General features: G+C 42.5%; 3 protein-coding genes across 13 annotated transcripts in view; all 3 read left to right on the top strand.

Moving 5' to 3' along the window:
* MAN1A1 (mannosidase alpha class 1A member 1) overlaps positions 1–7,645 on the top strand; it is a 242,319-nt gene extending 234,674 nt beyond the window's left edge. For all 4 annotated transcript variants that reach the window (XM_056566448.1, XM_056566445.1, XM_056566447.1 and 1 more), the window contains exons 11-12: positions 3,808–3,923; positions 6,759–7,645. In XM_056566448.1, the coding sequence (XP_056422423.1) occupies positions 3,808–3,923; positions 6,759–6,885 (243 nt within the window). In that variant the 3' untranslated portion in view covers positions 6,886–7,645. The remainder of the gene's footprint in view (positions 1–3,807; positions 3,924–6,758) is intronic.
* Positions 7,646–267,006: 259,361 nt separating this feature from the next.
* FAM184A (family with sequence similarity 184 member A) lies at positions 267,007–549,311 on the top strand. Of its 6 annotated transcripts, XM_056566439.1 has the most exons (21): positions 267,007–267,132; positions 292,340–292,417; positions 308,276–308,486; positions 416,473–417,327; positions 427,817–427,952; positions 430,067–430,248; positions 457,617–457,814; positions 473,887–474,009; positions 492,854–493,015; positions 502,300–502,421; positions 502,515–502,665; positions 510,592–510,633; positions 516,093–516,305; positions 518,048–518,201; positions 523,569–523,696; positions 524,497–524,681; positions 526,568–526,714; positions 534,491–534,608; positions 534,878–534,982; positions 546,770–546,969; positions 548,620–549,310. In XM_056566439.1, exons 3-21 carry the CDS (start codon positions 308,307–308,309, stop codon positions 548,699–548,701), a joined length of 3,483 nt encoding a protein of 1,160 aa, XP_056422414.1. In that variant the 5' UTR covers positions 267,007–267,132; positions 292,340–292,417; positions 308,276–308,306; the 3' UTR covers positions 548,702–549,310. The 6 variants fall into 6 exon arrangements, with proteins under 6 accessions (XP_056422414.1, XP_056422413.1, XP_056422419.1 ...); XM_056566438.1 differs by lacking the exons at positions 267,007–267,132; positions 292,340–292,417 and adding an exon at positions 286,293–286,447; XM_056566444.1 differs by lacking the exons at positions 267,007–267,132; positions 292,340–292,417; positions 546,770–546,969 and adding an exon at positions 286,293–286,447 and having other exon boundaries at positions 548,620–549,311.
* A 23,880-nt stretch (positions 549,312–573,191) lies between these two features.
* The window catches only part of MCM9 (minichromosome maintenance 9 homologous recombination repair factor), a 105,058-nt gene continuing 101,533 nt past the window's right edge, over positions 573,192–576,716 (top strand). For 2 of the 3 annotated variants that reach the window (XM_056566433.1, XM_056566436.1), the window contains exon 1: positions 573,227–573,403. The gene's annotated coding sequence lies outside the window, so the exon portion shown is untranslated. The other variant, XM_056566434.1, reaches the window with a different exon arrangement.

Below are 576,716 nucleotides of genomic sequence, written 5' to 3'. Positions count from 1 at the left end.
CTAACTATTGATCTTAACTCAGTCCATATATACCTATTTCTATGTACCCCTTTGTGATATAATCATATACTGTTAGCCTATTATTCCCTCCTCGGTTCCCTGATGAACCCCTAAAATAAGTGGGAGAAACGCGTTGGACAGGAGTATGAGAGATTAATCAGCTAACCACCTGCGAGTGGAAACACTAGACCCTACCCCCACCCACACTAAATGTAGTGAGGGATAGTCTCATGTTTAGGTAGGACTATTTAGACATAGGTATTCACCTGTTACCCTATACCTATTTCATAAGCACGGTCCTGCGTTGACCAACTATACCTACAGAATAAAGAAAAGGTGTAATTTTTACCGAAAAGTGTGCACTGCGTAGAAACTGAAGCCCCCAAAAGTTACAAAATGTCAATTATTTTTTTAATTTCACCCCACAAACGATTTTTTTGTTTTTGCAGCAGATTGTTATAAAATAAGTGATGTCATTCCAAAATACAATTGGTGACGCAAAAAACAAGCCCTTATACGGGTCTGTAGGTGCAAAATTGAGAGTGAAAAAATAAAAGTGCAAAAACAAAAATTGGCCTGGTCCTTAAAGGGGTAATCCAGCTACAGGGGCTGTAAAGTTAGTGTAGTTCATAATATAGGAGATTTATCATTTTTTTTCAAACGTGTGGCTTTTGTATGACAATTTTTTACTTATTTTTGCTTACATGCGACCTATTTATCAAATAGTCGCCCGACCTTGATAGATAAATCGCACATAAGCAAAACCCGGGAAACCTGCTTACAAAAGCAGAAGATTTTCCCTTATGTAAATAGCCGAAGTTCTTTATCTATCCTTTATTACCAGTAGCGTTGCTAGAAAGTGACATTGGCGGGAGGGGGGGGGGTGTACCGCATCGCGTGAGATTAACAAGGTGTCCAGTGCGTATTTTCAACCTTAAAATTAAGTTATTAGTTATATCAATTTTTTCTATAATTAACATTAATGTAGTAGTTTTGTTTCATGGTGCAGAACAAACAGTTGTTAAAGTGGGTGTGAATTTCCTTTTCTGCAGACGTATGCACTTTCTGTAGCCAGGTTTGACCTGGAATACATATGCGACTTTTAAATAGAGATGCGACTTTTTTTTCTTCATAAATAGCGACTATCTCATTTGATAAATACAGGACTACTGCAAAGTAAATTTTTTTTTATAAAATTGCTACGTGAACAGATTTCAGAAATGTGCTTTGGAATAAGCAAAAATCCAAAAGTCGCAGCATGTATGGGAAAAGTTGTACGTGCAACTTTTTTACGCAAAAAAATCTACAGAGCTTGATAAATCTCCTTCATAGTGTCAATACCTGTGTGTAATAGTGGTCTCGCAATTCTTATGTGATGATTGCCCCAATATTTAACAGTATACAAAATTACTCATGTCTCGGGATTTCCCAGGTTGCAGTGTGTCGAGACCTGACATCACTAGTCTGTTGTGCAAAGGGAGCCAGTCCTCAATGTGTGGAGCGACAGATAATTTTGTAATGGCTTTAGGCACCCTGATTAGAAAACACAGATCTTTTGAGCTTATTTGTGCTGCAATGGGTGGGGTGGCTGATGTGTGGGAGGGAGGAATGTAACTTCACACTTGCAAGCATTGAATTATAGGTCCGATGTGTACTATGATGTGTAGTTTGAGACCAAACTACAACAGAAAATACCCAGATAGCCTGGCGGGTATGTACTAAAATCTGCTTATGGTGGAAAACCCCTTTAAGGCCAAAATGGGCTTTGTCCTTAAGGGGTTAAATATTTTGATGACCGCATGTCCTTTCATATAAACAGTGAGTGTGCTGGCAACAATGTGCTTTGTACAAATGCCTTATATACACTGGGGCTAACAATAAATGTCAAATGCCAGCCGACTTGCTATATCGACAATAAATCTGTCGGTGCATAAGGACCCTTAGTATCTCAGTACAGTATATGTAACGCAATAAACTTCCACAGTTACTTAACTTTTTATATAGAATAATTCCCCATTTAAACAAGGTTTTGCAAGTTAACGTGTTAAAAAGATTTCCCTGTACTGTTAAAGAAGTAAGACGTATTTCAGATTAAAAAACTATGGGGGAGATTTATCAAAAAAATGTCCAGAATAAAAGTTGCCCATAGCAACCATTCAGATCGCTTCTTTCATTTTTGGAAAGGCCTCTGAAAAATTAGACTCGATCGGATTGGTTGCTATGGGCAACTCAGCAACTTTTCCTCTGGACAGGTTTTGATAAATCTCCCCTTATATATTTTCAAATCGACTGGTACCAGAAAGTTATACAGATGTGTTCATCTATTTAAAAAAAAGATTAAAGTAGTCAGCTGCTATGTGCGCTATAAGAAGTTGTGTAGTCTTTCCTGTCTGACCACAGTGCTCTCTTCTACCACCTCATGGACTGTCCAGAACAGAAGAGGTGTGCTCTGAGGATTTGCACTTGCTTTGGATAGTTCATGTCACTGACAGAATTAGCAGCAAGGAACATTATGTCAAATTAAGAGCTTAAAGGGGTATTCCAGGCAAAAACTTTTTTTTATATATCAACTGGCTCCGGAAAGTTAAACAGATTTGTAAATTACTTCTATTAAAAAATCTTAATTCTTCCAATAGTTATTAGCTTCTGAAGTTGAGTTGCTGTTTTCTGTCTAACTGCTTTCTGATGACTCACATCCCAGGAGCTGTCCAGCTCCTATGGGGATATTCTCCCATCATGCACAGCTCCCGGGACGTGACATCATCATTGAGCAGTTAGAAAGAAAACTTCAGAAGCTAATAACTATTGGAAGGATTAAGATTTTTTAGTAGAAGTAATTTACAAATCTGTTTAACTTTCCGGAGCCAGTTGATATATAAAAAAAAGTTTTTGCCTGGAATACCCCTTTAAGACTTCCTCTGGGGATACGGCTAACTACTGTAAGGCTAAATTTTTTTAAATATATGTAATTTATGACTCTAACTTTCTGGTACCAGATGATGATTAATTTTTTTTTGTCTCTCTGAAAATACCCCTTAAAGTATAAAATGGATTAATGCTTTCTGGCAAGAGATAAATACATCGGAGTAACAATGTCCTATAAAATTATCATTGATTAAACTCTTCCACATGAAGAGATAAGTAGTGACTATGAAGGGTTACTTGTGTGTATAATATTATTCTGATGTCAGAACCACATGATTATACAGATACCTACTGATTTGCATTATAAGCGAACTGTTTTATAAGATGATCATGATATAAGGGCATATAATTTGGATAGTTACAAAATGTTAACTTGCAACACAGAACCCTATTTTTTCCTTTAGTTGACAAGATGGCAATTCTGTTTTTGCCTTGCACAAATAAAGCTATAAATTGCCATGATTTAAATATTTTATTTCTATGTACAAACCGAAGTTATATATAGTAAACAATCTAATAGAATATATTCAGTAATAGGCATGTGCATAAATTGAGATTCAGTATTTTAAAATTAGGATTTTAATAGGAACTTGTATGCGTCTCAGTGAATCTTATTATACTAATGCCCTAATATGTACAGCTGTAAATCCAAAGTGTCACTGAAACCTGGCAATGTTAATTGACTCGCTGCCCAAACTGAAGCCGCATACATCTTCTTTTCTCTCTTATCTGTCTTTGTAAATTGAAACCATGCCCATATTCTTTGCGACAAGGTGCTTTCAATTGGCAGAAATGTGCGAGGTAATTGGATTTTGCAGGCTAATCGAAACATTGACAGTAGATTCATGTGCTGCAGCGTGATTGTATTCTTGTGCTTGTCAGGCTTTGGAAAAGTACTGCAGAGTGGAAGGCGGCTATTCTGGCATCAAGGATGTTTATGCTACCCATCCCGGTCATGATGATGTGCAGCAAAGTTTTTACCTTGCGGAGACACTCAAGTAAGTACCCACACTGATCAAGAGGGCAATTAATGTTAAGCAGCGGCGTAGATGAGCACAGACCATTAACACTCTTGACATTCTCATAATGTTTCATGACACTGGAGCAGCAACGGGTTGAATAATGTGATGCAATTGACTACAGAGTGCACTGACAGCACTAGTTTTATTTGTAATAATTTTTAATTGTAAGTCAGCTGTATTTTATTTATATTAAAGGTTTTTTTCCATATTTTCAAACAGCTCAGTGTTCTTTGTGCTATTCTATTTGTAATTATGCTACAAAAGTATTGCCCTTTCCTAAAACTGTTGCACTCCACTGTTCATTATTACAGCTTGCCAGATTGTTTACTATAGCTAAACAATAAGAATATAATTCCCCAATATGGCTATAGTAATACTGTATACAATAAGCTTCTGGCATTTCTGTGCAGTTATTTTATAATGATAGTATAAAAATGATTTAGGTCTGTTAACACTATTTTCAGTTTTTATTGTGAGCACTCCATTGCAAGCAGAATGGATTCACAAAATTATACAAGGCTACGCTATGACCAGAATACAGAAACTTTCTTTGGCCATCAGTATTCTGCCCCTGAAGTTCTGTAGAGGTGTTTTTCCAGTGTGCTGTCACAGGAGTGCTCAGATAGGCAGTGAAAATGGCTGTTAAAACATTGTGACAGCACCTCTAAGGGTATGTCCACACGGTAGAATTTCCATGCAGAAAGAGAAGGAAAAAAATAGCTCAGATTCTGCAACATGAAATTAAGTGTGGTTAATAGAATTTCCGCTGTCCCATTCACATGGCATATTTTCCACTGTGTTAAATTTAGCATTCCCGATTCGGCTGCAGAGTAGAATTGAAGTCAGTGGAACTCTGAATTCCATCCAGAATCTGTGTGTTGGGCACAAGAAATTCTACCTAAATTCAGCACAATCCTTGCAGAATCTGTTAAACTGCAAAAAAAAATCGGCTGCCAGCTTGGCTGGACAGAATCTCCTAAAAATACCCTAAAAAAAAAGCTGGAGGCAGTAGTGGGAATATGACTTCTGGGCAATCCTGTAGTATTATTGAATGACAATAATTCCTTAACAAGTATGTTCACAGCAGTGCTAGGCTTCAGAACAGCCTTGGTAGTCATGCCCCCTCCAATCAGGGAGCGACTGAGATACAGCGTTTGCGTATCTCCCATAGAGTTATATGAAGTGGTGTGTTGGCCACAGATTCAGGCTCTGGTTGCCAGTAATTCGGCACAGAGCAGAGATCCTGTGGATAGGGGATAAGATGTCTAGAAACGGAGTACCATTATAATGGAAAACAGTCACCTTTTCACCTGCACTATAACAAGATACACCGGGTTATAGTGCAGGTGAAAAGGAGACAGATGCGGGGTCTGGGACTGCTATACCTACCTGCAGTCCGGAGGCCCGATCCTCCAAAACTCTCCCTCTTCCAGCATTGACTTGCGCTTTGAAGCGGGCCCACCAGCTGGATTTAAATATTCATAAGCACTGGTCACGTGAGCGCTCGTGCCTACTAAGCGCTCACATGACCGGCGCTTATGAATATTTAAATCTAGCCAGCGGGCCAGCGCTGGAAGATGGGGACTGCAGGTAGGTATAGCAGTCAGAGACCCCGCATCTGTCTCCTGTTCACCCGCACTATAACCCAGTGTATCAGGTTATAGTGCAGGTGAACAGGTGACCATTTTCCTTTTAAAGGGTTATCCAAGAATAGAAAAACAGAGCTAATCTCTCCCAAAATCTGCACCACACATGTCCACAGGTTCTGGGTAGTGATACAACTTGTCTGCATTCACTTCAATCGAACAGAGCTGCAATACCACACACAACCTAAGGACAGGTGTGGTGCTGTTTAAAGGACACAATAAACCCAATACACTGGGATATAATGTGGGTGAACAGGAGACCGATGCAGGGTCTCTAACATACATACCTTCAGTCCGGTGCCCGGTCCCTCTGAAGGCCTGCTTCTTTCTTCGAATTTAAATAGTCATGTGGTGCTGGTCACATGAGCGCTTGCGCCTACTGAGCACTCACGTGACCAGCGCCTATGAATATTCAGATTCACCTGACTGGCACGCCTCCAGTGCGCAATTCGCCCATGAAAGAAGCGGACCTTCAGAGGAATCGGGTGCTGGACTGAATCAGTCTCCTGTTCACCCGCTCTATAACCCAGTGTATTGGCTTTAGTGTGGGTTAACGGGATGACCGTTTTCCTTTAAGAAAGTGAATACTGCACATGTTCTGTTTAAGAAGCTTATTGATTCACTTCATTATTTTTTGTGGGATTTAAGATGGATGGAATGTTGTGATCACTATTTATAATAATCTTTACAGCATTTGATGTAATAGGAAAAGGGGAATTATTTGAGTTTTAAGTGTTTACATAATCTTGGCATGGACTTCAACTAATGGAGAAGCGCAGAAATGATCATGGTATGGCAATCAAAAAAATAAAAATTGAGGTGCTGTGGTCTGTTTTTCTAATATCTGGAGTTCCCTTATAAAAATGAATGATATTTGTAAGTGAACTACTCCTTGCAGTTGCTGACACGGGTTCAGGTGTTGGCACTGCACACTGCCTCTTCATTCCTACTGCTATATTGCCACTTACCACTTAAACTTATGTGTAGAAATGCAGATGTATAATTTTCAGGTGTCAGTCATACAGTTTTGACATACTATAATAGGATTCCATGCAGCATCTTTTGATTGGCACAGTCATTGTTGGCAAATCCTTCTTCTTGATATGTAAATGTGTAAAGTGAAGAACCAGCTGTATAACATTTACAACTTGCTTTGCCGTTTCAGGTATCTCTACTTATTGTTTTCCGATGATGATCTCCTTCCGTTAGAACACTGGATTTTCAATACTGAGGCACATCCCCTCCCAATTATCCAGAAGGCTGACAGAACGATAAAAAGCATAGAGAAATAAGAGCGACATTTATACTATGCTTTTTATACCAGAAATTCACTGCATTCCTGCTACAGTCCGATCTTGATTTTCTCTCTCAGATTCCGGACAGAGCATCCGTCTTCAAGTCTGTCATGTGAACCAACGTTTTGCAGTCTATCATGTTTACGTTAAGATTCCTGCGTGATCCTAGAGCCATTCCTTTGTGATCTAACCAATGACTGTGAATTTAAAGCACCTTTCTTCTTGGACATTCCATTTAGAGTTAGACAACCATCCTTGACCATATAGAATAGAACAGTCTGCACTTTTTGTTACTTACGCCTCTTTCCTTTCGTTCGACTGCAAAGATCCTTCCTCCTCTGTGAGGAGATTGTCTGCTTTAAGCTGTAATATTTTGCCATGTTGCAAAAAGCCATAATAATTAGTATAAAGAACGACTTCTTTTCCTTTCCAGTTATATGTGAATCTGATTTGTCTGAAGCTCACGGAAGGCAAATTGTGTAACTGTGACATCTTCCTCTTATGCGGGTTTTGGTAAAATGTTCCAAACTTACATTTCTAAGAAAAGTGCTCTAGAAATGACTTTATTCCATGCAGACATAACCCTATTTTTTCTGTGTTAAATTAATAGCCATCTAATCTGTTCAATGAAACTGTTCTTAAAATATTTTGATTATAAAACTAGATTTATCTAAATATATATATATATATCTATAAATATCTGATCTATAGACAATCCAGGTGTGGCAAAATAAAATTTTCTGATTATTTTCCTAGGGCAATGTATCACTTGTCCTTTTTGTAGTAGACTATTTCATGTGATTAAGAAATATTTTCAGAGAATAAGAATATTTGTAGACCAGGATTATGAAATTATTTTCTGTTTGTTTGAAACATATCTATTTAGGGAATTTCTGAACCACATTCCATGCATCAGAGTCGCCACCAGTTTGTGTTCGCTTTACTGAAACCAAAAGTTTAGCGGTTAATCCCCAAACTGAAGATGCCTGGTTGTTTATGTTAAGCTTTTCAGGGATTGATTCCTTTTGGTGAACTCTTTTTGATCTGATTGTTAGTCACAGTTAGCAAAGGCAATAGAACTGGTTACAGTTAGACTACTATGAATGTTCAAATAAAAAGACACATTCACACGCCTGTATTTTAGGCTATATTTTGCATCAAGATTTGTCTAAACCAGGAGTGGAGCATGCACAGAGACAAAAAAAAGTATGCACCTCTTCTTCTGTATTTTTGGATTCACACCTGGCTATGGCTTACAAATACTGATGCAAAACACTGACCAGAATACTGCCATGTTAAAATGGCCTAAAGCTCAGAGAAACTGGGTTTCCAATAAAATCACAGCAGCATTACTGCTTTCTCTCTCATAGGGGAACATTTAGGTGTTAATCCTAAATCATACACTGTGTTCTGGCTGTTCTGTGCCCTGGCATGGAAATACAGGTTTTCAGCATGGGGCTAGCAGTCACAGAGATGTTGCCCTTACAGGGGTCTTTTCCAGTAGGAAGCTCCATCATAAACCTTGTAGTTATGAGTAAGTGGTTTGCCGCAACCCCTGAACTCCAATTCAGAGGGCTGTACAGCTGTTTGCTTTTATTCAGACTACTCAAAGTGAATGTCTGAAAAAAAATTCTAATTCCATTTTTTATTACATTTTATTAATTTTAAAAAAGCCATGCATTTGAATTTTTTTTTTTTTTTTTTTAAAGGAAACCAGTCATCACTTCCATGTTGTTTAACAAGTTAGTCTTTATCCACCCTACTTGAATATAAAACAAATCATTATTTTATATGATAAAAATAAAAATTTATGGGACCAAATTAATGGCAACATGTTTGTGATATGATATGCCCCTTTCATCAGGTGGTAACCCAAAGTTTGGGAGACACTATTGAGGTGTATCCTGGCCATGGCTACAGCTACCTACATGTTGCATCATATTGCCATTTTTTTTATTCCATGCATTCTCCACTGCTTGCTGCAATGCTTTTTTTTTTCTTTTTTTTGAGAGAGAGAGTTTATGTTTGATCTTTAAGTATACTGGATGAAGACTACTTTGTAATGTATCAAAATTCGCATGGATGGCACTCCTGAATAAGTGTAAATCTAAGGGGTATCTACAATAGGGAGCTGGTGATCTTGTATTATTTAACACTTTCATTCTACATGATCATCCATCAGTCATTAGGGTGGTAACCAGCAGCTTCTCAGTGCCCCACCAGCCTTGATAGGTCTCTAACTATACCCATACTGAGAGATATTAGTCAAGGCCAGTGGGATACACAAAAACAATGAGGATAGTAACTGACTCATGATTAAGGTACCATGAGAGTGGTTACTGGTTCAATTTAAAGGAAATCTTGACACCTTGTTCGCTTGCAATAAACAGGATTATAGTGTGGGTGAACCTGATTTAAAAAAAAGGCATAACTCAACTGGATATTTGGTCCATAGGTCCAGGCTGTATACAGGCACCATTGCTAATATCACCTATGCAATGTAGACTGGAGCTGGTATTCAGAGCGTCCCATTCTGCTCCCATATGCCCACCCACCTCATAAATATTCATAGACCTTTAGCTCATTTGAGCGCACTGTGAAAGAGGCAGGGAAGCTCTGCATACTGGCTCCTGCCTCCATTTCAAAGGAGATATTAGCAATGGTGAATATATACAGCCTGAGTTAAACCTCTATTTAACCCTGTTTATTGAGTTAAGTGCGGGTGAACAAGGTGTCAGGTTTGCTTTAAGCATCTTAAGAGATTCCAGAAAAAAACACCATTCCCAGAATTTACTGTGTTTGAAGGGTGGAGCAAGCCACTGACCAAGAAAAAAAAAAGTTAGAGTGGACAGTCACTTTAAGAATCCTCTACGTTAATGTCTCATGTCAGTAGAACTTGAAAAAAGGAAATGAAAAAATCTATGGGGCATCTTATAGGCCACTTCTAGTCAGTTACTGTGTACTCACTGGTCCCTTAAAGGTGTGGTTCAGGCTTCACCTTTTACTATGTAGCCATCTTATTCCTGAAGAATGTGGGAACTTTGCAATAAAAAAAACTCTCCCCCTCCTTATGGCACCCATTGAGTGTCTTTAGATGTGAACATTGTGGAGATGTTTTCCAGGCAGCTGGTCACAAGAAGCGGTTACCTGTAATTACCTACCTGTCTCAGAGCGTCCTATTCCAAATGAGCTATATATAACTTTGCTGGGTCTTTTCTGAAATACAATGAAAAAGCAATATATTTGTATATTGTAGCTACTTATGTCTAAGTGAGTTTGTTGACATGCTGCTGTAGTATTGCAACAGAGCTTTACAAAAACCATAGACATAATATTTTAATCAGTGGATCACTGTGAGAAAGTGATTTGTGAAGTGGCACGGTTGACTTTACCACCCTGTGAAATCAGTGAGCTGATATACAACTCTGGCTCAACAACACTTCTTGATAAACAAATCGGTCATCTATGTGTGCACGAAAATATCAGATTATATGTTAAGGAAGAACAGTTAGAGGGTAATGTCCAAAAGGATGGAATGTTGTACTAGGTCTGTTAAACATTGCACATTCTAATGCAGATACTGACTGACCTTATAAAGGAAATGATCATCTTATCTGTCCGTTAAGGGTAGGTTCAAAAGGTGCATGTACTGCATGGTACTGGCCAAATCATGCACCTGTCAGCCACCACATGCAGGCAAATTTGCACCCCTATGCTGTTGTTACATTGAATATATTACTTTCTGCAACTGATCTGATATCAATATAACATCACACCTTGTGTGGCTAAGGTCCTACAAACACCTTAGTCTATAGACTCATTTTCTGGGTAAAGTTGTCACTTCTCTCTTTATTATGAGCAGCTGTGCTGTATACTTTTGCAGCCTTTACTTAGTATTAAGAAATCTGCTCTCATACGATTAACAGTCAATCGTAGCCTATCCGCAGCATATTTAAAATTGTGGATGTGCCGATGCCAGTCACTAGAGAGAGTTCCCTGCCGGGTAGCCCTGTGTGTCTGCTTGTATCAGATCTGCAGCTGACAGATTCCCTTTTAAGGAAATTTCTTAATTGGAGGGAACCTGTCACATTGAAAATGTAGACCAATATGAAGATACCACATTATAGAGCGGGAGGAGCTGAGCAGAGTGCGATATAGTTTTGTGGGGAAAGTTTCAGGATAACTTATCATTTTATTCATGTAAATGTCTGCTCATTCTGGGCTAAGCAGTCCTACTCAGTGTTTGACAGCTATCGGTGTATAAGTGTGCATATAAAAAGCTGTAAAACACTGAGTAGGACTGCCCACTTTGCTATTTAGCCCAGAAATAGCAAATATTTCCATAAATAAATGGCAAGTTTTTCTTGATCTTTTTCAACAAAACTTGATGGACATGTGCCTTTTTTTCAACCGTATTAACTTAACTTTGTATGAATGTGCTCAGCTTCTCCTGCTTAATAACATGACCGTATTAAAGGGACCCTGTCACATTGAAAATGCAGTCCATACATCATATGATTGATGTGCCTTGTGCTAAATAAATTAACATAGGTCTAGGGGAAAAAAATGTGGAGCTCCTCATTGCGTGGTACATCGAACAATAAGAGACGAAGCAGAGTGGATGGCCTCTCAAGACACAACAGCTTGTAGAGCACGTAACCGTACTGGAACAATGCAAAAGGGAGCCTGGATCTTCGCACTTTGGAAACTTGATTGCTGACCAATGTCAATGTTTATTAAAAGCCAAAACAGCTTTTAGCTTCTAAGAACATTGACATTGGTCAGACACCAAGTTTCAGTGGGTCGTGCCACAAAGATCTGGGGTTCCTTTTTTTTATTTTTTTTAATACTGCTCATTAAATTAACATAACTCATTGGTTAATCTGCAAGTAGGTAAGGTAGGACTCAAAGTTGTACTTTTTCCCCACAAAATTTTTCAAAAGCCAGAGAAACTTTTTCCTTCCTTGTTTTTACAATTTTTAACAGCGATTTTCTAGTTAGGTTCTGTTGAATGTAACGGAAAAAATACACACAAGTTGGCTGTTTTTTGTTATGGTCATAAGTGTCAGGCCAATATTTTATCCTGTTATTTCCCCAAATGTGTCTGTATTTTGGGCCATAAATAGCAAAGAATGTTGATTAAAAAAAGTAAAATATAAAAAATGCTGAAACTATACCTACAATTTCAGAGGTTGAGTTAAGGATTTATTTTTTTTGAGCTGTAAAGCTATGGCATACATAGTAGTATAAGACTATAGCATGTACCTGTAAGCTTTTGTGGGGATATAAACTTAAACAAAAGACATTTTAATCTATAGAACTGATAGACTGGAAAAGAAACTCCTTATAAACCACTAGGATTAAAGCACATTAACATCATTTCTTGACAGTATATTTTATTTTTCCACTATTTTCCAAGAGCCATAACATGTAGCATTTTTCTTTCTACATAGTTTTATGGGAGCCTTTTTTTTATCTTACTTTGGGAATAGACCAGGGACACCCCCTGGTCTATTCCCAAAGTAAGATAAAAAAAAGGCTCCCATAAAACTATGTAGAAAGAAAAATGCTACATGTTATGGCTCTTGGAAAATAGTGGAAAAATAAAATATACTGTCAAGAAATGACGTTAATGTGCTTTAATCACTAGTATAGTGCACTACAGGACTTATTCTTGGCAGGGTGTAATAGCAGATTAACACGGCCAGCCTGAGGGTCTTCATTAGGCCATGTCAACCACCCAGCATTTTGAGATCAGGTGACAATGGCTTGCTTGGTGCAGTCTCTATTTACCACAGCTCTTAAGTGGTTAAACAGCTGGTATTTCTTCAGTTTTGGCTGTTTTATAGGCGAGTATCTGCAGTTACACACAGCTGGAGAAGACTCCATACTACTCACTCAACATTTTAGCATGCATATATGTCAAAAGTTGTAAAATGCTTAAAAGATAACATTCTGGTAGCATGCAGCTACAACTAAAGGAGCTTAAAGGAAAAATGTTGCCTGTTTTATGCTGCCAAAACCATGAAAAGCACAAAACAGGTGCCGGATTGGGGTCCTAAAATACTATAGCACTCAGGCATTTCAGAGAAACCATAGTTTAAAAAAATAAATAAAAAATCAGTAAAGACCTGGGTAAGTAGTCACGGGGGCAGTTTCCGTGGCTGTTTTCCACTCTGTCATCCTCAGCTAGGGAGAGAGGTGTCACTCGAGACTGGCTGGGCAGAGAGCAGCCTCGTGAAACCACCCCAATAACCTAGATTCTGATGGATTTTTGAAAACTAGTTTCTCTGAAAGGCCCGAGTGTTTAAGAGTAAATCAAATGTTTCGGAATCCCACTCCCTGCACTGATTACATGCAGCCCTTGGTTTGGGCATCATAACACAGGTAACGGGTTACCTTTTTAAGAGAAAATCAAACTAATAACATAGTATGCCGTAAGCTCCCATGCTTGCTCAAGTGCTAGGCAGCCTGAATGCTATCTTGTCAATCTATGTCTAGGCAGAGGATTTTTAGCTTTGTATCAGGAAACAAAAAAATAAGCTCTGACTGCTGTTAGATCTACAATTTTGATCTATTTCAGAAGTTATTTTACCTACTCATATTTAAGATACATTTTGAAGTAAAAGTGGATCCGGCAGGAAGAAGTACTTTATGTCTTTGGCTCAACAACTGCAATAGCAGTGTTTTCTTTTAATAAAAACTGCCAAGTGAAAACCCAGCCTAAATGCAGCATTCCATACGCATTCTCACTATTTAGGTTTCACACCAGCACAACGTAGGCACATTTAGCACCTGTATTATGGCCACAAGTCCCTACCTTACCATAGGTCTAATGAACAGAACTGACAGCATCATAGTGTTTCACTCATGGATCCAGCATAAAGGATGTTTTCTGTGTGGAAGGGATTGCACAACTAATACATTTTCTGTTCCTAGAAAAATGTTCCTCAACACTGAAGCCAAATTGTGAATGTTTGGTCAAACAATATAGAAAATGTAAGTTTAGAGATGCATACCTTTTTTTTTTTCCTTTTTATTTCCCAATGAAGCAAATGGATAAAGGATTATACAAGTTCTTTTACACATAAAATTGTATAAAAGTAGCTTTGTGTTATAGTCTGACAGTTTCAACTGGAAAGCAATAACATAGTGTAATGGTAATGTGTTATATGTTTATAGTTTACTATTTTTTTATTGTAAGTTTTATTGATTTTTTTGTACATTATTGGGACAGCCATATTGCCTGAGCTTGTGCTCTGCTCTGTTAACATTTTAGAGAAATGCTATACAGCAGCTACATCAACACAGTAAAAATAGACTGGATTGGATTTATGTTTTCTGGACATTCTTTGTGACCTAGAAAGAGGTCATTGTGCAGGGAGGAGGTGAGCTGTTACCATCACATGTTTGTTGTTAAAGAAGCTGGTAGTAGACATGCTCTGTGACCTGTGAGACCAGTGTGTGGGAAGGAGGAGAGCTGTGGCCATTACGTATTGTGAATGGTGACTCCTCTGTTAGCTATATATAGGTGTCCTCTTTCACTGGAATTCTGCCTGTGGTAATGGTGAGATGACTGCTGAACAGTAGAGGTTTGCTTATTAAGCCCACCTCTTATTAAAGGGGTACTCCGGCCCTAAGACATCTTATCCCCTATCCCTTGGATAGGGGATAAGATGTCTGATTGCGGGGGACCGGCCACTGAGGACCTCGCTATTTCGCATGCAGCATCCGCCTCTGGGAGCCGCACGTAGCGCTGCAGCCTTGGAGTCTGCCGGGTCACGAAAACGGGGCCGGAGTATCGTGATGTCACAACTCTGCCCCCGTGTGACGTTATGTCCGCAGCAATGCAAGTCTACGGGAGGGGGAGGTGGATGCGAGATAGCGGGGGACTCTTATCCTTTGGATAGGGGATAAGATGTCTTAGGGCTTGAGTACCCCTGTCTGGTGAAATTTATTATTTTACAGATGTCCCCACACTGCTCTTTAAAAAAAAATCTTTAACTCGCCCTCCTCCACTTACTCGTAGCCCCTGTATCGGGAATCCCCGTATGCGGACGACAGACAGTACGGCTCACCAATCACTGTCTACAAGGGACTGCTAGTTACAAGGTTTGTCAAATATGCATTAAGCTGCATGTGAAATTAAACTTAAAATGCATTTATATGAAAATCTCAATCTGGACCCCTCCATCTAGCCGAAGTCTAAAATCACTGCACACGTGAGCTAGAATAATATTGTATCATGTGGAAGAATCCTCAGGAGCTACTTTACCTCTCTCCACAGGCACATTGCATGTAATATTCTTCTCTAATATACTTGTTACTCCACCTCACAGCAACTCTGTTTATTGTAATGGTCAATATCTTCATAAAAACAGTGTCCTTCAGTCCATGGGCTTGGTGTACATGGCTATATTACACTATTGCACAAGAGTCAAACATATTTAAATGCAAAAAATTGGCATAAAAGATTTTCCTGATTTCACAGGTTGGGATTGGTATACAGCTCCTGCTCAGAGCTGGAATACGACTGTGTATGTCAAGCCTTAGCGCATTTATATTCACAAAATCAAACCACAAGCACAAACCGGTCTGTTTCATAAACCCTTTTTGCCCCTCAGTATTCCTGCTTTACAAAATAACTAGAGTTGAGCGAACTTACAGTAAATTGGCTGGTAGCGAACCTCGCAGCTCGGCTGTTGATTACTTTAGTCTGCGTAAATTAGTTCAGCTTTCCAAGAGCTCCAGTTGCCTGGAAAAGGTGGATACAGACGTAGGAGACCTAAGACTGTCATCCTGGACTTTTCCAGGCAACCAGAGTCCTTGGAAAGCTGAACTAATTTACGCAGACTAAAGTAATCAACAGCCGAGCTGTGAGGTTCGCTACCAGCCAATTTACTGTAAATTCGCTCAACTCTAAAAATAACCAGATGTTGCAGTATAAATGGATTTGAAACCAATAAGAGAGACTTTATTCTCTTTTGTTTGTTTTTTTCCTAATTAAAAGAAAGATCAGTTTTGGTAGTGGCGCCATGTTCCTTTCTATGCATTGAAGTTTTATTTTTTACATTTCACCTTTATATGATTCTAAAAGTTTAGAGTTATGTAATAGATTAAATGCACAATTTCTAAGAATTATATTTGTAAAATTCTATTGTGAATAAAGTCTTTTATTCTACATGAAATTGTTGTAAAGTTTTTTTAGTTTTTTTTTTTTTTTTGAGTTTTGGAAGTGATTTTCTACCAAATGTTTGACATAGTTTTTCATGTGTAGAACTGCTGTTTAACCCATTAAGGACGAAGCCCATTTTGACCTTACCCCCTTAAGGACCAAGGACGTACCGGTACGTCCTTGGTCCTGCTCTCCTGATATAACGCGGGGTTACACAGTAACCCCACGTCATATCATGGCGGGCCCGGCGTCATAGTGAAGCCGGGACCCTCCTCTAATAGCGCGCAGCGCCAATCGCGGCACCGCGCGCTATTAACCCTTTAGCCGCGCGCTCAGCTAAAAGCGAAACCGAAAGTGGCCGGCTAGCTCAGTCGGGCTGTTCGGGATAGCCGCGGCTAATTGCGGCATTCCGAACAGCTGACAGGACAGCGGGAGGGACCCTACCTGCCTCCTCGCTGTCCGATCGCCGACTGACTGCTCAGTGCCTGAGATCCAGGCATGAGCAGTCATGCGGCAGAATCGTTGATCACTGGTTTCTTATGAGAAACCAGTGATCAATGATGATCAGTGTGTGCAGTGTTATAGGTCCCTATGGGACCTATAACACTGCAAAAAAAAAGTGAATAAAGATCATTTAACTCCTCCCCTATTAAAAGATTGAATCACCCCCCTTTTCCAATAAAAAAAAAAAAAGTGTAAATAAAAATAAACATATATGGTATCACCGCGTGCGGAAATGTCCGAATTATAAAAATATATCATTAATTAAACCGCTTGGTCAATGGCGTGCGCGCAAAAAAATTCCAAAGTCCAAAATAGTGCATTTTTGGTCACTTTTTATATCATTTAAAAATGAATAAAAAGCGATCAATAAGTCCTATCAATGCAAAAATGGTACCGTTAAAAACTTCAGATCACGGCGCAAAAAATGAGCCCTCATACCGCCCCATACACGGAAAAATAAAAAAGTTATAGGGGTCAGAAGATGACAATTTTAAACGTATTAATTTTCCTGCATGTAATTATGATTTTTTCCAGAAGTCCGACAAAATCAAACCTATATAAGTAGGGTATCATTTTAATCGTATGGACCTACAGAATAAAGATAAGGTGTCATTTTTACCGAAAAATGTACTACGTAGAAACGGAAGCCCCCAAAAGTTACAATTTTTTTCAATTTTGTCGCACAATGATTTTTTTTTCCGTTTCACCGTAGATTTTTGGGCAAAATGACTGACGTCATTACAAAGTAGAATTGGTGGCGCAAAAAATAAGCCAGCATATGAAAGAGTTAGGATTTTTTAAAGGCAAGGAGCAAAAAACCAAAATGTAAAAACGGAAAAAACCCCGGTTCTTAAAGGGGTAGTCCAGTGGTGAAAAACTTATCCCCTATCCTAAGGATAGGGGATAAGTTTGAGATCGCGGGGGGTCCGACCGCTGGGGCCCCCTGCGATCTCTCTGTACGGGGCCCCGGCTCTCCGCCGAGATAGCGGGTGTCGACCCCCGCACGAGGCGGCGGCCGACAAGCCCCCTCAATACATCTCTATGGCAGAGCCGGAGATTGCCGAAGGCAGCGCTTCGGCTCTGCCATAGAGTTGTATTGAGGGGGCGTGTCGGCCGCCGCCTCGTGCAGAGGTCGACACGCCCCCTTCCCGTGGGCTGTCGGGGCTCCGTACAGGAGATCGCAGGGGGCCCCAGCGGTCGGACCCCCCGCGATCTGCAACTTATCCCCTATCCTTAGGATAGGGGATAAGTTGCTCACCACTGAGTCACCACTGGACTACTCCTTTAAGGGGTTAAGGACCAGGCGAATTTTAGTTTTTGCACTTTTGTTTTTAATAACTTTATTTTATTTTTCCACATACAGGGCTATATGAGGGCTAATTTTTTGTGCTGTGATCTGCAGTTTTTATCAGTACCATTTTTATTTTGATGGGACTTTTTGATTGCTTTTTATTAGTTTTTTTTTATGGTATATGAAGTGATCAAAAATGCACAGTTTTGGACTTTGGTGATTTTTTTATGTCTACACCATCGACTGTGCGGTTTAACTAACATCATATTTTATTGGTTCAGACATGTACGCATGCGGCAGTACTACATATGACTGATCATTTTTTATTACATTATTTTATTTAAAAAGGGGAGTGAATCTAACTTATTAGGGAAGGGGTTAATTCACTTTAAACAAAGGGAATAAAAAAAATATATAGTTTTTTTTCTTAGTCCCCATAATGAGCTATACCATGCTATCTTTTGATTACATACACTTTTCAATGCTATAGCATAGCATTGATCAGTGTTATCACCTTTGTCAAGGGTTATTCGTCATCGAAACGTCGGGGAGGCCTACGGTCCAAGTTTTAGTTAGCGTGGTACAGGGGATCTCTAGTAACAAAGGAGTGAGGGACAGCTGAGCACCAGTGGACACTGGAATTACCAGTGGTCCACAGAGTGGAATTGAATATAAGCACAGCTGCCCCGAACACCCTTTAGTGTGTGAATCCCTTCACACCTGATCATATACATTCCCCTACCACTGCAGATTTTAACTTTTTCTTTTGGGGTCATATATTTTAACTAATACTAAATAAAGCAATTATTTTATAGGGAGGGTTCTAGTGAGGGTTGTCCCCATAAGGGGGTCACCCCTTATAGGTTGTTACAGCCACCATTCTAGAACGAGACCGTGAGAGAGGGAGCAAGCTCTGCAGAAGACAGAAAGCTGCCTCAAATTCCCCAATTAGCTGAGCACAAATCTTAATATCTACAATTCCACAGCAAGCTGAGGACAGCATTAACGCTTTGAGGACTAAGGGATGCATCTGTCCCATGTTTTTAATTGCCTTATACAGTGGGGATCAAAAGTTTGGGCACCCCAGGTAAAAATTTTTATTAATGTGCATAAAGAAGCCAAGGAAAGATCTTCAAAAGGCATCAAATTACAGATTAGACATTCTTATAATATGTCAACAAAAGTTAGATTTTATTTCCATCATTTACACTTTCAAAATAACAGAAAATAAAAAAAATGGCATCTGCAAAAGTTTGGGCACCCTGCAGAGTTAATATCTTGTACTGCCCCCTTTGGCAAGTATCACAGCTTGTAAATGCTTTTTGTAGCCAGCCAAGAGTCTTTCAATTCTTTTTTGAGGTATCTTTGCCCATTCTTCCTTACAAAAGTCTTCCAGTTTCTTGAGATTTCTGGGCTGTCTGTCACGTACTGCTCTTTTAAGGTTTATCCATAGATTTTCAATTATGTTGAGGTCAGGAGATTGTGAAGGCCATGGCAAAACCTTTAGTTTACACCTCTTGATGTAATCCCCCGTGGATTTCGAGGTATGTTTAGGATCATTATCCATTTGTAGAAGCCATCCTCTCTTTAACTTCAGCTTTTTCACAGATGGCATCAAGTTCGCATCCAAAATTTACTGAAATGTTATTGAATCCATTTTTCCTTCTACTCGCGAGATGTTCCTTGTGCCACTTGCTGCAATACAACCCCAAAGCATAATTGACCCACCCCCCATGCTTAACAGTTAGACAGAGGTTCTTTTCATTCAATTCTGTTCCCCTTCTTCTCCAAACGTACCTTTGCTCATTCTGGCCAAAAAGTTCAATTTTAACCTCCTCGGTCCACAGAACTTGTTTCCAAAATGCATCAGGCTTGTATATATGTTCATTTGCAAAGTTCAAATGCAGATTTTTGTGGTGAGGACGTAGAAAAGGTTTTCATCTGATGACTCTTCCATGAAGACCATATTTGTACAAGTATCTCTTTATAGTGGAATTGTGTACCACAACTCCAGTATCTGCCAGATCTTTCTGGAGGGATTGTGCAGTCAAACGTGGGTTTTCAATTGTTTTTCTCACAATCCTGCGAGCTGTTCTGTCTGATATTTTTCTTGAGCTTCCAGATCTTGCTTTAACTTTCACTGTTCCTGATGACTGCCATTACTTAATTACATTCCGAACAGAGCATATTGACATCTGAAAACATTTTGCTATCTTCTTATAGCCTTCTCCAGCTTTGTGAGCATCAACTATTTTCAGTTTCAGATTTCTAGACAACTACTTAGAAGAACCCATGGTGCTGATTGTTGGGGCAAGGTTAAATGAGTCTGGGTATTTAAAACCTTTTAGATTTACATCACCTGGTCTTCCCAGATGATGATTGAAAAGCTGAGACCTGCCAGTGTCATGGATTGTTCTCAAAGGGGGCAGTGCATGCTATAAATACTGCAGGGTGCCCAAACTTTTGCAGACACTTTTTTTGTTTTCTGTTATTTTGAAAGTGTAAATGATGGAAATAAAATCTAACTTTTGATGACATATTATAAGAATGTTTAATCTGTAATTTGATGTCTTTTGGAGATTTTTCCATCTTTCCTTGGCTTCTTTATGCACATTTAATACAAATTTTTACATGGGGTGTCCAAACTTTTGATCCCCACTGTATATACAGGGGCACAGAGAGGCACAAAATGGGCACTATTAATGTGTGCAGCCATACACATGAGGAGTCTGTAAAGAAGTGGGCATTGTGCTGAAGAAAGGTGCCTAAAATGGTTGTTGGGCAGGTTCTTTGGAGACGAGTCTTCATGATGGCCTCTGATGAAAGAAGACGTAGCTTGTGAGTCAGTAAATGTAACTGTAATCCCTTATAATGGCTGCAGAGCCCTTGCTAGTATCTACCTCTGTATGATCAGTATGTGGCACTATTGTTGAATTTTTAGGGACGTTTTACAGTAACTAGATTAGGGTGTATTAGAATATAGCAGAGTGCAGTGCAGTAAAATACTGTGCAGCACAAAGTCTTACTGCACTGCATTCTGCTTTAATCTAATTAGAAATATATAATTAGAAAATAAAATAAGATTGGGGACAGGCCCTGTAGGCGGATTCAGGGGGAGGCCACATGGTGGACGGGCGGCCCAGGCCTTGAGCTGTGTAAAGGGCCCGAAATTTCTGATGGCAGCCCTGCACAGTTTAGAGACCACTGCACAGTGATCTCCAAACTGTAGCCCTCCAGCTGTTATAAAACTACACATCCCAGCATGCCCAATCAGCTGACTGGGCATGCTGAGAAATATAGTTTTGCAACATCTGGAGGGCTACAGTTTAGAGACCACTAAGTGGACCTCCGGCGCCGGTCACTGTCTGTTCCCCCGTTCTGCCCAGACTACTGTGGGTGAACAGAACGGGGGAGCCGAACTTTAACCCCCCTGCCCGCGATCTGCTATTGGTCTGTCGCTTCTGACCAACCAATAGGAGGGGTTTCACCCCTGCCACCTTGCTCCTATCCCTTCAGGGGGACCGGGGTGTTATTTTGCGGGTCACCGGAGACCCATATGACCTGGATCGCCGCAGCTCACAGGTCTAAATTGACCCCCCTGGGCGATGTGCCGGGATGCCTGCTGAATGATTTCAGCAGGCATCCCTGACTGGTCCCCGACCGGCTAGCGGCGGGGACTGAAATTCCCACGGGCGTACACATACGCCCGCAGTCTTTAAGGACTTTATCATGGGGGCGTATGGATACGCCCAGCATCCTTAAGGGGCTAATAGCGATGCCTCTAATCTGCACGTCATACTGAATAACAGTATTATTTCACTAACACAGCACACACCCTATGCGTGTTACAGCAAGGCAAAATGTTCTACACCCCTATTGAGGCTCACTGCATGCCAGAAATAGACATTTATAATACAGGTTCCAACAGATTCCAACCAAACCTAATATTTTCGGAAAATTCTGCGAATCATTTCTATTTATAAGCAGACAGAATCCGCTAGTGTATAATACACGCTGGCTTGTTTAAAGTGACTCTAGCAAAACTCAACAGCTAAAGCCGCATATAAAGCCAATTCGAAATACACAATGTTGGGACTGAAATATTTTGGCTAGTTAAGTCATTAATTGCCAGTACAGTCCAACAATATATGCTGGTGTACATTAAAAATGCATATGGTAAGCAACATTGGATTCACAGACCAGCAAATCCCATTAACAATAGTTTTAGCGTACATCATACCAAGCCACAGTGGTCACCTAGAGCAGTAAAGCACATAAGCGCAAAACTTGTAACATCAGCACAGACAGTTTTAAATAACACGTGCGATTTTGATGTAAAGAGGCTACTTACTACCCTGAATGTGTCTCTGATTTAGGGCATCACCATACTCTGACTTCAATACCTTTTCATATTTTTTTCTATTCTATTCAACCATGTGGGCCTGCATTTTTGCAGAAACAGCAGTTCTGTCATCGGGTATTTTTTTGCCTTTTTAAACGTAGTACAAGGATCAGTAAGTAGGTTGTCCAGACAACGATGTTAAGATGGATTTCCTTTATTTTATTGAAGAATCCACATAAATGACAGGGTAGAAATGGGAGAAATTTATGTACCTGGTGCATTTTGTGCTCAACTGCGCTTTGTCATATTGTGCCATAGTCATACAGTATGACCAAGCCCAACTGAGCGAGAAATACAGTTTGGTGCTGATATTGCTCTGGATTCTTGTAAAGATATGTCCTAACATTGTTTCTTTCAGGGTACGTTCACACGTACAGGATCCTGTGCAGATTTGAAATCTGCAGCAGAAAATCCTGCGCATCAAATCTACATGAAGTGTGAACGTACCCTAAATTATTTTTTTCTGCATGTATCCAAAAAATTCTACGTTAACAATACTAGAACTTTTTATGAGTTTTTTTTTGGCTTCTTTAGTGGAAATAAAATTTGTTATGTTAACTAGCCTTGATCGAGGACCTGGAAGAGTGTTGGAAGTGGCAACTCATTCTTATTGACTGATGTTTTGATTTTATATTTCTTCCTGAAAGGATATTCCATAATCATTTTGCATATGCTATCATTATTCATACAGTTGTTTCTGTATCTCAATTATTCATAATGAATGCTGACATGCATACATTCTAAATTTCTATTACAATTCCAAATTAACAAAGATACCTCTGATGGGATTTGAACCTTTTACACTCTGATTGTGGGTTATCAACTGTTAATAGATCAATTCATCTTTCATAGAATATTAACATAAATGTATCCTATTAAGACAGCTCAGAAATATAATAAGTTCAGAAATTGATCACTGTACTATCTTTAATATATTATAAATAGAAGAAGTTATATAATTGAAATAATACACCAATGAACAGTCACCTGTAATCAAAGCAGATGTTCCTAACATGAAAATATGTAATTTAATTTTCATTAATTGTAAAGCATTTTAAACCAAAGGTACAAAAACCATCAGTCACTGTAAAGAAAAAAAAAAAAATGTGATTATTACCATGATAGGTGCCATGGACATGGCTGCAGACTTTAGGATTTAGGCTTTTCCTTCAGGTCTCCTCACTCTATTTCTCAGCTCTTCAACTCTGAGACTCCTCTCGCACTCCACTCCTTACTGCAACTCTCTCACTGGCATGTTTACCACTCATTTTAAAAGACATATACCAGTTTGCCAAAGGTTTACTCTGTTTCCGACATCTGATGGCACATAGGCCATGGCCACCTTTTTATCCCCAAACACTGTTCATTGCAGTGTGACTCCGGCTACCACAACAAGAGGATGTCTCCTGCTGTGATAGCCGACGTTTCATGGGAGAGACAGCGCCCGTGGGGGATATCATTGTATAAGCACAGCGGCTGACAGTTAACCCCTTCCCTACCATGGGGACCGTGCGCCCACGGGGGGAATCGGCTATCATGATTTCCCCCTCCCCCCTGCGGGTGCAAGGTCCCGATGGCAGGGGAATTAGTAACGTGTAAGCCGCAGCACTGGAATCAAGGGAGTTGGCTATTGTGATTCCCCCTGTGGGCGCACAGTCCATGGCAGGGGAATTAGTAACATGTCAGCTGCAGCGCTATCATGATTCCCCTGTGGGTGCATCCCGGGAACCAATGCTATGGCCGTACCGGAGGAGCGGTGATCAGAGCACTGAAGTGGGGCAGTACACAGGCAATACAGCCTCCAGCCATACACTGTATATGGCTGTAGGCTGTATGTCTGTGGGAAACACTGCCTACCTAATGTGGAGGAACACTGCCTGCCTAATGTGGGGTAACACTGTCTGCCTAATGTGGGGAAAACTGGCTGCCTAATGTGGGGGAACACTGCCAGCCTAATGTGGGGTGAACTGTGTTGCACCTAATGTGGGGGACACTGCCTAATGTGGGGGAACACTGCCTGCCTAATGTGGGGGAACACTGCCAGCCTACTGTGGGGAACACTGCCAGCATAATGTGGGGGAACTCTGCTGCCCCTGTGGTGCCTTGGGGGGGGGGGGGTGTGTATGGCAGTTGGGGTGTTGCTGTGAGGTATATCACGGTTATAATTAACTCTTGTCAGTCGTGACGCCAGGGTGGGGGGTTAAATGCTGTATGGCTTGGCCTATCGCCACCCTTCCCATGAGCGATAGGTAGATACAGAATAAAGTATTGTCCACAACCAGAGCTTTGCTGAAAACTTGCGTAAACTTTACTAAAGATTTTCTGTAACATGCGAACATAAGCAACAGTCTTTGTAACAGAGTCTATGAACAGCTTAGCTTAGATTGACAGTTGGTTGGGACTTGAGTAAGTTCCTCAGCTTGTAGGGATTTAGTATATGCATATCCGCTGGATTTAGGGTTATGTTTAGGTCCAGGGTCCTTGCCGATATTTGCGGGGAAATTTAGAAGAACTCACTAACTGATTCAGCCAAGGCCGTAATTGTTAAAAGTTGCGAAGGTCCTACCTCATCCAGTGACAGCAACCCAAGAGATGCTGCTTGCTTTGCAGCGCAGGAACAAGAGAGCGATCATTGGCTGCAGCTCCCTTATATGGGCAGGGGCTGGCCGTTTTAGGATTGGTCCACACCATCTGTCAATCAGCTTTACAAGGCATTGTGGGTATCACATGTCCCATGAACCTCCAAAGGTCCTTTTTAACTACCATAGAGACGAGACCATCGTCACGTGACCTGCAGGTCCTGCGACGCTAGCGCAAGGTAAGTACACTGTTATATAGATTTATTTACATTTACCTGAATAATGTATTAACTATTTAAGGGGTGACTAGGGAAGGACTAGACCTGAGGACCCCACGGTTCCTAGGAACTCTGACTTTGGGGACCCATACCAAGGTACGGTATGTAATACGGTACTGGGACACCACACACCTAATGTGGGGGGAACTCTGCTGCACCTAATGTGGGGGGAACTCTGCCTACCTAATGTGGGGGAGAACTCTGCTGCACCTAATGTGGGGGGAACTCTGCTGCACCTAATGTGGGAGCTCACGTCGCGCTCCCAGAATTCAAGGGCCAGCGTTACTACTTCCTGACGCTGGCCCTAGAGTGTGACGTGTGTGAACATCAAGGGGGAGGGGGGGGCCTCCATGTCCATTTTGCGTGGGGCCCCCAAATTCCTTCAAACGGCCCTGGTCTACCGCACATGCTCCGCACTAAGTAGGTTTCCTGCAATCAGCTACTTATCCCCTATTCTTTGCTGGACAACCCCTTTAAATGCTTCAATCTCAGTATTTAAGTGCCTGGATGACAGGTCAGGTGCCTAATCGACATGTAATATCCCAATATAGGACATGGTTCTGTACAACCCTTAGGCCCTGTCAGGTTGAGACCCTCAGTGACCTTGGGGCTCCCCTGCAAGGTCTCCCCCTGTTGTTTCCAGAATGTTGTGTATACTGCTTTAATGTATAGACAGGATCCTAATGTATAGATAGAGCAGAGGACATGTGAGAAGTTGTCTCAAGGACCTGTAAGTCTGTCACATGTTATGCCATCACATGATCTGTTGTCACATGTTCTCCCAGAAAGCACCAGCTTAACCTATGACCCGCAGCTTGACCAATGGGCTTTAGTCCAGCCCCCCCCACTATATAAAGGGGCAGCCATTACAATTCACTCTCTTATCTCTTCTCTTACCACCTGCTACTGAGCACAGCAAATACCAGAGATCTCAGTGCTAGTGATCAGCTACCTGGAAGGCCACAAAGCTAAAGTCATTCCAGTAGGTCAAAAGTCTGTCTACTGTCACTAAAAATAGTCACGTCCTGCATATAGTAAAGCCACAAGATAATTGTTTCAAGTCATTTACAAGTATTATAATTGGTCCCAGCAAACTGTGAGGTCTTCTGAGTTCCTGGCCACCTCTCTGGGAATCTGGCCTAGCTGTTAAACCATAACTGGTTGTGGACTCTCCTTTACTTAACTAGCCATTGGAATAGCAGAGATATCGCTCGTGTGGTCCGGTACCAAAAACCACTCTGATGTCACAAACACTAGGGGTTAACAACATCTTGCCCCCCGGGATTAATACATCTGATCCCACCCCCTACAGCTGTACACCCGTGGTCCCGCCATACACCGATGGTCCACCACAGACACCCCTGCAACATATTCACTAGGCCTCTATGCCTGCCACAGGGCAATCTTCTAATTGTGTCTGCCTCACACAGACCCTACTAGCAGAACACAAAACTAAGTGAGCAATGCTATGTAATAGCATATTATAACATAATACACTATAAGCAATCCAAGCATTGCTTATAAAAGCCCCATAGAGGTGTAACAAATAGAAAAAAATATTAAAATATAGAAAGCCCTTTATTCCTTTGTTAAAATAAAATTATGTTTGGTTTTGCAGTGTGCATACTTGTCAAACCATTAAAATATAATATTATAAAGATTATAAAGTTTACTGTGAAGTTCACTGGGTAAAAAGTAAACCCCTTAAAAGTTGCAAAATAGCGTGTGTGAAAAAAAAATTGTGTGTGTCCTGAACTCAATAATATTTTTTTGGTTGTGGCATACATTTTTATGGTACAATAAAGGTGTTATCTCACAGTACAATTGCTCATGAAAAAAACAAGCTCTTAAAACCTCCTTTTTTTTTTTTAATGAACTGGTGCCAGAAAGTTAAACAGATCTGTAAATTTCTTCTATTTAAAAATCTTTACCCTTCCTGTACTTTTTAGCAGCTGTATGATGCAGAGGAAATTCTGTTCTTTTAAATTTTTTTGTCTTGTCCACAGTGCTCTCTGCTGACACCTAATGTCTGCATCAGGAACTGTCCAGAGCAGGAGAAAATCCCCATAGCAAACCTATGCTGCTCTGCAGGGCCGCCATCAGGGGGTACAACCCATACTCCTTGTAAGGGGCCTGGAGCTTCAGGGGCGCCCAGCCCACCCTGTCCTTTTTTTTTTTTTTTGCTTGTCAGTGAGTGACTTTGTCTGTCACTCACTGACCGTTGGGGACCCTCCACTGTACACTGCATGCTGACTGATTGACTGACTACATACAGTCAGCCAATTAGTCAGAATGCAGCAGCCACACATACCTCCGGGGCTGGCGGCCACTGCCTCTTTAAATCTGCAGTGGCCGGCGGGAGGTCCCCATCGCCCGCCCACTCGCCGGTAAAAATAAATAAAAAAAAAACAAGCACTTTTCACACTGCTGCTGTCCAACTTCCCCTCTGAGCTGTATACAGTTCAGAGCAGGCCATGACCTCTGCCCCAACGCAGGCGCCAATGACATCAATCATCGGCGCCTGCCCTATGGAAAAGATAGGACGCGACCCGGCTGTTGAAGATCGCTGCGTGGGACATGGTGTGTATCTTTTTTTTTTTTTTTTTTTGTGTGGGGGGGGGGGGGGTGTATGTATGGGAACCACACACATCATGTTACACCAGTGTGCCTCCAGCTGTTGCAAAACTACACTCCCAGCATGCCCAAAGGCTGTTAGGGCATGCTGGGAGTTGTAGTTTTGCAACAGCTGGAGGCCCACTGGTTCGGAAACACTGTCCTAGCCTATTCAGCATATACATCATGTTACATCAGTGTTTTCCAACCGGTGTGCCTCCAGCTGTTGCAAAACTACAACTCCCAGCATTCCCAGACAGCCTTTGGGCATGCTGGGAGTGTAGTTTTGCAACAGCTGGAGGCACACTGGTTGGGAAACACTGTTCTAGCATATTCAGCATACACATTATGTTAAACCAGTGTTTCCCAACCAGTGTTCCTCCAGCTGTTGCAAAACTACAACACCCAGCATGCCCAAAGGCTGTCAGGGCATGCTGGGAGTTGTAGTTTTGCAACAGCTGGAGACACACTGATTGGGAAACACTGTTCAAGCCAATTCAGTATTTCACAAACAGAGCAGTGTTTCCCAACCAGGGTGTATCAAAACTACAACTCCCAGCATGCCCGGACAGCGTTTGGCTGTCTGGGCATGCTGGGAGTTGTAGTTTTGCAACAGCTGGAGACACCCTGGTTGAGAAACACTGTATTACCCATGCTACTTCATGAGAGATTTATTCCACCACCTGCTGCCTACCTACCTGAGTGTATTCCCACCTACGTATCTACCTCTTATCTACGTCTTACTGTCTTCCTACCTAGCTACCTACCTACCGGGCAACCTAGTACACTAACTGGCTACCTACCTACCTGGCAACCCAGCTAACTACCTACCTACATGTCTTCATACCTACCTGGCAATCTATCTACATACCTGGCTATACCTACTTGTCTTTATAACCGACTACCTACCTTGCTATCTTTCTACCAAGCTACCTGCCAACCAAGCTACCTACCTATTTGGCTACCAGGCTATCTTTCTACCAAACTACCTGCTAACCTAGCCACCTACCTATTTGGGTACCTGGCTATTTCTCTACCTAACTACCTGGCAATCTAACTGCATACCTACCTGGTTGTCTTCCTTCCTACCTACCTACCTAAATGGTTAGCTACCTACCACACTATCCAGGGAAATGTTTTGCATCGAAGACTACAAGCTGTGTAAGGGGCCCCAAAATTCTGATGGCAGCCCTGCTGCTCTGGACAGTTCCTGGCATGGACAGAGGTGTGAGTAGAGAGTACTGTGAACAAGACAAAAAATAAATTAAAAAAGAACAGAATTTCCTCGGTAGCATACAGCTGCTAAAAAGTACAGGAAAGGTAAAGATTTTTTAATAGAAGTAATTTACAAATCTTTTAAAAGTAAATTGGGCTCAAAGGTCAAAGATATCTGGTTTAGAATAATTTGTATTTATTAATATAGAATGAAAAATGAATTAAATAGGGAATGCACAGGGCCCTTGTACTCCCCTAATTAATTTAATACACAGTAAAATATATAATAATCCCAATATAAAAATAGCAACTAAAAACTAAAATTAAATATGAACTAAAAATAACAACTGTAAAATTATTCTGCGATTTGAGCCTGTGTGATCAATATGGCGATCTACTAATCCTGTAGAAAAGCACAGTGCAAATGTTCATTCCTGTTCTCAGAGCTCTTCAATAAAACAGATACAATGTAGCAGCTGCAGATAACAGTAAGTCAATTGGTATTGTATCTGTCCAGCCAGTGGCAACTAAATTCCACCGATATAGTGATACAATATAGCGCTTTGTGGATAGTCGCTTAAAATCGATCTTTAAGTATCTCTGTATATACCGCAAAATATCAAATCAACCAGTTGGCAATAAACTCCATAAAATGCTCACCGCTCCCGGGACACCATGGATCTCCCTTCGGTGTAGTCCTGTGGACCGGCTGTATAGCGTATTTCGCCCGGTGACTAGCCTCAGTCAGGGATCGTGCTGCTGGAGTCTCGGCCGACTCCCAAGGGTGCAGCACTTGGTGGTGGGCACCGTTTGGGGGGACTGCAGCGCTGTCAAGCGGAGTCCCTTGGTCGGACCAACTGGGAATGAAGGCGGTCAGCAAGCATCGAGTCCTTGTTGTAGATAGCCCGGTTAGCTTTATACTTGTGATTAAAGTAGCGGCTGGATGCGGTATGCAGAGTGAATAACCCGGCGGCGTTCCTCGTGCACAGGTCGCGCGCTCGGGAGATAGCGCACTGTAACAAATGTCTTGGATCTGTCGGATGATCGCTAGTACTGTTAGGCAGATGTTCTATATTGGCAGGCTCAATATCGCATATTTAGAATCGCTGGACGCGTTTCAAAACCATCCTCGTTTTTTTCTTCAGCAGCGGAATGTGTGAACTATAACATAATAGTGGTTTATATACCTTAATACACGCCCCTTCATAATGACCTAAACTATGACCTCACATCCTGGGCAAAGAATTCAATGAATGGCATTTTAGAGAAATAACGGATGAATAAACTCTATTTATACTTGTCTATGAACATATCAACACTTAAATACAAATTTATAAAAACCTGCAAAAGTATATAACATTACAAACTATATGCAGTTGTAATAATAACTAGAGACATATGGGGATAAATCTCAATCTCGATCACATGCTAGAAATATTAGAAAATAATAATAAATAAAAATAAGAATAAGAATAAAAAATATAAAAATAAATAAAAATACAAATAAAAATAACAAGATAAAAAATATATATGTGAAAAAAAAAAAATAAAAAAAATAAAAAAAAAATAAATAGAAATAAAAATAAAAAATAATAATAAAGACTAATAACAATAAAGTGAAATGAATAAAAAACAATAAATACAAAGACTAACTAGGCATCTCATAATAATAGTGGACATATATGACAATATAATGGGACACATAAGGACTCAAAAATGTGTACCATTTTGAACAAGCAGATTCAGGGCTAATAACTTTTATCTATAGAAGAGTTGGGAAGGGCCCGACGAAGGGTCTGTCGGAGTACTGGGAAACAGTCAAACGCTGACAGACCATCCGAAGGGACCAACCCCACGTTCAGTCCAGAAATCCAAAAATTTCTAGATCACTGTTCAGACCTCTAGGCGCCAAAGTGCCGAATTCGAAGATTTTCCTCGACTCGGCTCTCGACATTTTATTAATGAAATTTCCACCCCTCCAATCGTGTTGGATTTGTTGTATGGCCATATATTTAAGATTATTTGGGTTACCTTGATGGTATTGTTTGAAATGCGCAGAAAGGGGGTGTTTTTCATTTTGTTTCTTAATATTGTAACGATGTTGCAATATTCGGGTTTTTAGTGCCCGTGACGTGCGTCCCACGTATTGTTTCTGACACGGACATTCAATTATATAGATGACCCCCTTACTAGCGCAATTCAAGAATTCATTAATTTTAAAAACAAAATCATTTGTAGAGGATTTAACTGATAAGGTGCGTTTATCAAATTTAGTTGCTTTACAACTAGGGCATTGCCCACATCTAAAAAAAAACTTTAAGGTCTATCAATGTGGAAGACGTTTTTGTATGCAAATTATCTGCCCGAACAGTAGGGGCAACCTTAATACTCAAATTGGCTGCTTTTGTGTAAATGATTGGTGGTTTAGGTGGAAGGAAATCCCCCAAAGCTTTGTCTTGTTGTAATATTGGCCAATATTTAGTAATAATATTCTCAATTCTTTTATATTGAGTATTAAAGGGTATAATCAATTTAGACTGTTCTGACTCCCCTATCGGTCTTAAAGTTGGGTTTTTGGGTATAAAAAATGTAGATCTATCTACCTTACGCACTTTCTCTAATGATTGCTGGATATTCATCAAGGGGTAATTTTTTTCTAAAAATTGATTGGTCAGAGTGATAGCTTCAGCCTCAAATTGGTCGTTGTGTGTACAATTACGTTTTAATCTACGAAACTGGCTTGTTGGCACATTAATTAACCACTGAGGTAGATGACAACTAGTATGTAATATAAATCCATTCTTAGCTACTGGTTTGTGGTAGGTGCTGCAAATTAAACTAGTGTCATTGGTGGTGATGAGTAAATCTAAAAATTCAACAGAAGTAGAGCTGATGTTAGGGGTGAATTGTAAATTAAGGTTATTAGAATTGAGAGATGATATAAATAAATCCAAATCAACTCTAGAGCCACGCCAAATGAAACAAATGTCGTCGATATAACGATACCAGGACACCAGATTCTCCCCCAGCTGGGGATTGATGGTGGTACATTCCCAATTGGCCATAAAAAGATTGGCATAGCTGGGGGCGAATCTGGTGCCCATAGCTGTACCGTTAGTCTGTAAAAAATAATCGGAACCAAATAAAAAATAGTTGTGTGTAAGAATGAATAATATACTATCTGTGATAAAGGTAATTTGTTCTGGTAGTAGTTCTGCATATTTGTGTAACATGGAAGAAATGGCTTCAATGCCTTGCTGATGATTGATAACAGTATACAATGAACTGACGTCCAAAGTGCCTAGGTGCTAAGTAGGGTCCCATTCTAACGTCTCTACTATTTTTATTATTTGTGTGGTGTCTCTCAAATATGAATCTGTCAGTTTAACAAAAGGTTGCAAGAATTGATCTATGTATTGGGAAAGATTTGAAGTGATCGATCCAATTCCCGACACTATTGGTCGGCCTGGTGGGTGACTGGCATTCTTGTGAATTTTAGGTATCGTATAAAAAACAGGTATACGTTTGGGTGTTCCTGTAATAAAGTCATATTCTTGATTAGATAATATGCCCTTTTCTTTTGCTCTATCACATAACGTGGTCAGTTCCTCATAGAACTGTGTAGTAGGATCCCCTGGAGTTTTTTATATGTATTGCAATCATTTAGCTGAGATAGACACTCTTGCGAGTATGAGGATGTGTCCATCACCACTATGCCGCCACCTTTGTCCGCAGGCCTAATGGTGATGGACAAATCCTGTTGTAACTCCTTAATGGCTGATATTTCTGCTGGGGTCAGATTGACCCATGATTTTTTTGCAGTTTTAATTTTCCTAAGGTCACTTTCTACTGCCTTCTTAAATGCAGTCATATCTGAACTGATTTCATGTCTTGGAAAGAAATTGGATCTGTTTTTTAGAGTGGTGTGTTCATAAATGGATTTGGCATTGATGGGGGCTATTGGGTTTTTCAAAAAATATTTTTTAAGACTTAGTTTATGTATATATTTTTCTATCCCAATATATATACCAAATTTATCCAACTGTTGACTTGGTGCAAATTTGAGTCCTTTGTTTAATAAACCAATTTGGTTAGGTTTTAGTGTGACTGAACTGAGATTAAATATTGCATTGTCTGTCTCTAAATCTTGCTTGATTTTGTTTTGGGTTGCTCTACCTCCTCTATTATGTCCTCTACATATTCTCTTTTTCTGTTGGTGTTCTGACTGGTTGAACTGATGAGTGGAGTTGGATGGACCTGTGCTATGTCTCTATTGTTTGTATTATCTTCCTGGGTTCCATGGTGTGTTTGGGTAATGGTTGAAGGTTGGGGTTGGGATAATGGGGGTGCATGTGGTGAAATGAGATCTGGTGATATGTGTATTGCGGTTTCTTGAATTGAGGTTTTGGGTGACGCCAGTGATAGTGTGGGGAGTGTGATGCCCGGGGACTGTATGTGTTGGGATGACCCTGATAATATTGGGGTTTGAACCCGTAATGGGGTCTGTGATAATTCTTTGGAGGTGATTGTGGACGGTGTCTTGGTGGAGGGGTGTTCTCTAAAAAATGGTTGTCTGTGGCTAGTGCAGAAAACCTATTTGATATAGGTACGTTATAAATGTGTGATGTAGTTTGTTCAGGTGTCTGTTTTTTTATATTCCAAAGGTGTTTCTTTGTTTTTTTACTAATTATCTCATTTTCTACCGTGTCGAGTTTTTTACACAGGCATTCTTGATATTTAAAAAATTCTGATGTTTTCTCAAATGATTCTATAGTAGTACGTATGGATGCTATTTTAGAGTCAATTTCCACCAATAGTTCTTGCCTTCTTTCAACCACTAATTTGGTTGCCTCAATGGATACTTGTTTGAAAAATGTATTCCACTTAACATTAAATGTATCTCCATCTAAATCTCCTGCTGGAGTTTTATGCACCGTTAGTCCCTTGGGGATATTGATCATATGGCTAAGTGTTTTAATTTCCCATTTTTGTCTCAAATTTTTTTATTATATAGTGTTCTAATTCTCTAAATGTATCTGACACAATTTTAGGTCATTATGAAGGGGCGTGTATTAAGGTATATAAACCACTATTATGTTATAGTTCACACGTTCCGCTGCTGAAGAAAAAAACGAGGATGGTTTTGAAACGCGTCCAGAGATTCTAAATATGCGATATTGAGCCTGCCAATATAGAACATCTGCCTAACAGTATTAGCGATCATCCGACAGATCCAAGACATTTGTTACAGTGCGCTATCTCCCGAGCGCGCGACCTGTGCATGAGGAACGCCGCCGGGTTATTCACTCTGCATACCGCATCCAGCCGCTACTTTAATCACAAGTATAAAGTTAACGGGGCTATCTACAACAAGGACTCGATGCTTGCTGACCGCCTTCATTCCATTCACAGTTGGTCCGACCAAGGGACTCCGCTTGACAGCGCTGCAGTCCCCCCAAACGGTGCCCACCACCAAGTGCTGCACCCTTAGGAGTCGGCCGAGACTCCAGCAGCACGATCCCTGACTGAGGCTAGTCACCGGGCGAAATACGCTATACAGCCGGTCCACAGGACTACACCGAAGGGAGATCCATGGTGTCCCGGGAGCGGTGAGCATTTTATGGAGTTTATTGCCAACTGGTTGATTTGATATTTTGCGGTATATACAGAGATACTTAAAGATCGATTTTAAGCGACTATCCACAAAGCGCTATATTGTATCACTATATCGGTGGAATTTAGTTGCCACTGGCTGGACAGATACAATACCAATTGACTTACTGTTATCTGCAGCTGCTACATTGTATCTGTTTTATTGAAGAGCTCTGAGAACAGGAATGAACATTTGCACTGTGCTTTTCTACAGGATTAGTAGATCGCCATATTGATCACACAGGCTCAAATCGCAGAATAATTTTACAGTTGTTATTTTTAGTTCATATTTAATTTTAGTTTTTAGTTGCTATTTTTATATTGGGATTATTATATATTTTACTGTGTATTAAATTAATTAGGGGAGTACAAGGGCCCTGTGCATTCCCTATTTAATTCATTTTTCATTCTATATTAATAAATACAAATTATTTTAAACCAGATATCTTTGACCTTTGAGCCCCATTTACTTTTAATATATTGTCCCTATTTTTTACACCGTGGGTATAGGTGTTTGTTGGGTTGCTCGGGTCTTTAGTGACGGTCAGATAGACAGGAGCCTCTCCATTGTGTTTATATTAATTTACAAATCTGTTTAACTTTCTGGCACCAGTTGACGTATAAAGACTTAAACAAAAATGTTTTCCACCGGAGTACCCCTTTAACCCCTTAAGGACCCATGATGTACCGGTACATCATGAGTCTGCTCCCGTTCTATATTGACCACTGATCAATGTAAAAGATCAGTGTGTGCATAGTTATAGCCCCCTATGGGAGCTATAACATTGCAAAAAAAAAAAAAGTGAATAAATATCATTTAAACCCTTCCCTAATAAAAGTTTGAAGCACCCCCCCCCCCCTTTCCCATAAAAAAAAGTGTAAATAAAAAAAAAACATATGTGGTATCGCCACGTATGCAAATATCCGAATTTTAAAAAATATATCCTTAATTAAACCGCACGGTTAATGGCGTACACACAGAAAAAAATTCCAAAGTACAAAATAGCGTATTTTTGGTTACTTTTTATATAATGAAAAAATTAATGAAAAGCGATCAATAAGTCCGATCCATGCAAGAATTGTACCACTAAAAACATCAGATCACGGCACAAAAAATGAGCCCTCATACCGCCCCGTACGTGGAAAAATAAAAAAGTTATAGGGGTCAGAAGATGACAATTTTAAATGTATACATTTTCCTGCATGTAGTTATGATTTTTTCCAGAAGTCCGACAAAATCAAACCTATATAAGTAGGGTATCATTTTAATTGTATGGACCTACAGAATAAAGATAAGGTGTTTTTTACCCAAAAATGTACTGCGTAGAAACGGAAGCCCCCAAAAGTAACAAAATGGCCTTTTTTTTTTCAATTTTGTCTCACAATGATTTTTTATTCCTTTTCTCCGTACATTTTTGGGTAAAATGACTGACGTCATTACAAAATAGAATTGGTGGCGCAAAAAATAAGCCATCATATGGATTTTTAAGTGAAAAATTCTAAGAGTTATGATTTTTTAAAGGTAAGGAGGAAAAACGAAAATGCAAAAACAGAAAATCCCCATTTGGGCCTTAAAGGGGTACTCCGGCGCTTAGACATCTTATCCACTATAAGATGTCTAAGTGCCGGAGTACACCTTTAAAGACTTTTTTTAAGGTATTTTTACATTAATTTTTTTTCCTCCTCGCCTTCAAAAAATCATAACTCTTTTATATTTTCATCCACAAACTAGTATGAGGGCTTGTTTTTTGTGAAACCAGTTGTCTGTTGTAATGCCATCACTCACTTTACCATAAAACGTATGGCGTAACCAAAAAAATACTATTTGTGTGGGAAAATTAGAATGAAAACCACAATTTTGCTAATTTTGAAAGGTTTGCCTTACAATTTATGGTAAAAATGACATGCCGGGACCTGCCGCGCATGACCCAAGCATTGCTCGCGGTTATGTATAGGATGTAAATGTACGTCCTGGTGCGTTAAGTACCACTTCACCAGAACGTACATTTACGTCCTGCGTCGTTAAGAGGTTAAAAGTTGAGAAAAAAATGAATCAACAAAAAATGAAATTTGGTCTTTATGGCCAAAATGTGTCCAGTCATAAAGGGTTTAATATCTATAAGGAAAATGGTGGAGTTCTAGAAAATTGTACAACATTAAAATGATAAAGTTTTTACTTTTCATTAGACTTCGCCTTTATTATTCACAAAATATTTAAGCATAAAATATATGTTAACCAATTTATGTGCATAGAAAGCAGTGCAACAAATGCAATGATACTTGAAATCCAATCTTACTCCAGGTGAAATGAATCCTGTCATTAACCTCTTTTGGAAGCCAAGTATCTGTCCATTTCAGAAATATGCTATTCTAGAATTGCCAGCCGTATTCCTTTTATAGTCCACATAATGAATTTTATATCTCTGGCAATGAAGAAATGGATCTCATCCAATGTGTCTTAATATCAGCAGCAAGTCACTGTGGCATCGGCAAAGTCATTTTTCAGGCGATGTATTATCTAGTTAGTGACCTTGTTTCCAGCTGTTTTAAGTGGGTTCAAAGTACTCCCAGATAAAAGCATTACTGAGAAGCAATCTATTAAATCTATTGAAATTTCACTTACAACTCAGGCACTACTGCCTAAAGATAAGGAACACATGGCGTTTTGGCACCTGAATGAATGGAGGAAGTACTAGGAACTCTGAGATGATGTCAGGGTAGCCCAGCATACCTTGCAACTAGCAGCTAGATCATATGATCCCAGGGCATCCAATCATTGCTTGCATTTATGTGACATACAGCTTCTAGACCAATCAAGAGACAGCATAGGGGTTTATGATCCTAGAAAGCCTTCACATATAATTTGAAAGTAAGCAGAGTAAAGCATTGAGCAAGTGGCATCAGACAGTGACCTCCTGTCACCAGTATTACTGTGTAAAGCTGGTGCATTGCAAATCCCAGCCAGCAGTGCCACTGCAGAATGAGCCCATAAAAGCTATCCCATTACAATACCTAAGAAGTTGAAGGGGTTCCCTGGTGACGTCACGCCTCCGTCCCCGTGTGACGTCACGCTCCGCCCCTCAATGCAAGCCTATGGGAGGGGGCGTGACAGCTATCACACCCCCTCCCGTAGGCTTGCATTGTGGTCGCCGGTAATCAGACCCAGAGCGAACACGCTCCGGGGACTGATTACAAACGGGGTGACGCGTGAAAGATCACGGGGGTCCCCAGCAGTGGGACTCCCACGATCAGACATCTTATCCCCATCCTTTGGATAGGGGATAAGATGTCTAAGCACCGGAGAACCCCTTTAAGCAATGCAGAAGGGTGACCTGTGTTTACATAAATTAAAAGCGTTGTGACCATGGAATATGCATTTTAGTTCAGCTTGCATGTATTTTGTGGGTTTAATCAAACATATAGCATGTCTACTTGGGTTTAACATATATATGGATTTAAAAATGTTAAGAGTGAACGCGGCATAGCCATCTAAGCCCAAGTTATGTGTATTATCAAACATATAGCATTTATATCTATATTCAACATAAATACCCATCTAACACCTTAAAGGGGTTGTGCGCTGCCCTGCAGTTGGGAGCTCCGCTCACAGCATCCAGAAGTTCATTACTCCGAACGCTGTGTGCGGGCTTCCGTGTTCGTGGCCGCCGGGTGTGACATCACGCCCGGCCCCTTCGTGACATCTCGCCCGCCCCCTCGTGACGTCACACCCGCCCCTTCTACCAAAGTCTATGGGAAGGGGGCGTGACAGCGGTCGCGCCCCCTTCCCATAGACTTTCGTTGAGGGGGCGGGCGAGATGTCACAATGGGGCTGGGCGTGACGTCACGCCCGCCGGCCGCGAACACGGAAGCCCGCACACAGCGTTCGGAGTAATGAACTTCCGGACGCTGTGAGTGGAGCTCCGAACTGCAGGGCAGCGCACAACCCCTTTAACCCCTTCCCAACCCATGAGATACATGTACATCATGCAGATACTGGCCGCTACTTGCGGCATCACTAATAGCCAGCCATCTTGCCTCGGGACCTAGGGGGTCCCAGGGATTGCTCCTCTCAGCTTGTCAAATCTGACTTACTAGAAGATGGCAGCTCTGCTAGCACTCTAAAGTGTCCCTTACCTATCCCCCTTCCCCCGGTGTCCCTTACCCGTGCCGAGCTGCCGACGCTGTGCCTGCTGTGCCCAGCTGCATGATTGCCTTCAAGGTGAAGCAAGTGTTATTGTTTCTTTCTTTTTTTTTGTAAAGGAACTGTTTAGTTGTACAACAGCTCCTTCTAGTGTCCGAAACCTGTTACTGCATATTTTATGTAATAGACACAGCTGGGAGCTGTTGTACAGAAGTAAAAATATAAATAATAATAATAAAAAAAAATATATATATATATATGTGTGTGTGGTGTCCCGGTACCGCATCCTATACTGTACCTGTTTATATGTGCCCATAGCCAGAGTCCCTAGGATGTCAGGGTCCTTTTGTATAGTCCACCCCTAGTCACCTCTCACCCCTTTAGTCATTGCTCTAGTCATATGCTCCTTACTTGTGGAAGTTTAACTGTATGAAATGTACATAAATAGTTAATTACCTGAGAGAAGCGTAGCAGGACCTGCGGGTCACGTGATTAGATAGACTCTATGGTATTTCTGCTTGAGGACCTTTGGAAGTCATTGTGACGTAATGCACTCATTTCCTTTGTGACGGTGAGTGACAGATGGCTGGACCAATCAAAATGGCCCCGCCCCTGCCCATATAAGGGCGCGGCGGCCATAGATCTCTCTCTTGGTTCCTGGCTGTTGACGAGAAAGGATCTGCGCTGCTGTCATCAGTGAGTCTAGGCCTTAGCCTTGCGGCAACGCTGTTCTATTCCAAATTGTGAGTGTATCAATCCCTAAACACTCTGCAAGACCACCATATCTATCCCCTAAATCCGGACGGATCTTCGCAATATACCCTGAGTTCAGAGTCTATTATCTAAAGTCAAGGTCCACAACATCTGTCAGTCATTGAAGTATATAGAGACTGTTTGATTGAGACTGTTACTATTTTGTGGATGTACCGCAAGCCGTTAAGTAAAGTTTATGCAAGTTCAAATTCAACTACCTCGTGGACCTTCTTTATTCTTTATTCTTATGCACTTATCGTTACTGGGAAGGGCGGCGGAGAGTCGGAGACCGGAGAGTCATCTCAGCATACTAGCCCTCAGCCTGACGTCACGAACTATAGGGTGAACATCAACCCCTGAAATGCCAAAGCAAATCCCTGACTGTACTACCCCTACCCCTGTAGCTTACCACATATATATATATATATATATATATATATATATATATATATATATTAGTCATGGCCGTAAATGTTGGCACCTCTGAAATCTTTCAAGAAAATTAAGTATTTCTCACAGAAAATGATTGCAGTAACACGTGTTTTGCTATACACATGTTTATTCCCTTTATGGGTATTGGAACTAAACCAAAAAAGGGAGGGAAAAAAGCAAACTGGACATAATGTCACACCAAACTCCAAAAATGGGCTGGACAAAATTATTGGCACCCTTAATTTAATATTAGGTTGCAGATCATTTGGAAAAAATAACAGAAATCAGTGGCTTCCTATAACCATCAAAAAGCTTCTTGCACCTCTCAGCCAGAATGTTGGACCACTCTTCCTTTACAAACTGTTCCAGGTCTCTCTTATTCTCTTGATGAGCTTCAAGAGGTAGTCACCTGAAGTGGTCTTCCAACAGTCTTGAAAGAGTTCCCAGAGATGCTTAGCACTTGGCCCTTTTGCCTTCATTGAGTTCGGGTCTGGTGACTGTGGAGGCCAGGTCATCTGGCGCAGCACCCCATCACTCTCCTTCTTGGTCAAATAGCCCTTACACAGCCTGGAAGTGTGTTTGGGGTCATTGTCCTCGTGAAAAATAAATGATGGTCCAACTAAACGCATAACGGATGGAATAGCATACCGCTGCAAGATGCTGGGGTAGCCAAGCTGGTTCAGTATCCCTTCAATATTGAATAAATCCCCAACAGTGTCAACAGCAAAGCACCCCCACACCGTCACACCTCCTCCATGCTTCACGGTGGGAACCAAGCATGTAGAGTCCATCCGTTCACCTTTTCTGCGTCGCACAAAGACACGGTTGTTGGAACCAAAGATCTCAAATTTGGACTCATCAGACCAAGACACAGATTTCCACTGGTCTAATGTCCATTCCTTGTGTTCTTTAGCCCAAACAAGTCTCTTCTGCTTGTTGCCTGTCCTTAGCAGTGGTTTCCTAGCAGATATTCTACCATGAAGGCCTGATTCACACAGTCTCCTCTAAACAGTTGTTCTAGAGATGTGTCTGCTGCTAGAACTCTGTGTGGCATTGACCTGGTCTCTAATCTGAGCTGCTGTTAACCTGTGATTTCTGAGGCTGGTGACTCGAATGAATTTATCCTCCGCAGCAGAGATGACTCTTGGTCTTCCTTTCCTGGGGTGGTCCGCATGTGAGCCAGTTTCTTTCTAGCTCTTGATGGTTTTTGTGACTGCACTTGGGGACACTTTCCACCTAGAATATGACATATTTTCAGTTGTTTCACACTTTTTTGTTATGTCTATAATTCCACATGTGTTAATTCCTAGTTTTGATGCCTTCAGTGTGAATCTACAATTTTCATAGTCATGAAAATAAAGAAAACTCTTTGAAGGAGAAGGTGTGTCCAAAATTTTAGTCTGTACTGTATATATATATATATATATATATATATATATATATATATATATATATAATGTGTGTGTATATATATATATATATATATATATATATTTCTCTTACAAGTAGAGAGTTTCAAACATAGAGACATTTTTCCAATTTTCACAATATTTTACAGTATTTCACAAAAATCTCTTCATGTATCAACAAAAATTTACCACTAATATAGATTGCAATGTGTCTCGTAAAAAACAATCTTTGAGCCACTTTGCTAGGTAAAAGCAGTCCAAAGTTATTACCACTTAAAGAGACACATGTCAGATTTGAAAAAAACGATCATGAAGGCAAAAACTAGCTGGGTCATGAAGAAGTTAAAGGTGTAGAATTTTTTTTTTTCCATATCAACTGGCTCCAGAAAGTCCAAAGCAGGAGAGGTTTGCTATGGGGATTTGCTCCTGCTCTGGATGGTTCCTGATAGAGACAGAGGAGTCAGCAGAGAGCACTGGTGTCAGACAGAAAAGAACAACTCAACTTCCTCTGTAGTATACAGCAGATAAGAACTGGAAGGATTAAGATGTTTTTAATAGAAGTAATTTACAAATCTTTTTAACATTCTGGAGCCAGTTGATATGAAAAAAAATTTTTTCCTCAAGAGTACCCCTTTAAAGAAATGTCATGCCAAAAATCTGAGGATAGGGGATAAGATTTAGATTGCGGGGGGTCTGACCGATGGGACCCCTGCGATCTCCTGTACGGGGCCCGGACTCTCCCTGGGAACGCAGCGTCACAACCCTCGCATGAAGCGGCAACCGACAGGCCCCTTCCATATATCTCTATGGAGGAGTCAAAGACAGCTGAGCAGCGCTACCATAGAGATATATGTCGTGTCGGCAGAGCGCATACGCCGTAAGCTTTCCCCCCTGCTCTCACTGCAAGGCATACCTCTGAGTGAAGCCTCGCTACTCCCGACCCAGTGTGTGGGTGAACAGGCTAACAGTTTTCCTTTAAAGGGGTACTCCACCCCTAGACATCTTATCACCTATCGAAAGGATAGGGTATAAGATGTCAGATCGCCGGGGTCCCGCCGCTGGGGACCCCCGGGATCTCGGCTGCAGCACCCACCTGTTGCAGCCGAGATCCCGGGGGTCCCCAGCGGCAGGACCCCCGCAATCTGACATCTTATCCCCTATCCTCTGGATAGGGGATAAGATGTCTAGGGGCGGAGTACCCCTTTAAAACTCCTTTGACAGATGTCACTGATTAGACAGTACTACTGTGAAGGATGGCTACTGGTTAGGCCTTAAACTGTGAGTGACTGCCGCTGTATACTGCTGATTGTCGACACAAGAAGTATACACCAGACAAAAAGTTGGTATAAAACTCTTTCTCAGCAGGAAGCTCAGGAGCTGTCCCCAGGAGTTCTCAGAGTTCTGTTTATTATACGGAAGTGCATTGGTTTTTGCATTTGACAAAAAGGGGAGGTTTGTTATCACGTCAAAATCATCATGTTATATTTTAATTGGTTTTCTGAGTTTTGCGTCTGTATGTATTAGCATAGTGAAGCATCCATTTCTCTCTTGGCCATAGTTCACTTATGCTGCCCTCTCACTCTTCTACCATAAAGTCCTGCATTTCTCTGTCCTTCTACATCTCTTCAAATATTTTGTCTTTCAGCCTCTTGTTATCTTGCTTCTGTTGGCCTCATTCCAAGGTCTTCGTCATAGTTACAGGCAAATAGCAAAATGAAATGACTCATAAGAAAAATAATGTTTTTCTGCAGTGTTAGCATATATCTCTAATCTTAATAAATAAATATATATATATATATATATATATATATCGATCAGTAATCAAAATCATAAGGGTCATCCTTATCACTACCACTATCCCTGCTGTACACTGGCTACTATTCCTCCCACCAGTCCATCACTGCCTGCTGTCCACTGGATACTACAACTACCACCAGTTCCCCATTACCTTTGTTGATGCTAAAACAATCCAGGCCTACACATACACAACCGATGATCACCCAAAAAAGGGATCATTTTTTTGGGAGCTAAACTTTTTTGGGAACTAAAATTTTAAAGAGTTCACACAACCCTACTACTGGCCAACTTTGTGAATAACATTTTAAAGGGGATGTCTTTGAAGATAGCCCCTTAAAGGTGCTACAGAAGAATATTGTAAGCTGTGCTTTCCCATACTGTTTTATCTAAAGATATGTATGGACCTGTATGTATATTTCTACCTACATATACACCGTGCTGTTCCAATATACTTAGCTCTGCTGCATACATATTGATTTGAATAAAAACAAGTCTACACACATATTAAATATCGATTCCTAAAGGGGTACTTCCCACTGCCGCCGCTCATCTCTCCCATCCGCCGCCGCCGCCGCTCATCTCTCGGGGGGGGGGGGGGGGGGGGGTCTGTTGCGTGTAGATGAGTGGTGGCAACTTTTTAAATTTGCTCACGTACGGGAGTTTTGTACTCCAGGTTTTGCGACTTTTATTTGCCTACGTGCGACTTTTGCACATCATAAATAACTGACCACTGCAAAGTGAAAACTGAAATTTGCTTAGGTAAGGCTGTTTGTAACTTTTTGCTTTCCTACAAAAGTCGCAAAAAAATGCGTAGGCGCATTTGCGAATTTTTGTGTGACTTTTGTAAGCTCTAGCAGGCTCTGACCCTGATAGATGTCCCCCATTGATCTTATATATTACACAGGTATCAGCTCACGTGTTTTTATATATATATATATATATATATATATATATATATACGGGGTCAGTACTTTCCTCAGGGAGAGGACACCTCTTCAGGTGTAACGGAGATTCAGGTTAGGCCAATCAGCACTCTGCAGGCATTCTGGGTAGGGGAATATGCAAAGCAGCTCATTACACAACCTTTTCAGGTAGTGTTCCCTGGTATCAGCTTAGCTCCTGTTAAGGAATATAAAAAGCTGAACGGGATTTATGCCAAGCCAGACTACTCCCCAAAAGTGAAGCTTCTACCCATCTGCAGACAGCTGTTTCAGGGTGTTTGCCCCTCGTCAGTACAGGGCAGGGTGATCTTATATTGACGGTGGGGGAGCTGCTCTCTGCCGCTAAATCCTTTAAGCCTGGCAGGACCCCGGGCAGTGACGGCCTCCCGGCCGAGCTCTATGTAGCGCTGGGTGACCTGATCTGTCCAGACCTGTTGGAGGTGTACGAGGAGATGGTGGTGGGGGGCAGAATGCCCCCGTCATTGAGGGAAGGGATGATCACGATCTTGTATAAGCGGAAGGGGGAGAGATGTGACCTGAAAAACTGGCGTCCCATCTCTCTCCTGAACGTGGACTACAAGTTCCTCGCCAAGGTGCTGGCCAACAGGCTGAAATCTGTCATCGGGCAGATCGTCCATCCGGACCAGACCAGCGGCATTCCTGGTCGCAGGATTGCTTACAGCATTGCCGTTGTGAGAGACGCGGTCTATTACCTCCAGGACCGTCATGGGCAGGGCTTTGGTCAGTTTGGATCAGGAGAAGGCGTTTGACCGTGTCTCCCATGCATTCATGGGCAGGGCTTTGCGCAGGCTAGGTCTGGGGAAGATGTTTTGCTCTTTTGTTAACGTCATGTATTTTGATATTTACAGCACGGTGTTGGTGAACGGCTGGAAGACTAACCCCTTTTCCATCCTTTCAGGGGTTAGACAAGGCTGGCCTCTTTCACCTCTTCTTTTTGTTTGTGTTATAGAGCTCTTCGCTGAGGCTATCCGGCAGAATGGAGAGATCAGAGGGATCACCGCACCAGGACCAGATCGCTACGAGGTCAAGTGCTCGCTCTACATGGACGACGTGACCGTCTTCTGCGCTGACCAGCGTTCGGTGACTGCACTCGTCCAGACCTGTGAGGACTTCGGCAGAGCTTCGGGGGCAAAAGTCAACTGCTGGAAGTCGGAATCCATGCTCTTCGGGGAATGGCACCTGGCTTCTTCTGCCCCCTTCCTCTTTACTGTTAAGCCGGACTTCATTCAAATTCTTGGAGTCTGGTTCGGGAAGGAAGGAGTGGCCCTTAAGTCTTGGCAAGACCGACTAGGAAAGATTAACTCTAAGATCGGACTGTGGAGCTCCAGAAAGCTCTCTATTGAAGGCAAAGCACTTGTCCTGCGGAGTGAAGTTTTGCCTGTGCTCCAGTATACAGCACAGGCCTGGTCTCCCCATACCACCGTTTGCAAGGCCATCACCCGCCAGTGTTTCGCTTCATCTGGGGCAAAATGGACAGAGTCAAGAGGACTGTGATGTACAAGGAGCTCCGCAAGGGTGGGAAGGGAATACCCGATATCCCCACTCTGCTGAGGGCCTCCTTTGCATGTGTCAGTGTGCAGCGGACTCTTTTTGAAAAGACTGGCTCAGCGGGCAGGTCCATGTCTCGCTTGTTTCTCATGCCCCTCTGGAGACAGCTGAGCTGGGATAGGTGGGACAGCTCCATCCCTTACAATCGGAACGCTCCCTGGTTCTATGGGGATGTTGTCCGGTTTGTGAGGGAGCACCAGCTGGAAGGACTGAATCCCGACCTATGGAAGCCGAAGACAATCTTCAAGCTCATCCGAGCTAAGGACTTGACCGAGCTGGTTCCGGGACTCCCCGCAGCCACCGCAGAGACAATTTGGACTAATGTGGCCTGAAAGCGGCTTACCAATGGACACAAGGACTTGTCGTGGATGGCGGTCAAGGGAGGACTCTCTCTCAGGTCGTTCATGCATGCCCGCAACCTGTGCACAACCCGGTACTGCCCCCGGTGCCCCTATGTGGAGGAAACATCTTTTCACGTGTTTTGGCAGTGCCCCTTTGCACAGGGTCTGTTGGACGCCCTGGAACATGAACTCAGAGACTCTGTACCCAGGAGCTACCTATCGTACCATTCGGTGCTTTACGGTCTGGTCCCTGGGACCCACGACGTGGAGGCCATCCAGAAGGCCTGGCGCCTTATGAACTGTTTTAAGGACACAGTGTGGCTTGCCAGGAACCGCCTCGTGATCAACAGGGAGAACATGTCCGTCCGGGACTGCCGCAGGTTCATCAAGAGCCTGCTTAGAGACTACTCCATCTTGGACAGCCCGGCCGTTGATGAGGAAGAAGAGGAGTGAAGACCCCTCTCCTTCTCCCATGTCCCCTTGAAGATACAGCCCAGCAGTTTGGCCCTGTGATCCGCCCCCCCCCCCCACTCCCACATAGTCGCCCACACCCTCTACCCCGATCACAGATTGTATTGTTTTGTTGTTCGATCTCTTGTGCTTTTCTATTACAGGATTAAGCGGAGTGTTAGAGTAGCATGATGTGCAACATATAGCTTAGGGAACCTTTGCTGTGTATTGTACTGTCATGCTTTGTGTGATTGTATTTTATTGTACGACTTGTAATGACTGAACGGACAATAAAGCTCTTTCAATAAACCCCGAAACAGCTGTCTGCAGATGGGTAGAAACTTCCCTTTTGGGGAGTAGTCTGGCTTGGCATAAATCCCGTTCAGCTTTTTATATTCCTTAACAGGAGCTAAGCTGATACCAGGGAACACTACCTGAAAAGGTTGTGTAATGAGCTTCTTTGCACATTCCTATATATTATATTTTATATATATATATATATATATATATATATATATATATATATATATATATATATACATACACATACATATACACACACACACACCCTTGCTTGCATAATGTAGGAGGATTGGATCCAGGGCCGGTTTTAGGCTTAGCGTGGCCCTTGGCAAAATCAGAAGTGAGGTCCCAAAAGTTGTAATAGTGCACTAATCAGATTTGCACATTTTTGGTCACTTCAAATATCATAAAAAATATCTAAAAAGCAAAAAAAAAATGGTACCGATAAAAACTACAAATCACAGCGTTAAAAATTACCCTCATACATCCCCATATACAGAAAAATAAAAGTGCTATAGGGATCAGAATAATACAATTTTATATTTTTGTATTCACATTCGGTTGGCAGCATAGTTCCCCCACATTACGTTGGCAGTATAAATCTCCCACATTAGGATGGAAATATATTTCCCCCACATTAGGTTGGCAGTATAGTTCCCCCACATTAGGTTAGTAGTACATTTCTCCCACATTAGGTTGGCAGTATAGTTCCCCCACATTAGGTTAGTAGTACAGTTCCCCCACCTTAGGTTGGCAGTATAGTTTGCCCACATTAGGTGCAGTACAGTTCCCCCACATTAGGTGCAATATAGTTCCCCCACATTAGGTGCAGTATAGTTATAATTGTAGGGAGGAGGGCAAGTCTAGAATTTACCATGAGGCTTACGGGACTAATTCTACCTCTGATCCTATATTTGCCAAGGGGTTCAATGGGCATAGCCAAAGGGTTGACATCACCCGCCCGACATCACCAATGCCAACCAATCCCCCAAAACCCCAGCCCCAGCCCCGCCCCCCCCCCCCCCCCCACTCTGCGCCACAACCGCTAGTACACACATTATGGAATATGGTCCTTATGTCCGGTGGGGCTGGGGTTTAGTATTGAGGGAAAAAAAAGTCCTGCAGCAGCGGGCCACGGCCGCGGTGATTAGGGTGTGCCTGTGCACACCCGGCACACCCTGTGCGCACACCTATGGGTATCAGTTATTTACTATTTTCTACTTCCACAAGTACAGTATATGCACCTCATTGAAAGAATCCTTTTCCCACATCCCAATGCACATACCCATGTACATGACTGTGATCACATGAGGGCTCAGAAGCTTTGCCTGTGCGATCACCCACTAGACGACAGCTGTGATTGACAGCCTCCTCCAGCACTGATGGTCAGGATCTAAGGAGCGTATGATCCTGGCTGCTTAATTGCTAACACACTGGAATCAATGCCAAACAAGGAGCGGATGGCAGGATTTGTCTGGTTCCTGTCCTCCCCAGCAATGCAATTACTTCCATTGACTCAAAATAGAGCACAAATGTGTCTAAGAAAGGCCTGCAGGGCTGTCTAGTCACAGTGTCTGCTCAGGCCTACCTGAGGTATGGCTCAATAGTCACCTGCTCATTTTACAGGCAGTAATGAACTGTTACACAAACATATGAAAATAAAATGGGGGAGATTTATCAAAGTTGTCTATGTCCCGCATCAATATAGACCAAACTATTGTGCGCCTAATTTATCAAAAGGTGCACGGCTCTTGATAAATTCTGCGCACGTACTTCGGGATCTAGGCTTTAGACTGTATTTAAACCTGCTCTGTGTGCAGATGTGTCTTGTCGCTGAAAAGTCGCTATTGATAAATTCAGCACCAATGCATTTTTCTGTCTAAAATAGATTAGAATGCATCATGTTCTGAAAATCCTCTAAAGGAAAAGTCGCAGAAAAGTGGCACATATTTAGACTGGAACTTTCTGTGCAACAAATTTAGACAGGAAAAACCAGTCTAAATCCTTGATAAATCTCCCCCATTACGTTGAAAAATAAAAAATAAAAAAAAAGCTGAAAAAAATTGAATAACTTAAAGAAGAATGCCGGTGGAAACAAGTAGATAACAAATGTTTTTAAATCAACTTGTGCCTGAAAGTTAAACAGATTTGTAAATTACTTCTATTAAAAAAATCTTAATTCTTCCAGTACTTATTAGCTGCTGTATAAAACAGAGAAATTTGTGAATTTCTTTTCTGTCTGACAACAGTGCTCTCTGCTGACACCCCTGTCCATATCAGGAACTGTCCAGATTAGGATCTTATGCCCATAGAAAACATCTTCTGCTCTGGACAGTTCCTTACACGGACAGAGGTGTCAGTAGAGAGCACTGTTGTCAGACAGAAAAGAACGTCACAGATTTCTTGGTAGTATACTGTATCTGTAGTATACAGCAGCTGATAAGTAATTGAAGGGTTAAGATTTTTGAATAGAAGTGATTTACAAATCTATTTAACTTTCTTGCACCAGTTGATTTGAAATCATTTGATTTCCCACCGGAGTTCCCCTTTAAAAAAATAAATAAATAAATACATATATATTTTTTTATATATCAATTTTATTTAACATCACAAAAACATAAGTAAATTTGCTGGGTATATAATTTGATAAGGTTTTAAAGAGGTATTCCAGAAATGTATTTTGCTACAGGGGCTGTACAGGTAGTGTAGTTCATAATGTAGAGTCTTCAGTGAAATGTATTTTTAACAGCATACAAAATTACTCAGGTCTCACATTTTCCTAGGTTGCAGTGCAGCCAAGACATGACATCATTAGTCAGGTATGCAAAGGGAGCCTGTCCTGCTTCATTAGGTGGAGCAACCTCTGGGTGTGAGAGCAATCATTCTGTAACTAATTGTATTTTTGCAACAGCTGTAGGCCTGATTAGAAAACACTGGTCTTTTGAATGGAATGCAGACCATTTGTGTTTTAATGGGTGGGGTGGCTGATGTGAGGGAGAGAGGAAAGTGACCTTGCACTTAGAAACAAGCAACTATGGGATTTGTAGTTTGAGAGAACGAACTCCAACTGGAAATACGCAGTTCACAAAAACATAGCCAGAGTGTTATTGTAATCTCACAACATAGACATTTAGCCCCAAGACAAGCACATAACCTTCCCAAGCATGTCCATTACTGTCTGCCGGGTACATACTAAAATCACTGTATGGTGGATAACCCCTTTAATGAATAGTAGCTACGGCATTACCAAAGTCATCTGCACTGTGCATCATCGTTGATGCTGACTGGTGGGACTTGTCTTCTGCCAGGTACCGGGCTGACTGATCTACTGGTCTATGAATAAAATCTTGTTAATTTTAACCTGATCTATGATTATTTTAACCTAATCTCTCTATATTTCCCGATTTTTACTGAAAACCAAGACCCAGTTCAAACTAATTTTTTGTTTTGCCTAGACATATTTGGGCTTCTAGGTCCAAAAAGTTAGGAAGCACAAAGTTTTTAGTTTTTTTTATAAGAAAAAATATATATTTAATTCATTATATAAAAATGACTTGTGTTCTGTTCACATGGGTCTCCTACTCAAACAGCAATCACAAATGGCAATATTGTACAGTTAGATTATTATTAGTAAGCCAATGTGTGCTGTTTATTACTGGAAGTAATATACACTGCTCCAAAAAAAAATAAAGGGAACACTTAAACAACACAATGTAAATCCAAGTCAATCACACTTCTGTGAAATCACACTGTCCACTCAGGAAGCAAAACTGATTGACAATCAATTTCCCATGCTGTTGTGAAAATGGAACAGACAACAGGTGGAAATTATAGGCAATTAACAAGACACCCCCAATAAAGGAGTGGTTCTGTAGGTTGTGACCACAGACCACTTTTCGGTTCCTATGCTTCCTGGCTAATGTTTTGGTCACTTTTGAATGCTGGCGGTGCTTTCACTCTAGTGGTAGCATGAGATGACGTATACAACCCACACAAGTGGCTCAAGTAGTGCAGCTCATCCTGGATGGCACATCAATGCGAGCCGTGTCAAGAAGGTTTGCTGTGTCTATCAGCGTAGTGTCCAGAGCATGGAGGCGCTACCAGGAGAAAGGCCAGTACATCAGGAGATGTGGAGGAGGCTGTAGAAGGGCAACAACCCAGCAGCAGGACCACCACCTCCGGCTTTGTGCAAGGAGGATCAGGCGGAGCACTGCCAGAGCCCTGTAAAATGACCTCCAGCTGGTCAAACATGCATGTGTCCACTGAAATGGTCAGAAACAGACTCCATGAGGGTGGTATGAGGGCCTGATGTCCACAGGTGGGGGTTGTGCTTACAGCGCAACACCGTGCGGGATGTTTGGCATTTGCCAGAGAACACCAAGATTGGCAGATTTGTCATTGGCGCCCTGTGCTCTTCAAAGATGAAAGCAGGTTCACATTGAGCACATGTGACAGACGTGACAGAGTCTGGAGACACCATGGAGAATGTTCTGCTGCCTACAACATCCTCCAGCATGACCGGTTTGGCGGTGGGTCAGTAATGGTGTGGGGTGGCATTTCTTTGGGGGGTCGCCCGCACAGCCCTCCATGTGCTTACCAGTGGTAGCCTGACTTCCATTGGGTACCAAGATGAGATCCTCAGACCCCTTGTGAGACCATATGCTTGTGCGGTTGGCCCTAGGTTCCTCCTAATGCGAGACAATGCTAGACCTCATGTGGCTGGAGTGTGTCAGCAGTTCCTGCAAGAGAAAGGCATTGATGCTATGAGCCCGCCCATTCCCCAGACATAATCTGATTGAGCACATCTGGGACATCATGTCTCGCACCATCCATCAACGCCACATTGCACTGCAGACTGTCCAGGAGTTGGCGGATGCTTTAGTCCAAATCTGGGAGGACATCCCTCAGGAGACCATCCGCCACCTCATCAGGAGAATGCCCAGGCATTGTAGGGAGGTCATACGGGCACGTTTAGGCCACACACACTACTGAGCCTCATTTTGACTTGTTTTAAGAATATTACATCAAAGTTGGATCAGCCTGTAGTAAGGTTTTCCACTTTGATTTTGAGTGTGACTCCATATCCAGACCTCAATGGGTTGATAAATTTGATTTCCATTGATAATGTTTGTGTGATTTTGTAAAGACGAAAGTATTTCATACGATTAGTTCATTCATTCAGATCTAGAATGTGTTATCTTAGTGTTCCCTTTAGTTTTTTTGAGCAGTGTACTAGCAGTATAAGGCTAAGTTTGCACACCAAAACGGCTGCACTGCATTTTCTCAGTGAAAAAAACGTTGTTGCCACGTGTTAGCTGCAACTCAAAAGGAAATCGCAAAAAGCTATATCCTCTTGGTGTTTTTCTGTTTGTCATTTTTCTTTGAAATTTATTTCACCCAAACAACAAAATTCAACAATATTTTAGGATAAAGCCCATCCACTATTTTGGGACACTTTGTTGGAGGCTAACATAGATAGTCTAGTCAATTAGGAAGCCCAGACCGAGGTATACCACTTGCTCTTCCCAACCTGGGATAGCAAGAATATCAGAAATAAAGGGGGCAATTGGTATATTATATCTTAAACAAATTCTATAATCACATTATGGTGACACATTGTTAGTTATCACCCACGGTGATGGTGGGACCACAGGGTGTAGCGGTGTAGGTGGATGGGGCAAGATGGTATCAACCCCAGGGGCAAGGTGTTATTAACCCCTAATGTTCGTGATGCCAGAGTGGTTTTTGGGTACCGGAACCACCCAAACGGTATCTCCGCTATTCCAATAGATAGGCAGTGAAAATGAGAGTCCACAACCAGGTTATGGTTTAACCCCTTAAGGACCGGAGGTTTTTCCGTTTTTGCATTTTCGTTTTTTGCTCCTTGCCTTTAAAAAATCATAACTCTTTCAAATTTACACCTAAAAATCCATATGATGGCTTATTTTTTGCGCCATCAATTCTACTTTGTAATGACGTCAGTCATTTTGCCCAAAAATCTATGGTGAAGCGGGAAAAAAAATCATTGTGCGACAAAATTGAAAAAAAAACGCTGTTTTGTAACTTTTGGGGGCTTCCGTTTCTACGTAGTACATTTTTCGGTAAAAATGACACCTGATATGTATTCTGTAGGTCCATACGATTAAAATGATACCCTACTTATATAGGTTTGATTTTGTCGGACTTCTGGAAAAAATCATAACTACATGCAGGAAAATTAATACGTTTAAAATTGTCATCTTCTGACCCCTATAACTTTTTTATTTTTCCGTGTATGGGGCGGTATGAGGGCTCATTTTTTGCGCCGTGATCTGAAGTTTTTAACGGTACCATTTTTGCATTGATAGGACTTATTGATCACTTTTTATTCATTTTTAAATGATATAAAAAGTGACCAAAAATGCACTATTTTGGACTTTGGAATTTTTTTGCGCGCACGCCATTGACCGAGCGGTTTAATTAATGATATATTTTTATAATTCGGACATTTCCGCACGCGGTGATACCACATATGTTTATTTTTATTTTTATTTACACTGTGTTTTTTTTTTTATTGGAAAAGGGGGGTGATTAAAACTTTTAATAGGGGAGGAGTTAAATGATCTTTATTCACTTTTTTTTTTCACTTTTTTTTTGCAGTGTTATAGGTCCCATAGGGACCTATAACACTGCACACACTGATCTTCTATGTTGATCACTGGTTTCTCATAAGAAACCAGTGATCAACGATTCTGCCGGATGACTGCTCATGCCTGGATCTCAGGCACTGAGCAGTCATTCGGCGATCGGACAGCGAGGAGGCAGGAAGGGGCCCTCCCGCTGTCCTGTCAGCTGTTCGGGATGCCGCGATTAGCCGCGGCTATCCCGAACAGCTCGACTGAGCTAGCCGGGAACTTTCACTTTCACTTTTAGCCGCGCGGCTCAGCTTTGAGCGCGCGGCTAAAGGGTTAATAGCGCGCGGCGCCGCGATCGGCGCTGCGCGCTATTAGAGGCGGGTCCCGGCTTCACTATGACGCCGGGCCCGCCATGATATGACGCGGGGTTACTGTGTAACCCCGCGTTATATCGGAAGAGCAGGACCAAGGACGTACCGGTACGTCCTTGGTCCTTAAGGGGTTAACGGGGCTTTACTGAGGTCAGATAGGTGTTGTCTTCACAGCTAGGCCAGAATCTCAGAGATGTGGCCAGGAAAACAGAAGGACCTTGCAGCTTGCTGGGACCAATTATATTTGTAATAGACTTTAGATAATTGACTTGAGGCTTGACTAGACTGTAGATAGTGACCGCAGACATAGACTTTACTTACTGGAATGACTGTAGATTTGAGGCCTTCCATGTGCTGTACACTATCACTGAGATCTCAGGTGGTTGCTGGTCTCAGTAAAGTAAAAAGAAAAGAGAATTGTAATGGCCATCCACTTGTATAGAGGGGGGCTGGACCAAGGCCCATTGATCAAGCTGCGGGTCATGTGTTAAGCTGGTGCCCTCTGGGTAACATGTGATAACATAAACATAACATGGGACATTTCACAGGTCCTTTAGACATTTACTGGAGTCCTCCAAAGGTCTTTTATACTGACTATACATCGACATACTGACTATAATCCTATTACATTAAATAACACTATAATAACAGCAGGGGAGCCACTGCAGGAGAGCCCCCAGGTCACCGAGGGACTCAACCTGACAGGGCCTGAGTGTAGTGCAGGACTATGTCCTGTCCTGGGACATCACAGTAACATACTTGTTACGCCTAGCGCTCCGGGTCCCCGCTCCTCCCCGGAGCGCTCACGGCGTCTTTTTCCCTGCAGCTCCCCGGTCAGTCCCGCTGACCGGGAGCGCTGCTCTGTCATGGCCGTTGGGGATGCGATTCGCACAGCGGGACGCGCCCGCTCGCGAATCGCATCCCAGGTCACTTACCCGTTCCCGTCCCCTGCTGTCATGTGCTGGCGCGCGCGGCTCCGCTCTCTAGGGCGCGCGCGCGCCAGCTCCCTGAGACTTAAAGGGCCAGTGCACCAATGATTGGTGCCTGGCCCAATTAGCTTAATTGGCTTCCACCTGGTCCCTGACTATATCTATCCTCCTCCCATGCACTTCCTTGCCGGATCTTGTTGCCCTTGTGCCTAGTGAAAGCGTTTTGTGTGTTTAAAGCCTGTGTACCAGAACTTCTGCTATCTCCCCTGACTACGAACCTTGCCGCCTGCCCCCGACCTTCTGCTACGTCCGACTTTGCTTCTGCCTACTCCCTTGTACCTCGCCTATCTTCAGCAGCCAGAGAGGTGAGCCGTTGCTAGTGGATACGACCTGGTCACTACCGCCGCAGCAAGACCATCCCGCTTTGCGGCGGGCTCTGGTGAAAACCAGTAGTGTCTTAGAACCGGTCCACTAGCACGGTCCTCGCTATCCCTCTCTGGCACAGAGGATCCACCTCCTGCCAGCCGGCACCGTGACAATACTAACATAGTTCATAAGGTTAAAAAAAGACCAGAGTCCATCAAGTTCAACCTATATCCCTAATGAATCCCTGCAGTTGATCCAGAGGAAGGCAAAAAACCCTCATCTTAGATGTAAAAATTCCTTCCTAACTCCAAATATGGCAATCAGAATAAATCATTGGATCAACCTTCTGTCCCAATAAATCTAGGATCCATAACCAGCGATGTTATTACTCTCCAAAAATGCATCCAGACCCCTTTTGAACTCTTTTACCAAGTTCACCATGACTAGAGATGAGCGAATCAAAGCTGACGAACCCGAATTCGTTACAAATTTCATGAAATATTAGATTTGCAATGATTGCGAATATCGCCGCGATATATATATATATATATATATATATATATATTTATTCGGCAGCCATTTTGCAGCTCATCATATCATTCATTGCACTGCATTCAGATAGGACGGACATCGCTGTGTGTGTTACACAGAAAAGCTCATTCAAGCAGCGTTTCACATCCTAGTCACATGAGCATTCTGGTGGACAGAGAGCAGTGTTTTTTTCACTGAAAAGGATTTTCACTGCAGCCATAAACCTCCATGTTACTTTCTTCAGCAGTGTATTACAGAGAGGGACAGATAGCTGTGTGTTGCCTCATACATTTCAACAAGCTGCCTCAACTTCATAAACCTTAGCAGAGGAGGCAAGAATAATTTTTCATCGCACTTCTGTGTCTTTGTTCCACAACAAATCATCTACTGGTTATACTAGTCTGTAGATGGACAAAACACCAAGAGAACGGAGTCATTTAAATAAAATGAAAACATAATTGCTTTTATTAGTTCCATAAAAACATAGAAAAGGGTAAAGAACAAACTAACTGTGGGAGGTTAGACAAAAAGGGGCGACACTACCTGCTCATGTGCATAATACTATAATACAATAAAGGTGCATGGTGCATTGGATAAAGTGCATACATCAAAGGGTCAGGAAAAGACCTCTATAAAGTGCACATAGTTAAAAATACAGACATGCATACCACTATATCACTCGTAAGATGTGATTGATAATACCAGCAGCAGAGCAGGAGTGACGCCACCCCTACGATCGTTTCGGCGAACCTTCGTCCTGGGGGTGAAATTTTGTGTTTAGTACACAGCTTTTTTTGTGCTGCAGCACTGTTGTGTTCTGCTGGTGTTGTGTAAAACATACTTTTTTTTTAAGCATACTATACCGCATTTTTCTGCCCTTTTAAGTGCATACCACATACCTACATCTAAGTGGTGTACTATTTTGAGCCTGTTAATCTGTCAAGGGCCTACATACTGTGAAGGGACAGCCAAAAGTAATCACCGGCTGGTGTTTTACTCAAATAATTTTTGAAGGTTACAGTAGCGCATTTTTCTGCCCTCATAAGTACATACCACATACCTACATCTAAGTAGTGTATTATTTTGTACATGTTAATCTGTCAAGGACCTAGATACTGTGAAAGTCCAGGCAAAAGTAATCACCAGCTGGTGTTTTATTAAAATTCATTATTTTAAGCATACTGTACCGCATTTTTCTGTCCTCATAAGTGCATACCACATACCTGCATCTAAGTAGTGTTCTATTTTGTACCTGTTAATCTGTCAAGGGCCTAGATACTGTGAAAGGACAGCCAAAAGTAATCACCGGCTGTTTTTTTTTACTTCAATAAGTTTATTAAGCGTACTGTAGTACTATTGTACTCCCCTCATATACGCACTAAGTATGTCACGCAGAGACGAGCCAGGACATGCATGAGGAGTGGCAGAGGCCTAAATTCATCAGGCAGAGGTTGCAGCAGACTAGGGGAGAGTGCTGTCAGCTAGGGGTCGTGTCTTGACAAGCAACCCATCTGACGTTATCGATTGGTTAATACGGTCATCCACTTCATCACAAGGGACATCTGATACCCCCCGTCAACAGTCGGTGGGTTCCTCAGACACAACCCTCAGTTGGCATGGCCCGGGAGCAGTCCCTGTCCTCCCATTACCTCTGTCCTATGCTGTTCCAATGGTGCAGAAGCTGAATGTGCGCCTGTCTAAGTTGCTGGTGCAACAGTCCCTCCCTTTTCAAGTGGTGGACTTTGCACCTTTCAGAGAACTGATGGCTTGTGCCGGGCTGAGGTGGAGAGTGCCAAGCCGTCATTTCTTTGTGGAGAAGGCAGTACCAGCCCTGCATAATTTTGTGGAAAAGAAGGTAGTCCAATTCTTGAGCCTGTCAGTGTGCACCAAAGTGCATGGCAGTGCCGAAGTGTGGAGCTGTAACTATGGTCAGGGACAATACATGTCGTTTATGGCTCACTGGGTGAATGTGGTTCCTGCACAGCCACAACCCCAACTTGGACAGGTCACGTTGCTTCCTCCTCCACGATCTCAGGCCATTGGTCCTCTGACAGTGTGCGACTCCGCTTCCTCATCCTCCACCGTGTCCTCAGCCTCCACTGACCAGACAAGTCTCAGTGGCCCTTCAGCATACCATGTGTGTAGGGCATGGCGGTGTCACACTGTTCTTTACATGGTTTGCCTTGGCAAAAAGAGTCACACAGGGGAGGAACTGCTAAAAGTCATTTGTAAAGAAATTGAAGAATGGTTTACTTCACGAAAACTGGAAATGGGAACCATGGTGACTTACAACAGGAAGAACATCTTGCATGTGCTGCGACTGGGAAGGCTGATTCATGCGCCCTGCATGGCACACATGTTCAATCTGATTGCGTAGCAGTTCCTGAAGTGTTCCCCCCATTTGCAAGACATATTAACAATGGGAAGGAAACTTTGCATGCACTTCAGCCACTCATACACCGATGGAAATGATAGCTGGTCAGGGCACTGGAGATGTGGCGCCTACATCTCATGGCCACATGAGCCCTGTGGGGGCTGAACTGGAGGAGGAGTGGGAGGGGCACAGTGGAGCACAGTTTAGGTTTGGCCAAATGGGCGGTTTTTCTAGTAATCTGACAGGAGAGGAGGAGCAAGAGCAGCCAGAGGAGCTATAGGGTTATGAGGAAGGTGAGACAGAGGACCGAAACTCACCATGGCAGTATGCAGTGGAGATGGAGGCAGGGAGTCCTTCCGAGTCAATTGCACAAGTGGCATGATGCATGCTCACTTGCTTGTGTAGTGACAGCCGAATAGTCACCATTCGACAGCAGGATGACTTCTGGATCTCCACATTATTGGACCCTGGCTACCGCCACAAAATGGGGGCCTTTTTAACACCCACTGAGAGGGAGGACAAAGTGACCTACTACAGAGGCATTCTATGTAGTCACTTGGCCGATGCCTATCAGCGCCATCGTCCATCCTCTCGCAGGTCTGAATGGGGGGGGGGGGGTGGCAGGAGCAGTACCAGCTCCATCGGCAGCAGCCTGAGTCTACAGTTGCTGATGAGTAGCTTTCTCCACCCGCATAGTGAAGCAACTCATCAGCATCAGGTACACCTTGAGCAGCACCTGAACCAGCTGGTGGTGGCATACCTTGACATGCCCATGCCAACACACCTTGAAGATCCGCTGAACTTCTGGGCAACCAAACTTGATTTGTGGCTGCAACTAGCAAAGTTTGCCATGGAAAAGCTGTCCTGCCCGGCCAGTAGTGTGCCATCAGAGCGGGTGAGTTAGTGCGGTGGGGGGGGGTAATAGTCACCCCAAGGAGAGCTCGTCTGTCCATGAAAAATGTGGAGAGACTGACCTTTGTGAAGATGAATCAGTCATGGATCATGAGAGTAGATATACCATAATGCCACACCAACACTTCACAAATATGTATAGTGCCAAACAGATTTCAGGCACTGCTCCCAAGTTACAAACATTCCTCCGCATCAGACCTTTGTTCACCCACCTTCGTCACTGGGTACTGGTATTGCCACCCACCACACCACTTTGTCACCGGGTCACTTTCAGGACTCCTGATACTGCTGCTGCCACCTCCAGGCTGTCTCAATCAGCCACTATATGATCTTTCTCATGCTTCAGCCACCTCCAGGCTTTGCCATTCATCCAATATATGGTTTACTGATGCTTCAGCCAGCTCCAGTCTGTGTCATTCAGCAACTACATGGTTTAGTGATGCTGCTGGGGCTAGGACATTACCTATATATGTTTATGGTAGCACTGGGTTCCATACATCTTCAATGGAAATTTCAAAATTCATCTTTTATTCTTAGAGATTGTGAGGCCCTATTGTCTCCTCATCTGCCGCCAACTCCAGGCTGTGCCATTCAGACACTATATGGTCTCTTCATGCTGCCAAAAACTTGGAGCTCTGCCATTCAGCCACTATATGGTCTCCTCATGCTTCAGCCACCTCCAGGCTGTGCCCCTCAGAAACTATATGGTCTCCTCATACTGATGCCAGCTCCAGGCTCTGTCATTGTGCTGCCATGTGACATGTGACATCTTGTTAGATTTGGTCCTTTGTACCCACATACCGGGGCCCAGGACACTAAGACTTGGGACTTAAAATTTCAATTTCAAAATCCTCAATTTCAATTTCAAAATCTTAAATTTCTATTTCGAAATCTTAAATTTCAATGGTCTCCTCATGCTGATGCCAACTCCAGGCTGTGCCATTCAGACACTACATGGTCTCCTGATGCTTCAGCCAACTCCAGGCTGTGTCATTCAGCCAATATATGGTTTACTGATGCTGCTGGTCCTGGGTCTGGGCCTAAAAATGTTTTATGGTAGCATTAGCTACACTAAATCTTCAATTTAAATTTCAAAAATCGTCTTTTAATCTTAAGGAATGCAAAGTCCTAGTGTCTGCTGCTGCCAACTCCAGGCTGTGCTATTCAGACACTATATTGTCTCCTCATGCAACAGCCACATCCAAGTTGTGTCATTCAGCCACTACATGGTCTCCTCATGCTGCCAACACCTCCACGCTGTGTCATTCAGCCACTATATGGTCTCCTCATGCTGCTAACACCTCCACGCTGTGTCATTCAGCCACTATATGGTCTCCTCATGCTGCCAACATATCCAAGCTGTGTTATTCAACCACTATATGGTCTCCTCATGCTGCCAACACATCCAAGCTGTGTTATTCAGCCACTATATGGTCTCCTCATGCTACCAACACCTCCATGCTGTGTCATTCAGCCACTATATGTCATCCTCATGCTGCCAACACCTCCACGCTGTGTCATTCAGTCACTATATGGTCTCCTGACACTGATGCCACCTCCAGGCTCTGTCATTGTGCCACTCTGCAGCAGTGATTCTAAAAGCGATGCCGGTAATCTGCATGTCATTCTGAATAACAGTATTATTTCACTACCCCAGCACACTGCATATGCGTGTGTGTTATGGACACTGAAATTATGTGTTTTTACATCCATTATTTCCCATGTAGTATAAATTTCCCTGCCCCCACGTTCTAAAGCTTAGTCACCTACAGCCACAGTGGGCGGGGCTAAAGAACCTGTTTTTCCAGGTTATGTGAGGAGAGCAGGCGGACTAGGCCAAAGGGGTGAGGCATTAGGGGATTTCACTGGAAATCAGTTGGCCCTCGCTCTCTTTTGCTTTTGGTCCTTCGAAAGGAGAGCATCCTGCTATTTAAGCCCGGTATGGATAAGTATATTGATTGTATCATTTCTACACTAAATATTTATATATCACTCGGGTAGATTCATGCTAGTTTGCTAAACATAGAGTGTTCTGTCCTCGCTACATGTTACCCTGTGGTGTGTGTAGTCTGACATGCAGATAAACCACCCTATTCTTTAATAGACAAGACTGTATGGTGAAGTCTGTAGATTTATTGAGTCATAGGTAATAGAAAACTAGAAAACAATAGAGCAGAAAACATGAATAAACACATGTTCATATACAACTAACATATCAGCATATCAGCATTACAAGATAGCTGAAACATAGCATGTAATAACATGGATGACATGTGGAGAGCTGGTCTGCTAATTACAACTTAAGACATAAGAGTCTGTGTAGCTGGAAGAAGCTGTGGCTGAGAAATACTGTAGGGCAAATCCTTAAGCTTACCAACGATGCTGCCACATGGGACAATGGAGGATGCAGTCTATCTCAGTTCTTAGCACAGTCTGTAATGGAGTTCTTCCTCCCAAGATGCTTCACTTCACTGAGGAGGGATGGAAGGGGCAGAGGGACAAAAAACACTGAAAGGCAAAGTCAGCCACTAGATGGAGTGCCTGTGTAATCAGGCTCACTTTACAGTACATAAAGATGCTGGAGCCATGACACTCCCCGCCTGGTATCCATGGATGCCACCAATTTAATCTTCAGAAAATAGAAGCAAAATTAGTTCAGATATTGGTCTGAGAAACAACTTGGATTCACGAGTAAAGCAGCAATATGGCAATAACCAGGGATTATAAGAGGGCTTTTCTCTTTGTACTCCAGCTTTGCTTCCTTAAGTCGGCCTCCTACTCTCAGTAGGCCATCGCTATCAATGAATGGGTCAAGCTTACTCAATACACTGTCCTTAGGTAATGGTCTCTTGTTGGTGAGGCTCTCGATCTCTCTAGAGTAGGTTTCTTGTTGAACAGTATAGATAATGTGATTTCTTGAATGTTCCAGGTCTGATACTGCATAGACCTTTGTACAGTGATGCCAGCCTTTACATTCATTTAGACTAGAAGTTCTCATACTACTGAATGAGCAAGTTATGTGAGTTAAACAGGTAATAGCTTGAAAATGTGACTTCCAGGTTGAAAATCGTTTGAATCTCTGAGATCCGAGTTGGTTATCTGAGGTCGTTGTGTGAAGTGTAGACACCTGAGGGCGGATTTCAACATCCAACTCTGCACCCACTAATTCAAAGGCTTTCACGGTAGCTTGCTCTGGGTTGTACAAGAATTTTGGTCCTGAAAACCACATAGTGTTATTCAAATGATTAGCAGCACCGGCTCTAGTAGCATGATCAGCAGGGTTCTGGTCTGTAGGTACATAGTGCCACTGCTTTGGATGGACAGATCTTCTAATCCGTAACATAGACATAGAATCTTCTGGCTTCATTGTAGATATAACCTAAGACCACCTTACTGTCTGTGTAGAACGCAACATCTTTTAGGTCAATGTCCGATTCAGATGTAATTAATTCAGTTACCTCAACAGCTAGTACAGCAGCACATAGTTCTAGTCTGGGTACAGTGTGCTCAGGTATGGTGCAAGTTTGGTTTTACCCATGACAAATCCGACATGGCATTGTCCTTTAGAGTCCATGGTTTTAATATAAGCCACAGCAGCAATTGCCTTGACAGAAGCATCTGAAAATATGTAGAGTTTTTGGCTTTGTATTTCAGTAGAAGGCACTGGTGCATATGGTCTAGCTACATTGAGCTTAGATAAAGCTGTTAGAGAGTTTTTCCACTCTTCCCACTGAATCCTTTGATCGGCTGGTAAAGGGGTGTCCCAGTCAGATGTTTCACTGGTTAAGTTTCTGAGTAGGGCTAACTGATCTTCATAAATATTAGATGCTGCATGGCTGTCACACGGAAGTTCCGTGTAGGTGCAGAGCAGTTGGTTGCTGTATGGCAATTCTTTGACATGAAAGTTGTTGTTGCATGGTTGGAAAAGAGAAGGCCGACCATTGTCTAGCATATTGGTGAGCATGCTGGTCACAGAGGTGGGAGTGTGCATGCGTCCTAAGCATACATCTCCTATTATGACCCATCTTAGGTCTAGCTTTTGGGCATAGGGAGCATTATTGGGGCCATTAATATGACGTCTCACTTTGTGTACTTGTAAAATATCTCTCCCAAGAAGTAGGATTATCTGTGCCTGATGATCAAGTTGTGGTATAAGATGTGCCATGCTCTTTAGGTGTGAATGATAGCTTGCTACCTCTCTTATAGGAATTTCAGATCTGTTGTCAGGAATTTGGTTGCACTCAATTATGGTAGGCAAGGGCAGGCATGTCTGTCCATCTAAGGATTCAATTTGGTAGCCGGTGGCCTTCCTCCCCATTGTGGATGTGGTACCTGCACAGGTTTTTAAGGAGTATGGAGTGCTTGGTCCTTGAATTTTGAAGATGTCAAAGAATGTTGATCTGGCTAAGGATCTATTACTCTGATCATCCAGTATAGCATACAGTTTTACAGCTTTGTCTTTTTGGCCTTTTGGACAGACTCTGACTAGACAGATTTTAGAGCAGGCTCTGCTGCCTAATGTCCCTTTGCACACTTCTGTGCATTGTGAAGTGACCTCTGGTGGAGCTATAGCAGTGTTTCCTTTCTCCCCGCCATGCTCAGTGTCACTTGAAACGCTCTGTGAAGTCCATGGTGCTGGACCAGGGTGTAAAGCTGTGTTGTGATCTGTGGTCTCACATTCTGTGCATTTTACACTGACCTTGCAATCCTTGGCAAAATGAGATGTTGATCCGCAGCACTTGTAACAGATGCCATTGTCTTTCAGGAATCTTTTGCGGTCTTCAACTGGTTTCTCTCTGAAGGCTCTACATTTTAGGAGAGGATGAGCTTTTGATGTATGGGACACTGCTTGCTTGGATCCCGTGCCTTTACCTCTGCTTGGCTTTCCGGCCTGTGAATAAAATCTGGAGGAGAAACATTAGTCTTGTGTACTGCCACTGAGGTTTTGTGTGAATTGAGAACTGGAGTGGCACATGACAATGTAAGATCAAAGCTAGGGTCATTTCTTATCTTTGCTTGGCTATGCACAAAATCAGCAAAAACAGAGAATGGAGGAAATGGGACATTATGTTTATATTTATATGTGGAACCATGGGTAATCCACTTCTCTTGTAGGTTGTAGGGTAGTTTTTGAACTAAAGGGTTGACACCTCTTGCTGTGTCAAGGTATGCAAGTTCTTGTAAGTCCCCTTCAGATTTGGCAACTTGAAGTTCCATTAGTAAGTCACTAAGTTGTCTGAGTTTCTGATAGCCTTTGTTGGTTATCCTGGGAAAGTCCTCAATTCTTTTGAGGGCACTTTCTATAACCTCTGCTGAGCCATAGCACTCATCAAGTCTGCTCCAAATAATTTTAAGACCAGTCTCAGGGTAGTTTATATTGATAGCCCTGATCCTTGCTGCATGTTTGCTTGACTGTTCCCCCAGGTATTTGACCAAGAGGTCCACCTCTTCACTACATGGCAGGTCTAAGTCTCTTGTGACATTCTGAAAGGAAGATCTCCAGGCTCTATAGTCTTCAGGACGATCATTGAACTTCACAATTCCTTTTGCGACTAGTTTGCGCCGTGTAAAAAACTTTGCAAAGTCCATTGTGGTCTGGTAGACAGCAGGGTATACTGGTGGTGTACTACCCTGGTAAGAATATGGGGTATGCTCATGCCAGTGTTGCTCGTGAATATTTGCAATGCAAATTTTATTCGCGAATATCGCATATTCGCGAATTTGCAAATATTCGTGAATATAGCACTATATATTCGTAATTACGAATATTTTTTTTTTTTTTCACAGTACACATCACAGTGATCATTCCTCTCTGCCAACTTGTGTGGTGTAAAGAAGGCTCTAATATTACTGTGTGAGACTGGTGTGCGAATTTCCGCATATGCGAAAATTAGCATATGCTAATTTTCGCATATGCGCATTTTCGCTTATGCTCATTTTCTTATATGCTAATTTTCGCATATGCAAAAATAAAACGTGAATATTATGAATATGCGAATTTTGCGAATATATGAGGAATATTTGTCCATATATTCGCAAAATATCGCGAAATCGAATATGGCCTATGCCGTTTAACACTAGCTCATACCTGTTAGTAGTTTCTTGGTTGTGCTGGCCAGTATCATGCTGCCTTGGCGTCAGGGGAGATGCAACAGTGAGGTAATCTGGCTTGACTGCTTGACCTGTAATGAGGTTATTACCAGCAGAGTTGCTCTCTTGCTTGTAGTTGACCCAGGAAGGCAAATGCTTTTGAAAAATCAAGATATACGACATCAAGCAATTTCCCCTGGTCTAGTCTGGAGCTCTCAAAAAATATAAAATAAATAAAAGTGTAAAAACAATGGCCTCATTTACTATTGTAAACTCGACATGTTTTGTCGGGTTGTGCGCCATATTCTGGTGCACTGCACCAGAAATTCTGTCTACGCCAGATTGTGCGCCAGAATTTGCGCCAGAATTGGAAAAACCCAGACTAACTCTCTGAAAAAGGGGCATGGTCGCCGGGAAAGGGGGCGTGGTCTCAGAAAAGTGGCGGGTTCCTGACATTTTCACAAAAAACTGACACATTTACTAAGGTTTCCACATAAAATGTGGTGGATTTCAGCTGAGGAAAACCCTACAGATCAGAGCATGTGTATAAAAAGGAAAATGTAGGGAAAGTGGAAAATGTAGGGAAACCTTAGCAAATATCGTGGAAAATAAATTGTAGGGAATTAAAACCTACAAAGAAAACAACACTCCACTCTTAGTAAATAAGGGCCAATAAGTATATAAAAAAGTGTAAAAAAAAATGTAAAAAAATTATATACATTTATTGTATACATTATTAAATAAATATAATGAAAAAAAAATGTGTGTAAAGTGTGTAGGATCACACGGTGCACATCCGCGGCATATTACACGGTCACAATAATGAGCTCCCTGCTGCGGCTTGGTAGCTTTGTGTGTCCACTCATAGCGGTGGGTTTCCCACCGGCAGTCATGAGCGGACACATTGAGCTACCCAGCCACAGCAGTGATCTTACCCTTGTGACTGCTGGAGGGCATCCTTGGTGCGAAATATGCTGCAGATGAGCTCTATGTGACCCTACACTGCGTCCTGTTCATACTGCGTTTCTGCAGTGTAAAAGGTATCTGTCAGCATCACATCAAAAAGAGTGATGCTGATGTATACCGTAGCAGCTCCATTCATTTCTGAATTAGACGGGTACAGTATACATTGGCATCCCTTTTTTGACATGACAACGGACACCTATACTGCAGAAATGCAGTATGAATGGGGACTATTCATATAATTATGCCCTGAAAGTCAAAGGGAGCTCTTCTCCTTCTTGGTCCTACCAGGCGATCAGGCAACCAGATATGGCCTAAGTAGGGGTACTGCCCAGCCCGGGACGAACAGGGTGATAAAATATGCTGCGCATTTCCTCCATTTCAAAAGCGAATTACCAAAATGATGTCCCACAAATAAAGAATTTGTGGGAAAAAAAGCTAATTTTATATTTTTTCCACTGACTTTGAAATAATTGTAGCCACGCAATAAGGGCTCAACATACTCACTTTTGCCCTAGGTGAATACTTTAGGGGGTGTAGTTTTGAAAATGGGGGCACATCTGGGGGTGCGGTATTTTTCTGACAGCTAGAATGCTTTGCAAGATGAAGTGCGGCCTATAATTTGTATAATGATATCCTGATAAGCCAAATGGTGCTCCTCTCCTTTTAGGTCCCACCATTTGGCCATGCAACCAAATATGGCCTAACTGGGGGTATTACCGAGCACGGGATGAACAGCGTTATAAAATATGGGGCGCATTTTCTACTTTTCAGATGCAATGTACAAAAAATATGTCCCACAAATAATGCAATTGTGAAAAAATAAAGAAAATTTTAATTTTTCCACTGAATTTGTATCCATTCCAGCCACAAAAAAAGGACTCAAAGTGCACACTTTTGATCTAGTTGAATACTTTAGGGGGTGTAGTTTCCAAAATGGGGTCACTTGTGGGGGTTTTATATGGTTCTGGCAGCTAAAACCTTTTGCAGGCATGAAGTGCGGCCTATAATCCATTCGGCCTAAAATGATGCCCTGAAAGCCAAATGGCGCTCCTCTCTTCTGGGTCCTACCACGCGGCCAAGGAACCAAATATGGCCTAAGCGGGGATATTTCCAAACACGGGACGAGCAGCTTAATAAAATATAGGGTGCATTTCTTGCAATATCAGAAGTGATGTACAAAAAATATGTCCCACAAATGATGCATTTGTGAAAAAATGCTAATTTCGAATTTTTAACACTGACTTTGTAATAATTCCTGCAAAAAAACTATGGTGTTCAAATACTCACTGTACCCCCTAGCGAATACCTTGAAGGGTCTAGTTTTTAAAGTGGGGTCATTTTGGGGGGGGGGAGGGGGGTTCCTTTGTTCTACCACCTTCAAATTTCTACAAACCTTGCACAGCACATAAAAAAAGATGTACTTTTCAAATTTTCAAAATTTTCTAAATTTCAAGTTAAATTGTTAGGCTTCTAATTATTTTTACAGCTTTTTTTATTAACATTTTAAATAAAAGTAGACATCTGAAAGTATAAGTTTCATAAACTATTTGGTCAGTAAGTATAAATATATGCAACCTATTATTAAAATAGAATATTTTGTATTGTAAAAAAAAATCTACAAATAATATCAGCTTACTTTTACTATGTACATGAAGGACAACTTGTGACAAAAAAACAGTGTCAGAATTATCGTGATTGGCAAAACGTTACCAGAGTTATTCTCTCATAGACAGACATCGCTGATTTGAGAAAAACAAGCCTGGTCTTTCAGGGGCGTACAGGTTTACTTGTGTTGGTCCTTAAGGGGTAAAATATTGGCACCACATTTGCCATGCGCCAGTCCTGTTGAACAGTCCCTGTTACTATAGAGTCCTTGAATATTAAAAATAGGGGTCTGTCTATTACATTACTTCATTCCTTTAGAACACGGGGGTGAATGCAATCTGGACCTGGTGATTTGTCTATTTTTATTTTTTTGTAGGCGGCACTGTACTTCTTCCTGGGTTAGACAGGAGACCTGTACTGTACTGGCATTTCATTTTCCTCTATGAATACAGTGGAGAAGAATGTGTTAAAAAAATGATGAGGAAGAAATTATAGACAGGGATCAGGAAAAAGCAAATATATTAAATGGCCAACACTTTCATTTTTAACCTTTTTTGCTATTTATCTCTTTGGCAATGAGTCTTTCTGCCTCTACTTTTGCATCTTTTATCTATTGTTCTACATTTTTCTCTATAGCTTTTTAATGCTTCTTTACTGCCGTCCTGTTTTAGTAAATTAAATGCTTTATTTTTGTCATTTATTACCCGCTTAACATTTTTATTCATCCACATTGGTTTTCCTCTATTCCTGACCCTTTTATTCCCATAAGGTATATACTGTCACGATGCCGGCTGGCAGGTAGTGGATCCTCTGTGCCAGAGAGGGATTGGCGTGGACCGTGCTAGTGGATCGGTTCTAAGTCACTACTGGTTTTCACCAGAGCCCGCCGCAAAGCGGGATGGACTTGCTGCGGCGGTAGTGACCAGGTCGTATCCACTAGCAACGGCTCAACCTCTCTGACTGCTGAAGATAGGCGCGGTACAAGGGAGTAGACAGAAGCAAGGTCGGACGTAGCAGAAGGTCGGGGCAGGCAGCAAGGATCGTAGTCAGGGGCAACGGCAGGAGGTCTGGAACACAGGCTAGGAACACACAAGGAAACGCTTTCACTGGCACGATGGCAACAAGATCCGGCAAGGGAGTGCAGGGGAAGTGAGGTGATATAGGGAAGTGCACAGGTGAACACACTAATTGGAATCACTGCGCCAATCAGCGGCGCAGTGGCCCTTTAAATCGCAAAGACCCGGCGCGCGCGCGCCCTAGGGAGCGGGGCCGCGCGCGCCGGGACAGGACCGAGGGAGAGCGAGTCAGGTACGGGAGCCGGGGTGCGCATCGCGAGCGGGCGCTACCCGCATCGCGGATCGCATCCCGGCTGGAAGCGGAATCGCAGCGCCCCGGGTCAGTGGATCTGACCGGAGCGCTGCAGTGGGGAGAGTGTAGCGAGCGCTCCGGGGAGGAGCGGGGACCCGGAGCGCTCGGCGTAACAGTACCCCCCCCCTTGGGTCTCCCCCTCTTCTTAGAGCCTGAGAACCTGAGGAGCAGACTTTTGTCTAGGATGTTGTCCTCAGGTTCCCAGGATCTCTCTTCTGGACCACAACCCTCCCAATCCACTAAAAAAAAGGTTTTCCCTCTGACCTTTTTAGATGCTAGAATCTCTTTGACGGAGAAGATGTCCGAGGAGCCGGAAACAGGAGTGGGAGGAACAGATTTGGGAGAGAAACGGTTGATGATGAGTGGTTTAAGAAGAGAAACGTGAAAGGCATTAGGAATACGAAGAGAAGGAGGAAGAAGAAGTTTGTAAGAGACAGGATTAATCTGACACAAAATTTTGAAAGGACCAAGATAGCGTGGTCCCAACTTGTAGCTAGGGACACGGAAGCGGACATATTTAGCGGAGAGCCATACCTTGTCTCCAGGGGAAAAAATGGGAGGAGCTCTTCTTTTCTTATCCGCGAACTTCTTCATGCGTGATGAAGCCTGTAAGAGAGAATTTTGGGTCTCTCTCCATATGATGGAAAGGTCACGAGAAATTTCATCCACAGCGGGCAGACCAGAGGGCAAGGGGGTAGGGAGGGGGGGAAGAGGGTGACGGCCGTACACCACGAAAAATGGGGATTTGGAGGAAGATTCAGAGACTCGGAAGTTATACGAGAATTCGGCCCATGGAAGGAGATCTGCCCAGTCATCCTGGCGGGAGGAAACAAAATGTCGTAAATAATCACCCAAGACCTGGTTAATTCTTTCTACTTGTCCATTGGATTGGGGATGATATGCAGAAGAAAAATTTAATTTAATCTTGAGTTGTTTACAGAGAGCCCTCCAGAATTTAGACACGAATTGGACGCCTCTATCCGAGACTATCTGTGTGGGCAACCCGTGAAGACGAAAAATGTGTACAAAAAATTGTTTAGCCAACTGAGGCGCTGAAGGAAGACCAGGAAGAGGGATGAAATGTGCCATTTTGGAGAATCGATCAACGACCACCCAAATAACAGTGTTGCCACGGGAAGGGGGTAAATCAGTAATAAAATCCATACCAATCAGAGACCAAGGCTGTTCGGGGACAGGCAGGGGATGAAGAAAACCAGCGGGCTTCTGGCGAGGAGTCTTATCCCGGGCACAGATAGTGCAGGCTCGTACAAAGTCCACAACATCCGTCTCCAGAGTCGGCCACCAATAGAAGCGGGAGATGAGTTGCACAGATTTCTTGATGCCCACATGACCTGCGAGATGGGAGGAGTGACCCCATTTGAGGATTCCGAGGCGTTGGCGTGGAGAAACAAAGGTCTTTCCTGGAGGAGTTTGCCTGATGGAGGCTGGAGAAGTGGAAATCAGGCAGTCAGGAGGAATGATGTGTTGCGGAGAGAGTTCAACTTCCGAGGCATCCGAGGAACGAGAGAGAGCATCGGCCCTAATGTTCTTATCGGCAGGCCGAAAGTGAATTTCAAAATTAAATCGGGCAAAGAACAGAGACCACCGGGCCTGGCGAGGATTCAGCCGTTGGGCAGACTGGAGGTAGGAGAGGTTCTTGTGATCGGTGTAAATAATAACTGGAAATCTTGATCCCTCCAGCAGATGCCTCCATTCCTCAAGTGCTAATTTGATGGCTAGAAGCTCTCGATCCCCGATGGAGTAGTTCCTCTCCGCCGGAGAGAAGGTCCTAGAAAAAAAACCACAAGTGACAGCATGCCCGGAAGAATTTTTTTGTAGAAGAACAGCTCCAGCTCCCACTGAGGAGGCATCAACCTCCAATAGGAAGGGTTTGGAAGGGTCAGGTCTGGAGAGCACGGGAGCCGAAGAAAAGGCAGACTTGAGTCGTTTAAAGGCGTCTTCCGCTTGAGGAGGCCAAGACTTGGGATCGGCATTTTTTTTGGTTAAAGCCACGATAGGAGCCACAACGGTAGAAAAATGTGGAATAAATTGCCTGTAATAATTGGCGAACCCCAAAAAGCGTTGGATAGCACGGAGTCCGGAGGGGCGTGGCCAATCTAAGACGGCAGAGAGTTTGTCTGGATCCATTTGTAGTCCCTGGCCAGAGACCAAGTATCCTAGAAAAGGAAGAGATTGGCATTCAAACAGACATTTCTCAATTTTGGCATAGAGTTGATTGTCACGAAGTCTCTGAAGAACCATACGGACATGCTGGCGGTGTTCTTCTAGATTGGCAGAAAAAATTAGGATATCGTCCAGATATACAACAACACAGGAGTATAAAAGATCACAAAAAATTTCATTAACAAAGTCTTGGAAGACGGCAGGGGCGTTGCACAGGCCAAAGGGCATGACCAGATACTCAAAGTGTCCATCTCTGGTGTTAAATGCCGTTTTCCATTCATCCCCCTCTCTGATGCGGATGAGATTATAAGCACCTCTTAAGTCCAGTTTAGCAAAGATGTGGGCACCTTGGAGGCGATCAAAGAGTTCAGAGATGAGGGGTAGGGGGTAGCGGTTCTTAACCGTGATTTTATTAAGACCGCGGTAGTCAATGCAAGGACGTAGGGAGCCATCTTTTTTGGACACAAAGAAAAATCCGGCTCCGGCAGGAGAGGAGGATTTACGGATAAAGCCCTTTTTTAAATTTTCCTGGACGTATTCAGACATGGCAAGAGTCTCTGGGGCGGACAGAGGATAAATTCTGCCCCGGGGTGGAGTAGTGCCCGGGAGGAGGTCAATAGGACAATCATAAGGCCTGTGAGGAGGTAGAGTCTCAGCTTGTTTTTTGCAGAAAACATCCGCAAAGTCCATATAGGCCTTAGGGAGACCGGTTACTGGAGGAACCACAGAGTCACGGCAAGGGTTACTGGGAACCGGTTTTAGACAGTCCTTGGAACAAGAGGGCCCCCAACTCTTGATCTCCCCAGTGGACCAATCCAGGGTTGGGGAATGAAGTTGAAGCCAGGGAAGTCCAAGGAGAATTTCAGAAGTGCAATTGGGGAGGACCAAAAGTTCAATCCTCTCGTGATGAGATCCGATACACATTAGAAGGGGCTCCGTGCGGAAACGTATGGTACAGTCCAATCTTTCATTGTTTACACAATTGATGTAAAGGGGTCTGGCGAGACTGGTCACTGGGATGTTGAACTTGTTGACGAGAGAGGCCAAAATAAAATTTCCTGCAGATCCAGAGTCCAAGAAGGCCATAGTAGAGAAGGAGAAGGCAGAGGCAGACATCCGCACAGGCACAGTAAGACGTGGAGAAGCAGAGTAGACATCAAGGACTGTCTCACCTTTGTGCGGAGTCAGCGTACGTTTTTCCAGGCGGGGAGGACGGATAGGACAATCCCTCAGGAAGTGTTCGGTACTAGCACAGTACAGGCAGAGATTCTCCATGCGGCGTCGTGTCCTCTCTTGAGGTGTCAGGCGAGACCGGTCGACCTGCATAGCCTCCACGGCGGGAGGCACAGGAACGGATTGCAGGGGACCAGAGGAGAGAGGAGCCGAGGAGAAGAAACGCCTCGTGCGAACAGAGTCCATATCTTGGCGGAGCTCCTAACGCCTTTCGGAAAAACGCATGTCAATGCGAGTGGCTAGGTGAATGAGTTCATGTAGATTAGCAGGGATTTCTCGTGCGGCCAGAACATCTTTAATGTTGCTGGATAGGCCTTTTTTAAAGGTCGCGCAGAGGGCCTCATTATTCCAGGATAATTCTGAAGCAAGAGTACGGAATTGTACGGCATACTCGCCAACGGAAGAATTACCCTGGACCAGGTTCAACAGGGCAGTCTCAGCAGAAGAGGCTCGGGCAGGTTCCTCAAAGACACTTCGGATTTCCGAGAAGAAGGAGTGTACAGAGGCAGTGACGGGGTCATTGCGGTCCCAGAGCGGTGTGGCCCATGACAGAGCTTTTCCAGACAGAAGGCTGACTACGAAAGCCACCTTAGACCTTTCAGTGGGAAACTGGTCCGACATCATCTCCAGGTGCAGGGAACATTGGGAAAGAAAGCCACGGCAAAACTTAGAGTCCCCATCAAATTTATCCGGCAAGGATAGGCGTAGACCAGAGGCGGCCACTCGCTGCGGAGGAGGTGCAGGAGCTGGCGGAGGAGATGATTGCTGAAGCTGTGGTAGTAACTGCTGTAGCATAACGGTCAGTTGAGACAGCTGTTGGCCTTGTTGCGCTATCTGTTGTGACTGCTGGGCGACCACCGTGGTGAGGTCAGCGACAACTGGCAGAGGAACTTCAGCGGGATCCATGGCCGGATCTACTGTCACGATGCCGGCTGGCAGGTAGTGGATCCTCTGTGCCAGAGAGGGATTGGCGTGGACCGTGCTAGTGGATCGGTTCTAAGTCACTACTGGTTTTCACCAGAGCCCGCCGCAAAGCGGGATGGACTTGCTGCGGCGGTAGTGACCAGGTCGTATCCACTAGCAACGGCTCAACCTCTCTGACTGCTGAAGATAGGCGCGGTACAAGGGAGTAGACAGAAGCAAGGTCGGACGTAGCAGAAGGTCGGGGCAGGCAGCAAGGATCGTAGTCAGGGGCAACGGCAGGAGGTCTGGAACACAGGCTAGGAACACACAAGGAAACGCTTTCACTGGCACGATGGCAACAAGATCCGGCAAGGGAGTGCAGGGGAAGTGAGGTGATATAGGGAAGTGCACAGGTGAACACACTAATTGGAATCACTGCGCCAATCAGCGGCGCAGTGGCCCTTTAAATCGCAAAGACCCGGCGCGCGCGCGCCCTAGGGAGCGGGGCCGCGCGCGCCGGGACAGGACCGAGGGAGAGCGAGTCAGGTACGGGAGCCGGGGTGCGCATCGCGAGCGGGCGCTACCCGCATCGCGGATCGCATCCCGGCTGGAAGCGGAATCGCAGCGCCCCGGGTCAGTGGATCTGACCGGAGCGCTGCAGTGGGGAGAGTGTAGCGAGCGCTCCGGGGAGGAGCGGGGACCCGGAGCGCTCGGCGTAACATATACCTCTTACAGTGAGAATTTATATGTGGTGTTACATAGGACTGCAGGTCACATCTACTACATTATCTGTACTCAGAGAGTTATCACTGTTATCTGTGGTGTTACATAGGACTGCAGGTCACATCTATACATTATCTGTACTCAGAGAGTTATCACTGTGTTATCTGTAGTGTTACATTGGAATGCAGGTCACATCTTCTACATTATCTGTACTCAGAGAGTTATCACTGTTATCTGTGGTGTTACATAGGACTGCAGGTCACATCTACTACATTATATGTACGCAGACAAAGACTGTCTGCAGCAGGGAATACGCCACTATAAGCAGACACACACAGCTACCCAGACTAAACAGGGAGTTCGCTCTTGTGACTGGTGTTTGAGCATCTGCAGGGTTAAATAATCTTTGGATGCGTAGCATATCACCCTAACCTTTAGGGGTTATTCTGTGGCTAGGGTGGTTTTATAAAAGTCTGGACGTTTTGGGAAAACTAACCAAAAATATATATATATATATATTTGTTTACTTCCGGCACCCCCGGCAATGCATCCAGTGTCCTTTTCTGGGCCACACATTGATCATCTTATTCAGCAGCATGGGTGTTTTGCCTGGGAAGCTCCCGGGTCCAGTGACACTGCTGCTCATAGAATTGCTGGCTGCAGCAATTTTCCACCTCAGTCAGAAGAAATGTTATATTTATCAATGTCCCTTACTGGACCCAGGGCCACAAACAACAGGAGGTTATTACATGACATAGAGCACCCTGACTTTAATATTATATTCAAAGGGCCCAGTGTATAGTAGTATTATATCCTGAGGGTACAGTGTGTGGTAGTAATGTATCTAAAGGGCCCATTGTATAGTAGTACTATATCCAGAGGGTACAGTGTGTGGTAGTAATGTATCTAAAGGGCACAGTGTATAGAAGTATTATTTTCAGAGGACACAGTGTGTGCTAGTATTATATTATATATTCAGAATGCACAGTGTGTGGTAGTACAATATTTAGAAGGCGCAGTGTGTGGTAGTATTATATTCAGAGGGCGCAGTGTGTGGTAGTGTTTTATTCAGAATGTGCAGTGTGTGGCAGTATTATATTCAAAGGGTGCAGTGTGTAGCAGTGGAACTATTATATTCAGAGAGTGCAGTGTTTTGTTGCGTTTTGAATTTTTTTCTGGCTTTTTTTTTGTTTGTTTGGAAAATGGGATGTTGTTTATTTGGAAGTTTTTCTAGTCTTTCTGGTTTTGACACAGTTAAAAGGGATTAGGAGAAATTATCACTCCTATAAGACAAAAGACACAATAGTTTGTGTTATTTTGACAATTATAAAACGGACTCTGCACCTTTATTAGGCAGCATAGTCTAATAATCGATTTATTAAAAATTTAAATATGGATTTTCCATAGATGCCATAGTATAAGTCTCAGCATGCCCTGCCATTCAAAGAATAAGTGACATATTGGAGGCTTTAAGTCCCAGGATTCCAAGTTTTTTTGTTTTTTTTGCATGATAACTAGCATAAGCAAAAGACAACAGAAGATGTTGCAACAATGACTTAATAAGAGTATTGTATTATATTCAAAGAAAAGGGGGCTCAACTCACTAAATGCATATATGAGAAGAACAAACAAGACAAATGCACTAAATCAATAAACACCCTAATTAATCAAAGAATTTCCTTTTATTTGAACAACTTAAACATAATACCACATTTGAAAGACTCATGATAGGACCAATGACAATCACCCTTTGAAAAACGTGTAATATATGAGAAAAAATGGAAACACGATAATTACCATATTGCAAAATGCTATGACGATGAGTGATAGGCGGAGAAACAATGTATTGACTTAGTGTCTTTGCTTGTTTGTTCTTTTGTATACTGAGACGACTGCCCTGCACCCTGATTGTCGAGTAATGCTAGGAGGCAGCACTAAGAGACATTTCTAAGCAGTGATTTAGTGAATGTGAACTTAAAACTTTGTTTGCTTGTTCGTGCAGAATCAGATTTCTCGACCGACAGCACCAAGCTCAAAGGCAAACTCCTCATAGTGCTGCCTCCTGTCATTACACACATTTGATGACTTTAGAATGATGTGCTTAGAAGCTCTGACAGACCCATCAATCTCTAAGTTTTCTCCCAGCCGGAAAAAATAAAAACACAACAAAAACACTGGACAGAACAATCTGAGCTTTATAAGACATTGCTGCTGAATGCTTTAAAGGGCTTAGTTCGAACACTGGATTTTTCATTTTAGCCAAAAAAGTACAGTTCAGTGCTGGGGAGCGGAGTGGTGCTGCAGGCTGCCCGCTTCTCCCAATTATAAATTATGATCGCAATGGGTCTCAGCATTGAGACCTACTGCGATCTGTCCCTTAGTGCAGGTACTACTGCTCCCAAAATGGAACACACTATCTGTTCCATGAAAAAACAAAATGCTCAGCTCACCACCCGATATGGACACAGGATAGAAGGACTCTAGGTTTAGTAGAGATTGCTGGAGCACGGACTGTGCGGGCCGCTTCCCGTATGTAACAGAAGAAAAAAGGAGGCGGTCCAGCTCACAGGTGAATTGCAAATAAAATATAGCTTTTACTAATTCATATTAAAACATGAAAAGACACGGAAGCTCCAGTTCGGTTTCAGATTTACATGTTTCTATATGAATGACAGGTATGTGGTAAAAAATTTACGAGTTTCGGCCAGGTGCTGGCCTTAGTCATGACTAAGGCCAGCACCAGGCCGAAACGTGTCACTTCCTGCCACGTAGCTGTCATTTATGTAGAAGCATGTCAATAAAATCTATCATGTGAATCTGAAACCGAGCTGGAGCTTCTGTGTCTTTTCAGACTGCTTTCAGGTGCAGTCCGCACCTTCTCCGTGCTTGGTGTTTGGGAGAAGCTACATCTTTTTAGCATATTAAAACATGGAACAAAAGAAATCAAAACCTAATAGGTGCAATAAAAACAGCACGCCGAAGCGTTTCGAGCTTAGGGCAAGCTCTTAGTCATGGCAAAATAGCACAAAACAGTGATGGTTTATATACACTTATAGGTAGGTAAAGAATGACACGTGAATACCTGAGAGGTTCCGGGCAGCAGTTTCGCGTGTGATTACAGTTCCGGTGAATCTAGCTACATGGGTGTGATATAAAACTTGGTATGGATATTCACACTAGGGCTAGGTTGAACAAGACTGCAGTAGTCCATAGCAACATAGTGCTACTTGGAGACAAAAATAGCTATCTCATGGAGAACATATATAATTTGCACACATATTTATATATTCGTAATCGTACGGCGTGCTGCACCTATTAGGTTTTGTTTTCTTTTGTTCCATGTTTTAATATGATTTAGTAAAAGTTATGTTTTAACAGCAATTCACCTGTGAGCTGGACCCCCTCCTTTTTTACACTCTGTTCCATGCTGGGAGTAGTGGTAGTACCGCAAATAAGGACGGACATATAGTTAATATAGTACTGAACACAATATGTAAAACAAAGTAAAAATAACATTATTAAAATACAGTAAAATGATTATAAAAATATATTATTTAAAAAAACAAACATGGACCCCTTATCCATTTTTAACTGCTAGGTAAATTTTCAGGTCCCTGCATGCAAACATATATCAAGGGACAGTACAGAGATCTTTCCCATGATCTATTTATACCCAGGACTGTATTTATAACAAGGGGGCATCCTTTCCGTTTAGGGGAAAGAAGGTTTCTACACCAGCACAGACGGGGGTTCTTTACTGTAAGAGCAGTGAGACTGTGGAATTCTCTCCCGGAGGAGGTGGTCATGATGAACTCTGTAAAAGAATTTAAAAGGGGTCTGGATGCATTTTTGGAGAATAATAACATCACTGGTTATGTATATTAGAACGTTGATCCTGGGATTCATTCTGATGCCATATTTGGAGTCAGGAAGGAATTTTTACCTCTAGTATGAGGGGTTTTTGCCTTCCTCTGGATCAACTCAGTAGGGACTCATTCGGGTTATAGGTTGAACTTGATTGACTCTGGTCTTTTTTCAACCTAATGAACTATGTTACTATGTTAATATGTTCCATAAATTGTAATTGTAAAAAAAATTTGTTCCCTACAATTTTTCGCATCCCTACTGCATTTTCTTTCTTTTCTTTTTTTTATGGTAACTTACGAAATATAATAAAAAAAAGTGAACTCCATCCCTGTTTAAGATCGCTAAAGTAAAAGAATAAAAACCACCCGCAAAAATGACAATGTTAAAACTCACATAGCTTTTTTTGGGGTGTTTTTTCACTACCACAGAATTCTATAGGAGAAAAAAGCCAAGATTTCTGTATAAAAAAAAAAAACAGTGCTGCGCTTTTGAAAAATTGCCAAGGAACATGAAAACGCAATATAGGAGTGAAAAAACGGCAAGAAAAAAAACACCTAGTGGATATTGCATTTTGTGTTTTCACATTGATTTACAGCTAACATCTGCTCATTGCGTTTTTTTCACAGAAAAAACGCTGTGTGGCAGATGAGGCGTTTTTATTGGCTTTTTTGCAAAAAACAAAACAAGTGAAAACCTAGCCTTAAAGGGGTACTACTGTGCTGACAACTTATCCCCTATCTAAAGGATAGGGGATAAGTTGCCTGATTGTGCGGGGTCCCGCAGCTGGGGACCCCCGCGATCTCGCACGCAGCACCTCGCTCTCATCAGGCCCCGGAGCGAACATCGCTCCAGGTCTGATGACTGCTGATCACGGGGCCGGAGTATCATGACATCACGGCTCTGCCCCCATGTGACGTCACGCTCCACCCCCTCAATGTAAGTCTATGGCAGGGGGTGAGACAGTTGTCTCGCCTCCTGCCATAGACTTGCATTGAGGGGCAGAGCGTGATGTCACACGGGGGCGGAGCTGTGATGTCACGATCACCGGCACCGTCATCAGACCCGGAGCGGATGTTCGCTCCGGGGCCTGATGAGAGCGGGGTGCTGCGTGCGAGATTGCGGGGGTCCCCAGCGGCACGATCAGGCGACTTATCTCCTATCCTTTAGAGAGGGGATAAGTTGTCAGCACGGTAGTACCCCTTTAAGAAGGTAGCGATGATCATTTTTTTTATTGGTATCATTTTTGTTTTGATGAAACTTTTTGATTGTTTTTAGTAATTTTATTTGTATATGAAGTGACCAAAAATAAGCAATCCTAGACTTATTTGTTTACATTTACACCTTTCAACATACCGTTTCTTAACCCCTTAAGGACGCAGGGTTTTTCCGTTTTTGCATTTTCATTTTTTCCTCATCACCTTCTAAAAATCATAATGCTTTCAATATTGCACATAAAATTCCATATGATGACTTATTTTTTGCACCACCAATTCTACTTTGCAGTGACATCAGTCATTTTACCAAACAATTCACGGCGAACCGGAAAAAAATTCATTGTGCGACAAAATTGAAGAAAATTTGGTAACTTTTGGGGGCTTCAGTTTCTACGCAGTGCATTTTTTTGTTACAATAACACCTTATCTTTATTCTGTAGGTCCATACGGTTAAAATTATGTCCTACTTATATAGGTTGGATATTGTTGTACTTCATAAATATAAATCATAACTACATGCAGGAAAATGTATATGTAAAAAATTCTCATCTTCTAACCCCTATAACTTTATTTTTCTGCGTACAGGCCGGTATGAGGACTCATTTTTGGCACCGTGTTCTGAAGTTCTTATCGGTATCATTTTTGTATTGATTGGACTTTTTGATCGCTTTTTATTCATTTTTTCATTATATAAAAAGTGACCAAAAATACGCTATGTTGGACTTTGGAATTTTTTTGCGCAAACACCATTGACCGTGCGGTTCAATTAACTATATATTTTTATATTTCGGACATTTCCGCACATGGCGATGCCACATATGTTTATTTTTATTTACACAGTTTTTTTATGGGAAAAGGGAGGTGATTCAAACTTTTATTAGGGAAGGGGTTAAATGACCTTTGTTAACTTTTTTTTCCCCCTTTTTTTTGCAGCGTTATAGCTCCCATAGGGGGCTATAACACTGCACACTCTGATCTTTTAGCCTGATTCCTTCAAAGCCATAGCTTTGCATGGATCAGCGAGATAGGGGCTCGATTGCTCAAGCCTGTAGCCGATCGCATGTGACGGAGTCTCCGCTCGCGTCCTAGCTGATCAGGACATGGTGATTTTATCACGATAGTCCCGATCAGCCTGACTGAGCTGCCGGGGAGCGTTTACTTTCATTTTTAGATGCGGCGATCAACTTTGATCGGCGTGTCTAAAGGATTAATAGCGTGCGGCACAACAATCGGTGCTGCACGCTATTAGCCCAGAGTCCCCGCTATCGTTAGCAGCCGGGACCGACCCGGTGTGATGCGGGGTCACGGTGTTACCCTGTTTTAAACACCGGGACCAGGCGTAGGATGTACAGGTACGCCTTACTTCCTGAAGGAGTTAACATTATATATTATATATATTTGATATTTCGGACATTACTGCACATGGCGATACCACACATTTATTTTTTTTACATTATTTTATTTAGATTGCATATACTGAACAATGCTGTGCCATAGCACAAAATTAATCAGTGTTATCGGCACTCAACTTGTACAGGCTGCTGAGGCTGCCTTCACAATTGGAGTGCCCAGTGGACAGGCAGAAGCATAGAAAAAAACCTGTCTGTCCTCTCAGCTGATCAGTACCCAGAGATTTTTCCTATGTAGTCCTTATCAGCTTCCAAGAACTAACTGGCAGCTAATTTTAGCCCTTTTAGATGCCACAATCAACTTCAGCTGTAACTGATTTCAGCGTATAAAGGGTTATTGGCAGACATTACCCTCATCAGTGATGTCCGGCATAAGCCATTGGTAATCCAACCAGGTATGAAACACACTCAGGAGCTGAACTTCATAGACCTAAGCTGAGCTTCATAGACCAGGAGCAGGCGCAGTATATATATTTATCCCCTGCGCCCTTCAAGATTTAACAGTTTGTATGGATTTTTTTTTTTTACTGTTTTATGGCCTATTTTATTATTTAGTCAATTTTTTTTTACCTAAAATTGGTTGAAAATAAATTACGTGCTAATTAATTTAAGGGCCATTGTAATAACTACCAATAATTTTTTCCTCTTGTGTGCAACAATTACCAATTTTTTATTGACAACAATAGAACACATTATTGAAAATCTTTACATTTTCACCCCATTTTTTTAATTGTAAAAATGCTGTCAATTATACTTATTTATCTCTGACTATATAGAAAGACTGTCCCTTTCCTCATTCTGGGCTAGTGGCACAGACAATTTTGACAAAGAAGTCCATCTCTAAGTAGTAAATGTACGGAACCACGGACATGGCTCTCATTTTGTGGAGTGGTGCTTTAATCAGTTTCCTCCAATTTCCTCCAGTTTAATTGTGCACACTTCCGTATCTCAGAAGGGGCCTATCACTTAAGCGATCTCGGCGTTGCTATGAAAAGATACAATGAAGGTTCACCACTTTTTTAAAAAGGCCTTAGCAGATTGCTCCCTTGTCCGCCCTTGTTCTATCTGGTCCATAAACATGTACCTTTTAAGCCGTTGGATCACTTTTGACAGAGTGGGCATGTCAGGCCTCAATCAGTTGTTGAGGAGACATAATTTGGCCGCCATCATTTGGCAATCATAAAGCAATTTGGAAAGTTTAACATTTTCACCAGGTCACATTATTGTTATTTCTATTAGTATTGTGTTTTATCAGTAATTTATTAAAAGTTAAGTTTTAATAGTTGTTCACCTGTACACACTGTGAATATATGTTTTGGAACAATGAAAGATGTCATTACAAAGAACAATTTGTCCTGCAAAAAACACAAGCCATCATATGGGTGTGTAGATGAAAAAAATAAGAGAGTTATGGCTATTAAAGGGCAAGGAGGAAAATTGGCCCAGTCCTTAAGGGGTTAATGACTAGAGATGTCGCAAATTGTTCGCCGTGCGAATATATGCGATGTTCAATCCGCCCCCTATTCGTCATCATTGCAAGAAACTTTGACCCTGTGTGTCACAGTCAGCAGACACATTACAGCCAATCAGCAGCAGACCCTCCCTTCCAGACCCTCCCACCTCTCTCATGGACTCCATTTTAGCTTCATTCTGAAGCTGCATGGTTGGAGAGAGGAGGGTTAATAGGGAGAGGTTCCTGTGTGGGGCTGCTCTTTTAAGGGTGAGTAACACTTGCCAAGAAGAGAATTAATAATGTGAGAGTATAGCCTTACAGGGGAAGTTTTTACCCCCAGCGGTTACCATGGACCATACGTTGTTCCCTTCCCCCTTTTAGAGGTCTTTGCATCACATCAATACTGGTGGTGTAGGTGGCACATGGTGTTTTTTGCACACCTTTCCTTTTGTTTGAATTCAAAAAAAGTTTTGGGTCCATATATTTTATCCTAAGAAAAGTTACGTTTTAGCGAGTGCATATCCTCAATACTTACTTGTGGTCTGATGCTGAGGAATGTCTGCAACTGGGGAGCAGCACCTTAAATATGTTTTGCACTATCCATATTTGTGAAGTGCAGGTGCGGCATCATGGTCAATCTACTCTGATGCATCAGGCATTGGTGGGTGGAAATCCTGGCTGATCCATGCCTGATTCATCTTCACAAAGGTCAGTCTCTCCACATTTTTCATGGACAGATGAGTTCTCCTTGGGGTTACTATGACCCTCGCCGCACTAAACACCCACTCTGATGGCACACTACTGGCTGGGCAGGACAGCTTTTCCAGGGCAAACTCTGCTAGTTGCGGACACAAATCAAGTTTGGCAGCCCAGAAGTCCACATCTTCAAGGTGTGTTGGCATGGTAATGTCAAGTAATGCTACCACCTGCTGGTTCAGGTGCTCCAGGTCTACCTGCTGCTGATGAGTTGCTTCACTATGCGGGTGAAGAAAGCTACTCAGCAGCGACTGTAGACTCAGGCTGCTGCTGATGGAGCTGGTACTGCTCCTGCCACCCTACCCCTCCCCAGCGGCCATGGCAGTGGAAGCGCAGAGGGCCCCCCGAGTCAGGCATGCGAGAGGATGGATGATGGCGCAGATAGGCACTGGCCAAATGAATACGTAGGATGTCTCTGTAGTAGGTCAGTTTGTCCTCCCTCTCAGTGGGAGTAAAAATGCGGTGGTGGCTAGGGTTCAATAAAGTGGAGAGCCAGAAGTCATCCCGCTGCCGATTGGTGACCATTCGGCGGTCACTACGCAAGCAAGTGAGCATGCATCATGCCATTTGTGCAAGTGACTCGGAGGGACTCCCTGCTTCCATCTCCCCTGTATACTGCCACGGTGTGTCTGAGTCCAGTGTCTCGCCTTTCTCATAACCCTCTAGCTCCTCTAGCTGCTCCTCTTCTCCTGTCAGATGACTAGAAAGTCTGCCCATCTCACAAAACATAAACTGTGCTCCACTGTGCCCCTCATTCTCCTCTTCCTCCTCCAGTTCATCCCCCACAGGGCTCATTTGGCCAGGAGATGTAGGCGCCATGTCTCCAGTGCCCTGACCAGCCATTGTTTCCAACATGTGTTGTAGTAGATGAAGTAGTGGAATGAAGTTGTTCATCCCGTAATCCTGGTGACTTACTTATAATGTGGCTTCTTCAATGGGCCTGTGCAAATGGCAGGTGTCACGTATGAGCTGCCACTGGTTGACATTGGAGTTACACAGGGGAGTCCCTCTATCCGCTTGGATCATCAAGAAATCGGTGATGGCTTTTCTCTGTTCATATAGTTTGGTGTGGTCAAGCAGGGTGTGCTTTGCAGTGTACAAGTGGCTGAAGTGCATGCAAAGTTTCCTTCCCATTGTTAGGATATTTTGCAGATGGGGTGAATACTTCAGGGACCGCTTGAAAACCAGATTGAACACGTGTGCCATGCAGGACGCATGGCTCAGGCTTCCTTGTCGCAGCGTAGACAAGAGGTTCTTACTGTTGTCAGTCACCATGATTCCCATTTCCAGTGTCCGTGGAGTAAGCCATGATTTGATTTCTTGATGAATTAATTTTAGCAGTTCCTCCCCTGTGTGACTCCGTTCGCCAAGGCAAACCATGTGAAGAACAGCGTGACACCGCCATGCCCTACACACATGGTATGCTGGAAGGGCGCTGAGACTTGTCGTGCAGTGGAGGCTGAGAATACGGTGGAGGATGAGGAGGCGGAGTCGCACACAGTCACAGGACCAACGGCCTGAGAGCGAGGAGGCGGAAGCTGCATGACTTGTCCAAGTTGCTGTTGTGGCTGTGCAGGAACCACATTCACCCAGTGGGCCGTAAAGGACATGTGTTGTCCCTGACCGTAGTTACAGCTCCACAAGTCGGCACTGCCATGCACTTTGGTACACACCGACAGGCTAAAATTGTGCAGGGCTAGTACTGAACTCTTTGCAAAAAAATGATGGCTTGGGTCTCTCCACCTCAGCACAAGCCATCAGTTCTCTGAGAATCCACCACTTTAAAGGGAGGGACTGCAGCACCAGCAACTTGGACAGGAGCACATTTAGCTTCTGCACCGTTGGATTAGTGGGTGCATACTGTTATCTCTTGGACATGGCTTTACCAAAGGATTGCTGACGGAATGACTGACTCGAAGTAGGAGGAGCAGGAGCATCTGGAGCGACAGAAGATGGGTATGACACACAGGTGGTGGAGCCTTGGCTGGCTAAAACAGGGAGTGGCATGCCACTGGGTGATGAAGCAGGCTGGACACCACATCGGAGCCATGGTTCTCCCAGGCCATTTTATGGTGACGCAGCATATGTTGACGCAGGGCCGTAGTGCCAACATTGGGACCTTGGCCAAGCTTCACCTTCTGCCGACACATCTTGCATGTGGCCAGGATAACCTCCTCCGGATGCTTGATTAAAAACTGCCACACTGTCGAGTAGCTGATTATCCCACCAACAGTCCGCACTGATTGACTACTACTGCCGCCGACTCTAGGAACCCCTGCTTCACCACCTCCCAGGAAGGAAGGCTGCCACAAGCAGGTGGTCTACCGTAGGCACATTTAGCTCCAGACTTTCCACTTCTGCCACCATGCTGACTGCCAACCATGCTACCTGCAACATTCTTCTCCTGATGATGATGAAGCCCCTTCTGCAGCCGACTCCAAAGGGCAATCGGTATCATCATCATCAAGTTGTGTCTGCACATCACTGATGTCCTCCTCGGGTTCCTCAACAGTGTCTGCTTCAGGAGCCTGAACGCTCACAACACCACCTCCCACGCCACTCTCCTCATCACTACTTGGCCGCCTAACAGAGGAAGCGGCAGATGTCTCCTCCACTTATTGGCTGGGCAGTAGCTGCTGACTGTCCTCTAGATCGTCCTCACTGAATAGTGGAGCTGAACCCACAGCATAAGATACTTCAGTGGGGGTAGGAGCAGCATAGGACAGAGGCAACGGGAGGACAGAGACTGCTCCCGGGCCATGCCAACTGAGGGTGGTGTTTATAGAACCCACCGACTGTTGACTGGGGGTGTCACTTGGGATAAAGTGGATGACCATGTCAACCAATCGATGACGGCGGATGGGTTGCTAGTCGAGACATGACCGCTAGCTAATACCGGGAGCTCAGGCCTCTCGCTGTGACTCTTGCTGCCACTCGCCCCTAGTCTGCTGCAATCTCTGCCTGATGAAGTAAGATCTCTGCCACTCCTCTGTGCACGTCCTGACACTTCTCTGCTTGACATAATTAGACTCCACACTCCACTACGCTTAAAACTGTAGGTGTGTACTTTTGACTGGCCTTTCACAGTATCTAGGCCCTTAAGAATTTAACAGGAACAAAATAGTACACCACTTAGATGTACGTATGTGGTATGCAATTATGAGGGGAGGACAATGCGCTCCAGTACGCTTAAAACAGTATTTGTGTACAACACCAGCCGGTGTGTACTTTTGGCTGGCCTTTCACATTATCTAGGCCCTTAAGACTTTAACAGGAACAAAATAGGACACCACTTTGATGTACGTATGTGGTATGCACTTATGAAGGGAGGACAATGCACTCCAGTACGCTTAAAAATTATTTGTGTACAACACCAGCTGGTGTGTACTTTTGCTTGCCCTTCACAGTATCTAGGCCCTTAAGACTTTAACAGGAACAAAATAGTACACCGCTTAGATGTGCGTATGTGGTATACACTAATGAGGGGAGGACAATGCACTCAAGTAAGCTTAAAACAGTATCTGTGTACAACATCAGCCGGTGTGTACTTTTGGCTGGCCTTTCACAGTATCTAGGCCCTTAAGACTTAAACAGAAACAAAATAGTACATCACTTAGATGTACGTATGTGGTATGAGGGGAGGACAATGAGCTCCTGTACAACACTAGCAGTATACACCAGTGCTGCAGCACACAGTCGCTGTGTACTACACCCAAAATTACACTTTCTCTCTCAATCTCATTCCCTTCCTTATCAGTGCTTCTAGTAAGGATTTACGCTTGAGGTGAATCGCTGCTGTTCTGTGCAACACACTGCTCTCTGTCCCTCTCTGTATTAGAACTCTGTAGTGACTGGGAGGTGAATCGTTGCTGTAAAATGCTTTTCTGTGCAACACACACTGCTCTCTGTCACTCAATATTATAGGGCTGTGACATCACAGGAGTGTCTGGCTGTTGGTAGGCTGCATGTGATTCAGGGTCATCCCCCTACCCTTGTTCCCTCCTTCACAGGATTCCTTGTCCCATGTCCTCACATGTGGATCCGCCATTTTAGATACCCTGGAGCCTGGACTGCACTAAAGGGAGTTTAATGAAGTCGCGAGATCAAATCGCAGCGATATTCGCATTTATTGCGTATCGAATTGTTCCTGAAATTCTTAACAAATTCGGTTTCATCAGATTAGAGTTGCTCATCCCTAGTCAGAACCCTTGCTCACAACATAGGGGTTGATCCTCCTAGCATCACAGGACACTCTTTTCGTATTGGGATAGCCTCTCCAGCATTGAGACATTCTGTCCCTGTTCACATTTTCAATAAGTTAAGGCTTTGGAACTCCTCTTGTTTTCAGAGGTACATTCCTGACCCACAAGAATAGATTGCTGGGGCTTTCTGTCAGTTGGCTTGTTTTTAAATGATATGTGTTCATGCTTTTCACCAATAAATGCCTTACCTAAATGTTGTGTTTTGCCCCCTTCTTTAAGTTACCCTTATGGTGGGTCCAGGCACACCTCAGGCTTAATTACACCTCAATGGTACAGTCCATTTACGGTATTTGTAACTCAACCACAAGTATTGGTTAACTTTATTAGTTCCTCTAATTTGAGTCTAGTCCATTTATACTCACGTGTTTGGAAGAGGGGGCTGTCAGTAGTGTTGCGTTGTCCTCACTCTTCCTTCCCCCTTTTTCCTTATTCTCACTTATAGGGTAGCCCCCCTTCTTTAAGTTACCCTTATGACCGGTACAGGCACACCTCAGGCCTAATTACACCTCAGTGGTACAGAGTGGTACAGTCCACTGTATTTTTATATATGTATTTCTATATTTTTTGGGTAATAAAAGTTTTGTTTTTTTAAATAATAAAAATTGGCAACACCATAATCTACTGACCTATACAATATAGTAATAATATAGCATGCGATTGATATCACCCAAAACAGTGGCATGATTGTGTGTTTCTTTTTATTCCACATGACCAAATGACAATTAATGCTTTTGTTTTTCAATACATTAAATGTTACAATTAGGAACATCACCAACCACTCCAGTACAAAAACCAAAGGTGCTTCCAGATGTGGAACCAAAAGGTGCCTCTGCTGTGCCACAATTGACCACAAGCAAACCACCTTCTTAAATCTAAGAACCAACGAAAAACATAACATCAAATATCCACTCACCTGCAAATCCAGTTTCGTTATCTACTTGATCACCTGCACTTGCAACAAACAGTATGTCGGTCGGACCACCTAAGAACTCCACATCAGACTAAACCAACATAGGAATAACATCAAACGGAACTTCGCTCTGCACAGTCTCTCCAAACACTGCTCCGAAATGCATAGAGAAGAAAAAAACCCAATTAAAATCTGTCCCATAGACCATATCCCACCACACCAAAATGATAGATTTTCCACTTTAAAAAAAACAGAGATGTTCTGGATCTACCGCCTTGAAACTTTGCAGCCATATGGGCTTAATGATGCCACAGAACTGATCACATAAAAAGGAAACCTGAATCCATGCAAAAAAAATAAAAAAAATAAATAAATCTTTTTTGCAACGGAGAAGCGCTTTCACACGCCGAGGTTTTTTCTGGGATAAATCCCCGTGTGGGATCTCCCGCAACCTGCTCCTGTACAATTAGGAACATACCATATCCCATAGAAAACTAACCCTCAAATGACTTTATCAATAGAAAAATGTTATGGCTCTTAGAAGGTGGGGATGTAAAAAAAAAAAAAAAAGAGCCATTTCCAAAATTGCTGTGATAGGAAGGGGTTAACAGGAAGTAACAGCAGAAAATACATTTTACTGTAAAGAAAACTGAAAGCAGATATTCAAATCACCAATACAATGTAAAATAGATTCATTGCACCCCACAATATTTCTGAGATATGGAGATGATCAAAATTACCCACCAAATCATATTTTAGCATACAAGGCTCTGGAAATGAGAAATAAAGAGGTAATATACTTGTCCTGTATATGAGAACTATAAAAAATATTATACCAGAGAACATATTGGACAATTCATCCTCATATCATGTCATGCAAGGAAATATCTTCTCTCATGTCTCTCTGATAAGGACTTGGTGACTTCTATCATTTAACAACAAAGCCTTGTGTTTTGTGCTCCTCAGATAACCTTTACGAACAAGTAAGTAGAAAAGTCATCTGGAAATAATAAAGTTAGAAAGTTTTAATATCGGAAGATTAGACAGTGTGATAAGCATACATATAAAAGAAGAAACAAAAATGGAACATAAGGCTAGCCCAGTATTAGCAAAACCATATTTAGTACTGCCACTAAGGCTAGGTTTACACATCGGAATGTCCGCACAGAGAATCCCCGTGCAGACACTCTGGACACTGCAGGGTGCCGCCATAATATGCCGATGCTAGGACTGCAGAGAAATGCGCAGTCTCATAGACGGCAATGCATTCTGTGTGGACTCCACACAAAGAATTAACGTGTTCATTCTTTGTGCAGACACGGAAAATGGAATTTCAGTGCCAAAAACATCTGGCATGAAAATTCCACTATGTGCACAGCGCAGCAGAATTCTGTTGAAATCAATGGGAAATTCTGCAATGTGAACATGGCCTAACAGACTAGATTTATTAACCACTAAACTAAAGTTTAACCCCTAAGGCCAGCTTCACGCTGGAGGAGCTCCAGATGGAAAACTTACATCTGACGCTTCCAAGGGGGGTTCAGCATTGACTGAATCAGTGGACGCTAAGACCACATAGACATAGGCATCCCCATAGACGACAATGTCTGCGGAGTGAAATTTACCAGAACATTGAGCAGGTTTGATAATCTGGCACCATTTTTTGCACTGAATTTTCTGTTGGAAAATCTGTCCAGAAAATTCTCCAGTGTAAATGTCTATTTGAACCCACTAGTGTTGGCAGGTTTAGGATGAGTAATTATGAAAAATTATTTCTTTCTAGTAGTCATAATCTTTTTTTTTTTTTTTTTTTAGGCTCAATCACATGAGCGGATTTAATTTCAAACTCGCAGTGTGTTTCCCACTACGTGTTTGCAGGCAGGCTCTCCGCTTCAGAAAATGGGGTCCAACAGAATTGCCAAGTAGAAAAACAGCCTTAGACCTTGCATTGTGCAGGACAAGTTTTAGTAATTCAGCCATTGTTTCTATTTTTCAGGCCCCCATCTGCCATGGTAACCATCAGCATGCAGAAGTCATGTTTGCTGTGTGATGATGGTCATATCTCTTACATGCCATGGTCACTATTGACTGCAATATATAAGGGGTTAAGCTGTGAGGAACAGATTCATTTCGGTTTTTGGCAGTTGCAGCAGGGTCCCATCTGGACTCCTACTGATTGGTTGCTGGAGCACTGTGATAGCGCTATCTTGGATGAATCTGCTGTATTGGCCATGGTCATCAGCCTAAGTAAAACTCGGGCAAAACTGCAAGGGAGTTAATCAGAAAAATTTTACAATTTTAACATCAATAAATGTATAATTTTTTAGAATAACTGTTACACAGGTCTATGGGGGAGTACTGTACCTCAGTATGCAGTTCTCTGTCTGATATATAGTGTATAAAATACAGCAGAATACATCTAGGTGCATCACTATGATGATTATCTCCATAAGACAATGCTGCATCTCCTATGGGGATACATGGAGTGTCTCCAGACATATGAACTTAGTATACTGTCACACAATTACAATATGTCATTGTGGATACAAACTAAATATAGTTGAATGAATTCCATATCCCCCAGTAATAACAGCTGATCACAGACAGTAGAAAAAGCTGGATCTTAAAGTTAAAGGAATTTTAGCAACTTAACAGAGCAAGACAAGTCAAAGACTATTTACGATATGTTCTCACATAACACATATGCTATAAAATAAATACATGAAAATTAGGAAACATAATGCCATAATCATTTTTATCCCAATATTACAAGGGTGCAATATTTTAGTTCTCAAAATCTCCTACAAGATTACCGCATATACTCGAGTATAAGCCAACACTAATTTAAGCCGAGGCCCCTAATTTCACCCCAAAAACCTAGGAAAACTTATTGACTCTTCTATAAGCCTAGGATGGGTAATACATCATCCCCTGTTATCATCCATCATCCCCCCCTCCCCTGTCATCATCCAGACCCCCCTTTCATTGTCTTCTCACCTCCCCACTTGTTGCTCTAGTAGCTGCAGGGACTGTCCGGGGAGGTTGGGGAGGGTGAGCTGGGCCGTCCATCTTCACTGCAGGGACCATCCACTGTCCGGTGGGGAGGGTGAGCCGGTCTGGGCCGTCCATCTTCTGCGGGAGGCCCTCTTCTCTGCTCCGGGCCGTCCCTGGACTAGTGACGCTGCATTGACACAGCTATGCAGGCATGTCTGTGCGCAGTAGACGCAGGGACGCCCCTTGACATCACATGTCTGCTGTGCACGGACGTCTCTACGTGTCATCGTCAATACAGCGTCACTAGTCCGGGGATGGCCCAGAGAAGAAGGCCTTCCTCCCCACAGAATGCGGACAGTCTCTGCAGTGAAGATGGACAGCCCGACTCACGGACGTCTGAGACGTCTGGTCTTTAATGTGCCTCAGGATCTAAGAGAGAGATTGTAATGGCTGCTTCTCTTATAAAGGGGGGCTGAACCAGAAGCCCATAGGTCAAGCTACAGGTCACCTGGTTAGCTGGTGCTCTCTGGGTAACAAACACATAATGTGAACACATTATCATGTGACAACTTAAAGGTCCTTAAAGGTCCTTAATACATAACACACATAACACTATACATTACATATCTTACTATGGGGGAGACACTGCAGGAAAGCCCCTAGGACACAGAGGGACTCAACCTGACAGGGCCTAAGTACTGTATGGGAACATATCTCATACTGGGACATCACAAACCCCCCGACTTAACAGAAGTCATCCTCGATGAATGGTCCTGTAAGGCTTTGAGTGCCAAAGCGGCCTTGGGGCGGAATGCAGTCCTGTGGCATTGTAACCCAATGTCCATTTCCAGACTCTTGTTTATCGAAAACTGATAATGCAATAGAGTCTTTGTATAAATGTCCATACATGCTCTGGTGGACTTATATTTAATAGTGAATGACAATATACCTGTGACTATGGTATAAATGACTTACAGACTATCACTATATATACTATGACAGTTGACCGGGTCGGTCCCAGCAGCTAATGAAAGCCGGGATCCTGGGCTAATAGCATGCAGCACCGATCATTGTGCCACCCTCTATGAACCCTTTAGACGCGGCGTTCAAAGTTGATTGTCGCATCTAAAATGAAAGTGAAGGCTTCCTGGCAGCGGTGAAATTGCGATGTCCCGATCAGCTAGAACGCGAGCGGAGGTCCCCTTATCTGCCTCCATCGCGTCCGATCGGCGATTGACTGCTCCAAACCTGAAATCCAGGCTTGAGCAATCGACCGCCGATAACACTGATCTTTGTTGTTTCAATGTACAGTAATGATCTGTGTAGCAGATCAGTGTGTGCAGTGAAATAGCCACTGGGGGGGGGGGGCTATAACACTGCAAAAAAAAATGTGAAAAAAAGGTAATAAAGATCATTTAACCCCTTCCATAATAAAAGTAATAATCACCCCCCTTTTCCATTTAAAAAAAAAACTGTGTAAATGAAAATTAACATATGTGGTATGGCTGCGTGCGGAAATGTCCGAACTATAAAAGTATATCATTAATTAAACTGCACAATGGCGTACGTGCAAAAATATTCCAAAGTCCAAAATTGCGTATTTATGGTCACTTTTTATATCATGAATAAATGAATAAAAAGCGATCAAAAAATCCGATCAATATAAAAATAGTACCGATAAAAACTTCCGATCACGGCACAAAAAATGAGCCCTCATACTGGTCCGTACTAGGGGTCAGAAGATGACAAATGTAAACGTATACATTTTCCTGCATGTAATTATGATTGTCTTTTTCAGAAGTAATACAAAATCAAACCAATATAAGTAGGGCGTCATTTTAATCGTATGGACCTACAGAATAAAGATATGGTGTAATTTTTAATGAAAAATGCACTGCATAGAAACGGAAGCCCCCATAAATGACTAAATTGAATCTTTTCTTCAATTTTGTCGCACAATGAATTTTATTTCCGTTTTGCCGTGCATATTTTGGTAAAATGACTAATGTCACTGAAAAGTAGAATTGGTGGCGCAAAAAAAGCCATAATATGGAATTTCAGGTGCAAAATTTTAAGCGTTATGATTTTTAGAAAGGGATAAGGAAAAAATGAAAATGCAAAAACGGAAAAACCCTGAGGCCTTAAGGGGTTAACCAAGACTGGCAGATTGGGTTTCCAGTGGCTCTCTTCCCAATGCCTTGGTTACTGGGGTCCCTTGGCATTACACACTTCTCCCCAGAACACTAGTTATATTCAATGCTAGACATTTTTCTTATGGTAGACATTTTTGTACATAACATTTGACATTCTGTTACCTTTGGCTCTTATTACATGTTTCTGTAAGTAATATGAATACCTTCTGGCCAGGAAAGCATCCTGAGCACAAGGACACAAGAAATATCACATTTGAAATTAGGGACATATGACATTTGTGTGGACTGTGTGGTTGTGAGTGTTACAGTCCTACTGTACATGAAACAGGTGTACTTTATGTGTACTGATGACTATGTGTAGTACACGACTTTACTGTTTACTGTTTACTGTACATGATGTTTAATCCTTGTATCTGGCTGGTATTTGACCTTGTGTGGGCCGTTGGGACCTACGCAGCGCAACCTTTTGGGACTCGGGAACGCCTACTTCTGGCTCTTGACTCAATTGGACTTGCAATAGGCTCTCCCTCTTGGGTGGCTGAAGTAGGCAGTAACTCTGGACTGGCAGAACTTGGACTTATAGACATGGACATGGGTGAAGCAGGTGGTCTGGAGACTGGAGCATAGACTGGCACCAATGATGAAAGGATTTGAGCTGGTGGGGTGACTAGAGTTGGTTGCACCGGCCCATGAGTTGGCATGATACCGAAGATTGCAAGTTGGCTAAGTGAGAACATGGGGACATTCATGGATGGGCGACTTCCCGCTCTGGGCACATACTCACTCACAGGTCTGACTGTCGATGGTAAAGGTACGGGGAGCACAGGCAGATCTTTTATGTGGCATAACTTGATTCTGTTACGATGGACGACTTGCGGCTCGTACCCTGGTTTCTGAATTGCATACATATCTGAGTCCGGGTAGGGTATGGCCGTCACCGTGTAAGGTTCCATTTCCCAGATAGAGTCCAGTTTGTGGGTCCGAACCAGACCTTGTCGCCTATCTGGAGAGGTTTTTCGGAGGTGTGACGATTTTAGTCTTGCTGTTGCCATCTGTTTTGTTGACAATCTCTTTTGCTTCCTGGATCCATCTTTGGTGGTCGGAGACCCACTCTATGGAAGGTTGTGGAGAGTTGTTGAAAGGAGCTTGGAGTCCAAATGTCCGGTCTTTGGGCAGCTGGCCGTGTTGACCCATCATCAGGTAGAATGGAGTGTAACCAGTAGAACAGTGGACTGTGTCATTATAGATTTCTAACAACTCGGGCAACAACCGGGGCAACTCTTTGTGTTTGGACACAGACGCTGCTCGCAGCATGTGGATGAAGACTTTATTAATGCACTCACAGAGCCCGTTCCCTTGAGGGTGATAAGCAGTCGTCCAGAGTTTCTTGCAGGCATGGGATTGACACAGCTCCTGGAAGAGTATTGCCTCGAAGGCCGTTCCTCGGCCTGTAAGGACAGACTCCGGACACCCCAGGATTTGCACCCAATGGGAGTAAAACACCTGGGCCGTGGTTTTGGCTGTGAGGTCTTTAACTGGGACTACGACAACCCACTTGGAGTAGTGATCCACCATGGTGAGAGCATAAGTGTACCCAGACCGGGTAGGAGACAACTTGAAATGGTCTAGCGAAACCAACTGGTTAGGCCTTTCACTCTAGATGGAATGGAGAGGTGCTCCTGCGTCCTTGTGCCCATTCTTGGTGACATTGCAGATGGCCGCACCATTTCTCAATGTCGCTTCGCATCCAAATCCAATAGAATCTTCACCTGACAGTAGCTTCAGTCTTGTAGACTCCAAAGTGTTCCAACTGATCATGGTAGGTGTTGAGGACCATCGCCACGTCTCTTCGGGGTACCATGATCTGATGAAGTCATTCACCTGAAACCGGATCCAAAGAGTTTCAGTATAACAGTCCCTTGTGTACGAACAGTCGCTTCCTCTGTCGCCACAGATGCTTCAACTCGTTGTCGCTCTGGGCCCAGCATAGACATGTTGGTACCTTTTTCAACAGAAGGTAGTCCAACAGATCCCCCATGACTCTACTTTCATCCTGCAGAGTCTTCCAGGTATATAGGTCTTCCTGGACCTTCTCGGACCTGGATCCACCCTCATCAAAGGTGGTCGCAGTATTCCAACTTACAAATCTCTGGTAGAACGGGGGCATCTCCACGTCTTCCCACTCGTCTTCGACAGGTGGTTCTTCTCTGGGGGCCATTCGGGATAGTACATCTGCATTGACATTCGACTTGCCACTTATGTACTTGATGGCGAACTCATAATTGGCCAATCTGAAAGCCCAACGCTGCTCAATGGCAACCAGTTTGGCGGTGATCAGGTGGGCTAACGGATTATTATCTGTGTAGACAGTGAAGGGCGTAGCGGCCAAGTAATCCTTGAACTTCTCAGTCACAACCCAAACGAGTGCGAGGAGTTCCAGCTTGAATGAACTGTAATTGGCATCATTCTTCTCTGCTCCTCGCAGATTACAACTGGCATAAGCTCCCAGACCTTCAAAGCTGCCATTGGTATATAACCAGAACAGCTGACTGTAGTCTGGATATGCCAGGATAGGAGGTTTGGTCAACAAGTGTTTCAGAGCTTGGAACTCTGTCTCTTGCTCCTTGGCCCATTGCACAGGTAGCTTTCCAATGTAGTTCTCCTTCGCTGTGCTCCGTAAGAAAGCTGTAAGGGGTTCTGCAACCTGGAAAAAGTGAGGGATGAAGCGACGGTAGTAACCAGCAAATCCTAGGAAGCTCCGGACATATTTCACTGTGCGCGTGGTGACAACTTCCACCATCTCGGGATTAGGCTGGATTCCCTCGGCACTAACAACATGACCTAGGTAGTGTACCTGAGGTTTAAGCAGATGGCACTTGGACGGCTTGATCTTCAATCCATGTTTGATTATAACTTGGAAGATGTCTGCCAGATTACCAAGGTTCTCCTGGTAGGACTTCGAGTGCACAATGACATCATCGAGGTACAATAGGACACTCTGGAAGTTTAGATGGGCCAAGCATTGCTCCATCAGCTGCTGGAAAAGAGCAGGGGCATTGCTCAGCCCGAACAGCATACTCTTGAATTCAAACAATTCCATGGGTGTCACAAAGGCTGTCTTAGGCACTTGCTAATACCCACTGGTTAAGTCCAAGGTGGAGAAGTAAGTGGCCGATCCAAGGCCGGTGAGTGACTCTTCATTTCTTGGAAGGGGATAAGCGTCCTTATGTGTGACATCGTTCAGCTTCCTTTAGTCGAAACAGAAACGGATGATCCCATCCTTCTTTTTGACTAAGACATGGGGTGCCGCCCCGGGACTCTAGCTTTATTGAATGACATCCGTGTCCTTCATGTCGACTAGCATCATCTTGACAGTTTGGTACATGCCTGGCGTGACCAAGCGGTGTCTTTCTTTGATAGGGGGGATGTCGCCTGTCAGAATCCAATGTTGGATCATAGATGTACATCCAAAGTCTGTAGGATGTTTACTGAAAGCTTCTTGGTGACATTAATGACCCCATTGACTTGATCCCTCGAAGTGGTTTCATCTCCCACTTGAAGTTGTGCCCACCAGGGCTCAGGGGGACTCTCATGAGAACCTGGAGTCACTTTAGCTGTCCATTGTCATGCCACCTCATGCTCTGATAAGATATAATTTGACTCTTGAAGATACAACTGGGCTACTGGAGTGTATTTCGGTAAGACTGTAGCAACACTGGACAAATGGACTAGTCAGACTGGAACTCTCCCGTTGGTAACTGTGACCAGACTTCTTGCTGCTCGAACTAGAGGATGCTCTTCTAACTGTATAGGCTCTAGCAGGGCTTGGTAGTCCTGGTTTCTCACTCCAGGATGTGCACGGCACCAAAGGTCTGTCTCTGTGTTGGGTTGCAAGGTTACCGACCTGATGTCTTGAATCCGCACTTTGCAAACTTTACCTTGCCGGTTGGCAAACTTCTGCTCCGCTTGAAGAACCTTCAAGTGGTGCTGTGCAGCCCACTGGCCTGAAGGGGACAAGTAGGGGAGAGAGGCATGCAAGGAATCTACAATGTCAGTGAAACCGTGTTTCATGATATTCATCCTCAATATGAATTCTGCAGACCCCTTATCAGACACATCAGTTACAATCACTCCCTGTCCCCTGAGTACATGTTTCCCCAACTGGATAGTGTGCTCCCAATATCCATGTCTTGGTATTGGTTTCCCATTACCTGCCACTACCCTGAAATCAACATCATCAGATTCACACAACAAATTAGCATTTCAGAACTTGTAAAAAACATCTTTGGTTATAGTGGACACTTGTAACCCTGTATCTATTAACGCCTCTAACTGGATACTTTCTACAAGGACTTTTACATAGGGGCAGGGGACGACATAAAGTGAGAGTCCCGACTTAGATTGTTCTGGGTTCGGACCTGATGTTTGCTTTCCTGAGGGCCGGTCCGCAACCTCAGGGGAAATCCGTTTAAATCCCAACATTGTACTTTCCAATGTCCAGATTTGTTACAATAGGTACAAAAGGGCCTTTGGGTCCCTGGGGGCTTTTAAGGCGGATTATTGTGGGGATTACCATGACGGGGGGCAGAAGTAGCTACAGGTCTCCTAGGTAGGGGCGGCTCACAATCGTCCGGAACAGCCCGACTGGCAAGCTGCTTCACAGCCTGAGTCAATTGTTCAATGTCCTGTTTAACATTCCTAAATTCTGAGGCTTTGGAGGCTGGAAGGTTATTGGACACTGGGGCGGGAGCCGGTGATGGTGGTATGGGACCGGCTGCTGCACCCAGGGGATCTGGCAAAGGGGCACGACTTTCTTCAGACTCAGTCCCAGGCTCTAGGACCTGAATAGCCAGTCTCTTAAAAGCAGGGAAGGACAAATTGGCATTTTGTACTGCGAACATCCTCAACTGAGCTTTGTCCCATTTATTGTGAGCCCCATCAATAAACCTGTCCATCAATACTTTGTTACTCTGATCAGGAGTGATACCATCTAGCTTTTGAACAATCTCTAGGGAATTTTGTAAAGCTACTGCATAAGCTCACCTGGCTTCTGCGTCTCTCATACAACCGGAGGCGTAACTCTGACAGAAAATGTGACTCAAATACCTGTTACAACCCCTCGAACAACTGCGCTACCGTCGACCTTCTCGTAGGTGGGCCAGGTGCGGACATCCTCAAGAGCTTGTCCTTGTAGTTGTCCTGTGAGCAGCGGCACTTGTTGATTAGGACGGAGAGAGTGAAAGGCAAACAAGCTCTGAATCTTCTCCTTGAAACCCTTCAGAGGGAAGGGGTCTTCGTTGTGCTGATGCTGGAACACCCACATTGTTGACATGGACTGCAAGCATCCCAACCGCTGGAGTGGCAGATGTTCCCACTGCTGATGGTAGAGGGACACTGTTGCCGAGTTGATCTGGAGAGCTGGGGGCTGACATCTTGTTGATCTCCTTAAGTGCGCTGTCACTTTAAGATGATTTGAGTGCGCTGTCACTTTAAGATGATTTGAGTGTGCTGTCACTTTAAGGTGATTTGAGTGCACCGTCTCTGGAGTGTGCTGTCCCTTTAAGATACTTGGCAATAGACTGCAGTGGTTTAACTCTTGATTAACAGGAACCTCCTTAGTGGCGCTCCCCCCACTATGCAGCAAGTACCCAGGGATTTTGTTGGGCACTGCGGGGTTAATATTAGCTGCCACCAATGCTGGAGACTTGTTGCGGGAGCTCATTGGTTAATGAAAAGTTTGCGCTGCAGAGGCTACTTGTCGGTGTCTTGCAGAGCCGGATGCAGCCGCCGGAACCTTCAATATGGCTGCGACCAGGGAACTTCCTGTTTGGTCCAGTTGGTAAAGTTTTCCCCTGTGTAACACAGGGCAGATCTTTTGTTCCGGCTCGCACACTGAAAAGGCATCACCTCTGGGGAATGACGGGGTGGAGCTACGGCTGCTCTCGCGCGCAGGAAACACCGGACTCTGTTTAACCCCTTCAGGTACCGACTTCATACACTTGCCAATAACAATTAACAGTCTTTCTTTCACCTCCCCCACTACTTTATCAGCGCACGCTAATAACTCTTTACAATAAAGACAGTCCCGTACAATCTTCTGGTGCAAACTTTTTCGCAACTGCATGCGATTTATTTTGGACACAGTTAAGACTCAGACTAGGGGGGAGGACTTGCGGCTTTATGGCTTAGACACACACCCGTATCCTGTTCGTGAAGCCAAAGTTGAGGTGAAGCCACGGGGTGTCTCAGGGTGCGATGATGTGGTAGATGGGGCAGATGTTGTAGCCCAGGGGCAAGGTGTTATTAACCCCTAAATGTTCGTGATGACAGGGCGCGGTTTTCCCGGTAACCACCCAAACGGTAGTACCGCTATCCCAATGTTAGGCAGGGCAATAATAGTCCAAGAACAGGTAAGGGTTAACGGTAGCTTTACTGAGGTAGACAGATGGAAATAGTCTTTACAGCTAGGCCAGGATCCCAGAGAGGTGGCCAATAACACAGAAAGACCTTGCAGCTTGCTGGGACTTTGACTTTGATAGACTTTAGTTCAGTCACGCAGACTATAATAGACTTCACTATAGGCTTGACTTTAGACTTGACTGGGTTTTAGGTAGTGACAGCAGACATAGACTTGACTTACTGGAATGTGGCTGCAGGTGGGCTTGAGGCCTCCAGATATGCTGGACACTAGCTCTGAGACATCTGGTATTTACTGTGCCTCAGAATCTAAGAGAGATTGTAATGGCTGCCCCTCTTATAAAGGGGGGCTGAACCAGAAGCCCATAGGTCAAGCTGCAGGTCACCTGGTTAGCTGGTGCTCTCTGGGTAACAAACACATCATGTGAACACATTATCATGTAATAACTTAAAGTTCCTGAAAGGTCCTTAACCCCTTAAGGACTCAGGGTTTTTCCGTTTCTGCACTTTTGTTTTTTCCTCCTTACCTTTTAAAAATCATAACCCTCTCAATTTTCCACCTAAAAATCCATATTATGGCTTATTGTTTGCGTCACCAATTCTACTTTCCAGTGACATTAGTAATTTTACCCAAATATTCACGGCGAAATGGGAAAAAAAATGATTGTGCGACAAAATCGAAGAAAAAATGCCATTTTGTAACTTTTGGGGCCTTCCGTTTCTACGCAGTGCATATTTTGGTAAAAATGACACCTTATCATTATTCTGTAGGTCCATACGGTTAAAATGATACCCTACTTATATAGGTTTGATTTTGTAGTACTTCTGGAAAAATCATAACTACATGCAGGAAAATGTATACGTTTAAATATGTCATCTTCTGACCCCTATAACTTTTTTACTTTTCCACATACAGGGTAGTATGAGGGCTCATTTTTGGCGCCGTAATCTGAAGTTTTTAACGGTACAATTTTTGTTTTGATCGGACTTTTTGATCACTTTTTATTCATTTTTTAATGGTATAAAAAGTGACCAAAATACGCTTTTTTGGACTTTGGAATTTTTTTGCACGTACGCCATTGACCGTGCGGTTTAATTAATGATATATTTTTATAGTTTGGACATTTAAGCACGTGGCGATACCACATATGTTTATTTTTTTTTATTTACACTGTTTTATTTTTTTATGGGAAAAGGGGGGTGATTCAAACTTTTATTAGGGAAGGGGTTAAATGACCTTTATTAAAGGGGTAGTCCAGTGGTGAAAAACTTATCCCCTAAGGATAGGGGATAAGTTTGATATCGGGGGGGGGGGGGGTCCGACCGCTGGGGCCCCCTGCGATCTCTCTGTACGGGGGCCAGGCTCTCCGGCCAGATAGCGGGTGTTGACCTCCGCATGAAGCGTGGGCCGACACGCCGCCTCAGTACATCTCTATGGCAGAGCCGGAGATTGCCGAAGGCAGCGCTTCGGCTCTGCCATAGAGTTGTGTTGAGGGGGCGTGTCGGCAGCCGCTTCATGCGGAGGTCGACACGCCCCCTTCCCGCGGGCTGTCGGGGCTCCGTACAGCAGATCGCAGGGGGCCCCAGTGGTCGGACCCCCCGCGATCTCAAACTTATCCCCTATCCTTAGGATAGGGGATAAGTTGTTCACCGCTGGGTCACCACTGGACTACTCCTTTAACACTTTTTTTTAACTTTTTTTTTCAGTGTTATAGGTCCCATAGGGACCTATAACACTGCACACACTGATCTCCTATGCTGATCACTGGCGTGTATTAACACGCCTGTGATCAGTGTTATCGGCGCTTGACTGCTCCTGCCTGGATCTCAGGCACGGAGCAGTCATTCGTCGATCGGACACCGAGGAGGCAGGTAAGGGTCCTCCCGGTGTCCTGTAAGCTGTTCGTGATGCCATAATTTCACCGCCGCGGTCCCGAACAGCCCGACTGACTAGCCGGGATACTTTCACTTTCGCTTTAGAAGCGGCGGTCAGCTTTGACCACCGCTTCTAAAGGGTTAATACCGCACATTGCCGCGATCGGCAATGTGTGGTATTAGCCGCGGGTCCCAGCCGTTGATGAGCGCCTGGACCGACGCGATGTGATGCGGGGTCGCAGCGCGACCCCGCTTCATATCGCGGGAGCCGGCGCAGGACGTAAATATACGTCCTGCGTCGTTAAGGGGTTAATACATAACACACATAACCCTATACATTATATATATTACTATGGGGAAGACACTGCAGGAGAGCCCCTAGGACACAGAGGGACTCAACCTGACGGGGCCTAAGTAATTTATGGGACCATATCCTGTACTGGGACAGCTCAACACAATGTATTTTGAGTATATTTTAAAGCTCAAAAATATTCTTGTATTTGCAAACAAAATCGACCTCAAATTTACAGGCTTTTCTTTTTTGAACATTGATATCCACTGTTTTGTTTTATGAAGGTATTTTGTGAACATAGCCTTAAAGGAAAACTGTCAGCAGAGTCATCTGCACTAACCAGTGGTACTGCCTGATGTGACACTGATTAAAATGATGCTTACCATGCCAGGATTCATTGCTCTGTTCTTTCATTTTTAATAATATGCAAATGAGCACCCAGTGGAACAAGCAAGGTTAGGATCTTGGACTCTGGCACAGTGGCATCAGCATGACTGAGACTGTATGAAAGACTTAGACATGTCAGTCAAAAATGTCCATGTTATGCCACACGACAGCACAACAGGAGGCTGACTTTTAACTTGGTCATAAATCATCTAAGAAGACAGTTCAGGACAGGGAAGAGGGCTGGAAGTAATTGAAACAGTCCCATCAAGCGCCAATATACAGCATCACTGTGCAGAGTCGGGCAATGTTATAAGGCCCTGAGACTAGAACCAAACATATTTGCCCCATGGCATTTTTAGGGCCAAAAATGTTGTTGCCAGATGTTAGCTGGAAGTCAATAAAAATATGAACCACTGTTAGCCCCTTAGTGGATTTCTTTTTTTGGGGGTGGGTGGAGGGGGGGGGGGGCTGGTGCCAGTTTTTCTAAATTGCAGCATGGATTTTGTGATATTATTCCTCACAAAGACATCTGTAGGTTGGGGGAAGAAAAGGCAAAAACAAAGAAACAACATGTCATGACCGACTGGGGGGACAGGGAGAGTGAGCCCTAAACTGAACCTAAAAACACTCTCTGTACCTACTTGCCCATCCAATCTAAAAGGTGAATCGACAACCTGGAGCCGGTCCCTCCCTGCAGTGGCATAAAAACAAATAATATACATAGTCTGTCACAGGCCAGAAACAGAACTGGAATACAAAAACAAGAACAGATAAACCCAACAGGATACAAATACTAACAGGGCAGAATATAGTGAATTAACTAACAGTTCAGAAATCGGAATCCAAATAAATGGCAGACATGGATAAATGAACAAGACTAGGCATGGTACGAGTATACAGCAGAAACCAGGAATTGCAGGGGATGAGCAGAAGAACTGAAAGCTAGACACTAAACTGATCAGGAAAATAGCACACTGTTCACACTGGGACACAGAACAAACAAACTGGACACCCCACTCCACAAAAGGAGTAGCCATTATAATGAAGCCAAATACACTACTGGCCAGCAGGGCACACACCACCGTGTGATCAGGATGCTGACCTAGTAGGAAACAGAAATATAAAAACATGAAACACAGGACTAGAACTGGATGAGTTAAAATAGACTCCAGGATACCAAAAAGAAATGATTACAGAGCACAGGAAAAACTAGAAGAAAACCGGATGAATCTGAACAGACTTCAAGATACCAAACAGGAATAATTACATACCGAGCACAGGTAACACTAGACTAACACATTGTGAACACAGACTATGCAGAACGGACATACTAATCCTAAAACCGACAAATGTAACAGACTAAAATCTACAATAAACAAGACTAATTAACCATGGCTAAAACTCAGATACAATCACAATATAAATACAAGGTAAATAAACAGACAGACAGACATCATCAGTATTGCACAAATAACCAGGAGAGAATGCAGGAGAACTCTGGTTAAAATAGACTGGTTAAAATAGACACCTCCGAGATCTCATTGGTTCTGAGCATTAACCATTCCCCATCCAGGGAGAATAGTAAACTTCTCAGAAAATCCTAGTGTGTGAATACACACCTAAACAGAAAAATATAAAAACAAATAAACTGACATTATACAACATATTTGTACATGTTGTATGTGGGCCTGCAAGAATAACATGACTTGTAGTGAGAAAAACAAAGGGGGTAATTGCCACATAAGAAACACCTTAAAAGACTTTGGGTGAATGCCTAGTTTCTCTGGCTTATACAGCATACACAGGGCTCAAACATGATCTGCATTAAGCCTGAGGTATTTTGTGTCAAGGTTGAGTATATATGGGTAAAACTTGTTTTTATCCTTTGTGATACACTGTAAAGTGATGTGGGTTTTTCATCTTAAAAAGAACAGTAGAACCTGAAAGCAGAGCCTGTTATTTGGCTAAGCAGGTAATATTTATTATACTTACTCTCTACAATATGCTAGACAGGGTTTTTTTTGTTGAAAGAATTATTATTCTTTGTTATTTTTTCTTTGACATCTTTCTGAAGGATTTTATTTTAATAAGACATTACTTGTTAGGTTCTTCTTTTATGGACTCACAAGAACTTTTGCTTGCTCTGACTTAAATCACCTTCATTTTCTTCATTAAATCTCCAAGAATCTAACTATTTGGTATAAAACTCAAAAGCCAGCCAGACAAGGTCAGTGACTCCTCATGGATAGCAATTGAATGTGCACAAGAAAAAAAATCAACTAAAGAAAACTGGAAAGTGATGCACTCAAGTGATACTTCATTGAAGCTCTTTTATTTTTGATATAAGAACAATTCAAAGAAGTGCTGAGGTAGCTCGTAGTTCATCATCTTCCTGCCCTCATCAGCTTTTGACTTTTCTGTCTCCTTCAACAATTTCAAAATTCTCAGTATCAATCTCCCTTGTCATGCAATATAAATGCTTTGGTAAAATTATGTTTCTAAACGTGAAGTGTTTTTACAAGAGTTATAAAAGAAAACATGAATCTGTGATTTAATGATAGTAAGATTCAGGTCCTTTACAATTCATGCCTGCCAGTTCACATGAGAAGCCACAGGCTACAGAGACAAGAAGGTCAATATAGGTAAATCATTGATATCTGTACATCTAAAGTCTAACACTGTACTTGAGGATGGCGTTTTGTTCAAATGTTCTAGGACTTGCAGAAAATAATGATTAATTGCTAAATTTTTCATTTAGCTATAAAGCCATGATGTTTTGCCATATTTGTGGCCTAAAATACAATGTTCCTTCTAGTTACAGATTTAGTTTCTTTTAGTATAACCAGTACCTGCCTTAGGGTTGCATAACCTATGCAATTGCCCAGATAGGGGATTAGATGTCTAGGGTAGAGGAGTACCCCTTTAAGGTCAAAAAGGGCTTAATCCTTAAGAGGTTAATAAAATGTCTGATCGGGGGGGGGGGGGGTCGGGGGGGTCCCGCCTATCTCCCTGCTTCACCCGTTTTCATTTAGAGCATTGGGTGCAGCGTCAAGGCTTGTGATGTCACGCCCCCTCCCACAGACTTGCATTGAGGGGGCGTGGCCGTGATGCCATGAGCCTCCGCAATGCATCGCCAGTCATCCGGCACGGAGCAAAGCCTGATCTGTGCACCAGATGTCTGGGGTGCCACAGCTTTGGATAGGGGATAAGAGGTCTAGGGGCAGAGTACCCCTTTAACGACCGAGGCATTTTTTGCAAATCTGACCTGTGTCACTTTAGGCATTAATACATCTGAGATGCTTTTACTTATCATTCTGATTCCGAGAAGGTTTTTTTTTTTTTTTTACATATTCTATTTTATGTTAGTAGTAAATTGTTGTCGATACTTGCATTATTTCTTTGTGAAAAATTCCAAAATTGTATGAAAAATGTTAAAATTTTGCATTTTTCTAACTTTGAAACTCTCTGCTTGTAAGGAAAATTGACATGCCAAATAAATTATGTATTGATTCACATATACAATATGTCTACTTTATGTTTGCATCATTAAGTTGACATATTTTTACTTTTTGAAGACATTAGAGGACTTCAAAGTTCATGAGTAAATAACGGCATATTTTAGGTATGCTGCCCACCTTAGTCTTGATTACCTCTGCAGTCATTCCCAAACCGAAAGAAATGGAGTCTAAAATATTGTGGGTTATAGGTACATTCGATAGAGCTTCAAGAGAAGTCAGTAGGTTCCTGGAACAAAATTGGGACATCCTATTAATGGACCAGGATCTTGTGGACGTGCTTCAACCTTACCCACAAATGACCGAGGTAAAAACCTGAGTGATATTCTGGTAAATAGCCACCTCAGCCCTCAGCCTAGGGCCAGTACATGGTTAAACAATACCCCCGTTCTAGGAAATTGTAAGTGTGGACAGTGTAAGGCTTGTCAATTTATGATTAAGACAAAGAGCTTTTCATCCACCACCACGGGTCGAACTTTTGAGATTAAAGGGTTAATAAATTGTCTAACTAAAGGTGCAGTGTATATGGCGACATGTAGTTGTCCCTTGATGTATGTGGGGAAGATGATCCCAGAGCGTCGCAGGAGAGGGATCCCATAATAGGGACCTTCCTTTGGCACAATATGTCTGTATACAACACGGAGGGGACCTTAAATGCCTCTCATTTAGAAGGATTGAAAAGGTACATAAATCAACACTTGGAGGTGACTTTGATAGGTCCCTACTTCAGAGGGAATGTAGGTAGATTTTTCAATTACAATCTATGTCGAGTGAACAGATTAGTTTTGCCCCTTTTTTATGAACCCTTGTGATCATTCTTTATTTATGTCATATGAATTCTTTATGCACTATGAACCTTTGGGACAATTGACTAGGACTGCTTAAAAGAACAATTCCTCAAGTATGTAAGTTAAGTTAAATTAATTTATTAAACTGCATTCTGTACACTATTATAGCCAGGGATTACAGGGATTTTTGTATTTATCATTATTCTCACATTGCGTCTTTGGTGCACCTTTGCGTTTTTGTATAATACTGCTTTTTTTGCACATGATATACCTGTAGTATGGTTGCAATAGTACTAACTTACTTCCCCTTTATTGTGAATATTACAAGAGTCTGTTGGAATCATATTCTATTGTTGCCAAAATATCCCTAAAATCCAATTTAGTCAATAATCAGTGTCACAGAAGGGTTAAAGGGGTTATCCAGGAAAAAAAACTTTTTTTTATATATATCAACTGGCTCCAGAAAGTTAAACAGATTTGTAAATTACTTCTATTAAAAAATCTTAATCCTTTCAGTACTTATGATCTGCTGAAGTCGAGTTGCTCTTTTATGTCTAAGTGCTCTCTGATGACATTTGTCCTTCGGAACTGTCCAGAGTAGAAGCAAATCCCCATAGCAAACCTCTTCTACTCTGTGCAGTTCCCGAGACAAGCAGAGATGTCAGCAGAGAGCACTGTTGCCAAACAGAAAAGAACAACTCAACTTCAGCAGCTGATAATTATTGGAAGGAGTAAGATTTTTTAATAGAAGTAATTTACAAATCTGTTTAACTTTCTGGAGCCAGTTGATATATATAAAAAAGTTTTTTCCTGGAATACCCCTTTAACTATACGGCTGGGCTGTCTCCTCCTCCTTGCAGCTGCAGCGGGACATCCCCATTGCATTGAGATGCCACTGTGTCCATGCTAGGAGCAACACAAACAGCAGCTGGGTAAATATACTATTTTCAACTATGATTATGTATTGATATTCTGGAGAATGTGTGAAGCATGCAGATTTATTTATTTATATGTATGCCGTTCCTTTCAGGTTCTACAGCATTATTGACCTCCTTCACATGCTGATAGGGTGTTGTGAGTAGCCCACCTGGGCAATAGCTGTATGATGCTTTGTGTTGGTACTTATAAATATAGTAGCATGTTGCATCACAAAGGCTCCATATACACACGATTTATGGGGATGATAAAGGTGCATGTTTTAAGCAGGTACTTTGTTCAACCTCTACCTGCCATACTACTGACATTACCACCGTACTGTTTTCAGTGATTATAGACCCTTTGTAAATATATATTATTTACTTTACTTTATTTTACATGATGTGTTTAATTTTTGTGCCCAATATTTGTCCCCATTGGCCCATTAGTTATATGTGGGATGTCTGTCTGATATTTGTCCCCTGAGGAATACACCGCTATGGGTGTATGAAACACATAGGGAGTTCAGGGACATATAGGGCACACCAGGGCTAGGTTCCAGTGCAGAGCCGCCCTTTTAAGGGTGAGTAAAGCTTGTCAAGAAGGGCGTAACAGGAGACATATTAGGGGCATTTATTATCCTACCTCTATATTGTCCATTATACCCCCCCTGGCACACAAAACATCCAGCACCTACATTTTTGTGCTGGATCACAAGTTGGTTATCCTAACTATCACTTGTTGATGTTTATGTATATTTTGTGTTCAATGGGTCTTTTTTATCTTTAGGATAATTAAAAGTTATGTTTTATCCAATATGCCACTTCAAAATTTTGGAGTAATTTTAAAATTTTTCACAAAAATCTCAGAATCTGAATTTTTCAGGGACCAGTTCAGTTTTGAAGTAAATTTGAGGCTCTATATGTTAGAAATCCCCAATAATTTACCCCATTATGAAAACTGCACCCTCAAAGTATTGAAAAAAACATTCAGAAAGTTTGTTAACCCTTATGGTTTAGCAGGAAAATCTCTATTTTTTACACTAATATGTTCTTGTAGCCCCATTTTTTTTTTCATTTTTACAAGGGGTAAAAGGAGAAAAATCCCCCTAAAATTTGTAACCCAATTTCTCTTAAGTAAGGGAATACCTCATATGTGGATGTAAAGTGCTTAGGAAGTCCCCTTGGCGCCAGAACAGCAAAAAATAAGTAACAAAAGGTACAGTAAGCATTTCCACCCCACTGGTGATTCATAGATTTTTGAAACAGTGGACTGTGCATCAGAAAAATTAAATTTTTCATTTTTTTGGACCACTGTTCCAAAGTTTGTCTAACACCTGTGGGGTGTAAATGCTCACTGCACCCCTTGTTATGTTTCCTGAGGGTGTAGTTTCCAAAATGGGGTCACATGTGGGTTTTAATTTTTTTTTTTGCGTTTATGTCAGAACTGCTGTAACTATCCGCTATTCCAATGCAAATCACCAATTTAGGCCTCAAATGTACATGGTGCTCTCTCACTCTTGAGACCTATTGTGTGCCCGCAGAGCACTTTACCTCCACATATGAGGTATTTCTGTACGTGGGAGAAATTGTGCTACACATTTTGGAGGTCTTTTTCTTCTTTAACCTTTTGTGAAAATGGAAAGTATGGGGCAACACCAGAATATTAGTGTAATTTTTTTTTTTTTACACTAACATGCTTGTGTAGCCCCTGACTTTATTTTTCATAAAAGGTTAAAGGAGAAAAATCCCCCAAAATTGGTAGAACAGTTTCTCATGCTGGGCATGCTGGGAGCTGTAGTTTTGCAACTTCTAGAGGGCCAGAGTTTGAAGATCACTTATTAATGATCTTCACTGCCGCCTGCCGTCCCTGCCGCCACAGCACGCTGCCGCCGGTCACAAGCGCGGCAGCCCCCCGCCCTGTCCGGACTTCCATTGCTGGGTAGAGTGGAGGATCGTAACTTTCATCCCCCCCCTCCCCAGCCCTTGCTCTGCGATTGGTCAGCCAGTCCTGACCAACCAATAGCAGGGATAGGAGTGGGTGGCACCCCTGCCACCTCACTCCTATCTTTCAGGGTGATTGGTGCTGTCTCGAACAGCACCAATCACCCTGATTTTCGGGGGCCAATTGGGTCACCAGAGACCCAATTGGCCTGGAAAAGGTGTGATTCTCTGGTCAGTATTAACCGGCAAATCTCAGGAGCCCCCTAGGCTATGTCCTGGGATGGCTGCTGATAGACATCAGCAGTCATCCCATTCCACCCTGTGTGTGTGGAGGTGACCAGAAACACCAAGGGCGTACAGGTATGCCCTTGGGTCTTAAATTCCAGTATGCAAGGGCATACCTGTTCACCCCTCATTAAGGGAGTGCCACTTGGCTCACATGGTTATACTTTAAATTGATTTTACTCTACTTCCTCTTGATGTCCAGTGACTGTTTTTCACTTTAGAGAGCTCCATTTTTCCTTGAAGAAGGAAAAATGGGCAAGCCAATTTGACCAACTGACAAGGGCCAAATGTTAAGACTAAACAACTGGCTCAGAGCATCTTTAACCCCTTAAGGACCGGACCATTTTAAATTTTTGCACTTTTGTATTTCCCTCCTCATCATAACACTTTCAATTTTCCACCTAGAGACCAATATGATGGCTTGTTTTTTGTGCCACCAATTTTACTTTGTAATGACATCAATTATTTTACCACAAAATCTACAGCGAAACCAGAAAAAAAATTGTGGGGCAAAATAAAATAAAAAAAGCCCTTTTGTAACTTTTGAGAGCTTCCGATTCTACACAGTGCACTTTTCGGTAGAAAATGACACCTTATCTTTATTTTGTCGGTCCATACAGTTACAAGGATATCTAATTTATATAGGTTTTATTTTATTTTACTACCTAAAGCAAATTATAACTACATGCACCAAAATTAGAATGTTTTAAATTGTCATCTTCTGACCCCTATAACTTTTTAATTTTTCTGTATACGGGGATGTATAAGGGCTAATTTTTTGTGCCGTGATCTGAAGTTTTTATTGGTATGTTTGTTTTGATGGGACTTTTTGATTGCTTTTTATACATTTTTTTTAGGGTATACAAAGTGACCAAAAATATGCAATTTTGGACTTTGGTGTTATTTCACGTAAACGCCATTGACTGTGCGGTTTACTTAACATTATATTTTTATAGTACAGACATTTGCGCACACGGCGATACCACATATGTTTATTTTTATTATGTTTACATATTTTTTAAGAGAAGGGGGGTGATTCAAACTTTAATATGGAAAGGGTTAATGGGTGTTTTTTAAAACTTTTATACAACTTTTTTTTTACACTTTATTAGTCCCCTTAGGGGACTTTTAGGAGGAATCATTAGATTCCTCATACAGATTATTGGAATTCCATAGAACTCCATTGTTGTGTGTGTTCTGCGCTCGATTGATAAAGCCTGGTTAAGCCTGGTTCTATCAATAACAGAGCCGTAGTTGCTACCTACTGAAAGTGGTCCAAGGCAATTGAGGCTTTTTGATGCACTTGAGAGCACTGACTTTGGGAGGAAGGAGCTATAGTGGTACAGAGGATTGGTTGAACCGACAACAAGCACAAGCCCCACACCACCAGGATACAGCTGTCTCTGTCTGGACCATTTTCCTGCACTTACCAGAAGGAAATTCGGTGTCACAAAGCCCATTACATGTCCTGTCATTGATAGGCAGACACAGTCACCTTCTTTTGCAGTGGCGTCGTGAACAAGAAACCTGGACTGCTAAGAATTGAAACTGTATTGTCACCATGAACTTACCTGGCCTGGTTGCAGCGCTGCTCAAGATCTCTGGCAGTCGCCATCGGCTGTCATAGCAATGAGAAACTGAACGTCAGGCTAATTACTTGCGGTGCTCACACTCACACCTTCCTTTAGTGGGACATTTCAATGGTATTTCACTAGCTTAAATGCCCATGATTGTGGTTGCTACCTGTCACCAGCATTCCTGTTCTTCTGTGACTGTTTTCTGTATTTCTGATCTGACCTGACTTTTGTCTGTACCTTGATTACTCTCTGCTGATGTTGTACTACTCTGCCCTCTTGATTTTGACCCTCTGGAGCTTTCCTGTTTTTTCCCTTTGGTATTCTAATTTGGTTCCTGTTTTGTTATTGAGCTGCTGGCCCTTTCTGTCTGACTTCCCTTTACACCCTATGCACTTGGGGGTGTTGGGAGCATCCTCCAAGTAAGTACAGGGGTAAATCGTGTGGGGTGAATTCAGGTCTGCACTGCTCCCTAACTATCATGACAATCATCTTTACAGATTATTCTAGATTCTGTTTGGGATCTGGCAACAGTTCAGTTTAAAGGACAACTGTAGTGGAATACTTTTATATATGCCCGTGCCCGGGCCTCAAAAATAAACAAAATAAACTCATACATACCTTCCTACAAGCTCCCTGTTGGCTCGGCAAAGGCCTCACGGTCCGGCAGAGCTGACGTCATTCCCCTTCCTGGGGACGGGGATGCTGCAGAGCCGTCGGCGTATCACCGGCCATAGCGATGTTCTGCCCCAGTCGGGGATAGGCTGAGCCCACTGTCATGTAAGGAGCTCTGGCCGGTTTCTTACATGACAGTGGGCTCAGCCTATCACCGGCCGGGGTGGGACATCGCTACGGCCGGTGATATGCCGACAGCTCTGTGGCGTCCCCATTCCCAGGAAGTGGAATGACGTCAGCACTGCCGGACCGTGAGGCCTGTGCCGGACCAATGGGGGCTCGTAGGAAGGTATGTATGAGTTTATTTTGTTTATTTTTGAGGCCCGGGCATATATAAAAGTGTTCCACTGTAGTTGTCCTTTAAGTATGGAGACCTTGTGGTAAACACTTTAATCCTGCATTTGCTGTGCAGTGACGCACTGCCCTAACAGCTAGTGTAATGATCTAATACACATACCACAGTCAGTCCCCTGTTAGTGTTAAGGGGGCCACTAACAGCTATGTGGTATGTGCAGGACATCCTGTGGCCGCCTGTGTTGTCTCTAATGGCAGGGCTTCCAAATGGCATTTTCTAGCAGTTGCCCACATACAGTATGGATTTCCCAATAACATATTTTCCAGATTGCAACACTTCCTTAGCCTGCCTGCTCAACAGATTTATCAACAATTGAGCTTCAGCTTCAGTAAGCTATGAGAGTGCAGGATCTACAGGCCAAGAGGTCATATCTGTGGGCAAATGTGCTGCAGGATGTAATATGGAACCTGTATGCCTCAATGCCCAACTGTATCTTATCTTGTATCCAGATTAAAGGAGGCCTAAGAGGGTACTAGAGACTCCTTTCAATTGTACAGTGTCCCCCAATAAACATATCTGTGGTAGCCCTTGGGGGGGTGTATGGTAGTGGTGGTATGGTATAGGCATATAAGGGGTTAATGTTAACCCTAGAGTTCGTGACGCCAGGCTGAGGGCTAGTATGCTGAATCAGTGTTCCGGCCTATCGCCGCCCTTCCCAGTAACGATAGGTGCATAAAATAACTGAAGGTCCACAAGGAGATTTGAACTTGAATAACGTTTACTGAAGTGCTTGTAATATTCACGGCACAGTAACAGTCTCGTACAAACAGTCCTTTGGTTACTTAGCGACTGGCAGTAGTTGCGGACCTTGAGCTAGACAATAAGTCTCGTAATTTGGGAAGAGATTTGCAGATCCGTCTGGATTTAGGGGAGGTATTAGGTCCGGAGATGCTGCAGAGTGTTTGGGAGGTGATACACTCTATAATTATAATTGTTCAGCCGTTGTCGCAAGGCTTGGGCCTAACTCACTGCGATTATGGCCTTAAATTCCAGCCAAATTCTCTCTCCAAAAGCCCAATGGCGCTCCTTCTCTTTTGAGCCCTGTTGTGTCCCGCAGAGCACTTTACATCCACATATGGGGTATTTCTATACTCAGAAGAAATGGTGTTACAACTTTTTGGGGGCTTTTTTCCTATTACCCCTTGTGAAAATGAAAAATTTGGGATAACACCTGCATTTTAGAGAAAAAACTAAAAATTTTCATTTTCACGTCCAACTTTAAGGAAAATTCCTCAAACAATTGTGGGGTGTTAAGGCTCATTATACCCCTTGTAACGTTCCATGAGGGGAGTAGTTTCCAAAACGGGGTCACATGTGGGTGTTTTTTCTTTTTGTGTTTATGTCAGAACCGCTGTAACAATAAGATACCCCTGTGCAAATCACCTCAAAGGTACATGGCACTCCTGAGCTTTGTTGTGCGCCCGCAGAGCATTTTACGTCTACATATGGGGTATTTCCGTACTCAGGAGATATTGCGTTACAAATTTTGGGGGTCTTTTTTTCTTTTATCTCTTGTGAAAATGAAATGTATAGGGCAACACCAGCATGTTAGTGTCAAATTTATTTATTTTTTACAATAACATGCTGGAGTAGATCCCAACTTTACCTTTTCATAAGGGGTGAAAGGAGAAAAAAGCCCCACAAAATTTGTTAAGCAATTTCTCCAGTGTACGGAAATACCCCATATGTGACCTTAAACTGTTGCCATGAAATACGACAGGGCTCCAAATTGAGAGAGCGCCATGCCCATTTGAGGCTAAATTAGGGATTTGCATAGGGGTGGACATAGGGGTATTCTACGCCAGTGATTCCCAAACAGGGTGCCTCCAGCTGTTGCAAAACTCCCAGCATGCCTGGACAGTCAATGGCTGTCCGGCAATACTGGAAGTTGTTGTTTTGCAACAGCTGGAGGCTCCATTTTTGAAACACTGCCGTAACAGACGTTTTTCATTTTTATTAGGGGGGGGGTAACTGTGTAGGGGTATATGTGTATGTATATGTAGTGTTTTTCAACTTTTTATTACATGTTAGTGTAGTGATTCTAGGGTACATTCACACAGGCGGGGTTTACAGCGAGTTTTCCGCTGGGAGTTTGAGCTGCAATGGAAAATTTGCTGCATCTCACACTTGCAGCGAGAAACTCGCTATAAACCCCTGCCCGTGTGAATGTACCCTATACATTCATATGGGGGGGGGGGGGGGAGGGGGACAAACCTCCAGCTGTTGTAGTTATGCAACAGCTGGTGGCACATTGGTTGCAAAAATTGAGAGTTTGTTACTTAACTCAGTGTTTCGCAACCAGTATGCCTCCAGCTGTTGCAAAACTACAACTCCCAACATGTATGGTCTATCAGTGAAAGCTGGGAGTTGTAGTTTGCAACAGCTGGAGGCATGCTGGTTGTGAAACACTGAGTTATGTAACAAACTCTGTCTTTCGCAACCAGTGTGCTTTCAGCTGTTGCAAAAACTTCAACTCTCAGCATGCAGCGACAGCTGAAGGCCATGCTGAGACTTGTAGTTATGTAACAGCTGGAGGCATACTACTAACACTCCCAGCATGCTCTTTGGCTGTCCGTGCATGCTGGGGGTTGTAGTTATGCAACAGCTGGAGGCACACAGAGTTTGTTACTTAACCAGTGTGCCTCTAACTGTTGAAAAACTACAACTCCCAGCATGCCCAGAGAGCTGAAGGACATGTTGGGAGTTGTAGTTATGCCACAACTGGAGGAGAACTGTTTGGAAACCACTGTGTAGTGGTGTCCAAACTGTAGCCCTCCAGATTTTGCAAAACTTCAACTCCCAGCATACCCAGACTGAAGGGCCAGATGTTACAGAACTGCTTTCCTGGACTGTCTGGGCATGCTGGGAGTTGTAGTTTTACAACATCTGGAAGGGCTACAGTTTGGACACCACTGCACAGTAGTCTTCAAACTGTGGCCCTCCAGATGTTGCAAAACTACAACTCCCAGCATTCCCAGACAGCCTTTGGTTGTCTGGGCATGCTGGGAGTTGTAATTTGGCAACTCGTGGAAGGTAGCAGTGAAGATCACTTAACACTGATCTTCACTGCTGCCTCCGCCGCTGCCTCTGCCACCACCTCCTTACTGGCACCGATCCCGCAACTGCCTGCCGCCGGGCCTCCTCCTGCACTCCGGTTCCCGCCGCCATATTCCCCCCGCTCTGCCCAGACATCCAGGGGAGGGCAGCTCTGATTATCTCTATTTTCCGGCAATCGGGTCACCACAGACCCGATCAACCCAGAATCGCCACAAATCGCCAATCTGAATTGATTCAGGCCCCCCCCTCCAGGCATTTGCACGGGATGCCTGCTGAATGATTTCAGCAGGCATCCCGCTCCAGTCCCCGCCATGCACCGGGGTATAAGTACACCCTTGGTCCTTAACCCCTTAAGGATTGAGCCCTTTTTCATCTTAAGGACTGAGGTCACTTTAAGCGTAAGTAACTCTAAAACGCTTTTACCGAATATTCTGATTCTGAGATTGTTTTTTCGTGACATATTCTACTTTATTTTGGTGGTAAATTTTCGCCATTACTTGCATCCTTTCTTGGTGAAAAATCCCAAAATTTCATGAAAATTTTGAAAATTTTACCTTTTTCTAACTTTGAAGCTCTCTACTTGTAAGGAAAATGGATATTCCAAATAAATTTTATTTTTATTCACAAATACAATATGTCCACTTTATGTTGGCATCATAAAATGGACATATTTTAACTTTTTGAAAAAATTTGAGGGCTTCAAAGTAGAGCAGCAATTTTCTAAAATTTCGTGAAAATTGCAAAATCTGAATGGACAGATGTTACAGAACTACAACTCCCAGCATGCCTGGGTGGTCTAGGCATGCTAAGAGTTGTAGTTTGTAACAGTGGTCCCCAAAATGTGACCCTCTAGATGTTGCAAAACTACAACTCCCAGCATGCCCAGACAGCCTTTGGCTGTCTGGACATGCTGGGAGTTGCAGTCCGGCCTTCCTTGTGGTTGCCACAGTAAAGATCACATTACTTTCACTTTCATTTATCCCCCCCACGATGATTTCCTACCTGAGCTGTGATCTCCGCTGGATGTCTGCGATGATCAGGCATCCAGGTTAAGTACCAAGGCGTCAGGGCGTACCTGTACATCTGTGGTCCTTAAGGGGTTAAAGAACAGACTGGTTGCTTTTTTTTTAGGGAGATGGTGCTTGACATTATTGTCTTCTTCTGTTTAGCATGGTTACCTCCAAGGAAACATGCACAGTCATCATTGCTTTGCATCAAAAGCTTTACAGGCAAGGACATTGCTGTTTGTAAGATTGCCTCTACTTCAACCATTTATCAGATCATGAAGAACTTTAAGAAGAGATATTTAGTTGATATGAAAAAGCCTTCAGGGTGTCCAAGAAAGTCCTATAAGTGCTAGGACCATCTCCTAATGAATATTCAGCTACAGGATTGGTTTAACACTAGTGCAGAGCTCAGAAATAGCAGCGTCAGGTGTCAGTGCATCTGTACACAGAGTGAGACGAAGACTTGTGGAGTCTTGCCTGATTTTAAAAAGGACAGCAAAGAAGCCCCTTCTCTCTGATCAAAAAAATCGAGGACTGTCTGAGATTCTGCAGGAAGCAGGACTAAAGCCTGCCTAGCAAATTGCGTTGAAGGACTTTTACTTGCATGGTGCTTTTTGGAGGGCATCTGGTACAGCTAAGTGATTCTTGGTTATATACCTCATTTGCACCTTTGTGAGAACCAATACTTTATTTCTTGGGGACTTGATGTTATTTTCAGAGTTGTAAGTATTTGGTTATACTACAGACATATGACATATGTTAAACCCTAAATATAGTCTTTTTACTGTTTCATTGCTATGCTTACACCATATGCATGTTATCAGACATACAGACTTGCCGTTGTATTAACAGCCATCTCACTCCAGTATCAACCTTTTCTGTTCTTTCACTTGAAAATTCTATTTGTTCAAATAAAGATTTACTATTTTGAATATCTACATGTTGTTGAATATTAAATGTTGTTTGCCTGCATATAGGGGAAACGGATACATTTAGTCTGTAATGCATTTAACTAAAAGACCTAAAAATACTGAAACAGCAAACTTTGTAAAAAACAAAATGTTAATGTCAGTCCCAAAACCTTTGGCTGCAACTGTAAATCTAGTCCATTCTTAGTGTAAGGGTATGTGCACATGGGCAAAAAAACTTGCAGCCCTGCACTGTGGCTTTCTCTAAGATGCAGTCAATGTGTCTCAGGCCTGTCCTGAAGTTTCAATTGATTTGAATGGAAGCTCCACAGCGACATGTCACCTCTTTTTATGTGCTCCACTGGTCCATGCTGAAGGTAATGTGAGATGGTTTTTAAAGTGAAACCGTAAGTTTTACTTTAAAAAACTATGAGGAAATGGAAAGTAGTTTTCTTTTCAAAAACTATGGTTAATGGCTATGTGGACATTTCCTCAGACTGAACAGTCTAAGAATTAGTTTTTATTTATCGTTCCCCCTGTATCATTATTTTTCTCTTACCTGTCTTAAGAACAACAGACTTTTAAAGGCGTACTCCCACCCTAGACATCTTATCCCCTATCCAAAGGACAGGGGATAAGATGTCTGATCGCAGGGGTCCCGCCGCTGGGGATTGCATTGCGGCATCCTCCTGTGTTCTCACTGGAACCGCTGGAGGGTCTAAGTCGCGGCCGTCACACCCCCTCCCATAGACTTGCATTGAGGGGACGGGCGTGACTTCACACGGGGGCGGAGTCCTGACGTCACGGACTTCCGTTCCCGGAGTCTCGACGCAGACCCTCCAGCGGTTCCGGTGAGAACACAGGTGAGTGCCGCATACAATAATGGACCCCCGTGATCAGACATCTTATCCCCTATCCTTTGTATAGGGGATAAGATGTCTAGGGTGGGAGTACTCCTTTAAATCCAGCTAGAGTCTACGGGATAGGACTTGATTCACACTGTTATAGCTAATAGTGTGCTTCTAGAGGAGAATATGGTGTGTCTCACAGATGCACCATATGGCGGAACACAGAGTGCCTATGGCTTTGCCCTGTGAATGATCCCTGATAATGATACAAATTTATTTTATGATTCTGTAAACTAAACTGTATTTTCAGCAGAGCATATTATAATGAATTTAGCCCCTCAAGGTACAATTTTTGTGTTGCTGCTTTTTTCAAAATCCTTGTCATAACAGCAGTGGTGCAAGGAAAAGAACATTATGCTGTACTGTAATTGATATATTATAAAATGACAACATTTGATAAAAAGAGAACTTTTTAAAGTTTTACATAACTTAAGATTTCATATAAGTTGCTATATTCTTTTTTTTTCTTCTGTATTTTGTACTAAATTTACCAGCGGGATTTACCTTACTCTTTACATTGCTGCTCCATGCTCAAGGACTCACAGCTAAATAATTCTCTTCTGACTTCAATGTTTTTTTACTACTCTCTATCTATGGTCTCAGTGAAGTACTTTCAAGGATCTAAGATCAATTACTGCTTGATGTTCCATAAAGCATTGTATCAATGAACTTATACCGCAGTCATTCACTGTCATTATTCTGACATTAAAGAAAACCTTTATCCAGTAACAGCTGGCTATACATGCCACACTCTCTTATGTTATACAACTATATAATATATAAACTTCCTATCTGCTATCCAGTAGTGCCACACTATACAAAGCTATCACTGGCCTATACACAACTCAATGGTCATCATCATCACAGAAGTGCTACCCTTACTTTTTCATAAATTTTGTTGAGGACTTTAAAGGAGTAGTTCGACGCACACTTTTCTTATTTTATCCGGTCCGGGCTGCAAAAAAAAAGAAAACAAACTTTCTCTTACCTGCCAAAAAAAAAAAATTTTCTTTATTCTGTCAGATAATATTTATGTTATGTTTCTCTATATGTGCTCACTCAATAGTTTGGATCTGAATTGCAGACTGTCAAGGGATTTGCCAGCATGTCACAATGGCATATTCAGTTTGTATTCTGAGAATTTAAAGGAGTAGTCATGCGCACACTTTTCTTATTTTATCCGGTCCAGGCTGCAAAAAAAATGAAAACAAACTTTCTCTTACCTGCCATCGCGCCCCAGGAGCTCCGGTACAGGTGTTCAGCCACCAGGCTGTATTATTCTTACTTCCTGTTAGCCCGGTACGTCACATGGAGCTTCAGCCTATCACCGGCCGAGGCGGGACATCGCTGCAGCCGGTGATAGGCTGAAGCTCCGTGTGACGTGCCGGGCTAACATGAAGTAAGAAGCAAACAGCCCAGCGACCGAACACTTGTACCGGAGCTCCTGGGGCGCGATGGCAGGTAAGAGAAAGTTTTTCTTTTTTTTTTGCAGCCCGTACCAGATAAAATAAGAAAAGTGTGTGCCGGACAACTCCTTTAAATTCTCAGAAGACAAACTAAATATGCTATTGTGACATGCTGGCAAATCCCTTGACAGTCTGCAATTCAGATCCAAACTATTGAGTGACCACATATAGAGAAACATAACATAAATATTATCTGACAAAATAAAGAAAAATCATATTTTTTTTTCAAAGGTGGCCAATGTGATACCACACATCATGGAATATATCAAGCCAAGAGGAAAGGTATAAATAAGAATAAGGCTGATTTCACACTACAAAATCAAACATCCGTAGGAAGATCCGTGTGAAAATCAGCTGAAAACGGCAGTAATAAAATTCTCTACGTCCGTTACAAAATCCCATTATAGTCTATGGGATTTTCTAATATCATGAACAATTTTTCCGTAACTATCTTCCGTTATCAATAATGGACTATAACGGATTCATACGGATATTAGAAAATTCCATAGACTATAATGGGATTTTCTAACGGACGTATAGAATTTTGTTACTGCCGTTTTCAGCTGATTTTCACACGGATCTTCCTACGGATGTTTAAAAACGGACGATTTTGTAGTGTGAAAGAAGCCTAAGAATAAATATAAACAATGCTTGCTACAGTTCGAACCACATGTGTCACCATATAGCCATGCTCCAAACGCCCAATGTCCAGGAACCCATACTTACCAGCCCTGTTGTAGACAGTATAGAGCAAAGGCTGGAATAAGGAGCAATTGTGTGAATAAACCCCACCAAGGGATAATTTGTACTGTGGGAACGGTCGCATCGGGACCGTTTTAATACATTTTGAACTGATTGGACCAGGCACCAATTAATGGTGCACTGGCTCTTTAAATCTCAGAAAGTTGGCATGCGCGCGCCCTAAGGAGCGGTGCCGCGTGCGCCAGCAGGAAGGAGCAGTGGGAGGACGGGGAGTGAGTTGGGATGCGATCCGTGAGCGGGGACGTCCCGCCACACGGATCGCATCCCTGCCACTGACAGGGTAACAGCGCTCTTGGTCAGGAGCAGTGACCGGAGCACTGTCAGAGAGAGAGGACGCCTCCGGGGAAGCAGCTGGACCCAGTGTGCTCGGCGTTACAGTTACATTTCCCTATCGCCTCCAATATCACTTTCATTGTCACTATTGGGCCTTCCTCCTCCTCTTCCACTACATTCTCCCTTATTTTTTGCTTTCCTTTCCTATTTCCCCAAGTTAAAGGGGTTATCCACCATAAGGTGATTTTAGTACATACCTCGTAGACAGTAATGGACATGCTTAGGAATGATCTGCGCTTGTCTTGGGGCTAAATGGCTATGCTGTGAGATTATCAGAACTCTGTGGCTAGCTTTTTGTGAACTGGTATTTCCTATTTGATTTTTCTTTTTTTTAACTACAAATCCCTCAATTAAATTTTCCTCCCTCCCACACATCTGCCACCCCACCCATTGAAACATAAATGAGCTGCATCCATTCAAAGACCTGTGGTTTTCAATAAGGGTGCCTACAGCTGTTGCATTAGTTGCAGATTGATCTCTCTCCCACCAAGTGATCCCTCCACCAATTGGAGCAGACAGGCTCCCTGTCATCAGCTGACTAGAGAGTCAGGTCTCGGCCACATTGCAACCTGGGAAAAATCTGGGATAACAATTATTTTGTATGCTGTTAAAAATAAATAGTGGGGTGAAAATTACAGAAAATACCATCACACACAGGTACAGACATTTTATTATGAACAACCGTAACTTTACAGCCCCTGTAGCATAGTCAAATAAATTAAATTCCTGGAATACCCCTTTAATGTTGGTGATGCCATATATTTATCCATCTTCCCCGTGTTCTTATTTTCTTTTACCGGGCTTGTAGAATTCCTTTTTGGGGTCATTTTAATTCTGACCCCAACCACGGTAAATTATCCTTCCCCAATATTGTTAGCTTGGTTTAGATCAAATACATGTATTAATTATGTAAATTAGAACATTAATGAATTAGTTCACATATACTACTCCATTTCCATTTCACTTAATATTTATAATTATATTGTATTAGCATATATTTCTTCCTGTTAATGGATTAATTACTGCATTAAAACAATGAACAGTCACAGTTAACTGTGTTAACAGATGTGTCTTCCCACCATGCTCTCACTATGCTAAAGCCACTGGGAAGATAAATATAGATGGTATAAGCTCTAAAGGATTTGGGCTGACGAGAGGGAACAGACAGGGTTGTCCCCTCTCCACGTTGGCAGATAGTATTGATGTAGAAATCCAGACTTGTAATAATATTCAGCTTCAGTGGTGCCTGCCCGGGATAGTGAATTCGCAATAGTTGGAAAAACACAGACAGAGTCAATGATCCTGCAACACAGTTTCTGTCACCAGTTTCAGGAAAAATCCCCCTTGCTAGTGTCGGTCATGTTTATTTATGCCTTACAAAAGGGAGGGTTTACAAAGCCACTCCCACATACAGTCAGCATTAGGTTACAAGGTAATGATTCAGCCTACAGAAGATATGACACACCTCCATGCGCCATCAGCAAATCACCACATCTGCAGCTATGGCTATCAGTTGACAACACACGAATCTACGTCATATCGCACAATATGAAGGCAATGGGACAACCGAATATTTCCACGACACTATAAGAAAAGATGTGATAATAGCAGCTTTTGGAGCATGGGGAAGAGGGGACAAGATTACAAGTTATGCAGATGGTATTCTGATATTCCTCGAGGACCCAAAGAAATCTTTACCATGAGTGGTAGAAATAATAAGTAGTTATGGTAGATTCTCTGGACTGGCAATAAATTGGTCGAAATTGGTTATTATGCCATTGGGAGACGAAAATATAGGGAGGACATATGGATTATTAAGGGTAATAAATAAAGGAGAGGAATTTAAATACCTGGGGATAAATATATCAAGCGAGACAGGAAAACACCATCAGCTAAACACCCTAAAGTTAATCAAGAAAATGGAAAAAAAAGCCAAACATATGGAATGACTTAAACTTATCTAAAGCAGAAAAGATAATATTGATCAAGTCAATCTTAATGCCAAAGATTATGTATGTATGTATGTATGTATGTATCTACACCAATTTGGTGCGAGATGAGGTTGTTTAGTAAAATTATTTCAATTTTCAATTCATTGATTTTGGGCAGGAGAAGAACAAAAATTAAACTGGAGTATTTGTGTAAAAAAAAAAAAAGGAGAATGGAGGGATAGATTTTCCAGAAATATATAGATATTTCTTGGCAAGCCAAATCTATTTCTTGACCAAATGGAAAAAGTTAGCTTTCTTTGGCTTTTTGTTATCTGATAGTGGTGTGATATTTAACCTCTTAAGGACGCAGGGCGTACCTGTACGCCCTGCACCCGGTCCCAGTATAAAACACAGGGTCACGCCATGAGCATAACGATTTGCGTCATAACGGTTTGGACCTGGTGGCTAATGACAGCCAGGACCCTCGGCACCGATCATTGTGCTGCACACTATTAACCCATTAGACGCGACATTCAAAGTTGATTGTAAAATTTTGCTTCTCGACAGCTCAGTCGGGCTGATCGGGACCATCGCGGTGAAATCCATCGCGCAAAAAATTTGGCCTCATACCGGCACATATGCGCAAAAATAAAAAAGTTATGGGGGTCAGAAAATGACAATTAAACGTATAAATTTTCCTGCATGTAGTTATGATTTTTTTTTAAGTAATGCAAAATCAAACCTATATAAGTAGGGTATCATTTTAACCGTATGGACCTACAGAATAAAGATAAGATGTCTTTTATACCCAAAAATGCACTGCATAGAAACGGAAGACCCTAAAATTTACACAATTTTGTCGCACAATTAATTTTTTTCCCACTTCGCCGTGGATATTTTGGTAAAATGACTAATGTCACTGCAAAGTAGAATTGGTGGTGCAAAAAAATAAGCCATAATATGGAATTTTAGGTTCAAAATGTAAAGCGTTATGATTTTTAAAAGGTGATGAGGAAAAAACTGAAAATGCAAAAATGGAAAAACCCTGCGTCCTTAAGGGGTTAAGGATTTATTCCGGTTGTTAGAATCAGGGAAGTTAGAAGAAGGTAAATGGAGGAAGATTTTGATGGTTAAAAGTTTGGTTAAAACAAGGAAGGTATTTAGGAAAGAGATGGATATAAAGGGATTAATGGATAGGGCACCATTGTTGGATAATTTGAATAATTGAATAAGTGAGCTAGGATAGATAAATGTGTTTAATAATATGGGGTGTATTAGGATAGAAGATGTATGGGGGAAAGGTAAATTCAAAAACTGGACTGAAATGAAAGAAGAATTCAATCTAAAGGAGGGAGAATGGTTGGATTATATTGACTTTAAAAAAGCTTTCATTAAGTTTATTAGTAATGGAGGATGCATATATTCAGTATATCCTGAGATTATAATTAAAATAATGGATGGAAAAATAAATAAAATGCATATTTTGTATGTGTACACAGCTTTGACAAATTTAGAAAAAAATAAACTAATGCATAAAAGTTTTCAGAAGTGGGAGGAGGAGATTGGTTCCATTATAGAGAGGAAATGGGATTCAGTACGGAGGAACATCAATTTAGTATCTCCAAATTTGAATCACAGGTTAATACAATTTAATATTGTGTATAGACTTTATTATACACCTTGTTTCCTGGAAAGGATAGATATCAAGGAAGGAAGTTACTGTAATAGATGTGATATAGAGAAAGCAGGACATATACATTTATTATGGAGTTGTCCAGAGATTTTCAACTACTGGAAAGAAATATAGTGTAAAATTGAGGAGATAACTGGTGTATGTATGGAGTTCTCCCCCCTGATAGCACTTTTGGGTGAGGACTCAGATATTAGAGCTAGTACAATGAAAAAAAAATATGCTTAAGAATGTTATTCTATGCCCGTTTATTGATTGTCAAAAATTGGATTTCCCCTAGGAGTCCTAGTTGTGTTGAATTGTATAACAATATGAGGAGGATAGAAGGTTATATTGTAAGGAGGGAGGGGGAGGAGAAGTAGAGAGCCCCCCCTTTTTTTTTTTACTATTAGTGTAAATATGTGAGAAATGAAGGGGCGTGGAGTTAGGAGGACAGATTGGAATGGAACAGTTGAAAAGGAGATATTGGAGTACGGTGAGATGAAAAATTAGAAGTGACAACTGGATCGTGGTTTATATAGGGGGAAGACATACGGGGTGGGGGAAGCTGCATGGCTATTTTCTGTCCTTCTGACTCCATTTGACAATATATGCAGGAGTGGGGGGTGGGTTGGTTGGGGGGGAAGAGGGGGGTAGGGAGAGAAAATATTTCACCTTTTTCTGTATATGAGGATATGTTCCTTTTCTTTTGTAATCTGAAAATGAAATAATAAAATAAAATAAAAAGTTCCCCTATAAGGCCCTACTCTCGCCCTATTAATTCCTTTCTTTGCATGTGTTACTCGCCCTAAAAAGGGTGGCCCCACATAGGAAACTCTCTCTATTTCCACCTAAAAACCCTGGGAAATGGCAGTGTTTGTAGACGGAAATAGGGAGAGGTTCCTGTGTGGGGCCGCCCTTTTTAGGGCGAGTAACACTTGCCAAGAAGGGAATTAATAATGCAAAAGTTGGGTCTTACAGGGTAAGTGTTTAACCCCACCGGTTTCAATGGACCGTACGTTGTTCCCTTCCACCTTTTAGGGGTCTTTGCATCACATCAATACTTGGTGGTGTAGGTGGCACATGGTGTTTTTTGCACACCTTTCCTTTTGTTTGATTTCAAAAAAGTTTGGGGTACATATATTTTATCCTGAGAAAAGTTAAGTTTTAGCTAATGCATAGCCTCAATACTTACGTGTGGTCTAATGCGGAGGAATGTCTGTAACTGGGGAGCAGCACCTTAAATATGTTTTGCACTATCCATATTTGTGAAATGTTGGTGTGGCACCATGGTCAATCTACTCTGATGCATCAGGCATTGAAGGGGGGAAATCCTGGCTGATCCATGCCTGATTCATCTTCACAAAGGTCAATCTCTCCACATTTTTCGTGGACAGACGAGTTCTCCTTGGGGCTAATATGGCTCCAGCCGCACTAAACACCCTCTCTGATGGCACACTACTGGCCAGGCAGGACAGCTTCTCCAGGGCAAACTCTGCTAGTTGCGGCCTCAAATCAAGTTTGGCTGCCCAGAAGTCCAGTAGATCTTCAAGGTGTGTTGGCATGGTCATGTCAAGGTATGCCACCACCTGCTGGTTCAGGTCCTGCTCCAGGTCTCCTGCTGCTGATGAGTTGCTTCACTAAGCGCGTGAAGAAAGCTACTCATCAGCGACTGTAGATTCAGGCTGCTGCTGATGAAGTTAGTACTGATCCTGCCACCCCCCCTCCCCAGCAGCCATTGCAGTGGAAGGTGAGTGCAGAGGGCCTCCTGAGTCAGACGTGGGAGAGAATGGATGATGGCACCGGCCAACTGACTACGTAGGAGGTCTCTGTAGTAGGTCAGTTTGTCCTCCCTCTCCATGGTTGTAAAAAAGGTCCCCATTTTGTGGCTGTAGCGAGTGTCCAAAAAGGTGGAGAGCCAGAAGTCATCCCACTGCCGAATGGTGACAATTTGGCAGTCACCACACAAGCAAATGAGCATGCATCATGCAATTTGTGCAAGTGACTCGGAGGGACTCCCTGCTTCCATCTCTATTGCATACTGCCACAGTGTGGCACTGAGACTTGTCCATGCAGTGGAGGATGAGGAGGCGGATTCGCACACAGTCACAGGACCAACTGCCTGAGAGCATGGAGGTGGAAGAGGCGTCACCTGTCCAAGATGATGTTATAGCTGTACAGGAACCATATTTACCTAGTGGGCCATAAAGGACATGTATTGTCTCTGACCGTAGTTACAGCTCCACACGTCGGCGCTGCCGTGCACTTTGGTACACATCAACAGGCTCAAGGACTGGCCCATCTTCTGTTTCACAAAATTGTGCAGGGCTGGTACTGCCTTCTTCGCAAAGAAATGACGGCTTGGGACACTCCACCTTGGCTCGGCACAAACCATCAGTTCTCTGAAAGGTGCAGAGTAAACCACTTGAAAAGGGAGGGACTGCAGCACCAGCAACTTGGACAGGAGCACATTCAGCTTCTGCGCTGAGTGGGCGCATACTGTTGTCTCTTGGACATGGCTTCACCAATGAATTGATGGCAGAATGACTGGCTCGAAGTAGGAGGAGCAGTAGGATCTGGAATAACAGAAGATTGGTATGGCACACAGCTCCCTTTGGCTGAGGTGGTGGAGCCTTGGCTGGCTGAAACAGGGAGCGACGTGTCACTGGGTGATGCAACAGGCTGGACCACCACATCGGAGCCACGGTTCTCCCAGGCCGCTTTATGGTGATGTTGCATATGTTAACACAGGGCCGTGGTGCCAACATTGGGAACCTGGCCACGCTTCACCTTCTGCCAACACATCTTGCATATGGCAATGTTAACCTCCTCCGGATGCTTGATGAAAAACTGCAAAACCGCCAAGTAGCTGATTTTCTCACCAACAGTCCCGCACTGAGTGACTGCTACTGCTGCCGACTCCAGGAACCCCTTTTCCACCACCTCCCGGGAAGGTAGGCTGCCGCGTAGCAGGTGGTCTACCCCAGGCACGTTTCGTTCCAGACTTTATACTTCTGCCACCATGCTGACTGCCAACCAGGCTACCACCTTGCTGGCTCAGCTGCTGCCTCTCGGGTAACCTACAACCATCTTCTCCTGATGATGATGAAGCCCCTTCTGCACCAGGCTTCCAAGTGCGATCGGCTTCATCATCATCAAGTTATGTCTGCACGTCACTGACATCCTCCTCAGGTTAATCAACAGTGTCTGATTCAGGAGCCTGAACGCTCGCAACACCACCTCCCACGCCACTTTCCTCATCACCACTTGTCTGCCTAGTGGAGGAAGCAGCGGATGTCTCCTCCACTTCTTGGCTCGGCAGTAGCTGCTTACTGTCCTCTAGTATATCGTCGTCACTAAATAGTGGAGCTGAACCCACAGCATAAGATACCTCTGTGGGGGAGGGAACAGCATAGGACAGAGGCAATAGGAAGACAGAGACTGCTCCCGGGCCTTGCCAACTGAGGGTTGTGTCTGAGGAACCCACCGACTGTTGACTGGTGGGTGTCAGATGTCACTTTTGATAAAGTGAATGACCGTGTTAACCAATTGATGATGGCAGATGGGATGCTGGTCGAGACATGACCGCTAACTGATACTGGGAGCTCAGGCCTCTCACTGCGACTTCTGCTGCCACTCACCCCTAGTCTGCTGCAAACTCTGCCTGATGAATTTAGGCCACTCCTCTGTGCACGTCCTGGCACTTCTCTGCCTGGCATCCTCAATGCGTATATGAGGGGAGTACAATACGCTCCACTACACTTAAAACAGTATTTGTGTACAACACCAGCAGGTGTGTACTTTTTCCTGGCCTTTCTCAGTATCTAGGCCCTTAAGACTTAAACAGGAACAAAATGGTATACCACTTAGATGCACGTACAGTACAGACCAGTGTGCTTTGGTCTGGGGGAAATGTGTGCTTTGGTCTGATGAGTCCAAATTTGAGATCTTTGGTTCCAACCACCGAGTCTTTGTGCGACGCAGAAAAGGTGAACGGATGGACTCTACATGCCTGATTCCCTCATTCCCCGTGAAGCATGGAGGAGGAGGTGTGAGGGTGTGGGGGTGCTTTTCTGGTGACACTGTTGGGGATTTATTCAAAATTGAAGGCATACTGAACCAGCATGGCTACCACAGCATCTTGCAGCTGCATGCTATTCCATTCGGTTTCTGTTTAGTTGGACCATCATTTATTTTTCAACAGGACAATGACCCCAAACACACCTCTAGGCTGTGTAAGGGCTATTTGACCAAGAAGGAGAGTGATGGGGTGCTGCAACAGATGACCTGGCCTCCACAGTCTCCAGACCTGAACCCAATGAAGGCAAAAGGGCCAACAAGTGCTAAGCATCTCTGGGAACTCATTCAAGACTGTTGGAAGACCATTTCAAATGACTACCTCTTGAAGCTCATCAAGAGAATGCCAAGAGTTTGCAAAGCAGTAATCAAAGCAAAAGGTGGCTACTTTGAAGAACCTAGAATATGACATATTTTCAGTTGTTTCACACTTTTTTGTTATGTCTATAATTCCACATGTGTTAATTCATAGTTTTGATGCCTTCAGTGTGAATCTACAATTTTCAGTCATGAAAATAAAGAAAACTCTTTGAATGAGGTGTGTCCAAACGTTTGGTCTGTACTGTATGTGGTATGCACTTATGAGGGGAGGACAATGCGCTCCAGTACACTTAAAAGAGTATTTGTCTACAACACCAGCAGGTGTGTACTTCTGGCTGGCCTTTCACAGTATCTAAGCCCTTAAGACTTTAACAGGAACAAAATGGTACACCACTTAGATGTACGTATGTGGTATGCACTTATGAGGGGAGGACAATGCGCTCCAGTATGCTTAAAACAGTATTTGTCTACAACACCAGCAGGCATGTACTTTGGCAGGCCTTTCACAATATCTAGGCCCTTAAGACTTTAACAGGAACAAAATGGTACACCACTTAGATGCAGGCACAGGTTACACTTAATAGAGGACAATATGATTTAATGCTCTGCCCACCCTAACTGGCTGGCTACTATTAGCTTTCCAATTGTTGTATACACAGTGCTGCAGCACACAGTCGCTGTGTCCTACACCCAAAATTGCACTTTCTCCCTCAATCTTACTACCTTCCCTATCAGTGCTTCTAGGCTGAATTTGGGCTTGAGGTGAATTGCTGCTGTAAAAAAGATTTTCTGTGCAACACACTGCTCTCTGTCCCTCTCTGCAATAGAACACTGATGTGACTGGGAAAATGCTTTTCTGTGCAACACACACTGTTGTCTGTCCTTCTCTCTGTAATAGAACGCTGATGTGACTGGCCGCAAGATGGCTGACGATTATATAGGGCTGGGACATCACAGGGGTGGCTGGCTGCTGATAGGCTGCATGCTGCATGTGATTAAGGGTGATCCCTCCGACCGATCCTTCCCAGAATTCCTTGCCCCATGTCCTCAAATGTGGATCCACCATTTTAGATGGCTTGGAGCCTGTATAACCCTAAATGGAGTTCAATGAAGCAATTTGCACAATTGAATCGTGGAGATATTTACATTAGTTACGTAAAAATAAAAATGTTTACACTAATATGCTGGTGTGGCCCCATACGTTTCATTTCTCCTGAGTATGGAAATACCCCTTATGTGGACGTAAAATGCTCTGTGTGCACACAACATGGCTCAGGAGTGAGAGCGCACTATGTATATTTGAGGCCTAATTTGGTGATTTGCACAGGGGTGGCTGATTTTACAGCGGTTCTGACATAAACGCAAGAAAATAAATATCCACATGTGACCCCAATTTGTAAACTACACCCCTCATGGAATGTAACAAGGGGTATAGTGAGCCTTAACATCCCACAGGTGTTTGACGAATGTTTGTTTAAGTTGGATGGGAAAATGAACAAACATTTTTTCACTAACATGCTGGTGTTACCCTAAATTTTTCATGTTCACAAAGGGAAAATGGAAAAAAGCTGCCATTTGGAAATACTCCATATGTGGATGTAAAGTGCTCTGCGGGCGCACTACAATGCTCAGAAGAGAAGGAGCGCCATTGGGCTTTTGAGAATTTGTTTGGAATGGAAGTTGGGGGCCATGCTTGAGAGAGGCTGCAAATTGCCAGCCAAAACATGATTTGGGGTGAATAAACTACACTTGATTTTCACGCAATCTGGAGTGCTGCAGAATTACCTTTATTCGGATATCTATCTTATATCTATCTATCTATCTCTAACTCATATCTATCTCGCTGCCAGGCCCTTACCCTAGGTCTCCCACCTAACACCCCTCCCCCCGTGCCCCTACTCACTTAGATGCCGGGGCGGCCTGCGGGCCCTTTACAATCAGCACTGGGGTGTCACTACAGGCTACTATCTACTGGGGGATTACCTACCTGGGTTAACTTCCTATTGAAGGCATGATCTACCTGGGGGCACTATTTACTGGAGGCACTTTTTACTGGGGGCATTACCTACCTGGGAGAACTACCTACTACTTACAACCTATTAACTACAACCTATCTGGGGTATGACGTACTGCCTGCCTACAAGGACATTACCTACCTGGGGGCATTACCTACTAGGAGCATTATTGACCTACTGGGGGGGTTCTAACTTACAAGGGGATTTCCTACCTATCTACTGGGGCCACTACTTACTACTTACTTTCCCCCAACACACTTAACTACCTCCTTATACTATTCAGGGCACCAAGGGGGATATCATTTGGGGCACTTAGGGAATGGAACATGTGGTAAATGTGCTGAAAAAGTGCTGAGCCTAATATGTTTGTTGTCTAGCAGATTCTGTGGAGACGAATTATGGTTGGAAGAAGACTTCATGATGGTCTGAGCAACACAGAGAAGTAAAGGAAAGAGAACAACTCCAAGAAGATACCTCCTTTGAGTCAGCAGATAATAATAATAATAATTTTATTTACATAGTGCCTACAGATTCTGCAGCGCTTAGCACTGTAATCACTTATACAATCTGCAGAGCCTGTGTAGAGCCTGGGTCATTACTATGTGGGCTTTGTATGGGGGAATATTGGTCTATGTTCAGTAGTTTTATTTTAATCACTATGTGGTGGTGATGGTGGTGGTCATGGTGTAGTCTTACTTTTATACTGGTATTATTGGTAATAGTGGTCTCAGTATACAGGATTTAGTCAGTAACAGTATGATGGTAATATGTATGGTGATTATATTCTTCCTTGTATACTGGTAATATTTGTCTCAATATACTGGATTTAGTCATAACAGTATGGTGGTGATATGTATGATTATATTTCATCATTCCTTCCTCTCTGAACTAAAGGGCTCTTTTTTTCTTGTTCTGTGTTTTAATTTTTTATTATCATAGGCGACTGTTAAAATAGCGGGCGGACACTGGGGGAAGACTTGGTGGTGGGCCACAGGAGGGGGGGGGGGCAGGCCTTGGACCGTGTAAGGCTGCTTTCACACTATAAAATGTATCCGTTTTAAATATCCGTTCAATGCTATCACGCTATCACGCCCCCTCCCGTAGGCTTGCATTGAGGGGCGGAGCGTGACATCACACGGGGAAGGAGCGTGACGTCACACGCCACCCGCCCTGTGGTTGCCCGTAATCAGTCCCAGAGCGAACACGCTCCAGGGAATGATTACAAACGGGGTGCCGCGCACATGATTTCGGGGGTCCCCAGCGGCGGGACTCCCGCGATCAGGCATCTTATCCCCTATCCTTTGGAGCACCGGAGAACCCCTTTAATATATAAAGTGACAGTGGTCAGATTTGCAAAAAAGTGCTGCTTCCTTAAGGTGAAAATGAGCTGCGTACTTAAAGGGATACTCCCACCCTAGACATCTTATCCCCTATCCAAAGGATAGGGGATAAGATGTCTGAGCGCGGGGGTCCCGCCGCTGGGGACCCCCGCATTATTGCATGCGGCACCCACCTGGTTTTTCACCGGAACCGCTGGAGGGTCTGAGTCGCGACTCCGGGAACGGAAGTCCTGACGTCACGGACTTCCGTTCCCGGAGTCGCGCCTCAGACCATCCAGTGGTTCCGGTCAAAAACCAGGTGGGTGCCGCATGCAATAATGCGGGGGTCCCCAGCGGCGGGACCCCCACGATCAGACATCTTATCCCCTATCCTTTGGATAGGGGATAAGATGTCTAGGGTGGGAGTACCCCTTTAAGGGGTTAATATTGTGTTTAATAAAGTGTGTGTGTTTCACTTTTTTTCTCTATTTATTAAATTTTTTAGGTAGTACTACTGCTCCCAGCATGGAACAGACTGTTCCATGATGGGAGCTGTAGTACCTGTACTAATAGACAGATCGACCCAGGTGTCACTCCTGACACCCGATACGATTGTCCTTTCTATTGCAGAGATGGAGCAGCTTTCTCCTGCGCTCGCATCTCTGCACTATATTCCGGCTGGCCAGTGACGTGAATAGAATTCACATTGATATAGATTTTATCAGTGCTCTTGTAGCTATCTTACTCCCGGCCAAATATGTATACAGAATCTATATACCGAAGTATAGAAAAGTAAATCAAACGGAGCCATTGTCAGTTTCAAATGCTTCTGCGTTCTGTGTGCTCTCCACTGAGCTTCATTTCAAATCCTTCAAGCTTATATCACCTTTCTCATTAACATAAGTTCCCACCCCCTACTATGCCTTTCCTGCACAGTTTCGCGGGGCTTCTTTGTTCAAAAGGCTTCACACACGATGGGAGGGGGGAGACCGGAAAGAGAAGATGGGGGAGTAGGATTGTCCTCATGGTATTTGGCTTCCTCTACACGATGGTGGAGGCAAGGTGGGAGAGAGCAGATGGGGGGAGGAGTGAACAAGTAACAGAAATATGAAGTCTTCATCCTAAATGGGCATTTTACATATACAGTATATAAAATTTATATATACACATATACATCTATCACAACATCACTTGTCAGGAGTGACAAAGTAGCAATAGAAAGGACAGGACAGCACTCACCATCCAACTGAACTTTATTGCAGACGTGCAAGGTATTATATTAATGCTCAGGTGGAGGCGGGGAGCACAGCCGGGAGAGACTGTTTCACACTATCAGCGTTTCTTTAAGCCTGTGTACAGCGCACACTCCAACAGTGATGCCTTATATACGGGTGGCACAGGTAGCGGCGTCATCAAAAGGTGTCTCAGGTAAGAATATCATGTGATCGAAGCAAACAGCACACGTGATGAAACATATCATTGCAAATAATATAACTAAAAACAATTACAAATCGTATTGCTAAAGTGAAACAGCAAGACTGCATTAAGATATAAATATAGCTGTGCATGTCAGGAGTGAAACCCGGGGCGATCTGTCTATTAGCACAGGTACTACTACTCCCATCATGGAACAGTCTGTTCCATGATGGGAGTAGTAGTACTACCTAAAACATGTAAAAAAAAAATTGAGAAAAAAAAGTGAAACACACACACTTCATTAAACACATTATTAAAATACATGACTAATAAAAATTTGTTGCAAATTTATTCGGACCGAATCACATTTTTAATTCGCTCGTCTCTAATAGTGGCACTAAATGTGTGTTGAATCTGATAAAATTGAAAATGGCAACTTTTCTTTAACCCATACATTTTCTTCAGTGTGGCAAATTCAATAAGCTGGTCATTTAAAAAAAATTGTGTAACATGCGTCAAACCCCATTTCTTCCAAGTCAAATATTCACCAATTTTGAAAAATTTTGAAAAATAATTATTATTTAACAGTGTAAGGGAAGACTTCCCTTTACCTCTAACATAATTTTAACTTTACCCCAAGACCTATACCCCAAGACCTATAAACATTAATTAGTGTAGGATACTAACGACCCACCTCTGATGTAGCCAAATTAGTTTCCAACAGTTCCATAAAATGTTCACACTCTAAATTGTGTCTATCCCTTAAAGAGATACTCCACTGCCCCAGAACATTTTGTTCAGAATGCTGATTGTGAGTTGCAGGGGTCGTGACGTCACACCACACCCCTTCATGCCCCCTCAACGCAAGTCTATGGGAGGGGACGTGGTGGCTGCCATGCCCCCTCCCATAGACTTGCATTGAGGTGGTATGGCGTGACGTCACAAGGGACATGGCTGTGACATCATGACCCCTGCAGCCCCCACCAAGCATTCGGAACAAAATGTTCTTAAAGTTGGGGCCGTGGAGTACCCCCTTAAATATTGGAACCAACCCAACCTCATAAACTTTAAACCTCAAATGTGACGCTAAAGAATACAGCTTAACCTCCCAGGAATCATCAAATATTTAAAGGGGTATTCCAGAATTTTTTATTTATTTAACTATGCTACAGGGGCTGTAAAGTTAGTGTAGTTCATAATATAGTGTCTGTACCTGTGTGTGACTGTGTGTGATTTTCACCCCAATATTTATTTTTAACAGCATACAAAATGACTGTTGTCTCAGATTTTTCCCAGGTTGCAATGTGGCCGAGACCTGACTCACTAGTCAGCTGATGATAGGGAGCCTTTCTGCTTCAATGGGTGGAGGGATCGCTTGGTGGGAGAGAGATCACTCTGCAACTAATGCAACAGCTGTAGGCACCCTGATTGAAAACCACAGGTCTCTTGAATGGATGCAGCTCATTTATCTTTCAATGGGTGGGGTAGCTGATGTGTGGGAGGGAGGAAAATTGAATTATGGGATTTGTGGACAAAAAAGAAAATTCAAACAGGAAATACCAGTTCACAAAAAGCATAGCCACAGTATAATGGTAATCTCAAAACATAACCATTTAGCCCCAATACAAGCGCAGATCCTTCCTAAGCGTGTCCATTACTGTCTGCCAGGTACGTACTAAAATCACCTTATGGTGGATAACCTCTAAATTTAATACAGACTATCTTTCTTCACCATATAAGGGAATTCAGAAGCCTGTCAATTTTTTTAAACCAAATTTCCTTGATAGCAATTGGAGATGCATTTATAAAGTATAAAATAGTAGGAAGAAAAATAATTTTGGATAATGCTATTCTATCCGCCATAGAGAGTGGAAGGTTTAACCACACCTCAACTTTTTTCTCCATCTTTTTAAATAGCTGGTTTCAAATTTAATAATTTGCTCAGATGTCCGTCATTTAACTGGTTACATACCATGATCTATACAGATCATGGCATTTAAACGTAAAATGCCTTTATTTCCTGGTGTCTAGTGATGATGTGTTGCTTGGTAAGCTGGGGCCTTACCCGTGCTCCTCAGGCCTCCCTGGCTCGGTGATTAGCAATCAAGCACTGATGGCATAGATCATTGTAATGCAATAGCATTAAAGGGGTTATCCACCATAAGGTGATTTTATTACATACCTGGCAGGCAGTAATGGACATGATTAGGAAGGATCTGCGTTTGTCTTGGGGCTAAATGGCTATGTTGTGAAATTACCATAACACTGTGGCTATGCTTTTTGTGAACTGGTATTTCCTGTTTGACTTTTCTTTTTTTTTACTACAATTCCATTTTCCTCCCTCCCACACATCAGCCACCTCACCCATTGAAACATAAATGAGCTGCATCCATTCAAAAGACCTGTGGTTTTCAATTAGGGGGCCTACAGCTGTTGTATTAGTTGCAGATTGATCTCTCTCCCACCAAGCGATCTCTCTCCCACCAGGCAGACAGGTTCCGTTTCATCAGCTGACTAGCGAGTCAGGTCTCGGCCGCATTGCAAGCTGGGAAAATTCTGAGACAACAGTCATTTTGTATACTGATAAAAATAAATATTGGAGTGAAAATCACAGAAGAATTGTGAGAAAACCATCACACACAGGTACAGACACTATATTATGAACTACACTAACTTTGCAACCCCTGTAGCATAGTCAAATTAAAAAAAATCCTGGAATACCCCATTAAATTGATCTACCGTATATCCCGGCGTATAACACGACTTTTTAATCCCAAATTTTCTTCTGAAAAGTCTGGGGTCGTCTTATACGCCGGGTACTGGGGTCCGGCATAGGAATACCTATGATTATCTGCCCGGGCTGGCTCTCATGTGCGGCTGCAGGCGGGGGCCAGCCAGAGCATGTGAAAACTAATTACTGATACTAAAAACCAGGGGGCCTCCAGCTGTTGTGGAACTACAACTCCCAGCATGCCCGGACCGGCAAAGGCTGTCCGGGCATGCTGGGAGTTGTAGTTTCACAACAGCTGGAGGCCCCCTGGTTTTTAGTAGATAGTATTAGTTTTTACCTGCTATGGCCGGCCCCCGCCTGCAGCCGCACACGGGAGCTGGGCCGGACACATAAAAAGAAGTATTCCTATCCCGGACATCCCTGTGTGCCGAAAAATCTTTACGGGACATAAGGATGTCCGCCGGTCACTTACCATTCCCCGGCCAGCGCGCGTCCTCCTGGTCCTCTGCCTCTATGGTTGCACGCATGGTACGTCAGTGACGTCCCGTGCGTACAACCATAGAGACGCAGGAGGACCAGGAGGACCGCAGGATCATCGCAGGAGGACGCGCGTTGGCCAGGGAATGGTAAGTGACCGGCGGAGCGTTATCTTCTTCAGTGTTCCGGTCAACGCTGCCCGGGTACTGGCCCCTCCTGCTATGGTTCATAGGCCATAGCAGTAGATTGTGATCCCGGGCCGGAGGAGCGGTGACCGGATCACAGTGGGGGCAGTACAGACATACAGCCTCCAGCCATATATGGCTGACGCTGTATGCCTGTGGGGAAGGGGGGTTGGAGCTGACAACCTAATGTGGGGGGGCTGCCTACTATTATGGGGGGAGCTGCCTACTATTATAGGGGGAGCTGCCTACTATTATGGGGGGAGCTGCCTACTATTATGGGGGGGAGCTGCCTACTATTTTGGGGGGAGCTGCCTACTATTATGGGGGAGCTGCCTACTATTATGGGGGGAACTGCCTACTATTATGGGGGGAACTGCCTACTATTATGGGGGGAGCTGCCTACTATTATGGGGGGAACTGCCTACTATTATGGGGGGAGCTGCCTACAAATGTGGGGGAGCTGCCTACTATTGTGGAGAAACTGCCTACTATTGTGGGGGAGCTGCCTACTATTATGGGGGGAGCTGCCTACAAATGTGGGAGAACTGTCTACTATTGTGGGGGGTACTGCTACTAATGTGGGGGAGCTGCCTACTAATGTTGGGGAACTCCCAACCTAATGTTGGGAAGCTGGCAATCTAATGTGGGGGAACTGGCAACCTAATGCGGGGGAACTACAACCTAATGTGGGGAACATGCTGCCTACCTAATGTGGGGGGGAACTATACTGCCTACCTAATGTGGGGGGAACTATACTTCCTACCTAATGTTGGGGGAACTATACTGCCAAATTAATGAGGGGGAACATGCTGCCTACTAATGTGGGGGAACATGCTGCCTACCTAATGTGGGGGGAACTGCAAGGTACTGTACATTGCGATAGAGGGGTAGTCTTACATGGCGAGTATATCCCAAACTCTACATTTTAACTGTAAAAGTTGGGGGTTGTCTTATACACCCAGTCGTCTTGTACGCCGGCATATACGGTATGTTAGCCATCTAATGACGTCTTACAATAGGACCATAGGGGGTGGGAGGGGGGGTGGTTGAAATGTGTAAAAAAAAAAAAAAAGTTAAAAAAGGTATTTAAAAATACAAATCTCCCAATAAAAATTCAGAACACTCCTCTTTTGCCATTTTTCAAAAAGAACACTGTAAAAGAATACAAAAAATACATAAAAATAAACATATTTGGTATTGCAAAATGCATGCATGAGTAATTGTGTGAACTACTAAATTATGATGTTATTGATCCTGCGTGTTGAATGGCCTTAACACAAAAAAACTAATTATAAATGCCTAAATTTCTGATTTTTGGTCACATCACATCCCAGAAAAAACATAATAAAAAGTGAATAAAAAGTCACATACATACAAATGTTAGTTATAGAGGTCAGAACGTGGCATTGAACAAACTTTTATTTTATTTTTTACCTTAACACAAAAAATAAACTTTTAAAAATCCAAATTTGTTATCATCGGGAAAATAAGGTGAGCCAATAAAAAGTAAAACTTGTCCTGCAAAAAGTAAGCCCTAATACAACTTTGTGATTGAAAAAATAAAAAAAGTTATGGGTCTTGGAATGTCAGGAGGAAAAAAACATCAAAATAAAAAAAAATAGCTGGATGATGAAGGGGTTAAAGTTTGCAGTAAAAAGACGTATTGGCAGTCACTAATAGATTAATATTTCAGAAACATGTGGGAACACCAGTTATGTTAACAGTGAAACCTCTTTGAGAAGACAACCCAAACTTGCATTGACAAAAGGTTTTCTATGGAGGTGGTTTATGCAAAAGTTATGGGGGACTGACAACCTGCCACACAAAGTCAGGTCTGGATAAGGTTTGTTTTTGCAGAGGTGGTCTTCTGGGGAAATTTTACAGTGTTTTTATGTAGTTTTTTTATTTGTAAAAAAAAAAAAAAAAAAAAAAGTTGAATAAGGCAAATGTTTTTAATAAATTTTTACTACTTTCAAATATGTGATCACTTGTAGAGTACACTAATACTGCATCTGGCAGTGTGTAATAGGAGTACAATAACAGCAGGCCTACTGGACCTCACTATGTTGATTTATTTTTTTAATTTTAATTTAACTTTCCCAAGAGTATCAAACTATATAACAGCTGAATCACAATAATTATTTATTACAGTTCTCTGTCATTTTAGTGGGTAGAATAGGAGTACTATCATGGCAGGCTGGGGGACCTTTATTTACTAGTACCCCAGCAGCCGTAATAACCCAATAGCACACTACAGTTGGGTGAAGGGGCCTAACTGCCTAGATGTTGTGGTTCCTATAACATACCATGGCATCTAGGTGGTTAAATGACTGGGATTGGAGTCATCTACCAGAGAGCGTAAGCTATAATACACAGTCATCACCTGCCACATATCAGGTCCCAAACCTGCTCTATATTTCCCTAGTGCACAATGTGTGAAAGAAGTGGAAAACCTTATGGCACCCACAATTCCTTTATTGCATTCAATTATAGCTATATACATCTGTATGCCATGAACTCCCCTCAGTGGCAGTCGTTGGCAGCCGGTATTTTATCATTTATCACTTTAACTGTATATAAGAATAATGGAAGATTTGTAACTTTGTTTTATGATGTTTTTATTATTTTCAGGTGTCCTGGTTTAATTATTGCTTGCAATCCCACCACAACCACTGAGGAAGCACAGACTAATTTGAAAATTCTCAATTATGTATTCCCAAAGGTTTACATAGGACTCACTAATCAACCTGAAAAAGAGAAGTTCTGAGGATGATTGCAAATGTCAACTCTACTTCAAATCAGTTTTTTATACAATAACTTAATTATACTGGTAACCCAGAGGCCACTTTGAAAAAGATTTAGTTTTCTATAATGTAGCCAGGGCCAGCCTAAGAAAGATTAATGAGTGTACTGACATCCTCTTTACTGGTGCTTTGTTGGCTTGGAGAAATACACAGCTTTCTTCTCTAAAACATGGCTCTGTCTATATTGGTGGTTAGCTCATATTCATTTGAATCTATTTTGTTGCTTAAAGGGGTACTCCGGTGAAAACCTTTTTTCTTTTAAATCAACTGGTGGCAGAAAGTTAAACATATTTGTAAATTACTTCTATTAAAAAAATCTTAATCCTTCCAGTACTTATTAGCTGCTGAATGCTACAGAGGTAATTTCTTTCTTTTTAGAACACTGATGACATCACGAGCACAGTGCTCTCTGCTGACATCTCTGTCCATTTTAGCAACCATGCACAGCAGATGTATGCTAAGGGCAGCATGGTGGCTCAGTGGTTAGCACTGCTGCCTTGCAGTGCTGGGGGCTTGGGTTCAAATCCCACTAAGGACAACAATAAATAAAGCGTTATTATTATTATAATAACGTCAGCAGAGAGAACTGTGCTCGTGATGTCAGCAGAGAGCATTATAAAAAGAAAAAAATTTCCTCTGTAGTATTCAGCAGCTAATAAGTACAGGAAGGATTAAGATTTTTTAATAGAAGTTATTTACAAATATGTTTAACTTTCTGCCACCAGTTGATTTAAAAGAAAAAAGGTTTTCACCGGAGTACCCCTTTAAACCCATCCACCCGTACTCTTAGGCTTTGTGAGCCAGAGTTATACATACACAATTATAATAAGCCTTTCAGTATAACAAACATCATAAAGTGCATCAGTTTTTATGGCAGAATATAGGTGGAATCAGAAGTACACAAACTCTGATACTTACCGTATTTTTCGCCGTATAAGACGCACTTTTTCTTCCCCAAAACGGGGGGGGGGGAAAGTTGGTGCGTCTTATACGGCGAATACCTGCGGCCATCAACGGCCGGGACCCATGGATAATACAGGACATCACCGATCACGGTGATGCCCTGTATTAACCCTTCAGACGCAGCGATCAAAGCTGACCGCCGCGTCTGAAGGGAAAGTGACGTCATCACGTCGTCGCGCACGCTGTCCCGTCATCCAATAGGAGCGGTGTGCATAGCGACGTGATGACGGCGACGGAGAACGTGGATCCCGGGGAAGAAGACGTCCGGAGAGTCGGGGACACCACGGGGGCGCAGCGACAGCGATGGAGCGACATCCAGGGCAGCGGTGACGGGTCCGGAGCGGCGGGGACACGTGAGTATTACCTCCTATCCAGTGGTCTTCAAGATTCTGAACCCAACAGTGGTCTTCAACCTGCGGACCTCCAGATGTTGCAAAACTACAACTCCCAGCATGCCCGGACAGCCAACGGCTGTCCGGACATGCTGGGAGTTGTAGTTTTGCAACATCTGGAGGTCCGCAGGTTGAAGACCACTGTTGGGTTCAGAATCTTTATTTTTTTAGATTTTGCACCTATAAATTGGGTGCGTCTTATACCTCGGTGCGTCCTATAGGGCGAAAAATACGGTAATAGACTGCACTCTATTAAATTGATAATGAATGGGCACCCTTTATATTGTTATAGAAAGTGGTAATCTATTATATTGTAATCATTTTATAGGTTGTGAAGTAAGAATCTGGGGCTCAAGGTCTTGGATATTCTGGAAAATATTTTATTTCGATAATAAAATTTAAACAGCAGTGGTGTGTACCATATAAAATAGTTTAAAACGTAACTGGTGGCACACAGGGCCCTTGTGTGCCACTAAAGTCAGAATGTATTGTAAAATAAATCAGTATATACACTATATAAATAAATGTGCATATAAAATGTTCAGGATCACCATATATTGAATAAAATCAATCCCACAATGGATACAAGTAGTGACTAAAAAGCAATTTCTTATGGTTAGCTACAGTTTCTTGTAGTTACAAGGAAGATCGCTCTTTCTTTTAGTATTGAATCGCTATATCAGCTAATATAATACGTTGGTAAGTAGTATTCGTTGTAGCAAGTTTGTATCAGACATATTCTGTATGTCGCTAGCTTCAGTGTGCCAAGATAAGTAGTAATTGAAATAGTTATAACAGCAAAGACATGCTGGGACTACTAGTCGTAGCGCAGTATTGTAACCGCTTACCTTACTGGTAAAAGGACGTGCTGGTCTTTATCCTCACCGCCGGCTCTCTATAGCAAGAGGGTATGCTGCAGGAGACTCAGCCATCTCCTATAAGTCGCAGCATGGACAGATGGGCTCCGGTCGGGTGGACTGCAGCGCTCCTGCTACAGGGGGAGTCTGTGAGAGGATCCTGGGTGTTGTCCTCATAGTAGGTAGCACAGGCTACTTACTGTTTAATAAGCAGGCGTGATGGTAGGTATGCAGTGCAATAGTAAATCGATTGGTCACTCTGTGGGTAGTGGTGATTCCAGTAACTAGCAAGACGCGTTTCAAGACCTCCGTAGGTCTTTTCTACAGCAGCTTGTTCCCACGTGCCATATTTTGCAGCATATTTGCTGCTGTGTATTTTCTTTCTCATTGAAGTCAATGGGTATTTCAATCGGCTGCGTATTTTGCTAGCCATTGACTTCAACGAGAAAGAAAAAATGCAGCAGCAAATACACAGCAAAATACGGCATGTGGGAATTTGCCCTAAGGAATAAAAAAAAATATGTATATAAAAGCAATCAAAAGCAATTAAAAATACTAAAAATATATTTAAAAAAAGAGATAGCTGGGTGAGGTAACACTTCACAAATACACACATATATATATTCCAAGTACATGGATCATTGTAATGCAATAGAATTTTTGTAATGACCTATGTAAACTATCTACTAATCTACTGGGGGGAAAAAAGTAAAAATAAATGTTGAAAAAATGCACACACACCAGGGACTCTATTGTTTAAAATGGAGTATTAACTTTTTTGTTCAGCATTAATCATAGCTATACCCATGTGTTTTGTGTAATGTGATACAATTTTTATGTTATATTAACACTTGCATTATTTTTATTACCAACATCTAGATACCTGATAAAAAAAAGGTTCCCATGACCAAAACATCTTAACCCCATGTGCCGTAAACGTGCGGCGCTGCATAACGCTACTTAGCGCACAGCACCGTACACTTACTCTGCGCTCGCTTCGTTCACTGTGACAGCAGCCGCGGACCCGCCGGTAATGGTAGACATCAGCGATCGCGCTGATGTCTGCCATTAACCCCTCAGATGCCGTGATCAATACAGATCACGGCATCTGCAGCAGTGCAGCACTTAAAATGGCTGATCTGCCGCGGGGGATCAGATCAGCCAAGATGCCTCCATCCTTCTCCCGGGGTCGTCTGCACTGATCTGCATTCCAGCAGACCACAGCAGAAGATCGCCAATATTACTGATCAGTGCTATGCCCTAAGCAAAAAAAAAAGCGGGGGAAAATAATGAAAGTGAAAAAGTTTCTCCCCAATAAAGTTTTAAATCACCCCCTTTCCCCATATTAATAAAGAAAAGCGTAAAAAACTATAAATAATAAACATATTATTATATAGCATGCGCAAATGTCTGAACTATAAAGATATAATGTTAATGATCCCCTACGGCGAACGGCGTAAACGTAAAAAAAACTGTCCAAAATTTCAGCTTTTTTGTCACATCAAACAGCAAATTTTTTTTTAACCCCTTAAGGACTCAGGGTTTTTCAGTTTTTGCACTTTCGTTTTTTCCTCCTTACCTTTTAAAAATCATAACCCTTTCAATTTTCCACCTAAAAATCCATATTATGGCTTATTTTTTGCATCACCAATTCTACTTTGCAGTGACATTAGTCATTTTACCCAAAATGCATGGCGAAACAGGAAAAAAAATCATTGTGCGACAAAATCGAAGAAAAAATTCCATTTTGTAACTTTTGGGGGCTTCCGTTTCTACGCAGTGCATATTTCGGTAAAAATTACACCTTATCATTATTCTGTAGGTCCATACGGTTAAAATTATACCCTACATATATAGGTTTGATTTTGTTGCACTTCTGGAAAAAATCATAACTACATGCAGGAAAATTTATACGTTTAAAAATGTCATCTTCTGACCCCTATAACTTTTTTATTTTTCCACGTACAGGACTCATTTTTTGCGCCGTGATCTGAACTTTTTATCGGTATGATTTTTGTTTTGATCAGACTTTTTGATCACTTTTTATTCATTTTTTAACGGTATAAAAAGTGACCAAAAATGAGCTTTTTTTGACTTTGGAATTTTTTTGCACGTACGCCATTGACCGTGCGGTTTAAATAATTTTATATATATATAATTTGATATATTTTTATAGTTCGGACATTTACGCACGCGGCGATACCACATATGTTTATTTTTATTTTTTTTACACTGTTTTATTTTTTTTTATGGGAAAAGGGGGGTGATTCAAACTTTTATTAGGAAAGGGGTTAAATGACCTTTATTAACACTTTTTTTTTGCAGTGTTATAGGTCCCATAGGGACCTATAACACTGCACACACTGATCTCTCATCCTGATCACAGGCGTGTATTAACACGCCTGTGATCAGTGTTATTGGCGCTTGACTGCTCCTGCCTGGATCTCAGGCACGGAGCAGTCATTCGCCGATCTGACACCGAGGAGGCAGGTAAGGGCCCTCCCGGTGTCCTGCAAGCTGTTCGGGACGCCGCGATTTCACCGCGGCGGTCCCGAACAGCCCGACTGAGCAGCCGGGTCACTTTCACTTTCACTAAAGGGTTAATACCGCACATCGCCGCGATCGGCGATGTGTGGTATTAGCCGCGGGTCTTGGCCGTTGATGAGCGCTGGGACCGACGCGATATGATGCGGGATTGGGGCGCGATCCCGCTTCATATCGCGGGAGACGGCACAGGACGTAAATATACGTCCTGCTTCGTTAAGGGGTTAAACAATCAAAAAGCCACATATACGCAAAAGTGGTACTAAAACAAACTACAGATCATGACGCAAAAAATTAGCCCTCACACATCCCCGAATATGGAAAAATTATTAAAGTTAGAGGTGGTCAAAATAAGGCAATTTTAAAAGTACAGATTTTGTAAAAAAAAAAGTTTGGGATTTTTAAAAGCAGTACAATAATAGAAATGTATGTAACCATAGGTATCATTTTAATCGTATTGACCCAGAGAATAAAGAAAATATGAAAATGTTACCATAAAGTGTACAGTGTGGAGATGAAAAACCCCCAAATTTGCAAAAGTATGATTTTCGTTAAAATTTTCTTACATAAATTATTTTTGGGGTTTACCATACATTTTAGGGTAAAATGAGTGATGTCATTACAAAGTACAACTAGTCACACAAAAAACAAACCCTCATATGAGTTTGTGAATGGAAATATAAAAGAGTTATGGATTTTAGAAGACGAAGAGGAAAAAAACAAAAACGCAAAAATAAAATTGTCTGTGTCCTTAAACCCTTAACGACGCAGGACGTATATTTACGTCCTGCGCCGGCTCCCGAGATATGAAGTGGGGTCGCGCTGCGACCCTGCATCACATCGCGTCGGTCCCGGCGCTCATCAACGGCCGGGACCCGCGGCTAATACCACACATCGCTGATCGCGGCAATGTGTGGTATTAACCCTTTAGAAGTGTGGTATTAACACTGACCGCTGCTTCTAAAGTGAAAGTATCCCGGCTAGTCAGACTGGCTGTTCGGGACCGCCGCGGTGAAATTGCGGCGTCCAGAACAGCTTACAGGACACCGGGAGGGCCCTTACCTGCCTCCTTGGTGTCCGATCGACGAATGACTGCGCCGTGCCTGAGATCCAGGCAGGAGCAGTCAAGCGCCGATAACACTGATCACAGGCGTGTTAATACACGCCAGTGATCAGCATGAGAGATCAGTGTGTGCAGTGTTATAGGTCCCTACAAAAAAAAAGTAAAAAAAAAGTTAAAAAAAAGTGTTAATAAAGGTCATTTAACCCCTTCCCTAATAAAAGTTTGAATCACCCCCCTTTTCCCATAAAAAAATAAAACAGTGTAAATAAAAAAAAATAAACATATGTGGTATCGCCGCGTGCGTAAATGTCCGAACTATAAAAATATATCATTAATTAAACCGGACGGTCAAGGGCGTACGCGCAAAAAAAATTTCAAAGTCCAAAAAAGCTTATTTTTGGTCACTTTTTATACCCTTAAAAAATGAATAAAAAGTGATCAAAAAGTCCAATCGAAACAAAAATCATACCGATAAAAACTTCAGACCATGGCTCAAAAAATGAGTCATCATACCGCCCTGTACGTGTAAAAATAAAAAAGTTATAGGGGTCAGAAAATGACATTCTTAAACGTATAAATTTTCCTGCATGTAGTTAGGATTTTTTCCAGAAGTACAACAATATCAAACCTTTATAAGTAGGGTATCATTTTAACCGTATGGACCTACAGAATAATGATAAGGTGCCATTTATACCAAAATATTCACTGCGCAGAAACGGAAACCCCCAAAAGTTACAAAATGGCGTTTTTTCTTCAATTTTGTCGCACAATGATTTTTTTTTCCATTTCGCCGTGAATATTTGGGTAAAATGACTAATGTCAATGCAAAGTAGAATTGGTGACGCAAAAAATAAGCCATAATATGGACTTTTAGGTGGAAAATTGAAAGGGTTATGATTTTTAAAAGGTAAGGAGGAAAAAATGAAAGTGCAAAAAAATGAAAAACCCTGAGTCCTGAAGGTTAACCCCTTCAGGACTCAGGGTTTTTCATTTTTTGCACTTTTTTGCATTTTTGGGATTTTTTGCACTTTTTTGCAGGGGTACTCCGGTGGAAAACTTTTTTTTTTTTTTTTTTAATGAACTGGCGCCAGAAAGTTAAACAGATTTGTAAATCTTAATCCTTTTAGTACTTTTTAGCAGCTGTATGCTGCAGAGGAAATTCTTCCGTGTCAGGAACTGTCCAGAGCAGCATAGGTTTGCTATGGGGATTTTCTCCTGCTCTGGACAGTTCCTGATATGGGCATCAGGTGTCAATAGAGAGCACTGTGGACAACACAAAAAAAGAAATTAAAAAAATAAAGATTTTCCTCTGTAGCAAACAACTGCTAAAAAGTACTGAAAGGATTAAGATTTTTTAATAGAAGTAATTTACAAATCTTATATAAAAAGGATTGGGGCTCAAAGGTCAAGGATAATGGATCCAATTGGTAGGTGAAAATAACAATGATTTATTATGATCTAATAAAATATACAGAGCCCTTGTGATATCACGGTATTCACTCATAAATGATAAAATTATTAATATACTTGTATAATGGTAAAATTATTAATATACATATGTGACCATCACAATAAAAATGTGCATCGTGAGAGCAATAAAAAGATGCAATAAAAATAAGATATATATCAGTCCACCAAGGTAGTAATGACTACCTGAAAGTCCATAATAAATTAGCAGCAATGGTAGAAAAATTGGTGTTGGTGAATTTATAGCTGGGGTAACCCGTAGCAATGGTCTTTCAGTTCTTATTGTGCACTTGAAATCTGATTGCTTCTCAGCATAATATCAAAAACTAACAGGTTGTTAGTATACATTTTTGATCAAAAAGTACAAGCCCACTCGCCACGTCAAGGCCACCTATTTAGAATGGGTCCCTAACGTCCCTAGCATAAAATGGCGTAGCACCGGGCGGCGACCACCACCGCCGCGACACCGGTGCCCGCGGGGGGAACGACCCACTGGCAGAGCGGCCCCAATGCCACTCAAACCAGTCTGTGGGCCGCACCTCCCCGTAGACATGGCGCCACGGCAGCAACGGACGCCGCCCAGCACCACACCAACCTGTTAGTTTTTTAAATTATGCTGAGAAGCAATCAGATCATTATACAAGATTGTAGATGTGCACCATGTCTGTTTTCTACCCGAATTCACACTGTGTTTTCTATCCCCTCCTTTTTTTTTGTTTGAACATGTGCTGCACTCTTCCCCACCCCCTCAGCCCAACCCTATATAAGTAGTAGTTAGCTACACAAGGGCCATTTCTTTCCTAGCAGCCTCCCAGTCTGACTGGGAGAGCATGGTAAGTGAGCTATTACACCTTGTTCACACTGGTGTGGTGCTGTGCGGCGTCCGTTGCTGCCGTGGCGCCGTGTCTGCGGAGAGGTGCGACCCATAGACTGGTTTGAGTGGCATTGGGGCCGCTCTGCCAGTGGGTCGTTTTCCCCCCATGGGCACTGGTGTCGCGGCGGTGGTGGTCGCCGCCCAGTGCTACGCCATTTTATGCTAGGGACGTTAGGGACCCACTCTAAATAGGTGGCCTTGATGTGGCGAGTGGGCTTGTACTTTTTGATCAAAAATGTATACTAACAACCTGTTAGTTTTTGATATTATGCTGAGAAGCAATCAGATCATTACAACAAGATTGTAGATGTGCACCATGTCTGTTTTCTACCCGAATTCACACTGTGTTTTCTATCCCCTCCTTTTTTTTGTTTGAACATGTGTCTGCACTCTTCCCCACCCCCTCAGCCCAACCCTATATAAGTAGTAGTTAGCTACATAAGGGCCATTTCTTTCCTAGCAGCCTCCCAGTCTGACTGGGAGATCATGGTAAGTGAGCTATTACACCTTGTTCACACTGGTGTGGTGCTGTGCGGCGTCCGTTGCTGCCGTGGCGCCGTGTCTGCGGGGAGGTGCGACCCATAGACTGGTTTGAGTGGCATTGGGGCCGCTCTGCCAGTGGGTCGTTTTCCCCCCCGTGGGCACTGGTGTCGCGGCGGTGGTGGTCGCCGCCCAGTGCTACGCCATTTTATGCTAGGGACGTTAGGGACCCACTCTAAATAGGTGGCCTTGACGTGGCGAGTGGGCTTGTACTTTTTGATCAAAAATTTATACTAACAACCTGTTAGTTTTTGATATTATGCTGAGAAGCAATCAGATCATTATACAAGATTGTAGATGTGCACCATGTCTGTTTTCTACCCAAATTCACAATAGATATAACGGGCGCCACTCAGCCTTTAAATTGTATTTGATAATTTACAAATCTGTTTAACTTTCTGGCACCAGTTCATAAAAAAAAAAAAGTTTTCCACCGGAGTACCCCTTTAAAGCCAAAATCGGCTGTGTCCTTAAGGGGCTAATATTGGTACCACCTATAAAATGAGAGTTATCTATATGCAATGAATGATCTATTTTGTCTTCTGTCTACAATACTATTACTGAAAGATTATAAGAGCCTCATGGAAATATCACAAACAATTTATCTAGCTTAACCCCTTAAGGACACATGACGTTCTCATACGTCTCCATTTCCGAGTCCTTAAGGACACATGACGTATGAGAACGTCATGTGTTTTACCGGCCCCCCGCAACCATCTGGAGCGGAGCCGGTCCCCGATGCCTGCTGACATCGTTCAGCAGGCATCGGGGCATATCGCCCAGGGGGGTCATGATGACCCCCCATGTCGGCGATGGCCGCAGATCGCTGGACAATTCAGTCCAGCGATCTGCGGCGGATTCCGGGTCAATCGGGTCTCCAGTGACCCGGTGACCCAGAATTATTGACGGCCCCGAACAGCCAGAGCCTGCAGGGGTGAGGTGGCACTGGTGCCACCTCACGATCGCCCTGATTCGTCGGCCGGATTACCGGCCGACCAATCAGGGCGCCTGCTGCGGGTGTCACTTCCGCAACCCGCTCCGCCCCTCTTCCGGAGGACGTGAGCGGGTGCGGGACATGCACCCCGGGTGCTGGGGACCCCGATCCCCGACGCCCCTGTTGGGATCGGGGCCCCAGGAGCAGCGGCGGCGGCGGAGACGACGAGGGACTGACCTGTGCGGCTGGATCGTTGGAGGTGAGTGACAGCCTCCTGCTGTTGCTTAGCAACAGCTCCCAGCATGCAAAAAGGGCATGCTGGGAGCTGTAGTTATGCAACAGCAGGAGGCAGACCACCACAACTCCCAGCATTCCCTTATTTGCAACAGCTGGAGGCACATTCTTTCTATGGAAAAGTGTACCTTCAGCTGTTGTGTAACTACAACTCCCAGCTTGCACAATCAGCTAAAGTGCATGCTGGGAGTTGTAGTGGTGCATCTGGTGGTTGCATAACTACAACTCCCAGCATGCCCGTTGGCTGTCGGTGACTGCTGAGAGTTGTAGTTTTGCAACAGCTGAAGGCACACTGAGTTAAGTAGCAAACCAGTGTGTCTCCAGCTGTTGCATAACTACAATCCCCAGCATCCCCAGCCAAAGTAGTATGCCTCCAGCTGTTGCATAACTACAGACCCAGCATGCCCTTCCGCTGTCCGTACATGCTGGGGGTTGTAGTTTTTGCAACAGCTGAAGGCACACTTGTTGCAAAACACTGAGTTTGTTACCAAACTCGGTGTTTCACAACCAGTGTGCCTCCAGCTGTTGCAAAACTACAACTCCCAGCATGCACTGATAGACCGTACATGCTGGGAGTTGTAGTTTTGCAACAGCTGGATGTCCCCCCCCCCCAATGTGAATGTACAGGGTACACTCACATGGGCGGAGGATTACAGTAAGTATCAGGCTGCAAGTTTGAGGTGCGGCAAAATTTCTGCCGCAGCTCAAACTGCCAGTGAGAAACTACTGTGAACCCCCCGCCCGTGCGACTGTACCCTAAAAACACTACACTACACTAACACACAATAAAATAAAAAGTAAAAAACACTACATATACACATACCCCTACACAGCCCCCCTCCCCTCCCCAATAAAAATGAAAAACGTCTGGTACGCCACTGTTTCCAAAACGGAGCCTCCAGCTGTTGGAAAACAACTACTCCCAGTATTGCCAGATAGCCGTTGACTGTCTAGGCATGCTGGGAGTTTTACAACAGCTGGAGGCACCCTGTTTGGGAATCACTGGCGTAGAATACCCCTATGTCCACCCCTATGCAAGTCCCTAATTTAGGCCTCAAATGCGCATGGCGCTCTCACTTTGGAGCCCTGTCGTATTTCAAGGCAACAGTTTAGGGTCACATAAGGGGTATCGCCGTACTCGGGAGAAATTGCCTAACAAATTTTGGGGGGTATTTTCTGCTATTACCCTTTTTAAAAATGTAAAATTTTTGGGAAAACAAGCATTTTAGGTAAAAAAAATATATATTTTTTTACATATGCAAAAGTCGTGAAACACCTGTAGGGTATTAAGGTTCAAACTACCCTTTGTTACGTTCCCCGAGGGGTCTAGTTTCCAAAATGGTATGCCATGTGTTTTTTTTTTTGCTGTCCTGGCACCATAGGGGCTTTCTAAATGCGGCATGCCCCCAGAGCAAAATTTGCTTTCAAAAAGCCAAATGTGACTCCTTCTCTTATGAGACCTGTAGTGCGCCAGCAGAGCACTTTTCACCCCCACATGGGGTGTTTTCTGAATCGGGAGAAATTGGGCTTCAAATTTTGGGGGGTATTTTCTGCTATTACCCTTTTTAAAAATGTAAACATTTTGGGAAAACAAGCATTTTAGGTAAAATTTTTTTTTTTTTTTTTTACATATGCAAAAGTCGTGAAACACCTGTAGGGCATTAAGGTTCACATTACCCCTTGTTACGTTCCCCGAGGTGTCTAGTTTCCAAAATGGTATGCCATGTGTTTTTTTTGCTGTTCTGGCACCATAGGGGCTTCCTAAATGCGGCATGCCCCCAGAGCAAAATTTCCTTCAAAAAAGCCAAATGTGACTCCTTCTCTTCTGAGACCTGTAGTGCGCCAGCAGAGCACTTTTCACCCCCATGCGAGGTGTTTTCTGTATCGTGAGAAATTGGGCTTCAAATTTTGGGGGGTATTTTCTGCTATTATCCTTTTTAAAAATGTAAAATTTTTGGGAAACCAAGCATTTTAGGTAAAAAAAAATATATATTTTTTTTACATATGCAAAAGTCGTGAATCACCTGTAGGGTATTAAGGTTCACTTTACCCCTTGTTAGGTTCCCTGAGGGGTCTAGTTTCCAAAATGGTATGCCATGTTTTTTTTTTTGCTGTCCTGGCACCATAGGGGCTTCCTAAATGCGGCATGCCCCCCAAAAACCATTTGTCGCTCCTTCCCTTCTGAGCCCTCTACTGCGCGCGCCGAACAATTAACATAGACATATGAGGTATGTCCTTACTCGAGAGAAATTGGGTTTCAAATACAAGTAAAAAGTTTCTCCTTTTTATCCCTTGCAAAAATTCAAAAATTGGGTCTACAAGAACGTGCGAGTGTAAAAAATTAAGATTTTGAATTTTCTCCTTCACTTTGAGGCTATTCCTGTGAAACACCTAAAGGGTTAAAACACTTATTGAATGTCATTTTGAATACTTTGGGGGGTGTAGTTTTTATAATGGGGTCTTTTATGGGGTATTTCTAATATGAAGACCCTTCAAATCCACTTCAAACCTGAACTGGTCCCTGAAAAATTGCGAGTTTGAAAATTTTGTGAAAAATCGGAAAATTGCTGCTGAACTTTGAAGCCCTCTGGTGTCTTCCAAAAGTAAAAACTCATAAATTTTATGATGCAAACATAAAGTAGACATATTGTATATGTGAACCCAAAAAATATATATTTTGAATATCCATTTTCCTTACAAGCAGAGAGCTTCAAAGTTAGAAAAATGCAAAATTTTCATTTTTTTCATAAAATTTGGGGATTTTTCACCAAGAAAGGATGCAAGTTACCATAACATTTTACCACTAAGCTAAAGTAGAATATGTCACGAAAAAACAATCTCGGAATCAGAATGATAACTAAAAGCATTCCAGAGTTATTAATGTTTAAAGTGATAGTGGTCAGAATTGCAAAAAACGCTCCGGTCCTTAAGGTGTAAAATGGCCTGGTCCTTAAGGGGATAATACATGTGGAGCGATGTATTTTTTTTTTTTTTTTGTGTTCAAAGGTTTACAGTTGTGCCATACTCCTTTTGGGGGTATTTTGATCAGTGTATGCAATCAAAATATTGCATGTTATAGTCCCTTATGAGGACTAAAAAAATTACAAAAAAAAAGAAAATAACAAAAGAAAAAGTGTAAAACAAAAAAAGGTGAATTAACCCCTTCCCTAATAAAAACTTGAATCACCTTCCTTTTACCTTTTTTTAAATAATCAAAAATAAACAATCATATTTGGTACCACTGCATGCGTTAATGTCCAGACCATTAAAATATAAGGTTAGTTAAACTGCACGGTCGTTGGCGTACACGCAAAAAGACACCAAAGTCCAAAACTGTGCATTTTTGATCACTTGATATACCACAAAAAACTAATAAAAAGCGATCATAAAGTCCCATCAAAATAAAAATCATACCGATAAAAACTACAGATGACAGCGCAAAAAAATTAGTCCTCACATAGCCCCGTATGTGTAAAAATAAAAAAAGTTATAGGGGTCAGAAGATGACAATTTTAAGCATACTAATTTTGTGCATGTAGTATAATTTTTTTAAAGTAGTAAAATAAAATAAAACCTACATAAATTGGGTATCCTTGTAACCATATGGACCTACAGAATAAATATAAGGTGTCATTTTTACCGGAAATTGCACTGCGTAGAAACAGAAGCCCCCAAAAGTTACAAAATGCCTTTTATTTTTTTTATTTCACCCCACAAATATATATATTTTTAGTTTTTCCATAGATTTTATTAAATGATTGATGTCATTACAAAGTACAATTGGTGGAAAATTTAGAATTTAAACTAGGCACTGCTCTAAAAACACGTAATCCCAGAAAATTGGCTCCTGATAGCTACGGTATATACTGCAGCTGGCTGTGTTCTTGGGTGCAAACTTCAAAGAGGTATGTGGCATTAATAAGAAGAAAAATTAAGTTGCACTCACCCAAACAACTCTTCAGCGTGAGGAATAGCCGGCAAGCTATTGGCTACTAGTTACTCGTCACCTGCGGATGCTTCCTCCGGCCAAGGTATACGCCCTTTTTTGTAGAAGGGGAGGAGGAAGAAACAAAAAGTCCTTAAGGGGCTAAACACGTCAAACATTTATGAACCATTCCTTGATTCGTATTTTATAATAGCAAAATAAAAAACCTCAATGTGTGAACACAGCCTGGAATTTATTTTCATGGTGCAGTAAAAAGAAATGGCAGTAAAATGGCTATAGTTAGTTTTTAATCTAATATGTTTTTGATTTAAGTCTATAGAAAGGCAGCTTTGTTTGTTTAATACTACAATATGTAAACCCACCGTAAATCTAATATACATCTACAGCAGCCTAAGGAGTGATTGTGATCGTCCTTATAATGACCTGCACTTTAGCAGCTTATCTAAGCTCCTATATTGCTTTGTTCTCATCTGCGCCACATTCAGGGATATTTCTTAGCCAGTCAAATCATTACCTGTTCTAATCAAAACTAATGGTCTGGTAATGCCCATGAAGACGTCCTGTGTACTCTGGGACTAGGGTTGATCAACCAACCAGTTACCATTTATTAGTACTAATCATGTGAAAATGGCAGATCTGATAAGTCAAAGCTCTGACTACTTCTGCAATATGTAAATGGGCTAAAAAGGGAGGGAAATATGTAAATAAGCAACATGTTCTGTTTGCCATACACATATTTTCAAAGAAGGCCTACAGTATAAGCTTCCACTTCACAATTTAAGTGTGGAGCCACTTTACCTGTACGAACCTAAGAATAAAGATGAAGCATTGAAGTATTAGTGAGTCGCCTGTGAATTTCTTCTTTTCATGGATATTACTATATAAAACTATTTTCTCACACAAGAGCACCACCGCCAACTCACTCTGACAACTCACAGTTGCAGTGTAATCAGGGATTCACGGGAAGCAGGGCTAGCAGTGCCAGCATAACTTTCTTCTCTGCACATACAACTTCACATTGCATTGTGTGTGAAATTAAAGGGGAACTCGGGAACTAAACCCATAGCCCATCCTTCCCCTCTCATAAACCTATTTATTGTCTAAATATCATTCATTAGCTATATAGAGCAGGCTTTGGAGCTTCTATATATAATATATATATATATATATATATATATATATATATATATATATATAATTTTTTTTATTTTTTTTATAAATATACACATACACACTTCCCTGGACTCTGGAGTACCCCTTTAAGCCTTGTTAAAGCAGACCTGTCAGTAGAAAAAACGGGGGGTGTAAAAAAACAAGGCTAAATGGAGCTAATAATTATAATTCCGGGCACATCTTTTTTTGTTGCAATAGTCTTCTCCATCGGTGAGATATAAGCCTGGGTAAATTCAGTCTATTTCCCCTTTATATAATCAGTCAAAGGGGGGGGGGGGGGTAGGCATATGCAAGCAGACCAGTGGGCAGTAATAAAGAGAAGATGGGATGGTCTTTGCTGGGCCCTTGCTGTGCTTGGGAAATCCCCCTGAACACTAAAGCCTCATTTGAATATTTAAAATAAGGCATATTTCTCTCCAAGAAAATGGAGTAAGGAGATAAAAAAGATGTATACCTGGAATCCTGATGAAGAGCTCTATCTTGTCATTGGCTTGCTTACACCCCAGATTTCTGCTAACCAGTGCACCTTAAAGCAGAAGTTGTAGCAAATCAATGATTTTTAAGGATGCTTCTTCCCAAGACAGAAATGCTGCAAAATGTAGCATTTCTATCAGTAAGTCCACAGCAGAAAGGCTACACTAAGTTATGCAGATCCACTGCAAAATCTGCAAAAATGCAAAGGGGTTATCCAGGATTATTTGATTTCTCCCATAAAACAGCTCAATTTTTGTCTTCAAGTTGTAAGTGGTATTGCAGTTTCCCTTACATCCCACCAGTAGGACAGATGGGGTTTTCCACCTTCCCAAGAACTGGTAGGCCTGATGGAATTTTATTCAATAATAAATTGAATTAAAGTGAAAATACACCCACACAGCACCTATAAAAGGAGTGGTTTCTATTTTTTTCCCTTAAGGCTTTATTTGATACTCTGGGGATTTTTTATTTATTTATTTATCATTGGGTTCCTTCCCTGATATATATGTTGTCCATTTTATAATTTTATATTTGGTCTTGTAGTGCTCTTTAGAGTGTTTCTGTGTCTGCTAGGTGGTTCCTCTGCCTTACCTTCTCACGGTGCGCTCCTCTTTGTCCCGCGTGCCTCCGGCGTCTCCTCGGGCCGGTGCCATTTTGCAGAAGTGACACCTCTCAGCTAACGTCACCTTCAGCTTCTCCGCTGGTATTCTCCGCTTGAGCGGGGATATAAGCTATTTATTCCTCCTTGCTGGGGGAATTTTATTATTATTATCATTTCTATGAAAGCACACAGTACTGTGTGCTGTATTTTTATGTTCTAACCCCAAAGGGGTGGTGTTTGTCTTTAGGGCCAGAAACGCCAATTTAAACACTTCAGTGCTTGCGCTCGGTCTTCTGGAGTGCAGTACTGTGTATCTATTGCTAGTGCTGTCTTTCTTGAGATCTAGCTTTGCTAGCCTTGTGATATCAGAGTATCATAGTAACATAATTCATAAGGTTGAAAAAAGACCAGAGTTCATCAAGTTCAACCTACAACTCTAATAAGTCCCTATGGAGTTGATCCAGAGGAAGGCAAAAAAAAAAAAAAACTCATACTAAAATTCCTTCCCGACTCCAAATATGGCACAGAATAAATCCCTGGATCAACCTTCTGTCCCTATAAATCTAGTATACATAACCAGTAATGTTATTACTCTCCAAAAATGCATCCAGCCCCTTTTTGAACTCTATTACAGAGTTCACCATGACCACCTCCTCCGGGAGAGAATTCCACAGTCTCACTGCTCTTGCAGTAAAGAACCCCCGTCTGTGCTGGTGTAGAAACCTTCTTTCCTCTAGACGTAGAGGATGCCCCCTTCTTATTGATACAGTCCTGGGTATAAATAGATCATGGGAGAGATCTCTGTACTGTCCCCTGATATATTAATACACAGTTATTAGGTCTCCCCTAAGCCTTCTTTTTTCTAAACTAAATAACCCTAATTCTGATAATCTTTCTGGGTACTAAAGTCCTCCCATTCCCCGTATTACTCTGGTTGCCCATCTTTGAACCCTCTCCAGCTCCACTATATCTTTCTTGTAAACTGGTGCCCAGTACTGTACACAGTATTCTATGTGTGGTCTGACTAGTGATTTGTACAGCGGTAGAATTATTTCCTTGTCATGGGCATCTATGCACCTATTGATGCACCCCATGATTTTATTTGCCTTGGCAGCAGCTGGCCGACACTGGTCACTACAGCTAAATTTACTGTTAACTAAGACTCCTAAGTCCTTTTCCATGTCAGTCGTCCCAACTGTTCTGCCATTTAATACATAATCCCAGCCCGGATTTTTCTTCCCCATGTGCATTACCTTACATTTATCAGTGTTGAACCTCATCTGCCACTTCCCAGCCCAAACCTCCAACCTATTCAGATCCATTTGTAACAGTGCACTGTCCTCTATAGTGTTTACTGCTTTACAGAGTTTAGTGTCATCTGCAAAGATTGCTACTTTACTAGTCAACCCCTCTGCAAGGTCATTAATGAATATATTAAATAGGACAGGACCCAAGACGGACCCCTATTAGTTTTCCTGCTAGAATGTATTTTTGCCTTGCCTTGGGTAATTTATAGTCCCTATAGATTTTACTCCTTCTTTGAATATCCTTTTTAAATATGGATATCTCTTTCCTGGTGATGTCTAGTGGTAACAGCTCTGCTGATCGTGACCTACCTAGGAAGGCTATGGCAAAAAGAAAGAAGCTGGTGTGCCATGACTGCAGTGCCCCATTGGAGGACTCCTATGAGTTCTCCAGATGCCCATCATGTAGGGCTAAGTCTCAGCCTCAGCGTCAGAAGCCCACAATCCATGAGATTTATGTGTGGGCCAGGGATTATGTATCCTCCAGCAAAGCAACCATGAATGTGTCTGTGAAGGAGCTTAAACAAGTTTTTGCGCAGAAGAGAACAAGGCCTGGGTCTATGCTGAGACCAATGGAAACCACCCTGGATCCTGTCGCTGCCCATGAAGAGTCCTATTCTTACTTCTTTCCTGAGGAGAAGACCCAGCGTTTACTAAAGTCCATCCGGTTGGTGGATCAGGATGTTGATGCAGGGGAAGCCTCCACCTCTGCCTCTAAGAGCCCTAGGGCCTTTAAAGTGGATAAGACCATAATCTCCATAATGAAAACGGGATAAAAAAAACTGAGAAAGGTAAATCGTTTTAAGACAATGTGGGAGATTTATCAAAACCTGTCCAGAGGAAAAGTTGCCAAGTTGCCCATAGCAACCAATCAGATCACTTCTTTCATTTCTGAAAAGGCCTTTGAAAAATAAAAGAAGCAATCTGATTGGTTGCTATGGGCAACTCAGCAACTTTTTCTCTAGACCAGTTTTGATAAATCTCCCCCAATGTTCCTCATTTGGGTGGACGGTATTATCCGCTGCTAGGCATGAGAGCCCTCCCACATAGGGTTTCTGCTTTCCATATCCCAATCTATACTGCTGGTAGGAAGTAAGGGAAACGTTAATTTCTAATGATAATTTGTTTTCCCTTAGTCCTAACAGCAGCACACAAATTTCCCTTCCTAAGTTATGTCTAGTATAATTATTACTATAATTATTATGTTTAATATTTTTTATTATTTGCTTTCTTCTTGTATATCACACAAGGGACTGGGGTGATCCCCTCCTTTACAGGGGCTGTGTGGGTGTGTTTTCACTTTAATTCAATTTATTAAAATTCCACCAGTTCACAGGGGGTGGGGTGGAATACCCCATCTGTGCTGCTGTTAGGACTAAGGGAACACAAATTATCATTAGAAATGAACGATTAGTTCCATTTGAAGTAAATGGAGCTAAGTTGTAATACCATAACTAACCTAAGGACATGTAGTGCTGTTTTTAGAAGAACTTAGATCAGTTTTTCTTTTCCTAGATAACCCATTTAAAGGTTTTGACTTTTTCAGTAAAGGCAATGCATTTCTGCAACTTATATGCTTTAAAATTTGCACTGCATGTTAGTTTTTACACAGATTGTGCTGATATTTTCCAGTGCACATGTATACGATATCTCAAAACACCTCTACTGTAATACACTATGCACTGTTGATTTTTTTGCATGGCAATTTGCTGCAAACAATCTACATACCATATTGTGTACAAGCCCAGTATTAGGGCTTGTTCACACCATGGTAACTCAGAGTGGATTCTGCCTCCAGCAGCCTCTCAGATTGATCTCAATTCTGCTGCTCTATTCAGACATCAAAAGTTCAGCAACAGAATTTCTGATAAGGAATTGGATTCTGGCAGAAAATGGAACATGGTGAATACAGAGTTTCCCTGCCTATGCCCCCTTCTGCTCCTTAAGCCCGCCCACCTCATAAATATTCATAGACTCTTCGCTCATGTGAGCGCACGGTGTGCAGGCATATGGAAGAAAAGGGGACGGAGGCAGGGAAACTCTATATACCGAATCCCATCTACATTTGGCAGGGGGGATTAGTAATGGTGCCTGTATACAGTGAGGATCTCCCGAATTGGACTACAGATCTAGGTGAGTTATACCTCTTTTAAAATCAGGTTCACCTGCAGTATAACCCTGTTTATTAGGTTTAGTTAGGTGATAAGGTGTAAGATTACATTAAACAAATGCACAGTTCTAAATTTCCATGTGATAAAAAAATATCCTGTATATGAGTCATATTCCTTTTCATGCACAATATTAGTTGTAATTTTAGATGTCGTTGGTATTTCAATCTAATGTATGAATTAAATGCTGGTGTCATTACATCTTTTTCTAATGCCTTGCTGTGTCAAACTCTTTACAGTTGAAGTCCACTTGATATATCCTGTCTTTAAATGTCAAATTAAATGTGTATTTTAAGATACTGAAGTGGATTTCTGGTAAAATATTGTAAAGTTTTGTAGCCATAAAATGTGCTACAAAGGCACTAACATAAAGTATGTAACATTTGAATAGTCATCTACCAATAATGATTGTGCAATGGGGGCGGGGCATGTGGTGGAGGGGTGTGGCTTTACATGAAGGGGGCAATGTCACCCCCACTTGTCGAATTTATCACAATTTACACTTGCTAGCAAGCATAAACCGCAAGGCAGCCGTAATGCAGTGCCACATTCACTTGACACGTTGTAAGTATGGAAGACAAGTAATCTCACTCAACAGTAAATATATACTCTTACATTTGTGCCATAAATGTTTGACTGGTGGGAGTCCAAATAGTGGAAGCTGTCACTTCCAAGAGATGAGTGGCCAAAAATAGGCAGTCACATTTATAGTGCCTTCACATCTCCTATAGACTACAATGGTAACAGACTGTATACAGTATCTGTTGCCACATTTCTGCAGTAATTAAGATAAAGTTTGGAATTGTTTGGAACTGGATGGAGTCAGTGTTTACATTCAGGGGCGGCCAACTACCTAGTAAACTGACACAAAATATTATACATGGCACATGGTAGAAGATACATATAGAATAAATGATGATACACAGATAAAAATAATGGTATAAAATACATTTCTGTACTATTCTTATCCTTAAATGGGCATTCTCATAAAAAAATTTTTTTTTGCTATTGCACTCTTTCCAAATCTTTCTAATGTACTTTGTAAAAAAAAATGCAGTTTTCTATGTTTTATTTGTGTTTAACCCCTTAACGACACATGACGTACTGGAACGTCATGTGTCCACTCCCGATCTATAACGCGGGGCCACGCCGGGACCCGTGGCTAATAGCGCGCGGCATTGATCGCTGTGCCGCGCGCTATTAACCCTTTAGACGCGGCGTTCAAAGTTGAACGCCGCGTCTAAAGTGAAACCGAAAGCATGCCGGCTAGCTCAGTGGGCTGTTCGGGATAGCCGCGGTGAAATCGCGGCATCCCGAACAGCTGACAGGACAGCGGGAGGGCCCCTACCTGCCTCCTCGCTGTCCGATCGCCGAATGACAGCTCAGTGCCTGAGATCCAGGCATGAGCAGTCATGCGGCAGAATCATCGATCACTGGTTTCTTATGAGAAACCAGTGATCAATGTAAAAGATCAGTGTGTGCAGTGTTATAGGTCCCTATGGGACCTATAACACTGCAAAAAAAAAGTGCAAAAAAAAGTGAATAAACATCATTTAACCCCTTCCCTATTAAAAGTTTGAATCACCCCCCTTTTCCCATAAAAGAAAAAACACAGTGTAAATAAAAATAAAAATAAACATAAATGGTATCGCCGCGTGCGTAAATGTCCGAATTATAAAAATATATCGTTAATTAAACCGCACGGTCAATGGCGTGCGCGCAAAAAAATTCCAAAGTCCAAAATAGTGCATTTTTGGTCACTTTTTATATCATGAAAAAATGAATAAAAAGCGATCAATAAGTCCTATCAATGCAAAAATGGTACAGTTAAAAACTTCAGATCACGGCGCAAAAAATGAGCCCTCATACCGCCCCATACACGGAAAAATAAAAAAGTTATAGGGGTCAGAAGATGACAATTTTAAACGTATAAATTTTTCTGCATGAAGTTATGATTTTTTCCAGAAGTGCGACAAATTCAAACCTGTATAAGTAGGGTATCATTTTAATCATATGGACCTAAAGAATAAAGATAAGGTGTCATTTTTACCGAAAAATGTACTACGTAGAAACGGAAGCCCCCAAAAGTTACAAAATGGCGTTTTTTTTTTTCAATTTTGTCTCACAATGATTTTTTTTCCCGTTTCACCGTAGATTTTTGGGCACAATGACTGACGTCATTACAAAGTAGAATTGGTGGTGCAAAAAATAAGCCATCATATGGATTTTTAGGTGCAAAATTGAAAGAGTTATGATTTTTTAAAGGCAAGGAGCAAAAAATGAAAATGCAAAAACGGAAAAAACCCCGGTCCTTAAGGGGTTAAAAAAGGCTGTTACTAGGTGTCTCCCTACTTGTAAAAAAGAAAGGTCGATTCAGCAATGTAGAAACAAAATCCAGCTTTATTGAAGACACACGGTAAAGTCAGGTAAGGCAACCCACAGCATATCATCAAATGCGTTTCAGGCATGCGCCTGAAACGTGTTTGATAATATGCTGAAGGTTGCTGTACCTTAACTTAAGTCACACTTCATATGTCTCCCTACTTGTCCAGAGCACATTTCCCCCCATCTTTTGCACAGACTTTGGACTCCTGCTGGCCTGGCCGAAGTCCAAAAGCAGGAAATGCTGGGGGGGGGGGGGGGTTGTCAAGCTTTAGCCAATCATAGCTCATCTCGCACACTGAACTGCTCTGGGCTGGCTGTGTGTAGCAGAGTGAAGGAGGAAGTTTTCCCCTGTATGGCTTCAGATGATGTCATGCCTGCTGAGTAACACCCCTTCCCAGTCTGTGAATCTCACTGAGACTGAGCAGAAAATACAGAGCAATATCAAGGTAGAAAACTAACAAATAATAAAAATAAAGTCAGGGGGTGGTTTATCATGATGGGGGTGGTGAATTGGGAGGATTATAAACTTTAACAAGATCATGAGAGATACTCATCTGCCAGAAAAAAAAATTAACACACTTGCAGAACAGTAATTTCTTTTTTTTTTTTTTTTTTTTTTTTTTTTAGCTCAAAGGTTACAAAGGCTGCGGTGTCTATTTATCAGTTGTTTAAGAGCTACTAAAAAAGCCTCCAAAAGCTTTGGTGAGAGTAGACAACATTTATTTACACAAAATGTTGGGCAATATGTTACATGCATATGTATAGCAGAGAAACACACGGCATCCTTCTTTCTGTTACAGTCCAGCAGTCACTGTTGCCTGACATCTCAGGAAAAGTATAGCAGCTCAACAGTAACTTTAGCAGTAAACTCACCTGGCTTTTTTGCCTTAAGTGTCCTACCAGTTATTTGGTGGCATAAATGCAGTGCTTCCTACCAAAAGTCTCATTCAAGGCTTTTTAACCCAGTCCCTGTGTCTACAATCCAGCAACAATTTAGGAGTGGGAATTCCCTACTGCCATTTTGTAAACTGCATGCTAAATTATTAAGTAAACAACTGAGTTATTAAATAAGGCTACAGGTAGGGTCACACAACAGAGATCCGCAGCATATTTTATGCTGCGGTTCTGCGAGTGACCCAATCCTTAGTGTGCCTCCAGCTGTTCCCCCTGCTTGCAGAAGCAATACACTGCTCTGAGCAGTCATAGCGGGTGAGTAACTGCATGCATACGCAGTGTACTCAGACATTGCGGCCGCACCGCACTCTAAATGTGCCCTCTTTTTCCTGTAAAGCACAACCTATATACACATGACAAGTTCTTAAAGGTCTTTACGTTTTTGAGTTTCTCATGGACTGACAGCATTCCCTGTGTGTGCCTACAGAAATAATTGTCAGTCACTGTTCACACAGCACTGTATTAATCTTCTTGTCCTGCTCAATAACATGATGTCAGAAAACCAGACTCCTTGTTATATGTGACAGGTTTATTTTAACCTCTTCCCGCACTGTGACATACATGTATGTCATAAAAGGTGGCAATTGTAATTAATAGTTGGGTTCCCCCTGTAATGGCCACTATCAAAGGCCAATCTGATGGTGGCTGTATAACAATTTTGTGACAGAATCAGTAGCAACTTTTGTAACTAAGATATGTGACAATCTTAAAGGGCACTGGTTGCTATAGCAACCCAACATAGCTAGAACCAGGAAACCACAACTAGAGGGGATGGAGTGGGAGGAGGTGACAAAGGTTGCTCATAACTGGTATAGGGAGAGGTGAGTAACATGTTCTACAGAGAATGTAATAGATATTTCAAAAGTTTGATAAATCAGGGTTTGGGTGTTCGCTCATCCAGCACTTGCATAGCGCTGGAAGAAACACACAGATGAGTGATTCCCTGGCACCTAGGTGTGAGCAGTCAAAATGTGTTTATATTTAAAGTGGCCATAATGCTTTAAAAATTTAATTTAAGAAAAGAACCATAAAATAAGCTGCTATTGGGGAACAAATTATTTCTTATAAAGCTCCTCAATGTATGAAAACACAGATGAATCTATCAAAAAACAATATTTTACATTTAAAGGGCTATACTAACAAATGCTATAAATACTGGTGAAGTGTTCAACTGCATGGCCAGCATGCACATTAAATATTGTTCTCCTGTTCAAACCAACATTTATTTAGCAAATTTTGGTTATGTTTACTCAAATGTACTGTACCATTTACTCCCTAAAGCCAAGGTACCAGAATTTGTTAACTTTAAAATGTTACACACCTACAGATACAGTTACATGACCTAGGCATGCATAAAGATAAAATTAGCTATTTGACAGTGAGTCACTTATAACTAAATACCTTTACTAAATCAAGTGAGTAGTCTTCTGTATTACTGTTATCTAACATGTTGCCTGTTGCCATTATCAAATCTGTATATAAATAAATGACAGATATATTGTAAAGCGACACATTCTTTTATTTAAAAGTTCTCTGCTGCCATCAAGTGCTTAAACTGCAGTATGCAGCTTTATTTCACTAAACAAGAAGCACATGAATTAAAAAATTGTTTGCCATTTTGTTAACATAATCACTAACGTAAAAATAATTTTTCCTTGCAAAATTTGTTCATAGCCCTTTAAAGTTAGGATAATCTATTTTGGGATAGCAGACTTGGCTCAAAAGGGATACAATTTTTCCAAACAGCTACAGTGGGTTCACATATCCCATTAAAGATTTCTTTATTGTGTTGATTTTGTAATTGAACTCCAAGGCTGCGTTCACACACAGTATTTAGTCATTATTTTTAGCTAAAGCCAGGAGAGGAACCAGTGTGTCCCATGGAGCCCATATGTGTTCCTTCCTCTTGGTGTTCCAACAAGACCATTGTTAGCTTACATTCTAAACTGGAATAACTGGGAAATGATCCTGCGCCTTGACAGGCAGAAGAGAGATACTATATTTGATGGGATGTAAGTTTCATTGTTTTCGTATTTCTCCGGATGTGAAGGCCTAACCAGGCAGAGGATCTAGTCTGATGTCAGAGGCTAAAGTCTCAACAATAGTGGGACGAGAAGAGTAATTCATGGAACTTCGAGCCTGTATTGGTCTGATGTCTTCATGTTTATGACTGTTTTTGACTTCTTCGATGCCTCTCCAGATTTTGTTGGTATATCATATAGAGGATTGTAGACTCGAATACGGATTTATATCTTTGAGGTGCTCACATTTTTCTTTTGTTATTGCAGTTGTCATACTAAAACCTGCTGTTAATATAAGTCTGTACTGTGGGGGCCCATGATATAGGATTATACATGACCTTTTGTGATACACGTTATGGCAACATCTTGGGCTCTACAACGATAAGGCTAAGTTTCAACTTGTTTTTATTTGGCAAAAACACCAATAAAAACGCCCATTCTTCCGCATGGCTTTTTTTTTTGTGTGAAAAAATGCTGTGGCCAGATGTTAGCTGCAAGTCAATAGGGAACTGAAAAATGCCATATCCACTTGGCGTTTTTCAGTTTGGCATTTTTTTAATCCTTTTGGCGTTTTTCTGCTGTTTTGTGTTCTTTAGCAGTTTTTCAAAAACGACTTCTTGTTGAGACTTTGCCGTTTTTTTTCTGGAAAATCCAGTAGAAGCCTATGGGAGTGAAAAAACGCCATGTGGGTTTTAACTTTGGCGTTTTTGCAGGCTTTTTTTTCATTCTTTTTTTGGACTTTAGCGATCCTAAAAAGTGATGGAGATACCTTTTATATAAAAATTTGGTAGGGTACCATTAAAAAATTATAAGAAAAAAGATACAGTAGTGATGGAAAAAATTGTATATAAAGAAATGTATCTTTTTTGTAACAAAATTTATATTATTTTTTAAACAGGGATCAATTTATGTGGGCGGGTAGGGCACTAAAAATGTAGCCGACAATAATAAAAATTTAGTGTGTGTGTGTGTTTCACTTTTTTTTACATTTTTTAGGTAGTACTACTACTCCCAGCATAGAACACACTGTTCCATGATGGGAGTAGTAGTACCTGTACTAATTGACAGATCGTCCCAGGTTCGTTGCATCCTCCTGTATAATGTATAGATTCGGTTGGCTGCTCTTCTATGGTCCCCTGCACTGCTGTATATATACACCTACTCATATTTCCCGCAGAGAGTTGTGATTGGTCAGGTGGTTCCAGCCAGTCACAACTCTGTGGGAAATATGAATTAGGTGTATATATACGTCAGTGAAGGGGCTCATAGAAGAGCGGCCTGCCGCATTTGTACATTATGCAGGAGGATCACAGCTGGTGTCAGGAGTGACACCCATGGCGATATGTCTATTAATGCAGGTACTGGCTGAGAATGAAAATACAGAGAATCCTATTTTTTTAAAATAAATAAATTCATAAAAAAAACGCATAGGGTTCCCCGTATTTTTATTCTCAGCCAGATACCAACCAAGCAGCAACAGCCTGACGTTACCAGGGTGGACGAGGACCACTGTTACTGGCCCTCCCCAGCCTAAATAATGCCAGCCTGTTACCACCTAGGCCCAGGAGCAACATTTTTGATGCTCCGGGCCTGTGGCCATGGGTACCGGAGTAATAATTGAGGGTTAGTGCTAGCTGTTTTCGGGGCTAACGCTAAGCCCCAGCTTAGTAATGGATTCCGTCAATAAGGCGGCTTCCACTACTAAGCCTAAAAAATTAAATAAAAAATAAAATAAAAAAAACAACACATTGGAAAAATTATTTTATTTAAAAAAAAAACACTCCCCACAGCCCTCGTTAGCCATGTTATTAAAAGGTAGTCCCCCAAATCTGCCATAATCCTCTGCATACACGGATCTGAAACAAGAAGAAAAAAATACAATACATTTCTGCTCCCTGTCCTTGCTGGGTCCGTGTAGCTCCGCCTCTAGTGATGACGCAACATTGACCATTTTGCTTAATGTGAACAGACCCTTCTGGCAATGTCTTCCCAAACAGAGAGCCTACAATTGTTGTAAAACTACAACTCCCAGCATGCCCAGACAGCCAAAGGCTATCTGTCTACTGGAGGGGGAGGGGAGGGGGGATCTAATAAAAAAAAATCAGAGTGGACTACCTGACTACTGGGGAGGGAATTTAATCTGAGGAGACTACCTGACTACTGGGGAGGGAGTTTAATCTGAGGAGACTACCTGACTACTGGGGGGGTAATGTGGGACGCCTACCTGCCTACTTGGGGGGACTAATCTGAGGGGAGTACCTGCCTGCAGATAGGATAAATTTCATGAAGAAAAATTTATCACCTATCTGAAGGAAGAAAGGTAGTTTTTGATCATGGAGGGACCAAGCACTGGGGTTCCCCCCGATCTCCTGTTTGGAGCCCCGGTTCTCCAGCACAGGGGCGTGTCACCACCCTCACTTGAAGCGGAGGCCACCACACCCTCTCCATAATGCTCTATGGGAGAGCCGAACATTGCCAAATGGCTCTCCCATAAAGCTATATGGAGGGGGTGAGGTGGCCTCCGCTTCGGGTGGGGGTCGTGACACACCACTGTGCTGGAGAACCAGGGCTCCAAACAGGCAATTGGGGGGGACCCGAATGCTCGGACTCCCCATGATCTAAAACTTCCTTCCTTCCTTCCTGTATAGAGGGGGTTGAAGTTGGAACATTTTCCCTTGGGCCCAAGTGATGTTAGTTACACCCCTGGCCGCAAGACTGTAAAGTTTTTGCTGGTTGTCGGACAGCGCTCAGCATCAGCATCACAACAGAATGGAAGCCTGACAAATGAAATGCCAGGCTTCCCTCACAGGCTGCAGTGCTCAGAACCTGTGTAGTGAAAGCCTGGTATTTGATTTACCAGGCTTCTGTCATGTATGTTACGGCTGCGCCCTTTTGACCTGTGGGGCTGTTATGGAGCTTTTTCCAGGGCTGTTTTTTATTCTCAGTTCAGCCCTGCCCATAGGGGGGGGCAGGCTGTATCTTTATGGCGGTGTGAAATCCAGTGACCCCGTAGCGCCCCCTTTGGAGTACATTGTGATCTTTGACCCGGAGAAGAATGCGGCAGAGCATCTTGGGGGGCCCGGTGTGTTTGGGCGCAGTCCCCACGAGGTGGTGGTGCTCCGTGGCTATGCGTGGTCAGGGAATGGGATGGCTCCCGCAGGTTATTATATTCAGGAGGTACAGTGGTTGGCAGTATTATATTCAGGGGGTAGAGTATTTGGCAGGTTTATATTTATGGGGTACAGTGGTTGGCAGTATTCAGGGGGTACAGTATTTGGCAGGATTATATGTATGGGGTACAGTGGTTGGCAATATTCAGGGGGTAAAGTATTTGGCAGTATTATATTCAGGGGGTACAGTAGTTGGCAGTATTATATTCCAGGGGTACAGTGGTTGGCAGTATTATATTGAGGGGGTACAGTATTTGGCAGTATTATATTGAGGGGGTACGGTACTTGGCAGTATTATATTCAGGGGTACAGTAGTTGGCAGTATTATATTCAGGGGTACAGTGGTTGACAGTATTATGTTCAGGAGTACAGTACTTGGTAGTATTATATTCAGGAGGTACAGTGGTTGGCAGTATTTAATTCAGGGGGGGCAGTATTTGGCAGTATTATATTCAGGGCATACGATGTGTAGCGATAATATATTAAGAGGGTGCAGTGGTTGGCAGGGATATATTCAGGGGGTACAGTATTTGGCAGTATTATATTCAGGGGATACAGTATGTGGCAGTATTTTATGCAGAAGGTACAGTGGATGGTAGTTTTATATTCAGGGGATACAGTGCATGGCAGTATTATATTCAGGTTGTACAGTATTAAGCAGAATAATAATGATTATTGGTCTTCATACAGAGATGAGGATCTTCTATCAAAGTGAGGAACTAATTATGTCCAGGTATCAGACTCTGTAGAGAAGATGTCCTGGTATCTGGACCAGATGAAGAAGAAAAGGCAACAGAGAAGACGTCACTCAGGTCACTGATATCATTGTGTATTCTCCTGACTGTCCCATCTCTGTTGTGGTCACTTGTACAATCTGTAGTTATGATGGGTGACGCTGTACCCCAATCTGTGGCTCTCCATCTGTTGCAAAACTACAACTCCCATAATTCCTGAGGCTCTTCAGACATGATGGGAGGTGCAGCTTTCCAACATCTGGAGAGCCACTTGAAACAAAGGGATTGGTGGGGGTCCCATCAGTCAGACCCCCACCATAAAAATGGGCTGCTTATTTTAAAATGACTGGGCCTATTTTTGGTACCAGTCCAGCCCTGCATGTTAGTCACTTAAATCACTGTGTATTCTCTTGACTGTGTCACATCAGTGCTGTAGTCACTGATATCTTTGTGTGGCAGAGTCAGCGGTCATCTGGGGTCTGGGAAACAGGTCGTCAGGGGGTTTGCCCAGGACAATTTTTTGCATCGGGGCCTTGTGGTTTCTAGCTACGCCCCTGGTGAGTAGTGATGCTATACATCACTCCTCATCTCCTTACATTCTGTGGACCGGGCACTCAGCATCCGACCCACAGAGTATTACCCTGAAGACTGCCTCAGGGTACAAATTTGGCTGTTTCTGCACACCAGGAAAAATGCCAGAAAAACTGTCAAAATGCAGGAAAAAGCTGTGGCAGTTTTTCTGGCATTTATGCTGACGTTTTTTTAGGTGTAAAAAAATAAACCAAGTGGAAACCTAGCCTCACAGAGACACCAGTTTAAGTTTTTTTGAGTTATGTGTTGGTCATGTTGGTGTTTTGCACTGTGTGATTCCTTTTATACAGCACTCTTTTTGTTTCTCAGTTTTTGAATTCTGTCCTCTTCTTTTTTGCACTACTTTTTAACTGAGCATACGACACTTCATATGTTCATAGTTTTCCATGTGTTCTTTACCAGGCAAATTCTTACTACTTATCTTCCTTGGTCTTGTTTTTCTGTTTTGTTTAAGGTTAATTGGTTCTGTCTTAGAAAGTCGGGGGTTCCTGAAAAACAGGTCCTTATTTTTTCACACATTCGGCAAATTTACCCTTAGTGGGCTTACAGAAGACCCAGGAGACACCTTTGCTAAGGAGATCTCTGAGGTTAGCTGTGATATGGCCAAGGCCTTCAGCCATGATGGCCCCTTCCTTTAGGGGTGTACCATAAATATCTATACTTACTGCTGGGCCCTATAAAATCTATGTTTAAAGGGGTACTCTGGTGGAAAAATTTTTTTTTTTATCAACTAGTGCCAGAAAGTTAAATAGATTTGTAAATTAATGCTTACATTAAGAAACAGCATTCGGCACAGCCAGCCGTGCAGCCTGATAATCGCTCTTGGTGGAACAGGTGTGTATGTGTGTCGCTGCTGGTGGGGTGCTCGGCCGGGACAGAGTCATGTATCAAACATGTAAGAGAGCATGGAAAATGAGCGGCACTCACCACGGACAGCTAGCGACAACTTCTTTATTTCTTAGACGTGCAGTTAAGACATACAGGTGCAGGGAGACAGGGACGCCGGGGAATCCGGCTGACTGGTCACAGCCGTATCGTGCTTCCGCACTTCATCAGAAGCACGATACGGCTGTGACCAGTCAGCCAGATTCCATGGCGTCCCTGTCTCCCTGCACCTGTATGTCTTAACTGCACATCTAAGAAATAAAGAAGTTGTCGCTAGCTGTCCGTGGTGAGTGCCGCTCATTTTCCATGCTCTCTTACATGTTAGATTTGTAAATTACTTCTATTAAAAAATATTTATCCTACTAGTACTTATTAGCTGCTATATACTACAGAGAAAGTTCTTTTCTTTGTGGATTTCTTTTTTTTTTCTGTCCACGGTGCTCTCTGCTGACACCTCTGTCCGTATCAGGAACTGTCCAGAACAGGAGCAAATCCCCATAGCAAACCTATGCTGCTCTGGACAGTTCTTGATACAGACAGAGGTGTCAGCAGAGAGCACTGTGGGCAGAAAAAAAATAAATTCAAAAACAAAAGAACTTTCTCTGTAATATACAGCCGCTAATAAGTAATGGAAGGATAAAGATTTTTAAATAGAAGTAATTTGGGCAGAAAAAAAAGAAATTCAAAAACAAAAGAACTTTCTCTGTAATATACAGCCGCTAATAAGTAATGGAATGATAAAGATTTTTAAATAGAAGTGATTTACAAATCTGTTTAATTTTCTTGCACCAGTTGATTTAAAAACAAAAAATGTTTTCCACCGGAGTAGCCCTATAAGTTATCTTTTCGGTCTGTGTCTCTACCAGAGTCTCTTTATGAGGCCACCATACTGGCTTGCTGAAAGCTGAGAAAGACCCACTGGACTGTGGGTTTTACACACCCATTTCTCTTTTAAACATAATTAACAAAGTTCCTACAAAGGTGTTTGCCAATAGACTGAATAGGGTCACTCTCTCAATTATACATAAAGACCAATTGGGATTTGTGCCTGGTAGGTGAACTACAAATAATACTTGGAGAGTGTAGGTGGCTATGTATTCCATGCCTATTGGTTGCTTTCCTATGTATCTATGATACCATTCTGAGTATATTATGATTCACCGATTGTTCGGTGCCCAATACTCTGATGGTAATTTAATACTATATATTTTTTGATGTATATTTGTCTGTGTTTTTTTTTTTCTCTCCTGTATATTTCTTTTGTATTTCTACTCCCCTGTGCAGCATTTTGACATTAAATGGGTACTCCGGAGGGGGGGGGGGGGGGGGGGGGGGGGACATCTTTTCAAATCAAAAAATGCCAGAAAGTTATACAGATTTGTAAAGGATTTAAATTATTAAAAATCATTACAAATCCTTAATTCTCCCAGTACTTATCAGCTGCTATATACCGTATTTTTCGCCGTATAAGACGCACTTTTTCTTCCCCAAAAAGTCGGGAAAAGTCGGTGCGTCTTATACGGCGAATACACCCCTATCGCGGCGCTCCCTGCGGCCATCAACGGCCGGGACCCGCGGCTAATACAGGACATCACCGATCGCGGTGATGCCCTGTATTAACCCTTCAGACGCGGCGATCAAAGCTGACCGCCGCGTCTGAAGGGAAAGTAACACTAACCCGGCTGTTCAGTCAGGCTGTTCGGGACCGCCGCGATTTCACCGTGGCGGTCCCGAACAGCCTGACTGAATAGCCGGGTTAGTGCTTACAGGACACCGGGGGGGACCTTACCTGCCTCGTCGGTGTCTTCTCCGTTCAGGGATCCGCTGTATGGCCGGCGCTCTCCTTCCTCGTCATCACGTCGTCGCGTACGTGCGTCGGCGTGCGTAACGACGTGATGGCGGCGACAGAGAGCGCGGATACCCGGCCGGCAGCAGAGACGTTCCGGAGCGACGGGGACGCGGCGACAGCGATGGAGCGACATCCAGGGCAGCGGTGACGGGTCCGGAGCGGCGGGGACACGTGAGTATTACCATCTCCTGCAGTGGTCTTCAATCTGCGGACCTCCAGATGTTGCAAAACTGCAACTTCCAGCATGCCCGGACAGCCAACGGCTGTCCGGGCATGCTGGGAGTTGTAGTTTTGCAACATCTGGAGGTCCTCAGATTGAAGATCACTATTGGGTTCAAAATCTTTATTTTTTTTAGATTTTGCCCCTAAAAATTGGGTGCGTCTTATACGCCGGTGCGTCCTATAGGGCGAAAAATACGGTACTACAGAGATAGTTGTGTAGTTCTTTCCAGTCTGACCACAGTGCTTTTTACTGACACCTCTGTCCTTGTTAGGTACTGTACAGTTCCTGACCCGGACAGAGGTTTCAGCACAGAGCACTGTGCTTAGATTAGCCCCTTAAGGACTCAGGGTTTTTCAGTTTTTGCACTTTTGTTTTTTCCTCCTTACCTTTAAAAAATCATAATTCTTTCAAATTTGCACCTAAAAATCCATATGATTACTTATTTTTTGCGACACCAATTCTACTTTGTAACGACATCAGTCATTTTACTAAAAAATCTACGGTGAAACGGGAAAAAAAATCATTGTGTGACAAATTTGAAGAAAAAATGCCATTTTATAACTTTTGGGGGCTTACGTTTCTCCACAGTACATTTTTCGGTAAAAATTACACCTTCTCTTTATTCTGTAGGTCGACTCAATTAAAATGATACCCTCTTTATATAGGTTTGATTTTGTCGTACTTCTGGAAAAAATCATAACTACATGCACGAAAATTAATAAGTTTACAATTGTCATCTTCTGACCCCTATAACTTTTTTTATTTTTCCACGTACGGGCGGTATGAGAGCTAATTTTTTGCACTGCAATTTGAAGTTTTTAGTGGTGCAATTTTTGTATTGATCAGTCTTGATACGCTATTTTGGACTTTGGATTTTTTTTGCGCGTACGCCATTGACCATGCAGTTTAATTAACGATATATAGCGATACCACATATGTTTATTTACACAGTTTTGGTTTTTTTTTATGGGAAAAGGGGGGTGATTCAAACTTTTATTAGGGAAGGGGTTAAATGATCTTTATTATAGGGGGCTATAACACTGCACAGACTGATCTTTTACTTTGATCATTGTTATCCCATAGGATAACATTGATCAATGATTCTACTGCTTGACTGCTCATGCCTGGATCTCAGGCACTAAGCAGTCATTCGGCAATCGGACACACAGGAGGAACTCCTTGTGTGTTCCAGCTGTTCGGGATGCCGTGATTTTGCCACCGTGGCCCCGAACAGGCGTCTGAGCTAGCCGGGAGTAGTTTACTTTCACTTTAGACGTGGCGATCAACTTTCAACGCGCAGCACTGCGATCAGTGCCGCAAACTATTAGCCATGGGTCCTGGCCATTGTTAGAGGCCAGACCTGACTCGCTATGATGCGGGGCCATTCCGTGGCCACGCGTTATAGAAAGGGAGACGACTCATGGTGTACAGGTACGCCATGAGTCCTGAAGTGGTTAAAGACACAGCCCATTTTGACCTTGAGGACACAGCCAATTTTATTTTTGTATTTTAGTTTTTTTTCTTCCTCGTCCTCAAAAAATCCTAACTCTCTTATATTTCCATCCACAGACCCAAATGTGGGCTTGTTGTTTGCGCGACCAATAATCCTTTGTAATGACACTCTTTATTCTGTGGGTCAATACGATTCAACCTGTTCAGAACAAGGGGCATACATGCGTCCTTGTACATAAGGACCAAAATTCTTAAGCGGCTTTGAAGCAAGCGCAATAGCTACACTCACTTTGGAGCAGTGAGTGTCCGCTACTATCAGTAGCCTCACAGTACTGCTTATGCCGGGCAGTGGCAATCCCGCTGCTGCCCGGCACTTAACCCTTTAGATGCGAGGAAGTGAAAGATGCCAGCAACTCCATGAGCCAAGATGGTGGAGGAGGGTTCCCTTACCTGCCTCCTGCCGCTCAATCACCGATTGAATGATCTAGTTTGGCTTAGCCATGCGGACTAGTGAATACAATATATATTCACACAGACCGCAGATATTTAACTAGCTGTATCACCGGAGACCAAATGCACTCAAACACCCCACAGACCAACCTATTTAGGAATTTTGGAAGAGTTATATCCTAATATCCAATGCACAAACCAACACTACACATCCAAACACTGGCAGAAATAAAGATGTTTAATACACAGTTGTAAACTAAACACACTCTAACTAAGAGAGAGAAAGAAGAGAAAAGATATTGCTAATACCTAGAAGTTTAAATCCGCAATGTAAGGAAACACATATACTACATTTATAGTAGAAATCCTATAATTGGCTATATGGGTGGATTTTCCTTAAAAGATACAACTATACTAAATGAAACACACAGAGAATATAATACTGAAATACTTAGCTTCAGTGACCCTTTACAGCAAGTATGATGAACAAAGACAGGCATGGGAGTAGGCTGCAGTCCTTTTGTTTCAGGATTCAGGCCCAAACAGGAAGTTGAATGACCAGGTGTGTTGGTATCCAGCCCCGCAATAGAAAGAGCCCTTTGCCCCCTTTGAATGGGCTTTTATTAGATGTTCTCCACCCCCAGCCAGCCCCCAGGTGGTCTGTCTAATGTTACAAAAGCCCCTGTAATCTGACTAGTAGACCCCAGGTAAGAGACTCCATTTGCCATTGTTCAAACTCCATGCGGCTTTCTGGCTTTAGGAACACAAAATATAGCAAATAAAATGTATGTAATTTTCATGTCCATAACACCAGGCTATATCAGTGGATTGCCAATCACACTGTATAATGCAACGCCATCAGGATTGATCAGGGCATTTCTGGGGTTAATGCTGCAGGGACCCGCCGCTGGTCTCCTAAGCTGCGCACGGCAGAGCAGGAGATCAGCATGACGTATGCATATGTCCCAGCTCACGAACATGTCGGGTGCTGGGACGTATGTAAAAGTTTTGTAGCAGGAAGGGGTTAAGGATTTTGACATTCTGTAAAACCGACAATCTTACCCAGGAACAATGCCTAGTGAAGAAACCCATAAATGAAAGCAATAAAACACCACCTCAACTTAATTTCGTAACTACTTATAACTCTGCCCACAATCAAATTAAAACTATTTTCAATAAGCATTGGCACATATTACAGAACGATCAAGTTCTTAAAGACTCACTCCCCAAACACCCGTGTATCGCCTATAGAAGGGCACCTACCCTGAAGTCAATGTTGGCACCCATTGTATTAAAACAACATAAGACCAAATGTTCAAAGGAGAGCAATCCTGGTGTCTACAGATGCGGAGGAAGCCGCTGTCTGTGCTTCAAGTCTATTAAAGCCGGATCCAAAAACATAAGAAGCAATAACACAGGAGAGACATTTCCTATTAAATACTTCCTAAACTGTCACTCAAAATTTGTCATATATGTACTGGAAAGCATATGCGGCCAACAATACGTTGGCCGCACTACACAAGAACTGCATCAACGACTAAACGGACATAGACAGAACATAAAGAAAGGTTTTCTCCTGCACAGTGTTTCTCGACACTGTTTGCAGAAACACATGTGTGTAAATAAACCAGTCACCATCTGTCCAATTGATCATATAGACGAGCACATGAACTCCAACAGATATGAAGAACTTACCAAGAGGGAGATGTTTTGGATCTTCAGAATGGGCACTCTAACACTGAGAGGCCTAAACGAAGCCACGGAACTAATAAGATTAGATAAACTTCAAATTCTACTCTCCATTATACCCAACATTCATCAGCAATCTCTCCCAACCTATGTATATATATATATATATATATATATATATATTGTGTGTGTGTGTGTGTGTGTGTGTGTGTATTATAGTGAGGGACATTAACCTCTATGCCAGAAGACTTCAATGGAATAATTATTTTAAGTTAAAGGATATTAGACTAGGACAGGACCTGGGGATGGACTCAGAGGAAATGGCAGTGTTCAGATATCTAGAAAGCCTATCCAGAGAAAATGTAGGTAGAATAGAAGGATAAGGCCCATTTACAAATTTAAGTAAAAAAAGCAAAAAAATTCCACCTATGGGTTGACTATTCCCACATTGACATATTTGTGGAAATGGTCACTAAAGATCTAAAAAAGTTGGAACAACACAACCTGCCGTTCTCTGAGAGACAGGCTCTTGGAGCATTGGCAAATGATTCCTCCCTGGTCATCAAACCCTCCAAGAAAGGGGGAAATATTGTCTTGATGACCAGGGAGGAATATATACAGATGTGTTTGGAAATTTTACAAAACAAACAGTGCTATACCAAACTCACTAAAGATCCTACACAGCAGTTCAACTTGTCACCATACTAGATGAGGGTAAACAGAATAATTTGATCAGTAATGCAGAATTTGAATACATGAAACCCACAAATCCAAAAGTTGCATGCTTTTACACGGTCCCCAAAATTCATAAAGGGTACCCCCCATTGCGGGGCAGACCGATCGTGTCGGGGATAGGAAATTTTATGGAGGGAGTAAGCGTATATGTGGACACCATACTGAGACCTTTTGTTTTCTCCCTACCCTCTTATATCCGACACGACTGAGGTCTTACAGAGGATTGAGGACCTGAGATTAGAGGAGGGAGTCATGTTGGCCTCCCTGGATGTTGAGGCACTGTACTCCTCCATCCCCCACGAGAAGAGGCTGGAGGCAGTGGAATTCTTCCTAAAAACAAGGGGAACACAGTACAGCGCACATAATAAACTAGTTCTCAAATTGTTATGTTTTGTCCTTAACAGAAATGATTTGCTTTTTGAGGGGGAGTCCTTCCACCAAAGCCGAGGTACAGCGATGGGGAGCCCTTGCGCCCCCAGTTATGCAAATCTGTACCTCGGCTGGTGGGAGGACCAAGTGGTGTTTAGTGATGAAATGTGGCGTAGATATATAGACGACGTCTTGATCATATGGGCATCAACCAAAGCACATTTTGAGGAATTTGTAGGAATACTAAATCGAAATAACTTGGGACTTAGATTTACAAGTACCATTAGTCCCAGCATGTTAGAATTCCTTGATCTTAAAATTTGGATTGGTAAGGATAGGAATGTACACACAACAGTACACCGAAAAGACACTGCCATTAATTCCCTGCTTCGGTGGGAGAGCTGCCATCCACACCCACTGAAGCAGGGAATTCCTACGGGCCAATACCTCCAAATACGGAGAAACTGTTCCTCCGTGGAGGAATTTCAGACAAAAGCTGGAGAATTAAGGGCAAGATTGAGAGGCAGAGGCTATCCAAATAAGGTATTAAAATGAGCGTACCATAGAGCCCTAATGACACCAAGATCACAACTTCTCAGCCCAAAAAATAAAGAGCAGAAAAACAATGTATCTAGAATAATAGGCATGTTTGACAGCAAGCCAGTGGAGGTCCGTAATATTCTTGAAAAATACAGGGGCATTTTACGTATGGATGCCACACTGCAAGAAATTGTTCCTGCAACACAACGAATAACATACAAACGTGGTGAGAATCTCCAAGATAAACTGATAAACAGTAATTTTTTAATAATAATAATAATAATAATAATAATCTTGTGGACAGGTAATGGTGTCCACTACCTAGTATAGACAACTCCCAAGAATTATACAAATGATTACAGGGGGGAGAGAAATATATAAGTGCTAATAAAACATAGCTTTTAATATATCGTATAAAACACACTGATTAAACAAAGTGATGTATAGATAAGTGACAGGGCAAATTGTCAGCCCTGTGACTTAAAGATAGACACTAACAAGGCTGTTAAAATTGCATGTGAAGGGATTGCCCCACAGATGCAAAAGCCAAATTCAATTGTATGCTGATATTAGATAATTAGATAGAGCTACTAGCTATGCCCAACGCGTTTCAGCACATTGTTACATGTGACCTCATCAGGGGCTAACTGGCATAGAACAATACAGTCATTGCATATGATAATTAATATAGGGGTAGCTTGATACATTAGCGACCCCTGAAAAGAGCGTGCTGGATGTCATGCACCAATACTCAATACAGCATAGACAGGACCCGGACGCAACCTGCAAGGAAGCACATAAAGACAATGGTCCTCAGTAAACATATCGTTACCGTGAAGAGTAGGGTACCTGTAAAGCAAAAAAGATAGTTACTCACGGTTATGGCGTCTATCTGGGAAAAATCCTAACGATGTGTGTATAACCCGCAGTGGCGGGGAGCCTAGCATCCAAGCCGGCTGCTAACACACATGTCAGAGGAGAGCGGCGTCTGACGACTTATCCGCTTCCGGTCTGGGTGGGCGTAGCCCGGCTAACAACGCCGTCTCCATGCCAGCGCCAAACACTGGAGAGCGCGTCATCCGTCCCGCTGATCTCGCGGGGCGGTAGCACGGGCATGATTAACCCCATCCAACCCGAAGGTAAGCCAGTTACAATGTCTAATGATTAGACAAGTGAAGAAATTAGCTTCGTATGGCAGCCCAAAAATACACTCTGAATCTATAAATTAGAGTAGGCGAAGACCTAGCCAGACAATTATATATACTGAGTCAGATATTAGACATTAAATAATGTATAATAGGGGGACAGTATATAAAATAGCACATCCGGATAGTACCAATAAAGATAAAATTACATTTTTATAATTATAATTTATAAAAATGTAATTTATAAAAATGTAATTTTATCTTTATTGGTACTATCCGGATGTGCTATTTTATATACTGTCCCCCTATTATACATTATTTAATGTCTAATATCTGACTCAGTATATATAATTGTCTGGCTAGGTCTTCGCCTACTCTAATTTATAGATCCAGAGTGTATTTTTGGGCTGCCATACGAAGCTAATTTCTTCACTTGTCTAATCATTAGACATTGTAACTGGCTTATCTTCGGGTTGGATGGGGTTAATCATGCCCGTGCTACCGCCCCGCGAGATCAGCGGGACGGATGACGCGCTCTCCAGTGTTTGGCGCTGGCATGGAGACGGCGTTGTTAGCCGGGCTACGCCCACCCAGACCGGAGGCGGATAAGTCGTCAGACGCCGCTCTCCTCTGACATGTGTGTTAGCAGCCGGCTTGGATGCTAGGCTCCCCGCCACTGCGGGTTATACACACATCGTTAGGATTTTTCCCAGATAGACGCCATAACCGTGAGTAACTATCTTTTTTGCTTTACAGGTACCCTACTCTTCACGGTAACGATATGTTTACTGAGGACCATTGTCTTTATGCGCTTCCTTGCAGGTTGCGTCCAGGTCCTGTCTATGCTGTATTGAGTATTGGTGCATGACATCCAGCACGCTCTTTTCAGGGGTCGCTAATGTATCAAGCTACCCCTATATTAATTATCATATGCAATGACTGTATTGTTCTATGCCAGTTAGCCCCTGATGAGGTCACATGTAACAATGTGCTGAAACGCGTTGGGCATAGCTAGTAGCTCTATCTAATTATCTAATATCAGCATACAATTGAATTTGGCTTTTGCATCTGTGGGGCAATCCCTTCACATGCAATTTTAACAGCCTTGTTAGTGTCTATCTTTAAGTCACAGGGCTGACAATTTGCCCTGTCACTTATCTATACATCACTTTGTTTAATCAGTGTGTTTTATACGATATATTAAAAGCTATGTTTTATTAGCACTTATATATTTCTCTCCCCCCTGTAATCATCAAACAGTAATTTTTACCACTAAAACAAGAAAGTTGGCTCACGGAAAAAACGAAAGGAATGTTTCCCTGTAATAAATGCGTGATATGTCGCTATGTGAAGAAGGAACAAAATTTTACGACTGCTACGACGAAAAAACTATTTAGCATCTGACAATTTGCAAATTCTGGTACACAGGGAGCAGTATACCTACTTTCCTGCTCATGTCCCTACAATTATGTAGGAAAAACCTACAGACCTTTCAAAAAAGCCTACAAGGGCATGTAGGTGATATCATCATCAGGAGGGACACACTGGTGGCAATTCAATTTTCTATGCATCATAATAGTGACGTTAAAGATCTTAAACCCCAGATCATTGAAGTTCTATCTCCATCGAAGAGAAGAGGAGACTGGGACAAATGTCTCCTCTAGAGAGAAGCTTTCTGGACTTATACATTGCAATCTATAAAGCCTTTTGGCATAAATGACTTCATCTCTTATGCGTGCTTCATAGAGTGACAAGATGATTGTAGTACTGCCGAGACCCAAATGCACACAACGCATAAAAAAAAAAACATAAATAAACAAATAATTAATAAAATAAACAAAAGAAAAAGTATGCTTACATTACTTAGTGACTGAAAATACATCCTTCTTCTGAATAAAAGAAGCACCGCATCATACATTACAAAATAGAACAAACAGTAACAATACCAACCTATCGGGAGAACAGAAAAGTAACTGGGAAGGTGAAAGTTAAATAGAATGCGGTAGTAGGACATCAACTTGGAGCGCAAGCCTGACATAGATCAACTTAGAAACGGAGCTCAGAACGAGGCTTGGATTGCTTACCTGAGTGATGTAGGGAAGACATCCAACCTGCATCCACCTGAGAGTAATAGCCTAATCGATGTTAGTGCCTCGGCAGTGAAGCTGACGTCTTGGCCACTGATTGGGCTTATCAGGTCACATGACGGATGAAGGGGAGGAGTTATTCACATAAAAATCCACCATGCAATAGCACAATTGTACAGCCGGCATCAGAGCTGCACATACAAATGTGAAATCGGCAAAGACGAAGAGATGCTAAGTAATCCCTGAGGAATCTGACTCTAGGAAACGCATAGGATCGGCACTCTCATCATGTGAACAGTCCTCACAAATACGGACTATTACTTCTCAGCCAAGCTACTAAAACTAAGTGCAATTTTATATGTGCAATAATACTTAATCTGTCACAGTGCACAAAGGTGTGCAATATCTATGGGATATGTGCAATATAATAGCTGACTGTGCAATATATACGTGACAAGGAATGTGCAATATAACCAAATGATGTGCAATATATATATACATATATCTGTACTCCACATTCACATCCAGTGAATTGCCAGTGGAAGATATTATCTCACACGCAGGAAGCTCAGCAATGGGACAATTGCACATAGGAGCATCTCATAAAACACTAATAAGAGGAGCTGTGTGACCCAATGGTCTTCAACGTTCACAGAAAGTGCAATTAATGGACACACTGCACAAAGGACCAAATACATGCTGGCTGTAAAATATTGACTTTTATATCACACCAAGGGTGAAGAATTTTTTAGAAGAACAAATAAAATTGAGTTTTAAAGGTTCCCTTGATTTTTGCACATTTTTTCTATATATATATATATATATATATATATATATATATATATATATATATATATATAGAACCAAGAAGGAACAGCACACCTGAAGCTGTGGGTGCTATCGGTGCAATATCCCTGGTCCCAGGTGCAATATCCCTGGTCCCAGGATAGAGTTCTTCTTCGCATTTATATATATATATATATTTTTTTTTTTGTAATATTTTTTCTTCTTCATTTTTCATATACATATAATGATATAATAATAATATAATTTAATAGTATTATAATTTTGTAATTATAATGATACCTTCCTGTCCATCATTAGTACGTATGGCATGATGTGCGCATCAGTATTTATAGTCATATTTATATCTATAGATTTTATATTTATGACTATATACTTATATACTCTTTTGATATCTTGGCCCATTTACTGGCTCAAGCGCACAGCCAGAAACATAATATGCATAAAATTTGTGTCAATTTGCCTTATTGATATTATTGTTATTATAATTGTGATTGACCTCTGGGATATTTGGTCCCTTAAAACATATCACCACACCACCATAATTCTACTTATTAGAATATATTGGTAGAACTACAATGGTTGCAACATTCATATATCCCCCAGTGAAATAACTACATACTGCCACATTCTTTTTATTTCCCCAAGTAGAATAACTACATACTGCTACATTTTCCAGCAGACACCAAATTTTACAATTCTCTATAACATATACCAATTGTTGCATCTTCTTAACAATCACGTCCGGCAAAGATGTTTTACCAGAAGGAAATTTCTTTTAAAACAATGGAATATCTCAGCACTAATGCCACAAATAAGAAGTACCTTGGGAAATAAAGCACCCTGTATTAGCCATATCTATATAATTGTCGATATAATCAGCATTGCGGAGGTTGACAGAATCCACATACTATAGGTGACAGTTGCGGTCTGTAGGCGCAGCTCCATTACATTCATATAACTAATCCAGCATTGCAGAGGATAATGGAACCTACAAACCATAAGCGCAGCCCCATCGGAACATCAAAATGATATAGGCATCATTGAACATGTATAGCAAAATATCAGAAACCACTCACGACCCCCTCTACAATTATAACACAATAAAATAAAATAAATAAAATAATAAAGAAGACTAGTGAACTTACAGTGTGAGCAGTTTTCCCTGCTACTCACACAAACCACGGCCATGTAGTCCACTACCACCGATACTCTGGGGATGTATTTAATGAAGTTAACCAGAGCTGACAGCTATGCGCTATACAGCGCAGAACTCCGGGCAGTGAGCGCATCGGAAGCTCATAGAAGAATAGTAACAGTGTGTAACATACACTGATACCTTCCTTGCAACTTTAACATACTATCCCTCTGAAATAAAATGAAATAAAATAAAACAAATGATAAAGAAAACCAGGGAACTCAATGTGCAAGCGTTCCCCCTGTTGCCAATATCAACCATGGCCACACTGTCCACTACAACTGTTACTCCGGAGATTAATTCATTTAAGTTAGCTATAGCTGACAATTATGCGCTATACAGCGCAAAACTCCGACCAGTGAGCGCATCGGAGCTCATAGAAGAATAGAAGCAGTGTATAATGTATAAACATACTTTGTAACTTTAATACACTACCCCTCAGAACAAAACAAATAAAGAAAACTGTGGAACTCACTGTGCGAGCGGTTCCTCCTGCTGCCCATATTAATCATGGCCGAGCAGTCCAGTACATCGCCTGATACCCCGGAGAGGTATTCAATGAAGTTAGCCACAGTACAGCATAAAACTCCGGCCAGTGAGCGCATAAGAGTTGAATGAATAATAGCAGTCTTTTCTTTTCCACTCGCAACTCCACTCGCAAATCAGCAAGAAATGAATTGTGGAAATATATTTCTCGGTCAGATATCAATTCCAAAACTTTGATAAATATATATGTTTTTTAACCCATTGCGGTAGTGTGCATGTCTTGAGATGTACCTGTGACGTCACTCCCCGTCTTGTTAGGTTCCTGCGCTCTGTGTATATTTAAATTTCCCTATTCCTGTGGCTCCCCAGACCTGACAAAGCAAGGGGATCATGTCGAAATGTGTTGTCTATGCATTTTACCAGTGTTTGTGTTTTAAACCAATAAACCTGCTTGGTTTTAATCTCGCTGCCTCTGTACGTACATGACAGACAGCTTCCCTGCAAGCGCCGCTGTGCAATCCTCATCAGAGAAAGGTTTACACCTCTCCACTACATGATGATTCAGATAACCTACAACATGGCTTACCCAGATCCATGCCAACTAAACTTCTGCCCATACAGCCTGATGATTCCAGAGATCTCCTGCATAGTTTCGGTGAATCCAGTCCACCGCAAACTATGCCAATACCACTTACTTATGGTGGTGGAAATAAAGGGTCTGAAAAACTTCAGAAACTCTTTATAAATATGTTCCGTTTACCTCGATGCAAGTAAATAATCTTCTAACCCAACTCCCTGACCCAGAGGAACAGCCAATGCTTTTCTACAGAAGAATCAAGCAAATCCAACAAACCTATTCATCAGTATGGAAGGATTTATATAATCTAGTCTCTATCAGAACTGGAGACGCCTTCTGGCCTATCATTTCCACCAGCCTTGACAGTTCTGCTATTGTGGACGAGGAGACATACTCTTCTGGAATAGAATTCTGCCGACAACTACAAGCCTGGGCCAGAGACAGACTAGCTTCAAGCTCAACCAACTTCTCTGATGCCTCTCAGGAACCTACTGAATCAGCTGAAAAGTTTTTCTCCAGACTACTTAATCTGTTCCAGGATCAAGGTTATGACCTAGGAAGCAAATTCCATAAGAAACTCTTCATCAGCACCTTTGTTACTGGCCTCCACGATGCTAAAGAAAGGCTTACGGACACTAGGCCTGAATATGTGACACTTGAACCAAAACATCTTTTACTCATTGTCAAATCTATTGAAAAACAAACTGAAGTGGCACCTACTAAGAGGAGCTTGGATGTGTCAATCTGTCAAGATTCACCGATGGTGTTTAATGCTACAGCACGATACGCGGTTCAGAATTATGTCCCTCAGTTCCAAACCGTTCCTGCTCGGTACCGTGTTCTGATTTATCACCCATCAGAACGATCATCTGCTACAGATGTGGTAAAATTGGACATGTCCAGCGAGACTGCAGATCCAGACTTCCTCCTTCTAACTACCGAATGGATCCAGCCACTGCAAGGCCAATGATGTCACAAAACTGTCATAATATGAACCAACAACAATCTGGACCTCTCTCTGGACACCCAAACTACTCCAGGATGAATCAACAATGAAGACCCAACAACAGAATAACTCAAGAGAATCCAGCTAATTATGTCCCATATAGAAATGATCAAAAATCTGGATCTGAAATTTACTCCTGAAACTCGAAGCCACCAATAAATATAAGGATGATGGGATGCACCTTGAATTATCTCAACCACTCACATCTGAAGAAGTCTGTATTTTGCAAGCCTCTCCACTGATGGTCATGAACATCCCAACAAGGACTATACCCGATGTCTATCTACAACAAATTCCTGACTGTGTCTGGTCCGAAGGCCCAGATGACATTGGACTCTTGCCTGTTCCACCTGTTAAGGTCTTCTTAAAACCCGGAGCCAAGATACCTAGAGTACCCCAGTATCCGCTCAAAGCAAACCAAGAAACTTCTCTTTCTGAACAAATTGCAACTCTTCTCAAGAATGGACCCTTAATCAAATGTATTTCCCCAGCAAACACTCCTTTGTGTCAGGATTCGGGCTGGCGGATGGTGAGGACACTGGAGGTGGATCCTTTGTGCCAGAGAGGTGATGGCATGGGCCGTACCAGGGGAACGGAGTCTAAGGGGTTACTGGTATTCACCAGAGCCCGCCGCAAAGCGGGATGGACTTGCTGCGGCAGGTAACCCCCAGGTCGTTCCACCCGGTAGCGATTCAACCACTCTGGCGGCTGAGATGGCGCGGTACAAAGGGACAAGGCAAGGCAAGGTCAGACGTAGCAGAAGGTCAGGGCAGACGGCAAGGTTCGTAGTCAGGGGCAACAGCAAAGGTTCTAGAAACACAGGCAATGGACACACAGGGAAAAGCTTTCTCAAGGCACTAGGCAACAAGATCCAGCAAGGACAAGAAGGAGGAGCGGGTTTTTATGTGTAAAACAGTAATTGGACCAGGCACCAATTAATGGTGCACTGGCCCTTTAAATTTAAGAGAGCCGGCACGTGCGCGCTCTAGAGAGCTGGGCCACGCACGCCAGGAGGACACAGAAGGCAGAGGGAGGTAAGTGGAACAGGATGCGACCCGCGGGCGGACTTGTGCCACCACGTGGATTACATCCCCGCCGGCGGCACTGTAGCAGCGCCCCCGTTCAGAGGGACAGACCGGGGCGCTAGAGGAGGACATACGACGTGAGCGCTCCGGGATGGATGCGCCACCCGGAGCGCTAGGCGTTACACTTTGTTTCCAGTAAAGAAGAAGACGCCAAAAGGACAACCTGAGATGTTCCGCATGATACATGACCCTTGTGCCATTAATGCTGCCACAGTTCTGGATACTCCCATTGTTCCCAACCCACATACTCTGCTTAGCTCGATACCACCAGATGCCAAGTTTTTTACTGTTCTGGACATAGCCAATGCTTTCTTCAGCATTCCTTAGCATCCAGGCTGTCAATACCTCTTTGCCTTTACTCACCAAGGAGGACAATACACCTGGACAAGCTTACCACAGGGAGCTCAAAACTTGTCCAATCCCTTTCTCAAAGCCTTATCTACCTGTCTGCATCCATGGGTATGAGCCCATCCCAATGTGACTTTACTTCAATATGTGGATGACCTTCTACTCTGTGCCACATCGCAAGATGAGTGTGCCACCACTTCAGTTGATCTGCTATCTTTTCTTTCTTCAATCAACTGCAAGGTGTCCCTTGAAAAAGTTCAGTGGGCACAACAAAAACTAGTCTTCCTAGGACAATGTATCTCTCAAGGTGGTAAACACCTCACGGAAGACAGGAAGCAAGCCATGCAAGAGATTCCTGTACCAACAACTGTCAATCAACTACAGGCCTTTCTTGGTATAATCACTTACTGCCAACAATGGATTCTGGATGCCTCAGCACTGATGCAACCTCTGTATGATGCCATTCCAGCTATGACTCAGAAGCAACCACTTTCATGGGAAGCCATACAGTGTTTGAACCACCTTAAAGACCTTATCATGTGCACTCCTGCACTTGGCATCCCGAACTATGAACAACAAAAAACGTGGTCTTAAATGGCTGGAGGTGCTCAACCCCAAATGCGGTTGTGCATTTATACTGGGGGAGCAGATCCTGCCCTTGTAGTCCGTTGCTAAGGGCGATCCCCAGCATAAAAATGCATACAATGGAGGATGCCTGCAGCGGACTACAAGTGCCACAATAGAATCCTACACCAGATAACTGTGGATGTGTAACAATTAGAATAATGCAATACAGGAATATGGGTGCACTACTGTGGTAGATGTATACAATGACATTGGCTATCCCTCAACACTGATGTTAAAATTGAGACATTCGCCAGTGTATCCTTATATGAAGGACACACCAGAGCCCGCACACCAATGCCAAGGTTTCTCAAAATGGCGCAGGACCTACGCTAATCCTACCTGTGCTTTATAAGCAAAACAGGGGCCAGTGGGCAATTACGACAACATTCGGTCGACTCACAACTTCCTCCCAGATACCCTCCAGCGTGACTGAGCACACATGCAATGGGAGGAGGGAGGCAAGCTGCAAACCCCACCTGAGTTGGCTAATATGGGTGCCTGGCCTCACAGGTGTTACCTTAATGCTGCCTTGAAGATATTCAAGGCACATTAATTTTGGAGTTTACACACCTCCAAGTATGAAATTTAAACAAACAACAAAAAACGTGGTCTCAAATGGCTGGAGGTGCTCAACCCCAGCCAATAGGAGGAGGGAGGCAAGCTGCAAGCCCCACCTGAGTTGGCTAATATGGGTGCCTGGCCTCACAGGTGCAGCTTGCCTCCCTCCTCCCATTGCATGTGTGCTCAGTCACGCTGGAGGGTATCTGGGAGGAAGTTGTGAGTCGACCGAATGCTGCTGTAATTGCCCACTGGCCCCTGTTTCGCTTATCAAGCACAGGTAGGATTAGCATAGGTCCCGCGCCATTTTGAGAAACCTTGGCGTTGGTGTGCGGGCTCTGGTGTGTCCTTCATATAAGGATACACTGGCGAATGTCTCAATTTTAACATCAGTGTTGAGGGATAGCCAATGTCATTGTATACATCTACCACAGTAGTGCACCCATATTCCTGTATTGTATTATTCTAATTGTTACACATCCACACCGTTTATCTGGTGTAGGATTCTATTGTGGCACTTGTAGTCCGCTGCAGGCATCCTCCATTGTATGCATTTTTATGCTAGGGATCGCCCTTAGCAATGGACTACAAGGGCAAGATCTGCTCCCCCAGTATAAATGCACAACCGCATTTGGGGTTGAGCATCTCCAGCCATTTGAGACCACATTTTTTGTTTAAATTTTATACTTGGAGGTGTGTAAACTCCAAAATTAATGCGCCTTGAATATCTTCAAGGCAGCATTAAGGTAGCACCTGTGAGGCCAGGCACCCATATTAGCCAACTCAATGTGGGGCTTGCAGCTTGCCTCCCTCCTCCCATTGCAAGTGTGCTCAGTCACGCTGGAGGGTATCTAGGAGGAAGTTGTGATTCGACCGAATTCTGCCGTAATTGACCACTGGCCCCTGTTTTGCTTATCAAGCACATGTAAGATTAGCATAGGTCCCGCGCCATTTTGAGAAACCTTGGCGTTGGTGTGCGGGCTCTGGTGTGTCCTTCATATAAGGGTACACTGGCGAATGTCTCAATTTTAACATCAGTGTTCAGGGATAGCCAATGTCATTGTATACATCTACCACAGTAGTGCACCCATATTCCTGTATTGTATTATCCCGAACTATGAACTACCGTTTTATCTGTTTGTCTCTGAAACAAAGGGCAATGCCTCTGGAGTCCTTGCACAAAAACATGGAGACAAATTGAGACCTTTGGGATACTACTCATGCAGACTAGATCCTGTTGCACAAACTGCACCAACCTGCCTCCGAGCTGTGTTAGCAGCTAAAGACCTTTTGGACAAGATCTCGGACATCATTCTTGGACATTCCATCGTTATCCTCGCTTCTTATGATCTGAAAGCTATTTTGACTCAATGCCAAAGAAATCCACTTTCTCTACAAAGACAGGTGAGACTTCAATGCTCTCTCTTACTCCCGGATAAAGTCACTCTTCAAAAATGGGCAATCCTGAATCCAGCTACCCTGCTTCCTCTCTTGAGGGGGGATGATGAAGAAAAACAAATTGAACAAAATGATGTAGACCTCGGTGACCCTAAGCACAATTGTCTAGAGGTTATGGAAATTAAGACCACATTTACCAACAGTCCAAGAAACACCATTGGAAAATACAACCTTTACTCTCTACACAAACGGGTCCAGATATGCTGATGAAAGTGGCAACTTCCACACAGGATACTCAGTGGTTAGCCCATTCGAAATTCTGCGAGCAAGAAAACTCCTTTCCTGTGTTTCAGCACAAAATGTGGAACTCATTGTCTTAGCTGAAGCCTGCCGCATTTTGGAAGGACCAACTGCCAACATCTACATGGACTCTGCCTATGGGCATGGAGTGGCGCTGGACTTCGGATTAAAATGGGCCTTGAGGGGGTACATGACTGAAGGTAGAACCCCTATAAAGAACTTTGAAACTGTCAGGACCCTGACTTGAAGTCTTAAAATTGCCTGAACTGTCAGGACCCTTAACCCCTTAAGGACCCTTGACGTACGCGTACGTCATGACACCCTGGTACTTAAGGACCCATGATGTATGCGTACGTCATGGAGAATTCCGGCCCCTGCCGCGCACTGGGCGGGGATCTGACCGGGATGCCTGCTGAAATCTTTCAGCAGGCATCCCGTGCAAAGGCCCAGGGGGGTCATCAGACCCCCCCCCCCCATGTCGGCGATCGCGGCAAATCGCAAGTGAATTCACACTTGCGATTTGCGCGATTCCGGGTCATTCCGGGTCTATGGTGACCCGGTGACCTGGAATAGAAGGGTGATCGCGGGTGTCCATGACACCCACAATCCCCCTGAAGGGATAGGAGTGAGGTGGCAGGGGTTCCACCCCTCCTATCCCTGCTATTGGTGGTCTAGACGCGACCACCAATAGCAGATCGGGGGCGGGGGTGTTAACTTTTGCTTTCCCCATCCTGCCCACCCACAATAGGCAGGGCAGGACGGGGAAACCTGACAGGGACCGGCGCCGAAGATCCACTTACCGATCCGGAGGCTGCGGGCGACGGAGATCGGCGGGCGGCTACGGAGATCGGGGGGTTGCGACGTCGTGCGGCTGGATCCTACAGAAGCTGGTGAGTTGCCTAGCGACATCTGGAGGGTACAGCCTGAGACCACTATCTAGTGGTCTCTAAACTGCATCCCTCCAGATCTTGCAAAACTACAACTCCTAGCATGCCCAAACAGCTGTTTGCTGTCCGGGCATGCTGGGATTTGTAGTTTTGCAGCAGCTGGAGGACCACAGTTTGGAGATCACTTTGCAGTGGTCTCTAAAACTGTAGCCCTCTAGATGTTGCAAAAGTGCAAATCCCAGCATGCCGAAACAGCTGTCTCGGCATGCTGGGAGTTGTAGTTGCGTACCTCCAGCTGTTGCATAACTACATCTCCCAGCATGCCCTTTGGTGATCAGTACATGCTGGGAGTTGTAGTTTTGCAACAGCTGGAGGCACACTGGTTGGAAAATACTGAGTTAGATAACAGAACCTAACTGAAGGTTTTCCCACCAGTGTGCCTCCAGCTGTTGCAAAACTACAACTCCCAGCATGCACGGTCTGTCAGTACATGCTGGAAGTTGAAGTTTTGAAACAGCTGGAGGTTTGCCCCCCCCCCCCCCCCCCCCCCCAGGTGAACGTACAGGGTACATTCACAAGGGCAGCTTTACAGTAAGTTTCTTGCTTCAAGTTTGGGCTGCGGCAATTTTTTTGCCGCAGCGCAAACTCCTAGCGGGAAACTCACTGTAACCTGCCAGTGCGAACGTACCCTTAAAACACTAAACTACACTAACACATAATAAAGAGTAAAACACTACATATACACCCCCTTACACTGACCCCCCCCCCCCCCCAATAAAATTTAAAAACGTATTGTACAGCAGTGTTTCCAAAACGGAGCCTCCAGCTGTTGCAAAACAACAACTCCCAGCATTTCTGGACAGCCACTGACTGTCCAGGTATGCTGGGAGTTTAGTAACAGCTGAAGGCACCCTGTTTGGGAATCACTGGCGTAGAATAGCCCTATGTACACCCCTATGCAATCCCTAATTTAGTCCTCAAATGCGCATGGCGCTCTCTCGCTTCAGAGCCCTGACGTATTTCAAGGAACCAGTTTAGGGCCTCTCCGTACTCGGGAGAAATTGCACTACACATTTTGGGGGGCTTTTTCTCCTTTTACCCCTTATGAAAAGGAAAAGTTGGGGGCTACACCAGCTTCTTAGTGTAAAAAAAAAATTTACACTAACATGCGGGTGTTGCCCCATACTTTTTATTTTCACAAGCGTTAAAAGGAAAAAAAGACCCCCAAAATTTGTAACGCAATTTCTCCTGAGTACGGAAATACCCCATATGTGGTCGTAAAATGCTCTGCGGGCGCACAACAAGGCTCAGGAGTGAGAGCGCACCATGTACATTTGAGACCTAAATTGGTGATTTGCACAGGGGTGGACGATTTTACAGCGGTTCTGACATAAACGCAAAAAAAATACCCAGATGTGACCCCATTTTGGAAACTACACCGCTCACGGAATGTATTAAGGGGCACAGTGAGCATTTACGCCCAACAGGTGTCTGACAGTTTTTTGGAACAGTGGTACGTGAAAATGAAAAATGTAATTTTTCATTTGCACAGCCCACTGTTCCAAAGATCTGTCAAACGCCAGTGGGGTGTAAATACTCACTGCACCCCTTATTAAATTCTGTGAGGGGTGTAGTTTCCAAAATAGGGTCACATGTGGGGGGGGGGGGGGTCCACTGTTCTGGCACCACGGGGGGCTTTGTAGACGCACATGGCCCCTGACTTCCATTCCAAAACATTTTTTCCCTAAAGCTCAATGGCGCTCTTTCTCTTCTGAGCATTGTAGTGCGCCAGCAGAGCACTTGACGTCCACACATGGGGTATTTCCATATTCAGAAGAGATGGGGTTTCAAATTTGGGGGGGCATTTTGTCCTATTACCCCTTGTAAAAATTTTAAATTTGAGGGAAAACTAGCATTTTAGTGGAAAAAAATAATAATTTACACATCCAACTTTCACGAAAAGTCGTCAAACACCTGTGGGGTGTTGAAGCTCACTGGACCCCTTGTTACGTGCCTTGAGGGGTGTAGTTTCCAAAATAGTATGCCATGTGTTTTTTTTTTTTGCTGTCCTGGCACCATAGGGGCTTCCTAAATGCGACATGCCCCCCAAAAACCATTTCAGCAAATTTTGCTTTTCAAAAGCTAAATGTGACTCCTTCTCTGCTGAGCATTGTAGTTTGCCCGCAAAGCATTTTACGTCCTAACATGGGGTATTTCCATACTCAGAAGAGATGGGGTTACAAATTTTGGTGGTCATCTTGTTCTGTTATCCCTTGTAAAAAAAAAATTACATTTGAGGGAAAACTAGCATTTTTGTGAAAAAAAATAAAATTTTCACATCCAACTTAACGAAAAGTCGTCAAACACCTGTGGTGTGTTAAGGCTCACTGGACCCCTTGTTACGTGCCTTGAGGGGTGGAGTTTCCAAAATAGTATGCCAGAGGTTTTTTTTTTTTTTTGCTGTTCTGGCACCATAGGGGCTTCCATTTCTCACTCTCCAAAATCCCACTGTCGCTCCTTCCCTTTTGAGCCCTCTACTGCGCCTGCCGAACACTTGATATACACATATGAGGTATTTTCTTACTCGAGAGAAATTGGGTTACACATTTTAGGAAGATTTCTCTCCTTTTACCCCTTGTACAAATTCAATAACTGGGTCTACAAGAACATGCGAGTGTAAAAAATGAAGATTTTGAATTTTCTCCTTCAATTTGCTGCTATTCCTGTGAAACACCTAAAGGGTTAACAAACCTTTTGAATGTCATTTTGAATACTTTAAGGGGTGCAGTTTTTATAATGGGGTCATTTGTGGGGTATTTCTAATAAGAAGCCCCTTCAAATCCACTTCAAAACTGAACTGATCCCTGACAAATTTCGATTTTGAAAATTTTGTGAAAAATCGGAAAATTGCTGCTATACTTTGAAGCCCTCTGATGTCTTCCAAAAGTAAAAACATGTCAACTTTATGATGCAAACAATAAAGTAGACATATTGTATATGTGAATCAATATATAATTTATTTGGAATATTCATTTTCCTTATAAGCAGAGAGCTTCAAAGTTTAAAAAAAATGCTAAATTTTCAATTTTTTCATCAAATTTTGGAATTTTTCACCAAGGAATGATGCAAGTATCGACAAAATTTTACCACTAACATAAAGTAGAATATGTCACGAAAAAACAATCTCGGAATCAGAATGAAAGGTAAAAGCATCCCAGAGTTATTAATGTTTAAAGTGACAGTGGTCAGATGTGCAAAAAATGGCCATGTCCTACAGTGAAAATTGGCTGGGTCCTTAAGGGGTTAAAGGGTTACTCCGGTGAAAACCTTTTTTCTTTTAAATCAACTGGTGCCAGAAAGTTAAACATATTTGTAAATTACTTCTATAAAAAAAAAATCTTTATCCTTCCAGTACTTATTAGCTGCTGAATGCTACAGAGAAAATTCCTTTCTTTTTGGAACACTGATGACATCACGAGCACAGTGCTATCTGCTGACATCTCTGTCCATTTTAGAAACCGTGCATAGCAGATGTATGCTAAGGGCAGCGTGATGGCTTAGTGGTTAGCACTGCTGCCTTGCAGTGCTGGGGCCTTGGGTTCAAATCCCACTAAGGACAACAATAAATAAATAAAGACTTATTATTATTATAATAACGTCAGCAGAGAGCACTGTGCTCGTGATGTCATCAGAGAGCATTCCAAAAAGAAAAGAATTTCCTCTGTAGTATTCAGCAGCTAATAAGTACAGGAAGGATTAAGATTTTTTTAATAGAAGTAATGTAAAAATCTGTTTAACTTTCCAGAGCCAGTTAATTTAAAAGAGAAAAGGTTTTCACCGGAGTACCCCTTTAAAATTGCCTGAACAAGTGACAATCATCAAAGTCAAAGCGCATGGAAGATTGGACTCTGAAGAAGCCGAAGGAAATCTCTTGGCAGACCAGGCAGCTAAAGAAACTGCAATACCGCCCCTTGCTCGAGAGGAACCAGTAGCATACGTGTTGACAAAAAGACAGAAGAAAGGATCACAAGAACAAGAAGAGGAAAAGGAAAACCCCGAACTCAAGACACTGAAACAGTTCCAGACTCAAGCCTTGGACAAGGGAAAGAGAATATGGGAGAAAAGAAGGAGCTGAACTCAGTGAATCAGACGGCCTATGAAGAAAAGCAAACAAGATTTGTCTTCCCCAAGCCCAAGCTCATGGAGTCACCCACAGGGGAAAAAACCAAAATGATCACTTCTTTCAACAAAATCTACCTTGCACCAGGAATAACAACACCAGTTGACCAATAGGTCAAGGGATGTGACATTTGCAACACCTGTAACCCTGGAAGAACAGAAGTTACTCTGAAGAAACACTTGGCCAAAACTTGCTACCCACTTCAGAGAATCCAGATTGACTACATGCAACTGCCCAAAATTGGAAAGTTGAGTACCTGCTAGTAGCAGTGGTATGTTCTCAGGGTGGCCAGAAGCCTACCCAGTCACTAATATTACAGAAAAGACTACTGTAAAGAAACTACTAACAGAACTGGTATGCAGATTTTGAGTCCCTGAAGTAATTGAAAGCGACCAAGAACCAGCTTCCATTGCGGATATTACAAGAGAACTTTGGAGAATGGTGGGAGCAGACCTTGGACTCCCTACTCCATATCATCCTCAGAGCAGTGGGAAAGTTGAAAGACTAAGTGGCATCCTAAAGAACAAAATCCTAAAGGCCAGTAAAAAAAAACTGTCCCTTCCATGGCCAGAAGTGCTGCCCATAGCCCTTTACTCTGTTAGAAACACACCCCGACAGCCATTAGGTCTAACCCCATATGAGACACTTTTTGGGGGTCCTTAAGCTAGGATGTTATTACCCTCAGCAGCCTAGTGCAGTAAATTATAGTTTGGTAAAATTTGTTATTACCCTGTGTAATGAGCTGAAAGTAACATGTTGCAGTTTTATTCTTCCATTCCAGATCCAGACACTGAGCAAGGAAGTCACAATCTGCAGCCCGGAGAATTTGTCCTCATGAAAAGACACGTGAGGGGACCGCTGGAGCCTAGATTTGAAGGTCCTTATCAGGTTCTACTGACAACTCTGACTTCGGTGAAACTGGAAGGAAAATCCACATGGATACGAGGGATGACCGAGGGAATTCCCCCCATGAGAACAATCCTGTATTCCAATGAACTGTCCTGTATGCCAATGGTGCAAGTGCAAACCCAGCAGAGTAGGGTAAACATAGAAGTCCCAGGTAAAGGAAAAGTCTGAGTACAAAGGGGGGCGGTTCACCAGGAGCCACTCATCTCAAATCAATGAAGCATCCCATACCTGTTTTTTATTTTTCTCCGCTTGAACCTGGGACTTTTAGGCAGAACACACCATAAGGAAAGATGGAAGGAAACAAAGTTCTTAGGGGGGAATTGTTGGGTCTGTAATATTCTGATATATTGATTGCTATATCTATACTCATGTGCCTTTGCTAAAATCCTATATGCTATTGCTAAATATTGCAGAAGAACTTTGCTTTACTTATTTCAAAACATTTCAGCTTGCTCTTTGCCCGTAATCAAGACTAGAACCTTGAGATGGAGACTATGGATACAAGAAGTCTAAACATTGGGCTTTGTGGAAAGATGCAGAAATCTCAAGCTAGAGGGCTTGCAACATAAATGACATGCTACGCCACGCTCAAATGACCAATCAGCATATAGAACGATGCATAGTTCTACCCTTTACCCTTCCCCCTTTTGTCAGATTTTAAAAAACGAATGTGATTTCCGGATAATAAACAGAACTCCCTGGAGTCCGTACCGAGGAGGGAACTCATACCAACCTGGCCTGGTGTGATTTTTCTTGCGTTGACACTCAGCAAAAATAGTACAGCGGTAGTCACTCACAGATTAAGGCTGCACATTAACCCATCCTTAACATGGGGACATAATGAGTTAAAATAAAAGTAAAAAAAACTGTAAAAATCCCCTCCCTAATAAAAATTTTAATCATCCTTTTCCCCCATTTTACAAAAAAAAGCATAATAAATAATAATTATTGAGCATATTTGGTATCGCCGCATGCGTAAATGTCAAATCTATCAAAATATATTGTTAATGACCCGTAAGGTGAACAGCATAAGCATTATAAAAAAAGTCGAGAATTGCTGCTTTTTGGTCATATCACATTCACAAAAAAAAATAATAAAAAGCGATCAAATAGTCACATATACATAAAGGTGGTACTAAAAAAAACTACAGGTCATGGCGCAGAAAACAAGCACTCACACAGCCCCGTATATGTAAAAATGAAAAAGTTATAGGTGGTCAAAACTGGGCGATACATACTGATTTTGTAAAAAAAAAAAAAAAAGTTTGAGATTTTTTTTAAAGCAGTACAATAATAGAGAAGAATGTAACCATGGGTATAATTTTAATCATATTGACGCAATGAATAAAGAAAACATGTAATTTGTACCGTAAAGTGTACAGTGTCAGAAAACGAAACCCTCGAAAAATTGGCAAAATTACAGATTAAAATTTTTGCACACAAATAATAATTTTTGGGGTTCACTATACCATTTATGGTAAAATGAGAGGAGTAATTAGAAAGTACAATTGCTTGCGCAAAAAATAATCCCTCATATGGGTCTGTGAATGGAAATATAAAAGAGTTATGGACTTTAGAAATAGAGGAGGAAAAAAAAAAAACGCTAAAATAAAATTGGCTGTGTCCTTAAGGCCAAAATGGGATTGGTCCTTAACCCCTTAAGGACCAAGGACGTTCTGGAACGTCCCCGCACCCTGGGCTTTAAGGACCAAGGACGTTCCAGAACGTCCTGGTGTTTCTCAGGTCTCTGCCGCGCACCGGGCAGAGATCGGAACGGCATGTCTGCTGTAATCGTTCAGCAGGCATGCCGTGCAAATGCCTAGGGGGGTCCCGGGACCCCCGCATGTCGGCGATCGCCGGAGATCGCTTGCAAAATCAGGCAAGCGATCTTCGGCGATTCGAGTTATTCGGGTCACTTGTGACCCGATGACCCGGTAATAAATGGTGATCAGCGGTGTACAATTCACCGGCAATCACCTGCCGTTGCTGGGGAGCGGTGACAATACTGTCACCGCCCCAGCAACACTGCTATTGGCCGGCGATCGTCCGGCCAATAGCAAGGCGGCTGAGGAGGGGTTAACGGCTCCTTCCCGCTGCTGCACCCGCTCTTTTCGTTCAGTCAGCGGGTGCAGCAGTGAGAAGAAGCCGTGGATCCCCCCTCGGAGCCGGAGCCTCCTCAGGAGCCGTAGAATAGGGAAAGCTGATTGCAGGGACAGGTAGGAGTTGATAGGTTAAAAAAAAAAGTTAAAAAAAAGTTTTAAAAAAAGTACCCCCCCCCCTTCTGTTCCCCAGGGTCCTATTAGGGTCTGAACCCTTACCCCGGGTCCTATTAGGGGTTCAGGGAGCTGCATTGTTATTTTTTTTGGCCGCAGCTGTTTTTTTTTTTTTTTTTTCCTATTACAGTTATACACTTTTTACACCAAGCACCACACAGTACATACTTGTACACCTTGGGAACTTGTGCACCCATTTCTGGATAAGGGTTTCCACATGTACATGGATAACTTTTATACCAGCATCCCTCTGTTCAAATCCCTTTCCGCCAGATCCACGTCCGCTTGTGTGACCGTGCGGAAGAACCAGAGAGGCCTCCCTCTAAATTTTGCTAAGACGCCTATCCCCAAGGGTGAGTCCCGTGCCCTGACCCATGATAACCTGTTGTTGGTGAAGTATAAGGATAAGAGGGATGCCCTTATTCTCACCACAATTCATGGGAATGGCAGCACCCCTGTCCCTGTGCGAGGTAGCGTGGGACCGGTCCTCAAGCCCGATTGTATTCTGGACTACAATCGTTATATGGGGGGAGTTGATCTCTCAGATCAAGTCCTCAAGCCATACAACGCGGGCATGGTACAAAAAGTTGCGGTCTACTTGGTACAGGTTGCCATGTACAACGATTTTGTACTATCCCAGTACGCTGGCAACACAGGGACATTGCTTCAGTACCAAGAAGAAGTCCTAAGGTTCCGGATCTTTGCTGACCGGGAAAGATCAGGCCGAACTTCCCAAGGGTCTGGAGTTATAGGCGCCAGGATCGTCCCAGGCCAACACTTTCCAGGTGAGGTCCCCCCCACCCCCCAGTGGAAGGAAGGGACGATCCCAGAGTGTGTTACAGGAAGGGGAGACGGAGGGACACCACCATTCAGCATGACACTTGCCCAGATAATCCGGGCCTCTGCATAGGCTGCTTCAGGGAGTATCACACTTCCATGGAGCCCTAAATTTTCCCTTTTTATTTGATTTATTTGAATTTTCCATAATTTGACCAATGTGCCAAGTCATAAATCACTAAATTTCCCAAAAAAACCTTAAAAAAACTGAGTCACTATCATCGGGGACTTTTTTTATATTGCCTCAAATGTGCAGCGCTCTCTCTCCACCTGAGCGGGTGCGCATTTGAGGCAACAGGTTAGAGACGGCCACACACATCACATTCCCAGAATGATGATTCAGAGCATAGGGTTTGGGGCGGGCATATTTTTTCCGTTTTGGCTATGCTCTGGGTCATCATTCTGGGAACATATCCTGTTTTATTATGTTTTATAATTTTCTGGCCCACTGTTACCACATATTAAGGGCCTCTGTAACCCACCTGTCTACCCCAGTTATGGCCTTTTGTCCCCCATAGTGTTCCCCCATAGTGTTTTTTTATTTTTTTACATATGCAAAAGTTGTGAAACCCCTGTGGGATATTAAGGCTTACTTTACCCCTTGTTACATTCCTCAAGGGGTCTAGTTTCCAAAATCGTATGCCATGTGGGGGGTATTTTGCTGTCCTGGCACCATAGGGGCTTCCTTAATGCGACATGTCTCCCCCCCCCCCCCCCCCCCCCCCATTTCAGCAAAGTTTGAAAATGTGACTCCTTCTCTTCTGAGCATCGTGGCGCTCGTGCAGTGCACTTAACGTCCACTTATGGGGTACCTCCATGCTCAGAAGAGATGGGGTTCCAAATTTTGGGGGGGTCTTTTCTAGTATTAACCCTTGCAAAAATGTGAAATTTGTGGGGAAACCCACATTTTAGTGAAAAAAAATATATATTTTTTTACATATGCAAAAGTAGTGAAATCCCTGTGGGGTACAGCCCCTAAAAAGTACTGGAAGGATTAAGATTTTTGTTTTATAGAAGTGATTTACAAATCTGTTTAACTTTCTGGCACCAGTTGATTTAAAAAAAAAAAAAAAAAAGTTTTCCACAGGAGTGCCCCTTTAATAAACAACAGCAAGGAGAAGATATGATAAAGTTACTCACTAAACAAGTCCACTTTACACTACAGAGAAAATAGACAAATAACAACTGACAAATACTTGAAAAATACTTGAAAAGTAGAAAGTGCAATGCTCAAATTTGGCATGATGATCGCTGACATTTACAAACAAGAAAAGAAGCATCATCAGCATCTGTTAGTCCAGCTAGACACTCCAACAATGATACTGATAACCGTCTGTATTGTGTAAGGAAAAAAACTCAAAAGAACTGTATGCACAATGCAATTCATGTGAAGATTGGTTTTATCCAGCCCGTGTAGTATATAGAAGAAAATTGCAGTCACCAAAGTTTTGCCCATTATGAAAAAAAAATAAAAAATACAAGAATCTACAACAGAAAGTTACAAAATGGACATAATTTTCTGAAACACTGAAAAATACAAAACCTATATTCAAAACAAGACTAAACATCAACATATACTGTAGCTACAAAACAACTTCAATCAAACAGCAAACACAACTACTCATTACACTATACTACTATATATTTCTCCCTTTGTCTTGTCAATTTCAAAATTCCTTTCTAAAAAAAATATATATTGGCTGATCTTTTGAAGATAAAGAAGAATCAGTATTAGCATTAATACTTTTGATACCTTTTGATCTTTCCACTGAGCTGTCCACAGTTTTGTTTCTGTCGATATTACCATGTGCTATGAAACAGCATACAGTATCACTCATATGATAACAAAATCAATTAACATGTAACTGAAAATATTCATGACATACAACTTAAAGTGTACCTGTCATTAGCAAAAACTTTCTATATAATGTAGAAAATAACATTATATGCATATTTGTAATACACATTGGTAAAAAATTGTGTATATTTTTGTGTCCGCAGCTATTGCATGCATAACTCTGTAAAGAGACAAAATACAGAAAGGGGTGGACAAGCAGGGATCTGTGCACAGAGGACAAGCAGGGCTCTGTACACTGAGGACAAGCAGGGTTCTGTGCACTGAGGACAAGCAGAGCTCTGTACACTGAGGACAGGCAGGGCTCCGTACACTGAGGACAGGCAGGGCTCCGTACACTGAGGACAGGCAGGGCTCTGCACACTGAGGACAAGCAGGGCCCCGTGCACTGAGGACAAGCAGGGCTCCGTGCACTGAGGACAAGCAGGGCTCCGTGCACTGAGGACAAGCATAGCTCTGTACACTGAGGACAAGCAGGGCTCTGTCCACTGAGGACAAGCAGGGCTCTGTGCACTGAGGACAAGCAGGGCTCCGTACACTGAGGACAAGCAGGGCTCTGTACACTGGGGACAAGCAGGGCTCTGTACACTGGGGACAAGCAGGGCTCTGTACACTGGGGACAAGCAGGGCTCTGTACACTGAGGCTCTATGATACGCCCGGCTCACACAGCAGAATGATTGACAAGCAAGGAGCCTGCACAGAGCCCTGCTTCTCCCGCCCTCACTTCGTATTTGGTCTCCACAGAGACAAAGGCAATAGCTGCAGGGACAGCATTTTATCACCCTCAAATATACACATTTTTTAACCATTATATATTACAAATATACTTATGGCATCATTTACATTATATAAAAAGTTTTTGCAAATGACAGGTACACTTTAGTAATGCTTCTTAATTACAATTTTCCAATTCTTCATTTATAAATCTGATTCTATATATTTTTCCATTAACCATGTAAACATTCAATAAAGATTTATTGAAAAGAAAGCTTCTGCACAGAAATTACTCTGTGTGAAAAGACACAGAAATCCCATTAAATCGAAGAGTCTTGTTCAAAGGAAAACTGTCAGCCTGTTCACCCACACTAAACCCAGTACACTGGGTTATAGTAATGGTTAACAGCAGTACAACAAGGGGTCACTTGTCCAGTAGGTCCTGAGATATGTCCCTCAGAAGATCCTCTGCTAAATTTAGCGTCGTGCACAGGGGGCAGGGCTTCACTGGCTCAATTTACATATTCATTGTCTGTAACTCCACATCCTAGTGAAGTGGAGTCACTATGACTAGTGTTGCTCGCGAATATTCGAATTTCGTGAATATAGCGCTATATATTCGTAATTACGAATATTCGTTTTTTTTTTTCTTACAGTACACATCACAGTGATCATCCCTCTCTGCTTCCAGCTTGTGTGGTGTAAAGAAGGCTGTAATACTACTGTGTGAGACTGGCGTGCGGAAATTCGCATATGCGAAAATTAGCATATGCTAATTTTCGCATATGCGAATTTTCGCGTATGTTAGTTTTGTATATGCTATTTTCCCATGTGTTAATTTTCGCATACGCGAATGTTCGCATATGCGAAAATAAAACGAGAATATAATGAATATGCGAATATTCGCAAATATATGACGAATATTCGTCCATATATTCGCGAATATTCGCGAATTCGAATATGGCCTATGCCGCTCAACACTAACTATGACCCCTTGTTGGACTCCTGTTCGTCCACATTATAACCAAGTGTATTGGGTTTAGTGTGGGTGAACAGGCTGACAGTTTGCCTTTTAAGGTTGAATCCGGGTGCCTGGGCACAATTTAACATGGAGTCTGTATTAAATTCCTTATAGATTCCACCTGATCTTCCTTAGTGTGAACTAGCCCTAAATGTTTCAGGTTCCATTAAACCCATTGGCCATGATTTACTAAGAGTGGAGTGTTGTTTTCTTTGTGGATTTTTATTCTTAAGTATTTTTCCATGGTATTTACTAAGGTTTCCCTACATTTTGCATTTTTCCCTACTGCTCTGGGCTGTGGGGTTTTCCAGAGCTAAAATCCACCACATTTTCTGTGGAAACTATGGTAAATATGATGGGATTTTTTGAAAATGTTGGGGACACACCCCCTTTTCCCGGCTTTTCTAAGTAAAATGGAGAGTTGGTCGGGTTTTTGAAATTTGTGGTGCAAATTCTAGCGCAGACACAATTTGTAGCGCAATATGCCAAGTTCTGGCGCACAACCGTACAAAACAGGTCGGGTTTACACTAGTAAATCAGGGCAATTGTCAGTGAATCCTTTCGGAGACACACTATAAGGAATAGGAGGAATTATAACGATCTGATAGGAGTAAGATTAAAAAATATATATATATTGTTTGACAATTTTAACCATATTGACTGTACCATAAAAAATTAACAACAAAAAAGTGTCTGTGAAAAAATTAATTATAGATTATGTTCTAATGCAAAAAAAAAAAAAATCCACTAGAACCAGTCCTATATTCAGAATAAAGATATGGTTCTATTTTTAATTTTTTTTTTTTTTTTTTATAACTGTTTATCTATTTTTAACCCCTTTCCTCACGGGCCATTTTTCCTTTTTGCAGTTTTGTTTTTTCCTCCTCACCTTCTAAAAATCATAACACTTAAAATTTTCCACCTACAGACTCATATGAGGGCTTATTTTTTGCACCACCAATTTTACTTTGTAATAACATTAATCATTTTCCCACAAAATCTATGGCGAAACCAGAAAAAAAATATTTGTGGGGCAAAATAAAAATTTGTGGGGGCTTCCGATTCTACACAGTGCACTTTTCAGTATAAATGACACCTTGGGGGAGATTTATCAAAACCTGTGCAAAGGAAAAGTTGCCCAGTTGCCTATAGCAACCAATCAGATCACTTCTTTCATTTTGCAGAGGCCTTGTTGAAAATGAAAGAAGTGAGCTGATTGGTTGCTATGGGCAACTCAGCAACTTTTCCTCTGGACAGGTTTTGATAAATCTCCCCCCTTATCTTTATTCTGTAGGTCCATACGGTTACAAGGATGCCTCATTTATATAGGTTTTATTTGATTTTACTACTTATATTATTATAACTACATGCACCAAAATTTGTATGTTTAAAATTGTCATCTTCTGACCCCTATAATTTAAAAATGTTTCCGTATACAGGGTGGTATGAGGGCTCATTTTTTGCGCTGTGATCTGAAGTTTTTATCGGTTCCATTTTTGTTTTCATGACGTTTTGTTTCTCGTCCTGGATGAGAAACTAGTAGCCTATCAGTGGTGTGCCCCGCGTCTGAGAGCCTTGCCGGCTCTCGCTCTGCCATGGAATTGTATGTTCCCACTTGTTTGCAGCCATCTTCTTGGAAATAAACTCCTAATGGTGAAGCTGAAGTCCGGGTGAGTGCGACTTTTTTCCGTCTTACTATATTGTATCACCTGCAACTGTGCTTTATATGTCAGCACTCGAGGACACAGCCAACTGCGACTTACACCGATAGCCACACAGAGCTACCTTATGGGACTATAGTATTACACAGAGCAGTGCCTGGTACACCTTTCTGTTTAGTGTGTATACCACATATGTTTATTTATTTTTCTACATTTTTTTTTTTTAAATAGAAAAAAGGTGGTGATTCAAACTTTTATTAGGGAAGTTAAATCACATTTAAATAGTTTTTACTTTTTTTTAACACTTTTTTATGTGTGATTGCATACACTGAACAATGCTATGCCATAGCATATAATTGATCAGTGTTATCTGCACTCGATTGCTCAAGCCTAGATCTCAGGCTTGGAATAATCAAACGCCAATCGGACAGCGAGGAGCAAGGTAAGGTGCCTGTTGCTGTCCTCTCAGCTGTTTGGGATGCTGCGATTTCACCATGGCGGTCCCGAACACCCCACTGAGCTAACCGGCAACATCAATCTCCCGTTTTAGACGCAGCAATCAAAGTCTAAAGGGTCAATACCAGACATCAGCCCGAACTGGGACCCACAGGGTATGATGTGCGCTCACCTGCTGAGCGCGCGTCATACAGCGGGGAGCCCGCAGTGGACGTAAACGTACGTCCATTTGCAGGAAGTGGTTAACATACGTGTACTCCATATACTCACTATATATACTAAAATATTTTTACAGCGAGATAGAAAATAAAAATACACCATACAAGGACAATGCAGCCAAAGGAGTAGAATAACATGAGGTTATAGTATTAAATATGTCTGCCACAATACCCCGAAAACATTTATATAAACTACTTACAAAAACCATGAAGTGCAAAGAAAAGAAAATAGACTTAATAATAAACCCACAATAGTATAAACATTAATAGATAATTATGGATGCGAACCAGATTAGTTAATATTAAAAATGGAAAAAGGATATGATCCATCCAGCTATGAAAATTCTGAACAGATTTATTGAGGAAAATTTTTATTCACATGTTGTCACGGTACTGGTGGATACTGCTGGAGACCAATGGCAGAGACTAGGCCAAAATGCAGGAGACTTGCACAGGAGTAGCAAGAAGATAAGCAGAGATCCAGGCGAGGTATCAGGAGGAGACTTGATAATCCGTCAGCAGGTACACAAGGTTAGCAGGGTAAACCGCAAGTGGAGGAACAGACCCGAGAGCAAGTTCCAGGCTAGAGGACTGTACAAGCAGGAACACAGACACAATACCCAAGCACTGAGCAACAGGCCTGAGGTGTTTATATATCAAACAGGAAGTAAGATGGCACCCAGCTGGGACACAATCCACCATCTTGACTGCGGGAAAACTTAAGGGAAAACTAGTCCAAACTAAACAGGCATAGCAAGGCTATTCCTGACATTACTCCCACCCCAGCGGCCTCTGGACGTGACCTGCCATGGCGTCCCAGGATGTCTTTGATGAAAATATTTGATCAGTCGGGGAGCATTAATATTACTCACAGGTTCCCAAGAATTTTCTTCAGGCCCATAACCTTGCCACTTAACGAGGTACTGTAGTTGGTTCCTGAAAATTCTTGAGTCCAAGATTTCTTCTACAATAAACTGTTCTTGCCCATCTACCTCCACTGCATCAGGGGGAGAAGGAATACGTTCCGGAAAAGAGTTGAGCACAACAGGTTTTAACAGAGACACATGAAAAACAGGATGAATCTTCATGGATCGTGGGAGTTGGAGCCGAACAGCTACTGGACTAATAATCCGGATAATCTTATATGGCCCAATAAACTTCTGTCGCAGTTTTGGAGAAAACACCTTAAGTTTCAAATTTCTGGTGGAGAGCCATACTTTATCTCCTACCTTAAACATTGGTGCTGGCCTACGAAATGTATCTGCCGCCTTCTTGTAGTTTTCTTGAGCCTTCTCTAATGTTGTTTTGATCAGTTCCAAATTTTGCTGTAACTTAGAGATCCTTTCCGCAACTGCAGGCATAGATGAAACAACAGGGAATTTGGGTAGAATACTTGGGTGATATCCCAAATTCGCAAAAAAAAGAGTTTGTTTAGTGGAGGCATTTTGGGAGTTATTATAGGAAAACTCAGCCACCGGGAGTAGATCGACCCAATCATCTTGTAAATGACAGATATAGCATCGCAAGTACTGTTCCAGGGTCTGATTTGTGCGCTCAGTTTGTCCATTAGATTGTGGGGGAAAGGCGGTTGATTAGTTAACCTCAATATCAATTGCTGAACAAAAACTCAGCCAAAATTTTGATGTAAACTGTACCCCACGATCCGAGATAACTTCATCAGGAACTCCATGAAAATGAAATACATTCTGAACTACAAGGTCAGCAGTGTCTTTAGCGGAAGGTAGGCCGGTACATGGAATGAAGTGTGCAGCCTTGGTGAGCCGGTCAACCACTAACAATTGTATTTTTTTCCCTTAGAGGCAGGTAGATCTACGATAAAGTCCATGGTACCTCAGGGACGAGAGGGGATCGGCAAAGGCTGTAACAAACCCAAGGGTGAAGAACGTGGAGTCTTGCATCTAGCACAAACGTCACATGACAATACATATTTTCTTATGTCCTGTTGATAATTCGGCCACCAAAAGAAACGAGATAGGAATTCCTGTGTCTTCTGCACTCCCTTGTGCCCAGCAATCTTAGAATCATGGGCAAGTTTTAGAAATTTCAATCTTACTGTTTCAGGTATATATAGCTTCTGCCCACGTCTTGTTCTTAAGTGTTAAATGCACCTCATCAGGTGGTTGAGACAGCAAGGAATCTGTGTTATAGGCCTCTTTTATCTCTTCCAGCAAGTCCTTATTATGGATTACTCCCACAAAGTTAGACTCAGAAACAATAGTTTTGGGTGGAATAATAGAAGTAGAATCATTGGAAAAAATTCTAGATAGAGCATCCACTTTGCCATTTCGGAAACCAGGCCGGTACAGTGATCAGTTAGAACAATTATTTGCTGTGAGGTTCCTTGAAGATGATGCCTCCATTCTTTGAAAGCTGCAATAATGGCCAACAGTTTTTTATTCCCCACATCATAGTTCTTCTCAGCGGGTGATAAACGTCGGGAGAAAAAGGCGCAGGGATGCAGTAAACCCTTGTCTCCTGTTCCCTGCGACAGAATAGCCCCTATAGCACAGTCTGAAGCATCTACTTCCACAATGAAGGCACATTCTGGGTCAGGATGAATTAATACTGGGGCTGTAGTGAACTTAGACTTTAGGAGACAAAAGGATTCTTGAGAAGACCAGGCAAAGGCATTTATTTTCTTAGTCAACTGTGTAATAGGAGCAATGATCTCTGAGAACTTCCTAATAAAACGTCTATAGAAATTGGCAAAACCTATGAAACGTTGAACATCTTTTATGTTTTGGGGGGTAGGCCAGTCTACTATTGCTTTAATCTTGCTAGAGTCCATGTGTAGACCACGGGGTGAAATTATATAACCCAGAAATTGGATTTCAGTCTGATGAAATTTACATTTTTCAATTTTAATGTAGAGTTGGTTCTCCCTTAAACGGTCCAGAATCAGTTTCACATGTCTCTGATGTTCTTCCATAGAGTTGGAGAAAATTAAGGTATCATCCAAATAGATAACTACAAACTGATCCAAAAGGTCTCTGAAGATATCATTGACGAGATGTTGGAAGGTAGCAGGGGCGTTGCAAAGACCAAATGGCATAACAAGATATTCAAAATGTCCATAACGTGACCTAAACGCTGTCTTTCATTCATCTCCGGATCTTATGCGGACCAAGATATAAGCACCACGCAGGTCTAACTTGGTGAACACCTTTGCATGTCGCACTCTCTACAAGAAAAAAGAGATACAATAATGGATGCACACCTACTTATTCTACAAAATATAATATCTTTATTACATACATAAGTTGATACAAGACAACTCAAAAAAGGACATTTAAAAACACCTAAAAAGGCTCCAAGGCCTCTGAGGCCTTGGAGCCTTTTTAGGTGTTTTTAAATGTCCTTTTTTGAGTTGTCTTGTATCAACTTATGCATGTAATAAAGATATTATATTTTGTAGAATAAGTAGGTGTGCATCCATTATTGTATCTCTTTTTTCTTTTTTGTGTAGTGTTTGGCTATGATACATGTGATAGCACCCAAGTGATTATTTATAGGCTGAGCCCACCTCTTTTTGTGTATAGTGCACTCTCTACAAGAGCTCCGGAATCAATGGTAGAGGGTAGCGGTTCTTGAGTGTAACTTTTTTAAGTTCCCTGTAATCAATGTAAGGTCTTAGAGAACCGTCCTTCTTTTTGACAAAGAATATGGGAGCCCCTACAGGTGAGGAGGATGAGCGGATGAACCCCTTAGCCAGATTTTCTTCTATGTAGTCCTTGAGGGCTTTTAGTTCAGGGTCTGCCAAAGGGTAAATGTGTCCAAAGGGTATAAGGGCACCAGGAAGCAATTCTATGGGGCAGTCATAAGATCGATGTGGGGGAAGCTTGTCTGCATTTTGTTTCTCGCACACGTCCGCATAATCCTTATATACAGAGGGTAGTTCTACCATTTTATTATCTTCAACTGGTTCTTTAGAATCTTGTTCAGAGTGCTCAGTCGAAAGACCATTTTCCCCACGGAAACTTATTTCTTTAGTTTCCCAGTTTATGACAGGATTCTGTGCTTCCAACCATGGTAGGCCTAAAATAACAGGAAAATGTGGAGACGAGATCAACAGGAATGAGAGGACTTCACGGTGCTGGGGTGTTATGATGATCTCAAGTGGTTCCATCTCTTGATCTACAGGCCCAGAGCTCAGTGAAGATCCATCTACGGTTTCCATTACCACGGGTGAGAGCTTTTTGTTAAATCTGAACCCATGCTTTTGGGCAAAAGAAAGGTTCATGAAATTGCCACTAGCCCCAGAGTCCACCATAGCAGAGATAGAAATCCACTGAGAATTAGTCAGAAACTTAATAGGAAGAAGGCAGTAGGAATCTTTATGAGATGGAATGGATAGCTGCTTTCTCTGATAATTCTGTTTCAGAAACAATTGATTCCCCGTCCACAAAGTCAGAATCCGTAATGGCTGCCACCAATCTCCGAGGACGGCTAGGGCAGTTGATAAGAAAGTGATCAGATTTTCTGCAGTAGAAGTATAAACTTTCCCAGAGTCTATGCTCTCTTCTGTCAACGCTTTCACGCATTAGTACGGAATCTACTTGCATCGGCTCACTTCCCGATTCCCTTTGAATCTTTCCTTGCGGATCCTTAGAGATAGTGACGGGGAAAGAAGGGTACTGCTTAGTATCAAAATTCAAGGTAGCCCATTTCTCTTGTTGTCGTTCAGACAGTCGGGTGTCAATCCTAATACAATGGTTAATAAAGGCGTCTAAGCCTAAAGGGGCCTCTGCACAGGCAAGTTCATCTTTTAATGCACTGGAGAGTCCTTTCCTAAAAAAAAGACATTTTCGCTGCATCATTCCAATCAGTGTCGATAGCCCACCTCTTGAACTCCATCGCATACTCGGTGACAGGGTGCAATGCTAGTAGTGCTGCTTCAGCCATAGCACCTCGATTAGGGTCATCAAACATTTGACTCATGGCATCGATGAAATCTTCAAGGTTGTTCAGCCGGGGGTCTTGGGTCTCAATCAGTGGACTAGCCCAGGCAATGGCTTTATGTGTCAGCAGCATAATGATACACAGGACTTTAGACCGGTCAGTAGGAAACTGGGTTGAATTTGCATCAAAGTATAGCCTATATTGATTGAGGAATCCCCGGAATTTGTCGCGGTCTCCGCCAAACCTGAACGGCGGCAACTTAGGACTCATGACAGGCACGGAAGTAGATGGTACAAGAGCTTGAGCCTCCAAGTGGGCTATCCGGTCAGATAATGTTTGCACCGTCCCACGTAGCTCAAAAAATTGTTTGTCCATAAATGTGGACGTTGTGAGAAGTCTGTCCTTCAAAGGCATCATATTTGTTTTTTAACACCTGCATCTCGGTGTGCATATTAGCCAGAGTAGTCTGCAGCTGCTTAATGTGAACCTCCGAACTCCCAGTCCCAGCGGACTCCATTTTAGGCTTCAGTATCCTGTCACGGTACTGCTGGGTACTGCTGGAGACCAATGGCAGAGACTAGGCCAAAATGCAGGAGACTTGCACAGGAGCAGCAAGAAGATAAGCATAGATCCAGGCGAGGTATCAGGAGGAGACTTGATAATCCGTCAGCAGGTACACAAGGTTAGCAGGGTAAACCGCAAGTGGAGGAACAGACCCGAGAGCAAGTTCCAGGCTAGAGGACTGTACAAGCAGGAACACAGACACAATACTCAAGCACTTAGCAACAGGCCTGAGGGGTTTATATATCAAACTGGAAGTAAGATGGCACCCTGCTGAGACACAATCCACCATCTTGACTGAGGGAAAACTTAAGGGAAAACCAGTCCAAACTAAACAGGCATAACAAGGCTATTCCTGACACATGTATGCTTAGACAAAGAGTCACATGACTCGAAACACATCCACGAAAGTTGCCTTGTGCAGACTTTTATTCCATTGCTACCACTTGCATGTGAATTTTAATCTTTCTCAATAAAGCTGTTTAGAATTCTCATCGCTGGCTGGATCATATCCTTGTTTTTTCCATTCAAGTTGGAGTTTACAGCCATGCAGAGTAGTCTGATGAGCTGACTCTGTACCACTTTTTTCTTCAAATATTAAAAATATAAAAAAAACGTGGGCAGCCAGCATAGACCTTCTGGTTGTGACTCCATGATGAAAAATTGACCCACAGTTATGAAATAAGATCAAATTGACCTGCATATATGAGATAGCATGCAGGTATTACTATTTGAAGGGTCAGCCCCTGCCTGAGGACCAGAGCATTAGCCGTAGCTATCACAGAGGCAAGTGGCATCCTCTGCTGTCATAAATGCAGGACACCCTTCTGGACTTCTGTAGCCAGGAAGGGTCAAAATTGAAAGTGGCATATCAAGCCTATCCAGATGTGGTGTCCCGGTAGTGTACACATACTGTACCTTGTGTTATAAGTCCCCAAAGTCAGAGTTCCTCCATACTGATAGGATGCTCTTAGTGGGATAACCTCTAGTCACCTCTTCCTTCTTTAATTTTATGTGTTTGTAATATATATAATGTATAGTGCAAATATTGCTTCCAGGACCTTAGGTCACATGATTAATAATTATATTGTTTTGCTAAGGTTAAGGACCTTTCAGGTCAGGTGCTCATGTCACATGTTGTACCACAATGCTTTGTATTAGGACTGACAGGTCTTGGGGACCAATAAGCTTGAAGCCTGTCCCTTTAGATTTAAGGGCGCTGTTACCCAATCCTCGCTCTCTTGGGTTCCGGACTAGCAGAGAGAGAGGAGTTCCTTGTATACCTGCAAGACAAATTTAGGCCTGAAGCCTGCTAACTTAAGTCGAATACAAAACCTTGAGTTCAATCTAACTCAATCCTAATCCTACGTGACTGTTGGACCTAAACAATTCCCCTAAATCCAGTGGAACAGCGTAAAGAAGTTACTTCAGGCTTATTCCCTACAAGGTCCCAACCAAACCTGTGAGGAACCTAAAGTCCGGTCCTATGTAAAGACTGTTACTACATTTAACCTGCATAAAATCTGCAGTAAAGTTATCTTCAGTTTACTAAGATTCCGGTTGTGGACAATCCTTTATTCACCCCTATCGTTCCTGGGACAGGTGGCGGTAGGATATATATACAGAGAGGAACCCGCACCCTGGCGTCACGACAGTTAAGGGTTAATCCAACACCCTTTCATAACTGCACAGCTACACACTACTAGTGATGTCGCGAACATAAAATTTTCGATTCGCGAAACGCGAACGTCCGCAAAAGTTTGTGAACCGCCATTGACTTCAATGGGCAGGCGAATTTTAAAACCCCCAGGGAATCTTTCTGGCCACAATAGGGATTTAAAAGTTGTTTCAAGGGGAATAACACCTGGACTGTGGCGTGCCGGAGTGGGATCCATGGCAAAACTCCCATGGAAAATTACATAGTTGATGCAGAGTCTGGTTTTAATCCATAAAGGGCATAAATCACCTCTTATTCTTAAATGGTTTGGAATAACGTGCTTTAGCCCCCTTTAGGCAGCACATAGAGCCCCTGTTACGCCGAGCGCTCCGGGTCCCTGCTCCTCCCCGGAGAGCTCACGGCGTCTCTCTCCCTGCAGCGCCCCGGTCGGTCCCGCTGACCGGGAGCGCTGCACTGACATGGCCGTCGGGGATGCGATTCGCACAGCGAAACGCGCCCGCTCGCGAATCGCATCCCAAGTCACTTACCCGTCCCGGTCCCCTGCTGTCATGTGCTGGCGCGCGCGGCTCCGCTCTCTAGGGCGCGCGCGCGCCAGCTCTCTGAGGCTTAAAGGGCCAGTGCACCAATGATTGGTGCCTGGCCCAATTAGCTTAATTGGCTTCCACCTGCTCCCTGGCTATATCTGCTCACTGCCCCTGCACTCCCTTGCCGGATCTTGTTGCCTTGTGCCAGTGAAAGCGTTTAGTGTGTCCAAAGCCTGTGTACCTGAACTTCTGCTATCCATCTTGACTACGAACCTTGCCGCCTGCCCCGACCTTCTGCTACGTCTGACCTTGCCTCTGCCTAGTCCTTCTGTCCCACGCCTTCTCAGCAGTCAGCGAGGTTGAGCCGTTGCTAGTGGATACAACCTGGTTGCTACTGCCGCAGCAAGACCATCCCGCTTTGCGGCGGGCTCTGGTGAACACCAGTAGCCTCTTAGAACCGGTCCACCAGCACGGTCCACGCCAATCCCTCGCTGACACAGAGGATCCACTACCTGTAAGCCGAATCGTGACAGCCCCCCTTTAAGCATCACATAGTTAGATTCCCCCCTTAAGACAGCAAATAGATTTCCCCATATTAGGAAGCACATAGTTAGAGCCTCCTTTAGGCAGCACATAGTTAGATCCCCCTTTAGGCCGCACATAGATTCCCCCATGTTAGGCAGCACATAGTTAGAGCCCCCCTTGAGGCAGCACATAGTGGGATTTGAACACAAGGCCCCAGCGCTGCAGCAGCAGAGGCCAGAAAATTAGGCATGTACACATGGATGAAAAATTGGGTATTGTCGCAGCCGCAGCTGTAGCAGCGGCCATAAAAATTGCAGCACCATAACAAGTGCAGCAGAAGAGGCCAGAAAAATTAGGCATGTACACCTGGCTGGAAAATTTGGTATTGTCGCAGCTGTAGCAGCGGCCATAAAAATTGCAGCACCATAACAAGTGCAGCAGAAGAGGCGAGAAAAATTAGGCATGTACACATAGATGAAAAATTGGGTATTGTCGCAGCTGTAGCAGCGGTCATAAAAATTGCAGCACCATAACAAGTGCAGCAGCAGAGGCCAGAATAATTAGGCATGTACACCTGGCTGGAAAATTGGTATTGTCGCAGCTGCTGCTGTAGCAGCGGCCTGAAAAATTTCTGTTTGTTTTGCCAGGCAGAAAGTGCCCTAAAACATTGCAGCTTGAACCCTAGTTGGTGGCGGATAAGTCACACAAGGCATTCGGCATTCAGAGTTCAAATACAGCAGCGTGTGGACCATTTTTAGGCCAAGGCAGCTCATCTGATAAGGCCTTGTTCAGTCAAATGTATCGCCCAGTTTCAGTCCCTTCGGGATCCATCCCTCATTCATCTTAAGAAAGGTGAGGTAATCCAGACTTTTTTGACCAAGGCGACTCCTCTTCTCAGTGACAATACCTCCTCCTGCACTAAAGGTCCTTTCTGACAGGACACTTGAAGCGGGACAGGCCAAAAGTTTGAGCGCAAATTGGGATAGCTCAGGCCACAGATCAAGCCGGCACACCCAGTAGTCAAGGGGTTCATCGCTCCTCAGAGTGTCGATATCTGCGGTTAAGGCCAGGTAGTCTGCTACCTGTCGGTCAAGTCATTCTCTGATGGTGGACCCCGAAGGGCTGTGGCAATGCGTAGGACTTAAAAGCTCCACATGTCCTCCATCAACAGCATGTCTGTACAGCTTCCTGTCCTTGCCAGCGTGTTCGTGGGAGGAGGAGTAGGATTACTTTCACCTCTTCCCCTGTTAGATCCCTGTTGTGCTGTGACATGACCCTTATACGCTGTGTACAGCATACTTGGACAATCCTTTCTGCCTTGCTGTAATGCGGTAACATGTCAGGCACTTTGTGTTTATACCGGGGGTCTAGTAGCGTGGACACCCAGTACAGGTCGTTCTCCTTCATCCTTTTTATACGAGGATCCTTCAACAGGCAGGACAGCATGAAAGACCCCATTTGCACAAGGACGGATGCCGAGCTGCTCATGTCCCGTTCCTCGTCCTCAGTGATGTCAGGGAAGGTATAATCTTCTTCCCCCCCAGCCACGTACAACACCACGGGAACCAGATAGGTGACAAGAAGCACCCTGGGATGCCTGCTGTGGATGGTCTTCCTCCTCCTCTTCAAAGCCACATTCCTCCTCTGACTCCTCTTCCTCACAATCCTCTTCCAGCGTTGCCGCAGGTCCAGCAAGCGATGCTGATAAGGATGTTTCTGGTGGTGATGGTGTCCACAACTCTTCCTCTTCATGCTCATCTACTGCCTGATCCAGCACTCTTCGCAGGGCACGCTCCAGGAAGAAAACAAACGGTATGATGTCGCTGATGGTGCCTTCGGTGCGACTGACCAGGTTTATCACCTCCTCAAAAGGACGCATGAGCCTATAGGCATTGCGCATGAGCCTCCAGTAACGTGGCAAAAAAATTCCCAGCTCCGCAGATGATGCCCTTGCACCCCGGTCATACAAATATTCGTTGACGGCTTTTTCTTGTTGGAGCAGGCGGTCGAACATTAGGAGTGTTGAATTCCAACGTGTTGGGCTGTCGCAAATCAAGCGCCTCACTGGCATGTTGTTTCGCCGCTGGATATCTGACAAGTCGTGTAGGAACGCCTGAAATGGCCACACACCTTCCTGGACTGCTTCAGGACATCCTGTAAGCCTGGGTACTTGAGCACAAAGCGTTGTACAATCAGATTACACACATGTGCCATGCACTGCACATGTGTCAACTTGCCCAACCTCAATGCCGCCAACAAATTTGTTCCATTGTCACAAACCACCTTGCCGATCTCCAGTTGGTGCGGAGTCAGTCACTGGTCCACCTGTGCATTCAGGGCCGACAGGAGCGCTGGTGCGGTGTGACTCTCCGCTATGAGGCAAGTCAACCCCAAGATGGCGTGACACTGTCGTATCCGGGATGTGGATTAGCACCTGGGGAGCTGGGGGGGGGGTGCTGGTGATGTGGAGCAAGACGCAGCAGTGGAAGAGGACTCGGCCGAGGATGTTATGGAAGAGGATGGAGTAGGAGGAGTAGACGAGGTGGCAGCAGGCCTGCCTGCAAGTCGTGGCGGTGTCACTAACTCCTCTGCAGAGCCACGCATTCCATGCTTGGCAGCCGTCACTAGGTTTACCCAATGAGCAGTGTAGGTGATATACCTGCCCTGACCATGCTTTGCAGACCAGGTATCAGTGGTCAGATGGACCCTTGCCCCTACACTGTGTGCCAGATATGCCATAATTTCCTTTTGCACAATGGAGTAAAGGTTGGGGATTGCCTTTTGTGCAAAAAAATTTCGTCCGGGTACCTTCCACTGCGGTGTCCCAATGGCTACAAATTTTTTAAAGGCCTCAGACTCCACCAGCTTGTATGGTAAAAGCTGGCAGGCTAGCAGTTCCGACAAGCCAGCTGTCAGACGCCGGGCTAGGGGGTGACTTTGAGACATTGTCTTCTTGCGCTCAAACATCTCCTTGACAGACACCTGACTGTGGGCAGATGAGCAGGAACTGCTGAAGGCGAGAGACGGAGAGGCGGATGGTTGAGAGGGGGCAAGGAGGGCAGCAGTGGTTGACCTGGCTGAAGACGCTGGACCAGGAGGAGGATGGCTGCTTTGACTTTGTGTGCTGCTTGTACTGACGTGTTGATCCCATAGGCGTTTGTGATGTCACATCATGTGCCTTCGCAAAGTAGTTGTGCCTAGGTGGGTGTTGGACTTCCCACAACTCAGTTTCTTCTGGCACAGGTTGCAAATGGCCTCGCTGTTGTCAGAGGCAGACACACACAAAAAATGCCACACTGCTGAGCTCTGCGATGATGGCATTCTGGTGGTGGCAACAGCATGCGTTGATTGGCGTCCCGTCTGGCTGACCCCGGGTGCCGATGCATGCTGTTTGACTGTGCCACTAGCTCCTTGCGACAACCTCCCCCTGCTTCCAACTCGTTTCCTCCTCCTCTCTGTCTCCCCATCTGAACTTTCCCCCTCTTCTTCTCTTCTAGCGGGCACCCACGTGGCATCCACGGACACATCGTCATCATCAACACCTTCACCGCTATCTGACACCTCAAGAAAGGAAGCAGCAGCGGGTACAACATCATCATCACACCGTACGTCCATGTGTGTAATGCTGCCTGACTGAGACATATCCCTGTTAACTACATCCTCTGGCAATAATGGTTGTGCATCACTCATGTCTTCAAACTGATGTGTAAATAACTCCTCTGACGGATCAAGTAAAGCTGCTGGTGGTGCTAGTGTTGGTGGTGGCAGCAGGCGGGAAAGTGGTAGCATGAGAGGTGCCCGAAGCTAAGCTAGAGGAGGAGAAGGACGGTGTGTCAAGGTTCTGAGCGGAAGCTTTAGTAGTAGATTGGGTGTCTTGTGATAGCCAGTCAACTAAGTCCTCAGAACTTTGGGGGTTAAGGGTACGTGGCCTCTGAACACTGGCCATTCTAGGGCCAAAGGGAATCCCAGCACCACGACGGCCCCTGCGGGGTGGCCTTCCTCTGCCTGTCATTTTTTTGCTTAAATTTGCACAAGTGTCATACCTAATGTGATTTGCACTAGGGTGACCCAATTTGCCCTGCAGGAAAGAAAAATGGCCACTGTGACGTGAACTAAAAGTGACGACTGATTTTATTTGTGATCGGGGCTCCATACGTGTACTAGTGACAGGAAAGATTGCCTACATACCTATACAAGATCTTACCCTAGCATAGCGGTCTGAGTTGTGCCATAACCGCGCAATGAGGGCACGCCTATAGAGGGCATGCACTATAGTGAAGGAATAAGATAAGGGAGGGTTGGGAGGGTTCCACAAACGACACGTGCTCCGCCCCTGTAGGAGAGGGGGAAGTTATATACACACGCCCCCACCTGTTCCCAATGAGCCCCACCTGGAAGTGCAGGGAGCGATAATTACTTCCGCCCCTCGCACAAATACAGCCCATCAGGCTTTATACTTGTGATCGGGGCTCCATACGTGTACTAGTGACAGGAAAGATTGCCTACATACCTATACAAGATCTTACCCTAGCATAGCGGTCTGAGTTGTGCCATAACCGCGCAATGAGGGCACGCCTATAGAGGGCAAAAAGCAACCATGCTAGGTTGAATACAATTCCTGAAATAAAACATCCTACATCCAGCATCAATCTTCACATACTCTAAGTAGACTACCTAGTGTGCTGAAAGAGTAGCCCTGACCAACTAGTGACTACTAGAGGTGGTAACCATACCTTTGAAACCGTGATAGTAACGCCCATCTGTAAAGAATCAACCTGAGAATAACCTTCCCTGCCAAATACTAGCTGAACTATACCTATCACCATCCCTACTTGTGACATTACTTCAAATGGACACGGAAAGGCTAACTTCATGGCAGGTCTGACAAGCAAAAACCCCTGCTATTTAAGAGGCAAACGTCACAGGTCTTTGTAAACCACTTTTTTTTTTTCTTCTCAAATACGTAAGTGTGAAATGCCATATTGAGATTGTATACGATCTGAAACGTGTCAGATTACCTACATAACCATGTCAAATCAATTGCTCTGAAATGAGACAGCAGCAACCACGATTCAATCCCCGATCCTAAAGAAATGAGTCCTGAAACTGTGTATTAAATGCAGAATATATCTGCAACTAAATGCTGGCCCTCCTTAAAAGAGAATGTGCAATTATGCCGGATAGTTGAATCTGTGTACTATAACGAAATTATAACGTCATCGAGAAATACAACAGACGAGGTTGTATCTGACCTGAAAACGTGTCAGGTCATAACAAATATAACACACGACAAAATTGCTCTGAAAACGAGTCAGTAGCAACTGGCATTACCCCTTTTAACCTGAAGAGGAGTCAGGCAACAGGGTAACATCATGAGTATTCATGACAAGATACCTGTATGAAGCTGGCGTGTTGTTCTGAAGACGTGTCAGTAACAAAAATGACCAATTGTGTCCAATACCCTAAGCAAAGGATCTACCTCCCCTGTGTGCACCGCATGAAACATGTTAACCGTATGTACGGCATAACCTGCTAACAGTATACCCAACTACAAGTCGCTACTCAATATGTTATTGCTCTGAGACATGTCTAACAATAACCTATGTGGTGCATCCCCCCCTGCAGACGTAGGAGGTTTAAGAATATGTGCTCGATATATCTGCAATGAATGTAAGCACCATATGAATACTGTAATCGTGTCTTGTAAATATATGTACAGCCAGAGGTGCAACTGCTATTCAACACTAGGAACGAATGCACATAACCTACCCGCATACAACTATGGTAGTATGCAACAAATGCTGTGTACTGGTGCATGTATCATACACAAGCTGGGAGCGTAAGTACCGTGAAAACGTAAGGAACGTTATGAATTTATGCTCTAACATCATTATGAGTACCTCATACATGCCTAGAAAATAAAGTGTAAACATATATCTAAAAAGATAGACAACGTGCAACTATGCCGGATAGTTGAATATGTCTACTATAAGTAACTGATAACGTGGTCATGAAATACCACGGAGGAGGCTGTATCTGTCCTGAGAACGTCTCAGGTCATGACAATGAACCACAATGTAATTGCTCTGAAAATTTGTCGGTAGCAACCGACATTAACTCCTTAAGCTGAAGGAGTCAGGCAAATAGGGCAACATCCTAACAAAGCTGTATAAGCTTTCCGTATAAACATTATGCACGAATATGCAGTATGAAAGCTATGAGCATGAGTACAGTAAAGCTACGGGAGCATATGTGTAGTGTAGACTCTAAGGATGGAAATTCAGAAAAACTATTACCCATGTGCAGTACAACAAAATAAAGCTATGAACGTAACCAGACTATGAGCGTAACGTGCAACTATGCCAGAGAGTTGAATCTGTGTACTATAACAAAATAACATAATCGAGAAATACAACAGACGAGGTTGTATCTGACCTGAAAACGTGTCAGGTCATAACAAATACACCAACGACAAAATTGCTCTGAATACGAGTCAGTAGCAACCGACATTACCCCTTAACCTGAAGAGGAGTCAGGCAACAGGTTAACATTGTGACTATTCCTGAAATTGGTTGCTCTGAATGTGAGTCAGTAACAACCGTGATTCAATCCCTGAAGGAACGAGTCAGGTGACCGAGTATTGAACAGCCGATTAGTGCCACTAAAATGATGACCACCCTTAAACGAGTACCTGTGCCGGATAGTTGAATATGTGTACTATAACTAACTGATAACGTAGTCGTGAAATACAACAGAGGAGGTTGTATCTGACCTGAGAACTTGTCAGGTCATGACAATAAACAACAATGCGATTGCTCTGAACGAGTCAGTAGAAACCGACATTGACCCCTTAACCTGAAGAGGAGTCAGCAATAGGGCAACATCCTGACAAACCTGAGTGAACTTTCCGTATAAAAGACTATGCACGAATACACAGAATGAATGCTATAAACATACGTACAGTAAAAGCTACGGGAGCATGTGTGTAGTGTAGACGCTATGGATGAACATGCAGAATAAATACCATTACCCATGTACAGTAAACGCTATGGATGTTAGTGCAGATAACATAACAGAATGAATGCTACATGTACGCAGAATAAGTACAACAACGTGTCAGCATAATAATTACTACCATCGTATGTACAGAATGAATGCTACGAATGTCCGTGTAGTGTATTGCTACAATTCTATGTGCAATATACATGACGTGAACATGTCTGTGGTATGAATACAACGAGCGTGTATGTGGTATAAATGCTATGAGTGTATAGTGATATGATACTATGAGCAGTATAATGCTATGAGTATACTTGCGATATCAATGCTAAGAGCGTATGTGCCTGATGTAGGCCATGTGTATGTGCAGTATAAATGCTACAAGTACATGTGCAGTATAAGCGTCGAGCATATGTGCTACGAATTAATATGTGGTATGACGCTATGAGGTATGAGTACTATGAGCAGTATAATGCTGTGAACATGCTATGAGCGCGTGGCCACAACTGCACGAGTGTGAGAACCATAGGAAACCTGCGTGTATGAATGCGGTGAACATGTGAACAACAAAACAATGACCGTGTAACCAATATAACTGCCATGAGCGTATGAACCCGGCATGTATGAATGCGATGAACGTGTGAACCACAAAACAATGACCGTGTAACCAATATAACTGCCATGAGCGTATGAACTAGGCATGTATGAATGCGATGAACATGTGAACAACAAAACAATGACCGTGTAACCAATATAACTGCCATGAGCGTATGAACTAGGCATGTATGAATGCGATGAACGTGTGAACAACAAAACAATGACCGTGTAACCAATATAACTGCCATGAGCGTATGAAACCTGCATGTATGAATGCGATGAACGTGTGAACAACAAAACCATAACCGTGTGACCGATGTAACTGCCATGAGCGTATGAAACCTGCGTGTATGAATGCGGTGAACGCGTGAACAACAAAACCATGACCGTGTAACCCATATAACTGCCATGAGGGTATGAACCCTGCGTGTATGAATGTGTGAACAACAAAACCATAACCGTGTGACCAATGTAACTGCCATGAGCGTATAAAACCTGCGTGTATGAATGCGGTGAACGCGTGAACAACAAAACCATGACCGTGCAACCAATACAACCGCCATGAGCGTATGAACCGTATGAACCCTGCGGTGAACATGTGAACAACTTAAGAACCGTGAGAGTGTGACCACTATAACTGCCATGAGTGTATGAACCGTATAATTGCTATAGGCAGTATACTGCCGTAACCAGTATGAAATACCATTAACATATGAACCGAATGATACTTTGAGCGTATGAACCACTGATAATTACGAGGTGTTTGATTGCCATGAACGTAACATGGTAGAAAGAACGTAAGACCGTGAACATGCCAAGAATAGCAAGCATAAATGCCAAGTTTGTGGACCGTGTAAAACACCAGTGAGTGAGAGAATAACCATGAGGTGGACAGCATAAACGAGTTTGCCCAGTATAAATGCTGTGAATGTATCGTCAGTGAGTATATGTACCGTATATAATGATTTTAGCACATGAAACTGTATACATACTAAGTGCGTACGAGCAGTGTGCCATAAGCGTATGAATTAACCATGAGAGTACGGACAATAAGAAACTCATGGAGCTATCAAACCGTGAAGATGCTCTACTCGTGTGCCCCTTGTACCAGTAATACGTGTATGCCCATAATAAACCAAGCGTATGAACCGTATGGATACCATGATCGTGCAAATAACACTGTGTATACTATGATTTATTTGGATGTAGCCTATGTTATATCTCTACAGAGCATTGCACCCTACTATATACTATATTGAAACAAGACAGTCTACAGAGCACTGCATCACCACACACAGCATATGCTACCCTGCAACGTGATCCTCTGCAGAGTATTGCACCACACCAAACAGTAAATGCCACCCTGTGTTGCAACGAGACCCTTCTCAGAGCACTGCACCACACTGGACATGCTAACTGTAACGACCCTCTGCAGAGCATTGCACTATGCCCTATATAATATGTTGTATTGAAACCATCCCATCTGCAGAGCATTGCACTAACTGTATAAAGTTTGTTTATAATGAGACCATCTGCAGAGTATAGCACTATACTGTATATTGTATATATTATATTGTAACAAGACCATCTGCAGAGCATAGCACCATAGCTGTATATCATGTATACTATATTGTAATGAGACCATCTGCAGAGCATTGCACCTTAACTATATATCATGTATACTATATTGTAACGAGACCATCTGCAGATTATTGCACCATAACTGTATATCATGTGTACTATATTGTAACGAGACCATCTGCAGATTATTGCACCATAACTGTATATCATGTATACTATATTGTAACGAGACCATCTGCAGAGCACTGCACTATACCGTTATACAGTACATGTTATATTGTAACGAGACCCTTTGCAGAGCATTACACTGTACCGTATACTGCAAGGGCACCGTATACCCCGCAGAGCACCGCACCACACAGCAAAAGTTATATTGAAACGACTCTTTGCAGAGCATTGCACCACACTGTATACAGCAAACTTTATATTGAAACAACCCTCTGCAGAGCATTACACTATACTTTAGATTAACGATAGCAGACAAGCTGACAGGACCGCATAACGAGGACTGGGCAGCTGCCGCAACCTGTCCCAAGGGCATAGACAATTGTAGCTGTGCGGGTGGCGGGCGGTCCACATGTCGCCATGAGGCAGCTAGCGGGCTGCGCGAAATGCTGAGGCCGCACCACCCCCAGCACCGATTTAACTCACCTGCTTGCCGCTCCTGGCCCCCACTACCGCTGCGGGCAGAGCCAGCCAGCACCATACCTGCCCAATATTACCTTATAATCAGAGTGAGACAGCATCCCCAGATAAGACAGCCAGCGGAGCTGCCAGGAATGCCGCGCCTGCACCCCCCAGACTCATGATCAGCGAGGCCTCCGCACCGTGAGCAGCAGCTCTGAAGATTTTTGTGGGAGATTCAAACACCAGACACAGGAAGCAGAGATTCCACAAACGACACGTGCTCCGCCCCTGTAGGAGAGGGGGAAGTTATATACACACGCCCCCACCTGTTCCCAATGAGCCCCACCTGGAAGTGCAGGGAGCGATAATTACTTCCGCCCCTCGCACAAATACAGCCCATCAGGCTTTATACTTAACAGCCAAAAAAGGTGTTTTTTTTTTTATTTGCACAACTGTCACACCTAATGTGATTTGCACTAGGGTGACACAATGTGCCCTGCAGGCAGGAAAAATGGCAACTGTGACGTGAACTAACAGTGACGGCCGATTTTATATAACAGCCAAAAAAGTTTTTTGTTTTTTTATTTGCACAACTGTCACACCTAATGTGATTTGCACTAGGGTGACACAATTTGCCTTGCAGGCAGGAAAAATGGCAACTGTGACGTGAACTAACAGTGACGGCTGATTTTACTTAACAGCCAAAAAAGGTATTTATTTTTTATTTGCACAACTGTCACACCTAATGGGATTTGCATTAGTGTGACAATGAACAAAAAAACTTGCCAGCGGAGTTCCCCTTTTATGCAGTGGTCCCCAACCAGGGTGCCTCCAGCTGTTGCAAAACACACGGACTGATATATTTCAGCCCTTTGAATACTGTAGTAGTTAGTTGCTTGAAGGAACTTAAATTTGATTCTGGAGTACCCCTTTTAACCAGCGGTTCCCTCCCAACCAGGACTGATATCTTTCAGCCCTTAAAAGGGCTTTTTTGGGTGCTGTCCTTAAAGCAGATGTTACACTAGTGCTTTAGGAGTAAACTGGACCCTGAATACACCACCTAGCAGCAACCTAGCTATCGCTTTCCCTATACAGCAGGAGCAGCTTCTCTAACCCTCCACTTCCTAAGCCTGCAGCATGCTGAATGAGGTTAAAATGGCATCCGTGCAAGAGGTAGGAGGGTCTGAAAGGGAGGCACTGCTGCTGATTGGCTGTAATGTGTCTGCTGACTCTGACTCACAGGGTCAAAGTTTACTGCAATGTTAAAGTATAGGGAGCGGATCGAACTTCACATATGTTCACCCGGCGATGCGAACAAGTGAAATTCGTTGGGAACTGTTCGCTGGCAAACAATTCGCGACATCTCTACACACTACCTACCCTACACCCCCATGCTACCAAGTAGTGTCTCGGAGTCACCAGATAATGAAGTACAGCAAGCAACTTGAAGCTGTTATTGTGGAAAGCGATTTGCTGATATACAACAGGAAAGATAGATAGTAGCTAGATATAGGTATGATGTTAAAGGGGTACTCTGCCCCTAGACATGTTATCACCTATCCAAAGCATAGGGGATATCATGTCTGATAGCAGCGGGCCCAGCCATTAGGACCCTACCGGGATCTCTGTACAGGTCCGGTGCTGCAGTGTTAAGGTCACAGAAGCCTAGGGCTTCTCTGATCGTGAAGTCATGCCACGCCCCCTTCATTCATGACTATGGGATGGGGCATGACGGCTAGTATACGCCTCCTCCCATAGACATGAATGGAGGGGCGTGGATGCTGTGATTGCCAGTCATCTGGCATGGAGCGGATGTCACTCCATGCACCGGATGACTCGAGTGCCACAGTGGAGATTGCAGGGTTCCCCAGCGGCCGGACCCTAGCGATCAGACATATTAACATATTAACCTGTCTAGTGGTGGAGTAATGATATACTCTATGGGGGGGATATTTATCAAAATCTGCGTAGATTGCTTCTTTCATTGAAAAGCGCCTCTAAAAAATGAAATAAGTAATGTGATTGGTTGCTATGGACAACTGATCAACTTTTCCTCTATACAGATTTTGATAAATCTCCACTTATATCTCATATATAATATCTATCATATAATAGTCTGTATATATTTTTGTACTAGTGTTGTCCTTCTGGTTTTTACATATCGTATTTTCTGGCATATAAGAGGACTCCCAACTTTTACAGTTAAAATATAGAGTTTGGGATATGCTCGCCGTATAAGACTACCCCTCTACCGCGATGTACGGTACCTTACTAGTGATTGGCTGGTTGTTGCAAACAAAGCTTGCTTGGATTGGTCAGCTCTCCCTGCCTGCCCAGCCCTCCCTGTCTTCAAGACTATCAGAGAGGTACATGCCTCTTTCATCCATCTGGCCCACCCTTGTATCCTATTACCATACCTCCTTCTCTGCCTCTCAGATCTGGCACATGCGCCACCCTTGTATCCCATTACTGAACCTCCTTCTCTGCTTCTCTGATCTCGCAAATGCGCACCAGTGCCGCCTGTCAGATATCGCACATGCGCACCTGCGCTGCTTCTCAAATCTCGCACATGCATGCCTGCGCCACCTCAGATCTTGCACATGCACACCTGCGCCGCTTCACTGCAGTCCCCAGGAGCAAGATTTGAGAGACAGAGAAAGAGGTACGGTAATAGGATACATAAAAAGGTGGGCCGAGCAGATGAAAGATGTGTGGTTTATCGTGCGGTGGTCGACAGGCCCCTCCTATAGACTTGCACTGAGGGGGCATGGCGTGATGTCACAAGGAGCGTGGCTGTGTCGTCACAACCCTGCAGCCCACACCCAGAGTTCAGAACAAAATGTTCCAAACGCTGGGGCGGTGGAGTACCCCTTTAAGTACGCAGCATAGTTCCCCCACACTAGGTTGTCAGCATAGTTCCCTCACACTAGGTTGTCAGCATAGTTCCCCCACACTAGGTTGTCAGCATAGTTCCCCCCCACATTAGGTTGTCAGCATAATTCCCCCACATTAGGTTGTCAGCATAGTTCCCCCCACATTAGGTTGTCAGCATAGTCCCCCCCCCACATTAGGTTGTCAGCATAGTTCCCCCCACATTAGATTGTCAGCATAGTTCCCCCCACATTACATTGTCAGCATAGTTCCCCCCCACATTAGGTTGTCAGCATAGTTCCCCCACATTAGGTTGTAGGCAAAGTTTCCCCACACTAGGTTGTCAGCATAGTTCCCCCACACTAGGTTGTCAGCATAGTTCCCCCCACATTAGATTGTCAGCATAGTTCCCCCCACATTAGGTTGTCAGCATAGTTCCCCCCACATTAGGTTGTCAGCATAGTTCCCCCCACATTAGTTTGTCAGCATAGTCTCCCCCACATTAGGTTGTCAGCATAGTTCCCCCCCCCTATTAGGTTGTCAGCATAGTTAGCCCCACATTAGGTTGTCAGCATAGTTCCCCCCCCCCTATTAGGTTGTCAGCATAGTTCCCCCCTATTAGGTCATCAGCATAATTTCCCCACATTAGGTTGTCAGCATAGTTCCCCTACATTAGGTTGGCAGCATAGTTCCCCCACATTAGGCTGGCAGTATAGTTCCCCCCATATTAGGTTGGCAGTATAGTTTTCCCACATTAGGTTGGCAGCATAGTCCCCCCACATTAGGTTGGCAGTATAGTTCCCCCACATTAGGTTGGCAGTATAGTTCCCCCCACATTAGGCTGGCAGTATAGTTCCCCCCACATTTGTTAGGCAGTATAGTTCCCCCCACATTTGGTAGGCAGTATGTTACCCCACATTAGGTTGGCAGTGGTCCCCACAGACATACAGCCTTCAGCGATATACAGTGTATGGCTGGAGGCTGGATGTCTGTGTACTGCCCCACTTCAGTGCACCGACCACTGCTCCTCTGGTCAGGGGTCATGATCTAGTACTGTGGCATATAAACCATAGCAGTAGGTCCCGGGACCGGAGGAACGGTGGTCGAAGCACCAAAGATGACATGCCACTGGTAACTTACCATGCAAGCGTTCTCCTCTTAATTGCTCTGCTCCGTTCTGCTCTGTTTCTATGGGCGCACGCATGGGACGTCAGTGAGACCGCAGAAGGATAACCGGGACATCCTTGTGTCCTGAAAAGATCTTTCGGAACACAGGGATGTCCCGAATGTGACGGGGAAAATTAATCTGGGGGAGGGGCAACGGGGCGGGTGCTGCAGTCAGCCGGGATGCCTGGAGTATGGATAGAGATAGATCGGGGCACCCAGGGTGTGGATAGAGAGAGATTCTCTCTATCCACCCCCTGGGCGCCCCACTCTATCTCTATCCATACCCTGGGCATCACAGAAGACTGCAGCAACCACCCTATAAGACTGAGAACATTTTCCCAGGTTAAAAAGTCGTCTTATACGCCGGTAAATATGGTATGTTGTATGTGTATGATTTTTCAAAATAAAGTTGTGACCAGGAGCAAACTATTTTTGAAATTACATATATAAGAGTTGATTTACTGCGCAAGGTTGCGTGGCACTGAAAATAATAATAATAATTTATGTGTACTATTTTGTCCTCAAACAGCTTGGATGAAATCTTTAATACAAGAAAAAACATATACCACAAGTATCTAGATGTAAGGACATTTAAATGCGCCTGTCGACATAGCTCATATCAGCCTGGTATCTCTTGAGAATAAAGGTAATCTACATGACATCTCTTAAAGAAAAAGCAGGGACCTTGAGCAGATTTTAAAGACTGGAGGGAGTGAGGCATCAAAGGGTGAGTTACAGAGGACACTGAATTTCTAAGAGTAGCTACAGTATATTATCACTTAATTGTTAATATTACATGCCTTGTCAAAACATCACACTACATAAATTCTGAAAATATCTGTGTGTCAAGGAAAGCAAATACCAACATTATCATTGATCTTTATAAAGGAATATAGGTAAGAATGTTTTGAATATAAAAAAATAATAATTTAAAAATCTAATAAAATGTACACTGAGTAATACAGTATAATGTGTCATTTGTAGGATGAATTATAATTGTTTTGATATTCTGATGATCTGCTCTATTCTTAACCCTTTCATCCTGTCCATCTTTTCCTTCTCTATAAATATTCTAACCTTCAACTGATATATCTTTTCAATGGTATCTGAATAAAGATCATCTTTTAACATCTTAAGGACAAATAGGCATTAATGTACATCCTGGTGCCCTGATACTTCCTGAACACACCTGGATGTACATTTAATTATTGTACATGAAGCTTCATGCACTGCAGGTCCCAGCTGCTATTAGCCCTGTGTCGTTAAAGTGTTAAAATAATAAAAACATTGAAATAAATAGGTTAGTGGTAATAGGAGCGCACTTGAAAAGTGAGCAATTGAAAACTGGGATCCTTGACCTCTTCAATTATATGCTTGATAAGGGCTTCATTTATAACTCTATGATGGAAGCTCTCATTTTGGTTTTGCCCAAGCCAGGAAAGGATCCACTTTATCTGGATTCTTACCACTCAATTTCACTTCTCAATGCAAACATGAGGCTGAACAGAGTTCCTCTAGACCAGATTGGTTTGGAGGGCCATGGATATTAACATCAATAGGTTGCATCTTAACATTATAGCAGCTCCTTTCCCTGGTTTTGTACTGTCCCTCCACACATACACAGCTTTGATTCAGTCAAATGACCCCACATATCAGAGATTTTGAGATGGTTAAACTTTGGGTCACAGCTAAGGTCCTTGGTGCAGGTTCTATATCAATCTCTTAAAGGGGTACTCCGGTGAAAACCTTTTTTCTTTTAAATCAACTGGTGGCAGAAAGTTAAACATGTTTGTAAATTACTTCTATTAAAGAATCTTAATCCTTCCTGTACTTATTAGCTGCTGAATACTACAGAGGAAATTCTTTTCTTTTTGGAATGCTCTCTGATGACATCACGAGCACAGTTCTCTCTGCTGACGTTATAATAATAATAATGCTTTATTTATTGTTGTCCTTAGTGGGATTTGAACCCAAGTCCCCAGCACTGCAAGGCAGCAGTGCTAACCACTGAGCCACCATGCTGTCCTTAGCGTACAGCTGCTATGCATGGTTGCTAAAATGGACAGAGATGTCAGCAGAGAGCACTGTGCTCGTGATGTCATCAGTGTTCCAAAAAGAAAGGAATTTCCTCTGTAGCATTCAGCAGCTAATAAGTACTGGAAGGATTAAGATTTTTTTAATAGAAGTAATTTACAAATATGTTTAACTTTCTGCCACCAGTTGATTTAAAAGAAAAAAGGTTTTCACCGGAGTACCCCTTTAAGGCTTGAGTATCTTCTTATTTGGATATCTATTCTGGTTTTCTCTGGGCACTTAGAGGTTGTTTTTCTTTTCTCTTTGTTCTAGTGATAGATCCTCTGGCTTTGGAGATCTGTCGGTCCCTCACTATCAAGGGTCTTATCAGGGGGTCACTTATTGAAAAAGTTTTGAGCAACATATAGGTAATTTTGGTTAAATTTCTGGTTTAATGACTAACTTGACATTGTTCATGTTTCCGCTGTCAAAAGCCTATAGGCCCCTTTATCCTCTTCAGGTTCCCATATAGATAGTGCACAAGTTCAGTTACCTTGGAACCCTTGGTTTCTAAATTTGTATATGTCTTCCATGCTGCCCCGGTACTTATACCTAAAATAAATTTTGAGACTGTTGATCATTTGTTATGCTCTTGCCTTCCTTTCAGGCTACTAAGTGCCAGGAGGGTATGGCAGCTATCAGTCTTAATCACTATTATCTAGTCTCCCAGTTAGTATATGGCCATTGGTGGCTCAACCTGGATTTGAGCAATGCTGCTGTGGCCCCTGGTGGCTTGCTGCTTGGATCCAATGAAAGCCTTGTAATTTGTCTCTATAGATCCCTACCCTCTTCTCAGCCCCTTTGCCCTCTTTGAATTATCACTTGTAGATTGATAACTAATCCCCTCCCCTTTTCTAGGATGCCATTGTGGTTCAATCACCTTCTCCCTCACTTCAAGCATTTGGGTGACATAGATTCTTAGGTTGAGCTAAATTCTTAGGGCACCTCCTCTCGGAAATACAGGAATTTCCGAGCTTTTAACTTTTATATGATAAGTACTGAATCTCAAGCCCGTCTTTTGGAAATGGTCAAGGGACATCCCTGAATTGACCCAAGAGTACCGAAAGAAGGGTGCATTTTTTCATACAATCTAAGTTTATAAATAGAGTATATTTTACCCCAATTAGACTTAGGCTGCTGGAAATGAGGGCCTCATATTTCCTCTTTCGCAGTGGCTTAAAAACCAGGACCTTTCTTCACTCTACCTTGTCATCTTTTAAGGACAGAGGTCCTGATCTTTATCCACAACCATTTTGCATTTCCATGTTTGCCTAATATAGATTATTAACAATATCTTTCAAAGATATTTTTCCATTTCCTACTGTTTTGCATTTAAAAAGTTCAGATTCTCTTTAGAAAACACACTCTTATCGCATCACTTTTTGGCTGGCGACAACTTGTATAAAATAAATATGCAGTGATGTAGAAACCACTTTGTCAGAAATGAAAGTGTCCATCTACACTGCTCCAAAAATAGAGGGAACACTTAAAGGGTAGCTCCCACCAAGTACTATATAATCTAATATGTCCCTACGTAGTAGTAATCTAGCCCTAACCCCCTACCTGGCTTCAAAACATTTTTTAATCACTTTAATAGAGCAGATTTAGTGCTTCTAAATCTGCTCTATAAAGCAGGGCAGGAAGCAGAGCTTCCCAACAGGCGCAACGTCACTGACGCCTTGCTGGGCTCTTGCTTCTGCCCTCACATCGTCTATGCATGAGTGTTATTTATCTAATAGGGTGCCTCCAGCTGTTTCCCAACTAGAACTCCCAGCATGCCATCATTGCTATTAGCTATCAGGCCATGCTGAGAATTGTAGTTGTGAAACAGCTGGAGGCACCCCATTGTCTAGTGTCATAGTGTCACAAGAATGCCTCCCGGGAGAGTGATCGCTACCATGACCGCTAGCGGGGTCCCTGTGCCCACTAGCAATGTCACCAAAATGCCGAGCGCGAGCCCGGCTCTGTTCCCCATCCCTGTCAGCTCTCAGAGTACGGGAATAGATTTAAAAGCCTCATGCGCGGCTAACGTAGTACTGCGCAGGCGCAGCACTAAGCAAATAGCGTAGGGCTAACGTAGGCAGCGCTAGGAGCCTGGTGTTAGCCCTACGCTGTTTGCATAGTACTGCGCATGGGCAGTACAACATTAGCTGCACGCGAGGCTTTTAAATCTGTTCCCGTACCCTGAGAGCTGACAGGGACGGGAAACAGAGCCGCGCTCGGCATTCTTGTGACACCGCTAGTGGGCACAGGGACCCCGCTAGTGGTGATGGTAGCGATCGCGCTCGTGGGCACAGGGACAGGGTAACGGGGGCGTTTGGGCCATGCGTGAAGCCAGTGGAGCTGGCCAATGCGTGCAGCCCCAGCTATCAGCGTGCTCGCTCTCGCCTGTTTGATTGACAGGCAGGAGCGAGCACTGCAGTGCCTGAATTTCAACTCATTGTCAGGCTTATATGAGTCGAAATTCAGTAGTGACATCACTGCTGAATGCATTCGGCCACTAGGAGGGCGACCCCTAGTGGCCGAATTTAAAAGTGATTTTAAACTTGTTTAAAATCACTTTTTTTAATTAAAGTATATTAGAGATATGTTGTAGTACTTAAGTACTACAACATATCAATTTTTTTACTTCATGACAGTGCCCATTTAAGCAACACAATGTAACTCAAAGTCAATCACACTTCTGTGAAATCACACAGTCCACGCAGGAAGCAACACTGATTGACAATCAATTTCACAGGCTGTTGTACAAATGGAACAGACCACAGGTGGAAATAATGGGCAATTAGCAAGTCACCCCCAAAAAAGGAGTGGTTCTGCAGGTGGTGACCACAGACCACTTCTCAGTTTCTATGCTTCCCGGCTGATGTTTTGGTCACTTTTGAATGCTGGCGGTGCTTTCACTCTAGTGGTAGCATGAGACGGAGTCTACAACCCACACAAGTGGCTCAGGTAGCACATCAATGCAAGCTGTGGCAAGAAGGTTTGCTGTGTCTGTCAGTGTAGTGTCCAGAACATGGAGGCGCTATCAGGAGACAGGTCAGTACATCAGGAGACGTGGAGGAGGCCATATGGGGGCAACAGCCCAACAGCAGGAACGCTACCTCCGCCTTTGTGCAAGGAGGAGCAGGAGGAGCACTGCCAGAGCCCTGCAAAATTACCTCCAGCAGGCCACAAATGTGCATGTGCCTGACCTCCACAGGTGGGGGTGGTGCTTAGAGCCCAACATCATGCAGGATGTTTGGCATTTGCCAGAGAGCACCAAGATTGGCAAATTTGCCACTGGCGCCCTGTGCTCTTGATGAAAGCAGGTTCCCACTGAGCACATGTGACAGAGTCTGCAGACGCCATGGAGAATGTTCTGCATCCTGAAACATCCCCCAGCATGACCGGTTTGGTGGTGAGTCAGTAATGGTGTGGGGTGGCATTTCTTTGGGGGGCCGCACAGCCCTCCATGTGCCTGCCAGAGGTAGCCTGACTGCCATTAGATACTGAGATGAGATCCTCAGACCCCTTGTGAGACCATATGCTGGTGTGGTTGGCCCTGGGTTCCTCCTAATGCAAGACAATGCTACACCTCATGTGGCTGGAGTGTGTCAGCAGTTCCTGCAAGAGGAAGGCATTGATGCTTTGGACTGGCCTGCCCCTTCCCCAGACATGAATCCAATTTAGCACATCTGGGTCATCATGTCTCGCTCCTTGCACGAAGGCCACGTTGCAACACAGACTGTCCAGGAGTTGGCGGATGCTTTAGTCCAGGTCTGGAAGGACATCCCATCAGGAGCAGGCCCAGGCATTGTAGGGAGGACATACGGGCATGTTGAGGCCACACACACTACTGAGCCTCATTTTGACTTATTTTAAGGACATTACATTAAAGTTGGATCAGCCTGTAGTGTGGTTTTCCACTTTGATTTTGAGTATGACTCCATATCCAGACCTCCATGGGTTGATGAATTTGATTTCCAATAATAAAGTTTGGGCTGCCTAGATACGTTTATGCTTGTTTCCAATATCTCCATGTGTTTAACAGGGTTCCATGAGGAGATCGTTAATAGGGGTAATCAAGGTTGTGTGTGGTAATGCAGCTTGTCTCCATTCACTTCAGTGGAACTAAGCTGCAATTCCACACTCAACCTGAGGACAGGTGTGGGGCTGCATTTGGAATAAATTATCTCTGTTTTCCTAATCCTGGATAACCCTGTTAACTGTATTATGTTCTGTATTTTTATACAATGCACTTGGAATGTCTTCAGACCCTATTGCTTTTTTTAATACTTTGTTGCGGCCTTGTGGTGAAATAAAATTGAAAAAAATCTTATCACTCTGCACTCAATACCCTATAATGACAAAGTAAAAATAGAATGTAAAATTTTTTTGCTCATTTATAAAAAAAAAAGGAAAACTAAAATAGTTGAAGCTCCTTTGGCAGAGATTACAGCCTCCAGTCTTCTTAGGTATGATTCCACAAGGTTTGCACCAGAATTTGGAAAATTTTTGCTATTCTTCTCCGCAGATCCTCTGTCAGGGCAGATGGATGCCATCAGTGGACAGCCATTTTCAGGTCGCTCCAGAGATATTCGCTTGGGTTTAAGAGGTCTTGCTTGGCCCCTCAAGGACATGCACAAAGTTGTCCTAAAAGCGAACTTGTCATATAAAATATGTTACTCACTAGGTCTTGTAGATGCTTTATGTGTCTTTTTTGATAAGAGTCTATCTTCTGTATTTGGCTCACAAATCCCTCTATTCTATTGCTCACATATTTTGACATCCACTGCTCGGGAACAGGCATGTACGAGGCAAGCACATAGCCTGTCCTCATTCACCATGCATTTACTTTCTCTCTGAGTCTGCTCTTCTGTGCTCTATATCCAATCACTGCTGTTCTGTAACCCCCTCCTGTTTTCAGGACACAGGACAGAAGTGAGCACAGAGGAGTGCTAGTCCCGCCCTCACTTACTGGATTTTGTCCCAGCATGTGCTTTAGCTGAGATCAAGATGATGTTTACAGCTGGACAGAATTATGGTCTGGATGGTAAGGGGACCCCCAGCAGTCTTTTTTTTTATAAGCCATGATTTCTACATAAAAGGAGATACAAAAATGTTATAAAGCAAAATTAGAATGGTTAATATTTGGGATAAATTATTATTGGGATAAATCAGGATGTAAAAAGTTTTTGATTCGATATCAGTGCCAATTTAAGCCACTCCTGTGATGTCTTGGCTGTGTTTAGGGTCATTGTCTAGTTCATTGAACCTTTTTCTGCCTCAGTACCCCTTGGAAGCCCATTTCCAAAAATTGTACCCCCTTATCAGCGACATGCTTGTAATAAATATAGTTAACATTGTTTAAAATTTTTATGCTTTTCTTAACTCCATATGTTCTCCCCAGGCCCCCCAATCACAAGCAGAATAGTGAGTGCGGTGTTGGAGTATGATCAGGGTCGGCCATAGGGGTGCGCTCGCACCAAGTATATATAATTTGTATTGCCCAATGCCTGGGATTTAGCCCTGCTTCGGGCAAGCAGCGCTAAATGCAGGTGTAATGAAGAAAACTGTGCCCTGTAGCGGAATGTGACCCTCCGCACAGGGACACAGTTTTCTGCTTTGCAGGCCGCTCCCTCTCATTACATTCCCACTACCCTCCCTCAACTGTGTCCCTATGCGGAGGGTCACATTCCGCTTCAGGGCACAGTTTTCTTCATTACACCGGAAGGCTTCACTTACCCTGCCTTCCTCCGCGTCTCCGGTTGGCTGGCAGCCAGAGATTGAAGAGAGACGTCGCGCATGTGACGTCCCTCCGCAGACCCGCACAGGACATCAGTGACGTCACTCGTCTGGCCGCCGCCGGAGAGAAGAGAAGCGTAGTACAGGTCAGGTAAAGTTGCCTATGTGTATGTGTGGGTGTCTGTCTGTGTGTGTGTGCATGTGTGGTTGCCTGTCTGTGTGTGTGTGTGTGTGTGTGAGTCGGGGGGGGGGGGATGGGGGAACGACAATGCTACCGAATTTGGGGAACCTGCTACTACCTAATGTGGGGAACCTGCTACTACCTAATGTGGGGAACCTGCTACTACCTAATGTGGGGAACCTGCGTCTTCCTAATGTGGGGCTATACTGCACATAATGTGGGGTAACTATTCTGCATCTGATAAAGGGGTGCAGGGCACTGGTGAAGGGGGACATGGGACTGATTAACCTGTTAACCCCTTAACGACGCAGGACGTATATTTACGTCATGCGCCGGCTCCCGCGATATGAAGCGGGATCGCGCCGCGATCCCGCATCATATCGCGTCGGTCCCGGCGCTCATCAACGGCCGAGACCGGCGACTAATACCACACATCGCTGATCGCGGCGATGTGCGGTATTAACCCTTTAGAAGCGGCGGTCAAAGCTGACCGCCGCTTCTAAAGTGAAAGTGAAAGTGACCCGGCTGCTCAGTCGGGCTGTTCGGGACCGCCGCGGTGAAATCGCGGCGTCCCGAACAGCTGACCGGACACCGGGAGGGCCCTTACCTGCCTCCTCGGTGTCTGATCGGCGAATGACTGCTCCGTGCCTGAGATCCAGGCAGGAGCAGTCAAGCGCCGATAACACTGATCACAGGCGTGTTAATACACGCCTGTGATCTGTGTAAAAGATCAGTGTGTGCAGTGTTATAGGTCCCTATGGGACCTATAACACTGCAAAAAAAAATTTAAGAAAAAAGTGTTAATAAAGGTCATTTAACCCCTTCCCTAATAAAAGTTTGAATCACCCCCCTTTTCCCATAAAAAAAAAATAAAACAGTGTAAAAAAAAATAAAAATAAACATATGTGGTATCGCCGCGTGCGTAAATGTCCGAACTATAAAAATATATCATTAATTAAACCGCACGGTCAATGGCGTAGGCGCAAAAAAATTCCAAAGTCTAAAAAAAAGCGTATTTTGGTCACTTTTTATACCATTAAAAAATGAATAAAAAGTGATCAAAAAGTCTGATCAAAACAAAAATCATACCGATAAAAACTTCAGATCACTGCGCAAAAAATGAGTCCCCATACCACCCTGTATGTGGAAAAATAAAAAAGTTATAGGGGTCAGAAGATTACATTTTTAAACGTATAAATTTTCCTGCATGTAGTTATGATTTTTCCAGAAGTGCGACAAAATCAAACCTATATAAGTAGGGTATCATTTTAACCGTATGGACCTACAGAATAATGATAAGGTGTATTTTTAACCAAAATATGCACTGCATAGAAACGGAAGCCCCCAAAAGTTACAAAATGGCGCTTTTTTTTCGATTTTGTCGCACAATGATTTTTTTTTCCGTTTCGACGTGCATTTTTGGGAAAAATGACTAATGTCACTGCAAAGTAGAATTGGCGACGCAAAAAATAAGCCATAATATGGATTTTTAGGTGGAAAATTGAAAGGGTTATGATTTTTAAAAGGTAAGGAGGAAAAAACGAAAGTGCAAAAACGGAAAAACCCTGAGTCCTTAAGGGGTTAAGGACCCATGACGTAACGTTACGTCATGAGTCCGCTCCCGATCTATAACGCGGGGCGACAGCAAAAAAACAAGCCCTCATATGGGTCTGTGGATGGAAATATAAAAGAGTTATGATTCTTAGAAGGCGAGGAGGAAAAAACAAAAATGCAAAAATAAAATTGGTCTGGTCCTTAACTCCTTAAGGACACATGACGTACTGGAACGTCATGTGTCCGCTCCCGATCTATAACGCGGGGCCACGGCGTAACCCGCGTCATAGCGGGTCGGGCCCGGCCTCTAACAACGGCCAGGACCCGTGGCTAATAGCGCGCGGCATTGATCGTGGTGCCGCGTGCTATTAACCCTTTAGACGCGGCGTTCAAAGTTGAACGTGAAAGTGAAAGCATGGCGGTTAGCTCAGGGAGCTGTTCGGGATAGCCATGGCGAAATCGCGGCATCCCGAACAGCTTACAAGACAGCAGGAGGGTCCCTACCCGCCTCCTCGCTGTCCGATCGCCGAATGACTGCTCAGTGCCTGAGATCCAGGCATGAGCAGTCAAGCGGCAGAATCATCGATCACTGGTTTCCTATGAGAAACCAGAGATCAATGTAATAGATCAGTGTGTGCAGTGTTATAGGTTCCTATGGGAGCTATAACACTGCAAAAAAAAAAAAAAGTGAAAAAAAAGTGAATAAAGATCATTTAGTGATTTGGATTATTACTTGCTTGCACTTCTCAACTACTAAGGGGTACGTCACCCCGATTATTCCTACTGGTGTGTATTTTTCTGTATGAATATAATAAAAATTTACAGTTGAAAAAAATAAAAAAAATAAAGATCATTTAACCTCTTCCCTATTAAAAGTTTGAATCACCCCCTTTTCCCATAAAAAAAACATAGTGTAAATAAAACTAAAAATAAACATGTATGGTATCGCCACGTGCGTAAATGTCCGAATTATAAAAATATATCATTAATTAAACCGCACGGTCAATGGCGTACGCGCAAATTCCAAAGTCCAAAATAGTGCATTTTTTGTCACTTTTTATATCATGAAAAAATTTATAAAAAGCGATCAATAAGTCCTATCAATGCAAAAATGGTACCACTAAAAACTTCAGATCACAACGGAAAAAATGAGCCCTCATACCGCCCCATACACGGAAAAATTTAAAAGTTCTAAGGATCAGAAGATGACAATTTTAAACGTATAAATTTTCCTGCATGTAGTTATGATTTTTTCCAGAAGTACAACAAAATCAAACCTATATAAGTAGGGTATCATTTTAATCGTATGGACCTACAGAAAAAACATAAGGTGTCATTTTTACCGAAAAATGTACTACGTAGAAACGGAAGCCCCCAAAAGTTACAAAACAGCGTGGGGTTTTTTTTTCAATTTTGTCTCACAATGATTTTTTTTCCCGTTTCGCCGTAGATTTTTGGGCAAAATGACTGACGTCATTACAAAGTAGAATTGGTGGCGCAAAAAATAAGCCATCATATGGATTTTTAGGTGCAAAATTGAAAGAGTTATGTTTTTTTTAAAGGCAAGGATTAGAGGTGAGCGAATTTACAGTAAATTCGATTTGTCACAAACTTCTCGGCTCGGCAGTTGATGACTTTTCCTGCATAAATTAGTTCAGCTTTCAGGTGCTCAGGTGGGCTGAAAAAGGTGGATACAGTCCTAGGAGACTCTTTCCTAGGAATGTATCCACCTTTTCCATCCCACCGGGGCACCTGAAGGCTGAACTGCCGAGCCGAGAAGTTTGTGACGAATCGAATTTACTGTAAGTTCGCTCATCTCTAGCAAGGATGAAAAAACAAAAATGCGAAAACGGAAAAAAAAAACATCCTTAAGAGGTAAAGGGGGCAGGGGAATGATTAAATATAAAAATATATATATATATTTGTTACAAAGATTTTTTTCCTCTTTGTGTATGTTTATGGGGTAATGGGGGGGCGCCACAAGCTTAGCACAGCTTAGCTCGCACAGGGAGCCTGAACACCTAAGGCCGGCCCTGAGTATGATACCATTTGAAAAGGTGCAGCTGGATCCAGAAGGATCATTTTAAAACCACCTACCTGCTGCTGTATCCCTGGCAGATCAGTGATGTACCACCTTCATTTTAATGTGCTGAATAGAGTCAGTATTTTCTGACTCACCTTTTGACTTGGACTCACAACTATGGTCTTCTGTGGTTTATTGTTTGGCTCAATAAAATGAATGTAGTCCAATGTACTTCATTGTAAGGATTGTATTAGGCAAATGATGAGCAGTGCCTGGTTCCTCCAGACATGCATTGAGGCCAAAACTTAAATCTTAGTTTTACTAGACCAGAGAATCTTGTTTTTCACAGTCTGAGAGTCCTTAAGGTACTTTTACGCAATCCCAGGGGAGCTTTCATGTGTCTTTTAAAGTAAAGTCCAGATTAGTGGAGTGCTGCAGTGATAGCTGACTATCTGGAAGTTGATTCAATCTACACACAGGATTTTTGGAAGCCAGTGATCATTGGGTTCTTGGTCACTTCTTTTACCAAGGCCCTTCCATTCCGATTACAATTAGAGGCCAGATCTGTGCCCCAACACAAGCCTGTCTCTGATCTCAATGAGCAGTTAATTCCTACTCATGGCTTGGCTTTTCCTCTGATATGCATTGTTAGCCCTGTCTATGTAATGTCTTACAGCTGTGTCTTTCCAAACCATGCATTTACCACTTGTGACTCCAATCAAGGTGTAATCTCAAAGATAATTATGAGAAATGGGAGGCCCCCAGTGCTAAATTTCAAGTATAAGATAAGCTGGCCAACTATTGGCAAACCTCTAATAAAATGTGGCTTCACAATGAGTTGTAAGACATGACATCACAACATAATTGTAACCTTGCTACATATTCAACAAAAAATATTGATAAAAATCAGTAAAAGAGGAAAACCAACATCTGTTTACATCAGTAAGGAACATCATGTGCAATAGTGTTTTCTATTGTGTGACAATGCCGTTCCTAATAAATAAAAAAAGTTGTGTCTGGTGCTCATTCTGGCATGACACTGATGTAGCCTGGTTTGCTATAAGCTTCACATGGTGTTCCTTCGCACCGCAGGGAATTCAGGAAAAAGTCTATATTTAGATGTGCAAAGGAAAAGCAACTAAGCGTAAGGGAGCTTCAGTACAGATAGGACAGTCATACAGTGCTACCCACAAAGAAATGCTACACTGTGTACAAAAGTAGGACAGAGTACATTTGTAGGAGCTAGCAGGTCACAGTATAAAACAGATACAGTGACTTATTAGAAGCTATTTAAGGCCACGGATGTGGAATGTAGTATACTATATAAGAAATTCAAAAGTTATGTAACAAAGCTCCAAAGGTCATATACAGATGTCTTCTTCTGCTACTTCATCATTATATGGTGCATTGCAAAGGTTATAAATGACCTATACTTTTTTTTCTAAATCCAGAATTATTATGTTGGTCAAAGCGTGTATAGTGAAAAAATGAATAGATGTTATGTATTATTACAATTAATACATTTCTTTGTTTGAAGTGAGTATATATGCCTAAGCCTTGGTAGACTGACCGAGATATATTTGATATATCAGGTGAGCTGCAAGGGAAGATATACGCGTGTTTGAATATGCTTGTATGGGGCTCAGTTTGTGAATACTTTTGTGAGCCAAGTGTAGTGCATTAAGTGATGTGTCTAGAACAGGGGTTCTCAACCCGGGTTGAGAGGGGGGGGGGGGGGGGGGGAATAAGCCAAAGCGCTGAAAAATACCAGCCATGCATTGGCCAGTATTTGGCAGCGCATAGCCGTGGCAGCTCACTATACAGTAGTGCGGCCTGAGCTGCGGCTACTGTAAGGGAGCTGTGTGGTTGCCGGGGAGACGTGTGACCTCCCCTGATGTTGCGCAGAGATGCCACACAGCGCAGGAGGATGTCACACATCATTGCGGCCCCGCCGAATGGGACATGCTGCATGAAGGAACAGGCAACAGGGGACCGCAGGAAGCCCGGTAACATAAAAAAAAAGGTAAAAATAAGTGTAAGGGACGGCGGGAGGTCATTACGATGGAGGGGGGATTTATGGGATGGAGCACAAGGCATTAAGATGGAGGGGAAGAGGGATAATGGCGGAGGGGGGATTGGGAGAAATAAAGCAAAAGGCATTAAGATGGAGGGGGACGGGGATAATGGCAAAAGGGGATCAGAGGGAGGGGGATAATGGCACAAGGGGATTAATATGGAGGTGGAGGGAAGTAATGATTAACCACCCCCTCCAGCTTAATCTCTTGCGCCATTATTCCTCCCTGCCTCCCTCTGATCCTCTTGCGCCACCCCCCCCCCCCCCTCCATCTAAATCCCCTTGTGCCATTCCCCCCTTCCTCTGATCCCCTTTTGCCATTTCGGAAAATAATGGCACAAGGGGATAAAGATGGAGGGGGGAATAATGGAAAAAGGGGATCAGAGGGAGGGGGGAATAATGGCACAAGGTGATAAAGATGGAGTGGGGAATAATGGCACAAGGTGATAAAGATGGAGGGGGGAATAATGGCACAACGTGATAAAGATGAAGGGGGGGAATAATGGCACAACGTGATAAAGATGGAGGGGGAATAATGGCACAAGGTGATAAAGATGGAGGGGGAATAGTGGTACAAGGGGATTAAGATGGATGTGGAATAATAGCACAAGGGGATTATGTATAGCATTAGTATAAAGGTAAGGACATGCCTTTTGTCCGTGGGTACCCCTCACATGAATTTCCGTGTGAGAGGGTACCTGCGGACATACTTTCAGCCTTTGGGGTTACAGTCGCCAAAAAGGTTGAGAACCACTGGTCTAGATTAAAGGAGATATATTATATTGTTGGGGTTAAAGGGGTACTCCAGTGGAAAACAACTTGTGCAGCAAAGTTAAACAGATTTGTAAATTACTTCGATTAAAAAAATCTTAATCATTTCAGTACTTATCAGCTGCTGTGTGCTCCAGAGGAAATTTAGTTGTTCTTTTCAGTCTGACCACAGTGCTCTCTGCAGATACCTCTGTCCATGTCAGGAACTGTCCAGAGAAAAAGCAAATCCCCATAGCAAACCTTCCCTGCTCTGGACAGTTTCTGACTTGGACAGAGGTATCAGCAGAGAGCACTGTGGTCAGCCAAACAATAAAATCTGTGGGATTGTCATTTAAAAGGGTACTCCGGTGAAAACCTTTTTTCTTTTTAATCAACTGGTGGCAGAAAGTTAAACATATTTGTAAATTACTTCTATTAAAAAATCTTAATCCTTCCTGTACTTATTAGCTGCTGAATACTACAGAGGAAATTCTTTTCTTTTTGGAATGCTCTCTGATGACATCACGACTACAGTTCTCTCTGCTGACGTTATTTTAATAATAATAACGCTTAGGCAGCAGTGCTAACCACTGAGCCACCATGCAACCCTTAGCATACATCTGCTATGCATCTGCTATGCATGGTTGCTAAAATGGACAGAGATGTCAGCAGAGAGCACTGTGTTTGTGATGTCATCAGTGTTCCAAAAAGAAAGGAATTTCCTCTGTAGCATTCAGCAGCTAATAAGTACTGGAAGGATTAAGATTTTTTAATAGAAGTAATTTACAAATATGTTTAACTTTCTGCCACCAGTTGATTTAAAAGAAAAAAGGTTTTCACCGGATTGCCCCTTTAAGACACAGCAGTTTGTCTAGAGTGCAGAAATCAACTATCCGTATCAAAACACAACGCTACAGAGCCTTTTACAAAGAAACTATAAAAGAATATGCAATAGAGCACTAGAACAAATTCTTACAAAACAAGAACACCGTAACCTCACACCTCTCAAAAAATCCATAACCTCTCAGAATACATGGACAATCTTCTGTGAAACAGACAACCTCCTACATGAAAAACACTACCCAAATTATCAAACTTATAGAAACTATAGAATGGCAACCAAATTGGTGCCTAGCAATTTTTGATGTCAGTCCTCTTTATACATGCTTTGCTAAAAAAAAAAAAAAAAAAAAAATCATAGTTTCAAATGTTATCATTACTACACACTGTTCCAAATTGTTATGCAAATTTTGGAATGCTGTTTTCCAGTTTAACTCATGCATGGCATTGTGTCTCAAGGCTCTTTTGTTCACTGAAAACAATCCCAGACACCTGTGATAATTAGAATGACAGGTGAGCCCAATTTAACCCCTTAAGGACCACGGGTTTTTCCGTTTTGGCACTTTCGTTTTTTCCTCCTCACCTTTTAAAAATTATAACCCTTTCAATTTTGCACCTAAAAATCCATATGATAGCTTATTTTTTGCGCCACCAATTCTACTTTGCAGTGACATCAGTCATTTTACCCAAAAATCTACGACGAAATGGAAAAAAAATCATTGTGCAACGAACTTTAAGAAAAAACGCCATTTTGTAACTTTTGGGGGCTTCCGTTTCTACGCAGTACATTTTTCTGTAAAAATGACACTTATTTTTATTCTGTAGGTCCATACAATTAAAATGATACTCTACTTATATAGGTTTGATTTTGTTGTACTTCTGTAAAAATCATAACTACATGTAGAAAAATGTATACATTAAAAATTGTCATCTTGTGAACGCTATAACTTTTTTTATTTTACCGCTTATGGGGCGGTATGAGGGCTAATTTTTTGCGCCGTGATGTGAAGTTTTTAGTGGTACCATTTTGTATTGATCAGACATTATGAAATTTTTTGCGCTTACGCCATTGACCGTGCGGTTTAATTAATGATATATTTTTATAGTTCGGATATTTACGCACGTGGCAATACCACATATGTCTATTTTTATTTACATGGTTTTTTTTTATGGGAAAAGGAGGGTGATTCAAACTTTTATTGGGGAAAGGGTTAAATGACATTTATTAACTTTTTTTTACCCTTTTTTTTTGCAGTGTTATAGCTCCCATAGGGGGCTATAACACTGCACACACTGATCTTATACCCTGTTCACTGCAAAGCCATAGCTTTGCATTGATCGGTGTTATCGGCGGTTGATTGCTCAAGCCTGCATTTTAGGATTGGAGCAATCAATCACCGAAGGCACACGCCGGAGGAAGGTAAGAGGACCTCCGCTCGTGTCCCAGCTGATCGGGACACCGCATTTTCACTGCGGTGGTCCCGATCAGCCCCACTGAGCAGCCGGGCAGCTTTCACTTTCGTTTTAGACGCGGCTATTAGCCCCGGGTCCCGGCTTCAGATACATGCCAGGACCGACCTGATATGATGCGGTATGCGATATATGCGATATGATACTAAAGGTGGGTGTTCCACATTATTAAGCAGAGCACCATTTTCAAGCAATTTGGATCTTTTTGCTGCCGGAAAGAGTGAAATAGTTCCTTGGACGAGGTATGAAAACATTAGATATTTAACGAAAACTTAAGTGTGATCATTACACTATTAAGAGATTTGTGGCTGATTCAGAGGATGTACGGGTTTGTGCAGATAAAGGCACATTGAGGAAGATTTCTGCCAGATCCATGCATCGATGCAGAGAGCAGTACCATTACATAGCAGCAAACATGTTACATTATGTGCTCCGGCCGCACAGGCTCGCTGTGAGCGCATGGTCCCCTTACCTTCTGTAGCCCCAGTCCATCACTCTCCGGGTGATTCTCCTGCCTCCGCCTCTGCTTTTGGGCTCCGGCGCGCGTGTCCCCATCCCCTAGGGTGCACGCGCTGGAGCTTTAAGATTTAAAGGGCCAGTACACTCATTAGTGTAATCCACCTGTGGCTCATTTATAAATTCCTCCACCCTCCTCAGTTTCCTGCCGGATCTTTGTTGCCTTGAGCCTGAGAGAAAGCATTTCTGTTGTTACCTTGCCATGTATCAGATCTCTTGCTCTTGTGACATGACCTTGCTCCTCTGCCGACTGCCTAATGAACTCCTGGTACGTCTAGACTATGCTACTGTGCCGCCTGCCCTGACCTTCTGCTATCCAGACTACGAGTTGCCTCATCCCTTCTGTGCCTCGCATCTCCTCAGCGGCCTGTGTGGTCGAGCCGTGCCAGGGGTAGTGACCTGGGTGTTGCCTGGGTGTTGCAGAGGGCTCTGGTGAAAATCAGTGGCACATTAGACTCTGCTCCCTGGTACGGTCCGAGTCATCTGCCACACAGGTCCAGCGGATCCACATCCACCAGGGTTCCTGTCTTCAGAAACGTGAGTGTTACAAAACAGATATTTGAAGCTGCTGGTGCCTCTGGAGTCCCATTGTCATCAAGGTGTAGAGTCCTCCAGAGTCTTACAACTGTGCATAAACCTTCTATTTGGCCACCACTAACCAATCCTTACAAGCAGAAACAGCTACATTGGTCAGAAAAATACATGGACTAATTTTCAAACAGTCCTGTTCACTGATGAGTGCCGTGCAACCCTGGATGGTCCAGATGGATGGAGTAGTGGATGGTTGGTGGATGGCCACCCTGTTGCAACAAGGCTGCGATGTCAGCAAGGTGGTGGTGAAGTGATTTTTTGAGCCGGAATCATGAGAAGAAAGCTGGTCGGCGCCTTTAGGGTCAGCGAAGGTGTAAAGATGACCTCTGCAAAGAATGTGGAGTTTCTGACTGACCACTTTCTTCCCTGGTACAGAAGGAAGAACTATGCTTTCTGTAATAAAATGATCTTCATGCATGACAATGCACCATCTCATGCTGCAAAGAATACCTCTGCATCAATGGCTGCTATGGGGATAAAAGGAGAGAAAGTCATGGTGTGGCCTCCATCCTCCCCTGACCTCAGTCCTATTTGAGCATCCTCAAGCATAATATTTATGAGGGTGGGATGTATTTTACATCTAAACAGCAGCATAGGGAGGCTATTCTGACATCTTGCAAACAAATTTAAAATTGAATAGCTTTTGATTTCAGTAAATATGCTGCAAACACAACAAATTACAATTTTCAGTTCTTTATAACCTATACAGTGTTTTGAAAGTTACGGTGCGTAATCATTTGGAACAGTGCATTATCTGTTTTTTATATTTAAAAAAAATACTGTTATTATTAGGAGGTTCAATAAAATTTGAATTGTACTCTTAATAGTTGATAACATGAGAATTATGCTGACTGTTATTTGCATCAATTATTTAGGTAAATGAGAAAAATATAACTTGCATAATAATTTGTAACAGGGTGTATATGATATCACCTAAGAAGTTCCCCTCCAACCCAATACCTAGGAATTGTCTTTACCACAAAGAAATAAACCGCACACGCTCCAACATCCCCCTTGGACATGAGGATGCCAACCCAAATCTGCAACTTTAAGGTTATGGTCACATTTCCGGAATCTCTGCACAAAAAATCTCCCTCCAGACATTCCAGAGACTGCAAGCGCTGGCATAATAGATGACTATGCATTCTATGAGGTCCGCAGAAAGAATGAATAGGTTCATGTGTATGTAATCCAATATAAGAGTTTATATACAGATAATTAAATACACCCTGTTACAAATTATCATGCAAATTATATTTTTTTCATTTACCTAAATAATTTATGTAAATAACAGTCAGCATAATTCTCATGTTATCAAATATTAAAGGGGTTGTCCACCATAAAGTGATTTTAGTACATATCTGGCAGACAGTAATGTTGTGAGATTGCCATAACACTGTGGCTAGCTTTTTGTGAACTGGTATTTCCTGTTTGACTTTTTCTTTTTTGCCTACAAATGCCATAATTCCATTTTTCTCCCTCCCACACATCAGCCACCCCACCCATTGAAATATAAATGAGCTGCATCCATTCAAAAGACCTGTGGTTTTCAATCAGGATGCCTACAGCTGTTGCATTAGTTGCAAACTGATCTCTCACCCACCAAGCGATCCCTCCACCCATTGAAGCAGACAGGCTCCCTGTCATCAGCTGACTAGTGAGTCAGGTCTTGACCGCATTGCAACCTGGGAAAAATCTGAGACAACAGTCATTTTGTATGCTGTTAAAAATAAATATTGGGGTGAAGATCACAGAAGAATTGTGGGAAAACCGTCAAACACAGGTACAGACACTATATTATGAACTACACTAATTATGAGCTACAGCCCATGTAGCATATTCAAATAAAAAAAAAAAATCCTGGAATCCTGGAATTTTATTGAACAAACCTCCTAATAATACCATTATTTTTGTAAACATAAAGGCCCAGATTTATCAAACTGTGTGAGAGAAAAAATAGAGTGATTTTCCCACAGCAGCCAATCACAGCTCAGCTTTCACTTTACCAGAGCTCGTTAGCTGAGCTGTGATTGGTTGCTGTGGGAAAATCCCTCTATTTTTTCTCTCACACAGTTTTATAAATCTGGGCCAAAAAACTTACAATGCACTGTTCCAAATTATTAGGCACAATAGGGGAAATTTATCAAAACCTGTGCAGAGGAAAATTTGCCCAGTTGCCCATAGCAACCAATCAGATCGCTTCTTTCATTTCTAACAACGCCTTTGAAAAATGAAAGAAGTGATCTGATTGGTTGCTATGGGCAACTGGGCAATTTTCCTCTACACAGGTTTTGATAAATCTCCCCCAATAAGTTTCAAAACACTATCGGTTGTAAAGAACTGAAAATTGTCATTTGTTGTGCTTGCAGCATATTTACTGAAATCAAAAGCTATTTCAAAAAAACTTTTAACAACATTTTAACTTTTTAAACATTTTAACAGGTCATGCTACTTTTTAACATAGGACCTCTTATCTGTACTTTTTGGACAGTTTCTGCTTGAATTTTGTGTGCAATATGTCAGCATAGCCTCCCAGAGCTGCTGTTTGGATATAAACTGCCTCCTACCCTCATAAGGACCCTTGACGTACGCGTACGTCATGATACCCTGGTACTTAAGGACCCATGACGTACGCATACGTCATGGACAATTCCGGTCCCCGCCGGGCGGGGATCGGACCGGGATGCCTGCTGAAATGATTCAGCAGGCGTCCCGTGCAAATGCCCCATGTTGGCGATCACAAAAAACCGCAAGCAAATTCACACTTGCGAATCGCTGCGATTCCAGTGATGCGGGTCACTGGTGACCCGCTGACCCGGAGATACAAGGTGATCACCACCTGTATCTATGGGGAGGTGGCGATTTTGTCACCCCCAAGGATCGCTGCTATTGGCTGGACGATCATCCAGCCAATAGCAGCCAGCAGGGGAGGGGTTAACCGCATCCTCCTGCAGCTCCCACGGCTGGCTGGGTTCAATCAGTGGTCAGAGCTGCTGGAGGAAGACCGGGACCCCCCCCCCCCTCTGCTGAGATTGGAGCCCCCACAGAAGAAAAGAAGCCCCCCCCCATAGATCAGGGAAAGAATACAGCCCAGGGAAAGGTAGGTTAAAAAGTGAAATAAAAGTTTAACCCCTTAAGGACCAAGGACGTACCGGTACGTCCTTGGTCCTGCTCTTCTGATATAACGCGGGGTTACACAGTAACCCCGCGTCATATCATGGCGGGCCCGGCGTCATAGTGAAGCCGGGACCCGCCTCTAATAGCGCGCAGTGCCGATCGCGGCGCCGCGCGCTATTAACCCTTTAGCCGCGCGCTCAAAGCTGAGCCGCGCGGCTAAAAGTGAAAGTGAAAGTTCCCGGCTAGCTCAGTCGGGCTGTTCGGGATAGCCGCGGCTAATCGCGGCATCCCGAACAGCTGACAGGACAGCGGGAGGGCCCCTTCCTGCCTCCTCGCTGTCCGATCGCCGAATGACTGCTCAGTGCCTGAGATCCAGGCATGAGCAGTCATCCGGCAGAATCGTTGATCACTGGTTTCTTATGAGAAACCAGTGATCAACATAGAAGATCAGTGTGTGCAGTGTTATAGGTCCCTATGGGACCTATAACACTGCAAAAAAAAAGTGGAAAAAAAAAGTGAATAAAGATCATTTAACTCCTCCCCTATTAAAAGTTTGAATCACCCCCCTTTTCCAATAAAAAAAAAAACACAGTGTAAATAAAAATAAAAATAAACATATGTGGTATCACCGCGTGCATAAATGTCCGAATTATAAAAATATATCATTAATTAAACCGCTCGGTCAATGGCGTGCGCGCAAAAAAATTCCAAAGTCCAAAATAGTGCATTTTTGGTCACTTTTTATATCATTTAAAAATGAATAAAAAGTGATCAATAAGTCCTATCAATGCAAAAATGGTACCGTTAAAAACTTCAGATCACGGCGCAAAAAATGAGCGCTCATACCGCCCCATACACGGAAAAATAAAAAAGTTATAGGGGTCAGAAGATGACAATTTTAAACGTATTAATTTTCCTGCATGTAGTTATGATTTTTTCCAGAAGTCCGACAAAATCAAACCTAAATAAGTAGGGTATCATTTTAATCGTATGGACCTACAGAATACATATCAGGTGTCATTTTTACCGAAAAATGTACTACGTAGAAACGCAAGCCCCCAAAAATTACAAAACAGCATTTTTTTTTCAATTTTGTCGCACAATGATTTTTTTTCCCGCTTCACCATAGATTTTTGGGCAAAATGACTGATGTCATTACAAAGTAGAATTGGTGGCGCAAACAATAAGTCATCATATGGATTTTTAGGTGTAAATTTGAAAGAGTTATGATTTTTTAAAGGCAAGGAGCAAAAAACGAAAATGCAAAAACGGAAAAACCTCCGGTCCTTAAGGGGTTAAAAAAGTTCTAAAAAATCCCCCCGACCCCCTAATAGGTCCCCAAGGGTCCGCTGCAATTTTTCAGTGTGACCAGGGCCCTATTAGGGGTTCAGGGCGCTGCATTTGGCCCCCCATTTTTTTTTGGGCTTAGCGCTTCCCCCCCCCATACAGTTTATAGTTACACCAATCACACAGAGTACATACTCCCCCCCCCCCATGACACCGCCACCCCACCACCACCCCCCGCCACCGTAGAAAAGGCGATGGCTCGCCAGGCATTTTCGGCAGCGGAGTCCCCTGTACGGCGGCGGAGATGCCGCCAGGCGAAGGCCACGCACCCCTCATGATAGTGGCCCAGTGGCCGGCACTAGTACAAGCGACAATGCCGCTGGTACTAGGAGTCCGACCCCCCAGACAAGTTTACCGGAGCCCCCTTCCGGTGAACCTGTCTGGAGACCCCCAGAGGGTTATCAGCCACGGGTTCTGGAGTTTGTTGGCGACTCCGGAATCCGGATTGACACGGCCGGCTTCACTGAAATTGACTATTTCAGTTATTTTTTCAGTGACGGCCTGGTCAATCTAATGGTGGAGCAGACGAATCTGTACGCCAGGCAGTTCATCGCCTACCACCCACATTCTTTTTTGGCCAGGCCCAATGAATGGCGCGCCATTGATGCAGCAGAGATGAGGACATTTTGGGGCCTCTTGCTGCATATGGGCCTGGACAAAAAGCCAATTGTCAGGCACTACTGGAGCGGGGACGTCCTATACAAGACCCCACTTTACAGTATGGCCATGGCACGGAAGCGGTTCGAGGCCATTCGGAAATGCCTTCATTATGCAGATAATGAGGCATGTCCACCCCGAAGTGATCCCGCCCATGACCGGCTTTACAAAGTGAGGCCGGTCATCGATCACTTTGGGGCCAAATTTTTGGAGGCTTACGTACCGCTCAGGGACCTCTCGGTTGATGAGTCTCTTATCAGTTTTAAGGGGAGACTCATCTTCCACCAGTATATTCCCTCGAAGCGGGCGCGATATGGCGTGAAGCTCTATACACTTTGTGAGAGTACCTCCAAGTACACTTACAAGTTTAGAGTGTAAGAGGGACGAGATTCCCGTATTGAACCCCCAGATTGTTCCCCCACTCTGGGTGTTAGTGGGAAACTCGTTTGGGAGCTTGTGCACCCATTGCTGGATAAGGGTTACCACGTGTACGTGGATAACTTTTATACCAGCATCCCTCTCTTCACATCCCTTGCCGCCAGATCGACGTTCGCTTGTAGGACCGTGCGGAAAAACCAGAGAGGCCTCCCTCTAAATTTTCTGCAGACACCTATTCCCAAGGGTGAGTCCCGTGGCCTTGCCCATGAAAACCTGTTGTTGGTCAAGTATAAGGATAAGAGGGATGTCCTTATGCTGACCACTATTCATGGCAACGGCAGCTCACCTGTCCCTGTGCGAGGTACCACAACAACGGTCCTCAAGCCCAATTGTATTCTGGACTACAATCGGTATATGGGGGGAGTTGATCTTTCTGATCAAGTCCTCAAGCCATACATGGCCATGCGCAAAACACGGGTATTGTACAAAAAAGTTGCGGTCTTCATGGTACAGGTTGCCATGTACAACGCTTTTGTAATTTCCCAGCACGCTGGCAACACAGGGACATTCCTCCAGTTCCAAGAAGAAGTCCTAAAGGTCCTGATCTTTGGCGACCGGGAAAGAGCAAGCCGGACTTCCCAAGGAACTGGAGTAATAGGTGCCAGGATCGTCCCAGGCCAACACTTTCCAGGTGAAGTCCCCCACACTGGAAAGAAGGGACGAACCCAGAAAAGATGCAGAGTGTGTTACAAGAGGGGGAGAAGGAAGGATACCACCACTCAATGTGACACTTGCCCCGATCATCCGGGCCTCTGCATGAAGGATTGCTTCAGGGAGTATCACACTTCCATGGAGTACTAAATTTTCCCTTCTCATTTAAATTTTCCATAATTTGACCCCAATGTACCAAGTCCAGAGTACATTCCAAGTTGTAACCCCATAAACCACTAAATTGCCCAAAATAATGTTTCATCTGAAAAAAAAAATTATAAGACCTCTGGGGGTATTTTTTTACAAAAAAATGGGTCATGGGTCACTGAGTCACTTTCATCGGGGACTTTTTATGTTGCCTCAAACGGTCACACACATCACATTCCCAGAATGATGATTCAGAGCACAGGGTTTGGGGTGGGCATATTTTTTAGTTTTGGCTATGCTCTGGGTCATCATTCTGGGAACATAATTTATAATTTTCTGTCCCACTGTACCCCATTTTAGTTATTTAGTGTACCCCAGTTATTTACCCCATGTAATGCCCCTTGAGGGGGGTCATACTGTTCTGACTCCATAGGAGAAAGCCAAAGCTCAAGGACCCTGAATGATCTCCGGCACCTCTGAGACCGGTGTGCATGCTGTTTACGCCAAGATATGAGGTATGTCCTTACTCCTAAGAAATGTATTTACACATTTACAATGAAATTTTTTCCTTTTACCACTTGTGAAAATGAAAAATTTGGGGTAACCCCAGCATTTTAGTGTAAAAAAATCAAATTTTTAAGGCTTAAGGCTCACTGTACCCCTTGTTACATTCCTTGAGGGGTGTAGTTTCTAAAATAGTATGCCATGTGTTTTTTTTTTTGCTGTCCTGGCACCATAGCGGCTTCCGAAATTCGATATGCCCCCCCCCCCCATTTCTGCAAAATTTGCAAGTGTGACTCCTTCTCTTCTGAGCATTGTAGTCCGCCCGCAGTGCACTTGACGTCCACACATTTCTCTTATTACCCCTTGTAAAAATGTTAAATTTTGGGAAAAAACAGCATTTTAGTGGAAAATAAGAATAAAAAAACATTTACACATCCAAAGTCGTCAAACACCTGTGGGGTGTTAAGGCTCACTGTACCCCTTGTTACGTTCCTTGAGGGGTGTAGTTTCCAAAATAGAATGCCATGTGTTTTTTTTTTTTGCTGTCCTGGCACCATATGGGCTTCCTAAATGGGAACTCCCCCCAAAAAAACATTTCAGCAAAATTTACTTTGCAAAAGCCAAATGTGACTCCTTCTCATCTGAGCATTGTAGTACGCCAACAGAGCACTTGACGTGCACATATGAGGTATTTCCATACTCAGAAGAGATGGGGTTACAAATTTTGGGGGTCATTTTCTCCTATTACCCCTTGTAAAAATTTTAATTTAGGGGGAAAACCAGCATTTTAGGGAAAAAATAATAATAATAATTTACACGCCCAACTTTAACGAAAAGTCGTCAAACACCTGTGGGGTGTTAAGGCTCACTGTACCCCTTGTTACGTTCCTTGAGGGATGTAGCTTCCAAAATAGTATGCCATGTGTTTTTTTTTTTTTTTTTGCTGTCCTGGCACCATAGGGACTTCCTAAATGGGACATGCCCCCAAAAAACCATTTCAGCAAAATTTACTTTGCAAAAGCCAAATGTGACTCCTTCTCTTCTGAGCATTGTAGTGCACCAACAGAGCACTTGTCGTGCACATATGAGGTATTTCCTCATACTCAGAAGAGATGGGGTAACAAATTTTGGGGGGCATTCTTTCCTATTAACCCTTGTAAAAAATAAAAATTTGGGGGAAAACTAGCATTTTAGTGGAAAAAAAATCATTTACACATCCAACTTTAACAAAAAGTTGTGAAACACCTGTGGGGTGTTAAGACTCACTGGACCCCTTGTTACGTGCCTTGAGGGGTCTAGTTTCCAAAATGGTATGCCATGTGTTATGGTATGCTGCTGCGCCCGCCGAACACTTAACATACACATATGTGGTATTATCTTACTCGAGAGAAATTGGGTTACACATTTTAGGAAGATTTCTCTCCTTTTACCCCTTATAAAAATTCAAAAACTGGGTCTACAAGAACATGCCAGTTTAAAAAATGAAGATTTTGAATTTTCTCCTTCACTTTGCTGCTATTCCTGTGAAGCACCTAAAGGGTTAACAGACCTTTTGAATATCATTTTGAATACTTTGAGGGGTGTAGTTTTTATAATAGGGTAATTTGTGGGGGTTTTCTAATATGAAGGCCCCTCAAATCCACTTCAAAACTGAACTGGTCCATGAAAAAATTCGATTTTGAAAATTTTGTGAAAATTGCTGCTATACTTTGAAGCCCTCTGATGTCTTCCAAAAGTAAAAACATGTCAACTTTATGATGCATTCATAAAGTAGACATGTTGTATATGTGAATCAATATATAATTTATTTGGAATATTCATTTTCCTTATAAGCAGAGAGCTTCAAAGTTTAAAAAAATGCAACATTTTTTAATTTTTTTCATCAAATTTTGGAATTTTTCACCAAGAAATTATGCAAGTATCGACAAAATGTTACGAAAAAACAATCTCGGAATCAGAATGAAAGGTTAAAGCATCCCAGAGTTATTAATGTTTAAAGTGACAGTGGTCAGATGTGCAAAAAATGGCCGTGTCCTACAGTGAAAATTGGCTGGGTCCTTAAGGGGTTGAAGGTTCTCAATAGGACTGAGGTCAAGGGAGGAAGGAGGCACACCATGACTTTCTCTCCTTTTATCCCCATAGCAGCCAATGATGCAGAGGTATTCTTCGCAGCATGAGATGGTGCATTGTCATGGATGAAGATGATTTTATTATGGAAAGCATAGTTCTTCCTTCTGTACCAGGGAAGAAAGTGGTCAGTCAGAAACTCCTTATACTTTGCAGAGATCATCTTTACACCTTCGGGGACCCTAATGGGGCCGCCAGCTCTCTTCCCATGATTCCGGCCAAAAACATGACTCCACCACCACCTTGCTGATGTTGCAGTCTTGTTAGAACAGGGTGACCATCCACCAACCATCCACTACTTCATCCATCTGGACCATTCAGGATTGCACGGCACTTAACAGTGAACAGGACTGTTCGAAAATTAGTCTTCATGTATTTTTCTGCACAATGCAGCCGTTTCTGCTTGTAAGCATTGGTTAGTGGTGGCCAAATAGAAGGTTTATGCACAGTTGCAAGACTCTGGAGGACTCTACATCTTGATGTCTGTGGGACTCCAGAGGCACCAGCAGCTTCAAATATCTGTTTGCTGATATGTAATAGTATTTTAGCAGCTGCTCTTTTGAGCCGAAGCAGAGATCTGGCAGAAATCTTCCTCAATGTGCCTTTATCTGCACAAACCTCTCTGTGGTCTGAATCAGCCACAAATCTATTAATAGACCGACGATCACACTTTAGTTTTTGTGAAATATCTAATGTTTTCATACTTAATTCAAGGCATTGAACTATTTCACTCTTTTCGGCAGCAGAGAGATCCTTTTCTTCCCCATATTGCTTGAAAATGGTGCTCTGCTTAATAGTGTGGAGCACCCACCTTTAGTAGTTTTTCCTTAAATTGGGCTCACCTGCCAATCTAATTATCACAGGTGTCCGAGATTATTTTCAGTGATCAAAAGAGCCCTGAGACACAATGCCATCCATGAGTTAAACTGAAAAACAAAATATTTAATCTTTGTGACACTTAAAGGGGTACTCCGGTGGTTAATTTTTTTTACTATATGGCATCTTCTTTGTAAGTTTAGTTTTTTTGCAATATACATGTGTTATATATTTTGGCAGCATGTGTATGTTTTTCTTACCTGTTTGTATGGCAGGAAGTTCTGTAGTTCAGAGTGTTTTCTTTTACTGTTGTCCACAATGTCGCCCATGTTCTGAGTCAGCTGTGGACATAGCTTTTTTTTCTCTGTCTGCATGAGAGAAATAAGCCACAGCCCCTCATCTCCCCCCTCCCAAGGTCTGCATGAGAAGCCTGAGTACACAGCTCCTTACCTCCCCTCTCCCTGCTCTGTCTTCTGAGGACGCAGGTCTGCACATGAGAAGGAAAAAAGAGAAGATAAGTGTTATCAGAAGGGGAGGATGACAAGGTGCATGGGCTAGAGATGTATGGACTGCAGGGGCTGGGGAATAAATCTCATATTGGGGATGATCTCTATATGTTAAGGGGGGGAGACTCCTGAATGACACATGCTGGGAGTTGTAGTCTCTGTTATGTGTGTGTATGCTAGTGTTTCCAAACCAGTGTACCTCCAGCTGTTGCAAAACTACAACTCCCAGCATGCCCTGACAGACTTTGGGCATGCTGGGAGTTATAGATTTGCAACAGCTGGAGGCACACTGGTTTGGAAACACTGTTCTAGCCTATTCAGCATACACATCATGTTACACCAGTGTTTCCCAACCAGTCTGCCTCCAGCTGTTGCAAAACTACAAAGGCTTTCAGGGCATGCTGGGAGTTGTAGTTTTGCAACACCTGAAGGCACACTGGTTGGGAAACACTGGTGTATGCCCTACAGAGGTGTAGTGAACTACAACCCCCAGGAGACAACAGAGGCAGCATGCTGGTGTTATACCACAGACTGAAGACTCCTGAATGACACATGCTGGGAGCTGTAGTCCGTTTTGTGTGTGCATGACAGTGTATCCCAACCAGGGTTCATTTATATTAGTGTGCTGTGTATAAGGGGGCTGACCCGGGAAAATAGTAGGATGGGTAAAGGGCGGAACAAACAAACAAAAAAACAAAAAAAGGAGCCGCCCCAAACCAGCAAGGCACGTGGCATGCTGGGATTTGTAGTTTTCAGCACAGCAAGAAACAGGAAATAGAAGCAAAGATAGAAAAACAAAGTGGGGGATAAAAAGACAACAAAGAACGGAAATAAAGTAGTCAAAACAACAAGAATAGAAATGAAACAAAACAAATAGGGTAAGTCAAAAACGGAAAAACACGTTGACCACCGGAGTACCTCTTTAATATTAACTAATATTTAGACAGCAGTACAAAAAGTGGAACAACAACATTCATTTCTAAAATGTGACCTAAGAAAGACAGCAGAAGACAGCAATGTTTATTTACATAGATATGAACAGCATGAATTTGAAAAGGAAAACCCCTTCATCATCTACAGTAGGTAAAATTTGGCTCTTCAGGTCCTGATCAGCTGAGTGGACGGTGGGAGGGCCCTTACCTGCCTCCTCGCTGTCCGATCGGTGCTCTGATGTCCCTTGCCAGCCATGGCAGGCTAGAGCAGCAAAGCAGCGATAACTGATCTATGCTGAGCCAAAGCTCTTTTTTTGCGACTGTCACATTTGATTAACCTCTTAAGGACCCATGACGTACGCGTACGTCATGAATCCGCTCCCGATCTATAACGCGGGGCCACGGGTTCGGGCCCGGTTGTTAGAGGCCAGGACCCGTGGCTAATAACGTGTGGCATTGATCGCGGTGTCGCGCGCTATTAACCCTTTAGACACAGCGTTCAAAGTTAAAGCCGCGTCTAAAGTGAAAGTAAAACCATGCCAGTTAGCTCAGGGCCAGATGTTAGCTGCAAGTCAATAGGGAACTGTAAAATGCCAAATCCACTTGGCGTTTTTCAGTTTGGCGTTTTTTTTTATCCTTTTGGTGTTTTGGGCTCCTTGGTAGTTTTTAAAAAACTTCCTCTTGTCGAGACTTTGGTGTTTTACTGGGAAAATCTTGGCTTTTTCCTCCCATAGAGGTCTATGGGAGAGAAAAAACGCCAAGAAAAATGCTGTGTTGGTTTCAACTTTGGCGTTTTTTCAGGTGGTTTTTATTCTCTTTTGGACTTCAGTGAACCAAAAAAGTGATGGAGATACCTTTTTTATTAAAATTTCGTAGTGTACCATTAAAAAATAAAAATATAAAATACAGTAGTGATGGAAAAAATTTGTATTTAACGACATTTTTCTTTTTTATAACAAAATTTTAAGAAATTTTTAAACAGGGATCAAGGGCACTAAAAATGTAGGGTAGGGCACTAAAAATGCAGCCGACAATAATAAAAATGTAGTGTGTGTGTGTTTTGTTTTTTTTAATTTTTTTTAGGTAGTACTACTACTCCCAGCATGGAACACCATGTTCTATGATGGGAGTAGTAGTTACCTGTACTAATTGAAAGATCGCCGGGGTCTCTTGCGATCCTCCTGTATAATGTATAGTTGCGCCGCTCTTCTACGGTCCCCTGCACTGCCGTGTATATATACCTATTCATATTTCCCGCAGAGAGCTGTGATTGGCCAGATGGTTCCAGCCAATCACAACTCTGTGGGAAACATGAATATGTGTATATATACGTCAGTGCAGGGGACAGGAGGAGGACAGCAGGTGTCAGAAGTTACACTCGCTGCGATCTGTCTATTAATGCAGGTACTACAGCTCCCAGCATGGAGCAGCGTGTGCTCCATGTTGGGAGCAGTAGTACCTGCAGTTAAGGACAGATCACAGTGGATGTCACTCCTCCTGACACCCGCTGTAATCCTCCTGATGTGACTGTCGGGATCAGCTGTACCCACAGCTACAGAGCCGGGAGAACAGCTCATGCTGAGCAGTAGCTATACATCGTATATCTACTGCCCAGCAAGAACTTACAGTGAGCCTGCAATGTATATACAGTATACACATTGCTGGCTCACTTAACCCCTTGCTGAGCTGTGCGCTAAGCCAGCCCGGGAAGGAAAGGGTTAACTTATACTGCTGGACAGTGTAGGTTAACCCTTTGGGCGGTATGCACTATATACAGCTATCTATAGATAGCTGTATATAGTGTATACAGAAGATGAAGAAGTCCCCTTACCTCCCTCCAGTCCCCGTGGGTCCATGTAGCTCCACCCCCCCTAGTGATGACGTCATTAGGGGTGGAGCTACAGATGGGATCCAGACTGGTAAGGGTATAAGGCTCCATTAACATTGTCCATTGTGAATGATGTGAACAGACCCTTCTGGCAGTGTCTACCCAGACAGGGAGACTCCAGCTGTTGCTAAACTACAACTCCCAGCATGCCCAGAGAGCCAAAGGCTGTCTGGGCATGCTGGGAGTTGTAGTTTTGCACCAATTGGAGGCTCCCTGTTTGGGAAGACATTGCATTATGGGTGCTCTCCCCTGTGGAGAGCACAAAAAATGTCCTAACCCATTTTTTGGCGTTTTTTTGTGTTTTTTTTTTTTACTTTTCAGATCAGTGTATGCAGAGGATTACGGTGAATTCGATTGATTACAACGGATTAACTCGATTTTTTTAACTTGAATAAAATGGTTAACAAGGGCTGTTGGAAAGTCTTTTTTAAAATAAAAGAATTTTTCCAATGTGTTGTGTTTTGTTTTTTTATTGAATTTTCAGGCTTAGTAATGGAGGCTGTCTAATAGACGGAATCCATTACTAAGCCGGGGTTTAGCGTTAGCCCCAAAAACAGCTAGCGCTAACCCCCAATTATTACCCCGGTACCAAGAGGCCCGGTACTAAGAGACGGTACCAACAGGCCCGGAGCTCCTGGGCCTAGGCGGTAACAGGCTGGCGTTATTTAGGCTGGGGGGGGGGCTAGTAACAATGGTTCTCACCCACCCTGGTAATGTCAGGCTGTTTCTGCTTTGTTGGTATCTGGCTGATACTGAATATACAGAGAACCCTATGCATTTTTTTTTTCATAAATAAAGTAAAAAAAACGCATAAGGTTCCCCATATTTTCAGTATCAGCCAGATACCAACCAAGCAGCAACAGCCTGACGTTACTAGAGTGGGCGAGGACCATTGTTACTGGCCCTCCTCAGCCTAAATAACGCCAGCCTGTTACCGCCTAGGCCCAGGAGCGCCATTTTTGACACTCCGGGCCTGTTGGTACCGGCTCTTCCCGACACCTCTGTGGCGGTGGGTACCGCGGTAATAATTGGGGGTTAGCGCTAGCTGTTTTTGGGGCTAACGCTAAACCCCGCGAAAAATGTTGCTTAGCGTCTACAGTACCTACTGTTCGTTGAGTGAGCTTTATTCTCTCTATACTTGTACACAGCCTTTGAGTTTCTCACCTGCAGACCGCTTTGTATCTTCCCTCCAAGGTTCCCCCCCTCCACTATATAATCAGGTATGTCAAACCCATCCCCCTCATTGCTGCTCTAGGGCAATTGTGCTGCAGTATTTATCAATTCTCCTTGGGGAAAGCTATTTGTGTAGATTGTTATTTTTTTTGTGTGTGTTCTTGGCATCTTTGCTCAAAAGTTAATCTTTTGGCATACAGCCTGTGATAAATTTGGGGCAAATAAAATCTCTGCCAGTCACAGCTTTTGGTGCGAGTGTTCCGGGCTTACTTGGGTTTGCGACTTTTATATGTCCTTTGTGCTTGAAATTTGTTCCAAAAGTCACAAATAATGAATTTGTTATTACTGTACTTCCCTGACTAAATAATCAACTGAAATAGAAGACTTTTGTTTCTGATCTATTGGGTTTGTCCCACAGAAAGAATCACAAAGCGCAAAAGTGACTGCATCTAACAATTGCAACAAAAGTAAACAAAAAAAAAAACAACCAGCTTAATAAATTCCTCCAAGTGTGTGGGCCCAACCTAACACTGAGCGACCAGAAACTTCTGTTGTTTTATCTTTGAGCAGCAGCGAAAATGATAAGAAAGTCTTTATAGATAATAAGGAAGACTTTATAGAAAGTGGCTTCATTTTTGCATTCGGGAAACAAATCAACAATAAACATATTTAGTGCAAAGGTTGATAAGCTATAAGGGCTGATTAAAAATAAAATATAGAACCACATATAACAAGTGGGCTTCAGTAATAAATGGTTACTTCTGGATAACCACAAGGGCACAATTGACTTTTTTAGTAACCTCAGAATTATAAAGGGCAGCAGAATCAGTTGGCGCAATATAAATATTACTACAAGGCCACTTTAAGGCTATACAGTAAAATCTTCCTTGGTGGACACCTCCTAATAGGGGATAACTCCCAATAGCAGACAGTTTTTAATTCCCCGGCAGAGTCCCATAAGACTTAATGTATTTTGCACCCTCCAAATAGGGAACACTACCAATAGTGGAAGCGGACACACATCATAGGGGGTCAAAACACTTCCAAAAAGGGGACAAAACACTCCAAATAGGGGGCAAAACACACCCAATAGGGGACAACGAGGCTTATGTGCCAGCCCTACCTTGTACACAGGGCTGCCGTCAGGGGGGTACAGCCAATACATCAGTAAGGGGCCCTTGCCCCCGCTGTACCCCACTGCAGCTCTAGCACAAATGCAGAAGACCACTTTTTAATCAGTGATCTCCTGTTCCTGTACGTCTGCGGGCCACATCATTCGCCCCCCTCCCCCCCATGCCACTTTATTCCCCCTGACCAAATCTTCCCCCCCTTTTTTACACCCCAAGTCGCATCATTACCCCTTTATTACCCTTTCTGCAATTTAATCACCCCCTCTTTACCACCCCCTGTGCTATTTCATCCCACCTGTGACTTTTCTTCTCCGATTATCCCCCTGTGCCAAATCATCCCCCCTCTGGCACAGATAGGATCAAGGGGAAATTATGTGACACAGGGGGTAGGGGAGTTATGATTTGGCACAGGGGGGAATAAAGTGGCATAGGGTAAAAATGGGGGATGAAATGGTACAGGGGGTTAATAAAGGGTGATTAAATGGCACTGGGAGATGCTACTGTAATATTGCTTTTTGTCATGTTTTTTAGGTAATTTTAATATTCGGTCATTCAGAAAGATATTTGAGCCCTTCTTCCCAATAGGGGACATCTCTCAATAGCGGTCATTTTTTTATTCACCTTGAGTGTCCGCTTTTCTGAGATTCTACTGTATAACACAGCTTCAAAGCAACAGAAGAAGCCTAGAATTTATACAGTGAGCCAGTGTGCTCTTTACTCCACTTTTGCCAAGTGCTTTTCCATCTCTTTATCAGCAGATGGCGCCAAGACGCTGCGTATTACAAGCCAAGGTATAGGAATTAGGTTCTGTTCCCACTAAGATCATGGATTCCATTACAGATAGGACAGATGTGATTTGAAATTCACTTCATGACAGACTGGATCAACTTTGCTCTGCCCTTCATTGCAAATTGCTCCCCGCCTCTCCCATAGAACTGTATGGGGAGTGGGGGTAACTGGCGCTAATGCGGGGGCCCCGTTCAGGAGATCTCGGGGGGTCCCAGAGGTCGGACCCTCCGCAATCAAACACTTATCCCCTATCCTGTGGATAGGGGATAAGTGTTATAACGCTGCAGTTATCCGTTAAGGTCTCACAGATCAATAAGGACCTTTTTGTGGTAGGACAATAAAGTGGGTCTAGAACACGACTAGATTTCTGTTTCAGCTATCTTTACTCCACTTATCTCTTCTATCGCTATGCCTAAGTACACTTCTCTTTAGATAACGAAATGGTTCTGCCCTGTCAGCTCTATATTCCAAGGCGTAGTGCAGCCTTCTGAGCCCACAACACACATGTGTATGGAACTATAAGAGAACCAGGCCGCCATTACACCCTCCCAACTAAGCCCCTCACAGCACTCTACACTACAGCTCCATCTCCGTCAGCAAAATGTCGGGAGTAGGGGCCACTTTGCAAGTCAAGCATGATGGCATCAGTGGTAAACTTAGGTGCAAACTTTCTTCCCATGCAAGTTTGTGTCCGCTCCTCTCCTCAGCTCTCCTAAGGTAGAGCTGGGGGGAGGGCAGAGCAAAGACAGAGCAGGGGCAGAGAGGAAGTACACGCCTCCTTCATCTCCCCTCCCACAGCTCCACCTGCGTTCCGTGAACGCAGGTTTGCACGGGCAGAGCAGGGGGGGAGAGGAGGTACACATGACTTCCTCATCTCCCCTCCCTCAGCTCCGCCTGGTTCTCTAAACAAACTGAATGCAGGTTTGCAACGGGCTGCAAGAGGGAGGACAAACTGCATGGGCTGGGGCTGATTTCTATTAGTGGACAAACTGCACAGGCTGAAGCTGATTTCTATGTGTGAAGGGGAATGACATACCGTATTTATCAGCGTATAACACGCATTTTTTAGGCTAAAATTTTTAGCCCAAAGTCTATCTGCATGTCATACGCCGATAAACTGTTTCTGGCTCCGCAGAAGCCACTGCAGTTCAATGATTTAAAGCGGGCACTTTAAATCATTAAACTGCTGTGGCTTCTGCGGGGCCAGAGTCCTGCCACTGATGCCCGATTCCCTCCCCATCCCCGGTTTTATAGTTGCCTGTCCTGGGGATTACGTTCCTTCAGGCTGTTACGCCGAGCGCTCCGGGTCCCCGCTCCTCCCCGGAGCGCTCGCTACACTCTTCTCACTGCAGCGCTCCGGTCGGATCCACTGACCCGGGGCGCTGCGATACCGCCTCCAGCCGGGATGCGATTCGCGATGCGGGTAGCGCCCGCTCGCGATGCGCACCCCGGCTCCCGTACCTGACTCGCTCCCCGTCAGTCCTGTCCCGGCGCGCGCGGCCCCGCTCCCTAGGGCGCGCGCGCGCCGGGTCTTTGCGATTTAAAGGGCCACTGCGCCGCTGATTGGCGCAGTGGTTCCAATTAGTGTTATCACCTGTGCACTTCCCTATATCACCTCACTTCCCCTGCACTTCCTTGCCGGATCTTGTTGCCATCGTGCCAGTGAAAGCGTTTCCTTGTGTGTTCCTAGCCTGTGTTCCAGACCTCCTGCCGTTGCCCCTGACTACGATCCTTGCTGCCTGCCCCGACCTTCTGCTACGTCCGACCTTGCTTCTGTCTACTCCCTTGTACCGCGCCTATCTTCAGCAGCCAGAGAGGTTGAGCCGTTGCTAGTGGATACGACCTGGTCACTACCGCCGCAGCAAGACCATCCCGCTTTGCGGCGGGCTCTGGTGAAAACCAGTAGTGACTTAGAACCGATCCACTAGCACGGTCCACGCCAATCCCTCTCTGGCACAGAGGATCCACTACCTGCCAGCCGGCATCGTGACAGTAGATCCGGCCATGGATCCCGCTGAAGTTCCTCTGCCAGTTGTCGCTGACCTCACCACGGTGGTCGCCCAGCAGTCACAACAGATAGCGCAACAAGGCCAACAGCTGTCTCAACTGACCGTCATGCTACAGCAGTTTCTACCACAGCTTCAGCAATCATCTCCTCCGCCAGCTCCTGCACCTCCTCCGCAGCGAGTGGCCGCTTCTGGTCTACGCCTATCCTTGCCGGATAAATTTGATGGGGACTCTAAATTTTGCCGTGGCTTCCTTTCCCAATGTTCATTGCACTTGGAGATGATGTCGGACCAGTTTCCCACTGAAAGGTCTAAGGTGGCTTTCGTAGTCAGCCTTCTGTCTGGAAAAGCCCTGTCTTGGGCCACACCGCTCTGGGACCGCAATGACCCCGTCACTGCCTCTGTACACTCCTTCTTCTCGGAAATTCGAAGTGTCTTTGAGGAACCTGCCCGAGCCTCTTCTGCTGAGACTGCCCTGTTGAACCTGGTCCAGGGTAATTCTTCCGTTGGCGAGTATGCCGTACAATTCCGTACTCTTGCTTCAGAATTATCCTGGAATAATGAGGCCCTCTGCGCGACCTTTAAAAAAGGCCTATCCAGCAACATTAAAGATGTTCTGGCCGCACGAGAAATCCCTGCTAATCTACATGAACTCATTCACCTAGCCACTCGCATTGACATGCGTTTTTCCGAAAGGCGTCAGGAGCTCCGCCAGGATATGGACTCTGTTCGCACGAGGCGTTTCTTCTCCCCGGCTCCTCTCTCCTCTGGTCCCCTGCAATCTGTTCCTGTGCCTCCCGCCGTGGAGGCTATGCAGGTCGACCGGTCTCGCCTGACACCTCAAGAGAGGACACGACGCCGCATGGAGAATCTCTGCCTGTACTGTGCTAGTACCGAACACTTCCTGAAGGATTGTCCTATCCGTCCTCCCCGCCTGGAAAGACGTACGCTGACTCCGCACAAAGGTGAGACAGTCCTTGATGTCTACTCTGCTTCTCCACGTCTTACTGTGCCTGTGCGGATATCTGCCTCTGCCTTCTCCTTCTCTACTGTGGCCTTCTTGGACTCCGGATCTGCAGGAAATTTTATTTTGGCCTCTCTCGTCAACAGGTTCAACATCCCGGTGACCAGTCTCGCCAGACCCCTCTACATCAATTGTGTAAATAATGAAAGATTGGACTGTACCATACGTTTCCGCACGGAGCCCCTCATAATGTGCATCGGATCTCATCACGAGAGGATTGAACTTTTGGTCCTCCCCAATTGCACTTCTGAAATTCTCCTTGGACTTCCCTGGCTTCAACTTCATTCCCCAACCCTGGATTGGTCCTCTGGGGAGATCAAGAGTTGGGGGCCCTCTTGTTCCAAGGACTGCCTAAAACCGGTTCCCAGTAACCCTTGCCGTGACTCTGTGGTTCCTCCTGTAACCGGTCTCCCCAAGGCCTATATGGACTTTGCGGATGTTTTTTGCAAAAAACAAGCTGAGACTCTACCTCCTCACAGGCCTTATGATTGTCCTATCGACCTCCTCCCGGGCACTACTCCACCCCGGGGCAGAATCTATCCTCTGTCCGTCCCAGAGACTCTTGCCATGTCTGAATACGTCCAGGAAAATTTAAAAAAGGGCTTTATCCGTAAATCCTCCTCTCCTGCCGGAGCCGGATTTTTCTTTGTGTCTAAAAAAGATGGCTCCCTACGTCCTTGCATTGACTACCGCGGTCTTAATAAAATCACGGTTAAGAACCGCTACCCCCTACCCCTCATCTCTGAACTCTTTGATCGCCTCCAAGGTGCCCATATCTTTACCAAACTGGACTTAAGAGGTGCTTATAATCTCATCCGCATCAGAGAGGGGGATGAATGGAAAACGGCATTTAACACCAGAGATGGACACTTTGAGTATCTGGTCATGCCCTTTGGCCTGTGCAACGCCCCTGCCGTCTTCCAAGACTTTGTTAATGAAATTTTTCGTGATCTCCTATACTCCTGTGTTGTTGTATATCTAGACGATATCCTGATTTTTTCTGCCAATCTAGAAGAACACCGCCAGCATGTCCGTATGGTTCTTCAGAGACTTCGTGACAATCAACTCTATGCCAAAATAGAGAAATGTCTGTTTGAATGCCAATCTCTTCCTTTCCTAGGATACTTGGTCTCTGGCCAGGGACTACAAATGGATCCAGACAAACTCTCTGCCGTCTTAGATTGGCCACGCCCCTCCGGACTCCGTGCCATCCAACGTTTTTTGGGGTTCGCCAATTATTACAGGCAATTTATTCCACATTTTTCTACCATTGTGGCTCCTATCGTGGCTTTAACCAAAAAAAATGCCGATCCCAAGTCTTGGCCTCCTCAAGCGGAAGACGCCTTTAAACGGCTCAAGTCTGCCTTTTCTTCGGCTCCCGTGCTCTCCAGACCTGACCCATCTAAACCCTTCCTATTGGAGGTTGATGCCTCCTCAGTGGGAGCTGGAGCTGTCCTTCTACAAAAAAATTCTTCCGGGCATGCTGTTACTTGTGGGTTTTTTTCTAGGACCTTCTCTCCGGCGGAGAGGAACTACTCCATCGGGGATCGAGAGCTTCTAGCCATTAAATTAGCACTTGAGGAATGGAGGCATCTGCTGGAGGGATCAAGATTTCCAGTTATTATTTACACCGATCACAAAAACCTCTCCTACCTCCAGTCTGCCCAACGGCTGAATCCTCGCCAGGCCAGGTGGTCTCTGTTCTTTGCCCGATTTAATTTTGAAATTCACTTTCGGCCTGCCGATAAGAACATTAGGGCCGATGCTCTCTCTCGTTCCTCAGATGCTTCTGAAGTTGAACTCTCTCCTCAACACATCATTCCTCCTGACTGCCTGATTTCCACTTCTCCAGCCTCCATCAGGCAAACTCCTCCAGGAAAGACCTTTGTTTCTCCACGCCAACGCCTCGGAATCCTCAAATGGGGTCACTCCTCCCATCTCGCAGGTCATGCGGGCATCAAGAAATCTGTGCAACTCATCTCTCGCTTCTATTGGTGGCCAACTCTAGAGACAGATGTGGTGGACTTTGTGCGAGCCTGCACTATCTGTGCCCGGGATAAGACTCCTCGCCAGAAGCCCGCTGGTTTTCTTCATCCTCTGCCTGTCCCCGAACAGCCTTGGTCTCTGATTGGTATGGATTTTATTACTGACTTACCCCCATCCCGTGGCAACACTGTTATTTGGGTGGTCGTTGATCGATTCTCCAAAATGGCACATTTCATTCCTCTTCCTGGTCTTCCTTCAGCGCCTCAGTTGGCTAAGCAATTTTTTGTACACATTTTTCGTCTTCACGGGTTGCCTACGCAGATCGTCTCGGATAGAGGCGTCCAATTCGTGTCTAAATTCTGGAGGGCTCTCTGTAAACAACTCAAGATTAAATTAAATTTTTCTTCTGCATATCATCCTCAATCCAATGGACAAGTAGAAAGAATTAACCAGGTCTTGGGTGATTATTTACGACATTTTGTTTCCTCCCGCCAGGATGACTGGGCAGATCTTCTACCATGGGCCGAATTCTCGTATAACTTCAGAGTCTCTGAATCCTCCTCCAAATCCCCATTTTTCGTGGTGTACGGCCGTCACCCTCTTCCCCCCCTCCCTACTCCCTTGCCCTCTGGTCTGCCCGCTGTGGATGAAATTTCTCGTGATCTTTCCATCATATGGAGAGAGACCCAAAATTCTCTCTTAAAGGCTTCTTCACGCATGAAGAAATTCGCGGATAAGAAAAGAAGAGCTCCTCCCATTTTTTCCCCTGGAGACAAGGTATGGCTCTCCGCTAAATATGTCCGCTTCCGTGTCCCTAGCTATAAGTTGGGACCACGCTATCTTGGTCCTTTCAAAATTTTGTGCCAGATTAATCCTGTCTCTTACAAACTTCTTCTTCCTCCTTCTCTTCGTATTCCTAATGCCTTTCACGTTTCTCTCCTTAAACCACTTATCATTAACCGTTTTTCTCCAAAATCTGTTCCTCCCACTCCTGTTTCCGGCTCCTCTGACATCTTCTCCGTCAAAGAGATTTTGGCATCCAAAAAGGTCAGAGGGAAAACCTTTTTTTTAGTGGATTGGGAGGGTTGTGGTCCAGAAGAGAGATCCTGGGAACCTGAGGACAATATCCTAGACAAAAGTCTGCTCCTCAGGTTCTCAGGCTCTAAGAAGAGGGGGAGACCCAAGGGGGGGGGTACTGTTACGCCGAGCGCTCCGGGTCCCCGCTCCTCCCCGGAGCGCTCGCTACACTCTTCTCACTGCAGCGCTCCGGTCGGATCCACTGACCCGGGGCGCTGCGATACCGCCTCCAGCCGGGATGCGATTCGCGATGCGGGTAGCGCCCGCTCGCGATGCGCACCCCGGCTCCCGTACCTGACTCGCTCCCCGTCAGTCCTGTCCCGGCTCGCGCGGCCCCGCTCCCTAGGGCGCGCGCGTGCCGGGTCTTTGCGATTTAAAGGGCCACTGCGCCGCTGATTGGCGCAGTGGTTCCAATTAGTGTTATCACCTGTGCACTTCCCTATATCACCTCACTTCCCCTGCACTTCCTTGCCGGATCTTGTTGCCATCGTGCCAGTGAAAGCGTTTCCTTGTGTGTTCCTAGCCTGTGTTCCAGACCTCCTGCCGTTGCCCCTGACTACGATCCTTGCTGCCTGCCCCGACCTTCTGCTACGTCCGACCTTGCTTCTGTCTACTCCCTTGTACCGCGCCTATCTTCAGCAGCCAGAGAGGTTGAGCCGTTGCTAGTGGATACGACCTGGTCACTACCGCCGCAGCAAGACCATCCCGCTTTGCGGCGGGCTCTGGTGAAAACCAGTAGTGACTTAGAACCGATCCACTAGCACGGTCCACGCCAATCCCTCTCTGGCACAGAGGATCCACTACCTGCCAGCCGGCATCGTGACACAGGCTCCAGTGGCGTCCCGTGCTGTTGCTGTGCGCTGCGCAATGATGAGTGATGTCCTCAATGCAATGTCACTGACAGCTCAGGACGCTGCCGGAGCCTGAAGGAGCGCGGTTCCCAACTATAAAACCCGGGTGTGGTGTCCCGGTACTGTATTTCATACTGTACCTTGTGTGCTGGGTCCCCAAAGTCAGAGTTCCTTGGTACCGTTGGGGTCCGCTTGCTGAGATAATCCCTAGTCACCTCTTCATTCCTTAATTTTATGTGTTACATGTATATAATTAGTGTAATGTATTGATCTGTATAGTGTCTGTAGGACCTTAGGTCACATGACTAAGTTTCTACTGTTATGGTATGTTAAAGGACCTTCCAGGTCACGTGGGTAGTCACATGTCCTACCATAATCCTTTGTGTAAAGGACTGACAGTTGGGATGAACCAATCAGCTCAAGGCCAGCCCCTGCCCGGACTAGAAAAGAGAGGAGATCCGTGTGACTTACATGACAAAACCAGGCCTGAAGCCTAACAATTCCGCCGCTTACTAACTGTGAGTTACTAAATCAAATCCCCACCAAAGCTTGCGTGACTGCTGGACCTAAAACCAATCCCCTAAATCCAGCAGAACAGCATAAATCAATCTCCAGAGCTTATACTCGCAAGGTCCCAACTAGTGTTGAGCGGCATAGGCCATATTCGAATTCGCGAATATTCGCGAATATATGGACGAATATTCGTCATATATTCGCGAATATTCGCATATTCGTTATATTCCCGTTTTATTTTCGCATATGCGAACATTCGCGCATGCGAAAACTATCATATGTGCATATTAGCATATACAAAATTAACATACGCGAAAATTCGCATATATGAAAATTCGCATGTGCTAATTTTCGCATATGCGAATTTTCGCATATGCGAATTTTCGCGCGCCAGTCTCACACAGTAGTATTAGAGCCTTCTTTACACCACACAAGCTGGAAGCAGAGAGGGATGATCACTGTGATGTGTACTGTGAAAAAAAAAAAAAAAAAAAAAAAAAAAACGAATATTCGTAATTACGAATATATAGCGCTATATTCGCGAAATTCGCGAATTCGCGAATATGCGATATTCGCGAATAATATTCGAATTGCGAATATTCGTGAGCAACACTAGTCCCAACCAACTGTCAGGATCCTCATAGACTGTACATCTGTAAAGACTGTTCCTGTTTTACCTGTTTTCTGGATCTCCAGTTGTGGACAATCATTTATTCCTCCCTATGGTTCTTGGGACGGGTGACGATAGGACAAGTATATATTGAAGAGCCCACACCCAAATCAACTGGTGCCAGAAAGTTAAACAGATTTGAAAATCATTTCTATTAAAAAATCTTAATCCTTCCAGTACTTTTTAGGGGCTGTATACTAAAGAGAAATCCAAAAAGAAATGCATTTCCTGTGATGTCCTGACCACAGTGCTCTCTGCTGACCTCTGCTGTCCATTTTAGGAACTGTCCAGAGAAGCATATGTTTGCTATGGGGATTTTATCCAGTTCCTAAAATGGACAGCAGAGGTCAGCAGAGAGCACTGTGGTCAGGACATCACAGGAAATGCATTTTTTTTAATTTTTATTTCTCTTTAGTATACAGCCCCTAAAAAGTACTGGAAGGATTAAGATTTTTTTTAATAGAAGTGATTTACAAATCTGTTTAACTTTCTGGCACCAGTTGATTTAACCCCTTAACGATCATGGATGTAAACGTACGTCCTGGTTTGGCAGGACTTCCCGCACCAGGACGTACATTTACGTCCTGTGTATGACCGCGAGCATCGGAAGGGCCGTAATGGCCGACATCCGCGATCGCACGGATGTCCGCCATTAATCCCTCCGATGCCGTGATCAATACAGCGGCATTGCAGCACTTTGATTGGATGATCGGATCGCTCCCGCAGCGCTGCCGCGGCGATCCGATCATCCAGCATGACAGCCGGAGGTCCCCTTACCTAGCTCCGGCCGTCTCCCGGGGTCTTCTGCTCTGGTCTGAGATCGAGCAGACCAGAGCAGAAGAGCACCGATAATACTGAGCAGTGCTGTGTCCTATGCATAGCACTGCACAGTATTAGCAATCAAACGATTGCTATAGATAGTCCCCTATGGGGACATAAAAAGTGTTAAAAAAAAGTTGAAAAATGTAAAAATAAAAAGTAAAAAAAAAGTGAAAAATCCCCTCCCCCAATAAAAATCAAAATTGTCAGTTTCTCCCATTTTAGCCCCAAAAAGCGTAATTTTTTTTTTAATAAACATATTTGGTATCGCCGCGTGCGTAAATGTCTGAACTATCAAAATATAATGTTAATGATCCCCTACGATGAATGACGTAAACGTAAAAAATTTAAAAAGTCCACAAATGCTGCTTTTTTGTCACATTTTATTAAAAAAAATTATAAAAAATGATCTAAAAGTTTTATATATGCAAATGTGGTATCTAAAAAAAAGTACAGATGACGGCGCAAAAAATGAGCCCTCATACCGCCCTATATACGGAAAAATGAAAAAGTTATAGGTGGTCAAAATAGGGCGATTTTAGATTACTGATTTTGTACAAAAAGTTTTAGATTTTTTTTAAGCGGTACAAAAATATAAAAGTATCTAGCCATGGGTGTCATTTTAATCGTATTGACCCACAGAATAAAGAACATATGTCATTTTTACTGTAAAGTGTACAGTGTGAAAACAAAACCCTCCAAAATGTGCAAAATTTAGGTTTTCATTTAAATTGGGTTTCATTTAAATTTCGCCCAACATTTTATGGTAAAATGAGAGGTTTCATTACAAAGTACAATTGGTCACGCAAAAAACAAACCCTTATATGGGTCTTACATGGAAATATAAAGGAGTTATGGATTTTAGAAGGCGAGAAGGAAAAAACGAAAATGCAAAAATAAAATTGGCCTGGTCCTTGAGGTGAAAATGGGCTTGGTCATTAAGGGGTTAAAAAAAGTTTTCCACGGTAGTACCCCTTTAAGGGTTAAACACGCACCCTTTCACCACTGCACAGCTACACCCCATATACCCTATACCCCCACAAACTTACCACACGGGGATGGGGAGGGAATCGGGCAGCGTCGGTGGGTTTGTGGCCCCGCAGAAGCCGCTGCAGTTTATTGATTTAAAGCGCCACTTTAAATCATTGCGTGGTATACCCCGATAAATATTGTACTGCAGGGGCTGGGTATGATCTCTATGAGTGAAGGGGGATGACATGCTGCACTGCTGGGGCTGATCTCTATGTGTAAAGGGGAAGGACGGACTACACTGGCTGGTTTCTTTTTTTCATGGGTGTTTTTAGCCCCATATCGAGGACATGTACAGGACAGGGGTTTGTACAGGACATGAACATCACTGTATAAACCCTGTGCATTTCTATCTCCTGTAAAATGAAGACTAACATGTACAGCACTGTAAAAACTCTGTGCATTTCTATGTCCCTGTATGAACCCCGTGCATTTCTACTCCCCTGTATGAACCCTGTGCATTTCTATGTCCTGTAAAATGAAGGCTGACATGAGCAGTACTGTATGAACACAATGTATTTCTACATCCTGTACAATGAACACTTACGTAGAAATGCACAGGGTTGATACAGTGATGTTCATGAGCAGTTTTGTATGAACCCTGTGCATTTCTATATCCTGTACAGCACTGTAAAACCCTGTGCATTTCTACATCCCTGTATGAGCCCCATGCATTTCTACATCCCTGTATTAACCCCGTGCATTTCTATGTCCCTATATATACCCTGTGCATTTCTACATCCCTACATGAACCCCAGACATTGCTATGTCCCTATATGAACCCTGTGCATTTCTACGTCCCTGTATGAACCCTGTGCATTTGTACGTCCCTGTATGAACCCTGTGCATTTCTATGTCCCTGTATGAACCCTGTGCATTTCTATGTCCCTATATGAACCCTGTGCATTTCTATGTCCATGTATGAACCCTGTGCATTTCTATGTCCCTGTATGAACCCTGTGCATTTCTACGTCCCTGTATGAACCCTGTGCATTTATATGTGCCTGTTTGAACCCTGTGCATTTCTATGTCCTGTACAATGAACACTGACATAGAAATGTATAGGATACATACAGTACTGCTCACGTCAGTGTTCATTGTACAGGACATAGAAATCACGGGGTTCATACAGGGATGATAATGTCCTGTACAAACCCCATGCACTTCTATGTCCTCCAAATGGGGCTAATAAACACCTCAAGAAAAAAAGAAACCAGCCCGTGCAGTTCGTCCTCCCCCTTGCAGCCCATGGAAACCTGTGTTATACACAGCACACTTATAGAAATTAGTCCCCGTCCGTGCAGTATGTCATCCCCTTTCACACACATAGAAATCAGCCCCAGCCAGTGCAGTACAGTCATGGTCGAAAATGTTGGCACTCCTGAAATTTTTCAAGGAAATTAAGTATTTCTCACAGAAAAGGATTGCAGTAACACATGTTTTGCTTTACACATGTTCATTCCTTTTGTGTGTATTGAAACTAAACCAAAAAAGGGAGGAAAAAAAGCACATTGGACATAATGTCATACCAAACTCCAAAAATGGGCTGGATAAAATCATTGGCACCCTTTTTTTTTTCAATTTTTTATTTTCGAATATTGCAATACAACAGAACATACAAGTGTAATATGAAGTACATTACATAATGCTGATCAAGAAGAAAAAGAGAGAAAAGCAAGATAAAAGGGGGTGTGTGGGCTAGGCCCCAGGCAACATTTAAAAAGACCATTGAGCTCCTGTGTTGATGTATCATTGTAAAATCAATAAAACAACTCAATCAAGAGAAGTATTGACAAACATCTACTTAAGTTATACATAAAGCAGAAGGTCAGTCATGCCTATAAGCATCTTATAAGTATGAGGTGATGTCACCTAGGAGCCCATTTAATTAGGTGGAACTGTAATAGGAGTATGGTACTGAACATAATAGGGTCAATGAACATGAGCACAATGTGCCAGAGTACTGAAGAAGAAAAAACAAAAAGAAAGAGGAGAAATGAAAAGGTGAAGGATTTCTCCAAGGTGGGAGGCAGAAGAAAGAGAAAAGAGGAAGAGAGAGAGACGAGTGGAGGATAAAGAATAGATACAAGGTTTTTGGTCGTGGGTGAGGAGGTGGAAAGGGGAACGGGGGGGGGGGTTGGGAAAGAGGGGGGGGGGGGGATTGTCCATGGGGTCATTGGCTGGAACCCAGTTGCGATGTCTGGTGCGAGAGAGGGGGAGCAGTGTCAGCATCACGAAAGCCCAGCTAAGGAGCCAATATACTCCAGTATCTGTCATGGGAGCGATCACTCCAACTGGAGAGTTCCTCCATTCTACACAACTGAGAGACCTTAGAAATCCACTGTTGAACTGTAGGAGGTGTTTCATCTAACCAATGAAATGGAACTAATGACTTGGCTGCAGTTAGCATGTGTGCAATCAGAGATCTCTTTGACAGGGTGCAATCCTTAGTCGATAAGCCCAAGAGAACCACCTCTGGTGAGAGAGGGACATGCCGTCCCACCACCTTATCTATGATGAGATTCACTTCACTCCAGTAAGACGTTATCCTGGGGCATGACCACCAGATGTGAGACAAAGAGCCCACTCCCCCATGGCATCTCCAGCACGCAGGGGAATCACTCAGACCCCAATGATATAATAACTCTGGCGTCCTATACCATCTGGCTACTAATTTATAATGACCTTCTTGTAGCTTGACGCACCTAGAGAAGCCATGGGAGTAAGTTAGAATGGATTTCCTCTCTTGGTCCATGAACCTGCGCCCCAACTCCTCCTCCCAGGACCTCAAGTACAACGGATTAGATGTTTGCCTCTCATCTCTCAAACAGGCATTAAATGTGGAAAATTTTGGCTTACAGTTCGGCGAGAATTGCATCAACTTATCTATCCAGGTCGGGTTTTCACCAATAACATACACCTTTAGAAATGCAACACACATCTCCCTGAGCATATGAAGATGTAGAAAGTTAGTTTTAAGGTGTGGAACTATCATGGATAGTGTCTCAACTGTGGGTGGTTGGTTTCGGGCACATAGGGTTTTGAGAGGGACGTGTTGAAAATGGGACCACAAGTCGTCCGTCTCTTGCATGTCAGGGTGAACTGCATAAGGAATCAGAGAACTTGGAAAGCATGGAGAGATCAACGTTTTTCCGTAGTCGCCTTGTGTTGTGCCTCATAAGCTCTTTTGATAGTGAGTGTACCTTTCAACAGGGGATTGTTAACATATGAGAGGGAGCGGCGTGTAGGCAGCCAGACATGACGGTCCACCCCATAGCCTCGGGAAGTCATTTGAGAGCATTCAAGTTCTGAGCTACCCAGTAGGCTGGTTCCAGTAGTGATCTCAACCCATCTGTGAATATGGTTAGCTGTATATAGCATAGAAATGTCTGGCATACCTATGCCACCGCCCCTCTTAGATCTAGTGAGAAGGGAATGTGCTAGACGCGGGCGCTTCCCTGACCATAGGAAAGCCCCAAAGAGCCGTCTCCACTGCAGGAGATACCATTAAGGTAGCTCTATGGGTATCATGCGCAGTAAGTAGAGTATTGAAGGTACAATGTATGTCTGTAGGAGGTTGCGTCGTCCCACCCATGAAAGAAAGGGTAACTTGTAGGAGTCAAGTTTATTCTTCATTTTAGTCAGTAAGGGTACATAGTTAAGGTCAAACAAGTTGCTCAGCGACGAGGGAAGGGCTATGCCCAGGTATGTAATGTGTTTAGAAGGCCATCTATAAGACGAGGATGATTGTAGACACGAGGCTATACGAGGGGGTATTGTGATGTTCAGTATCTCCGACTTACTATAATTTACTTTGAAATTGGACAGGGTTCCATACTCTTCAATAACCCATTGGACTCGAGGCAGGGCTTCAGTAGGATTAGTGATCATTATGAGCAGATCGTCAGCGAATGCTGCCGTAAGATGAGGCCTATCCCCTATTTGCAATCCCCTAATCGCCTCATCCTGCCTCAAGGCCTGGAGAAGAGTCTCCATCATGAGGACGTACAGTGACGGTGATAGGGGCACCCTTGTCGCGTCCCATTACATATGGGGAAAGGTTCAGAAAGAGTGCCATTAACCCTAACCCGAGCGCTGGATTCACTATATAGGGACATGATAGCTCGGATGAAGCGATCAGGGATGCGATATTTGGCTAACACCTTGGTCATGTAGTCCCACGCTACCCTATCAAACGCCTTCTCGGCATCTGTGCCGAGAAGCAGTAGAGGGAAATGGGCCTATAACTCGAGCACATTAGAGGGTCTTTACCCTCTTTTGGTAGAATAGTGATGTGTGCCTCCAGGGATTGGGGTGGCAGATGGGTGCCTCCAAGTAACTGGGCCCAACTTTTTATAGTATTGTAAGCTCAGGCCATCTGGTCCCGGGCTCTTCCCTATGGGGAAGGACTTTATTACTGCCTCAACCTCCTCAGCAGTGCAAGGCTCCAGTAATGTTTCTCCTTCCAGCGTGGTGAGGGTAGGTAAATTCAGTCGGTCCAAGAAAGTTTGGATTGCCAGCGTGCGTGGCAATGGCGTGGGGTTAGTTGGGTGCATGTTATAAAGAGAATAGTAGAAGTCCCGGAAAGCCGTTGCTATAGGGCCAGTGTCTACGTGTTGGGTACCATCCGACGCCACAATCCTGGCAATGTGCGTTTTCTGTCTACTTTTTTTGATCATGGCCGACATAAGACGTCCCCCTTTATTCCCATGTAAAAAAAGTTTTTGTTGAAAACGTATGACCTGGTCGCCATGCTGTTTTGATAATATGTCTTTTAGTTGTTCCCTAAGGGAAATCAAAGTCGTGGAGATTCCGTCAACATCGGAATTCCCAGTTAACCGAGAGGCAGACTTTTCTATGTCAGCAATGTCTGCCAGTAATTGAGTGATTCGTGCCGTCCTTTCCCTCTTTACCTTGGAGCCCAGTGATATGAGGCGGCCCCTCACATAGGCCTTATGGGCCTCCCAAGTGATTGAGGTGGAGACGTCTTGTGTGGTATTTATGTCAAAGTATTCGGCTATTTGAGACGAGAGCTTAGCAATTTCTAAGTCGTCAGATAGCAACGACTCATTCAGTCGCCATGTCCTAGCCCTATTGGGTATGTGCGGTAGAGCAAGATTTGCATGTACTGGGGCGTGGTCAGATAACGTCCGCGATCCTATGTCGGACGAGTGGATCGTGGGAAGCAGGCTATGATGACAAAATATGTAGTCCAGTCGGTGAGAGGACTTATGGGGCGCAGAGTAGAATGAGTATGTCCGTTCCGTCGGATGCATCGCTCACCACACGTCAGTCAGCTCCATGTCATGTAATCGGTTGCGAAGTGTGCGGATAGCAAGGTCTGAAGTGTAAGTTTTAGTAGATGAGGTGTCAAGAGATGGGTCTAATGGGAGGTTTAAGTCCGCGCCAAGTATTATGGGGCCTTCAGAAAAGGACCTCAACTTATCAAGGGTTTTTAACAGCCAGGGGACCTGTTTTTGTTAGGAGTGTACAATGAGGTAAAGGTGTATGTCATGGATCCAACCTTACCTTTAACAAATAGAGACCTGCCATCTCCTCCATCATGGACAGCGGTTAGCGTGAATGGGACATCCTTCTGTATTGCAATAGTGACCCCACGGGAGAACGAGTTGGAGCTGCAACTGTGGAACCAATGCGAGAAGTTATTAATGGGTAGTTTAGGGACCCTTCCCTGTTTGAAATGAGTCTCCTGTAAAAAAAAGGAAATCAACCCCCTCTCTAGCTAGCAACATGAAGATGCTATGTCTCTTGCACGGTGAGTTAAACCCCTTCAAGTTATACGTGAGGAATTTCAGTGTGTTCATCGGAAAAGAAATCTACAGTTTCCTCAGGTGGTAAGGATATCTATCGACCAGGGGAGGATGCTGGGTATGTGGGTAGGGGAGTAGGAGTAGGGGAGGGCGTTGAGGGGAGGGGTGACTGAGTGCGAGTAGGAGAGTGGAGAATGAGGAAAGGAGGAAAGAGAAAAGCAAGGGCAGAGGAAGAAAACAGTAAGATAAGCGGTCCTTTCTAGAGAGGTGGGACCGTGATAGTGTCAAAATTAGAACTGAACAATGAATTATCAGCCGAGGCCAAAAATTCAAGTGGGTGGGAAAACGGAGGGATTCCTGAACCGACAGCCGGTCCGAGGCCGACCATGAATCTTTCTGCTTACATATAAACACTAACAAAACAACGGCATACAATGAAAAGTACCGAATAAACATTTGCCTACAACTAATGCTGGGCTACTGTCACTCCGTGGGAACCATCATTAAGAGTAGCCCCTGAGGTGCGTGCAGCGACCATGCAGTGGCCGATGATCACCGGGGGGGGGGGAGGAAGGGAAGACGGAAACTTAGGGGGGGGAGGCGGAGTGGGGGGGGAGGGGCAGGGCGAGTGATGGAGAGGATTGGAGGGGAGGTTGGGGGGGGAGGAAGTGAAGATAGGGGGGCGAAGGGGTAGGAAAATGGAGGTGGGGGAAGGGTTAGGGCCGCCAGGGTCGCAAGTGGTCCGAAGGAAAAAAAAACATTAATATAAAGAAAACAGTGAACATTTGGCATAGCAAAATAAAATATTCACAATGTGTACATCCGCAGAAAGACACCTATAGCAATGCTAGTCAGGCATGAGGAACCTCAATATATCGACCACAGGATGAACGGGAACATTTCCCCATCGGGTGTTGAACTAATGAGCAATTGACTAGTGCCCCACATCCCCTGTCGCTATAGGAAGCATGAGCAGTCCTGTGAGTACTAATAGATGGTAGCATTTATGTGAGTCAGCGAAAGTCCACATCGCGATGGCAGGCAACATAATAAAAACGACTTATGGAAATCCAGGAACACTGAAGCTGGCATGAGATCTCAACCCCTGCTGTCCATCCCAATCCCCCTCGCTCCTCTTGAATGGTGCTGCCCCGGCACACCACAGCAACCACTGCAGTCCAGCAAAGCCACTTAGGTAAGGCAGGTAGTGTATGACTGAGCTGAACCGGTAGCCACGACGGGACCTCGATCTTATCAATTCCTAAGAAAGGCCACAGCTTTTCCAGCTCCTCAGGATCGCGTATAGCGAGACGTCTCCCATCCTTCAGCACTGAGAGACCGAAGGGATACAGCCAGGTATAGGATGCATTGATCTCCCTGAGACGTTGAAGCAGGGGATTCAGTAGACGGCGTTTAGCCAGTGTAGATGGTGCAATGTCCTGAAATAATTTCACCGCCACACCCTCGTGGAGGATGGAGTCGGCTTCTCTGCTTGCTTTCAGTATCGCAGCCGTGTCAAGGTAGCTAAGAAGACCGCATATGATATCTCTGGGTGGTTCGGACGGTTTCAGCTTAGGCCTCAACGCTCTATGCACTCTTTCTATGATCACCTCTTCAGCCCTCTCGCTCCCCAGCAAGGATGCGAAAATCTGGCGGGTCACTGCTGGTAGAGAGTCTCCGGAACCCCTTTTATTCTGATATTCCGGCGCCTGCTGCGGTTCTCCTGATTTTCAAGGAGCAAGAATGCCCTATTAAGCTGGGTCTCCTGTGCCCTTAGGTGGTGAGAAGCAGAGTCACAGAAAGAGACAGTGTCGGTAAGTGCAGTTTCTAGGTGTTCGGTGCGATAGCCCACCTGTTTCACATCTGTCTTGATCTCCACAAGTTCCTGTAGTAGCGGCGCCATTGCTGCTTGTATGGCCTTAGTCACCGCTTGTTGCACCGTCTTCCTTATGAGGGCTTTAGTGACCGACAATCGCGTATCTTCCCCACCAGAGTCATTGAAGTTCCCCGGGAGGCTTTCTCTATCGGACTCGTCATCTCTTTCGAGCTGGGCTCTGCTCCGGTTTTCTTTTCAGAAATGCGACCATGTCCGATTGATTATTTCGGGTCTTGGTCGGTCCAGGAGTGGCACCGGACTTTGCGTCATCATGTTTGCCCATTTTGGCAAGGATTTATGAGCCGTGTAGGTCAGCTTAGGACTCAGGCTGTGGAGAGCAGGGCATTCATGCGGCCATCCAGCTCAGCGGTCAGGCTCCGCCCCCAAATTATTGGCACCCTTAACTTAATATTTGATTGCACACCCGTTGGAAAAAATAACTGAATTCAGTTGCTTCCTATAACATCAATAAGCTTCTTACACCTCTCAGCCGGAATGTTGGACCACTCTTTCTTTGCAAACTGCTCCAGGTCTCTCTTATTGGAAGGGCACCTTTTCCCAACAGCAATTTTAAGATCTCTCCACAGGTGTTCTATGGGATTTAGATCTGGACTCATTGCTGGCCACTTCAGAACTCTCCAGCGCTTTGTTGCCATCCATTTCTGGGTGCTTTTTTACGTATGTTTGGGGTCATTGTCCTGCTGGAAGACCCAAGATCTCAGACACAAACCCAGATTTCTGGGTGCCAACATTTAAGGCCATGATTCTATGTCCTCCCCTTTACACCTAGAGATAAGCCCCAAACCGTGCAGTATGTCCTCCCCCTTCACACATAGAAATTATCACCAGCCATATGTCCTCCCCCTTTACACATAGAAATGATCACCAGCCATATGTCCTCCCCCTTCACACATAGAAATCATCCCCAGCCATATGTCCTCCCCCTTCACACATAGAAATCATCCCCAGCCATATGTCCTCCCCCCTTCACACATAGAAATCATCCCCAGCCATATGTCCTTCCCCTTCACACATAGAAATCATCACCAGCCATATGTCCTTCCCCTTCACACATAGAAATCATCACCAGCCATATGTCCTCCCCCTTCACACATAGAAATCATCCCCAGCCATATGTCCTTCCCCTTCACACATAGAAATCATCACCAGCCATATGTCCTCCCCCTTCTCACATAGAAATCATCCCCAGCAATATGTCCTCCCCCATCACACATAGAAATCATCCCCAGCCATATGTCCTCCCCCTTCACACATAGAAATCATCACCAGCCATATGTCCTCCCCCCTTCACACATAGAAATCATCCCCAGCCATATGTCCTCCCCCTTCACACATAGAAATCATCCCCAGCCATATGTCCTCCCCCTTCACACATAGAAATCATCCCCAGCCATATGTCCTCCCCCTTCACACATAGAAATCATCCCCATCCCTATGTCCTTCCCCTTCACACATAGAAATAATCTCCAGCAATATGTCCTCCCCCTTCACACATAGAAATCATCACCAGCAATATGTCCTCCCCCTTCACACATAGAAATAATCCCCAGCCATATGTCCTCCCCCTTCACACATAGAAATCATCCCCAGCCATATGTCCTCCCCCTTCACATATAGAAATCATCCCCAGCCATATGTCCTCCCCCCTTCACACATAGAAATCATCCCCAGCCATATGTCCTCCCCCTTCACACATAGAAATCATCCCCAGCCATATGTCCTCCCCCCTTCACACATAGAAATCATCCCCAGCCATATGTACTCCCCCTTCACACATAGAAATCATCCCCAGCCATATGTCCTTCCCCTTCACACATAGAAATCATCACCAGCCATATGTCCTCCCCCTTCACACATAGAAATCATCCCCAGCCATATGTCCTCCCCCCTTCACACATAGAAATCATCCCCATCCATATGTCCTCCCCCTTAACACATAGAAATCATCACCAGCCATATGTCCTCCCCCTTAACACATATAAATCATCCCCAGCCATATGTCCTCCCCCTTCACACATAGAAATCATCCCCAGCCATATGTCCTTCCCCTTCACACATAGAAATCATCACCAGCCATATGTCCTCCCCCTTCACACATAGAAATCATCCCCATCCATATGTCCTCCCCCTTCACACATAGAAATCATCCCCATCCATATGTCCTCCCCCTTCACACATAGAAATCATCCCCAGCCATATGTCCTCCCCCTTCACACATAGAAATCATCACCAGCCATATGTCCTCCCCCTTCACACATAGAAATCATCACCAGCCATATGTCCTCCCCCTTCACACATATAAATCATCATCAGCCATATGTCCTTCCCCTTCACACATAGAAATGATCACCAGCCATATGTCCTCCCCCTTCACACATAGAAATCATCCCCAGCCATATGTCCTCCCCCTTCACACATAGAAATCATCCCCAGCCATATGTCCTCCCCCTTCACACATAGAAATCATCCCCAGCCATATGTCCTCCCCTTCACACATAGAAATCATCCCCATCCCTATGTCCTTCCCCTTCACACATAGAAATAATCTCCAGCAATATGTCCTCCCCCTTCACACATAGAAATCATCACCAGCAATATGTCCTCCCCCTTCACACATAGAAATAATCCCCAGCCATATGTCCTCCCCTTCACACATAGAAATCATCCCCAGCCATATGTCCTCCCCCCTTCACACATAGAAATCATCAACATCCATATGTCCTTCCCCTTCACACATAGAAATCATCCCCAGCAATATGTCCTCCCCCTTCACACATAGAAATCATCCCCAGCCATATGTCCTCCCCCTTCACATATAGAAATCCTCCCCAGCCATATGTCCTCCCCCCTTCACACATAGAAACATCCCCAGCCATATGTCCTCCCCCTTCACACATAGAAATCATCCCCAGCCATATGTCCTCCCCCCTTCACACATAGAAATCATCCCCAGCCATATGTACTCCCCCTTCACACATAGAAATCATCCCCAGCCATATGTCCTTCCCCTTCACACATAGAAATCATCACCAGCCATATGTCCTCCCCCTTCACACATAGAAATCATCACCAGCAATATGTCCTCCCCCTTCACACATAGAAATAATCCCCAGCCATATGTCCTCCCCCTTCACACATAGAAATCATCCCCAGCCATATGTCCTCCCCCCATCACACATAGAAATCATCAACATCCATATGTCCTTCCCCTTCACACATAGAAATCATCCCCAGCAATATGTCCTCCCCCTTCACACATAGAAATCATCCCCAGCCATATGTCCTCCCCCTTCACATATAGAAATCATCCCCAGCCATATGTCCTCCCCCCTTCACACATAGAAATCATCCCCAGCCATATGTCCTCCCCCTTCACACATAGAAATCATCCCCAGCCATATGTCCTCCCCCCTTCACACATAGAAATCATCCCCAGCCATATGTACTCCCCCTTCACACATAGAAATCATCCCCAGCCATATGTCCTTCCCCTTCACACATAGAAATCATCACCAGCCATATGTCCTCCCCCTTCACACATAGAAATCATCCCCATCCATATGTCCTCCCCCTTCACACATAGAAATCATCCCCATCCATATGTCCTCCCCCTTCACACATAGAAATCATCCCCAGCCATATGTCCTCCCCCTTCACACATAGAAATCATCACCAGCCATATGTCCTCCCCCTTCACACATAGAAATCATCACCAGCCATATGTCCTCCCCCTTCACACATATAAATCATCATCAGCCATATGTCCTTCCCCTTCACACATAGAAATGATCACCAGCCATATGTCCTCCCCCTTCACACATAGAAATCATCCCCAGCCATATGTCCTCCCCCTTCACACATAGAAATCATCCCCAGCCATATGTCCTCCCCCTTCACACATAGAAATCATCCCCAGCCATATGTCCTCCCCCTTCACACATAGAAATCATCCCCATCCCTATGTCCTTCCCCTTCACACATAGAAATAATCTCCAGCAATATGTCCTCCCCCTTCACACATAGAAATCATCACCAGCAATATGTCCTCCCCCTTCACACATAGAAATAATCCCCAGCCATATGTCCTCCCCCTTCACACATAGAAATCATCCCCAGCCATATGTCCTCCCCCCTTCACACATAGAAATCATCAACATCCATATGTCCTTCCCCTTCACACATAGAAATCATCCCCAGCAATATGTCCTCCCCCTTCACACATAGAAATCATCCCCAGCCATATGTCCTCCCCCTTCACATATAGAAATCCTCCCCAGCCATATGTCCTCCCCCCTTCACACATATAAACATCCCCAGCCATATGTCCTCCCCCTTCACACATAGAAATCATCCCCAGCCATATGTCCTCCCCCCTTCACACATAGAAATCATCCCCAGCCATATGTACTCCCCCTTCACACATAGAAATCATCCCCAGCCATATGTCCTTCCCCTTCACACATAGAAATCATCACCAGCCATATGTCCTCCCCTTCACACATAGAAATCATCCCCAGCCATATGTCCTCCACCCTTCACACATAGAAATCATCCCCATCCATTTGTCCTCCCCCTTCACACATAGAAATCATCACCAGCCATATGTCCTCCCCCTTCACACATATAAATCATCCCCAGCCATATGTCCTCCCCCTTCACACATAGAAATCATCCCCAGCCATATGTCCTTCCCCTTCACACATAGAAATCATCCCCAGCCATATGTCCTCCCCCTTCACACATAGAAATCATCCCCATCCCTATGTCCTTCCCCTTCACACATAGAAATAATCTCCAGCAATATGTCCTCCCCCTTCACACATAGAAATCATCACCAGCAATATGTCCTCCCCCTTCACACATAGAAATAATCCCCAGCCATATGTCCTCCCCCTTCACACATAGAAATCATCCCCAGCCATATGTCCTCCCCCCTTCACACATAGAAATCATCAACATCCATATGTCCTTCCCCTTCACACATAGAAATCATCCCCAGCAATATGTCCTCCCCCTTCACACATAGAAATCATCCCCAGCCATATGTCCTCCCCCTTCACATATAGAAATCCTCCCCAGCCATATGTCCTCCCCCCTTCACACATATAAACATCCCCAGCCATATGTCCTCCCCCTTCACACATAGAAATCATCCCCAGCCATATGTCCTCCCCCCTTCACACATAGAAATCATCCCCAGCCATATGTACTCCCCCTTCACACATAGAAATCATCCCCAGCCATATGTCCTTCCCCTTCACACATAGAAATCATCACCAGCCATATGTCCTCCCCTTCACACATAGAAATCATCCCCAGCCATATGTCCTCCCCCCTTCACACATAGAAATCATCCCCATCCATTTGTCCTCCCCCTTCACACATAGAAATCATCACCAGCCATATGTCCTCCCCCTTCACACATATAAATCATCCCCAGCCATATGTCCTCCCCCTTCACACATAGAAATCATCCCCAGCCATATGTCCTTCCCCTTCACACATAGAAATCATCCCCAGCCATATGTCCTCCCCCTTCACACATAGAAATCATCCCCATCCATATGTCCTCCCCTTCACACATAGAAATCATCCCCATCCATATGTCCTCCCCCTTCACACATAGAAATCATCCCCAGCCATATGTCCTCCCCCTTCACACATAGAAATCATCACCAGCAATATGTCCTCCCCCTTCACACATATAAATCATCCCCAGCCATATGTCCTTTCCCTTCACACATAGAAATCATCACCAGCCATATGTCCTCCCCCTTCACACATATAAATCATCACCAGCCATATGTCCTCCCCCTTCACACATATAAATCATCACCAGCAATATGTCCTCCCCCTTCACACATAGAAATCATCACCAGCCATATGTCCTCCCCCTTCACACATATAAATCATCACCAGCCATATGTCCTCCCCCTTCACACATAGAAATCATCACCAGCAATATGTCCTCCCCCTTCACACATATAAATCATCCCCAGCCATATGTCCTCCCCCTTCACACATAGAAATCATCACCAGCCATATGTCCTCCCCCTTCACACATAGAAATCATCCCAAGCCATATGTCCTCCCCCTTCACACATAGAAATCATCACCAGCAATATGTCCTCCCCCTTCACACATAGAAATCATCACCAGCAATATGTCCTCCCCCTTCACACATATAAATCATCCCCAGCCATATGTCCTCCCCCCTTCACACATAGAAATCATCCCCAGCCATATGTCCTCCCCCTTCACACATAGAAATCATCACCAGCCATATGTCCTCCCCCTTCACACATATAAATCATCACCAGCCATATGTCCTCCCCCTTCACACATAGAAATCATCCCCAGCCATATGTCCTTCCCCTTCACACATAGAAATCATCACCAGCCATATGTCCTCCCCCTTCACACATAGAAATCATCCCCAGCCATATGTCCTCCCCCTTCACACATATAAATCATCACCAGCCATATGTCCTCCCCCTTCACACATATAAATCATCACCAGCAATATGTCCTCCCCCTTCACACATAGAAATCATCACCAGCCATATGTCCTCCCCCTTCACACATATAAATCATCACCAGCCATATGTCCTCCCCCTTCACACATAGAAATCATCACCAGCAATATGTCCTCCCCCTTCACACATATAAATCATCCCCAGCCATATGTCCTCCCCCTTCACACATAGAAATCATCACCAGCCATATGTCCTCCCCCTTCACACATAGAAATCATCCCAAGCCATATGTCCTCCCCCTTCACACATAGAAATCATCACCAGCAATATGTCCTCCCCCTTCACACATAGAAATCATCACCAGCAATATGTCCTCCCCCTTCACACATATAAATCATCCCCAGCCATATGTCCTCCCCCCTTCACACATAGAAATCATCCCCAGCCATATGTCCTCCCCCTTCACACATAGAAATCATCACCAGCCATATGTCCTCCCCCTTCACACATATAAATCATCACCAGCCATATGTCCTCCCCCTTCACACATAGAAATCATCCCCAGCCATATGTCCTTCCCCTTCACACATAGAAATCATCACCAGCCATATGTCCTCCCCCTTCACACATAGAAATCATCCCCAGCCATATGTCCTCCCCCTTCACACATAGAAATCATCCCCATCCATATGTCCTCCCCCTTCACACATAGAAATCATCCCCAGCCATATGTCCTCCCCCTTCACACATAGAAATCATCACCAGCAATATGTCCTCCCCCTTCACACATATAAATCATCCCCAGCCATATGTCCTTTCCCTTCACACATAGAAATCATCACCAGCCATATGTCCTCCCCCTTCACACATATAAATCATCACCAGCCATATGTCCTCCCCCTTCACACATAGAAATCCTCACCAGCAATATGTCCTCCCCCTTCACACATAGAAATCATCACCAGCCATATGTCCTCCCCCTTCACACATATAAATCATCACCAGCCATATGTCCTCCCCCTTCACACATAGAAATCATCACCAGCAATATGTCCTCCCCCTTCACACATATAAATCATCCCCAGCCATATGTCCTCCCCCTTCACACATAGAAATCATCACCAGCCATATGTCCTCCCCCTTCACACATAGAAATCATCCCCAGCCATATGTCCTCCCCCTTCACACATAGAAATCATCACCAGCAATATGTCCTCCCCCTTCACACATATAAATCATCACCAGCCATATGTCCTCCCCCTTCACACATAGAAATCATCACCAGCAATATGTCCTCCCCCTTCACACATATAAATCATCCCCAGCCATATGTCCTCCCCCCTTCACACATAGAAATCATCCCCTGCCATATGTCCTCCCCCTTCACACATAGAAATCATCACCAGCAATATGTCCTCCCCCTTCACACATATAAATCATCACCAGCCATATGTCCTCCCCCTTCACACATAGAAATCATCCCCAGCCATGTCCTCCCCCTTCACACATAGAAATCATCCCCAGCCATATGTCCTCCCCCTTCACACATAGAAATCATCACCAGCAATATGTCCTCCCCCTTCACACATATAAATCATCCCCAGCCATATGTCCTTTCCCTTCACACATAGAAATCATCCCCAGCCATGTCCTCCCCCTTCACACATATAAATCATCACCAGCCATATGTCCTCCCCTTCACACATATAAATCCTCACCAGCAATATGTCCTCCCCCTTCACACATAGAAATCATCACCAGCCATATGTCCTCCCCCTTCACACATATAAATCATCACCAGCCATATGTCCTCCCCCTTCACACATAGAAATCATCACCAGCAATATGTCCTCCCCCTTCACACATATAAATCATCCCCAGCCATATGTCCTCCCCCTTCACACATAGAAATCATCACCAGCCATATGTCCTCCCCCTTCACACATAGAAATCATCCCCAGCCATATGTCCTCCCCCTTCACACATAGAAATCATCACCAGCAATATGTCCTCCCCCTTCACACATATAAATCATCACCAGCCATATGTCCTCCCCCTTCACACATAGAAATCATCACCAGCAATATGTCCTCCCCCTTCACACATATAAATCATCCCCAGCCATATGTCCTCCCCCCTTCACACATAGAAATCATCCCCTGCCATATGTCCTCCCCCTTCACACATAGAAATCATCACCAGCAATATGTCCTCCCCCTTCACACATATAAATCATCACCAGCCATATGTCCTCCCCCTTCACACATAGAAATCATCCCCAGCCATGTCCTCCCCCTTCACACATAGAAATCATCACCAGCCATATGTCCTCCCCCTTCACACATAGAAATCATCCCCACACAGTGCAGTTTGTTCAGAGAACGCAGGCGGAGCTGAGGGAGTGGAGATGCGGGTGTCATATGTACCTCCTCTCTCCCCTCTGCTCTCTCCCCTCTGCTCTCTCCCCCCGTGCTCTTCTTCCCTCAGCCCTCCCCCCAGCTCGAGGTTCGCAGAGTTGAGGGAAGGAGTGGACGCAAACTTGCATGGGAAGCAAGTCTGCACCTCACCCTGGTGTTGAAGCTTGCCTAGCAACCGAAGCCAAGCCCCCTAGTAACATCAAACAAGCAACATAGACAGGTGCCTCAGATCCTGTCCCATGTACGTGAGTGTTCTGTGTATTGTGACCTATTCTATATTGCATAGCACTATATGTATATATGTATATATACACAGATAGATAGATAGCATAGTTCTGTAGTATCTATTATATGGGTTAGGTATACAGCAGTGCACTTGTTAGAAGACACAGTTTTCCCTCAGTCTTGTATGGTGCCCATATCATGTTGGTACCTAAGTATTTTATTCTGGTGAGGTGGCCAGATAATCTGGTATTTGTAATTTACCGTGTTATGTTTATGCTAGTTTTTTAAACTAAAAAGAACTGGGAATTGTTTCCATAGTTGTACATAAAGAAATATGTATATAAAGCGTAGGACTTTATACTGAGTAGGACATGTAGCCCGACAGCTGATGTACCAAGTCATACAGGATACAGTATCCATGCACACCCCTAGACTCAGATCTTTTAATGTAGTGGTCTCTAAACTGCGGTCCTACAGATGTTGTGAAACTACAACTCCCAGCATTCCCAGAAAGCTGTTGGCTGTCCGGGCATGCTGGGAGTTGTAGTTTCACAACACCTGGTGCGCCATTAGTTTGGAGACCACTACTTTAACCCCTTAAGGACCAAGCCCATTTAAACCTTAACCTCTTAGGGATGCAGGGCGTGGAAATTCCGGTCCCGCCACTCGCCGGGAGAGGACCGGATCAGGATGCCTGCTTAAATCAGTCCCATGTCGGCGATCGCCTTAAATCGCCGGTCAATTCAGACTGGTGATCTGCGGCGATTCCAGGTCACACGGGTGACCCGGTAAATAAGGGATAGGAGTGAGGTGGCAGGGGTGCCACCCCTCCTATCCCTGATATTAGTCGGTCAGGCTGTGCCCACCCACAGTAGTCGGGGCAGAGTGGGGGAACTATCCTTTCAGCGGCGGCGGAGGTCACTTACTGGTGGCGGGCGTCGATCCTCTCCCTGGTGCGCCGGTCATGGTGACAACAAAAGCCAGTAAGTGAGTTGTTGCCTAGCAACATCTGGAGGGCCACAGTTTGGAGACCACTATACAGTAGCTGTTTGGGCATGCTGGGATTTGTAGTTTTGCAAGATTTGGAAGGCCACAATTTTGAGATCACTGTGCTGTGGTCTCTTAACTATTCCCCTCCAAATCTTGCAAAACTACAACTCCCAGCATGCATGAACAGCAAACGGCTGTCTCGGCATGCTAGGAGTTGTAGTTGCGTGCCTTCAGCTGTTGCATAACTACTTCTCTAGTTTTGCAACAGCTGGAGGCACACTGGTTGGAAAATACTGAGTTAGGTAACAGAACCTAACCTAACTGGTTTTGAACCAGTGTGCCTCCAGCGGTTGCAAAAGTACAACTCCCAGCATGCACGGTCTGTCAGTGCATGCTGGAAGTTGTAGTTTTGTAACAGCTGGAGGTTTGCCCCCCATGTGAATGTACAGGGTACAATCACACGGGCGGGGGTTTACAGTGAGGAATAAAAATGAAAAAGTCTACTACAGCATTGTTTCCAAAACGGAGCCTCCAGCTGTTACAAAACAAAAACTCCCAGCATTTCCGGACAGCCACTGACTTTAGCAACAGCTGGAGGCACCCTGTTTAGGAATCACTGGATATAGAATATTTTTGGTAGCAGAGGCAATTGTGATGCTTGCATCCAAGTCCACTCTTATACAAATCCCTAATTTAGACCTCAAATGTGCATGGTGCTCTCTCACACTTCAGAGCCCTGTCCTATTTCAAGGAAACAGTTTAGGGCCACATATGGGGTATTTCCGTACTCAGAGCATTAAAAATTTTGGGGGGCTTTTTCTCCTTTTACCCCGTATGAAAGGGAAAAGTTGGGGTCTACACCAGCCTGTTAGTCAAAAAAATAAACATTTTTACACTAACAAGCTGGTGTGGCCCCATACTTTTCATTTTTACAAGAGATAAAAGGAAAAAAAAGACCCCCAAAATTTGTCACGCAATTTTTCCTGAGTACGGAAATACACCATATGTGGACGTAAAATGCTCTACGGGCGCACAACATGGCTCAGGAGTGAGAGCGCACTATGTACATTTCAGGCCTAAATTGATGATTTGCACAGGAGTGGCTGATATTACAGCGCTTCTGACATAAACGCCCAAAAATTTATACCCAAGTGTGACCCCATTTTGGTAACTACACAACGTAACAAGGGGTATAGTGAGCCTTAACACCCCACAGGTGTTTGACACATTTTCGTTAAAATTGGATGGGAAAATGAAAAACTTTTCACAAAAATGCTGGTGTTACCCTAAATGTTTCATTTTCACAATGAAAAATAGGAAAATAAGCCCCCCAAAATTTGTAACCCCATTTCTTCTGAGTAAGAACATACCCCATATGTGGATGTAAAGTGCTCTGCGGGAGCACAATAATGCTCAGAAGAAAAGGAGCTCCGTTGGGATTTTAGAGAGAAAATTTGTCCGGAATTGAAGGCCTCGTGTATTTACAAAGCTCCCATGGTGCCAATACAATGGACCCCCCCCCCCCCCACATGTGACCCCATTTTGGAAACTACACCCCTCACATAATGTAATAAGGTGTACAGTGAGCATTTTACAGATTTTTGGAACAGTGGCCCGTGAAAATGAAAAAATGAAATTTTTCATTTGCTCAGCCCACTGTTCCAAAGATCTGTCAAACGCCAGTGGGGTGTAAATGCTCACTGCACCCCTTATTACATTCTGTGAGGGGTGTAGTTTCCAAAATGTAGTCACATTTGTCCACTGTTCTGGCACCATGGGAGCTTTGTAAACACACGTGGCCTTCAATTCCAGACAAATTCTCTCTCCAAAAGCCCAACGGCGCTCCTTCTCTCTAGTTTGCCCGCAGAGCACTTTACAGCCAAAAATAGGATATTTCCATACTCAGAAAAAATGTTAAAATTTTTGGGGGGCTTTTTCTCCTATTACCTCTTGTGAAAGTAAAAAAATTGGGGTAACCAGCATTTTAGGGGGGGGAAATTTGGCGAAAATTCATCAAACACCTGCAGGGTTTTTAGGCTCACTGTACCCCTTGTTACGTTCCTTGAGGGGCGTAGTTTCCAAAATAGTATGCCATGTGCCATTTTTTTTAATGTTCTAGCACCATTGGGGCTTCTTAAATGTGACATGCCCCCTAAAAACCAAATTTTCTTTCCAAAAGCCAAATGTGACTCCTTCTCTTCCGAGCATTGTAGTGCGCCAACAGAGCACTTGACGTCCACATATGGGGTATTTCCAGAAGAAATGGGGTTGCAAATTTTTTGGGGGCATTTTCTCATATTACCCCTTGTAAAAATGTAAAATTTGTTGAAAAACCAGCATTCTAGTGAAAAAAAAAGGTTTCATTTACACATCAGACTTCAACAAAAAGTCATCAAACACCTGTGGGGCGTTAAGGCTCACTGTACCCCTTGTTACGTTCCTTGAGGGGGGTAGTTTCGAAAATAGTATGCCATATGTTTTTTTGTTTTGTTTTTTTTGGCTGTTCTGGCACAATAGAGGCTTCCTAAATGTGACATGCCCCCAAAAACCATTTCAGCAAAATTCACTCTCCAAAATCCCATTGTCGCTCCTTCCGTTCTGAGCCCTCTACTGCGCCCGCAGAACACTTTACATCCACATATGGTGTATTTCCTTACCCAAAAGAAATTGGGTTACAAATTTTGGGGGGGATTTCTCTCCTTTTACCCCTGGCCCTGGCATGGCTCTACAAGAACATGCGAGTGTAAAAAATGAAGATTTAGAATTTTCTCTTTCACTTTGCTGCTATTCCTGTGAAACACCTAAACGTTAACAAACTTTCTGATTGTTATTTTGAATACTTTGAGGGGTGCAGTTTTTATAATGGGGTCATTTATGGGGTATTTCTAACATGAAAGCCCCTCAAATCTACTTCAAACTGAACTGGTCCCTGAAAAATTTAGATTTTGAAATTTTTGTGAAAAATTGGAAAATTGCTGCAATACTTTGAAGCCCTCTAATGTCATCAAAAAGTAAAGACATGTCAGCTTTATGATGCCAACATAAAGTAGTCATATTGTATACTTGAAGCAATATATAATTTATTTGGGATGTCCATTTTCCTTATAAGCAGAGAGTTTCAAAATAAGAAAAATGCTAATTTTCTAATTTGGCATCAAATTTTGGAATTTTAAATGATGCAACTATGGCGGAAAATTTACCACTAACATAAAGTAGAATATGCAACGCAAAAATAATCTTGGAATCAGAATGAAAAGTAAAAGCATCCCAGAGTTATTAATGCATAAAGTGACAGTAGTCAGAATTGCAAAAAAGGCTGAGTCCCTAAGGGGTTAAATTTTACTTTTGCTTTTCCGATTTTTTTCCTCCTCACCTTCTAATATCCATATCTCTTATATTTCCATCCAAAGACCCAAATGAGAGCTTGTTTTTTGAGTGACCAATTGTACTTTGTAGTGACACCTTTCATTTTACCATAAAATGTACGGTGAAACCAAAAACAATTTTTTTTATGAGGAAATTTAAATGAAAACCACAATTTTGCAAATTTTGGAGGATTTCGTTTTCACACTGTACACTTTACGGTAAAAATTACATGTTTCCTTTATTCTGTGGTCAATACTATTAAAATGATACCCATCTTTGCATACTTTTCTATTATTGTACTGCTTTTAAAAAATATCAAATTTTTTGTACCAAATAAGTATGTCTAAAATCACCCTATTTTGACCACCTATAACTTTTTCATTTTTCTGTGTAGTTGTATGCTAATTTTTTGCAGCGTGATCTGTACTTTTTATCGATACCATATTTGCATTAATGAACATTTTAAATCACTTTTTATAAAAAAAATAATAATAATTTATGTGACAAAAAGCAATAATCTTTTTTTTTTTTTTATATTTTACGTTTACGCCGTTCACCGTACAGGATCATTAACATTATATTTTATTAGATCGGACCTTTCTGCATCTGGCGAAACCAAATATGTTTATTAAGTTATTTATTTTTTAAGCTTTTTTGGGGTAAAATGGGAAAAAGGGACAAGTTACATTTTTATTGGGGAAAGGGATTTTTCTAATTTTTTTTCTTTTTTTTAAATTAAAATTTTTTACATTTTCCCCCGTTTTTTTAAATACTTTTTATGTCCCCCATAGAGGACTATCTATAGAAATCATTTGATTGCTAATTCTGTTCAGTGCTATGCATAGGGCATAGCACTGATTAGTATTACCGGCAATATTTTGCTCGATCTAAGACCAGAGCAGAAGACCCCTGGAGACAGCCGGAGGCAGGTGAGGGGACCTCCGGCTGTGGGCGATTTGATCATTTATTTAAACATGCGCATTGCTGCAGATGCCGTAATCTGTATTGACCAGGGCATCTGAGGGGTTAATGGCGGACATCAGGGCGATCGCTGATGTCCGCCATTACCAGCGGGTCCCCAACTGCTGATAGCAGCTGGGACCTGTAGTGCATGACACGAGCACCGCTCTGATGCTCGCAGTTGTGTACAGGACGTAAATGTACGTCCTAGTGCGCGAAGTACCTCCGCACCAGGACGTACATTTATGTCCGTGGTCGTTAAGAGGTTAACATAGCAGAGCTGGATTTGTCATACTCATTCCTCTCTACTTTATCTGTCATCAAGTTGCATCCTTCTAGTCCATTCATCTAACAGGGGGCTGTCTTATTTCATCCAACCCCTGTAAGCTTAGAGCTCCCATAGTGATCACCAGATCTGGCTTGTAACTTCTTACACATGGCATGAGTAAGGGCCTACAGGTTAGAAATGCGTCAGCAGGATTTTTTCCCCCCTTTTTGTATAATCTCCTTGCTTTTTAATAAGATATCATAATAAAGATGCATTTTTAACTACTCTGGATGCTGGACACCATCTTTTTTACTTCTATTACAGGCTTTACCAGTGGTGCAGCTACATAGTGGTCCATGTAATGGAGTCCCTACATTAGAGTCCATACACATTGCTATAAAGGTGAGCAGATTATTATTTACAGGGCTCTCCTCATAGCATTTTGTATTACTTGTAGCTGTTGGCAGTCTCTGCATTACATGAACGGCACAAGCCACTGCTTTTTTATCCATCAATGATTCCCAAAAGCATTATACTATGAAGGGGTGTCTGGATCATAAAATATAGCCTCTACCATAAAATTAGAAAAAAAATAACAGTACTTATCTCTTCAGTCTGCCACTGATTCTGCACCAGTGCCCCAGGAGTCCCGCGTCAGTCTTTGTATACAAGCTAAGCTGCCAGTGATCTGGCACCTGACAACTGCCTACACATGACATCAAATAAGACTTAAACTGTGGCTAGTGGTTTTTGTGAAAGCCCCATTTAGATGATTTTCCCATGAATCACATGTATAATATAGTTACTAGGTGAGCAGACTTTTAGAATTCCCAAATCAGAGCTGTCTGGGGCTCTTTTTTATCTAGAATTGTGTGCTGAATTAAAGGGTTACTCCAGCAAATACATTTTTGCTTCTTTATTTTTAACTGGTATGCCAGGCTGCCTTCATAAAAAAATAAACCCCCAGTGCTTTCGGTATGGCTGTCATATCTGGTGCAATCCACTTGCTGGTTCTGGTACCAGACACCACAGTGCAGCTCAGCGGATCGCTGGCCACAGCTGTATGGAGGAGATTAGTCAAAACCTGTGCAGATGAAAAGTTGCTGAGTTGCCCATAGCAACCAATCAGATCGCTTCTTTCATTTTTCAGAGGCCTTTTCAAAAATGTAAGAAGCGATCTGATTGGTTTCTATGGGCAACTCAGTAACTTTTCCTCTGGACTGGTTTTGATAAATCTCCCCCTATCTGTCTTGGCCAGTGATTGACTGTGCAGAAATGTGATATATTGGACCCGGGCACCAGAAAGAAGCAGGAAGACGACCGGGCCCAGTATGATACTTTACCCCTCTGCCAATCACTGACAGCGATTCGCTGAAGCTGTATTATGGCATGTTGGGCACCAGAACCAGGAAGAGGATCATACTAAAGGATGAATCAGCAATAACAGAGGCACCAGAGAGCACAGCAGGTAAATAATTTTTTTTAAATTCATTTACCTGAGTGTACTTTTCATTGGCACACTTTATTTTATGATTAAACCTCCTAAGGATGCTGAGCGTACCTGTACGCCCTGCGCCCTGGCCCGGTATATAACGTGGGGTCACGACGTGACCCCACGTCATACCGGGTCGGTCCCGGTGGCTAGTGACAGCCGGGACCCTGGGCTAATAGCGTTGATCTAATAGCACTGATCGTTGTGCCGCGTGCTATTAACCCTTTAGAAGCGGCGTTCAAAGTTGATGAGAGTGAAATCTTCCCGGCACCTCAGTCAGGCTGATCGGGACCATTGTGGTGAAATCGCGATGTCCTGATCAGCTAGAATGTGAGCGGAGGTCCCCTTACCTGCCTCCGTCGCGGCCGATCGGTGATGGATTGCTCCAAGCCTGAAATCCAGGCTTGAGCAATCGACCACCGATAACACTGATCTTTGCAGTGTCAATGCACGGCAATGATCTCTGTATGAGATCGGTATGTGCAGTGTAATAGCCACTAGGGGGGCCTATAACCCCTTCCCTAATAAAATTTTGAATCGCGCCCCTTTTCCCATAAAAAAAAAAAAACAGTGTAAATAAAAATAAAATTCAACATATGTGATATCGCCGTTTGTGGAAATGTCCGAATTATAAAAATATATTGTTAATTAAACCGCACGGTCAATGGCGTACGCGCAGAAAAATTTCAAAATCCAAAATAGCGTACTTTTGGTCACTTTTTATATCATGAGAACATTTATAAAAAGCAATCAAAAAGTCCGATCAATACAAAAATGGTACCGCTAAAAACTTCAGATCACTGCGCAAAAGTTATAGGGGTCAAAAGATGACAATTTTAAACGTATAAATTTTCCTGCATGTAGTTATGAGTTTTTTTTTTACAGAAGTACGACAAAATCAAACCTATATATGTAGGGTATCATTTTAATCGTATGGACCTACAGAATAATGATAAGGTGTCATTTTTAGCCAAAAATGTACCACGTAAAAGCGGAAGCCCCCAAAAGTTACAAAATGGCGTTTTTTCTTCAATTTTGTCGCACAGTGATTTTTTTTTTTCTGTTTCGCCGTAGATTTTTGGGTAAAATGAATGATGTCATTGGTGGTGCAAAAAATAAGCCATCATATGGATTTTCTACCAACGGAGATATGAAAGGGTTTATTTTTTTTCGCCATAAGCTGTAGTTTTTAACTGTACCATGTTTGTGTGTATATGACTTTTTGATCACTTTTTATTCAGTTTTTTCTTTTAATAGTTTTGACAATTGCCACAATACTAAATATGTTTACCGTATTTTTAATTTTTTTTATAGTGTTTTATTTACAAAATGGGATAAGAGGGGTGGTTAGAATTTTTATTAGGGGGATTTATTATTTATTTTTTCAAAAGCATTTTTTTTACTTTTTTTTTTTTTGTTTCCCCTAGGGGCCTATCATAAGCCATCAGTTGATGGCTTACATAGATTAATGTAATGCTATTGCGTTACATTGATCTATGATTTTGGCGCTCGATTGCTAAGGGCTGCCTACGGCAACCTTAAGCAATTGCTGATCCACCCAGCATCGGGAAGGATGGCTAAGTCCTCGTTCTTCCCCAGCAACCTATCTTCAGCCCGCGATTAAATCACGGAGCTGCAGATGGGTCCCCAAGACACCAGGGATTACCGGCATTTCATGTTTAAATTTTGCCAATGTTATTGATCACGGCATTTAACCATTTAAATGATGGACGTCGGAGCCAGCTCCGGCATTACCGGCAGATGTTAGCTGCTGATAGCAGTGGGGATCTGCCGGTTATGACGTGGACCCGACCTGCTGCGTATTTGCTGTTGCATATTTTCCTACCAATTGAAGTCAATGGGTAGCAAAATTAGCTGCAGAAAGTATGCATCAAAATTTGGCGTGTGTGACCCTACCCTAAAGGGAACCTGTCACTGCTGGCAACATAATAGAGTGCTAAACACTTTCTTTTCAGTAGTCTATTGCTTTTGCCATAATGTACAGTCATAGGAGCCATAAAGTGAGTGCTGCTTTTGTCCCTGCACACTTGCCGATTATTGACAAACTTCTCCCTATGCACTGCAATATTTAGGTTAGAGTCACAGGTGCTGTATTTTGCTGCATATTTTCAGCCACATGTGACCCTGTCCTTAACCCCTTAAGGACCAGGCCCATTTTAGCCTTAAAGGGGTACTCCCGTGGAAATCTTTTTTTTTTTTTTTTAAATCAACTGCTGCCAGAAAGTTAAACAGATTTGTAAATCACATCTATTAAAAAAATCTTAATCCTTCCAGTACTTTTTAGGGGCTGTATACTACAGAGAAATCCAAAAAAGAAATGAATTTCCTCTGATGTCATGACCACAGTGCTCTCTGCTGACCTCTGCTGTCCATTTTAGGAACAGTCCAGAGCAGCATATGTTTGCTACGGGGATTTTTTCCTGCTCTGGACAGTTCCTAAAATGGACAGCAGAGTCCATAGATACAGGAGGTGATTGGGGGTGTATCCTACACCCCAGTCACCATGTATCTCCGGGTCATCGGGTCCCACGTGACCCGTATGACCCGAATCGCCGCAGATCGCCAGTGTGAATTCACACATCTGCGGCGATTGCCGACATGGGGGGGGTCTGATGATGATAGATATCAGCAGTCACCCCGGTCCGTACGTCCTTGGTCCTTAAGTACCAGGGAGCTAGGACGTACGCATACGTCTGTGGTCCTTAAGTGGTTAAAGGGGTACTCTGGTGGAAAACGTTTATTTTTTTTAATCAACTGGTGCCAGAAAGTTAAACAGATTTGTAAATTACTTCTATTAAAAAATCTAATTCTTTCCAGTACTTATTAGCTGCTGAATACTGCAGAGGAAATTCTTTTCATTTTGGAACACAGAGCTCTCTGCTGACATCACAAGCACAGTGTTCTCTGTTGAAATCTCTGTCCATTTTAAGAACTGTCCAGAGTAGGAGAAAATCCCCATAGCAAACATATGCTGCTCTGGACAGTTCCTAAAATGGACAGAGATGTCAGCAGAGAGCACTATGCTCATGATGTCAGCAGAGAGCTCTGTGTTCCAAAAAGCAAAGAACTTCCTCTGTAGTATTCAGGAGCTAATAAGTACTGGAAGGATTAAGATTATTTAATAGAAGTAATTCACAAATTTGTTTAACTTTCTGGCACCAGTTTATTTAAAAAATAAATAAATAAAGTTTTCCACATGGATACCTCTATAAAGCATTTTCAGTATCTCATTGATGGCCTATTCTCAGGATAGTCCACCAATATCAGATGACTGTAGTGGCACTAATCAGCTGTGTGAACTGGCTACACATGCTCACTGCTCCCCCCCCCCTCCCTTCTGCACCCAGTGTTCCTTCAGAGTGTTGGGTGCAGCGCCTGAGGCACATGACATCACGGCCAAGCCCCTTGTGATGTCATGACCAAGCCCCTTCAGTACAAGTCTATGGGAGGGGGCGTGACAGCCTCCCATAGATTTGCATTGAGGGGGGTGTGGTCTCGATGTAACGAGGGGCATGACTGTGACATCACGAGCCTCCGGCTCTGTGGGGTGCCACAGCCGAGATGGCCGGGGTCCCCACGTTCCTTTGGATAGGGAAAAAGATGTTTAGGGGCGGAGTACCCCTTTAAGGGGAGTACAGGCTTAATTGTCTTGGTCCTTAAGGGGTTAAGGAGGAATGATATGCTTGATATGCTTAAGGAGGTATTTGTTCTTTATGGTTTGCGATGTTCTTTTGATTCAGGTGACAAGAACTGCTTTGCAATTTTCCTGTTGCATACAATACTCTGAAATACATTTTTTTCTGTTACTGAATTGTGAAAATCTCTATGCAATGGAAAGAATTAAATCTGCTGAAAAATCCACATGAAGAATGGGATTCTAGATGTAGTCAATAGACATGCATGCACATTAGCTCAGTTACATCTTACCCCTATTGTGCAGGTTATCCTTGTAGAAATCTGCAGACATGGTGGGGAGATTCATCAAAACCTGGGCAGAGGAAAAGTTGACCAGTTTCCCATAGCAACCAATCAGATTGCTTCTTTAAGAAAGGCCTCTGAAAAATAATAAGTAATCTATGTAGCTGCTTTGGGCAACAGCTCTACTCTTTCTTTTGATAAATCTCTCCATATGACTTTTCCTGGCAGCCTTCTTTTAGGGGAAACTTTTTATTTCTATGTGCAATGGTGAGACTCAGTCAGTTAGATCCTGTGAAAGAGCTTGCTATTTATATGGCAGGAGTGCTAAGATCATCTTCTAGTTTGTATAACTTGGGCAAAAGCAATTTACTGACAGCTAAGAATAGGGTAAGAGCCCTACCAGTGTGGATTAACAGCATCTGCCATATATCAAAAAAGGCTCACCCGTAAGCGTGCGTTCACACTGAGGCATTCAAGAGGAATTCATGAGGCATAATTTCGGTCAGGAAATTGTTGCCTTCTGTCATTTTATCCATCAAGCGGAATTCAAGCAAAATTCAAGCGGAATTTCCATGCGGAAATGAAGAGGAATAAAGGAGGATGCTATTTAGGCTAGGTTCAGACTACGGAATTTCCGGGCAGAAAATTTCCGCCCGGAGATTCCGAGTGCGGCCAGCGCTGCCTGAATCAGTCGGCGCTAGGACCACACGGACACTGCAGTCTCCAATAGACTGCAATGTGTTCCGCACGGATTTCCGCCTGAAGAAAGAGCAATGCCTTTCTTCAGGCGGAAATTTCCAAGCGGATTTTCCGTTCACAAATTCCGCTTCTCAAATTCCAAAGTGTGAATTTGTGAATGGAAACCCATTCACTACACTATACATTTTAGCAAGCGGAATTTCCGCCTCCAATTTCAAAGCGAAATTGCAGGCGGAAATTCCGTAGTCTGAACCTAGCCTAAATCTACTTTTCTGAATTCCGCTTGAAAAAGATGTCGGGCAGAGTTTTTTTTACCATTGACTTCTATTGGATTCTGCTCGCGGATTGCGCTTGAAGAATGAACATGTTCTTTCTTCAAGCAGAAAGGAATTCAGCATCGGAATTCTGCTAGCAGAATTTCCACAGTGTGAACAGGACAACAGAAAAAACATTAATTTGGAGAGGAGAATTCAAGAGGAATTACCGTATTTTTCGCCCTATAGGATGCACCGGCGTATAAGACGCACCCAATTTATAGGTGCAAAATCTAAAAAAATTAAGATTTTGAACCCAATAGTGGTCTTCAACCTGCGGACCTCCAGATGTTGCAAAACCACAACTCCCAGCATGCCCGGACAGCCGTTGGCTGTCCGGGCATGCTGGGAGTTGTAGTTTTGCAACACCTGGAGGTCCGCAGGTTGAAGACCACTGCATAGGAGGTAATACTCAAGTGTCCCCGCCGCTCCGGACCCATCACCGCTGCCCTGGATGTCGCTCCATCGCTGTCGCTGTGTCCCCGTCGCTCCGGAACGTCTCTGCTGCCGGCCGGGTATCCTCGCTCTCCGTCGCCGCCATCACGTCGTTACGCACGCCGACGCACATACGCGACGACGTGATGACGAGGAAGGAGAGCGCCGGCCATACAGGGGATCCCTGAACGGAGAAGACACCGAGGAGGCAGGTAAGGTCCCTCCCGGTGTCCTGTAAGCACTAACCCGGCTATTCAGTCGGGCTGTTCGGGACCGCCGCGGAGAAATCGCGGCAGTCCCGAACAGCCCGACTGAACAGCCGGGTTAATATCACTTTCCCTTCAGACGCGGCGGTCAGCTTTGATCGCCGCGTCTGAAGGGTTAATACAGGCCATCACCGCGATCGGTGATGTCCTGTATTAGCCGCGGGTCCCCGCCGTTGATGGCCGCAGGGACCGCCGCGATAGGGGTGTATTCGCCACATAAGACGCACCGACTTTTTCCCCCCAGTTTTGGGGAAGAAAAAGTGTGTCTTATACGGCAAAAAATACGGTACTCGAGTAAATTATTCTTGAATTGCTTAATGTGAACGCACCCTCAAGGGGGGAAACACCTGGTTCAGATACTGCTTTTATTTTCTGTAGTTATTTTGATTGCCAAATGTCTACCTAATGTGCAGAATACTGAGGAAAAGAAACCTGGAGGAGGCATTTATCAAGACTATATAAAAAGGAGATTGGGGGGCTCACACTAATAAATGTGAAAAAAATATATGCCGAGGTTTCTGCATTACACGTAACCCACGTGTCAATAGTGCAGACAATAAAGGGAAATGAATGCAGACCTCAAGGTATATATTTGTATGTGGAATGCAGTGTGTAGTTGTGAAAGACTAGTAATAGGAATACAGAAATTAGTTAGAATAGGACTGGTTGTATATATAAGAGTATTTTATTAAATTGCACAGAATAGTCCAAGCAGGGCCCTTGCTGTGGATTAGATGACAAACAGGTTTATGCAATGATAATAGATCACAATGATAGTATTAAAAATAGATACAAATAAAATTAAATAAAGATAAATTCAAAAATAGTTAAAATAGTTAGTCCATATAGCAGCCACCTATTGAATTAGATAGGAGTTATTGGTCTGTTGCTGGCCGTATCTCAGAAGACTTTGGCAATAGCTTTGTATAGCAAGTGTAACAGATAGTATCAAAGTTTTTATCGTAGGTTGCAACAATAATTAATAGTTGTAGGTAGATAGTTGTTGGTGCTTCTGCACCACTCACCACTCCGTATTCCTGAGATGGTAGCCCCTGATGTGCTGGGCTCTGTGGCACAGACTGGCTCTGCCCGGCGGCCGGCCCGGTGCGTCTGTGCGGTAAAACCTCAGGGTTCCTCCGATGGTGTGGAGAATATTGCGGCAAGCAGCTGGGGTGAGTGGACGCAGGCAATGATTGCCCAAATGCCGTATGTGGACGGCGTTCTCGTGGTGGAGTAAGCACGTCCCAGTTGGTCTCAAACAGTGGTCCCTAATGCAGGTGGTTCCAGCTGTTGCAAATCTGGATAACTTGAATTGAATCCTATAGGTGGTCATTATGGTAGGGTAGAGTGCTAGACACGTTTCGGGGAGACCCCTTTTTCAGTAGCTATTGAAAAAGAGGTCTCCCCGAAACGCGTCTAGCACTCTACCCTACCATATTGACCACCTATAGGATTCAATTCAAGTTATCCAGATTTGCAACAGCTGGAACCCCCTGCATTAGGGACCACTGTTTGAGACCAACTGGGACGTGCTTACTCCACCACGAGAACGTTATATATACAACCGGTCCTATTCTAACTAAATTCTGTATTCATATTACTAGTCTTTCACAACTACACACTGCATTCCACATACAAATATATACCTTGAGGTCTGCATTCATTTCCCTTTATTATTTATCAAGGCTAAACTAGCTTTTTGCTCAGTTTAGAGAAAAAAAAGCTGCGGGTAAAGTAGCGGCCGTGCGCCAAATCTATCAATTGCCGCTGGCCGCAGTGCCACCCAGCTCATCAATATTCCTCCCCTCCCTCCGCCCCCCTTTTGCTTCTCCCCGCTCTGTAATGAAGAAAGAGGGGAGGAATATTGATGAGCTGGGCGGCGCTGCGGCCAGCAGCACTGACGTCAGAGTGCCAGTTAGCCTGGCCGGTGGCAGCTAGCACCTCATCTGCATATTCCGAAAATAGATGATAACGGCCAAACGGCGTGGCAGATCCGGGCACGGTAAGGACCAAACTGATCAGCGTTCCCCGCACTACCAAGCCTGTACCACTGGTTAGTGCGGGGGAAGAAAGCTGACAGTTTTCCTTTAATTATAGGATACACACAAAGGTTTTTTTTTAAACTTGCACTCCTCATGCCTGACCCATAATTTGACTCACAGACAGCTTCTTCTGGGGCAAGTTCTAGTTTGACTATGACATTCCTGGTGCCTCTAGTGCTCAGTAGTTTATATAGCTACCAGCAGCTGAAGAGCCACATTCAGGTCCCTAGCTACTGGTTGGGGAACACTGTTCTAGCAAAAAATGTCATTACTATAATGAATAGTTATTTTTTCATGACAAAACAGAGACCTATTGGAAGGACAACTACAGTAGAGCTATAGAAGGTAAATGGATGAATGACCTATCTGTTGTCTTAGCCATATGTTTTGGCTTTCACTACTCTTTGCAGAAGCTGTTTTTCTGAGTTTAAAGGTGATTTTAGTACGTACAAGGCAGACAGTAATGGACATGCTTAGGAAGGATCTGCAATTGTCTTGGGGCTAAATTGCTATGTCTTCAGATTACCATAATACTGTGGCTAGCTTTTTGTGAACGGGTATTTCCTGTTTGAGTTTTTCTTTTTTGCCTACAAATCCCATAATTCCATTTTTCTCCCTCCCACACATCAGCCACCCCACCCATTGAAACATAAATGAGCTGCAACTGTGGTAGCCCTTGGGGGGGGGGGGGGTGTTGGTAGTGGGGGTATTGTTTCGGTAGATGAGGGGTTAATGTTAACCCTATAGTTCGTGACGCCAGGCTGAGGGCTAGTATGCTGAGGTAATCCTCCGGCCTATCGCCGCCCTTCATAGAAACGACAGGTGCATGTAATGAAATGACTGAAGGTCCACAATGTACTTGAACTTGGGTAACTTTACTTAAGTGCTTGTGGTACATCCAATGAATCAGGAATACAGTCTTTATATAGCTCAATGACTGACAATTGTTGCGGACCTTGAAAAAAATTAAAGTATTTCTCCCTTGTTTATACTGTTTTTTGTTATTATGTTTGTGTGTTATGTGTGTATAAGTATGTGTTTTTTTATGTGTGTTGTGATTATGTATATATGTATTTTCTTACCTTTTGTGAAGATCCGGAAGCTGGCCCCTTTTTCTTCCAGCGGCTTGCTGTGTAACCTCGGCCTCCGCCATGTTGTGTTCGGTAAGTGGGATGTCGGGGGGGGTGTTTCTGACGTCCTAGGCGAATCTTTTCTTCCTGTTTCTTCCGTGGCTCAGCGACGAACCTGCGGTCTCTTCTGGCGCATGCGCAGGTAGTTTTTTTTTTTTTTTTTTACCAATAAAGTTTTTTTTGTCTTATTGACAAACTGTCTGCGCTTGCGCGAAGCTACGCTACTCGCGCATGCGCAGACAGTTTGTCAATTAGACAAAAAAAACTTTATTGGTAAAAAAAAAAAAAAAACTACCTGCGCATGCGCCGGAAGAGGCCGCAGTTTCGTCGCTGAGCCACGGAAGAAACAGGAAGAAAAGATTTGCCTCGGACATCAAAAGATAGGAAGGACAGAAGCAAGAACACCCCCCCCCCGACATCCCACTTACCGAACACAACATGGCGGAGGCCGAGGTTACACAGCAAGCCGCTGGAAGAAAAAGGGGCCAGCTTCCGGATCTTCACAAAAGGTAAGAAAATACATATATACATAATCACAACACACATAAAAAACACATCCTTATACACACATAACACACAAACATAATAACAAAAAACTGTATAAACAAGGTAGAACCCCTTTAAAGTCTCTGAATTTAGGGTAATTATTGCAGATCCGTCCGGATTTAGGGGATAGATAAGGTCCGGTGATCTTGCAGAGTGCGTGGGGATTAATACACTCAGAATTTAGAAGTTATCGGCCGTCGCCGCAAGGTTCAGGCCTAGACTCACTGATCTCAGCAGTGCAGGTGCTTCTTGCTTGCTTGAACAGGAACAAGAGCCCAAGAGAGCTGCTTACAGCTTGGCTGCACAGGAACAAGAGAGCGAGAACATGGCCGCCGCTCCCTTATATGGGCAGGGAGCGGGGCTAATCTGATTGGTCCGAACATCCGTCATTCACTGTTACAATGAGTGATGGGATTGACTACGTCACAAGGACCTCCAAAGGTCCTAAAGCAGAAATACCATAGAGTTCACTTAACCATGTGACCCGCAGGTCCTGCTACGCTATTGACAGGTAATTAACTATTTATAGGGCATTTATATAATATTTACATGCTTCCTAAGTAAGCTATTGGAGCAATAACTATCTGGATGAGAGGTGACTAGGGGTGAACTAGACAATGGGGACCCCGACTTCCTAGGGACTCTGGCTAAGGGGACCCACACACGCAGGTACCGAACAGGATACGGCACCGGGACACCACACAACCATTCAAAAAAAAACTGTGGTTTTCAATCAGGGTGCCTACAGCTGTTGCATTAGTTGCATATTGATCTCTCTCCCACCAAGTGATCTCTCCACCCATTGAAGCAGACATGCTCCCTGTCATCAGCTGACTAGTGAGACAACAGTCATTTTGTATGCTGTTAAAAATAAATATTGGAGTGAAAATCACAGAAGAATTGTGATAAAACCATCACACATAGGTACAGAAACTATATTATGAACTACACTAACTTTACAGCCCCTGTAGCATAGTCAAATAAAATTCCTGGAATACTCCTTTAACCCCTTCCTGCAAATGGACGTTTATGGACGTCCAGTTTTCCTGTGACTTAACGCAAATGGACGTTCATAAATGTCCAATACATTTTCTAACACCATGTCCGGTGGCATGGTGATAGAAACATCATTGCAGCTGTTCTGGACAGCTGACCGATGACACTATGCAGCTGGGGACCAATCAGAATGGTCCCCTGCTGCTGATCGTTGTCATTAGTCAGTCAGTTAGTGACAGACTAATGACAAGGACTTGCGGGGTTCGGGGCTGATCGGGTCTCTGGTGACCCCTTAGCCTGGAAAATAGGGATGATCGGAGCTATCAGTTGTAGTTTAGCAACATCTGGAGGGCCACAGTTTGGAGACCACTGTGCAGTGGTGTCCAAACTGTAGCCCTTCCAGATGTTGCATAACTACAATCCCCAGCATGCATGGACAGCCAAAGGGCATGCTGGAAGTGTTAGTAGTATGCTTCCAGCTGTTGTATAACTACAAGTCCCAGCATGCCCTTCAGTTGTCACTGCATGCTGAGAGTTGTAGTTTTTGCAACGGCTGAAGGCACACTGGTTGCGAAGTTTGTTGCCTAACTCAGTGTTTCACAACCAGAAAATTTGCTGCATCTCAACCTTGAAGCAAGCAACTTACTGTAGACCCCCTGCCCGTTTGTTACTTAACTCAGTGTTTCGCAATCAGTGTGCCTCCAGCTGTGGCAAACTACTACTCCCAGAATGCACTGATAGACCGTACATGCTGGGAGTTGTAGTTTTGCAACAGCTGGAGGCACACTGATTGCGAAACACTGAGTTAAGTAACAAACGGGCAGGGGGTCTACAGTAAGTTGCTTGCTTCAAGGTTGAGATGCAGCAAATTTTCTGCCGCAGCTCAAACTCCCAGCGGGAAACTTGCTGTAGACCCCGCCGTGTAAGTGTACCCTAAAAACACTACACTAATACAAAATAAAGTGTAAAACACCACATATACACATACCCCTACACAGCCCCTCCCCCCCCCCCAAATAAAAAGAAAAAATTTCTCATATCACACTGTTTCCAAAACGGAGCCTCCAGCTGTTGCAAGACAACCCCCAGTATTGCCGGACAGCGATTGACTTTCCAGGCATGCTGGAAGTTTTGCAACAGCTGGAGGCATCCTGTTTGGGAAACACTGCCATAGGGTATTTTTGGTATCGGAGGTAAGTGTAATTCTTGCATACGGGTCCGTCCCTATTCAAATCCCTTATTTAGGCCTCACTTTGGAGCGCTGTCTTATTTCAAGGCAATAGTTTAGGGCCACATATGGGGTATTTCTGTACTCAGGAGAAATTGCCTAACACATTTTGGGGAGCTTTTTCTCCTTTTACCCCTTATGAAAAGGCGAAGTTGGGGTCTACTCCAGCATGTTATTGTAAAAAAAAAAAAAAATTAATTTTTAGACTAACATGCTGGTGTTGTTCCATACTTTTCATTTTCACAAGACGTAAAAGGAAAAGCAGACCCCCAAAATTTTAACGCAATTTCTCCTGAGTACAGAAATACCCCATATGTGGACATAAAATGCTCTGCGGGTGCACAACAAGGCTCAGGAGTGAGAGCACACCATGTACATTTGAGGTGATTTGCACAAGGATGGCTGATCGTTACAGCGGTTCTGACATAAACACACAAAAAAAACACCCACATGTGACCCCAATTTAGAAACTACACCCCTCACGGAAAGTAACAAGGGGGTATAGTGAGCCTTAACACCACACAGGTGTTTGACGAATTTTCGTTAAATTTGGACGGGAAAATGAAAATTTTGTATTTTTTCACTAAAATGCTGGTGTTATCCCAAATTTTTCATTTTCACAAGGGGTAATAGGAAAAAAGCCCTCCAAAATTTGTAACACCATTTCTTTTGAGTATATAAATACCTCATATCTGGATGTAAAGTGCTCTGCGGGCGATCTGCAGGGCTCAGAAGAGAAGTAGCGCCATTGGGCTTTTGGAGAGAGAATGTGTCTGGAATTGAAGGCCACGTGTGTTTACAAAGCCCCCATAGTGCCATAACAATGGACCCCCCCCCCCTCCACATGTGACCACATTTTGGAAACTACACCCCTTATGTAATGTAATAAGGGGTGCAGTGAGCATTTACAGGTGTCGGACAGATTTTTTGAACAGTCATCCGTAAAAAGGAAAAATTAAATTTTTCATTTGCACAGCCCACTGTTTAAAGATCTATCAAAGGCCAGTGGGTGTAAATGTTCACTGCGCTCCTTATTACATTCCGTGAGGGGTGTAGTTTCCGAAATAGGGTCACATGTGGGGGGGGGGTCAATTGTTCTGGTAGTATGGAGGGCTTTGTAAATGCACATGACCCCCGACCTCCATTCCAAACAAATTCTCTCTCCAAAAGCCCAATGGCGCTCCTTCTCTTCTGAGCATTGTAGTGCGTCCGCAGAGCACTTTACATCCACATATGGGGTATTTCCATACTCCAAACTCCATACTCCAAACGGGGTTACAAATTTCAGGGGGCTTTTACTCCTATTGCCTCTTGTAAAAATGGTAAGTTTTGGGGGGAAAACTGTATTTCAGTGAAAAAAAAATGTTTTTCATTTACACATGCGACTTTAACAAAAAGTCGTCAAACACCTGTGGTGTGTTAAGGCTCACTGTTCCCCTTGTTGTAGTTTCCAAAATAGTATGCCAAGTGAGTTTTTTTTTGCTCTTCTGCCATCATAGGGGGTTCCTAAATGCGACATGCCCCCCAAAAACCATTTCAGCAAAATTTGCTTTCCAAATGCCAAATGTCGCTCCTTCTCTTCTGAGCATTGTAGTGCGCCCGCAATGCATTTGACACCCACACATGGGGTATTTCCATACTCCGAAGAGATGGGGTGACACATTTTGGGGGGAATTTTCTCCTATTGCCCCGTGTAAAAATTTAAAATTTGGGGGAAAACTAGCATTTTAGTGAAAAAAAATTTATTTACACATCCAAATTTAACGAAAAGTCGTCAAACACCTGTGAGGTTTTAAGGCTTACTGTACCGCTTGTTAGGTTCCTTGAGGGGTGTAGTCTCCAAAATAGTATGCCACGTTTTTTTTTTTTTTTTTGCTGTTTGCACCATAGGGGCTTCGTAAATGTGACATGCCCCCCCAAAACCATTTCAGAAAAACTCACCCTCCAAAATCCTATTGTCGCTCCTTCCCTTCTGAGCCCTCTACTGCGCCCGCCGAACACTTTACATCCACATATGAGGTATTTCCTTATTCGAGAGAAATTGGGTTACACATTTTGGGGGGATTTCTCTCCTTTTACCCCTTGTAAAAATTCAAGAACTGGGTCATGTGAGTGTAAAAAAATGCAGATTTTGAATTTTCTCCTTCACTTTGCTGCTATTCCTGTGAAACACCTAAAGGGTTAACACACTTACTGAATGTCATTTTGACTACTTTGAAGGGTGCAGTTTTTATAATGGGGTCATTTATGGGGTATTTCTAATATGAAGACCCTTCAAATCCACTTCAAAACTGAACTGGTCACTGAAAAATTCAGATCTAGAAAATTTTGTGAAAAATTGGAAAATTGATGCTGAACTTTGAAGCCCTCTTATATCTTCCAAAAGTAAAAACATGTCAATTTTATGATGCAAACATAAAGTAGACATATTGTATATGTGAATCAATATATAATTTATTTAGAATGTCTATTTTCCTTACAAGCAGAGAGTTTCAAAGTTAGAAAAATGTAAAAGTTTTACATTTTTCATGAAATTTTGGAATTTTTCACCAAGAAATGATGCAAGTATCGTCGAAAATTTACCACTATGTTAAAGTAGAATATGTCAGGAAAAAACTATCTCGGAATCAAATTCATAAGTAAAAGCATTCCAAACAGTGGTCAGATGTGCAAAAAAATGCTCTGGTCCTTAAGGTAAAAATGGTCTTGGTCCTTAAGGGGTTAAGGATGGAGTCCTAAGCAGGGACCTCTTTCTTTGCACAATTTAGCAATTAATAGTTTAAGATTGTAACTTCTAGTTGATGTTGTCATTTATAGATTCTTCAGACAGATCTTCTTACACATTTTTAGCTCTGTCCTGGTGGGATTTTTAACATATATATGTACATGTCAAAATGCTAAATTGTATTTTTGAGCCCTTTCATCCATCTTTGCTCTTGCACACCCCCCTTATACTTCTGCTCATTCATTGGACGTTCATCCACACTGAGCCTGAATTATCCTCGCACACAGAAGTGGGAGGGGGAGTAAGCAGTGCTTGCCTCAGTCACTGTGCACAGTCACAACCCTCAGGCTGCACATCAGCACATTGCTCTTTCCTTATTCATATACCATTGTGTCTTTATTGTCTCTGGAGTATCATCAGTTTTTCACCCTCCCTAACTGTTTTATAGGGGGAGGTAAAAGGGATTTGAAGACGTGAAGATGGCGGCAGGGATGAGCTGGCATCAGCAACAGCATTACTACGGTGGAGGGGCTTCTACCAGTACTGCCAAGTTTGTGCCCTCATCTCCTGGTGTGATGGCTCATCAGGCTGGACTGAGTATGGAGTATACTGCAGAACTGCACCTTAAGATGAGCAAGAAGATTGCACAGCTGACTAAGGTAACTAGCAGTTTTGCAAAGGGTTAATGATGCTGGAATGCAAAGTAGTGTTGGCCTTTAAAGCGTTGACTTCTCATTTCACTCATGAATTGTCTGCTGATGTCATAATCAGCTCTTACTGATAAAAAAATGTGTATATATATATATATATATATATATATATATATATATATATGTATTTCTTTTTCTGTGTGTTATTTTTTAATAGTTTTCAGACGTGACGCAAATGTTTACTTTGGAGAACTTGAATTCGGTCAGGTCCTGACTTGCTCTAATCCCTTGTGCTGTGACAATATCTGGAAATATGAGTTCACCAAAGTATCTGTGCTAATCTTGACTAATAACTTATCAAATGAGATGTCGCTTCTGCATAAAATAGAAGAACATTTTCTCAGCTCCGGCATGAATCTCGTTTTCTCTACAGATCTGCAGATTGCATTTAATATCGCTCACAAAAGATTTGACAATCAATACGTTGATATTTCTGCTTGTATCTCACAGTCATTTGTATGCATTTAGCTGTCCATTCTCATAAGAATAACTTCTTATTAGGGTAATATTTGTTTCTGAAAGTGTTTTGTCGGAATTGACAGCGAGTGATACCTAAGTGATGGGAGAACATACCCATTGCTTTAAATTGGCCTATCCATTATGTAACTAAAGCCACATTGAACGTTAAGCCAATTGTATGTGGTTTTACGTCCAAAGCCTAACACTGTCATTAAAGAAAAGTATTCATAGCATTTTATGTTTTTCTTTACTTTCTTTGTTCACCTGTACTATGCTTTATGATACAGTTGAATGTGAACTGGACGTGTATATATATATATATATATATATATATATAGTACCCCCCCGACCTACGATGGCCCCGACATACGATAATTTCAACATGCGATGGCCTCGCAGCATCAACATACGATGCTTTTGTATGTCGGGGCCATCGCATAAACGGCTATCCGGCAGCGCAGACTGCTTCAGCTGCTGCCGGATAGCCATATACGGTGTCCCGTGTGGTCCGCTGACGATCCATTACCTGTCCTCGGGGCTCCGGCGCGTCCTCTTCGGGATCCTCTTCATCGTCGGCACTCTCCATCGTCGTCATCACGTCGCTGCGCACGCCGTCCCTTCATCCAATAGGAGCGGCGTGCGTAGCGACGTGATGGCGGCGACGGAGAGCGAGGATGCCAGGGAAGCAGAGGCCTTGCCGGAGCGTCGGGGACACCCCAGCGATGCGGCTACAGTGATGGAAGGCGACATCCAGGGCAGCGGTGACGACCGGTGACGGTCCGGAGCGGCGGGGACAGGTGAGTACAACTTCCTATATCAGTGGTCTTCAACCTGCGGACTTCCAGATGTTGCAAAACTACAACTCCCAGTATGCCTGGACATGTCCGGGCATGCTGGGTGTTGTAGTTTTGCAATATCTGGAGGTCCGCAGGTTGTAGACCACTTTCTTATACTTTACATTGCACGGATCCCTCAACAAACGATGGTCCGTTTGGAACAGATTACCATCATATGTTGAGGGACCACTGTATATATATATATATATATATATATATATATATATATATATATATACACACACACACACACGCACACACACACCAAAAGAACACTCGGGTTGTGAACTGGGCCTAAATTGAATCAGTTCTGTGAGGAACAGGGGATTGTGAAAATGAAGCAGAGTATTCGGGGGAATTTAAGCTTCTTTGTAGAATCCACTGCTGCACCTTCCAGATTACAGGCTTTCACTTCTGACCATAATGTAAATTGCATTCACAGACTATAGACTGTCTTACATGGCTTGAGGACGGATTAGTAGAGCAACCACTGGGAATTTCATATTCTACTAATATCTTGATCTATCTAAGTGTTGCTTCAGACCAAATCCAGAAATAACATTAAACGAGTGAGAAGATTCATATGTATCTCCCATTATGAAGGAGAAAGTAGTAAAACGATGATATTCCATAGTTTGGCCCATTTCTCTTACAGACTTGTTTGCTCAATGACTTTCCTCCATCTTACTATATACAGAGCCTTATATAAAAGGCAGATTACATAATGGACAGTAAAGCATGCATGCATTGATTTCTGGATACATTTGGCAATGCCGTTTTCCGTTTGATATACTCTTGTATTTGTTTTCATCCCTTGTTCAGATTTATTTACCTTTTAAATAGTTTCTCCAATTAATGGCTCTGGAATATCAATGTGCAGATTTTTTGTAATGCATTTTTCGTGGCACTGGAACTACTGCTAAAATAATCGACATGAGACATTATATGATAACTTTTCCTAGCAGCTAAAGCCCACGAGTACCTCCAGTTGAAGATGGCTTGTGTGGATATTGTCTTTTACACCTGACTTCCTCTATGGAATGCTGAATACCCAGAAGGCCAGTTACTGCCTGTCTTTTATCAGGAAAAATGGAGACATGTAGATGGCCCTTTTGTGTGCTGATAATAACATACACATATTTTTTCCTGTTTCTTTCCATGGGGTTATGCAGCATGATTTATATAGCTATAGCAAGATGGTTCATTGGACTGTACTTTTGTGCTGAAGTATATACAGTATATTTGTAGGAGATTTGGGGAGACAGGCAGCTGAAAAGCTTGGACAAGGGGGCATGTATGTATAAATGCATATTAGCCAGAAGGGAAATCTTAGCTGTCTTGCCATCCAGGCTCAGTGGAACGTCAAGCTCAGCTCAAGGGTTTCTTACTCAAATGCACAAATTATGCTGGCATAGAGAAGAAACCCAGATTCTATAAATGTTAATGTGTGAGAAGGCTGAGTACATCACTCATGATTTTACTATATTGGGCTGCCATTTGGTTAATATTTGGTAGTTACATTAAGAACCATCTGGTTCAGTATTATACTGGAAGAGCGCACTGTTTCCGTGTGTTTATCATTCTGACATCATCCCGTCAGACACTATGACCTAGATATATCAAGGGTACTAAGCATTAACACTTATTAACTCCCAGTTATATGAATGAGCAGGAGAGATGACATACTCTCATATATTTGGCCTACATACAACTAGTGTCTTAAAGAGATTCTGTCACTAGGTTTATGCGGTCCGGTCTGAGGGCAGTATAAACTAGTGAGACAGACCCTGAATCAAGCAATGTATCACTTACATCTTTTCATGCAGCATATCTCATCAAATGAGTGTTTATCTCCTTCACAACCACCATAGCGGCTGTTACTCCTTATATGCTAATTGACATCTGTCTTTCTGTACACAGTATAGGCAGAAAGCTGTCAATCAGCATCCAGTGGGCGGTAGGAGTGGCTGCTGATAAACACCCAGGAATACTTGTCGCTTGCACATCATGGCATGTCTAGTGTGCTGCACTTGGGGTTTAGAGGATAAAAGCAGATTTTATAAGATCTGCTGCATGAAAAGATGTAAGGGATACATTGCTAGGTCTCTGTCACTAGTTTACGCTGCTTCAGATAAAACTGCCTGAACCTGGGACAGATACCTTTTAAAGTAGAGCTCTGCCAGCATAACAACAAGTCCTTTGCTGGTATCTTTAATCATTTCAGCTCTGGGAGAGAAAACACTGGCGATGCTTAGAATTCCTTCCACTTGCTTTTTGTAGTACTGCAGGTAATACTATGAATCTCTTTGACAGTAAGTAGATCAAGTGGTGTCAGCTATTCACAATGTTACTAAACAGCATCCGAAAACGTACTCAGGCCTTGCTTTCATTACAAAGGGAAATACACAATTAACAGAATACATATTATAAGATTCACAACAGACCATAATTGACAGTAATTCTAACAATATTAACAACCATATGAGATTTATATCCATATATTAATATATTTATTAGTCTCTCTCTCTATCTCTCTCGCTACATATATATATATATATATATATATATATATATATGTATGTATATATATATATATATATATATATACACACACACATACAGTCATGGCCGTAAATGTTGGCACCCCTGAATTTTTTAAAGAAAATGAAGTATTTCTCACAGAATTGGATTGCAGTAACACATGTTTTGTTAAACACATGTTTATTTCCTTTGTGTGTGTTGGAACTAAACCAAAAAGGGGGGGAAGCAAATTGGATATAATGTCACACCAAACTCCAAAAATGGTCTGGAAAAAATTATTGGCACCCTTAACTTAATATTTGGTTGCACACCCTTTGGAAAAAATAACTGAAATCAGTCGCTTCCTATAACCATCAATAAGCTTCTTACACCTCTCAGCTGGAATGTTGGACCACTCTTCCTTTGCAAACTGCTCCAGGTCTCTCTTTTTGGAAGAGCGCCTTTTCCCAACAGCAATTTTAAGATCTCTCCACAGGTGTTCAATGGGATTTAGATCTGGACTCATTGCTGCCACTTCAGAACTCTCCAGTGCTTTGTTGCCATCCATTTCTGGGTGCTTATTGACATATGTTTGGGGTCATTGTCCTGCTGGAAGACCCAAGCTTTCTGACATTGGGCTGTACAGTGCGACCCAAAATCTGTTGGTAAACTTCAGATTGCACACATTCAAGGCACCAAGTGCCAGAGGCAGCAAAACAACCCCAAATCATCATTGATCCTCCACCATATTTCACTGTAGGTACTGTGTTCTTTTCTTTGTAGGTCTCATTCCATTTTCAGTAAACAGTAGAATGATGTGCTTTACCAAAAAGCTCTATCTTGGTCTCATCTGTCCCCAAGACATTTTCCCAGAAGGGTTTTGGCTTACTCAAGTTCATTTTGGCAAAATATAATCTTGCTTTTTTATGTCTCTGTGTCAGCAGTGGGGTCCTCCTGGGTCTTCTGCCATAGCTTTTCATTTCATTTAAATGTCGACGGATAGTTCGCGCTGACACTGATGCTCCCTGAGCCTGCAAGACAGCTTGAATATCTTTGAAACTTGTTTGGGGCTGCTTATCCACCATCCGGACTATCTTGTGTTGACACCTTTCATCAATTTTTCTCTTCCGTCCACGCCCAGCGAGATTAGCTACAGTGCCATGGGTTGCAAACTTCTTTATAATGTTGCACACTGTGGACAAAGACAAACATAAATCTCTAGAGATGGACTTGTAACCTTGAGATTGTTGATATTTTTCCACAATTTTGATTCTCAAGTCCTCAAGTCTCAAGACATTTCTCTTCTCCTCTTTCTGTTGTCTATGCTTAGTGTGGCACACACAGACACACAATGCAAAGACTAAGTGAACTTCTCTCCTTTTTATCTGCTTTCAGGTGTGATTTTTTTTATATTGCCTACACCTGTTACTTGTCCCAGGTGAGTTCAAAGGAGCATCACATGCTTGAAACAATCTTATTTATCCACAATTTTGAAAGGGTGCCAATAATTTTGTCCATCCCATTTTTGGAGTTTGGTGTGACATTATTTCCAGCTTGCTTTTTTTCCTCCCTTTTTTGGTTTAGTTCCAATACACACAAAGGGAATAAACATGTGTATAGCAAAACATGTGTTACTGCAAACCTTTTCTGTGAGAAATACTTCATTTTCTTGAAAAATTTCAGGGGTATCAACATTTACGGCCATGACTGTATGTATATATATATTGTATATAATAGACACAAATGTTTAACCATCGGTGGAGTTATTATAGAGAGAGAATGTACAGGTGAACTGTTATAATCAAAAACCTGCATTTACAGGTTGGTATTGGAGATCGGTTACAAGCTTGTTAACACGCATAATCCCAATAGCTCAGGTGAACTCTGACAATGCAGGGGACAGTTTGACAGTGCTTTCTTGGTGTTAAGACTATGCTTATGCTTATCTGAACAGGTTCCGTGCAGACACTGAACATTCCAGAATGCTGGAGGATTTCAGCGCTAAAGCCTGTGTAATTGTTAAGTTCTCATCCATAACACATGCTATAAGTTTACAATTATTAACTTAACAAGTTATCAGTTTAGCACAATACTGTATATTCATAAGTTCTCGTCCATAACACATGCTATAAGTTTACAATTATTAACTTAACAAGTTATCAGTTTAGCACAATACTGTATATTCATACATTCAAGTAACTCAGCTTCATTGATGAATTACTTCATGAATAAACATAAAATGGTGTTCAAACGTGAATGTGCTTTTTGATAAACAGAAAAAATAGAAGGAAAATATCCATGTCATATTCTTGGGGCTTAATGGGGTCTTCTGGCCTAAAACTATTCAGGCCCAATCCACAGGATAGGTCATCATTTGTTGGTCAGTGCTGTGCTGACACCCGACACCCCACCAATCAGCTGATCGGCAAAACCATAGCATCGAACATGGTGGCTCTGGGTAACTGCAAAGCAGCTTCTATTCACTGTGAAAAGACAGTGACAAGTTTTTGGTTGGAGCAGGGCTCCCCTATAATGTACTTAATAAAAGCTCAGTAAGGTTCGATCTTAGAGGTGGACTTAATATAATAGGAGTAGAATACAAATTAATATAAGCCTTAAAATCTTATCTAAAAACAACCTGCCCCATCAATGAACAACATACAGTAGCTAAAAAAAGGGTGATAGGCACTCGATCAACTACCAATGTAGTTAAATTTCATCCCTTTCCATGTCTAGGTGAGCAAAAAACATGGTCATTTTCGTAGTCATTTAGGTCTTAAGATGAATTCATAGGAGGCTGGTGATAAATACAAGCAGTCATATGGTTAATTGAATGTAGAATGTTGCAGTGAGCACTGAGGCAGATCTTGGAGCAGATGATCTGATCAGGTTTGACACTGTTTGCTCTTCTATAATTACAAGGATATTGTTTCCTTGCAGTTGAGGATTGGCCAATGCTTCAATTAAATGACTTATTCAGACCAATGTGTCATAGGTTAGAAAATTATTTAGTAACTTGGTTCGTGTATTTCTATTATATGTATCCTTATATATCAGCACCCAGTAAATGTGTAGCAAATCATGATTATTGCTTTCTTTAATGTGTCAGTACACTGCAGCAGGTTACTCATGGACACATTAGGAATAATCTGAAATGAGACATTGATACAAAAGACTTCATGTGAAAATAAGGATAATTAGACCGGCAGACGACATAGTATTAGGTAATGTAATTGTGTTCTGCGTCTTTACAGCACTATCTGTAAAATACAATGGTGCTAAATGAGGGTGATGTTATAATGTAGTTGACTTAATCCTAGCATGAATTATCATCCTTTATAATTGAAGCTAAAGCTCTAAGAGAACTACTATGAGAAGGAAGCTATGGACTTATTATTCATCTATGGCATATACATCACTGGCCAAATAGTATTTTGACAACAGACTCTTTAGCAGACTCTTTAGCACAACATAATTAGGTCAAATGTTGTTTATAAGATATCAAAAGGGCATATATCACTACAATAACTAAATGAAGCAGTAAAGGGTTTGTCCACTGTGGACAGTTGCTTATTCTTGGAGTCAGAAGAAACCCCTGCTGCAGGGAACCCCAACAAGTAGATGGAATTTGTTTGAGAATCCAGCATCAAGTGTGCATTTTGTGATGCCCATTGAAACCAGAGGTTATTATTTAGAGGTTATATTAACTCAAGTTACATTAAGGTGGTATTTAAAAAAAAGTTTCTAAACTAGACAGTTCCTTAAAATCATATATAGAAGTTTGACATATTTCTTTCCCTACAGTGAGTAAACATTAAGGTTAATGAAATTCAATGGTTGTGGGAATTACTTAAAATAAAAGTATTGCACATAGGCTTAGTTCACAATGTCACATTCATTTCAACAGTTAAAGGGGTATTCCAGGCAAAACCTTTTTTTATATATATCAACTGGCTCCAGAAAGTTAAACAGATTTGTAAATTACTTCTATTAAAAAATCTTAATCCTTCCAATAGTTATTAGCTTCTGAAGTTTTTTGTCTAACTGCTCAATGATGATGTCATGTCCCGGGAGCTGTGCATGATGGGAGAATATCCCCATAGTTAGACAGAAAACAACAACTCAACTTCAGAAGCTAATAACTATTGGAAGGATCAAGATTTTTTAATAGAAGTAATTTACAAATCTGTTTAACTTTCCGGAGCCAGTTAATATATTTAAAAAAGTTTTGGCCTGGAATACCCCTTTAACAAAACACCCTTTATCCCTTCAAAACTCTGCAGTTTTACTTTAGAAAAACACAGTAAAATGAGTGACATTATCTCAACAAGTAATTACAGCCTAAATACTCAGCTGAGTGACCCTAATCTTTAAATGTTCTTGAAGGGGTTATCCACCATAAGGTGATTTTAGTACGTACCTGGCAGACAGTAATATACATGCTTAGGAAGGATCTGCGCTTGTCTTGGGGCTAAATGGCTATGTTGTGAGATTACCATAACACTGCGGCTAGCTTTTTGTGAACTGGTATTTCCTGTTTTAGGCTGGGTTCACACTACGTTTTTGCCATACTGTTTTCAATCCGTTTTTCTAAAGAAAACCGTATGGCAAAAAAACGGATGGAACAGAATGGAAAAAAGTAAACCGTATGCGTTTTTAAACAGTATACTGTTTTTAAAAGTGCATACAGTTCCATCAGTTTTTATTTAAAAAAAACCCCATACGTTTTTGAAAATTTTGTCCATTTTTAATGGGAGGGGTCTTGGGTGTGGACTTTAGGATTCAAATGCGCATGTGCAAAGTAAAAACGTATACGTTTTTCCCGTATTGAACCGTATACATGTGCGTTTCCCATTGACCTCCATGTTAAAAAAACGTATGCGGTTGCAGTACGGTTTTTAAACCGGAGTCAAAACCGTGGTTGACCACGATTTTGTCTCCGGTTTAAAAAGTTTTAAAGTTTTAGTTGACTACTAAATCACATGATAAATGTACACTGAAAAAGGCACTGATTTTAAGGCATACAGCGCCATTTTTAGGATGGTATTTATGCAACATTTTTATAATTTTACCCTTATGTCTAGGCTGCATTCGTGGCACATATACGGTAATTATTTATTTATACTTAATGTCATTGTATGTTTACTATCCACATTTGTTGTGTTTACTTTGATCGTAATATGATGTGGCCTCTTTTGGGAAGTCGTTCCCAGATGTGGGGGAGGGGCATCAGGTTCCACAACCCCAGCAGACATATGGCTTCTTGGTGATCACTGGTTTGGCAGTTCAGGTGGAAGTCAGGAGCAATTGAGGCTATCCCTAAGCTTTGGCAAAAAGTGGCAGTCCATGGCCTTTGAAGGAGCCTTTTGGCCTTAATGGAAAGTTTGTGAGGAATATCTTGTTTTGAAGAAGACCTGTGATAAAACACATCTTTCTACACTTTTTGTATGGCATACTGCAACTTTTTATCTACTTTATATCAATACTTGAACTGTAAAGGGAACATGCCACTAAGATTTACCCATTAGAACAAATGACAATGTGTAATAGACTTTTATATATGTCCTACACTGTATGCTTATTAACTGTAAGTAGTCATTTTGGCGGGTGGCTTAGGAAAGGAGTCACAGTCTCCTGGGCTGTAATTATGCCTATTGTTGTGTGATAATGCATGATTGACATCCCAGGCATGGCCTGACATCATCGCTGTTTAGAAAGAAACCTTTTTTATTCCGAGAAGCCTGCCCTGTATCATGAAAATCGAAAGACCTTGAGACTTGAGGACATGAGAACAGAGCCACAGCATACTCATGACACTAGTGCACATGCCCAAGCGTAACAGTGCTTTTTAGCATGAGAAAGGTTTCTTACCGAACAGCGAAGATGTTGGACCATGTCTGGGCTCTCAATCACGCCTAATCATACCTCAAAAGGCAGTCCAGACCATGACTACCTCCCTAAGCCATCTGTCCAGATGACTACTTACAGTTAATTAGCATACAGTGTACGCCATATATAAAAGTCTTGTCTTTGTCACATTTACAGCCAGGACAGAAGTCATGCATGAATGGCAAGAAATATATTAATATGTATTACACATTGCTGTTTATTATAAAGGGTTAATCTTAGCGACAGGTTCCCTTCAACAACAAAAAAAAGTAAAACAATGTTTGCTTGGTAAACATTTTGGGGGACGTTTATCATTCTCTTCAAAGACTTTTTTTTTTGCTAAAATTTGGCACATGAAATGTTGCATGTGCGCCAAAGCCCTTTTGTGTGTCTTTTGGCTGTAAGCAAAAAGCTACAAATGATCTTGTAAAAGTTAATTTTAGTTTTCACTTTACAGTGGTAATGGATTTATCAAGTGCAAATGTCACACATTAAGTCGCAAACCCCCGTTAAATGGATTTTCTCATCTGCCTTTTTCAGGTCTTCACAGAGCTGAGCCTCTTCTCACTTCTTACTTTTAGCAGGGAGGGCTCTTTCTCAGTCATTGACACTTCAGACACAATGGTTGTGTGCAAGCTGCTAGCACTTTGCTTGACTCACAGACACAGTACAACTTGCACACAAGCAGAAGAGCCTGTATGCGTGAAGTGTCAATGATGACGTTTACATAAAGGTAAAATTCCTGGCAGATAATGTCCCTCTACTGCTGTGTGCAGAGAGAGTGTGTCATCAGCAGCAGGAGAAAGGAAAAGTGGTCTGAATCCTAGACAACAAGCAGTAAACAACAAGCAGAGAAAAGCAGCTGTAACATAAAAATTAAGAAAGTTTGAAAATTATTATATATGGTGGAAAATGCTTGAAAATTGTCCTATGGTGGGACAGAAACATTGCTGCTATGTGAGCAAATAAATTCTGATTTTTTTCTACACTATTTGGAGGAGTGCTGCGCTTTTTTTTTTTTTTACTATTTTTGTATCCTGTGGAATGTGATCAAGTCTGGGGCGCTTGCACCTGATATGGACTTGGATAAGTAGTGCTGCATTACTTCTTTGTATATATATATATATATATATATATATATATATATACACACACACACACACACACACACATACGAAAATGTATAGGTTTACATGCCCTACCTTTGCAATCTGATTAAGGAGATGTGAATACCCCTTTAAACCCTTAATGACGAAGGACGTATATGTACGTCCTCCGCCGGCTCCCGCGATATGCCGCGGGGTCACGCAGTGTCCCCGCGTCATATCGGGACGATCCCGGCGGCTATCAACGGCAGGGACTCGCGGCTAATACAGGACATCACCGATCGCGGTGATGCCCTGTATTAACCCTTCAGACGCGGCGATCAAAGCTGACCGCCGCGTCTGAAATTAAAATGAAAGTAACCCGGCTGCTCAGTCGGGCTGTTCGGGACCGCCGAGGTGAAATCGCGGCATCCCGAACAGCTTACAGGACAGCGGGAGGGCCCTTACGTGCCTCCTCGGTGTCCGATCGACGAATGACTGCTCCGTGCCTGAGATCCTGGCAGGAGCAGTCAAGCGCCGATAACATTGATCACAGGCGTGTTAATACACGCCAGTGATCAGCATGAGAGATCAGTGTGTGCAGTGTTATAGGTCCCTATGGGAGCTATAACACTGCAAAAAAAAAAAAGTAAAAAAAAATTTTTAATAAAAGTCATTTAACCCCTTCCCTAATAAAAGTTTGAATCACCCCCCCTTTTCCCATAAAAAAATAAAACAGTGTAAATAAAAATAAACATATGTGGTATCGCCGCGTGCATAAATGTCCGAACTATAAAAATATATTGTTAATTAAACCGCACGGTCAATGGTGTACACGTAAAAAAATTCCAAAAAAGCGTATTTTAGGTCACTTTTTATACCATTAAAAAATGAATAAAAAGTGATCAAAAAGTCTGATCAAAACAAAAATGGTACCGATAAAAACTTCCGATCACGGCACAAAAAATTAGTCCTCATACCGCCCTGTACGTGGAAAAATAAAAAAGTTATAGGGGTCAAAAGAGGACATTTTTAAACGTATACATTTTCCTGCATGTAGTTATGATTTTTTTCCGAAGTACGACAATATCCAACCTATATAAGTAGGGTACCATTTTAACCGTATGGACCTACAGAATAATGATAAGGTGTCATTTTTACCAAAAAATTTACTACGTAGAAACGGAAGCCCCCAAAATTTACAAAATGGCGTTTTGTCGCACAATTATTTTTTTTTCCGTTTCTCTGTGAATTTTTGGGTAAAATGACTAATGTCACTGCAAAGTAGAATTGGGGAAGCAAAAAATAAGCCATATAATGGATTTTTAGGTCGAACATTGAAAGGGTTATGATTTTTAAAAGGTAAGGAGGAAAAAACGAAAGTGCAAAAACTGAAAAACCCTGCTTCCTTAAGGGGTTAAAGGGGTACTCCAGTGGAAAACTTTTTTTTTTTTTTTTAAATCAACTGGTGCCAGAAAGTTAAACAGATTTGTAAATTATGCAATAAACAAGAGAAAAGATCCAGCAACTCACCGCTGAGATAACCGGATGTACGATGTAAGTACACCTGTACGAAACAAACCGGTTAGTCGCCTCTGAGCCTCCCGTTACATCCACCTGTCCACCTGCTTCCTCGTTGTGCCTCCACTTGTTCCGTCATCTCGGCGGTGAGTTGCTGGATCTTTTCTCTTGTTTATTGCATATTTGCTTCTATTTCTTGGATCCCGGCACCACTACTGGACTACAGTTTATTATATTGGTTGGACTGCATTGTTTCTTACCTTTGAGAAGGGGACCCTCATTTTGTTTGTTCACGCTACTTCCACTCTCTTACCAGCACACGTGGTTTTGTTATGTGCCTCCCTTTATCACTTCTTTATTTATTTGAGATTTGTAAATTACTTCTGTTAAAAATTTTAATCCTTCCAGGCCTTATTAGCTGCTGAATACTATAGAGGAAATTATTTTCTTTTTAGAACACAGTGCTCTCAGCTGACATCACGAGCACAGTTCTCTCTGCTGACATCTCTGTCCATTTTAGGAACTGTCCAGAGCAGCTATGGGGATTTTCTCCTACTCTGGACAGTTCTTAAATTGGACAGACATGTCAGCAGAGAGTACTGTGCTCATGATGTCAGCAGATAGCTCTGTGTTCCAAAAAGAAAAGTATTTCCTCTGTAGTATTCAGCAGCTCATAAGAACTGGAAGGATTAAGATTTTTTAATAAAAGTAATTTACAAATCTGTTTAACGTTCTGCCACCAGTTGACTTTAAAAAAAAAAAAGTTTTCCACCAGAGTACCCCTTTAATACTGAGAGCAATTTGTTTCCTCTTCGGTAATTCTCCCTGCTTTCTAAACCATATGCAGGAGGTAGCAGCTAAAATGGAGCGGACAGTTTCCATTATCAGGACAAAATGAATGCAGGTGATAGTTCAAGAGTTGATTGGGCTGTAGCTGCAACCAATAGCTGCAGAGCTCAGAGTGATGTCAGAGAAACTGTGTTATTTTGACAGCTTCTACTGGACAGCCCAGCTATATGGAGCACCAGCTGTAATTGCCTGTCATGTCAAAGATGTACCTGCAGTTTTATTTTAAGGGATAATGGGGGAGATTTATCAAAATCTGTCCAGAGGAAAAGTTGTTGAGTTACCCATATCAACCAAGCCGATCGCTTCTTTAATTTTTGAAAAGGCCTCTGAAAAATGAAAGAAGCGATCTGATTGGCTGCTATGGGCAACTCAGCAACTTTTCCTCTGGTCAGGTTTTGATAAATCTCCCCCAATGTACATTCATCATTAAGATGAATGGGGGAGATTTATCAAAACCTTTGCAGAGGAAAAGTTGCCCAGTTGTCTAGAGCAACCAATCAGATTGCTTCTTTCATTTTTAAATAGGCCTCTGAAAAATGAAAGAAGCAATCTGATTGATTGGTTTTGATAAATCTCCCCCAATGTTTTTAGCTGCCTCCACCACTGTCAGATTTTTCAGCTTTCCTCTGGATTTATGTAATTATGCTTATTTTGATTGCTGAGAACATGCATTTAATAAATAATAGCTATTGTTAGGAAGAAAAATGGATACAATTTGAAATCTTTTCTTCCCAAAATATATAATAGTCTTGTTTATTTTACTAATTATTTTCCTGAATATCATAGAACATCTTGCCAGGGAAAGTTTCAGTATTTGGCAGCTTGTCCGTTGATTCACAGTTTGGCACTAATCTACCTTTTTAGACATGTCAATATAAATGTGATGAAAATAAGTATACAATACAATTCACTGTGGATTTCAAATTTAAACAGTTATATACTGAAAACATACTGTACATAACATCTGTTTAGTACCACACTTCCTTACTTCTGGATTGAAACTCATTGCATAGATTTTTTTACAATGCAACATTGATTGGTATGTAACACCACAGTTAAAAACAGTATCAACTCCCCCCAGCCACACACCCACAACCACCTTTCCTGAGACCTACATCAAAGGCCTCTAAGCTGACCATCCAGTATTTGTTCTGTACTGGTTAGGGGCAAGAACTCACAACCAGATTCATAGGAGATTCTGGTTTGGCTGAAATATCTATCGCAAGAGTAACCCCAGTTAAGTGGCAGCTAGCCAAGCAGGCCCGAACGGTCCAATGCCAAGCACTGGGGATACATGCAGGTAGGATGAGCTGACACTATAGATGGTATCAGCACAGCAACAGAGTCTGATAAAGCAGAGCTAACTTGATGTTATAGCTGACCTGGAGCTGTTACAACAGCAGAGCTGAGGAGCTCAGATGCAGTCAGGTGGAGCAGGCTTGATCAGCTATAACACCAAGTTAGCTCTACTTTATCAGACTCTGTTGCTGTGCTAATCCCATCTATAATGTCAGCTTAGAGTTATGGTTATCAATCCAGCTCATACATAGAAAAATCAAGCAGATACAAGGGATTAGGCAGAAGCAGGATCAGGATATCAGACTCAGGTCAGACACAGGTATGCAAGGAACAAGGGAACAGACAACTTCACTTGTAGATACTACAATATTGCTTAAGCACCACAGAAAGGGAGAAGTGCTCAAATATAGGTGGTTCCTGGCAGGGATTGGTGGAGGACAGGAATCAGGAGCACACACTGGCTCTATAAGAGAAGGCACGTACAGGTGTGCGGCCTCTATGGGACATGCTAGAGGGATGTATGGGACCTACAGTGAGGCAAAGGAGCTGCACACACAGCACCGTACTGGTAAGCAGTGGTACACTCTGCACACCATCGAACTCCAACTGCCAATGTTATACAATTTCTCAAAGTTCTGTCACCAACATTGTCCTTCATTTACTATGAGTGGAGTGTAGGTTTCTTTGTGTTTTTTAATTCCATGCAATACATTTTCCACTGTATTTACTAAGGTTTCCCTACATTTTCCACTTTCCCTACACTTTGCTTTTTGTTACACATGCTCTGATCTGTCTGGTTTACCTCAGCTCAAATCCACCACATTTTATGTGGAAACCTTAGTAAATATGTTGGGTTTTTGTGAAAATGTCAGGAACACGCCCCTTTTCAGAGACCACACCCCTTTCCAGGTGGCCATGCCCCATTTCCAGATTTTTGTAGCAAAATGGACAGTTAGTCTGGGTTTTTTCAATTCTGGCGCAAAATCTGGCGCAGACAGAATTTCTGGCGCAATGCAACAGAATCTGGCGCACAACCCGACAAAACATGTCGGGTTTGCTATAGTAAATAAGGGCCATTGACTCCGGTTTAACCCATTTGGTTTTCATTTGTTTTGCCGTGTATTTTCTATTTCTAAGGCATATAAGGCAGATTTATCAATACTAAATCTATCTTATTTGCTTATGGCAACCAATCACAGCTCAGCTTGCATTTCCTCTAATTGCTGCCGTAAAATGAAAACTGAGCTCTGATTGGTAGACAGTTTTTGTAAATCTGCCCCATTTATTTATTTTTGTCCTGTTTCTCTATTGTCTTCTTTGGCCAACCTGAATGCTTTGCTGTTTAACCTTTACCTTTAATTATATGCTTGCACCAGGTTTAACTGACAACCAAAAGTATTTGCCAAAGTCCAACTGAATTTCAATGGTTAAAGAGTTTTATAATCCTTCCGTTTTTTAATTGAGATCTCTCTTGTTTACAGTTTATTTGCCATTTTTAAATTTTTTCTGTGTAAAAAGTGGATAGAGCAAACAATAATCTGTTTGCACAGCGGCAGTGACCTGCTTTAGTCTGCATTCACTTCACTTTGGAGAATACGGCAGACGTTTCCCTTATTCATTTCAATGAGCCAGACGGAGTCAGCTAGTGACCCCAGTCAGGTAATTTTTGGACTGTAAAATTATTCAGTCCACAAATTACCCAGCCTGACTCTGTCGGGCTTGTTGAAATGAGTGGGGTATGGCATAGGCTTGTGAATATACAGCAGCAGCTGATTTTAATCTTCTCCCGCTGTGTCTGACTGCTGTATGCCCCTAATGTGATTTGAATGCAGCATTAGCCAGTGATTGGCTAAGCTTTCATTTCCTGTGATTCAGAACCAGTAAGTGGGAATCAGCACATAGCCAGGCACATTGAAAATGCAGCAGAAGAAGATTACTACCCTATATTTATTTTTTTTACTTCTAAAGAATTATAGAGGAAAAATACAAAGTGTAAAAAAGACATATCTAGGGAGGCAAAGATTGAAACAGACATAATCATTGTCAATGAAATTAAGTATTACCCAGAACATTTTTTAATCACAGTGGAATGCAGTGTATAAGTAAGTGTCATCAGTACTGGGCAAACTATCTGGGGGGGGGGGGGGATCGGAGGTCTTACCTATAGGTGGAAAGCCACCTACAGAAGGATCCTACCTATAGGGGCAAATTATCTATAGGGGGGTCCTACCTACAGGGGGAAAGCTACCTACAGGGGGCAAGCTTCCTACAAGGAGGTCTTACTTATGGAGGTAAAACTACCTACAGGGGGGTCGTACCTACAGAGAGAAAACTACCCACAGGGAGGACCTACATATAGGGGAAGATTACCGACATGAGGGTTCCTTACCTATAGGCAGCTAACTGCCTACAGAAGGGTCCTACCTATAGAGGGCAAACTACCTACAGAGGGTAAACTTCCTGCAGGGAAGTCCTACATAGGCAGCAAGCCTATAGGGGCAAGCTACTTACAGGGTAAAAACCACCTTCAGAGGGTTCTTACGTATAGGGGGCAAGCTACCTACAAGGGGGATCCTACATACAGGAGAAGTGGGTTTGTTAGCGTTGTACTAGCTGTGCAAAATATAACTGGAAAAATATAGACTTTTTTTTCCATCCACAGAGCCATATGAGGGCTTCTCTTTTGCAAGAGTAATTGTACCCTGCAATGACACCTTTCAGTTCACTGTAAAATGTACAATGAAGCAAAAAAAAAAATTCAGGGGGTGGGAATTGGAAAAAAAACTAAATTTAACAAATTTTGTGGGGTTTTGTTTTACGTAGCACACTTTATGGTGAAACTGGCATGTTATCTTTATTTTTTGGGTCAATACGATTAAAATGCTACCCCATGTTTACATGCTTGTCTATTACTTGTCCTTTTAAATACTGTACAGTCAAACTTTTTTGCCAAAATTAGTTAAAGGGAATGTGACATCATTTTTATTAAAATATTTGTTATAATACATGAATGTATATGCACATATTTATGTGTTGCATAGTGTACTGTAATTTTATTTATTAGTGATAAATGTTTATACAGGGGGCTGCTATTTCTAAAACAACTTTGTACTGCGTTACTGCACGACACAGGCAGAGTTGCTTTATGGCAGATACAGGACTTAGGGGATAATGTACGGGGACCGTCTGCATCAGTTTCCATACTATCAGTACTGCACAGCTGCAGCTTACTGCTATTCCCTATAACTTTCTGTGGGGCTGTATGAAGGCTAATTTTTGGTGGTGTGATCTGTAGTTTAGTATTAGTACCATTTTGTTTAGATGAAACTCTTTGTTCGGGGGCTAGATTTTTATTTTACACTTTTCAAGTACCCAGAGGGGATTTTTATTAGCAATCATTAAATTGCTATGCACTGTTCAGTACTATGATATAACCTAATACTGATCAGTACTATTGGTGATCTTCTTGAACAGCCTGATTCTGCAGGCTGCACAGTAAGATTGGCCATCCTGCATGCCATTTGTGTTCATTGGATGACTGCAATTGCACAGAACCCACAGAATTGTAGATGCCATGATTTGCATTGATTACAGCATCTATAGGGTTAATGGCAGAGATCAGCATTATCGATAAGTCCCCGGTTGCTCATAGCAGCCAGAACTCATAGCTGAACCAAAAACGTGCTGTGCTGTGCACAAAGTTACTCGCTGCAATGCCATACATATACGATGTGTATAAGGTTAAACAATCACATCTCAAAGACTGAAAGATGGTGCTTTTCTTTAAAAATAAAAATAAAAATCCTGCTGCTAACTTTTTTTGCTACTTGCGAGATTTCAAGGAAATATGTCACCTGTGTCACCTGCACTAACCTGTCGGTACTGACAGGTAGTGCAGGTGACACTGATGACAACCGTACTTACCTTATCCAGTTCCTTGGTGGGGATCTTCGGTAATCTTCTCCGTTTACTCCGCTCCGGGCACCTGGCTTGGGGCACGGGCAGAGCTAAGTGACATCACCGCTGCTGTTTTCTCACAGCGGGACCCAGCAGGGAGCAGCAGCGGTGACATCACTAAACTCCACCCCATGCCCCAGTTGCTGCTGCTCTCTGCTGAGTCTCTCTGTGAGAGAACAGCAGCGGTGACGTCACTAAGCTCTACCCGTGCCCCAAGCCAGGTGCCCAGAGTGGAGCTAATGGTGAAGATTACTGAAGATCCCCGCCATGGAACGGGACAAGGTGAGTACCTTTGTCATCACTGTCACCTGCACTATCTGTCGGTACCGACAGGTTAGTGCAAGTGACACTGGTAACAGATTTCCTTTAAAACTAATTTGTTAAGCCTTGAATTAAATGCCAGGTGTTTATTCCAGCAAAAAGTGCAGTGCTGCTTAAACCCACTAAGATAGACAGATTGCTAGGTTTAGATAGCATGGGCCCGAGTTCTGCAGGAATGAAAGGGGTTATCCACCATAAGGTGATTTTAAAAACGTACCTGCAAGACAGTAATGGACATGCTCAGGAAGGGTCTGTGCTTTTCTTGGGGCTAAATTGCAATGTTGTGAGATTACCATAATGCAGAGGCTATCTTTTTGTCAATTGGGTATTTCCTGTTCGAGTTCGTTCTCTCAAGATACAAATCCCATAGTTCCTTGTTGTAAGTGTGTGGTCACTTCCCTCCCTCCAACACATCAGCCACCCAACCCATTGAAACACAATTGAGCTGCATTCCATTCAAAAGACCAGTGTTTTCTACCCAGGTTGCCTACAGCTGTTGCAAAAATACAGTTAGGTATGGTCATGTTTCGGACGCACTGCACCCTGGAAAAACATGAGACCTGAGTTGTTTTGTATGCTGTTAAAAATAAATATTGGGTCAACACTATATTATGAACAACACTAACTTTACAGCCCCTGTAGCATAGTCAAATAAAAAATATCCTGAAATACCCCTTTAAATAATGTAGTAACAGATGCACTGTGACTGGATAATGTTATAAGGACTAAAGCCCTTTAAACTTAAAGCCTTTTAAACACGCCCCCTCCCATAGACTTGTATTAAGGGGGCGGGGCGTGTCATCACGATGCTCCGTCCCCTGCAGCACCCTGTCATCACGCACAGAGCCAGTTTGCTCTGTAGTGATGACGGTGGGGTGCCGCTGCAGAGATTGTGGGGTCCCCAGCAACGGGACCCCCACGATCAGACATCTTGTCCCCTATCCTTTGGATAGGTGATAAGATGTCTGGGGTGGAGTACCCCTTTAAAGTTATCTTATGTGAGGAAATAACATTGTGACATTTGGCACCTAAGCCTCAAAGGATACGCAGATGGATGGTGAATTACTTAATATTCCATATGCTTCCTCTTTACCAGCTAACTATCAATTCATAAATCATGCATTTGTCTGATAAACTGGTGAATGACTGTAAACTTAACTAAATGAAAAAAAAAAAAAACTCACTCATAGTGTTAGGACAAATCTGATGTTTAAGCTGTGCTATTTTTGCTCTTTTCTATAATAATTGGCCTGTGTAAGTTGACAAATGAGCAAACAATTGCTCGGCAGCTGATCACCTTTTTGACTAATAATATTCTCATTATTGGCCGCACATCTTCATTCTGTGTAAATGGAACATATGTGGCCAATAATGATAAATGAAAAAGGGCTGCACAATTGATCGAACCTCAGGCTCAGCAAATGAGTGCCGATCATTGAAATTGGTGCACATTATCTGCATCACTTCAGCCCATCTAAAAAAGCCCTAAAAAGTTTTGCTTGTTTTATGTTATCCTATTTTGCCTTGTTGTATATTTGTAAATGCTGGCCTCTTAAATTATACTTAAATTATACATTAAATGCAGCCTTTCATAGATTGCTTGCTCCTTTGACTGCACATATTAAATTTGCTTTGACCGTGATTTGTATCTGGGTAAGTGGATTATGTTAAAGAAACCTGTCACCAAATCCATCTATAAATATAAAACTCAATGGCCCTGATTTACTACCGACCTTTTTTTTCCCGGTTATTGCGTCAACATTTTTGTCGCACCGTCTGTGCGACTATTTCTGCAACCAAATTTTACGCCGCACAACCGACACGTTTGAAAACACTCGGAGTGTTTTTTTTCCCACTCTGAAATGGGCGTGGTTAAACAAAAAATGGGCGTGTTCCCCACGAAAAGCTGAAAATACTCGGAGTACCTCAAAAATCACTCCAGAAAAAGTGTGAGTTTGGCTCACAGAATAACCGACAGCCAAGAGGACGAGTGAAAATCAAGAAATGGAGTGATTTCTAACAAGGGACTGTTTGCCATTGTGGTGTTAAAGTAACTTGTTTTATAACCTGAAAACATTTTGTTCAGTTCAACACTTTTATGAATAAAATATTGAATGCTTTTGTGATAGTTAATGTTTAATTTTTTTTTCTCTTTTTAACACATTTACAATATTAGGTTTAAATCAATTCAACACCCAAGCTGATAAACAAGGATAATTGTTGTAAGGTTTGAAAAATTATAACACATGAATACTTTTGATTCATGAAAACATTTGTGAACAAACAAGTCTTAACCATTTTGACTCACACAACTAATTTCTTTAGCTCGGAGTTTGTGCGACACAATTGACTAGTGCTACACAAAAAAAACGTGCGACACAAAAAATAACGAAATGTGCAACAAAATAGTAAATAAGCCTGAAAAAAAAGATGAGTGATATTGAAATCACTCCAGAATAAACACTCCACTCTTAATAAATCAGGGCCAGTGTGTGTATGTTCCAGCATCATGTCCAAAAGGCTAAAGATATTGACATGAAACTTGGAACATATGTTACTAATATTTCAACAACAAACATAGGATAGGTAATTAAACCCTTACTCACCCTAATTTGCCAGGGTTTTTGTTTAACCCCTTAAGGACGGAGCCCATTTTCACCTCTAGGACAAAACCCTTTTTTGCAAATCTGACCACTGTCACTTTAAACATTAATAACTCTGGAATGCTTTTAGTTATCATTCTGATTCCGAGATAGTTTTTTCGTGACATATTCTACTTTAACATAGTGGTAAATTTTTGTGGTAACTTGCATCCTTTCTTGGTGAAAAATCCCAAAATTTGATGAAAAAATTAAAAATTTGGCATTTTTCTAACTTTGAAGCTCTCTGCTTGTAAGGAAAATGGATATTCCAAAGAATTTTTTTTTGGATTCACATATACAATATGTCTACTTTATGATTGCATCATAAAATTGACAAGTTTTTACTTTTGGAAGACACCAGAGGGCTTCAAAATTCAGCAGCAATTTTCCAATTTTTCACAAAATTTTAAAACTCGCAATGTTTCAGGGACCAGTTCAGGTTTGAAGTGGATTTGAAGGGTCTTCATATTAGAAATACCCCATAAATGACCCCATTATAAAAACTGCACCCCCCAAAGTATTCAAAATGACATTCAGTAAATGTTTTAACCCTTTAGGTGTTTCACAGGAAAAGCAGCAAAGTGAAGGAGAAAATTCAAAATCTTCATTTTTTACACTCGCATGTTCTTGTAGACCCAATTTTTGAATTTTTACAAGGGGTAAAAGGAGAAAATGTATACTTATATTTCTAGCCCAATTTCTCTCGAGTAAGCACATACCTCATATGTCTATGTAAAGTGTTCGGCGGGCGCAGTAGAGGGCTCAGAAGCGAAGGAGCGACAAGGGGATTTTAGAGAGTACGTTTTTCTGAAATGGTTTTTGGGGGCATGTCGCATTTAGGAAGCCCCTATGGTGCCAGAACAGCAAAAAAAACACATGACATACCATTTTGGAAACTAGACCCCTTGAGGAACGTAACAAGGGATAAAGTGAGCCTTAATACCCCACAGGTGTTTCACGACTTTTGCATATGTAAAAAAAAAAAATATATTTCACTAAAATGTGGGTTTCCCCCCAAATTTCACATTTTTGCAAGGGTTAATAGCAGAAAAGACCCCCCAAAATTTGTAACCCCATCTCTTCTGAGTATGGAGGTACCCCATAAGTGGACCTGAAGTGCACTGCGGGCGAACTACAATGCTCAGAAGGGAAGGCATCATATTTGGCTTTTTGAGAGCAAATTTTGCTCGGGGGCATGTCGCATTTTGGAAGCCCCTATGGTGCCAGAACAGCAAAATAACCCCCACATGGCATACCATTTTGGAAACTAGACCCCTCACAGAATGTAATGAGGGGTACAGTGAGCATTTACCCCCACTGGTGTCTGACAGATCTTTGGAACAGTGGGCTGTGCAAAATTTTTCATTTTTACGGACCACTGTTCCAAAGATCTGTCAGACACCTGTGGGGTGTAAATTCTCACTGCACCCCTTATTACATTCCGTGAGGGGTGTAGTTTTCAAAATGGGGTCACATGTGGGTGTGTTTGTTTTTTTTTGCGTTTGTCAGAACCGCTGTGCAAATCACCTCAAATGTACATGGCGCACTCTCCCTTCTGGGCCTTGTTGTGCGCCCCCAGAGCACTTTGCGCCCACATATGGGGTATCTCCGTACTCGGGAGAAATTGCGTTACAAATTTTGGGGGGCGTTTTTCCCTTTTACCTCTTGTGAAAATGAAAAGTATAGGGCAACACCAGCATGTTAGTGTAAAAATTTTAATTTTTTTACACTAACATGCTGGTGTAGACCCCAACTGTTCCTTTTCATAAGGGGTAAAAGGAGAAAAAGCCCCTCAAAATTTGTTAGGCAATTTCTCCCGAGTACGGCGATACCCCATATGTGACCCTTTTCTGTTGCCTTGAAATACGACAGGGCTCCAAAGTGAGAGCGCCATGCGCATTTGAGGCCTGAATTAGGGACTTGCATAGGGGTGGACATAAGGGTATTCTATGCTAGTGATTCCCAAACAGGGTGCCTCCAGCTGTTGCTAAACTCCCAGCATGCTTGGACAGTCAATTGCTGTCCAGAAATGCTGGGAGTTTTTGTTTTGCAACAGCTGGAGGCTCCATCTTAGAAACACTGCCATACAATACGTTTTTCATTTTTATTGGGGAGGAGGGTGGTGGGGGGGCAGTGTACGTGTGTATATGTAGTGTTTTACTCTTTATTTTTATGTTAGTGTAGTGTAGTGTTTTTAGGTTACATTCACACTGGCGGCAGATTACACTGAGTCTCCTGCTAGGAGTTTGAGCTGCGGCGGAAAATTTGCCGCAGCTCAAATTTGTAGCGGGGAACTCACTGTAATCTGCCGCCAGTGTGAATGTAGCCTGTACATTCACACGGGAGGGGGGTCAAAACTACAACTCCCAGCATGCACTGACAGACCATACATGCTGGGAGTTGTAGTTTTGCAACAGCTGGAGGCACACTGGCTGGAAAACCTTGAGTTAGGTTCTATGACCTAACTCAGTATTTTCCAACCAGTGTGCCTCCAGCTGTTGCAAAACTGCAACTCCCAGCATGTACTGATTGCGGAAGGGCATGCTGGGAGATGTAGTTATGCAATGGCTGGAGGCACACAAGTACAACTCCCAGCATGCCAAGACAGCCTTATGCTGTTCCTGAATGCTGGGAGTTGTAGTTTTGCAAGATTTAGAGGGGTTCAGGTTGTAAATCACTGTCCAGTGGTCACAAAACTGTGGCCCTCCAGATGTTGCAAAACTACAACTCGCAGCATGCCCAGACAGCAAACTGCTGTCTGGGCATGCTGAGAGTTGTAGTTTTGCAACATCTGGAGGGCTACAGTTTGAGACCACTTAGTGATCTACAACCTGAACCCCTCTAAATATTGCAAAACTACAAGTCCCAGCATGCCCACACAGCAAACAGCTGTCTGGGCATGCTGGGAGTTGTAGTTTTGCAACATCTGGAGGGCCACGGTTTAGAGACCACTGTAAACTGTGGCCCTCCGGATGTTGCTAGGCAACAACTCACCTAGCAGGACCCGGAAGCCGCCGCCGCACGTGGGGGATCCCCGCATGGAGGATCGCGATCCGGGATCCAGGTAGGGACCTTCGGCGCCGACCTTCCCTGGACGGTTCCCCCGTTTTGCCCGGACACCGATAGGTGGGCAAAGCGGGGGAACCGAACTTTAACCCCCCCTCCCCCGGTCTGCTATCGGTCGGTCGCTCGGCCGACCAATAGCAGGGATAGGAGGGGTGGCACCCCTGCCACCAAACTCCTATCCCTTTAGGGGGATCGAGGGTGTCTCGGACACCTACGATCCCTCTTATTTTCCGGGTCACCGGGTCACCAGTGACCCGTATGACCCGGAATCGCGCAGATCGCAGGTCTGAATTGACCTGCGATTTGCGCGCATCGCGGTCATGGGGGGGTCTCAGGACCCCCCTCGGCGATGTGCTGGGATGCCTGCTGTTAGATAACAGCAGTCATCCTGGCCCGATCACCGCTACCGGTGACGCGGCGCTCCCGGAACCCCGCGACATACATGTACGTCGCCGTGCGCCAAGTGACACTTCGCGGCGCCGTACATGTACGTCGCTCGTCGTGAAGGGGTTAAAGTCCCATACACGTCTATGGGAAATATATGTTACTGCATAATTTCCAAACGTCTGGAGATATTTCGATAATACTTGGTCACATGTTACTTATATGTATATAAATGTGAATATGAGGTCGGGATATGAGGTTGGGATATGGGGGCAGGATATGGGGACGGGATATGGTTATGGGATATGGAGATGGGATATGGGGACGATATATGGGGATGGGATATGAGGATGTGATAGGAGGTCGGGATATGGGGACGGCATATGGGGACTGCATATGTGGATGGGATATGAGGAGGGGATGTTCGAACGGGATATGAGGAGGGGATATTAGGACGGGATATGAGGTCAGTATAGGAGGAGGGGATTTGGGGTTGGAATATGAGGAGGGGATGGGATATGAGGACAAAAGGTTCCTCCTCTGTTGCTTTTCCTCGCCCCCCAGGCATTAGGTAGGAAAAACCAGGCAGCGCTGGGTGCTCAGCTATTTTACCCTATATAATGAGTAGTGACACATAATAGAGTTTTATTACTTAGGCCTCATTCACATTGTCGTCGGACTCCGCTATTTGGAGTTCCGGCAGCAATATGGGCAGAACGATTTTTTCTCCACTAAATTCCTGTAAAGTTACTAATACTAATTCATCACATAATTCATTATCCAACAGAGAATGGAGAAGGTATGACATGTTAGTTAAAAAAAATGAAGTAACATACCATAAAGTTAAATTACATAAATTATAAAAAAAAAATATATATTTCACTTACCACTAGAACCCTCATTATTCTATTGTAAATAAAAATCTTATGTTATCTTTTATTGTAATCATATTATGTGCAGGCTGCTACAGGGTTGTTTTATACCTTGCACATAAATGGAATTGTTAATTTACTTTTCTGACTTATTGAAATGCTTCTATTGTATTTTAGCACATGGGTATAGGCAAAGTACAGCTAGCCATAATGGATCTGATGTAGAATAATTTAAATACATTATTTGTACTATTAGTAATATTGTTTTCCTACTTACTTTGACAGATACTAATTCATCATATAATTCACATAAGTCATCATCCAACGGAGAGTGGAATTACCTCTGTGATCTAACTGAGAATATCATAGCATGTTAATAATTCTGAACTTGTGTAGAAATAGAAGTATTGCACTCACCTGATGTTGATGCAGATATAGTTAAACTTTATTCATTACCGGGGACAATAGCAGGGAGCAAAGGAAGAAAAACTCAGAGCTTCATAGGGCTCATAGAGACGATGGACCGGTTTTGCAGTAGATACTGCGTGGGTACCCCAAGGTGTGACCAAGCAGTATCTACTGGGAAACGAGACCGTCGGCTTCACGAGCACTATGGAACTCTGAGCTTTTCTTCCTTTCCTTCCCTGCTATTGTCTCCAGTAACATGGAATAAAGTTTAAATACCGTATATCTGCATCAACATCAGGTGAGTGTAATACTTCTATTTCTACACAAGTTCAGTTTTCAATTTTTTTGTAAGTGTACCCCCGGGAGCAGCACATCTCTTCTGAGCCAATTGCATATCACTCGCAATACATCACAGTGTGTCAAGTCTGTCTTTGCCTTTAAAGGGGTACTCCGCACCCCTAGACATCGTCCATCACGCCTCCTCCCATAGACTTGCAATGAGGGGGCGGGACGTGACGTCACACGGGGCGGAGTTGTGACGTCACGCTCGTCCGCCATTGTGGTCGGGCTCCGAAGCCTCCAGCGTTGCCGGTGTGAGGTGGAAGCCATACAGGAGGGTGCAAAAGCCGAGATCCCGGGGGCCCACAGCGGAGTCCACAGGGACTCCGGCGATCTGACATCTTATCCCCTATCCTTTGGATAGGGGATAAGATGTCTAGGGGTGCGGAATACCCCTTTAACCCTGTTCATGCTAGTAATTCCAACTTGTAAATAGTAATAATGATTTGATGTCACTGCACAGCCAGCCTAAACCTAAAGGAGTCGTTTCATGAAGACATTACCTGTATTCCCTTTTAAAAAAATATGAATGTCTTTAATGGGGTCCCCCAGTTTGTACCCCCCTATGAGCCAGAACAAAGAGAATTTCTGTATGAGCAGCTCCCATTTGGCAGCCTTGTATTACATAGACAGCTATTTATCTGAATAGATGGCATGCTATACAACATTTCCCTGCAAGGTCCATTATGATAAAACAATGAGACAAAGCAGTGAAGACAACTGTAGTAGTAGTGAGAATGGCACCTCTGCAGTGCTGTTGTCATCTGCATGTAGGGTGCAATAATATACAAAGCTGGACACTGTCTGGTTTTGTTAATGGATACAATAGCTTTTAACTTATGCAGGCACCAAGTGCATGTTTATCATCTGCTCATATCTCTGGGATTCTCTTAAAGAAGTTCATCTTAAAGGGGTACTACGGTCCTTAGACTTCTTATCTCCTCTCCAAAGGATAGGGGTTAAGATGTTTCATCGTGGGGGTCCTGCCGCTGGGGACCCCCACAGTCTGTAATGCAGCACCCACCTGTGTGAGCTGCATGCCAGCACTGGAGGCACCGAGTCTGAAGCCTCACGAGTACGGGGCCGGAGTATGGTGACGTCACGACCCCACCCCTGTGTGACGTCACGCCCCATCCCCATAATGCAAGTCTATGGGAGGGGGTTGACGTCAAACGAAGGCGGAGTCTTGACGTCACGATACTCCGGCCCCGTAGTCATGAGGCTTCAGACTCAGAGGCTCCAGCGCTGGCGTGCAGCTCACACAGGTGGGTGCTGCATGACAGATTGCAGGGGTCCCCAGTGGAGGGACCCCCCATCAGACATCTTATCCCCTATGTTTTTGATTACCCCTTTAAAGAGGACCTTTGGAGTGGCAGTAACCTGTACATAGCTATGGGTGGGCTGATCACATACCTGTTTACAACTTGACTTTTGGCCTCCCTGTTCCCGAGTAATAGGGCTTTGACCATCCTGTGACTACCGTATATATGCAATCCGTCAGGGGGGCTGAAACCTTGATTATAATGTGGGCTGTGTTTGTTACTGTAGCTGGGGAGGGGAGCGTGCATATTTAATTGAGAAAGCAGGATCTCCTTAGAGCACGGCCATGCACCCTTTATTAAGTATTCAAACCCCCATTACAGTTGCCATACAGAACACAGTAGTTTGGAATCTTATAATCAACAGTGTGCACATTTGTCAGCTATTTGTCATGCACATCCCATAGATGCCCATAGATGAAATACTTAGCCCAGCATGTTTCATTACACAGGGGTAATCATCAGGGGCTATTTACCTGTTGGTCTGGAAAATCAAGCAAATGGAAGCAGTGGCCAAATCCCCAATGCAGTCAAAGGTATTACTCTCACCAGTATATTGTGGATTAGTTTGTCCCATGCATGTGAATATAGTTATATATATATATATTTCCCAGTATCCCAGGGCTTCACTCATGTTCAGTCCATCTGAAAGACTGAGCTGTACACAATGAAGTCATCCCTACTACACCTCTTTGGATTTGTGGGGCAATTCCCCAATTTAGGCAGATCATTCCCCTCTGTCCTTTTTAAATGACTGAAATGTGGACCAGTTTGTCCAAATATGGGCGGCTACAGTCTGTCCCAAGGATACGGCTCTATATACTTTACCACAAAACCACATTAACCACATTCACCTAAATCCCCAAAATGAAGCCTTCCTACCTACTTCCATGCTTGTAAGAGAACAAAACTAGAATGCAGACACGTGCATTTATTGGGTGAATGAATATTTTGTGTGGCCATTTTAATTGTCCATAGTGGCTGCACATGGCCCTGTGTTTAAACAATGCTGAATTAAATGGGCTGCAAAAATGATTCAGAGATTGTTTGTCTGGCCCAGCTGCATCATTGTTGATCCTTGTGAAGGCTAAGCTAACAAGTGCCATTCACCGAGATCGGCGCTCATTCCCTGCCTCCCGCTAGCTTATGTAAAAGTGCCCTTAAAAACAAGTTCTGGCTTTTACTAGTGTCCCTTTAAATCTACCAGCTATTAATGTAACTCCATTAAGTTATTTTTTTCCTGAATAAAAAAAAAATTATAGTATTTTTTTTAACTGTTCCCTAAATTATAGTGTTTATTTTTTCAATAACTTGCACAGCCAGTAAGTGCTACGCTATTACATAGTTTGTTTCTCTCTTAGATAGTGTGCGCTGTAATTCAGCTGTAGTAGTTATATAAGTGCCCTTGATTTTAGTGTTTGGCTAAGAGCTCACATAAGTACTGTATGCTTGTGTGTGTGCCAGGGAAGTCTTAATTCAAAGCTACTTGGATATTTCAATAACATAAAATAATTTTCATGTGGGATTTGCAATGACACACTGTAGAAAAGGATTTCCTTCCCACACAGAACTCGTTTTTTTTTTAGAAAGCATTTAACTCTTTTGCAGCTAAATATTAAATATTCATCGCAGAATTTGAAGAATGAAGCATAGTCGACACAGAAGTAAAATATGATGACAGACTGAGAAAGAAATTTAGTTGAAGGGATTCAATGGCCACTTGGGAAAGAGGTCATTTTGTGCTGAGTAGAACTTACCACTGTATTGTTGGTTTGCTCTAGTCATGAACTTTAAAGGGGTACTCTGCTGCTAGACATCTTATCCCCTATTCAAAGGATAAGGGATAAGATGTCTGATCGTGGGAGTCCTGCCGCTGGGCCCCCCCACGATTTCCTGCAGCACCCAGCTTTTGATAAGAACCCGGCAGCAGTGGTCATGATGTCACGGCCACGCTCCTCTTGACGTCACACCACACCCCATCCATTCATGTCTATAGGAGGGAGCCTGACACCCAACATGCCCCCTCCCATAGATATAAATGAAGGAGGAGTGGTGTGACATCACGGGGGGGGGGGGAATGGCACGTCACGTTCACTATTCTACACTCGCTTTTTAGCAGAGTGGCTAGAAAGAAGCCTTCTATCAGTAAAAGACATGTGAAAGCCCAACTGAAGTTTGCAAAAAGAAAACATCTAGAGGACTCAATACTATCCCTTCATGCAGTGCACAAATAAAAACACCATACTTGCGGAGATTTATCAAAACTTGTGCAGCGGAAAAGTTGACCAGTTGCCCTTAGCAACCAATCCACTTGCTTATTTTATTTTAAAAATGCCTCTGAAAAATGAAAAAATTATCTGATTGGTTGCTATATGCAACTGGTCAACTTTTCCTCTGCACAAGTTTTGATAAATCTCCCCAACTGTGCCAAAATAAAATTGCCAACTTAATACCAGCCTACATTGATGGGAATAAATAAATAAAAACTGTGAAAACTAACCAATCATAGCTCAGCTTTTATTTCTTAACAAGCACTGGTAAAATGAAACCCGAGCTCTGATTGGTTGCTGTGGGCAAAACCTGACAGTTTTTTTCTTATTTGGTTGTCCCCATTGTCTGTCGTATGTTTTATGTTTCTTAGAGTTTAGTAAAGGGTCAGTACCCATCAGGGACTAACATATACTACTTATATCTGCGAACTTGAACAAAACATCAGAACAGAAAGAACAAAATAAAATAAAAACATTCTGTTACATTGCTAAAAAAAAATCAGTTGACTAAGGGTTCACACTACATTTTGTCCCATACGGGAGCGCATACGGCAGGGGGGAGCTAAAAGCTTGCGCTCCCGTATGTTACCGTATGCGCTCCCGTATGTCATTCATTTCAATGAGCCGACCGGAGTGAAACGTTCGGTCCGGTCGGCTCATTTTTGCGCCGTATGCGCTTTTACAACCGGACCTAAAACCGTGGTTGACCACAGTTTTAGGTCCGGTTGTAAAAGCGCATACGGCGCAAAAATGAGCCGACCGGACCGAACGTTTCACTCCGGTCGGCTCATTGAAATGAATGACATACGGGAGCGCATACGGTCACATACGGGAGCGCAAGCTTTTAGCTCCCCCCTACCGTATGCGCTCCCATATGGGAGAAAACGTAGTGTGAACCTACCCTAACATTTCTTTTGACAGTGACCACATAATGTGCTCTCAAAAGAACTTGTTATGTTTTTCGCAATAGAATGTTTTTATTTTAGGAGTTTTTATTTTAGGAGAAAGTCATTACAGCCAAACATACAACATGCAAAACATCAGTGACACATCTGTATTTTCCTAGAGAAGAAAAACGGTGCCCAATCTGAGGGCATCATGTTATAGCTGTGAAGACACTTGGGGTGATTTATCAAAATCTGTGTAGAGAAACATTTGTTCAGTTGGTCTTAGCAACTAATCAGATCGCTTCTGTCATTTATCAGAGGCCTTTTTAAAAATGAAAGAAGAAATCTAATTAGTTGCTATGGGCAAGTGCACAACTCAGGTTTTCATATATCTCCCCTTCTTAGCACTTTTCCACTCTGTACACAAGACGAAGAGAGTTGAGACGCCGCCGGCCGGGGCTGTTTTCCTCTCAAGTTCATTGTGCACTGCTATTCAACAGGAATGGACTGATTGTACAAAGGATCCCCGCTATTACGGTACCACTGAATTACAGGTACTACTGTTATTTATAGCAGAACTACAGTACTGTAATATACAACGTACAGGCAGCCAACTGGAAAGTTACCCAAACTGTGTATTGTTGCTGCTGTTTCTAATATATACATTCACTACTTATGGGCTACTTCACCTATATGTGGGAGTGACCACTGCTGCATTTAACATTTAGTAATTAGAGCACCATTTTATATACCGTACTTATATTTTTTTAGTTTCTTTTCTGTACATTAATGGTTTGTTAGGGATCCATTTAATATACAACTTGGCAGCTTTTTTTCAAAACTCTATAGTGTAATATAATATACTCTTTTTTTTCTTTTTTAATTTTAATAGATTTTTGTTGTTTTAACACTCTATAAGTTAACATACATTTCATAACAGACGCATTCCATAAAGCAGAATAAGACACCAACAGCAGAATAAATTCACACCCCAATTCCCACCCCTACTGCCAGGTACATTATTGTGTTATTTTGCAAACATAATTTAGACCACTTCTCGGAGGGGTACCTTACTCCCATTTCTTAGTGAATGTCTTTAAACCACGTTCAGAAGTCTGCACAGTATAAAATTCATTTATTTTCTGTACCATATTATACCATGATACAAATGTGGGGGTTTCCCTAGATATCCATACCCGAAGGATCAGAATTTTTGCATATATATATATATATATCAATGTCAACATCTGAGTATTTCCAGTAACTACATCTCCCAACACCACTTGAATAAATGTAAAGGGATCATCCCTCTCCAAAATCCCCTTGTCTTTAAGATACAGTAACTATGAATTTCCCCCCAAAAGGGATACAGATTCTGGCAATCCCACATAATATGTTTCAAATCCGCCCCTTCTCTTCTGCACTTTGGGCACCTATTGTCCCCTCTATAACCATATTTACTTAATTGTACTGGTGAAAGATACAAACCATGTATGATTTTAAACTGCACCAATTTAAAATTTGCATAAATGTTAAATTTGTAAAAGTTTTTAATGCTATTATCCCACTGATTATCACTCAATTGTCCTATTTCCCCCCCCCCCCCCCCCCCCCACTTCTTTCTGGGCCTATTTCTTTTATCATGGGCCAGTAATTCTCTAAATTTCTGATAGATGCTACCAGAAGCTTTTTATTTACGGAGAGTTCCACTATTTGTTCCAAGGGGTTTCTTTCCACTTTCAAAATGTCCCTATTATTTATTCTGTAATCCGCCCACTGCAATTAAATGTACCAAAACCTGTGCTTTTCCTCCAAATTAAATTCCCCTTTCAAACCTTCAAAACCCACCAACTTCCCATTCGAATAAATCTGATGTATATACCTAACCCCACGTGTAATCCAAAATTTTTGTTGACCTACATTAAGAAATTCCATAAAATTTATATATTGATAAATGGGCGTGAAAGTGAAACTGGTGCCGATTCTCTTAATTTTCTGGAGTGAAAACCACGTTTTGTAAAATAATTCTGCATAGGAGAAATTACTTAACAATTTCCCTTTTAAGTGACCTAATTCTTTAAGTTCAAATACATTATTAAATCTCCCTTGAGTGATTTTAATGCAAAAATTCACTATAGCCAAATTCCTCCCAAGTTTAAACGTAGCAATTTGTCTAGAAAAAATATATAATTTAAAATTCAGCAGTGCCAACCCACCATCTGGACCTTTTCCGGCCCCAAATAAATGTATTCAAAGTCCCCTTCAATTTTAAACCTGTAAAGTGATATCCGCATTGGTAAAGCATTTAAAAAATATAATATTCTTGGCAGGATTATCATTTTAGTAATAGAGACTCTATCCATCATAGACAATGGGAGCTTTAATCATATTTCCATCTGTTTTTTAATCTTAACGATCAAAGGTGACAGGTTCAATTTACTAAATTCAGTCAATTTTGTGGAAATAGCAATCCCTAAATACTGTATATCCCCCGCCATCTTAAAGGGGTACTCTGCCCCTAGACATCTTATCCCCTATCCAAAGGATAGGGGATAAGATGTCAGATTGCCGTGGTCCCGCTGCTGGGGAGCCCTGGGATCTCCGCTGTGGCACTGCGCTATCATTACTGCACAGAGCGAGTTCGCTCTGTGCGTAATGACGGGTGATACAGGGGACGGAGCAGCGTGACGTCATGGCTCCACCCCTCGTGACATCACGGACCGTCCCCTTAATGCAAGTCTATTGCAGGGGGCGTGATGACCGCCACGCACCCTCCCATAGACTTGTATTGAGGGGGGCGGGTTGTGACGTCACGAGGGGCGGAGCCGTGACATAACGATGCTCCGGCCCCTGTATTGCCAGTCATTACGTGCAGAGCGAACTCACTCTGTGCAGTAATGATAGCTCAGTGCCGCAGCGGCAATCCCAGGGCTTTCCCAGACCGCGGCGATCTGACGCGGCGATCCTTTGGAGAGGAGATAAGATGTTTAGGAGCGGAGTACCCCTTTAATCCCATGTATTGACTGATCTAAAACATCTGTATTTTGTTCAAGAGGAATAAAAAGGATTTCCCCCAATTTATCTGCAGCCCCAAATGCCAACCAAATTCATTAATCAGCTGCATTATTTTTGGCAGACTCTAATCCTGGTTTCTAACAAATAGTAAAAGATCGTCTGCATATAATGCTATCTTATCCTATCTACCATTTGCCCCAAATCCTTCTATATCTTGGTTATTCCTAATAATAGTCGCCAGTGGCTCAATGTACATTGCAAAAATGAGGGGGGACCTCGGACACCCTTGTCTGGTACCTCTGGTAAGAGAAAATTCTCCAGAGGGACCTTCTCCCAACAAAAGTCTAGCTCGGGATTATTATAAAATAATTTTGCCCATTTTATGAATCTAGGGCCTATTCCGTAAGCTGCCAGAACCTCCCAAACAAATCACGACTCCACCTTGTCAAACGCTTTGGTTGCGTCCAAAGACAGGATGGAGTGGGTCCCTTCCCCAATAGTTTGAATCCCCATAAATGCAAGATTAATATTTTTATTAATCGTTCTACCAGGTATAAATCCAGTCTGGTCTCAATGGATAAGGTCAACAATAACTTTTTTAAGCCTAGAGGCAAGAATTTAAGCAATTAATTTTGCGTCTATCTTTAGCTATGAAATTTTGCATCTACGTTAGTAATGAAATAGGGTGGAAAGACTCTACTAATGCTGGCTCCTTCCCCTTCTTTTGGATTAGGGCTATATGAGCCTCCAACATTGTAAGAGGGAGATTTCCACTCATATTCGAAGATCGTACCACTCCCCAAAAAAAGGGGTACCAAAATATCTGAAAATCTTTTATAAAATTTGAATGGGATACCATCCGGCCAAGGCGTCGAATTGTTTGGGGCCCCCTTAATTGCGCTCCTAATCTCCGCAATAGAAACTGGAGCCTCAAGTTCATCTATTTGTTCAACCGAGAGCCGGGGTGAATCACGGGGGGTCCCACAGCAATCTCTCATGCAGCACCCACCTCTGTGAGCTGCACACCAGCGCTGGAGGCTTGCCCCTCCCATAGAATTGCATTGATGGGGAAGGGCGTGGCGTCACATGGGGGCGGAGTCTTGCTGTCACGATACTCTGGCCCCGTAGTCGTGAAGCTTCAGACTCTGAGCCTCCAGCGCTGGTGTGCAGCTCAAACAGGTGGGTGCTGCATGAGAGATTGCTGTGGGTCCCCCCGTGATCAGACATCTTATCCCCTATGCTTTGGAGAGGGGATAAGATGTCTTAGGGCCGGAGTACCCCTTTAAGTATATTAGCTAAAAGTTTAGTTGGTTTCCCTGATTCCAAGAAGTGTTTTTGACCCTTTAACTAATCGATCATAATTTATCGGGTCAGGGTTATCTATATATTCTGTTTCGACTTCCTTGATTTTCCCCTTTAACCCCATTTCTTTTTCTTTAAAGGATTTTTTTTTCCTTATGATTTCTTTATACAAAATTCCTTGTATGAACACCTTGAGGGAGTTCCACACCACCTGAACCGAAGTAGACCCCTTATTAATTTCTCAAAATTTAGTTATTTCCTCTATAATAAATTCATCCTTATCTAATAATGTGAACCACACACAGTTCATGATTGTTTTTAAACCAAAGAATTACAGGAGTAAAAGAGTAAGGTCACTAAGGCTGGTTCACATTATTAGATAAGGACAAATTTTTTATAGCAGAAATAACATACTTTTTAAATTTACAAATCTGTTAACATTTTTGGCACCAGTTGATCTGAAAACATTTTTTCCACCGGAGTACCCCTTTATTGTAATATCCTTGTTAAACTTTCCACTTCAATATCATATTGAATTTCATATCTGTTGTATTCAAGTAGGCCTACTACAAACATAGAAAAAAGACAGAGGCTAAGGGTGGGTTCTACGTTTTCTCCCATACGGGAGCGCATACGGCAGGGGAGAGCTAAAACCTCGCGCTCCCGTATGTCATTCATTTCAATGAGCCGGCCGGAGTGAAACGTTCGGTCCGGTCGGCTCATTTTTGCGCTGTATGCGCTTTTTCCCCGGACCTAAAACTGTGGTCAACCATGGTTTGAGGTTCAGTTGTAAAAGCGCATACAGCACAAAAATGAGCCGACCGGACCGAACGTTTCACTCCGGCCGGCTCATTGAAATGAATGACATACGGGAGCGCATACAAAGGCATACAGAAGCGCAAGGTTTTAGCTCTCCCCTGCCGTATGCTCCCCCGTATGGGAGAAAACGTAGTTTGAACCCACCCTAACTTATCAAAGCTATGCCAATGTCCAAATACTTCTGGACCAAAATGTATTTTCTGTAATCTTTTAGAAAAGATAGGAAGGATAGGGGATAAGTTTTAGATCACGGGGGTCCAAGCGCTGGGGCCCCCCCGTGATCTCCTGTTTGGAGACCCTGTTCTCCAGCACAGGAGTGCGTCATGACCCAGCCCGAAGCGGAGCCCACCACCCCCCCTCTATAAGGCTCTATGGGAGAGCCATAGATTGCCAAACGGCTCTCCCATAGAGATTTATGGAAGGGGTGTGGCCGTCTCAGCTTCAGGTGGAGGTCGTGACACGCTCCTGTGCGTGAACCAGGGATCCAAACAGGAGATCGCGGGGGGCCCAGCGCTCGGAACCCCCACGATCTAAAGCTTATCCTCTATCCGAAGGATAGGGGATACGTTTTTCTTCATGATAATTATCCTTTAACTTTTATAGTTTCTTTTGGTGGGTAATGTAAATAAGAAAAGAGATTCTGACATTATTTTTGCATTTTATTTACACAGTTTACTGGTCCATAGCGTGAGTGGCAGGCGGTCCATCATAACCTTCCTACATCCTCGGTAATGGTGAGCACTCAGCTTCTGTGCCCACCACCACTATGCCATACATTTATGGCACTTGCAACAGCAGGCTTCCTGCACCATAATTGTACAGTGGGATGTCAATTAATTATTGAGCGACATTCTGGGCACTGTCAGAGTCAAAAATGTTTTATATGTTGCACAGCTTGATAAAGCATTGAAGGTGTTATCCAGGAATAGAAAAACACAGCTACTTTATTTCAAAAATAGCTCCCCGTCTGTCACTAGGTTGGGTGTGGTTCTGCAGCTTAGTTCCATGGAAGTGAATGGAGCCAAGTTGTAAAACCACATCAAACCTGGAGACAGACGGGGAGCTGTTTTTGAAAGAAATTAGCTGTGTTTTTCTATTCCTGGATAACCCCTTTAACCTTTCTAATATACTTCAAAATGTAATCCTTTTTAAAGAAATCATGGCTTATAAAAAAAAAAAAGACTACTAGGGGCCCCCATACAATCCAGAACACAATCCTGTCCAGTTGACAGCATCATCTTTGTCCAAGTTGAAGTGAGGGTGGGATTAGAGCTCATCTTTGTTGCAGATTTATCCCAGGGATTTAAACCCACAATGATATGTATTGTAGATTTTGCTGTGAATTCAGATCCACAGCAAAACGATTTTTTTTTTCTTATATGCCACTAATCTAGACATAAAATCCCCTTGTCTGTAAATGTCTGTTGACTGGATAGTGAATTAACCAATGAACACATTCCGCTGTAGAAGAGAGAGTGCTCTTTGTTTACTGAGCGACACCTTTCATACAGATATTGCATGTCACTGTGTGACATGATCCTCTAGTAGTCAATGACTTATTTCCTTTACTGCAGAGAAAAGCTCTTATTGTAGCTGTGCAGAGACCTGTTTTAGTGATCTCCATACAGAGACACAACTTTACACAGCAGGGCAAGAGCTAAAGCTGGTAATAGCCTGTGGTCCCCAAGTTTTTTACCCCTGCTTTATATATATAAGGAATTTAATTATGTGTTATGTACATAAGTAACCTTTATCCCGTTAGTGACCAGTCTATTTAAGACTTTAACCCCTAAAGGACACAGCATTTTTTTTTTACTTTTGGCGTTTACGTTTCTACGCAGTATGCTTAAAATGAATTATCTTTACTCTATAAGTCAATGCGATTACAACAATATCCAACTTAAATAGCATTTTTTTCTATTTTGCTACCTTTGAATCATTATAATTTTTTGTAAGAAAATGAGTATCCTTAAAATTGGCCTCTTCTATAAGCCTCTTTAATATATTGGGCTGTTTGATGGCTAATTTTTCTGCTGTGATTTTTAGTTTTTATTGATACTATTTTTGTTTAGATAAAACCATATTCTTACATTATCACTTTTTATAATTTTTTGTCTGGCATTATACCATTCACCGCATAGATTCATTATATTCATGCTACGGTATATTTTAATAGTTTAGACATTTTTTGCACCTTGCAATAACACAAATTTTTGTTTACATCATCTTATTTAATAAAAAATGGAAAAGGGGGATTAATTACGTCTATTACAATTTTTTGTAAACATTGATACATTTTTTTTAACCATTTTTTATTCTCCATAGGGGACTAATACATGCAGTCGTACGATTGCATACACTGAACATTAAACTGAAATTTATGGGGGCCATCTCCACCAAATGTGAAACGTGAACTGAGGGGTACCATTCGTTAAACAGTTTATGAACCCGGTACTGCTGTGAGATGATTTTACAGAATGTCTCCTCAGCCTTGTTAGCTATGATTGTCTTATGCCCAAATGTAAAAAAAAAAATCAGTTGATAAAGAACGATTGATAGCATGATTTTGCAAGGTTGTAAGGTCGGTCCCCCTGTAAATTAATTTTCTTCAGGGCTGTAAAGTAATATTGTTGACACAGAACAGAATCCTAAGGGATTTTAGATGTTCCGTTTTCTGCAGATTGGTCAGAGATGGTAGGCTTGTGTTGGTTAGTACATGGGAGAAAAGTAAAGGTTTATATTTGTAATTGCCAAGAAAATAATTGATGGACAATCCGGCAAAGAAAATAGGATTTTCTGAAACTGGGAAAAGAGGGCCCTTTAAGGTCTATTAGGGAATGTTTCTGGGAAAGATACTTCAGGATGAGGACAATACAGTACATAGACAGGCAATCTTTTTGGCCCTGATGGGTTAATGGCCAGATACCTGTACATACAGAGCCGACCTATGTTCTTCATTAGACCACTAGTTGCCATGAACAGTGGTGCTGATGGGGTTATAGATACCCCAAAAAAACACTTAGATGCCACATTCTGAATTTTATATTGCAAGAAGTTATCCTATCAGGATCAGCATTTAGAGACCAGTGCTGGTATAATTGTTCCCTGCAATAAAGAATGTATGGACAAAAATAAAGCCCCTTCAAAACAGATATGGACAGTCACTAATAGGTTAAAAAAAATTCCATTCTTTCAATTCTTGACTGCTGAGCAGGTTAGTTTTTATATAGCATCTGTCAGCATCAGATAAATAGAATGTTATAAACCTGAAATACATTTTATTAGTGCTGAAACTATGAAAGTGCCATAGATGACAGCAAGGTTGACCTCACAGGGCAAAGTGTTTCAGCTCATATTAATCTTATGAACAAGCTTCTTCTCTCTCTCCAGTGTACACACTGCTGATCTAGATGTTCATCTGCAAGATTCCATTTCATCTCTACCTTCATTTAAATTTCTGCTCTTGTCCCTTTGCTATGACAGATAACCTACTTTTCTGCTCTATTATTTCTGTCTCTTGCTCTACATTTGCTTCTCAGACTGATACTCTATATTGTTTGTGAGAAGTCAACAATTCAGCAAGAACACTAAAGAATTAGCATAAAGTAATTTCTTGGTTTTCTGAGATACATTGCTCAAAAAAGTAAAGGGAACACTTAAACATCACAAGGTAACTCCAAGTCAATCACACTTCTGTGAAATCACACTGTCCACTCAGGAAGCAACACTGATTGACAATCAATTTCACATGCTTTTGTGCAAATGGAACAGACAACAGGTGGAAATTATAGGCAATTAGCAAGACCCCCCCAATAAAGGAGTGGTTCTTCAGGTGGTAACCACAGACCACTTCTCAGTTCCTATGCTTCCTGGCAGATGTTTTGGTCACTTTTGAATGCTGGAGGTGCTTTCATTCTAGTGGTAGCATGAGACGGAGTCTACAACCCACACAAGTAGCTCAGGTAGTGCAGCTCATACAGGATGGCACATCAATGTGAGCCGTGGCAAGAAGGTATGCTGTGTCTGTCAGCGTAGTGTCCAGAGCATGGAGGCGCTAGCAGGAGACAGGCCAATACATCAGGAGATGTAGAGGAGGCCGTAGGAGGGCAACAACCCAGCAGCAGGACCTCTACCTCTACCTTTGTGCAAAGAGGAGCACTGCCAGAGCCCTTCAAAATGACCTCCAGCAGGTCACAAATGGGCACTCATACGGTCAGAAACAGACCCCATGAGGGTGGTATGTGGGCCCAACATCCACAGGTGGGGGTTGTGCTTACAGCCCAACACCGTGCCGGACGTTTGGCATTTGCCAGAGAACACCAAGATTGGCAAATTCACCACTGGCACCCTGTGCTCTTCACAGATAAAAGCAGGTTCACAATGAGCACATGTGACAGACATGGAGATGACGCCGTGGAGAACTTTCTGCTGCCTGCAACATCCTCCAGCATGACCGGTTTGGCCGTGGGTCAGTAATGGTGTGGGATGGCATTTCTTTTGGGGCCGCACAGCCCTCCATGTGCTTGCCAGAGGTAGCCTGACTGCCATTAGGTACCGAGATGAGATCCTCAGACCCCTTGTGAGACCATATGCTGGTGCTGTCGGCTGGGTTCCTCCTAATGCAAGACAATGTTAGACCTTATGTGGCTGGAGTCTGTCAGCAGTTCCTGCAAGAGGAAGGCATTGATACTATGAACTGGCCCGCCCATTCCCCAGACCTGAATCTGATTGAGCACATTTGGGACATCATGTCTCGCTCCATCCACCAACGCCATGTTGCACCACAGACTCTCCAGGAGTTTGCGTATGCTTTAGTCCAGGTCTGGGAGGACATCCCTCAGGAGACCAACCGCCACCTCATCAGGAGCATGCCCAGGCATTTTTGTGTGATTTTGTTGTCAGTACATTCAATGTAGACAAAAGTATTTCATACGATTAGTTCATTCATTCAGATCTAGGATGTGCTATCTTAGTGTTCCCTTTATTTTTTTGAGCAGTGTATATATGAAAAGTATGCAATTCTTTTTTTTATCTTAGTTGACATATATATTGTTACAGCACATACTGTATGTTACGTATGAAGCTTTATTTAGCATTGCAGCATATAAAAATATGAGGTCCAACCACCAGTGTACGATTTCTTTTAGACATCATTTTTGCAACAGGTTTTTAAGCCTGAAAAATGCCACACAAATGCTTTTTTTGTAGTGTTTTTCTCCCCAAAATAATGTGTATTAGTTTATATGTTCTTGGGAGTATTTTTTTGCTTGCTGGGTTCTTTGATCATATGATTCTAGGATTTTGAGTGAAGAATGTGGAAAAAAAGGGCAGAAAAAACATCCACCCACCTCTTTGGGAGTAAAAACACCAGTCATCATTTAGTCTGTTGAGTAAGGCTCCAATAGAAAATTTAAGAAGCCCCAGTTTAGACTGTATATTTTTGGCTCCTTTTCTGTATATTATTTATCTTTGATACCACTTTTGGAGGAACTACATTTTTTCAAATTTTATTTAGTAATGACCTTCATGTGGAAAAACTGTTTATGTTCAGATATATTATATGAAGCATCAATTCTTCTTAGCGACAGCAGCCATGAGTCACTAACTTTGATATATTGTATCAGACTGAGACAAAACAAGTGTTAATGTTACATTAAGGTAACTGAAAACCACTGGAAACAGGAAATGAATTACACAAAAGGTCTTGTAAAACAGATGTTATCCAGATAGACCAGCAATTTAATAGCATTTCATTACATTAGGAATATGAGCTTTTTAATTATTTGTAGCCTGGTGAATAAAAATTTCACGCTATTGTAGCTGTCATTAGTTGTAAAACATTTATGTTACAATAATGGAATCATAATTCCAGGTAAAAGGTAAAAAGTCCAGGTAAAAAGTTGGAGCTGGAAAGATGTCGGTGCCTGCTACATAGGTGCTAAAATATCAATCTGGTATATAGTTGTGTGTAATAATAGCATTTATTTTTGCCATATCAACATATAAGTATTTTGAGTATATAATTGTTACAATAAAAAAGAGGGTAAACAAAATGACTAAATTTTAGATAAATTAACATGTATGCCACATTTAATTGGCAGTATTACATCAGTATTTGTGAGCTAAAAAGAGTAAGTCCAAAACACAGAAGAGATACAATAGTAGTATTTGTAGATTCTTCTTTATGTAGGTTCCTGTCACATCGAACAGGGAATAGAGATGCCCCTGTACTAAGATAAATCCTCTGTCCATGCCTTCTTGTGTACCCACTTCCATAATAGGGTGGCTCCAACCACAGTGCTGGACCCTTCATTGAATAAGGTGGAGGTCATAAAGGTTAAAACAATAAAACAAAACACAGAATTTGGGAAGCAGGTCAGGACACAATGGGTAAAACAGACCAATGACCAATAACAAAATACAAAGAACAATACCAGGAAAACAGACAGAACACAAACGAATACTCAGACATAGGACACAAACAGAGTCCAAAGGGTCAGACAAGCTGAGGTCAAAACCAGGAGGACTACGAGGTATAGAACAACAGGCGAAGAATAGTCAAGAGCTAGCAGAATTCCGTAACACAAAGCAAATAGGCAATATCTAATCCTGGTGAATCAGGTATAAGCTGCAATCACAATTAGGGCTAGGATACACTGCTGATTAGATGGATGCTTGTAACTCCTGAGTGGCCAAAGCGTAGCACGTAAAGCCTGGCCAGGTGCGATCCTTACAATTCCACTCTTAGTTTTGCAAAATGCTGACCAAAATACTGCTGTGTGAAATTGGCCTTTCTAGCAATGTGTAATGATACTGGCAAGTTGATAGACAGCATATCCAGACTTCAACTTTATCAGAGACATAAAAGCCCACCTGGAGTTAGCAAAAGAGCACCAAAATAACACTCACACTGGGAGAAACAAGATTACCTGGTCTGATGAAACCAAGATTGAACTTTTTGGCCTCCATTCTAAGCATCATTTCTGGATGAAAGCAGGCAATGCTCATCACCTGCCTGTCCACTGATTCACACTCAACAACAGTTGACTCCCCTGGTCTCTTACTTGCTTGTCAATTTGAGAGCAATGGGAACTAAAACCAGCATCATATTCTGAGCAGTAAGACTAACTTTTTCGGCTCACATCTGATTCTGCCTCTGAAAATGAAAGGGCCAAGGTGTTGGTTTATTGCCGTACCACCTTTAAAGTTTTTTGCTGTACAAGTTGCTTCTGCCCACTGGCAGTGCAGAGAGATGCAGCACGGCTCCGTTCACTTGAATGGATCTGTATCCTTAGTATCCACTATTCTCCCAGAGGAAAAAAATCTATATAAGCAGAATAGTTCTGATTGGAATGACTCCGTTATCAGTAAGACTTGTTATTAAAATTACGTGTGCAATCATCACATATTATAATAGCCAAGAGAAACTTGTAAGTGTGTCAGATGGAATGACTAAGAGTCTTATCACAGTTTATCAAGGAAGAAAACATAAAGCAAATGTGCCCGTCATTTTTCAGGAATATACAAAAAGGGGAAATGAGCAGAAATTAGAAGGTAGGATAAAGCCTTTATTCTAGGGAGGTGAATGTCAACATTACATGTAGTGGGAAAGATAGTGTGGATAGATAACTGGAACTCAATAATAGACAAATAAGGCTGAAGATGGGAAATTCAACTGCCCAGGAGAAACTGAAACCTATGCTAAAATAATGTCCTTTCCTGACTTATGTAGGACCCACCTAGATGAAGGGTGCACTGCTGTGCCAATATTAACAAACAGACCTGATAAAATAACAAAGATACAAGTTGAGGGACACTTGAAAAAAAATTAACCATGATATAATACATATCCACGTGTCTTTCAATAGGGCATTTTGTGAAAGAGCCATAAAAGCACTGACTTTCATGAAGGTTAATGTTTACTCAGCTTAGAGATGCCTTCAACAACATTGGCCTCTTAATGACAGCAAATTTTCATTTTCCCCCATTGCCTTTTAAAATACATAAGCCTTTTAATTTTCCATCAACTATGCATGTGCTATGCACTATGTTTATATGAACATCTATAAATCTACTCCAATCTGCTGTTCCACCATTGTGTAACGTATAGGAGGTATATAGATGATATATTCATCATATAAAATGGGAACTGTGATGACCTAAAGAGTTTTGTGGACACCATCAACTGAAAACCTGGGGTCTTGAATTCACTCACATTACCGTCGATAATAACGCAGAATTCCTAGATCTAGTAGTATTCCATAACTCTAACCATGAAATCAATACCAGAACATTCTTTAAAACCGTAGACAGAAACAGCTACCTGTACTTTAAAAGCTCACCCTATAACAAATGGTTAATTAATGTTCCATTCGGTCAATTCAAAAAGATACGTAAAAATTGCACACAACAAGAGGATTTCCAGAACCAGAGCCACATTCTGAAAAACCTCAATTCACTTTCAGAAAGGGTCGCTCCCTAAAAAATCGTCTAGCCCCCAGCAGGCTTCAACCTTTAACAACCACCAGTATAAAAACCTTCCTCCCCCCCAGTGATTGGAAGTTTCAAATGCAGCAGTACACAATGCAAATGCTGTTTACCCATCTCTCATGGTTGCAAAGAATTTAAAGGGGTACTCCGGGGAAAACCTTTTTTCTTTTAAATCAACTGGTGGCAGAAGGCAGAAGGGAGCAGTGAGCATGTGTAGCCAGTTCACACAGCTGATTAGTGCCACTACAGTCATCTGATATTGGTGGACTATCCTGAGAATAGGCCATCAATGAGATACTGAAAATGCTTTATAGAGGTATCCAGGTGGAAAACTTTATTTATTTTTTTTTTTTTAATAAACTGGTGCCAGAAAGTTAAACATATTTGTAAATTACTTCTATTAAAAAATCTTAATCATTCCAGTACTTATTAGCTGCTAAATGCTACAGAGGAAATTCCTTTCTTTTTGGAACACTGATGACATCACGAGCACAGTGCTCTCTACTGACATCTCTGTCCATTTTAGCAACCATGCATAGTAGATGTACACTAAGGGCAGCATGGTGGCTCAGTGGTTAGCATTGCTGCCTTGCAGTGCTGGGGACTTGGGTTCAAATCCCACTAAGGACAACAATAAATAAAGCGTTATTATTATTATTATTATTATTATAATAACATCAGCAGAGAGAAGTGTGCTTGTAATGTCATCAGAGAGCATTCCAAAAAGAAAAGAATTCCCTCTGTAGTATTCACAGCTAATAAGTACAGGAAGGATTAAGATTTTTTAATAGAAGTAATTTACAAATATGTTTAACTTTCTGCCACCAGTTGATATAAAAGAAAAAAGGTTTTCACCGGAGTACCCCTTTAAGTACATGACCCAGGACATAGCAATGCGTTCTTGCTCACCTTAGCGATGTTCTGTATATGTGAACAGCAGCGCTCCACACTGCTGGCAGATGATGCTCTGTTTATGTTTACATCATGTCAGCCTCCATCTGATTTATACTGCCAGGTCGCGCTATATCCCGCGAACGCTCTGCCACAGGATCCAAAGTTCTCCTCCTGATTTCATTCAATTTTAATGTAACTTGCTGGTTGGAGTTTGTAAAATGAGAATTATTTTATTGCTTAATATGTGTTTTTATTGTTATTCTATGTTTCATGCTATGGTATATAACCCATATATTGCCCCTACACTAAGGGCACCTTCTGACAACACTGATCTGTGCTACAGCACTTCCCTTCTTATATTAGCGATCCAGTAAAAGTGCAAACTGTGGTTACTTTTCTACTATGACAGCACTGACTTGCGGTACAGCATTGTCTTTCTCCCTATAGCGATCTACAAGCTCCCTTCACCTTTCTATTGTCCTTGCTTACATGTAACTATGAATGAACACCAAACTACTTCATATAGTAGCCACATGACTCTTTGTTTACATTTGTATCAGTCACATGACTCTTTGTTTACATTTGTATCAGTCAGCCTCCTTTTCACTAAGCTCTTCCAGTTCATGTGTCACCTGGCAGCTTCTGATTCTAGCATTTAAAAGAGACTGTATGTTTAAGCATGTTTAACAGATATTCAGAAACTGCATGTATAGTTTTATTGCCATCTGTTATGTACATTTTTATGGATGTTTTATTCTGTTTCTAAATCCTCCCCCTGACCTTTCCAAAACATGTGACTTTTTGATGGGAAGGAGCCATTTTGTAAATGTATATAAGAGAGACCATGCTGCATTTTATGTATTCTAATCTGAGGAAGAGAGATTTTACCCTCGAAACGCGTTATTGCCATTTTATTATTTAAATATCAATAAAAGGATTGATGCTTTACTATTACATCTGAACTTTGCGTTCTGTAAAACCACGGATTCAGCACCATCCAGTGCCTTTTTCTTCATTTCTTCATTTCCTCTGAGGGGTTCCTGCCAAGGATACTAGCATTTGCACTGACGGGCCGCAGATCCACGCCTCTACAGTACCCCTATATTGGGGTGGTATGCATGCACCCAAGGTGGTTGACAAACCTACACTGCTTTCAAACACACCCTTATCCACAGAATTACGTGAGGCGCCATCCTTCTGCCTTTTTTCTTTTATTTCTACTTTACCACAGTTCCAGACATGGAGAGAGATGTCAGCAGAGAGCACTGTGGTCAGACAGAAAAGAACAACTCAACTTTCTAACTTCCTCTGGAGCATACAGCAGCTGATAAGAACTGGAGGGATTAAGATTTTTTAATAGAAGTAATTTACAAACCTGTTTAACTCTCTGGAACCAGTTGATTTGAAATAGTTTTTTTTCCACCGCGAGTACCCCTTTAAGATTAGTTATAGCCAGGTGAAGTTTGTGAGCAGTGGCATAACTAGAACCCTGTCACCCCCAGGGTATGTTTTGGACCCTGACTCCTCCACGACAACAGTAATCTATCTATATATAAATATAACCAAAGGATAAATTGGCCAGCACTATTGATCCAAACTATTGTAAAAACCTGGCTTGCAGGTGCAAGCTGCTGGGCTAAATATACAGCAACAGGAGAATACAGCAGCACACTGCTAACACAAAGATATAGATGAAACATGAGTATATAGGTAAAACATGAGTATATAGATAGAACATGAAAAGCTATACAGTTGTAATGCAATAAATGAAGATATGAAACTATGAAAATATGAGGTACTTAGCTTGCAAATTTGGCGCCAAATAGCGTGGACCGTCCCACCACGGGATGGGGACGGACCCTACACTGTGTATATACCTCTGTGTGAACAGTACAGCAGGCATGCTTGCACCTGCAAGCTAGGTTTTTACAATAGTTTGGATCAATAGTGCTGGCCAATTTATCCTTTGGTTGTATTACACATACGGGAGAGTGGCTACCTCCATGTTGGCTCCTGCACCCCACCCACCTCTATTAGGTGTATATAAGGTGCCTTGGATGTTTCAGACCTTGCATGTCTGCTGTACTGTTCACACAGGGACATATACACAGTGTAGGGTCCGTCCCAGAATGAGGTCACCTTACCGTGGTGGGACGGTCCACGCTATTTGGCGCCAAATTTGCAAGCTAAGTACCTCATATTTTCATAGTTTCATATCTTCATTTATTGCATTACAACTGTATAGCTTTTCATGTTCTATCTATATACTCATGTTTTATCTATATACTCATGTTTCATCTATATCTTTGTGCTAGCAGTGTGCTGCTGTATTCTCCTGTTGCTGTATATATAAATATATAAACTCAATGGCCCTTATTTACTAAGAGTGGAGTGTAGGTTTCTTTGTGGGTTTTAATTCCCTACAATTTATTTTCCATGGCATTTACATTACTATTTACTAAGGTTTCCCTACATTTCCACTTTCCCTACATTTAGCTTTTTTTTTACACATGCTCTGATCTGTCTGGTTTTCCTCAGCTGAAATCTACCACATTTTCTGTGGAAACCTTAGTAAATATGTCGTTTTTTTGTGAAAATGTCAGGAACACGCCCCTTTTCAGTGACCACGCCCTCTTTTCCCAAGGGCCATGACACTTTTTCAGGTATTCTTAGCAAAATGGAGAGTTAGTCGGGGTTTTTTCAATACTGGCGCAAATTCTGTCGCAGACAGAATTTCTGGTGCAATGCGCCAGAATCTGGCGCACAACATGTCGGGTTTGCAATAGTAAATGAGGGCCAATGTGTGTGTGTGTGTGTGTGTGTTCCAGCATCACGTCCAAACGGCTAAAGATATTTACATGAAACTTGGCACACATGTTTCTAATATGTTAACAACAAACATAGGATAGGTACTTTAACCCTTACCCACCCCCATTTGCCAGGGTCGGGGTTTTTGTTTAAAGTCCCATACAAGTCAAGGGAAATATATATGTTACTGCATAACTTCCAAATGGCTGGAGATATTTCGATAATACTTGGTCACATGTTACTTCTATGTCCATTTAAAACATGGGATAGTTAATTTAACCCTTAACTACCCCTATTTGTGAGGGTCAGAGTTTTTGTTTAAAGTCCCATGCAAATTTATGGGAAATGTATGGAAATGACAGGATATGAGGATGGGACATGAGGACGGGATATGAGGTCGGGCTATGAGGACGGGACATGAGGTCGAGTTAGGAGGACGGAATAGGAGGACGGGAAATGAGGTCCAGATATGAGGATGGGATATGAGGTCGAGATATGAGAAATGGATATGAGGTCGGGATATGGGGACGGGATATTGGGTCAGGCTATGAGGACTGGCTATGAGGACTGGCTAGGAGATTGAGATAGGAGGACGGGATATGAGGACAGGATAGGAGGTCGGGATAGGAGGATGAGCTATGAGGACGGGATATGAGGTCGGGATATGAGGTTGGTAAATGAGGACGGGATATGACAACAATATATGAGGATGGGATATGAAGTCAAAATCTTCCTCCTTTGTTGATTTTCGTCCCCTACAAGGATTAGGAAGGAAAAAACGGGCAATGCCAGGTACTTCCCGTGTCCCCGGTCACTAGCGGGGCTGGGATTCGCATTGTGGACGCGCCCGCATGCGAATCCCAGCCCGTAACTTACCCACGTCCACTCCTGCTGCTGCTGCTGCGTCTCGACCTGGGTGCCGCTCTGATGAAGACCAGCGTCACCTTAGATTCCGCTCCTTGATTCGGTCCGAGTCATCAGCCACACATGTAGAGGATCCACTACCTGCTCCGTGACATCCGCATCCAGGTATGTGACAGCAAGATCCGGCCATGGATCCAACTGGGCCTGACAACTCAGATCTTGCATCTATCGTGGCTCTCCAGTCTCAGCAGTTGGCCCAGCAGGCACAGCAGCTTAACCAGCTGTCCGCCATGATGCAGCAGTTGTTATCCGCTCAGCAGCAACTGCCACTTCCACAGCCTCCTGCTCCAGTACAGCCTCCCGCTGCTGCATTCTCCTCTGGGACCAGACTCCGCTTGTCTCTTCCTGAAAAATATGAGGGGGATCCCAAGTACTGTCGGGGGTTCGTGACACAGTGCTCCATGCACATTGAGATCATGGCGGACCAGTTCTCCACGGAACGTGCAAAGGTGGCCTTCATCATCAGTCTCCTGTCTGAGAAGGCCTGGGCAACTCCGCTATGGGATCGCAGTGATGTCATCACTTCAAATCTCCAGGCATTCCTGACGGAATTTCGCACTGTCTTTGAGGAACCTGCCCGTGCTTCCTCTGCCGAGTCGGCTCTGCTAAGTCTCTCCCAGGGCAACTCCACTGTTGGCGAGTATGCCTTCCGGTTCCGAACCTTGGCGTCGGAGTTGTCCTGGAATAACGAATCCCTCTGCGCTACTGCGCTAGAGAGGTTGATCGAGTCAAATTAAAGATGTCCTCACTACCCAGAAATTGCCATAGTCCCTGAATGAACTGATACAAATGGCATCCCGGATCGAAATCCGGTTCTCCGAGCGACGTGAGGAACTGAGACAAGAAAGGGAATCTGCACTACCTCGGCGCTTCCCTCGTCTGGCGCCTGTCTTCCTGCAACCTGCTTCGTAGCCTCCCACTGTGGAGACTATGCAAGTGGATCGGTCTCGCCTGACCCTACAGGAAAGGACATGCAGATGAACCGAAAACTTTTATCTTTACTGCGCCAGTGCAGACCACTTCCTTAAAGATTGTCCTCTATGCCCTTAGCCACAGGGAAACGCTCGCACCTAGGCTGCATTAGAGAGGCCTCCCTAGGTGTGAATCCTTCCTCTCCACACTTAAATTTGATGGTTCAGCTTCTTCTTCCCTCCAAAGAGACCCTCTCAGTTCTGGCTTTCTTTGACTCTGTCTCTTCCGGAAACTTTATTGATGCTTCCTTAGTGCATAAGTATCGTCTGCTAGTCTTCCGCCTCCAGAAGCCCCTGTACATCTCTACGGTCAATGGAGAAAACTGGACTGTATCGTGCTTTACCGCACTTACCCCCTGTTTATGCAGGTCGGATTCCTGCATAAAGAGAATTTATATGTTCTTCCACTCTGTACTTCACCTCTCTTGCTTGGCCTACCTTGGTTGCAGCTCCATGCTCCACAGCTGAATTGGAAAACCGGAGAAGTACTTCGCTGGGGTACGTACTGTAACGATCACTGTATACACATACGTGTGACCAGGTTGGAATCCTCGTCTAGTCCTCAACCTGGATTACCTCCTTTCCTCCAAGACTTTGCTGATGTCTTTTGCGAAAAGCAAGCTGAAATTTTGCCTCCACATCGTCCATACGATTGTCCTATTGAGTTGCTTCCTGGTACCACACCTCTCAGAGGCCGAATCTACCTTTTGTCTGTTCCAGAAACCCAGGCCATGTTTACCTATATTCAGGATAACCTACAGAAAAGGGTTTATTAGGAAATCCTCTTCTCCTGCTGGAGCTGGTTTCTTCTTTGTGGAAAAGGAAGATGGGTCCTTGCATCGATTACCGGGGACTGAATAAAATTACAGTTAAAAAACTTTATCCTCTCCTCTTAATCTCAGAGTTGTTTGATCGCCTGCGAGGTGCCAAGCTCTTCTCAAAATTGGATCTTAGAGGTGCCTACAACTTGTTTCCTATTAGGGAAGGGGACGAGTGGAAGACTGCGTTTAATACTCAAGACGGACATTTTGAGTATCTTGTTATGCCTTTCGGACTATGCAATGCTCTAGCAGTCTTCCAGGAGTTTTTCAATGACATATTTCAGGATCTGCTCTACTTCTGTGTTGTTGTCTATTTAGATGACATCCTCATCTATTCTCCAAACTTCCACACTCAAGTCTCTATCTCCGTCAAGTATTACAGCGTCTTCGTGACAACCAACTCTACGCAAAACTTGAAAAGTGTTCTTTTGTCAAGACCAGCCTTCCATTTCTAGGATGTATTGTTACCAGTCAAGGGCTTCAAATGGATCCTAACAAGTTATCAGCTGTACTAGAGTGGCCTCAGCCTACAGGACTGAAAGCAATACAACGCTTCCTTGGCTTTGCCATTTATTATCGCCAGTTTACTCCCCACTATTCCACCTTGGTCGCCCCCATCGTATCCCTAACAAAAAAAACTGCCACTCCTAAGGTCTGGACTCTAGAGGCCGAAGAGGCATTCAAAGAGCTAAAGTCTGCCTTTGCTTCCGCTCCGGTGTTATCAAGACCTGATCCGGACAAGCCATTCATTTTGGAGGTGGATGCGTCTTCGGTCGGAGCAGGAGCAGTTCTGACACAAAGATCTTACAAGGATAAGATTCTGACCTGCGGATACTTCTCGAAGACTTTTTCTCCAGCGGAAAAGAATTATACTATAAGAGACCGTGAGCTCCTGGCTATTGAGTTGGCCTTGGAGGAATGGCGTCATTTCTTAGAGGGCTCTGTACATCTCAAAACCATCTATACGGATCACAAGAACTTGCTTTATCTCCAGTCAGCCCATCGCCTCAACCCACATCAGGCTTGCTGGTCGGTGTTCTTCTCCAGATTTAACTTCCTTATTCATTTTTGTCCTGCAGAAAAGAATCTTCGGGCTGATGCCTTATCTAGATCTACTGAGGTACAAGATCAGGGACCTCATCTGCAACATAGTTAGTACGGTCGAAAAAAGACATATGTCCATCAAGTTCAACCAGGGAATTGAAGGGTAGGGGTGTGGCGCGATATTGGGGAAGGGATGGGATTTTATATTTCTTCATAAGCATTAATGTTATTTTGTTCCAGGAATGTATCTAATCCTGTTTTAAAGCTGTAAATTTTTCCTGCTGTGACCAGTTCCTGAGGTGGACTGTTCCGTAAGTTCACAGTTCTCATGGTAAGGAAGGCGTGTCGCCCCTTGAGACTAAACTTTTTCTTCTCCAGACGGAGGGAGTGCCCCCTCGTCCTTTGGGGGGGGGGGGTTAAACTGGAACAGTTTTTCTCCATATTTTTTGTATGGGCCATTAATATACTTATATACGTTTATGATATCCCCCCTTAAACGTCTCTTCTCAAGACTAAACAATTGTAACTCCTTTAATCGCTCCTCATAGCTAAGATGTTCCATGCCCCATATTAGTTTAGTCGCGCGTCTCTGCACCCTTTCCAGCTCCACAGTGTCCCTTTTATGTACAGGCGACCGGATGTCTATCCAGATTGTCTTATTTCCGCAGCACCAGTAGGTCTTCAGAATTTGCCCCCAGGGAAGACTTTTGTTTCACCTCGTTTGAGACTCTGAATCCTGAAATGGGGTCATTCTTCTCTGTTGGCAGGTCATGCCGGGATCCGAAAATCCATGCAATTAATTTCCCGACAGTATTGGTGGCCCACTCTGAAACGGGATGTCATAGACTTTGTCTGCTCCTGCTCTGTTTGTGCCCTAGACAAAACTCCTCGCACCAAGCCTGCCGGTCTACTACATCCATTGCCTGTTCCTGAATAGCCCTGGTCCAACATTGCAATGGACTTTACTACGGATCTCCCTGCTTCCTGCCGAAATACGGTCATCTGGGTCGTGGTGGACCGATTTTATAAGATGGCACATTTTGTACCGTTGCCTGGGTTACCATCAGCACCTCAACTTGCCAAACAATTCCTTACTCATATTTTCCGTCTCCATGGATTGCCGACACATATAGTCTCTGCCCAGGGAGTCCAGTTCGTCTCAAAATTCTGGAGGGGACTCTGCTCACGGCTCAAAGTTAAGTTGGATTTCTCCTCTGCCTATCACCCCCAGTCTAATGGACAAGTTGAAAGGGTGAATCAGATTTTGGGAGATTATCTTTGCCACTTTGTCTCCGCTCGCCAAGACGACTGGTCTGACCTTCTACCCTGGGCCGAATTTTCATACAACCATAGGGATACCAAATCCACTAGGAGGTCGAGATAGGAGGTCGAGATAGGAGGACGGAATATGAGGACGGAATAGGAGGTCGAGATAGGAGGTCAAGATAGGAGGTCGAGATAGGAGGTCGGGATAGGAGGACGGGATAGGAGGTTGAGATAGGAGGTCGAGACAGGAGGATGGGATAGGAGATTGAGATAGGAGGACGGGATAGGAGGTCGGGATAGGAGGTTGGGATAGGACAATATATGAGGACAGGATTCCTCTGTTGATTATCCTCCACAACAAGGATTAGGAAGGAAAAACCAGCAATGCCGGGTACGCAGCTAGTCTATATATATAAAACTCAACGTGTGTGTGTGTGTGTGTGTGTGTGTATGTATGTATGTATGTTCCACAAAAACTTCCAAACGGCTAAAGATATTAACTTGGCACACATGTTACTTATATGTCAACAACAAACATAGGATAGGTGATTTAACCCTTACTCACCCCCATTTGCCAGGGTCGGGGTTTTTGTTTAAAGTCCCATACAAGTCTATGGGAAATATATGTTACTTCATAACTTCCAAACGTCTGGAGATATTTCGATAATACTTGGTCACATGTTACTTATATGTCCACTTAAAATATAGGATAGTTAATTTAACCCTTAACTACCCCCATTTGTGAGGGTCGGGGTTTTTGTTTAATGTCCCATGCAAATCAATGGGAAATGTATGTTCTCACATAACTTCCATACGGCTGGAGATATTTCAATACCTGGTACACATATTACAGGTCGGGATATGAGGACGGGATGGGAGGTCGAGATAGGAGGTTGAGATAGGAGGTCAAGATAGGAGGACGGGATGGTCGGGATAGGAGGTCGGGATAGGAGGTCAAGTTAGGAGGACAGGATAGGAGGACGGGATAGGAGGTCGGGATAGGAGGTTGGGATATGAGAACGGGATAGGAGGATGGGATAGGAGGTCGGGATAGGAGGTCGGGGTATGAGGACGGGATATAACAACAATATATGAGGACGGGATATGAAGTCAATAGCTTCCTCCTTTGTTGATTTTCCTCTCCAACAAGGATGAGGAAGGAAAAACCAGGCAACGCCGGGTATTCAGCTAGTATATATATAAAACGCAACGTGTAGGTGTGTGTGTGTGTGTGTGTATGTTCCAGCATCACATCCAAATGGCTAAATATATTAACATGCAACTTGGCACACATGTTACTTATATGTCAACAACAAACATAGGATAGGTAATTTAACCCTTACTCACCCCCATTTGCCAGGGTCAGTGTTTTTGTTTAAAGTCCCATACAAGTCAATGGGAAATATATGTTACTGCATAACTTCCAAACGGCTGGAGATATTTCAATAATACCTGGTCACATGTTACTTATATGTCAAATAAAAATATATGATAGTTAAATTAACCCTTACCTAAACCCTTATATAAAAGATGGGTTTTTGTTTCATGTCCCATGCAAGTATATGGGACTTCCAGTACCTTACTCCACAAGTTCCACTCTGCATGTGAATGTTTCAGTCCGGTTTGCAAGCCACACCCCATCTCACAAAGACACGCCCACTGTTTAAGCCCCACCCCTTTAATTGTATATCTTTTTTGTGCATCGGTCTGGCTTGCAAATCACACCCAGTCCCACAAAGTCACGTCCCCTTCTATTTTCAGCTTACAGTATCTTCATCACAAATCAGTCCCACCTGAGGATGGGATATGGGAACGGGATACGGGGATGGATATGACAATAATATATGAGGAGGGGATATGAGGATGGGACATAAGGATGGGGCATGAGGACAGGATATTAGGATGGGATATGAGGTTGGGATAGGAAGACGGGATATGAGGACGGGATATGAGGACGGGACATAAGGACGGGCTATGAGGATGGGATATGAAGACGGGATATGAGGATGGGATATAAGGTCAGGATAGGAGGTTGAGATATGAGGATGGGATATGAGGATGGGATATGGGAACGGGATACAGGGTTGGGATATGGGGTTGGAATACGACAACAATATATTAGGATAGGATATTAAGTCAAAAGCTTCCTCCTTTGTTGATTTTCCTCCCCAACAAGGATTAGGAAGGAAAAATCGGGCAATGCAGGGTACTCAGCTAGTATGGTATATAACAAAAAACACTATGAGGGAGATTTATCAGAACCTGTCCAGAGGAAAAGTTGCTGAGTTGCCCATAGCAACCAGATTTCTTCTTTCATTTTTGAAAAGGTCTCTGGTGAATGAAAGAAGCGATCTGATTGGTTGCTATGGGCAACTGGGCAACTTTTCCTCTGGACAGGTTTTGATAAATATCCCTCTATATATGGTACATATTTTGTTTGTGCATAATACCTCTATATCATAGCAGTACATTTACCAAATAATGTGCAGAAAAAGGAAATATTAGCACCATAAATATTACCATTATACTGTAACTGATCAAATTTAGTATACTGACACCTACATTTCCAATAATACCCCTATACAAGGACCACTACTATAAAATCACATGTATGATACTGCTATTCTGTTACTGAAAAAAATCTGCTACACACAGACCACTATTTCCCCATACACTGACCCATATAGAGGTAGATACCAGAGATATACTCATGAACTGATGACAGTTACAAATATTGTCTTTTCATGATGCCTGTTAGTGTTTACTATAGGGACCTAAGAGGAACAGCCTAGCTGCATGTTTTTTTTTATTATATATACTGTAGGCCTAAGGTACATACAGTGGGGCAAAAAAGTATTTAGTCAGCCACCAATTGTGCAAGTTCTCCCACTTTAAAAATCAGACAGGTCTCTCTCATCTTTTTAAGAATTCATTTGCAAATTATGGTGGAAAAAACTATTTGCTCAACTACAAACAGGGCCGGTTTTAGGCTTAGCGTGGCCCTAGGCAAAATCAAAAGAGGGGCCCCAAAATTCGTAATAGTGCACTAACCAGATTTGCACATTTTTTGTCACTTCAAATACCATAAAACATATCTAAAAAAAAGCAATTGAAAAGTCTGATCAAAACAAAAATGGTACCTATAAAAAATACAAATCACAGCGCAAAAAATGACCCTCATACATCCCCATATACATAAACATAAAAGAGTTATAGGGATCAGAATAGTACAATTTTATATTTTTGTATAGTTCCCCCACATTAGATAGGCAGTATAGTTCGCCCACATTAGGTTGGCAGTATAGTTCCCCCAACATTAGGTTGGCAGTATAGTTCCCCCACATTAGGTTGGCAGTATAGTTCCCCCACATTGGGTTGGCAGTATAGTTCCGCCCACATTAGGTTGTAGTTCCCCCACATTAGGTTGGCAGTATAGTTCCCCCCACATTAGGTTGGCAGTATAGTTCCCCCCACATTAGGTTGTAGTTCCCCCACATTAGGTTGGCAGTATGTTCCCCCACATTAGGTTGTAGTTCCCCCACATTAGGTAGACAGTATAGTTCCCCCACATTAGGTTGTCAGTATAGTTCCCCCCACATTAGGTTGTAGTTCTCCCACATTAGGTTGGCAGTATAGTTCCCCCACATTAGGTTTGCAGTATAGTTCCCCCACATTAGGTTGGCAGTATATTCCCCCACATTAGGTAGACAGTATAGTTCCCCCACATTAGGTAGACAGTATAGTTCCCCCACATTAGGTTGGCAGTATAGATCCCCCACATTAGGTTGGCAGTATAGATCCCCCACATTAGGTTGGCAGTATAGTTTCCCCACATTAGGTTGGTAGTATAGTTCCCCCACATTAAGTTGGCAGTATGTTCCCCCACATTAGGTAGCCAGTATAGTTTCCTCACATTAGGTGCAGTATGTTCCCCCACATTAGGTTGGCAGTATAATTCCCCCACATTAGGTTGGCAGTATAGTTTCCCCACATTAGGTTGGCAGTATAGTTCCCCCACATTAAGTTGGCAGTATGTTCCCCACATTAGGTAGCCAGTATAGTTTCCTCACATTAGGTGCAGTATGTTCCCCCACATTAGGTAGGCAGTATGTTCCCCCACATTAGGTTGAACCCCCCCATTAGGTAGGCAGTATGTTCCCCCACATTAGGTTGCAGTTTCCCCCCCCCCCCCCCCATTAGGTTGGCAGTATGTTCCCCCACATTAGGTAGGCAGTATAGTTTCCCCACACTAGGTGCAGTATGTTCCCCCACATAAGGCTGAGAGTATAGTTCCCCCACATTAGGTTGCAGCCCCCCCCCCCATTAGGGAGGCAGTATGTTCCCCCACATTAGGTTGCAGTCCCCCCCCCCATTAGGTTGGCAGTATGTTCCCCCCCATTAGGTAGGCAGTATAGTTTCCCCCCATTAGGTTGGCAGTATGTTCCCCCACATTAGGTAGGCAGTATAGTTTCCCCACATTAGGTGCAGTATGTTCCCCCACATTAGGCTGGCAGTATAGTTCCCCCCATTACCCATTAGGTTGGCAGTATGTTCCCCCCACATTAGGTTGCAGTTCCCCCCCCCCCCATTAGGTTGGCAGTATGTTCCCCCACATTAGGTTGCAGTCCCCCACCCATTAGGTTGGCAGTATGTTCCCCCACATTAGGTTGCATTCCCCCTCCCCCCCATTAGGTTGGCAGTATGTTCCCCCACATTAGGTTGGCAGTATAGTTCCCCTCTTCCCCCCCCCCCCTACTTTTTCTATTTTACACAATTCCTTACCTGGCCGCGCTCCGCAGGCTCAGGTAATGTGGTGAGTCTTGTGGGCTGTGGGAATAATATGACGAGTGACATCTCCTGCCGGGTCCTCTATGCTGCGTCAGGGATGTCACTCCTCATTTCCTGTAGCCGGACACAGAACGCTTCACGACACAGTTTTTTTCACTACACTGGCGCTGCAGAAAATGAGGAGTGACGTCCTTGGCATAGAGGACCCGGCAGGACACGTCACTCGTCATATTATTCACACAGCCCGCAAACCCGCCGTTTTAAAGTGACCGCAGCCGGGTTGCTTATCTTTAACAAGCAGCCGGCACTGCGGACACTTTAAAACAGTTGCCCCCCTACTGAGCAGCCGGCAGGGGGCCCCCTTGGGGATGGGGGCCCTAGGCAATTGCCTGGGTTGCCCCCCCCTAACGCCGGCCCTGCCTACAAACAAGCAAGATTTCTGTCTCTCACAGACCTGTAACTTCTTCTTTAAGAGTCTCCTCTATCCTCCACTCGTTACCTGTATTAATGCCACCTGTTTGAACCTGTTATCAGTATAAAAGACACCTGTGCACAACCTCAAACAGTCACACTCCAAACGCCACTATGGCCAAGACCAAAGAGGTGTCGAAGGACACCAGAAACAAAATTGAAGACCTGCACCAGGCTGGGAAGACTGAATCTGCAATAGGCAAGCAGCTTGGTGTGAAGAAGTCAACTGTGGGAGCAATTATTAGAAAATGGAAGACATACAAGACCACTGAAAATCTCACTCGATCTGGGAGTCCACGCAAGATCTCACCCCATGGTGTCAAAATGATCACAAGAACAGTGAGCAAAAATCCCAGAACCACACGGGGGGACCTAGTGAATGACCTGCATAGAGCTAGGACCAAAGTAACAAAGGCTACCATCAGTAACACACTATGCCACCAGGGACTGAAATCATGCCATCCCAGACGTGTCCCCTACTTAAGCTAGTTTATGTCCGGGCCTGTCTGAAGTTTGCTAGAAAGCATTTGGATGATCCAGAAGAGTATTGGGAGAATGTCATATGGTCACATGAAACAAACTTTTTGGTAAAAACTTTGAAGGAGAAAGAATGCTGAGTTGCATCCAAAGAACACCATAGCTACTGTGAAGCATGGGGGTGGAAACATCATACTTTGGGGAAGTTTTTCTGCTAAAAGACCAGGACGACTGATCCATGTAAAGCATGAATGTATGAATAAAGAATGAATGGGGCCATGTATCCTGAGATTTTGAGTGATTACCTCCTTCCATCAGCAAGGGCATTGAAGATGAAACATGGCTGGGTCTTTCAGCATGACAAGGATCCCAAACACACCGCCCAGGCAACGAAGGAGTGGCTTCATAAGAAGCATTTCAAGGTCCTGGAGGGGCCTAGCCAGGGCTCAACCCCATAGAAAACCTTTGGAGGGAGTTGAAAGTCTGTGTTGCCCAGCGACAGCCCCAAAACATCACTGCTCTAGAGGAGATCTGCATGGAGGAATGGGCCAAAATACCAGCAACAGTGTGTGAAAACCTTGTGAAGAATTACAGAAAACGTTTGACCTCTGTCATTGCCAACAAAGGGTATATGACAAAGTATTGAGATGAACTTTTGTTATTGACCAAATACTTTTTTCCCACCATAATTTGCAAACAAATTATTTAAAAATCAATGTGATTTTATGGATTTTTTTCTCATTATGTCTCTCATAGTTGAGGTATACCTATGATGAAAAATACAGGAGAGCTTCTCATGGGATAGTAGTCCTTAAAAAGTGGATGTATTTTTATGTGCTGGTGGGGCAATAGGGGCAATCTCGTTCACCTTTTGTGGTTGAACGAGACAGCATATAGTACCCTGTTTCCCCCCAAAAAAAAACCCTTGGCTGGTCCCGCGGCAAGTTACCGTAACTGAGCCAAGGCAGGGACGCTGTTGCTTTAAAACGTCCGTGCCCCCGGCTGCTAAGCAACAGAAGGAGATCCCGCCGCCACCGAGAGCTGCAGCTTCCATACAGTACAAGTTGCGGACGCTAACGTATGAAGGTAGGGAAGTGCTGGTCTCCGCTGGGGATGAAATGTGTACCGTAGTTTATTATGGCAGAGGGGTGGGGGGCACTGTAGGAGTGTGGAGGAGGACAACGGGGGAAGGGGAGGATGGAGGGCTGTTTGTGTGGAGGATGAGGGGCTGCAGGAGTGGGGAGGATGGGGTGCTGCAGGAGTGTGGAGGATGGGGGGGCTGCAGGAGTGTGGAGGATCGGGGGGCTGCAGGAGGATGGGGGGGCTGCAGCAGTGTGGAAGATGGGGGGTGCATCCTTCTCCACACTGCTACAGCCCCCCCATGTTGTTCAAGGTACATAAATAAGCTCTACCCTGAAAATAAGCCCTAGTGTGTTTTTTGTGACTAAAATTAATATAAGACCCGGTCTTATTTTCGGAGAAACACGGTAACGGCGCAGCCACACCGGTATCAGCAGTCAAGAAGCCTTGGCCGATTGTAGAAGCATCAGATAACTGTTTAACCATTGAAAAATATAAGGTGCAAGAGAGCATATAATGAGGCCATACAGTACATCCCTGTGTCACCTGCAGTTAGTAACATGACTTGCATAGAGTGAGCTGTCAGCTCTGAATCAACTGTCAGCGCAAGTCTGTAGCGAGGCTGTGGAGCAGTGTAGCTAAGGACACTGAAGTTCGCGCATGCGCGCAGCAAGAATAAGTGACTTTCGTGGAAATGAGCTGTCAGCTCTAAATAAGCTGTCAGCGCATGTATGTTACGAGACTGTGGAGCAGTGTAACTAAGGACGCTGAAGTTTTCGCATGCATGCGGTCAGAATAAATAACTTTCGTGGACATGAGCATAGTAATGTTATGGAGCGGCACAGATGTGGTGTTATACCATGTGCAGATGCGCAGGCAGGTAGTGTGACTGTCTGGAAATGCAAGTGATGTATAAAACTGGGAATGCAGGTATATATAAATGACCAAATTGATGGGAAAGAGGAATTTATGCGGTAATCATTATTCTAGGGGGATATTGGGTTTTTAATGGGTGGCACAGATGTGGTGTTATAACATGCGCAGATGCGCAGGCAGGTAAAATGACTAACTGACGTATATAACTGGAAATGCAGGTATGTATATAACCAAATTAATGGGAAGGAGGAATTCATGTGATATTCATTATTCTAAGGGGATACTGAGTTCTCATAGGAAAAAACTATTCAGAGTGTTCAGAAGTTGTACTACAACAGACAGTGAAAAAGGTGAGAAATTCCATTGAACTGGATGTTAATACATGTGTAGGACGTTTTATGGATTTTTATGTAAGTTCCAAATACACTGTATCTTCAGGCAACATTGATTTCTGTTGAGCCAATCAGGATGTTTTGGAACATTATATTGGGTTATGGCTCATGTAAAAAGAGTTTTTTTCTGGTTATGGATGTGATGGATCTAGATATTGTCAATTTCTTCATTCAAACCGGACGGATATAAGGTATCCATCTTAAAGATCCAGTATGATTCACGTCTCCTAAGGTTTTCAAAACGGTCTTGTACATTTGGAGGTATCTGTTCCAAAGCTGTCACTCTGAATGCGGTAAAGTTGCTGTTATGAACTTCCATAGCATGGTGTGATACACTATGTTTGATGAATTTAAGATTGACATAATAACGGTGGATGTTCATCCGGGTCCTTAGTTGTTGCATCCTCCTTCCGATGTACTGCAGTTTGAAGTCACATTCGAATAAGTAGATCACATAGGTTGATGAGCAGCATAATTTGGTCTTAATGTTGAAGCTTTCCCCAGTGCTATTACTTACATACATGGTGACTCCATGGTTTATATTCATGCACAGTTTGCATGTTTTTAAGCCGTATTTGTAACAATCAGGTTTCGCGTTTCTATGGCCATTTTGGTTGGTGTCACCACCATTATGAGTATGTTTTCCTGGCTCTTTCAGATGGCTTGGAGCAATCATGCTTTTTATGGTTCTAGCGCGTCTGTAAGTAAATCTTGGTTTCCCAGGTATCAGTTTGCCTAGAATTGGATCCAACTGTAGGATATCCTAGTGTTTCTCTATGGATTCCCTGATTTTCTGATGTCCGGCTGAATAGTTGGTAATTAAATTAAACCTGAAGTCTTTGTCTTCATTCTTCTGTTCTTCCTTTTCCTTGTCATTTTTCCTGGTTCCAGTAGAATTTTCTGACATTATTTACACAGTACGCCACTCTCCTGCGTTTCCGGCAGGAGAGCCGACGTCAGACATCAAGCACCAATTTGTTTTTAGCGCCCTTTTGCCTTTTTAAAGCACACTGTCTTCACTGTCTGCATATGTCACTGTAACATTGAAAAAGAGGCCTCGAAACGTGTCTGTTTGTCTGACACTACAATAAATTGACTTTTTATTCATACATCACGCATTGTAATTTTTACCCAACGGATTGTGCTGAGACCTCCTGGATTATCTACACCTAGTCATCTTTTTAAGTGGGAGAACTTGCACAATTGGTGGCTGAGTAAATATTTTTTTGCCCCACTGTAACTGTAACAAAAAAAAGTGTAACAGCTATAGCATCTTTTAATGAAAATAATGCATTTTTGTGATGATAAAAAATACAATTTCTGAGAGATTTGTGGCAAAAAAATGTATAACTGCTTAGCTTTTACCATTTCTACATATCACAGTATATAGCTGCAGAAGTCCAAAGACTTAATTTATAGCCGATTTAGCCATCTCATGTCATTTAATGGCAAAATACATAAATTTTAATACATTTGTTTTGGGGCTTTTTTTGGGTGATTGCCTATCTCTAAAATAGACCATCAATATCTGATTGTTGGGGGTGTGACACCTGGCACCTTGCCCATCAGATGTTTGCCAAAGTCCTGGCTGCCGCTTACACAGAGAACAGAGCTGGATGCAGACATTGTGTAGTGAGTGGCTGTGATGGGTTACTGCTGCTCAGCTCCTGTTCATTTCAGACATCCTACTGCTCTAAGGATAGACGCTCATAGACTAAGGCCTTATTTACACAGCAGTATTTCTGAGCAGAATCAGGCATTTTAAAACCGCACTCATATTACGGACACAAGTCCCAGCCTGACCACGGGTCTGATGACCAAAACTGACAGTTCAGATCATTAGAACCCTAGTCTGGTAGGACTTGCAGCGGTAATACGAATACAAAAATTAGGCCATATTACACTTGTGTGAGACCGGTCGTAAAACTGTGGAAATCAGTGTCTGCTTTTATCTACTGTGCTTACTATCAAATTCTTTCTTTTTTTTTTTTTTTTTATTCCTCTATTCAATATGTAACAAAATACATACATATATAAATCGATACAACATGATTATTGACAGGCATATCATAGCAGAACTATTATTAGCAAGCAAATAACAGAAAAGAAAATACAGACTGCACCCCCCCCCCACAAAGTTTCACCCATTTCTACCCTTAATTCTTTTCCCTTGATTCCATTACTCAGTGCAGTTTCCCCCTGTTGTTGAATAACAGTAACTCATAGCACTTAAATGGGCACTGTCAGATACAAAAACTTTTGATATGTTGTAAAGCATGCAAACCCAATAGGTTTTGTAATTGCTTTCATTAGAAAATTGTTTGTCATACTGAAAAAGCCAGTCAAACAACTGCCCCCCCTGCCTGCTTGGACACATACTAGTCCTGGTGTGTCCATGCGTCATGGACATACTTCCTTGATTGACAGCTGTGAAAGCAGGTATCAGCTTGTGTCCTGCTACTGTCATTGAGGACAAGCTGGGAGTTGTAGTTTTGCTAATGCTAGTGGAGATGTGAGCAGACAGCATACTGAGGGAGGGGGCAGAAACCTGCACAGTGAGGCCACGCCCCCTCCCTTTGAGAGGAATTCAGACTAGTAAGCTAAATTAAAAGTGTAATAAAAAAATAAATAAAGGTGCTAGACACAAAAATTAGGTCAGGATTAGGTACTGAGTGATATATTAAAAAAAAAAAAAATTGTTGGATCTGACGGGTACACTTTGAGTTTCAAAGATTTTTCCACTTTGCTAGAGAGGGAGGCAAACCTTTGTGTCTAGGCCTGCATATCCAATTCACACATGTCATATGGGCTTCGAAGTTGGATTCTTTGTTATTTAAAAACATTATTTTTTTTAAAGCAATTGTTAAATCTTGATACACTATTCATGTTTTATTTATGGTGTGGTCAAGCATCATTGTACTTAACCCCTTAAGGACTCAGCATTTTTCCGCTTCTGCATTTTCATTTTTTCCTCGTCACCTTCTAAAAATCATAACGCTTTCAATTTTGCACATAAAATTCCAAATGAGGGCTTATTTTTTGTGCCACCAATTCTACTTTGCAGTGACATTAGTAATTTTACCAAAAAATCCACTGCGAAATGGAAAAAAAACTGAAAAACTGCCAACATTTTTGAAAAAATTTCATTTTGTGAATTTTGGGGGCTTCCGTTTCTACGCAGTGAATTTTTTCGGTAAAAATGATACCTTATCTTTATTCTGTAGGTCCATACGGTTAAAATGATACTTATATAGTGTTTAATTTTGTCGTACTTCTGAAAAAATTCATAACTACGTGCAGGAAAATGTATACGTTAAAAATGCTAATCTGACCCCTGTAACTTTTTTATTTTTCTACGTACGGGCCGGTATGAGAGCTCATTGTTTGCACCGTGTTCTGAAGTTTTCATCGGTACCATTTTTGTATTGATCGGACTTTTTGATCGCTTTTTATTCATTTTTTCATTATATAAAAAGTGACCAAAAATACGCTATTTCGGACTTTTGAATTTTATGCGCGTATGCTATTGACCATGCGGTTTAATTAACAATATATTTTTATAGTTCGGACATTTCCGCACGCGGCGATACAACATATGTTTATTATTTTTATTTACACAGGTTTTTTTTTATGGGAAAAGGGGGGTGATTCAAACTTTTATTAGGGGTTAACCCCTTAAGGACCCAGACCCCTGTCACTTCAAGCATTAATAACTCTGGGATGCTTTTACCTTTCATTCTGATTCCGAGATTGTTTTTTCTTTGCATATTCTACTTTATGTTAGTGGTAAAATTTTGTCGATACTTGTATCATTTCTTGGTGAAAAATTCCAAAATTTGATGAAAAAATTTAAAATTTTGCATTTTTTTTTAACTTTTAGCTTAGAGAACTTTTTTTTAACTTTTAGCTTAGAGAACTCCTTTAAGTGACCTTTATTGACTTTTTTTTCACTTTTTTTTGCAGTGTTATAGCCCCCATACTGATCCCTGCAAAGCCATAGCTTTGCATGGATCAGCGTTATAGGCGGTTGATTGCTCAAGCCTGTAGCTCAGGCTAGGAGCAATCAAATGCCGATCGGACGCGACGGAGCAAGGTAAGGGGACCTCCGCTCGCGTCCTAGCTGATCGGGACATCGTGATTTTATTGTGAAAGTCCCAATCGGCCCGACTGAGCTGCCGTTTTAAATACTGGGCGCAGGACATACCTGTCCTTAAGAGGTTAAAGTATACCTTCCATCAACAAAAACTTTTTATATAATACCATTATATGTATAATTTGTAATATACATTGGTTAAAAAAAAATTATATTTTTGTCCCAGCAGCTATTGCCTGTGTGTCTCTATGAGGAGTCCAAATACAGGAAATGAGGGTGGACAAGCAGGGCTCTGTGTACTGAGTCTCTGTGACATGCTACGGGCTCACACAAAAGGCTTAGTGACAAGCCAGGAGCCTGCACAGAGCCCTGCTTGTCCTGTCCACACTTCCTGTATTTGGGATACTCATACAGACACACATATTGTCAGGGACCGACTGGGGGGACAGGGAGAGTGAGCCCTAAACTGACCCTAAAACCGCTTTCCCTGCCTACTTGCCCATCCACCATGACCGGAGGATCAACAAATGGTCGCCGTTCCATTCCTGCGCTAAAGTGCAGTGACGTTAAAACACATAGGCCCTCATTTACTATTCTAAACCAGACTTCTTTTGTCGGGTTTTTTTCTCGCATCTTTGTCTGCGCCATGTCGCAAACATCGTGCGCCAGTCTGCGACACGATGCAACATTTTTTCCCGACGGACCCGATGTGGATTCTCCCAAACCCGAAAAAGGGGCGTAACCCGACATTTCTGAGCTTTCCCACGTATTTATAAAGGTTTCCAACCCGAATTTGTTGAATTGTTGTGGATTTTTTCCCGACAGCTCAGAGGAGTTGGAAACCAAAACCAACAAAACGCACGTGCGACAAACAAGATGCGACATAATAATAAATACCAGGGGAAAAAAGCAGTCGGGTAAGAAAGCAAGATAGACTTACAACCCGATTTTCTAAGTAAATGAGGGCCATAATATACATAGTTGGTCACAGACCAGAACAGAAACAGGAAAACTACTAGACAACCAGATATACCAGACAGACAGAATACAAATACTAATAGGGCAGAATATAAACTCACAAACAGCAGAATATAGTGAATTAACAAACATCATAAACCCAATATCAGCTAAATGGCAGACATGATAAAATGAACAAGACTAGGCATGATATGAGTATACAGCAGAATCCAGGAGATGAACGGAATAAACAAAAGAACTGAGAGCTAAAACACTAAACTGAACAGGTAACATAGAACACTGTTCACAAACAGGTACAAGTACAAAAGGACAAAGATCAGATCAACCAAACAGGATATAAATACAAGACACTGTTCACACTTGGACACAGAACATACAAACTGGACTCCCCACTTCACTATAGGAGTAGCCAAATATAATAAAGTAAAATAGGCTACTGGCCAGTAGACACACTCCACCCTGTGGACAAAATGCTTACCTAGTAGGAAACAGAAATATAATACATGAAACACTAGACTAGAGCCGGATGAGTCTGAATAGACTCCAGAACAGGAATATAACATACAGGGCACAGGTAACAAGGAAGACTCAGACATAGTGTGAACACCAACGAAGCTGAACATACATAATCCTAAAACCGATTAATGTAACAAACTAAAATACAAGGAGCATGCTAAATAACCATGGCTAAAAACCAAGATAAAATGACAAGATAAATGCTCAAGCTGACATAGTGGCATTAAACTAACAGACATCATAGTATTGCACTTAATAACCAGCACCAGAATGCAGTAGAACTCTGGTTAAATAACCACACCTGAGTTTTCATTCGTTCAGAGCATTAACTATCTCCTATCAAGGTAAAATAGCAAACTGCTCCGAACAAACTAGTGTGTGAATACACACCTAAACAGAAAAATACAAAAACAAATAAATGGACATTACACATATAATGGTATTATCTACATTATATAAAACGTTTTTGTTGACGACAGGTACACTTAACAAAATAAAATTCCTAGCTAAAATAACAAACAAACAAAACATGCAGATTTAAAAATACACTTAATAAAGGGAGATGAAAATAGGGAAATAGTTCAGTTTAGCATTGCTGCAAGGCTGAAAGGATGCGAATGAATTCCTGTTGATAGCTCTGCCTTGTTAATCTTTCACACACACAACACAGAAATGTAATCTATGGCTTGCAGCTGTTTCATTCTGCATTTTCAATAATCATACACAGATCACTGTTCATGATGAAAATATTTAGGAGGTTCTAAATGTAATTTCTAAATATGGAACACAAAGGGGGACATTTATCATCGTTGCTTTGGTAAGCAAGTTCTGTAGGCATTTTTTTTTTTTTTGCTTTAGTTTTGCTTATGTATGGAACATTTATCATACTATCACAGGGAGGTTGATACATTTGGCTCACATAAGCAAAAAACAATAAATCACTTTTGAATACCATTTTTTTAGCACACATAAGCAAAAACCAATAATTGACTTCAGAACACTTTTTTTCCCCTAAATGTACTAACTCATAATTTTTTTTATTTTTTTTTTGTTTTTACTTCTCATTTTAGATCCGTGTATCCTGTGGATTACTTTAGATTTGGAGGCTACGGTGACCAGTGTTTTTCTTTTGTTTAATGTTAATAAAATGGTTAACGAGGGCTTTTGGGGGGAGTGTTTTTTTGGAATATAATTTTTTTTAAACGTGTTGTGTTTTTTAAATTTTATTTACTTTACAGGCTTAGTAGTGGAAGCTGTCTTATAGAGGGAGTCCATTACTAAGCCGGGCTTAGTGTTAGCCACAAAAACAGTTAGCACTAACCCCCAATTATTACCCCGGTACCCACCGCCACAGGGGTGCCGGGAAGAGCTGGTGCCAACAGGCCTTTTGCATCAAAAATGGTGCTCCTGAGCCTAGGTGGTAACAGGCTGGCGTTATTTAGGCTGGGAAGGGCCAGTAACAATAATCCTCGCCCACCCTGGTAATGTCAGGCTGTTGCTGCTTGGTTGGTATTTGGGTGAGAATAAAAATAGGGGGGACCTTATGCTTTTTTTTTTTTTTTTGCATAAATAATTAAATTTAAAAAACGCATAGGGTTCCCCCTATTTTTAGCCAAATACCAACCAAGCAGCAACAGCCTGACGTTATCAGGGTGGGTAAGGACCATTGTTACTGGACCTCCCCAGCCTAAATAATGCCAGCTTTTTACCGCCTAGGCCCAGGAGCGCCATTTTTCACGCTCCGGGCCTGTTGGTACCGGCTCTTCCCAGCACCCCTGTGGCGGTGGGTACCGGGGTAATAATTGGGGGTTAGCACTAGCTGTTTTTTTGGCTAACGCTAAGCCCTGGCTTAGTAATGGACTCTATCTATAAGATGACTTCCACTACTAAGCCTGTCAAGTAAATTTAAAAAAAACACAACACGTTTAAAAAATTTTTTTCCAAAAAAACACTCCCCAACAAGCCCTTGTTAACCATTTTATTAACATTAAACAAAAAGAGAAAAAAAAAAGCTGATCATCGATGCAGTCCACCGAATCCGAAGTAGTCCACAGGATACACGGATCTGAAATGAGAAATAAAAAACCAAGAAAAATAGGTTCATAAATTTATTGTCACCCGCCCACGCATCTCCCGTGCTGCACGACTACAACTACCAGCATGCCCTTACAGCAAAGCGCTTTTCAGACAATGCTATAGTATTATATTCAAGGTTCCCGGCCGACTCCACTCCCCACCACCTGCATCTATCACCCGACTCCGGCACGCCACACAACTACAACTCCCAGCATGTCCTTGCTGTAAGGGCATGCTGGGAGTTGTAGTCATGTGGCGCAGGTGGGTGGGAGATGTGCGAGAGGGTGACAAGCTTCCCTGTCACCCGCCCGCACATTTCCCACCATCCCGCGCCTCACAACTACAACTCCCAGCATGCCTTTACAGTGATGAGGACATGCTGGGAGGTGTAGTCATGCGGCCAGGCTGTGGGAGATAAGCGGGCTTCCCTGGCTGTTGCTAAACTACAACTCCCATGATGGGAGTTGTAGTTTAGGAAGAGGGTGCCAACAGACCAGGAGCGTCAACAATGGCGCTCCTGGGCCAAAGCGGTAACAGGTTGGCGTTATGTAGGCTGGGGAGGGCCAGTAACAATGGTCCTCGCCCCCACCCTGGTAATGTCAGGCTGTTGCTACTTGGTTGGTTTTGTGCTGAGAATGAAAATATGGGTAACCCGTTGCGTGTTTTTTTTTAAATTATTATTATGATTTAATTATTTATGCAAAAAATGTGTGGGGTTCCCCGTATTTTCATTCTCAGCACGATCTCAACCAAGCAGCAACAGCCTGATGTTACCAGGGTGGGTTAGGACCATTGTTACTGGCCCTCCCCAGCCTAAATAATGCCAGCCTGTTACCGCCTAGGCCCAGGAGCACCATTTTTGATGCTCTGTGCCTGTTGGTACCCCTGTGGCGGTGGGTCAGCGCTAGCTGTTTTTGTGGCTAACGCTAAGCCCGGCTTTGTAATGGATTCAGTCTATTAGACAGCTTCAACTACTAACTCTGTTAAGAAAACTTAAAAAAAAAAAAAAACATGTTTAAAAATTTTTTATTCCAAAAAGCACTCCAAGGTAATCCTTTGGATACACAGAACTAAAATGAGAAAAAAAATACAAAAAATGGGTTAGTACAGGGATAAAAGTGTTATAAAAAAAATGAAATCATTACATGTTTATCACACATTTTTACACATTTTGATGTTACAAAGTGGTGTTCTGAAGTCATTTCTTATTTTTTCTTATGTATGTTAAAAAGTGTGTTTGCTTATGTATGCCAAATTTATCAACCAAATGATAGATGAGTCACCCCTAAGAAACACTTACACCACTCACACAGCTTAATGAATTCCCCCCTTTATGCTGGAGTTACGTTTTGTTTTGTTTTGTGCTGAGTTTAAAGGCTGCTGAAAAGCCTTCTGCTGAACTGTTATGTTCCTGCTTGTTGTTTTTTTTTTTTTGTTAAATAAACTTTTGTTTTGCACGAACATTCCGCTTGTTTGTCTAATTCCCACAATATATTTGTATATACATAACACATATGCCGTATTTTACTTTTTAACCCCGTAAAATGTTCTCAAAAGTCGGGGGTCGTCTTATACGTCGGGACGCCTGGGGTATGGATTATCCATACCCTGGGCGTTACTGCCGAGATTAACTTCTCCCGTCACATTCGGGACATCCCTGTGTCCCGAAAGATCTTTTCGGGGACACAAGGATGTCCCGGTTACCTTTCCGCTGGGGCTGCCGGGAGGTAGCGCACGTAGGGAGGTCACTGACATCCCGTGCGTGCGCCTATAGCAACAGCAGAGTGGAGCAGCGAGGGCGCGCGGGCATGGTAAATTACCAGCATGTCATCTTTGGTGCAGCTACCACCGCTCCTCCGGTCCTGGGACCTCTGAGGAGTGGTGGTCGGAACACTGAAGTAGGGCAGTAAACAGACATACAGCCTCCAGCCATACTCTGTATATCTGTATATGGCTGAAGGCTGTATGTCTGTGGGGGAACTACAACCTAATGTGGGGGAAACTATACTGCCAGCCAAATGTGGGGGAACAATGGTAAGGTACTGTATAGCGGTAGAGGGGTAGTCTTACACGGCAAGTATATCCCAAACTCTATATATTAACTGTAAAAGTTGGGGGTCGTCTTATACGCCGGAAAATACGGTATGTCTATTCGAGAAAAAGTGGAGTCTTTTCCAACAGCAACCAATCACAGCTCTGCTAATGAGCTCTGGTAAAGTGAAAGCTGAGCTGTGATTGGTTGTTGTGGGAAAAATTACTCCACTTTTTCTCTCACAGAGTGTGATAAATCTAGGCCATTCTGTAGGTCCATATGATTACAATGATACCCAAATTATATAGTTTTTTTTCTATTCTACTACTTTGAGAAAAAAAATGTAAAACTTTTTGTACGATAATCAGTATGGTTAAAGGGTACCTCTCATCAAAAAAACTTTTGATATATTATAGATTAATGTATGCAGAATAACTTTACAATTGCATGTTATTAAAAAATATGTTTCTTTCTATTTAATTTTCCACTTTGAAGAAATGACCACTAGGGGTCTCCCTACCAGTCCTGGCAGCAAGCATTTCAGACTCATGCTGGAGTCCTAAACACTATGAGCTGCCAGTCTGCTTTGTTCACAAAGGAGAACACTCAGAGCTGCCAGCCTGCTTTGTTCACAGCCTGTTTGGCTGTGAACAAAGCAGGCTGGCAGCTCTGAGTGTTTAGGACTCCAGCATGAGTCAGAAATGCTTGCTGACAGGACTGATCGGGAAAAATACAATAGAAAGAAGGATATTTTTCATTAACATGCTATTGGAAAGTTATTTAACATTCATTAATCTAAAATATATCAAAAGTTTATTTGATGAGAGGTACCCTTTAAAGGAATAATCCTGTGCAGACTATTCTTATTCTATCTCTTATTCCTGCCCGGGCGGCAAAAAAAAGTGAAAATAAACCTTCACTTACCTTCCCACGTTCCCCCGGAGCTCCGCTACAGCTGATCGGTCGGCCAGGCTTTCTTCTTTCTACTTCCCTTAGCCTGGAATAGTCCGTACTGGACTATTCCTTTAAAATTGTCCTCTTCTGACCCCATAACTCTTTTATTTTTCCGTATGCGGGGTTGTAGGAGAGCCAATTTTTTGCATCTTTAGATTTAATTGATATCATTTTAATTTTAATGGAACTTTTTGATCGCTTTTGATTTTTTTTTTTTGTTCTGGTATGAAGCGACCAAAAATACGCAATTGACTTTCTTTTTTGATTTTTTACATTTACACCATTGACTATACGGTTGAATTAACATTATACTTTCATAGTTTGGACATAAACACACACGGCGATACCACGTTATTTATTTTTTATTGTTTAGATCATTTTATTATATTTTTTTAAATGGGGGGAAAAGGGCTGATTAAAACTTTTATGAGGGAAGTGGCTTATTCATATTTTTTTTTTTTTACACTTTATTCACAATTTTTTAGTCCTCATAGGAGACTATTACATGCAATCTTCAGATTGCAAAAAATGCTCTTCCATAGGACAGCATTGATCAGTGTTATCGCTGCTTCATTGCTACAGCCTGCAATGACTGGCTGCAGCATAGGAGCACCGATGGAACATCAGGGACGCAGTTAAGAGACTTCCCTCTGTCCTGTCCTTACAGCTGATCGGGACACTGCGATTTCGCTGGGGGTGTCCAGATCTGCTACCCTGAGCTACCGGCACTAGATTTTGCCACTTTTAGACACCAAGATCACCATAACAGTTCCAGCCACAGAGGGTTTCTTCCCAAAGTACCAATCACACAGTAAGGAAAATTTACTGTTGTATGCTAAGTGTTCAACATGCCGACTACATTGTGGGAGGTGTATTGTAGGGATCGACCGATTATTGATTTTTTTAGAGCCGATACCGATAACCTGGGAACTTTCAGGCAGATAGCTGATAACTTATTCCTATATTCCGTGGATTATATGGACACATGACGGGGGGGCAGGCGGCTGTCATGTGTCCCCACATATAATGCCCCCATGTCCTGTGTTCCTCACATATGCCCCCCTGACATGCGCCCCTCACTTATAATTTTCCCTTTTCTGTGCAAGTTCTGCACAATTCCCCTGTACCATAGCAGCTCTCTGTCGCCTTTCTCACATGCTGCTCTGTTCTTGCAGTGGGAGTGAGAGCCGCGGGGACGTGATCTCCGGGCACCGGCGCGATGATGTGATGTCATCGCGACAGTCTGCCGTGGATGGAGTCCCCGCGGCTTTCACTCCCACTGCAAGAAAGGAGCAGCGTATGACAAAGGTGAGGGAGTGGTGGAGTGGAACAGCTGACAGCTCCCCCTCCACCATGCTGTCAGCTGTCAGGGAGGGGCAACAATCTTGGGTGGGGGGGCAATTGCCCCGTTGCCCCCCTGGATCCACCATTGCTTCAGGGCCGGGACTGAAGTCCCGCGATTCGAGCGCCTAGTGTGCACGCCTTGTTTTGCCGTGCGGAGCAGCGCTGGACGCATTATCGTCAGGTTAGATGCCGATACCGATAACTTTCAAAATTGTGATTATCGGCCAATCCGATAATCGGTTGATCCCTAGTGTATTGTTTTGTGTCACTTACAATTTTGGTATAAGTTGGTTAGTAACTCATTTTAATTAATAATTAGTAATTAATAACTCTGCTTTTTCTGTGTTAAAGACATTGTACCAGAAATTAACCTAATTCACCATAATTTTTTTTTTTTTATTATTTTTTTTTTTGGGGGGGGGGTAATTTTTTTAATTTTATTTTTTTATAATCAACCCTTTAATAATGCAGGGTTGTTTTGGCATTAATGACCTGGCCAATTTTTATTTTTCACTTCGTTGTTTTTTTTTTATTCTTTTTTTATTCCTCTTTCAATTTTCCACATACAGGGCCATATGTGGGTTTGTGTTGTGTGGGACAAATTGTACTTTGTAATGACATCATTAGACTGTCTTTGCAGTGCACTTTACAGTTAAAATGTCATTTGTAAGTGAAAATGTTTACAATCATAGTAACGTAGTAACATAGTTTGTAAGGTTGAAAAAAAAGTCCATCTAGTTCAATCTAAGACCCTACTTTTTTGATCCAGAGGAAGGCAAAAAAAAAAGGCTGATGTCAACTGCCCTGATGTAGGAAAAACGCCTTCCTGACTCCAATATGAATAAATGATGCCCAATTCATAAAGGTTTTCTATAATTTGACTGCTTAAAAAAAAATATATATATATGTATATAACTTTTTTTTTTAAGACAATTAGTATGCTTAAAATTGTCCTTCCTGATCCCTGTAACTCATCTCTTTTTCCTATATACAGGGTTGTGTGAGGGCTCATTTTTGGTACCACTTTTTGATGTTTTCATGGGACTTTTTGATCGCTTATTGTTCTTTTTTTTCTGGTTTTAAAGTGACCAAAAATCAGCAATTGACCTTGCGGTTTCTCTCTCCTTATATTTTAATAATTCGGACATTAACGCACGAGGCGATACCAAATATGTTTATTTCTATTAACATTATTTTAATTTACAAGATATTAGGAAAAGGAGGGGTAATATAAACTTTTATTAAGGGAGGTGCTTATTCACATTTATTAACTATTATATGCAATATTTTTACTGCATACACTGTTAAGTGCTATGCTATAAAATAGCAGTGATCAGTGTTATCTGCGCTCCATTACTACGGGCTGCTGAGGAAGGTAGGTAGTTGTTTTCCCAGCTGATCGGGACCCCGTGATTACCCCGTGGTGGTCTTGATCAGCTCCCCAATCCCTCTAGCACCAGGAATTTTACCCTTTAGATCCCGGGATCAACTTTAGTTCTGGGATCTAAATGGTTAATGCCAGGCATCAGCACAATTGTCATCACTGCATTATATAAAAAAAAAAAAAACACAGATTGGCGGGTTGCCACATAGAACAGCATAGTGGCCACAGGTTGTGCAACCCTGATTTAGAGTAACAAAAAAAAATAGTTATTAGACATTTTCAAATTATCTTGAAATTAGAAATGTATTAGAGATACAGGACTATTATCACTATTAGACTATTCACAGTTCACAGCAATTCTTCTTTCCATCTTGTTTTGTAACATTCAAGGAAAAGTGATGTTACTATCAGCACAGTTATACAGTCTCATCCCAATGTCACATAACACAGAAGAGCTTTCAGTTAATGCAGTTCAATGTGTTACAGGTAGGATTGTCATCTGGCAACTGAAAAAGCAGTTTTGGGAAGGCCAAGCTTTAAATTATGTTTGGAAGCTGCAAAGCCCAAACGTTTGAAGTTGCTCTTATATAAAGGATTCCTTATCCAGTTTATTTCAAATTGGGGCAAGAGATTACCGTACATAGGGAAATGATTAAAGCTGTCCTCAATAAAAATAAAAAAAAATTCAAAACGTAGAAATCAGACACAATTTTTAATTATTCTAAGCTAATTCTGAAACCTGGACGAACATACACCAGTTATGCAAGCTGAGCCAGATGGCAGCCCCATCCTCAGGCCTTCCAACAGAGAAAAGGCTACATTAATTTATTTCCATGAGCTATTGATTCTCATCCACAAGGTGAAAAAAATAGATTGAAATGATGGAAAATATGCAATGAAAAATGAGGGGAAAAAACTCAAGGCCACAAACATTAAATTTCTAGATAGACAAACTAAAAATGCTTAACATTTTATTCTTTCATTATAAAGATTCTTGGGAAAACCTTATATTTTTTTTTACCTTATTTTACCTTTATTTGTTTTAAAATATTTTTAAATATTCTGTTACATTATTGACTGTACATACTAAATGTGAGATCTGCTGTTGTAGGGCAGTCATATTACCTAAACCCCTTAGGCTATGTTCACACAGGACATCTTTAATAAAAAGAGATAAAAGGCAACAAAAGGTGTGCACCTAGTGGTGACCGTCAGGGTAAATGATACAAAGTGAAAAGAAAGATGGGTCCTTACCCTTGGGTGTTGCGCTTAGAGCACAACACCTACAGTGGCGTCCGGAATGAATGAATAGCCGGACAGCTGCCACGAGAAACTTCCCGGAGTGACGTCAGTCTCACCGGTAACGAGGCATGGGTAGAAATGTAAAAAAGGTGTTCCCCTCAATAACGGCGCTCGTCCATGGATGGATATATACCATCCATGGACCAGCGCCGTTATTGAGGGGAACACCTTTTCTACATTTCTACACACGGGACATCTTGACATTTTCATAGGCGGCAATGCATTTCTGTGCGGAGTCCGCAGACACAGGAATTCAAATTTCCCCATCAGATGTTCGGCTATGTGAACAGCACAGCAGAATCCCATTGAAATCAATGGGACTCTTATGCGGAATCCCAGTGCAAAATTCCAATGCGGAATTCCGCACAGAAATTCCATTGTGTGAACATAGCCTTACTTGCCAGTATCTGGACTGATTGACAACTGGAAATTACCAACTATATTTTTTTATTACATCCATATGTAAAAAAAAAAACAACTTATAGTACCTGGTATATTTGTTTTAATGTGAGTAAATAGCAGAAGCATCTACTTTGAGGCATATATTCATTGGATCACTTCAAAAGGTCCTGCCAAATGTAATTCTTGCATTTTGTTTAAACCTAACCTAACTCCATAAACTATCAGCATTTGCTTCTTCTTAGCTTTCTAAGACTTCTGTACTTTGACTAGGAGAAGATGCTGTAGTCTGGACTATGTTTTTGATTGTCTAGTAATGTCTGTGAGAGGATGTGCAGGTTTCACAGGAAACCTGTTAGGGTACATATAATTTTTCCATCACATAACCGGAGGCATACCTACAGATTTTTGCTAAGGAACTGCAGATTGTATGATGTGGATTTGGATGCAGAGCATCCCCATTTAATGGGTCTATTCTCTGCCCTCGCTAGCCAACATACTTTCCACACAGAATCTGAGGATTTAGCACAAATATTTGAAATGTCAAAACCGTTTAAGGAAAAATTAATGTCATTCATAGATCATATTCCCAGCAATTGGATGTGGATTTCATATAGTTTTCACATGGATTTTGCACTGTGCATTTTCGATAGATCTTCCTGCATTATCATACATTATAACTGGTAATATTGGTCAGTGGGAAACTCATGAAACTACATATTTGCATGCAGTTTAATGTGTCCTGAATTTGCTGCACAATGTTTGTACAGGAATAGTTGTGAAGAACAGAGGCCTAGCATGTATACTGCTGTCTACACAACTCTTTAGGAGGTAAAGAAACAACCATGTATGAGCACTCTACTCCTCACTACTGGTTTTCACAGTAGACCCCATTTTTTTCTACTTTATGTGTTAGCAGCTCAAAGGCTCCCATCCTCCCCCTAATAGTTGCCAAGTAGTCACAAAAGTACAATAGAAATAGCAACACTGCCCTTTTCATCAGTCAGCTCCCAAAAGTGTGCTAGGGTATGTTCACACTGAAAAAAATTCTATGTTCAGCAGCTTCCACCACAATTGGTCCTTAAGCGCTATACCATTGACTGCAGTGCAGTTCCAGGTAGATACCACCTAAAGAATGATCATGTTTATTCTTTCTGCTGAATTCCACTCCACGTTGGAAGTTAGTGTGTAAACTTTACAGCAGAATCCCATTGCAATGTGAGGCTGCTGCAATCAACTTATGCAAGGAATTTCTGTAGTGTGAACATACCCTTACACTTTCCAAAATTAATTACAGATTGATTTTTTTTTATTTCTACCATATGATATTATATATATGTATATATATATATATATATATATATATATATATATATATGTGTGTGTGTAACTGGAGTCAAGTAGTATTTTGGTCAGTATTTGCAGCGTAAACTCCTGCATACCTCCATGCTAGCCATAGTATCTCTTGTACAGTCTGCCTCAGGCCATTGCATAGCATTGAACAGTGTAAGCAATAAAAAATATTGCCTATAATAGTCCTATATGGGGACTTAAAAAGTGTGAATAAAATAATTAAGAAATGTTTTCACAAATATAAATAAGCTCCTCCCCAATAAATATTCTAATCAGACCCTTTTCACATTTTCAAATTAAAAAAATGTAAACAGAAAAATCCATAAACATAACATGTGCTTAAAGGAGTCAATGTAAAAAAAAATACCAAAGTCCACAATTGCCCATTTTTGATTACCTTATATACCAGGAAAAAAAATAATAAAAATGTATCAAAAAGTCCCATAAAAACTAAAAATGGTATCGATAAAAAGTACAAAACCTTCATAAATCATTGTAATCATATTAACCTACAGAACAAAGAAAAAATATTAAATGTAATTTTAACCATAAAGTTCATTGTGTAAAAACAAAACACAATTTGTGGTAAAATAAGTGAAGTCTTAACAAAGTCCAATTGGGCCTGCATCCTGCATAATTCGTGACATCCTATGGCCCTGTAGATAAAAAATTTAAAAAATTAAAGAGTTAGGCTACGTTTTCTCTGCGGAATCTCTGGCTGGAAAAACTGAGGGGTGAGATTCTGAGTGCGGCTAGTGCCGATTGAATAAGTCACTTATAGCTGTCCCCATAGACACAATGTATTCCAGATTCCAACGAAAGAACATCCGCCACTGAAATGTTGTGCTGTGCACCGAAATTTTCATTAGAAAATTCAGTAATGTGAACCTAGCCTTATGGATAGGAGGAAAAAAACTAAATAATGCAAATATGAAAGGGGATAATTAAAAAATTGCAAATTCTTCACAAATTCCAAAGCAGAAAAACTAACCACGCCCGGCAAACATCTGAAATTGGTCATTACATAGCGTTTTTCTAAACCCTTCAACGACTCAGCCGTCTGGCTTACAATAGACATCATTTAAATTGCACCTGGTTCCCACAAGTGCTTAGCTGCAAATACTGATGTCACATCAGGATTGTTCTTATTCAGAAGCAGATTAAGAGCGCTTTCTCAGGAAACAGTTTTGCCAGGGAACACATAACCTTGTTAGTACAGCTAATAATGTCATTTTGAAAATTTACAAGAAACAATTACAGATTAGTTTGTGCAATGAGCCATGTTGCTTTCGTAGCAGCTAGCGTATTGGCTGGGGACACAGCTATTGAAAATATGGGGAGCTTTTGGTATTTGCTCACAGGTTTATGCACACTGTTTGTGCATATGGGATTCGATTATGAACAGATCATGCACTGCTAGTTAACATGCTTACTTTGCACTGTGGCATTTACTTCGGTACTGTTAGGTTCATGCCCAAAAGAGCAATAAATGTATGCACCAAATGAGACCCTTTTGTATTATCATTAGCATTTACTTGACTAAAATTCATAGAACATGTACAATCGTACATGGCATTTGTTGTATTCAGAGATGCATATGGCGGTTGACAGTTTGATCTGTTTTTGCTTAAAAGTGATAAAGAAAATAATGGTGAGTATTGGCACCTGGTGGTTATAGAGGAAAATTACATAGTAAAATATCCATAAGTGTTCTAGTGTCATTGGCGGGGTACCAGATTCTGCACTGTCCTGCTGTTCAGGGCTGCATTTCTTTAAAGGGTTACTCCGCTCCCCAGCATCCGAAACATTGAGTTCCGAACGCTGTGTGGGCTTCCGTGTTCACGCCCGCCCCCTCGTGACGTCACGTTCCGCCCCCTCAATGCATGTCTATGGGAGGGGGCGTCACGCCCCCTCCCATAGAATTGCATTGAGGGGGCGGGAAATGACGTCTCATGACGGGGCATGAACTCACGAGGGGGCGGGCGTGAACACGGATGCCCGCACACAGCGTTAGGAACTCAATGTTCCGGACGCTGGGGAGCAGAGTAACCCTTTAATCTCTGTACAAACAGTGAACTGGCACATGCAGCACCGCTTAGGACTGTAGTGAACATTGCATGTAAGGGCTCATTCACATTACCATCTGAACCTGTATTCTCATACCCGTTCTTAAATTCGTTCAAGCCTTTTGCAAACTGCTTGCAAATGGCTGTAAATGATTCCAATTGATGTCAATGTGATTTTTTTACAGTCCATTGCAAGCCGTTTGCACCCGTTTGGTTCCTAATCCGTTATTTTTACATTAAAAAAAAAACGTTGCATGCAAGGCTTGATTTTCCATTCATAAAAAGTTTCGCCTTGTGGTAGAGAAAAGTGGTATGGGAGTTGTGAGAAAAAATTGTTATCTATGGGACCTTATGTTGCTAGTCCTGTTATTGGCTTCCATTTTTACAGTGCCAGAGGCTGGCTTTTTTATTGGTTTTCACTGTTATTAGGGGTGTTGCTGCATGCTTGTTGGTATGTTTATGAGGGCACAGTTGCTTCCAGTTTTGGTCATTGCTTGTAATGCTGTAGAGTACCAAATTTGGTTTGCGTATTGATGAGCATATTTATGTAAGGGTGCATAATCTTGACTATATATGTGTATGTCCTTAAAATATATAACCTATATCTTGTGAACATTCCTTCCCAAAAAATTTTGCTCTGGTAATTCAGCATTCCATATATACAGATACTGAAAAAAATCACATTGCTGTCACGATGCACAGAAGATATTATATTAAAAAGTCACAATTAGGCAACCCTACTATTTGCAGCATTGGATAAGCGTAGCACCTTGCGCTCCACTATAAAAATGAAGAAACACAACCTAAAATAGGAAATAAAGAGTTGTGGCACTCATGTTATAAAATCCACTTCCTATACATATGTTGTAGCGGAATACATCACGACAGAGTTTAGGACAAAACAGGGCTCTGTTTTAACATAATCGGACGGATACATGTGCTTAATTTCCCTTGACAAGAGATGGCACCAGAAAGCAAACTAGAGGAGGGAGTGTAATGCTCTCTACAGTGTTTTTCTGGAAAACCATCAGTCCTCGCATTCATGTTGATATATCTAACACTATACCTCCTTGCTAACTATTATTGCAGACCAATTGCATAATCTTATAGTAACAGTATTTCCTTATGGCAGTGGCATTTTTCAGAGGGATAATGTCCGCTGCGTCAGTACAGGAATTGTTCAGGAATGATTTTAGGAACATGACATAGAGTTAAGGGGGGAAATTCATTAAAACTTGTGTATTGGAAAGTTGCTGAGTTGCCCATAGCAACCAATCAAATCGCTTCTTTCATTGTTAATAAGGCCTCTGCAAAATGAAAGAAGCCATCTGATTGGTTACTATGGGCAACTGGGCAACTTTTCCTCTGGATGGGTTTTGATAAATCTCCCTCAAGGTGTTGACTCGGTATGTAAATTCCTCAGACCTCAATTTGATCGTCTGTGGAATGACAACGCCTTTTAGGAGGTTTTGAGGAGTTCATGCCTCAACACATGAAAATGGTTGGGGACGGGGGACCAATGGTTTAAAACTTTTGTTTTATTGGCGTAATAGCACTCTTTGATACAGAACCCTATATCTACCTATCCTGAACAAAACATTCCTTGAACAGTTCGTTTCCACTTAGAAAATAGGAAGGCCAATGGATACTGCCGTGCTTCATAGAACATTTGTCTTAACAACAAAAAGTAGGATCTTTCTAGTGCTTTATAAATGAAAAGACAATTCCTTTCAAATTGTATATTTGGGAATAAAACAAACATCACTTTATATTATAGCAGTTGGCAAGATTCCTGGAATAATGTCACAATAGTGTTGAAATTAAACTTAGGAGACTTATCAGATCTTCGCTGCATAAAAATGCAGCTAAAAGGACTTAAAGGGAATATTGGCTAAAATGTGACTTAATTCTCTAAACTGTATTCCAGGTTCTTGCCTGAGGGAGGCTCTGACCCCTGCTATTAATGTCTTGCTTTATACAACCAATGGTGAAAGTTACGGAACGGAGTCACTACACTTTTTGCATGTGCACACTGGCACAAACCTCGCTTGTGTGCAGCAGGCGGTCCTGTCCTTAAAGGGGTACTCCGGTGGAAAACATTTTTTTTTTAAAATCAACTGGTGCCAGAAAGTTAAACAGATTTGTACATTACTTCTATAAAAAAAAATTGTCCTTCCAGTACTTAATAGCAGCTGTATGATACAAAGGAAATTATTTTCTTTTTGAATTTCTTTTTTGTCTTGTCCACAGTGCTCTCTGCTGACACCATATGCCGTATCAGGAACTGTCCAGAGTAGGAGAAAATCCCCATAGCAAACCTATGCTGCTCTGGACAGTTCCTGACACGGACAGAGGTGTCAGCAGAGAGCACTGTGGACAAGACAAAAAAGAAATTCAAAAGGAAAATAATTTTGTCTGTATCATACAGCTGCTAATAAATACTGGAAGGATTAAGATTTTTAAATAGAAGTAATTTACATATCTGTTTAACTTTCTGGCACCAGTTCATTTAATTTTTTTTTAAAGAGTACCCCTTTAAGCTCCTATTTAATTCAATAGGAGATTTAGGCTATGTTCACATGGCTTAAAAAATTAGCAGAATGTCTGCTCGGAAAACATGGGTGGACATTCCACACATGTGCTTGTTTCGGCGGCACCAGGACCGCTCAGAAATGCGAGCGGAATCCGCAGAAACATTGAACCACTTGAAATGCCCAGATGCTTAAAGGAGTACTGTGGTGTATGACAATTTATCCCCTATCAAAGGATAAGAGATAAGTGTCTGATAGTGGGGGGTCTGACTGCTGGGACCCCGTACAATTTCCTACACTGTCCCAGCTTTCTCCATTAGGTTCTATTCACACGTACAGTATTCTGCACAGATTTGATGTGCAGGATTTCAAGCTCTGTTCAGTCATTCAGTTTACATTGAAATCTGCAGCTGAAAATCCTGCGCATCAAATCTGTGCAGAATTCTGTACGTGTGAATAGACCACAGCACAAATCGACACGCCCTCTACATGCATTTCTATGGGAGAGCCGGAGATACAGCATTTGTATATCTCTGGCTCTCCCATAGAGATACATGGAGGAGGCGTGTTGACCACCACATTGTGCGGGGATCGGCAGTCTCCTTGCACAGAGCGGAGATCAATCTGTGCATGAGGAGAGCTGGGCACCGGGAAGGAGATAGGGGAGAAGGTTAGTGGATAAATGTCTGATTGCGATCAGACACTTATCCCCTATCCTTTGGATAGGGCCTAAATTGTCCCACACTGCAGTACCCCATTAAGGAAAGGGTGACAGCTCCTTCCTGTCATTTAACCCTTTTGGCCCCTGCGCGTTAGTGCTGATAATCCAGTTACTTTCACCCTCCAACAGAGTTTGATGATAATCACCACCAACCATAGGGGGGTTCATTGTTTCCAAACCTGTGAATTTTAAAACTCCAGCATACCTTCAATGCGCTTTTCTGATATTTATAAAGCCCATAGGGCTGTATTTGTGTAAGGGGCATAAGTATTTTGCATCCCTTGCACCTCTGGGAGGGGCTTGTAGGCATTAAAGGGGTACTCCAGCGCTTAGACATCTTATCCCCTATCCAAAGGATAGGGGATAAGATGCCTGATCGCTGGGGTCCCGCGGCTGGGGACCCCTGTGATCTTGCACGCAGCACCCCAGTTAAAATGGCTCCGGGTCTGATTACCGGCGACCACGGGGTAGGCGGCGTGTGACGTGATTATATAACTTACCCGCGGGGCGTATGTGATTTGGTGGAAAAGCTTTCACCTGGAGCCACACTGTCCGGAGCATGCTGTTGGTAGGGCGGTCTGAGGTCTAGTGCAGCCACGCTGGCTTCTTTGGCAGGAGGACTGGCTGCACGCCATACAATGGATTCAAGTCTCCGACAGGTTTAAGGTACAGGGGGAGGATGATCGACATCCTTCTCCTATAGAAATGTCTGGTAAACTAGGCTATTAACTGTATACTGTCTTTCTCCTGGTTACTTATTGCAGCTGGAGCACTGCAAACACACTAAGCTGTGCCAACTCTCTATGCGCTCCGACTCAGTGTAATCCCTTACACTCTCCTGCAATCCCATTGGTTCTCAGTAACCAAGTGACCGGGAGCCCTAGCGACGCTTCACTGGCAGCCGAAGTTCCACTATGGGCTCCGCTGCTGATGACTGCCTCGCTCCAGAGCGCAAGCTTGCGATGGTTGGTCCCAGCTTTTGGCGCAGCTCGTCAGCTGCCTCAGTGCCAGATGTTGGGCACACATCACCCGTGGGGTCACAGAGTAAGTGTTTTCATTGCAGGGTACAGGGGGGAGTGGAGATGTGTGGGTCATGGGGTTAGCCTGGTGGGCTAGAGGCACATTGTTGTCAGGAGGAACAGGTTGGTTGCTGCGATCAGTTAACATGATGGCTCACAGTAACCAGCACCCGAGGACCTGAGCTAGTTCAGGTCATGAGTCAGGTCAGGCAACAACGGGAGCCGTTTGATTGCTCCCGCACTGACTCGCTTTTTGCAGGGCCAGACATCATAGTCCAGTGGGTGAAGAGCTCCCCAGCTGTGCTGGATGTTAGCGTCATCACAATAGTTTTATACTTGTTCATGCGGCTTTACGGGTAATGTCAGTATAGCTGCCTCATAGTTTCTGCTACTGGGTAGAGTGCATGCCTGATATAAAAAAAAAAAAGAGGTGTAGTATACAGGTGTGTGTACATATATGTAGGTACGGGTGTATATTGCATGTACCATGGTGCATTACTGTTTTACTTCACAGTAGATGGGAGAGCATTAATGCTGAGCATAGGTGCCTCGTATAATATGTAGATTTTGAGCATATAAAAATAAACATATACAGGCGAAGCATGTTGTTTATGCTATACATACGCTCATAGCATATTCTCTTAACGGTTATACTGCACATACGGTCACGGTGTTTATACCGCACATACAATCATAACAGTTATACTTTGAATAGCATGTATACCACCCATACGCTCATAGCATGGTTACCGCACATATACTCATAGTATTGATACTGCTCATAGTGGGTATACTGCATGCATGCTCATAGCATTTAGACTGCACGCACGCTTATAACATTGATGCTGCTCATAGCATTGGTACCGCACATACATTCTTAGCATTTATACCGCACACACGCTCATAGCAGTTATACTGCACATATACGCTCAGAGCTTATACAGCAGACAGACAAATAGCATTTATAACGCACGTACACTCATAGCATTTATGCTGCTCATAGCATGTATACTGCTTATACACTTATAGCATGTATTCTGCACATATTCTCTTAGCATTATACCGCACTTATGCTCATAGCATTTAACGCACATATGCTCATAGCATTTATACCAAACACACACTTATAGCATTTATACTGCTCGCACACTCACAGCTTTACACAGTACATACACTCATACAATTATACCACGTATACGCTCACAGTATTTATACTGCACTTATACTAACAGCAGTTATACTGCCTATAGCATTTATATCACATATGTATGCTCATAGCTTTCATACGGTGTATATATTCATAGCAATATAATGCACATACACTTCGTAGCATTTATTTGCTTATAAGATTGTAGCATTGTTCTGGTTAAGTAGCATTTATGCTATACTTATGCTCATAGCACTTGTTCTGCAATTCGTTAATAGTTTTATTCTGCTCTTTTATTCCTTAGCATTTATACCACACATTTGCTCTCGCAGCATTCATACTGCACGTACATTCATGGTATTCATACCGTATATTCGCGCATGAGGTTCCATACGAAAAATATACTAGTAGGCATTTTATTGTGCTCACACTCAGAGCATTTCTACTGTACCTGAGTTTGCTGTATTTTCTGCATGTATTAAAAAGAATGTATATATATATATATAGAGAGAGAGAAAAAATGAAGAAGAAAAAAGAATGGTTACACATGGTTACAGTGTTATTTGGGGAATGTGGTTAGCTTGTTTTATTCAGTGTATCTGATTTTAGAATATACTAGATGAGTACCCGGAGTTGCCCGGTTTTTACTTCCTCATCCTTGTTGGGGAGGAAAATCAACAAAGGAGGAAGCTTTTGACTTCAAATTCCATCCTCATATATTGTTGTCATATCCCAACCCCATATCCCGTCCTCATATCCCGTCCTCATACCCTGACCTCCTATTCCGACCTCCTATCCAGTCCTCCTATCCTGTCCTCCTATCCTGTCCTCCTATCCCGTCCTCCTATCCGGTCCTCCTATCCCGACCTCCTATCCCGACCTCCTATCCCTTCCTCCTATCCCGTCCTCCTATCCCGACCTCCTATCCCGTCCTGCTATCCCATCCTCCTATCTTGACCTCCTATCCCGTCCTCCTATCCCATCCTCCTATCTCGTCGTCCTATCCCGACCTCCGACCTATACCGTCCTCCTATCTCCACCTCTTATCCCGTCCTCATATCCCGACCTCCTAACTCGACCTCCTATCCCGACCATCCCGTCCTCCTATCTTGACCTCCTATCTCGACCTACTATCTTGACCTCCCATCCCGTCCTCATATCCAGTCCTCCTATCCTGTCCTCCTATCCCGTCTTCCTATCCCGTCCTCCTATCCCGTCCTCCTATCCCGACCTCCTATCCCGACCTCCTATCCCGTCCTCCTATCCCGTCCTCCTATCCCGACCTCCTATCCCGTCCTGCTATCCCATCCTCCTATCTTGACCTCCTATCCCGTCCTCCTATCCCATCCTCCTATCTCGTCGTCCTATCCCGACCTCCGACCTATACCGTCCTCCTATCTCCACCTCCTATCCCGTCCTCATATCCCTACCTCCTAAATCGACCTCCTATCCTGACCATCCCGTCCTCCTATCTTGACCTCCTATCTCGACCTACTATCTTGACCTCCCATCCCGTCCTCCTATCCCTTCCTCCTATCCCATCATATCCCAACCCCATATCCCGTCCTTGTATCCCGTCCTCATACCCTGACCTCCTATCCCGACCTCCTATCCAGTCCTCCTATCCCGACCTCCTATCCAGTCCTCCTATCCCGTCCTCCTATCCCGTCCTCCTATCCCGACCTCCTATCCCGACCTCCTATCCCGACCTCCTATCCCGACCTCCTATCCCTTCCTCCTATCCCGTCCTCCTATCCCGTCCTCCTATCCCGACCTTCTATCCCGTCCTGCTATCCCATCCTCCTAGCCCGACCTCCTATCCCATCCTCCTATCTTGTCGTCCTATCCCGACCTTCTATCCCGTCCTCCCATCCCGACCTCCTATCTTGTCCTCCTATCCCGACCTCCTATCCCGTCCTCCTATCTCAACCCCCTATCCCATCCTCCTATCCCGACCTCCTATCCCGACCTTCTATCTCAACCTTCTATCCCGTCCTCCTATCTCGACCTCCTATCTCAACCTCCTATCCCGACCTCCTATCGCATCCTCCTATCCCGTCCTCCTATCCCGTCCTCCTATCTCCACCTCCTATCCCGTCCTCATATCCCGACCTCCTAACTCGACCTCCTATCCCGACCATCCCGTCCTCCTATCTTGACCTCCCATCCCGTCCTCATATCCTGACCTGTAATATGTGTACCAGGTATTGAAATATCTCCAGCCATACAGAAGTAATGTGAGAACATACATTTCCCATTGATTTGCATGGGACTTTAAACAAAAACCACGACCCTCACAAATGGGGGTAGTTAAGGGTTAAATTAACTATCCTATATTTTAAGTGGACATATAAGTAACATGTGACCAAGTATTATCGAAATATCTCCAGCCGTTTGGAAGTTATGCAGTAACATATATTTTCCATAGACTTGTATAGGACTTTAAACATAAACCCCGCCCCTGGCAAATGGGGGTGAGTAAGGGTTAAGTCACCTATCCTATTTTTGTTGTTGACATATAAGTAACATGTGTGCCAAGTTTCATGTTAATATCTTTAGCCGTTTGGAAGTTTTTGTGGAACATACACACACACACACACACACACATTGAGTTTTATATATATAGATTATTATATACATACGGTTCAGCAGGTTTCAAGCTGTGTACATGGTTGGCATGTTATTGGGTATGGTTTGCAGGCTATGGTGTATGTATTGTTAGCAAGTTCTATCAGGTATGTATGGTCAGCATGTTTTGGGGTATGTAGGATTAGCATGTTTGGTGTGCATTCGGTTATTCGGTGGTGTAGTACATTGGCGTGTGTACTTATTTCGTGGTTAGCTTTCATTTGGATGTCCGTGACATCTCATGCTGTACATACATTGTTAATATACGATTACAGATTCATATCGTGCATACGTTTATTGCAGCTATATGAGCATATTCTGGTGTATACCAAGTCGGCAGGGGAAAGCATTACATAGATTATTGTTACTGGCTCGTTTCCAGTGCAAGTACATTTCGAGTAGTATGTTGTGTGTTCGTGCATACTTTTAGCATGTTTATTCTGGCTTATTTTGTGCTCACGGCAGCATGTCTATACTGCGCATACAGTTAGGGTGGTTACACTATGCTTAACCCCTTAAGGACCAGGCCATTTTACACCTCAGGACCAGAGCGTTTTTTGCACATCTGACCACTGTCACTTTAAACATTAATAACTCTGGAATGCTTTTAGTTATCATTCTGATTCCGAAATTGTTTTTTTGTGACATATTCTACTTTAACATAGTGGTAACATTTTATGGTAACTTGCATCCTTTCTTGGTGAAAAATCCCAAAATTTTATGAAAAATTTGAAAAATTTGCATTTTTCTAACTTTGAAGCTCTTTGCTTGTCAGGAAAATGGATATTCCAAATAAAAAAAAAATTGATTCACATATACAATATGTCTACTTTATGTTGGCATCATAAAATTGATGAGTTTTTATTTTTGGAAGACACCAGAGGCCTCAAAGTTCAGCAGCAATTTTCCAATTTTTCACAAAATTTTCAAACTCACTATTTTTCAGGGACCAGTTCAGGTTTGAAGTGGATTTGAAGGGTCTTCATATTAGAAATACCCCACAAATGACCCCATTATAAAAACTGCAGCCCCCAAAGTATTCAAAATGACATTCAGTCAGCGTTTTAACCCTTTAGGTGTTTCACAGGAATAACAGCAAAGTGAAGGAGAAAATTCACCATCTTCATTTTTTACACTGGCATGTTCTTGTAGACCCAATTTTTTTTATTTTTACAAGGGGTAAAAGGAGAAAATTTATACTTGTATTTGTAACCCAATTTCTCTCGAGTAAGGAAATACCTCATATGTCTATGTAAAGTGTTCGGCGGGCGCAGTAGAGGGCTCAGAAGCGAAGGAGCGACAAGGGGATTTTGGAGAGTACGTTTTTCTGAAATGGTTTTTGGGGGGCATGTTGCATTTAGGAAGCCCCTATGGTGCCAGAACAGCAAAAAAAAAACACATGCCATACCATTTTGGAAACTAGACCCCTTGAGGAACGTAACAAGGAATAAAGCGAGCCTTAATACCCCACAGGGGTTTCACGACTTTTGCATATGTAAAAAAAAAAAAAAAGATTTTCACAAAAATATGTGTTTCCCCCCAAATTTCACATTTTTGCAAGGGTTAATAGCAGAAAAGACCCCCCAAAATTTGTAACCCCATCTCTTCTGAGTATGGAAATACCCCATGTGTGGACGTCAAGTGCTCTGCTGGCGCACTACAATGCTCAGAAGAGAAGGAGCGCCATTGAGCTTTTGGGAAAAAAATTGTTTGGAATGGAAGTCAGGGGCCATGTGCGTTTACAAAGCCCCCCGTGGTGCCAGAACAGTGGAACCCACCACATGTGACCCTATTTTGGAAACTACACCCCTCACAGAATTTAATAAGTGGTGCAGTGAGTATTTACACCCCACTGGCGTTTGACAGATCTTTGGAACAGTGGGCTGTGCAAATGAAAATTAAAATTTTTCATTTTCACAGACCACTGTTCCAAAAATCTGTCAGACACCTGTGGGGCGTAAATGCTCACTGTACCCCTTATTACATTCCGTGAGGGGTGTAGTTTCCAAAATGGGGTCACATGTGGGTATTTTTTGGGGGGGGGTTATGTCAGAACCGCTGTAAAATCGGCCACCCCTGTGCAAATCACCAATTTAGACCTCAAATGTACATGGTGCGCTCTCACTCCTGAGCCTTGTTGTGCGCCCACAGAGCATTTTACGCCCACATATGGGGTATTTCTGTACTCAGGAGAAATTGCGTTACAAATTTTGGGGGTCTTTTTTTCCTTTTAACGCTTGTGAAAATAAAAAGTAAAGGGCAACACCGGCATGTTAGTGTAAATTATTATTTTTTTTTACACTAACAGGCTGGTGTAGACCCCAACTTTTCCTTTTCATAAAGGGTAAAAGGAGAAAAAGCCCCACAAAATTTGTAGTGCAATTTCTCCCGAGTACGGAGATATCCCATATGTGGCCCTAAACTGTTTCCTTGAAATACGACAGGGCTCCAAAGTGAGAGAGCGCCATGCGCATTTGAGGATTAAATTAGGGATTGCACAGGGGTGGACATAGGGGTATTCTATGCCAGTGATTCCCAAACAGGGTGCCTCCAGCTGTTGCTAAATTCCCAGCATGCCTGGACAGTCAGTGGCTGTCTGGAAATGCTGGGAGTTGTTGTTTTGCAACAGCTGGAGGCTCCGTTTTGGAAACACTGCCATACAATACGGTTTTCATTTTTATTGGGGGGACAGTGTAAGGGGTGTATATGTAATGTTTTACTCTTTATTAGGTGTTAGTGTAGTGTAGTGTTTTTAGGGTACATTCGCACTGGCGGGTTACGGTGAGTTTCTCGCTAGAAGTTTGAGCTGCGGCGAAAAATTTGCCACAGCCCAAACTTGAAGCAGGAAACTTACTGTAAGCCTGCCTGTGTGAATGTACCCTGTACGTTCACATGGGGGGGCAAACCTCCAGCTGTTTCAAAACTACAACTCCCAGCATGTACTGACAGACGGTGCATGCTGGGAGTTGTACTTTTGCAACAGCTGGAGGCACACTGGTTGGAAAACCTTCAGTTAGGTTCTGTTACCTAACAGTATTTTCCAACCAGTCGGCCTCCAGCTGTTGCAAAACTACAACTCCCAGCATGTACTGATCGCCGAAGGGCATGCTGGGAGATGTAGTTATGCAATAGCTGGAGGTACGCAACTACAATTCCCAGCATGCCGAGACAGCTGATTGCTGTTTGGACATGCTGGGATTTGCAGTTTTGCAACATCTGGAGGGCTACAGTTTTAGAGAACACTGCAAAGTGATCTCCAAACTGTGGACCTCCAGCTGTTGCAAAACTACAATTCCCAGCATGCCCTGAGAGCAAACAGTTGTTTGAGCATGCTAGGAGTTGTAGTTTTGCAAGATCTGGAGGGCTACAGTTTAGGGACCACTATATAGTGGTCTCAAACTGTAGCCCTCCAACTGTTGCAAAACTACATATTCCAGCATGCCCAAACAGCTGTCTGGTCATGCTGGGAGTTGTAGTTTTGCAACATCTGGAGGGCTACAGTTAGAGACCACTGTATAATGGTCTCAAACTGTACCCTCCAGATGTTGCTAGGCAACTCACCGGCTTCCGTCGGATCCAGCCGCACGTCATCGCAGCCCGCTGATCTCCGTCGCCTGCAGCCTCCGACGCCCGCCCGGATCGGTAAGTGGATCTTCGGCGCCGGTCCCCGTCACTTTCCCCGTCCTGCCCCGCCTATTGTGGGTGGGCAGGACGGGGAAAACGAAAGTAAACCCTCCCGCCCCCGATCTGCTATTGGTGGTCGCGTCTAGACCACCAATAGCAGGGATAGGAGGGGTGGCAACCCTGCCACCTCACTCCTATCGCTTCAGGGGGATCGTGGGTGTCTTAGACACCCCTGATCCCCCTTACATTCCGGGTCACCGGGTCACTATAGACCCGTAATGACCCGGAATCGCGCAAATCGCAAGTGTGAATTCACTTGCGATTTGCCGCGATCGCCGACATGGGGGGGTCTGATGACCCCCCTGGGCATTTGCACGGGATGCCTGCTGAATGATTTCAGCAGGCATCCCGCTCCGATCCCCGCCCGGCACACCCGGCGGGGACTAAAACTGCCCATGACGTAAATGTACGTCCCTGGTCCTTAAGACCCAGGGTGTCGGGACGTACCGTTACGTCATGGGTCCTGTAGGGGTTAAAGGGGTATTCCAGGCAAAAACTTTTTTTATATATATATCAACTGGCTCCGGAAAGTTAAACAGATTTGTAAATTACTTCTATTAAAAAATCTTAATCCTTCCAATAGTTACTAGCTTCTGAAGTTTTCTGTCTAACTGCTCAATGATGATGTCACATCACGGGAGCTGTGCATGATGGGAGAATATCCCTTGCATGATGGGAGAATATCCCCATAGGAGCTGGACAGCTCCCGGGACGTGAGTCATCAGAAAGTAGTTAGGCAGAAAACAGCAACTCAACTTCAGAAGCTAATAACTATTGGAAGGATTAAGATTTTTTAATAGAAGTAATTTACAAATCTGTTTAACTTTCCGGTTGATATATAAAAAAAAAGTTTTTGCCTGGAATACCCCTTTAAGGTTAGCGTTTTTTATTCGGGCATACGATTAGCATGTTCTGTGCTTTCCGTTAGCATGTTCCTCAGTACGTACATTTAGGGTGTTATCCTGTCCTTACGGTCAAAATGGTCACATACAGACAGTCTGTTTTTATGTGCTTACGGTTAGCATGTGTTTAGGTGCTTATGGTTAGCATGTTATGCTTTTGGTTAGTGTTTAGTCTGGGTATTCGGTTAGTGTCTTTATTCTGTGTTTACAGTTAGCCTGTTTTATTCTATGCATATGGTTAGCGTGTTTTCTGTGCGTATGGTTAGCGTGTTGTATTCCATGCATACAGTTAGTGTTACGCCGAGCACTCCGGGTCCCTGTTCCTCCCCGAAGAGCTCGCGGCTTTCTCCTGCATGCAGCACCCCGGTCAGAGCGCTGCTCTAGTATCACCGGTGGGGATGCGATCCGCGTGGCGGGACGCGCCCGCCCGCTGGTCGCATTCCAATCCTCTCACCTGCCCTGTCCTCCTTCTGTCCCATCCCGGCACGCACAGCCCCGCTCTCTAGGGCGCGCACGCGCCGGCTCTCTGAAATTTAAAGGGCCAGTGCACCACTAATTGGTGCCTGGTCCAATCAAGTGTAATCACTTCCCAACACATTAAAACCTACTCTCCCTTCCTGTCCTTGCCGGATCTTGTTGCCCTAGTGCCCTGAGAAAGCGTTTTGTGTGTATCCCTAGCCTGTGTATCCAGACCCTTGCTGTTGCCCCTGACTACGAACCTTGCCGCCTGCCTTGACCTACTGCTACGTCTGACCTCGCCTTGCCGTGTCTTTGTGTACCACGCCTATCTCAGCTGTCAGTGAGGTTGAGTCGCTATCGGGTGGAACGACCTGGGGGTTACCTGCCGCAGCAAGTCCATCCCGCTTTGCGGCGGGCTCTGGTGAAAACCAGTAACCTCTTAGATTCCGTTCCCCTGGTACGGCCCACGCCATCGCCTCATTGACACAGAGGATCCACTCGCGTGTCCTCCCCGCATACCAGTCCAGAACCTGACAGCATGTTTTCCAGGATAAGGGTAGAGTGTCTTTGTTAAGTACATACAGGGAGCGTGTTTTCCATTCTGTTCATATGATTGGCATGTTATTCTGAGCATACGGTTAGTATGTTATTTTGGGCATGCGGTTAGCACAATGGTTCGCAAAAAACCCTCATGTCTTCAGGCAAGATGGTTTCACGAAGACCTGTCACATCTGCAGGCACGAGCTTTGTCACAGAGACCTGTCAGGTCTACAGGCATGATGGTTTCGTAAGACCTGTCACATCTACAGGCACGATGATTCCACAAAAACCTGTTACGTCTACAGGCACGATGATGCTACAAGACCTGTCACGTTTACAGGCACAACGGCTAAAGTTCACAAAGACATGTCACGTTTTCAGGCACAATGGTCGCAAGTCCTGTCACGACTACAGGAACAATGGTTTCACTTAGACCTGTCACGTTTACAAGCACAATGGTTTCATTTTGACCTGTCACGTCTACAGGCACGATGGTTCCGTTAGACCTGTCACGTTTACAGGCACGATGGTTCAGTTAGACCTGTCACGTCTACAGGCACGATGGTTCAGTTAGACCTGTCACATTTACAGGCACGATGGTTTCACTTAGACCTATCACGTCTACGGGTACGATTGTTCAGTTAGATCTGTCACGTTTACAGGCACGGTGGTTTCATTTAGACCTGTCACATTTACAGGCACGATGGTTTCACTTGGACCTGTCACGTCTACAGGACGATGGTTACATAGGGACTTGTCATCTATGACGGGTCATCACCCCCAGTAGACTAGTTGGGTCAGAATGATTGGCAGTTTGGGTACATCTGTATGGTACAGTCTTAATCTTCAGTTTAGGAGCCATATTCGGTTGACTGACGATATGACCCCACGTGGTCTAGCATGTAGATGCTTGTCATTTACCTGATGGTTGTTTTTTGCCTCTTAAACAGCAGGGAATTGGGGCTCGTCGGGCATACCATAAAGCTATCCTGTCAGTGGCCCTTTGTAGTGAGGTTACAACTATGCAGGTTAATAAGTGTTTCAGTTATTATATATCCGTCAGTTCCTGTTGTTACAGACAGGTAGTTCTTCCACAAGGACATTACTGCCACAGCTTATCAGGTCCAGGTACTGCCTCTAGTACTCACTAGTTGGCAATTGCTATTTCTCGCATGTAAGGTAGAATCTACTTTGGGGTAAGCGAAGCTTTATGCTAGAGGTGTGTTGGGTTATTATGAATTATTATTCAAACTATCATGGTTGCTTTTTGCCCTCTATAGGCGTGCCCTCAATACGCGGTTATGGCACAAATCAGACCGTTAGGTTAAGTTAGATACAGGTATGTATGTAGGGTCTTCAGGCACTAGTACGTGTCTGGAGCCCTGAACACAAATTCAATTATTTAAACCAAGTATCACACCACTGCTCATCGCTGCGTGACCATGCTCCCTTACAGACATATACTTGTAGTAACCCAGAGTCCTGTATTTCCCTGCTTGGGGTAGAGTAGGCAGAGATACATTCAGATAGCAAGGTGTGGAGCAGGAGGCTTGCAAAGCTGACTGTGATGTCAGCACAGCTGACCCCTGTGACCTGGATGTGAGGTGAACAAAAGGTTCTTTATGTAAATAAACATGCACATATCAGAAAGAGGGTAAGGCAACCCCTTTAACCCCTTAACAATAATGGACCTAAAAGTATGTTTTGATTCCTGACGTTAATGTAATTAATCAGAACATATGAAAGAAAGGCAATGTCCAGCACCAACTCGTGGAAAAGGAACTTCTTTATTCAGTTGCCATGGGAAACAAAAAGGACTCAAGTAACATGACGCGTTTCGGCCAACAGGGCCTTAGTCATACAATTGTTACATGTTGCGCGTGGAATTGCACACAGAAATGGGGGAGAAAGAAGTGAAGAGTTTTTCAGCCATTTCCACGCAAATTCCGTGCAAATTCCACGCAAATTCCGCATAAAAACGATGTTGGGCGGAATTTTTTTTTACCATTGACTTCTATTGATTTCTACTAGCGGATTCCACTTGAAGAATGAACATGTTCATTCTTCAAGCGGAACGGAAATCAGTGTCAGAATTCCGCGAGCAGAATTTCCGCAGTGTGAACAGGACAACGGAAAAAACATTAAAGTCAATGGGCAGAGGGGATGTGCATTAATTTGGAGAGGAGAATTCAAGAGGAATTATTCAAGTAAATTCCTCTTGAATTACTGTGTGTGAACGCACCCTTAGGATCATTTATATATGCAGTATAGGAGTGACATGGATGGGGTGTGTCCAAGGCACGTCACTAATTTTTAATGGCTAGAGTGCATAAGCACCTGCTAGATATTGCACATTTTCAGGGAGGTACATGGAGGAAATACCTCGAGCCTTACCTTACAGGGTATTGAAAGGGTTGATAGACCACCTAGAGGAGGCAGTATGAAGCTATAGGTTTTGGATCGTGAAATTTTTTGGATCCTCACACTGAACACGCGGGTACACGCATGGTCTGAATAGAAGGCTAGACACCATCCTGTATTATTGACTTCTACCAGCAAGACAGACTTATATGGTTTATGCTTTGGAATATGTTTTATTACACACCAATCTATAATCAGCTAAGCTCTGTCTTCCACACATCTCTCCCCCTCTTTTCTGACAGTCTCTCCTATGGATGTATATCTTGTGATTTACTACTATGATTATGTCATCTTGTGTCACCTTCCGCTTAAGTAGTCAGTGTTGGTCTCTCCAGTTTCTCTATCGTTAAATCTTTCTCTCCTTTACATTCACGAAGTTATTATAATATGGTGTATATTCATATGATGTAATTATGCTTTGTGATGGCATACCTGAACGTCAGGGACAGATCGATTGTTTGTATAATAACTTCCCCTTTTTTCTATATGGTGTTTTTATTATGATGTTTCTACTATTGATTTTCTGACACATATGTCGGTTTTACTGAGCATTTGTAATTATGTGTGCAGGTGTCTCAGTGACGTGCCTTGGACACACCCCATCCATGTCACTCCTACACTGCATATATAAATGATCCTAACACATGTAACATTTGTATGACTAAGGCCCTGTTGGATGAAACACATGACGTTACCTGTGTCCTTGTTGTTTCCCATTGCAACTAAATAAAGGAGTTCTTTTTTCACAAGTTGGCGCTGGACATTCCCTTTCTCTCATATGCTATGTGGACGAGTCCAGTCCGAGCGCCTGTGCAAGGGTGAGCTGGATACTACTGCTTCTATAATCAGAGCATACATTTATGTCTTAGTGTTTACCTCATAGATGGCAGGTCCCGGCTGCTAATAGCCTGTAATGGCGGACATCAGCAACATTGATGCTTTTGTCCTCATATCCCAACCTCATATCCAGACCTCCTATCCCGTCCTCATATTCCATCCTCGTATCCTGTCCTCATATCCCGTAATATGTATATTAAGTTTCATTGAAATATCGCCAGCCATTTGGGAGGTATTGACAAAAAATAAATAAATATATATGTATGTATATATATATATATATATATATATATATATATATATATATATGAATAAGTTGACCAGCACACACTGGAATCAAACTACTGCATGGACCTGGCATACAGGTGCACGCTGCTAGGCTAAATATACATAGACAGGAGAATACAGCTGCACACTGCTAGCACAAAGATACAGATAAAACATGAAATGCTATATTGTTACAATGCAAAATGAAAAAATGGAGGTACTTTGCTCACCATTTGGCCAAATAGTTTGGACCATCCCACCTCGATAATGTGACCTCATTGGGACGGACCCTACACTGTGAATGTGCCTCTGTGCAATCAGTTAGCAGGCTTGCAAGGTCTGAAACATCCAGCACCTTACAAAATTGGTGAGGTGCCTTGCAAGCCTGCTAACTGATTGCTCAGAGGCACATTCACAGTGTATGGTCCGTCCCAATGAGGTCACCTTATCGTGGTGGGATGGTCCAAACTATTTGGCCAAATGATGATCAAAGTACCTCAATTTTTTTTTTCATTTTTGCATTGTAGCAATATAGCATTTCATGTTTTATCTGTATCTTTGTGCTAGCAGTGTGCTGCTATATTCTCCTGTATATATATATATATATATATATATATATTATATGTGTGTGATAAAGGCCAGCTTATATACACTTAAGATAAGAAAAAGGTTTTTTGCAAGTTTAGAATATATGAGGTGACAAGCCCAAAGCTCGAGCTGTAAAACTGCCAGCTCTTGATGGTAACCTTGTGTCCTGATTTGTGGCAGGTGCAGTGCTCTCATGGAATTCTTATATACGCATATCCCCACATACACACTTATAGCAGCCATTATTCAAGACTGGTAGGTTGTAGATAAGGTTGTATTTGCTCAATTGATTCCACACAGTGTCTCCATGACGACAGTGCTCCAGACAGAAACCAGAAGTGGACATTTTTTCATCCAATTTTCTCTTCAGCCTTTAGTCCTGTTACTTCAAGTGAGCATAGGCTTCACATAGATGTAATATTTACATGCAATAGATTTGTTGCAGAAATTTCTCAGACAAATGTCTTCCTTTGATCTGAGTAAGTCGTGCAGAAATCCTTGTGCTTGCCACCAATATAGCTGGTAAATTTTAAAGAGCACCTGTCATGATCTTGTTAAATTTTATAATCCACCTACTTCACTGCCCCCATCATAATAACCCTCCCCCCCCCCCCCCCTTTATTTTTATTTTTTGTTAGTTTTCTAGATTCACAGACTGGGAAGGGGCGTTCCCAGCAGGTGTGACATCATCTGAAGCCGTACAGGGCAGAACTTCCTCCATCACTTTGCTACACACAGCCCAAAGCAGTTCAGTGTGAGATGAGCTATGATTGGGTAAGGCAGTTCAGTTCCATTGAAGTGAATGGAGCCAAGTAGTAATACCACTTACAACCTTCAGTCAGGTGTGGTGCTGTTTTCAGAAGACATTAACTTTGTTTTTCTGTTGCTAGATAACCCCTTTAAGAATCAAGTCTGTCTTCATAAGGTCAAACTTTCATGATATGTTGTGTAATCAGTATTTACAAATGATTCCATGAATTTATGTAGAATGTGAGAAATTATAAAGCATCACTAATATTATTTGAAGCCATTGAATGTTCATTTCTTATTCCTATTATAGCTGTGATGCATTTTTAGGAAAATAATGCACAGTTAAATATCCTGGCTTGGTGAACAAATTATTTTGAGATGTCTGGATACATTTCTTTAGAAATCCAATTAATTTAGTGAAGAAACACAAGCTATTTATTATCTTTTATAGTTACCTCTATCTGTATTATGCTGCACTGTGCACAGATTGTATTTACTCACATCAAACCCAAGCTTGTTAAACCATCAATATGTATAAATGTCATAGCATAAGACATAAACAATTATGTACAAGAACTATCATTTTTGTACATCTTATCTAGAAGGAGACATAAGCATCTAGAGCACAATGACTATACATTTCAGCATGACAGTGTGCTGGACATAGCAAATGTAAACTTGTGGCATTCAACATGACAACAGAAATGTCAGATCCTAGGATAGATCAATTTGAAAAATGGTATCCTAAAAATAGACTGTTACAGAATGATTATATTCTGCTATACTGCATAAATGCAAGAATAGTAGATTCAGCTAATGTTTCAATGGGTTGCATGGTTTTTGATCAACGAATCTAAAATATCCTCACATTTTAAAAACTATTTGCACTATTTGCAGAAACAGGCCATAGAAACAGTCACAGCTCAGCTTTTATTTTCCTGGTTTTATTAGTAGCTGAGGCTGTACTAGCTGTGACAGTGGAGGAAACAATAACAAAACCACACAAATGTCCAGTGACAGTGAGAATGCTTTTAAATTTGTATTTATGACAGTTAAAATCCAGACAGTAAGTTACACAGTACACAAAATATTAAACTTTTGAGTCATGCAAAAACTCAGTGGATTTCAACGCATTGTGCTGAAATGATGAATTGGGCACAGCACTATAGGCCAAGATTTATCAAACTGTGTGAGAGAAAAAGTGGAGAGATTTTTTCACAACATCCAATTACAGCTCAGCTAACGAGCTCTGGTAAAGTGAAAGCTGAGCTGTGATTGATTGCTGTGGAAAAATCACTCCACGTTTTTTCTTACACAGTTTCATAAATCTGGGCCTATACCTTCTGTTGTAGCCATAATGCAGATATACACTGTACAGAGCTCCAAAACACCTCTTAAAATAACATCAGTACAAGAATTGTTTGTTGGGAGCTTCATGAAATGGGGTTCAGTGGTTGCCCAGCTCCACATTAGTCTAGGGTCGCCATGCATAATGCCAAATGTCAGTTAAAGTGTAAAGCATGCCACTACTGGACTGGCACTGTAGAAAAGTTTTTCCTGGAGTAATTAATCAAGTTTTAATATCTGGCAGTCTAGTGGCTTGGTGGATGCCAAGAGAATACCTACCAGAATGCCTACTGTAAAATTTGGTGGAGGAGGGAAAATGGTATGGCACTGTTTCTCTGGATTTTTACTAGTTAAAGGTAATATTACTCCTAAAGTAAACTGGAATCTGGAAGTAACAGAGCAGTAGCTGCAGGGGACCAGGAGAGGTGAATATGTCTTATTTTTTTATTTGTACACCACCAACAGCCTTGTAGATTTTTTCCGCCACACAACTCGTTTAGGACAACAGTCTGGGGAAGGTTATTTTCTGTTCCCTGATGACTGTGCGCTTGTGCACAAAATGACTTCCATGAAGACATAATTTGGAGGAGTTTGGAAGAACTCTAGTGGCCTGCACAGAGCTCTACCTTTAACCCATTGTTTTACAATGAGTTAAATGATACAAGAATAAATAGGTACCCACACAATAACTAAGTGAATAGATATTGTAACACTCACGTTTCAGAAGACAGGAATTCCGGTGGATGTGGATCCGCTGGACCTGTGTGGCAGATGACTCGGACCGTACCAGGGAGCGGAGTCGAAAGTGCTGATATTTTTTCCAAGAGTCCGCCGCAAAGCGAGATGGACTTGCTGCGGCAGGTGGCACCCAGGTCGCTACCCCTGGCACACCTCGACCACACAGGCGGCTGAGGAGATGCGAGGCACAAGGAGGGATAAGGCAGCTCGTAGTCAGAATAGCAAAAGATCAAGGCAAGCGGCAAAGTAGCGTAGTCAGGACGTAGCAGGAGGTCAGTAGGCAGGCGGCAGAGGAGCAAGGTCAAGTCACAGAGCAAAGGATCAGATACACGGTGAGGCAACTCTCAGGAATGCTTTCTCTCAGGCAAAAGGCAACAAAGATCCAGCAGGGAAGTGAGGAGGGTGGAGGAATTTATCAATGAACCACAGGTGAATTACACTAATGAGCACTGGTCCTTTATATCTTAAAGCTCCGGCACGCGCGCGCCATAGGGGATGGGGACACAAGCGCCGGAGCAGAGAGGCAGAGGCTGGGGCAGGAGAAGCACCAGGTGAGTGACGGACTGGAGCTCGCATGCGGGGGGTGCGTCCCACGATTCCAGTCCTAGCCCCACCGGCAGCAGGTAACGGGACCATGCGCTCACGGCCAGCGTGTGTGGCTGGAGCGCATAACATAACAGTACCCACGCCTTTCGACTGGGAGAGGAAGAGGAGGACAGAGATGGAGTCTGTAGACAACAAAAAAGGGAGATGACCTCGTGGACTTGTAATCCTTATGATTATATGAGAATTCAGCCCAGATAAGAAGGTCAACCCAATCATCTTAGCGAGCTGAAACAAAATGCCGAAGATAAGTCTCTAGGATTTGAGTAACCCTCTCCACATGACCGTTGGACTGAGGGTGCTAGGCCGAGGAGAAGTCCAGATTGATGTCCAGACGGTGACAAAGGGCTCACCAGAACTTAGAGACAAACTGCACACCTCGATCCGAAACGATATGCTGAGGAAGACCATATAAACGAAAGACATGCAACAAGAAGTACTTCGCCAGGGGCAGAAGGAAGACCTGGTATAGGAATGAAATGAGCCATCTTGGAAAACCAATCTACAACGACCCAAATGACAGTGTTATTATGAGATGGCAGCAAATCGGTGATGAAATCCATGGCGAAATAGGACCAGGGAGTCTCTGTAATGGGTAAAGGCTGTAAGAGTCCTGCAGGTCTCTGTCAAGGAGTTATGTCATGGGCACAAGTTTCACAGGAAGGAACAAAATCAGAAACATCACGTTCAAGATGGGGCCACCAGTAGTGCTGGGATCTTGCGTATTCCAGGATGTTCCGCTTTCAAGGAAGAATGACCCCATTTCAGAAACTTGCGTCTCAATCTGGCGGGCACAAAGGATTTTCCAGGAGGAACTTGCTGAATCTCTGCAGATGCTGCGGGAATCAAACAGTCAGGAGGAATAATATGCCTAGGCGAGTCCAAACCAATGATGTCAGAGGAGCTGGAGAGAGCATCAGCCCTGATGTTCTTGTCTGCTGGACGGAAGTGAATGAAGAAGTTGAACCTGGAAAAGAACAGTGACCACCTTGCCTGGCAGGGGTTCAAACGCTGAGCAGACTGAAAGTATAGAAGATTGTTATGGTCCGGATGAGAAGAACCTTCCAATAAATGTCGCCATTCCTCCAAAGATAGCTTGATAGTGAGGCGTTCACGATCTCCAATGGAGTAATTCCTCTCAGCAGGAGAGAAGGTCTTGGAGAAGAACCCAAAAGGTAACAGTCTTGCCCTTGGCGTTTTTCTGAATAAGAACGGCACCAGCTCCAATAGATGAGGCATCAACCTCCAAAGCAAACGACCTCTCCTGATCAGGTCTTGTAAGCACGGGAGCAGAGGCAAACGCAGACTTTAAACGGGAGAAGGCCTCTTCAGCCTCTTGAGGCCAAGACTTAGGATTAGATGCCTTCTTAGTGAGAGCCACAATTGGAGCAACCAAGAATGAAAAATGTTGGATAAATTGACGATAATAGTTTGTGAATCCCAGAAAGCATTGACTATCACGTAGGCCCTAAGGACGAGGCCAATCCAATACTGCAGACAACTTATCTGCATCCATCTGTAGGCCCTGGTGAGAGACAATGTAGCCAAGAAATGGAAGAGTAGATTTCTCGAACAGGCATTTCTCCAGTTTGGCGTAGAGATGATTCTTCTGTAATCACTGAAGAACCAGACTAACATGAGTACGATGCTCCTCTAAGTCAAAAAGAAGATCAGGATGTCATCTAGGTATACGACAATACAGGTATAGAGAAGGTCACGGAAGATATCATTGACAGACTCTTGAAAAACAGCTGGAGCATTGCAGATACCAAATGGCATTACCAAATGTCCGTCATGAGTATTGAAAGCCATTTTCCATTCATCTCCCTTGCGGATATGAATGAGGTTATACGCTCCACGTTAGTCCAATTTGGAGAAGACCTTGGCACCACATAGATGGCCAAAAAGATCTGAGATAAGAGGTAGAGGGTAACGGTTTTTGACCGTGATTTTGTTAAGTCCCCTGTAGTCAATGCATGGACGGAGTGAGCCATTCTTCTTTCCAACAAACAAGAAACTAGCTCCAGCAGGAGAAGAGGACTTACGGATAAATCCCTTTTTTGAGATTCTCCTGGATATACTCAGCCATGCCTTTGGTCTCGGGAACCGATAGAGGGTATATCCTTCCACAAGGAGGAGTGGTACCAGACAGAAGATCAATAGGGCAATCATAAGGACAATGTGGAGGCAGAGACTCAGCCTGTTTCTTGCAGAAAACGTCAGAGAAATCTTGGTAAGGTGGTGGCAGACCAGGTAAAGGAGGAGGACGATGAAAAACTATTTTAGACTGAACTGATTGGAGGCAAAGATTTTGACAGGATTGTCCCCAGTGAATAAATCCTCCAGTTCTTCAATCCAGGTGCGGAGAATGGCGTTGCAGCCAATGAAGGTCAAGAAGAATCTCTGAAGTACAGTGTGCAGTACATAGTATTCAATCTTTTCTTTATGCAATACACCCACGTGCATGACAAGAGATTCAGTACGGAAGTGAACCATACAGTCCAGATTTTGTCCATTAACAGAGGAGATGAACAAGGGCTTGGCAAGCCGAGTGACAGGAAGATGATACTTGTGGACCAAAGAAGCATCAATAAAATCACCTGCTGATCCAGAATCCAAAAATGCTGTAGCAATGAAGGAAGACTTGGTAGAAGCGAAGACTTGTACAGAAATAGCTAAACGAGGAGAGGTGGTATTCACACATAGGGATGCCTCTCCTACGTGCCCTAGGTGCAAGCGTTTTCCCAGATACTGTGGATGAACAGAACAGTCTTTGAGGAAGTGTTCGGGGCTAGCACAATGCAAGCACAAATTCTCACTGCGTCATCGTGATCTCTCCTGCTGTGTAAGACGGGAACGATCCACTTGCATAGCCTCTTCGGCAAGAGGTGCAGGAAACTGTAGAAGTGGACGTTGAAACACAGGTGCCAGGCGAGCGCAGTTCTTCCTGCCTTTCAGCAAAACGCACATCAATACGTGTGGCCAAGTGGATAAGTTCAGTCAAAGAAGATGGAGGATCACGTGTTCAGTCAAAGATAAGTTCAGTCAAAGAAAAGGATCACGTGTAGCAAGGGCATCTTTAATCCTGCTAGACAGTCCCTTTTTGAATGTGGCACACAAGGCCTCATCATTCCATGCTAGTTCTGAGGCTAGAGTGCAATATTGAACCGCATAGTCACCAATGGAAGCATTCCCTTGACATAGGTTCAGCATAGCCTTCTCAGCAGAAGAGGCACGTGCGGGTTCCTCAAAGACACAGCGAAATTCTGCCAGAAAAGCCATAATTAGAGGCTACTGGATCCCCGCGGTCCCAAAGGGTTGTAGCCCAGGCCAGGGCTTTTCCGGACAGTAGACTAATGACAAAGGCCACCTTCACATGTCCCATTGGAAACTGTTCAGACATGAGCTCCAAGTGCATGGAGCACTGTGTAACGAAGCCTCTGTATGACTTGGAATCCCCATCATACTTGGAAGGTAAAGGCAGATGTAGCTGGGAGCCAGAAGACACTGCAGGAGCTGCTGTTGCATGGCCAAAAGCTGTTGCATCATGGCTGAAAGTTGAGAAAGTTGCTGCGCTTGTCTGGCCAACTGCTGTGACTGACGTACCACAATGAAGGGAAGATCCACGACTTCAGACAGGGGTACCTCAGCGGGATCTATGGCTGGATCTTACTGTAACACTCATGTTTCAGAAGACAGGAGCTCCGGTGGATGTGGATCCGCTGGACCTGTGTGGCAGATGACTCGGACTGTACCAGGGAGCGGAGTCTAAGGTGCCACTGGTTTTCACCAGAGCCTGCCGCAAAGCGGGATGGACTTGCTGCGGCAGGCGGCACCCAGGTGCTACCCCTGGCACGGCTCGACCACACAGGTGGCTGAGGAGATTCGAGGCACAGGAGGGATAAGGCAGCTTGTAGTCAGGATAGCAGAAGGTCAAGGCAGGCGGCAAAGTAGCGTAGTCAGGACGTAGCAGGAGGTCAGTAGGCAGGCGGCAGAGGAGCAAGGTCAAGTCACAGAGCAAAGGATTAGATACACAGTGAGGCAACTCTCAGGAATGCTTTCTCTCAGGCAAAAGGCAACAAAGATCTGGCAGGGAAGTGAGGAGGGTGGAGGAATTTATCAATGAGCCACAGCTTTATCAGTTCCTAGTAAAGCTGGATGCTAATCAACATACCTGTTACTGTGTGGGTCATTCAGCTTTCACAGACTCCTGAATGTCCGGTCAGTTCCTTTGCCATTAGGAGTCAGGGAAAGCTTTGGCTGTTCAAGCATGCTGGGAGTTGTAGTTTTGCATTGCAACAGCTGGAGCTGCAATGTTTGTAAAGCACTGTGTTAGAGCAGTGTTGCCTTTAGCTGTTGCAAAACTACAACTCCCAGCATGCCCACACATCCTTTGTCTGTAGTATTACAAGAACTGGAGGAATACAGCTGGAGAATACGCAGCTCTAACACAGAGTTTTACAAAGATTGTACCCCCAGCTGTTGCAAAACTACAACTCCCATTATGGGAGTTGTAGTTTAGGAACAGCTGAAGGCTGTAGTGGTGCAATGGTGATCTCCCATACTGGATACCAACACGCTTAACGGCCGGTATCCAGTGTGCTCCAAAATACAGAGTATTCTGTCTGCATAAAGAAAGATGACTCCTAGTGGCAGCTTTTTTCATTTTTTATTTTTTAGTAAATTTTTTATTTTTATAAGTCTATATTTAAAAAAAAGTCATCTTATCAATAGTACTACAAAATATAAAAAGTTTTTCATAATGACAGTGCCTCTTTTAATCAACTGGTGCCAGAAAGTTAAACAGAGTTGTAAATTACTTCTATCAAAAAATCTTAATCCTTCCAGTACTTATCAGCTGTTGTATGATCCACAGGAAGTTCTTTTCTTTTTTAATTTACTTTTCTGTCTGACCACAGTGCTCTCTGCTGACACCTCTGTCCATGTCAGGAACTGTCCAGAGCAGGATAGGTTTTCTATGGGGATTTGCTCCTACTCTGGACAGTTCCAAAAATGGACAGAGGTGTCAGCAGAGAGGAGTGTTGGCAGACAGAAATTAAATTTAAAAAGAAAAGAACTTCCTGTGGATCAACAGCAGCTGATAAGTACTGGAAGGATTAAGATTTTTTTTAATAGAAGTAATTTACAAATCTGTTTAAATTTTCTGGCACCAGTTGATTTAAAAAAAATGTTTTCCAGTGGAGTACCCCTTTAAGGTAAGCCTTGACAGAAGATTGCAGAAGGCAACAAGCCCAACAAACTGTCATAGGTGTAATGGGCAATTGTCTACATACATTTGGCAATAAAATGCATATAGAGGGATTACATGTATAACCGTATTTCAAATTTTCGGAACTAAAGTGCTTTTATATGCTGTAAAAACAATTAGTATCACACCATGTTGGACATGCAATTTTAAGAATCCTGGACAGATGCTGTCGTGTATAATCATGCATGCATAGACCGATATGTACTTACGTAGCTGTTAATAAATAATTCTGGCACTCTATTTATTAGCAGCGGGTTTTTCATTTTATACTCAGCAATGTGACAAATGAAATCTTACTCCCTGCCAGTACTTATCAGTCATTTCTTTTGCTCTGCTGATTCTTTAAGATTTGTGTATATTATGGTTAGAGGTTTTGAGGGGGGAAAAATTAAAGCAAACTAGATTAATTTACATATTCAATATAATGCAGATACAAGGGCAAAGTAAAAGATATAAAGTAAACTTTCATGGTTTATTGTTATTTTCAAATAGTTTTACTTGAATTCTCCTTGTGGATTTTGTTATATATATTCTTATTATTTTAAATGATAGCTTTCTGAGTTTCAAATTATAAATTTTTTTGCATTTAAAAAAAAAGTAAATAAACAGATTAGCTTATTGCTTAAAGTAACAAATGGAATCCGTAAACATATGTCAAAATGCCTATATTTTGCAATCAAGGTAATGGCAGATACAGGAACATTTCAATTCCATTTGCTTTTCCCTTTAAAATATAGAGCTCCATGATGTCATAAACATTAGGCAGTGAAGGCTGCGGGGACATTTTCCAATACCTATCATACTCGTTCTAAAGATTATTCCTAGTTGTAGAAGGCAGTAATCCAAAACATGTGCACTCTTTATGTAAAGTCTGTGAGACTAAAGAAGTTAGCCAGGTGCTGTTGTTGGCTATCTTTATCAGTCCATAGATGTTGAGTGGAACCTTTCAGCATTGTGTGGTATGTCTCTGGTTCACATTCAAAATGGGGACCTGTTACCCCAATTTTAGAAATTGGATGGGTACAAGCAGTCAGACTTCCACCGACCTAGTAGTTGACCTCTCCAATGGATAGACAATAATGTTTTATTACTAGTATACTGCTTTAAACATGAAAAAGTAAGGAACAGTAAAGTGGGGAGGGAGGAATCATTTGGGCCCTTAGATGTTACCATTAGTAGTTTACGCTATATTTAAAGGGGTACTCCCGTGGAATTTTTTTTAAATCAACTGGTGCCAGAAAGTTAAACCGATTTGTAAATTACTTCTATTAAAAAATCTTAATCCTTCCAGTACTTTTTAGGGGCTATATACTACAGAGAAAATGCTTTACTTTTTAGATTTCTCTGATGTCACGACCACAGTGCTCTCTGCTGACCTCTGCTGTCCATTTTAGGAACTGTCCAGAGCAGCATATGTTTGCTATGGGGATTTTCTCCTGCTCTGCACAGTTCCTAAAATGGACAGCAGAGGTCAGCAGAGAGCACTGTGGTCAGGAGATCAGAGAAATCTAAAAAGTAAAGCATTTCCTCTATAGTATATAGCAAAAAAGTTTTCCACGGGAGTACCCCTTTAAGAGTTTATTGTATCTCACATTAATCATTTTCTATATCTCTATTGATTCACAGGTCATATATGCCTTAAATACTAGGAATGATGAGCATGAATCAGGAGTACAAGCCATTAAAGAAGCACATGAAGAAGAAATTCAGCAAATCCTTGCTGAAACCAGGGAAAAGATATTACAATATAAAAATAAAGTGTCAGAGGAAACTGAGCTGAAAAGAAAAATCCAAGCACTTGAAGAATCAATAGAAGAACATAAAAAAATTAAACATCAGGCACTTACTGAATTTGAAGTTTACAAACATCGAGTAGAAGATATGCAACTTTGTGCAGAGGCGCAACATGTGCAGAGAGTTGTTACTATGTCTCGAGAGGTAGAAGAAATAAGGAAGAGATTTGAGGAGAGGATACGAAGTTTTATGCAACTTCAGGTACAGTTTGAGAAGGACAAACGTGCTGCTCTTGAAGAATTGAGAGCAAGTCATAGGTTAGAAATTCAAGAGCTCCTGAAAGTCCAACACAGTCAAAATGCTACTTTAAACAAGGGCCAGGAAACACTTGAGGAAATGCATCGATCACAAGTGGAGGAACTCAATAAGAAGATGGAGGACCTACGTCTGGAAAGGAAAAAGTTGGTAGAAGATTATGAAGGGAAATTGAGTAAAGCTCAAGCTTTCTATGAACATGAGTTGGAAGCTTTAAAAAGGTCTCAGCAATTTACTGCTGAGAGCTTGCATGTCTGCAAGCAGAAGGAAGCAGAGCTAAAAAGAGAATTTCAAACCCAAGAAGCTATCTTACTGAAGAACCTTGGGATCCTTAAAACTGAATTTCAGGTTGTACAGGAAGAAGCAGGAACTCTCAAAGAAAAGTGCCAAAAACTGCAAGCTTCTCTTTCTACAGCAGAGAACAATGTTCAGGTAAGAAATGCACTGGTGGTACTAGTAGCTGTTTAGGTTCTAGTTGTTTAGCTCTCTATACTTAGTATTATAAAAATTCTACAGCAAAAGTAAACACTAAACTGAAACATCAGCATCATAACAACATGCTGCTTAACATTATTATTTCTCTATAGCTGAATGCAAAGGAAATCTGTCAGCTGTAAATCATGCTCAGAGCTCAAGTGTCAAAGAGGCTGCACCAAGCCTCCTCCCTGCCTGGATTGATTGACAAACAGGGCTCATCTTCCAGCAAGTTGTGCATGGAGGAGGCTCAGCACAGCCTCTTTGACTCTGAGCTCTGAGTATTTTCTTTTATCAGATAGTTTTTATTATACATTTTCATTTTACAACAAAGAAAGCATTAACAATCCCCCCTTTCCCTTTATAGTTCAAAATAATATAATACAAAAAAGTCTAGAAGAATTAGACAGCACTATCAGGTATAAAATATGACTCTCAACATATCCCACATGTAAGAGTAATACATCTACAATTGTTGCTGTTATTTTATATATGGGCTGCATAGTAACAGGAGAAAAGTTGTCATCTCAGATATGTACAGGAGCCATCAGCAACCAATATGCCTAACCGTGTTAATGTAAAATTCTTTAACAAAAATGCTGCAGCCAGATTTTAGCTTAAATGGGCACTGTCAGATAAACAAAAACTTTTTATATGTTGGACATCTTGGCAAACCATTAACCTTTCAAATATACTTTAACCTCTTTAGGACATAGGATGTTCTCTAACGTCCCCGCTACCTGGGCTTTAATGCCCAAGGACGTTAGAGAACATCCTGTTGTATTTCCGGTCTCTGCCGCGCGCCGGGCAGCGATCGGAACGGCATGTCTGCTGAAATCTTTCAGCAGGCATGCCGTGCAAATGCCGAGGGGGGTTCTGGGACCCCCACATGTCGGCGATCGCCGGAGATCGCTTGCGAAATCACGCAAGCGATCTTCAGCGATTCGGGTCACTTGTGACCCGATGACCTGGAAATAAATGGTGATCGGCGGTGTACAATTCACCGCCAATCACCTACCATTGCTGGGGAGCGGTGACAATACTGTCACCGCCCCAGCAATGCTTCTATTGGCTGGCGATCGTCCAGCCAATAGCAGAGCGGCAGAGGAGGGGTTAACGGCTCCTTCCCGCGACTGGACCCTCTATTTTTGTTCAGTCAGCGGGTGCAGCAGGGAGAAGAAGCCGTGGATCCCCCCTCGGAGCTCCGGAGCCCCCTCAGGAGCCTTAGAATAGGGTGAGATCATTTTAGGGACAGGTAGGAGTTTAAATAGTTAAAAAGTGAAATAAAAGTCAAAAAAAGTAAAAAAAAAAGTACCCCCCCTGACCCCCTAATAGGTTCCCCAGGGTCCTATTAGGGTCTGATCCCTTACCCAGGGTCCTATTAGGGGTTCAGGGAGCTGCGTTTGCCACCCCTTTTTTTTTTTGGCCGCAGCTTTTTTTTTTTTTTTCTAATACTGTTCTACACTTTTAACACCAAGCACCACACAGTACATACTTCCCTCCCCCCCCCCACCGTAGAAAAAAGGCGATGGCCCGCCGGGCATTTTCGGTAGCGGAGGCTTGCGCCTTTTTAGCCTCCGACTCCGAATCTGCCAGTGAGGACGATGAAGATCCAACATTTTTGTGTTCTTCATCATCCTCCTCATCATCTAGCAGTGATGATGAGTCCCCTGTACGGCGGCGGAGACGCCGCCAGGCGAGGCCACCCACCCCCCATGAGAGTGACCCAGTGGCCGACACTAGTACGGGTGGCAATGCCGCTCGTAATAGGAGTCCGGCCCCCCAGACATGTGCACCGGAGCCCCCTTCCGATGACCCTGTCTGGAGCCCCCCAGAGGGTTATCAGCCACGGATTCCTGAGTTTGTTGGCGACTCAGGAATCCGAATTGACCATGCTGGCTTCACTGATCTGGACTTTTTAAAGTTTTTTTTCAGTGACAGCCTGGTCAATCTAATGGTGGAGCAAACGAACTTGTATGCCCAGCAGTTCATTGCCCACCACCCCAATTCCTTTTTGGCCAGGCCCAATGAATGGCGCGCCATTGATGCAGCGGAAATGAGGACATTTTGGGGCCTCATGCTGCATATGGGCCTGGTCAAAAAACCAAGTGCTCGTCATTACTGGAGCGGGGACGTCCTCTACCAGACCACACTTTACAGTATGGCGATGACACGGAACCGGTATGAGGCCATTCGGAAATGCCTGCATTATGCAGATAATGCGGCATGTCCGCCCCAAGGTGATCCCGCCCATGACCGGCTTTACAAAGTGAGGCCGGTCATCGATCACTTTGGGGCCAAATTTTTGGAGGCCTACGTACCGCTCAGGGACCTCTCGGTAGATGAGTCTCTCATCAGTTTTAAGGGGAGACTCATCTTCCGCCAGTATATTCCCTCGAAGCGGGCGCGGTATGACGTGAAGCTCTATAAACTTTGCGAGAGTACCTCCGGGTACATTCTCAAGTTTAGAGTGTATGAGGAACGAGATTCCCATATTGAACCCCCAGATTGTTCCCCCACTCTGGGTGTTAGCGGGAAAATCGTTTGGGACCTTATGTACCCATTGCTGGATAAGGGTTTCCACGTGTACGTGGACAACTTTTATACCAGCATCCCTCTGTTCAAATCCCTTTCCGCCAGATCCACGTCCGCTTGTGGGACCGTGCGGAAGAACCAGAGAGGCCTCCCTCTAAATTTTGTTAAGATGCCTATCCCCAAGGGTGAGTCCCGTGCACTGACCCATGATAACCTGTTGTTGGTGAAGTATAAGGATAAGAGGGATGTCCTTATACTCACCACTATTCATGGGAACGGCAGCACCCCTGTCCCTGTGCGAGGTACCGTGGGACTGGTCCTCAAGCACGATTGTATTCTGGACTACAATCGGTATATGGGGGGAGTTGATCTCTCAGATCAAGTCCTCAAGCCATATAATGCCATGCGTAAAACACGGGCATGGTACAAAAAAGTTGCGGTCTACTTGGTACAGGTTGCCATGTACAACGCTTTTGTACTATCCCAGTACGCTGGCAACACAGGGACATTCCTCCAGTACCAATAAGAAGTCCTAAGGTTCCTGATCTTTGCTGAGCGGGAAAGATCAGGGCGGATTTTCCAAGGGTCTGAAGTTATAGGTGCCAGGATCGTCCCAGGCCAACACTTTCCAGGTGAGGTTCCCCCCCCCCCAGTGGAAAGAAGGACGATCCCAGAAAAAATGCAGAGTGTGTTACAGGAAGGGGAGATGGAGGGACACCACCATTCAGTGTGACACTTGCCCAGATAATAAGCAGCATAGGCTGCTTCAGGGAGTATCACACTTCCATGGAGCCCTAAATATTCCCTTTTCAGTTTAATTTTCCATAATTTGACCAATGTACCAAGTCCAGAGTACATTCCAAAATTTTACCCCCATAAATCACTAAATTGCCCCAAAAAACCTGGAAAAAAAAAACCTGATAAGACCTCTAGGGGTGCTTTTTCAAAAATGGGTCATAGGTCACTGAGTCACTATCATCGGGGACTTTTTATGTTGCCTCAAATGCGCAGCGCTCTCTCTCCACCGCGCATTTGAGGCAACAGGTTAGGGACGGCCACACACATCACATTCCCAGAATGATGATTCAGAGCATAGGGTTTGGGGCGGGCATATTTTTTTTAGTTTTGGCTATGCTCTGGGTCATCATTCTGGGAACACATCCTATTTTATTATATTATTTTCTGGCCCACTGTACCCCAGTTATGGCCCGTTGTCCCCCATAGTGTTCCCCTATTTTAGGGGGGTCCCACATCCTGGCTGCTATAATAAGCTCAAGGCCCCTGACTGACCTCCCACTCCAAGACCTGGTGTGCACCCGCGGAGCGAAAATCATCAAAAATTAAGGTATGTCCTTATTCCAAAGAAATGTATTTACAAATTTTGGGGGGGATTTTCTGCTATTAACCCTTGTAAAAATGGAAAATTTGGGGGGAAACACATTTTAGTGAAAAAAAATAAAAAATGTTTTACATATGCAAAAGTTGTGAAACCCCTGTGGGGTATTAAGGCTCACTTTACCCCTTGTTACATTCCTCAAGGGGTCTAGTTTCCAAAATGGTATGACATGTGGGGGGTATTTTGCTGTCCTGGCACCATAGGGGCTTCCTAAATGCGACATGTCCCCCCCATTTCAGCAAAGTTTGCAAATGTGACTCCTTCTCTTCTGAGCATTGTGGCGCTCCAGCAGTGCACTTGACGTCCACTTATGGGGTACCTCCATACTCAGAAGAGATGGGGTTACAGATTTTGGGGGGTCTTTTCTACTATTAACCCTTGCAAAATGGGAAATTTGTGGGGAAACCCACATTTTAGTGAAAAAATAATAATTTTTTTTTACATATGCAAAAGTCGTGAAATCCCTGTGGGGTATTAAGGTTCACTTTACCCCTTGTTACGTTCCCAAAGGGGTCTAGTTTCCAAAATATAATGCCATGTGTTTTTGTTTTTTTGCTGTCCTGGCACCATAGGGGCTTCCTAAATGCGGCATGCCCCCAGAGCAAAATTTGCTTCCAAAAAGCCAAATGTGACCACTCCTCTTCTGAGACCTGTAGTGCGCCAGCAGAGCACTTTTCACCCCCTAATGGGGTGTTTTCTGAATCGGGAGAAATTGGGCTTCAAATTTTATGGGGTATTTTCTGCTTTAATCCTTTGTAAAAATGTAAAATTTTTGCAAAAACAAGCATTTTCGGTAAAAAAAATTTTTTTTTACATATGCAAAAGTTGTGAAACCCCTGTGGGGTATTAAGGTTCACTTTACCCCTTGTTACATTCCCCAAGGGGTCTAGTTTCAAAAATATAATGCCATGTGTTTTTTTTTTTTGCTGTCCTTGCACCATAGGGGCTTCCTAAATGCGGCATGCCCCCAGAGCAAAATTTGCTTCCAAAAAGCCAAATGTGACTACTCCTCTTCTGAGACCTGTAGTGCGCCAGCAGAGCACTTTTCACCCCCTAATGGGGTGTTTTCTGAATCGGGAGAAATTGGGCTTCAAATTTTATGGGGTATTTTCTGCTTTAATCCTTTGTAAAAATGTAAAATTTTTGCAAAAACAAGCATTTTCGGTAATTTTTTTTTTTTTCATATGCAAAAGTCGTGAAACCCCTGTGGGGTATTAAGGTTCACTTTACCCCTTGTTACGTTCCCCAAGGGGTCTAGTTTCCAAAATATAATGCCATGTGTTTTTTTTTTTTTGCTGTCCTGGCACCATAGGGGCTTCCTAAATGCGGCATGCCCCCAGAGCAAAATTTGCTTCCAAAAAGCCAAATGTGACTACTCCTCTTCTGAGACCTGTAGTGCGCCAGCAGAGCACTTTTCACCCCCTAATGGGGTGTTTTCTGAATCGGGAGAAATTGGGCTTCAAATTTTATGGAATATTTTCTGCTTTAATCCTTTGTAAAAATGTAAAATTTTTGCAAAAACAAGCATTTTCAGTAAAAAAATTTTTTTTTTTACGTATGCAAAAGTTGTGAAACCCCTGTGGGGTATTAAGGTTCACTTTACCCCTTGTTACATTCCCCAATGGGTCTAGTTTCAAAAATATAATGCCATGTTGTTGTTTTTTTTGCTGTCCTAGCACCATAGGGGCTTCCTAAATGCGGCATGCCCCCAGAGCAAAATTTGCTTCCAAAAAGCCAAATGTGACTACTCCTCTTCTGAGACCTGTAGTGCGCCAGCAGAGCACTTTTCACCCCCTAATGGGTTGTTTTCTGAATCGGGAGAAATTGGGCTTCAAATTTTATGGGGTATTTTCTGCTTTAATCCTTTGTAAAAATGTAAAATTTTTGCAAAAACAAGCATTTTCGGTAATTTTTTTTTTTTCATATGCAAAAGTCGTGAAACCCCTGTGGGGTATTAAGGTTCACTTTACCCCTTGTTACGTTCCCCAAGGGGTCTAGTTTCCAAAATATAATGCCATGTGTTTTTTTTTTTTTTGCTGTCCTGGCACCATAGGGGCTTCCTAAATGCGGCATGCCCCCAGAGCAAAATTTGCTACCAAAAAGCCAAATGTGACTACTCCTCTTCTGAGACCTGTAGTGCGCCAGCAGAGCACTTTTTACCCCCATATGGGGTGTTTTCTGAATCGTGAGAAATTGGGCTTCAAATTTTGGGGGGTATTTTCTGCTTTAACCCTTTGTAAAAATGTAATGTGTTTTTTTTTTTTTTTTTTTTGCTGTCCTAGCACCCTAGGGGCTTCCTAAAGGTGACATGCCCCCCAAAAACCATTTCAGAAAAATATTCTCTCCAAAATCCCCTTGTCGCTCCTTCCCTTCTGAGCCCTCTACTGCGCCCGCTGAACAATTTACATAGACATATGAGGTATGTGCATACTCGAGAGAAATTGGGCTACAAATACCAGTAAAAATTTTCTCCTTTTACCCCTTGCAAAAATTCAAAAATTGAGTCTACAAGAAAATGCGAGTGTAAAAAATTAAGATTTTTAATTTTCTCCTTCACTTTGCTGCTATTCCTGTGAAACAACTAAAGGGTTAAAACACTTACTGAATGTCATTTTGAATACTTTAGGGGGTGTAGTTTTTATAATGGGGTCATTTGTGGGGTATTTCTAATATGAAGACCCTTCAAATCCACTTCAAAACTGAACTGGTCACTGAATAAAAGTGAGTTTGAAAACTTTGTGAAAAATGTGAAAATTGCTGCTGAACTTTGAAGCCCTCTGGTGTCTTCCAAAAGTAAAAACTCATCAATTTTATGATGCAAACATAAAGTAGACATATTGTATATGTGATCCAAAAAATTTTTTATTTTGAATATCCATTTTCCTTACAAGCAGAGAGCTTCAAAGTTAGAAAAATGCAAAATTTTCATTTTTTTCATAAAATTTGGGGATTTTTCACCATGAAAGGATGCAAGTTGCCACAAAATTTTACCTCTATGTTAAAGTAGAATATGTCACGAAAAAACTATCTCGGAATCAGAATGATAAGTAAAAGCATTCCAGAGTTATTAATGTTTAAAGTGACAGTGGTCAGAATTGCAAAAAACGCTCCGGTCCTAAGGTGTAAAATGGCCCGGTCCTTAAGGGGTTAATAAGAAAACATTTTTTTTTTTTTATAGAAATCATTGCTTATAAAATCATGGCTTTGTCCAAGCTGAAGCACAGGCATGGACAAAGTCCATTAAGTGAGGATGGGCTAGCACTCCACTGTGCTCTCTCCTGTCTGATAGTACTCCTCTGTGTTCTCTCCTGTCTGATAGTACTCCTCTGTGCTCTCTCCTGTCTGATAGGACTCCTCTGTGTTCTCTCCTGTCTGATAGTACTCCTCTGTGCTCTCTCCTGTCTGATAGGACTCCTCTGTGCTCTCTCCTGTCTGATAGGACTCCTCTGTGGTCTCTCTCCTGTCTGATAGTACTCCTCTGTGCTCTCTCCTGTCTGATAGGTCTCCTCTGTGCTCTCTCCTGTCTGATAGGACTCCTCTGTGCTCTCTCCTGTCTGATAGGACTCCTCTGTGGTCTCTCTCCTGTCTGATAGTACTCCTCTGTGGTCTCTCTCCTGTCTGATAGGACTCCTCTGTGCTCTCTCCTGTCTGATAGGTCTCCTCTGTGCGCTCTCCTGTCTGATAGGACTCCTCTGTGGTCTCTCTCCTGTCTGATAGTACTCCTCTGTGGTCTCTCTCCTGTCTGATAGTACTCCTCTGTGCTCTCTCCTGTCTGATAGGACTCCTCTGTGCTCTCTCCTGTCTGATAGGACTCCTCTGTGCTCTCTCCTGTCTGATAGGACTCCTCTGTGGTCTCTCTCCTGTCTGATAGGACTCCTCTGTGCTCTCTCCTGTCTGATAGGTCTCCTCTGTGCTCTCTCCTGTCTGATAGGACTCCTCTGTGGTCTCTCTCCTGTGTGATAGTACTCCTTTGTGCTCTCTCCTGTCTGATAGGACTCCTCTGTGGTCTCTCTCCTGTCCGATACGACTCCTCTGTGTTCTCTTCTGTCTGATAGTATTCCTCTGTGCTCTCTCCTTTCTGATAGGACTCCTCTGTGGTCTCTCGTGTCCTATCAGACAGAGTGCTACCCCCCACCCTCACTTACTGGACTTTGTCCATGCCATTTGGCCAGCTTGGACAAAGCCATGATTTTATAAGCTATGATTTCTATAAAAAGGAAATACAATTTTCTTATGAAGTATATTAGAAAGGTTAATGTTTTGCCAGGATGTACAACATATAAAAAGTTTTTGAATCCAACAGTGCCCATTTAAGACAGTGGGCAATTCCATCATATAAATCTCTATTGACTTTCAGCTAACATATGGTCACAGCATTTATTCACAAAAAAATAGAACAAACAAAAAAAAAAGAACAAACAAAAAAAATCTGCTGTGCAGCAGTTAAGGCATTTTTGGGACGTTTTTGCAAAAAAAAAAAAATACTAGTGGAAACCTTATACTGGTTTATTAAAGAGCTGCAACAGTTCAACAGTCCCCCTTTATAAAGCATTGGTACGGCCTCACCTGGAATATGCTGTTCAGTTTTGGTCGCCTGTACATAAAAGGGACACTGTGGAGCTGGAAAGGGTGCAGAGACGCGCGACTAAACTAATATGGGGCATGGAACATCTTAGCTATGAGGAGCGATTAAAGAAGTTACAATTGTTTAGTCTTGAGAAGAGACGTTTAAGGGGGGATATGATAAATGTATATAAGTATATTAATGGCCCATGCAAAAAATATGGAGAAAAACTGTTCCAGGTTAACCCCCCCCCCCAAAAGAACGAGGGGGCACTCCCTCCGTCTGGAGAAGAAAAAGTTTAGTCTCAAGGGGCGACACGCCTTCTTTACCATAAGAACTGTGAACTTATGGAACAGTCTACCTCAGGAACTGGTCACAGCAGGAAAAATTAACAGCTTTAATGCAGGATTAGATACATTCTTGGAACAAAATAACATTAATGCTTATGAAGAAATATAAAATCCCATCCTTTCCCTTCAATTCCCTGGTTGAACTTGATGGACATATGTCTTTTTTCGACCGTACTAACTATGTAACTATGTAAAACCCTGCTGATCGGTTCAGAATGTTGAACATTTCTTTTGTTACTGGTGCTTTCTTTTTGTTTGTTTGTTTTTAAATACATTATAAAGATTCCAAAAGAGGGACAAAATGTCCAATGTCTTCTAAAAAGCTTTTTGGTTCTGATAATTTTTATAGTAAGGGTGCGTTCACATGCTCGTAACTAGCAGTGGCGTTTCCAATGTGGAAAAACAGCTGCGGGATACACTACCATTCATTTCAACTGATCCGCTGGCAGTCTTCAAATCTGCCACTATTGTGGACTGCCCGAAGACCCATACATGTGAATTTTAGCAAAAACCCACTGCTAGTTTTGGCCATGCGAACTTACCCTAAAATAAATATTTCCCACTTCTCAGATATGTTCAGTTCTAAGTAAAAGGAAATAAAAATAAAAGGCAATTCAAATGTACACATGTACAATCAATAAAGATTTGAAATATGGGATCAATGAATATGGAATCAAAAAGATTGCAGAAATGGGACAAAATGAGAAGTTCCCTAAAAGGCCCCATTCACATGGAGCGGACTTCAGTGGAAAAATTCTGCTTAGAAATTTCCTTGCAAGCAGATTTTCAATGGGAGACGTTCCATTGTCTCTCTCCTGTCATTTTTATTTGTTTTTACTTAAAACTGAACAAGAGAAGTGAGCAAGGAAAATACCAAATTTCTAAAATACCAAATTTCTAAAACCAGAATTTCTTCACCAGAAACATCTGGCATGAAAATTCAAGGTCCATTCTCTGCATAAAGAATTGACATGTTAATTATTTCTGTGGAATACACTCGGAAATGCATTGCCGTCTAAGGAGACAGCACATTTCCGAGCGGTCCTAGCACCGATGAGTTGGCGCCTGCTGCCAATGGAACGTCCGGCTGGAATTTTGCAAAAATTCTATCATGTGAATGGGGTCATAAGGTTTCAGGAAAGTTTTATTTGTCACCTTTGCTTTGGATTTTTTTATTTGCAAATTGGTATTTTCCTTGCTCACTTCTCTTGTTCAGTTTTAAGTAAAAACAAATAAAAATGAAAACAGTTACACTCTGCTGTGCAAATAAAAAAGGGATGTTTTTGCATTCCAATGTATGATAATTTAATATAGGCACTGTAAAGATATATTGTGTTTCTCCGGGCATATTGATTTATTCGGTTTGCTTAAATGTAGTGAAAATACAGAGCATCAAGCTGGTATTGGAGAGAGCTTATGGAAGTACATTCAGCGACAGGCTTGATAAATGCTTGCTTCGAGTACATGTTTGTTTCTAGGTTGATATATTAAATCACTGCAACCTTATGATGGAGTTTGCCATTTATTGCTGTAGGATTGGACAGATCCTCCGTCACGACTGCATTCTGTCATATATTTCATATATTTTGTATGTTCCCTTAGGTCCTTCAAAAACAGCTGGAAAATGTGAAGCAGGAGGAGATGTCCTTACTTAGCAAACAGAAAGACATGGAAAGTGAGCTAGCAGCTGCTCGGGAACGTCTACAGCAGCAGGCTACAGAGCTTGTGCTAAAAGCCAGTGGGTGTTCATATTTGACCAGTGTTTACAATGTAGTATACCAAATCGAACATATATTACCAAATGCACATATTTGGCCAGTGTTTACTGTCTAATACATCCTACAGTTGTAATACTTATTTAACTAGATATTTAGGTTTATGTTTTGGTAGTAAGATCTCATAATGACTAGTAATAGTTCTGGCAATAGGTAACACAAGCATAGATAAGCCACTTGTCTTATCTGCTGACTTTATCGGAAATTACCAACACCATTCTTACCAGAATAATATAAAAATTCTACATATGTGTCTGAACCATTAGCCAGGTGTGTAGTGCGGCTGACACTGATTATAACGATACGTCTGTCTGTGAGTTTGTGTATATGAGTGTTTCTGTTTGTCAGTTTGTGTATGTGTGATTGTGTGTGTATTTGACTGTGTATGTGCTGCTGGCCTGAACTGTAAGGAACCAAACACACATCACGGTGCCAAAACAAGGAAGTTGCACTGAGCATGCCACAGGACAGATAAGATAAAGGGGCAGTTGGGAATAACCTTTTATTATAAGGAATCTGTCATCAGTGTCACCCCCAATAACCTGTTGGTACAGGCAGTTAGTGTGGGAGACACTGATGATAATAATACTTACCTACCCCTGATCCATGGTCCCATTCGTCCCATTATCTTCCTTATTCCGGCAGCAGGCTTTGTGCACTTCAGAAGCACACTGATGTTACTTCTCCGCTAGGCCCTGCTGCTAGCAGGTTTGGGGCATTAGCAGCGGTGCATACACACACTCACAGAGAGACACATACTTCACGTCAATTACCTTACTAGTTTTTATCTTGCTCGCACTGCTTACTCTCAATGTTGAGGAGTTTTTTCATCACATGAGCAAAGGTCCTTCGCTCACTATATGCATGGGCTGTTCTGGAGTGCCCACCTCCCTCCAGGACAGCCCATGCATATAGTGAGAGAAGGACCTTTGCTCATGTGATGAAAAAACTCCTGTTTATGTAAACACACAGATAAGGTGACTGGCTCCTGCAATCTCCCAGCCTGACACTATATGCAGAGAGAGTAAATAACGTCACCACCAGCCCAACCACTGACTGACAAAAGCCCATATATTTGAAAGGATGCAAGAAAGGGATTTACAACTATTTGCCGAAATATGTATTTTGACATGTACCAGAAAGTTAAATAGGATCTTTGACATGGGAATTCCCCTTTAACACCTACATGTTATGATTTAGTGTTGACCACTGCATTTGTTTACACCCATCTATTGGCATTAGTCATTAGAAGGTGTAAAAATATAATCCTGAAGATAGGCCATTGGTTTTTAAAAGTGAGAGTGAGAGAATCTACCTAGTGTTTGGGGCCTCACATAATAGATGAGTCAGGAGAACAGCATTCTACGGCTATGTGTGAAATCCTGCTTTGATTGTCCGCAGCAGAGTCCCGAGTTACCCAGGGAAATTTTGATGTTTCCCGTACGGAAATTCCGTTTTCTGTGTCTGCAGAAAGAATGAACCAGTTCACTCTGTCTGAAGACATTGCACGGAATGCATAGCTTTCTATAAGACGGTGCATTCCTGTGCGGTCCTAGCACCGGCATATTATGCCGGTGTCCGCAGTCTGCAGAATGGCCGCACAGCGATTTTTTTCGTGCAGACATTCTGTAGTGTTAACATAGCCTAATGCTCTTCAATACCACAGATTGCTGAAAAGTTAGTTTAACCCCTTAAGGACACAGGGCGTATATTTACCTCTCTACAGGAATTTAAAAAGGGAAGCTGTCAGTCATTGCTGTCAGTAAATCCTGAATAAAGGCATGCATAACTGGTGCCCCCACCCCTCAGACTGGAAAATAGTCACAGCTGGTGGTGATTGAACTTACTTTTTTGCTGTCTCTGGCATTGCAGAGAGATGGGAAGAACAGTGTTGGAACGCTGTTCTTCTGACCTGTCAGGTCCCAGAGCAGGTAGGCCCCATGGGGATCTTACAGATTATCTTATATCCTCAAGATAGTAAATATGTTACAGTAGTAACACTGCCAAATAGACTTTTTTTTTTCTAATCTCAAATAACTGGTGTAACCTCCACTAATAGAGTTTATGTCATTTACAGGTCACATTGGGATGCTACAAGCTACTCAAATGACACAGGAAGCTACCATACAAGACCTGGAATCTGAAAAGGCTAGGATAAAGGAAAAAATATCCAGACTAGAAGAAGAGCGTGCTATACTGCAAAGTAAAAATCAAAATCTTGATGAACGCCAAAGGCAGCAAATACTTGCACTGGAAAAGGTAAGAACTACATGTGTTTCATGGTAATAAACTGCAGGCCCTGTTAGTTACAGCTGTCTAACTTATAATGGATGAACATGTTATTTCAAGTCATCACTATGCTGGAATATGGTAATTGATGCTTGTCTGTTTCATTCATTCAACGTTATGATATGTCTTGATAGTAATCTGAATACTGGATATGAAAAATGTTAGCAGTGGGAACATATAGTGTATAATTTTTTTGTGTTGTATGTACGCAATGTGCTTTTCAAGTAATGTCATAAATGGGTACTTCTAGATCAAGTGTCATGAAAGGGGGGCAGGGAACAGAGGGTAAGTGAGCCCTAACTGTCCCTACAACTGCTGTCCCTTCCCATTGCCCATCTGCCCTAAACGACGGATCGACAACCACGAGGACAGTCCCTATACTGTGCTAAAGTGCATGGGCGTAAATACAAACAAAACAGACCAAACTGTACATGTTGGGAAACAAGTCAGGAACATAACAGGAATACTACAAAGCTACAAACAGATATGCCAGGCAGGATATAGCATACAAACAGTTCAAGAACCAGGATCAAGATTAACAGCATATATGATAATATGAAGAAGTCTTTATATGAGGATAAGTATATAGCAGACAAAACCAGGAGATGCAGGGGATGAACAGGTTAACTGAATGTCAGAACACTAAACGGGTCAGGAAATCAAGAGCACTGTTCACACTGGACTCCGAACAAGGAACACACTAGACACCCCATTCCAATCATGGAGGTACATCAATGCTAAAGCCAAATAGGCTCCTAGCTAGTGGGCACACTCCACAGCGTTAGAAGGATACTAGCCTAGGAGGAAACAAAAATCCAAAATACAAGCAACATTCTGCATGGAATTATTGCCCGTTAACTTTAACAGGATTCCGCACTGTCATTTACACAGCAGAATTTCCGCATGCAGAATTCCGCTGCTGAAATTCTCCACTTTCCACGGTCCAGAAAATTTAAGTCTGGTCTTATATTTTTCCGGACTTTGGCTGCAGAATCCCATACTCACATTTATACGGAATTCACATAGAAGGCATGCAGATTCCGCTCAGAATCCGCACGAACTATCACGGTTTAGTTTAATAAAATCTATCTTTTTTTCCACAGTCGCCTAAAGACCCCACAGCCACGGGTACTACTACTCGACTCCTTTCCATGATGGGAGTAGTATTTCCTCTTGCTGCAGGAGTCTGCGTGCGGCTGTGGAGACTACTTTAGCACTGGTACTATTACTCCCATCATGGAACAGAGTCTGTTCCATGTTGGGGGGAGCAGTACAGTGGCTGAGGGATTGATCACATCGGGTCTTATTTCTGAATAAACTCATAAACCTGGGGAGCGGGCAGCAAATCACATTCATAACTTCAAATTCAAATACCCCGCCGGGAGCCCTGAATGGCCGACACCAAGTGGCCATTCAAGGCTCCCGACTGGGTTTTTAAAATGTTACAGTGCGGATGATGGTTTTTCATATAGATGGCCGGGGCGGGGATTGCAGCGCAATGCCACCTGCTCCCCCAGCAGAAGCTGTCTCTCTCACAGTGGACGTTTGTGTCCAGACCAAACTCCTAAATAAAGACAGCAGACTAGACCCCAGATTTAATCACACCCTACACTTGATTATTAATTGGCACTGTCAGATCCAAAAACTTTTTATATATTGTTACTGATAAAAATTAAAGACCTTTTGTAATATGGATGTTAATTTTTTTTAATTTATATTTAATAAAGAAAATGGCCCCTTAAAAATCACACCACTAGGGGTCCCCATACCTACTGAGACACCTAACATATCCTGCAGCAGCATCAGCTTGTCCATGAGTCATGGACAAGAGATGGCTGATGGACAAGGCTGCATGAGCAGACAAACCAATCACCTCCCACCACCACTCACACTGTGAGATAATGAAAAGAGGAATTTTTATAATAAATATGGGTGATAGAGGCATTAAAATTAGTCAGGTCCAAGTTACCTCAGACTCCAGACATCTGAAGGGGACATGTCCTTCTGTCTCCCTCACTGTGGATGACTCATCTGCTCTAAATCTGGGAGCAGCCTGGCAGTCTGCAAATCACTGCACAGTAGTTTTTATGCATACATTTTCTATCTGTTCCTAGTAAAGATGAATGCTAATCAACATAGCTACCATTATGTGTGTCATTCAGCTTTCAGAGACTCCTGAATGTCTGATCAGCTTCTTTGTCTTTCAGGAGTCAGAGAAAGCTATGGCTGTTCAACCATGCTGGGAGTTATAGTTTTGCATTGCAATAGCTGGAGCTGCAGTGTTTGTATAGCACTGTGTTAGAACAATGTTGCCTTTAGCTGTTGCAAAACTACAACTCCCAGCATGACCACACATCCTTTGTAGTTTTGCAAGAGCTGGAGGCACACAGCTGGAAAATACACATCTCCAAAACAGAGTTTTACAAAGATTGTATTCCCAGCTGTTGCATAACTACAACTACCATCATGGGAGTTGTAGTTTAGGAACACCTGGAAGCTGTAGTGGTGCAATGGTGATCCAGTATGCTGCAAAATACAGAGTAGTCAATCTGCATAAAGATAGATGACCCCCTAGTGGCGGCTATTTTCATTTTTGATTTTTTAGTAAAATTTACTTTTTTAAATAAATGTATATTTTAAAAAGTAATCTCATCAGTAGTACTACAAAATACAAAAAGTGTTTCATAAATGACAGTGCCTCTTTAAATTAGTTCAGAATCCACACCAGGCCCCTAAATTAATTCAGACCCCAGACCAGACAGGTAAATAAATTCAGACACCTACATCAATGCAAACCCCAACCAGACCCCTAAATGAATTTAGACCCAAGACCAGACAGGTAAATAAATTCAGACACCTACATCTATGCAAACCCCAACCAGACAACTTAAAGGGGTTATTCAGGAAAAAACTTTTTTTTATATATCAACTGGCTCCAGAAAGTCAAACAGATTTCTAAATTACTTCTATTAAAAAATCTTCATCCTTTCAGTACTTATGAGCTTCTGAAGTTGAATTGTTCTTTTCTGTCCAAGTGCTCTCTGATGACACGTGTCTCGGGAACCGCTCAGTTTAGAAGAGAATCCCCATAGCAAACCTATTCTACTCTGTGCAGTTCCCGAGACAAGCAGAGATGTCAGCAGAGAGCACTGTTGCGAGACAGAAAACAACAACTCAACTTCAGCAGCTGATAATTATTGAAAGGATTAAGATTTTTTATAGAAGTCATTTACAAATCTATTTAACTTTCTGGAGCCAGTTGATATAAGAAAAAAAGTTTTTCCTGGAATATCCCTTTAATGAATCTAGGCACAAGACTAGACCATTAAATGAGTTCAGAGACCTGCATGAAACACTGCTAAAAGAAAAAAAGCCTGTGTGCAACAACCGCACCCACATTTCGCTGCATAACATTTGATGTTGTGCACTGATATATTGTGAAGCTGCTCTAATTATATCATCATCTATCACTTTCCTCTACTTGACTAGTAATGTGTTGTAAGATGTTTTGGTCTATGTAAATGCAATACCATTGCCCATTACTTAGCTTCTTAGAGATGCCATTGAATTATTAATATTGTTCTTTTTACAGAACTAAACACAGTAAACTATGTGTAGTGTTGATGGGGTTCTGCATAATTAGATCACCCCTTCCAATATAATCCAATACACTGAAGCCATACTGATTTAGGCTGGTTTTACACATCAAGCTTTAGGTTTTTATTGCTGTTTTAATGGTGTTTAAAAAAATTATTTGTTTTCTATTTGGTGATCAAATCGGTTGCCATCTAAGGACTAGCTGGCTTGTCCTGAGATTGCAATCGTTGTATGGAGATGGCAACCGTTGTATGGCGTGGGTTCCCGACTCAAGCCTGCACCAAACCGGCTGGCCCCCAGCTGATACCGGCTGGCCCCCAGCTGGGGACCGACATTAATAGCCGGCAAGCAGCGATCGCCACGGCCAGCTATTAACCCTTTAGATCGCCGCTGTCAAAGTTGACAATGGCATCTAAAGGGACATTTAAAGTATCCCTGGCTGTCCAGTGGGGTGGATCGCCCCCCCCCCCCCCCAGCAGCGTGATTGCGGGGGGGCGATCCACTGCTGAGGTAGCCGGAGGGCTTACCTCACGTCCTGTGCTGGCTGCTGCGCTGTGAGATAAAACCTGGCAGAACCAGACTTTATAAATCTAGCGCAGAGCACACAGATCAATGTGGTTCTATGAAACCACATTGATCTGTATGAGGAATCGAATGATTCCTCGGGACTAAAAGTGTAAAAAAAAAATTTTATGAAAAGTTAAAAAAAACACCCATTAACCCCTTCCTTATTAAAAGTTTAAATCACCCCCCTTTTCCCAAATCCCATATATAAAATATGTAACCATAATAAAAACAAACATATGGGGTATCGCCACGTGCGTAAATGTCCAAATTATAAAAATATATCATTAATCAAACCGCACGGTCAATTGAGTTCACGCAACAAATTTCCAAAGTCCAAAATAGTGTATTTTTGGTCACTTTTTATATCCTGAAAATATGAATAAAAAGCAAAACTACAATACTACTACAAAGTAGAATTGGTGGTGCAAAAAAATAAGCCATCATTTGGATTTTTAGGTGGCAATTTGAAAGGCTTATGATTTTTAAAAGGTAAGCAGGAAAAACGAAAGTGGAAAAACGCTCTGTCCTTAAGGGGTTAAAGTTCATATTGAAATGTAATTTCCATAAATGTTTAAGGCATGGGAAAAAAATTTGCAAAAAATAATAACAGAAAAACGTTCAGCTATTCTGAATGGAGAGAGAGTCCTGTAGCAGGGAGCATGGACAATAGACGCCAAGTCATATCCTTGGTTATTCAGCAATCCAGAAATGAAATTCAAGGGCTCCAGCTCAACAAAAAATAGTAGTTAAAAAATTCAAATTTTTATTGCTTTAAAATCCAAGAAGGACAAAGACAAACATGATGTGCTCTGGTGAGTTAAAAACTCACATCCACCAACACTTTCCAACAATAATTTTCTTAGTCATGGCATGAGACTCTCTGCATGGTTTTTATATACTGAGGTGTTCACCCTCATACAAACATAGCTCCACCTGCTACAGTGGGGTGGGGTCCTCGTTTTTGTAGTTCATACTCAATAAAGTTGTACAATTTTTGTACATATTTGTGCTGTCAGTTTTTGTAGGATATACATTAATTTAATCACCATTAAGATGTACATCAAAAAAATGTGTTTGTTCAACCCCCCCCCCCCATTCTAAAGTAAACTTCAAATTAAGATTGTTATTATTAATGTGCTCTAGGAATATGGAGGCCTCCTCCCTAGATTTTGACCATACTAGGAGGAGATCATCTATGTAGTGGCCATTTCAATGTATAGCATTGGCATGTGGATTAGTGGCCGCACATAGATGACTATCCTCCCAATATGACATATAAAGATTTGCCAGGCTGGGTGAAAATTTGGAAGCCATAGGACATCCAGTTACTTGTACATAATAATCGCAATCAAAACGGAAAAAAATATATTTTTCAATAGAAAACTCAATGCATCTAGCAAAAAATTACATAATGTTGCATCATAATTACTGTATTTTTTAAGATGATATTCTATAGCCAAAATTGCTTTCTCATGAGGGATGCAAGAGTACAACATAGTGACATCACATGACAACCAGAACAAATACATTTTTTTGATGTACCGTACATCTTAATGGTGATTAAATGAATGTGAGTGTGTTCACACAAGTCTTTTTCGTAAACCTACTTCTGGTAACAGTATTTTATGTGCAGCTAGTTGTAATCCGCGCCATGTCACTCGTAATCTTCCAGTAGGAGAGTACATTAGAGCCAAATGTGCTTCATCAGATGATAAGTCCTTTTTTGATGCATGTCATGATATTGACACAAGATTGATCAGCAGGGATTACTCTCGCTCTTTTCTGGTGAGGGCAAAGAGAATAGCATCTCAAAAAAGTCGCATGTAGTTGCTAACCGATAACAATAATAACGCGAGGTCTGCACAGGTTCATAAAAAGGTTACTTTTTCCACGCCATACAGTACTAATTTTTCTCAAATCAAATCAATTGTTATGAAGCATTTACCTGTGCTTTATGAGGATGATACTCTAAATAATATTCTCCATAATAGTGTGAAAATAGTTGCAACAAGAGGTCGGTCTATTCGCAATCAATTGTCACCTAGTGACTTTTTCAGTAATGTTAAACACAATACGTGGTTACATGTTAAGGGATGTTTCAAATATGCCAGGAGCAGATGCAATTGGTGTGGTTTTATTTCTAAGTCTACTCAATTCTCAACGAAAAATACTGGTAGTAAATTTCCCATTAAGTCTTTTATAAACTGTGATTCCACACACATTGTATATTTAGTCATGTGTAAGAGTTGCAATGTTCAATATGTAGACTGTACTACGAGAAAATTTAAAAGACGCATCTATGAGCATTTTTATTGTTCAGACGGTGCATCTTTTATATCACGATCTATGTCTGGGCTGTCTAAACACATAACTGAAATACATCAAGGCGATGTATCCACATAGGAAGTCTGTGGTATTGAACATATATACCCACCTCATCAAGGTGGAGACTGGTCTTGAATTTTGTTGAAAAGAGAAGCTTACTGGATATTAGTACTCGACACAAGATATCCACGGGGTATGAAGTACAGAAACAGTCTAGCCTATATTTATTGATGTTTTCATTGAAGTTATTTTCAAGAGACGCATCTGTGGATATTGACATTGTTCAGATGGTGCGTTTTTTGGGTCATGGTCTATATTGGAATTGATCAAACACATAGTTATATTATACCCATGTGATTCATTTACAGTGGGTATAATTATACATTATTGTTCGAAACGCATCGGTGGATGTGGGTTTTTAACTCACCAGAGCACATCATGTTTGTCTTTGTCCTTCTTGTATTTTAAAGCAATATGGTATAAAAATTAGAATTTTTTAACTACTATTTTTATGGAGCTGGAGCCCTTGAATTATGTGTCTGGATATGGGGAAAAAATTTTTTTGTTTCCCAGTTTTTTTGTTAGTTTTTTCTAGAAAAAAAAATGGAAATTTTCATTATTTTTTTTGAACATGGAGTGGCGTAGTTTAACAAATTGAAAATCATTTAAGTGCTGGAATTTAGTATCACAATTTTACCTAAAAGGAGGAAAAGAAAAAACTACCGTATTCATTTTTCAGCCAGACTTAGAAAATAGGCAAACATTATCAACTACTGTTATGCCAATATGATGGAGCCCAACCACCACCAAACTAAACTGAAACCTTTTCCTGCAGTGCCCCTAGAGACAGAAATGCATATTGCTCTTTTTAAAAAATTGCATTCCCAGTGTTTGAATTGTTCCAGGATTTGCTTGTCTTCAGGTTAGAACTTGCAAAGATTCTTAGATGAAGGTCTAAATGTTATATACATGTTATAAACATGTTATTTATCATAATAAAAGAACATATTCCATACTTTTTTTTTCTCCAGAAAAAAAGGCTTTTGGAAAAAAAATGTAGGAAAAACCCGTTTTATTTCCAAATGTTTCAAGTTTTTTTCCAGGCCTACCCATTTCTATATTGGGTATGGCATTTTTTCTTCTCTATGGCTCAGAAAATGTGTTACATATTGAAAAACAATGACATTTTTTTAAATGCACTTTTTTTTATTTATTTTAAAATATCAGAAACTGTGTGACTGTCAGAACCATCTAAATTTCTCATGTGTATATATATACCTGTGGGGTATATCCAAACTGTAATTTACAGCTTACATATAAAACCAAAACATATTACATCTAAACAAGTTAAACCCCTTTGCAACCTATGACAGTTCTCACCTGTCATGGAGCTGCTTAGGGTGTATGGACCAGGATCCTGACACAATCCTGCTCCATACCGGGCTACCCGCAGCTGATTTCAGTAGCTTGGAGTCACCGATAATAGCCACCATGCAGTGATCACAGCTGGCGGCTATTAACCATTTTGATCCAGCTGTCAGTGACATTTAAATGCAGTTAAAAGTATTGTTGGTGGTGCAGAAGGTCGGATCTGTTGTCCCGGCAACCCGAACATTTATCAGAGCCTCCATGGCTGGCTATTTGCTCCTATTGATAGAGGCTGTCTGTTGCAGGCACTGCATTGATCTGTATGAGCCATCTAATGATTTTCTTTTTTTTAGGGGTACCCCAGTGGAAAACAGAAAGTTATAGAGATTTGTAAAATACTTCTATATATGAATCTTAATCCTTCCAGTACTTATCAGCTGCTATATACTACAGAGGAAGTTGTCTGACCACAGTGCTCTCTGCTGACAGCTCTGTCTGTGTCAGGAACTGTCCATAGTAAAAGCAAATCCCCATAGATAACCTCTGCTCTGGACAATTCCTGAAATGGACAGAGGTGTCAACAGAGAGCACTGTGGTAAGACTGGAAAGAACTATACAACTTCCTCTGGGGCATACAGAAGCTGATAAATACTGGAAGGATTAAGATTTTAAAATAGAAGTAATTTACAAATCTGTCTAACTTTTTGACACCAGTTGATTTAAAAAAAAAAAATTCCACCAGAGTACCCCTTTAACCTCAAATGGAACAGTGAGGGAAGACACAACTGGTCCTTCAAAACATATGCCTTATATTGGCATGTAAATGAAAAAAATAAGATTTATGGCTACTGAAATGCACGGACCCTTCCTAAAGGGATTTCAATGACAAGGAAATTGACAGAAATTAATAAATAGAAAAAGAATGATGTTCTAAATGCTTGATTTTCTAACAAATAATGCAAGGTTGGAGTCAAATGTGGTGGATTTACCATTTGATTTGCATAGGTAAAATCCACATTGGATGACACAGTACATATGGTTGAGATTTTACAAATGTTACAATCTGGGTAAATTTTCTGCATAAAAACTTACCCAGTGGATGTCAGCTTCTGTTTTCACTGCAGATTTCACCCCTTGCAGTGTAAGGCTATGTTCACATGGCATAATTTCTGCACAGAATTCCATGCAGAAATACTGGCGTGTGAACATAGCCTAACAGGAGTAAAGTCCGCAGTAAGGCCATGGTCCCATGGGCGAAAATGTGCAGAATGTCAGCTGGAAATATGGGTGGACATTCCGCACACTTACTCATTTAATTCAGCGGAATACGCAGAAACATTGAACAGGTTCAATGCTTCTACAGACACCCGAATCAAGATTTCTGCAGCAAAAACAATGGGACTTCCGCCGTGTGAACATAGCCTAACTATGCAACAAAAATCCACAGCAAATTCTTAAAGGGGTACTCTGCCAGAAAACATCTTATCCAAAGGATAGTGGATAAGATGTCTGATCACAGGGGACCCCCCGCGATCTCCGAGCCTGCAGCGGCTTGGAGCTTCGGTGTTTGTGATGTCACGCCATGCCCCCTCCATTCATGTCTATGGGAGGGGGTGTGACAGCTAGGATGCAACTGGACCATTGCAATGAAGACTTTAACTCCTTGGGGATGGAGGGCATACCTATACGCCCTCAGCCCACTCCCTTTCATAGCGGGTCGGGCCGGCCTCTAACAACGGCCAGGACCCGTGGCTAATAGCACACGGCACTGATCGCGGTGTCGCGTGCTATTAACCCTTTAGACGTGGCGTTCAAAGTCTAAAGTGAAAGTAAAGCACTTCTGGTTAGCTCAGGGGGCTGTTCGGGATCGCCGCGATGAAATCGCGGCATCCTGAACAGCTGTAAAGATAGCAGGAGGGTCCTTACCTTCCTCCATGCTGTCTGATTGCCGAATGACTGCTCAGTGCTTGAGATTCAGGCATGAGCAGTCAAGCGGCAGAATCATTGATCAATGGTTTCCTATGAGAAACCATTGAAACAATGTAAAAGATCAGTGTGTGCAGTGTTATAGCCTCCTATGGGGGCTATAACATTGCAAAAAAAAAGTGAAAAAAAAGTGAAAAAAAAGATCATTTAACCCCTTCTCTAATAAAAGTTTGAATCACCCCCCCCCCCACCTTTCCCAATTAAAAAAAAAACTGTGTAAATAAAAATAAACATATGTGGTATCGCCGTGTGCAGAATTGTACGAGTTATAAAAATATATTGTTAATTAAACCGCATGGTCAATGGCGTACACGCAAAAAAAATTCCAGAGTCCAAAATAGCGTATTTTTGGTCACTTTTTATATCATGAATAAATGAATAAAGTGAAAATTTAAAGGGGTACTCCGGTGAAAACCTTTTTTCTTTTAAATCAACTGGTGCCAGAAAGTTAAACATATTTGTAAATTACTTCTATTAAAAAATCTTAATCCTTCCAGTACTTATTAGCTGCTGAATGCTACAGAGGAAATTCCTTTCTTTTTGGAACACTGATGACATCACGAGCACAGTGTTCTCTGCTGACATCTCTGTCCATTTTAGCAACCGTGCATAGCAGATGTATGCAAAGGGCAGCATGGTGGCTCAGTGGTTAGCACTGCTGCCTTGCAGTGCTGGGGACTTGGGTTCAAATCCCACCAAGGACAACCATAAATAAAGAATTATTATTATTATGACGTCAGCAAAGAGCACTGTGGTCGTGATGTCATCAGAGAGAATTCCAAAAAGAAAATAATTTCCTCTGTAGTATTCAGCAGCTAATAAGTACAGGAAGGATTAAGATTTTTTAATAGAAGTCATTTACAAATCTGTTTAACTTTCTGGCACCAGTTGATTTAAAAGAAAAAAGTTTTTCACCGGAGTACCCCTTTAAGTAAGTTAAAAAGTGATTAAAAAGTCTAATCAATACATAAATGGTACCGCTTAAAACTTCAGATCACACAATGAGCCCTCATACCACCCCATACGCAGAAAAATAAAAAAGTTATAGGGGTCAGAAGAGGACAATTTTAACCCCTTAAGGACCGTGCCCTTTTTCACCTTAAGGACCGGAGCATTTTTTGCAATTCTGACCATTGTCACTTTAAACATTAATAACTCTGGAATGCTTTTAGTTATCATTCTGATTCCGAGATTGTTTTTTCGTGTCATATTCTTCTTGAACTTAGTGGTAACATTTTATGGTAACTTGCATCCTTTCTTGGTGAAAAATCCCCAAATTTGATGAAAAAAATGACAATTTTGCATTTTTCTAACTTTGAAGCTCTCTGCTTGTAAGGAAAATGGATATTCAAAATAATTTTTTTTTGGGTTCACATATACAATATGTATACTTCATGTTTGCATCATAAAATTTATGAGTTTTTACTTTTGGAAGACACCAGAGGGCTTCAAAATTCAGCAGCAATTTTGAAATGTTTCACAAAATTTTCAAACTCGCTATTTTCATGGACCAGTTCAGGTTTGAAGTGGATTTGAAGGGTCTTCATATTAGAAATACCCCATAAAAGACCCCATTATAAAAACTACACCCCCCAAAGTATTCAAAATGACATTCAGTAAGTGTATTAACCCTTTAGGTGTTTCACAGGAATAGCAGCAAAGTGAAGGAGAAAATTCAAAATCTTCATTTTTTACACTCGCATGTTCTTGTAGACCCAATTTTTTATTTTTTGCAAGGGGTAAAAAGGAGAAAATTTTTACTTGTATTTGAAACCCAATTTCTCTCGAGTAAGCACATACCTCATATGTCTATGTTAATTGTTCAGTGGGCGCAGTAGAGGGCTCAGAAGGGAAGGAGCGACAAATGGTTTTTGGGGGGCATGTCACCTTTAGGAAGCCCCTATGGTGCCAGGATAGCAAAAAAAAAACACATGGCATACTATTTTGGAAACTAGACCCCTCAGGGAACGTAACAAGGGGTAAAGTCAACTTTAATACCCCACAGGTGTTTCACGACTTTTGCATACGTAAAAAAAAATTATTTTTTTTTACCTAAAATGCTTGGTTTCCCAAAAATTTTACATTTTTAAAAAGTGTAATAGCAGAAAATACCCCCCAAAATTTAAAACCCAATTTCTCCCGATTCAGAAAACACCCCATATGGGGGTGAAAAGTGCTCTGCTGGCGCACTACAGGTCTCAGAAGAGAAGAAGTCACATTTGGCTTTTTGAAAGCAAATTTTGCTCTGGGGGCATGCCGCATTTAGGAAGCCCCTTTGGTGCCAGAACAGCAAAAAAAAAACACATGGCATACCATTTTGGAAACTAGACCCCTCGGGGAACGTAAAAAGGGGTTAAGTGAACCTTTATACCCCACAGGTGTTTCATGACTTTTGTATATGTGAAAAAAAAAAAAAATTTTTTTACCTAAAATGCTTGTTTTCCCAAAAATTTTACATTTTTAAAAAGGGTAATAGCAGAAAATACCCCCCAAAATTTGAAGCCCAATTTCTCCCGAGTACGGCGATACCCCATATGTGGCCCTAAACTGTTGCCTTGAAATACGACAGGGCTCCAAAGTGAGAGCGCCATGCGCATTTGAGGCCTAAATTAGGGATTGCATAGGGGTGGACATAGGGGAATTCTACGCCAGTGATTCCCAAACAGGGGGCCTCCAGCTGTTGTAAAACTCCCAGCATGCCTAGACAGTCAGTGGCTATCTGGCAATACTGGGAGTAGTTGTTTTGCAACAGCTGGAGGCTCCGTTCTGGAAACAGTGGCGTACCAGACGTTTTTCATTTTTATTGGGGAGGGGAGGGGGGCTGTGTAGGGGTATGTGTATATGTAGTGTTTTTTACTTTTTATTTTATTTTGTGTTAGTGTAGTGTAGTGTTTAGGGTACAGTCGCACGGGCAGGGGTTCACAGTAGTTTCTCGCTGGCAGTTTGAGCAGCGGCAGAAAATTTGCCGCAGCCGGATACTTACTGTAATCCTCCGCCCATGTGAGTGTACCCTGTACGTTCACATTGGGGGGGGAAACATCCAGCTGTTGCAAAACTACAACTCCCAGCATGTACAGTCTATCAGTGCATGCTGGGAGTTGTAGTTTTGCAACAGCTGGAGACACACAGGTTGTGAAACACCGAGTTTGGTAACAAAGCTACAACCCCCAGCATGTACGGACAGCGGAAGGGCATGCTGGGTCTTGTAGTTATGCAACAGCTGGAGGCATGCTACATTGGCTGGGGATGCTGGGGATTGTAGTTATGCAACAGCTGGAGACACACTGGTTTACTACTTAACTCAGTGTGCCTTCAGCTGTTGCAAAACTACAACTCTCAGCAGTCACCGTCAGCCAACGGGCATGCTGGGAGTTGTGATTATGCAACCACCAGATGCACCACTACAACTCCCAGCATGCACTTTAGCTGATTGTGCAAGCTGGGAGTTGTAGTTACACAACAGCTGAAGGTACACTTTTCCATAGAAAGAATGTGCCTCCAGCTGTTGCAAAACTACAAGTCCCAGCATGCCCATAAGGGCATGCTGGGAGTTGTGGTGGTCTGCCTCCTGCTGTTGCATAACTACAGCTCCCAGCATGCCCTTGTTGCATGCTGGGAGCTGTTGCTAAGCAACAGCAGGAGGCTGTCACTCACCTCCAACGATCCACACTGAAGGTCAGTCCCTCGCCGCCGCCGTCGCTCCTGGGGCCCCGATCCCAACAGGGACGCCGGGGATCGGGGTCCCCAGCACCCGGGGTGCACGTCCCGCACCCGCTCACGTCCTCCGGAAGAGGGGCGGAGCGGGTTGCGGGAGTGACACCCGCAGCAGGCGCCCTGATTGGTCGGCCGGTAATCCGGCCGACGAATCAGGGCGATCGTGAGGTGCCACCAGTGCCACCTCACTCCTGCAGGCTCTGGCTGTTCGGGGCCGTCTCTGACGGCCCCGATCAGCCAGTAATTCCCGGTCATCGGGTCACTGGAGACCCGATTGACCCGGAATCCGCCGCAGATCGCTGGACTGAATTGTCCAGCGATCTGCGGCAATCGCCGACATGGGGGGACATAATGACCCCCCTGGGCGATATGCCGGGATGCCTGCTGAACGATTTCAGCAGTCATCCGGCCCCGGCTCCCCTCCGGCTAGCGGTGGGGGCCGGAAATGCTCAGGGCGTATCCATACGCCCTCGGTCCTTAAGGACTTGGAAACGGGGGCGTATGGATACGCCCTATGTCCTTAAGGGGTTAAACATATCAATTTTCCTGCATGTAGTCATGATTTTTTCCAGAAGTACAAAAAATCAAACCTGTAGGGTATCATTTTAATCGTATGGACCTGCAAAAGTTACAAAATTGCATTTTTTCTTCAATTTTGTCGCACAATTATTATTTTTTTTCGTTTTGCTGTAGATTTTTGGGTAAAATGACTGATGTCATTACAAAGTAGAATTGGTGGCTCAAAAAATAAGCCATCATATGGATTTTTAGCTGCAAAATTGAAAGGGTTATGATTTTTAGGTGAGGAGGAAAAAACAAAAATGCAAAAGCTGGAAAACCCTCAATTGTTTTTTAAATGAACTGGTGCCAGAAAGTTAAACAGATTTGTAAATGACTTCTATTAAAAAAAAAATCTTAACCCTTCCAGTACTTATCAGGCGTTGTATACTACAAAGAAAGTTCTTTTCTTTTTGAATTTCCTTTCTGTCTGACAAAATGTGCTTTCTGCTGACACCTCTGTCCATTTTAGGAACTGTCCTGAGCAGGAGCAAATCCCCAGAGAAAACCTATCCTGTCCTGGACAGATCCTGAAATGGAAAGAAGTGTCAACAGAGAGTACTTGTGGTCCGGTAGAAAGGAAATTCAAAAATAAAAGAACTTCCTCTGTAGTATACAACGGCTGATAAGTACTGGAAGGATTAAGAGTTTTTAATAGACGTAATTTACAAATCTGTGTAACTGTCTGGTACCAGTTGATTAAAAAAGAAATGTTTTCCAGTGGAGTAGCCCTTTAAGCAGTTTTATTTAAAAGCATTCAAGCATAAGGATGCCTGTACACACTGCAGCTGAGATCTCAGTTTACTGTGAAATGCTGTGGTTTCCAAGGAAGTATAGGGAAGCACATACAAACCACCATGTACAGGCACAACCTAATGGAGTCTGCCCAGGTGCAGCTAGATACTTCAGAATTATTATAAATGGAACACCTGCCCTCCAATATTGATATTATAAATATCCCTCTGCAACGCAAAGCAAGGTGGTAGAGACTTTCAACCAGTTGAATGAATATTCTGACTGAAAGAGTGGTATAATTATAGCGGGATACAAAGAAAATGTGAAAAATGGAAGTCTCTATTCACTTTACATAAAAGCCATTTATTGAAGGTATATGTTTGGAATACCAAAGAGTTTCCTTCATATTGTTACTGCATGCTAATGCATACTGCCCCATGAATAGCAAAAAGACACTCTATTGACACGTGACAGATACATACCTTACTGTTGCAAAAAAAGTGAGGCTTTTCTACCTTGTTTTTTTGATACATCTGTAAATCTCCTGATGGATATGGGAGTCCTCTGTTATATACCCCTGCCTGACACAACAAAACGTGGTGTGCACCCTGCATATCTGCTTTGATTGCCAATAAAATTTGATCTGTTATCGAAGTCACATTTATAGTCAAACATGATCTAAACAATAACGGGCAAATTGTTGTACTAGTCATGTCTTTTATTGAGCACATTGGCCCAGAGTTTGTCATCTGGCTGAAACCAAAAGTGTCTGGTTTTGCCCCTAGAAACCAATCACAGCTTAGCTTTGATATCTTAACAAGCTCTGTTTAATAAAAGCTGAGCTGTGATTGGTTTCTAGGGGCAAAACCAGACACTTTTGGTTTCAGTAGGTTTATAAATCTGGGTCGTTGAGTAAACACTGTGCAGGGAGAAAAATGTAGTTAAAGGAAAACTGTCACATATTTTCTCCCACACTATCCACAGGTATTGGTGGATAGTGCGGGAGACGCTGATTAAAACGAGACCTACCTTGGTCTGATCCGCGCCGCCGTTCGCCCGCAATTGTAGTTTTAATCTCTGTGTATATCCTGCTGTAACTGGCAAAGGCGGTGCTTCTGCGGGCTTACTGACACTGACGTCAGCGCCGCTCATGAATATTCATCCCTCCTGTTCTCCCTCTCTTCGCCGCTCCTAACCAGAGGGAGGGATGAATATTCATGAGCTGCGCTGACGTCTGTGTCAGACCAAGGTAGTGCCTTTAAAACTATTTACAGTTTGGGGGAGGGTGCATAGGTGACAGACAGGGCCGACCCTACCATGGGCCACAGGTGGTACCTTGACAGGGGGTGGCAATTTGCCACCCGAGAGAATTTTTATTTGCACATACAGTTAATAGCTGCCTGTCAGTGAGAACACAGGCCTTGACCTCTGCCCAGACACTGCTGACATCACTCATCGGCGCCTGCACTGTAAAGAAGTAAGGACGCGGCCCGGCTGTACTGGAGATCGCTGCACTGGACAAGAGGTTAATGTGTGTGTATGTGTGTGTATGTGTGTGTGTGTGTGTTTTTTTTTTTTTTTTTTTTATCCTGGCACTAAGGGGAGGGAATCCTACATAGCTGCATACTTACCTACCTGACTACCTACTGGGCTACCTACCTTCCTGGCTAGCTACCTACCTTGCTACCTACCAACTGGGCTATCTACTTAGCTACCTACCTACCTTTATATCTGGCTACCTACTTAGCTAGCTAGCAACCTACCTGGCTACCTATGTACCTTCCTGGCTACCTTCATGCCAATGTATTTACCTACAGGGGGAGAGGGGATCGTTATACTTACCTACCTAAGAATGTATTCACTTATTGGGGGGGGGGGGGTTCCTCACCTGTCTATGGGGGCTAACTAATAAGGAAACTATTTGACTACTGTGGGATATATCTACTTAACCTAACCTGCCAGTTGTTGTGTGGTATAATTTGTTCCATGTATGCTGGTATTATTGGTCCCAGTATACATGGTTTGGTCAGTAGTAGTTGGATGATAATATATAAGGTCATATACTGTATAATATATAAAATATTTGAGCATTCTTGAGCATATTTGAGCAGTGAGTCTGTGCCAGACATTGCTGGCAGACTCTATTTATCTTAAACACTTTTAGCTGTGGGAGTAGTCATTAACATAGAGATTCGTTTTTTTTCACCCTGCACTGATCCTCTTCCTTGTGCCAGGAGTTAATACATCACAGTGCAGCTCCATGATGCACTGGCCACAGCGGGGTTTCACAAAAGCCAGATATTGGCTGAACGGCAATGTGATGTATTGGGCCCCAACACGAGGAAGAAGACTGGGACGCAATATGTCGCATTTCCATTCAGCTAATCACTGGCTGAGGCAGGACACCACTGTGACCACTGATTCACAGAACCAGGAAGAGGATTGCATTGGAGGCCAGGAGCACCAGAAGCATCCGGGGTATGCGAGAAGTATGCAACAGTTTTTATTTTTTTCAAAGGATGCACTTACTTTCATTGTAACTGTAACTGTTTAAAAGGATTTTAAACATAATATACTGTATGTGAAAAACAAAGAGCAGTTTTTCCTTCCGGGATTATAAGTGATAACTTACTTCATCACTTTCTTTCCTATATAAGCAGGTATTGTACGATGTATGTTCACTGGCATCACTAAGAACTCTTTATAGTTTGAAAGACGTTGGCGTTTCACTTTGTTTTTCTTTTGATTTTTTAAAATTGTTTAATCCAAGTTTTTTCGTTCGGCTCCATTGGGGGACACAGAGACCGTGGGCATATGCTGCTGCCACTAGGAGGCTGAATAGGCAACAAAAAGAAAGTTGGCCCCTCCCAGCAGGATATACCCCGCCTACAGACTCCGAGCTATCAGTTTTAGCTTAGTGTCCGTAGGAGGCAGACACAGGTCTAGAGTTCTCCAGACCTGGTCTTTTATTTTTTTATTTTTTAGTTTAGGGGTGTGTATTTAGATTTTTTTCTCCCTTTTATTTCTCTCTGTTTGGTTGGGGGCTCAGGGGCATAGCACTCACTGTTCCCCCCATTTGCGAAGAAGAGGCACAGGCAACGAGTTATGCGCTGTCAACCTCCTTTCGACCCTTTCAGTCTTTTGGCTTGGGTCGGGCAGCCAGACCGGTGCCCTCACAGCATAGGAAGGCTCCTTCCTTCAAGGCTCGCCCCTCCTGGAAGTCAGATAATCGTTTGGCCGTTTTGCGGCCAAGTTGGGCACCTGTAAGCCTCCTCCGCCTGAAGGGACGCCCCCACTCGAACATTCTTTTCGGGTGGTAGGTCGTTTGTCCCTGTTCCGGGACATTAGGTCTGCCCACGTGCAGGAGTCTGGGGTCCGAGATGTTGTTTCCAATGGCTGATCGAGTTTGCTTCCCTTCCAAGGGATCGCTTTTTTCGATCCCGCCCTCCTCGCTGTCCTTCCTTGGCGGTGGCTTTTTGGGTCGCGCTTCGGACCCTTCTTGCTCAGGGAGTAATCGTCCCAGTTCCTCCCAAGGAGCATTTTTCAGGGTTCTATTCAAACCTGTTTGTCGTCCCCAAGAAAGGGGGTTCTGTCCACCCGATCCTGTATCTGAAACTCCTCAACCGTCACCTACTCCTGTGTCATTTCCATATGGAGTCTCTCCGTTCTGTGGTGGCATCCATGGATCAAGGGGAGTTTCAAGGGGAGCGTCTTATCCGAGACGCTTAGCTTCACACCCCCATTTTTTCAGCGCTGTCTCCATTTCGCTGTTCCGGAGGGCCATTTTCAGTTTGTGGCCCTTCCTTTTGGCCTGGCCACGGCCCCAAGGGTCTTCACCAAGGTCCTAGCGGCAGTGATCGCCATGCTGCAAGCCCGGGGTGTGTCCATGATCCCCTACCTGGACGACCTCTTGGTCAAGGCTCCAACCAGGGCCCAGAATCAGGAGAGTCTCCTTCTCACTCTTTAGACCTTGTCCCGTTTCGGCTGGGTGGTCAATCAGTCCAACTTGATTCGAACCCAGTCTCTGATCTTCTTGGGACTCCAGTTCAACACGGCGACCTCCCGGATTCGCCTCCCGCCGGACAAGCACCGTGCTCTGTCATCAGGAGTTCGTCTTCTCCGTCGTCCTGTTCCAGTTTCTATTCGGTTCTGCATGGAAGTCCTAGGTCGGATCATGGCGGCCATGGAAGCTGTTCCCTTCGCCCAGTTTCATTGTCGACCTCTTCAAATTTCTCTTCTGTCCCGGTGGGAAAGGTCTCTGCTATCCCTCGATCGCAGGTTTATTCTTCGCCCCAGGACTTGCCAGTCCCTCTTGTGGTGGCTTTGGTCTCCTCTTCTTCGACAGGGGGGGGATCTTTTCTGCCCCTCCACTGGCAGGTCATCATGACGGATGCCAGTCTCAGCGGTTGGGGGGGGGGGGGGGAGTTTTCAAGGATCGGACGGCCCAAGGCCTCTCCTCCCCATCAACATCCTGGAACTTCAGGCAATTTACCTTTGCCTCCTCCATTGGGAGTGCCTTCTCCAGGACCGTCCTGTTCGTGTCCAGTTGGACAACTCCATGGCTGTGACATATGTCAATCGCCAAGGCGGCATTCGCAGCCCCACAGCGATGGTCGAGGTCTCCAGGATTCTTCTCTGGGCAGAACTCAGAGTTCCCTTCATCTCAGCGATTCACATCCCGGGGGTGGAAAATTGGGAGGCGGACTTCCACAGTCGCTCCTCGGCCCACCCCGGCGAGTGGTCCCTTCATCCAGAGGTGTTTGCGGAGATCTGCAACCTCTGGGGCACTCCGGATGTGAATCTCTTGGCATCCCACCACAACCAGAAAGTTCCCCGCTTCATTGCGAAGTCCCGAGATCCTCTGGCCCTAGCCGTAGACACCTTAGTGATCACTGGTCGCACTTCGTCCTCCCCTATCTCTTCCCTCCTCTTCCTCTCCTATCCAGGGTCCTGAGGAAACTCAAAGCAGAGGGCGTCCCCACCATTTTCGTGGCTCCGGATTTGCTCAGGCGCGTGGTACGCCGACGTTGTTTGCCTAGTGGCCGACGTACATCCCGACCTGCTCTCTCAGGGTCCTCTTTGCCACCCCAATTTACTGTCGCTGCATTTGACGGCGTGGCGGTTGAAACCGCGGTTCTGAGGGCCAGAAGGTTCTCTTCCCAGATCTACACAATGATCAGGGCACGCAAGCCTTCCTCTGCGAAGATTTATCACCGTACTTGGCGGTCCTACTATCGATAGTGTGAATCTCAAGCCTTTACCCCAGTTTTGTTCTCCCTTCCACGCCTTCTTTCCTTTTTACAGACTTGGCTGGAACAACGCTTGGCCCTCAGTTCCCTTAAATAGGCACTATCAGATGTAAAAAAAAATTTATATGCTGTAAAGCATGCAAAACCAATAGGTTTTGCAATTGCTTTCAAGAAAATTTTCAGTATTTCATACTGAAAAAGCCAGTCAAAAAACTGCCTCCCTTTCTCCTGGGATACATACCAGCCTGACTGTGTCCACTCGTCATCACCTACATCATGGACACACTTCATGATTGACAGGTCTGCAGATCTAAAGCTGCTGCGATCGGCTCCCTCACTGTCTGTGTTTACTTCACAGTCTCCTTGTGTGAGGATAAGGGGGTAGGGGCGAGAAGATTGGGACTGAATGGAGGATTTTTTTGTTTAAAAAAAGTCTAATACAAGGGGACTACAATCATATGCCTCCAGCTGTTGCAAAGCTACAACTCCCAGCATGCCTGCACAGCCAAATGATGTGTGGGCATGCTGGGAGTTGTAGTTTTGCAACAGTAGGAGGAACACAGCCTGCAGCAACACTGCTGTAAATCTGAGTTTTACCAATCATATGCCCCCAGCTGTTGTAAAACTAAAACTCAAAGGATGTGTGGGTATGCTGGTAGCTGTAGTTTTGCAAAAGCTGTAAGCACACAGTGTGTGTGTGTGTGTGTGTGTGTATAGCATAAAACCATAAAAGGAAGGGGTTACAGATGCTCACTCCCTTGACCAGTGACTGAGGAGAGTGAGAGAGGGGAAGGATGGGAGTGGTTATCACCTGAGGAGAAGAAAGGGACCTGCCCCCCTGCTTCTAGTCGACAAAATTAAAGGGGTTCTCCCTTGTTTATACTGTTTTTTGTTATTATGTTTGTGTGTTATGTGTGTATAAGTATGTGTTTTTTTATGTGTGTTGTGATTATGTATATATGTATTTTCTTACCTTTTGTGAAGATCCGGAAGCTGGCCCCTTTTTCTTCCAGCGGCTTGCTGTGTAACCTCGGCCTCCGCCATGTTGTGTTCGGTAAGTGGGATGTCGGGGGGGGGAGGGGTGTTCTTGCTTCTGTCCTTCTTATCTTCTGACGCAGGAGGCGCATATTTTCTTCCTGTTTCTTCCGTGGCTCAGCGACGAATCTGCGGCCTCTTCCGGTACATGCGCAGGTAGTTTTTTTTTTTTTACCAATAAAGTTATTTTTGTCTAATTGACAAACTGTCTGCGCTTGCGCAAAGCTACACTATTGGCGTAGACCTAACGTAGCGTAGCACTTGCGTACTCGCGCATGCGCAGACAGTTTGTCAATTAGACAAAAAAAACGTTATTGGTAAAAAAAAAAAAAAAAGACTACCTGCGCATGCGCCAGAAGAGGCCGTAGATTCGTCGCTGAGCCACGGAAGAAACAGGAAGAAAAGATTTGCCTCGGACGTCAGAAGATAGGAAGGACAGAAGCAAGAACACACCCCCCGACATCCCACTTACCGAACACAACATGGCGGAGGCCGAGGTTACACAGCAAGCCGCTGGAAGAAAAAGGGGCCAGCTTCCGGATCTTCACAAAAGGTAAAAAAAAATACATATATACATAATCACAACACACATAAAAAAAACACATACTTATACACACATAACACACAAACATAATAACAAAAAACAGTATAAACAAGGGAAAACCCCTTTAAGGTAATTCAGAAATAAAGCTAATTCTGAGAAAAATATAGTTCATAGACATATAAAAATGATATGTACATGATCAGGATGAGATACTGAGCAACATATAACAGCAATATTTTTTTGGGGTGATCTGACAGGTACACTTTAACCCCTTAAGGACCAAGGGCGTACAGGTACGCCTTTGCTCCCTGGTACTTAAGGACCAAGGGCGTACCTGTACGCCCGTGGGAATTTCGGTCCCCGCCGCATGCCGGGCGGGGAATGGACCGGGGTGCCTGCTGATCGATATCAGCAGTCACCCCGGGGGGTCATCAGACCCCTCCATGTAGGCGATCGCCGAAAATCGCAAGTGAATTCACACTTGCGATTTTCGGCTATTCCGTTGATGCGGGTCACGTGTGACCCACTGACCCAGAGATACATGGCGATCGGGGGTGTAGGATACACCCCCTATCACCCACTGTATCTATGGGGAGGTCGTCCGGCCAATAGCAGCCCGCAGGGGAGGGGTTAACGGCCCCTTCTCTTGGCTCTGCTTGCCCCCTGAGTTCATTCAGCGGGCAGAGCTGCGAGAAGGAGCCAGGGACCCCCCCCCCCCTCTGTGAAGATCGGAGCCCCTCACAGAAGAAGACAGAAGAAGACCCCTTGTTAGAGCAAGGAGAGAATACAGCCCCAGGGACAGGTAGGGTTAAAGTAAAAAAAAAAAATTTTTTTAAAAGTTACATTTCCCCCCCCTCTGACTCCCTAATAGGACCTAAAGGGTCCGCCACAATTTTTTTTAGTGTGACCAGGGCCCTATTAGGGGTTCAGGGCGCTGCATTTGGCCCCTCCATTTTTTTTTTTTTGCCCACAGCGCTTTTTTTTTTTTGCCTACGTACCCCTCAGGGACCTCTTGGTTGATGGGTCTCTTATCAGTCTTAAGGGGAGACTCATCTTCCGCCAGTATATTCCCTCGAAGCGGGCGCGGTATGGCGCGAAGCTCTATAAACTTTGTGAGAGTACCTCCGGGTACACTTACAAGTTTAGAGTGTATGAGGGACGAGATTCCCGTATTGAACCCCCAGATTGTTCCTGGGTTTTAGCAGGAAAATCATTTGGGAGCTTGTGCACCCATTGCTGGATAAGGGTTACCACGTGTACGTGGACAACTTTTATACCAGCATCCCTCTGTTCACATCCCTTGCCGCCAGATCCACGTCCGCTTGTGGGACCGTGCGGAGAAACCAGAGAGGTCTCCCTCTAAATTTGATCCAGACACCTATGCCCAAGGGTGAGTCCCGTGCCCTTACCCATGAGAACCTGTTGCTGGTCAGGTATAAGGATAAGAGGGATGTCCTTATACTGACCACTATTCATGGTAACGGCAGCTCACCTGTCCCTGTTGCGAGGTACCACAACACCGGTCCTCAAGCCCGATTGTATTCTGGACTACAATCGGTATATGGGGGGAGTTGATCTTTTTGATCAAGTCCTCAAGCCATACATGGCCATGCGGAAAACACGGGTATGGTATAAAAAAGTTGCGGTCTACATGGTACAGGTTGCCATGTACAACGCTTTTGTACTGTCCCAGTACGCTGGCAACTCAGGGACATTCCTCCAGTTCCAAGAAGAAGTCCTAAAGGTCCTGATCTTTGGCGACTGGGAAAGAGCAGGCCGGACTTCCCAAGAAACTGGAGTTATAGGTGCCAGGATCGTCCCAGGCCAACACTTTCCAGGTGAGGTCCCCCACACTGGAAAGAAGGGACGATCCCAGAAAAAATGCAGAGTGTGTAACAGGAGGGGGTTACGGAAGGATACCACTACTCAATGTGACACTTGCCCAGATCATCTGGGCCTCTGCATTAAAAACTGCTTCAGGGAGCATCACACTTCCATGCAGTACTAAATTTTCCCTTTTCATTAAAATTTTCCATAATTTGACCCCAATGTACCAAGTCCAGAGTACATTCTAAATTTTAACACCATAAAACCACTAAATTGCCCAAAAAACTCATCTAAAAAAAAAAAACTGATAAGACCTCTAGGGACGGCCACACACATCACATTCCCAGAATGATGATTCAGAGCATAGGGGTTGGGGTGGGCATATTTTTTTAGTTTTGGCTATGCTCTGGGTCATCATTCTGGGAACATAACCTGTTTTATAATTTTATGTCCCACTGTACCCCATTTTAGTTATTTAGTGTACCCCAGTTATTTACCCCATGTAATGCCCCTTGAGGGGGGGTCCCACTGTTCTGGCTCCATAGACCGCAACGCAAAAGCTCAAGGCCCCTGAATGCGACCTGCTCCTCTGAGACCAGTGTGCAAGCTGTTTACGCCCAGACATGAGGTATGTCCTTACTCCAAAGAAATGTATTTACAAACTTACGGTGACATTTTCTCCTTTTACCACTTGTGAAAAAGAAAAATTTGGGGTAACCCCAGCATTATAGTGTAAAAAAAAATCTAATTTTTCATTTCCACATCCCACTTCATGAATATTTATCAAACACGTGTGGTGTGTTAAGACTCACTGTACCCCTTGTTATGTTCCTTGAGGGATGTAATTTCCAAAAAAAGTATGCCACGTGTTTTGTTTTTTTTGCTGTCCTGGCACCATAGGTGTTTCCTAAATGCGACCTGCCCCCCCCCCCCCCCCCTCCCCATTTCAGCAAAATTTGTAAATGTGACTCCTTCTCTTCTGAGCATTGTAGTGCGCCCAAAGTGCACTTGACATCCACACATGGGGTACTTCCATACTCAGAAGCGATGGGGTTACAAATTTTGGGGGGCATTTTCTACTATTACCCCTTTTAAAAATGTAAACATATGGGGAAAAAACAGCATTTTAGTAAAGAAAATAAAAAAATAATCATTTACATATCCAAAGTCGTCAAACACCTGTAGGGTGTTAAGGCTCAGCGGACCCCTTGTTACATTCCTTGAGGGGTGTAGTTTCCAAAATAGTAGGCCATGTGGTTTTTTGGAAAATTGCTGCTATACTTTGAAGCAATCTGAGGTCTTCCAAAAGTAAAAACATGTCAACTTTATGATGCAAATATAAAGTAGACATATTGTATATGAGAATCAAGATATCATTTATTTGTAATATTCATTACAGAGAGCTTCAAAGTTAGAAAAATGCAACATTTTCAATTTCTTCATCAAATTTTGGAATTTTTCACCATGAAATGATGCAAGTATCGACAAAATTTTACCACTAACTTAAAGTTGAATATGTCACGAAAAAACATTCTCGGAATCAGAATGAAAGGTAAAAGCATCCCAGAGTTATTAATGCTTAAAGTTAAAGGGGTCAGATGAGCAAAAAACGCTTTGGTCCTACAGTGGAAATTGGCCTGGTCCTTAAGGGGTTAAGGGTCAGGTGTCTGCTCTCTCCATTCTCTTTCAACGTCTCCTGTGTCCGACCCTCACATCTTCACTTTTCTGCAGGGTGTTGCTCATGGGATCTGAATCGGGTTCTCAGTGCCTTGCAGGGTACTCCCTTCGAACCGCTCCAGGACGTTTCTCTTCGTATCCTTTCCTGGAAGGTGGCCTTCCTAATTGCGGTCACTTCCATTAGGAGAGTTTCGGAGCTGGCTGCTCTCTCCTGCCGTTCCCCCCTACCTGGTTTTGCACGAGGACAAAGTTGTTTTCCGTCTGGTCCCATCCTTTTTGCCTAAGGTGGTCTCCGCCTTTCACCTAAATGAGGATATCGTTCTCCCATCCTTTTGTCCAGCTCCGTCCCATCCCAGGGAACGGTTGCTTCATGGTGTTAATGTGGTACAGGCCGTTTTGGTCACTTCATCCTTTCGCCAGTGTGACTCTTTCTTTGTGCTTACGGAGGGTCGTCGTAAGGGATTTCCTGCTTCGAAGGCGACCATTTTTCGATGGATCTGTTCTGCCATCTCAGAAACTTACCGCTGCAAAGGGAAGACTCCTCCTTTCCGTGTTTCAGCTCATTTCATTCGTTCCGTCTGGGCCTCCTGGGCTCTCTACAACAGGGCTTCGGCCTTACAAGTCTGCAAGGCGGCCACCTGGTCGTCCTTGCACACGTTTACAAATTTTTACCAGGTGCATACCTTTGCATCCGCTGACGCTGGTTTGGGTCGCAAGGTATTGCAGGTGGCTGTGGCCCAGCCTTCCACCTGAGTTGCTTGAGTTTTCTCCCACCCCGGGGACTGCTTTGGTACGTCCCACGGTCTGTGTGCCCCAATGGAGCCAAACGAGAAAAGTAGATTTTTATGCTTACCATAAAATCTCTTTCTCGGAGGAACACAGCACCCACCCATTTGTACTGTTGTCCTTGGTTCGGTTGCCTTTCCGAGGGTTGGTTTGGCATTTTTTTTTGTCTGTGGTTTCCTCGGACAGTTTCTGTTTTTTCTTTCCCTGTCGGTCCTCTCTTTGGGACATAACTGATAGCTCAGAGTCTGTAGGCAGGGTATATCCTGCTGGGAGGGGCCGACATCCTTTTTGTTGCCTAGTGTCAGCCTCCTAGTGGCACTCTTAAGTGGCCTGACAAAGCGCCTAGGGGCGTGATACGGTCCGTGGCCCGACGTCTCAGACTCCCCCGTATCCAGCTGCTGCCTCCCTGCTTGAGACCGAACCGGTCCATGGACTTAGTATCCTGTGCCTGATCTATTTTGCAAAGGGTGAGCGCTCTGTTTTTTCCGTTTTCGTGATAGTCAGTTTAATTAAAAAAACGGTTGAACAAAAATAAATAAATAAGGAAATTCAAAAAGAAAAGAACTTCCTGTGTATCATACAGCAGCTGATAAGTACTGGAAGGATTAGGATTTTTTTTATTGAAGTAATTTACAAATCTGATTAACTTTCTGGCACCAGTTGATTTAAAAAAAAAAAAAAAAAAAAAAAAGATGTTTTCCAGTGGACTACCACTTTAAAGGGGTTATCCAGGTATAGAAAAACAGAGCAAATTTTTTTTCACAAACAGCTCCATGTCTGTCGCCAGGTTGTGTATGGTTTTATAACTTAGCTTTATTAACTTCAATGGAACTGAGTTGCAGAACCACACCCAACCTGGAAACAGACAGGGAGCTGTTCTTCAAAGAAATTAGCTCTGTTTTTCTATTGTTGGAAAACCCCTTTAAACAAAAGGTAATTTTCTGATGACACATTCCCTTTAAATTTCATGAATCTGTAAACTGAGTTTTCAATAATCTCTACCAAGGTGGTGAACAAGACAGGCATTTCAAATGAGCTTCGAGCTAGCCAAACAAGATGTGCCAGCGGGCTTTCATCTAATGTCAAAATCTATGTTTCTGTTTAAAATGCCTACGGCAGAAATAGAGAATTGGAGATTTCACCTGTCATTTTATGTGTCTTGACTTTTTTTCTCTCTTTTCCACTTCAATAATAAATCATGTATTTCAAGTCATAGAAGGGAAATATAAATTATACATCTGTGAATTCTAACAAGGCAAACAACATTGAAAAGCAATATGTGTTAGTTTTCCATAGCTGATTGATAGGTATAAAGATTGATATATGGACGAGCAATTGCATAATTGTTTGTCTTGTCTCATTCTTTGCAGAAGATCAATGAAGCAAAACAGACCCAACGTGAATGTTATGAGAAAGAGCTGATTAACCTGCGCATCAAATTTGAGGAGGAGACTGTACAGCTAAAAGAGGCACATGCAAAGACGTTAGAGGAGATGTCATGGAAACATCAAGCTGTGCTTGAGGCTGCACAAACCTCTACAAATAAGGAGAAGAAAAAGCTACAGATGGTGAGTCAGTCATTGCAGGCACACCACTTTGGGGTCCCTATTCCTAAGCTCGCAGTGCAATGTTTATTTTACAAACTTTCAAGCAAATGTTCATTTTTACGTACCAATTTACAGTTTACATTATTCTACGTTCTACATTATCTTTATTTACAATCTTTTTGTAGCCTAAAGCTGCTTGCGCAATTCTGCAGGCTTTAGAGCTCAAACCTCTGCTTGCTGAATTTTCGATTGTGACTTTTGGGCAGTGCCCTAAATAAAACAATAAATGTGCCTTGTAATTTTCTGAGGCTGTTGATGCAGGTTATTGTGATTTAAATGAAGATTCTACAGTAAATAATGATCACATACTTTTCTTATAGTGTTGCAGTAGGCCCCTGTGTACAAGAAATTGTATAGCTTGCAGATCAAGAGATCAAGACTAATTATCAGTCATGTGACCAACCACCCACGTCTGGTGACCCCAGGCATTGTTTCAGTATCAAAAGTAGTTTATTGACTAGAAGACCATAACAATATTTCTACCCACAAAAGCATGTCATCAATATGTCTATCAGTCTATACACAGCAGCCTTTCAGCATGATGTTGGTCTGTCTAAACAGAGAAACTTCTGTCAGTCTGCATACAGCAGCATATCAGCTACATGTCTGTCAGTTGTAAAGGTATTACCTCCTGGGTTAGGCACAAAAGAACAGTCCACTGCAGTCAAGTATGGTATAACTGGCTGCATCCAGTTTTATTTTCTTCAGAAGAAGAAAAATAAATGACCATTACAAAAGAAAACCTAGATCGTCTCCCACTAACTGAATATTAACCCCTAGACGATGCTGTGCTCCCTTCATAAGAGCTGCGTGACAGTATCAGGATTTGCCACTAATGATGGACATCAATGGCTCCTCACTTAGTCAGTAGATTTTCATTCTATATATGAAAACAATATGTAATATAATCATGCCAGACACTTTGCCACTGAATATAATACTGCCACACACCATACACTCTAAATATAACCCTGCCACACACTGTACCCTCTGAATTTAAATCTGCCACATACTTTCCCCTTTAAATATAATACTGCCACACACTGTATCATCTGAATATAACACTGCAACACACTATATTTTCTTAATATAGTACTGCCACGTACTGTGCTCTTTGAAAGTAACCCTAACAGACACTGTACCCTATGATTATAATACTGCCTAACCCTGTGCTCTCTGAATGTAAGCCTGTAAGACATCATTCACTCTGAATAAAACCCTGCCACACACTGTGCGTCCTGAATATACCCGTCAGACACTGTACCCCTGAATATAACCCTACCACACACTGCATCCTCTAAATATAACCTTGCAACACACTGGCCCTTATTTAGTAAGAGTGGAGTGTAGGTTTCTTTGTGGGTTTTACTTCCCTACAATTTATTTTCCACGGTATTTACTAAGATTTCCCTACATTTTCCACTTTCCCTACACTTTGCTTTTTTTACACATGCTCTGATCTGCCTGGTTTTCCTCAGCTCAAGTCCACCACATTTTATGTGGAAACCTTAGTAAATATGTTGGTTTTTTGTGAAAATGTTGGGAACACGCCCCCTTTTGGAGACCACGCCCCCTTTACCAAGAGACCACGCCCCTTTTGGGGTTTTCTTTGCAAAATGGAGAGTTAGTCAGGTTTTTTTCAATTCTGGCGCAAAATCTGGTGCAGACAGAATTTCTGGCGCAATGCGACAGAATCTGGCGCACAACCCGACAAAACATGTCAGGTTTGCAATAGTAAATGAGGGCCACTGTGTCTGTGACTATAACCCTGCCATACACTATGCCCCTGAATATAAGACTGCCACACACTATGCCCATGAATATAACCCTCCACACACTGTGCCCCCAGAATACAATAATGGCACACACTGTATCCTCTGAATATTACCTGTATCACACTGTGCTCTCTAAATGCAACCCTGTCATACACCATACGTCATTAGGATGTGCTTACAATTTAATACAGGCAGAGATTAGGTGTGTGGATCCTGCTTATTGCCAGTTCACCAAGAATCGGCTAATTCCCGCCCCAGTCTATATACAAAAACATCTCCGAATCATGCCTGTCAATGTGTATACAGCAACATCTCAGCATCATGTCTGTCAGTCTCTACACATCAAAATATCAGCATCCAGTCTTCCAGTCTGTATGCAGCAGATCTCCGCATCATGTCTGTATACAGTAACATCTCATCATCATGTCTGTCAGTCTGTATGTACTAACAACTCACCATCATGTCTGTCAGTCTATATACAGTAATATCTCACCATCATGTCTATCAGTCTATATACAGTAATATCTCACCATCATGTCTGTCAGCCTATATACAGTAATATCTCACCATCATGTCTGTCAGTCTATATACAGTAATATCTCACCATCATGTCTGTCAGTCTATATACAGTAATATCTCACCATCATGTCTGTCAGTCTATATACAGTAATAACTCACCATCATGTCTGTCAGCCTATATACAGTAATATCTCACCATCATGTCTGTCAGCCTATATACAGTAATATCTCACCATCATGTCTGTCAGTCTATATACAGTAATATCTCACCATCATGTCTGTCAGTCTATATACAGTAATATCTCACCATCATTTCTGTCAGTCTATATACAGTAATATCTCACCATCATGTCTGTCAGTCTATATATAGTAATCTCACCATCATTTCTGTCAGTCTATATACAGTAATATCTCACCATCATGTCTGTCAGTCTATATACAGTAATATCTCACCATCATGTCTGTCAGTCTATATACAAAAATATCTCACCATCATGTCTGTCAGTCTATATACAGTAATATCTCACCATCATTTCTGTCAGTCTATATACAGCAGCACTCCATCATCATGTCTGTCAGCCTATATACAGTAATATCTCACCATCATCCCTATCAGTCTATATACAGTAACATCTCACCATCATGTCTGTCAGTCTATATACAGTAATATCTCACTATCATGTCTGTCAGCCTATATACAGTAATATCTCACCATCATGTCTGTCAGTCTATATACAGTAATATCTCACCATCATTTCTGTCAGTCTATATACAGCAGCACTCCATCATCATGTCTGTCAGCCTATATACAGTAATATCTCACCATCATCCCTATCAGTCTATATACAGTAATATCTCACCATCATCCCTGTCAGTCTATATACAGTAACATCTCACCATCATGTCTGTCAGTCTATATACAGTAATATCTCACCATCATGTCTGTCAGCCTATATACAGTAATATCTCACCATCATGTCTGTCAGCCTATATATAGTAATATCTCACCATCATGTCTGTCTATATACAGTAATATCTCACCATCATGTCTGTCAGTCTATATACAGTAATATCTCACCATCATTTCTGTCAGTATATATACAGTAATATCTCACCATCATTTCTGTCAGTCTATATACAGTAATATCTCACCATCATGTCTGTCAGTCTATATACAGTAATATCTCACCATCATGTCTGTCAGTCTGTATACAAAAATATCTCACCATCATTTCTGTCAGTCTATATACAGTAATATCTCACCATCATGTCTGTCAGTCTATATACAGTAATATCTCACCATCATGTCTGTCAGTCTGTATACAAAAATATCTCACCATCATGTCTGTCAGTCTATATACAGTAATATCTCACCATCATGTCTGTCAGCCTATATACAGTAATATCTCACCATCATGTCTGTCAGCCTATATACAGTAATATCTCACCATCATGTCTGTCAGTCTATATACAGTAATATCTCACCATCATGTCTGTCAGTCTATATACAGTAATATCTCACCATCATGTCTGTCAGTCTATATACAGTAATATCTCACCATCATGTCTGTCAGTCTATATACAGTAATATCTCACCATCATTTCTGTCAGTCTATATACAGTAATATCTCACCATCATTTCTGTCAGTCTATATACAGTAATATCTCACCATCATGTCTGTCAGTCTATATACAAAAATATCTCACCATCATGTCTGTCAGTCTATATACAGTAATATCTCACCATCATGTCTGTCAGTCTATATACAGTAACATCTCACCATCATGTCTGTCAGTCTATATACAGTAATATCTCACCATCATGTCTGTCAGCCTATATACAGTAATATCTCACCATCATGTCTGTCAGTCTATATACATTAATATCTCACCATCATGTCTGTCAGCCTATATACAGTAATATCTCACCATCATGTCTGTCAGCCTATATATAGTAATATCTCACCATCATGTCTGTCAGTCTATATACAAAAATATCTCACCATCATGTCTGTCAGTCTATATACAGTAATATCTCACCATCATGTCTGTCAGTCTATATACAGTAATATCTCACCATCATGTCTGTCAGTCTATATACAGTAATATCTCACCATCATGTCTGTCAGTCTATATACAGTAATCTCACCATCATTTCTGTCAGTCTATATACAGTAATATCTCACCATCATTTCTGTCAGCCTATATATAGTAATATCTCACCATCATGTCTGTCAGTCTATATACAGTAATATCTCACCATCATGTCTGTCAGCCTATATATAGTAATATCTCACCATCATGTCTGTCAGTCTATATACAGTAATATCTCACCATCATGTCTGTCAGTCTATATACAGTAATATCTCACCATCATGTCTGTCAGTCTATATACAGTAATATCTCACCATCATGTCTGTCAGTCTATATACAGTAATATCTCACCATCATGTCTGTCAGTCTATATACAGTAATATCTCACTATCATGTCTGTCAGTCTATATACAGTAATATCTCACCATCATGTCTGTCAGTCTATATACAGTAATATCTCACCATCATGTCTGTCAGTCTATATACAAAAATATCTCACCATCATGTCTGTCAGTCTATATACAGTAATCTCACCATCATGTCTGTCAGTCTATATACAGTAATATCTCACCATCATGTCTGTCAGTCTATATACAGTAATATCTCACCATCATGTCTGTCAGTCTATATACAAAAATATCTCACCATCATGTCTGTCAGTCTATATACAGTAATCTCACCATCATGTCTGTCAGTCTATATACAGTAATATCTCACCATCATGTCTGTTAGTCTATATACAGTAATATCTCACCATCATTTCTGTCAGTCTATATACAGTAATATCTCACCATCATGTCTGTTAGTCTATATACAGTAATATCTCACCATCATTTCTGTCAGTCTATATACAGTAATATCTCACCATCATGTCTGTCAGTCTATATACAGTAATATCTCACCATCATTTCTGTCAGTCTATATACAGTAATATCTCACCATCATCCCTATCAGTCTATATACAGTAATATCTCACCATCATCCCTGTCAGTCTATATACAGTAACATCTCACCATCATGTCTGTCAGTCTATATACAGTAATATCTCACTATCATGTCTGTCAGCCTATATACAGTAATATCTCACCATCATGTCTGTCAGTCTATATACAGTAATATCTCACCATCATTTCTGTCAGTCTATATACAGCAGCACTCCATCATCATGTCTGTCAGCCTATATACAGTAATATCTCACCATCATCCCTATCAGTCTATATACAGTAATATCTCACCATCATCCCTGTCAGTCTATATACAGTAACATCTCACCATCATGTCTGTCAGTCTATATACAGTAATATCTCACCATCATGTCTGTCAGCCTATATACAGTAATATCTCACCATCATGTCTGTCAGCCTATATACAGTAATATCTCACCATCATGTCTGTCAGCCTATATATAGTAATATCTCACCATCATGTCTGTCTATATACAGTAATATCTCACCATCATGTCTGTCAGTCTATATACAGTAATATCTCACCATCATTTCTGTCAGTATATATACAGTAATATCTCACCATCATTTCTGTCAGTCTATATACAGTAATATCTCACCATCATGTCTGTCAGTCTATATACAGTAATATCTCACCATCATGTCTGTCAGTCTGTATACAAAAATATCTCACCATCATTTCTGTCAGTCTATATACAGTAATATCTCACCATCATGTCTGTCAGTCTATATACAGTAATATCTCACCATCATGTCTGTCAGTCTGTATACAAAAATATCTCACCATCATGTCTGTCAGTCTATATACAGTAATATCTCACCATCATGTCTGTCAGCCTATATACAGTAATATCTCACCATCATGTCTGTCAGCCTATATACAGTAATATCTCACCATCATGTCTGTCAGTCTATATACAGTAATATCTCACCATCATGTCTGTCAGTCTATATACAGTAATATCTCACCATCATGTCTGTCAGTCTATATACAGTAATATCTCACCATCATGTCTGTCAGTCTATATACAGTAATATCTCACCATCATTTCTGTCAGTCTATATACAGTAATATCTCACCATCATTTCTGTCAGTCTATATACAGTAATATCTCACCATCATGTCTGTCAGTCTATATACAAAAATATCTCACCATCATGTCTGTCAGTCTATATACAAAAATATCTCACCATCATGTCTGTCAGTCTATATACAGTAATATCTCACCATCATGTCTGTCAGTCTATATACAGTAATATCTCACCATCATGTCTGTCAGTCTATATACAGTAATATCTCACCATCATGTCTGTCAGTCTATATACAGTAATTTCACCATCATTTCTGTCAGTCTATATACAGTAATATCTCACCATCATTTCTGTCAGCCTATATATAGTAATATCTCACCATCATGTCTGTCAGTCTATATACAGTAATATCTCACCATCATGTCTGTCAGCCTATATATAGTAATATCTCACCATCATGTCTGTCAGTCTATATACAGTAATATCTCACCATCATGTCTGTCAGTCTATATACAGTAATATCTCACCATCATGTCTGTCAGTCTATATACAGTAATCTCACCATCATTTCTGTCAGTCTATATACAGTAATATCTCACCATCATTTCTGTCAGCCTATATATAGTAATATCTCACCATCATGTCTGTCAGTCTATATACAGTAATATCTCACCATCATGTCTGTCAGCCTATATATAGTAATATCTCACCATCATGTCTGTCAGTCTATATACAGTAATATCTCACCATCATGTCTGTCAGTCTATATACAGTATTATCTCACCATCATGTCTGTCAGTCTATATACAGTAATATCTCACCATCATGTCTGTCAGTCTATATACAGTAATATCTCACCATCATGTCTGTCAGTCTATATACAGTAATATCTCACCATCATGTCTGTCAGTCTATATACAAAAATATCTCACCATCATGTCTGTCAGTCTATATACAGTAATCTCACCATCATGTCTGTCAGTCTATATACAGTAATATCTCACCATCATGTCTGTCAGTCTATATACAGTAATATCTCACCATCATTTCTGTCAGTCTATATACAGTAATATCTCACCATCATTTCTGTCAGTCTATATACAGTAATATCTCACCATCATCTCTGTTAGTCTATATACAGTAATATCTCACCATCATGTCTGTCAGTCTATATACAGTAATATCTCACCATCATGTCTGTCAGTCTATATACAGTAATATCTCACCATCATTTCTGTCAGTCTATATACAGTAATATCTCACCATCATTTCTGTCAGTCTATATACAGTAATATCTCACCATCATGTCTGTCAGTCTATATACAAAAATATCTCACCATCATGTCTGTCAGTCTATATACAGTAATATCTCACCATCATGTCTGTCAGTCTATATACAGTAACATCTCACCATCATGTCTGTCAGTCTATATACAGTAATATCTCACCATCATGTCTGTCAGCCTATATACAGTAATATCTCACCATCATGTCTGTCAGTCTATATACAGTAATATCTCACCATCATGTCTGTCAGCCTATATACATTAATATCTCACCATCATGTCTGTCAGCCTATATACAGTAATATCTCACCATCATGTCTGTCAGCCTATATATAGTAATATCTCACCATCATGTCTGTCAGTCTATATACAAAAATATCTCACCATCATGTCTGTCAGTCTATATACAGTAATATCTCACCATCATGTCTGTCAGTCTATATACAGTAATATCTCACCATCATGTCTGTCAGTCTATATACAGTAATATCTCACCATCATGTCTGTCAGTCTATATACAGTAATTTCACCATCATTTCTGTCAGTCTATATACAGTAATATCTCACCATCATTTCTGTCAGCCTATATATAGTAATATCTCACCATCATGTCTGTCAGTCTATATACAGTAATATCTCACCATCATGTCTGTCAGCCTATATATAGTAATATCTCACCATCATGTCTGTCAGTCTATATACAGTAATATCTCACCATCATGTCTGTCAGTCTATATACAGTAATATCTCACCATCATGTCTGTCAGTCTATATACAGTAATCTCACCATCATTTCTGTCAGTCTATATACAGTAATATCTCACCATCATTTCTGTCAGCCTATATATAGTAATATCTCACCATCATGTCTGTCAGTCTATATACAGTAATATCTCACCATCATGTCTGTCAGCCTATATATAGTAATATCTCACCATCATGTCTGTCAGTCTATATACAGTAATATCTCACCATCATGTCTGTCAGTCTATATACAGTATTATCTCACCATCATGTCTGTCAGTCTATATACAGTAATATCTCACCATCATGTCTGTCAGTCTATATACAGTAATATCTCACCATCATGTCTGTCAGTCTATATACAGTAATATCTCACCATCATGTCTGTCAGTCTATATACAAAAATATCTCACCATCATGTCTGTCAGTCTATATACAGTAATCTCACCATCATGTCTGTCAGTCTATATACAGTAATATCTCACCATCATGTCTGTCAGTCTATATACAGTAATATCTCACCATCATTTCTGTCAGTCTATATACAGTAATATCTCACCATCATTTCTGTCAGTCTATATACAGTAATATCTCACCATCATCTCTGTTAGTCTATATACAGTAATATCTCACCATCATGTCTGTCAGTCTATATACAGTAATATCTCACCATCATGTCTGTCAGTCTATATACAGTAATATCTCACCATCATTTCTGGCAGTCTATATACAGTAATATCTCACCATCATTTCTGTCAGTCTATATACAGTAATATCTCACCATCATTTCTGTCAGTCTATATAAAGCAGCAATCCATCATCATGTCTGTCAGTCTATATACAGTAATACCTCACCATCATGTCTGTCAGTCTATATACAGTAATATCTCACCATCATTTCTGTCAGTCTATATACAGTAATATCTCACCATCATTTCTGTCAGTCTTTATAAAGCAGAAATCCATCATCATGTCTGTCAGTCTATATACAGTAATATCTCACCATCATGTCTGTCAGTCTATATACAGTAATATCTCACCATCATGTCTGTCAGTCTATATACAGTAATATCTCACCATCATGTCTGTCAGCCTATATACAGTAATATCTCACCATCATGTCTGTCAGCCTATATACAGTAATATCTCACCATCATGTCTGTCAGTCTATATACAGTAATATCTCACCATCATCCCTGTCAGTCTATATACAGTAATATCTCACCATTATGTCTATCAGCCTATATACAGTAATATCTCACCATCATGTCTGTCAGTCTATATACAGTAACATCTCACCATCATGTCTGTCAGCCTATATACAGTAATATCTCACCATCATGTCTGTCAGTCTATATACAGTAATATCTCACCATCATGTCTGTCAGTCTATATACAGTAATATCTCACCATCATGTCTGTCAGCCTATATACAGTAATATCTCACCATCATGTCTGTCAGTCTATATACATTAATATCTCACCATCATGTCTGTCAGCCTATATACAGTAATATCTCACCATCATGTCTGTCAGCCTATATATAGTAATATCTCACCATCATGTCTGTCAGTCTATATACAGTAATATCTCACCATCATGTCTGTCAGTCTATATACAGTAATATCTCACCATCATGTCTGTCAGTCTATATACAGTAATATCTCACCATCATGTCTGTCAGTCTATATACAAAAATATCTCACCATCATGTCTGTCAGTCTATATACAGTAATATCTCACCATCATGTCTGTCAGTCTATATACAGTAATATCTCACCATCATGTCTGTCAGTCTATATACAGTAATATCTCACCATCATGTCTGTCAGTCTATATACAGTAATTTCACCATCATTTCTGTCAGTCTATATACAGTAATATCTCACCATCATTTCTGTCAGCCTATATATAGTAATATCTCACCATCATGTCTGTCAGTCTATATACAGTAATATCTCACCATCATGTCTGTCAGCCTATATATAGTAATATCTCACCATCATGTCTGTCAGTCTATATACAGTAATATCTCACCATCATGTCTGTCAGTCTATATACAGTAATATCTCACCATCATGTCTGTCAGTCTATATACAGTAATATCTCACCATCATGTCTGTCAGTCTATATACAGTAATCTCACCATCATTTCTGTCAGTCTATATACAGTAATATCTCACCATCATTTCTGTCAGCCTATATATAGTAATATCTCACCATCATGTCTGTCAGTCTATATACAGTAATATCTCACCATCATGTCTGTCAGCCTATATATAGTAATATCTCACCATCATGTCTGTCAGTCTATATACAGTAATATCTCACCATCATGTCTGTCAGTCTATATACAGTATTATCTCACCATCATGTCTGTCAGTCTATATACAGTAATATCTCACCATCATGTCTGTCAGTCTATATACAGTAATATCTCACCATCATGTCTGTCAGTCTATATACAGTAATATCTCACCATCATGTCTGTCAGTCTATATACAAAAATATCTCACCATCATGTCTGTCAGTCTATATACAGTAATCTCACCATCATGTCTGTCAGTCTATATACAGTAATATCTCACCATCATGTCTGTCAGTCTATATACAGTAATATCTCACCATCATTTCTGTCAGTCTATATACAGTAATATCTCACCATCATTTCTGTCAGTCTATATACAGTAATATCTCACCATCATCTCTGTTAGTCTATATACAGTAATATCTCACCATCATGTCTGTCAGTCTATATACAGTAATATCTCACCATCATGTCTGTCAGTCTATATACAGTAATATCTCACCATCATTTCTGGCAGTCTATATACAGTAATATCTCACCATCATTTCTGTCAGTCTATATACAGTAATATCTCACCATCATTTCTGTCAGTCTATATAAAGCAGCAATCCATCATCATGTCTGTCAGTCTATATACAGTAATATCTCACCATCATGTCTGTCAGTCTATATACAGTAATATCTCACCATCATTTCTGTCAGTCTATATACAGTAATATCTCACCATCATTTCTGTCAGTCTTTATAAAGCAGAAATCCATCATCATGTCTGTCAGTCTATATACAGTAATATCTCACCATCATGTCTGTCAGTCTATATACAGTAATATCTCACCATCATGTCTGTCAGTCTATATACAGTAATATCTCACCATCATGTCTGTCAGCCTATATACAGTAATATCTCACCATCATGTCTGTCAGCCTATATACAGTAATATCTCACCATCATGTCTGTCAGTCTATATACAGTAATATCTCACCATCATCCCTGTCAGTCTATATACAGTAATATCTCACCATTATGTCTGTCAGTCTATATACAGTAATATCTCACCATCATGTCTGTCAGCCTATATACAGTAATATCTCACCATCATGTCTGTCAGTCTATATACAGTAATATCTCACCATCATTTCTGTCAGTCTATATACAGTAATATCTCACCATCATCTCTGTTAGTCTATATACAGTAATATCTCACCATCATGTCTGTCAGTCTATATACAGTAATATCTCACCATCATTTCTGGCAGTCTATATACAGTAATATCTCACCATCATTTCTGTCAGTCTATATACAGTAATATCTCACCATCATTTCTGTCAGTCTATATAAAGCAGCAATCCATCATCATGTCTGTCAGTCTATATACAGTAATATCTCACCATCATGTCTGTCAGTCTATATACAGTAATATCTCACCATCATTTCTGTCAGTCTATATACAGTAATATCTCACCATCATTTCTGTCAGTCTTTATAAAGCAGAAATCCATCATCATGTCTGTCAGTCTATATACAGTAATATCTCACCATCATGTCTGTCAGTCTATATACAGTAATATCTCACCATCATGTCTGTCAGTCTATATACAGTAATATCTCACCATCATGTCTGTCAGCCTATATACAGTAATATCTCACCATCATGTCTGTCAGCCTATATACAGTAATATCTCACCATCATGTCTGTCAGTCTATATACAGTAATATCTCACCATCATCCCTGTCAGTCTATATACAGTAATATCTCACCATTATGTCTGTCAGCCTATATACAGTAATATCTCACCATCATGTCTGTCAGTCTATATACAGTAACATCTCACCATCATGTCTGTCAGCCTATATACAGTAATATCTCACCATCATGTCTGTCAGTCTATATACAGTAATATCTCACCATCATGTCTGTCAGTCTATATACAGTAATATCTCACCATCATTTCTGTCAGTCTATATACAGTAATATCTCACCATCATTTCTGTCAGTCTATATAAAGCAGCAATCCATCATCATGTCTGTCAGTCTATATACAGTAATATCTCACCATCATGTCTGTCAGTCTATATACAGTAATATCTCACCATTATGTCTGTCAGCCTATATACAGTAATATCTCACCATCATGTCTGTCAGTCTATATACAGTAATATCTCACCATCATGTCTGTTATTCTAAGTATATACAGTAGCATCTCACTATCATCTCTGTCAGTCTATATACAGTAGCATCTTACTATCATGTCTGTCAGTCTATATACAGTAGCATCTCACTATCATGTCTGTCAATCTATATACAGTAACATCTCACCATCATGTCTGTCAGTCTATATACAGTAATATCTCACCATCATGTCTGTCAGTCTATATACAGTAATATCTCACCATCATCCCTGTCAGTCTATATACAGTAATATCTCACCATTATGTCTGTCAGCCTATATACAGTAATATCTCACCATCATGTCTGTCAGTCTATATACAGTAACATCTCACCATCATGTCTGTCAGCCTATATATAGTAATATCTCATCATCATGTCTGTCAGTCTATATACAGTAATATCTCACCATCATGTCTGTCAGTCTATATACAGTAATATCTCACCATCATGTCTGTCAGTCTATATACAGTAATATCTCACCATCATGTCTGTCAGTCTATATACAGTAATATCTCACCATCATTTCTGTCAGTCTATATACAGTAATATCTCACCATCATTTCTGTCAGTCTATATAAAGCAGCAATCCATCATCATGTCTGTCAGCCTATATACAGTAATATCTCACCATCATGTCTGTCAGTCTATATACAGTAATATCTCACCATCATGTCTGTCAGTCTATATACAGTAATATCTCACCATTATGTCTGTCAGCCTATATACAGTAATATCTCACCATCATGTCTGTCAGTCTATATACAGTAACATCTCACCATCATGTCTGTCAGCCTATATACAGTAATATCTCACCATCATGTCTGTCAGTCTATATACAGTAATATCTCACCATCATTTCTGTCAGTCTATATACAGTAATATCTCACCATCATTTCTGTCAGTCTATATAAAGCAGCAATCCATCATCATGTCTGTTAGTCTATATACAGTAATATCTCACCATCATGTCTGTTATTCTAAGTATATACAGTAGCATCTCACTATCATCTCTGTCAGTCTATATACAGTAGCATCTTACTATCATGTCTGTCAGTCTATATACAGTAGCATCTCACTATCATGTCTGTCAATCTATATACAGTAACATCTCACCATCATGTCTGTCAGTCTAATATAGTAACATCTCACGTGTGAAAAGTCTGATGTGCTGAGAAAATGACCTTATCGTAGTCACTAGCGGACTACGATCGGGTCCGCTGCCCCATTGAAGTTAATAGATCCGTACCCATCTATACACACCAATTTGAGCTTCCAAAATTAGATCTGTGCATCGGAGGCTCAATTTGTGATGTGAACCCTGCCTAATATTAATCTCCCTGTTTTCTCAGTATATGTTTTTTCTTTACAACTTGAAAAAAGCAGCAGTATTGTACACACTCTGAGGAAGTTTTTGCATAAACAATAATGATAATTATTATCCTCAAACAACAAGAGTCCAAGTGGCACTGCTGTGAATTAACAAAATCCATCAACTCGAACAACCTAATCAAAGGATATCATGCGTGGGTCTAAAGGCATAGACCGGTCCCTCGGTGGTGCTAGGACAAATAATGACTAGAATCAGCGAATGCAATATCATAAGAAAAAGGTATTCCTGCACTCACCGCATGGGTACCGTAACTTCTGCTCCTTCTCCCGGAATTCCCGTTAGCTCAGCAGACAACCATCGCGTGGGGCGCTCAGAGGCGACTGCCGGCGGTTTCTCCAGCAGTTGCCTCCGGAAGAAGCGCATCATCACTGTGTGCGAAACCGCCGGCAGTCGCCTCTGAGCGCCCCACGCAATGGTTGTCTGCTGAACTAATGGGAATTGCGGGAGAAGGAGCAGAAGTTACGGTACCCATGTGGTGAGTGCAGGAATACCTTTTTCTTATGATATTGCATTCGATAATTATTATCCTGCCTATTCATTTAAAGCAGTTGGCCACTTTATTCCTATTGTCTTTTCTGTCTGACAACAGTGCTCTTTGCTGACACCTCTGCCTTTGTCAGGAACTGTCCAGAGTAGGAGCAAATTTTGTTCTGGACAGTTCCTCACATGGACAGAGATGTCAGCAGAGAGCATTGTGGTCAGACAGAAAAGATCCATACAACCTCCTCTGTAGTATACAGCAGCTGATAAGTACTGGGAGGATTACGATTTTTAAATAGAAGTAATTTACAAATTTTAACTTTTTGGCATCAGTTGATTAAACAAAACAGTTTTCCACCAGAGTACCCTTTTAATGTTGGTGGTGTGTCACTGTGCCCCATCATCCATATGTGTGAAGTTCCACTCCCTTTCTCCCCTGTACTTCTTTGTAATGCGGATGGTGTTCCTGCCCATAAAATAGATACACACGAAGAAGCATGTGGCGTTTATGGCCTCCATACCAATACACTGTGCACAGGAGACTAGTGCAGGCCCAGTGGAGAAGGCTAAAAGATGTGTATGGTCACATGCTTCTCCTTCTGCAGCCATCTTGCAGACAGAAGCATCGTCTGTACAGCATAGAAGGATACGGAAGAAAAAGATGGGATTTCATGCATGTAGAGACATTTTTACAATAGTGGCCAACTCCTTTTAACCAATGGATGCGTTACATGGGACTAAAATGTGGGCTATCCCATTCCTGTATTTAGAGATAAAGGTTACTGCATTTATACAAGGAAGATATTTGATCAGATTTTAAACACATGTTTATTAGAAAACTGTATAATTTTCTATTCTGTGAATAAATACAATACATGAAAAAATTGCAAACTTGACTTCTTCTTTGAGTGAATGGTAAATAATTTTCACTGTTTCTCGGCAGTGAATGTAAAGCCACACAACAGGCAGTCAGCATGGAGAGAAAGCTACTAAATTATATAAAAGGGCTGAATGGGGATGAACCTCTAATGAAGATTTATGAGCAGACATTCGGATTAAGTAGCACAGATAAAACTCAAGGGGATTACAATGTAGCATATATCAATTAAATAATCATGACAATGTGCAAAATACCGTATATCTTTATTATATCTTCTTTTTTTTTTTTAATATAAAGCACCTTATTGATGACAGCTTCTCTTTATAATGCTTTGTCATATTGTAATTGAAAATAAAAGAGCATTCACAAATTAATTCTCCCTAAATAGGAACTTCAACAGCAATATGAAAAGGAGAAACAGTGTTTGGAAGAGGATAAAAATCAATTGAGACAACAACTTGAAAGCTTAAAGGAAGAATTGACAAACAAGCTGACAACCGCCAATCAGGAGGTAAATCAGGCCCACAACCCAATTCTTATCATTCTATGGCTTAGTCTTCAGTAATCCTTATTTGTGTTCAGTAGTGTTAGCACATGAATGTTAATGCAAAACACAGAGTGCTGCAATGAAATGATTTCCTATGTATCTTTATGTGTTGTTTCCTGATTTCACCTCTTGGCCTGTGTCCTTTATAATCCTGAAACACCAGACCGTACAATAAGAGGACATTTCCTCTTCTGTAGAGATCTTCCCTCTGCATTCATCTCATTATTATTAAATAAAGGATTACTCTAAAACGGGGTCTCAAACTGGTGACCCTCCAAATGTTGCAAAAACTTCAACTCCCAGCATGCCTGGACATGCCCAAACAGCCGTTTGCTGCAGCTAATGGCTGTCGGGAATGCTGGGAGTTGAAGTTTTGCAACATTTGGAGGGCCACCTGCTCTAAAAGGTAACACTTTGGTTATAAAGCCGGAGGAAGATAACACAGGATTCACAAATAACAATAGGTGATTTACCAGCTACCCTCCTTCCTACACCCATCTGTGCGCACATAACACTCATGGTACCCATACTAGACTATTTTGATCACTTTGCAGCGGGAGCATCTAACCTCCTGGTCTGAACATGCTATTAGGCTGGAATTCCACTTTTTTTTTTTTTCTTGGGAAAAATGCCAAGAAAAACACCAATTCTGCCGCATGCCGTTTTTTCGGCCAAAAATCGCTGCGGCCAGATGATAGCTGTAAATCAATGAGAAATCGCAAAATTCTTTTTCCACTAGGGGTTCTTCAGTTGGCGTTTTTTTAAATCCTTTTGGCGTTTTTTTGCTCTTTTTTTGGCGTCTTTCAGCTCCTTGGCAGTTTTGCAAAATTGCAGCGTGTTGAGCCTATGGTGTTTTTTCCCCTGAAATCGTATATAAGTTTATGGAAGTGAAAAAACGCCAAGAAAAACGCCATGTGGGTTTTAACTTTTTTGCAGGCAGTTTTTATTCTCTTTTGGACTTTAGCGATCCAAAAAAGTGATGGAGATACCTTTTTTTAATAAAATTTTGTAGGGTACCATTAAAAAATGTTCTTTATTTTTTAGGTGGTACTACTACTCCCAGCATCGAACACACTGTTTCATGATGGAAGTAGTAGTTCCTGTACTAATTGACAGATCGCCCGGGTTCCGTTGCAATCCTTCTGTATAATTTATAGATGCAGCTGTCCGTTCTTCTTTGGTCCCCTGCATATATACACACACACATATATATATATATATATATATATATATATATATATATATACACCTATTCATATTTCCCACAGAGAGCTGTGATTGGCCAGATGGTTCCAGCCAATCACAACTCTCTCTGGGAAATATGAATAGGTGTGTATATATACAGCAGTGCAGGGGATCATAGAAGAGTGGCCAGCCGCATCTATACATTATACAGGAGGATCACAGCAGGTTTCAGGAGTGACATTCGCTGTGATCTTTCCTAAACTGCAGGTACTACTACTCCCAACATGGAGCACACTCTGCTCAATGCTGGGAGCTGTAGTACCTGCATTAATAGACAGATAGCAACAGGTGTCAAAAGTTACACTCGCTGCGATCTGTCTATTAATGCAGATACTACAGCTCCCAGCATTGAGCAGAGTGTGCTCTATGTTGGGAGTAGTAGTACCCGCAGTTAAGGACAGATCACAGAGGGCATCACTCCTGACATCCACTGTGATCATCCTATCAATTGCAGAGATGTGGAGCCGCTTTCTCCTACGCTCCGCATCTCTGCACTATACTCCGGACAGTGATATGAATAGAACATCACTCATTCGTATTTCCTTCTGAGAGCTGTGACTGGCTGCAACCATCCGGCCAATTCACATCATGTTCTATTCACATCACTGGCTGGAGTATAGTGCAGAGATGCGAGCGCTGTATAGAGCCTCTCTGCTATATTATGGACGATCGCATCGGGTGTCAGGACTGACACCCGGGGCGATATGTCTATTAGTACAGGTACTACTACTCGCATCATGGAACAGTCTGTTCCATGCTGGGAGTAGTAGTGCTATCTAAAAAATGTAAACAAAAATAGAGAAAAAAAAGTGAAAACACACATACACACTTTATTAAAAATTAATTAAAAGCTCATTATAAAAAATACAAATTTCCTTAAATAATTTTTTTCCCATCCCTACTGCATCCTTTTTCTTTTTTTTGGTACCCAACACATTTTGAAAGAAAATAGCCAAAGGGGCCAAAAATGCTATTTCATCTCAAATGCAAAAACGCCATAAAAAACGCAGGAAATTGCACTGGCATTTTTTCTGGCATTTTTCAGTGAAAAAAAACGCAGGAAAAATAAACAAGTGGAATCCTGGACTTGTAGTCATTAGCTTTTTCTATACTCCTTCTCCAACTTGTGCCGGCCATTGGTATTTGAACAAGGCATTTTTATTGTTACGATTATTATTATTATCTCTTTATTTCGCCTTATGAAACTTTAGATGGCCCTCTAGCACGAGCTACATGTCTGCAATATTACCTGGCCTGCTATAATTTTCCCTCTTTATCTTTTGAGCATGTCTGTTCCTTGAACACAACAATAATTGATGAGGAGTTGCTCGACACTATACAAGACCTACCTAAAAAAAAAAAAAACTTCCACTTAAATGTATTAGGCTGAACTTCTCTATTGACTTCTCCCTCTCTTCAACTGCTTTTTATAGGGCCCTATTTCATCCACCATGCTTAATTCTCATGTTACCTATTCCCAAACCTGGAAGGCAACCTCAGGACTGTAAGACTGTGTTCCCACACTTTTGTTTTGTTGCATTTTCAAATTGTATGTATATTACATACCTAAATTGTCTGAGTGGGCTCTGCAATGTGACTTGCTTTTGCCAGGCTTATACAGATTGTTTATGACTAAAGACTGGTACAAAATCTTGTTTTGCCAGCTGCTGTTCATAAATCACAATCTAAAAAAAATCATGTTTTTTATTGCTATGTGTTTTTAATGCATTTTTTCTGCAGTTCTCACAAATGTGGGAACACCGCCTTAAAATTGCAAGCCCATTTCTCTTTTAAACTCTCCCTTAAAACAATTCACAAATAATCACTGATACCTTTTCCCATTGAGAAAGTTCAGGTTGGTTTTGTTCCGTGTTGTAAAAGCAGCGACAATACCAGATGTGCATTTAAAGGGGTTATCCACCATAAGGGGATTTTAGTACGTACCTGGCAGACAGTAATGGACATGCTTAGGAAGGGTCTGCACTTGTCTTGGGGCTAAATGGCTATGTTGTGAGATTACCATAATACTGTGGCTAGCTTTTTGTGAACTGGTATTTCCTGTTTCAGTTTTCTTTTTTTGACTACAAATCCCATAATTCCATTTTCCTCCCTCCCACACATCAGCCACCCCACCCATTGAAACATAAATGAGCTGCATCCATTCAAAAGACGTGTGGTTTTCAATCAGGGTTCCTACAGCTGTTGCTTAAGTTGCAGATTGATCTCTCTCCCACCAAGCGATCGCTCCACCCATTGAAGCAGACAAGCTCCCTGTCATCAGTTGACTAGTGAGTCAGGTCTCGGCCGCATTGCAACCTGGGAAAAATCTGAGACAATAGTCATTTTGTATGCTGTTAAAAATAAATATTGGAGTGAAAATCGCAAAAGAATTGTGAGAAAACCGTCACACACAGGTACAAACACTATATTATGAACTACACTAACTTTACAGCCCTGTAGCATATTCAAATATAAAAAAAAATCCTGGAATACCCCTTTAATTGATGTAATCCATAAACTGTCGGTTCTAGCCCTTTTAGGGCACGCTTATATGAAGTGCCAGTTGCTTGTGGTTAGCACATGGGGTTGTGAACTGCAGGTGGGATCTACGCTTGTCGATGCAGCCTAAAATTACCAGTCAATGGCAAGTCAAGTTTTTAAAGTTTTGAAGTAGTTATACAGAAAAGGAAAAAATTGGGATAATGTGATGTCCCAGTATGGGATATGCTCCTACAGTCCTGTCTGGTTGAGTCCCTGTACATCCTCAGGGCTCACCTGCAGTGTTCCCCCATAATATGTATAAGTTATGTACAATCCAGACATACTGTACAATTTATTTGGTAATAATATGTTTAACAATATATATTATAAGTAACAAAAGTATGGAGGCACTAAGTGTGTCTAACAGGTAATAATTGCTTAGGCCTAAGGTGTCCCTGTCATTTAAAAAAAAAAAGGCAGAAGACCTCCACCAATCCTTAGAATTAGCTGCATTAAGCAATCAGCTGAGTGCTTCTCTCCCTTGCTCACTGTTCGGTCCGAATTTATTTGCGGCGAATCTGTATTAAAAAACAGCTATTTTTGGCCTACAGAGAGCCTCAATAGGGGTGGAACACTTTGCGTTGCTGTAACATACATAGGGTGTGTGCTGGGTTAGTGAAATAATACTGTTATTCAGTATGACATGCAGATTAGAGGCGTCGCTATTAGAATCACTGTCGCAGAGCGGCACAATGACAGAGCCTGGAGGTTGCATCAGTACCATTTAGTGGCTTAATGAAACAGTGTGTAGGTGGTGGCTGTTAGGATTTGGTAGGCTGGATGTGGATCCTCTGTGTCAGCGAGGGATTGGCGTGGAGCAGGTGGGAGCTAATGACACTGATTGAGCCAGGCACCAATCATTGGTGCACTGGCCCTTTAAATCTTAGAGAGCGGAGCCGCGCGCACCAGGACGTGACAGCCGGGGTTCGGGACAGGTAAGTGGATTGGGATGCGATCCGCGAGCGGGCGCGTCCCGCTATGCGAATCGCATTCCCGTCGGCAGTGTCAGTGCAGCGCTCCCGGTCAGCGGGTCTGACCGGGGCGCTGCAGAGAGGGGAACGCCGCGAGCGCTCCGGGGAGGAGCAGGGACCCGGAGCGCTCGGCGTAACAGTACGCCCCTTCCTTAGGTCTCCCCCTCTTTTTGTCTGCTTGTCCCTTCACATGAGACGAGGCCATTGGGAGCGATTCTTGAGTTTCCTTCCGGATGACAGAGAAGTCCTGGGTAACTTCATCAATGGCAGGCAATCCAGAACAAGTGGGAATGGGGAGGGGGGGCAGAGGGTGAAGTTTGCCACGGGGCAGAGTGTTACCAGGAAGGGGGCTATGAGGAGGCAAAATCCCAGCTTGCTTCTTGCCGAAAATATCCTGGTAAGCCTTGGGAGGAGCTGGTATGGGTGGAACCTCAGGAGTTAGACAAGTGGGAGCAGATGTGAGGCATCGTTTGTGACAAGAAGGACCCCAATTCTTGATCTCCCCGGTGGTCCAGTCAAGGGTAGGAGAATGACGTTGGAGCCATGGCAGGCCGAGGAGGACTTCAGAGGTGCAGTTGGGCAGAACAAAAAATTCAATTTTTTCGTGATGCAGTCCAATGCTCATAAGCAGGAGTTCTGTGCGGTAACGCACAGTGCAGTCCAATTTTACTCCGTTGACAGAAGAAATGTAGAGACGGGTAGAGACGGGTCACTGGGATGCTGAACCTATTAACAAAAGAGGCCAAAATAAAATTTCCCGCAGAACCAGAGTCCAAGAAGGCTACAGCTGAGAAGGAGGAGTTGGCAGAAGGAGAAATCCGCACGGGCACAATGAGACGTGGAGAAGCAGACTTCACACCAAGAGACGCCACTCCCACGTGAGATGGGTGCGTGCGTTTCCCAGACGCAGAGGACGAATAGGGCAATCCACTAGGAAATGTTCGGGACTAGCGCAGTACAGACATAAATTTTTATCTCTGCTGCGAGTCCTCTCTTCATGGGTCAGGCGAGACCAATCCACTTGCATAGCCTCCTCGGCGGGAGGCACAGGGGTAGATTGCAAAGGATACTGGGAGAGAGGTGCCCAGAGATCAAGGTCCTTTTCCTGGCGGAGCTCCTGGTGTCTTTCAGAAAAACGCGTGTCAGTGCGGGTGGCCAAATGGATAAGTTCATGCAGGTTGGCAGGAATTTCTTGTGCGGCCAGCACATCCTTGATGTTACTGGATAAGCCTTTTCTGAAGGTCGCGCAGAGGGCCTCATTGTTCCAAGATAATTCAGAGGCGAGGGTACGAAATTGGATGGCATATTTGCCCACAGAAGAATCTCGAGCGGGCGCGTCCCGCTATGCGAATCGCATCCCCGTCGCCAGTGTCAGTGCAGCGCTCCCGGTCAGCGGGTCTGACCGGGGCGCTGCAGAGAGGGGAACGCCGCGAGCGCTTCGGGGAGGAGCAGGGACCCGGAGCGCTCGGCGTAACAGTGGCAGCATGAGGAGACCATATAGTGGCTCACTTACCCAGCCTTGAGTTAGCGGCAGCAAGAGCAGACCATATAGTGGCCGAATGAGACAGCCTGGAGCTGGCATCAGCATGATGAGAACATATGGTGGCAGTATGAGATAACCTGGAGGTGGCATCAGCAGCATCAGGAGTCCTGAATATGACCCGGTGACATAGTGGGGCGGTGGGTGGCAATACCAGTACCTGGAGGCAAAGGTGGGTGAAAAAAGGAGAACTTGGCATCAGATGTGTGGCATCAGGTGGGTGGCAGAATCAGAATAGTAGCTGAGGCAGGTAGGCAGAAGAAAATGGTCTCTTTTGTAAAAGTGTTAGTGTTTACAAGTAAGAATTGAGGATATGCATTACATAAAACTTAACTTTTAATAATATTAGGATAAAATATATGTACCCAACATTTTTTCAAAATCAAACAAAAGCAAAGGTGTGCAAAAAACACCATGTGCCACCTACACCATCAAGTATTGATGTGATGCAAATACCTCTAAAAGGTGGAAGGGAACAGCGTACAGTGGGGCAAAAAAGTATTTAGTCAGCCACCAATTGTACAAGTTCTCCCACTTTAAAATATGAGAGAGGCCTGTAATTTTCATCATAGGTATACCTCAACTATGAGAGACCTAATAGGGGAAATAATACAGGAAATCACATACAGAATTTCTAATTATTTAATTGGTAAATTCCTCAATAAAATAAGTACTTGGTCACCTACAAACAAGCAAGATTTCTGGCTCTCACAGACCTGTAACTTCTTCTTTAAGAGTCTCCTCTGTCCTCCACTCGTTACCTGTATTAATGGCACTTGTTTGAACTTGTTATCAGTATAAAAGACACCTGTCCACAACCTCAAACAGTCACACTCCAAACTGCACTATGGCCAAGACCAAAGAGCTGTCGAAGGACACCAGAAACAAAATTGTAGACCTGCACAAGGCTGTGAAGACTGAATCTGCAATAGACAAGCAGCATGGTGTGAAGAAATCAACTGAGGGAGCAATTATTAGAAAATGGAAAACCTGCAAGACCACTGATAATCTCCCTAAATCTGGGGCTCCATGCAAGATCTCACCCTGTGGTATCAAAATGATCACAAGAACGGTGAACAAAAATCCCAGAACCAGATGGGGGACCTAGTGAATGACCTGAAGAGAGCTGGGACCAAAGTAACAAAGGCTACCATCAGTAACACACTATGCCGCCAGGGACTCAAATCATGCAGTGCAAGACGTGTCCCCCTGCTTAAGCCAGTACAAGTCTGAGCCCGTCTGAAGTTTGCTAGAGAGCATTTGGATGATCCAGAAGTGGATTGGGAGAATGTCATATGGTCAGATAAAACCAAATTAGAACTTTTTGGTAAAAACTCAACTTGTCGGGTTTAGAGGAGAAAGAATGCTGAGTTGGCTCCAAAGAACACCATACCTACAGTGAAGCATGGGGGTGGAAACATCCTGCTTTGGGGCTGCTTTCAGCAAGGGGACCAGGACAACTGATCCGTGTAAAGGAAAAAATGAATGGGGCCATATATCGTGAGATTTTGAGTGAATACCTCCTTCCATCAGCAAGAACATTGAAGATGAAATGTGGCTGGGTCTTTCAGCATGACAATGACCCCAAACACACCGCCCGGGCAACGAAGGAGTGGCTTCATAAGAAGCATTTCAAGGTCCTGGAGTGGCCTAGCCAGTCTCCAGATCTCAACCCCATAGAAAACCTTTGGAGGGAGTTGAAAGTCTGTGTTGCCCAGCGACAGCCCCAAAACATCACTGCTCTAGAGGAGATCTGCATGGAGGAATGGGCCAAAATATCAGCAAGAGTGTGTGAAAACCTTGTGAAGACTTACAGAAATGTTTGACCTCTGTCATTGCCAACAAAGGGTATATAACAAAGTATTGAGATGAACTTTTGTTATTGACCAAATACTTATTTTCCACCATAATTTGCAAATACATTCTTTAAAAATCAGACAATCTGATTTTTATGGATTTTTTTTCTCATTCTCATATGATGAAAATTACAGGCCTCTCTCATCTTTTTAAGTAGTGGGAGAACTTGCACAATTGGTGCAAGGCCCTACTCTCGCATTATTGATTCCCTTCTTGGAAAGTGTTACTCTCCCTAAAAAGGTCAGCCCCACACAGGAACCTCTCCCCATTTCCACCTGCAAACACTGCCATTTCCCAGGGTTTTTAGGTGGAAATAGGGATTGGTTCCTGTGTGGGGCCGCCCTTTTTAAGACGAGTAACACTTTTCTCGAAAAGGTGGACGGGAACAACGTATTGTCCATTTGTAGCAGGTGGGGGTAAAAAATTCCCCAAAGGCCCTACTCTCGCCCTATTCATTCCCTTCTTAGCTAAAAAACGTGGCCCCACACAGGAAACTCGCCCTATTTCCACCTAAAAACCCTGTGAAATGGCAGTGTTGGAAATAGGGAGAGGTTCCTGTGTGGGGCCGCCCTTTTTAGTAACACTTGCCAAGAGGGGAATTAATATTGCAAGAGTAGGGCCTTACAGGGGAAGTTTTTACCCACACCTGTTACAATGGACCATACGTTGTTCCCTTCCACCTTTTAGAGGTCTTTGCATCACATCAATACTTGGTGGTGTAGGTGGCAAATAGGGTTTTTTTTGCACACCTTTCCTTTTGTTTGATTTCAAAAAAAGTTTGGGTACATATATTTTATCCTAAGAAAAATTAAGTTTTAGCAAATGCATATCCTCAATACTTACTTGTGGTCTGATGCCGAGGAATGTCTGTAACTGGGGAGCGGAACCTTAAAAATGTTTTGCACTATACATATTTGTGAAGTGTTGGTGTGGCAACATGGTCAATCTACTCTGATGAATCAGGCATTGGTGGGTGGAAATCCTGGCTGATCCATGCCTGATTCATCTTCACAAAGGTCAATCTCTCCTCATTTTTCGTGGCCCTGCCGCACTAAACACTCACTCTGATGGCACACTACTGGCCGGGCAGGACAGCTTTTCCAGGGCAAACTCTGTTATTTGCGGCCACAAATCAAGTTTGGCTGCCCAGAAGTCCAACGGATCTTCAAGGTATGCCACCACCTTCTGGTTCAGGTCCTGCTTCAGGTCTACCTGCTGCTGATGACTTGCTTCACTATGTGGGTGAAGAAAGTTACTCATCAGCGACTGTAGACTCAATCTGCTGCTGATGGAGCTGGTACTGCTCCTGCCACCCCACCCCTCCCCAGCAGCTGGCAGTGGAAGGTGAGCGCAGAGGGCCCCCCCCCCCCCCCTCCCGAGTCAGACCTGCGAGAGGATGGACGATGGCGCAGATAGGCATCGGCCAACTGACTACGTAGGATGTCTCTGTAGTAGGTCAGTTTGTCCTCCCTCTCAGTGGGTGTAAAAAAGGCCCCCATAGTGTGCCAGTAGTGAGGGTCCAATAAGGTGGAGATCCAGAAGTCATCCCGCTGCCGAATGGTGACAATTTGGTGATCACTATGCAAGCAAGTGAGCATGTATCGTGCCATTTGTGCAAGTGATTCGGAGGGACTCCTTGGTTCCATCTCCACTGCATACTGCCACGATGTGTCTGGGTCCTCTGTCTCACCTTCTTTATAACCTTCTAGCTCCTCTAGCTGCTCCTGCTCCTCCTCTCCTGTCAGATGACTAGAAAAACCACCCATCTCGCGAAACCTAAACTGTGCTCCACTGTGCCCCTCCAGCTCCTCCTCCAGTTCATTCCCCACAGGGCTCATCTGGCTGTGAGATGTAGGCGCCACATCTCCAGTGCCCTGACCAGCCATCGTTTCCAACATGTGTTGTAGTAAATGAAGCAGTGGGATGACATCGTTCATCCCGTAATCCTGGCAACTGACTAATAATTTGTGATCCAAACACTACACGACAGGTAATACCAGGTACTGCTATTCACTAACATCTCTCCCGCTAGGCTTCTCTGGTGCAATAACCTTCCCGGTGCTCACATGTAACACTCCAAGTCATATTCCATACAAGAAAATGAAAAAATGGAGCACTCACCAGGTCTTTCAGGAACAGCAAACTTCTTTAATGCATATTTGTTTGGCAGCATTCCAACATGTGGGGAAGTGGATTGGGCCCCGTGGCGTCTAGTCTGGATATTGACTTGGATTTTTTGGTGAGTAATTGCTGATGCCTGTTTTCTTTACAATTTGTAAGTTCTATTCTCTCAAGTGCAGCACATTTCAGGGACTTTGTGGATCCACCATGTATTTCCATGACGTGGGCAATGAATCTAGTAGCTCCTACTCGGGTTTTAAGGAATTTGAAGTGTTCCCTTATCCGGTGAAAAAATGGGCGTATTGTTTTTCCAACTTAAAAGTGCCCAGTAGTCACCGAAAATTGCGTACACCACAAAGTCTGATTTACATGTTATGAACTGATTAACTCTTACCATATATCCTCCTAGTTTCAGTTCTTTGGACTTAGATTAGAATTGTGACCACAGAAGGAGCACGACCCGCACGCATAATTGCCTGTAGGCCTCTGTTTATATTAAAAGACAGAAAAAAGAAGATTAAAAGACAAGAAAAAAACTGAAAAAATGTTTTCCTTAAAACCGGAGTAGGAGCTACTAGATTCATTGCCCACGTCACGGAAATACATGGCGAATACACAAATTCGCTGAAATTTGCTGCACTTGAGAGAATAGAACTAACAAATTCTAAAGAAAACAGGCATCAGCAATTACTCACCAAAGAATCCAGGTCGATATCCAGACTAGACGCTACGGGGCCCAACCCTCTCCCCCACCCCATTCCATCTGTCCGCTCTCCCGCACATGCTGGAACGCTGCCAAATAAATATGCATTAAAGAAGTTTGCTGTTCCTGAAAGACCCGGTGAGTGCTCCATTCTTTCATTTTCTTGTATGGAATATGACTAATAATGTGGCTTCCTCAAAGGGCAGGTGTCACTTATGAGCTGCCACTGGTTGACATTGAAGTTACACAGGGGAGTCCCCCTATCCGCTTGAATCATCAAGAAATCGGTGATGGCTTTTCTCTATTCGTATAGTTGGTTCAACATATGGAGGGTGGAATTCCAACATGTGGAAGCATTGCAAATCAGAATTGACACTGACACTGCTGACACTGCAGCTCAAGGAGGGTGTGCTTTGTGGTATACGAGTGGCTGAAGTGCATGCAAAGTTTCCTTCCCATTGTAAGGATGTCTTGCAGATGGGGGGGAAGGCTTCAGGAACCGCTTGACAACCAGATTGAACACGTGTGCCATGCAGGGCGCATGTCTCTGGCTTCCTCGTCACATCGCAGACAAGATGTTCTTCCCGTTGTCGGTCACCATGGTTCCCATTTCCAGTTTTCGTGGAGTAAGCCATGCTACAATTTCTTGATGAATGACGTTTAGCAGTTCCTCCCCTGGAGGCAAACCATGTGAAGAACAGCGTGACACCGCCGTGCCCTGAGACTTGTCCGTGCAGTGGAGGCTGAGGACATGGTGGAGGATAAGGAGGTGGAGTCGCACACTGTCACAGGACCAACTACCTGAGAGCGTGAATGCAGAAGTGGTGTGACCTGTCCAAGCTGCTGTTGTGGCTGTGCAGGAACTACATTTACTCAGTGGCCCGTAAAGGACATGTATTGTCTCTGACCATAGTTACAGCTCCACACGTCGGCGCTGCTGTGCACTTTGGTGCAAACCGACAGGCTCAAGGACTGGCCCACCTTCTGTTCCACAAGGGCTGGTACTGCCTACTTCGCAAAGAAATCACAAAGAAATGATACCGGGAGCTCAGGCCTCTCGTTGCGACTCCTGCTGCCACTCACCCCTAGTCTGCTGTGGCCTCTGCTTGATGAATTAGGGCCCCTGCCACTCCTCTGTGCACGTCCTAGCACTTCTCTACTGACATACTTAGTGCGTATATGAGGGGAGTACAATACGCTCCACTACGTTTGAAATAGTATTTGTCTACAACACCAGCAGGTGTGTACTTTTGGCTGGCCTTTCACAGTATCTAGGCCCTTAAGACTTTAACAGGAACAAAATGGAACACCACTTAGATGTATGTATGTGGTATGCACTTATGAGGGGAAGACAATATGCTCCAGTACACTTAAAACAGTATTTGTCTACAACACCAGCAGGTGTGTACTTTTGCCTGGCCTTTCACAGTATCAGTATGCTTTTCTGTGCAACACACACTGCTGTCTGTCCCTCTCTCTGTAATAGAACAGGCAGTATGACTAGATACACTAGATGGCTACATACCAGGCACCAGAAGCAAGGATTACAGTGTCACGTGCATAACAGCTAACAGGTACTGTGAACAATTTTTAAAGGAAATCTGTCACCTGCACGAACCCATCGGTACCAACAGGTAGGGCAGGTGACACTGATGACAACGGTACTTACCTTGTCGCGTTCCGTGCAGGGGATCTCCAGTAATCTTCTCCATTAAGCTTCAGCTCTGGCCCAGCTTGGGGCACGGGCGGAGCTCAGTGAAGTCACCGCTTCTGCGGGACCCAGCAGAGAGCAGCAGCGGCTGGGGACATGCGCAGAGCTTAGGGTGCATTCACACCACATTTTTGCAATACAGTTCCCATATACGTTTTCAATGTGAAAACCGTACGGAACCGTATTGAAAACCGTATGCATTGACTCGCCATTGAAAACTGTATGCCAAAAGATGCATCAGGTTGTGTCAGTTTTGCATCTTGTACCGTTTTGTCAGGTTTTTTTTTTCCCTGTACCCAAAACCGTAGTCTACCACGGTTTTTGGTCCGGGTGAAAAACTGTATTAAACTGTATATGTTTTTTTTAACATGGGAGTCAATGGGACCCGTACAGAACCGTATGTGCATACGGTTCCATCCGGTTTTCACCATACTTTTTTTTGACTTTGCAGGGTTTGTGTCAGCCTTCCTTCTGAGATGTTTTCTAAATATCAAAGAGAGCCTTCCAGATGGTTGTATAGCTGAACATAATCGCCAAGTGTGTGTCATTGTGCAGTGGCTTACAGTCTACCCATGCAGACATAGGAAAAAAAATAGAAACGCCATGCAGATTTCTTTTTTAGGCTGGGTTCACACTACGTTTTCTCCCATACGGGAGCGCATACGGCAGGGGGGAGCTAAAAGCTCGCGCTCCCGTATGTCACCGTATGCGCTCCCGTATGTCATTCATTTCAATGAGCCGACCGGAGTGAAACGTTCGGTCCGGTCGGCTCATTTTTGCGCCGTATGCGCTTTTACAACCGGACCTAAAACTGTGGTCAACCACGGTTTTAGGTCTTGTTGTAAAAGCGCATACGGCGCAAAAATGAGCCGACCGGACCGAACGTTTCACTCCGGTCGGCTCATTGAAATGAATGACATACGGGAGCGCATACGGTGACATACGGGAGCGCGAGCTTTTAGCTCCCCCCTGCCGTATGCGCTCCCGTATGGGAGAAAACGTAGTGTGAACCCAGCCTAACCCAGTACTCCAGTGCTACAAGTTAAACATGCTAACCAACAACCCTAGTGTTACACTATTTTAGTATGAGGATCCATAGGATACATAAGGCACTCTAAGTGTTCATTAAGTTTGATTTATTTCTAATGTGACTGTTGTCTATTGGCACACTTAGTATTGTCTTTCTTTCCTTCTCCCCCTTTTTTGATCCCTTGTCTTGTACCCTACTCCTGTTCATCTTTTAGGTCCTGTTATTTTGCTAAATGATCTAATGTAAAGAAGTAAATGAGCAGCAGTTCAGGCAAACGGATACCCCCCTAATCATACGCAGTGAATCCTCTCCAAAAAATTTACAATGCAATTTTGGGTCAGCTCAAAAAAGGTTTTTCTGTTTAGAATAGAATAAACCTATATTCAAACAGAAAATGAAATACAATGTCAGCCTGTTGACAACCCTGTACATTGTACCTGTTCACTTTAAACATGTATTGAGGGTAGAAACCAGTACAGTTTGCATCTTAGCTATCTCCTCTGAATGCAACATCTTATTGCCTATTAGAGCATGGAAAAAAACAACAGGTTTGACCATTTATGTATGTTATGAAGCATTTTACTGAGACACATATGTTTACAGGGGTGTTCTAGTTTTTATGTTTTAAAGTGGAATTCCATTGCAGGAAATGTTTCTGAAACTGGTCAGGGTGCTTTAAAAGTGTGTACTTACCTGCATTTATCCCCTGCAATTGTAACAAAGACCATTCCCTGCTGCTTCCTGCTTCCTCTGACATGTAGACTCGGCAGGAGATGCCTGTTCAGCCAGACACTATGTTACCTGCAAGGGGCGACACCTCAGAGGAAGCGGAGAACATCAGGGATCAGATGCTGTGGAAATGAAAGAGGTGGGGGATTGGAGCATGTAAGTAAGCATTGTTGTTTTTTTAAAACACCCTGACTAAAAGTATTGAAAAAAATGTTTCTGCTCTGAAATACTACTTTAACAAATGTCCTATACATTTATGTACAATTCTGCTTGCAGACTTTATACCTGGTAAATTGTCTCTGTGTAAAAGAAAATGTTATTCCTAGATTACACCTGTGTAATGCATCCATCGAATAACATAATAGGCTTAAAAATGGCATATATTATTTGACTCTCACATGTCATGTGACCTGCATTCAGTTAACACTGTCCAGATATCTAACAGCCAAAGATGAAATCTAAAAAGAAGGAAAGAAACTATCTTCAGGTGCAGAATTCCAAGGAATCCAGATGTAATGTCTATAGAAATTCCATTATGTGGGTTGGCCCAGGAGACCAATGGTCCCTTCAGTCAGCAGAACAGCAGGGATGAAAGGAGTTGGACCGCTACTAAGGGTCTATTCACATGATGGAATTTCTGCAAGCGGAATTCCGCCTCAAATGAAAGCCCAATACATTTCTATAGGATTCCGCACTCCTGTTTACACTTCGGAATTTACGCTTGCAGAATTCTGCTAGTGCTAGTCTAAAAGACTCAGAAACCCCATTTAGATCCAATGTTGAAAATCAGTAATATCAGTTATGTCTAAAATATGCCTGAAAGGAAATCTGTCAGCTCTACTTGCAGACACTGTTGGGTATGAAAGCAAACTTTACCTTTCCTGGAACTGATAGTAACTTTCTTATTTGTCAGTCAAGTGTCAAGGAGGCAGCAGGAAATTTACAGAGTGGAAAACGTACAGAGCCCTGTAAGTCAGTCTAGGAGGGGCAAGGAGGCATGCCAGGCTGTGACACTTGAACAGCTTGATTCTGCCTCCTTGACACGTAGCTGAGAAATAAAAAGGCACTTATACAGTATATGTTTGGCAACCGCCATCTGCTCCAGGAAATGCAGTTTGCTTTTATACCTTATCAGCTATTCAATTGTGTCTGCAACAAATACAGCTGACAGATTCCCTCTAAAATGTCTTCAGTTGAGAGAACCTCCAAAAAATAAAACCTGCAGTCACTGAAAATCCGCAACTATACTGATCATTAAGAGGGGAAAAAGTAATAAACATTATTAGAACTAGATGGGCCGAATGGTTCTTATCTGCCGACACATTCTATGTTTCTAAGAACGGTACATCTAGCAACGGTTTCCAGACAGCCCGAGTAACAATAGTTATCTCTTTAAAAGCCTGCATATCAGCTTAGATCCCTCTGGGAAAGATCTTTATAAAGTAATGATCCAGGAGGGCACTGAAGGGGAAACTATTATGTGTAGCATAAAGCGAGAACCTGAAAAGACACTCTTATGAGTATGAAGCAGCCTTGGCAATAGGACCTGGCATGTAAATATTTTAACAATTAAAATACCGCACTCCATTATGAACTCTCAACTACATTCTATCTAAAGCATGCCACCTGGCAAAGCTGGGGTGCAACAAGCATCAGGATGTGGGTGGTGGCAGCTTTCCCAGCAGGATTCTTTTCCCTGGCAGTAGCAGAGAACTGTTAATAATGTTGATATCTGTTTTCTATTTATCTGCTCAATATTTTTTGAGTTTCCTATAATTTATGTGGGATGCGGATTTGTCATTTTTTTATTATGGGTTATACATTCCAACAAAAGAGACATGTATTTATTTAGGGGTCCAAGTAGAAAGAGTATCCTGACATGGACATAGGTGTCAGCAGAGAGCACTGTGGTCAGACAGAAAAGAAATGAAAAAAGAAAAGAACTTCCTCTGCAGCATACAGCAGCTTATATGCAGGGTTAAGATTTTTTAATAGAAGTAACTTACAAATCTGTTTAACTTTCTGGCACCAGTTGATTTAAAAAAAAAATTTTCATCGGTGTTCCCCTTTAAGCCAAAAAACCTATGCCATCATTTTGGCACATTTTTTTGCTCCCTTCATCACATTTGGGGCACACCCCTTTATGCAACGGTCTCTTGTAGAGCACAGTGCACATCTTCATTCTATTTTCACTATTTTGTCCAATGAAACATACCCCAGTTTTTGTGTTTCTGTCTATGTTTAGTACATCCTAAAGTAGATCTATTTTGACATAATATTGTACTATGCAGAGTGACTTATATGAGATGCTATTATTATAAAGAATTAGCTTCAGCATAGAAATGTATTGCCTAATACTAAAATGTATAACATTAATGGATGGATGAATTATAGAATCTAATATTTCAATGGATTTTATAATCTCTTTATATATAAAATGATGAGGTGTTAAAGTAGCTTACAGGTGTTAAAGGGCAGAGAACATAACACTTAGAACAGAATAAGAAGACTTCTGGAGCACCTTTCTCATTTAGGAGAAGAAAACTTTTTAAATGCTTTTAGGGCAATACGTTATATGCCTGCTGTATACTAATAAGAATGTAGTTTTGTTTTAGTTTATCTGTTAGTTGTTAGTCTTTGTACATAAACCTGTGTTTTGTCACTTACAGTCTTTTCATGGATATACGGTAGTTCTTGCTGATTCAGAGTGGCAGATGCATATGTCATTGCTTGGCTTGGCTTAAAGAAGCAATCCAGGTTGTTGTGGTTTTTTTTCTAAAATTTAATGAAGTATAATAGGACAGTGATTAGTTTTTAAGTAAGTTATAATGAAAAAAAAGTTGTTTCTAATGACAGTAATGCTTCAACTAAATTCAGTCTATCCTAGGGCAAGTAATGTTAATACATTACTTCCACTTCTGTTGATAAAGTATAGTAACCAAATATTGAAATCATCACACTTAACAATTTCATGGCTTTCTTTATGCTTTCTTTAGTGATTCATTTTTCATTATACAAAATGGATCCACAGATCTCCAGTATAACCAACGTTAAAGAATACAAAAAGGAATATCACCCATAGTGTTCACTTGATGCCCGTCTAGTGAGCACTATGGGTGATATTCATTTTTGTATTCTTTAACGTTGGTTATACTAGAGATCTGTGGATCCATTTTGTATAATGAATAATGAATCACTAAAGAAAGCATAAAGAAATCCATGAAACTTTTAAAGGAGTATTCCAGGAAAAAAATCAACTGGCTCCAGAAAGTTAAAAAGATTTGTAAATTACTTCTATTAAAAAAACTTAATCCTTTCAATAATTATGAGCTGCTGAAGTTGAGTTGTTGTTTTCTGGCTGGCAACAGTGCTCTCTGCTGACATCTCTGCTTGTCTCGGGAACTGCACAGAGTAAATGAGGTTTGCTATGGGGATTTGCTTCTAAACTAGGCGGTTCCCGAGACAGGTGTCATCAGAGAGCACTTAGACAGAAAAGAACAACTCATCTTCATCAGCTCATAAGTACTGAAAGGATTACGATTTTTTCATAGAAGTAATAAACAAATCTGTTTAACTTTCTGGAGCCTGTTGATATATAAAAAACAGTTTTTTTTCTGGATAACCCCTTTAAGTGTTATGATTTCAATATTTGGTTGCCTTGGATATGGAATTGAGCCTCCATTTTTGGATTACACTTTCACCCTAGTGCGACGTAAGGTTCATCTCTATTTCTCATATGGTAAAGTATAATAGTTTGTTTCACCAGTGTGTAATCCCAGGTTTTTTTGCTATCATGGCCACCTCCATGCCCTTCTTCTTAGTAGCAGAAGTGGTTACTTATATGTGCCAGTGCTGAATCACATCCTAGCTGGAATCCTACAACTTCTAGACTACCTCAGAGCCCCGGATGCAAAAATGGGTCACTTCTTGAATTAGTGCGCTTAGCTGGGATACGTACTGTAACTGTAGCATAACTAAAGTCAGGGACTCCAAACTGGCCTCAGGTTAACACAGTGACTCATGTAGCAGTCAGTCAAACAGAGTCTACATCACATGATACAGCAGTCAGGATCATGAATCAAGGTACTGAAAATCATTCAAGAAAAAAAAATTACATAAAAGACATACTTTATACTGTAGAGAGGGTGAGTGTGTTACATGAGAAAAAAATAAACAACTGAACAAAAAAATTCTTCATTAATCCTTACACTTCCCATAATTACTTTTATGTATAAAATAAAATAAATTAGACATTTGCATTTCAAAATGTAAGATTTTGCCCACACCAAATAAATACATGCAAATGAAATGTTTAAGATCTCATATACTAAATTGTGAAATTCTTGCTTCGTTGACATAGATTTGCCGCCTTCAAGACTTGGTAAAAAAAAGTGAGCAAGGACTTGGGTCAGCAGAGTGTCACATCACAAGTCTTAAGGATGCCCAAGACAGGCTTCAGAATGAGTTGGACGTAACAAGAGAGCGACTTAGGGAGACAAGTGATTCATTGTTTGCTGTTCAGGTAACTTCTTAAGATATTGTACACATTGTAAGTCTGACTGCTTTTGGATCCATTCAGCGTAAGAGTCTATTCAGTACAGCCAAAAAATTGGAAATGATCTCTAACTGCATCTTATTGAATCCTCTGAATGTACAAAAAGAAAATTGGTTAGCCTTGGGTGGGTGGATAGTTGATAAGAAGATAAAGCAAATGATACATGTCTTAAAAGAGTTACAAAATAGCATTTTGCTTATAAGAAGCTCAAGTGTTATGGAGGCCGTGCTGAGCTGCTACGTGCATGCCTCTACCCTCTCCCCCCTGCTTGCTCGTCTTCCAGCACTGATCCCTGTAAATAAATCCTGCACGGTAGTGAGAGGTGGAAGAGGGAGGAGGCAAAAAATCTACGTCAATCTATGCTCAGGAACGCCTCTTTGACACTTACGCTTTGAACATGATATAGAGCTGATATAAAATCCAATATTGCTGTACTCCTTGTTATTATTTTTTATTTCAAAATGTTCACCATAACAAAACAGACAAAGGCCTATATCTTTAGAATGAAAAGGAGAATGATCAGTGAACTCTGTACTTCTCTAACATCTAATTTATCAGTACATGCAATTTTTATGCTTTGAGGGGTAATCCTCTTCAAATACTCCTGATTTAATAGATGCCTTAAATCTCTTTAAGTCAATCTCTTTTATTGGATCATCTTTTTTTATTGATCATATTTATAATACTGGATGAAATCATGAATAACGGAAACTAACTTTTAAAGGCATCCTTTCTTTTTGTGGGGAAGCTGTGGGAGGTGGCATTTGTGACCCTTTTATATTCTAGTCTTATACTATGTAGTTCTATGTACATTTTCCATGTTCTCCAGTCCTGGGTGAGTTTTTCCATCCCATTAATAATTTGTAGTTTATCTTAATCTAGAATCTTCTGATTCAAGCAGGAAAGGGGTAGTATGTGTTGATAGGAAATAGCAGGAACAGAAGTCTAGCTGACTGCTTCATTACATCTGTATTAGCTTGCATAAAGATCATTAGATCCTGTTTGTTATTTGTCCCAAAGGAACTAAAAACATCTTGCTAACAAGCCCAGAGAATCCTTCAACTAGCATTATGCTAATCATGTGCTTGCAGAATAACCAAAGAGTTTTGGATCTGGAATATTGAATAGTCACAGCATGAACCAGTACAGGGCTTTTTTCTCAATTCTCAATTTTTTTTTATAATTAAACCCATTAACAGTAGTAATAATAATAATAAAATAGAAAATATGTCTGTAATGATTATCACTGATAACCTAGCAATCTCGAGTTTAATATCCCCATGCCCTTTCACTTAAAGCCTGAAAATCCCCACTACTACCTACTTTCACTTCCACTTCTTCTGTACAGGATTGAACATATTTCATTGGTCAAGATACTTTAGATGTTAAGGCCTATGTATGTGTGTGTAGGTGTGTATATATTGTGACAGTGTGGCAAGGAAAGGGTGTATTTCCCTAGCTGATCCTGGAGGAACCTCCACCTGGGCCCTAATCAATGAGGCAGCAGAGAGGGGAAATACAGTCATGACTGTAAATGTTGGCACCCCTGACATTTTTCAAGAAAATTAAGTATTTCTCACAGAAATAGATTGCAGTAACACATGTTTTGCTATACACATGTTTATTCCCTGTGTGTGTATTGGAAGTAAACCAAAAAAGGGAAGAAAAAAAGCTACAAAAATGGGCTGGACAAAATTATTGGCACCCTTAACTTAATATTTGGTTGCACACCCTTTGGAAAAAATAACTGAAATCAGTCACTTCCTATAACCATCAATAAGCTTCTTACACCTCTCAGCCGCAATGTTGGACCACTCTTCCTTTGCAAACTGCTCCAGGTCTCTCTTATTGGAAGGGCGACCTTTTCCCAGCAGCAATTTTAAGATCACTCCACAGATGTTCAATGGGATTTAGGTCTGGACTCATTGCTGGCCACTTCAGAACTCTCCAGCGCTTTGCTGCCATCCATTTCTGGGTGCTTTTTGACGTATGTTTGGGGTCATTGTCCTGCTGGAAGACCCAAGAGCTCGGACGCAAACTCAGCTTTCTGACACAGGGCTGTACAGTGCGACCCAAAATCCGTTGGTAATCCTCAGATTTCATAATGCCTTGCACACATTCAAGGCACCCAGTGCCAGAGGCAGAAAAACAACCCCAAAACATAATTGAACCTCCATCATATATCACTGTAGGTACTGTGTTCTTTACTTTTTAATCCTCATTCCATTGTCGGTAAACAGTAGAATGATGCGCTTTACCAAAAAGCTCTATCTTGGTCTCATCTGTCCAAAAGATGTTTTCCCAGAAGGATTTTGGCTTACTCAAGTTAATTTTGGCAAAATGTAGTCTTGCTTTTTTATGTCTCTGTGTCAGCAGTGGGGACCTCCTGGGTTTCCTGCCATAGCGTTTCATTTCATTTAACCCCTTAAGGACTGAGCCCTTTTTCACCTTAAGGACTGAGACATTTTTTGCAATTCTGAACACTGTCACTTTATGCATTAAAGGACAACTGTAGTCGAACACTTTTATATATTCCCGTGCCCGGGCCTCAAAAATAAACAAAATAAACTTATACATACCTTCCTACAAACCCCCGTTGGTCCGGCACAGGCCTCACGGTCCGGCAGTGCTAACCTCATTCCACTTCCTGGGGATGGGGACGCTGCAGAGCCGGCCAGATCTCCTTACATGACAGTGGGCTCAGCTTATCACCGGTCGGGGCGGGACATCGCTTCAGCCGGTGATACGCCGCTGGCTCTGCAGCGTCCCCATCCCCAGGAAGTGGAATGAGGTTAGCACTGCCGGACCGTGAGGCCTGTGCCAGACCAACGGGGGCTCGTAGGAAGGTATGTATAAATTTATTTTGTTTATTTTTGAGGCCCGGGCACGGAAATATATAAAAGTGTTCGACTACAGTTGTCCTTTAATAACTCTGGGATGCTTTTACCGATTATTCTGATTCCGAGAGAGTTTTTTTCAAGACATATTCTACTTTATGTTAGTGGTAAATTTTCATCGATACTTGCATCGTTTCTTGGTGAAAAAAGTATAGCTGCAATTTTCAAAATTTTCACGAAAATTTCAAAATCTGAATTTTTCAGGGGCCAGTTAAGTTTGAACTGGATTTGAGGGGCCTTTCTGTGAGAAATACCCCATAAATGACCCTCAATGGTTGAGGTTCTGATGTAAAATAAAAAAAATAAAAACGACAAGTGACCACAATTTTGAAACTACACCCCTCAAGGAAGGTAACAAAAAATGTTACACCAAAATGCTGGAGTTACCCAATTTTTTTCATTTTCACAAGGGGAAATTGGAGAAATTGGGTTACAAATTTTGGAGGGCTTTTTCTCCTGACTATGGAAACACATCCACATATGGGGTAACGTGCAGGGCGGGCGCACAACAAGGCTCAGAAGTCATAGAGGTCCGTTTGCATTTGAGGCCTATGGCATATCAGTAGCTGATGGTTACATTCAGAGGAAAATACAAAAATGAAACACCCACATGTGACACCATTACAGAAAGTACCCACCCTGAGGAATGGATGTGCGGCTAAAGAGGACATTTTGAATGCACGGGTGTTTCCTAAATTTATTTTCCAGGAATGGATGAAGGGTAGCTTTTGAAAATTGCAATTTTCAACCTATACTTTGCTTCATCTTCCTGGCAATAACTAACACGTGACTCTGAATTGTCGCCTGGAAATACGACAGAGCCCATGAGCGAGAATTCTTTGCATTTGAGGCCGATGTATCTTACGGACCTAACAGTTACATACATTCAGATGAAAATACAAGAAAGGAACACCCACATGTGAGCCTATTACAAACAGTACACTCGCTAGGAAAGGTGTATAGCGGTGAAGTGGACATTTGGAACAGACGGGTGTTCCCTAAATTTATTTTCCAGGAATGGATGAAGTGTACTATGGGGGGGGGGGGGTGAAAATTGCAATTTTAATACTGATATGCCAATTCCCAGAATGATGACCCAGAGCATAGCCGAAAGTAAAAATGATGCCCGCCCCAAACCCTATGCTCTGAATCATCATTCTGGGAATGTGATGTATGTTACCTCAAATGCGCACCCCGCCCAGATGGGGGGAGAGCGCTGTGTATTTGAGGCAACTGCAAACCCCCAATGCTGTTGACTCTGTGTCCCATGACCCCTTTTGGGGGGGGGGGGGAAGATATCAGGGGTATTGGGAAAGAGGTTTTGGGATTATTTTTTTTTTGGGGGGGGTGTTTTGGTTTTAAAACTTGGAAGACAATGTACTCTGGACTGGTACATTGGAGTCGAATTCTGGGGAATTAAAATTAGGGAAAAGGATTAAAAATGTAGTGCTCCATGGAAGTGTGATACTCCCTGAAGCAGTTTTTAATGCAGAGGCCCGGATGATCGGGGCAAGTGTCACACTGAGTGGTGGTGTCCTTCCGAATCCCCCACCTGTGACACACTCATTTTTTCTGGGATTGTCCCTTCTTTCCAGTGGGGGGGACCTCACCTGGAAAGTGTTGGCCGGGGACGATCCAGGAGCCCACAGTTCCAGAGGTGCTCCAAAGACCACCAAAGATGAGGGCCTTTAGAACTACCTCTTGAAACTGCAGGAATGTCCCTGTGTTGCCAGCGTACTGGGACAGTAGAAAAGAGTTGTACATGGCAACCTGTACCGTGTAGTCCGCAACTTTTTTGTACCATGTCCGTGTTTTCCGCATGGCATCATATGGCTTGAGGACTTGCTCAGAAAGATCAACTTCCCCCATATACTGATTGTAGTCCAGAATACAATCCGGCTTTAAGACCCGTCCCGCGGTACCTTGCACAGAGACAGGGGTGCTGCCGTTCCCATGAATTGTGGTAAGCATAAGGACATCCCTCTTGTCCTTATACCTGACCAGCAACAGGTTTTCTTAGGAAAAAGCACGGGACTCACCCCAGGGGATAGGAGTTTGTAGGGGATGGGGCAGAAGGCCTCTGATTCTTCCGGACTGTCCCACAAGCGACCTGGAGGCGAGAGGCAAGGGATGTGAACAGAGGGATACTAGTATAAAAGTTATCCACGTAAAGGTGGTAACCTTTATCTAGCAATGGGTGCAAAAGGCCCCAAATGATTTTCCCGCTAATACCCAGAGTGGGGGGACATTCTGGGGGTTCAATACGGGAATCTCGGCCCTCATACACCATAAACTTGCAAGTGTACCCTGAGGTACTCTCCCAAAGTTAAAACATCTTCACGCCATACCATGCTCGCCTGTTAGGGATGTATTGCCGAAAGCGGAGTCTCCCCTTAAAGCTGATGAGAGTTTCATCAATAGCAACCTCCGCCTGGGACATAGGCCTCCCAAAATTTGGCCCCGAAGTGATTGATGACCGGCATGATTTTATACAGGAGGTCATACGCGGGATCACTTCGGGGGAGACATGCCGCATTATCAGCATAATGCAAACATTTCCGAATGGCCTTGAACCGGGGACGTGTCATGGCCATACTGTGGCAAAGGACGTCCCCACTCCAGTTTTGCCGGACACTGGGGTTTTCAACTAGAATCAGCGCAGAAGTCAGTGGGGAGTCTGGCCACACAGTGGCTCATGGCACGTACACAGACCCCCACACAAAAAAAAACTGAAAAAAATAAATAAATATTAAAACCCGAAAAAAGCACCCACCTGAAAAAAAAATCCTAATCAGTGATAAACCACTGACAGCGGTGGGGCAGGCCGCACACACAGGTATGGTCCTTCCACACAGCACAGGCCTGCTACTGGTGGCACGGACCGGCTATAGGTGCAAAAAATAAAATACCCAAGACACTTTAATCCCCAAAAAAGCGCCTTCACCACAAAAAAACGCTGATCATTACTACGGGACTGATCAGCGGTGGGTGGGCTTTAGCTAATGGTGGGGGACCACTCTTTTATAGCTAAGAGGGCCCGCCACACAATTAACAAAAAAAAAAAAAGGTCTGCACCCCCAAAAAGCTGGGGGCACACCGCAGCAACCCTGTAGGGCCAGGGTCACGCAGCTAAAGGTGCTACGGACCCACGGACACCTACAAACAGTCCGCCAAAAAAAAAATTTTTTTTTTAACCCCTAACTGTCCCTACCTAACCTAATGCTTTCCCTGACTGCTTTCTGTGCCAAGAGGCCACAGAAAGGGGGCAAGGAGGCACTTTGTTACACTTTTTTGTGTATGAGGGGGGAGATGGCAGCACGGAACTCTGTCCTGCACACCGGATCTCTGTGAAATGGTGGGCAGAACGGAGCAGCGTGCTCCTGCACCCACCTCCCCCCTCCCCATACTGCAGTGATTGGTGCGGTCACTACGGCCGCCCAATCACTGCTGTACTGGGGGGTGGCAACAGTGCCGCCCCCCAGTACTGTACAGATGATGATTGGTGGTGTATATTACACCACCGATCATCTTCATGATCCGGGTCATTGGGTCACACGTGACCCAGATGACCCGGTACCGCCGCAGACCGCCGGTTAGTATTTGCCGGCGATCTACGGCCAATATGGGGGATCCTGAGCACACTGCCGGGCGATATGCTGCGATATCCCGGTGACCTGCGGGGACGGGAATTCCCACGGGCGTATCCATACACCCTCAGTCCTTAAGGACTATTAAACAGGGGCATATGGACATCCTTAAGGGGTTAAATTTTGACATATAGTTCGCACTGACGCTCCCTGAGCCTGCAGGACAGCTTGAATAACTTTGGAACTTGTTTGGGGCTGCTTATCCACCATTCGGACTATCCTGCTTTGATACCTTTCATCAATTTTTCTCTTCCATCCACGCCCAGGGAGATTAACTACAGTGTCATGGGTTGTAAACTTCTTGATAATGTTGCGCACTGTGGACAAAGGCAAATCTAGATAAACTTGTAACCTTGAGATTGTTGATATTTTTCCACAATTTTGGTTCTCAAGTCCTCAGACAGACAGTTCTATTCTCCTCTTTCTGTTGTCCATGCTTAGTGTGGCGCACACAGACGCACAATGCAAAGACTAAGACTTCTCTTCTTTTTATCTGCTTTCAGGTGTGATTTTTATATTTCCCACACCTATTACTTGCACCAGGTGATTTTGCCACAATTTTGAAAGGGTGCCAATAATTTTGTCCAGCCCATTTTTGGAGTTTGGTGTGACATTACATCCAATTTGCTTTTTTTTCCTCCCTTTTTTAGTTTAGTTCCAATACACACAAGGGGAATAAACATGTGTATAGCAAAACATGTGTTACTGCAATCCTTTTCTGTGAGAAATTCTTCATTTTCTTGAAAAAAAATTCAGGGGTGCCAACATTTATGGCCATGACTGTAATACATTTTTTATTTATTTATTTGTTTAAATAAGTAGTTTATAAGATGCAGTTGTCCTTCATATCACTACTATGGATGTCCAGTTTGGGTAGCTTCACTGACGTAAAAAGTTTGAAAGTAACTCTGTTTGGCCTGTTTGTATAGGAAAAATATAAGCCACTTATTTAGTTTTGCCAGGGAAAGTATATTATTGATAAGAATATGTCACTTACATATAGTACCATTTTGCCCCTAAATGCTTATCTGTGAAGTCCCACCTCTTTATTGCCCTGTTTTTTATTTTATTTTTTTTATTTTTTTTTTGTGGTCTGAGACAACAGTAAAATAAAAATATTTGCACTACAGCACTTTCGGTTGTGGGTCCATTGCAGAAAACCTCTCCTGCTCTGGACAGTTCCTGACACGGACAGAGGTGTCAGCAGAGAGCACTGTTATCAGACTGGAAAGAACTTCACACATTTCTCTGTAGTATACATCAGCTAATAAGTTCTAGAAGGGTTAAGATTTTTAAATAGAAGTGATTTACAAATCTGACTTTCTGGCACCAGGTGATTTGAATTTTTTTTTTCCCACTGGAGTTCCCTTTTAAAGGCTGAAGAAAAATATCCAGGAGTATTCCGTTAAGTATACAGTACACAGAAATAGGCTCCAATTTTTCATCTTTACTCATATGCTACCATTCCACAGCATTTCTTTTACAAATTTCCCGCTACGGCATAACAACAACAATTGATCTTGTAGAAAACAAAACAGTAAATACATTAGTAATAATGTATGTATTGATGTTCCTGGAACGTATTAATTTAATATGTTTTATAACATGTTTTAGGCCACCTTCACCAGTGTCAGCTGGGATACCTTTGGAAAGGTATCCTGGCATATACCAATGACAGGGCCCAAAAAAGGGATGGGAATGGAGCCTATTTAACATATATACACAACATTATGTATGTTGCATGCAGTATGGACACTAATAAGACTATACAATTAATAAAGTAAAATACTCTCTGAAAGGAGAGTGTTACAATAAATTTTTGCCTGGATAGATCAGCCAAACACTGGCTTACCTGAGTGTAAACTGCCATGACTTAAAGCCTTCTTCCTTTTCCAACCTAACCACTTGTTCAAAACACTAAATGTTCTGTTTGCTGAACTACTGTTCTTTTTATTAGCTATTGTAGCTATCTGGGATGAATTAATTGAGGCTAAATTGTATATGTCTCATCATTTAATGCTGAGATAGTTTCAGTAGGAAATGAAGTAGAAAGCTCAAGTATAAAAACCTGTATTGGATGGAGGTTTCTATAATAAAGTAAATTGTAAAATATCCTTAAAGGAGTACTGCAGTGGTAAATAACTTTTCCCCTATATGCAGGATAGGGGATAAAAGTTTGATTGCAGGGGGTCCGACTGCTGAGACCCTCTGTAATTCAGTACAGTAGAGATGGACAGGTCTTCTAAACAAGAGAGGCCAAGAAATTATGATTATAAATAGGGACCCCCTATCTTTTCACCCCAAAATCCCCAATAGAGTATATAGCAATAGTTAAAAAAAATATATAAAAATAAAAAACAGAGAGTATAGTCATGTATGGTAATCAATAATTACATAAAGAGGGCAATTACATTTTAGGTTAATAAAGTGAAAGTTTTAAGATTGGAATACTGGAAGGCTTCAATAGGACCCATGTGCATCCATTCGAAAAGCTATAAGAAGCTAAAATAAAGAGTGGTAAGAATATGGTGAAATGAGAAATGTTTTTATTTGATAGTTTATTTTTATTGCATTTTTGTTTTTTGTTTTTCTGTGTGTTCTACCCAGGATAGATTGTTAATAAAATAAAAATTGTGGTATGTGATTTGATTCCTGGCTCTGTCAATACTTCAACATCTTCACATGGATATGTTATTCATTTCTAAAGGGTGAGCTAGAAAAAGAGAGACATCAACATGAAACTGTAATTTGTACCATGCGAGAAGAGGAAAGATTGAAAATTGAAAAAGTTGCTCGTGATCTAGAACTAAAATGGACTGAATCCCTCAGGTACAGTATGTTATTAAATTATAGGAAATTTATGAAAACGTGTTACTTTTGTAAATCTTATGAATATAAATTTATGTTTGTTGCCCACTTAAGGCAAGAATGTAGCAAGTTACGGGAAGAGCTGAGGGTGCAGCATGAGGAGGACAAGAAGTCTGCTATGTCCCAACTACTGCAGCTTAAGGAGCGGGAAATACATACTGCTAAGGACACCTGGCAAAAGAAAGTGGAGGATCTTCTCGACCAGGTACAGAGATTGGTATCTAGGTCTTATACAAAGAATCTTAAAGATTTCTAGCCAATACTAATATTTCCAATTGTAAAACTTATCCTGCTTGGCCATAGATGTCACTTATTACATTAATGGATAGAGGAAAAAACACAGTGGTTTTTGTATATACACACATGTACACACGTCATTTAAAGACAGAAAAATCCACAATGCTCCCTGAAGTAAATTGAAAGTGACAAAAGTAATAAAGAATTAAAATTTCCTGAAAACTGTTGAAAATCTGAATTGTGGTTTGACAGAATAATTGTGAAAAAACAAACTAATGAAACTGTCCTGGACAACAATGATGGTACCCAGGGCCCAAGTCCTGCAGGAACACATGATAAGTGAGTCCCTGCACTTTTTCCACAGCAGGAACACAGTTCCCATTAGCAGGAGTCCTGAAGGACTCCAGCCCTTGAGAGGAAATCTTGGGTGAGTTCCCACACTTTTTTTCCCCCAGGAGTTGACCTATGATGATACCCCTAGAAAAGATAGGAAATATTTTGATAATAGGGACATGTTAGACTAAGGTGTGTCCTGCAATTAGTGTCACATGTGTCCCAAACTTGAAATTAGTCTGACAATTTATAGGTTAATAATACTTACTATGCTGTTTAGTGTCATGGTGGGTACCGCATTAAAGATTGACCACAGAAAGTCAATGAAACAGTTGTCTCAGGAGATAAGAAAGAAAACTATAGACAGGCATGATAAATTTAAAAGCTATAAGACATCCCCAAACAGCTTGAAGTTTTTGGGACTACAGTTGCACATATTATTCAGAAGTTTAAGGTCCACTGAACTGTAGCCAACCTCCCTGGATGTTTCTGCAAGAGAAGAATTGATGACAAATGGAAGGGACGGATAATTTGAAGTGTAACCAAAGAGCCCAAAACAAGTTCTAAGAGATTAGAGGTGAATTTCAAGGCCAAACTACATCAGTGTCAGATTGCACCATCCATCGCTGTTTGTGCCAATGTGGACTTGATGTAAGATGACCAAGGATGACATCACTGTTTAAAGCAAATCATAAAGCTAGACAGTAATTTGCCAAAATGCATATTGACAAGCCACAGTTCCTGGGAAAATGTCCATTGGACAGATGAAACAAAACTGGAGCTTTTTGACAAGTCACATCAGCTCTATGTTTGCATATGCAAAATGAAGCATACAAAGAAACTTACACTGTACCTACTGGAAGTGGCTTGATAATGCTCTGGGGCTGCTGTGCTGCATCTGGCACAGGATGTCTTGAATCTGTTAACCCCTTAAGGACTCAGGGTTTTTCCGTTTTTGCACGTTCATTTTTTTTTTTCCTCCTCACCTTTTAAAAATCATAACCCTTTCAATTTTGCACCTACAGACCCATATGAGGGTTTTTTTTTTCTGTCACCAATTCTACTTTGTAATGTCATCAGTCATTTTACCCAAAGATCTACATTTTGTAAATTTTGGGGGCTTCCATTTCTACACAGTGCATTTTTCGGTAAAAATGACACCTTATCTTTATTCTGTAGGTCCATATAATTAAAATAATATCCTACTTATATAGGTTTTATTTCGTCTTACTTCGGGAAAAAATCATAACTACATGCACAAAAATTAATATGTTTAAAAATGTCCTCTTCTGACTCCTATAACTTTTTTATTTTTCTGCATATGGGGCTTCAATCGCTTTTTAGACATTTTTATGGTATAAAAAGTGACCAAAAATACGCTATTTTGGTTTTTTTTTACGTGTATGCCATTAACCGTGCGGCTTAATTAATGATATATTTTTATAGTTCGGACATTTACGCACGCGGCGATACCACATGTTTTATATTTATTTTTATTTACATTGGGTTTTTTTTAAATGGGAAAAGGGGGTGATTCAAACTTTTATTATGGAAGTGGTTAAATCACGTTTGTTAACTTGTTTAAAATACAATACACTGATCTTTCACACTGATCAATGCTATGCCATAGCATTGCATTGGTCAGCGTTATCGGCGGTTAATTGCACAGGCTTGGAGCAATCAATCGCCGATCAGACGTGGAGGAGGCAGGTAAGGGGACCCTCCTCGTGTGTCCTAGCTGATCGGAACACCGCGGTTTCAGAGAGGTGGTCCCGATCAGCCCGAATGAGCAGCTGGGAATGTTTTTTTTTTTTTTTAAATCTTAGATGCGGCAATCAACTTTGATCGCAGCGACTAAAGGGTTAATACCGGACATGACCGCGATCGGTGATGTCCGGTATTAGCCCCGGGTCCTGGCTACCATTAGTCACCAGGACCAACCCACCACGTGACCCTGCGTTATATCGCGGGAGCAGGCGCAAGACGCACAGGTATGCCCTGTGTCCTTAAGATGTTAAAGGGGTATTCCAGTGAAAAACTACAGTGATAAACTATTTTTTTCATATCAACTGGCTCCAGAAAGTTAAACAAATTTGTAAATTACTTCTATTAAAAAATCTTAATCCTCCCATTACTTATAAGCTGCTGGACAACAGTGCTCTCTGCTGACACCTCTGTCTCAGGAACTGTCAAGAGTAGAAGCAAATTCCCATAGCAAACCTCTCCTGCTCTGGACATTTCCTGAAACAGACAGAGGTGACAGCAGAGAGCACTGTTGTCAGACAGAAAAGAACAACTCAACTTCAGTAGCTGATAAGTTCTGGAAGGATTAAGATTTTTTTTTATAGAAGTAATTTACAAATCTGTTTAACTTTCTGGAGCCAGTTGATATGAAAAAAAAACACTTTTTACCGGAATACCCCTTTAAGGTAACAGCGAAATCTCAAGACTATCAAGGCATTCTGGAGTGAAATAAAGGCACCCTTCACATCTAAGACAGATGGAGCAGTTTGCGTTATGGGCAGTGGGCTACAATACCTGTAGACAAGCACAGAATTTTCAGTAAGAGATACAGAAATTGTTTGGTTGTAGTGACTGCTTCAAAAGGTTGTACAACAAAATATAAGTATAGGTACCATTATTTTTGTCCTGGCTAGTCTCATTATTTAGTTTTTCATAAAGATTTTGTTAAACCACAATTTAAAGGGGTACTCTGGTGGAAAACAAATTTTAAAAAATCCATCGGTGCCACAAAGTTAAACAGATGGGTAAATTAGTTCTATTTAAAAAGTTTAATCCTTCCAGTACTTATCAGCTGCTGTATACTACAGAGGATGTTGAGTTGTTCTTTTCTGTCTGACCACAGTGCTCTCTGCTGACACCTTTATCCATATCAGGAACTGTCCAGAGCCGGAGAGGTCTGCTATGAGGATTTGCTTGTACTATGGACAGTTCCTGACATGGACAGCTGTGTCAGCAGAGAGTACTGTGGTCAGACTGAAAATAATTCCAGAAAGAAATACAACTTCATGTGGAGCATACAGCAGCTGATAAGTACTGGAAGGATTAAGATTTTTAAATAGAAGTAATTTATAAATCTTTTTAACTTTCTGGCACCAATTTTGTCCACATCTGTATTGGCCTCTATTTATTTAAGTTCCCGGTGTCCCTTCTATCCCTTCTTGTTTACAATACATAATTCCTGGCTCCACCAATCACCTCTCTTACATATTATATAGTTCCACAGTAAAAGTCTGTTCCTATGTGACTGCACCTGCTGTTTTAATGTTCTACTGGCATCATACAGATGCAATGAAAGCACCACAGTGGCACTGTAAGATAAGCAGTAAAGTTTCTTCCTATCTATCTCTAAAAGCGTTTGAGAGAAATCGCCTATCATTAGTCTTATAGGACCTCAGAGAAAATGGTCTTTTAATTGGTGAGTGCGGTTCAATATTTATTATGAAGAAACTTAGATGTGCGAGGATGACATGCTTGCTTAATCTTTTATGTCTTAGAATGATTATGTTTTGAAGATTAGACTAAAAAAGTATTTTGCAGTCATAGCAACCCATTAATAGATTAACCCATTTCAAATGCAACTTTCTAACACGCTCAGGCTAAAAATATCAGAGTTTGTCGTGATGTTCTGAAAGCTTTTCTTCAGAGCCATAAATTAACAGTTCTCAGAGGAACCTATGATGGAAACTGTGAGAAAATATCTATCTTATAAATGGACCCTTTTTTTTTTTTTTTTTTTTTTTTTTTAGAACCAATATACTTATGTAAAAAGCATACCTCTATACCTAGAATATGTCTTAAAGCAGACCTGTCAGCAGAAAAGCAGGGGTGTAGATAAACACATGGCTAGATAGGGCTAGTTGTCAGAACTCCATGCATCCTTTTTTTATTAGTATTTTATATTAGTCTTTTCCAGCATTATAAGCTTTTTTGTAATTATGGAAATTAGGCTCAAAAGCCCAGGGGTTTTATTCCCAGGATGGCAAGAACCCAGGTGAGTCCAACCCATGTCCTCTTTATTTAGCCATTATCAGTCAAATAGGGTAGGTGGATGCAATTGGGCCAATGGGCGGTAATAAAGAGGACATGGGTTGGACTTACCTGGGCACTTGCCATGCTGGGGACAACCCCCTGGGGTATTAAGCCTCATTTGCATAATTGCTTATATCTTGGCACTGGAAGGGACTATAGAGATGGAAAAAAATGTATATCTTGAGGAATCCTGACATATATCCTCAGGAATCCCGATGCCTAGCCCTATCTAGCCACATGCTTATTAACACCCATGTTTTTCAGGTGACAGGTGCGCTTTAATTGCAGCAAATACACTTTTTCTAAAGCCAGCAATTAAATGTTTCTGCATTATATGCTGGTATGTGCCTTCTGTGACTGCTGCTCTAAACACAGAATTAAGGCTAATATAGATGTCAGAGTAGTTTTCAGACCTTTCAACTTTTTTCACATTTTGTTATGTTGCGGCCTTGTGCTTTCCCCATGATTCTGCACTCAATACCCCATTAAGACAAAGTGTAAACAGAATGTAAAAAAAATCTGAAATATTGCATTGCCATAGGTATTCAGACTCTTTCTTCGTTGAAGCCTATTTGGCAGCGATTCCAGCCTCCACTCTTCTTGGGTATGATATCACAAGGTTTTACACCTGGATCTGAGGACTCTCTGGCATTCTTCTATGCAGATCCTCTCAAGCTCTATCAGGTTGGATGGGGACCGTCGATGGAAGCCATTTCCAGGTCTCTCCAGAGATGTTCAATAAGGTTCAAGTCAGGGCTCTGGTTCGGCCACTCAAGAACATTCTCAGAGTTGTCCCTAAGCCACTATAAATTTGCAAACATATTTAATGCTGCAGATTTGCAGCTGTGTTCATTTACTTTACATTGAAATCTGGAGCCTCAAATCTGCAGCATCAAATATGTGCAGAATACACCCTTAGGGTCATTTCACACATCCTTGTGCTAAGAAATGAGACATAAAAACTGTTTTAACTTATATTTATTACAGTAAAATACTCCAACATTATTTTTATTGATAAAATGTACACCTTAAAGAGTTTTACCAGCAATGAAATGAAGTTCTGGAACATGAAAGAGCAGTATTTACTATTAATTTATTCTAAAGCAGTTTGCCATGTCAAACACATATGAATGCATATAATGTACTTATTGCAGACAGCCAATAGTTTCCCATTCTTTTAGTATAAGTAAAGCTTGCCTTCTGCCCTCACACTTCTGTGAGGAAAAGGGAAAGAACAAGTGGTATACTTAGAGGGTCCCCAAGTGCATTGCTCCTTTACAATACATTCTTACGCTCTGTTTCAGCATTTCTACTATATTCTGTTCTCTGCCATGTTTTCATGTCCATTTTTTTTGTTTGAACTCTACCTCATATGCTTTGTTGCATTTTTTTTTAAAAAGCACCTAGAAATTGTGCTATTGTCTACATCATGCCACTTGTCATTCTTTTCCATTTTTTTTGATGCACAGTATAAAGTGTGCAAAGATAAGGTAATAAGACGGCAGTCTCCCCGGTTGTAACTTCATATCCTTTATTTTGGGATAGCAGGAAACAGAGGTACGATGTCAGACAGGTATCATGGCAAGGATGCCGGGGACCTCAGCGTGGAGGTGAGCTGTCACCTCCACGCTGAGGTCCCCGGCGTCCTTGCCATGATGCCTGCCTGACACCGCACCTCTGTTTCCTGCTATCCCCAAATAAAGGATGTGAAGTTACGACCGGGATGAGTGCCATCTTATTACCTTATCTTTGCATATTTGAACTGTCTACCTTTCTCAAAAGATTGAGCACCACTTGGTTCATTGTTATTCACCTGCCGTGATATTGCACTTTTCCGGACTATCAGCAGTGCCGGTCTCTTTCTCATTAGACTCAGACAGTATAAAGTGTGTTCACAGCTTTTAATAGGAAATTACACACTGTATTAATCCATTCTGCCCTTGTACATTTCTTTTTCAGGATTACTAATTTTTACTAGTTAGACTCTTTAAGACATCATTTAAATTATGTAATTCACCATCTTTTATTAATAAAAAGAAATTTTTATATTAACAAGAGAAGAAATATCTGATATCACATATAATTGGATCATGACCAAAGTTGATATTAAAGGGTTTATCCAGGAATAGAGAAAAAGAGCAAATTTTGTATAAAAAAAACGCTCCCCGTCTGTCTCCAGGTTGGGTGTGGTTCTGCAGCTCAGTTCCATCGAAGGGAATGAAGTCAAGTTTTAATACCATGCCCAACCTGGGGACAGATGTGGAGCTGTTTTTGAAAGAACTTAGCTCTGTTATTCTATTCCTGGATAACCCCTTTAAATGAAAACTAAACTTTCTACATAAATTCGGGTTCATTTATACAAACGTCTGCTTTTCATGTACTTGCACTTGTAGAGTATATGAAAGTAAGAGAACAAAACCCTGCTAAAGAAAGCCCCTATATCACACATAACAGAATACTACTACAATGAGTAGCTCCTGCTCTGAGGACCTGATGAATTTTCCATCTGGATGGTTTATTGATTTCAATGGGCTCTGTGAACGGCTCCACTTTCCCTGCAGCAAAATGAATGCTTAACGGCAAATTCACCCGGCAGTAACATCAGATAGCCAAGGCTCCCAGGAGAGGGATTTCCCGCATTCAGCTCATTGTCAGGGAAAACAAACGGGATGCAGAGGTTGTGTAAGGTTAACCAAAACAATTATCTTTGAGGTATTATGGGAATTTGGAATGAAAATGAAGTGTGTGGTGCTTGACATTTTTAACATAGTCTGTGTTAAATCTGATACAAGTGCATATGGACAGGATTCATACATTGGGCTCTATAGTGATATCCCAGATTTATGGATAAGTAACCAGATTCACATGCAGTATTTTAAAGCTTGAGCTGGTATTTACCCGATAATGATAAAATGCAGTTAGCTATTGCAACAAACCTAGGATAGTGTTTGGATGTTAGTGTGTTGACAACAAATAGCATAACATTCACACAATCTTTATAACAGTGATTTAAATAAAGAAATATTACATGTAATAGAACAAACTTTTTGTAAAAAAAATATGTCATGTGTGCATATACCCAAATTTCTACAACTGTTCCATTCATCTTAATGGGGTGTACTGAAATGCAGATGAATAGGATTGACTTTTAGTTGGATAAATGTATGCAACAAATCAGCCCTATTCTAATAAAAATAGTTGCAAATATTTCTACAACAAATCTGTGAGCGCATACCCTGTTACATATGTGATCAGTAGACGTAATGGACCATAAAAGGTATATGTAACGCCTTTTATGACAGATGACTTTGTGGGGGTGTAGTTGATTTTAATGACATCACTGCATTGTAATAATCACCAATTGCACATCTTTTATGTACTTGACATATGTCATGAGTGTTATCTGTGCATAAGTACTGTTCTCTTTGTTGCCTCTATGTGTCCCCCTTTCTTTTTTTTAGTGCTTTCCTCAACGTTTTCCTTGATGTTTGTGATCTTCTTTTCATAGCGGCACTCTCTGGGTGAAGCTTTACATAAATCCATCAGTAATGTAAGTCAGCTTCCTATATGCTGTTGACATGGAGGCATGCTGGTGTGCACTGCACCTTTTCTGCAGATTGCTTGCTGCCATTCAGTAGTTTGCTAAAGGTTTACTGTCCAAATGCACAACACTGTCCTTAATCTGTATCCATTGAACTATTGGAAATCAATCTCAGTGAAAGTGGATTAGCAGCAGAGGAGTATATTGATTGTACAGCAGCAGCAGACGTTGGATGTTACAGTCCCCTTATAATGCTTTGGCAGTTGTAAGTTCAGCATTTGCTTTGTGATGTTACAGAAGGCTGGGTGGCTGGCTGTGTTCAGGGCTTGCTAGAAGGCATGATTTAGATTCTGCTACAACATAATCGATGGACGGTACACATAAATCTTGCATAGTTTTTATGACATAAGTGAGAATTCTGTAGGATCAGTATGTTGCCTTCAGAGCCCAGGCTAATATCTTTCAAGCATGATATATAGCTGTTTTTGCTGCAGTATATGCATGTTTTGCTTTGTAAATACAATATATATTAAATGCTTAATGTAATATTGTGGGGATGAAACCATGCAGCGAAGAACAAGAGCTACTGGTATAGCGAGAAAACAGAAGTAATTTTGATGTAAGGAGAAAACAAATACGCGTAGAACCCTAAGGTCATTCTGACCTTATCCACCAAAACATTGTACAGAGCAATTACTGTATGTTTTCTTATGGTGTCTAATCCAATAAAAGCCAACAAAGCCAACTAAATTGACAGGAGAGATTTTATAATTGTATCACTCAAGAAAGATGTTCAGACCAGCAGGACAACCAATTAAATTCTATTAAGTGGAACATTTTTGATAACCTGCCATGTTTGTTCCGCTCAGTCCCCTTGTGTTCAGACTTCCATTTTAGCTGATAGAAAACAAAATATGCTGTCTAGGGAAAATACTTGCTTTTTGTGGGGTTTCATTTTTGTGACAGATTTATTCTGCAGTTGGCAGTCAGTGGAGGACTGGCATTGATAAATAGCCATCTCTCAAGTGCTCATTTGTACCAGTCAATTCTCTTTGCAATTCTTATTGCAATATATTTCCTACCAGACAGATTTGTCTCATTAAATTCTGTTTTAGAGGGGAAAAAAAGTTTCTATGTCTGTAGATTATTGCTAGAATATGGAGCAGGCTTGCTGAATTATTGGGTGGGGTGATGATGTTAACATTCAAGGTGCATTAAAAGAAACCATGACCTGTTTCATGCTGCTTAAATCGCAGGCAGCATGAAACAGGTGCAGTGAGCAGGGTCACAAAACACTATCATGTTCTCTGAAACGCTCAAGGATTTTCAAAGAAATCATAGTTTAACAAAATGCTAAGTAGTGACGGGAGATGTCCCACAGCTGCTCCATGTACTGCTGGTCAGCAGGGCAGAGACCAGCCATGGGACTACTCTTGTACTCTTGGTGGCTTTTTTAATTGAGGATTTCTTTGAAACACCTGAGGGTTTCAAAGTACATCATAGTGTTGTATGACCCCACTCACTGCACCTGTTCCATGCTGCATGGGGTTTGGGCAGCATGAGACAGATTCCCTTTAACCGCTTATCGACCACAGACATATATTTACGTCCTTGGATGGCTCGTGCCATATAACATGCGGTCATACGGTGACCGCTTGTCATATCGGGTCGGTTCCGGCATGTAACTGAAGCCGGGACCCGGGGCTAATAGTGCGCGGCAGAGATCGCGGTGCCGCACGCTATTAACCCTTTAGATGTGGCGTTGAAGTTGAACGCCACGTCTAAAACGAAAGTAAAACCTTCCCGGCTGCTCAGTGGGGCTGATCGGGACCACTGCAGTGAAAATGCGGTGTCCCGATCAGCTAGGACACCGCATTAGAATTAAATATAAACATATGTCGTATCGCCGCGTGTGTAAATGTCCAAACTATAAAAAATATCATTAATTAAACCGCAGGGTCAATGGCGTATGCTGAAAAGAATTCCAAAGTCCAAAATAGTGTATTTTTGGTCACTTTTTATATCCTGAAAAAATTTATAAAATACGATCAAAAAGTCCAATCAATACAAAAATGGTACATAAACTTCAGATCATGGCGCAAAAAATGAGCCCTCATACCGCCCCATACACAGAAAAATAAAAAAAAGTTATAGGGGTCAGAAGATGACAATTTTAAATGTATAAATTTTCCTGCATGTAGTTATGATTTTTTCCAGAAGTCCGACAAAATCAAACCTATATAAGTAGGGTCTCATTTTAATCGTATGGACCTACAGAATAAAGATTAGGTGTCATTTTTACTGAAAAATGTACTGTGTAGAAATGGAAGCCCCCAAAATTTACAAAATGGCGTTTTTTTCTTCAATTTAGTCGCACAATGATTTTTTTTTTCCGTTTCGATGTAGATTGTTGGGTAAAATGACTGATGTCACTGCAAAGTAGAATTGGTGGCACAAAAAATAAGCCATCATATGGATTTTTAGGTGCAAAATTGAAAGGGTTATGATTTTTAAAAGGTTAGGAGGAAAAATGAAAGTGCAAAAGTGGAAAAAACCTGTGGTCCTTACGGGGATAAAGTTGGCATACACATTTGATTAACGTTGGCTAAATCCACTAATTTCAATTGGACCAGTCAATGAACTAAAGTGTATGGGGCTTCCTAACTCTCCCCTACCAGATGTGTTTGGCGATGGCTTACACCCCTCTCCCCATTTAGAACACAGGCACACTTTGCTGAACTGAGAATGTGAGTGTAAGAGGGAGGTCAGGAGAGATAACTGTGGCCAAATGAACGTTATATTAAAACTGTATATTACTCCTCTATCTTTTCAACCTTATCTAAACCTTGTGCAGTTCAACACCATTTGTTGTTCCATGTTATCAACTATTTTAGAATACAGAGAAGCTATGCTATGTATCTAAGAATACAAAGATGCCCTACTAGTATTACTAACTGTAAGAAAAGTACAGAAAAAGGGTCTGTACTATATTTCCTTTTTTATCTCACATATCGCTATTACCAGGAGCTTCCAGACACATAAAAATACAGATGTATGAATTATATCAGACACTTTTTTTTATACATTTTTTAATACAATTTCTACGTTTGTTCTCCTTTAACAAATCAGTATAATTGATAAAATAAATAATCATTTTTCATAATTTTGCAGGAGTAGGTATATTTTATGACCATTTTTTTGGGTTAATCCAGCTCATCTGTCAATCTTTACTCTTGAAGACTGCATGGATTGTTTCTGTGTCATTACAACAAATTGCTTTAATCCAGCATCTCCCACTTGATCCAGCAAAAGTTAAAATCCTGTCACAAACATACCTGACTCCATTGCTGTATAAGCCTAAAACATTTCAGGTGTATAATTTTAGTTGTTTTGTCACGTTGGGCAGGGAATAATGCAATCCTGCTTTCTCCCAGATCCACTATTCCTGCATTTTTGCGTAATCACCTTAAAGGGGTATTCCAGGGAAAAAAAAATGTTTTTTATATCAACTGGCTCCAGAAAGTTAAACAGATTTGTAAATTACTTCTATTAAAAAATCTTAATCCTTTCAATAATTATCAGCTGTTAAAGTTGAGTTGTTGTTTTTTGTCTGGCAACAGTGCTCTCTGCTGACATCTACTCTGTGCAGTTCACGAGACAAGCAGAAAAGAGGTTTGTTATGGGAATTTGCTTCTAAACTGGGCGGTTGCTGAGACACGTGTCATCAGAGAGCACTTAGACAGAAACTTTGATTCCACAACTTGGAGACAGTCCCTCCGCTGAACTAAGTGCAGGGGTGACAAGTTAAAACAGACACAGTACTGGTCAGGGGGCCTGGTCAGGACACATAGGGTAAACTAAAGCACAAACCAGGGAACACAATATGGTTACAGGAAATATGCAAAAAGACTAACAAAGCAATGTCAGACAGGCCAGATCAAACATGGGTAGTTCGAAGTACCAATACGCTAGGTAAGAGTGAGGTCAAATACAAACCAACGTCAAACCAAATGGACTACAAGGCACAGAACGGCAGGCAAAAGAATGGTCAATAAATAGGCAGGAGGTCAGAGAAACGTATAATGCAAAGTTTACAGAATTCTGGAGACACAGGTATGAGCTGTAATTACAAGCAAAGTCCAGAAGTAGACTGCAGTCTTAAAGGGGTACTCTGCCCCTAGACATCTTATCCCCTATCCAAAGGATAGGGGATAAGATGTCAGATCGCCACGGTGCTGCTGCTGGGGATCCCCGGGATCCCCGCTGCGGCACTGCGCTATCATTACAGCACAGAGAGAGTTCGCTCTGTGCGTAATGACGGGCGATACAGAGGACGGAGCTGCGTGACGTCATGGCTCCGCCCCTCGTGACTTCACGGCCCGTCCCCTTAATGCAAGTCTATGGAAGGGGGCGTGATGACCGCCGCGCCCCCTCCCATACACTTGTATTGAAAGGGGCGGATGTCACGAGGGGCAGAGCCGTGACGTAACGATGCTCCGGCCCCTGTATTGCGCGTCATTACGTGCAGAGCGAACTCACTCTGTGCTGTAATGATAGCGGGGTGCAGTAGCGGTGATGCCAAGGCTCCCCAGCAGCGGGACCGCGGCCATCTGACATCTTATCCCCTATCCTTTGGATAGGGGAAAAGATGTCTAGGGGAGGAGTACCCCTTTAAGGGATACTTCGGTCCTAGGCATCTTATCCCCTTTTTTATGTATGGTTGTCTTAGACCCCTTTGCACATCACAAATAAGTGGAGCATCAGATCTTAGCACAAGGGAGCGAATAAGCTGATCCCTAACATTTCCTTATGTTTCCCTTTCCCTTTTTAAGGGGCCTATTTACTGTGTTACAAAGGAATAATGATCTGGAAGGGTATAAGTAAAATCAAAGTAGAAAATTTGTATTTGTTGTTAATGTGGCCAATCACTAGGAATCACTAAAGTGAAGTTCTTTACAAGTTTTTTTTTTCCAAATGAAGCCAGTTGTGAAAGCCAAAATGGTATGGCACCCAACAAGAGCTAAAGAGAAGCTGTACTCTAAAAAGGCCCCTTTGTTTGAGGAATGGCTTGGGGCTTTGCTAAGGGTTCCTAGAACTACTTTACATGTTTTACCACATGAGTAACCTAAAGTAGAAAGTGAGTATCTATTTAGTTTGTTAATTGTGTTTTTTTCAACCATATATAAATAACATTACTAAGCAAAGCTTAACACTTAACAAATGAACAGCTGGTTCAGCAGTAAGATGCTGATTTGAATAGCCATGACTTATATAGCTCTCTCTGCTATAAAAATAGCAGTACGGCAAGTATTATTTTTTTAATTTTAATATTCTTAATCCACTGGTGACTGACAGAAGATGAGCTCTGAAACTAATGCTCATTTACATGTAAATGTACAGCTGCAATCACTGCATATTTTTCTGCCATTTTGATGTTCTTGTCTGAATATCTTTTTGCTGTGCATTAGATCTCCTTGCTCAAACAGAACCTTGAGATGCAGCTGTGCCAGTCCCAGAATGCTTTGCAGCAGCTGCAGTCACAGTTCGGTCAAGAGCGACAGCGTCTAACCCGAGAGCTTCAGGAGTTGGAGGAGGAGCATCAGCAGAGACAGAAGTCACTACAGGAAGCCCACATGATAGCATTCCAAAGTATGGAGGATGCGAAGGATCAAGAACAAAAAGCAAGTGCCACTTACATTATTCCATCCTTTAAATGTATTTATGTAATTATGTATTAGGCTCCTTAAACTACCTTTGTCCCCAGTTGGAAAAGGTCCATTAGGCACTTTTTTTTTTGTGCCTTTAACATCCAGACGGGGCACAACTGGCAACAATGGGTCCTGACAGATCCCACTTACAATCATGGGGTCCGTCGGGCGCCGTTGTTTTTTGTTGGGAGTAGCGTGATATGTTGCGTGATATATTTTTTCTATCGCTATTCTCCCCATGTTCCCTGATGTCTGTCGCACTGCCTTGTGCAAACAGCAGTGCGAAAGAAGCCTTACCTGTTGCTATTTTTCCTGGACCCTTTTAGAAGCACTTCAGTTTTTCTTTTTTGGCCATACATACCCACTTATCATCACTAGTCCAACAGAACCATCTCTTTTATTGCAGCACAGCTGTATCTATATGTTATTACAGTAATTGGGTCATGTGATCAACAGTCTGCCCCGCTGAAAATCAGAGTTCTTAATGTGTCAGAGAAAGGGGTCATTCCTGGGTCAGCTGACTTCCTGTGAACTACAAGATGACACCCTCACCACCCCTCTCCCCCCCAGCTGCTGTAGCTGTCTCTATAGGATCGGGAAATATAGGGGGAGATTTATCAAAACCTGTGGAAAGGAAAATTGCCCAGTTGCCCATAGCAACCAATCAGATCGCTTCTTTCATTTTTCAGAGGCCTTGTTAAGAATGTAAGAAGTAAGCTGATTGGTTGCTATAGGCAACTGGGCAACTTTGCCTCTGCACAGGTTTTGATAAATCTTCCCCATAATGGTTATACACCTCCCCTGAAGTTGTGTTTACACATAACATTTCATGCTGCATTTTTTGTTATTTGTATTGATTGTCTCAAAATCCTGGCAAAAATTGTGCTGTCTTACCACAATTTTGCAAATCATGCAATTTTGGAAAATTGCCACAGCCAAAATACACTAAAATCATGTAAAAATAAATGCAGTTGCAATGATTAAACTCCACACTCTTTCTTCACAGCCAGAGTATTCATGGGAAATGTAGGTAGCATTAGGAAATCATTTTAGTGAATTGCATCCATCCAAACCTATGCCTGCCACATTAGCTAAACAGGTAAACACAAAGCATATACAAGAAACTCTACTCTATTCTCTAATAATAGCCTATGGTTCCCAGAGTGCTTCTTTAATGGAACTTCCATTGCACACCCTGTGGAGATTTTATGTATGGTATTATTTCAACAGGGAGCCCACCTTTAGTCTAGAAATTACCATAATCCCATATTATTATGGAACACAAGTTTCAGCTAATAATTATATAATTCAGTGTTGGTGAAAACTAGAATTATTGAACTTAAAATTCCAACCTTAGAGTTGGATTTATCAGTAACTGACCGGGCATGGAATGTCACTGTGGCATAGACATGTTAGCAATGACAGTACTTTTCCATTTTCTGTGGATATGTCATTTGCTTTCTGGTAAAATGGTGTTATAAAAGGAAATTCATTTCTATGAAATATTTCCAGTTTTATAAAAAAAGAAATGCAGTTCACTGACAGAATGCATGGTTTTTGTAGAAGATTGCTTTCATAGCTAAAGCACTCTGTTCTGCTCTTTAAGACAATTTGTCCAATTTTCTTGTCTTGTCTCTTTATGTGCAATTTATCTTTCAGCTCACAATGCGTATGGGTAATTTTCTCCTGCTGTATATCTTTATTCTGCTTCACAGGATCTGGAAGATCGTTTACATCAAAAATACTCAGAGGAACTCCAGTCTTTAAAAGATGCTCACAAACAGGTCATGGACATGCTGCGGCTGGAGATGGAACAGGAGCTTCAAACCCTTCGATTTGAATTGGAAGATGAGGGCAAGGCCATGCTAGGTGAGTATGTATAGTTTGTCCTGTTTATTTAATGTGACAAACCATAGATAATTTTCTTTATGATTCCACTTTGTCTTATGTGTGCGGAAGTGATCAAGGTAAGGGCTCGTTCACATTGCCGTCTGCACCAGTCAATAAATGCCCGTTATCAACCCGATTGATAGTTTTTCAAACGGATTGCAAACGGCTGTAAAAGAATCCCATTGATGTCAATTGGATTTTTTTTTTACAATCCTTTATCACCGTTTGCTTCCTGTTCATTTTTGTTTATTTTTTATGGGGAAAATACGTTGTATGCAGCATTTTTTCTACCGTCAAAAACGACAAAATAGAAACGGATATTGTAAATTTAACATTGAAGTCTATGGGTAACAGATTGAAAACAGATAAGCCTTTTAAGTCTCCATTGGCACCTGTTTTTTCCAATCCGTTTTTGATCCATTATTACTTCTGAGCATGCTCAGAAGAGATGTGAGGAACCTGGAAGTAGCCAGACAATAATAAAGACGGAAAATAAATGGATTAAAAACTGATGCAATAGGATCCCACTTAATGGCATCCTTTTGTATCAGTTTGCATCCGTTTGTTAGTATGGTCCGTTTAGCAGCAATGACGGATGAATAGCGGTATTCATGTGAACCTAGCCTTAGTGGGCTGTACTGTATTCTGCCTGTACTTGAGGGTAATATCTCTGCCCCAGTTACAGCAATAAAAAAAAAATGTAAGCATACCCGTCAGATCACTCAAAAAAAATAAATGTTAAAACTTATATGTTGCGCAGTATCTCATCCTGATCATGTACATGTACTTTGTATGTGTCTGTGACCTACATTTCTCTCAGAATTAGCTTTATTTCTGAAATACCTTAATTTTATCTACCAGAAGCAGGGGGGCGGGTCCCTCACTGTGATAACCACTCCCCCTCCTCCCCCTCCCTCTCCTCAGTCCAGTGCTTCCCAACCAGGGTGCCTCCAGCTGTTGCAAAACTACAGCTCCCAGCATGCCCACACATCATTTGGCTGTGCAGGCATGCTGGGAGTTTTAGTTTTGAAACAGCATGAGGATATGATTGTAGTCCCCCTTTATCACACACACACACACACACACACACACACTGGCTTCATATATTCTTACACATACACATTAGATAGACACACTGATATACACACATACATATCCACACACACAGACACACACACACACACATGCTTGGACACTTACTTTTTCGTCTGCAATGCATGTTTCTGCCTCTCTCATTGATGTCTGCTGTGTGAGAGCCGGCAGCAGGCTTCCTGCCCCGCCTCCTCCCCTTCTCTTCACATGAGTCTCTGCAGTGTGTACAGCCCCTCCCCCCTCCAAAATGTCCCGGAGTCCAGGACGAAGCAGTGTTCACAGAAGCAGTGAATGCATTCCAGGAGGCAGAGGGGGCAGTTCTTTGACTGGCTTTTTCAGTATGAAATACTGAAAATTTTCTAATGAAAGCAATTGCAAAACCTATTGTTTTTGCATGCTTTACAACATGTCAAACGTTTTTATATCTGACAGTGCCCATTTAAATATCCCCCAAAGGTTTTTTATGACTATTAATAACTTAATAAATAAAGTGAAAACCAAAAAAAATTTTTAAAAAAATAACCAAGTAGCCCAAGCCACAGTTTCAAGCCCTGCCCCATATACATCCTTCATGTTATAATTACTATAATGGAAGGGGACACAATTTAAAAAGTAAAATAGTTGCACCCTGTTCTACTGTCGCTGTTCTACTGTCGCAATTTTCAGCATCATATATGTAACCTGTGCAGCTGAAAACAGTGAATGGCTATTCCTCTATTACAGTGATGGCGAGTGCCCAAACCGTAATGCACGCCAACTTTTTTCCCTTAAAGTGTCAGCACAGCAATTAAATCAGAATACTGAGGTTTAAGTTTAGAAAAAACAACTTAGGTAGGCAGTATGTTTCCCCACATTAGGTTGCAGTTCCCCCACATTAGGTAGGCAGTATAGTTCCCCCACATTAGGTTGGCAGTATGTTCCCTCACATTAGGTTGCAGTTCCCCCACATTAGGTTGCAGTTCCCCTACATTAGGTAGGCAGTATAGTTCCCCCACATTAGGTTGCAGTTCCCCCACATTAGGTTGGCAGTATGTTCCCCCCCTTTAGGTTGGCAGTATGTCCCCCTACATTAGGTTGTAGTCCCCCCACAGACATACAGCCTTCAGCCATATACAGTGTATGGCTTGAGGCTGTATGTCTGTGTACTGTGCTCCAACCACCGCTCCTCCGGTCTGGAGTAATGACCTACTGCTATGGCCTATAGACCATAGCAGTAGGTCCCGGGACCGAAGGAGCGGTGGTCAGAGCACCGAAGCTGAAGTGTATCTGGTGACTTACCATGCTGGCCAGTGCGCATCCTCCTCCTCGATAATCCGCTCCTCCGTTCCTATGGGCGTAAGCACAGGATGTCAGTGACGCCCCTGTGTGCGCTACCTCCCGGTTGCCCCTGCATTTTTTAAAGTTAACGCGGGGCTGCAGAAAGGTGACCGGGACATCTTTGGGTCCCGAAAAGATCTTTCAGGACACAGGGATGTCCCGGTTTGCCCCGCCTGGCGAACTATGGCCGCGTGCCAACAGAGGGGGCTCGGCGTGCCATAGGTTCGCCATCACTGCTCTATTAGAATATGTTCACATATATATAATCTGGGGAAATTGGGTAGTAACAAAATTTAATGCAGATTTTCTGATTATGCGGATTATATGTGTGTGAAGTATTTAGTCAGCCACCAATTATGCAAGTTCTCCCACTTAAGAAGATGAGAGAGGCCTGTAATTTTCATCATAGGTATAGCTCAACTATGAGAGACATAATGAGAAAAAAAAATCCATAAAATTACATTGTCCGATTTTTACAGAATTTATTAGCAAATTATGAAGGAAAATAAGTATTTGGTGTCCAACAAACAAGCAAGATTTCTGGCTCTCTCAGGCCTGTAACTTCTTCTTTAAGAGTCTCCTCTGTCCTCCACTAGTTACCTGTATTAATGGCACCTGTTTGAATTCATTATCAGTATAAAGGACACCTGTCCACAACCTCAAACAGTCACACTCCAAACTCCACAATGGCCAAGAACAAAGAGCTGTCGAAGGACACCAGAAACATAATTGTAGATCTGCAGCAGGCTGGAAAGACTGAATCTCTAATAGGCAAGCAGCTTGGTGTGAAGAAATCAACTGTGGGAGAAATTATTAGAAAATGGAAGACATACAAGACCACTGATAATCTCCCTCGATCTGGGGCTCCACGCAAGATCTCTCCCTGTGGTGTCAAAATGATCACAAGAACGGTGAGCAAAAATCCCAGAACTACAAGGGGACCTAGTGAATGACCTGCAGAGAGCTGGGTCCAAAGTAACAAAGGCTACCATCAGTAACACACTACGCCGCCAGGGACTCAAATCATGCAGTGCCAGACGTGTCCCCCTGCTTAAGCCAGTACATGTCCGAGCCCATCTGAAGTTTACTAGAGAACATTTGGATGATCCAGAAGAGGATTGGAAGAATGTCATATGGTCAGATGGAACCAAAAGTAGAACTTTTTGGTAAAAACTCAATTCATCGTGTTTGGAGGAGAAACAATGCTGAGTTGCATCCAAAGAACACCATACCTACTGTGAAGCATGGGGATGGAAACCTCATGGTTTGGGGCTGTTTTCAGCAAAGGGACCAGGACGACTGATCTATGTAATGGAAAGAACAAATGGGGCCATGTATCGTGAGATTTTGAGTGAAAACCTCCTTCCATCAGCAAGGGCATTGAAGAAGAAACGTCGCTGGGTCTTTCAGCATGACAATGATCCAAAACACACCACCTGGGCAACGAAGGAGAGGCTTCGTAAGAAGCATTTCAAGATCCTGGAGTGGCCTAGCCAGTTTCCAGATCTCAACCCCATAGAAAACCTTTGGAGGGAGTTGAAAGTCCGTGTTGCACAGCGACAGTCCCAAAACATCACTGCTCTAGAGGAGATCTGCATGGAGGAATGGGCCAAAATACCAGCAACAGTGTGTGAAAACGTGAAGACTTAGAGAAAACGTTTGACCTCATTGGCAACAAAGGGTATATAACAAAATATTGAGATGAACTTTTGTTATTGACCAAATACTTATTTACCGCCATAATTTGCAAATTAGAATTTTTCTTTTCATTATGTCTCTCATAGTTGAGGCCTCTCTTATCTTTTTTAAGTGGGAGAACTTGCACAATTGGTGGTTGACTAAATACTTTTTTGCCCCACTGTATGGTCCTTTCCACCTTAAAAAATCACCAAAAGCAATACACCACTGAAGACGCATGGATTTTTTTTTGTTTTGTTACATAAACGCTGCAACCAGGTGGACCTGGCCTTTTTAAGGGCATTTTTTATTTATTTATTTTTGGTCCGCTGGCATTTTTTTTTTAAATTGCAGCATCAGTTTGTGGGGTTTTTCTTTTCACAGATCTCTATAGAATGGAAAACACACACACAAAGGGGGAGATTTATCAAAACCTGTGCAGAGGAAAAATTGCCCAGTGGCCCATAACAGCCAATCTGATCGCATCTGGCAGTATGTTCCCCCACATTATTGTAGTCCCCCCACATTAGGTGCAGCATAGTTCCCCCACAGACATACAGCCTTCAGCCATATACAGTGTATGGCTGGAGGCTGTATGTCTGTGTACTGTGCTCCGACCACCGCTCCTCTGGTCAGGGGTAACGACCTACTGCTATGGCCTATTTTGCCGAGGCCTTCTTAAAAATGAAAGTGATCTGATTGGTTGCTATGGGCAACTGGGCAACTTTTCCTCTGCACAGGTTTTCATAAGTCTCCCCCTATATGTGTAAATGTTTGTGGGCATTCTTTTCTGTCATTTTTCACTAACATTCTCCAATAGAAATCCATGACTCACATGATCAAAAAATCTCATGACTGGTAAAGTCAAAAATAAAAGGTGAAAAACCAATGCCTCAAAAACTACATCAAGGATGGACAGTTTTGTGTGGTGTCTTTTCAGCTAAAAAATGCAGTGCAAAAATAGTTTGTGTGAAGGAAGGCTAAAAAATAAAAAGGCAATGGGGTTTTGCACACTATTTAGGGAAAAAATTTACATTTTGGAACATTTGTTTGATCAGGACTAGATCTTTTTGCCTTACAGTTAATGTTGACCTATGTATTTTGCTACATTAACCTCCATGCAAAACTGTTATACAGACTCACAAGTCCAGTAACTGATACACCCCAAGGAAGTGTAATCATTGTGTCATTGCATAATATTGTTCTCCTTAGTGATCTATCATGATAGCTCATTATGTATATCTATTGCTTGCTTTACAGCATCCTTGCGCTCTGAGCTCAATCACCAGCATGCTGCGGCCATTGACCAGTTGAGGAATCATCACCAGCAGGAAATGGAAGCTGCCGCCACAGAACTTGAGAGGCATAAAGAATTCAGCAGACATCAGGTATCACAAAATTTTACTTCAAAAAGGACAGATTACATCTAATAAATACTGTATTTTGGTCAGTATAAGGGTATGTTCACAGGTAAATAATTTGCAGCGGGTCACCCACAGCTGGAATTCCGCAGGTATCCTGCAGCGGATTATTTACACGTGAATGTACCTTTCTTGTCAGTATTTTTAGCCAAAACCAGGAATGTAACCGACACATAGTTAAAACTATAGTGGAAAGATTTACTGCTTTTTCTGTGTTTTGACCCATTACTGATTACAATACTGACCTAAATAGTGACTAAAATACAATGTGTAAACCCAGAATTAATACCATGAAATATTTAATGGCGTACTCCGCTGCTAGACATGTTATCCCCTAACCCCAGAGGCCGGACCACCGTGATCTCTGCCTCGGCACCCGAGTCATCCGGTGCACAAAGCAAACTCTGCTCCATGCCAGATGACTGGCGAACACAGCCGCCACGCCCCCTCCATTTATGTCTATGGGAGGAGGCATGATGGCTGTGTACTAGCCATCACACCCCCTCCCATATAGATGAATGGAGGGGGCATGGCGGCACATCACGATCACGGAAGCCCCAGGCTTCCGTGACTGTAGCGCTGAAGTGCTGGGACCCCCCACGATCAGACATGTTATCCCCTATATTTTGGATTGGGGATAACATGTCTAGGGGCTGAGTACCCCTTTAAATAGTCTGAGTGTAGCATGTAGAGGACTTGATGATAAGAATCGTACTGCAACAAAGAGTGAAAGAATTGCTTTTTAGAGCACAGTGTCTTATTTATAGGAATCTGAGTATTTTGGACGAAAAACGGAACTTGAGAAACAGCTCAAGCATCAAGAGCAACATGTGTCTAATCTAAATAAGGAGCTGCTGATACTACATGAGAGCATCAACACTCTGACTAAAGAGCTGGAGTTTAAAGGAAAAGAGATCCTTCGAATACGCAGTGAAGCCAATCAGCAGATTAGGTAAAGTAGATTTCCTGATTTCCTATGTGAGAAGTAAAGTAAATGTATTACCTTTCAAGATCCAACATAGCAAGATTGACACTGAATTCCCCAGTGGTTGGCATTTCATATGCAGCTATTTGTTACTCCTGTTTCTTCATAATGTTCCGAAGTAGAAGAGGGTGCAGATTGATTGTTTGTAGTCTGTGACCATCGGAACATATAGGTCAGTAAACAGTACAGTGGCCCAGATTTACTAAAACTTTCTTCTTTTCACAGTGTAAACTTAGACAGACAGGGGGAGATTTATCAAAACCTGTGCAAAGTAAACGTTGCCCAGTTGCCCAATCAGATCACTTCTTTCATTTTTGAAAAGGCCTGTGAAAAATAAAAGAAGCGATCTGATTGGTTGCTATGGGCAACTCATCAACTTTTCCTCTGGACAGGTTTTGATAAATCTCCCCCACAGATTTATCACAGTGTCTCTGGCTGAATGATAAATCTGGTAAACCTGTAAACTACCTGGTTTAAATAGGCACTGTTATTTGAACAAACTTTGCATAGAGCATTTACAGGATTTCCTTTTCTGTGTGTTTGCAATGTATGCAGACAACATAGATGTTAATCTCTGTCCGCCAGCTTTGGGAAGACTGAAAATCTGCTAAAAATACCATATACAAGCTAAATAACTTAAATAAATTATGCTGCTACTCATTTATACACACAGGGCAGCTTATCCTAAAAGGTCACTGGAAACTACAGGTACACTTTAAAAGGGTTGTCCAACTCCTTTTTTCTTCATTTATAATCCCTCCCTTTCCCTTAGTTGTTTCCTCCAAACATTTTTTTGCACTGTTTATCACTGTTATCTTCTCCAGGCTATATCAGTGGAGCACCAATCTCCCTGTTCAATGCTATGTAATAGCATGGCATTGAACAGTATATGCAATATGGGGACTTAAATAATAAAATTATAATAATAATATGCATATTTGGTATCGCCATGTGTGAAATTGTCCCAACTATTAAAGGTGACCTATCATTACTTTCAAACTGCCTGCACCGTAAGTCATCAGAGTGGTCCCTAGCAGCTTCTCTTTGGCCCACCAGCCTTGATTGACAGTTCTTCTCATATACCTGACCAGGGACAGACCATGCATAAAAGTTTTGGATGGGCATAGTGCTAGGACTCACAGTCCAAACAAAGAGGATTTATAATACAGGCATGGTGCTCAGCTCCAGGACCAGACCTTCAGTCAAGAAAAAAACATACAAAATCCAAGAAGGAAGCTGCACTCCACACGTACAAAGTAGAATAAAAAGTGTAAGTTTTATTCACCTACCTGCAAGGTACAGCTTCTTTTTGGCTCTACAATGGAGCCAAGCTTGAGAAAGGCTCCATTGTAGACCTGAAACATAGCTGTATATTGTATATAGGGGAATAAAACTTACACTTTTTATTCAACTTTAGACGTGTGTAGTGCCGCTTCCTTTCTGGATTTTAAGCAGGGAGAGAAATATGGTGAAAAAAGTGGCATTTGACCATCCTAATGACTTGTGGTTCAGGCAGCTTGACATGGACTTTGACCAATGGCGGGGACCAGGCATCACCATGTTCTGGCTGTGGAGGCCCTGGTAAAAAAAATTTGGATACCCATGCTCTACATTACGCTGTAATAAATACATATTTTAGCACTTAAATACATTTTTAGAAACGATTGGGCATAGGTACACAACATTGTTGTATTTTGTATAAACCACTTTAGTCAATGTGAGTTTGCACAGCTCATGGAACAGACATGCTGGTTTATATTTCATGTGAGGCATTAATAAAATATGCATAGCAGTTAAGTGATAATGCTTTTCAAAGATGTTTAAGCATACACATTGAATTTCTTTAAAAAAAGGATACATGAGCAAGACTCAAAAAAGAAACACGAGGAAGACATCAGTGACTTAACAGCAGCCCACTTGAGAGAGAAGCAAGTTTTAATGGCTGAATTTGCAAAAACACAGGCAATGCTCGTGGAAAAAAATTCTGCATTGCAAGTTTCGTAAGTTCAAGGAAACCAAGAAATTGCCATAAGGGCAGCTATCATCTTTTTCTAACAAATAACTTCTTCACACTTCAATCACTTTAATGGTAAGGCTATGTTCTCACTAAGTTTTTGGGATGTAAAATGGGTTAAAAAATTCCCTCAAACTGTTTAAAAAATTGAATTAATTGAAAAATGGTGCTTTGTGCACATGCAGCAATTGTTACGGCCATAAAGTAAAGTTGCAAGGACAGCTTTTGCTACAGAAAAGAAAGCTAAAAAAAAAGCACATTGAATTTTCAGACTTTTTTTTATCCTGAAAAATAACAGTTTTTTGAGCCTTAAAAATTGGTGTAGGAACATAGCTTAACCATAACTAACCATTCTTGCTGTGCTGCAGTAAAGTAACTAATCTGTGTCTGCATAAACAAGTGCAAAAATGTCTATATTAAATTACCCTGGTCATGTTGATATATGCTGTTAAAACAGAACAGCACCATGTTGGTGACAACTGATGAGCAGAGAAAACTGAAGTAAGTTAACAAACCATTAGCCAAAGTTGCTGTCTGTTGTAGCATTAGTGGGGATAGGCAGTTTGTTCATTTCTAGCAGACATTAGGGGTCTGTTCACTGCCTTTTAGACATCTGACAGACTGAGGCTAAGTTTCCACTTGTTTTTTTTATTTTGGCAGTTTTTGGATATCTGCCACTGCAGTTTTTGAGCCAAAATCAGAAGTGGATCCATAAGGGAGGAGAAGTGTAAGTCCTTCCTTTATATGTCCTATTCCTTTTGAATACATTTCTGGCTTTGTCAGAAAAAAAAACAAGTGGAAACTTTAGCCTGACAGAGATGAAACATTAAAAAAAATGTGCATTGTTATCAGTAAAGAGTTGCATTGCCATAAATGTTTTGTAATCAGTCCGCCGTGATAATATAGTGCAAACTGTGTATATGGAGCATTGTAGGGGTACTCCCGTGGAAAACCTTTTTTTTTTTTTTATCAACTGGTGCCAGAAAGTTAAACAGATTTGTAAATTACTTCTATTAAAAAATCTTAATCCTTCCAGTACTTTTTAGGGGCTATATACTACAGAGGAAATGCTTTTCTTTTTAGATTTCTCTGATGTCATGACCACAGTGCTCTCTGCTGTCCATTTTAGGAACTGCCCAGAGTAGGAGAAAATCCCCATAGCAAACATATGCTGCTCTGGACAGTTCCTAAAATGGACAGCAGAGGTCAGCAGAGAGCACTGTGGTCATGACATATGAGAAATCTAAAAAGATAAGCATTTCCTCTGTAGTATATAGCCCCTAAAAAGTACTGGAAGGATTAAGATTTTTTTATAGAAGTAATTTACAAATCTGTTTAACTTTCTGGCACCAGTTGATTTAAAAAAAAAAGTTTTCCACAGGAGTACCCCTTTAAGGTATTGTTTGTTATATCCTCTGAAAAAACAGTGGATGCATCTATGACTGGCTCTACAAGAATTAGCCTGACCCAAGTGGCAGATGATGGGGATTCCATGGATAACTAACAATGGAACTGATAGCATTTTCATTGTCAATACTAAACATCAAATAGACTGGGCAAATTCTGTTAAGAAACTTTCCTCACAACATTCTGCATTGAGTCAATGCTGTGTAAAATGGCGCAGAATAGATGCTTATTTCTTGTGGAATTTGCTGAAGAAATAATGTAATCACTTTATTTTTTTTTTCTTCTTTATTTTTTTTTCCCTTTTCTTTTTGTTTTACATATGCTTCCCATTAAATTGTATATTATGATTGTTATTTGCTCCTTAAAGTAGGAGTTGTAATTTTATGTTATCTTGCTTAAAAATTAAATAAAAAGTTATTTTAAAAAAATTAATTAATAAATAAAAAGAATGAGAGGTTGCTGCCAGTGGATTCGGCTCAGAAGTTCCTCTTGGAAATTCAGAGCCGAATTTGCTCAGTGTGCAAGGGCCTATACGGTGCCTCTGCCACAGCTAGTACCTTCTTATGAGATGGAGCCGTCAGAGGTAGAACATACTGCTAGGCACCACTGCAATTTTCCACCACAAGTAATCACAAGAAAATAACTATTTTCCCTCTTGCTGGAGGGCAGGCAATATAAAAGAATAATAAATACCTCTTCCCCTGTATTTTGGGAAGCAAGTGACCCTGCTCACAAGAGCTTACATTATATTAAGAAATAGGTGAGACACTTAAAGTGCTTGTTTAGTCCAGCGATGTTTTATACAGAATCGTGTTGTATACATAAAGCTGCAGAAACAGTCCTCCAGTGAGTAGTTGTAGTGCAGTGGGAAGGGTGTCCGTTTTTATAATATGGGAGTATCTGGGTGGTGATTGCCATTGTTTGGCTGCTGTGACAGGCTTTTATTAAACATATACATGAGGTGATTTTCCTGACATACCTCCTATCCCTCCATAAACATCCTGGAAAACCTCTCTAATACCTAAAATGTTTACCAGGTTAGGTCCTTACACATATGCAGAAAAACAGCAGGCAACATTAGCCTAGGTTTACACCATGATCTGTGCCTCCAAGGCACGGATACATCGGAAAAATATCAAAATGACATGCCAAAACTTGTATTGTTGAGGAAATGACCCGAATATAGTCACTAGTGGACTACGCACAGGTTATTAAAATAAACAGGGACCATTCCTATCCGAGCACAGACACGTTGGCATATCATTTTACATTGACATTTTACCGACTTATCTTTGCCTCCCTCAGCAGCACAAATCGTGGTGTGAATGAGGCCTTATAGCTGAAACAACACCATTTGAGACATTAATTCCAATTTTTTTGGAATGTGTCTCTTAATCTTTCTCTCTGAGCACAGATATCTGGCTGCTGTTCAAGCAATTAGAGAAGCTGCTAGCGCATCTGAGCGAGCAATCAACCATCAGAGGAGATGATCTTTTTGTTGCATATCTTCGTTCTTGATTTTCTCGCCTTCCAGTAGAGTATTGATTTAGTTGTTATTCCTAAATTGATGGAAGGCTTGTCATTATTTTTTTATTTTTTTAGCAGACAATTGACACTGACCGTTTAAAGCAGGAGCTTGCAGAAGGCTTAGCTTATAAAAGAGCTTATAATTAGAGGCAAACTGAACTCGTAGAACTCCATCTCACTCAGAACTTTGCTTAAAATAAGGTTTGGTAAATGTTAAACTTGAGATTGGTAGTGACAATATTGTAGGAGAAGGGATGAGGATCACATGGTGTTTTGGCGCCATTTCAGCATATGATGAGGAAATATGAACAATGAGATAACATCAAGGTAGCCCAGATCGCATAACTGCAGATTAGCCAATCATTGCTTGCATAATGTTGCATACAGCTCCCAGGCCAATCAGAAGGCAGCATAGAGGTTGGTCTGATAAAAGACTATGCACTGCATTGCAGCTGCCATCTTGGATAATGGCACAAAAATTGCAGCTGCATTGCATATAGGAGTTATAACACACTCTCCTTATACGGCACATATGCTAGATCTTGTTGGTAAACATTTCATAAACTTTCCTACACATCGCCAGCATATGGACAAAAAATGTTATGTCCTTGACCTACGGCACCAAAATGGTCTTCCTAAACACCGCTTAATTTGCAGTGTTACACAGTGGAACTCAACATCACACTTGTTGGACCTCCTTTACCAGCAGGGCAATGGGGTCACTTACTACCTGCAGCAGACAGACAGCTTTTTTGGACCCAGTGTGACTTTTAATTTTTTTTAGCTCAGGCACTGACAGCCAATCTGAGACACCTGGTGAATTCTCAGACTTTCTTGAGGATGCAACAATATTAGTTAGCAAGGACAACAATGGAATTAGCGATGTTGTGCCACTAATATTCCTCTGGGGCAAATGCTCCAGGTTATGATTACGAAAGGGAATAGAGGAATGTTCACATCTGGCTGGCAGCGGTATGGATATTCTTATTTAGGAGGAGTTGGATGAGGAAGTAGGACCTGAGGATGATTTGGAGATGGAATCTGTCTAAATGAGCCGGAACAAGGAACCTACACAAGGTGACAGTGATGATGACGACGACCATGATGACCAACTATGGCAGTATGGGATGGAGGCAGAACCAGATGGGCCCTTGAAAAAGCTGACAAGGATGGCAAGGTGTATGCTTTCTTGCTTGCGCACTAACAGGTCTGTTGTGTGCATGAAGGAAAGAGATGAGTACTGGATTGCCACACTCAGGCCCTCAGTATAAAGCCAGAATGGGGAAATTTTTTACAGTTACCGAGACAGAGGCTAAATTAACAGCTTACACACCTGGTAAATGGGGGGTCTACTCTCTGCTGAGTCAAACGTCTACTTTTTCTGCCAGTGCTAGACCTGCAAGCAGCAGGAGCAGCATCTTAACATTGGAGTACATGATGACAAAATTTGTACATTCGGTATTTGGTAACCTGACATGACTCACCAGATTGGACCATTGGTCAGAACTTTCCCAGTTTGCCATGGGTGTTCTGTTTTGTCCACCATCCAGTGTAACATCAAAGAGAGTGTTCAAAGTTGAAACATTGAAAAACCCAGGTTTGTTTACATTAATCAGGCATAGATCAGTTAGCAATTTTGAACTCCTGCGCATATGCCACTGATTAAATAAGAGTACCACCACCCTTGCTGTCCGCTGGCTACAGCTACCACTAGTCCACCATTGTCTGCTGGATACTAGGTGCAATGAGAAAGAATGGCTTCAATGAAGGGATCCAGCTCAAATGACAAGATAAGGAGGAGACAAATGGACTTTAATAACCAAGATGCAATGTGTTTCACTTCTTCAGGCATGACAAGGTGGATACAACAAAAAGTGTATAAAGGTAAGAATTAACCCCTTAATTAACAAAGTAAAAACAAGGGAGGTTAACCCCCTATATACCTGCTCTAATACATATCGCAGGCTGCCACAGCTAATCACTACAGCAGTTATATATAGTTATGTATAGTGATTAGCTGTGGCAGCTTGCGATATGTATTAGAGCAGGTATATAGAAGAAGGTTAACCTCCCTTGTTTTTACTTTAATTAAGGGGTTAATTCTTACCTCTATAAGCTTGTTGTTGCATCCACCTTGTCATGCCTGAAGAAGCTGCGCATGGCAGCGAAAAGCGTTGCATCTTGGTTATTAAATGGTCACTCTCATTAAAACTAATTTTTACTATTGCACTCCTTATAGTAAATAAAAATATTTCTAATATACTTTGTTTAACAAAAATGAAATATTCTTTATTTTACTTGTGCTTAAAGCTCAAGTAAAATAAATCCCCCCCCCCCCCCCCCCCCCCGGATCTCATACACAGACTTTGGACCAAAGCCCAAACACAGGCAGTGCAGCCTGGAGTGCTGAGGGGGGGGGGTGTCCAACCAACAGCATATGGCAGTTAAGTGTGAGAGGAGCTATGATTGGATGAGGCTTCACACACCCCCTTCAGCACTCCAGGCTGCACATTCTGTGTTTGAACTTTGGTCCAAAGTCTGTGTATAAGATGGGAAAAATGTGCTCTTGATCTTTTTTAAGCACAAATAAAACATAGAAAACTTCATTTTTTTAACAAAGTTTATTAGAAATATTTTTTTTTTTTACCATAAGGAGTGCAATAGCAAAAATCAGTTTTAATGAGAGTTACCCTTTGTAAGTCCATTTGTCTCCTCCTTATCATGTCCTGGTCAGTCAGTGCAGTGTAAGCCATATCTCTTTATTGAAGCCATTCTTTCTCATTGCACCTGTTATTCACCGAAGGGCAGCAGACGACCAACCATTCATTGTGCCTTTGTCATTGTTGTGTATGAATTTACACAACCAACCAGGGTGAGCAGTGATTCATTCTTAATCTCACACTGGGCACTAACATTATTACCCTAGGGAACACTTGTTTTTCTATCTACTGGATATAGGGATATAGGTTGAACTTGATGGACTCTGGTCTTTTTTCAACCTCATGAACTATGTTACTATGTTATGTTATTAGAACTACCACCAGTTCACCACTGCCTGCTGTCCGCTGGCTACAATTATCACTAGTTCACCCCTCACTGCCTGTTGTCTGCAGGTTACTACAACTACCACCAGTCCATCACTGCCTGCTGTCTGTTGGCTACAACTATCACTAGTCCACCCACCACTGCCTGGTGTCCACTAGTTACTACAACTACCACCAGTCCACCACTGCCTGGTGTCCACTGGTTACTACAACCACCACCAGTCCACCACTGCCTGCTGTCCACTGGCCACTACAACTACCAACAGTCCACCATTGCCTACTGTCCTCTGGCAGCAATTATCACTAGTCATCCCACCACTGTCTCCTGTCCTTTGGATACAATAACCACTAGTCTAACCACCATTGCCTGCTGTCCGCTGGCTACTACAACTACAACCAGTCCACCCCACCCTTGCTGCTGCTGCTACTACCGGCCAGGCCTACACAAACCTTGATCCCAAAAAAGGGACCATTTTTTGGTCTTTTCATACAAAAGCTATTTCTTCTTCACTATTTTGGAACACCAGTCCTGTTGCAACTCATAAAAAGTGAAATTTGTTTTGTCTTTTCATACAAAAGCTATTTCATCTTAACTTTTTTGGGACGTCATTCCTGTTGTAACTCCCAAAAGGGATAATCTTTGGATCGCTTGGTAAAATCCACTGCGTCTTCAGTTGCCAGACACAAACTTGTTGCTAGTCCCAAAAAGGGAGAATATTTGCAATGCTTGGAACAAACCATTGTCTCCTCCATTACCCCAGGGTATATTTCAATACCCAACTGGTATCTGCTGAAAAAGGAATACTTAATGCACCTAGCATACAAAATCCTCAAAGTGTCAGTTACTATGGGTTACTGCATGTCGCTGTAACTTTGACATTGACTTTTAAAACCACTTTAAGACTACTTGAACCCATTCCTAGGTGACCTGCCTAAGAGCCCTGTTATACAGGAATCTTAGGTAGCGTTATACACAAGTTTTGAGGGTTATCGCATTGCGGGTTTGCTTAGAACTTATTCGCCACCCACCAAACTTTTAAAAAAGTTCTGCAAGTCTGTCGAACCAAACCTTTCAAAAGTTTGCTCAACTCTACTTATAATGTCATGCCCAAGTGTAGTTGAAAATGTTTCTGGAGCATCTTTGAACTGTAAGTTATAAGTAAAAACAAACATGCTGAGCTGGGGAACAATAAGGGTTATCTGGAAGTTTGTCTGCGCAGTCTACTTGTATGTCCAGGTCCTTGGCAGTATTTGCAGTAACCAACTTAGGAACCTGTATAGGAAGGGACCGGTTGTGTTTGAGTTGCCTGCCAGAAAAAATGAACATTGATCCCCTGATCACCAGTAATATCATCATTAAAGTAAGACATTGGGGCAGGGATAAAAATGACCTGTGGTGTCAGTTGAGTTGCACGCAATATCACTTTAACAACTCCTTCATATAGTGTTCTCTTAAGTGTAAATGCATGTAAAACCCCCTACATTTCACTTTAGATACTTAATGTAACATCTGGTTCCAAAAAAGCTGTTAAAAATGCCAGGAAAATTTATGCTTTTAAATAAAATGCAGCCTAACACTGATTCTAACAGAGGGTTTATGGAATTTGGGAACCTAGTTATGTCCGGTATCTAACGTGCAAGTTAAAAAAAAAAAAAAAAAAGGATAAAATGATTTAATCAGTGAACCTATGATTATTATTATAGAATGATTATTAGTTTTAGTTCTTCTCCGCTATGTTTTTAAAGCCATATTAAATTGCATTATGTTGTATTATGTATTAAAGGTTATCAGAAATGGAGGAAAAGTATCAGAACAGAGAGTCAAGACCAGAGGACCTGCAGGTCATCTCTGAATTAAAGGATATGGTTGCAGAACGAGATCAGCTTATCAAGAAACTGATTGTGAGCCATTTTACTGGGCTTTTCTCTCTTAAACTAAACAATTTGAAGGTGTTTACAACCAAGACACATTGTCATTAACTATTCAGTGATCTTTAAATAACTGGAGCCTCATAAATAATAGCTTTCCTAATAAATTATTAAACAAAGCGGCATTTACAAACGAACAATTTGTGCTTAAAATATTAATACTTGATGTGTTTGAAGGCAATTATCTGAACGTGCAAAACTCCGTGAAAGAAGCAGTCAGAATGACACTTTTATTTTTGCAGGAAGACAAGAAGTTCTACCAACTGGAACTAGTGAACCGAGAGACCAACTTCAACAAAGTATTTAATGCAAGTCCTAATGTTGGTGTTATCAATCCTCTAGTAAAGGTATGTAATGCAATGGATATTGGATATGGCTTGTCCTATACACAGTGTGCATATACAGTCATGGCCGTAAATGTTGGCACCCCTGAAATTTTTCAAGAAAATTAAGAATTTCTCACAGAAAACAATTGCAGTTACACATGTTTTGCTATATACGTTTATTCCCTTCGTGTGTATTGGAACTAAACCAAAAAAAGGGAGGAAAAAAAATAACTGAAATCAATCGCTTCATATAACCATCAATAAGCTTCTCACACCTCTCAGCCGGAATGTTGGACCACTCTTCCTCTGCAAACTGCTCCAGGTCTTTATTATTGGAAGGGTGCCTTTTCCTAACAGCAATTTTAAGATCTCTCCACAGGTGTTCAATGGAATTTAGATCTGGACTCATTGCTGGCCACTTCAGAACTCTCCAGCGCTTTGTTGACATCCATTTCTGGGTGCTTTTTGACATATATTTGGGGTCATTGTCCTGCTGGAAGACCCAGGATCTCGGACGCAAACCCAGATTTCTGACACTGGGCTGTACAGTGCGACCCAAAATCGGTTGGTAATCCTCAGATTTCATGAAGCCTTGCTCACATTCAAGGCACCCAGTGCCAGAGGCAGCAATACAACCCCAAAACATCATTGAACCTCCACCATATTTCACTGTAGGCACTTTGATATTTTCTTTGTAGGCCTCATTCTGTTTTCGGTAGACAGTAGAATGAGGTGCTTTACCAAAAAGCTCTATCTTGGTCTCATCTGTCCACTAGATGTTTTCCAGGAAGGATATTGGCTTACGCAAGTTCATTTTGGCAAAATGTAGTCTTGCTTTCTTATGTCTTTGTGTCAGCAGTGGGCAGTGGGGTCCTCCTGGGTCTCCTGCCATAGCGTTTTAATTTAATTTAAATGTTAACGGATAGTTCTTGTGAAACTGAGCCTGCAGGCCGGCTTGAATATCTTTGGAACTTGTTTGGGGATGCTTATCCACCATCCGGACTATCCTGTGTTGACACCTTTCATCAATATTTCTCTTCCGTCCATGCCCAGGGAGATTAGCTACAGTGCCATGGGTTGCAAACTTCTTGATAATGTTGTGCAAACTTCTTGATATTTTTCCACAATTTTGGTTCCCAAGAGTTCACTTCTCCTCTTTCTGTTGTCCATGCTTAGTGTAGTACACACAGACACACAATGCAAAGACTAAGTGAACTTCTCTTCTTTTTAGATGTGATTTTTATATTGCCCACACCTGTTACTTGCCTCAGGTGAATTTAATTTGTTTAAAACAATCTTATTTTTCCACAATTTTGAAAGGGTGCCAATAATTTTGCTCAGCGCATTTTTGGAGTTTGGTGTGACGTTATGTCCAATTTGCTTTTTTTCCTCCCTTTTTTGGTTTTGCTACAATAAACACAAAGGGAATAAACATGGGTATACCAAAACATGTGTTACTGCAATCCTTTGCTGTGAGAAATACTTAATTTTCTTAAATTTCAGGGGTGCCAACATTTACAGCCATGACTGTGTATATTATATGTGTGTCTATGTGTAATCAATAATTTTTCCTTATTACCATAGTAATTTAATCTGGCATAATTATATAGATTTATCTATACCCAATACCACAAAATTGTGGTGTATGGGTTCTGGCTGGGTAAAAATGTAAAAAACAAAAAAAAACACACAACCAAAAAAAAAACACATCCATTCCAACTGAGCAGTGCCTACTGCTTTCTTATTGATACACAGGAAGCCCCCCTCATCCAATCACCAACTGAGGCCAGTCTCCTGTTTTATTGCTAGTTTTTATTGGGCTGGGTTCACAGAGTCTTAATCCCATGCGTCTGAGCTATAAGTAAGCATCCAGTCAAAAAGGGATGCTGAAATCTACTGAACTCACAACAGCAGGTCCATTCACTTTAATAGTCCAAAGATAGACAGCTAGTGACTACATTTTGGCCACTTCTTGCTCTTACATATTTATTTTGCTGTACTCAATTGCGCAGCATTTCATGTCTGAGTTCAGCAAAACATACATATATGAGCAGGAAGTGGACAAAATGAACTTGCTAGCTGACTACATTCTGTCCATTAAACGTCTTCCCCCCCCTATTTGATGGCCGACATATAGCGGGGATGTATAGCACTAATACTGGGTGAATCCATCCTTAACTGAACATCTATAAACACCTGGGCCTCAGTCTTAAGGTCATTTTACACAGCCAGTAAACTGTTTCATATGGGCACTGGTCGAGTTGACGCACTGTACAATGTACAAGTTTAAAGGAGCCTATACATGGCCCAGTTATTCACAGTGTATGGTCACATGAGCGATCGCCTAATCGAGCAGCCATTAACTTCCTTTATTGTTGACAGAACATCACAAGGAGATGTGCGGTTGACAAGGATGAATTTTAGGGCTTTAAAAGGAGATGACTTGCACATGGCCCATTCGGTAAATAATCACCTTGTGTAAAAGGTCCTTAAAGGAAATATGCAGCAATAACAACTTAATATCCAAAGGATAGGGGATAAGTGTCTGATCACGGGTGGTCCGACCGCTGGGACCCTCCCACGGTCTACTGCATTGGGCCGCGTCTCCGTGCAGGAGGTGTGCTGGCCTCCTCTATGTAGTTCTATGGGAGAGGCGGGGAGGCAGTGTTCGTGCCTCCCCGCCTCTCCCATAGAGCTGTATGGTGAGGGGGCATACTGTCGACCTCACTGAGGGGGCATACTGTCGACGCTATGCGCATTAGCTGCTCGCACTGAGCAAAAATGCTGGGGCCCATTTGGGAGATGGCAGGGGGTCCCAGCGGTTGGTCCCCCCACAATCAAACACTTATCCCCTATGCTGTGGATAGGGGATTAGTTGCTATGGCTGAAATTGTCCTTTAAGGCATCCAAAATAAGGTGCACAGAGAATTATAACATAAGCCATCCATATTTCTATGCCTTCTGCGAGAACACATCAGTAGTATCATATAAGTGTGAAATACACAGAACATATACATAGTGTGAAAACACAGTACACTTTACAGTGTTAATATTACAACTGAGCATGTGCAAGGTTCATATTGGCCCCTGTTATTAAAACAATATTCAGGGACCTCACTTTCATGTAAGTGATCACCCTAATCCTGATGTCTACAAGAACATCAATATTGCAGAACCATACAATATTTTCACTTTACATAATCGCAGCCTTTACTGCGGGTGACCGCTTTGAAGATTGTTACTCCTATGCACACTGTGTAATAAGAAAACAAATAGGACTGGCCTGTTTTCATTACCTTAATCTCTGTGGGTTTATAAAATTCACTATTGGCTTTAAAAACGCCCTTGTTTATTAAATACCTGGTTACCAAGTGATGTGTAAAATTCAGAGAGATCTAATTATTTGCGAATATCCTCAGTGTTCTGTTAGATTGTAAAATCCCCAGTTGTATAGTGGCTACTTTTTCCATTCAGGATCCAGAAATGTCACAGAGCTATTGTGAGACATTCTGACACTAGCTCTGTGCATGTGGGGACAGATAGGTGAAATAGGGGGTAGTGCGTTAGAGTGAGAACATGTTCACATATGAGGCTATGTTCTTATTTCGGAATGTCCACATGGAAAATCTCCGTGCCGACATTCCGAAGTCTGCGGGCGCTGGCATAAACATGCTAGGACTGTACAGGAATGTGCGGTCTCATATATGGCTATGCATTCCATGCAGTGTCTGCAGAAAGAATCAAAGTGTTTATTCTTTCTACGGACATGGAAATCGGAATTTCCATGACAGAAACATCTGGCACGGAAATTCCGCCATGTGCACAGCACAGTAGAATCCCATTGAATTCAACGGGACGCTACTGCAGCAGAATCTCCATGCTAAATTCCATTGCGGAATTCGGCACAGTAATTCCAACTTGTAAACATGGCCTCAGAGAGAGAATAAGAGCCCTGTCAATTTTAGTCTTAACAGGCCAATATTGCCCTGTATAATAAGGCCAGTGATCAGCTGACATTCGTCAGCGCGTTGCTTCCTTTGGCCTGCTAAAAAATTATGTTTCCTCGTCCGCACCGCACATCTTCCACACATGTAATAGGTGATGTGCTGCAGATGAATGAGGGCCAGCCATTGTTCTTGCAGCCCTTACTGTGTGATGGGTAAGCTTTGTAGTAGGCTCATCATACAAGCATTGGAACATGCAATAGGTTCCTAAAAAGAGGAAGCCATGACCCAATCCATTATTCAATGGATCCAAACGATGACCAACAGACCCCACTTATTGTCATAGGGTTCCATTGAGTTTTCTCTTTTTCATGGCAAAATTAATGGAGACCCAGTTTAAACTTCTGGAAGAAGCCAAAAGTTTATTAGAACACTGACCCAGATTTACAGAAAATCTATAAATTTGCATGATGTATCACAATGGCTTTAGCTTTTACTTGCACTCTGAAGGCGGGCCCCCCACCGGCAACCTTGCTTTGGATCCCGGAGGAAGGGGCCTTAGCCTGCCCCTTGTTGGCATATTCATTTTTTCCCTGAGTGCAGCGTGTCAGGAGAGCGCTCTGTGCAGTGTAACTGCGCTTGCGCCGGTCCCTCGCTACACCCGGAAGTCAGGAGTAGCGAGACTTCAGAAAGAGGTACTTTCGGGTATAGCGAGAGACCGGAGCATACACAGTTACACTGCACAGAACGCTCTCCTGACACGCTACACTTAGGGAAAAAATTAATATGCTAACAAGGGGGCAGCTAAGGCCCCTTCCTCCGGGACTCAAAGCAAGGCTGCCGGTGGGGGACCCACCTTCAGAGCGCAAGTGAAGGGCAAACAGCAGAACTGTAGTGGACAACAACTCAGCGACAAGAAAGCATAATAAAGTAAGTGACCCATGTATGGACTCCTGTTCACCCACACTATAACCCAGTGTATTGGGTTTAGTGTGGGTGAACTTGGTGACAGTTTTCCTTTAAAATGGCCTAAACGTTTAATACATAATAAATTCTGGCACAAAGGCCACAGTAAATCTAGGCCACTGTTCTTTCTCATTTGCTATGAGTGGTTGCGCTTCTACAGTATTTTACTGCAGCAACTACAATAACTACTATAAACTTTAGAAAAAATTACAAAACTAGTAAAACTTATGCAGAGGAGACCTCTGCTCTGTAGCAAAAAGGGCAGGGAATAAACTTAAAAATAATAGCCTGCATCCTTAGTTTTCCATGAAGCACTATATACTATTCATTAGTTCAGCCTTAACATCCACGTTATGTTCCCCATTTGGCTCATTAATTGCATCCAGTTAATACATTGCACAGTTGGGGGATCGGGACAGCACACTGGTGCCATAGGAGTGTTCTCAGCTCTGTGGGTGATATGAGGTGACGCACGTTTATGTGCATTATCACTACACTTTAGCATGTTGTTAATATAACTACCCACAGCTGTAAGCTCTTACTGAGAGTGTTAGACATGTGACACTCAAATTATTTTTCTCTAGAAGGCTAAAAATATTGAATGCTTTTGTTGTATCACTGTAGCTTGTAGATTTAAATACTAAGATAAAAAATGCAAAACAATACAAAGGTCCCTTGATTTATTATATATCTCTTTTTGAAATATTTGACAAAATTAAGAACATTGTATTTTGAGACTATAACTGTACTTTGAGACTAGTACTTGGCTCCAGAACGCCAAAATGTCACCAAGAATTAAAAAAGAAGGATAAAAAAAAATAAGCAGATAACTCATAACAGATAAAAATGGCCTGTCCTAAGTGGCAGCTGGGCCAGTATTCATTAAAGGGGTATTCCAGGCAAAAACTTTTTCTTATATATCAACTGGCTCCGGAAAGTTAAACAGATTTGTAAATTATGGAAAAAATAAATGGGGCTCGAGGGTCAAAGATATCTGGTTTAAATTAATTAATATTTATTAATATTAATATAAAATGCAAAATAGACCAAATAGGGATGTACAGGGCCCTTGTACCTCCCTAATTAATTAAATACACAATAAATATATGATAATCCCAATATAAAAAACTAAAAATAATAACAACTATAAAATGCAATTTGAGCCTGTGATATCAATATAGCGATCTACTGACACTGAGGAACAGCACAGTATAAATGTTCATTCAAATGCTCTTGTTTCCAGAGATCTTCAATATAGAAAAGATAAAATGTAGCCGCTACAGATGCCAGTTAATCAATTGATGCGGTGGTACTGTATCTGTCCAAACATTGGCAACTAGATCTCACCGACACAGTGATACAATGTGGCACTTTGTGAACAGTGAACAGTCACTTGAAATCAATCTTTAAGCATTTCTGCGTATGCCATACATCAAAATAGCCAGTCTGCAATACATTCCATATAATGCTCACCACTCCGGGGTGTCACGGATCTCCCTTCAGTGTAGTCCTGGGGGCCGGCTGTATAGCGTCTTATGACCGGTGCCTTGCCTCTGTCAGGGATCGTGCTGCTGGAGTCTCGGCCAACTCCTAAGAGCGCAGCACTAAGTGGTGGGCACCATTTGGGGGGACTGCAGCGCTGTCAAGCGGAGTCCCTTGGTCGGACCAACTTGGAATGATGGTGGTCTGTAAACCTCAATTCCTTATTGTAGATGGCCCGATTGGCTTCTCGCTGGTAGTTGTTATAACGGCTGTATGCGGTAAGCAGAGTGAGTAACCCGGCGGCGTTCCTCGTGCACAGGTCGCGCGCTCGGGAGATGGTTCACTGTAATAAATGCCTTGGATCTGGCGAATGATCGCTATTCTGTCAGAAGAGTGTTCTATAATAACAGGCTCAATATCGCAAAATTAAAATCGCTGGACGCGTTTCAAAACCTTCCTCGGTTTTTTCTTCAGCAGCGTTCCGCCGGGTTACTCACTCTGCTTACCGCATACAGCCGTTATAACAACTACCAGTGAGAAGCCAATCGGGCCATCTACAATAAGGAATTGAGGTTTACAGACCACCATCATTCCAAGTTGGTCCGACCAAGGGACTCCGCTTGACAGCGCTGCAGTCCCCCCAAACGGTGCCCACCACTTGGTGCTGCGCTCTTAGGAGTTGGCCGAGACTCCAGCAGCACGATCCCTGACAGAGGCAAGGCACCGGTCATAAGACGCTATACAGCCGGCCCCCAGGACTACACTGAAGGGAGATCCGTGACACCCCGGAGTGGTGAGCATTATATGGAATGTATTGCAGACTGGCTATTTTGATGTATGGCATACGCAGAAATGCTTAAAGATTGATTTCAAGTGACTGTTCACTGTTCACAAAGTGCCACATTGTATCACTGTGTCGGTGAGATCTAGTTGCCAATGTTTGGACAGATACAGTACCACCGCATCAATTGATTAACTGGCATCTGTAGCGGCTACATTTTATCTTTTCTATATTGAAGATCTCTGGAAACAAGAGCATTTGAATGAACATTTATACTGTGCTGTTCCTCAGTGTCAGTAGATCGCTATATTGATATCACAGGCTCAAATTGCATTTTATAGTTGTTATTATTTTTAGTTTTTTATATTGGGATTATCATATATTTATTGTGTATTTAATTAATTAGGGAGGTACAAGGGCCCTGTACATCCCTATTTGGTCTATTTTGCATTTTATATTAATATTAATAAATATTAATTAATTTAAACCAGATATCTTTGACCCTCGAGCCCCATTTATTTTTTCCATATTGTTCCTATTTTTATACACCGTGGGTATAGGTGTTTGTTGGGTTGCTCGGGTCCTCAGTGACGGTCAGACAGACAGGAGCCTCTCCATTGTGTTTATAATAGATTTGTAAATTACTTCTATTAAAAAAACTTTATCCTTCCAATAGTTATTAGCTTCTGAAGTTTTCTGTCTAACTGCTCAATGATGATGTCACATCCCGGGAGCTGTGCATGATGGGAGAATATCCCCATAGGAGCTGCACAGCTCCCGGGACGTGAGTCATCAGAGAGCAGTTAGACAGAAAACAGCAACTTCAGAAGCTAATAACTATTGGAAGGATTAAGATTTTTTAATAGAAGTAATTTACAAATCTGTTTAACTTTCCGGAGCCAGTTGATATATAAAAAAAAGCTTTTGCCTGGAATACCCCTTTAACATATACATTTTTATCCCCTTCAAGAGTATAAAACATATAAGTGAAAGAATATGGGGGGAAATTTATCAAAACTTGTCCAGAGGAAACATTGCCCAGCTGCCATAGCAACCAATCCGATCACTTCTTTCATTTTTAACAAGGCCTCTGCAAAATGAAAGAAGCGATCTGATTGGTTGCTATGGGAAACTGGGCAACTTTTCCTTTGCACAGGATTTAATAAATCTCCCCCATGGTGTAAGAGGGGGGTTATCCAAGAGAGTGCTCAGAGGCACAAATCGGTCATAACAGAAATGCAAGCCAAAACCAGGCTAGAGAATAGCACAGTTAGGATTTTTATGCACTTTTTAAGCCAAATCCAGGAATGGATTTAAAAGTAGAAGTCTTACTCTTTATATGTTTCTTACCCATTCCTGGATTTTGCTTCAAAAACTGCTTAAAAAATCCTGAATGTGAGAACTCACCCTAATAATAGTCTCTGAGGCTAGTAAACAGGTGATTCAATTAGAGCATCTACCTCTTTGATTGTCCTTTAAAAAGGTAAGTGCACTTGGAAGATCACTTTGGTTCCTTTCACTTTTTTTTACATTTTGTTATGTTCAGGCCTTGTGCTAAAATTTAATAAAATAATAAAAAAGTTTTTCCCCATTAATCTGTACTATCTTGATCATCTTGGACATGTTTCTCATTGATCAGTTCCTCATTGATCATTGATCAGTTCCTCATTGATCAGTTATCTGTGGGAAATAAGTTGACTGGACATGATTTGGAAACAAAATAATTTGGAAGCGTACATAAACATTCTACTGCACTGGAGAAACTTCCAGAAGGCCAACTATCACTTCACCACTCCACAATCTGGGATTTATGGCAGAGTTGCAAAAAACACCTTAAGGGCTCGCAGATTGTGAAAAACATTCTCTGACCTGATGAAACCAAGGTTGAACCTTTTGTATTTAATTATTACCCTCATGTTAGGAGGAAATCAGGCACTGCTCATCACCTGCCCAACACTATCCCTACAGTGGTGGAGGCAGCATCAAGCTGTGGGATTGGTTTTTCCGCGGATGGTATATAGACACTGGTCAGGGCTGAGAGAAAGCTTAATGGAATAAAGAGTGCTTGGGGCCTTAAAGGGGTACTCCCCTGGAAAATATATACTTTTTTTAAATCAACAGGTGCCAGATAGTTAAACAGATTTTTAAATTACTTCTATTAACAAATCTTAACCCTTCCAGTACTTATCAGCTGTTGTATGTTCCAGAAGAAGTTCTTTTCTTTCTGTCTGACCACAGTGCTGTCTGCTGACACCTCTGTCCATTTTAGGAACTGCCCAGAGTACAAGCAAATCCTCATAGCAAACCTATCCTGCTCTGGACATTTCCTAAAATGGACAGAGGTGTCAGCAGAGAGCACTGTGGTCAGACAGAAAGGAAATTCAAAAAGAAAAGAACTTCCTCTGGAGCAGCTGATAAGTACATGAAAGATTAAGATTTTTTTATAGAAGTAATTTACAAATCTGTTTAATTTTCTGGCACCAGTTGATTTACATTTTTTTTTCCAGGGGAGTACCCCTTTAAGCTGGGTTCACACCACATTTTTGCAATACAATTCTCGTTTACGTTTTCAATTTGAAAACCGTACGGAACCGTATTGAAAACCGTATGCCAAAAGGTTTTGTCAGTTTTTTTCCCATACCCAAAACCGCAGCCTACCACATTTGTGGTCTGGGTGAAAAACCGTATTGAAACATATACTTTTTTTTATACATATATGTTTTAACATGGGAGTCAATGGGAACCGTACAGAACCGCATGTGTGTACGGTTCCATCCAGTTTTCACCTTACAGTTTTTGACTTTGCACAGTTTTTTTCTTGGAATTTCAATCAAACAACGGAAACTTTATTCATAATGGAATGAAAAGTTAAAAACGTATACTTTTTTCTTAAGAAACAGATGCAACTGGACATCATTTTTCAAACCGTATACGGATTTAAATTTGTAAACACCTTTTGATACAGTTTAGTCAGGTTTTGAGGAAAACATTTTTTATCAAAAACCTTATACAGGAACTGTATTGCAAAAACTTGGTGTGAACCCAGCCTTAGACTGGACTGTAGATTTACCTTCCAACAAGACAGTGGCCTTTAGAACACAGCCATGACCACACAGGAGTGATTTAGGGACAACTCTGTGTCCTTGAGTTGCTTAGCCAGAGCCCTGACTTGAACCCAACCAAACCCACCACGTTTTTGCAATACAGTTCCCCTATATGTTTTCAATGTAAAAAGAGCATGCTTCAATTTTATATGATATTTATTGCATATAAAAAATATAAAATTACACACGTATTAAACAAGCACTAATATCACTTTCCTACCACTTGGCCCTACTGGTGGAGATGTTAATAGAAATTACAGCTCTGTTACTAGGTAATGCAATACTTAATTAGATATTATATTTACATGAGATGTAAAATCCAGTCCCCGATCGTTTTGAATGACATTTTTAGGGTTTTCTCTGTCCTCCCATATTAAGATCATGATATTGTTTATGAACCGTTTATAAAAAAAAAAATCACCCGGTCATCATGAATATATTGTTCCTCAAAGGCCCCTACGTACAGGTTTGCATAGCATAGGGCAAATTTTGTCCCCATTGCTGTACCGCAAACCTGTATGTAGTGGGTGTGGTCATAGATAAAATAATTATGATCCAATGTAAACTTTATGGATTGCAAAATAGTTTCTTGTGGATTCCCTGGCATCAAAGGATCTTTCGTAAAAAAATTTGCGCATAGCCTCTACCCCTTTATCATGGGGGATATTACTATATAAGGCAGTAACGTCTAAGGTGACCCATACATAGTTTTTCTGCCATTTTAATTCTCTCAAAAGAGACAAAAGATGGCCTGTATCCCTCAGGTATGCCGGCAAAGACGTCACATACCTCTAAAATTGGTGGTCAATATATTCGGAGAGACAACTAGTGACAGAGTCTATGCCGGCTTTGAGGAACAATATATTCATAATGACCGGGTGATTTTTTTTTTTTATAAACGGTTCATAGACGATACCATTTTAATGGTAGGAAAGTGATATTAATGCTTGTTTTAATAATTTTATATTTTTATATGTAATAAATATCATATGAAATTGAAGCACGCTCTTTTTAAATTCTTTAACATTATGCACCATTTTTAATATGCACTAAAGATATAAAAAGAATTTAGCTAAATTTAGCAGTTTGTGTGTAGCATGTTACTTTATTTGTGGCATCATACCCAGGAAGGCTGGAGGCTGGAATCACTGCCAAAGGGGCTTCAACTAAGTACTGAATAACGGGTCTAAATACTTATGTCAATGCAATTTTAGTTGTTCCTTTTCAATAAATTAGCAAAGATTTTTCATTGTCATTATGTGGTTTTGAGTGCAGAATAATGGGGGAAACTTTTTTATTTTAGCAAAAGGCTGGAATATAACAATATATATAAAAAAAAAAAAAAAGGACAGTTTCTAAAGACTTTCTAAATGCATGTAGTTTTCTTCCTGTAGAGCCTACGATGTTTATCAATTTGCCATGCTGGCAATGGTATTACAGTATACATAGGTGTATACATAGGTACCTGTAGGGGGAGAGCAATTATTTTATAATGTTCCTCACTTGTGTTATTTTCAACAACAAAAAACAGCAAAAGAAGAAGAATGATAAGTCCTCAAACAGGTTTGTGAGTTCCCCTAACCTAAGTGCTGTGGAGATTAGTGGAATGGGAAATGGACATCCAACCCGCCTGGACCCCATTCCAAATTCACCCATCCATGATATTGAATTCAACAGCAGCAAGCCTCTCCCACAGCCTGTACCACCCAAAGAGGCCAAGACCTTTTTGAGGTGAGCACTGCCTCGCCAGTTCAGTTGCCGTTGGTCAGTGCCGGACTACTGACACAACCTTGAATTATTATTATTATTATTTTTCTTTAATAAAGCATTTGCAACCTCTTTCTAGAGCTCCTTTTTGCGCATGTATTTGTTTAAACCTCATGTTATGTTAAACATCAGTTTCCATTATGCAAATCTGAGGCTGATGCATGTATGTACTTTAATACATTACTCAGTACAATTTGGTATATTCAGTGAATAGTATTTTCTTACTATAAAGAGTGCATTTAGATTAAAGTAAATTTTCAGAAAATAAAGTATCTGAAATTTTTTTTATAAGAAACCCCCCTAACATTACTGTCCTGTTAATTTCCCAGTGTTTTTAAATGCCAGAATAAAATTAGAAAAGTGCAGTAGTAAGGTATGCCAACATATACCCAATGCCTACCCACTGTGGACTGAATATAGTCTACTAGTGACCACGTTCGGTATATTTTTGAAATCTTGCTACAGTTCTTTTGAGTCCCACAAAATAAAAACATACTGTATGATTAGAAACAGAGGAAACATAGTCATTAGCAGTTTGCGTTTAGTCCATTGTACGTTGGCATACCTTTGTGCTATAGATGTACTGAACTTTTCTAATATGAACCCAGCCAAATGTTAAATAAATTCATTGCTGTTATTATCTGCTCTTGTGTAATCTGTGTGTTCCTAAAATGACAGCTTTTCTAGTACTTTCTAAGGATCTAACGCTATATTACTGTGGGTTTTATCTATCAACTGAATGCTAGTGCTCTCTAGTGGTGAATGTGAGCACTTACTTTTTGAATACCTATGTAAGTTAAACAAAGCATCTATAAATAAATGAGAAAATACTTTTCGCTGAATTGGCCAAAGAATGTATATTTATTGTATTTTATGGCATTCTGAGGTAAGCATGTATATACCTGTATACAATTCTGCATGTAAATATATACATAAATATATATCCCTGTAACTGATTGTCCCTGTGTGCTTCTTTTATACAATGAGAAGTTGTATAGCACTTTATTGCACCTTCAGCCCAGCACCAAAAATGTACTTGCTTTCCCTTGTCTATTAAATGTAACCTGACAAAACATTCGAACATGTGAATAAGCACTCCCATTGAACTGTATTTCAATCATATCTGTGGTTTCAGTTGTGGTATACAATGATGCATGACATGCTGGGTAAGATCAGTGATCTGAGTGTACCTGGTGTGCACATTTATGGTGTTTTGTGCTTAGAAGAAAAGTATATAGTGCTTGTTAAGAATATTTCCATGGGATGTGACCCTGGTTATAATACTTCTTACGATTACTGTTCTATTTTTTAAAAAGGAGGCTAAAAGAGGGGGTAAAGACAGGCCAAAAGGCATATGAGATGAATGATCCATTTGACATTGCCTACATGCCTCCCTAGCATCTGGTAGTTTGTGCTGCTGGGGAATTACAATGTAGCGGCTGTGCAGATTTATCACACAGGGACAAGGACAAGAATTGGTATTGATTTTGGCTTTGCTTCAAAACAGATGCTTTATGTTTGCTGACCACCGCCGCGTCTGCTTTCTTACGTCTTTGTGATGTGTTCTTGACATGTATCCCTTGTAATGTGTTTTTCTTTCTCTCTGGGATTTAGCCCTCCCCAGACTGAGACTTCACCAGTGGCATCACCAGATCCACAACGCCAGGAATGGTTTGCCCGGTACTTCACTTTCTAAGAGACTGTATTTGATAATGTCTCTCTATTGTGGCACAGCTTTGATGTGGACTCTTTGTACAAGCATGACCTTAACAAACCCTTATGTGACCAAGCTTTGCCGTAACTACTGTTTGTCGAACACTGTGAACGAGAGTGTCTCCAGTTGGAAATGCACTGTTTAATAACACTCTGTATTTGTTTTCCTTTCAGTAAAAACCTTCTTTACATTTTACAGATGAGAAAAATATGAATTTTGTAGAATAACTGTGCTACCTCCTTGCCCCATTTATTCCTTTTTTTATTTATTCTCTGCTAAGCATATTACTTCAGTGCTGGAATAATCCACACCACATTGCTCTGCACTAATGTTATTGAGATGCCTTCTCAGTAGATTCAGCCACAAGGCTAACATGTCGAGAAAAGACCATTCTAGTTTCTGTTAGATCATGTTTAATAGTTTGACACCAGAAATAACAATGTGCCTGGAGTCAGATTCTCAGCTTCTGATTGGTATGTATATACTATGTATGGCTATTGTATTCCTATTGTAACAACATCAAACCCTAAGTCCCAGTGTGTTATTTCCTATGGAAGTCACTTTTATTATACATATATAAAAAGATATTTTTTCTTATAAAATTCATGTTTGGTATTGTTATTAGAAACAACTTGTGTCTTTATTTTCTTTACTTAAATATACAGTTGAATATAGTATAAAGATCTTCTTTTAGGACCCACCAGCCAGCATATCTATTGCTTTCCTGAATAGAGACATCTGATGGGCTGCAGTAGTGATCTTTAACTTGTGGCTCTTTGGCTGTTTCATAACTACAGCTCCAAGAATGCCCTGCCAGCTGAAGTCTGCCAACTGTACCAAGGATAACAGTGAACACTGCATCTAACTCAGAATATGAGGAGCCATAAGATAAAATCACTTTTAGGCCATTTTATATATAGTGTTAAAGTAGATTGCTTTACATATCTTGTATCTTGCATAACTGGATGAAAGCACCCATCAGATCACGAGGAGTCTGCCCACTTAGAATTCCTGAAGAGAGAAAATATGGATTGACCTGTGCTGTGAATGGACAGCTAACTACGGGAGGAAGTGCCGGGGTACTGCTATGCTACTGTCAGACAGCACAGCTCTGGTCCCCCTGAAATAGAGAGGATAAAATATGGCTCTATACCTTGGATGGGGCTCAATAAATGCAGACAGAGCAGTGAAATCACTTTGTCAACACTCAATGCTATTTTATTTTTAATTACTAGTACACTTTAATACATTTGGAACATCTGCAGCCTTTTGTGCACCTTAAGCCAAGTGCTCAATCAGCATAGATTTTCCACTAAAACTTAGTGCTGGGTGGTATACCGGTTCATACCGAATACTGAATTTTTTTCCTGCACGATATGAATTTTTCCCATATCACAATACCGGTTGGGCCCCTTTCCCCCCTCGAATGAATGAATTATCAGCCGCAGCGCGCTGTCCCCACATCGGGGAACTAATCATATGTCACCTGCAAGCGCTGCTCTCCTTGTCCTCCTGTGAGTTGCGGGTTGCCGGCGCTGGAAATCTTTACTGTACTACATATTCCTTGTTCCCAGGCTGCAAAAATAAACAAAATAAACTTTAGCTCACCTTCCCACATTCCCCCGTTGCTTCGGTAACGGCCTCATGCTAGCACGGGGCATCGCTGCCGCCGGTGATAGGCTGAGCGCACTGTCATGTAAGAAGCCGGCCGGCTCCTTACATGACAGTGCGCTCAGCCTATCACCGGCCGAAGCGGGACATTGCTGCGGCCGGTGATAGGCTGACGGCTCTGTGTTGTTCCTATCCCAAGCATGAGGCCGTTACCGGAGCAACGGGGGAACGTGGGAAGGTGAGTTAAAGTTTATTTTGTTTATTTTTGCAGCCCGGGCACAAGGAATATGTAGTACAGTACAGATTTCCATCGCCGGTGGCCCGCAACTCACAGGAGGACGAAGAGAGCAGCGCTTGCAGGTGACATATGATTAGTTCCCCGATGTGGGGGAAAGCACAGCACTGGGCTGATAAACCGGGGGGGGGGGGGGGGGTGTTAGAGAATCAGAACAGCGTCTGCGGGTCACATGATTGGGGGGGATATACCGTTAAATACTGTGGAACCGCCATAACTTACAGAAATACCGTGATACACATTTTTGGTCATACCGCCCAGCTCTACTAAAACGGACACAGATTTTTTGCATAAATTATAGTTATTGTGTTGGGCTCCCAGAGGACAAACCCCTCTCGCTAGGCCCTGTCCACTTTTATTTTTTAGTAGCCACAACAGTGAAGGAATGGTACATGCAATGCTCAGAAAATAAAAAAAACTGGGGTACAAGGCTCATAGCCTTAGTCCAACTACATACTAAACATACAAAACAACACCAGTTTAACAGGTAAGAATCTGGCAATCCGGTAGCTGTAATGAAACGGCCTACCTGTCTTTTTCAGAGTTAGGGAGTCAAGAGTTGTTGAGTCAGAGTCAGTAGAAATGTACAGTACTGATTTCAACTTTGGCTTCAGAATAAAAAATATATTTAGGGAAGGGTTACATGTGCCGTATTTTGCTGCGCATTTGCTGCTGCATATTTTCTACTCATTAAAGTCAATGACCCAGATTTAACTATATGAGAGAAACAAATTGAGTGATTTTCCCACAGCAACCAATCACGAGCTCTGGTAAAGTGAAAGCTTAGCTGTGATTGGTTGCTGTGGGAAAATCACTCCACTTTTTCTCTCAGTTTGATAAATCTGGGCCAAGGGGTAGCAAAATCAGCTGAAGAAAATATGCAGCAAAATACGGCACGAGTAACCATACTCTAAATGTTATAAATATTGTTAAAAGCAGACCTATATGCAGCTAAAACGGGTATAAATAACCCTGCATAGGGCTTCTCATAAAAACTCCGGCCATATTTTATTATAGAAGTCTTTTCCAATGCCAAGATATAGGCCTTTTTGTTATATATAAATGATTCTCAAGTGTCCAAGGAGTGTTTCCCAGCATGGCGAGAGCCCAGGGCCATCCAAACCATTAGTTTTTTCAACTGCTCAATAAATCTAGTGGCTGTCTGTCTAAGGGGTAGGTGTATGCAGGTGAGTATGGAGCCAGTGAATAAGAGGAGATCGGCTGGCTAACCCTGGGCTCTTGCCATGCTGAGGAAAACAAGTGACTTATTTACATATTACCAAAAAGGCTGATATCTTGGCATTGTAAAAGAACTATGAATGTAAGTGAAAGGTATGCCTGGAATTGTGATGAGAAGTCCTCTGTAGCAATGGCCTTATTTTTTAACCCTGTGTAGATGCTGACAAATTTGCTTTAATTCATTTATTAAATGCACAGTTTGCTAAATATTTGCTTCAGAAATTTTAATCATATGCTCCTTTAAAACCATAAAACCATATACAGTACTTACGTTTCCTGTTCCTCTACAACTGTCATTAAAGGGGTATTCCGGGAAAAAACATTTTTTTTTTTTTCTATCAACTGGCTCCAGGTTAAACAGATTTGTAAATTACTTCTATTATCTTTAATCTTAATCCTTCCAATAATTATCAGCTGCTGAAGTTAAGCACTTAGACAGAAAAGAACAACTCAACTTCAGCAGCTCATAAGTACTGAAAGGATTAAGATTTTTTAATAGAAATAAATCTGTTTAACTTTCTGGAGCCAGTTGATATGTATATTTAAAAAAAAGTTTTTTCCTTTAAATAGTGTTCCTGGTCTTGGTTTTGACGCATGGAAGTGCCACTCAGACAATCATTGGCTGCAGCAGTGACATGGCTGGTCAGGCTGATGCTTTTCTTTTCTAGGTTTTACTCCAATTACTCATCCCTGGCAGAATCACTAATTGATTTTGATGTCAAAAAGAAAATCCCAGTTAGCTTACCACTACTCCTAAAATATCCAAACATGGAACACTGCATTGAATGGCAAATATGACTATAGAGAAAATACACTCTGCTTTTAAAACACCTGACTTAGGGCCCTATTAGACAGTGCAAGCCAAGCTGTAAACAAGTGCTGATCTCATAGATGGGCCCTGTTTAGAGAGGCTAGATCAAGGCTTGAGTCTTAGGCCAGGATGACCGCAGGAATCGTTTGTGCAGCTCCTTCTTACAAACAGCCATCGACTGCACGTCCCCTATTTAATGGGTAGATGTGCGGCCAATGGCCTATGATTGTTATGTAGCTCAAACAACCTGTTTAGCTAACATGCAAGCTTGTTCATTTGTCTACAGGTTGCTGGACCTATTAGACAGGGTGATATCAGCCTGTTTGGCAAATAATTGCTCTGTGTAAAAGAGCTGATAAGATGTCTGATCGCAGGGGTCCCGCTGGTCGGACCCCCCGCGATCTCCCTGCAGCACGTTCTAAACGAACGCCGCATGCGGCATCGGAGGCTCGTGAAGTCACGGCCTCGCGCCCTCAATGCAAGTCAATGGGAGGGGGCCTGGCGGCGACGTCACGAGCCTACGGCGCCGGATTGCTACTCATCTGGCACCGAGCGAAGTTCGGTCCGTGCACCTGATGACTGGGGTGCCGCAGCAGAGATCCTGGGGGTCCCAGCAGCTGGACCCCTGCGATCAGACATCTTATCCCCTATGCTTTGGATAGGGGATAAGATGTCTAGGGGCGGAGTACCCCTTTAAACCAAATGACCGTAATTACATAAGTACAACTTTGAACACCATTAGAAGGAAATGCACATCAGTCTGTATTGACAAAAAAGTTCTACTCCAAAGAAATATACTGATAAGTTTGATTGGATTTTCGAATGGAGATTCGCATTGGGAGCCTCACCAGGGACAGGGACCAATATAAATGATGAAAAGCTTTGTACAGCACTGCGTAATAAGTTAAATAGTATGGTTGAAAGTTGTTGCTATATAAAGAAAAGATTATTATTGTACTTATGTTACCAGAGTCAGGTGACCTAATAAAAGTATTTTAAAAGGAAGCCATGTTTATTGGTAACTAGAAGGTATGACTAAGCGTAATTATACCAAAACATGTCAGCCATTAAGTGCTGCATTCCATGGACTTTGTTCAGGAAAAAGTATGATAAAATAATTCATGCAGTCTCCATCAATTCTCTTTTCCTTATGGATTAACAGTATTGCTATGGACTGAATGTTTGTGTTACTAGTCTGAGTCAAATAACTTAATTCTAGTTATTGATGATCATCTTACTAAAGCAGGACATTTTATACCTCTGGACTCACTTCTGTTAGGCTAAGTCTCCACTTGTTTTTTTTGTCCTGCGTTTTTAGGGATTAAAAAAATGCCTGAAAAATCGCCAGTGCAATATCATCATGCGTTTTTTCTGATGTTTTTTCAGGCGTTTTTTTCATTTGTGTGGAAATTGCATTTTTGTCACCTTTTGGCGTTTTTTTTTTTGGTACCCAAAATTTGTTGGGTACCAAAAAAAAAAAAAAGGATGATGCAGTGATGGAAAACATTTTATTAAACGAAATGTATATATTTTATAACCAACTTTTTTGTATTTTTTAATAAAGTGTGTGCGTTTCACTTTTTTTCTCCATTTTTTAAATTTTTTAGGTAGTACTACTACTCCCAGCATGGAACAGACTGTTCCATGCTGGGAGTAGTAGCACCTGTAGTAATAGACAGATCGCCCTGGGTCTCAGTCCTGACATACAAAGCGATCGTCCATTATATAGCACAGATGCCGCTGTATACAGCGCTCACATCTCTGCACTATACTCTGGCCAGTGATGTAAATAGAACATAATTCATTCATATTTCCCACCCAGAGCTGTGATTGGCCAGATGGTTGCAGCCAATCACCGCTCTGAGGAAAATATCAATGAGTGAGCGGCCGGCCTGGAGTACAGTGCAGAGCAGGGATGCGAGCGCTGTATACAGTCGCTCCATCTCTGCTATAGACAGGATGATCACAGCGGGTGTCAGTAGTGACATCCACTGTGATGTGTCCTTTAGCAGGCACTACTACTCCCAACATGGAGGACACTCTGCTCCATGCTGGGAGCTGTAGTATCTGCATTAATAGACAGATCGCAGCGAGTGTAACTTCTGACACCCGCTGCGATATGTCTATTAATGCAGGTACTACAGCTCCCAGCATGGAGCAGAGTGTACTCCATGTTGGGAGTAGTAGTACTTGTAGTAAAGGAAAGATCACTGTGGGTATCACTCCTGACACCCGCTGAGATCCGCCTGTATAATGTATGGATGCGGCGGCCGCTCTCCTATGGTCCCCTGCACGGCCGTATATATATAAGTATTCATATTTCTCACAGAGCGCTGTGATTGGCTGGAACCATCTGGCCAATCACAGCTCTGTGGGAAATATGAATGTGTATATATACGTCAGGGCAGGGGACCATAGAAGAGCGGCAGCCGCATCTATACATTATACAGGAGGATCGCAGTGGGCGATCTGTCTATTAGTGCAGGTAACTACTTCTCCCATCATGGAACAGTGTGTTCCATGCTGGGAGTAGTAGCACTAACTAAAAAAAAATTAAAAATAAGGAAAAATGTGAAAAACACACACAATACATTTTTATAATTGTCGGCTACATTTTTATTTCCCCGCACACATAAATTGATTCCTGTTTGAAAAGTGATGTTTTTTTATAAAAAAATATAAATTTTGTTAGATACAATTTTTTCCTTCACTACTGTATCTTTTTTTTTTACATTTTTTTTAATTGTACCCTACGAAATTTTATTCAAAACAGGTATCTCCATCACTTTTTTGGATCGGTAAGGTCCTAAAAGACTAAAAACAGCCCGCAAAAATGCCAAAGTTAAACCCCACATATCGTTTTTCTTGGCATTTTCTCACTCCCATGGACTTCTATTGGAGCAAAACGCCACGATTTTGACTAAAAACGCTGGTTTGAGCGACATACAGCGTTTTTTTCAAAACGCCAAGGAGCTGAAAAAAAAAAACACAAAAAAGTGAAAAAACGGCAAAAGGATAAAAAAAAACGCCAAAGTGAAAAAACGCCAAGTGGAATTAGAAATTTGCGGTTTCTCATTGATTTACAGCTAACATCTGGCCCCAGCGTTTTTTGGCCAAAAAGTGGAGACGTAGCCTAACAGAGAATAGCCATATTATAAGATGTTTTCCACAACGTCAGACATTGCTAGTTTGTTATCTCCTTTTCATTCAAACCAAATACACAAACAAAACTCGGGAGCATTATCTTCTGTGCTATACTTGCTATCTGTAGAAAGAAAAAGTTAATTTGCTTCCAGAGTTCCTTTACACATTTGGATATGGTGTCACACACAGGTATTCGAGGTAGTTTTTGTTCAGTTTTTTGTTCAGATCTTGTGTCAAAATCAAAGTTCTTTCATAAGTTCATCCTTTACATTCCCCATTCTTTTGCATCCACTTCTGACTTTGCCTAAAAAGAAAATAAATGAAAAGCTGTACCTAAACAAAAAGCTGTGTGTGAATCCCCCCCCCCCCCCCCCCCCACCACCACCTTATTATTTCAATATCCTTCTTATTTTCCAAGAGAAAGAAGTGGGAGATAAATCACACTGACCGTGTCCAACTCTGAAAGTAGAAGACAATGGCCTACATTTATTAAAGGGGTACTCTTTTTTTTTTTTTTTTTTTTTTTTAATCAACTGTTTCCAGAAAGTTTAACAGATTTGTAAATTACTTCTATTAAAAAAGCTTAATCCTTCCACTACTTATTAGCTGCTGAATACTACAGAGGAAATTCTTTTCTTTTTGGAGCACAGAGCTCTCTGCTGACATCATGACCACAGTGCTCTCTGCTGACATCTCTGTCCATTTTAAGAACTGTCCAGAGTAGAAGAAAATCCCCATAGCAAACATATGCTGCTCTGGACAGTTCCTAAAATGGACAGAGGTGTCAGCAGAGAGCACTGTGGACAAGACAAAAAAAGAAATTCAAAAAGAAAGAATTTCCTCTGTAGCATACAGCTGCTAAAAAGTACTGGAAGGGTAAAGATTTTTTATAGAAGTCATTTACAAATATGTTTTTCATTTACAAATATGTCTTTCTGGCACCAGTTGATTAAAAAAATAAATAAAAGTTTTCCACCGGAGTACCCCTTTAAATGTATGGCGCAACAAAAAAATATTATTTGTGTGGGGAAATTGAAAACCCCCCCACAATTTAGCAAATTTTTGATGGTTTTGTTTTCATGCTGTACACTTTACTGTAAAAATGACATGTGTTCTTTATTCTGTGGGTCAGTAAGATTAAAATGATACCCATGATTACATACTTTTCTATTATTGTACCGCTTTAAAAAAATCTCAAACTTTTTAACCAAATTAGTTCATTTACAATCCCTCTATTCTGACAACCTATAACTTTCAAATTTTTCCATATACTCGAGGGCTCATTTTTTGCGCCGTGATCTGTACTTTTTATCGGTACCACATTTGCAACTTTTAAACCTTTGAAGCTTTTCATAAAAAAAATTTTTTGAATAAAATATGTGACAAGAAAGCTGCAATTTTGTATATTTTTTTTAACGTTTACGCCATTTACCGTACAGGATCATTAACATTATATTTTGATAGTTAAGACATTAACGCACACAATCCGATCATCCAATATAACACCCGCATTGCCGCAGATGCCTTGATCTGTATTGGTAATTCCTATAATGTATAGGTTTGTGAGTTTTTTTTTTGTTTTTTTTTACCTGTTATCAGCTGGCTTCCTTCTGCCATGGAACTGGTACAGCAGGAAAGAGATGACCTTTAGCCAGGCGCTCGGAGGTCCAAAAGATGTCACAACCAAATCATGGGAGTGAACAAAGGTTCAAGCTTTATTTATAGGTAACAATAACGTGTTTCGGGGTTAGCATACCCCTTCTTCAGATTGACAATCTGTCAATCTGAAGAAGGGGTATGCTAACCCTGAAACGCGTTTTTGTTACCTATAAATAAAGCTTGAACCTTTATTCACTCCCATGATTTGGTTGTGACATCTTTTGGACCTCCGAGCGCCTGGCTAAAGGTCATCTTTTTCCTGCTGTACCAGTTCCAATTCAGGATCTCCTTTGGACCTATCCTGTGACCTGCGGGCCTGCACGGACTCCTACACCATTACCTCAATTGAGGTTATATGCGTATTTCATATACGCTCCAGGTGAGCAACCATCTAACAGACCCCTGACCTGTACCCACTTTGTGTGGGGTCCCACTTGCCTCCTAGGGTAATGCACTAGGCGCCTTCCTGGGCCCTCTCTTTTTTCTCTATTTACAGGTTCCTTCTGCCATGGCACCCTCCCTTGTCAACGCCATAGAATCCGTGATCAGGACTTATCACAGCATCCATTGGGTTAATGCTGCTGAGACCGGTGCAATCCAGGTCTCGGCAGCTATGGCACGACCCCCCGGTGATCTCCTGCAGCACATTGCACTGAGCAGGATTTCACCAGGACGTATGCTTACATCCAGTTGCGCTAACATGTTAGCAATTGAGACGTACGCATAGGTCCTAGGACGGGAAGGGGTTAAACACGACAGCCTACCTGAGTATTGTTGCTGACCATTTCTACACCTTTATGACCACAGTGTACACATCTTGTGGTGGCTACCTCCAGCAGAATAATGAACCAGGTCACAAATCTCACATCATGTCGGTGGTTTCCTGAACATGACAATGAGTTCACTGTACTCCAATGACCTCCACATTCACCAGATCCAATCCCATAGAGCATGTTCAGGATGTGGTGGAACAGGAGATTAACACCATGGATGTGCAGCCAGGACTGCCATCAGAAATTTTTGGGCCCCTTACACAGCTCAAGGCCTGGGCCCCCACCCCCATGGCCCGCCTGCTATCTTCCCCATTGTCTATGAAAAAAATATTTTAAAACACAGTACGAGAAAAATAAGAGCCTTTTAGTTTAAAGGATAACCCGGGATGTCCCTTATCCATGCAGTTCTATGGCAGAGCCGGAGATTGCCAAAAGCAGCGCTTCGGCTCTCCCATAGAGCTGCATGGAGGGGGGCGTGTCAGCCGCAACTTCGTGCGGTGGTCAAAAATGCTTGTTTCATGCAGAGAGCTGGGGCACCGCTTAGAATAGGGGATAAGTTGTTACATCCCGGAGTTATCCTTTAATAAGGAAGAAAGAAAGAATATTACCACCATACTGTTACTGACCAAGCCCTGTATACTGACCAATATTACCAATAATACCAGTATACAAGGAGGAATATTATCACCATACATATTACCATCGTACTGTTACTGACCAAATCCTGTAGACTGAGACGAAAATTACCAATAATACCAGTATACAAGTGAGAATAATACTGCCACACCATGACCACTACCATTGCCACCACATAGGTAATGCCCTCGGTATGTAGGTAGTAGGTTATGCCCCCAGTGGGTAGGTTGTAGGTCATGCCCCCAGGTAGGTTGTCAGTAATGACCCAAAAGGGTAGACAGTAGGTAATGCCCCAAGGTAGTTAGTGCTCCCAGGTAGGTAATGTGCCCAGTAGATAGTGCCCCCCCAGGTAGATAATGCTCTTAGTAGGTAGATCCCTCAATAGGTAGTGCCCTAGGTATGTAATGCCCCCAGTAGATAGTGTCCCTAGGTAGATTATGCCTCCAGATAGATCAGTGTGGTGCCTCCAGCTGTTGCAAAACTAGAACTTCCAGCATGCCTGGACAGCCAAAGTCATGCTGGGAGTTGTAGTTTTACAACAACTGGAGGCCCCCTTGTCAGGAAACACTGAGATATAACACAGATATAGATAGATAGACATTAGATAGATAGATAGATAGATATGAGATAGATAGATAGATAGATAGATAGATATGAGATAGATAGATAGATATGAGATGCATAGTGAACAGATGAAATGGTTTGTATAGCTGTATACAGGTCTGAGGCTTTTTGGTTTGTATCAGGGGCAAAAGGAGCTTGCTAAATGGTGCTGTTGAGACTGCTCTTACATGCTGCCCAAACGGCCTGCAGCTGCCAGGCGTGCCTCTGTATTAGAGAAATCTGTGTCCAGGCTGAATACATAAGAGTGTAGTGAAGAAATCTGTGTCCAGGCTGAATACATAAGAGTGTAGTGAAGAAATCTATGTCCAGGCAGTAAGGCTGCAGAACAGTGAGCAGCGCTAGACTGTACACACACCCCCATCAACCAATCACAGTGTCTCAGCACTTTCATCAGCTGTTCGGGACACAGAACGCTTCAAGACACACAATTCTTCACTACACCGGGTATCCATGTGTGTATGCCCAAAGGAGAATATGCTGCATATTTCCCGTTGAGCAGCAGTTTTTGAGCAGCATGAAATACCCATTTCTTGGTAACTCATGTTCTGTAACTAAAATGTAGACATGCAGGTGTCTACCCACCTATAATGAGAAACTCTCAAATGATTAATAAGAATAAGTGAGTGGGGGGAGATAAAACTTAACATTTAATCTAATCTATTAAAAGTCATACACACAATGGTTTGGAAATTGCAGAAGACACTGATAACGGTCCTCTGACACATTTGACGCAAATATACTGTATCACTCGCAGTTAAAGGGGTACTTCGGTGGAAAACTTTTTTTTTTTTTTTTATTCAACTGGTGCCAGAAAGTTAAACAGATTTGTAAATTACTTCTATAAAAAATGTTTTAATCCTTCCAGTACTTATTAGCTGCTGAACACTACAGAGGACATTATTTTCTTTTTGGAACACAGAGCTCTCTGCAGACATCACGAGCACAGTGCTCTCTGCTGACATCTCTGTCTATTTTAGCAACTATCCAAAGCAGCATATGTTTGTTATGGGGATTTTCTCCTACTCTGGACAATTCTTAAGATAGACAGAGATGTCAGCAGAGAGCACTGTGGTCATGATGTCAGCAGAGAGCTCTGTGTTCCAAAAAGAAAATAATTTCCTCTGTAGTAGTCAGCAGCTAATAAGTAATGGAAGGATTAAGATTTTTTATTCGAAGTCATTTATAAATCTGTTTAACTTTCTGGCACCTGTTGATTTAAAAAAAAAAAAGTTTTCCACGTACCTGTACGTCCGTGGGAATTCCGGTCCCCGCCGCTCGCCGGGCAGGGACCGGGCCGGGATGCCTGCTGAAATCATGCAGCAGGCATCCTGTGCTGACGCCTGGGGGGGTCCTAAGACCAGCGATTCCAGGTCATATGGGTCTCCGGTGACCCAGAAAATAAGGGGGACAAGATAGTCCCGATCCCCCTGAATAGGGTGCCACCCCTCCTATCCCTGATATTGACCGACCAATAGCAGATTGGGGGCGGGGGGATTAAAGTTCGGTTCCCCCACTCTGTCCACCCACGGTAGTCCGGGAAGAGCGGAAGAACTGTCCATTCAGCGGCGGTGGAGGTCCCTTACTGGCGGCGGGCAGCAATCCTCTCCTTGGTGCAACGGCGGCGGTGATCCTGCTGACGACTTAAGCCAATAGATGAGTTGTTGCCTAGCAACATCTGGAAGGCCACAGTATGAAGACCACTATACAGTGGTCTCTAAACTATAGCCCTCCAGATGTTGCAAAACTACAACTCCCAGCATGCCCAGACAGCTGTTTGCTGTTTGGGCATGCTGGGATATGTAGTTTTGCAAGATCTGGAGTGGTACAGTTTAGAGACCACCGCAAAGTGATCTCCAAACTGTGGCCCTCTAGATCTTGCAAAACTACAACTCCCAGCATGCCCACACAGCAGTTTGCTGTCTGGGCATTCTGGAATTTGTAATTTTGCAACATCTTTTGCAAAGTTGGATGGGAAAATGAAAAAAAAAAATGCTGGTGTTACCCAAAAATTTTCATTTTCACAAAGAAAAATAGGAAGAGCCCCCCAAAATTTGTAACCCCATTTCTTTGGAGCAAGAACATACCCCATATGTGAATGTAAAGTGCTCTGCGGGTGCACTACAATGCTGTGAAGAGAAGGTGTGCCATTGGGCTTTTGGAGAGAAAATCCGGAATTGAAGGCCACATGTGTTTACAAAGCCCCCATGGTGCCAGAACAATCGACCCCCCCACATGTGACCCCATTTTGGAAACTACACCCTCACGTAAAGTAATAAGGGGTACAGTGAGCATTTACACCCCACAGGTGTCTGACAGATTTTTGGAACAGTGGTCTATGAAAATGAAAAATTAAATTTTTCATTTGCACAGCCCACTGTTCCAAAGACAGTGTAAATGCTCACTGCACCCCTTATTAAATGGGGTCACATGTGAGGGGGGGGGGGGTCCTCTGTTCTGGCACCACGGGGGGCTTTGTAAATGCACAATGCCCCTGACTTCCATTTCCAACAAATTCTTTCTCCAAAAGCTCAATGGCGCTCCTTCTCTTCTGAGCATTTTAGTTCGCCTGCAGAGCACTTTACATCCACATATGGGGTATTTCCATACGCAGAAGAAATGGGGTTACACATTTTTCGGGGCTTTTTCTCCTGTTACCCCTTGAGAAAATGAAAAATTTGGGAAGAAACCAGCATTTTTGTGAAAAAAAAAATTATTTTCATTTACACATCTGACTTTAACGAAAAGTTGTCAAGTACCTGTGGGGTGCTAAGGCTCACTGTACCCCTTGTTACGTTCCTTGAGGGGTTGGTGTAGTTTCCAAAAAAGTATGCTATGTGTTTTTTTTTTTTGTTTTTTTTGCTGTTCTGGCACCATAGAGGCTTCCTAAATGAGACATGCCCCCCCAATAACCATTTCAGCGAAATTCACTCTCCAAAATCCCATTGTCGTTCCTTCCCTTCTAAGCCCTCTACTGTGCCCACAGAACACTTTACATCCACACATGAGGTATTTCCTTACTTGAGTGAAATTGGGTTACAAATTTTGAGGGGATTTCTCCCCTTTTACCCCTTGCAAAAGTTAAAAATATGGCTCTACAACAACATGCAAGTGTAAAAAATTTAGATTTTGAATTTTCTCCTTCACATTGCTGCTATTCCTAAAGGGTTGACAAACTTACTGAATGTCATTTTGAATACTTTGAGGGGTGCAGTTTATATAATGGGGTAATTTATCGGGTATTTCTAACATGAAAGCCCCTCAAATCCACTTCAAACTGAACTGGTCCCTGAAATATTCATATTTTGAAATTTTTGTGAAAAATTGGAAAATTGCTGCTATACTTTGAAGCCCTCTGATGTCTTTCAAAAGTGAAAACATGTCAACTTTATGATGGAAACATAAAGTAGGCATATTGTATATGTGAATCAATCTATAATTTATTTGGGATGTCCATTTTCCTTATAAGCAGAGAGTTTCAAAGTTTAAAAAAATGCACAATTTTCAAAATGATCATCAAATTTGGGGTTTTTACATTAAGAAATTATGCAAGTATTGCCGAAAATTTACCACTAACATAAAGTAAAATATGTCACCAAAAAAACAATCTCGGAATCAAAATGAAAAGTAAAAGCATCCCAGAGTTCTTAATGCTTAAAGGGAATTGCAAGAAAGGGCTGAGTCCTTAAGGTGAAATTGGGCTGAGTCCCTAAGGGGTTAAAGGGGTTATTCAGGAAAAACAAACATTTTTTTTTTTATATACTTCTATTAAAAAAATCTTAATCCTTTCAGTACTTATGAGCTGCTGAAGTTGAGTTGTTCTTTTCTGTCTAAATGCTTTCTGATGACACCTGTCTCGGGAACTGTCCAGAGTAGAAGCAAATCCCCATAGCAAACCTCTTGCACTCTGTGCAGTTCCCAAGACAAGTAGAGATGTCAGCAGAGAGCACTTTTGTCAGATAGAAAAGAACAACTCAACTTCAGCAGCTGATAATTATTGGAAGGATTAAGTAATTTACAAATCTATAGAAAAATTGGGGCTCAGAGTCATGAATATTAGATACAAATTAATTTATTGATAAAAAGATATTCGTAATATTTTTTTTTTTTTTTTTTACCCACAGGGCCCTTATGGTTTAGCAGAAATACACTGATATATTAAATAGTCTATACATAAAATATTCAATGTATAAAATATGGCAAATAATTATTTTAAACTAATAAAATACATAAAATGAAAAAACTTAAAAATTATTTGCTAAGTGTCCACACAGTCTGTAGAAATAATGCAGGTAGATAATGTGAATAAATATCTCAGTTGCGGCAATTAATCCAGATGATTTAACTTCAATTATGGTGTCTATATCAATCGGATACAGCGATTGATACAGTAGTAACTGGGCAACAGATGAAACAATTTGTAACCTTATATGAGGTTGTGATTCTAGTTCTCTGCACCGCACTCTACTAGAGACTTGGCGGTCTCAAAAAATGTGCAGCGGCGGTAATTATTTTTGGTTGCTACTGGTTACAGTATTTGAAATGCAATATGGTAAAAGTTGGTACCTTTGTTGTAAGCTGGATTGGTCGCCGGACGGGTCCCGGTTTCCCAAGCAGTAACAGCGCTGCTAGAGACATGGCTGTCTCACAGGTATGCAGCGGAGATGGTGTATAGTGGAAGCGCTTCTCACATGATAAATTATTTTTAGTTGGTACCTCTATTGTGTTGTCCTGATCAGCCGGTCACAATCCCTGGGCAGAGGGTGCGCTGTTAGAGACTTGGCCGTCTCAGTTCGTACAGCGGCAGCGATGGGCTCGATCTGAGGGTACTGCAGCAATTCTCCGGCAAGCAAGGAAAATGGAAAGCCAGCGATGTTCTCCTGGTGTGGATGGCACGTAGTGTCCTGTGATTATTTAGCAGGGGCCATGGGTATTTGTGTATCGCTGTATCCTTGTGGGATTTTGGTGGATGACACTTAGGAAAAATAGTAGTTTAAAGGAGTACTCCGGAGCGCTGGTACTTAAAAAAAAAGTTTACCTCATCTGATAGCTCCTTCAAAGACCTTTCCAACGATACCTCATTCGTCAAATTTGGCCCAGCCATTCTCTTGTAATTGCCACCTGTAGCAGTAAGCAGCCATGTCATAAAGTCTATATTTCCCATGAATCCCTGCACCAGCTTCCTGTTAGCTGCTGCTATCTCTCCCCTTCCAGGAAATTATAATAAATTATAATAAAGTTCCTTCCCTCCTTCCATGTGCCCACTAGCGCAGTGTTTCCCGACTAGGGTGCCTCCAGCTGTTGCAAAACTACAACTCCCAGCATGCCCAGACAGCCGAAGGCTATCCGGGCATGCTGGGAGTTGTAGTTTTGCATCAGCTGGAGGCACCCTGGTTGGGAAACACTGCACTAGCAGTGTCACAAGAATGCCTCCCAACGCTACCATCACCGCTAGCGGGGTTGCGCGCGGCTAACGTAGTACTGCGCAGGCGCAGCACTACACAAAAAGTGTAGGGCTAACGTAGGCAGCGATAGGAGCCTAGCGTTAGCCCTACGCTACTTGCGTAGTACTGCGCATGCACAGAATAAATTAACTTTGGGGAGTAGCCGACTCCGGGCTGGGAGGCCGGCACAGCCCGCAGTGACTCATGGGAGCGATGAGTCACTGGGCTAAGATGGCGGCGGTGCAGAAGAAACAGCGGTCAAGCGTCATAGATTGAAGAAAAAGGAGCCAGCTTCCGTTAGAAGGAGAAATGCGGGAGAAGACCAGGAAAAGAGCGATATGGATAAGGTAAGTAATTTACAATGTTATATAACTTTGCTTTAGCATCGGAGTACTCCTTTAAGGCTGGACGCGTTTCAGGTCCTCCATAGGACCTTTCTTCAGCAGCTCAACAGGTGTTATTTGGGCAGCCCGAGTCACAGGTTGTCTGGGAGATAAGAGCCTCTCTAATATTTCCTAATTTACAGATCTGTTTAACCCCTTAAGGACATAGGGCGTATCCATACGCCCCCGTTTCCAAGTCCTTAAGGACCGAGGGCGTATGGATACGCCCTGAGCATTTCCGGCCCCCACCGCTAGCCGGAGGGGAGCCGGATGCCTGCTGAAATCGTTCAGCAGGCATCCCGGCATATCGCCCAGAGGGGTCATTATGTCCCCCCATGTCGGCGATTGCCGCAGATCGCTGGACAATTCAGTCCAGCGATCTGCGGCGGATTCCGGGTCAATCGGGTCTCCAGTGACCCGATGACCCGGAATTACTGGCTGATCGGGGCTGTCAGAGACGGCCCCGAACAGCCAGAGTCTGCAGGAGTGAGGTGGCACTGGTGCCACCTCACGATCGCCCTGATTCGTCGGCCGGATTACCAGCCGACCAATCAGGGCGCCTGCTGCGGGTGTCATTCCCGCAACCCGCTCCGCCCCTCTTCCGGAGGACGTGAGCGGGTGCGGGAAGACGACCCCCGGTGCTGGGGACCCCGATCCCCGGCTTCCCTGTTGGGATCGGGGCCCCAGGAGCGACAGCGGCGGCGAGGGACTGACCTGTGCGGCGGCATCGTGGAGCAGCAGTTGGAGGTGAGTGACAGCCTCCTGCTGTTGCTTAGCAACAGCTCCCAGCATGCAACAAGGGCATACTGGGAGCTGTAGTTATGCAACAGCAGGAGGCAGACCACCACAACTCCCAGCATGCCCTTATGGGCATGCTGGGACTTGTAGTTTTGCAACAGCTGGAGGCACATTCTTTCTATGGAAAAGTGTACCTTCAGCTGTTGTGTAACTACAACTCCCAGCTTGCACAATCAGCTAAAGTGCATGCTGAGAGTTGTAGTGGTGCATCTGGTGGTTGCATAACTACAACTCCCAGCATGCCCGTTGGCTGTCGGTGACTGCTGAGAGTTGTAGTTTTGCAACAGTTGAAGGCACACTGAGTTAAGTAGTAAACCAGTGTGTCTCCAGCTGTTGCATAACTACAATCCCCAGCCAATGTAGTATGCCTCCGGCTGTTGCATAACTACAAGACCCAGCATGCCCTTCCGCTGTCCGTACATGCTGAGGGTTGTAGCTTTTGCAACAGCTGAAGGCACACTGGTTGCAAAACACTGAGTTTGTTACCAAACTCGGTGTTTCACAACCTGTGTGTCTCCAGCTGTTGCAAAACTACAACTCCCAGCATGCACTGATAGACCGTACATGTTGGGAGTTGTAGTTTTGCAACAGCTGGATGTTTCCCCCCCCAATGTGAACGTACAGGGTACACTCACATGGGCGGAGGATTACAGTAAGTATCCGGCTGTAAGTTTGAGCTGCGGCAAATTTTCTGTCGCAGCTCAAACTGCCAGCGAGAAACTACTGTGAACCCCCCGCCCGTGCGACTGTACCCTAAAAACACTACACTACACTAACACTAAATAAAATAAAATAAAAAGTAAAAAACACTACATATACACATACCCCTACACAGCCCCCCTCCCCTCCCCAATAAAAATGAAAAACGTCTGGTACGTCACTGTTTCCAAAACGGAGCCTCCAGCGGTTGCAAAACTACAACTCCCAGCATGCACTGGTAGACCGTACATGCTGGGAGTTGTAGTTTTGCAACAGCTGGATGTTCCCCCCCCCCCCCAATGTGAACGTACAGGGTACACTCACATGGGCGGAGGATTACAGTAAGTATCCGGCTGCAAGTTTGAGCTGCGGCAAATTTTCTGCTGCAGCTCAAGCTGCCAGCGAGAAACTACTGTGAACCCCCGCCCGTGTGACTGTACCCTAAAAACACTACACTACCACAAAATAAAATAAAAAGTAAAAGAACACTACATATACACATACCCCTACACAGCCCCCCTCCTCTCCCTAATAAAAATGAAAAACGTCTGGTACGCCACTGTTTCCAGAACGGAGCCTCCAGCTGTTGCAAAACAACTACTCCCAGTATTGCCAGATAGCCACTGACTGTCCAGGCATGCTGGGAGTTTTACAACAGCTGGAGGCACCCTGTTTGGGAATCACTGGCGTAGAATACCCCTATGTCCACCCCTATGTAATCCCTAATTTAGGCCTCAAATGCGCATGGCACTCTCACTTTGGAGCCCTGTCGTATTTCAAGGCAACAGTTTAGGGCCACATATGGGGTATCGCCGTACTCGGGAGAAATTGGGCTTCAAATTTTGTGGGGTATTTTCTGCTATTACCCTTTTTAAAAATGTAAAATTTTTGGGAAAACAAGCATTTTAGGTAAAAAAAAAATTTTTTTTTTACATATACAAAAGTCATGAAACACCTGTGGGGTATAAAGGTTCACTTAACCCCTTGTTACGTTCCCCGAGGGGTCTAGTTTCCAAAATGGTATGCCATGTTTTTTTTTTTTGCTGTCGTGGCACCATAGGGGCTTCCTAAATGCGGCATGCCCCCAGAGCAAAATTTGCTTTCAAAAAGCCAAATGTGACTCCTCTTCTGAGACCTGTAGTGCACCAGCAGAGCACTTTTCACCCCCATATGGGGTGTTTTCTGAATCGGGAGAAATTGGGCTTCAAATTTTGGGGGGTATTTTCTGCTATTACCCTTTTTAAAAATGTAAAAATTTTGGGAAACCAAGCATTTTAGGTAAAAAAAAAAAAAAAATTTCACATATGCAAAAGTCATGAAACACCTGTAGGGTATTAAGGTTCACATTACCCCTTGTTACGTTCCCCGAGGGGTCTAGTTTCCAAAATGGTATGCCATGTGTTTTTTTTTTGCTGTTCTGGCACCATAGGGGCTTCCTAAATGCGGCATGCCCCCAGAGCAAAATTTGCTTTCAAAAAGCCAAATGTGACTCCTTCTCTTCTGAGACCTGTAGTGCGCCAGCAGAGCACTTTTCACCCCCATATGGGGTGTTTTCTGAATCGGGAGAAATTGGGCTTCACATTTTGGGGGGTATTTTCTGCTATTACCCTTTTTAAAAATGTAAAAATTTTGGGAAACCAAGCACATTAGGTAAAAAAAAAAATTTTTTTTTTTACATATGCAAAAGTCGTGAAACACCTGTAGGGTATTAAGGTTCACATTACCCCTTGTTACGTTCCCCGAGGGGTCTAGTTTCCAAAATGGTATGCCATGTGTTTTTTTTTGCTGTTCTGGCACCATAGGGGCTTCCTAAATGCGGCATGCCCCCAGAGCAAAATTTGCTTTCAAAAAGCCAAATGTGACTCCTTCTCTTCTGAGACCTGTAGTGCGCCAGCAGAGCAATTTTCACCCCCATATGGGGTATTTTCTGAATCGGGAGAAATAGGGTTTCAAATTTTGGGGGGGTATTTTCTACTATTACACTTTTTAAAAATGTAAAATTTTTGGGAAACCAAGCATTTTAAGTAAAAAAAATAAATATTTTTTTTACATATGCAAAAGTCGTGAAACACCTGTGGGGTATTAAGGTTCACTTTACCCCTTGTTACGTTCCCTGAGGGGTCTAGTTTCCAAAATGGTATGCCATGTGTGTTTTTTTGCTGTTCTGGCACCATAGGGGCTTCCTAAAGATGACATGCCCCCCAAAAACCATTTGACGCTCCTTCCCTTCTGAGCCCTCTACTGGGCCCGCCGAACAATTAACATAGACATATGAGGTATGTGCTTACTCGAGAGAAATTGGGTTTCAAATACAAGTAAAAATTTTCTCCTTTTTACCCCTTGCAAAAATTCAAAAATTGGGTCTACAAGAACATGCGAGTGTAAAAAATGAAGATTTAGAATTTTCTCCTTCACTTTGCTGCTATACCTGTGAAACACCTAAAGAGTTAATACACTTACTGAATGTCATTTTGAATACTTTGGGGGTGTAGTTTTTATAATGGGGTCTTTTATGGGGCATTTCTAATATGAAGACCCTTCAAATCCACTTCAAAACTGAACTGGTCCCTGAAAAATAGTGAGTTTGAAAATTTTGTGAAAAATTTCAAAATTGCTGCTGAACTTTGAAGCCCTCTGGTGTCTTCCAAAAGTAAAAACTCATAAATTTTATGATGCAAACATAAAGTAGTCATATTGTATATGTGAACCCAAAAAATAAATATTTTGAATATCCATTTTCCTTACAAGCAGAGAGCTTCAAAGTTAGAAAAATGCTAAATTTTCATTTTTTTCATCAAATTTGGTGATTTTTCACCAAGAAAGGATGCAAGTTACCATAAAATTTTACCACTAAGTTAAAGTAGAATATGTCACGAAAAAACAATCTCATAATCAGAATGATAACTAAAACCATTCCAGAGTTATTAATGTTTAAAGTGACAGTGGTCAGAATTGCAAAAAACGCTCCGGTCCTTAAGGTGAAAAAGGGCTCGGTCCTTAAGGGGTTAACTTTCTGGAGCCAGTTGATATATATATATAAAGTTTTTTCCTGGAATACCCCTTTAAGGGGTTAAAAAATTGAATTATGCTCTATTGGTACTAAGGGGCCCAAAGTGTGCCAAGAAAATGTCACCCACAGCATTACACCACCACAACCAGCCTGGGCTGTTGATATAAGGCAGGATGGATCTATGCTTGCATGGCCATTTTACCCTTTGATTGCTGATGTTCCGGACTGCAGCCTGATCAAAGGGGATTTCCCGCTCTAATCCGGCGAGTGGGAAGTTTAGTAAATGCTCTGTAGTCAGATTGACATTACACTCGGCAAAATGCCCTAAAAACAGCGCTGCCGCCAGACATAAGCTAGGAGTCAGAGTCAGGTTTGTGACATTTTCCACTCTTTTATGGGGGTTTAAGGCTAAGTGTCAGTGTCACGATCACACCCTATCGGTCCAGCCAAGACGCTAGAGAGAGTGTGATGGTGCAAGGGTTAAAGCCGCCAGACCTCTGGGTATCCAGTACTAGTCCCAGCAAGTCACCAAATTAACCCTTAGATAAACGTGTTTCACCCGAGCTGCCTTCAGAAAGGTGAGCTCATATATTTAGAGATCCAAGACCAGAGCTGATTAATTAAACATTTAATCTGATAAAAGGTATCACAGTGCTATGGATAAAAATTAACAAATGACATACAGGTATAAGAACATATATAAGAGTTTAGCAATCAAGTTCAGAAAAGTAAAAATGAAGTTCTTACAGCGTAATAGTATAGCAGTCCATGAGAGTGGGTCTCCAGCTGTTCTTAGGATGTTCTTGTCAGCTTGGGGCACAGATCTTAACACTGACTCTAGCATTGTTACATATTATATATCTCCTTTTTGGAGAGACTCCATTCCCCCCCTCTCCTCTGGTCCCACCAGGGGGGGCATCTCTTATCTCATATATGGGACTAGAGACCCCTTACATCCTGCTACTTCAAAGAAACTCCTGACTTCAAATAGAGGAAAACAGCAAACAGGCCCCAATTGACTGCAATACACAAAAACAAGGGATACACCGTCTGAATGACCCCTCACCCCCCAGGTCTTAGTTCATACATAGATGCAATTATAAAACACATGTATGTTTCCATAATCAGGCCTTGGGCCTGACAGTCAGTTTCCAAAATGACAGCATGCTTAAGGTATGGTGTTTTTTCATAAAATGTTGGCATTATTCGTCCCGCTGTCTCCCTCGTAGTTCTTTAATAGAAATCCTTGAGTCACAAAGAATTATATGACTTTCAAGTCTGGTCATTGACCGGTCATTTGTGGACCACCCATTGACTATAAGTGTTCAGCTGCAATCACCATCCTTGTAAAGTTACAGTGCAGTCATACTATGAAATGTCTACCTAAAGAAATTCTGGGCGGATAGTCTGGAATTTGAATGGCAGAAGTTTCAGCTTCTACTTCTTAAGATAGTTGAACTCGCCAACATATATTGTATAGATGTATGCATTTAAGAAAAACTGGTAATGCATATGTTATTCTTATTAAAAAAAAAATTATAAGAAATTACTTTAAAAAGGAATTCAACAGTGGTCACAGTGCAGCAGAATACCATGGAAAACAATGGGTGGCTGCTGCATCAAAATCTCCAAGTGGAACTTTGCTTGGAAATTCCTTAGCGTGCCCTTAGCATTGGCACAAAGACAGTGAGGTCACAAGAGAGGAGAGCTGGTATCTCCAGAGAGAAGGTAAAGGAGATGGCCAGGTACCTGCAGTGAGCAGCTAGGTCTTGGCAGAACCAAATTAGCTCTGCAGAAATTGTCAGCGGGTTGTACATAAATATATATAAAATTCAAACAAAATAGGCGGCTGCAGCACACAGGAGTAGTAAAAAAGCGTGAAGTGGCTTTATTCCAGAGATACCATGGTACTAGTATTAAGTGGAATAAAGCTACTTCACGCTTTTTTACTACTCCTGTGTGCTGCAGCCGCCTATTTTGTTTGGATTACCTGTTTTTGACCCAGGACCGGGGTTCCGCTTGCACCTACATCTATTAAAAAGCCCTTTGGTTGTGCTGCTCCATTCCTAATATATATACAGTGGTCCCTCAAGTTACAATATTAATCGGTTCCAGGACGACCATTGTATGTTGAAACCATTGTATGTTGAGACCAGAACTCTATGGAAACCTGGTAATTGGTTCTGAAGCCACCAAAATGTCATCCAAAAATAGGAAAAAGTGAGAATTAAAGAAAAATAAGTAGGATTACGAATATAGATAAAGCAAATCCTTACATATCAAAGTAAGAAAAATCTGCTGGGAGCTGTAAATCACTGTCTGTGTCAATGTTTCTCAACCAGGGTGCCTCCAGCTGTTGCAAAACTACAACTGCCAGCATGCCCTGGTTGGGAAACACTGGTCTATGTAGAGGACAGGAGCTTCTTCGGGGTCCTGTACAGTACACACAAAGTGTCCCAAAAAGGTAACATGGAGTCGCCCTCAACTGGTGTCCAAAGGAGCAGCTAACTGTGACATAGGTTAAGAGTAGTACTGAACATGTAATACCTTTCTGTACTGTAGGGGGCGCTACCAGACAGCCAGTCCGTGCATGCGCTTCAGTACTACAGTGCACGTGCTAATACAGGGGTTCTACCAGTGAATATCCATTCTAATTGGTCGGTTCTTCCAGCCATTGACACGTTTCCCAAATCTGGACTGTCTGTGGTATTGTATGTTGAGTCTGGTTTCAAGTTACAATGGTCCAGAAAAGACCATTGTATGTTGAAACTATTGTATGTTGAGGCCATTGTAAGTTGAGGGATCACTGTATATATATACAGAAATTAAAAAAAAGGCAAATAGTCTAAATGACCTCCCCACCTGAATACATACATACATCCCCTATATGAAAATGTTTGTCAAGGGGGCACAATATTAAAAAGTATTTTAGAGACACTTTGTGCAATTAAAATAGAAAGTTAAACCTTATAACACAAATAATAATAATAATAATAATAATAAAAAATAGGTAAAATAAACAGGACAAAAAATAAAGCCCTGGCCTGTGTATGAGAGAAACATAAAGCAACAATTATTTAAACAAAGAAATGAGAAGAAACGTTATAGCAGTGTTTGCCAACCAGTGTGCCACCAGCTGTTGCAAAACTACAACTCCCAGAATATCCGGACATTTTTATGCTGGGAGTTGTAGTTTAGCAACAGACGGAAGCACATTTGTGGGGAAACACTGGGTTATAGCGAGGAAAATGTAGACTGGACTCTCCTGGAATCCACCCTGATGACGTGTACAGGCCGCAGCCAATCATCTCCTCCAGTGACTGACCAATCCCACTAAACCCGGAAGTCCCTGTCGTTCTCTAGAGGCAGGTAGGTTTTGTGGCGTGTGTAATGTAGGATGGAGCTATCCACACCAATAATTATTTACTAACATCTACCGGTGCTGTCTGAGCACGAAAACGAGGCTTGACGCGCAGGAGGTTGCGCAGGCGCAGGAAGTAAAACGCGCGTAATGTGGTTGTGTTGAATGTGTGAGGGCAGGATGGAGACAAACAGAGTGGGGTAGGTGGATTGTACTGCCAAGTATTGTGTATGCTACAGCACTGTAATAGGGTATGAGAGGCATGAAACTACTTTACGTTATCTATAGCAGGGGATGGCACTGCGAGACAGCAGTGTTTGTTAAGACACTATATATAGAGGTTCCCTTCCTGTGGCTTTCCAACTGCTGCAGAACTACAATTCCCAGCATTCCCAGGCTTCCTTGCTTCTGGATAGCAGCAGCTCTGTACCGCAGCATTGCTCCTGTGAGGACAGCGCCACAGTCTAGGGCTGCGCTATAATTGGCTCAGGCTGCCCTGCTGTATACTTGATGCGATTTGGTGGTGGGATTTTAAGTTCTATGCTGTAAGTCTCACACAGAAATAAAGAGTGATCTTTGTCACAGCATTTAAGAGGTTAATCTACCATGAACAATAAGGGTTGATTTGACAGCTCCATGGGAAACATGTGCCACCTTATTCCAGCCCTGTAGTCTAAACACAGCGGACTAGATTAAAGGGGAACTCCAGTGGAAACCTTTTTATTTTTTAAATCAACTGGTACCAAAAACTAAACAGATTTGTAAATGACTTCTATTAAAAAATCTTAATCCTTCCAGTATTTATCAGCTGCTGTATGATCCACAGGAAGTTATTTTCTTTTTGAATTTCCTTTCTGTCTAACCACAATGCTCTCTGCTGACACCTCTGTCCATTTTAGGAACTGTCCAGAGAAGTTTTCTATGGGGATTTGCTCCTTCTCTGGACAGAGGTGTCAGCAGAGAGCATTGTGGTCAGACAGAAATAAAATAAAAAACTTCCTGTGAAGCAAATAGCAGCTAAGTACTGGAAGGATTAATATTTTTTAATAGAAGTCATTTACAAATCTGTTTAACTTTCTGGCACCAGTTGATTTAAAAACAAATGTTTTCCAGTGGAGTACCCCTTTAAGTACCCTTAAAGGAGTACTGCAGTCTTAGACACTTATCCCCTATACAACTGCTGGGACCCCTGTGATCTCCCGTATGGGGACCCAGCATTACTGTGGCTAATACTCGTGTTGTCAACCTCAATAAGGTCGACGACACGCCCCCTCCACAAAATGCTGCCTCCCCCATAGAGATACATGGAGCAGGCTGCGGCATCATGCCTCCTGCATGGGAGAGGCGGTGCCCCGTATAGGAGATCGCGGGGGTTCCGAGCTTTAGGACACACGCAATCAGACACTTATCCTTAGGGGGTAAGTGTCTGGCTGCAGATCTTTAAAGGGGTAGTCCAGTGGTGAAAAACTTATCCTCTATCCTAAGGATAGGGGATAAGTTTGAGATCGCGGGGGGTCCGCCCGCTGGGGCCCCCTGCGATCTCTCTCTACGGGGCCCCGGCTCTCCGCCCAGATAGCGGGTGTCGACCCCCGCACGAAGCGTCGGCCGACACTCCCCCTCAATACGTCTCTATGGCCGAGCCGGAGATTGCCGAAGGCCGCGCTTCGGCTCTGCCATAGAGTTGTATTGAGGGGGTGTGTCGGCCGCCGCCTCGTGCGGAGGTCGACACGCCCCCTTTCCCGCGGGCTGTCGGGGCTCCGTACAGGAGATTGCAGGGGGCCCCAGCAGTCGGACCCCCGCGATCTGCAACTTATCCCCTATCCTTAGGATAGGGGATAAGTTGCTCACCACTGAGTCACCACTGGACTACTCCTTTAATGACTGCTGTAAAAAGGCATATTGGTGGTCATTAAGAGGTTAAATAATTGCCATGTCTCTGTGAGTTCAATCAAAACTAAAACTGCATGTTATAATCTCTATCTATCTATCTATCTATCTATCTATCTATCTATCTATCTATATGTATATATATATATGTATATATATATATATATATATATATATATATATATATATATATATAATATATATATATATACATACATACACACACACACACACACACACACACACACACACACACACACACAGTGGGAACACAGCCTTAGACCAATAAAGGAACCTGGGACACTATGATTGACTCTGAGACACTCTGCATTTGAGAGTAATCGTAGTTTAAAAATGGCACAGATAGTCACGGGGTGGGTCCTTTGGGCTGCACCCTGCCTGGCGGCTTGAGGGACATGTCTCCCTAGTGGTGTGTAGGGGAAGATCTGTCACTTCTTACTGGTGGAAGAGAGCAGCCACTGGGACCCACCCTGGGGACTACTTACCTGGGTCCCAGTGGTATTTTTAAACTATGATTACTCTGAAATGCCCAAGCGTCTCGGAGTAAACCATAGTGTCACTGACTGGCGATGCCAGTTTTATGCTGCCTGTAGTTTGGGCAGCGAATGTACATGCCGTCAGATCCATTCCTGTCTTTGTATTCAATAACTGCAAATAAAAACTGAACCTGTCAACACATAATGGCCCTCATTTACTAAAAGTGGAGCGGAGTTTTCCTTGTGTATTTTTTTTTTTTCCCAGCAGATATTTTTCAACTTGTTTCCCTACATTTTGCACTTTTCCCTACACTTTGCTTTTTTTACACATTCTCTTATCTGTCGGGTTTTCCTCAGCTCAAATCCACCACATTTTTTGTGGAAACCTTAGTAAATATGTTGGAATTTTTCAAAAATGTAATGGACACGCCCCTTTTTCCAATGGCCTTACCCCTTTTTGGGGTTTTCTCAGTAAAATGTTGAGTTGGTCAGGTTTTTTTCAATTTCTGGCGCAATGTGCCAGAATCTGGCAGGCAACCAGACAAAACATATCTGGTTTACAGTAGTAAATCAGGGCCGATGATATGAGCAATTTGTTCTGTGTAGAAGGCCCTTAAAGGGGTACTCCACCCCTAGACATCTTATCCCCTATCCAAAGGATAGGGGATAAGATGTCAGATCGCCGGGGTCCCGCTGCTGGGGAGCCCCGGGATCGCCGCTGCGGCACCCCGCTATCATTACTGCACAGAGCGAGTTCGCACTGCGCGTAATGACGGGCAATACAGGGGCCAGAGCATCGTTACGTCACGGCTCCGCCCCTCGTGATGTCACGGCCCGCCCCCTCAATACAAGTCTATGGGAGGGGCGGAGCCATGATGTCACGCTGCTCCGTCCCCTGTATTGCCCGTCATTACGTGCAGAGCTTACTCGCTTTGTGCAGCAATGATAGCGCGGTGCCGCAGCGGAGATTCCTGGGGTCCCCAGCAGCGGGACCCCGGCGATCTGACATCTTATCCCCTATCCTTTGAATAGGGGATAAGATGTCTAGGGGCGGAGTACCCCTTTAAAGGGGGATGTTTCTGATCTGGGGTAGGGGGTCTGTCCCATTGGACCCTCCACGACTTTCAAA

The sequence above is a fragment of the Hyla sarda genome, chromosome 3, assembly GCF_029499605.1.
Source record: "Hyla sarda isolate aHylSar1 chromosome 3, aHylSar1.hap1, whole genome shotgun sequence".
Classification (NCBI taxonomy): Eukaryota; Metazoa; Chordata; class Amphibia; order Anura; family Hylidae; genus Hyla; species Hyla sarda.
This window is presented reverse-complemented; position numbering and strand designations above follow the sequence as displayed.

What these genes read in the sequence shown, in the direction of transcription:
- FAM184A (XM_056566439.1), top strand. Translation starts at nt 308,307, where the DNA reads ATGGCGGCAGGGATGAGCTGGCATCAGCAACAGCATTACTACGGTGGA. An exon ending in GAAGCCAATCAGCAGATTAG is followed by an intron (nt 524,682 to 526,567) that starts GTAAAGTAGATT and finishes CTTTAAAAAAAG; the next exon opens with GATACATGAGCAAGACTCAA. An exon ending in AATTCTGCATTGCAAGTTTC is followed by an intron (nt 526,715 to 534,490) that starts GTAAGTTCAAGG and finishes TATGTATTAAAG; the next exon opens with GTTATCAGAAATGGAGGAAA.